Raw genomic sequence first — 467,503 nt, 5'->3', positions numbered from 1 at the left:
GTTAAATTATATTTTAATAATTGTATTGTTTATAGATTAAATGATTTTTTATAATATCATTGTTAACTTGGCACAGAGATCAAGGATAAAATTTAAAAATAATATGATGTTTTTATTAACCAAGTAAAAAAATTACAATCCCGTTTAGTCACGAAGGACGTACGCGGGTACAGAGCTAAAAGCACGTCTAGGGATCCGGGTTTCGAGGGAGGGTAGCGATCGAGCACTTGAGCACGAGCTGAGAAGAAATGCGGGGAGAACAATAGGCTAGAGGTAACCAGGAGCTGGTGCTGCGTCATCCCTGGTGTCTGAGTTTGTCTTCACCGACGCGGTAACGAGGTACATGTCAAGCAAAGAGCTCATCTTTCCGCGACCTGTCACGAAAACCGACCACCCACAATTTTTTCCAAGCACGATCGCATTATCTCACAGAATTTTCGTTGTCAATGGGTTCTAAGATAATCTGCGTCACACAGCTAGTTAATTAAAAATAAATCACGTCATGGATCGAATACACTTAACTCTACACGAACACTTGACTTATGGTGTCTTTCCATGCACGTGATTGGTAAGAAAAATTGCTAGTTTCCAACATAAAATCAGAGATGGCACTTTGCACGTGCTCGAAAGAAGCACGTGTGGTGTAAAATATAGTGAATTGGTATGTTAATCGTGATCTTTAATTTTTTTAGTGCATGGTTAACTTCCGTTTCTTCGCTTCTATAGCCTGCATAAAAATTTATTCGCAGCTGCTTGATCTTTCCGCGTCGTTTCGCACCGCGCAAACGACCGTAGACACTCGGCCAATACATACTTATCAAATGCAGGCGGCATAGTCGGTACAAAACGATATGTACGAATGAGAAAAGGACAATACGGCAAATCACGCAAGACCAAGCGAGATAAGAGAGAAGAACGAAATGGGTAAGAGAGAGTGCCGTATACTTGGCTACTTGGCATTTATATCCGCCATCCATTTTGCACGCTGGTACTTCAGTCCCTATTCTTTACCTTTAGGTGCCTGTACCCATGTACGAATATACATAAATGTGTGCGCGTGCGCGTTTGCATGTACACATTCACAGAGCATCCAACGTATGTCACGACATTACATGGGTTGCTGCGTTTTTACGTTGCCGGAGAGCAATGCGTACACCATGGCGGAAGTGCGTAAGAGAACGCCGACTGCCAGAGGAAAGAAAATAGAAAGAATAGGGAAGAGAAGAAGAGCAGAGAAGAAAAAAAAGAAAAAACTAAAGAAGGGAGAGAGAACGAAGGCAGAAGAGAACTCGGATGTGCCGTGGAGCAGAGTCGTGTGAGGTGAGGGCGCACCTGGACCTTCTTCTTCATGAGCGTATAAGGGCTCTCTGCCTTCCACTCCACGATTCAACCACCCAACGGACTGCCTCCAGTTACGTGTACCAAAGTTTCTCCTTTCTCTGTTTTCGCCCCTTTCTTTCTCTCTTTCGTTTGGCTCCTTTTTCTCTATTCTTTTTTCTCTTTTCCTTTTTATCGTTGTTTTTACGTTTTCTCTTTTTCTCAGCCGCATAGATCGCATTGGAATCTGTATTCGTCGACATAAACGCATTTTACAGCTTTATCGACGAGAGAAAGAACGCTTGATATTTTGTGAAAAAAATGGTATCCATTTCTCTGGTGTCATACATAAAAGAAATGAGGAACAAGGATATACGATATATTTGCAAAAAGATATCAAATTTTGAACGATTTGTAAATATTTAAAATTATTTTAAATTTCTTTTTTCTCTTATTATTCTAATACTTAAATATTTTCAGTTTCGTATCCATTCGAAAGAAAAAAAATTGATAACGCAAATATTCTAAATGAAACGCTGAAATATATGCTTAAATTATATTATGTTTATCTTATGTTTTTCTTTAAAGGAAAAACAAGGATTTAAAAAGAAGTGAGTGAGACGAGTATTGTCCGAATCCAAGCAGAGGCAGTAGGAAATGGGAACTCGTATACCCGTATGGAAAGTACAGAGTGAACGCATTACACGCAAGCGACGACTCGTACTCGATGAAGATGTAAGGGCCGCATTGTGTCCTGCATCGTCGAGAGAACTCGAGAATAAAGAGAGAGAAAGAGAAAGTAGTACACATCATGTGATAAAGAAAGAGAGAGAGGAGAGAGAGAGAGAGAGGCCGGGAACCTCTAACTACTAACGTGGGGTAGATCTCGCCGCGGATAGTGCTTTATTTCATCAAAGGGACAACAAGGAAGCCGAGATAACGCCGCAAGCTTCACAGAAAGGAGCACTTCGGAGTGGAGGAGTATGCGCGGCACGCACAACGGCTCGATCATCCATAATCGCGTGCAGACGCAATAACCAGGCTCGAGATGCATCCTCTGCGAAATTTCTCAAAGAGAAACGCGGTATTTCATCGAAGGGCATTGATAGAAGTAACTTTTATTAGTTTTAAAAAAGTAGTAGAATTGGTTGGAAAGTTTGATACGTTAAAAAAGATTAAATTAACGAAAGATATAATAATTATAACTGAGCAATTAGATCAATTAGAAAATTATAATAATAAAATTACAATAATCGAACAGAGATGAATGAGTTGAAGAAGCGTAGTGTGAGAAGCTGAGACTGAAAGAGTTGTTTACACTTACTCATGCGGGTTATCGGAAGTATCGACTTGGATCATCATACGATCAGAGGATTTTATGCGGGTAATGCAAATTAAATGGGTCGTGCAAAATACGATACTCTTTCCATTGTGCTGTTTATTCATGTAAGTTCTCCGATGTGATGCATACCTATCATATAAATATTTTCATAGAGCTATTATATTTATTTTACATTATCAAATATTCCGTAACAAAAAATGATATTAAAAATTTACATTCTTTATTATTACAGCATAAATAATATATCTTTTATTATTAACGTCAGCTAAGATCATATCGATTCCCAAAGTTTGCCTGACTAAAGAGATCGAGCGTCTCCATTTCCGATGAAACGGTTCTACAATATGGGTTCCAGATTTCAGGGTGACGATAGAGGGTTAGAGAGAGAGAGAGAGAGAGAGAGAGAGAGAGAGAGAGAGAGAGAAAGGAGAGGGAGAGAGAGAAGGAAAGAGAACAAGAGCGTTGCTCGCTATTGTTTTCTCGAGTGGTACTCGCTGGTTCAATGCTCGCCCGCTCTGGTAGACCGGTACCAGATGTACCCGACCGCCTGGTTTCAACTTTGATACCATACAACGCCATGCGTCACGGTTACAGCACCTAGCTTCCCAAAATTTTTTTTATTCTTCGTATCAAAAATAACACCTTACTATTGTTAAAAATTGAACTTTTTGTTTTAGAAAGGATTGATTGAGAGGATTTTGTGAAAATATGAAGATATGAAAAAATTCGCGGAGGAGAATATCGCGAATTAATTAAATTATATTTCTATACTTTTTTTTTTTTATGTTCAAGTGAATACAATAAAAAAGTTTCCACGTGTGATGTGCAAGTTAGTGTATAATAAAAAGGATTCATATATTCCTTTTAATTGGTTGTACACGAACGATATGTATACACGACGGATATCCGATGAAACTGAAGTCATGACAACAAGGCTATAAAATAAGGTTAAAATTTTTTTGACAAAATGAGATTATTCATCATATTCTATTATATATGACGAAATCTACAGGAATGAATAATGTTTGAATTAATATCCCATATTACAAGCAATGATCAGATATAATGATATTGTAATATCATTATGATATTGTAATATCAGAATATATAATTAAACCGACTACGTCGAGAATAGATGAATAATCTTCACAAAGTTTAAAATTTTTTTATGTGAACTAAATTGCATTGGCTAACAATAATCATACAAGAAAACATTTAACATGATTAATTGAGTTTTTGATTGTACAATTCAATTTATGTTAACAAATCGCGTTCGCTTAAAGATTGTTCCTTCTATTTCTATCTGAATTTTTATAGCCAAGGTGCAATCTTCAGCGATAGTTGTTATCATACAGTTCCTTGTGAATAATGTGTATATTCACATTAAAGTCCATATAAAATTATACTTGATACTGCTTATGTTCCTAAGTTATGAATAATAATTGCCATCATAGATCATATTATGCATCTATTATATCTAAAAAAAAAGGTATGATTAATTATCTAAATGTTAAACAAGCGATTATATTCTCATAAAATGCAAGATTCAGAAATGTCAAAAAAAAAAAAAGAAACAAATATTGGAATGAATTTAAAATATTGCACATTCATCTGTATATCTAAGTTCACATAGATAAAATGAACAAAAAAAAAAAGGACAATTTACTCGTTGATAGATTCCTGAATCTAAGCATAGTTCCAAAGTTCTAGATTATAAACGAAAAATCTTATAAATCTAAATTGAAGATCTGTGATGGCATTAATCAAATAGAGAAAGGTCTACGTCTACGTTGACCGTCTCCATCCTCCTCCCCTACTTCCCCCACTTTCACCACTATTCCCTTGGTAGTTAGAAGAATAATTCTAAAACATCATAAGAAAAAGTGATTAATTATAAAATATGCTTTCGTCATTCTCTTAAATTATTAGATAAGAATATTTTTAAATCTTTGCTATTTATATACAACAAACAATCTTTCTCAATTAATTTTCTTAAAAATCTTTTAATTGAAATCAAATTAATTTAATTTAAACGGTAAGTGAAAGAAATTTATTTCTCAAACAGTCAAATTTTTCCATTAATTAATTATTCCATCATTTTCAGGTATTACAATTAATTTTACATATCAAAATCTTACCCGTTGTTGATTATACTGCGAACCATAACTATTATATTGTGGATTTTGATAATTATTTCGCCCGTAAGGCTGAACATTATAATTATTCTTTTGCTGATATTCCGGATAACGTTGATGATAATTGTGCGGAGTACCATATCCCCTTGCCCATGGGCCAGGCACCATTGCAACCTGGTTATGTCCTGCATCGTATCCTCCTTGATAATTCGTACTTTGGTAACCTGGAACATAATCAAATAATCTCTTTCTAATCGCTTACCAATAATATAACAAATAATCATATTACTCTTAATAAGAATGTATTAAAGAACAATTATAAAAATTTCAGATTTCATTGAATTGAATGTCCAAAGACGTCAATGCTCCAATTTGCCTTGGCCAATGAACCTGCCCGCCAATAGAAAAGCGAGTAATCGTACAGTGGACTCTATATCTTCGTCCATCAACGACACGGAAGACAAAGGAGAAAACAACGTTCTCGACGGAAGCACAATATTCGCGTAGGTGAAAGGGCCCGGGAGCGTGGCGGCGCGTGTCCCATGTTCCCTCGAATAATATGTAAACGCGCGTGGCACAGCCACACCGACGGCGCCCACGGAAGACAGAGGAGAAAGAGGGACCAAGTATTTGTCAGCATTGCGAAACGTCATAATGGAGGCTCGATGCTAATAACGGATTTTCGAAAGGGCAATGCGCCCGGTGTAGGCGCGTGTCTCACCCTGGCGAGTGCATCGACATACAGGAAAATCAAGCACGCACGCTGCATCACGTATCCACGAGAGAAAGGCATATGGGAAAGAGCGAGAGAAGGAGAGCAAGGATAGGCCCCGATTATACGCGAATCGTGTCGCTTCAACCCCCCTGTTCGCAGCAGGAAGCCGTCGAATCCTCGCGCTGTTGCACGCCCACGCAAACACGACTGCCGGGGAGGCGGAAAAAAATTGAAGGCACACGATATAATGACGACGCTGACAAAAGAACAAAACGGTTACGAGCTCACCTCTCCCTCCCCCCCTCTTTTCTAACTACTCGCCCGGCCCCGTCTTTGACTCCCGTTGAATATTTATAACTCGGTTTCGAATCGCGAGATCATGCTTTTTACGGGAGCGAAGGGGGAGTACGAAATAAGAGCGAGAGTATTGAAAAAGGAAGGGGAGAGAAGGGGGGACCAACGGCCCGTTTTGTTTGATGTATCGTGACGAGTGGAAATCAATTTTAATTGAATTGATTATAAGCTACCCACAGGAGGAGCAGTACACTGTCGCCGACTGAAACACGGTGACTGTGTACCCCATGGTCGATGGTTGCTTCGTGCAAGTACCATCTGAGCGTTTCACAACTTGGTAGACTCGCGAAACGTTCCGATAATGAACTTCGAGGATTTCGTATTCATGTATTCCATGTGCGAGCGTCACTCGTTGTCTGCTATGAATGCATTTAACCAAGGGACCATCGATCCACTTGTTCCGGTTAGAGATTGTTTCGAAACTGTCTATGATTAAATCGTTCAAATGGTAAAGCGCTTCTTTCCACGGGACGGCTTCTCTGTAAATCTCTGTAATTTACAATATTGATTCTTACATTGTACGCATCACGTATCGCGATATTGAAAAGAAAAGGCAATTACCGATTGGCTGTTCGAACGAGCCAATATTAATACTGTTCATTTCAAAGATGCATTAAGACATCTCGTCTTAAAGAAATTATATATATATATCCAAAAAGAGTCGAAGTTTGCAAGGGAGTTCCCCTCTCTCTATACGTAGAGCCAGGGATCTTCCTTCCTATCCAATCTAGAGAGACTATCAGTGACGCATGATAATCGTATAGTTTGGTTCAATCGAGCTCGTAATAGGAGGCGGCAAACACCGTCAATATTATCGAGGGTTGAACGGGGTGGCCCTGTGGACTACTGCGAGCCTAACAGTTACGGTAGAGTCCCTGGTATCTCTATTTCTAGTAGCTCGGCGACCGCTTTCTCTCGCTCTTTGCGGCAACAATAACATCCCCCGTGGATTCCAGCCCCGGGAACGTGGTTCGATGGATGGCCCCCACGGTAATCCTCACCCTCGCCAAAAAAAGAGCCAAGGGGAGGAGGAGGGTTTAACAGTTTACACGTCGGATCATCCCTCGTTATTGTTGCGTTTATGATAATAGCAGCCGAGCGGCACGAACCGGCTGACCGCTTCAACCCCATCCAGAGGGTCGCAATCGTTACCATGCTCAGGTATTTAATTAGACGGCTTTATGCTGAATTTCACGATGAATATTAATTTCTTTATTTCCGTATTCTTTCTCCTTCCTTTCTCAAGTAAGTGTAGAATCGTAGGAGAGACGCCTTCGTGTTCGCGTTCTTCCAAGTTTTGATTTTCGATTTTTCGGAAATTGAATGAAATAATTCGAAATTTTTAATTTGTACAATTCAATTTTGATAATTACGATAAATAATAATAACTCGATTATGTTTCAGGTATGCTGTTGAAAGTGTAGAAAAAACGATGGATCCTATCTTGAAATTAGCGAGAGGTACAATCTCGATCTCTACAATGTTTCATCACCGATACCGTTCTCCACGCCAGAAATAAAAAGAGAATCTATGTATGGATGGTGATTTAATTGGAAAGTCGCGGTCGCCCAGAAAAAAAATGATTTTTCGATGTTAAAATGGCGGACAATTAATTACAAAATGAAAGCTCCGCCTGCCTCGTCGCGAACCCCGCGAAATTGTATTGGAAAGCAGACGAGAAGCGGCGGGGGTGAGGGAAGAGGGAGGGAAAGAGAGAGAAAGAGAGGGAGATACGTTCATACGTAGATAGTATATGCGCTGTGTTGCCTATCCGCCATGGGTATTGGATTGGATTGGATCGCCGCGTCAGCAATACAAACACTCGAAGCCTCGATGTGGGTCGGCCTCTCCCGTTCCTGTTTCAAACTGAAATTACACTTTCCCGACCGACCCCGTCGTACCCCGAAGCCCCCCCTTCTTCTATCTAGCTCCATTTTCCCTTCACGTTGTAGTTTTTCTCTCGTCATCAACAGCGTCGAAGATTTTACCAAAGTTCTTCATCGAATCTAACTCTAACTAAACGTTAACAGTAACAACACGAGTAGAATCAAGAATCTTGCATGAGACATGGAGTTGAGATGAAATGACAAGACAATAGATTTTTGGAATCACAATCTCATCAGATTTCAAAAATCGTGATCGAAAGACTTAGGATAAAGAAAGAAATTTAACTTTCTAATATGGATTTTAATTAGCGGTGAAAATTATGAATAATTATTTGATATACTCTTTGTTTACCTTCAATATTTAATAGATAATATCGTGGAAAACTTTGAAGATGATTTCTGATTGTAGATGGTGCTGGAATTGTAAGGTGGAGAGATAATTTTTATGAAGAGAGGAATCAGAAGCGACCGGTTAGCCAAGGTTTCCGTCCAAAGGATTAGAAATTAAAGGCGAGTCGGTGAATTCGAGATATAAATTTTCTCTCCAGCGGTTGAGAGTGAAAAAGAGTTGTGCGACCGCGGCACGGGAATCGAAACCCTTTAGCCTCCGCTTTCCTCGAGAGGCGAGACCAACCGACTAACTCGAATGAAAAGGCACCAGTGCTGGTAAGAGACACTTCGTACACGCTCCTGCTGGCGTGTATCCGAGCACAAAAAAAGAAGAGAAAGAAAAGGAAATGGAGAAAGAGAGAAAAGAGACGAAGAGGAAGGAGAAGACGCTTATTTAGCTTACCTTTTACTTACACGTGCTATACAATGTTTACCTACACCCACCTAAGCATATAAGACTGGAGGGACTGCTTGAGAGGAATAATGTTTGCGTAAGAAGAACGGATAGCGATTTCGATATTTAAAAAGAAAAAGGGAAAACGCCAAGGTTGCCATACTGGTGACTTTCAAATCAGGATAAGATTCGAATGTTTGAAACGAATAGAATTGATAAAGCTTACTTTTCTTCCTGGGTAACAAATAATATTTAATTATTAACGGAATTAAATATTGAAAAACGAAGTATACAAATTTCTTTTCAGATTGAATCCAAAGAAGTTTTCTCATCTTCATCAGAACATCATTTTTTTTTCTAAATTTCTGAAACCTCGATATCAAAAGACTCTACGATTTCGTACCGATACTATATCACTTGTTTCAAAAACATCTCACAAGGGAAAAGAGTGCTGGGGAGAAATACAAAGAAAAAGAGAAAAAAAAGGAGAAGAAGAAAGATGGACATATTCTATCCAAATGTGGCGCAACTACCTGACGACAAGAACAATGAAAGAGCAAAGAGCGTGCGTTCCCCATCGTGGCTGGTAGCCGTGTACAAGATGGCGCCAGGCAGGCCGGAGGCCAGAGTACCACTCGGGCGATTTCCGGTGGCTTTGTTCCACGTACCACTCGTACACGGGGTGTATTCGATGAAACTCGAGGCTTAAAGGCGCGTTTTTCAGCCACGCTACCAGCTTACGTGCGTGCGCGCGAGATATAAAGAGGTTTTTCTTCTATGAAGCCAGTTAGCCAACGAACCGGTAATTCCTCCGACCGCCTTCTTCCTTCTCTCCACACGGGCTCCTCTCGCTTTCTCCCTCTTTATTTCTCTCTGTACGTGCTCCTCTCCGTAGCCCCCTTCAACTTCCTCTTTTCGCACGCTCCCGACTTCAACTTCTTCCCCTTCTTCTTCTTCTTCTCCTTCTCCTTCTTCTTCGTCTTTCTCCCTACCTCTTTTTCCTCTTCCGTTCTTTCGCCGTGCTTCTTCCCTTTCTTCTCCCGCCCTTTGCTGTTTGCCCGCATTCATTCTCGCCTTTGCCAGACCCGTGGAAAAGAAGAAACGAGCCGGGTGCAACTCAAGATTTCCCCTACTCCCTGGACCGCCACCCTCTTCCTCTTTCTCTCTTAGCGTTTTCCTGTTCCTCTTTTTAGTCGCCGGTAATGGAGGCCCTCGAACGCCGGCCCTTCTAGCGCCTCGACGAGCCTGCCTCGGCGAAACGAAACGAAACGAAACGAGAGACGAGACACGTTTACCCCCACCCTCGACGAATGACTTTTACTTTCTTCCTCCATTCGTAGTTGAGCTCCGTTTTCCTGTTTCTGTCGGCCACGGTGATTCGTTCGAGAGGAAAATACGAACTTCTCTCTCTTTCGTCGGAAAACCAGCGTTGCTGGTTCACATATTGCTTCAAAGATTTGTCAATTTTTTATTTCTTTTTTACATGGCTTAATAATCGTTATAAAACTTATATATTTTTATAAGATAATTTTATATGCATTAATCATATTTATATAAAATAATTGTAGAATTATTAAAATTCATATTGACAAAATCTACATCACGATTCTGAATATTGTATAGGATATTCATCGATGATTATCGGAATCCGCAACGCCGCTTTGGACATTTGCCAATGCGTTCGTGGCCCTTTGATTGTATCGAAATCCACATTGAGATTTTATCGATTTATACCATGGCCGTCAATTCGTAATTATTACTGAAATTTTCGATTGGATTTGAAATATTTTGCGGTTTTGTAATTATCATTCGTACGTTGAATTTTCACCGTTTTACAGCATTATTTAAATTTTATTCGATATTGTAACATTAAAAAACGGAAGATTAGATATTTTATGACAGATACAAAATTTTTACAATAATTTTACAACATATTTTTTTTTCTTCGTCAAAAATTTTCATATGTCAAACAACTTTCAAATATCAAATGAATTAAACAATTATCAATCAAAAATGAAAAAAAAAATAAAGAAAAAGAAAAAAGAAAACGCCCACAACGAAGAACTTGGCCCTGCAGCGTTTCGTTCTCCGGATATTTTAGCTTCGTCGAGGCGGCCGTAGAACTAGAGGGTACACGGGGAGCAGAGTGGGGGTACAGAGACGCGGAGGTGGGAGAAGGTACGCGCAGAAAGGTGGGACACAGCGGTCGGCGGAGAGGTTGAAGGGGCAGGAGGAAAAGGGCGAAGATCGAAGAAGGATGGAGAGAAACACTTGACCCTGCCTGGCTGGTTGCCGCACAGCCGATGCTGTGCCAGCAAACCCCACCGTGCAACGTGCGTTAATAAACGCAACGTTGGTGTGTTGGTCCCTCGTCTGTGTCCTCCTCCCGACCCTCGACCCTTTCTCTTTCCAGCCCTCCGCAAACCTCACCCTCGTATCCTCGTATCCTTGTTTAATTCATATGACGTACGCCTACCGCGTTGGGTGATCTCGCTCAATTCGCGCATGCGCACTAACGAATCACGATACACAGCACGCGTGTGTGGCGCCACGAAGCAAGCGCACATATACATACAAGGGGGAGGCAATGGGAGTAGATCGGTCGCGCGCAAGTAACGTGTTGACTCTCGCGATCGCGTAGCTCCTAATTTATTTACAATTTCGCGAAGGGGGAGCCGGATTGATTTGAGCCCCATCCACCGATGAGATCCAATACCGGGCCGCGGAGTAGCCGCCAATGCAAGCTTCGCCGTAATTCGCTGGCCGTTTAATTGCGCGCCAACCTAGACGACGATTGCATCGTTCGATGGTGATTAACGAACTTTTTGTACGTGTGTACTTGAATCATGGATTACTACACCTTTGACAATATATTTCCAAAAGATATAAAATTTTCATTTTTTAAAGTTCGAGAACGCATCACGAAGAAATTTTAATTTAAATTTAATTAGTAAATTTTATTAGTTTATAGCAAATACTCCTTACTATATGTTATATATATATTCTATTATATATATAATTTTAAATGCATATCTCTAAATACAAAATATCTAGTGACATTTAATTGATGACTAAAAATAATAATTAATCACTAGCTAACTAATTCTTGATTATAATTATATTCTTAAAAAAAAAAGACACAAAACACTTCTTAAACACTTCTTAACAATCGGAATAAGCAAGCTTAGCACTAATAAAAGCCGAAATGCAAGAGTCGCGTGACATTTCGCGAGGTCCCGTGACTGAGCAACCCAGCCAAGAAAATATTCCTAGCTGTAAGAACGGTGTATCTAGACGTAACAAAGAGAGCGTTATAAGACGAAGCATTAGAGAAAAGAAGAAAGAAATATGCAGAAGCACTCGTGTCAGAGGCGACCAATAAATTTATCGAGCGGGTGTTGGCATGGAGACTGCCGGACAGAGCTCGGTTGGATGGCCCAGAGGGCGATGAGAGGGTACTCGAGAATCCTCCAGGAGCCCGGCACGGGGAAATTGGAGGCAGCCACGGCGGCGGCCAGGAGGAGGAACATAGAAAAGAGAGATAGAGAGTGCGAGGAGGAAGAGGAGGAGAACGTACCGAGGAAAGACGAAGGCAGAGACTGAAACGAAGAAGGAGAACTCTCAAACTGGAGGGAAGGGGGCTGAGGTATCGATTTCTCGCGGTGATCCAATCAACGATGGTGCCTTATCTGACGCCTTTGCCACCCGCTTTAACACATCGATATCTCTGATAAGAAAGGGCCTTTCCGAATTAATTCCTCTTCTTCCTCCTTTTTATTTTATTAATTTCTAAAGTAAAGTATCGATCTTTATAATTGCGTATATACAAAACCGATCGATTTTTATCAATTTGATAGAAATTTCTAAAAAAAGAAAAAAAATTCCTTGGATAAATAGCTTTAAAACACGTATATTTCAGGTAATGTAATTGATTCCTCAAATTAAAAATGTATCTAGTCGAAGACGGAATCGATACACATCCGGTGGAATTACAAGATGCAGCCAATATTCAACGAGCCAGCCAGCCAGCCAGCCAGCCAACCAGTCTCTAGCTGTCTTTAATCCATGGTAATCTTTAATTCATTAACGACATTAATTATTCATCGCCGATAACGACGATGGAATCGCTGATCGTCGCCCCTTCTCGACCATCACCACTACCAACCAAGCCTCGCCGCATGCCACGTCTGCGAGATGTTCCAACTCGAAAGGCAGATCCTTTGTTATTTTCCCAGCTTCTCTTGGATAAATCGTACTGGTGCAATTGTAACGCTGGGACCAGAACGAGAGAGCAGGACGTTTTCACGTGGACGTTTCGTGTGTACGAAATGGCTAATCCCTCTGACATTGTTCCGAAACAATACGATATCCGTCTCTAATTTGTACCGCCTTCAACGGTTGCTCCTCTTTCGCGTTATACATGAAGACCGACCGGCTGACAGAGTCAATATTTTCACTCTCCAGCCCCCCTCCACGAAGGAGACGGAATATCGGCGAAACGTTTTGGTTCGCGTAAAAGAGAAGAAAAACGCGGATATCTGCATAGCTGGCTCCGTCGCTTGCGTTGCGTGCTTGCTCAGCCGTTTTGCATTATCTTATGTGCAGCGTCCTTGTTCCAAAAGACTTTATCCTATTCTTAAAGTCTTTGGGGAAAGATTGATTGTTTGGTAAAATTATCATAAATGTCTGTACGTCACGAATACATGTTTTCATGATCGCGAGAGATTATTCCAAAAACTTTTTTCAGGGTTATATATTGTTTCCGGGATAGCTCGAGGAGACAAGATGCCGCGAAAAACAAGCGGTGGAAATCGCGTCAATGACGGAAGTAACAGAGACGAGCCACCAGTGAGAGTGTTTGAGTCGCTCTCGCGGGACCTATGTCGGTCCAACTGGTTCTACGTTTGATTTGAGGGAGGCAAGAGGGAGTTGGGGTAAAAAACGAGTAGGGAGGAAAGAGAGGGAACGAAAGCAGAGGAGCGAAAGAGTAGTGCGCTCGGCGTTGTAGGACTCTCCGCTGGAGAGCCCTCCCTCTCTCTCGCCCGCTTAAAGCCCTATCCACTACTCATTTATCAAATAAATCAACACAGCTACTTGTGCACCTGTGAAGAGATCCAACCGCGACCCGTGCCGTCCAAAAGCCCGTGGCAATCCGGTAAATCGATTTCTTCTAAGAAGTTGGAAATTAAGAAATCAAGAAAGAATATTTGTCTAACGAAAATATTTCTTCCGATTGAATCGTTTTTCACCAAGATTCGTGAAAAAATTGGTGACGAAAGAATCTGTTGACGAAAGTAGTTGAGAAATTTAACAAGAAGAGATTATCACAGAAATATTTAGAGAAATGGAAAGAGTAAACAATTTTATCGCGATATCAATCTTTTTCTTCGTCCCCTTTTTGTAGATCAATCAGAGGTGGAAAGACGCGAGAAGAATGGGAGTACGAGTAGCAGGGAAGTGGGAGGGAATGAAAGAAGGAAAGAATGAGAGAAGGAAAGGCATAATCAAAAAGCTTCGAAAAATCAGGATGCACTTAGAAGCACGTACTCGGCCTATAGAGAGGCATTCAGTTATACTGGTGAGTTTGGAGTCAAAGCAAGGACCCTTGCCTCAGCTGGCGCATTACCTCCGCCGCTCTCATGTCCTCTATGGCCGCGTTTACATCCACGCTACCTTTTCCTTCGGTAACCACCACAACCATATTTACGATCACGGGGAGAGCATTGACTCTCGACGATTAGAAATCACGATTTTAGATGACTTTTCAATTATTTTCTGACTCTCTTTTAAACTAAAATCCGAAAATATGAATTTGATCAAAGAAAATGTTTTAGGTAAAAATATATATATATATATATATAAAAATACATTGAGTGAAAAGAATTAAAGATTTGTAACTAATGATAGTTGACGTGCAATACAAATAGCTACTTAATTGAAAATATTGCCGTTCATTAAATTATTATATTGGGCAACAAAAATTAAGTTCAATTTCACGAATACAACTACCGTTGTACCAAACACCAAGTCGTTTAAAAGTCCTTAAAGTCTCCTATAAGGCCGTATCGAAAGGCCATTAAAGGTAACGCTCGTGAACAGACAGCAGAAGAAAAAACAATCACGCCTCTCCTGCTGTCGAAAAGTCGTCGAGAGAAGAGTCTGTTCCTGCTCGAGGATCGTGATTAGGTGATATCGAATCCCACACACTTTGCTCGACGCCCGAATAGACCGACGAGAAGGTATAGAAGAGGAAAGGAGGAGAGATAAGCGAAAAAAAAGAACAGAGAAAGAGTTAAAGCGAGGGAGGGAGCGTAGAAGCGAGAGTCGCAGTGGACGATGGATCCTGAAAAGCGAGAAGAGCATTGAAAAAGGTGGCTACTCGGCTTTGTAACAGAGTTGAGAAAACAAGAGAAAGAGTAAAACGGAGATAAAAACGTGGAAAAGAAGGAAGGAAGGAAGAAGGAATTAAGAAGAGGAAGAAGATCTAAACCGTGAAAGAGAGAGAGTGCGCCACGAAGAAGAGGAAGAGGAAGAGGATGGTCCTTGTGCAGCGAGGACCCCAGGATACCGGCAAGGAGTATCCTAGAACTGTCGAGGATGCTTCACTCCCATCGTCCTCTTCCTCGTGGCCCCCTCTCCGTCGCGTATCTTTCCTCTTTTCCTCCGCTTGTCTTCCTTCCGTGCTCCTCTCTTTCCTCCTTGTAAATATGCCCCTTCCGAGTCCCATAAGGATCTCCACTCGCAAAGGGAACCGTCGTCTCCTTCAAATGCTACACACCAAGAGGGATATCATCTCCCTCTTCTCCCTTTCTCTCTTTCTGCCCCGATCTTTATTCCATCTCTTTTTTCCTTCTCCTTCTCTACGCCAATTCCCCTCTCTCCCTCCGCGTTTTTCACCACGAATCATCCGTCTCTGTCCCTCTGTCGGGATCCACGCTCTATGTGCCGCGAGACTTTCGTACGAATTACGAAATCAAGGGGGCTCGTTCGAGGGCTCTGGATGTGGAGAGCATGGCCATGCGTTAAAATTCCGGTAAAGGATAAATCGAACGTCCTTCGATACAGGATGCGTCCAGCAAAACTGAATACCTTCGAGTTTTGATGCACAATCTCTTTTCAACGTACACTGGTAAGATATTTATTCATAAATTCGAATGACTTGATTTCAGGATAAGAGATAAAAGGTGAGGATTGGCGAAGAAGAAGCGAGGAAATGATCGAGGGAAGAATATTCAAGTTTCTGGCGGAACCGCGAAATTCGACGCGAACGGTCCGGGCAAAATTCCGGAGGTAGCAATTGAAGAGGATTCCACGGCCAGACCTAGACGGTCAGCATAGTCGCGAGTCCTCGAAACGTCGGTGAAATCGGATCCTTCGGGAGTGGATGGCTGGTAGATGGGTCAACAAGTCGACGCGTTCAGAAACGAGATCGTTCCCCGTGAAGAACACGGCCACCGAACGTTCCGAAACCTGATACGTTCCGCAGGAATCAAAACGTGTCATGGATCCGGCCACTTAAGCCCGGAGAGAACCTTTCACACTTCCGGATCGGGAATGAAAAGAAAGAGAAGGACTTGGAAATTCTCTTATTTAGTTCTTCCTCGATGCCTTAGATTTCTATCGAGATTAACACGAAAACTGTTGTAGGTAATTTTAACGGTAATGTAAGATTAATAACTTTCTTCCTGGAAAGAAGAGTTTTGCGAGGCTGGAAATAGGGGCCAGAAAATGGTAGCGCGTTTGAGGATGTTCGAGAGGGGGCGAAGAAATCCTCTAGAAAACCATGGAAATGTCTAAAAAAGGTATCTAAGATCCGATTCGACGGATGATCCTCGCCGATGACTGCCAAGGCACAATGGAAGAAATGGAATAAGAAAGACAGAGAGGAGATCGAAGCACGGTAAAACGTAGAGCTAGTTTCATTCTTTCTTTAGGGGGTTTAGAATCGGGGGTTTTCGCGTGGAAATGAGGCGGAAAACCGCACCCTCGAGACTCGACTCACCTTTTCTTTGCGTTTTCGAGAATGCTAACCGAAGATTTCACCAACACCCCGCGCGGTTTCTTGATATTACAAACGTGCGTTAGAATGGCGCAGAGAGCGAGTTCTCGAGGCAGTGGAGCGCGAAGAAATCGTGCCGAGGTAAAAAAAAAAAGAAGAAGAAGGAAGAAAGGAAAGCAAGGAAGAGAGAGAAAGAGGCGGTGAAAAGATCGGATTCCGAAATAGGAGAAAAATATCAGAAGGCGGGAGAGGAAAAAAGGCAGAAAACATTTTCATTCGGCGAATTCTCGCTGCTGCAAATACGCTACACGGTTGGATTCCATTTTTCTTGATTAATCGCGCGACCCAGAAACGAACATGTAAATTACAACGCGTACAAAAAGAACTGGAAAAGCACGAAGAATGAACGGATATAGTGAAATTTATAAATGGATAGCGAGCGTGTTTTAAGAGTCTATGAATAAAGTTAGAGTATAAATTCGTCTTATCTATCTTATACTTAGATTACTACACAGAACTCAAAAACTTTAAAAATATATTCTAAAATTAATCGCAAGTAAAACGAGTGATAAAAAGAAAGCTGCATTGAACAACAAAGGAAACAAGGATGAAGAATGAAATCAAAGTGGAAAGAAGAGTATTATGAATCGTGGTGCTCACACATATATTCAAGAAGTCATCTCTCCTCACTCTCTCTCTCTCTCTCTCTCTGTGCATATCCATCGTATATAATCGTGCCGTACGCAGGGAGGCAACAAGAACTCGTCGTCATTTCTGAATTAATCTCATTCGACTGCCCCCTTTATACTCTCCCTCGCATCCTGCGGGGCAAGAGGCTCGTAGCCGCTTCGTGGCCTCAAGGTTAATTGGAACGAGAGCTAGAAAAGGAAAAGGATCGGATAGAAATCCCACGATGAAGGTCGCGTAAGTTTTCTTACCGGACCCCTGTCTTTTAAAAGGCACGCTCGACCGATGGATGCACTTTCGCTTCAAAGGTGAAGAAATAACGTCTTCTTTTTTTTTTTTTGAAACCGCGTAGAAAAAGTTTTTCTCCCCTAACGCCTAATTTTTCAAACATTTCAACGCACATTTACTGCAATTTGTATTTCAGAATTAATTAAGATTCGTAGATATTCGAGGATTATTAAGTGAAAAGAAGAGAATATTATCTTGGCTTAAATCCAAGCTACCTGCACGCGCATTTATTTCTGCTTTTAAGTAAACATCGAGAGAGAGAGAGAAAGGCTGGGTAAAGAGAAAAAAATTAGGGGTTGGTGCACAGGTGTATCGATGATCCCCCGACAGAAGAGAATACCTTTTATTCGGTTGGCCGGAGAACCTAGGATATGCGCACCATTTACTTTTATTACGTGAAAGAGGCCTCTCTATTCAGATGATCCGTTAAGCTGGTGAAAAAAGAAAGAAAAATTCTATCGTGTTCCTTTCCTTGCGAACGATCGAGATCCTTCGCACAGCTCATGGGGACGTAACGCGAATAGACGTGTCGGTCCTCGACTCTTCAATTAGTCCCGGAAGTCAACGTAACGAGAATTCCAAGAAAAATATATCCGACGCTGGAAAAATATCCTTTTCCCCCCTTACTTTTTTTCATAACAAACTTACACAAATATTGCTATTCTGGTAAAAAAATTTTACCTTAGATTATTTTAAATAATCGATGCTTCGGATTTTGTTAAAATTTTTTTACGATTTTTCCACTACCCGTGTGAATAATCTCTTCTCTTCCTTTCAGAAATAACGCATCATTGAAATTCTAGTGAGAAGTGTTTAATCTTGCACAGAATCAAACCACCAATTTTAAAAATCGAACGAATCAAACGGGTTTGCAGCGCGAATTGGCAAGTAGTATGGGGCAGAAATTGATCAGACGTTTCTCCAATTAAACGGACAGCCTAATGGCCCAATAATATCGATCTCCATAAACGAATGTGGGGTCGGTTTGGCTTTAAGTAAAAGTCCAAACGAATCGACCCTTGCCCCCTCCCCTTCGTGGCACTCGTAGAGGGTAGAGGAGGCAGCCTTTCTATTAGCCACTAGAAATCGTACGAACCCTTCACAGGGACAAATCGAAACGGTACCATAGCTGCTGGCCCTCCCGGCTGTAATAGAGTTTCACGCTCGTCGAGAGAATTGGCCCGAGTCGGACGATCCTGGTAGATCGACGAGCTGGTCAAGCGAAGAATTGATAATCAAAGCGATCCCAAAGCCTTTTTCCCTTAACGAGTTTGATTGCTTCGACTCGACCGGCAAATCTCTCCCTTTCCTTCCCTTTCATATTTATTGCGAGAACGCAAATCTTTTTCTTTCAACAAATGCAAACGATTTCTTTCTCCTATCTATAAAATCTGTTTAAAAAAAAGGATCACGTTAAAATTAATATCATCATTTTCAGTTGTTCCTGAATTCAACCTTCAAAGAGTAGAATTTCTCTTCTCCTATACATTAAAAAAAAGAAGGGGAAGAAAAAGAAGAGGGAAAAATTTTCACAATTCTCACAATTGAAGTGTACTCACGATGCGTGAGACCATAAAAAAAAGAAGATTAAGTCCAGCTAGAGTACTAGATTTAATCACGCTATTTTTTCCTCGCGAAGGAGCACGGATGAAAAGTCGTGAATTTCCACGAGGTGTCAGCGAGCCGCGGCTCCTTCTTCACTGCCGGTAAGAAATCGTGAAACGGGTTGAGGATGCGTGGAGTGGCGAACCGGAGGGGGTGGGATGAGAGAGCGACTCGACGTCGAGAGGGATCCGCCCTCTCGTGAAGGGTCCAGCCAGTAGACAGTCTCACTAATTACGCCGCGCCTCATTAGCGTGGAAGCCTGGCAGTCGCTTAAGGACACGTACGACGACTCTTCTTCGGTTTCGTCAAAGATACGGATTTTTTTCGCTCTTCTTTCTTTCTTTTCTCCTTCTTCTTTTTCTTTCCCTACTCTGTCCACTCTTTCCAGCGTTTTCTTCCCTTTCTTTCTTTTCGCTCTCCCCTTCCCCCTTTTCCTTTGCCAACCGAGGAGAAGAGAGATGAAAGGGGGGAGGGGGAGTCCTTTTCCGCGACTCTTCTTCGCTCGCTGACACGGGAATAGGAAAAAAAAAAAAAAAAATATTAGCAATGAGAGAAATCCTCTTTTTGCCGCGAGGCAAGAGTTCGAAGAGCACGACGGCTTCCGCACGACGATCCACGGCGGGGTGGAAATTGCAGTTACGTGGAGAAGCACTAGTAGAGGTACGTTGTTTCTTGGAGAAAATTGGGATTGGCAAGAGTGATACTTTTTGTCTTGCGAGATAAGTTTCCGGTTAAGAATTTTTAAATACGTTGAATTGGAGTTTCGGCATTGTTTTCATTCATAAGGATTTAAGTCCCCCTTGGTTTATGAATATCTCTAATAGTTAATAATCGCAATTCGTGTAAATTTGTTAATTTAAATGAGACGTTGGAGGATTGAAGAGAATATTATTTTTAGATACTTTTGATTTGAAAGATCGAGCGAAACTGGTTTAAATAAATTGATAGAACTTGGTTACTAAGAGCAATTGAATTCCTGAGTAATAAAATTATTTTTTTAAATCCGTAAGAGAATTATTCTCGTTAAATGAAAGTATTCCTTAATTATAATTTTAATAACTTGCCATTCTGTTAACTATTCGGGATAGTTTCTCCAACGAGAAATCCAAGGAAGTGGTAAAATTAAACGAGAGAAAGGGGGCAATTTTCATGGGTTGTCGAATAGACGTAGAGAGAGAGATACGGTGTAGATTGCCGATTCGGTTAGAGGGTGGATTTTCGAAGGCGGGAAGGCCGATTTAAAGCACAATGCGGTTCAATGCCGAGGAAATTAGCCACGGCGCTGCCGGTGACGCCCGTCATCCCCATACCATAGAAAACAGAGACCGTATCTATCCTCGTTCTTGTTCCATGGGAGCAGAGTACATCATAGTTCGTATTTTCAATCAAATTTCTTGGGAAATTTATTTTTCAATTTTTCGCCCAAGCTTTTCAACTATTTCCTTTCACTTTTAAATCCAGATTTTAATTTGAAGAATTTTAATTCTAAATTCATAATTTTTTACGATATTCGATAGTGGAAATAAATTATTTACAATCAAATTTCTTGGGAAATTATTATTTTTAAATTTTTCGCCCAAGCTTTTTAACCATTTCCTTTCACTTTTAAATCCAGATTTTAATTTGAAGAATTTTAATTCTAAATTCATAATTTTTTACGATATTTGATAGTGGAAATAAATTATTTATAATCAAATTTCTTGGGAAATGATTATTTTTAAATTTTTCGCCCAAGCTTTTCAACCACTTCCTTTCACTTTTAAATCCAGATTTTAGTTTGAAGAATTTTAATTCTAAATTCCTAATTTTTTAAATATCGTACCGATTATAACAGACTTGTTGTAATGTTCCTCTCGATATACGGGGAAATAAATTATTATTATTTATAATCAACGAGACGAATAAGTCGAGGAAGAGAGAGGAGAAGAAAAAAGCGGTCTGATAAAACGAATATTTTTATGCTCTTCTTCTTGTCTCTCTTTCCCCCCCTCTCTCTCCGTTCGGAGAAAGGAGCAGGCTTTGAAGTTTCAGGCCAAAGAGAGGCAGAACGCGGGGCATCATCGAGTGTCTGAAGAGATCGCGAGGACAAGTTCACCTATGCTCTCGAAGATGAATGGATCCTATAGTTAATGGCGGGGAGGCTGTATCGCAGGTAGTAGACATACGTGAAGAATGAATAGGCGAGGGTGAACGAGCATTTAGAGAAGAAGCCTCTGTTCCATCCTCCTACTCCTCCTACTACTTCATCCTACTCCTGGACCGCTTTGTTCGACTCGTCTTCGAGATCCAAGTTTTTCCATGGAAAACACGTGTCCTCGTTACCGGTCCAACAGTAATTACCGTCGATCTGCCAAAGATCTTTTTCTCACCCGCCTAACAACCATGCAAGCGTACAGAGTCACTCCTCACCTCTCCTCCCCGATAATCGTTTCCCATCCTTGATTTTTATCATCGATCCCGTTACGGATTTTCATTGTCCCTCGGAAAACCATCTTTCATCCTTCCACTTCCAGAGTTTTTTAATTATCTTCTGAACAATTATTATTATCACATGTTATAATTTATCGTAATTTAACAAGATAAAGAATAATAAAATTAGAATTAATAATCGCGGATGAGGAAGAAGCTACATTTATATCCCCTCAAGATAAAGGAAAGACGGGATGAAAGAGGGAAGGGTGATCCGCTCCGCGTGTCAGAGCGTCTAAACGTCCTTTTCTCCAGACGTCCACCAGATGGAAAACGACTAATGGATGGATAATGACGCGTAATGGATGCAACGGACATTACAGGTAATATCTCGTGAAAGCGGGAGCCAGTTTCCGCGAGGGACAGAGAAAAGGTAGAGGAAGAGAGAGAGAGGGCTGGTAAATAGACGCGGCGGGCACACCTCGCTGCCGATGGATGCTGGGACGCGGCCCAGAGAGGTAATTTCCACCGGCGGAATCGAGACTGAAGATGCTATAGAAGCTTTCAGGAAAGACTTGAACAGTTTCGCGTGGTCGTAGCGGCTACAAGAGCTTGATGATGGAGATATATCGTTACTTTCGATGGATTTTCATCGTCTTATACGTTGCCGCTTTTTCGACTCAATTTCCAGAGTATTGTACATATACGAGGTTATAGATGAGAGAAAACGACGGAATATTCCAAGAAATAGCAGCGGTAAAAGTTATGCGACTATCCTATTTTCAATTTTTCGTCTCTCTTCTAGCATCATAATCCTTACTTTCTCCTATTCCACTGATCTCTCTCTCAATTTTTCACATCGTCTTCCGTACACACTTTCCTCTATCCTCTATTTTCTATGTTTAATTGACGAAAAACGTTGGACGGGAACGTTCGTCATCGTGGTTGGAACAGCTGGATCGCGGATCTGGACGGTTCTTCTTGGTCTTGCGCTCAGTTTCTGCGCGATTCGAGGCTCCGCCGCCGCTGGGTGCACGAGTGTTTGCAGTCCACTCGAAACCAGTCCCGAACGAGCTGGCGCGCGCGCGCGCGACAGAGACGGAGATAGGCGGAGGGACGAGGATGGAATAGAGACAGACGGACAAAGCCGTGGAGTAGACGCTCTGGCATCGAGGCGGGAGGCTAGGAACGAAGCTTAATTTGTCTAACGAGGGGCCTCTGCACCTGTCATCTGGACGAAGATATGGACGGACGAACGGACGTAGACCAACCCTCTCCTCTCCTCCACCTCCTCTTCCTCCTACTCCTTCTTCTAGTTTCATCCCCTAGGAAGCATTTGCTTGCCTGCCTGCTTCCTGACTCTCTACTTTCACCGACTCGCTCGCTCTATAACGCGTGACCCACGATTCACTGGAAAGATTCACGAGATGTGCATGATCTTTCTTGATCGACGGAGTATCAACTTGGCCCGAGAAATGTTGCGATCGAAGGAATATTTTATACGAGAATGGTCGAAGAGCTCAAACCTAATCGAATTAGACCTCTTTTTATCCATTGGAAGATTGAAATAGAAGAAGATGATTAATTTTTCTTGGAAATAAATCGTTAAGATGGAAATTATTTGCGAAGGAGGATGTCGATTCCGTAAAGATGAATTACGATCGTTGGAGGTTGACAGTTCCAGGAGGCGTGATCGGGGATGGGTGCACGCGCGACAAGAAATTCTCCGCGCGTGACCGTAAAAACAAAACGTTGTTACACGGTGTGTGATTGATTTACCGAGGGGTGTAAACGCCAGGCACACGCGCGACCTCCTCGTTCCGGACCCTTCGCCCAGCAACTACTACCGTTTACATTCACTATCCCCACAGTGAAGGAGCAACTCTAATTTTCTCGTTAACGCGTTTAATTTTCGTATATCAAGTAGTAGGTTTTTAACAAGAGAGTAGTTAGATCCAATTATTTCTTGCGAAATTAATTAATATCTAAAATAAATTTATCTTTAATAAAACTTTATCTCGATAAATTTCAAAATTACGGTCAAAGAAAAAAAGAAACGATCTTCACGGGATCTTCCATCCATCCATCCATCCATCCATCCACGAAACCCGTATAAATACAAACGCGGACGCTTTAGAGCTCCCATTAGATCCCCGCTAGACTCGACGACGAGTCGTTTCCTCGGGCTGGCGTACCGCCACAAGTCCCCGCTAGTGTCGACAACGATAACGAATCGCTGGCACAAAGCGATAGTCGGCCTGTTCGCCTTTGTAATCTCAGCCAGACGGATCGACACGCAGGGAGAGGGAGGAGAGGGGGAGGACGGACCCGTGAAAGGCCGGGGGGCAGAGGCTGTCGTTTCGACGACGGTAGCGACAACGGCGATGACGGTTGGTAGTGGTGGTGGTGGTGGTGGTGGTAGCGATGGTGATGGTGGTGGTGGAACATCCACTAATTGGATAATTACGGAGTGCACCGCGTTTGTTTTATAATTGGGCGAAAACCGTGGAACCGTTGGTTCCACCTCGACGTGCCAAACAACGAAACGTCCGGAGTCACGCTCTACGTGACGAACTACCCTCGAAGCTAATCCGGGACCGGAACCCCCTCGGCTCGCCGAACCCCTTTGCACGCTCCCGCCTCTGACCCCTGATTTCCAGCTTCGTCCACATCCCTCTTACACCGTTCTTTCCCCCCTCCGCTCCGACCACCAAGCAAACGGAATCAATTCTCCACCCTCGTTGTTCCTCGATCTCTCACGCTCGCAGATTTTGAAACGAGAAAAAATTTCTTGCGTTTGTCATCGAACCGTTGTCGATGGGCTGTTAACGGAGATCGAGGCCTTTGATTGGGGCAACCCTGATCGGTTCTCGCAATTCTCGGCAACGTTTCTCGGTGATTTTAACGTGTGTTTAATATGGAAACGATGACGAAAAATCAAAATCTGTTTTTTCTTTTTTCACTATTGCGCGTACGTGAGAAACGAGGAAAGGAAAGGGTCGTAGATTTTTGAGATACATTTTGTTGATTAAATTTTCGTCATTTAGGCCTAATTTTTTTGAAAAAAATTATGGTATTGATTGTAATATAGAGTTTGCGAGCAAAAATGAGGATCAATTTTTTGATGAAGAAGTAAGTTGAGTAAGTGCAATTTTATTTCTATATTTTATTTCATCTTATTTCTTGATTCGCATTTTACCGTGTAAATTTCTTTTTTTTTTTTTTTTTTTAATAATTTAATTCGAGAAAAAGTATGAAAATATATTTAATTGTAAGTTATAGAAAATAATTTATTGAACTAATAGAAGTAATTGAAATGGAATATCGAATGTAATTATGTTCTATATAAAAAACTAAAAAATCAATTTAACGTTTCACAATTATAATTATCTTTAAGGAAAAAGATAGATTATTATTAAGGAAAAATAAATTAGAAACGGATTAAAATAATAAAAAATGGAATTAAAATAGAACAACGCGCGAAATATGAAATAAGTACATAAACATAAAAAAATAGGGGCATCGCCATGATTTCCGATAAGAGGAAAATAATGAATTCTTCCTATGCACTTTTCATTCGACAATCGATTCAATAATTCAAATGAATTGCATGTGTTTTAATTTGTTTCTAGAAATGATTATATTTTTTCTTCATGATATTTGAAAAATCAATAATTTTGAATTCATCTGAACTTAATTCATGACAATCGATTTATTTTCTAACATAAGTCAAACTTATGTTATGTATATTTCTTTTCTTTTTATTTAGTTTTTGTTTAAATATGAACGATATTTTGAAATCGATAAATTAATTTTAAAATATTAAAATATACATTGACTCACCGTGATGCTGTGAATATAATGTTTGTGGTATTGGTATTGGGTTGTATGATGGTGGCACTCTATTATGATTCGTATAATGCCTGCGAATAAAAAATATATTTAATATTGCTAAATTGATATTAAAAAAAAAAAAAAAAAGCATAAAAATTTTGTCGTTATAACTTACCCAAGTATTCTTTTGCCTGCCTCGGTTAATGAAGCTATTTGTGTCGAGGGAGTGAAACCAATTTGTGGTTTCCAAGTATTTCCAGTGTTACGATTCATTTGATCAAAATCTTGAGGTTTCAAAACTTTTGGTGGTTCTCTAACACCCTTCAATTTTTTTGCAGGGAAAATAAAATTACTACTATATTTTGGATCTCTGAATTTAATACTGTAACAGAAAAATAGATTTATATTTTTATTTTAGAAATAAATAAATGAAAAGAGAATCTAATATATTTTATATATACCAATACACTTTATTATTCCTAATTGGTAATAATCCGTTTATGGGCGAAGGTAAAGTAGCTCCGTCTCCGACACAATCGTCTGTCAATAAAACCGTACCTCGCATACCATCTATACATATTGAAGTTTCTGCATCGGATCGTACATGATTCGTATAAAGTCCCTTCATAAAATTATAACCGCTATTACCGAGTCCTACATATAATCGATCGTCTCCTCGAACATTTCGTATTTCTAAAACACCAATACAAATTTTATACCATAAATATTAAAAAAATTATATACTTACAAAATTATTAATAATAAAAATTTAGCATACTTTCTGCTTCTGTCAAACAATCGTAATATGGCTCTAGTGCTTTGAATAAACGTTTTTCATCCACGAAAGGAAGTAAAGCTACTCCTTGCCAAGCAAATTTTTTACCATTTAAATCAATTTTAAAATCTTCTGGATAAAAATCAATAATTGGTGATTTCTAAATAAAGTTATAAAGTTATTAAAATTAAAAAATTGATAAATATCAAAATTATTTTTTTATTTTATTTATACATGTGCAATTTCCACTCACTGGATCACTCATTAATTTTGCCCACGGTGCAGGAACGTGTTTACTACTTGCCGCTGGAAATACACCCATCAATTGTTCTAATGGACGGAACTAAAATGTTCAAAAGAAAAATAATAAATTTCGCTGTAATAATGTATTAATTATTCGATTTCTTTCTTCAAATACTTACTGGTATAGTTCCTTTTTCAAATTCGGTAGAAAGACCACCAATATTAATGAAATCGCTAGCAAATGGAGCATAATGATATGGAAAATACCATTTCCATGAAGCACAACCTTGATAATAATATCGTAAAACCCAACACAAACCACGTACATATTGTAATGCTACATTATTTCTGTATATAAATGAATAAAATTTAAAATTCAAATTTTATGGAATATAATATAATTATATCATGAAATATTCTCACCTGAATACCAAATTATCAGGAGATACATCAAATTTTGATTCATAATAACGATCTTTAAAACCATCTTCCCATAATCTAACTTCATCGTGAGATTGATCATCATCTGAATCGTCTTCAAATACTTCACTTTTTCGTTTTCGTTCATGATCAGTCGAATTCTATAAACAATCGATATATAAATACGATATATAAATATGTAAAAAATATACACAAAAATAAAAATAGAAATATAGATCATACTTCAGGACGTATCATACTTTCTAACATCTCCTTAGCATTTCCTTTTTCACTTGTATGATAATTTTGACCATGAATACGCATTTGATAAGCTTCGTAACGTGCATTTTGTACTGGTTTGATCTGTTCACCAATACGCTGTAACGAAGATGTAATAAAAATTATTAAAGTTATTAAAAAAATTAAAAATCGTTTATAAATATTAAGAAAAACGTACGGTCGGTGCAAATTGTCCCGTAGGAATCCATTTTGGTTTATTATTACTAATTCCCAATAATCTTCTCTTTTTATCTTTTTCACGTTGTTTGTAGGCTAATTCATTCTGTTGCCTTTTCTTGAAAATTTCATCTTCAACATCGCCTAATTCAGACATTATAAGTTGAACTCTGTCTAAATTAACATCTCCACTATCTGTTAAAAATCCCTATAATTAATAATAAAAATTATTATTATTGAATATTCCTCACTTTGTTTAGTGTACTGATTTATATTATAACTGATTTTTATTAGATTAATTTTTATTCATTTATTATAATTATTGATTTCGTATTTTAAAAATAAAAATTTTCAAAAACAAAAAAATAATCATAAAATTTTACATAATTATATAAAACATTATTTCTTTACTTTTATCTTTAATATACATTACGTACTCCTGTTTTATATACTGTTTTTTTATATAAATTAACAAGTCTATCTATTGCCCCTTCTCTAATTTCCAAAGATGGAAGGTGAGGAAGAAAATCGTTTCCTACGAAGAAACACATGAACACCCAATCATCGATAACTCGCTCGAAATCGTATTTAAATGGTAGATTAGGCATTTGCAATTCTCTTTCTAAATATTCTCTGAGTACGTTTAATCGCACAAATATGTACTGGCATTCAGATCCAAAAGTATTCCCTTCTTCCCTCTGATTAGGCTCTGCACCCGTACATTCCTGCATTTCATGTCCTAATTGACCACATATATCACATGGTTTTGGTTTATTTGGCTTAAACTCTTCACGAATAATAGTAAAATTAGGTTCATGAGTTGCAAGACCCAACATAATTAAATCAGCATCAGCTCCACATAAAACGTGTTGTGTATTAGGATCATGATCAGGTTGTGCTTTTATATGTAAATAAAAAAATTTTAAATTTAATTTTTCATGTGTATATAACAATACCTTATAATAATACCATATAATAATATCTTAAATAGGAAACAATAAAAGGGAGGGGAGAATGGATTCCTCGTCTAATTGTTTACTTACCTCTTTGTCTACGTATAAAATCCATTATTTTATGTTCTCCTTCTCCTGGCACATTTGCATCGCTCAAAATTACTTTTATATTTCTCCATCCAGAATCATTGTTTAAACGGTCATGTATATAATAATGCAAACATTTTGATAATCTTGCCATAAATGGTGTGCCCTAAAATTGAATTAAGATACAAAATTGTTTTTTGTATATAAAATTTAATAATGAAATTTTATATAAACCGGTGTAATGCAATTGCTATCAAAATGCTCTTCTTTTGGTTTTTCAGGAGGTAAAGATGCTCCTTTAAGAGATAATTCAGAACGTATTCTTTTTATTTCGTTAATTTTTTCACTTGCTTCTTTTGATGCTCTAAATCGTCTTGATCTTTGTTGATTCATTTTTGCTCTGGGTGCCTATGAATATAACACATATATAATTACTTTTATAATCAGTAATACAATTAGATTCCAATAATCAGATAAACACTTACAACTCCATCAATTGCCATGTAAAGTAATTTTCTTGGTCTTACAATGCGAAATAAACGGTCAATGCATTCAAAAATAGCTTCCATCATTTCATCCTCATTTTGTGGTGCAGGTCTTAAAAAATATTTATTATTACATAGTAATTTAATTATCTTATATTATATAATAATTATTAATATATAAATTAATATTTATTTCTCCAAATATTTACCTATCTTCAGGATGAGTACAAGGATGTATAATACCATTCATATCAAGGTATAAGTTATCAAATTCTATTCCATTTGGATTTGGTTCAGCCGAATTCACTGGTACTCGTATACCATTTGTAGTTATCGGCTATAAAATCATAATATTTTATATAGATATTGTAAGAAAAATATTCTTCGTCCAAATAAATAATCTAACCTACCTTCTGTTCGATACATTCTACAATTACAGAAGGATATTTTCGACTCAACCATCTAAAAAATGCTGGTACACCCATTTTCTATTATTAGTTCGTGTTTCTCTAAACGACTTATTTTTTTTTAATCGTTTTCAAAAATTTGTTGATAAATGAAACGAGTACAACTGTTTTAATCGTACACTCATATTTAACCTATAACATAGATTTACAGATTAAACTTAGTACACAATCTCAACTTATGTGCTGCCATCTTTAGTAATTTTATAGTCATAATAGATGATTACTTTATTTAAATTGTAAATAATAATAAAGCTAGATGTATAGAAAGTTAGTTTCTTATAACATTTTAATTAATTAAATTTATTGATATTGTATTTATAAGTATAAATTTTGATAAAAAAATATAAAATGATTAATATAAAAATTAAATAATTATTTTACTTTACCACTCCCCATATTTTGTCAGTTACTCATGATAAGTGCGAAAAAAAGCGAATATAGTTATAGATAAATGTATTTAATAAAATAATATTGAATATTATAATTTTTTTTTTTTTGTATTTTCTATTAAAAATACATTTAATTTAAATAAATGTAATTATATTATTTTAAAAAATATTCAATTCAATTTAATTGTAATTTTATTCCTATAACTAGGTAAGCAAATTTTAATTATTTTTTAGTGTAGTTATTCAAATAAGATTACTTGCTTATTAAATATAATTTTTTAAATAAAAAGTAAATTAAATAGATTTTTCAGTAGTTATAAACTATAAAAAAAAATAATATTCAATATGAAAGAAGAAAATATTTTATATGGACCATCATTATCTGATGTGAAATTTAAAAATATATCATTAGGACAATTGATTTTAAATCAATTAAGTATTCGTGATTCTTGGATAGCACAAGTAATAATCTTTTTTCTTTTTATTAAAATTATATATAGAAATAATATATCTACTTCATATCAGTTAAAATAACTTCAATTTTTTCAGATAGATGCTTATACAGGAAAAACACAAACATTTAAAGAAATTTTAGAAATTAGTCGAAAATTAGCAATTGCTCTTAGTAAAGAAGGATTAAGAAAAGATGATCGAATAGCTATATGTAGTGAAAACAATCTAGAATTTTGTCTAATAGTTTGTGCTGCATTTTATTTAGGTGTTACTGTTTGCCCATTGAATCCACTTTATACAGAAAGAGAATTAAAACATGCATTAAATATATCCAAACCAAAATACATTTTTATATCAATATTTGGAGCAAAAAACATATATAAAATTACATCTCAATTATTCTGGTTACCAAAACTTATAATATTAACAGAATCTACAAATAATAAATTACCAAGTATTAACAGTCTAACATCAAACATAATCATTGATAATAGCTTTCATGCCTGTTCAGTAAATGTTAATGATCATGTGGCAGTTATTTCATGTTCCAGTGGTACTACAGGATTGCCAAAAGGAGTGATGTTAACAGATAAAAATTTTTTGTCTGTAATAAAAAATCTTGCAGCTGTATCACCTAATATTTTAAATACCAATATAACAAGTTTAGCCTTATTGCCCTTTTTCCATGTATATTCTTTTTCTGTAATGTTAGTAGGACTTATTTTTGGAAATAAAAGTATTATTCTTCCGCGTTTTGAAGAAAAAATGTTCTTACATGCCATAGAAAAGTACAAAATTGAGCACATAACTGTTGTACCACCACTTATGGTATTTTTAGCAAAACATCCAATTGTAGATAAATACAATTTATCTAGCATTAAAGAGATTTGGTAAATTCAAAAAAAATTTTTAATAGAAAAAGATTTTTATCAAAGGAATTTGATTTGATTTTATCAAAAATCAAAAATTCATTTATATCTTTTATTAGGTGTGGTGCAGCACCTCTATCCGAAGAAATTGCAAAAATGGTTGCAAAAAGATTAAATGCACCAACAATAAAGCAAGGATATGGATTAACAGAAACTACATTAGCTGTTATGAACTCACCTGATAATAATACAGAATATAAAAGTGTAGGAACATTGGTTCCAGGAATAGCAGGTAAAATACTAAAAATTTGTTTTATAAATTTTATCTTTATGAACATTAATTATTTATCTTTATGAACCTTTTCCTTATAATTAGCAAAAGTAATACCAATCAATGGAGATAAATCAAGTAAACCTCTAGGACCACATAATATCGGTGAATTATGCTTCAAAGGAGATTTAATAATGAAAGGATATTGTGATAATGAACAGGCTACAGCAATAACAATTGATAAAGATGGCTGGTTACATTCAGGAGATGTAGGATATTATGATGAACAGGGTTATTTCTATATAGTAGATCGTATGAAAGAACTCATTAAATACAAGGGATTTCAAGTTCCACCTGCTGAATTAGAAGCAATATTATTAACATGTCCTGAAATTAAAGATGCAGCAGTTATTGGACTACCACATGAAGAAGCAGGAGAACTACCCACTGCTTTTATTGTTAAACAAAAAGGATCTAATATAACGGCGGAAGATATTATTAAATTCGTAAATGGTAAATTATTAATCATTTAATTAATAATTCTTTGTTTAATTAATGAAATATATTACAGAACGAGTATCGAGTCATAAACGACTTCGAGGTGGCATAAAATTCATTGAAAATGTTCCAAGAACTGCATCGGGAAAAATTTTGCGTCGAGTATTACGTGATACACTCAAATCAAAATTATAAAATATCAGCAAAAAAATATGAAGTATCATCAATTTAAATATATTCTTTGTTTATATTTATATTTGTTTTAAAGAGGCTCAAAAGATGTTATAAGTATAAATAATTACTAAAATAATATTCAAAAATTTCTATCAGAACATATTTCTTATAAACAATGATCGATTTTTTACTAATATTTTATAATTTTTTTAGTTCATTTCATAAAAAATTTGAAATATAAAAAAAAATTACATGTTTTCTATTCTAGTCATATTAATAGAATATTTTGATATCTGATCTTCTATTTAAATATATATTAAATATTTTCTGTAAAATTATATATATTACTGTTCTAATTTTTGCTTTAATTCGTATGGTATATTATTCAAATACCATTGGTGATTCTGACCAGGTGCAGTAGCTAATACACCTCTTTCATTAGAATATGTTGTTTCTGCATTATAAGAATAGAACTCTCCATAAATATCAGTTAATGTACCACCAATTGCATGAAGAATAGCTTCAGGGGCACAAGTATCCCATCTTTTACAACCATTACTAGCAAATACATAAGCATGAGCTTTCCCTTCCATTAAAAGTATTACCTATTGAAAAAAAATAAAAATATTAAAATTATTTAGAAGATAATAATTCAATCATGCAAAATTTTATATTATTCTAATTACTTTATATCCAGCACCACCAACATGTAAAACTTCATCAGGAGATAAAGCATTTATAGCTGCTTGAACATTGCTGTTTGAATGTGAACTGAAAAAATATATATTTATAATTTTCTCTTTAAAATTTAATTAACTAATTATTTTAAAATAAAATTATACCTTGTGGTTGTAACTATTATTTTTCCATGTGGTGGAGCAATTGGTGCAAACCCACCAAATCCTACACCATTAATACCCCAAAGAGTACGTCCTAATATTTCATTCTCCTTGTTTTTGTAATATGGTTGATGAATTACACCTCCAATTGCTCTATGTCCAATTGCCACTCCTACTAATACTGTAACATGTTCTACAAGACCTTGTGCATATTCTGATGTTCCTAAAAATATTAACTTGATTTAATATATTTTAAAAATAAAATATATTTGCATAATATAATTGAAATAAATAATATATATAAATACCATCCAATGGATCTACCCAAATACACACATCCTTAGGATCTATATCTTCCAAATGGGTTGGTAATTTTAATTGTAACATTTCTTGATCTGCATCAGTTACAATCCAATCATATGGTATATCACAGTTTGATGGTTCTTCTTCACCAATAATAGTAATATTTGGAAACTGTTGGCTTAATGAAGCAATAATACACCTTTGAGCACAACGATCAGCTTCAGTTTGTAAATCATTTTTGCCTTTTTCTACTATATTTAAACTTCCATGAGTCATAACATCTCTTATGATTTTACCTGCTCTTACAGTAGCAGATACAGAAGTGGCCATTATTCGAGATAATAAACAAGCACTTTGGGCCATTTTATAATTTATTTCTGTGATATTAAATATTTACACTATTTTTCTTAACAAGAATCATTAAATATTTCACTCACAATTCTTTAAATATATTTTACACATGATTATTCTAGATCACAGACTATAAAAAATTATAAGCAAAAAGCTTAGAAAGTAATATTTTCAAGGTTATATTAAGTAATACAAGAAAATAAAATATTATAAAGTTCTTTCCAAAGCTACATATTAACTCTTTGATAGTATAATAAGTTAAATAACAATAATTTCTTTATGTTTATATTTATTAAATATATATTGAAAACAATGTAAATGAAATTTCTAATAAACATATGAAATGAAATGCAATCAATATTTTTTTAAATTATATCTCTAGGTAGCAATTACTATAATATTTCAAGAAATCATCATTTTTATAAATTTCTATCATAAATGTATAAAAAAAATTAAATAAAAATGCTGAAAATATTTAATTTTATTTCAAATAAAAATATAAATTTTGATTTAAAAATTACATTTAAAATATACAGTATAAAATTAGTTCTTCTGTTATATATTCTGTTATATAGGAATGTATTAAAAAATTAATATTGTTTAATATAATGTCATTATTTTTAAAATCATAAAATAAAAAACGTAAAAATTAAATTTATAATTATATAAAAAATTAATAATAATTACTTAATAATTCGTAATATGTGATCAATTAAAAAATTAATAAACAATTATAACGAACTGCATCACTATTCGGATAATAATTCAAACATTTAATTAAATACTGATATTAATATATATGATAAATTAAAATCATATTTAGAGATCATTAAAGAATCATTATTATACTTTAGTATTATAGATTTGATTATTTTGTATCATGTTTTAAAATCATGTATATAAATTTTAATTATAATAAAAAATAAAAAGTAATAATTACTATATATATATTTTTTTTCTCAAATATTAACATAATTTGATATATCTATTAAAGTAAATTTCAAATTTTATCATCGAATTTTATGTCAAATTATGAAACGTATAAGAATAACCTTAAAATATTTTAAAATATAATATTTATATTTTAAGACAAAATAATAAGTAAAATATTATTATATGATAAATTAATAATATTATCAATCTTTATGTTACGAATTACTAAGTTATATAATAGTGTGATTTTTTATTTTACAAAAAAATATATATCATATTCAAGTTTGCAATTATCATATGATGTAAAATCATCAAATAATATAAATTATTTAAATATTGTAAAAAATGATAATCAAATTTCATTATTTTCTGAATATTTACAAAATATTAATTCTATATTTAGATGGAAAATTACACAACGTTATTTAAAATTATCTATAAATAATAAAGATCCATTTTTAATAAATGACAAAGTAAGCAATAAGTTTGCTACATTAATTAAAGATGATTTATTGTTAAATATGTCTTACGTTGTTGAATTAAATCCAGGATATGGTTTATTAACAAAAGATTTATTAGAAGCTGGTGTAAACTGTATACATTTATATGAAAATCGTAACATATTTTATTCTGAATTATATAATTTACAAAAAATCTTTCCTAATCGAATTATTATAAGTAAAGCAAATTTTCTTAAAGTATCCAAGCTATTATATATACCTGATAAATTAAAAGATTTTAATGAATTATTTAATAATGTACCCAAAAGAAAATGGGAAGAAGAAAGTTATATGCAAATAATTGGAACATTAATTAATTCTCAGTTTATAAGACATATAATATTAAGTATAATATTTCAAACAGGCATTATGATAAATGGAAGAGTAATTTTTTATTTTGCATTATCACCATATATATGGCATGTTAGTATTCATTTTATATGTTCAATATATGCAACATTTGATAATATTTTTTTACTTAATTATAAATCAAATAACTATAATTATTATTGAAATAGTTATTATATTAATTATCAATGTATTGTATTTTTAGAAATTGGCATATCAGGGTAAAGGAAGTTTAATTACTTATGTTATGTTTAATACATTATTTAATTATAAAGTATTTGGAACATTAGATAGAAAAGGATTTTTACCATGGCAAAAAAAAAGAAAATTAAGGAAAAATTATAAACATGTAGAAATTGATACTAATTTATATTATGTTGTTAAATTAGAACCAAAACCTGATATTTTTACATTATTTGGTGAAAAAGAAAATATAATCAATTTTTGGCATTTTATTCGACATAATTTATATAAACCTTCATCAAAAATAATACCAACTTTGGAGTGAGTATAAATTAGAGTATTATTTAGAGTATTAGATTAATATTTGTTCAAAATTTCTATTAAAATATATTAATATATAAATATCTTTTCTATTAAAATTTTTTCAGGAAAATAATTCCTGGATGTGGCATAAGATTAATAAAAGAAAAAAATTATAATATATTTACTGAATTTCGTCAATTAAATGTAAATGAAATTTTTGATCTTTATATGGATTTTAAATCTTGGCCAGAATTTAAACAAAGTTCATTTTTATCAAGTGTTAATGATATAAAAATAAATTTTGATCCATATTTAGATGATTAAATATTAAATATTCCTGAATTATAAAATAATATTAATTTGTTATTAATAAATTCATATTTATAAAATAAATAAAAAATAATATTAATTTTGTATTAATAATTTTTTTTTAAAGATATGCATTTATATAACTGATGGGAAGATAGTGGGAGTGTAATTTTAAAAAATAGCATATGCTTAATGTTGATTGGTTAATTGATTTGTATTTTTTAATTATGTTTTATAAATCACCAGGGTCATCAGATCACTCAAAGAAACAGTCATCAATATCTTTAATTATTATTTTCAATAATACTCAAACAAAGAATAAATACTTAAAAATAAAGAGTTTAATAATATAACTTTATATTATTTCTTAATAAAAATTTCAATAACTTATTATTTATTATTAACATAATTAAATATATTGAATATAATTAAATATTTCTTTCAATTTTTAAAAAATTTACAATTTTGTAGTGTCATACAAAATGAAGTGGTTAGTTTTTAATATTATATTAATAATTCGAAATTATGTAATATCTTGTCAGGATATTGTTTTTCCAAGTGATGAAGAAACATATCACGTAAACAGCAACACTGAGACGGTAAAAAAATTAATTTAATCGCAAAAATAATTTTAAAAAATTTTTTGAAAAAAAAAATTTTTTTAATTAGATAACAGAACATAATTCAATATTTATACCAGACTCATGTTCCAAAAATATGCTTCTTTATCCTGGACCTGGAAATATAAGGATATGTGATTGTAAACCTGGATTTCTATATTTTCCATTGAATAATAGTTGTCATGAAGCATATAGACAAGGACCATGTGCATCACAACATTATGTTGTGCTTCCTAAAAATGAAATTATAGCAAAATGTATAAGAAATCCTTGCCTGCAGGATGGTATAGTACAATATAATAACACATGTTATTTTTTAAGAACTACAGGTGGACCCTGTGCTCCTAATAAAGTAATAGATGTAAATACAATTACATTTGAATTAGAATGTATATCAGAAATTGAACCATTTATAATAATCGAAATACCTAAACAATGTCCTGTTGGAAGTCGTAGAGATATACTTGGAATATGCAAAAAAATAAGAAATATTCCTAATTAATAAATCTGTAATAAATTTTTATTTTTTATATAAAAAGATATTTATTCATTTGAGTTTTTTTATATAATAAATTTTGATATACTTTTATAATAATGATATAATAATGTATTAACATATTTACAAAATATTATTATTATTATATTTATGAGTTATTATTATATTTATATTTGCTTATAACATAAAATTTTTATTTTGCATATTCATAAGATGTGATTTCAAATATCTATAATCATAATATCAATTTACATCATTATGCTATATTTTTTAATATATTTTTTTTATAAATGTATAACTATTATAATTTATATTGTTCTGACATATTATATACAATTAGATAAAAATATTATACACTAATATAATAAAATATTATATTAAATATATATCATTAATATTATTTAAATTAAATATATATTAATTTTAAATTAAAGATACTGAATTTAAATTCTAATACTATGTTAGATAACTATACTAGTTATAGACTATAAATTGTAGTTTTATACAGTCTTGATATGTATAAAGATAAAAATGTATACAATAAATTATTTCTTTTAATCACAAATTATATTCAATTCAACACTATAATTTCTTAATTTCTTAATTTTGATAAATATAATTTTTCAATTTTTTTTAATAGACTAGTAATCATATTAAGTCATATTAATTACAAAGTGTGCGTTTAAAATTAATTTCATTGAATATAAATATTTTTCTAAAAAGTAAGAATAAAATATTATTTTAAAGTTTAAATATGTCACATAATCATATTTTTAAGTTGATTCTTGTATTTCATTATTTCTAGCTGCCTCTATTAATCTTTGTCTTTCTCTGTACATTGAAACTTTCATATTTTCTAATTGATGATATCGCAATAATTTTAATACTGCAAACACTGATAGACCAACCCAAATAGATAAACTCGTCCAAGTACCAAATTGAACTGCACCCAATTCAATATGAAAACCAGATGTATCTATACCATCAGCTTTATCAATATCATTCCCAGCTGCTAATTCACAAGATGGAAATCTTTTAGTCATACATTGACACCAAGTCATAAATCCAAGTGTAATAATAATTGCAGCAATTAAAGTTATTGTTGTGAGAAATATTGAACTAACAACATCTATGAATGCAGATAAAAAGGAGCTGTCTTCTCCACGATACATAAGTAAAGAAAGTCGATAAATTTGTATTGCTGATGTTAATAATAATATCAAACCAACAAATATTGTATAATTACAATAAGCTTGTGAAGCCCAATTTACTATAAATTGACCATCTGATTCTTGCCAAGTTCCTGTTGAAAATAATAGACAATGTCCTCTGTAAACAAATATTAAATAGATATATTTTTTTACATAAATTTTAATACTACTTTCTATGTGCCTTAAAATATTTATTTATTTATTTAAAACAACAATTACCTAAATTCATCTTCATGTAAACTCATTGGTATAATAATACAAAGTGATAAAACAAGAGCTACGACATATCCAGATATTTGACTAAGAAGTAAAATGTTGGTTAGTGCCATCTTTCAAATAATAAAATAAAAATTGATGAAATTCGCAGTATATTATAGAAAAAATAATTCTTAATAAATTTCTAATATACTATTAAATAATTTTAAAGACAGATCTCTTAATTACTATATAATTAAACTTCTTAAAAAAATTATATATATTATAGAAACTACAATGAATATAGATACATACAGGCTAGTAAACCTTCCATTTAACATTGATTATTTTTAAACAATTTTATTTAAGCGATTAAATTATATTTTATAAATATAATTTTGTATAAAAATATTCATTCATGAAATATCATTAATATACATGAAAAATTTAGTAAATAATTTAAATTATTAAAGATAAAAAAAATTCTAAATAAATATTTAATACTTTTACATGTTTAAAAAATTATTCGTATATACATTTTAAAAAAAAGTAATAAGAAAAAATCTCTATTTTTTTAATAAAAAACCATTTTTATAAAAATCCTTTTTTTTTACATAAATATGCTATAAAAATTTCAATAGCATATTTTTAAAAATTAATAGTAATATTTTAATAAAAATAATTTGTATTTTTATTAATTTGCATGTATAATAAACAATAAAATTAATATTTTTTAAACATTTTTTTAATGAATAATATTCAAAAAATCATATATAACTTAATTTTATTTTCGAATCTTAATACATTATTTATTATTGAAAAATAAAAAATAAAACTGATTATAATAAATAAATAAAAACTATATATACTTTAACTTAATAAAATTTTGATATCATATAAGATAGAAATATAGAATGAATTTCAGTCGCTACCGGAAAAGTGAAAGATTATTAGAAAAGACAAATATGTGCATCTCTTTTCATAGTCATAGTCAGCTGATTTCAGTCAATGAGACACCAGTGTTTCATTTCAGTGTTTGTCCGATAGTCAGAATTCTATGTGTGTACGCATGTGTATATGTATGTCGTGTAGTGTATCCAAAGGAAAATATTACGCAGCTAGAACCCCGTTACATCCGAATCACCGTATTGTGTTAAGGATCATTGCACCAAAGTAGACACGTGTTAGAAAAATGGAATTCACGTGTTTTTCCTACATTGTGCCCGAATAACAGGCCTAATACAAAACGTATGAAGAAAATTATTTTTAAAAATCCCATGTCTTTTATAGATTAGATTGTCAAACGTGGGTATAAAATGTCTTGGTTGGGTTGTATTCCTTGGTCTCAAGGGATCAAAAAACGAGCTTGCAGGTATCTTTTACAACGATATCTGGGTCAATTCTTGGAAGAAAAATTGACATTAGACCAACTCACTGTAGATCTATACAATGGAACTGGTCGTGTAACCAATGTCAGCCTTGATGTACAGGTATTATCATTTTCTTTGTTTTAAATTTCTTTGTTAGTCTTTATTTTAGTTTAAAAAAAATAAACATATTATTTTGAATTATGTGTAAAATAATTTTTTTATACATAATAATTTAAAAAAATAGAAAAAATAAAATTTATAATGCATATGAATTTTTTATCATAATAGGCTCTTAATGAATTAGGAGAGCAACAACATCTTCCATTAGAATTTGTTGATGGTTTTGTATCAGAAATGTCTGTTAGTATACCATGGTCAGCTTTGCTCAGTGAAGCTAGTTATGTGGAAGTAACAAGTTTGAGATTAACAGTTCAACCTAGACAAAGAGTTAAAAGTGGAACTTCAATGTTTGAATCTATGTGGAGTTCTATGACATCTAGCATGCAACTTGCACAAGAATGTTTACAAGAAGATGCTAAATATGCTGGAAATTCACAACCATTAGAAGGAGTAGAATTGTTTGCACAAACAATAGATTCAAGTAAAAATTTGTTAAAAATGCATTATATGTATATAACTAAAAATTTTATATATATGTATTATATATGTATTCGTTTTTTTTTAGTTTTATGTAGAGTGAAAGTAAGATTTATAGATACTGTTATACGTTTGGAACATGTGCCACTGGATTCTTCGACAGGAGTTGCAATAGAAGTGTGTATAAAAAATCTTGAATATTCAGATGAAGCTGGATTAGATCCAAGCAGTACTTCATTAGATCCTAGTCAATCAACAAAAGGATATGTTGTGTCAGCATTCACAACAAAACGATTTTATTTAGAAGGAGTGACCTTCCATACAGATGAATTCCCATCTCGAGCAAGAACTTTTTCTAGAAGCATTATAACATCTAGCAGAGGTTCTACGCCAGAGTCTAAAGTAACTTTTATTAAAAGTTAGTAAAAATATATAAATTAAGAATTTTGTTTGAAATATTTTTTTTACAGAATTCAGATTGTCATTTTTCTTCTGTGCAAGTATCTAGTACTCAAAATATACAAACTTCTCCAGAAGGGAATATTATTAATAATTTAAGTGAATCAAATCCTATAATGTTTGCTAAGTTAGCAGGTAGACAAGAAATAAGATTGAAATTAAAACAAGGAGAAGGTGTGTCAGGGCCAAAGGTAAAAGTTAATTAAAAATAAATAATATATAATTCTTATATAAAAATATAATATAAAAAAAAATGTTAGTGTAAAATTATAACATATATTTGGCTTAAAATGAAAGTGATTTAATTATTTCAGGTAGAATTAGAAATAACCTTAGGATCATTCACTTCATTTTTAAGTCCACGGCAAGTACATGTATTATTGGAATTAGGACATGGATTGGCATCTCCTGATTCAGAAGATGTTAGTAATGTTGCTCCAAGAACTTGTACTGAAAAGCCTATGGCTGGTAGCGATTTTAATCGTGTAGAACGAGAACTTATTCATCAAATACATCCATCTCAAGGATTACGTTCTATGGTATATATATATATATATATATATGCACATTTTCGTAAAGTTCACAAAACTTCAATAAAATATAATAAATTAAATCAAAGTTTCTAATAGGATCTAAGGCATACACAAGGTTGGTCAACAGCATCTTTAGATGAGTCTGATAACAAAGATGAATTTTTACCAATGCGATTACCAGGTTCTACTTCAATGAGTGATTCAATTACAAGCAATAATATTAGTATGGATGGGAGTATATTATCTAGTAGTATTAGTTTAAAAAATTCTGCAACGAATTTACCAAAGCAACAAAAACACAGACATAGTGTAGATAATAGCCCATCTGCAGAAACATCTCATTTTCATGTGAGAGTATCTTCTATAGCTATAATTCTATTACATGAAGACATACTGACCACATGTGTAGAAGAAGGTGGTTTAACATCTTCTAGTATATATCAAATGAAAAATTCGGCTGATGAATTTTTCAAGCAATTAGGAATATTTGCAGTTGGAGGATATGGGAACAAAGATTTCGATAAAGCATCAAAAATACTTTTGGATGCTTGTCATTTAAGTCATATTAGGTATTTATAATAAATATATGTATAATATTAAAGAATAATTAATTTTTAAATTTTTATTCATTATAGATTACTCGCTGCGCCATTAGTAATTGAAGGAAGAGAAAAAAATGTTTGTTTATTATCTGTTGTATCAGGAACACTCACTTTAGCTAGCTTAGAAATTGTTGAATGTTTAGTTGACTCAAATAATTCTGAAACAAATGGTACTCCATCATCAGAATTTGTAGAGTTACTTACTTTTCCAAAAGAAAATTCAACAAATTTTGGTTTCACTAATAAAACGGATTTTAAAATGAAATTTAAATATGTAGAAGATATTCAAAATACAGGATATGCACAATTAGTAAAATGTGCAAATCCAAAGACAAAAATTGAGTAAGTATGTATATGTGTGTATGTATATATGTATATATGTATATATATATATATAAAATATAATTGATATGACATCTCTTTATCTCACATTTTTTTTTTTTTTTTTAGTATTGAATTGGAACCTTACAAAAGTGAAGTGGATATAACTATTGTAGATAGAATATGTGCTCTTCTTAATCCGCAACCTATTTGCGTTTGTAATCCTGTATCTAATAATAAAAATACCGTAAGTTATCAATTTTTATTATATAATTATGTATTGTGTATTATGTCAAAGTATGTATAGTTTTCATTATTTTCTCACTATTTCATTTTTAGAATCAACAAACTTTATTTTATCAAGCCATAGAAAATCCTACCTTATCAGATTTTGCTGCTGTTATAAACATATCCTCATCACAATGTACAATAAAATTAAGGTAACTTATACAATATATATATACAAAAATAAAAATACTGAATTGAATATAAAATATTTCAATAATTTAAAAATAGGTTTCCAATACCAGATTTGAGACCGTTACACGATATGAATCGGGCACCGTGGTGGAAGAGATCTGTGAGAACAGATTATATGATTTTAAAAATGACAGATGCACAAATTCATTTTTGCCCGCATTTAATTTTTTCTAAGAAAATTTTTTCCAAGAATCATCCGCATTCTGTAAAAAAGCATTTTGAAATTCAATTCCGAAAATTACTATTTTCGTATGCAGAAACGGAAACGGATATACCATTGAACATAGGCAAAGTTACAACTCACGAAAAAGATAATGCAACATGTCAACAAGATAATGAAGGATTTGATTGGGCTAGAATAGTTATTACAATTTATCCACAACGTTTGAACGATCAACTAGAAGATAGTTCCGAAGGAGAACCTGATTCTAGTTTTGATGAAACTTTAGAAAATGCGCCTAAACATCAGCCGTCTCCGTTCAGCTCAAAACGAATTATTCATGAATCTGATACGCCTCATTCCAAACCACATTTACAGGGTGATAAGGATGATTCAGAACAAAGGTTTAGTTCAAAGTTGAATTAATATTTTTTAACTTCTTAAAAAATAACATTACATCTAATCTTATTATTTTAATAGAGAAGGCGAAGAGTTGATTATACCAGGAAATCGAGAAGAAATGTTAGAATTTATAGATGAAGGCATTCGCAGTTCTAGAATACAAATAGAAATTAATTTTCCATGTGTTTCCGTCCAAATACCATCTAAACATCTGTATGAATTGTTATATAATAGATTCAACACTGATCTTTTTTTATGGAAACCATCAGCGCCAAGACCAAAGTATGGTACACATATGGAAAATCATATAGGTCTTGATTTGGCATCTACCTTATTACAAGAATCTGTTTATCCTAGGTGAATAGTATTAAAAGCATATAATATAATATTTTTATATTCCATTAAAAAGATGTAATTTTTTGTTTTAAGATTTAGCACATGTAAAAGTCGAGTTCAATATGATTCTGATTCAGACTCAGAGGAGGGTATATTTCATTCTGCAGCCGATAAAAGTTATAGGCAACATCAAAATAAAGTATCAAAGAATGGTCAGAGCAATTTAGCACTATTTTTGAATATAGATCAAGGCCTTCTTTGCATGTATACTCCTGCTCGTGATTCTGTAAAAAATGTTATACCCGGACAACAAGGCGAATTAATAATTCGATTAGATGATGCGACTATATTTTCGGTAACCGCATACAAAGGAAATTCAAATTTGAGTTATGTTTGCGCTATGATAAAAGAAATGTCTTTGGATCATTGTGGATTAATGACGACACCTTCACAACCACCTTCATTGAGACCTATTAATAGTGACATTCCCAAACATTGTCAGCATTCTATATATAAAAGTGATCTAAATGTAATGGGAGCAAATAATAATGATGATATGGTGTTACTCGCTATTAGAATACAAGCTGCTCATCAAACGCACCGTATTAAAGTTTGTTTTAAAAATTTCAAATAAAAATATTATGCTACCATTTAATTAAATAAATCGTAAATTATTTTGAAATAGACTTTCAGAGTGGCAGTGGGTATATCAAATGCTACATTGAGACATAGAATGTTTAACACTGGTACATCATGGTTTACACAATTAACAGATTGTTTGGATGTAGCCGATCATCCAGTTGCTGGATATTCTGCGCCAGGAATATTAACGGAATTACATTTACATCTTTGGGATTGTGCAGTTGATTATAGGTTTTTATTTTTTTAAATATTACTTATAAAACATAATAATATAATAAAAAAATTTGTATTATTTCAGACCAATTCATTTACCATTGAGATCGATGGTAACTCTTGGTAATTTTAGTGTTTCCAGTAATATTGCAGCACATACAAATACTTCGACATTACGTTTTATAGCAGAAGATATTGCCTTGTTCATATCTAATAAATTAGGAAAAAATGTAGATTTAAAACGGGATTTTGTATGTGTAATGGATGTAGGATTGTTCGAATTATCATTAAGATTGAACGATAAGATGTGCGGCGGTGCACCTAGAGTTGATTTAAGGGCAAGCAACAATGTATTGCATGTTCGAACATGTTCCGATTCTGGACGTGCTCTTATTCAGTTGTTAACATATTTTGCTAATGATGGAGATCTTTCGTCAAACATAGAAACTATCGGAAACATTACGGTACCAAGTTCTGGCGAAGAAGAAAGTCTTCTTGGCGATGAGTGTGTTAATACTTTGAGTAAAAGTCAAGTTGAACGTGTTAATAATTTAATGAAAGAAGCAATGGAAGAAACAGTAAAAGGTAATATTGAATAATATAAGAGATTTAATATCCAAATAAATGTCGATTATGAATAATCGATACAATTACATGACACAGGAATGTCTTCAAATATAGACGGCAATACATTAGTAACTGAAAATCAAGTAGAAGTATTTTTCTTTCCCGACGAATCTCGTCCTGCTTCACAGGCAGTACCTGAAATGTATAAAAATCCTGAGCAATGTACGAAGACAGAATGTGATACAGAAGCTGAGGATTCAAACGAAGATTTTTGTATATTAGGAGAAGAAGCGGGTACAGGAATTATGCCCAGACATGGCGTACCAGAAATTCGTTGGCTGTGTCAAGAATCTTTAAGGATAATAGATAATCATTTCTCAGTTCCACTTGGCAAAACTGATTTACTTAAAGCACCAAGACATTTCCCTGCTCCTATTTTAAGGTACACTCTTTGTGAAATGACTTTGATCTGGCATATGTATGGAGGAAAAGATTTCGAAGCACCAATAACATCTAAAAAACAAGTCATTATTAATGACAATACAATTCGTCCTAACATCGCACCTCAGGATAAGTAAGTTTTATTGTATATAAATCAAATATATAATTTTATATGAATAATTTATATGAAATTACATTATATATTATGTTTATGTTTATGTTTATGTTTATGTTTATGTTTATGTTTATGTTTATGTTTATATTTATAGAACCAGATCACCATGGTGGGATGGTGTAACTTTCAATAAATCTAATTCAAATGAAATACATTTTGGAAGTGCACCGAATTCACCACGTGAAAAATGTAAAGAAATAACAGATTGGCAAGTAATGGGAGGTCCTAGCCGTCGCCATGATATCTTAATGGAGCTTCAGTTAAATAAAGTGCGCTTTCAACACGAAGTCTATCCAGAAAATACAACAGAAGCAGCAAGACAAATACTATTAGTAAACGAAATAGAAATTAGAGACAGATTAGCATCTTCGCACATTAACAAATTCTTGTATCAATATAGTAGTGAAGCGAGACCGAAACAGTCTCATGCGAATATGTTTGCCATGAAAGCGGTCCATGTTAGACCAGATCCAAGATTAAGTGCTCAAGAATGTTGTTTAAAACTCAGTCTACTGCCGTTACGATTAAATATAGATCAGGATAGCCTATTGTTTTTGATAGAATTCTTCAATGAATTGGGTAATGGTACGAAACACGCTCAAGAGAACTGTAATGTACCTAATAATCCACAATCCTCTCCAGTATCCAAGCAAGGAACACCAACGCATCATCCACCAGTTATGAGTGTGAACGAGTCCACGCCTAATGCATCGATGCCAACGAATACATCGCAGAATGATACCATAGATCCGAATTTATTAATACTCTTGGAAGACGAATTGATGATTAAGGAAAACAATGTGAAAGCGAAACCGACGCATGAAGTACATGAAGATTGTCAACCAATATATTTTAGGTAAATTAATTATTTAATATAAATAAACTTATAAATAATATTCAAATATAAAGCAAAATATTCTATATATCATAAGCAATATATTCTATTAATATATTGTATATAAAAATTTGATTTATTTAATTTATTTATAGGAGTGTGATATTTTCTCCTGAAGTCCTTGTTAGATTAGATTATCATGGAAAACGTGTAGATCTGACTCATGGACCGTTAGCAGGACTTCTAATGGGTTTAGCGCAGTTAAATTGCTCCGAATTAAGACTGAAAAGACTAACACATCGACATGGACTTCTAGGATTTGATAAACTAGTAACATTTTTACTTTCCGAATGGTTACAAGATATAAAGAAAAATCAACTTCCAAGTTTACTTGGTGGTGTAGGTCCTATGCATTCATTGGTTCAATTATGTAAGTTTATATTTTATTAAAGTTTATTGTTTTGTATATTATATTATAAATGAAATGATTTGTTGTTACAGTTCAAGGAATAAGAGATTTATTCTGGTTACCTATTGAACAATATCAAAAAGATGGTAGAATTATTAGAGGACTACAACGAGGTGCAAATAGTTTTACGACGTCTACTGCTATGGCAGCCTTGGAACTGACTTCTCGATTGATACATGCTATACAAAGTACAGCTGAAACGGCTTATGATATGGTCAGTCCTGGGCCTAGCGTAAGGCATAAACACAAAGGACAAAAAGGACGTCGGAAAAGATATAGTCAACCATTAGATATTCGAGAAGGAATGGCTAATGCATATATGCTAGTAAAAGAAGTAAAGTATCGTATATATTTGAAACTATAAACAATTTTGCACATTTCATATTATCAAATTAATTATATATAATTAATTTCGAATGTTTTTCAGGGTTTAGGAGAAACAGCTAATCAATTGGTACGTGTAGCCAGTGAAGAACATGAGCAAAAAGGAGTCTCTGGTGCCGTAGGAGGTGTATTACGACAAATACCGCCAACAGTTGTGAAGCCAATTATTTTAGCTACAGAAGCGACTAGTAATGTTTTAGGTGGTATGCAATCACAATTAGTACCCGATGCCCGACGAGAGGCAGCTCAAAAATGGCGCCAAGATTCGACTGACACAAATTGAAGTTATTTCTTAAGTGATGGTATGGTTCGATGTTTCAATCGACTTTTGTATAACACAAATCCATGACGTAATTTATGAGTGATAATTTAAAAAAGAAATACGGATGAAGTTTTTTCTTCAAGTTAGAAGATTTAATGAGCGAAAGAATTGATTCAATAATGAACGTGAATGTTAAAAAATTTTTTAGACCTAATCGCATAAATTTTTTGAAAAGCTAAAAAATCACTTTTAAATGATATAATATATTCGTGTAATTATATGTTTCAGTTCCATTGCTCTTGTTACATACGAAAAAATCGATCCAATTTGCTATATTTATAGTTTATAAATAAAATATATATACCATCGTGAACATTGTCTTCACAGCTTGTATGTATTTTTGTTTAAATAACGCGTATGTTTTATACCAATGATATGTATGTGACAACTTTTATTAATAAAATTATGACGCTTATTATTGCATGCTACTTTTTGTATAAAATGCAATTTATTGTATTGTACAATTATATGTACAATGTACATATTCTGAATATCTAAAGATTTAAATATGTTTAAGTTGAACATAAGCTTACCTATTGTCGATACATTGTTCATAACTGAAATATGTCCATTGTTTACGGTCCTTTTTACAGATGTCATAATAAGGAATTCTTGTAAATATACGCCCTCTTGAATCACAGAGAAAAATTATACAAAATGTGCAATAAGTTATATGGATTATATACGATTTTACTAATTTACCATATTATTCAATGTAGATAATATGATAAAAAGGTTATGACTGATATGTTCATTATATTCTTACGCAATTTAAACAGGTACGGAACATGCTGCCGTCTATCGAGCATTTTAGAAACTATCATATTTAAGAAACACCTTGTTTTCTTAAGTTACCATGACAATAAACAATTTTCCTAATAATTTAAATTGTGACATTCTTAGATACAAACACTTAACAAGTTATTAACCTTATTTTTGTTGTAAATCGTTCAACTAAAAATGGAAGAAGATGAAAAGACTGCATTTGAAAGTTATGAAAGTATATCAACTATTACTTCTGTGGAAGAAGAAGAGTATAAACTGGAAGAAAAATTAACGAAAGAAGGTATTCTTAAAATAACGAAAGAACTTATAGAAAAAGTACAACAAGAACTATGTCTGATCAAGTTATGCTGGCCAGAAATTGATTACACAAAAGATCTTTACCTAAGAAGACTTCCAAGTAGTTATTGTACTCTCAGTGATAAAGAAAAGTTGCTTGCATGGTATGCCGAAAATTTTCGACAACAGTTTCACGTAAAATATCCAAAAAGAAAACCATTATTATTAGTATGTGAAAATGAATGTGGTATACAAGTAAGTATATTATAAAATTAAAAAATTAATAATAAGATAATAATAGAGCTTTCCAATTCAAATCTAATGATATCTCCGATTCCATTCTTCTTGTCTCTAATTATATTAAAGATAATATGTTTAATATTATAAATTATACAATTGGATTAAAGTGTGGATCATGGTTTTTATGAAAATTTCAATTGTTTAAATAATTCTTTTTTTATTTATTATTTGCTTCGTTAAAATTAATAATTTTTTAAGTATTAAATTAAAGATTAATCGAGAGACTCGATTGTTATTTACGATTTATCGATTCTTTTCATCTACAATAAATTTTCAATATTAGCTTATTTATTCAAGATTCTTCCGCGCAGTCGAACTAAAAAACGCAAAAATCATTCATTTTAATCATGACAAATTGATATTCGTCATTGGCATAATTTTTGGTGCTACTCTCATAACATGATCTCAAGTTAACATGATGTTCTTTAACTTTTGGATATTTGAAGATGACGAATAACAGCAATGTATAGGAAATTACGTTTCTTATTAACGTTTCTCAAAATCAACGCATAATTGTAAACTCATAATAGCTTAAAAGATTCTCCAATATTTATATATAACATCATATATATTTACATTACACACTTTCTGCATATTACAACACGTGTTTCGTTATTATTTTCTTTTTTATCTAAATAATTAACTTTTATACAAACGAAACAACGATCGTAAAAAATATAGTCGATACTAAAAAAGAAATGATCCGATTTCGCAATCCATCTGCAACGAAGTATTCTTCGAAACAGAATCAATATTCTTACATTTAGTATCTTTCAATGAAGAAAATATCATTTCTCGTTACTTATGATTTTCTTTTCGATTTTCAAAAAAAAGAATAAATTAAAAAATTATGCGAATATGTTGGTATTTTGTTTCCTTTTTCTAGTTTATTCTTTTAATAAATATTTCTCTCTATTTATTGTATAAAGATATTATTTTTCGTATAAAAATTAAAATATGTTATAAAAAAAATTATCAGTTATTCAAAATTTAAGTTTTTCAAATGTTATTTTATATGTAACGAGGAATGTCATTCTTGATAGATTAAGTTTCTCATTATTATTATTTTTTCTTATTCGTTTGTTCTTCATTTAATGCAACTATAATGGAAATATAACTGTATAATAGGAATCATTCTAATACACCCGAAAAAATTTCCTTTTCTACAATCTAAATAATAAAAATAAACTTCGCTATACATTTATTCATACATGCTTCAAATGTTCTACAATATATGTTATGCACTTTGCGTGCAAGTGCACGGTCACAGTCTTATTTACACGTACCATCATTTGACAGTACTTTCTTCACTTTGGTTTTCTGTCATTTGTCAGTTTTTATAAATATACATTGCTAACTGCAAGATTATTTCCTTTCAGTGTACCTAACGTTTCGCGCATTACGTGAACACGATAGGAACAATCATTTTATGAAACGATATTTTCTCAGAAAAAAAAAAAGAGAGAATAAGAAAACTTATAAATGCTTCGAAAATCTTGAAAAAGTTTTCAAATATATCGATAAAACTAATATGGCGGATCGACAGTAACGAATTTGTTTCACAACAGTAGCACATGAGAGAGGGGGAGAGGGGGAGAGAGGGAGGGAGGGAGAGAGAGAGAGAAGAAAAAAGAATAAATATACGAAAGACAAAAAAAAAAAATCTCTTTCTTGGAACTAATCTTGCTATAACAAAGTAATGTTAAGAATAAGAAAACAAAATCATGATAGGAAGTGTCTTTATAAGTTTAAATCGCTTTTTGTGCAGAAATTTATGTCTACGACTATTAAACGAAGTACACTGCCATACCCGGAACTGTACACGTGGCAGGAGTGCGGAAAATTTGTCAGTGACTACGTTAAGTACGAACCACTGAACAAACCACTCAAAATGGTAAGTAGTCAAACGTATTGTTGTCATCAAACATCTTATTTTATAAAGCTAAGCGACAAAGGTCCTTAAATATATATATACTTTATATATATATATATATATTATATATATATAATATATATAATTTCTCATCGATATAACAAATATCGTCTTGTCATTTTTTATCTCGAATTTATTTGTTTGGACCATAGTTTCGTGCGAGTCACGTGCACACATTATTTTAAATCTTATTATTATTTACCGTAAGTAAATAACTAACAAAATGAGAGGTAGAACTGTTTGGGAAAAAGTGCAGCCTATAATTAAATATCATGAAGCTATTATTTTTTTCAAATATATCTGCGCGATAATTAGAATGTAAACGCAAAATTAAAATGAATGGATTCTCGACCGTAGATAACGTAGATTCACGATTCTTGATTTTGATTATACATACTTATCGATTGTATATGTCCAGGATAATGTAACAGGATAAAAAATTTTAAAACACAACATTGTCTATCGGTCGAGACTGTATAATCTTTTTTTATTTTTATTTTTATCTGACCGCGAAGAAATTTCCCATCGCGCGCACACGCACGCACTTACACTAACAAATGATAAAGTATAATCGATAATAATACCTCTCTACGAACATCTTAATCTTTTATTATAATTACAACAGTCCATTCAAGAATTTGGTATACACTTATATACAAGGTTTTAATATAAAGAAAATGTAAAATCATTACGACCTATTTTGATTCGGTCTTAAGGTAACTCAAAAAAAGAATAAAAGAAAGAAAGAACGAACTCAATTCAAAAAAACACGAGGAGCGGGTTAAAACACATAATTGTGCATTGATTCATTTAAATTAGAGAGATATAATAAAGAATCCGGTGGGAAAAGGCGAACAACACATTTTTTTCTCATTCGTATTTCTCTCGTACACATTCACACACACACGCGAATCGTAAACACGAGGATATGAATCTCTGGATCGGCAAGAACGAAACAATAAGAAACAGAAATAAGTGAAAAAAAAAAATCGTTTTGATGGAACACGAAGGAATTCGACGATAAGAGATCAACAAATTGTACATTGTGTACAATAGTATAAGGAGAGAAACAACAAGTCAACTTTTATTTTCTCTCCATCTTTATTTCATCATTCGTCTGTTTGTTTGTCTCTGTTCGATTCTACCTATTTTTTTCCACCTCATGAGTCGCGGCTAATACACTCTTCTTTCCTAAGAATATATATTTAGCATCACAGCTTGTCTCTTCTCTCCTCGCCTACTTTCTACTTTGTTTCAAGCTAGTCGACTTCTTCCTACACGCTTTCAAATTGTCCAATAGATATTTGAATTGTATGATTTGAAGCCTTGTGACCGCTGGTTCAGAACATTTATCCAACCATTTGAAAAACTTCTCGCCGTGTTCGATCGCTTCTTCCGTACTATTCGGCACGTCAGTTGACTCGATGTCTTCCGCTGCAGTAGCGGATTCCTCGTCCATAGTTAAACTCCGTTTCACATTGTCGTTGTTATTATTGCAAAGCACGTTGTCAAGCATGGCTCTTGCTTTGCTCGGCGATTTCTTAGCGACCGGACTAGGCGCTAGCGGTGTCGGTGTTATCAGTGGGAAACTACACTGCTTGTACCATTGCCAGAACCACGAGCCATCCTGCTGATTGATGCTCGGATTGAAACTCGCCGACTGTTGACCGAGCAGCTGTTGCTGCTGTGTCAGCCATAGCCATAACGCCTCGTCCACCTTCTTGTTGCCGCTGTTCACATTGCTGTCCTTTTTAGGCTTGTTCGTTGATCTTTGAATACTGTTGTTCTCGTTCGTTTTTCTAGGGGATGCAGGAACCGGAGTCGATGGCGCTTCTGCTGCAGGTGGCAGACTTTTTCGTGTACTGCACGATTTTGCGACTACGGAATCCATTTGTGTTGGCGCGATTGCCGAAATACTATGCCTTTTGTTACTACTATTCAGACTATTCAAGTTCGTAATACACGCGTTTCCAGTGTTCTTTGTATACTGAAGACCGTTCTCGACGAGACCGACGGTGCTGCCGTGTGATAAAGCCGGTGACATGCTCAACAAATTCTTGGCGAGCGTACCGGTGGCGCCGGACAACAGGCCCAGCTGTTGCAGAAGAAGAGAACTATTTTCGGGTCTCATGCCCGCCATGCTGGTCATCAATCCTACGTAATCGATCTTCGGCTTGTTGTCCTGTTTACCATCCGTATCGGTACAAACATCACTACCGACGAACGACGTGCCCGCGCTATTTACCGACGTTTGTTGATCTATTTTTGATTTCTTCACGCAAGGACCCTCATCCTCGCTTGACAGATTTGCCGATCCACCGGCCAAGTTACCAGCTGCAACATTCGCACCAGAAGACGAAGCAGGTGAATGAGCCTCACTGTCCGGCGTTGACGAATTCCTTGCCATGCCCCTGATCTTGTGTTCGGATTTGCACCATCCACGTAATGTCGATTCCGGCACTCCAATATCTCGTGCGACCGATGCTTTACTCTCTCCTTCGTGAACTCTCTGTATCGCATCCATCTTTTCAGAAGCGGAAAGCGCCCTTAAAGGACGCTTACCGGGACGCGCCGACTCGCCCCTCATTCCAGCGAGACGACTATCTTTCGCGCCTTCTCGCAAACGATCCTCGTAACCACCGTCCTCCGTCGTTGTGATGCCTTCGTCAATCACTTTAGGATCTATTTTGCTAACTTTGCGATCCCTACCACGCAATTTTTCGCGAACGTTTAACACCCGATTAGGGTCGTCCACGTAAATGCTCAGATTTGTCGTCCTTAGATCCAGGTTGAAAATTATTTATTTCACACCGTAAATCCTTTTATTAATTCTGCAAAAACACAGTGAAATTTTCGACGATTTGCCGAAATCTCACTCGATTAATTGTCGTTCTTGATTTCCGTTCAATAATCGACAAATATTCGATGTTTTTCACGCGATGTTACTCACACCACGAAAACACAGTGTTCGAATTCGTAGAATAATCTTCAGAGTATTTCGCGCGACTTCTCAGTCGCATTTCGTCCTCTTGAAAACACTCGATAAATCGTGGTAAGCGTGGCACATAAGAAGCCTCACGCTAACACACTGATCAATTTTCACTGCGTTCTTATAATTCACTTTCTTTTCTTCACTCGAAGTGATCGATCAACAAGACCGATGAAAAGATCCAAGAAAATTTCAAATAATTCCTCAACTATATTTTAATAACGCGTGTTCTACAGATTGCAAAACAGTAGCACACTGGCGCGCCTCGCGTTCAATTCCCAAGATTCATCGATAGAATATATCACCCAATAATAGTCGTATGAAAGACCGTGACACCGACGATCGTCACCTGACGGTGGATCGACCTCGACTGAACCGTCGCTGTATGTGCGCTGCGTCTATCGTCGCTGGCTACCTAGCGTATAACTGCTTTTAGGGGCGCGCGTCGCGTCGCGTCGCTCTTCGCCTGTCGACCGCCTATGTGTAGTGATCGTTGTCGATCTACACAGTTCCACAGCTCACAGCTAACTGTTTCGATGTGTGCGCACGGTACACTACGTTACACACGAGAGCGCACGTGGACAAACGCACGTGGACTGTCGCGAGAAACAGCAACGCACGATGCTCTCGCGACGAATCGTCACGCTCAACTGCGGTGGTGGTCGCCGGCTTTCCGCGGACTCGCGACGCCGTCTTCTCTGCCCCTCCCCTCTCTCCCCACTGCCCGGACTTCCCCTCACCGTGCGGCACCGCGCCATTCGGCCCTTCCTCTCTGCCCGCCCCGCTCTTCCCGTGAAACTCCGCCGCAGCCCAGCTTGTGCCTCGCCTTGCCATGCTTTGCCATGCTGCGATGTGCGTCTTGCTTTATCCCCATCGTACCTCTCGTCTTGCCTATACTCTTGGCTCTTCTACGCTACCTATCGTCCCTTCTCGATCCCCTTCCCCCTCTTCACTCCTCTACCCCTTGTTTCTCGTCCCATTGCCGCCCTTCCGCCTGCCCCTTCGCGTTCTCGTCCTCTTCTTCCTTTCGTCCCTTGGTATGTTCCTTCCATCGACGGTGTGCTGTCGAACCGCGTTTCTCTCGTTCTTTACCCCTCCATGCCCTTATCCACTAAAACCCCTCTACAAGTCCACGACCCTTGCCGGTTCTCTCAACCATCGTCCCCATCGCCGTCGTCGTCGTCATCGTCGTCGTCGTCGTCGTCGTCTTCGTCGTCTAGCACGAATAAGGTCCTTACGAATACGCGATGCGATATAGATAGGATAACAATGAAAAAGAATAAAGGTATATATAGATGATTTTTCTATACTTTATATCTATTTTTTCTTTAACGCGTTGCATGATACTTTTAGTTCCCTTATATATACATATACATCTTGTGCACACGCGAGCGATCGCCGTCTTCGAGACTCAACGTGTCCGAGTTTCCGGTCGGCCGACTGTTCGCAGCAGCAGCGAGGGAACGAGGCTTGGCGCAGTGAGGCGAGGTGAGGTAAAGCGAGGAGTGGCGAGAGGAGGCGAGGTGAGGCGAACGGTTGGCCGCTCGCTTGGTCGTCGTGAAATTTACGAGCGACGCGATTTTTTCGCCCGTGTCCCGAACGCCCGTTTAATTTCCCGCGATTCTAGGATCTCTCTCGTCTCTAAAATATAGAGGAACAGAGAGGAATGGAACAGGAAAAAGACAGAGAGAGAGAGAGAGAGTGAACCGAACCTGTGGCAAAACCCTTAAATCCGACCTTCCCTCCTCTCCTGTACAGCTCGGCCCCTAGGGAAGAGCCGGATTTATGAGCACGGCCTAAAATCCGTACGCGAACGACGGCAGAGTTACGGAGCTAGAGAGAGCCGCGAGTGTATAAGGAGGAACGCCGCGGTAATTCGCGGATAAATTTACCGTGCCTCCGGCGGCGTATTTACCGTGGTAAATACACGCTCGGACACACCGGCGCGACCGGCACCTACGTCGATTTCTTTTTCGCGGCCGAACGAGTCGCCCTACCCTGCCGATAATTATCGTGCGCTTGTGCGCGCGCGAGACTACGCACGCTCACGTTTGCGCTCGAACGCCACGCCAGCTTTGGCCTTCTTCGAGTCCCACTTTGCTCGAATCGACACGGCCACGACGGAGGACGCACAATGACGACCAAGCGAGAAGAAAACGACGTTATATTACCTGTGCGTTCATAGATGGGGAAACTGGGAATACCTCGAATGCTACGGATTTTTCGCTCGTTCCAGAAATAATCGTACCCCAAAATATATCGGGCTCTCCTTCCACTCGCACGCGCGCACGCACACATATACATACATATACATAAAACATGGTGTGCGCACGATAAGCGGACGTTAAAGGGGAACGCGCACTGGTTAGAGGGAAAAAACGCGTTCGCGTTTTACGTAACGCGCGGCGAACCGTTCGAATCGAGTGGCGGGATGAAGAGGGTAGGGAGGATCAATCAAAGTCGAACATCGATGACGATAACGATAGAACCAAAAGAAGAATAAAGAGAAGATGCTAATCATTAACCTGAAAGGAAAAAATAAGCAAACATTTTCGAATTTATTACGTTCATCAATATATATGTATATATATATATATATATATGTGTGTATATATATATATATATATGTATATATATATATCTCCCAATATTAGGTACTCGTATACATATTCTCGGTATTCATAATCATCGCGTTTGTACATATATAAACTACATACGATATTTATCGATAAAATTGGTGGTAGGAAAGGCAAGAGTGCGGTCTGTACCGTTATCGAGGTTAAACGGCGTTACGAAAATATTTCGAGCGCGCACAGAGATCGAAAAGATAGCGGTGGCGCGCGGACGTCACCGGATACACCTTATCGATCTCGATATCGGTGGCTCGTCGAGAGAGAAAGAGACGACGCGGTCGGACGTACGGCGGCCGATTAACGAACGGAGAGTCGCGCAAAGGGGAAAGGACGAAGGCGTGAAAGAGAAAGGAGTGAGGAGCGGCGAGAGATGGAGGAGGAGGAAGAGGTGGATGAGGATGAGGAGGGGGCGGAGGGAGAGGAAGAGGTGGATGAGGATGAGGAGGGGGCGGAGGGAGAGGATGAGGTGGAGGAAGAGGTGGAGGAGGAGGAGGAGGAGGAGGAAGAGGAGGAGGACGGTCGGACGAACGGACGGACGGACGGATGGACGGACGGTTCGAGGGGGGAGAAGAGGGCAAAATCGATCGACACGTCCTCTCGGGTACGCGGCGAGGCGCACTTTGCGCACCGCGCACAGACAACACCGTGGCGAGGCAAACCCGTGTGCTCCTTTGCCACTCGAGCCGGTAACCCGTACAATTAATTTTCACCTGCTTCCCTCGCGGCTCGGCCTTTCGCGGAAGGATGTACGCGTTGTGCAAAGAGAGAGAGAGAGAGAGAGAGAGAGAGAGAGAAGGAAAAAGAGGTTTAACAGAGACGACGCGACCCGAAGCACATTGGTGTGCGTTAGCGGCTGCGTTCGTGCGCGCTACGTGACACGCTCGCCGGTCCCAGACGTAACGGTCGCGATCGTTCCGCGAAAAAGATGCGCGTGTACCGGATGAGAGCAGAGAAAATGGCCTGGATTATTTTCGCTACTGGTAGATACGAAAACCACGAGAATTTTAAATCCTTATATGTAGAAAATTGAACTTTCTTTTTTTTATTTTTTTATTTCTTTTATTTTTAATCGAATATCATATTTCGTAGTCTTTTTTTGAACAGTTTTGAATGGATAAATGACTTTTTTTTTTTTAAGATCACAAGTTTAGTTCAGCTGTTATGTTATATGGATTGAGTATCGTTTAAAATTTATTTTTTGCGATTATTTTTAAAGAGATTGGAGATTTTTAAAAATATATTCATTAAACAACAGTATAACGGAAGATAATTGATAATTTGTTGATATCGTTTCGTTCAGATTGTATACATAATTATATTAAGGTTATATTTAGTGGTGAAATCGTACCATATGGAATGTTCATATTAGGGAATACCCCGGAGCGCAAAAGTTACATTGTAATTTCCCGAGAAAGAAGCAACCGGTATTGGTTAACAGGAAGAACTCCATCTCTCTCCACGACTACGGCTGTTGCGAGTGTTCCTCGCAACTCTGATATCGCGCCGGTTAAATAATCGCAACTTCGAAATTCCATCGTGCTTCTTCGATTTATTCTCCATTGGAAAGTTGCGCGGCAAAGTCTCTCGAAGTTTGCAAGCTCCAGAAACCCGGAATCCTATACGAAGTTCAAAGTCTCGTAACTTTGCCGTATCCATATGTATTTTCCCCCGAACCAGTGAAAGTGTTTTCCCTGCATTAAAATAGAATAACCTTAACCCTAGAACGTAAATATTTACCATTTTTATTAGATACTTTTATTATCGATTATCGAGCAAATAAACCTTTTTTATATATATATATATATTTATCTTCATTTCGATATCAAAAATTCAAAAATCATTGACCGATTCGTATAAAATATTATTACTACAACAATATCGTCACCTAATAATATAACACGAAATATAATATCGTATTCTAAAATAAATAAGAATCCCTTTAATTGGCAATGATCAAATAAATAAATAAAGAATACGCGTGAATCTTAAATGCATCTTAAATCGTATAATAAATAGACGACACGAATAACGTTCGAGAAAGCGATTGGAATATTCTGGAGGATTAGCAGTGTAATTGTTGGACACTTGGATGAACAATGGCCGGGGTTACCGATTGTCTTCCGAGGGGGAAAGACTTGTTTACTGTTCGACGGCCGATGACGAATACCAACATCGAAACAGAGGAGTCGCAGTTTTCGAAGAAAACGGGCGCAGGATTAGGTGGACGGAATCGACTATCGGTTATCCGGACACGGATTATCGAAGCTCTCTCCCTCTACCTTATTATCGAGGCTCGGACTTTTACGACGCTTCCCTCGGACGAGGGCCAGCTTTAGTCACGTTCAGGTCGATTTGTGTCCATAGTTTCACGAAAGTACGAGAGAAAGTACTCGATATTTTTCACTTTTGTTCGGTAAAATTTTGTAAAATTTTACGATCAACTAATTGTCAAGTCGAATAATCATCAGATGAATTATGATGATTCACTAGCCAGCTGAATTTCAAAACTACAAAATCGTTTCGATTAAAATTGTCTCCTTCTCTTCTCTCTCTCTCTCTCGCCCTCAATACCTTAACTCCAGAAGTTTATTGTTTCCGATTGAAATTAATTTAATAAAAAAAAAAAAAATTTTCTCTAAAATAAATTCCATTTTTCCAATAGCGGATATCAATAGCTTAATAAATTCGATCTTTTTTTCTTCCTCTCTTTCTCTCTCTCTCTCTTCACGTTCCTGTGCAATTATCGAACAGGAATCATCCTTTTCATCGAGTAATTAATCAACCTTACGTTTCGCAACGATACGAATAGAACGAGTGAGAGGATAAAACGATTTTTTTTCTTTCTTTTCGAGAAGCGGTTAGGGGAAAATATGATGAATTCGCCGGATACCGAGACAGGGAGAGGGTAAAAGACATCTACTAAAAGCTAATAGGGCGTATAATGGAGAGCTGTTGTGTAGTGTACGATTACGCGCCGGTTTTATACTATTCTCGGTCTCTCGGCCAGGGGTACGATTAATAATTCCATAGAGCACTTAAATCACTCTTGTTCGCGCGTTTTTCTTTGTTTCGCTTTTACGGCTACAGGGACAGGGACAAGTTAAAATATACTCAGGTCAGGTAGAAGAGAGAGAAAGTGAGGCGAAGGATTAACTTGTTGTCCAAATGTTCGTCCCAGTGTGGCGGAATAAAGGAAGTTTTTGACCTGGGCCAATTCACGTGGGGTAGAAAGAAATTACAATACAGGAGTCTGTACACCGCATGTCTTTATCCCAAGTTATTGACGGGTGCCTCGATTCTCGTAAGTGGGATATAAATTCCTCTCTCGGACACGCGAACGAGAGAATTTTCATTGCGACATTTGAAAAACAAACTTGAACGAAATGTACGCGTATATTCGTATCGTATATTCGAGAGGAATGCGTTCGGTTTCCCTTTCGATCGTTTCATCCTTTTTATTCTTCTCTTCGACTTTTAAAAATGGCGACGTCGAATCTTGGGAACGCTTTTATTTGAGACTTTCCACCGTCGAAATTATATATATTATTATATACGGAGCAATTATAAATATTATCGTTATTATAATCAAAATTAGACGACCTTTAAAACGACCTTACCTGTGGAATGATTCAGGTATTAACAATTTCTCGACCTTTTCTCTTATAATAGACTGTTGCATCGCCAAATGATGAATTGGCAATAATTCAGAGTTAAAAGCTTCCATTTCAAAGTGTAATAAACCCAACTTCCTGTTCCAACAAACGACCCGTTTTCTTTTTTTCTTTTCCTCAACAGATAATACGCACTCGTGCTAATGCTCTTACGTATACGAGCCATCGAAACGAGCGTCGATGATACCTTCTTATCTGGATATGGATAATTTACCGAACGTTTATCGATTAATAAGGGTGTAATTTTTCATCCTTTTTTTCCCTGCTAAATTTCTCTCTCTCTCCCTCGATCGACCATACTGTTTTTCCTCAATGGAAAAGTCAAAGGGACCCGATGCAAGAAACGGGAGGCCCCCAGCTTTGACGAAGACGAATGCCCGGTGTCGCGTACACTCGGCGCCGAACCTCTCTCTAACAGGAGAAACGAACGGAACACGAGAAGGGAGAGAGAGAGAGAGAGAGAAAGGGTAAAAGAGTAGGACGAAGCAAAGAAAGAGCATGGAGAGTGAAGTTCATTCATAAAAAAGAAAATTATTACGCCCGCGGTGAAGCGACTCCCGCAAAGTGAATAATGCCTGCTGCTCTCCCTCCCTTTGCCTTCCAGTTTAACTCTAACTCTGTCTGGTTGCCTGGTCGGCACGGTCCGCGACTTCTGAACGACGATTATCCCTACTCGTTTCTCTTCCTTTCCATCTTTCTCTTTCTCTCTCCTTCCTTTTCTTCTTCTTCTTCTCTCTCTCTCTCTCTCGATCATCGTCGAGATCTTCCGCGATAAACTTTCCACCCTCCTACGCGGTCGAGGGTCATCTCTCTGTGCGATTCTCCGTCCACCATCGAAAGTGGAAAGGTATATAACGAAAAGGGAGGGAAAGAGAAATAGAGGAAAGGAAGGAAGGAAGGAAGGAAGGAAGGGGGGAGGGAGAGGGAGTGGGGGGAGAGGAAAGTTGGACGAGTTCTTAACTCGCTCGTTAATGCAACCACGTGGATAAAAGTTTCGAAAGAGTGGTCGATATATATCGGTACACCAGCTGTATGTATCGAGGAATCCATGGGAGCAGAAAGAGAGATGGAAAGGGGGGGAGAGAGAGAGAGAAGGAGAGATATCTAGCAAGAGCAAGCGCGGGGGTGGATCGGGTGGGCGAGAGGGAGAGCGCATGTACGAGCAATGGGAGAACTACCTAACAGTTCCCGACCCGTTGACCCCTAAAGTTTGCCGAGCGAGAATTCGCATTCCGTGAATGGGGCAATTCATAAATGTATCTCCCGATGTCTCTCTTTCGTCTGCCGCCTCTCTCGCGCTCCCTCTCGCTTCTCGCGGCTCCACGTGGATTTTCCATCGCGTTCCTCTACATTCACTACGTATCGCTCTGCTCTGTCTCCCTCTCTCTCTCTCTCTCCCTCTCGTCCTCTCTCTTCCCACCAACCCCTCGTAAAACGATTCTTCTTTTTCTCTCCCTCGTTTTTCTCTATGCGTTTCTGTTTCTGTTTCTGTCACTGTTTGCAGCGTAGCATTTTTTCCCCCCCTCCCTTTCTCCCTTTATTTTCCTACCCTGCCTACCCTTCCTCCCCGCCCCGCGATTTTTCCTCTTTTTTCCCATTATTCCCCCGTTCCGTGTTTCGTTTCGGTCGTGCGTTAGTTGGAGGGGGGGAGGTGGGAAGGGGCGGATACACGTGGCAGCTGGAATCACGGAGAGATGTTTTGACTCCTGTTTTAATGGATGTTCCGCGTACACGCGATTAACGCGTCCCGATGCTTTTCAATTTTCGCGCAACGCTAGCTAACACGCTGGCTCGTTCGAGCGTTCACACGCCCCGACCCGTGAAAATCGTATTAATTGCAAACGGAGGTGAGGGATATCGCGCATAATTGCTGGACTAGGATTCCTTCGATAGGATCGGGAAAGCAATTCCAGAACGTTCTCTCTCTCTCTCTATATGTATATATATATATATCTTTCTTTCCCTCTCTTTCATCTTTCCACTTTTCCTTCACCACTTTCACCTTTCCTTCTCTCTCTCCATCTCTCTTCCTCTCTCCTCCTCTGTATGTATCGCTCGGTCCGCATACTTTCGCAAACTTTGTTTGCCGTTCTTGAAAACTTTGATTCGATTTCACTCCGACAAAACTCTCTCTCGCTCTCGTAACATGAAAGATACATCGCTACCCTGTTGCAGCGGTCATTCAGAGAAACGTTCGTGGTATTTGTAGGGGAATTAGCGCGATTACTGTGTGTTGTGGAAAAGAGAAGAGGGGGGGAGAAGAATTTCTTTCCTCCTCTTCGCGGCGTGAAAACCACGAGGTGAAATCTCTTTTCTCGGTTTATATAGCTCAGGGTCGAAAAAAAATGTCGTCACCCGACTCGTGCGGAAGAGGAAGGGAAGGCTGCTTTCGAAAATTTCGTTCGTTAAAACGGAAAATCGATAGCGGCCACCCCCGTCCGGTATACGTATATCGGACGCCCACGCGGTTGTTACCTCGTGCCGTACGCCCGCGCGCGTATCTCTGCGATCTCACATCTACCTGGACACCCACGTAATCGGCAGCCAAGTGGAAATCCTGGTAGCTGGCCGATGGAACAAGGCGAAGAAGGGGATGCTCTACGTACGATCGGTCGCCGAATAACGAAAAAATAGGAAAAAACCACCCCGAGAAAAGGAGAGAAAAAAGAACGGAAGAAGAAGAAGAAGAGGAGGAAAGAAGGAAGAAGAAAAATAAGCAGCTTTGCGAAGAAAAACGTAAAGATCACCTCTAGCGATGGTTGGCCAAGGTGGAAGCGAAGGCGGGACGGAGTTATATGTTCGAGCGCGGGAGGAAGAGAGACGGGGAAAGGAAAAGCGGCGCAAAGGTGTGTTTGGAAGGTGGAAGGAGGAAGGAGGGTCTCCGTGGAAATTTACCGGAGCGCGAGTTACGGGAACTTGGCCGTAGCTGGTTCGAACCTCTCTCTCTCGCTCGCTCGCTCTCTCGCTCTCTCTCTCTCGGTTAGAGCTCTCGGTTCGGCGTAGCACAGCATAGCACAGCATAGCCTGGACCGTTGGCTTCGCCCCCGTATATATAGCAGACCGCGGGTTTCGCATCCGCGGCTAAGAGCAAAGGGGCGCCAAGGGTTCGGGTCCGTCGCCGGATGGCAGGAGGTATCCCGGGGTGAGGGGCTGGGAGGGGAGGGGAGGGTAGGGGGGAAGGGGGCGACCGAGAGGGTAAACCGGTCGTTTGCACGCGATGGAAAGGGACAGAGGGGGATACGGGTCGGGAGGGAGAGAGAGACGGGTGGAGGGAAAGACGGAGAGAAGGTTAATAGGGGGATGGTGCGGTGGTCGAAGCGATGGCGAAGGGGGCGGCGAGAGAGCGCGGTGTACGCGCGCGGCAAGGGTCGCTCGAGGGATCGTGGCGAGAGGAGAGCGAGCGGAGAGCGCGTTCCACGAGGCGAGAGAGAGGAGAGGAGAGAGGAGAGCGAGGGAGCGGGAGAGGGAGAGAGAGAGAAACGCGGCCGCGCTTGGCGCGTTTCTGGATGGGCGAGGGGGTTAGCGGAGGGTGGAGCAGGGACGGGTCGCGGGGAATGGCGAAGTAGGTCGTGTCTCGCTCTCCCTCGTTTCGCCCGGCCATCACCCTGTCTCCCTTTCTCGCCGCCGGTTTCTCTCGCTCCGCTGTGTATTCCGCGGTAAACGGCCAAGCCTGGTCGACGGACCCTCGCATGGCCTGCAGCTGTCTCCTAACCCCTCCACTCCGCTCCACTCCGCTCCGTCCGTCCGTCGGTCGGTCGGTCGGTCGGTCGGTCGATCGGCCGGTCGATCGGTCGATCGGTCGTTCCGTCCGTCTCCCTCTCTCCCTCCCCCTCCCTCTCTCTTCCCCTCCGATAACCCCGCGTTCACCCTTGCCTTTCCTTCCTGTCCTCTCTTCGCCACCGTGTTCCGTTCTCCCGGTGTGGTGGGTTCGTTCTCTCGCCGCGAGCCACCCTGCACACCCTACACACGAAGAGAAGGAGAACGAGAGGGAGAGAGGAAGCGATCGACGTAAGCGATGGATAAGAGAGGGACGGATCGACGGCGGGAGAGGGTGGGTGGTGGTGGTGGTGGAGGCGAGGGCGACGGTGGTGGTGGTGGTGGGCGAGGAGAGAAGAAGGGAGGCGTTGGAAGCGCGTTGGAAGGGCAGCAGCGAGGACGCGATTCTACTTCGGCCCTATGTACTAGATACCAGAAGGCCGAGTGACGGGGCGAAACAGAGGGGGGAGGGAAGGCAGGGACGAGACGCGAGGAGAGGACGAGAAAGGTGACCACACCACGGTGAAGAGCGGAGGACATCGGGTGAGAGAGCAAAGTGAGGCGGAGGGGGGAAGAGAGAGAAGCTACCCTGGTGTAAATACATAGCTGCACGCCACACCACGCCACGCTATATCACGCTATGCCACGCTATGCCATGCCACGACCAACCGACCGACCGCGGGCTTCGGACGACCCGAGGAGTTAACTCTCGCGCACGAGAGAAAGCGGGATATCTATCTACCTACCTACCTACCTACCTACCTACCTACCTACCTACCTACCTACCTACCTACCTACCTACCTACCTACCTACCTACCTACCTACCTACCTACCTACCTACCCACCTACCTAGCAGCTAACGCGCAGCTACACAGGCACAGACTATATACGACCGATAGGTCGCGGAGACGACCGATAGGTCGCGGAGACGACCGATCGGAGGGTATACGTCCGTTTTGTTCTCGGTGGAAGGCCTCGGCAGGGAGAGGAAAACAGGCCGCGTGAAAAGGATCGCGACCCGGCTCCACGATCCAGCCCGCAGACCTTCCCTCCTCCTATGCGTCGTCCATCGGTTGAACGGCGACCGGGAAGATCGATAAGACGAGAACTCGAACCGAACCGAACCGAACCGGTAATTCTTTGCCGGCGCGATGCGATGGAGAGAACGAAGCGGAGCGTAACACACCGATAGGGTGGAAACTTGTAAAAATATAATAAATCGTGGCGCGGAAGATGAGGAGACGGTGACGGAGATAGATAGATAGATGGATAGATAGATAGATAGATGGATAGATCGGGGGGCAGAGGAGCGGCGAGGAGAAAATTGGAGGGAGGGGACGAGGGACGGGTGAGAGGAGAGGAACGAGGAACGGCAGGGAGAGAGAGAGAGAGAAAAAGGTGAGAATAATTGCGGACGGCGAGAGGGAAGACCGGCTGGAACCGAAGATCGGGGCGTAACGAGGGACTCTTCTCCACGGTCGAAGCGGCCAACAACGGAGAAAAGACGAGGAGAAGGAAGGATCGTGAAGGAAAATAAAAAAAAAGAGGAAAAAAGAAAAGAAAAAAAGAAGGTCGGGTGGAAGAAAGGAGAAAACGAGAGAGGAGGGGAGGAGGAAGAGGAGGAGGAGGAGGAGGAGGAGAAGGAGAGATTGGAAGGTTTGGCCGGGAGATAGAGCGAGATCGTAAGAGTCACGAGGACGCGTTTTCCTCCCGATACGGTAACCCGAGTTTCGGACCTGTTCTATCCCGAGCTACGCCACGGATAGAAGGTTCGTGGGCGAGAAATCGATTTCTGTTCGCCCGTCGAGCGTAAAGTAGACCGTCGAACGAACGTACGGCAGCGTGATACGCGGGCTGCAATTTACGCGGCTATCAGGCATACCTATACGTTAGCGTATCGCGAACGATACCCCGGAAAAAGGGGGCTTTCCCGAAGGTTTCTCGATAAAAAGCTCCAAGGGGGTTTCAAGCTCGGGGATTTTCATCGTGAAAAAGAATAATCGTGGATCGTTTATCGAGATCGGTAAAATTTTGTTATTCGACGAGGAAAAGAAAAGAAAAAGAAAAAAGAAGCGGAATAAAAGCTAGATCGTCTTTTAACAATTATCGCTAATTATCTTAATCAAGGTAAATCGATCCGGGATGGAGAAAGAAGCAAGGAGACTTTTGTCGAAGGAATTGTCTCCATGTATATATATATATAAAATAATCGAGAAACGATTATCCAGCGGGAACGTGGATACAAAGACTACGACGAGACTGCTCGATCAAAGATTCACCGTCGTTTAATAGCTGCGATCTCTATTCTCTCCACCCCTCCTTCCCCTATCATCCATCCTCTCGGTCCTTTATCATAAATCCCTCACGGATGTTTGGAGCTCGAGTGTATAGCCGTATATCAGAAAGCCGAGTTATAGAAGTGGGTCGATCCTATCTTTCTGCTTGGGGTGCGCGACGCGCGTTGCAACAAGTGCGAGACGATGGAGCGCTACATTGAGATTCAGTCTGCTCCGGCTCAATTCCATTCATCGTCGAAACAGTTTCCCAACCAGATGCTTTAACGATCGGCACTCAGCCGAAAACACAAATTATCGAGTTAACTCGCTAAATAGAGCGATGCTATCGTGGCTAACTATCGCCCAGTAATTTTAATTAGATCGCGCGACCAACGAGGAACGGGCAACGTCGCTCTCCTCTTTATTTCCACCTTTCCCCCCGTTCTTCCACTTTTATTACCCCCTCCCCTCCTCCTCCTTCCCGTACTATCGAGCGTAACGTCGTTTTTATGACGTATCGTCGCGAAACGTTTTCTCTTTCCATCCCGTACACGTATCTACGTATCTACGTACGTACGTGAATCGCACGCGTACGAACGTACCGTGCATCTCTCTCTCTGTTTATGTACGACTCCGCGTATGGTTATGTGCACGCGCTTATGCGCGCGCGCGTGTGTGTATCTATCTTTCGCTTTCTCTCTTTCTCTCCCCTTTTTCTCTTTCGCTATATATATATATACGTGTGTGTGTGTATGTGTATATATATATACATATATATATACACACACACGTATACAATCAGTAAACGCAACAAGTTTCCTTTTTATACGGTGACCTACAGGTTATTCAAAAGGAAGCTTAAAGCAGAGAACGGTATTATTATCGTGGTAGGTCACGAGGGAAACTTATCGGTCTTCTCCCGCAAAAATCGTTTCCTCCCTCCCTCCCCCTCCCCCCTCCGCCTCGTTCCTCTCTATTCCACGAATTCTCTCGACAATTGTATTTAAAGTCCGTGGCGATTTAAGGTCTCGTTTCTCACCCTCGTCGTCTCTCTAAACAGAGAGAGAGAGAAAGAGAGAAAGAAAGAAAGAGAGAAAGAGGACCTCCCGAATGTTTTAATTGAAATCTCTCCTCTCTCTCCCCTACACGCTCTTCCATCAACGTTACCAATCTACCAACCCCTATGGCGTTGTCTCTCTCTCCTTCTGCGTATATTTAAATTTCAACGAACGAACGAAAGTCAACCGGGTCGGTCGGGTGGCTCGTTCGTCTATCCGGTCCAGCTACTTTTTCTTCTTTGTACCCACCACCCACTACCCTCCTCGATATCGAACTAGTATTCGGATACGCTTCACCTTAACGAGAATATCCGCCATTTACATACCTCCGATCAGATTACCCGCGCCGGTATATCTTTTTCTCTTTTCTTTTTCCTTCTCTTTCCTTTTCAACCTTCTTGTTAACCCGTGCCACGTAAAGATCCCTAATTTCTACCCTTCGCTTCCTTTTATTTATTTATTTACTTTTTTTTTTATATGCATACAGGGCGAGCAAAAAGTATCCAAAAGTATTGAATAATACTTGTTCCCTAATTTTTGTCCTTCGTTCCCTTTCATTTTTTTATACTCACATAGAGTAAAAAGTATCCAAAAGTATCGTCGTAACTTACTAAAATTTTTAATTTCTAGCCTTCGTTTTCTTTTATTTATTTATTTTTTAACATGCATACAGGGCGAGTAAAAAGTGTCCAAAAGTATCCAGTATTGAATAATACTTGTTCCCTAATTTTTGTCCTTCGTTCCCTTTCATTTTTTTATACTCACATAGAGTAAAAAGTATCCAAAAGTATCATCGTAACTTACTAAAATTTTTAATTTCTAGCCTTTGTTTTCTTTTATTTATTTATTTATTTTTTTATACGCATACATGGCGAGCAAAAAGTATCCAGTATTGAATAATACTTGTTGGAAACGACTTAAGCGAATTTTTGAACTAATGTTCCCTAATCTCTATCCTTCGCTTCTTTTCATTTTTTATACGCACATAGAGCGAGTAAAAAGTATCCAAAAATACCCAAAAGTATCCTCGAAACTCGTAAAAATTCCTAATTTCTACCATCCGTTTCCTTTTATTTATTTATTCGCACACAGGAATAAAAAATTATCCAAAAGTATCCTTCTTGTTAATCCCACGCCACGTTCCCTAATCTCCATCCTTTCATTTTTTAACACATAGAGTGAGTAAAAAGTATTGAATCGAACATTTGCTGGTTCAAGAAATTCCAAATTTGGAATTCCAAGTTATCGAAACGAATTTTTGAAGCAACGTTCTTAGAATCGTTCGACTCGTCTCTTAAATTTCCTGTACCAGCCAAAATTTTACGTGGAAGAAGGTTTCCACCAACCAGCCTTTGTCTTCCAAAAACAAAAATAGCTATCCGAGTGTCCTATTTCAAACGCCTCACCCTGTATATACCCTGTTTAAAGCCGGCCCCATCCGACCCATCCCCCCACGATGCGCCCTGAAATGCGTGTCACGTAGCGAGCTCACACTCCTCTGCCAGAAACAGAACCGAGAGAGAAAGAAAAGGAGCGAAAGGTCGCAGGATTGGAAAATAATCAACGATCGTCCTCCTCCACGCTAATTAAAACGGTGACGGACGCGCGAAACGGAAGGTTCCCGTGACAGCGTTTGACAAATCGATGGGGGTCCTTCTTTCCTTCTCTTGTTCGCGACACAACGTCCGTGCCGCGATTCTCTTGGCGAATACCTGGGTCCCCGACCGTGGCAGGCCACGGAAAGGCAGAGGACGGTCATTCGAAATGGGACGACGATCGACGGCAACAACAATGACGCGGATCGCCGGCAAAAAGGACCTCGAAAAACCCCGCAAAACGGTTTCTCTTCTCTTTGCCATGCCTTTGAAGGATACGATAGGATTAACCTTTTGACGTTGGCAAGCGTCTGGCTCGCAGGTTCTGCGAGGATTTACAAGGAGACAGCAGGCTTTACGAGCGTACCGAAAAAATTATAACTCGCGGCCTTCGCCCTTGGCTGTAAATCCATCTTTCCGTTAATCTCCACATTGTTCTTACAATTTTTGGCAAATGTTTAGGCCCGGTCGGGTAGGCGATTTTCCACGTGAATTTACGACCCTTGTCTTATTTTGAACACGTGTTTTTGAATAGAGAGAGGTGAAAGGGAGAGGTGCGAATCGAAAATAATAACGATCCTCTTACCAACATTGTTATTCTTTCGAGGGATTTATCGATTAATTGTAATTGAATTACACAATGAAAGAAAGGAAATTGTACGTGAAAATCGTATATATATAGTCGAATTACATGGCAACTCGTAACGACTGCTGAAATATCCCATTAAAACTCTCTCGCCTCCTCTCCCTCCACGTGGAATATATTAAATTTGACGCGCAACAAGTGGAAAAAGTCGGTCGAAACCACGAATCACGAAAAACAACCTCCGAGATACATATTTCGCTATGTCAACTTTAGTTTCCCCTGCTAGCGTATATATCGAACGCAAGATCCCGTTGGAAAGGGAACAAAATTCAGCTACCGAATAAAGTTTCAACCACGCGTCGATTTTTACCTTACGTAATCCCTTTAGAATTCTCATGGACGATACACGGATATTCGTGTAAAGAGAAAGGGGGAGGGGAGAAGAAAAGAAGAAAGAGGGAAGAAAGAAAGGGAGGAAGAAATAAGAGGATATCGTTTTGATGTAAAAGGAAGAGGCAGATAGAGAGGGAGAGAGAGAGAGAGACTGGTGAACGAGGCGCGGAGAGTACCTGTGTTATCTGTCCACAGTGAAACCAAGTAGAACAAATCGAATCGCGGCAGCATCCGCATTCAGCGGTGCTGCCTGTTGCTCTTATTAGATCGTTATTACATCACGGCGAAACAGAGTTATCCGCATGCCCCGACGCACGGATTATTCAGCATTGTTCGTGCCGCTCTCCGCACGACGACGACGACGCCTCGTCCTTGTTTTTCCACCGTTCCTCCCTTGCCACGCTTTTTCGTTCGTCGAACGAAACGCTTGCCGGGTGAAATTTTTAGTCGAGGGAAAAATAAGCGGAAGGAATATCCTTTGTTTTCTCTCCTTCTTCTATTCTTATTTATTTACTTTTTCCTCTCTCCTCCTCGATCACGATCCCTGCAAATTTTCTTATTATTGTTTTTAAGAAGTCCAATTTTTTTACGCGTTGATCAATTTGTTACGATTTGTAGTTGAATTGGATTGGATTGGTGAACAGTGTCGACGGTTATTTAGCTTTTTTGGTCGAGCGAAATTTTCGAATCGAGGGAAAAATAAGCGGAGGGAATATCCTTTGTTTTTCTATTTCTATTCTCGATCCTTGGAAATTTCCTTATTATTGTTTTTAACAAGTGGAATTTTTTTACACGTTGATTTGTAGTTAAATTGAATTGGATTGTTAAGAGTGTTTAAGTATGTTAGATTTATCATAGAGATATTAGGTTTTTCGAACGATGAAAAAGCGGAGGGAATATCCTTTGTTTTTCTCTTTCTAATCTTTGGAATATTTTTTACTATTACTTTTATATTTATGGATGAAATGTTTCTTCGACTATTTAATTTAGCTTACCGACTTATGATTGAATTTCAGGATTGAAAGTATATACGCTTTATATACAACCGAGATTAATCTTAAAATGATTACATTGGACAATATAAAATCGTAGAATACTTGTAAATTACTCGTAGAAATAAAAAATTCATTAAGAAACTTTTACATATTAAATGTAAAGTAGATTGATGCATCGTAATGAACGGAAAAAAACTAGTTCGTTCTGGAAATTAATCTTCCCTTTCGTACCGCATTCAGATCTATTTGAAGTTGGATTGGCAAAAATTCGAAAATAGAACTGAAATACTCCCTTTACACGTATCATCGATTAATCGCTCGATCCGAAAATTTTAATATTCCCCTCTCCCCTACCGTTCCCCGAACGAAAGTATTCGCTGGTTTCGTTTCAACATCTAAACAACGAACGAGATGCTATCCTTAATTCCTCGGCCTGATAATCGATAGCATCGATCGAGCAGTTGTCGGGCGCGCCGCGTGCACGCGATTAATCGCCAGGAGAAAATGGCGGCCACCCCTCGGCTCAGGTGTTCGCACTTCCGTTTCCCGGATCCGGTGGCGGCCCCGCGAAACCTACGTGACCGTTTCGCAGAAAGCAAGGCGGCGGGGGCGAAAGAGCGCGGTTCCGGGCACCGCGGACCGATTTTTCCTCCGCCCTCTCCACGCCCGCTCACCGAAAACGGTTGCCCGCTTTTAGCCTCGGAACGCCTCGGCCAAGTGTTGGCCAACTCTCCTATACACGGTGTCTATAAAATATTGGACATACGTCGAGCGGTTCGACCTCTGCCAACGATTGCGTCGCTCTTCATCCTTGTCACTTCTTTTCTTCTCTCTCTCTCGCCGCTAATGCGTTTATATAAAAGCGCTTGTAACCTTGAGAAATAGAACTACTTTTTTTTTATCCGTTTAATCCCCGCGTTTCGTGGTAGAGATCGATTTTCCAGCCACGTTTCCGTCTCGTTTCGAGGCTCGATCCTGTCGAAAGGTGGTCGTTGGGGCGTCCTGTCCCTGCGGTGTCTCTAGAAAGTAGCTTCTGTACGTAGCACGAGACAAAAGAGAGCGTCACGGAAAAGTCACGGATGGAAAGTTGCGCCCGAGTTGGTTTTCAAGGGTGAGAAGGAAGGTGGGGGAGGTAGGGAGAAGGGGGAAGTGGGTTTTAGGCTGGTCAGCGTAAAAAGAAGGAACGGCGAGGGACAAGCGGCGAAGAAGAAGGGAAAAGGGCATGACAACGCGAGCGGTGGCTTCTGTACCTGAGGAAGGCGATTTCGCGCTGGTATATGGCGGTTATATATCTTGGCCCAGGCCACGGTCGTGGAAGCACCGACCGTTTCTAGGTAGTCGGAGGATCTCGGCCTTGCCGCTTCTTTTTACCCTCGCCTTCGGTTCCTTCCTTCCTTCCTTCCTTCCTTCCTTTCTTTCCTCTCCTCTTTACCCGTGTAACACACACACACATATATACACATCTCTCTCTCAGTTCCTTCTCCTCTTTTCTTCCTGTCATCTAATGCCCCTCTAAGAACTTTCTTTCCTCTTTCTTTCCACGATGCTTCTCCCCCTCAACTCCCCCACCTCCTCCCCCGCTGCCGGTTCGGATATCGCCCGCCTCGACAAACTTTCACCGTCCCTCCCCCCTCTTGTTTCTCTTCCCTTTCTTTCTCTCCTTCTTATCTCTCTCCTCCTCTCCTTCCACGATATCCTCCAACGTTGGTTCGGATATCGCTGCAACGTGCTTCCTCGCAACTCTCCTCTCTCTCTCCATCTCCCTATTCCGCCCACCCCCGTCTTATATCTCCCTCTCTCCGTCTTCCATCGCGTTTCACACGCCGCGCTCCACACACCTCCCCCCCACACACCACGTCCTCTCTCTCTCTCTCGCTCTTTCTCCGCGAGTCGTTGGGTTAATCTGCGAGACAGCTGTGCCGGGGATACACCCTCGCCTAGGTCTCTCCTTTATTGCCGCGTCTCCTCTTCTTTTTTTACGTCATTATTAAAGGCACGCCCCAACGAGGACGCTTCGGCTCGAGCTACTCGGAGGCCGAGGCGGAGGGCTCCGAAAGGAGCCGTGTGCAGTGGAGGAAAGGATGGGACGAGGGTGGAAAGGGAGGAGGAGGAGGAGGAAGAAGAAGGAGCAGAAAGAGCAGGAGGAGGGTGGTACAGAGAGGCGAGTCGAGGGTATGGAGAAAACGGGGGTTGAGGAGGGAAAACGTCGGACGCGTTGCAGCCGAGGGTAGGAAGGAGGGGGGAGGGGAAGGACAGAGGCAACCACGCCGCGCTATGTCGGACCCGCTCTCTTATTCTAAATTATCCGGATACCTGCGCCGAGGAAATGACGGTACGTGTTATCGGCGACGTCCTCTCCTGCAGAGACCCCCGCCATTGTGTCCATGTACGTGCCGTGCTTCTTCCTCCTTCTCTCTCTCTCTCTCTTCCCCTTTCTCGCTTCCTTTTTTCCTATATCTCCCTCCTCTTTTTATTTTTCCGTCCTTCGACTACCTGCCTAAATTTCTCTCTCTCTTTGCTTCTCTGTCTCTCCTCTTCTGTCTTCCCCCCTCCCCCCTTTTAGCCTTCGTATTTAGAGAAAATCGTGGAAGAAAAGGGGAAAGGGGAAAGGTGGGCTGTTTAGAAGAAGAAGAAGATTTAATGAATTTTTCGCGTTTACTTCCCTTCGAACCGGGCATCGAGTACCGTTAATTGGCCTGTTCGTCCATTGTTCCAAGGCTTAACGAGTGTTTATGGGTTTTCTCGAGAAGGATGATTCAATCCGACAGTCCCGTTAATGATAGGGTATGCTAATACGGCGATAGTAGACAGTTTCATTGTTATTCGTGGTGGCCGAGGGTGTATTATCGCTTTAGTCATAGAATTGGGATACGGAAAGGGTCCGAATGTTTGTTCAAATTTCTCCTGTTTACTACGCCCGTTATGACACATTGTGTTAACATAGTGTAGACATGTACTCAGGTAAAGGGATATATCAGGGAATGATTTACGAAAAACGATGGATAATCGGGAGGATTATGGTAATTTGCAAGCTTTCGTGAAAATTAGAAATAAATAATTATGGTTTATAACGATGTTGGTCGATAGAGCGAATGGGGATAAGGAAAATAAGATGTCGGGCGTAATTTTGTCGATCGCGTTCTTATTATTAATCGTCCGATTTAAGTGAGGATAATTATTCGAAAGGATCCGTGAAAAATATCGTGACAAAACGACGATATAAAGGATGCGAAGAGCGAGAGAAAAAGCGGGATCGGATTTGCCGCTCTTATTTAGACTTAAACTTGACGAAGTGGCCTCGGAATAAACGAGGCAAAATACGATAACCTCTTTACGAACAAATTTATTAACCTGTTAACCGTGTTGTTTCTCGCCAACAGGTGAGTCTTTGGATAAATTATTAATTAGGTTCAAAGGGGCGAAGATACTGCTCAAACGCATATATGCGTCGTTATCCATCGTCGAAATATAAATTCAATAATTCGTAATGGACGCGTAATTCCATCTTATTCGTACGAGCGTCGAAACGCGACTGCCTGATATTCCGTATTCCCCTTCCCTATATTAATTCCCTCTCCCTGGGCGTATATCTTACGAACGAGTCTAACTCTAGATCTCTATTACTTCGAATCCGTACTACAAAATCGTACGTATCTCGCAAAAATTCCACTTAAGAACCTAACCTTATCTTCGTCGAATCGTAACTCTCGCCTCTCGAAAACCATCGATCACCGCAACATAACCTCCAAAAGTTGCGACTGGAACAGAAACGATAAAGATAATAATGAAAAATTTAAATCTTAAAGATGTTGATATAAAGTTTTTCTTGAAAGAAGCTAGAAACATAATGCATAAACGAAATTCGTAATTCGAAAACTTAAATTTCGTCGACTGTTTCGATTTAAATTTCTCATTGATCGAATTTCTCTTTTTTTTTTTTTTTCGAAACGGTATCGATACGCTACGATTATGACGCGCAAAATAATGTCGAAAAAAAAAAAATTACCCAAAATATCGCGAAATATTTGGAAAAAATGTATATTTCGAAGCAAAATTTGAACCATCGATTCGAATTTTCCGAGAACGAAACCGTGGAACGTGAATTTTCTCTTCTTTAAAACGATTATGACGCGCAAAATAATGTCGAAAAAAAAAAAATTACCCAAAATATCGCGAAATATTTGGAAAAAATGTATATTTCGAAACAAAATTTGGAAGGAGAACGATCGATTTAAACTTTTCGAGAACGAAACCGTGCAACGTGAATTTCCTTTTCTTTAAAACCATACCGATACACGATTACGACGCGTGAAATAACTGCGAAAAGAAGAAAAATGGCCAAAAATAACGCGAAAAGTGTATAGTTTCGAAGCAAAATTTGGAAGGAGAACCATCGGCTCGGATTTTCCGAGAACGAAACGGTGGAACGTGAAAGGCGGCGGATAGCAGAGGGGGGGAGAAGGGGGAGAGGGGACGCGCTCCCTCTCTCTTTTTCCCTCTCTTTCTCTCTCTCTCTCTCTCTCCACAGTCGTCGATGATCCCGTCGCGACACGGCGACGTCATTTTCGTGCTCGCAGCAGGCGGCCCCGAAGGGACGGCGAAGGGGCGGCTTTAAGCGCAGATAAGTTAGCTACGACTTCGGTCGAAGTAACGGGAAAACCGATGGAGGCAAAACCCGTCGTCCCCCTGCGCCCTCCCCTCGTCTCCACCCGCTTCTGCCCGACCATCCGTTTCGCTCGGCCTCTGTCGCTCTCTCCCTCTCTCTCTCGTCTCCTCGCCTCGCCCCTCCCCCCTCTCTCTCTCTCTCTGTCCCTCCCTCCCTTCCTCCCTTTTCACCCCCTTCGCGCACGAGAGGGTACGTAGCACGTCTCTCCCGCGTATATATACGCGCGAAAAGGCTAACGGATACGCGTCGAGGCTAAAGGCCACCCTCTTCCACCCTTCTCCCCCTGTTCCACCCCTCCCCCTCGTCGTCTGTTTGCACGAACGATCTCGCGCCGATTATTACGGGCTCGTTCACGGAAATGGCGGCAACGGTGCTTGGATTTTCGACCTCGAGCCCCGCTTCGCGCGAACCCCCGTCCCCTCGAGATATTTTACGGGTACCCTCGAATCCACGGGGCTAAAACGGGTGCTGGTTTATTCCGGTCTGCTCGCCGTTCGACGCGTCCCTGGATTCGATGAGACGTTTCTCGAAATATGTGGTAACGTGTATTTCCTGGTGTTCTCCTTTTTTCGTTCGCGTTGTGCCAATTTTCTCTCCCTCCCTCTCTCTCTCTTTTAAAGAACGCTTGACGTGGATGGAGAATAACTTGGAAAAGATGGACGCGGTTTCAATACCGTATTTGCGAAAGTAACGAGATAATTGACTTTAGGATTAGAGTTTTGAAGCTCCGTAAACGATATCGGTTTTCCCGATCGAATCATCCAGATAGAGACACCGTTACGTTGTTTACCAAACGGTGTGCGTAAGTTTCTTGCCATTGTATTCCCATCCATCGCGCAAATTCGTCGATAATAACGGTTTCAATTCGTACGGATCGTATCGATCCGGCTCGAACTCCTCCTTTCGAGACCAAACCGTCCGCAAAGTAAAGAACATATCCTCCTTTCCGCGCGATTCATCAGTTCGTTCCGCGAGAATAATCGCCGATGATTATCCCTCTTAATCGTTCCACGTCGAGACGCTATGCGTGGCACGCCAACCCCCTTCCTCTCGATGAAGTTATAAAATTCCCGAGGCGCGGCGATACAAACGAGCGGGGTCCAAGCGCCTCGAACGAGCCAAACGGCAAGAAACGGACTACTTACAGCTCGATTCATACATGGCGGCTCCATACGTAATATATATATACCTTCTCTCGTTCCATCCCCCTTCGAATCACGAATTAAACAAAATTAAAATAGCCTCATATATACATATTTATATATATATATATCTTATATATTTTCTGGACAGTTTAAAATTTGACGAAAGAGAAATACGAGAAAAGTTGTACGACGAGTCATTACGATACAATTATCACCTTTGTATCAAATTTTAAGTTGTCCAGAAAAATAATTCATCCACCTTACCTATCTCCGCTGCGACGTACGATTATATTGAATGATCGTGTACGTATCGAAAGGAAGAAACGCGTCTGTCCACGATTCCAGGACGGAAAGCGTGCTCCTTCTTTCTTCCCACCCCCAAACCGAACGGATCAGAATTTCAGATATAATTGGCCGAGCATATAATGCGCCTTAACACTTGGCAATTCGCTTAATCCAGCCGGCGGGCCCGGGCACCGGGCCTGCGCCGCTTTAATAAATGGCATTCGTCGACGGTATAATGGTTAACGGTCACGGTGTGTAATCGCCGCGATTTTCTCGTCCGTGGTCCCGCTGGTGTCGGTTATCCCACATGCATTGCCCTCTGTTCCCTGCGCGTATATATATATAAATGTATATCGGCGCCCTCGAAGCGTGGGTGGTGGTGGTGTAGGCGGCGGAGGGGGTCGCGGTAACGGAATTGAATTAAAAGTTACCGACGGCAGCCGTTTCCCTTCCACGGTTGTTGTAACGGCTTAACAGTACGTTGCGAGGCAATGATGCGTGCCGACTAAGGGATTACCTGGCCGTTCGAAAATTCCCCCGGCAATTAGTGGATCCTCCCCCCACCCCTTCGACTTGTGCTCCACTCGCGGTTTAATTGGATGCAACTGCGAATCCCAAACTGCGCTCCGTTCTTCCTTCACCGATTCCTTTGCTTTTTTTAGTCTTTTTTTGTTTTCGATCGAGAAAATAATCTATTTCGCGTCAGGAGGTGACGCGATTTCGATGGGTCCATCTCGAGAATGGAGAGGTTCCAACTAATTTGGTTAAGAATCGTGTCGGTTGTTATTATATTTTGGGGGTGATTCTTGGATTCCTCGGGTTTTTCGAAACCGAAAGGAGTGTTTGGACAATGATGATTTTGTCATTTTAGGGAAGAATGTGATTTTGAATCGTGTTAGTTGTTATGGTTTACGCGATTTAATCTATTTGATGTGACTCGGTAAACTCGATGATTTTAAAATATTTTAAAGAGATTGCACGATCTGAATATATTTATATTTCTATACTTAATAATCGAATTTTTTTCTTTGTCATTCTCTCGATGATCCTTCGATTCTGTTCGATCGAGGGGAGAAAGAAGAATAATCGAAACGAACGTGGAAAGTCGTAATTGCGCTGGCACAAATTTTGGATCAATTAAGGATCAAATAGGACAATGGAAGCCGCCCGAGTGACTCACTCGTAAAAATGAATCATTGAGAAACTCTCGGTGGGCGAGATAACGAAGAACACGCAGAAAGAAAATAGAGTCTGGCTGATTTTGTCCAAACTCTAGAGAAAGAGAGAGAGAGAGCAAGAAGAAGAGAGAGTCGAAGCCGCCAGAATTGGGTGGAGTTGCAGTCTAGTCGAGCATTAACATATACGGTGGGCCAAGGCCTTCTATCCGCGAACCTTTCATTTTTTTTCACTCACCAACGCTCTTCCCATTCCTTTTGTCAACCAACGCGATCTTTTATATTCCTCCTTTGTACTCCTTCGACCCGCCCTTTATTAATAATACAACCCGGCCCAACTTTAACCCCCGCGTTTTCGACCGATAATAAAAATTTCACACGTAGAGGGAGAAGAGGGAAAAAAGGAAACCGTGTCATACTCGATCTGAAATTTCACAACTTCTTTCCTCTAAAATCTTTCGAACTCAGCAACTCACGCAAACGTTACATTACATTCCTAATAACATTCCTATCCTCAGCGGAACGAAGAGTTAATCCTCCCTTCTTTTAATTTCAAAAGAAGTTTTCCCAATCCACGGAGGAGGGGAAATATCGCAAGGAGGGGGGGACTCGCGACAGTTCCCGGGCGGACCACGCGCGTTATAAATCCACCGGCGGAGCCGGATGAAGTTTCTCACCATATGGCGGATGCCTACGGTCCGCCATGTTCCCCCGGAACTCGCTCACCCCGCGAGCAGCCCATCCTCTCCCCCCTCTCCCCCGCTTTTTCGTGTGTGCGTGCGCGCGCGTGGACGTTGCTCGGCCCCGGTGCGAGGCGGCCGAGATTACGGGCTCGCTTTTAAGGCCGCCTGCTGCGAATCCGAAAGAGGCCAACGCGATGAGCGAACGCTCGCTCCGGATAAACAGCGGACGACGGAGGAGGGAAGGAATCCTCCGGATGGAGGCGAATGGAGGCGGAATTTATATCGGGGAGGGGGAGGGAGAAAAGGGAGGGGACGGAGAATAAGAAGCTGCCAATCACCGCGGATCGCAACCCTTATACCGATCCCCTTCGTCCAATTCTCGTCGTTATTTCGTTCGATTTCTTTTCCTTCGCGTGTTTTCTCGTTCGATGACGGTTTCGGTGGTTCGGTGATTATCTTGGAAAATTTGTTTTGGAAAATTACGAATTTGAAATAATTCTTAATTAGAGCGAACGGGTTTGTCCGAAGAATTTTCTCCCTTTAGAACTATGGAGACCATCTATAGATGATCGTGCGATTCGTCGAAGAATATTTAAAAACGATCTTGTAGACGTATAGTTTATACCTTGTTTTACAATAAGCTTCTTTTCTCGAGCGAATGTCGGCTCGAGATCGACATGTCACCCGAGAACGCACTTTTGAACGGGACTGTCACGGCCTGGAAACGGTTATTTTATAAACAAAGCCGTAATGCGATAATTGGACGATAGAATTTTTTCCCTTTCCTTTCGCGTCCCATCCACGCGTGTGCACGTGTAGCATGCGCACGTAACCCAAAGAGCGGAGAGAAGGATGAAGGATACGGATTGTTAGAAACGCCTTCTTAATAACGTCGGACACGGTACGTCTAACTGCTCCACGTGCCTTTCCGCTAACGAGCGCCCATTTAAGACGCGATTCGCGTGAAGTAATACACGTGTCCTCCGCCAACCTCCAAGATAAATCTTATGCAACCGCCGCCTGCTCTTTGGATCCCGATATTAGATCTTATCTCCCGCGGCTCCTCGGAGAAGTTGAGAGAGAAAAGACGAGCGAAATCGAGGCTGCGAGATAAATTCATCGGGCTCTCTCTCTCTTTTTTTTTTTAAGGATATATACGAAAAAATGGGAAAACGGAATTGACACGCGATGATATCTATATTCTTGCGACTTTCGCGAAATTATATCTCACGTGATATAATTTCGTTATTAGAAAGCTACAATTTTCAGAGATTTCTGACAATTGAAAGAGCAGCAAATTGAAAAAAAAATCGTAGAATTTGATAAATTCGCGATATATCCGTATTTCCTTTATGGCGAAATGGGCCAAGTGTTGGGACGCCATTTACAGCGGCTTACGTTTCAATCAAAGATCGTATATCGACGCGTATATCGTTCCACGGTTCCTTAACGGCTTTAAAAACATTTTTGCCCCGTTTCGGATTCTTCGTAAAAAAAAAAAAAGGAAGAAAGAAAGGGAAAAGGAAAAAATCGTTATTCCAAAATCCGAGAGTAATAAATCTCCGCGGCGCATTCCCGATTAAATTTTTCATTCGCTGGTTACACACCGGTCAACGCGCGAACAAACACCGCTAGTTACAACCTAATCGATCCACCACGCTCTCCATCGAAAGTTTGCCCTCCATCAACTTTTCATACCGTTGCAACGTTTTTCCAATCCGGTCTTCCCAGCCTTTCCCATCCGACACTCCACGAATTTTTACGCCGTAATTTCTCCTCTCCCATACGCTTCGCGGAATCGGCAGAAGGCGCATTGCCGCCGACCTTCGTTCGAAAATACGATCGTAGAATTTCTTCGATCGAAACGTTCGGTATTTAATTCTAAACCTAATTTCAGAAATTCAGCGATTCGAAACTTTTAGACGAGTTTACCGAATTGTCGCTGACTTTTTCTTTTTCCTATCATATTAATCCTTGGAATATAGAATTTAATTTCCAAAATCTCCTTCCATCCATCCTTCCAATATCCCCAATATGATAAGTTCGGGCATAAAGGAGAGAAAGAAGAGAGAGCGCGAGCAAAAAAGAGGGAGAAGCGAAGAAGAACCAGGGCACGAAAAGAGCAAAAAGAAAGGGGGGGAAAAAAAAGAAGAGGCGAGTCTCACGGTGGTGGAGGTCCCGAGGCATCTCGACGCGCTTCGTTCACGCGGGAAATTTGAGCGGTCTTCCGTCTGGACGCGCGTTCGTCATTACGTGGGCATATGGGGAGCACAAGCGGCTCGGGTGCACGCATGTGCGCCTCCCTCGGACGCGCGTGTGCACGTGTGTGCGGCGATACGTGCGTGCTGGGAGGAGGAACTTTATACCAGGTGCCCTCCATGCGCCGCTATAAATTATCGGGTTACCCGTTACGGCCGCGCGCGACCAACCTTATATCGAGAAAAACCTGTCGCCGCCGCTATCTTAAAAGCGGATTTTTATACGCTTTTCGTATCCCGTGCTGCGGCCGTGGTTGGTAGTGGCCGGATAACACGACGGCCGTTCGTCGATCAAACTTTTCATCCAACATGCATCCGTGAGAGGAGATATGTTTGTGGGAATATTAATTCTTTTCGAAGATATATATATGTTATCGAAGCTTGTTACGTTTAAGTACTTTCAGCAACGAGCGCAGATGTAAAGAAGGGAATATCGTAGCGTTTTCGTTCGAATGATAAAAGTTAAGCGGAGAGGAGGAGGATTACATGATGATCCTCGGCCGAGATGTATCCCGTTCATTCAATTTTCAATGTGTGAATGGTAGTTTTGGCGATTTTTACGCCAAGTGACGAAGTTTCGGTTACCGCTTGATTAAACGAACTCCTGCTAATTGTATCAGAGTACATGTAGCTGAAACTATTATTCGAATGGAAATTCGTAGTGGGGAGAATCGCTCAACTCCTGTTACATAAACTTCAGTTACATGAACTGTTTGCCTGCCCTCGAGAGGTTCAAATAAACGGAGCCTGCCGTACTTTCGGTTCCGTAAGAACCGAAACTTTCGAAAAGAACAAACCGCTACGACTCTGCGCAACGGAAACATCGGATATTGCCTTAAAGATCGATTTTAATTGCCCCATTTTTCCCCTCCAATCTCTATCTTTCGCTTTCTCGCATTTTTTTTTCTTTTTTTCCTCTCTCTCTCTCTCTTTCCTCAACGACCGATTATCTTTGATTACGTTGCATTTTGGGGGAAAAAAAGGAGAAAGGAGGCCCTCTTAGAGCGAGGCCCTCTTATGCGCCTCGGTTGGTAAACTACGTCGATTCGGTTGGGAAACAAAGAGCTGCAAGCTGCATCCCGTGCGGCGAGACACAAGGACATCCGGTTATTCCGGAAGTGCGGGTCCTCTGGACACACAGGCGAGCTCGTACCCTCGTCCCCTCGTCAGAGCAGCTCGAAGATTTCCGGTCGGAATGCCTTTTAGCGAATCGTGCCCGCTACTGGCCCGGCGACACGCGATTCTCGAGGAAAAAGGTGGAATTCGATGGAACTTCGCCTCGTTGATTTTCGTCGAGTCGCAAGGTAAAAGCGAGCCATCGCGGGATATCTCGCGGTTCCGTCGAGATCCTCGTTTCGAAGCGTTTCCGCTCGGTGCTCGACCCATTTCCTCGTCGCGAATAATTTTCTCTCTCTCTCTCTCTCTCTCTCTCCCCTCGTTTTATTTCCTCTTACCTTCTTTTCCTCTTTTCTTCTTCTTCTTTTTTTATAGCTTTTTTGCGTGTTTCTTCTTTCTCCCTCGTTCGAGCAAGACATCGATGTTGGGAACATCGTTCGATCTATCGGGGGAGGGGAAACTAATTAACTTTCAGGGAAAAATCGGTCGACGGTACGCCCGGGGTTCGATTTAGCGTAACAAACTAACGAATAAACTCGCGTCCCGTTGATTTACCGTATCGCGTATTAATTAGTCACGCATTAAAATTAATCATCGTCCAGGTACATGCGTTTCTATGTAATTCATTATTCATGATAATGTAAAACCGCCGATACATTACGCTCGATATATTCCCGATTATCGCTATACTCTCCAAATATTATTCGTTTCGAATAAAAGTTATTATGAGTATGTCACAATAATCGAAAACCAGGCTTCGAAATTTTGTTCGATTACTTTTATATGCAAGTTCCTAATTATATGATTATTATTATGTCATATATATATATGTATGGACGCAAACAGATAATTCGTGAAAAAAAGAAAAAATCGTGAAGCGATTTTTGCTCGGCCGTTGATCGACATTTTTCGTTGCGAGAAAGCTGTTAAAACGACGAACGACGAATATCTTTCTTCCCGGAGGCCGTGGAATATTTATGATGCCCGATAGGAACAAGCCATAGAAACCGATATCCTGCCGCGTTCATTACGCCATCGACGGCGTAACTGACAAACAATGAATTCGACTCGAGTCGAGTATGTTTCATTCCGCGATTGAAACTCTCTATCATCTCGTGATCGGTCATAAGCTGGCACGCGTTAAAGGATGAGTAGTTATAATCGGTATATCGATATAATTTATCCGCGAATGGATTAACCGTTTAATTCCAATTCCGATATCTTTATCGTAGAAGAGAAGCTGCGACAGTAACGATGAAAGGATAACAAAGTTGTAATAACGTACGGACAGAAGTATATTTATGTGTTATGTATTGCCAAGTCTGTTACTTGAAATGCAAGTGAATTTATAATTTGATATATGAAATTCCATTAACGCTACGATTTCCGATCTCTGGTATCTAAGTATTTATTTTACGTAATACGAAAATAAGTAGATAGATAGATATACGTAATTATATTTTCTCAAACACATTTTCATCTTTTTGATAATCGTGAAACAAAAAATATCATTAACATATTACCGATATTCTTATATCGAAGAAATATATTCACGTGCATCAAAGAAATCAAACGTTCACGAGCTTTCCATCGAATCGAGAAATCGTAATCGATCAAATTTTCGTTCGTACCAACTATTTTTAATCTTTAATAACATTTGTATCAAATTTAACCAAATTAACGGTTCAATGATATTTCTAAATAAACATCTCTAAAATGTAAAAATCGAGGTTTCTCGATACATCCCAATAGTAATCCCCATCGATATGATCATTTTCCTCCAAGGATGAGAAAGAAATATCGTTCTCGATAGGTTGCGAGAGGAGATCGTCTCGCGAGAGAGAGAGAGAGAGAGAGAGAGTCGGCCTTTGTTCGGGAAGGGAGAGAGAACGGACTCGAAGCGGCGTTCCTAATTGACGGCTCTCGCGATTTTTACCTCGCTCACCGTCCAGGCCAGAAGCTCAGGGGCTCTCCGGCCTCTTTTTCTCTCCGATCCCTCCGATTTACATCCATCTCCCTCGTCGCTCCACGTTCTCACGATCATTCCATCTTTCTTCCACCGCGTTTCACTGGCGCGCGGACCCCTCCCCTCCCCCCTGTCCGTCTTGTTCCGTTGCCCGTGGAGGAGAGATCTTTCGAAGGCCGCGCGAGGCGCATGCAAAAGAGAGAGAGAAAAGAAAAAAAACGTGGGTCGAAGGAACCGAGTGGCGGTGGATGGGGAAGAGGAGAAGGAGGAGATGGCGGTGACGGTTGAGGGGAAGCAAGGGGAAAAGGAGGGGGCAAGGGGGAGGACCGCGAGACGCCCAAAGCCGCATTAACGCCGCTTCGCTCCGCTCGCGATCAGAATCGCGGTCAGAACAACGCTGCATTTTCTGAGGAGGCACCACAGCCATTCTCGCTCGATAACCGAACGTTATATAGACGACATTACCCGCCCTACCTTCCTTCCTCCCTACGGTATTTATTCGTTATTACGCTCGAACTCTTCTACGCGGATACACGCTGGTGTATCTTGGGTATCTCGTCCCTACCATTGGAGGAGAACCCTCGTTGTTCACGGTGAAACGAGTAATTTCACACCAAAACAATACGTCATAAATTTCTTCTATTGCTTCGCCTCTCAATCCCTCTTCGTCTTTCGCTAACTGTCGTACTCTGTGAGCCAAAGATAAAGTGAGATTAAAATTTCGTGTTCCTAACTATACGTGTAGCTTATAAGCATTTTTTTTCCGTGCTCGTATTTTGTTCTTTGATTCTTTCGCGATGGTTTTATTTGTTCCATCGTAGATCGATTATTAGGAAAGTAATGCGAGATTGTTTTGAGAAAAGATATGATATATCTAAATCGCATCACGGTTCGACTTGTGATGAATTCCGAGAAGATATCGGGAGAATTAAGTGTTGAATATTTAAGAAGAGTATTTAAGAAAGATCTCTGTTGACAACGTTTGACGTGTGACTACTCTTAACCCTTTAAGATTTATAGACGAGACATCCGCAACGCGGTGTCGTTCATGCGATGCTTTGGTATATACGAATTATGTAGCGTGCATTTTCATTAAAAAGCCAAACTTGATATTAATTGATACAGCAAAAAATGTATCGATGTGTAAATTATTAGTTACAAAAATTCGAAGATGAGATATACAAGATATTCTCAATCATAAATAAACAAACACGCGAGATATTTCATTCGAAACTTCTTACCAACGATATTACGTAACGAGATATCTTGAATGCGAAAAGATTAAATAAAAATAGTATAAAATGTCTATTTGTTATTAGTTCTCTTATAGTTCGTTCTCTTCGTATGTCCCAAACAGTTGTTTTTTTATAATAATTAATCAACTTTTTACTCGCAATGCTTTTTTTTTACCGTGTTGTCATCAAAGAAAAACAGGATAATCCCTTGCGCCTGCTAAAGCTGAAGTAAAAGATTCCTTTCAAATTTATTACGACGATAGGTGAACTCCTCCCTTTCCTTATTTTGCGCTCTATTAATTCATCCTGATTGGCCTCCAGGCTACTACCCACTACCTACACTGCTCGACGTCTTTAATTCGCCCTAGTCTCTCTCTCCCTCCCCGCCCACTAGTCGAACCAACGGTTTCTCGCGCGCTATTCAAATCAACGAATATCGAATGTTCGATCAGGCAAAATCCAGGCACGTCGTTCGAACGACATCGAAAGGCCCTTTGAAAGGCACAGTCGCAGACGCAAGAAGCTTTAGACCAAGACGATAACCATGTGTATATAGGGTGGCTTATGTCTACTGGTAGAACCGGAAAGGAGTGGTTTAAAGTAAACAAAAAGAATGTATCTCTTCGAAATTCCGGGCCTCAAAATGAAACTTTATAAATGAAATATAATTTGCAATACAATCAATAAGCAATAGTTGCTCGCGAGAGACACGCATTAATTATTAAATTTTTTTTTATATTTTTTTGATATTTCTATAATATATTTCAATCGTAAATATCGATAGAAAAATGAAAAACTAAAGAATACCATAGTAGACGCTTAGATTGATTTCAATTTGAAATCAACGAATGAACAAATTTTATTATACATCCTTCATTTATTATTTTAGCAAGAATCACCCTCGCCCCAATTATACATCGGTTACATGATATTCTATATATTCATGGACATCCAATCTCGCGCTTTTGCAACGAGAAGCGGTTTTGTATACAGCTCGGTGAAGCTTCACCTCTGCCCTTTCGAGAATCCACCGTAGAAGCCGCCAGTGACGATGGCCAATGTGGTCACACGTCGCTCCGCTCGCGTTTCTCTCCTCTAAACACGTATACACGGTCGCTTCTTTATCCCCTGTCTCGTATTTTCCTTCTCTCACTCTACTATTTCCCTCTTTGTTATGTGTTCGTTCCTCTATTCGCGTTCCTCTATTCCGTCTTACTCCGTCGTTCCAATACCGACTCGTTCCTCGCCTTCTCCTTCTTTTAGTTCTTCTTCTTCTTTCTCTTGCCTCGCGATGTTCCCTCTTTCTCTCCTTCTCGCACTATTTATGTAAGTAGTGTCGCGCGTAGACGTTTACGCGCTGGTGTGCGCGGTACGCGACACCACTTACATAAATAGCCGCCTGCATGCATATATGCATATATGTGTAGCTATATATACACACGCCCAGTTCTCGACACACCAAGCGAGAGGCTCGTAGGGAACGAAGCAGAACATTGAGCTCCGTGCAACTGCTGCTCTCCTGGTATCGCAGTCGTCGTTGCCGCAAACTCGCCGGACGGATAGACGATAATCGAGTCAACGGTGAAGGTTTTCGGAAGGGAAAGCGTTTTCGAAGGATCGTGTATGAAAAGGAACGAGAGTAATCGAGTAAGAGAGAGATAGAAGGAAAAAGAAAGAGGCCAGAGGCTGACCGGCGGCGGCTCGAACCGGAGCGTGTGTATTTACCGTCTGATTTAGTTTCGCCCGTATGTACTTTGCGGGGCACGGGTGTAGAGAAGCGGGCGCGTTCGACGTTTATGCGCCGCCGGAGCCCAGGCTATTCCATTACGCGCAGAGAAAAGAGTTTATGAATGAAGAGGATGCGAAGGATAGTTTCCGGAAGCCGGCCGGTTCGTGTGTAATAATCGTAGAACGGATCGTGTGCGCTTTGTTGCGTAAAAAGCCGTGGATAGCCGTGCGCCGCGCATATATGAATATCAGGCTTCAGCGAGCGTGAGGAGGTTATCGGTGTGTTTTAATGCCTGGAAATTAGGCTTCGTGAAAAGATTGCGACCACGCAGGAACGCGCATGCGCGTGATGTGTCGGATCCAGGGAATCGAAACGGAACGGAATCGGAACGGTTTCGACGACTTTTTCCGCTATACGATGAAATTTTAAACGCGATTGTGTCATGTATGTTTGTTCTTTGTCTCGACCTTTGACTCCTCGTGTACGCTAAACTTATTGCGGATAACGTAATGCTACGTTCGATCGATGATGACATGTTTCTAAAAGACGTAAAACTGTATTAACGGATCGAAATAAGTTTTCGATCGTAATTGCGACGCCATGTCATTCGTAACGGATTTGTGATAGTGTATATAATATTATTCATAATATTTAAATTTGTGTCACTTGAAAATCTAAGAAAGAATAAGAAATATAACACTTTTTTTGCCTGTAAATCAAAAAAATGAATTTTAATGATCATAAGTGAAAACGTGTAATAGTAAGTTTAATTTTCGGCATCGAGTTTCAAATATGGCGTCATTTCATTTAGTGTCGACTTTGTGATTAAAACGTATATTATTAAAATATTAAAATATTTTAACTTCTATTATTTACACATTATCGCGGAGTGTATTTTGTTGAAATAAATTGAAAAAGAAACTTTTGAAGATTATAACGAAAAACACATGGTAATACATTATCCTTATATCCTCAAGAAAATCCTATACACGTCACCACTCATCACAGCTCATCCATTTACACTGTTTGGAAAGCCAAATCTAACGTAGAGATTACCTACAAAAACAAGTTAGTAATACACATCATAATAATATTATTAATATTAATTATAATTATCTATATATATTTAAGTATATCGCCAAATGCAATACAGTATCCTAACCTAATCTTAATGATTTATTTCATTTATCAATAAAAAGTACTACATTATATACTATATGAAACTTGTATATTATATAACTTATAAATTATATATCTAATCTTAAATCTTATATTAATAACTATTATTTTTTATTTATATGTCATATATTACATCATACATACGTCTATACTTTTCATATTTCCGTAACCTATAAAATGCATATATTGATAGAATTTTACGAAATAAATTTGAAAATGAATCGATTTAATGCATCATCACAAAGAATTAAATTTGTAGATACTTTAACACGATTCCGATATAACGACATCGAGTTTACTCGATTTGTTATACGTATACTGTAACACCAAAGGCGATCCTGTAGAGTTCGTTTATTTTGACGGGTGGAAAAAAGGGGAGGAACCAGGAATCGGGTAGTTTCCCGGCTACGGGTCGCACGGATCGGGCTCTGGCTCGTTCGGTTCGTTGCTCCTCCGTTTTAATTCGTCGCTCGCCGCCCTCCAATTTCCTCCGCGACCAGGTAGCTCCGGGGTCCCGACGAAAATCGATGGGAAAGCCCCGGAGATTTTCACGAAAACACACGAGTCACCGAGGTCGGATGGGTAAATGAAAACCGGAGGATCGCGAAAAGCGAAAGATGTCGATCGATGCCGATACGCGGAAATTGAGAACGCCAGGCTTTCCCGTTTTCCCTCTTTTTCCTCTTCTTCGTCGTCGAGGATACGCGCGGTCGCCTCGCGATATCGTCGAGCGGATCCGTGAACCGGAATAACGATCGGCCGCGAGCCAGTCGAAGGTTATTTCAGACTAAATTCTATGAAAAGTTTCGAGCGTGGTTTCTTTGAAATGTTCAAAATTGTTATTCGAATGTGAGATATGGTGAGGGAACTGTTACGAAATTTAATCGGGCCATTGTAGTAGCTAATTCCTTCGAGGAAGCGCATATCGTTTACCGCAATAACTCGTGGCACGAACCACCTGCTCGGCCCCAGGCCACGAGGCAACTGCGATATACCCGGATAAAAACGAACGTTGCTAATTCGTTGCGCGCTGCTGTCGCCTAACGTTTCAAATTTTCACGTTACACTCGATCTTGAATTCAAATTTTCCGATGTTGACGTTGAATAATTTCGAACGATGATATACATTCTAGATGATTTCATTGATATGTAAACATATCGTTAAATTCAAATTGGATTGGATTTTCGAATTTATCGGAATGTCGATTGATGCATTTATGTTGTTAAATGATAAATAATTTACACGAATTAAAACAAATCTTCAAAATAACTTTATAAACTTAAGATTTTTTCACGGTTCTTTCAAATTTCTTAATGTTATAGAAAAAAAAATATACCGAGTAGTTATATGCATTGGTTCAGTTAATTAATCGCGAAGCCCAGTTACCTCAATACATCTCACAATTCATCCACCCTTGTCGGATAGGTTTATTTCAATCATCTAAGCTCAGAGTTGCATTACTCTCGCTCCACTTCTTATACGAAGTAATCTTCCCAACGATCGTCACGCGATATTCCCCTAATTAAACCCTCGCTCGTCATAGTTCGCGGGCGTAGAGTTTCGCGGTGTGTGTCCAGCTCGCGTATTTAAGCCAGTCGCTCTGCGTGGCATCCACGGCGCGCCACGCACCGCGTATACACCAATATACCGGTAGTTCCTATCGATTATAGATAATCGACCGGTCTCTCCGCCAATCTCCGATTCGTAGCTCGGGGGGTAGACCCGTTAGCGATGGTTAGGGGAAAGGAACGATGTGAGTGAGACCGAGAAGGGACTAACCGAGCGAACGAGAACGCGAGTGAGAGAGAGAGAGAGGCGTAAAATGAAAGAGCAAGAGCGAGAAAGACGGAGAGATCGTGTGTCCGCGTGAGAATGAGAGAGAGGGAGATAGTGGTGGTGGCAGTAAGCGGAGAACGCCAAGAGGAACCCGACACAGACGACCGTGGCGGGGTTTGGGGACGGGGAGGACGTGAAACGGGCAGCCGAGGGAACGGAGGGGGGTGTAGCGGGCAGAGAGCCATGGGTGGAAGGGTACCCGGGGTGAAGAGAGGAACGGCGATAGCTGAAAACGCGGCGTGAGTCGCGAGAACTCGAGGAGGGACTTAACGAACGAGCGGACCGAGAACCGACCTCGGAGTCGGGAGTTAACGCTCGAGGGGTCGTTAATTTTCCGATCGTGCCCTTCCCGTCAGAGGCTGCTGCAGCCTCTCTCACGAACACGAACCACGGACACGAACGCGCGACGACGAATAGGGAGAGTGAGAGAGAAAGAGCGAGAGGGAGTGAGAGAGAGAGGAGCCCACTGAGATGGCCAGAAGGCATGCGCGCTGGAAATGGCGCGGCCACACGCCGCTCTCGTCTTCCGCAGGTACGCCGAAAGGACGTAGCAAGAATTCGCGTGGTCACGATTAGGAATGTAAAGGTCACTCGGTTTGGAGAAAAAGAATTCGACAGGAGGCGGTGGCTGACTTGACTATCCACCGCCTTCTTTGGCTCTTCGCGAATTATACGAATCGTTCAAAGAGAACACCTCATATTTCGTTGCGAGACGATTGATCGTCGCGATCGTTTTTACAATTTTATAATCTATTAGGCGAAAATATGTCGACAAGTTTCGAATGAGATAATCGATATCTTGACAATGGTAATGTCTAAATATTTCGATCATGTATATTTCTCAAAATTTAGAAGATTTACGATCAGAATATTTAATATAATATAATATATATTTGTATAAGATAATTTGCAACATGATCTAAGAACTTGTTTATTAATACATCTATATAATATACACATCATTTCAATTTCTTTTCAATCCTTTTTCAGTGAAATTTAATCGATTTCTAGGTCACTTCGTATATATCCAAGTATTCTCATTAATTTATATCGTATAACAACAACAAAGATTAAATATTTCGATAAATATTTACAAATAAGTTCATATATTACAATTAAAATATTTTCATCTAATAATATCTCTTTAATTTCTTACACATGTCATTTCGCTTTCTACTCTATTCGCTAGAAGATTAATGTTGTACACACGTGAATGTATTCGCGATGGTATCATAAACGACACGATTCGCTATCGTTTTCGTCAACGTCGTACATCTAGCGTTTTTCGATAAAAATTTTCTGTCCGAATTTTCCATCTCTCTCTTCGTTCTTTTTTTCTCTCTCTTCGAATCCTTCGGATATTATTCTCTAGAGATTTCGCGAATCTGCGGGGTTTATTAATTTTTCGCAAACGTGATGGCGTTTGCATCGCTTGACCAGTTCCTGGGAAGCCAGGGATCGAGTCTTAATGTCAGGAAATCCCGTAGTGACGCAGTTTCAGCGTCGCGCTGACGTGAATTCGCGAAAATAGATTGCATATATATTCTCGTTCGTCAGACGATCGAGTTTGAGCAGGGGTGGAAAGGGTGTTGTTAATAAAGGCATTTCGCATTTTTTAATCAAAAAAAGATTTATTTAGAATTTCGAATCGAACTTTACATTATTTTTTTTTTTCGAAATGTTGCTTATTAAAAAAAAAAGAAATAAATTAGAAATTAAAATACTTCTGTATATTTTATTTTTATAAAAAAATAAAAAGGTAGAATATATTAATTAAGAAGAGCAATGTTTCCTATCTTCTTTAACGAGATTGATCATAAATACAAAGTTAGAGATTCGAGGGTAGCCAAGGTGTGATTATTGCCTGAAGGTATATTGCGATCGTTCTCTCTGTGTGACGCACCCTATGTGCAAACATAAAGGGACAGACGAATATGGTGGATTAAGTTGCTTCTATTGCGTGACTTAATGATTCGTTTAATAAACATAGTCGATGGATCTTTTAACTGATGTTATATAGACATTTGTTGACTTTGAATCCATTAATCGACACGAATCCCCATTTTATAATAATTAACAGAAGTTTATGGAAAAATATTTGTATAAATTTAATGATTTTGATCCCGAAAGGGTGAAATTTTTACTATATTACATATCCGAAAAAAAATTTAATATACATTTTTGAAGGAGAAAGAAAAAGAGCGATCAATCGGTAGCAAAAATTTCAATAAACGTTTATTGAATTCGAATTCTACTTTTGAATTACGAATTCTAATTTAAAAGGTTAAACAAAGGCCGGGATACAACGGTAGAAAATCGAACGGATGCTCGATTGCAATTCCACGGATGGTTGCCTGTACACACGATACCCCTCTTCTAGTTCGGTAACGACACGCGCATTACATAATCGAAAACCTCTAAAATTAGAAGGCGAACGGTCTCGCGAGGCGGTTAAGGGAAAAAGTACGACCGTAGAGAGAGGTCGTGGTGATGGGTCCGCATGGTTAAATATAACATCTCTGGAGCGTACGACAGGTAGTTGCTCGCCAACCTTATGCAATATATCCGCTTATTCACGAGGAAAAAGGAACAACGACGGCGGCGTAGACGCGCAAGCATTCGGCGTAACTTGAAAATGCGATCTGTACTCGAGAAGGGAGTAGAGAAAGAGCGAGAGAGAGCGCGACGAAGGCGGCCAGCCTCGGTTGGAGGAAAAGGATAAAGAGAACGCGAGCCGCCTTCGCCATCGTCGATTACGTAACGCCAACCGGTGTCCTTCTCGATTTATATCGGGGTGCGTCCTTCCTCGAGCCACTCGATCACTATTCCTCTTCTTCTTCTTCTTCTTCTTGCTCCTCTTCTTCCTCTTCTTCGAGTTTCCATTGCGTTTAGATTGCGCTGTGGAGGCAGTAGCTATCGTGAACGTGTTGGTATTATTTTTGGAATATCCGATTTTCACGCGGAATTTAATTTTACACGACGAAAAATAAAGATCTGTCTTCTGAAATTGCAATTTTATTTTAGAAAATGTGGAAAAATGTTTTTTTATTATTACTTTTCAACGATCGTGAAATCCTATCATAATTAATATTAAATTAATTCCATTCCTGTTTTACATTATCGCGAAAAGATTGGGAAATTTAGTTAGAATTGGAATATTATTCCGGGAAATCTGTCTTTAGATGAGATTCGGAGACGGTTCTGGCTCGATTGTGATACGAATTAGGGGTGGATTAAAATCGTAAGAGAAAATTTGCCAAGAATTCACGAAGCGTCAATGTCTCAGAGGTAGAAAGTTATTTACAGCCTCGTTCCCGAACTTGATCTTTGATCGAGCACTGGAACCGATAATCTCTTCAACTGGCGATCTATCTCTTTAAAGATTGCCTCGAAGTGGAAACAAACACGATGCTTTACCCGGAAGAGATTTCCGATACTTAATCTTCAAAATACTCTTGTAATAGATTAATATCTCTCTACGAAACGCCATTTCTATGGGGAATATACCGAAAATGTAAAGCTACTTGCGATAGCCAAATGTAAAGCTCATCTCTCTGATTCATCCTTGTCTTTCTATTACTTTCCCCTATTACTCATCCAACCATTGAACTTTCTTAATCATCAGCCATTTTCCAGCTTTACTTCGATACCATAGAATTTTAAGTCAAGTCACCTGGCATTTAGGTTATGCCAAATACATTATAACAGAATTTAAAGGCAAGCGTTACGTTACACGTACACGAACGAAATATCTCACGACGAGATATATGCCTATGTATTTGTTTCTTTTTCCCAAAGAAAAGTAAAAGTAATTTTATTACGATATAAAATCTAGAAAAACGAGTTAAACATCTAGCAAGCGATCGCATATCGATGGGAACGGTGAAAAGAGAAAATTTTACTTTTCTTACGATTACGATCCCGGTGTTCATCGATGTTAAAAGCGGGCATCCCCAGAGCCGGGTCGCAGCAAAGGATTTCCAGTTTGTCTAAAAGGGAAGCGCGCTCGCCGAGCGGAAATACGGTCTCCTCCGGCTTGGGAGGGCACGTCGAAGGGAAGAAATTCGCGCGGCGCTCGTCGAAACGAGGCGAGGTGGTAGCAGGTGCGGCCGTTAAGTCGACGGCCAGGAGGAAAACGGGTGTAGGTAGTAGGCGAAGCGCGCGGAGAGCTGTTTTCTCGGAAGGATCGAACAGGACGGTCATAGAGGAGAAAGAAAAAGAGAGGGGAAAAAAAGAGGGAGGGAGGGTTGGAAGTCGAATGAGGGACAAGGGAAGTCTCTTCTGTGGCGTGGTCGGACGTCGTCTTACCGCTATACCCAAAGACTGCCACGACCTACGTGGATACCTCTCCTCTTTTTTTTCTCTCTCTTTCTTCTTCTTCTTCTTGTTCTTACTCTTCTCATAGGTCGAGTCTTCCACCGACCTCGGTAAACCCATAGTTGTACAAGGGGGTTCGTCGTTAATTATTCGAGATTACAGGGAAAATCCGGCAATAAAAAGTTTGTCCAAAGGGAACGGTATAGTAGGCGAGGTCGGTGGTGAGGTTTCACCAGACGACGTCGATGGCGGGCAACGGTGGCCGTCCAGCCGACAAACAACCGCCTCTACACGCTCGCGACTATGCGGGCACCGATCGATCGAGGGCCCCCAGTCCCTTCTCGCGAACGCCACGGCCGAGAGGAGAGGCGACCGCCTTTAAATTTCACGCGAGAGAAACGGGCAACGACGTACCCGCTCGCCTTTAGGGCCACGCTCCTTTATCTGCGTTACACCATCTGCCGTAACTTTGAAATCACTAGCGTATTCAAAACGAAATTAGAGATTTTGGAAAAAGTTTGATCGAAGTTATCTGAAAAAATTGTCTCGATAAAAATTTTACAGATGAAATATGTTTAAAAAAGATAGCTCAACTTTATTGAAAAATGGGGATGGATCGAGTTTGGGAATCAGAAATAATTCCATTACAAAACGCGGTTAATTTCGAAAGATTATAACCGATATACGATATCCTCTGAAGAGCAAACATTTATCGCCAATAAACACTCGATTCAATCTTTTCGTACATCGAGTGCACCCCCGAAATTAAATCGAAATTTCACATCCTGGGGATAGTCTCCCCCTGATAGTCAATCCCCTAAGCGTAAGGATATAAACGACGTACGAGTTTATTTCCTATGTAAAGCAAAACAATTTTTATTAATACGCGCACGAAAGTTTAAGCACTTCGTATAACCAATATAACGAAAATAAATCTATGCCGTGGAAAATAAATCTAAACTAAGGTTTACCAAGTCGCAGAATCGCAAGGACATCGTGTCCTTCGTCTGCATCGAGTCCAACTGATCCATACTCTCCCTTCCTCCCTCCCTTCTCTTCCATCTAATCGCATTCGCCAATTATTCGACGGATGAGGGTCTCTTGGCGAATCGTTCGGTTAATTTACACCGGCCGTGGTTTTTATTCCCGTGCCGATAACGTAGTTCGGTGGTCGCGTACTTAACGCGTAACGACGCGAGATTAATTGGAATTCCAGAATGGTCGGGGCTTCCGAGCTGGCGAGAGAGGAAGGTCGATCCGCGTGGAAACGGTCGTAAAGTCGCAAGGTCGCGGACGAACGAGCGATTCTGGTTGTACGATTCTTTCAATTTCTTAGCTTTTAAAAATTATCTTATCTTTTTTTTTTTATTATTAAGCAAATATAAATTTATTTTTATCATATATTCTCTTTTACTCTCTTTTTCTTTCTTTCTTTTGAACACTTATATTTACAGAGTTTGAAATTTAAAGATTTAAAACCGCAACGTTTTTCGGACTAGTAGTAAATACTCTCAATATTTATGATCAGATGACTCAACTGTAGTCAACGTACACAGCAGAAAATCACTTTTGGTAATTCCTTCAACTTGGCAAGTAAACGAACACTGTTTGTATCTTGGAAACCACTTCCGGACGTGTGTTTATATGACATTGGATAGAATACGATCCTTAAATTTGTGCTTTCACGTGTATACATGTTTTAAGTAGATAGATATACACTCGTGACAAACTTTGTATATAACATTTTAAAAATAAATAAGAATTAACGAAAAAAATATTTTGTAAAAATTGATCGATTTTAAAATTAATTGCCATTAATTAAGCAATCATTTTAATTCTAATGTTATACATACATATATCTTCCGTTTTATACACACTTTACGATATCTATATATGAGAATAATATATATATAAAACTATTAACGACATCAATTTATCAGAAAACTCGACAGAAAAGTAGCAAGTTTTATCGCATCGAAATACGAAATCGAAACGAGTTTCTTCGCTTCCCTCGCGTGTCCAACACGGAAGCGGAAACGTCGTCAAGCCCAACCCTCTTCTCCCCATTCCCTTCCAAATCGAATCTTTTTACCTCTGTCGTCTTTTCTAACCGATCCAACGCTTTCGATTCGACTACGATTCCCGTGACGGTTCGCTAAACAGCGTAAATAATCCGAACAAAAATGATGCCGAGTAATTATGGTGGGTTCGATTCCGCGGAGGGTGGAGGGGAAAAAGGAGGACGGCACGGCGACCAAAGGCAGGTATAAAGCGCGGCAAACAAGACGAGTGGCCTCGTACGCGATTCCACGGTCGAGCCCCGTTTAATACCGGCCGAGGGGAGTGTGCACGGTTAAGTGAGAGAAAGAACGCTCGAAAGAGTGGCCGACGAATGCGCCACGCCGCTTTTTCGGCGGAATACCTCTGCATACAGGGACACGGAGGCAAAGGAGAAATCGTGATGGAAATTTTTGGTGAAATGAGGTAAAGGAGGGAAGATATAGAAAGAAGGAAATGAAAGATAAATTCCGCGCATTCGTCCCATGTTTCTTGTACTTCTATCGATTCGAATGCAATTGTAAAAATATGAATATATATTTGAGAGTAAGATTCTTGCTTTCGATGATAATTAATCATCAATGGATGTTAAGAGTCTAATTCTTAAAACTGCGTTTCGAAAGTTTTATTCTTGTACAGATTCGCATCCTATCTGAACAAACGATATTACGAGAGGAGTGTATACATTGAGATTGATATTTGTTTACTTACGATAAAAATATAATTTATAGCCAGTATTTCGGTTTAATTTGAAATATGAGATGTAATAATTGCTAAAAAGATCATTTGACTTTAATAGTCTGATACATATATAATATTTAATAATATAAGAGCCAAATAAAATGACACGATAATTATTAGAGAGTTAACACTTTCGCGGGCAAATAGTATACTTATATTTAATTAGCGCACGCGTTCAACGGCATTCCTTCACGAGCACCGATATCACTTTACTCAACCTCGTTATCCTTATCCACCAAAATTAATCAATAGTACTCGATCATTCGAGTATTAGCAAAACTATAAAACATATATACAAACAATTCAACACTATATTAATACATCTTTCAAATCGTATTACGTCAATTCAAACATCAATATTACGTTATCAATAATACATATACTTAATATTTCTTAATTTTCGAAAAATAAAAATTATCCTCCTATTTAATACAATACGACATATGATCTAAATCTCTCCGTAATATCGACTTTTTCGATTGGAACAATAAAATTATTAGCATGAAATGTATGTAATCGTAATCGAGAAGAAACATCGGTGCGTCATCGATGGTGCGAAAGCGTGACCAGTTATAGCGCGCGGGCACACGCGAATTAAAGAGGCCTAGCTCAGCGGAAAAACCCACGAAGGCCGCGTTTAATCGAATCGTAGCCGGCTAACAGGAAGAAAGCTCGTGCGTCGCAGATAAACTCTGGCGGACGAGGCAAACGCTGACCGCGTATCTACAATTCCTATCGTCGATCCATCCACATCGTCGTCGTCGTCGTCCCCGTCATCGTCGTCATCGTCGTCGTTGCCGTCGTCGTTGACGTTGCCGGTTGTTCCGTATCGTTCGTCCGGCGACAGAGTGCCGCTGCCGGGATATACGCATCGAGAACATCCCCTCCCGGGTACGGGTCGCGATACCGCGACAACCGGCGACGACGACGACGACGCCCGCTCGGTATGAGGGGAGGGAGGTGGAGAGGAGAGTGGAGAGCGCGGTCTCGCGAGAGGAGGCGCGAGGAATGTATCTAGATAAAAGGCAGAGCACGAGTTTATCTCGGCGGGCGCCTCGCGCTTAGTTGTGTTCTTCTACGTGTCTATAGGGTGAGACGAGAAGTAAGGAAAGATTTTATATATCCTGAGAATCAATGTTTCCCTCCTGTGATGAGAAAAGAGAATTTTTTTTCAAAGGAAAAGATATGCATCTCTGATAGGGAATGATAGAAATACTTGTATATATTTGTATTCAAATTGTAGTAAAGTCACAAGTATATTTGTTTTTCAAGGACCGTGCAAAATTCAATTTGATAGGAAAAAACGTGTGACTTATTGATTACAGCCAATTATGTAAGTGTCGATTGATGGCAATTATTAAAAGAGATATATATATATGATTGATCGCAAGCGCAACATAGTTACAATTCATTCAGTGATTATTGCTATTATTTTTGATCTAAAAGAGTTGCGTTATTTTTATTCCACTCTGTATATCCATCTGACACTCGATCGTGTCTATACGTGTGAAACCATTTGGGTTAGTGTTTGTACGCGAGCGATCGCGTCGTATCGAGACAGCAGCCGTTCGGCCGTGTGTGCACGCGATACCCGCGTCCAACACACAAAGAGACAGCTGAGCGAAGCGCAGGAGAACGGGGAAGGGGCCGGTTAGGGTGACGAGGGGGAGAGTGAAGCGGCAGCCGAGGAAAGAAGAAAAAAAGGAAAGAGAAGAGGCATCGAGTCGTCGTCTGCCGCGCGAGTACCGTTACACGCGGGGACGACGGGCTCTCCTCGTCGTGTATACGCGGCACAATGGACTGAAGGAGCCGGCTCCGAAGTCTTCTTAATTTTCTCCTTGGTGCGCGCGCGGTCGTAGCGCGGCGCGACGAGTACAGGCAGAGGCCGGGCGGCGTGGCGCGGGGCAGCCGGATCGAGCTGAGCGGAATGAGGGAACGCCGGCAAAAGTCGACGGAGAGAGATGAAAACACCGATAGAATGCGTTGGACGAAGATGGAGAGAGAGATTGGGACAGATGGAGACGCGGTGAACAGCAGTTAGAATGAAAGGAAATAGAGGAAGAGAGAGAGAGAGAGAGAGACGACGCCTCTCTCGTCCCGGTCGGCGACGGGCATCGAGGCGGGCTTTAATTAGCACGGGATTTCGGCGAACGACGGACGGCCAACGTCGGAGCCACGCCGTGGACGAACGAGTCTCGAGGTTTTCCGTAGTAGAACCGTGGCGCGCTCACCATGAACAGATAGAGACCGAGCGAGAAAAAGTGGCCGCGATTGAGCGAGACAACCGATCGAGGACGACGGAGCTGACAAAGAGGGTCTGAGTTGGATAAACGGAGATAGCGAGTCAGGGTACCGTGAAGAACCGCCGCGTGAGCCGGTACCGCCGCCACCGCGTGTCCCGAAGAGACGAGGGCAATAGGAACGGAGACGAATAGATGGACGCTAGCGAGCGAGAACGACGAAGATAGAAGTAGGGATGGCTAGAAGAAAAAAGAGGGGAAAAAAGGAAAGAGAGTGAAAAGAAAGAAAAAAGGGGAAAAAAGGAGAAAAGAAGTTGTGTAGGAGAAAGGAAGGGACGGATCGGGTGGAACAAAGAGGGAAGGTTGATGGCTAGGGAGAAAAGGGCGAACGCGCGAAGGGTGTGGGAGCTAGAGGTGGCTGTCGGATAGTAGGGTGAGAGCGGAAGGAGGGTGCAGAGGTGGTCGAGTCGGGCGTGAGCGATGAGGGGGCGGCAGAACACAGCGGCGCTCGAGGGCGAGTGAAGGGCGGCGCGGCTGAGTTGGGTCGGTCGCGAAGGGACGCGCGCGCGGCCGGCTAAATAACGGCCTGCCCTATCCTCCTTCTCCTCCCACTAGTCTCCCCCGGTCGAATCCCCTTTCTCTTCACCCACCCGCCGGCCGCGCCACCGTCGTGCCGCACCTCACCCCAGCGACGAGAGCCTCGTCGTCCACCCTCTTCTTCGACCTCCCTCCCCCAACCCCCTATCGGCCACCCGCTGGTTAGACTCCCTCGATCTACGCTCAACCTCGCACCTCGGTGATGAGAGGGTCGGTGAGGATGTCGGGGGGATGCTAGATCGGTACGTCGAGGGGTACGTAGGAGAAGGGGAGGAAACGTTCCACACCTCTACCCATCATGTTTTCAAGCTTATGTACGCATTACGTCGACGTAAGTGCGACTTCCTATCCGCGATTCTCTGTCATTTTCTTTCTTATTTTTACGCTCTACGTTCCTATTTTTAACTCGCTTCGACTTTTAGGAGAGTTCGCACGTGTATTTGTCACAATCGCCCTTGTATGCATATATATAGATATAAGTATTTTATATATTTTATATATAATATCTTTATACCGTATGTATAAAGATATGTCCTATCAATCATATTTTCTTAACATTTTTTTTTTCTCTTTTCTTTTGCAACTTTCATCGCTTTTTCTCTTTTTCCTGCGTTTCGTCTCCCTGCCTCCTGATTTAGTTATTAAACAAGAAAACGAGATCGCAATTGTGAGCGAGACCTTCGTGGCTGGCGACGCGCACGGTCACTCGCGGGTCCTCCGCTCGCGGATTCTCTGGCACGGTTCGATATACCAGAGGTTATTTAGACCCAGACGTGCTTAACGGCACCCGCTTGCGAAGTAAGGTTGCGACGCGAACCGAGCTCGAGCTACCGTGATCTCATCGCCCCTTTTTTAACCCACGCTTTCGCGCTCCCTAATTTTTAGTCTTGCGATCACGTTCGCGTGTAAAACGGCCTCCACCAGTGAAAGATGGCGGTTTATCGAACACACCAACTTTATTCTTATTTTCGTTATTCCCATTGGACGCCTTAGTTCTACCGAATACGCATAGAATGTTGAAAATTGAAAATAAAGCACGCCAGTAATTAACGATTATCGACTATACTGCGATAACAACGAAAATGCCATATCTGAATAGATTTCTCAATTCCGGATTTTTCTTATCTTAAACGTATTTCTCATCGTTTTTCAAGTATAACTTGACAAAGATCATAAAAGTTTCGAAAAATTCATTCTGAAAATCGAAAGAAATAAAGAAAAAAAAAGCGAGCCGCGAACAAGAAAAGACTATAAATATAACATTACGCCGACGGTTTATCTGCGTCAACAAGCGCTAACGCCACCGTGTTTTCAGGCTTACGTGCACGATATACGCGTTTATACGTGGGCGCGCATTTCCCTTCCCTCTTATCCATCCTATCGTGTGTTCGTGTCCCTTCCCGTTCTCTCGAACATTTTCCCTCGTCGGTTTTTCGCAGGAATAGAACATCTCGGTTATTAAATGCAAAATGTAAATGTTCAGTGAAAGCACTAATGATAACCCTCGATTGTTTGCGATTGAGCGAAAAAAATTTCAAGTTCGAAATAATGACATCGCGACTAATTTTTTTTAACGCAATCGACGCGTTATTCATGAGCGAACTTTCTCCTTCGGCGCGTCAAATGAACGCGTGGAATAGTGACCTTGTCAGACCTTCCGCCAGTTCCTTGCGTTCGACGTATAGTCGCGTAGCGGTTGACATTGAATCGTGGCGGGAAACGTTCGCGATATAATACAGCGCGCACGTGGGGAGAAAACTTGTGTACAATGAAGCACGCCAGTGGAAATGCCGGTATAACAAACGAGACTCCTCGATTGTGCGCGGGGAAAGGCGGGTTTTAGTTTGTACATTCGTACATGTCTTCCACTGACTCGATTCTCTCCTTTTTCCTCTTTCTCTGATTCGCTTTCTCGCTCTGTCTCTTTCCTGGTTTCGTACACGGTATATATATATATATATATACACATACATACATACATACATACATGCATATATATATATATATACACACACACACCACGTAGCAGATACGTATACTGCTTTCATATAGACAACTATATACATAACTAGGTATAACTCGACTTGAGTTCTCGAGGTGTTTCTGTTTTACCTACCGCCGACTCGTAAACGCAGTTTAAGCGACTTCCAGGCGGCAGTCAGCGCCGCTCTCACATTACGGAAGCGAAGTTTTCAAGTTCCGCGACACTGACCCAGTTTATTCTCTCTCCCTCCTCCCGTCCTGCTTCCTCTTTCTCTCTCTGCCTCCCACTTTCTCTCTTGCACTCCAGCTTCTCCCCACCTTCCCACCCTTCTCTCATAATACTTCCAGTCTGCCGGTAGTTACAGTTTCCCGCAGGTACGTCTGTGAATATAGGCCCTCACAGCGCTCTCGCTCTCGTCTTCGTTCTCAAGGGTTCAGATTTCCTTTACCGCGACCGATCCCGGTCAATCCGAGACAACCGGATGTGTTCTCCGCTCTCTCGTTCGACATCATGCTGCCGATTCTTTCGATTTTTCTCTTACGTCACCCATTCTGTGTTAAAAAAAGAATAACATATTTTTCTAACATAGCTTTCTCGCAATTTCTTTCCTCGAATTCTGATATCGCTATAAATACATGAAATAAGAATTCACGCGAAAACGTGAAAATTAAATACGACGAATCGAAAAATATTTTGTTAAAAAGAAATTAAGACAAAAAAGAAATATATCAATGGATTACGTTAACATGATTTACGTAATCAAATCATTATTCTTAGTCAAACAGTCGCGATAAACGTTCGGCGACGCTGTCGCGAGCAGGACTTAATTTGTGTCTGCTAGTACTATTGACCCTAATACCGACATTAGCGACTGGTATAACGTCGCGCGGCCAAAAGAGCGTTTGCATCCCCTCTCCGTCTATCGTATGCGGCGTTTTCTTCGTTTTCAGAATACGCACCGGCCTCATTTCCGAAATACGTACACCAGACGCGTACTATCGACACGAAGAGAGGCATCAACGTCCGCCAGCAGCGTAGTGTGCAGTGTCGTTTCCAGCCGATCGCAACGAAAGCCATAAAAGCCGTTGCCAAATCGTCGTCGCTCGACCGTCCGCGATCCCCTCGATTCCCTCCGTCGTCTCGTCACGTTCTCGCCTTGTTCCCTCTCTTTCCCGCCCTAGTGTTTCCTTCTGCCTCTGACACTCTGGTCGGTCGCGCTCTATTCATCTTTCTTTTTCCCATTAGCTCATGCTCCGTCAGACTTTAGTGGCTCGGTCTGCGTCGCTCTCATCCGCTTCATTGTCCGCGCCTATATCCCCTTCGGCACGTCTCACCTTTTTCGATCGTCGTCGGAACGCGAGGAGCCTCGCTTCGCGATTGGAAAGCGCCGCCCCACCTTATTCTACCCTTCTCTCTCTTTCGCTCTCTCCACTTCACTCCCTCTCTTACTCTTTCTCTCTTACTCCCTTTAACTCGATTCCCCGCATGTCTCGCGATCTTCGTCCCGCTTCTAGTCGTTTCACCGCTCGTTCTTTTTATCTTTTTTTTTCTCCGTTTCGCGTTCTCCGTCCATACGTACCCCGTGGCGAGACGATTCGATACCGTGGCGTGGCGTCGGCAATGGTGGCGGTGACTGCGACGGTGGCCGGCTGTGCCAGTAAAGAAAAAATGCCTCTGATCGAGGTTCTTCGACTTTACCGAGAGAAAGAGTAACAGGCCTCCGTGAGACGTGCAGGAATAAGCGTAAAGGGAGCACGAGAGACAGAGGCGAAGCGAGGAGGGTGCGTATACGCGGCGGCACGAACAGGGCACTGGCACATGTACCGTGGGTAGGGCCCTGCCAAGCCGACCGACAGACTGGCCAGCCAGCCAACCAGCCATCAGCCATCCTGTCATAGACAGGATGTGAGGGTCCGCGAGTCCGGGCCGCGTCGCGTTTCGCCGTCACCGCCACCGCCATTGCGACCGTCCTCATCGTTGTCGTTGCGTTGTCGTCATCGTGGTCGTCGTTGTCATCCTTGTCGTTGTAGTATTCTTCGTTCTCCCGCCACTGGATTTCATCATTCTCATCGTGGTCGTTGTTACGTACGTTTACCGCGTACGCATTTCTTGTTCTTTTTCTTTTTTTTCATCGTAGATATATTCCGTCTGGACAACATTTTCTACCTTCTATGTACGTGTAATAACGCAAGGGACGCACAAGACGAGCTGAAATTTAAATAGAAGCCGGTTAATCTGGGGAAACTGAGACGGACAAACTGTGTTGACCAGCTCTAAATACTACCTTAACTTTTAAAATGTCATAGATTATTATACCGCGCAACGAAACGTTAATTTCCACATGTCGATCGTCTCATACCTAGTAATCGATCTTGTAAAAACTGGTTTAAATCGAATTCATCGCCGTCCTCGCCATCGTTGGTGTTGTTATGCTCGATCGCTCGCACGTCTTTTTCTTATCTTTTTTTTTTTTGGTTGCGTACTTTCTTGTGTCCATCTTTGTCTTCATCTCTCCCCTTCTTATCTCATCACCCATTACGTTTTTTTCGTCTGCGTGGCACATACATGCGCGCGATCAAATGCGAGCAAATAGAAGCACGCGTGCAAGATGCGCGCAAGTTTGCGCAGTATGAAACATTTTGGATATTTTAAAAGAGAGCCGGTTTAGCACGACCGGCCAGCCAAAAGAAATCTGCGACTCTTCCCTTCGCGAACTAGCAAATTCAATGATCTTTCATGGTTGAAAATCAATCTCAAACAATACCATGCAAGATTAACAGAAGAGAAAAATATACAACTGTCCAAACAACTTCCATATGAAATCGTATCAAGATTAAAATCGATATATGTATCATTTGATTCGATGTTCAGTTTTTACATAGAAGTTACGTCAAATTGCCAAAGACAAATTGATATTGCTATCAATATTGTATTTTCACACCATTTTTTTCCTATCTTTATCTCAAATACAGATGTTCGTTATCGATATGCGAAGGGAAAACCGCGAGCGTTTCACGACGGAACATCGTCATTGATCTATCGACACAGAAACATGAATGGTATGAAGTGCGGTTCGATTCCATATAGAAACATCCAACAAGTATTATATATATGATATACACATACATATAATCAATGGAGAATACTGTTACCCTTCGCATAAATGATTCGTTTGTATTCGTGCAATGGTTAATTCGAAACGCTTTTACGTGTAAACAGTCCAATTATATATATGTATATATCTTTATGAAGCAAAGCAACTCGCTTTTACTATCACTAACTTCTCGCTGCTAATAAGGATGTCCATCGTCTGGCAATCGTGAACGCGTACCGCATGGAAGCGTAGATTCGAGATGCATAGCGAGCGCAAGTTCCAAGCATAGCACGGAAACGCTGACGGTCCGTGCGGTGCCGTTTCGCAGCTACGTTATACACGCGAGACGAGGGTATATAGAGCGAGATAGCATAAGAGAGCGAGAGAGAAGAGAAGGGTCGGTCTCCGGGCACCCGGACCGTGGTGCTCGTAAATTCTCGAAAGGAACGGTCCGTAGCAGCGGCTCTCTGTTACCTTACCGCTCTTCCCGCGGTAATATTACTCGGCTTATATTGCCAGGCCTCGGTCGTAGGAAGAGGAAGGACCGGTTGGTGAAAGCAAGACAGAGAGAAGGACCGGTGTATACGTAAGCAGGGCGCATCCGTGCCGCCGCGGCTGGCTGGCTCGTTCGCTTGCTCGCTCGTTCGCCGTTCTGGCATTGCCTCGACTTCGCGTGTACGTGCGAGGAGAAGCGAACCCCGAGGGATCGACAGGCAGGCCCAGGTACATACACCTATATATCCCTATGTGTATCCGCCTGTCTGTATATAAAATACATACTAGTATGTACGATGCGTTCTGTAAGTACATGTATACGTGTTTATGTGTGCACATGGAGTCTCTCGTGAAGCGACTGCGGCGATAACGTATACCAGGAAAGCAACGCGTCGTGGCGCGACGTTGCCGCGTAGTTGTATATTGACCACTACATGGAAGGCCTCTGTTCGCGTTATATACTCATATCCCCTTTGTGCGAACTTGAGTTCACGCACGCACGCACGCACAGCACGCGTTAGGGGGAACGGGAATGTCCAGAAAGGATATAGAAAGGAAGGAAAAAGAAGGATAAGATGAGAAGAGAGAAGAAAGAAAAGGACGCGACACGACGAGCGACGACGCCCTGTGGCACATCGTGAGGAGAGCAGCTGGTCGCCGCTGCGTGCGACACTTCCACCTCTTGTGCTCTCCTCGCGGGACCCGCATGCCACAGCGATCGACGATCGTGTGGCCCGAGGGGCCCGTAAAAGCTACATCACGCCGCTCTCACGACGCGTATAGAAGACTAACCTTCATTGACTGTCAAGCCAACTTATGTATAACTTATATATATATATATATAAAATAACCCATCACATTTGTGTGTATGCTATGCGCGCGCGCGCGCGTATATGTATGTATGTACAAATGTGACTCGCGGTGTTTCGTTTGCCTCGCACGATCCGGATATGTCGCTCGCGGCTTGCCCGTTCGCGTCCGAACGACGTTCGACTGCTCTCAATGCTCGTCCTATCGCGGCGAAACGACGCGACAAGAATTTACTACGTTCTCCGAACGAAGCTGCCCGGTTTGACCGGATATACCCGGTTCTTCCGATCTCGTCAACAATTTCTTTGTTGCGTTCGCTATTTCTGTCTGTCTGTCTGTTCCTTTTTTTCTTTTTCTATCGTCTTAATCATATAAAATTTGATAAAATTTTTTATTTGTCTTGTGAACCTCGAATTGAAATGGTCTAAGCATTATGAAATGATCCGATAAATTTTTATGACATGAATCGTCATTAAGTTTACAGTATTGTATTCTATTTAACTCTGTGTGTGCCCGCGTTTCGGTTATATGCAATGATACTACGACACATCTTCGTGTAAGTGGAAAACTAATCTTGTCGTTTCATTCCACTCATCGGTCTTCTCAGGATATAATCATCAATTTGGTTGATATAGATAAAATCAATATAAGAAAAATTTGATTTGTGATGTTTTGATTAGTGATTGATAAACTTTGATGCAGGATATATAGATGCAGGTTTCTTCTACCACGTCATTGCCACAAAGAACCGCGTTTACCACGCGAAGTTTTGCCGACAAACGCGTGGTCGCACGCCACTGTGTGTGCGCATCTCGCGCATACACACAAACTTACTCGTCGCTCGAACATAACCGTCATCGGTCGCGGCGCGCAGTGACTAAGCGGCGCAAAAAATCCTGTGTATTACGGACCGCTCACTTTGAGGTAGAGGATTTACGATTATCACAAGGGGAGAAGTCTGAAACGTTCGAAAGTATTGAAACAAACGTATTTGTCAATGATCATCACCCGAACACCTCGCGTCGAATAAAGAAATTGGAAACATTTATGAAATTTCTTTAGCTTGTACTGTATAAATTTATTGTATAAATTGTATAAATTTTCTGAATAGATAATCCACGCTACTTTTCGTATGTATATATTTCGTATGTATACTTGATTAATCTTGTCATATTTCATAAGGTATCTGAAGATGTGTGAAACGCATCTTGATTCGCGTAAATGTCAAGACGACTAGATTTCGCATCGATTATGCGTTCGACGAAAGAAAGACGACGGCTTAACTAGAGATTCGCGTGAAAGAATTTGCTTGTCGAAGTTGAGCCAGGTCGGTCAGAGACTACGCGCGATCGCGTGTGGCCATGTCTGTGTACGTATACATGGCTACTATTAATCTCGCGCGGTGATACGTCATTCCGAAGCACCGCCTAACCGACTCTTATCGAATTCGAGCCACCCAGTGCTCATTATACATTCGAGAGGCCGGCAGAACGCATCGGTGTACGGGAGGCGTCGCCGCGGCTGATGATAAATAGGGATACGGTCGACCAACTTTTTCAACGACGATACAACTAAGAGAAAAGAGTTCGATTCGCATCTGGATAGCCGTAATCCGTGTCCATCGCGCAGTTAACTATCTAGAAGAATCCATAACTCGGTATAAAATTCTCATTTCTATGTAATTAACCACATCTCTGGTCGATTACGCCAGACATTAGTCGCGCTTAAAGGAAAACTAGTTCGCGGGGCGATCGATACGATGACGCTATAGATTTCCGGAGAGTGGGTCTTGACGTTCGTGTCGCCGCGTTTAAGCGTTTCAGCCATTGTACAACCCTAGCTGCGTGCTACTATATACCATCATTCTTTCGTGCTCCGGTTCTCTCTCCCATCCCGAGGGCAGCAGATGCCGCGTTGCACACCGGCGCGTTTTCAATCCGCCGAAAATACGCGACGTTCTTTTGAAACGCGAAGTCTGGATCTCTTTCGAATCTTTCAGCAGGCAACCGACTACCACCATCGCCAACTCACCTACCGGAGGCGCACAGTGTTGGCAACTTGGAGAGAGAGAGAAAAAGAGAAAGCAAGAGACGGATCGAGAAGTTGGATAGACAAAGAGAACGAGCAGAGACGCTGACAAGACACCGGGGAGGGAAAAGGAGAAAGAGAGAGACGAGAGAAGCATCCTCTTTAGAAGACCCTTAACCCTGCGGGTGACGGTCGAACGGTCGGTCGGTCGGTCGGACGAACGAACGTCAGACAAAAGGGATCGGCCGGGAGCCCGGGAGGATTGGGGACGGGGGAGGATAACAGTGGCGCGAGACGCGAACCAAGGGGTCCGGCGCGGTTCAAAGGGTGGGACGCGAGGGGAAAGCAGAGGCCTGGCAGCAGGAAGCTCGCGATGCGTGACTCACCGAACCGACCGAATGGCATAGAACCCGCGGGTTCGCGTTCGCGCTCTATCTCCGTCCTTCTCTTTCCTTCGCTTACCTCGGATCTCTCTCTCTCCCGCCCATTTCGTACCGTTTTGTTCCCTCTCTATTTATCTCTCTCTTTCCCCCTCGGTTTCTCGATCCATCCTACCGATCTCCCCCTTCGTTTCGGTCACCCTCCTTTTCCCTCGAAGTGGCGGCGAGGGAGAAGAAGCCCCCTCGACTCTGTTCCCCTTTCTCCTGCCCCCTCTTTTTCCCCCTGTGGGTCGCACGGCCCCGTGTCTCTCGCTCGTTCAGCACACGGCTCTGGTTCCTGCCTAGTCCCTAGTACTCGCGTCGCGCGGAGCCTTTGTCCTCTACCATCACCTCGCGTTATTTCACACTCTCTCGCGTTCGTGCTCGCGCTCGCTTGTGTGTGCATATTTCTCTGTGTACACGAGGTGGACCGCGCCGGGCTCGCGTGAGAAAAAGATACGCTGCGTCGAATGTACGACTATGTGTATATATATATATATAGTGTATGTCGAATGTACGTCGCAACTATATATATCTGTACTATATATATATATATCATATATATATCGTTAAATCCATTGTCACTTTATTGCATCTGAGCGATCTACCCATCAATCGATTTCAGCGACAAATCGACCTGTACATAGTTGCCCTTACATTATTGCTCGATGCAACTGCTCATGTCATCTAGAGATTCACCTATGTTTGCGTCTATGCACAATTACGTGTATATGCGTACACACGTCCGTCCAGTCGTACATGCCCGCTTATCCTCGCGCGTATGTGTGCGTTGATTGTATGCATGCGTGCGATCGGAGGGGGTAGTCCCCGCCGCTAACCGCGTCCGAGCGAAGAATTAGCGAGTCGTGCGACGAAGGAGACTACCGTAAAGTCGTGGCTCGTTATGCGTCCGACAGAGTCGCTTAGCCTACTCCACCTATATCGTAGGCGCGTTCAGCCGTCTCTAGTATGAGTATATACGGGCATAGAGGCGACGCGCACGAGGCGATGGGCCAGGAATGGGTTCGAGGTTAATGCGCTCACCGGGTCTAATGACCAAGGACCGACTTTAGGGTGGACCGGTATGGCTCTGATGCCTCTACTGAATTTGCGGTGGAACGGCTCGCTTTACGTAATTGCTAATTAGTAATTGGTGGCGCGCCGCGATACAACGTATATCCGGTGAAATTTTTAATGCGTTTAACAAATACTTTGTTATGCATTGCTGGTGGAAATTTATCAAATTATTAAATTATCAATCGATACGTTATTTTTCGTTTAGCTTTATTTCTTTTCTTTGTTGAATTGGATTGGAAAATCATTGAAGAGGAAACTCGATCTTATTCATGATTCTTCTTAGGCCGGAATCAAGAGGCAGGAAAAAGTCCAGTCTGGTATTATACCGATTAAAATTGGCCGTAACAGGCTTTATTAGAGGCCGACAAATAGATTCAGTCTGAACGTATTAATTAACGTTAATTAAGAGCAGGAGGACATTAATAGCGTGCGGCTATCTTTATCGGCGCGTTTCCGACGCGACGTCGCGTGAGCCACCTCTGGAAACCTTGTTTTTCAATTCCATGCTGCTTCAAATACTCTTGACTGTTATTACTTTCCAATTTATGGGATGATTTACGCTATGCACTTCTCTTTTCTTTTTCTACCCTTTTACGATATTCCTATTCACCCAGGAACCGTTGTCCGTTGTATTCAACTAAAATTCTGGCCGGTAAGCTGCTTAACTCGCTGAGTAACCGAACAAGCACGCGGCTAATTCCGTACCGCGGAACATTAATGCGGAATTAAGATCGTTAAACATTAGAACAAATTGAGTTTACTGAATCTTTCATCATTAATAATCGTCGAATTTTCCCTTATTGATTAAAAATTGACAAAGTAAAAATCGTACCGATATATACGCGTATATAAATCAAAATTTTAAGAAGATGTGTTATTCAAGTGTTAAAATTAAAAAAAAATATATCGACTTCTTTTTTATGATAATCGCTATTATGCTTTTCCATTTTTCATCAATCGCAAAGTTTATAAATAATTATCGTAGCGTGACTGAGAAAACATTCCGCAGCTGTGGTCACTTTATTTTTAGTTATTTTTATATTATCGATGTATCGTTTAAGTAGCTTTTATATGCCAATTATGCCCACGTATTTATCATTTTCTTCTGTTAAAAGTCTTGCGATACCTTGCACGAAATCTCAATATTTGTCATACCGAATACTACTTCGACGAGTACGTTATGCAACGTTAAATTCTCCACTTACGTAAACATGAGGTTGGGTTACAAAGCAGCCCTTGGCTGTATCCCGCCTTTGCCTATTATCGTTGCTCTTTAACTATCTAAACACCCTGTCATCTGGCTTTAATAAAAACTCTAACAATAACAACAATAATAACAATTATAAACATCGATAAAGAATATCTTCAGAACGAACGAATCGATTATTAATGAGTAGGATAGGTATTCGATCGGCCTCGAACACCGGCCATGCGAGAAACTCGCGTCCTTTGCCGTTCTATAAGGACACGCTCGCTGGCCTGATACGTGAACAAACGTCTAAGGCCGTGCCATGACGCTGCGATCTTTCGCGCTTACGAAACGCGCGCTAAAAGCGCGCCGCGATCGGTTTGCACGGCGTTACGCGGCTGACGTAATTGCGCGCGCGACCGCTCGAATGAACATATACCAATGCTCCGCCAGTCGCACACGAGGCACGGTTTCTCCTCGAAAATCCCCGTATCAGCGCCGGAAGCAGCTCGAAACGACGAAATCGCCGGATGGATCGCGATGTGGTGTGCGCGCGCGCGGTATACGTGAACACATATATATACACATACATATTCACACTCACACGTAACGAACGACAGCGTTCCTTCGAGGCGAACGCGTTTCTGTGCCACAATCTCGCTGCCAGGGCCAAGCACCCCGCTCTCGCTTGCCAGCCCACTTGCTCGCCACCGCTTTTAGGATCGAACTCCCGACGCTCTTGCTCGACCGCGCCAAACGTTCCTAAAGCGCGCCTCTACTGATTTAGATCGTACGAGAATCGAGCTATAATAAAGGATTTTCTTTGTTTTTAGCTTTATTGTTTTTTTAATGCTTATGTTTTGTTACGCGTTATTAGGAAGAATATGCATATGTACGTGTATATTTTGAGATTTTGTGTAGATATGAATCTTTTTAATCAGGGTTAGAATATTGTTTGGAAGAAATAAAATAGGGATTGATTTATGCGTATTCTTGTTTAAATTGAATAGATAGATAAGTTTTACGTATTGCACGATGTAGTGTATTATATGGCGCTACTATATGACGTAATCTCTGAGCAATGATTCGTACCTGCTATTAGGGTCACTAACCCTGTCGTGCCACCATAACACGATCTCTTGGAAATTATTCATAAATCCTTAAAAATATTTCCATCTTTTTATTTAGATAATAAATTTACATCGATGAAACTTGTTGCATTGCCTAATCTATAAAAACATCAACGATTTAATAGTCTATATTTTCATTTTATAGCCGATGAAAGAAACATATTAAGGTCATAACATTACGTTAAATTGAATCGTACTCGAAACTTATAAGTTCTCATTGATGAGAAGTACATGTAAAATGTTACACGCAATTAGATTATTATTTTTACTGTGTGACTATATTATAGTAGAAAATTCTATAGTAGATCGTCTATAATTGAACTGTTTGTAAAATTACGATCTTTAATATTCTTCCACCACATGCGATCGTATCACATATAGAATTCAATAATATTTGAGCTAACTGAAGTTAACTTGAAACTATTCGCGAAAGAAATCGAGATCGTTCGAGGTCACGAAGCTCGTGAATCCATTGAAGCGATGCCGGACCGTGGTAGTCACGGTGTTCGGAAGTGGCAATCGTATTAATTCGATTCGTCCCCGTTGCGCTATCGCGGCGGCTGGGAGCACGGGCGCAGGACGAGGATAAAAGATGCCCAATCACGAACACTTGCGACGGTTCGCCCTTCGCGACGTGACGTCAGAGCGGCGCAGTCGCCGACCGTGATTCGTCACGGTCTAGTTTCCCACCTCGCCGCGCTATATACGAGACCAGGCCGGGTTGCTTCTGCCGTTCTTTCTTTCCCTCTCTTTCTCTCCCTTTCTCTCTTATTCTATCTTTTACCTATCGCCACCGTCGCCACCGCGCCGCGGCGTTTTGTGAGTTTTGGCGCGGATGCAGCGGCCACGGACGACGGAGAATGCCTTTCTCCTTTCGGCTCCACTCACGAAGCTCGTTCGATCGAGACGCGTCCTGATTAACGAAATTAAACCTAACAGACCGGACTGATATTCGAACGGAATCGAAGATTAGCTCGTTGCTTCGATCGCATGTTCCCGGATCTCTTTTCTTATTTTTCTCTATCTTGTATTTTAATTTTTTTGGAACTGATTATTAGATTTCAAATCTAAAATAATTCTAAAAAATCGAATTTAAGGTGAAATTATTATATTTGTGTTTTACGTTATATTTTATAATTGTATTTTTGTTACAATACTGATCAGTAATCAGTAGAGTACATGTGTTAAACTTTATTTTCATTAAGTTTCATCGTTCCTAACATCATTATTTAACTTTGAGTGATTGATTTTTGTATAAATAATATTGAGATTGTTTTTTGTATAATTTATTAAATAATAGTCATTCTTTTCATATTATATCTTGATGATCCAAGATAATTATACACAATACTTAAATTTCTTGAAATTGAAATTTGATCTCTATTGTTTTCGTATCCAATATAAACTTTCCGCTAATATTTCCCAGTAAAACTGCGAAAACCAACTTGCCAATACAGGTCTCGGTCAGTGAATTTTGTGAACGCGGTGTCGTGGCTGTACTCAGTGGGCGTTCTCGTTTCTCTCAAGCGCAGAAAGGAAGCGGCTCGAGGACGGTGTACCGCCGCCACCGTCGAGAAGAAATTTTAATTCGACCAACCGTGCTCGATAACGCGTATCGAAACTCTTCGTCTCGCGTCGAGTCTTTCCAACGATCTCAGCCGCGCCGTTGCTTTCTCTCTCCTTCTCTCTTTTTCCCATTCGCTCTATCTCCCTCCGCTTTGCCTTCCTTTTTCCACTTGCGTCTCTGCTCTTCTTTCCCCCTCCTCCCTCCTGCTGATCCGGCCTTCGTCCCCCTCATCGTCGTCCTCTTTCCATCGGCAGTTTTTATCGGGCAACGAAGGCACGGTGCTCGCCTCCATTATACCCACATCCATTCTACCGTGGCCCTGCTGGAAAAATCCGGCATCGAGCCTCCTCGTCCACGGACGAACCGTTCCCCTTCCTCCTCCCTGTCCCTTCGCCGCTTCCACGACATCTCGGCTCGCCCCTGTTCCGCGGGGATATCTCTTTCCTTCTCCCTCTTCCTCCTACTCCCTTCTCGTCCGCTATCCCGAACCGCCTTCTTTTCGACCTTTTTCGAACCCTTTTGCTACGAGGCAGCCAGCTCTCTTTCTTTTCCGTTGTCGAGAAAGGGTCCAGGGACGAGACTCGGCCAAGGAGCTGGTGCGGTTCTCGATTTTCAGTGTCCGTCGACCAACGGGTCTGAAGGATGGAACGGAAGTCGGTGGACTCTCGACGGACACAGAGCTGAAATCAGTACACCGAGCTGGGAAATGGAATTTATTGCGGCGACCGAGTATACGCTCCACACTTTTCTCTCTTTTCTTTTTTCTTCTTTTTTCTATTTCTTTCTTTTCAACAAATACCTCTTTCTTTTTCGATCTTTCGACGCTCGATTTTCCTTTCTTCTTCCTTTGTCTTTGTCTGTGACGTGACAGATAGAAATCGACGCGGTACACGACACGATGGAAAGGGTCTCGCCGCGAGTCGAGCATGCGATCGATCTATTCGTATCAGGTGAGTCAAACGAATCTCTCAAGGACAATATAACGTTGGGATTCGGAAAAATTGATTTTTTTTTCACCATCTATAAATTATAGATACATATCTTGTTTCATTTTTATTATCTTATATTGGAATAATGTATATGTGCATCGTATGAATTCTTGATATGATCGGAATTATTAGTATATTTCATCATGTTGAAATCATCGCTCAGTGATACTTTCTGAATCTAATTAAAATGAGAGGGGAAATATCGAGTTTTGATAATCGTAAAACAATGCTAAAATGAATGTATTAATATATTCTATTTGATTCGTTCTCAATTCGACAGTATCTCTTCATTTTTCATTCTTAACAATAATATTTAAAATATTAATCGAATCTAAAACTTTATTCGATAAGGAATTAAAAATTGAAACTAACGAAGAAACAATTTTAATCGATTTTACCTTTTCAAAATATAAATCTTAAGAGTAGTTATATAAATTATTCGATTTAAAAATTCTCGGACAACAGGATAAAGAAATTAATAAGCAATTTACTCGAATATCTACAACAAACGATCCAATAATTATATAAAAAATATTCCAGAAAATTAAATCACTTCTTTATAATATTAAATGTCTTACTGGCTTGAAAACAAATTATGGATCAATGTATCAAGTTCGTCATCCCTTTCTTTTTGAATACACGTGGCAATAAACGAATGTCAGAGACCGGTTTGATCGTTGTTTAAATTTCTACAGGCCGAATCTGTCGATCGGAAGCATATTCAGGATTCCGTTGGATGTCACGCGGCGGTGAACGATAAACTTGTTTCGCCGAGCGTCTCGCATTAGGTAATACATAACTGGAATGGTGAGAGCAAAAGAGAAAAAGAGAGATAGAGAAACTTAAACGAAGAAGGAAAGGCATGTAAAGGGTGGGGACAAGAGACAGAGGGTGAGGACGAAGTTGTATCGATACGCATAGGCAATTTATTGTCCTGTAGATAATGATGTTTCTTCGCGGATCCAACATATTCGTAACGAGATAAACAATGATCCCAGCTCAACTTTACTACAGCTGCTAAGCATTACTATTCGATCAGACAAATAGTTCACATGAAGCATTTCCATCGTCGAGGAATTTGTTATAATCGAATTGTCATTAAATTTTAACGGAGATTGTTTTTCCTGTGTTTAGAAAATTTTTCTTGTATTTAGAGTCATTATTATTGAACTTTATCCACCTTTCAGATAACTTAATTTGAGTCCTTGTATATTAAAGAAAAAAATGAAATTATTATAATTAATTGTGAAGTGATATTTTAATACTTCTTAAAATTTTTAATTGATTTGAACTATTTTTTAACTAACTTCATTTTATTTAATTTAATCTTGTTAATTTAATAAATGGTACATCGATTTAAATTTGATTTAAAATATGAATAATATTTACAATTTTTCAATGAAATTATAAATGAAAAATTTTTTCATCAAAAATCGAACATCATGTGCACGATTCATCACGCTACGAGAGGACAATGAAGCGGGAACATTTTTGTTGGACCGTATATATACTTGGGCGCGTTTCGTGGTATTTAGGTTGTTCCGCTTTTCGCTTGTCGACCGTGGAGCGGTGCGCCGCTGCTATTATCCGGGATAGCAGCCGGCAACGGAATCGATCGATCGATTCCTTCGTGCCTCGTGGTCCGAGACTTCCCACGAGAGGAGAAAGGCACCCTAACGCGCCAATATATCCCCTTGAAATTATTTCGTAATGGTCGAGGTATTAAAAGAACGGCGGGCCGTGGCGGCGCAACGCTTAATTACCATCCGCGTGGCTATGGGAAAATTATCGCCACTAATGATGAAAATGTTCCACCAATTTACCGTTTTCTTTTTCCTTCCTTTTCTTCCCTTTTTCATTATTTATTTATATCCTTCTTTATTTTTTATCCTCCAGCAAATTACGAATATGTTTGTGTCACCATCATTTATATATAATTGAATATTTGTTAAATTTGAATAAGATATATTTAGCTTATTGATAATGTACGGCTTCATTTTTTTTTAATTTTGTATGAATTTCTATTTATTTTCAATTTTAAAATGCTTCCAGGAGAAAAAAATTTCTAAATCTTATATAAAAAATATTAGGATAATAAAAATTATTGACATAATTCATTTTCTGTAATAACAAAATTCATTAAATCTCGGTTAAAGATTCGGAACAATGCACAATCAGTTTCACAACTCATCGCGAACCGCTATAACCCATAAATAATAAACCAAAGAAGACCTGCCATCTAACGACTAAAATATAAGAACCATCTTGAAGAGAGAGAGAGAGAGAGAGAGAAGAGGAGTATCATCGAACAACGGAAGTTGAGAACACGATGGACGACAATGGATCACATCGGTGCAGCGGCCAGCTTGCTGTTCGCAAAACGATCAATCGGCGAGGTTCTCGCGTTCTTCGTCGAAGAAAATAGTAACGCTGACGGGAGAAAGAAAAAGAGAGAAAGAGACGGTCTAACGCCGCGATATATCCGCTCGATTTACTTTCTCGACTCCCTTCTGTCTTCCTGTCCTTCCCTCACCGATGCCGCCGCCGCCGTCGCTGCTTTCTCGCTGCACAAAAGCCGACACGAGGGGGGAACAAAAAAAGACTCGCTCGTCCGTGCGAGCCGCGCGCGCGAATATGCACCGCGAGCGCAATTATACGACGAACACAGCCGTGAAACGCATGTAGCAGGCGACCACGACGACGAACCGGTGTGCCGGGGCGAACGAGCACAACGGCGGTAGGGAACGGACGGAAAGGGAGGAAACGGAGTGGGGAGAGAGGAGAAAAAAAAAAAGGGAGAATACCGTAGCTCACCTTCTTCGCGTTTTATTGTTCTCGCTTTTGCTTCCTTTCTTCCTTTCCTTTGAGGATCTTCGCGTGGATTTCGCGATGTCGCGACGTATTGCTTCTCCTCTTCTTCCTCTTCCTGTTTCTGTACTTACGAGAAGAACCGTTGGAATTGAAGGATTTATTTAGCATCGGGAATCGAGTAGATTTTATTTAGTGTTATACGATATTAGAAATGACGTGTTTGACGAAGATTTTTTTATAATAAAACATTTTGCGACAAAGAATATTAGATGGATAATATTATAATAGTATTGCTTTGCATTGTATTTACACGGGAGAAGCAACATTTTATTTCTCAAACATGAAATACAAAACCAATTTATTACGCTATTTTATTTCCATCTCTAGTTGCAAGATGAAAGATAATATCGAACGAATAACAAATGATCGTATACAGATACATGAATGAAACAATTTCCTCGGAATACACGTATACGAGTTCGTATCATCGAAAGGATTAACTTGATCCCAATCTTGAATTTAACAATAACCTAACCTGTATACACGTACGATAACACACGTAACCTCTCTTCGGTCAAAACTCTCCCCACGCCGAACATCCGTCCATTCGGATGGTTCGCGATCCTCGCTCGGCTCTCCCTTATAAACCATTTACGAGCGGACGAGGCGGCACGTAATTACGTAACGAACGCACCCCAAGACACCGGTAAATTACCGGCAACGCAGCGAGGCGACGGGAAAAAGGAAAAATAAGAAAACCAAGGGAAGGACACGCGCTACCCTCTTGCTTCGAGTCTCTCGACTATACTGCTCCCCCCTCTTCTACCTATACCATTTCATTTCAAGCTCTCCTTGCGTCCCTACACTTCAGCCCAGCGTACAACGTTGGCAATCCTCGCGAAATTTGTCTGTTTGTAGGTCGACTGAATTTAGGATGAAATACACGATTAATAATAAAAATTGGTATGCGAGGAGGGAAGGGGAAAGCGCCTCCCGTTTGGACGATTCGATCAGAGAGCCTATGCGACTTTACAGTTAGTAGATAAGGACCGACAAAGCAGGAAACATTGATGGTCTCTTTCTTCCTCTTTCAGTTTCCGTTCTCGTTCTTCCTTCCTGTCTTTCTTTCTTTCTTCATTCGTTCATCCGTTCCTTTGGTGCTCGTTTCTTGTTAAGACAAGCGGAACAACGGCATCGACAAGGACAAAGATAGGTAGAAAGAGAAAGAATAGTGAGAGACGAGTGAGACATATAGTTAGTGTACAAAGAGGATAGGGAATATACAGGGGGTGATGGTTTAGGATTGGAGGGAAGAGAAGGAGAAGGTGGACGACGAGGGAAGGCGGTGACCCGCGGTGCCTGTCTGTCGTGCTGGCCGCGTTTCAGACCCGCAGAGCTCTCCTTCTAGCATGCCGCGTTATAGCACCGTTGCTTCTCTATCTCCCTTTCTCCGTCTGTTTTTGTATCTCTATCTATTTTCCTTCGAATTCTCGTCCATAGCGAGTTTCAGTCACGGGACGCGCGTGTTCCAGGGTTGTACAACGGAACACGAATACGGAACGAGTTGAAAAACGGGACGAGGAACTAGAACAGAAGAGAACAAAGAAATAGGAAAAATTAGTGATAGTTCGCTCCATCCGATCACAGTGCGGTTCGAAGTATGCAGAGCTATCGAGAACGATGCGACTCGGTGACCGAGAAGGGCGAACGACGCGAGACAATCGCAATTCTCCGCTTGGCTCTGCTCTGCTTCGTTGGCACGTCGCGCCGCCGTGAGGTAGAGAGCAGAGAAGAGCGCTCGCGATTGGGAGAAAGAAGCATGAACGAGGAACCCGTTGGAAAAGAGAGAAAGAGAAAGAGAGATAGAGAGAAAAGAGGATAAAACAGCAAAGGAGAAGGTGGATAGGGTGTAGAGGTTGTGGAGAAAGAAAGGCAGAGAGAGGTTGGCGCGAGGGAGAAACTTTGACGAGGTGGTGGAGGAGGAGGAGGAGGAGGATGAGGTAGTAGAAGAGGAGTAGAGGAGAGCGAGGAGAGGACGGTAGGTAAAAGAGGGTGAGCCGCAGCAGCGGGCGACTGCGGCTCTGCGAGAGTGTAGAGAGCAGGAGCGAGAGGAGTGGCGCGACGCGGACTGGTGAACCGTTGGGGACGAAAGGGGCGGAGGAGGTGGTTGGTGTGCGCGGTAGGGTGACGCGGAGGGGAGACGTAGCAGGGAGGACGGAGGTAATTTGAGCGTCACACGCCGAGCGAGCGAGCGAGCGGCAACGAACGAACGCCAGGCAACGTCTATGTGCTACATAAAGAGGCTCCCCCTATCCTCCCCCTTATGTATCCAACCCATCGCGAACCTACGATGTGACGCGACCCATGTACAACGCGTCCCAAAAGTCCCGTGTTGCCTGCCTGCTGCCTGCTTCTGCCTGGCTGCCTGCCTGCCTGCCTGCCTGTCTGCCTACTTGCCTGTCTGCCTGCCTGCCTACTTGCCTGCCTGCCTGCCTGCCTGCCTACTTGCCTGCCTGCCTGCCTTTGCCTGTCTTTGCCTGGCTGCCTGCTAGTAGCCTGACTCTGCTTCGTAACCCGGTATGTCCCAGAGAGAGAACCGCGCTTCTCTGTGCCGGGATATAGCGTATATGAGACCACGGGCGCTGGGCAAGCACTAGCTGGGAAATGACTTTAACCCGGGTTATCGAGGGACGACGATGTCGACGACGACGGAACGAAACGGAGGGTAGGAAGGAAGGAAGGACGGAAGGTGGTAAAGGGGGAAGACTACGAAATTTTTCAGGAGCGACCCATACTACGGTGAACACTGTGAAGGCAATGATGTTCTTCCACGCTGCCATAGGATACCTGTGAAAATCTTCCAACCAAAGGGAACGAGCGCGTGGGTGTGGTTTTTGGCGGCAAAGCTTCCTCTTCTTCGAGAGTTGTAATGAGTGTAAGAGTGTATCCGCATTACATATACCGATGCAGCTATATATATACCTGTACGAATACTTTCATCGACAATTCGCATTCGCCCTCAAGCCTTTGCTAATGTGTGTATTTTCGATGAGGACGCAAGCGGACGCTTGTTCCTCTCTTTTCATTACCTGTTTTTTCAATTTGGTTTATCACTTTTGTCCGTCCGTGAGATTTTTCTCCAGAGTTAGAAACGTTCATGCGTCAGCTGGCGATCAATATCGATCCATCTTTTTTCTAGATCAATATTTCTTCGAATATTTCTCAACACACACAACTCGTCATTCTTATCAGTGATCGGTTGATTCGAATCAGGAAATCGGCTCAAAGTATTTCTAGAACGATCCCTAGCTGGTCGATCGTCATTCAAAATTTCCGCGGGGCCAACTATTTTAGGTCACGGTATTTCGGCGATTCCGCCTCGATGGAACGCTCTCCTAGACTGGGAAAGAATGGACTCGGAGAGTCGTTGGAAACTCCACTCTGGTATCTCCGAGTTCCATCCTTTTATATTTCGAACATTGGTATGTATATTAGTAAGTACATGTATATTAGTAAGTTGCGTAATAAATTGGAATAATAGGTAAAAGAATTTGAATATTAGACAATTTTGGTTAATTTGGACAATTAATTTGGTTAATTTTAATTAAAAAATATATAATAACTGTTGAAAATCACCAATTTTGAATAAAAATTTTTGTTAATTTATATAAAATAAATATTAAAATTTCGCGAAATAAAAACAAAATTTATGAAGTATTTGATATCATAAAATTCAAAATAATTAAAAAATTGAAAATTTAATCCGAAAATATATATATATATATATATTTGTTTTTCTCTTTTCTTTTAAATATTAATAAATATCGATATCTATTAAGATTCTTACAATTTTATCTTTCCAAAAATCAACACTTTCATGCCATAGGGATTTGGATATTAGAATAGCTGCAAATGTTTTGATTTTCATAGAGAGTTTTTATACATATACATACACACATATATATATATATATTATTTTTACATATTTGATACGATAATTTGATATTGTAGTAAAAGAAAAAATAAATATGACAATAGTAATAACAATGAAAGAATTTATATTTTTTCAAAAATAAAAATCGTATCACAAATGTTAAACTTTTTAATGCTTGAATAGAGAAATAGTTCCGCCTTGGAAATGTGATTTATGATCGAACTCTGAGAATGATAATTTGTTTACCGAGCAAACCTACAAAGAGGGTTTCTCCTACTCTTTCATATTCTCCACGCTTTCTCCGTCGTTCGTTCATCGTAATATGTATATACCTTAGGACGCGAGTCATATGAATTTCCATGGCACGATCGCGTCACGGCTCCGGCCACTTCACACCTGTTATTATTATAAAACTCTGTTGGGTGGTGTTTCCGATATGCGCGTGCGCAATTGCGCTATAACATCGAAACGGGTATCACGAGTTACGCGCAATTAATCTCGAATCGTTATCATTGATTTTGTATCGTTTCGCATAATCTTGTTAGAATTAATTCAGTATCTTATATTCGTTATTCCTTCTTCGATTCTATTATATTTAATATCAGAAATTGTACTTCTCGAACCTATGAATTATGGATGCTAAGATTTTGACTTCAAACTTAACCTCACTCTTCATAACACGAAGAATCAAATTTCATCTCGATTCAACACATGCCATATGAAAAATATGTATGTATTTTTTTATATAATTTAACAAAACTTTATTATATCGATTTTTAAGATTTTTTATCTTTTATTTTGAAATATTTGAAAATATTATTTGAATTATTAAGTTTAACATAGGTATTTTATTTCCAACATCAAAAGATTCATTTAAATCAATCATAAGTTATAAAAGTTAATATATAATATAATAATATAATAAAAATATAATAATAATTTCATTTATTTAAATAAATATATTTCGTATTTTAGATTTTTACTTGTTCTTTTTTTTTCTGTTTATAAATTTAATAATATTGTTCTTTGAATATGTCTCTAGATATTGCAATTTGTAGGTGAGAATAACGGAGATATAGAGCGTTCAATTCATGAAGTGGTTATGTTCGAGGTTTGATTAGATGTTTGTTTAGGCTGGGAATTGCTCGGATGTCGGTAAGTGTTTGAATTCATACGGTACATAACTTCTGGTTTTATTATGCTCGTAACCTTGAACGTCCTTGTACGATGAACCCATATATCACGCTACTCTCTGCAACTCGGGAACAAGGTCATAGCATGTACATTTGCAGCAACTTCTTTTATCACTTTCGCTTTCTGCGGCCGATGATCGTACTTATAGTGTGATAATACATTTTGCATATTAATAATGTTATTGAAAATATAATAATCGTGTAATCGTGTGATCAATGATTGTTTTTTAAATTCATCGGTTTGATAAATAATTAAATAAATTTAATAATTAAAAATCGATAAATATCGAAAGAAAATCATATTTTATATTATTATTTAACTTTTAAGATTCTACCGATCCGAGAAATCTAATTTTCTATTATTTATTAAATTATTTTTCTATCTATTTCTAACTATGATACTACAGTAAAAAGAAAAAATACAAAGAAAATAATCATTAGTCATGGAATTCTAATTTTTGAGATAAATAATTTTTCTTCCATTCTTCGACTGTTCTCTTCATTTTTGTTTTTATTCTCGTGACCCTCATGAAAAAGAAAGAAAAAGAAAGAAAATAAACGTTGCTCGATATCGGCCTCGACTGTCACGAAAATCCGGATTGGTCGCGGGGGCTGGCGATCGCATAATGGGCACGGGAGCGATGATAATGGGCGCGCGCAGCGTCTTTCGAAACTTCCTATCGGCCGGTGACGTCGTCGTTGTACATCCTGTATAAGTACATACGTATATGTGTGTGGCATCGAGTATCGGTATTAGGGCGGAACGAACAGAGGGTGTATACACGCGATGCTTGTATACGTCGCAAACCCACGCACACTTATGCACACCCACATATATCTATACACTCTTTCCTTGACGTGTGCATGTACATTACCGACCAAAAATTTGAAATTATTTTCTCGACTGTACCTATACAAAATTTTATATAAATTTTCATAATCATTCGAAATTAATTCTACGAATATTACTTAGATAATATAAAAATGTATTATGGATATCATAAAGATATCCATGCTATCTTTGCACTATTATTAGTAAAATTATAGTAAGTTGTAAATGAGAAATTATCATAACGATTACAACTCTTTTCTCTTTTTATATCATTTTCTTAAATATATCATATCCATTTTTTATTTTAGTGTTACATTCCAGTATAAGAATTTACCATTCGAATTTTATCAAGCAATAATTTTTCTTGCTGTAATAAATTTTCGAAATTCCATCGTAATAGGTAATAAAATTACAATTATGAATTTTTCTATCGAAATTAAACAAATTCATTTTTATCAATTTCTTTCTAACCTAACTTTTTTCTTCCAATCTCAAAATCGTATTAACTTACAGCGATTCGAAACTTTTGATCGATAGTGTATATCCGCGATGTCGACGCGACATACACCGCGTTCCGAAAGGCTTCCTGCCATATTCGAGGAGATAGAGAGTACTACACATTCGTTGGTTACATACGCGATAAAGAATCGTTCGATGGGTGGTGGAGAGGGGCATAGACGAGCATTAACGAAATTGTTGTGGCGTCACCGATTCACCCATCCTCTGCACACACCATCCCATACTCCTCATACTCGGGTCCCATTTTCACCCTCGTCGACGTATGTGGCATTCCTGAAGTCCTCGGCCGCGATATCGCCGTAGGGTTGATGAAATTGGTACGTTGATTAAATTGTTGCTCGGAGCTGTCGAACAGCCGCGACTAGCCGCGAGTGAGCGCGTGTCCGATCGAACGGCGTATACCACGATCGACCATCGTCTACCCTCTTCCCCCCCTCCTGCTCCTCGTTTAACGATGGATATTAATCTTAAGCGGAAAAGTTGAACAAAGTCGGTGATTCTTTCATTAAGATTGAATAGTCGATGGGGTTGGTTTCTTGTACGTTGAATGCAATGTTGGATAAAACGATTAACGATTACAATTGAATTTTAAATTGCCAATCAACGATTAACGATTAAAGTATTTTATTTTATTTTGAAGCTATGTAAGGATTAAGATATTTATAATAGTCCATCGACGATTAAAAATTTGTTATAAAGATAAGAGGATAAAAAGAAATTCAATTTATTACAAATTTTTGAATTTATAACAAATCATGCCGGATATCCAACGACTTAGATCTTGAACTATAGATATGCAAAAAAATTGGGTCGGTACGATGTCAGGAATCGCTTTTCGAAATTTGCATTTTTCCATCATTTTTTTTTCATATTTTTTTGTGTATTTCTATTCGCGATTAATTAATCACCAATTAATATAAGGATGATTTGATACTCGTTGCAGAAGTTTCTCGTTTTATTTCTTTTTTATGTTTTCGTAAAAACAAAACATGGCATTAAAAGTTTATTTGCAAAATTGACGCTTTAAAAAATTGGGTAATTTTTTTCGTTTTTGTAAAAAATTAAAAAAAAAATTATAACATAAAGAAGAATTTTTAATTCGTTTACAATTTTATTCTCGTATATTTCTTTACTGTGTCGCATAATTAAGTAATTTTATATCAAATACAAAATTTAAAGAATAAAAAAGAAGGAAAAAAGAAATTTCCTTAGCCGTAGAAAGAATCTGATAAGCGATTTAGTATTAACTTAAAAATTCGAGGCACGCGTTTGAAACACGCTGTATGAGGCGATCTTTATTAAAGTCGGCCCGGCTCGCTAAAGGGGATGGCAGATTTAAACCTTTCTCTACGAGCAAGCCATCGTACCAATTCTATGACCGCGTTTATATCATTCTATGTTCCTTCAACAAGTGGAACTTCAAAAAGAAGTTACAGTTAAACGACTAAGCTCCCGCCAACGTTTTCTCTGCAACCTTGTACCACTCACAGTCACCCGTGAAACTTTTCGATTGTGACTCGCGTCGCAACATCTCGAAAAGTTGAAGATTCTCGCTCTTTCGTTTTTACAAAGATAAACGTATCCTAACTTCTTATATAATAATAAAAATGTATCTATTCAACATGTCACGTTTAATTATCCTATCACTCATAAAAAAACTAATAACCCAAATTTTCTCTCAAAATGAAAATTTAAAGCTAAAAAAAATTATTAAAACCAAAAAGCCATAAAATTTCATAAAACAAAATTTTCAAACTGAGAAATTTTGAAAAATTCTGATTTCGATCAAAATATATCGAATGAGTCTCTTTACTCGAACTGATTAATCGACGAGAAGAGGATGGTCGAGACCGATGTACTGGACAAAACTTCCAGCCTTGAATTTCCTCGCGAGATTACATAAATGCGGCGCGTTTATTCAAAGAGGATCAATCGTCCGGATAATCCGGCATCCGTTGAAACTTCCGGCAAAGTTTCTGCGAATCCGCAGCCACGTACGAAACAACAGAGAAAGAGAGAGAGGGAACGGGAGTGAGAGGAGGAGGAGGTGGAGAGCTCATGAATGAACGAGTACGCGGCAAGTTTCCAGCGTGCTCGAAACAACATGTACCGGGGATCCATTTCTTAGCGCGACAACGGGAACGGTCGCGCGACCGTTTTCAAACTTTCAAGGGCTGAAACTTGCTGGTAATAGCGACTGCGCACACGTACATACATACGTATGCATTGGAAAAAATTGAAACGTTCGCGCGATTCACGGAACGTAGCAACCATTCGGCAAATTATTTATCGCGTACGACTTCCGGCTGAACCTATTTTGTTTCGTAACCGGTTGAATTTACGGAGGAGGTTATTCTTGGTGTTAGGTCGAGGTCAAGCGGTCGAAAGTATTTTCGGTCGGATTGGTCGGATCGGGTTTAAGGAGGGGCATTTGGTTCGCATATATATAAATTATTATTGTGGATTTTTGAACGGATTTACTAATTTTATTATGTATAGTAAAAAAAGAAAAAAACGTTATTCAAATTTATAGGGTTTTCACATTCTTCCCATTCATAATTCTTTGAAATGTTTCATTCTCGACACGTTAACCTCTCATTCCGCGACTTTTTACCCACGTATATTGAAATCGAGCATTCGTTCCAACGCTCTGTCCCCAACATCAAAGCATCGCCCACGACTGACATTTGTCAATTCGCCGTCCCAAAAATCACGACTAAAATTCTAGTGGAGACAAAACCCAACAACGAATGCAACCCGCCCCCGTCACTACCGAACCACAGTCCATGTCCCGAATACGACACGATGTTATGATATATCTCACGCAATGTTAAAATTTTCTCCTACTCCAAAGAAAAGAAGAAAGAAGGAACGGAAAAAGAGAGATAATCCTCGATACTCCCGTTAAACTTTTCTTCATATAAATTCCTCGTAGCTTATACGCAGGGTTCGCATGACACGTCTTCCGTTGGACTTCCACCCGAAGATGGCAACATCCTCCTCATGGGCGGGGGTATAAGGACGAATCACGGATCGCTTGTCGGTATTCGTGGCGCGGCGCACAAAGAGGATAGAAGGTTGATGGAAAGGTCGAGCGAGCCGGAGCACACGATGTCGTGGATATAGGGGCTCGGAGGGGTTTGGAGGGGTGAGGGGATGAAGGAGGAGGCGGTCGAGGCGGAGGGTCGCGCGATTAATTCGCAGAACGACGAAGGATATTCCCGCGGCTGGCCCCATATAAGCCCTCCTCCCTTCCCGAACCCTCCTCGGCATCCCACCGGCTGTCTATTTCTCTCCCACCCTTCCACCCTCTTTCCCCAACCGTATGCCGTGTCCGCGGCATTAGGCGTCGATCTACCGAGATACGGAGATCGAGGCAGCGGTGGTGCGCCTCTGGCCTCGTCGATGCCAGGCACGTCTGCCTTTTGGGGCGCCTCCTCCGCCTCCTTCGTTTCCCCCCTTCCCCTCCTTCCTCATCCTCTATGTACGCGCACATAGCGGACCAACGTTTATACATATGTACACATCTATATACATGCATATAGATCCGCCGAGAACGGTCTACTACACACTTCTAAGTCCGTCGCGCACACCCCTCGATTCGTTCGCGTTCAACCTCGTGGGTGTGCGCGCGTTCCTGGACGCGTTTCCCCCGTGGCGCGCCACGTATATCTTCGTATTCGTGTGTCCAACACCGACCCACCGTACCAGTGTGTGCCGTGTGCACCTATAGATCCGCGGGGATCGGCACATAGCCGCGTACACGCGAGAACGTTTATGTAGCGCGCTGTCGGACGCGCGAGAGCTACCTAAACCGACCAGTGTCGTGGAGTACATAGCGGACTAGGAGTGTGTGACGTATATATACATATATATACGTAGCGGGCAACTGTGCCGCGCCGCGTGGTTATATAAAGGGGAGCGACAGAGAGCGAATAGCAGGGAAGAAGAGAGTCGAAGCGAAACGATGGTGGGAGGAAGCAGTGGGGCGCGGAGCCATGCGGCTTTATGTAGCGACGGTGTGGAACACACGAGCGGTCGTCTCAGTCCGTCCGTCCGTCGGTCGATCATTGGGTCGGTTGGTTGGTCGGTCGGTCGCTCGTTCGTCGTCGGTCGGTCCGTTGGTTCAGCCTGTGTACATATAGCGTTGGCCCCATGTAACGCTAGGGGGGTAGGACCGCGAAGCCGTTGGTCCTCCTTGTCCGACACGCGTTTGCTACCTGCGAGTCTGTCTTTGTCTCACCGTTCTCGTCTCGGTCGGTCGCGCGCTCGCGTGTGAGTGAGCACGCTACGGGCTTCCGCGAACCGGGGTCACTTATGTATATAGGAGAGGCGAGTCTCCACGGCTCTGTGCTACTACTCCTGCTGCCTCGCGAACTCGCCTGCAGACCAGATCCATAGTTAATTACCGGCCTAATCTCTATTCGCGATTGCCCGAAACCGCTCGTAAATCCGTATCGGTGTGTGCGTGCCAAGCGCCACCGTCGAACTATCCCTCCCCTTTCCCTTTACCTCCTTTTCCTTCCTTCCTTCCTTCCTTCCTTTCTTTCCCCACTCCGCACTTACCATTTATTACGAATCTTCCGTTCTTTCGAATTCTTCTTTTTCGTCCATGCTTACATTCAATCTCGCGTCCTCCTCCCTCCTTTCTCCCTTCTGGCTCTTGTTTCTCTCCGTGACCGTGTTCGTAGCGCGACACGCGTAAAGATAGCGCGTCCGAATGCATCTGGGTCTCTGGCCATCGTTGCGGATCGCGAACGAAAGAAAGAGACTCGGGCAGGGTATAAGGTTCGCTGTGCACGAATGAGAAGAGGAAAGATCGAATGCACGGTAGAGAAGGGTGAGAGGAGAGAGAAGGGAATGTAGAAGGGAATGGTGGAAAGGAGGGGACGAGAGGTCTGGCGAGAACGTATACGCGGCAGGATCGATCCCCACGATCGATCGCAGCGATATATACCGTTAAGAGGGAATCGGCGAGATCGGCGTGTTCCGGGCTCGACCCGCCGCGCTTCCGGTCACGAGGAGCGAACCACGCTCACTGAGGAAGCAGCCTTTACTTCTCTCTCTCTCTCTCTCTCTCTCTCTCTCTCTCTCTCTCTCTCTCTCTCTCTCTCTCTCTCTGTCGTTCCCTCTTCCGTTTTGCTCAGCGTGTCGTCGTTTCGTTTGGTGACTGGCTAGCTCGGGTTGGTTGGTCAGCTCGTCGTTTCTCGGGCTCACGTTCCTTTCGACGAACGCGATTCCGTGCGAAAACGCACGACCGACCAGCCGCGACTCTGGAACGGGTGGGCTTCGTTTCTCTTCGGACCGAGTAGTGTGTCTGGTCGTCGCGTTTCACGGAAAAGGGGAGTAACAAGAATCCTCTTGAAAATTTGGTCCGTGAACCGAGCGACCGCCTTTCTCGTCTCGTGGACGGATTAAAGAGGAAACCGGTCGTCGCTCTGTGCCACGAGCCGCGACGATCGCCGCGTTCCTCTTCGCTCGATCGATTATCGAGCCGAGAATGCCTGAGCTGCTGTCTCGTTTCTGAAGGGATCAGTTTCGAGAGAAGGAAGAGTAGAACGTTGGCATTTTTTTTTCTTTATCGACTTGCAAAATGGTTTATGAGACGCGTGCTTTTTCACTGAAGATTCATGGGAAGGGATCTTGAATTTTTTCAATGATGGGTCTTTTAACTATCGAGTGTGTAGTTACGGTATAACGCGTAAACGTAGGTTGAATATTGTTTACGATAAGTGCGCTCGTCAATGTAATTTGAATTAACGGGAATTATATGAGATCCTTGTTCTGACAAGTTCGTTCGTGAAAAGATGTATCTTGTATTGGATAGAGGATAATAAATATTTTTTTAGACAGGACTCAATGAAATATTTATTCAATTGAAATTGTGAATGAAATTCCAGAGAGAAAGAGAGAGGAAAACATAAATTTTCATTATACTATAAATAATATAATATATTAATACATTAATAAATAATATATATATTACGTATTTTCATCATATTTTATAAATATAAAGAAAATAAATAGAAAAAAATACTAATAAATATCAATATGTTCTTTTTATTTTTTGAAAATGAACGTTTATCTGTTTATGGGAAAAACGCGGATAATAAATAAATACTTTTCTACATTTAAAGTAAAATTTCAAAAGATAGAGACGCACGATTATGTAAGTTCCAAGTGACACGAAGATTATAGAGTTAATTAAAAAGCAGCAGCTCAGGCTCGACGGTTCGAAGGCGGATTCGCTCACGCGAGCGGCGCGTAATCGATCTTTTTATAATCGATTAAGGCGGACGACGATCGGGACCGACACAGGCGGGTCTGGCTCTGGCGACCATTGGCCGCGAGGCCGCCCCGTAGAATCGATCCCCGCTGACCCTTCTCGAAACAGGGTCACGCGAGGGATATTTCGAAATCGAGCCGCTGCTAGGAAGCATCTCAATTCCGCGAAGCCCTCCGCCCTCCAATTCTCTCTCTTTCTATTATCTTTCTTTCTTTTTCTCCTTTTCTATTTTCTTCCTTCTCACTTCCTTTGTTCCTCGTAGATATCGTCCACTGATCGCGACGAAAAAAGTTTTCAATTGCAAGTGTTCAATTGAGGAATTTTAAGTGTTAAGGATCGAATAAAAAAACGATAAGAAAACTCTTACGTGTGATTTTATTATTAATATTCCGAATGTGGAAATTAAGAGTTTCGTGAAAAAAGAAGTTTCTTAAAATTTATAGTTTTATTCATTTTCGATTTCATATATTTCATATTACATATATTTTGTAAAATAGAATATTGAAATTATTTAGAAATTTTATATCTATCGTGCGAATTTCAAATCATCTTCTTTCCTCAGAATTTCCTGAGATTTAATTCGAAATTCAATTGTTACGTCTTCCCGATTCTAACTTTTGTAACCATTCTCCTCGAAACGTCTCCACCTACTGTAATCGTTCAAATCTCTATCTTTTATCATCTTATTTTCTCCACTCTATCGCAAACATATTTTTTCTTTGTTACTTCCTTCTGAAAAATTTAAACAACTCAAAGACAAATGAAATTATAATTAGAAAAAATATAAGAGAGAATATGCAATTACAAATTTTATTTTCGAATTATAAAATTTAAAGCGATTAAAATTTAACGATCCAGAATCGACGCGATTACTTTCTACTTTCAGAAAATCGCGAACCAGTTTCGTAAGGCGACAATCGTTCGAGCCTCTCATGGGCTGTGTGTAAGAAACAAGTCAGAGTTATTAGCCCTTTTCGAGGCGATTTCCAACAACGGTACCGAGCAGTGCCGCGTGTCCACTTTCTCCGAAATCATCGCCGAGCCGCTCATTACGCTCGATATATCGTATATACCGTTTCTGCTCGTTTTATTCACGGACCATACTTCATTTATCCCGTCATGTCCACGACCGCATACTGCATCTACGCGAGTTAGTTCCGCGATTAGAACAGAGTCTAACGATGCGAGGAGAACGCTTCTGTTCCTAGCTGTTGTTTCTTCGTCAAGCACCACTAGTCCAAAGGAACAGTCTCGAATGTACCATCTCGAATCGGATTTATCATTGTGTTTTTCAGAACAATATAAAAAGAAGTAGAAAACATGAAATGTACAAAATAGATACCAAGTTAAAATATATTTATAATATTCTTAAAAAAAATTAATTTTCTGTTTTTTTTATAAATAAACAATATTGGATTAAATTTTTCAACTCTCAAGATTACGATTGCTATTATCGCATGATGGAATTTACATCAAATCGTACAAATCCTACGAAAAAAAATAACTCTTCCTAACCTCAACTATAGCTTAGATTTCACAACTTAAAGAATGAAGAATCTAAAGATCCAAGTCTTTTGAGCACATCGACCGAAGATGGTTTGCCATGTTGGTGCGCGAGAAGAGCCGCGTGCGAAGAAGAAGAAGGTAATGGCGGGTACGCGAACCGTAGCCGTGTGCCCTGGCCAGTCGGTATCTTCATCCTGGATCGTCAGCGGTACGGAGAGAGAGGCCGGCCACGGGGGAAAAGAAGTCGGCCACACCTCGAGCGGTCCGCGGGCAAAAACCGAGCCACGCTTCGCTGCCCGTTCCTTTGACAAATACGTCGCGCGGAACGACTCTGTGTGCCAACCGTGCGAGCCAGAGACTGTCCACCCGGATGGCCGAACAAGAATCGATCTGGGGTGTTACCCGTCGTGTGCTCGATTTTCTAATTGGAAAGGATCGCATCGGACATCGAAGATGAGTTGCGAGCTGTTCTCTAGTTTGCGTCAACCTGCCTTATCGACTAGTCAGCTTGTTTCACAGCCCCTACTAATTAGAACCATGTGTAAAAATTTCAATTTTCTACGCGATGTCATCGGATATTTGTTTTTGACTGTCGAATTATTGAACTAATTTGGTTTGAATTGAATTGATTTCTTAGATGTCTTATTTTGAAATTTTTATATCGGATTCAATTTGAAACTCTCGAAATTTGAAATTATAATTATATAAATTTGAAAAAGTTCAAATTGAAATTAAATTTTTGTTTGAATTTGAATTCATATTTTTTTTAATATTAATTTTTAATATTTTTTTAATATTAAAAAAAAGCAGAGGAACTTTTTGGTAAAATTAATACTGATTTTTTCAAGATATGAAAAACAATTATTTTTCTTATTTATTTATATTATATCAGTTATTTATATTTAAGATGATATTACGAGTCGATTCTAATGTTAACTTCGAAATTCGAATTCAAATTTGTTCAACTCCCAATTCAAATTCAAATACAATCTTAAATGTAAGTACAATCAGATATGCAAACATCGAAATCCCCTACAATTACCTTGAAAACCATCCTCAGAATCAAATCAGAATCCAAACAATTCTTAAATCTATCGACAAATTCGCACGATAGAGAATAATTTCACCGTCCACTTTTCTCGAGTCGAGTCATTACCCAACGCTTAACGATCTCCACGCACTGTTTAACCCTCGTTTATTCGTCCATTCTCGCGACTTCTCGTCACCAATCGTGAACGCGTTTCCGTGTCAACCGATTCAACCGATTCCCACGATCCTCGTCTATCGATCGAACGAACTAAAAAAGTACGCGAACGATACCAAAGATATGAATTTATACGTATAAGACGTCAATAAGACGTATAAACAAGACGAATACAAACAATATCTGGAAAGGACGTGAAACTCTATCCTCGTTTTATCTTTGCCTACGACGACAAAAATGTAAACAAAACAACGCGCAAAAAGTGAAGAAAGATCTAGAGGTCGAGCATTTGAAGAAATTTAAGATGCCTTGTGTTTTGGTGTGACGTTACTAGGCTTTTCAAGAGGGGATTTCCTATTAGTGGTGGGGATGACGTTCGAGCACGTATCTGCGAGAAGAGCTCGAGCGTAAAAGGAATAAATACGTAATCGGGGATTTTCGTTAAGTTCGGTTTCGAAACATCGATTCTCGAGTGCGGATAGAGGCGGAGGAAACGATCGATCCCAGAGCAATCCCCGTCGACATTTTGTCCGCAGTGAAACGCGTGTACCGAGCGCATGCAGCCGGGCCAACCATTATAGAGGACGCGTATAAGACATGATCGTGCTGCGGTAGAGTCATGCCTAATAAACCAGTAGCCGGCAGTTACTGGCATACGTCATTGTGCAGTTGCCCGGTTTCCACGCCGATTTTGAACCGCGCTTATCAGAAATACACCGATAACCTTCGACGAATATCAAAATCAATCGTGATGCTCTTTTAGAGAGATTGATACTGTGGACAGGATCAAGAATCGATTAAAGTAATAAAGATGAATTCAAATTTTTGGTTCAATTTTGGCACATTTTTCGTTCGAAATAGCGATCGAATAATCGTATCGTGTTGGAAGAAGATAATTATTCCTTTATTTCTCAATTATGTATTTATTTAGAATCGTAATCTTTTATAGTTCCTCTTCTATTTTTATAAATTTATTTAAACGTCAATAAATTTCTTAACCAATTCAGAGATATATATATTTCATATAGATTATTTCTCTCGTATTAACCTGTTAACCATGAAAAAGGAGTCAATTCATTGTATAAACTATCGATAATAATAATTTATTTTCTTACTTTTGTTTTAACGAATCATCATATTGGAAATATTTTATAATATTAATACATATAACAAAGATATTTCTTATAAATCTTCTCTTTTACAAATAATCTCTTAACAAAAAAAAAAAATAAAGAAATAAAAATAAAAAATAAAGTAACGAGATCAATGGAAAATAAAATCTTTACGAATGGATTGTACTCTCTGACATATAGTGGAATGATTGACTTACGGTTTGCCCTCGTCACAGGCTGTTCCAATTTCTCGTGGAATTCCAACTTCAAGAACTCGTATTCCGCGATTACCCCCGTCCGGCCACTCAATTCACCTCTCGGCTTCGAAACTCCAATTGAATCTGCAATCTTTCGATAAGTTCTCACCCCTTCGGTTCCATGGTTGAAAACATTCGGCTTTACGCTAACGATTATTACGGTTTATGAACGGTATACGATTTGGAAAACGCTTTACGAGTTTCGTTCCGCGCTACATAACTTACATCACCATTTCACTGTGCTTTTGTTTTCCCTGGAAACTTTTCAAGATATATTCAATGGATATTCCAATTTTGTAATTATAATCTCTGAAAAAATTTTCGAATTTTATTTTTCAATATTTTAGAAATAAATATAAAATTAATTTACACAATACTCAGGCTCGATGAGCCATATTTTCGAAAATTTTCGAAAACCGCGGCGAAAAAGAGACATCTTCCTTCGATTCCTTATCCGCGCTCATTAAATCGATTTTGATCGCGCTTTCGAATTCCGAGAATATGCGACTAAACGAGCTTGAATAATTCAACGAATGAATATTTTTTACCATAGAACAGCGTTAATCTAATCGGGCGAAACCTGTCTCAAAACAACAAAATCCATTCTTCGTCTTATATTTTTTTAAATCTTAAAATAAGATTTTAAATTAATCAAGTAATTGTTATTTTGTAAGTTTATTACAGTTTAATTTCATTTATATATATAAATTAATTTGATTAGGTAATGACTAAGAGGTTTATTTTTCGATCTTCTAAAAGAATCGAGATAAAATCAAAATAATTAAACTTCTAAGTAAAATTAGAAATTATAGGTGGAAAAAGAGGGAGAAAACGAGATAGCAATGTTTTAATGAAAAAACTCAAAATGAAAAAAATGAGTGTAAAAGGCGAGAATATTTAATAAGTAGCGACGATAAAATGGCGGGAAAGGCGGTTATAGAGGGCGGAAGAAAAGCAGGGTACTCGAAGCTGCTTTGCATAGGTATGTCGTACCTTGACTAGGATTCGTAAGACGCATAAATTTCGCGGCGACGCTCACGGAGATCCGCGCGATTCACGAGCGCGACGCGCGCCACGGAATTTTCATTAAGGCTGATTTCATTTCGCCGCCTACTCCTCCGCCTGCTTCGAGCCGGAAAGACGACTATCGAGAGCTCGTTTCATAGATTTGTGGCGGTACGGATAACGAACACGAAAACTATTTATCTAGTTTTCTCTTTTTTGGGAAAAAATTAATCAATAATAGTTTTAAAGGAAAAAAACTTAATAAAATTTCTTTATAAGAGAAAAATAAAAAAAGGAGGAATTAAAATTGTAAGGAAAAATTAACAAGTAATAATTTATATATAATAATTCCTTTCATATTTTTCTCTAACGTTATTGCAACACGATTATTTTAATCATCTATATAATCTTAAAATTTAAAGAAAATGTCTGAAATCATATTGCCAATAATAACTCAATAATTACCTCCTGATATCACGCATACGTGATAAAATATTAAGAAATTACTGTCAAAATATTAAGAAATTATCTAATGATAGAAAATCATGTTTAGAATTAGCCAAAACGGCGTAATATCTAAATTATCTAAAATTTCATTTATTCTTTATTTTTTAGTCTTCAGTCTTCCAAAGTATTTCACAGAACGTGGGATTTGTAGTTAAAATAAATTCGGAACTATTACATATTTATTCATCGTAATCTTATAGTTTGAACATTTATTTGTAAACAGCATAAAATTCCATTCTTATTTCGTTTTTGTAGATAACGCTGATAGTAGAAAACGACAATTTGTGACGAAAACGAATCGAGAACTCAAGCATTTAAAAAAATTTGTGATCTTTATCTCTTTATGTGAAATTATTCGCTTCACTGGATTCAAGAGGAATTCGCCTAGTAGTGGGGATAACTGCCGACATGTGATATATTCGCGAGAATATTCGTTATATTGGCCGAGCATATAATAAATAAATATCGTATCATTCGAACGCCACAAAAATCATGAGATTGATCGTGATTCTCGCCCTGTCGATTCTCTAGGACATACATCCATCTAAAACTCATGAAATCGCTCGTTGACACGAATATACCCGCGAAGGTTACGCCGAATCCGAGGCCTTGGCTCGTGGACGCGCACGGATTTTGAACTTGGCTACGGCCACGATCCCCGTTCCACACCAAGACACGTGTTTCGCAAGAGGTTCCCGCGGCTCGGTGGAATTTCGTCGTCGTAGCCGCGGTCCGCGTTCTTTCTCGTGACGAGGTTGCGAAACAGGAAGCTTGAATTTCGATAATCTCCACGCCTTTTTTCTTCTTTTCCCCCTCTCCCTCCTTCCTCTTTTTCTCCGTCTTCTTTTCTCTCCTCCTCTTCTCGCCTATCCATCTTAGTCCCACTGACCAATGACGCTCTCTCTTGGTGTTTCGAACCGGTGTCTCGCTCGGTAAGCGACCGTGGTTCGGTGAAAATGGATCTCGCGTCGTCGCCGATCGTCGTGGTTGTTGTCGTCGCGGCGGTCGAACGACACCGGTCCCTTTCACCTCGCGGAATTCAGTTTTCATCGAACACGAACACTGCTCGGTTTCAATTTTTTTTTTTTTCTACTTTTTCTTTTCTCTTTTTTTTCTTTCTTCGTACATATACATATAACGTTTCATTTATTTTTAGGTAAAAATTGAAAAAACATAAAATTGAGAAATAATATGTATCTTTTAAATAGATCATGCAATTGATAAATATTTAACTCGAGAAATAAACGATATAATTTGATCGTTTCATCAAGATTTTCATTAATGTAATCGATAACTGTGAATGAGATGAAATTTAATGGGCAGTATCGATATGTTAAACCAAAACGCAAAGAAACATTTTATATTCATCAACTCAATAATACGTAATGATAGATTTTTCATTTGGCTCACAGTTTGATGTTGGTTCTTTCGTCTTTGTTTTTAGCACGTGCATCAGAAGCTTCCTTTCACGCTTCAGACAATCACCGTGTCACTGTTCGCACGGTATTCAGCCTGTCATTCGCTTCATTTACATAACAGTCGGTGTAACGTGCACTCGAATTCGCTCACCCTTGCTTGCATGAGCCGCTCGCTCATTCATCACGCGGCTCCGTGTGCTTGCCGATGGATATCAAATCGATTAGAGTCTGCTAGCAGTTATTCCAGCCTTAAAAACAGATCATCTGGAATCTTGGAATTCTTATGCATCACTTACTAGATAATTAACACGTTTGCGACGATATTTTATACATCAGGTGCATTCCTGCCATTCTGTATAAATAACTTCGTACATATGCTATCGTGTGCTATATAACATAGCATAGTCATGATTTCAGAGAAGAAAAACGATTCTGAATGTTTTAAAAAAATTTAAAAAAATTGGAGAACTTCTCTCTTTTTGTACAATGAAAAGTTTCCATTCGATTATTATAATTATAATGCAATACTCGTGAACCATATGGCAAGGAACGTGCAAGAAAAACTTAAAATATTTAGAGAAATGTGGAATCTCTGACTTAACCTATCAGAGGTCCAATAACTTTTTTCGATTGTGACGGAAATGGCGTCTTAAAGCCCAACCTAGCGGTCGAGCAAACATTCTATTTCGATACGACTCGTTCGATTCGCGAGATAACCCGCTTCAATTTCGTTTTTCGTTCGCTTTCGCGCGATACACAAATCATCATCTTTATTCTCTTTCGTTAATTATATATATTATTTTAATTAACGCAATTTTTATTTCTAAAAGCAATCATTGATTAAATCTTCGAAAATAATATTGGAAAAATTAAATGAGATTTCATTCGAAATCTCGAAATTAAGGAGACAGCTGCTTGGAAATTTCGAATTCCGGATCGACGTGTTGCGTCGTGTCGCGTAGTGGCCAGGATCCCGCGAACCGCGCCACTTTCCAGCAATTATCGAAGCAACGGAGCCTCTCTCGGCGTGGATCCCACACCGGCTTCAATTTGTAGGCTGGCATTAATTCAATTGCCCCGGCGACAGTTACCAAGGTGGTATACGTGTGGGCGTTTTATCGCCTCGACGGTTATACGCGTCCGACACTCTCCTCTCTTTTCAACTCCCTCTCTCTCTCTCTCTCTTTCTCTCTCTTTCGCTAACACTCTGTACCCCTCACGTACATCGCTATCTTGCTTCCTCGTTCAATTCACTGCTTCTGTTACGCGTCGATGCGATACTCGTTCCGCGTTCCACGCTGCGAGGTGCTTCTCGGTCGCGTCAATTCGACGGAACACGAAAAATTCACTAGTCTCTCCAATTGTTTTCCCTAGGCTCGCGCTCCTTTAGAAAAAATTCGGATTTGTTATGAACGGATTTTGAAAGAAGTTTGGAGACAAATTGTTGCGATTAACAAATAAAAATAAAGTTGTACAATATATATATTCGAAATATTAGATTGTTCTTAAATCACTTTTCTCATAAATTTTCTTAAATTCACCAGAGAATTTTAAAAAGGAATTTATCATAAGAAAAATAATGGCTAATTTCTATAAATCTTTATGCTACGTATGAATATACACGGGTAAAAATCATCAGTCAATCAGAACATGGAATAAACTTTATAGATCCGACATTCATCCGTGGCAACCGACGATGATAAAGGAATTTCTGTAAGAAGGCGGTGTGGAATTCCGATCGAGAGTGATTGTACGGTTTTTCGCGGTGATGTGCGCGCATGCGTCACAGAAGCGGCCTGAAGTAGGCCCCGAGCGAACTTCGTCTCCGTTGACAAATTACATGGGATCGGATCGGTCAGCTGGACGTGGTCTATCATCGTGACGAACCGCGATAACTTGATGATGGGTAAATGTATGGCACAACGAGCCCAATATAGTAATACTATTGTGATGGATCATCGTAAACGATAGTGAGGGAAAAAAAGCTCAACATTTTCACAGTGTCGTGAAAACGATCGTTCATTGATTTTGTAGGAACTAAGTATAGTATACAAGACAAGAGAAAAATATTTAGAATATTGATGAAATTTTTTAAATTATTTCATGTTCCTAATAATCTTATCAATTTTGTTGAATTACGAATTGACTGCTGTATTAGTTAAAATGGTTGTTAAAAAAAAGATGGAGATCAGAGAACTTCGATGATCTTTGAAATGTGCCAAGGTCATAGGAAAGCGGAAGCTAACGGATGAGAAATGCAAACTTTGAAAACGCCCAGTAAATAAAGTTCGTAGAAATAGATGTCTTCGCTTTCATTCACACTATGTAACTTCTACTTTCTCGTGACCTTGACAAATTCTTTTCCAAATCGTTAAAGTTTGAAATCATTCTTTCTTCTTTTTCTTCTTATCGATTTTATATTTTTAGCAATTTAATAATTATAATTGTATAAATTTTAATTTTACAAATCTCGTACACTTCTTCGTTTACAAGTTATAATTTAAATTTTTCACACGACTTACTTATGATTAATTAATTTTAAAATATCGGATAAAATGGAAATCGCGAAAAAGTTTAGTATCTATTGTAGACGCGAGCATTTAAAACGACATCAAAGACATCGCTCGCGTATTTGCTTAGAAAGCTGAGGATAACAGAGAAACGTCGTTGGCCAGCTGCTATCGATGTTTGTTAAACTTCAAAGCTGCTGGGAGCTGACGTCATTGAGGATTTGTCGTAGGGACAAAGTGAAGGGTTCGAGAAAGTGTAACGCGTTGCTACTGTGTGCGTATTGCCCAGTTTCCCTCTTTCGTCGATACTTCAGACCTAATATCCGAACATCGTGTTAACATCAAACGGAAAAAACAATTTATGAAATAAAAAGGAAGAAAAAAAAAGATGGTATTGTAAAGCACTTAATTTTACAAAAAAAAATTTCAATCAATACACGCTCGAAAATGCTTATTTAAAAAAATTTATTACAAAAAGCACTTTGTCGTTCAATGTTTCTTCAACATCTTGTCAATTATCCCTACTTCGTCGTGCGACTCGCAATCAGTATCTCGCACGAATAACACGAGTAAAAAGAGAAATAAACATAGAGGAGCAAAAAGAAAACAAACAGTAGAAAAAAAGAATAATAAACTGGCAGTCGATAAAGAGAATAGAACGATAAGAATCTGTCGAGAGTCGTCCCGAGCGCAGTAAGCAACAGTGGAATCGTGTATTAAATGCCGGCAAAAAGAGGCGAACGACAAGGGAAATATATCTTTCTGGCCTGTCAGGATACATTTGTCACGTTTGTCCGCTATTTTATCCCATTATTGCTTCCCTCTCGGTTCTACTCTCTCTTTCTACCGGTTGGAGAAAGATTTAAAGGTAAACACTCGGAAAGTTTTCATCTTTCTCTCTTTCTCTTTTTGCTCTCTCTCTCTCTCTCTCTCTCTCTCTCATAATTCCAGACTTCACGGTTCGTCAGAGGGGGGATACTACGATTATTCGCGCAATTTATTTAAAATAGTTAATAATAAAAAAACCGTATTAAGTGTATTAAACCGATAAGTTGCAAAATAAAAAGAAGAAAGAGTAAAGAAAAGAATGAAAAATTTACGAGAAAGATCCGTCATCACATCGTTCTACTCGTGCGGAATATTACGATTCAGTGACGTCTGTTAGGACAGTTCCGCTTTAAAAAGAATACTTTAAAAGCCGGAGGGTTTATAACGGGCTGGGGTATATAGCACGGCGTATAGTATAGGGAAGGAAGAACTACATATAGAGGTGTAACGAGCAGAACTCAACTCACGAACTCACTCCCAGTTTTTAGTGGCAACTTGTTGCTCTATGCCCATTCATACGGCTCTAACTCCCATTACGTCACGTCACATCAACTTATAATAATGGTAATAGCAGGACCGTCTGCGAAACCCGAATTCGAAACACGATTATTCCTGTCCACGAAACTGGCTAAATGTTTTCCCTCGTTCTGGTAAATTAACCTTCGTACTTTTTCATACATTTATACATGAATACTGTTCAATCATTTGTACAAATTTAACGACCATTGTTTTCCTTATTCTCTTTTTTATTTGATTCAGTTTATCTTTTTTACTTTTCTTTTTATGCTTTTAAATGTACTTTTAAATTTTTTTTTTTAAATATTGATATTTTTTAATTTGATCACTAATTTTAGATTCGATATTTTTCGAATTTAAATTTTGTTCGTAATTTATATTTATGCTTTTCATTGTATTATTTTAACGTAATAATAATTTTTAATTAGTATCAATTTTTAGTATCAATCGAATCTTAGACTAAAGCTTATGTTCCGCAGAATAATATATCTTCTACATACTTAATTATGTAGATAAATGATAACATTGCACATATCACGTTAGGATATTACTACTTATGTAACATTATATTTTTTTGATTTGTTCGTAAAGCTATTGCAATACATGCATAAAACGATATGGTAATTGGACTCTCTTAACTTCACTAGTGTATGCTATGAATATGCGCGGTTTCAAACGGTCATAGGTGACATGCGTTAAAAAAAGTACGGTATTTACACCGTGTAAATCTAAGAATATTAGCAAGTTATTGACACGTTCCGCATTCTCATCTTCGAACATTTCGACATCATTCGCATCTTAAAGTATTTCTTAATATAATAATATAATGTGCGTCATGGAAAAACACAAAAAAATACTAAAAAAAGAAAAAATGTGTTCATTTCAAATATATTTTTAAAATGTTACATATTAAGTGAAAAGGTAAATATTTCGTTTCACGTAATCTTGCACATGCTACAGGTTGTTTGGATTTTACTTTTCATATCTGTTGTCATATATTTCTTTAATACTGATGAATATACTTATATAGGGTTATTCTGAAACAATGGATTGTAATACAACAATTTTCTCAGTTCAAGTTTTTTTCTTCTAATTTCTAAATATATAAATATATCTTGATTAACTTCGATTTCGGTAGCTAATTTTAGGTTAGGTTTAGTAGTTTTTAAATAGTTAAAGAAAAGAAACACAATTATAGGTTATTTAAGCGTTGGTACACGGGTTCTTTGGTGGCCTTGAACAAGCAGTTTGTCCGACGCAAACAACAGCCGTACACCGCTTATTACGCGTAACTTTATCTGGCTCGCGATCGTTCGTCACGAGACCGTACTTGTGTCCTGAAACTTTATTACGAACGCGTGTATAAACGCGTATACAAACGCTTGAACATCAGGCGCAAAGGAAGAGTCGGATGAACGAAGTGGCTGTAAACGAGAAATCGTCTGCCGTGTATCGTGCGTTTAAACGGCTTGGTCGGTCGGTGTAAACGGCGCGGTTTAATTTGAATAATAAGCATGGATACGTTAACGATCCCATCGGTCAGGTTCACGAAAGATTTTCGCGACATGCAACGATCTCCTGACTAAATCTACATTCTAAGATCTAAATACTATCGTGTTTTCAATTTAAAATTCATCGCCAAAAATCTCGTTTTAATTTTATTAATCTCTTTGGGGACGTGTCAGTTTAGTTTTTTTTTTAAATTATTCTAAGTAAAAAAAATAAAAGATTAAAATTTTTGTTAAAAAACTCTTCCCTACATAATCTTTTAATAATAAAAACAAAGAATTCGAAACACCGATAAATTTTATTTTATTAGATATAATAAAAGTGTAGTGTTTCGAAGGTATTGTAAAGGTGTCTTTGTCTTACAGTGTTGTCCTACAGTATCTAAAGACATCGAATACGAGTCTTAATTCTCTGTTTTCTTCTCTCATCGATCTATTCTCTACAGATAGCTCCACTTTAAGAATTTAATCACGTTCGTATAACGCGTGCAGTATAATAATTATAAATATAAAACTATCTAATTCAACGAGTCAACAATTGTACAACAGCATATTATTTATTTATCTCGAACTTAATAAAAGCAAGATATAAAAACTTCCGTATTATCTTCCATAATGCGACATATAGGAGAAGATGAAGTAAAATATTAAAAAGTATATAAATATCGTCCAGAAATTTGTAAAAATCATTCACTGTCCTACGATTTTCTATAATTCATCGATCCTCGCGTTAACGTTTTATCGCGTTTTCCCGCGGCCATGCTCGCGCAACCACACGCTTCAGAATTAAACCCATGTTTTTTTCCACGCTACGTGACCGCCTTCCTTTCTTCGAGGGTTGTCCTCCCTTCTCCTCTCCACCCTTCTTACCCGACACAAGCGAACGTGGAACGAAAATACCTCGCGGCTGCCGCGAAACGACCCCTCATTCCTGGATTCCTCTCCGACGACGGGATTCGAAGGACGCGGGAGAGAGAGAGAGAGAGAGAGAGAGAGGGAAAGACAGACAGACAGAGATCGAGACAGAGAGAGAGAGAGAGAGAACTTCAACCCTCGTGAACGAGGCGCGTCGTCGTCCTGACGTGCCGCGTGACGTGCACGGTAATTTTCGGATTATTTCGAGTTCGCCCGTTTTCTCTTTGGCTGCCATGCCAATTCCTCTTGTCCATTCGCCTCGTTCGATAGACGATCACGATTGGCCGAGGTAAATGATGGATCGTGAAATTTTATTCTTAAGGGATATTATTATCCTTCCTATCACAGCTCTTGTAACAATTCTACTCTCGATACTCTTTTTTTTTTTTCGAGATATAAGCAATTTTAATACGTAAACACTTCAGAGATAATTTTGCGCGAAACAAGGATTGCGTAAAAATCGATTTCCAAATTCTGGAGAACATTTTAAATAAAGGGAGGAGATAGAATGGAGATGATGAATATTTTTCGAAGCGATATGTTTGAGTGCATAGGAAAGTAAATCTGGTCGCAAGATTTCTTGAATACTTAGAAATATTCTTTTTTTAAAAAAAAAATCTTGGTGGTTCACGTGATCGTGGTTCGAAGATAGCAGTGGTCATCCAACGGTATCCTTTTATGATACTGTTCTTTTGAGACTCGTAGAAGCATCGTAAAACGTAAGCTGGTTTTGTTTTCGGAGGGAAGGTAACGATAGGAATCGTTAAGCGATCGTGTACAAGGAGCGCAGTTGCTAAGGGTTAAGAAGACTGGCATGGTTGACCGTTTAGAAGCAAAACTTCTTCAGCTCCCTGTTTTCTTTCGTTTTCCTTCAAAAATTGTTTGCCGAAATCTTCTAGTTTCTTAGACGCTTCGAAGTTCAATGTTTTGATCTTGGAAAGATTTCCATCGAGATCTGTTTTTATCACAATTAACGTGCGATATTTATGCGCAAAATAAAAATAATTCTCTTCGTTCGACATTTTCTAAATATTTTCCTATGTTTCCTAATTTCTCTCGCGTTGCAACATCGAAGAATACTTTATTAATATCGTTAAAATTTTTCCAAATTTGAAACGGAAAAAAAAAAAGAAACCTTAGAAACAGATATATTTCTTATTCTCGCTTGATATTTCATTAAAGATTCATCCGTAACCAGATTAGAAATTCCCAAGAGCGAAGGCGAGCGCGCTCGTTCGAAAGAGAATTTCGGAAAAAAATCCCAAGGATCTCTCTTGGACGATCCGTGCGAAGGGAAAAAGAAGGGCGCGTTTCTGGTAGAAATTCGGCCTGGCCCTTGGAAGGCCCGCGGCTGCTCGAAAACCCCTAAGGACGGTCGAATCTACGCCCCCACATTTTCTGGCTTCCTTCCTGCCCCTCTTCCCGCTGCCACCCTCCCTCCTCCACCTTTCTCTCCCCTGTTGTTTCTTCCACCGTCGTCGTCGTCGTCGTCGCCGTCGCCGTCGCCGTTCCCTCGGCGAGAGAGCCTCCTTCCGAGAATCGGTCGCGCGTTTTTCGCTCGCCCACGGCGTTACGGATAAGCGGGCCGGAGAGGGAACAATTAAACGCGATGGAAATTGTACCGGGTGTTCGAGTTTAACTCGCGGAACAGTGATCCAAGAGAAGATAAATAAGTAAATATATATGTATATACACGTTATGAGAATTGTAAATAAGAAAAATAATAATAAAGGATTCTCCTAGGATCGATAATATTAAATTAAGCCTTCTGATACACGAGAACACGTATTCCGAAAATATAATTTCGATAGAATATTAAAAATTGCAACCTTCCTAAAATAAACTTACACAAAGCGTATCACGAATATTTCCAACAATATTTTTATCATTCCTCTGATTTGTATTAATCCTACGTTTCATTTATTTACGTTAAACTATATATAGAACTATATATAGAATTTTTCTATACGATTTATAATTTTGTTTGACATTTAATATAAGAAACGTATCACGTAAGTCGATATATTTTGCGAAAAATTTATGTTTTGTCTCGTATCGATGATACATTTGTATAGGAGGAAAATACGAAACTTTTAAAATTGGGTGTATAGAATTGTTACAATTGAAGAAATAGAATAGAAACTGTATTAAGAAAATGGCAGGATACGTGAAAAAAAGGTAAAAAGCAGCGAAAATGACGTAGCTGTCTGCTTCATGGGACACGTATATCTCATTAGTAGTTTAAACACTGTTCCAATTTAACTTAACTTTGAAACTAATCTCTTTACTCAGTCCCAATTTAAAGTCGTTTGTATTACATAATAAATACTCATCGAACTCGGGTGAATTTTTATTTCACGTATTTAAAACGCAAAGCACCCATACTCCTGTAATACTTAATTACACGATTAAATTCATTACACCATTATTAACTTCTCAAGCATCCGAAACGTTGTTTCCCGAATCGAGGCGAAAACTACAGTCTAGTTTCCATAGGCGAACAATAACACATTCCGAATAGCTTTGTTAAAGCATCCTTTCCACTTTGGGCCACTTCATTCTACAATCAACTCGCAAATTAACGCAATGCTCGGCCGGAACTCGGCCGTAAATCAAACCGGGACACCCAGTAGCGTATCGGATCGATCGCCTCACCTTTCATCAATACCTTGCCCGCTCTCGCAACTGCTCCGGCTTCGAGCCGATGTTTCGCGGAAACCCACGTCCCAACCTTCGAAAAAGTGGAGAGAGGAGAAGAAAAGAGGACTCTTCTCTCTTGGCTACGACGCGGGCCTCCACGGCTCTTCTCCAGCCACTGAAATTCGGTTTTCATTGTTTCGCGACCGGGACGTTCATTGATTTTCGCCGGCGGACCGTGATGGACGCAGCGTTTATTGTAATCGTCGAACGTCTCCCTCCCTCCCTCCCTCTCTCTCTCTCTCTTCCCCCCTTCGTCCTTCGATTCTCTTTCCCTCAAACGAAGAAATTCCATCCGTTCGCGGTTGAAATTTGATTTCTATCTTCGGAAATCATCATCGAGATTTCGAATCTTTCCAAGATTTTCATGTGGTTTAACGCTATCCACGTTCTTTTTCAGTTAAATTTTATATTATTATTCGCAATATTCGTAATGTTGAATGAATTTTGATACAAGGTATTGTAATTTTTTGAATTTAATAAATAAGTTTAAAAAAAGATGATTAGATGGACGTAATTGTTCTTAATCTTTATACTCCAGGTATATATGGATTTTCGAAATCACTCGATTCGAGGTTTAATTTAGACACTCCTATCGCTATTACGCTAATCCCCTGGTTGGAATAATTGGTCCGGTTGCCGAGAATCGGGAGCGATCGCAGCGGAAGATTTTCCTTCGCTGACGCGGAATTACGGTGCCTAGGTTGATGGTCTGCATGTTCGTTTCCTTCGCGTTTGACGTTCAAAGGCTAAGCTGGATATAACGCTTTATTTTTTCACGAGCTTAGATTCGAGATTAATTGGCCCCTCCGGCTCTTTTCTCCAGTTACTAATGACGTTGTTACTGGAACTCTTCCTTTTTTTTTGTTTTTTCTCTCTTCTTTTTTTAATATGGATCAACATTCACTTAAAATTCCTCACTCATCGAATAAGATACGATGAATCACACGAATGATCGATTCGTTAATTTTTCTATTTACATTTATCGCATACTCGATACGAGTTGCAGATAGTGATAATAACGACGATAAACCTTGTGTAAATAAAATTCTCGCGAAATCTAATCATTTCGAAATAAATAAAATATTGTGTACGCGATCGAACTTTGAAAATTCCGGTTTCATTCCTAAGATCGTGAAGGAAAATCCTTTAGGTTCCCGCGTTTCACGATCGGCATGGTTAAAAAGCGTGCTTTACAGAGGCGGAGCAAAGACCCAAAATCCACGCTTTCCTCTGTCCGTTCCACTCTTTCCTCGAGCTCTGCCGCAGTCTCTTTGGGCGTCGTTCGCGCTCCAGAGCTAAAAGGTTTCAGAAATCGTTCGCACGCTTTTCGGCCGCGCGCACGGATCGGATAAAGGAAAGACTCCGGCCGAGTTCAACGAGAAATCACGTCGCCCTCGGCGTTTCCCTGGAATCGCAATTCCCGAATGTGTACCAGGTCCGTCGTTCCTTCCACCATCACCTCCTTCGTCTTGGCTCCGCCGAGTAAAATTTGAAAATAAAAAAATCTCGTTTCGTCCTCGTCAAACTTTATTTTAATCCCCCAAGCTCAAAAATTTTCATCTTTTTTCTTTCCTCCCTCGTTTTTTCGATAGTTCGTAATTTTAAATATTTAGTCTTCGGAAGATTCTTCGGAATAAAGATGAAGTTTTTTAATTTTTGCATCGTGTAAAATATATCTTTTAAAGAATTTGAAATGATCGATAAAATACCGTTATATTAGAATTTTTATCGTGAAATTGTATTGAATCATCATCTATCATTATTTAAAAATATAATTTCCATTTCAAATACGCCATTTTTACTATAAGTATATCTATTACGATACTTGAAATCTATTGGATTTGATATTTAGTTTATAATAGAATATATACAAAAGTTATAATAGAAATGCTTTTCCATTCTAAGACGAACGATCGGAAAAGTAAGATGGCTGTGATTAAAGAAGAATGCAAATCGATTTCGATATAAATCCCCGCAAAACGTCACGGGCGTGACACCTTTGACACAGTTGCCGATATGGCACGTTGCCCGCTGTGTGTGTTTTCGATCATATACGGCCCATATTGTACGATCCACTCGACAATCGACTCGATCGAGAGGAAGAAAAGCAGCCGCGATCCACGTGCGATTTAATAAGCCATGTTATGCTTAACAATAACTGAGCTGAATCACGCGTTCATATCGCCACGATATCTCAATCTTATTTTTCCCTTTACATTTGCTTTCTTCCAATTATTCTCCCTCTTGCGTTCGTTTTATATCTTTTCGATCTTTTAAACAATTCATTCTCGGTATCAAGATCAATCATTTGTGAACACTGTAATTTCAAAGACATATTTATTTAGCTTTAATCTCTTAATACTCAATAAAGAATAAAATACAGTTTTATTATTGGTTTAGTTTCTATTTTTAAGTGGGTTTAAATATCTTTTTTTTCATCTTCGATCGAGCAATAATAACAATGAATAAACATACGTATAAACGTTCCAAAAATATTCCTTTACGAAGCATTCAGTCTCAGAGTTACGAATCTATAAGGTGAAACGAAAGTGTCCCTTTAAAACGAACCGATGATCCACCATCGTGGTGAACGACGCGGCTTGTTTTCGAGGCGCACATTTCTCATTCTGATCGCCGCGACTGTTTTCTCGGCCATCGGTCCGTTAGCAACGGCGAGGGATCCCGAAATGAGGGGCAAGGCACGAGAAAGGGGACGGATGGGGAGGTGGAGAGGTGGAGTGAGAGGAAATGAGACACGTCGGTGCGCTCGGTCCGTCGAGAACGTCCGTTCCGCGTGAAATGGAGAAAAGTGCGGTGATCGGGGTCGTGGAAAGAATCGCTTCGGCCCTGCTATCCTCCCGAAACGGTGGCTTTGGCCGCGCGCAGGAAATTCTTTCAACATTGCGAGAGAGGCGGCCGGTTAGCATGTTCTTTTCTCTCTTACTGCTGCATTGCGGCATCTTGAAACGCACCGTTTTCGAAATCAGCTGGATAGTAGGTTAGAAAATGATTGCTCTTTTTTCTTCGTTCGAAATGATTTTATACCTGTTTTCGTTTTTTTTCCCCTCCTTCTTTTTTTCTATATAAAAAGGAGAGATTTCACGTATTGCTGAAATAATTAAAACGAATTAATTAATAAATGAGTTGTTGATCGATTTTTAGTTGATAATTTATTTTATATTTGTTACGAAATTTTTAAAGAGATTGAATTTTTTTGTTCTTAATTAATTTTTTTTATAGACATCTCGTTGCTGCTAAACTTGAGGGAAATAAAAATTGTTTAAAAATTTATACGAACAGTTAGGTGCTGGAAAATGAACGTACGTTCCTGTGCACGAAGCTCGCGCGAAATGGGTCCCCGCGAGGCGTAACGTAGAACGTTTTCAGGGCCTCGGGCAGGGCAGATAGGAGGTAGTTAGCAGAGGCAGGCTCGTAAGATTTCGGTGTAGTGGTACGTGTACCTCATCCTGTCCACCCTACTAGCTTAAAGGTTCCTTCACACCGAAACTTCCTTTGTTTTTTTTCTTGAAATCCATTGAAAATTATACGAATCGTGATTCTTATCTTTAATTCATTTAAAAAATCGTTAGATAAATACACGGTTCCAATGAAATAAATTTCATAATTTTAAATGTTTATTATTTAATCCATTTATGATTCATATAAAAAAAAATTAACAAGAAATTTTACGTACTTTAACTTAATCTAAAATCGTTGTTAAAAATTATCGAATATTTTTTAGATCTAATTTCTTTATAACCGAAAAACGTTCGTTTCTCAATTCGATCTGACTTTCGATATTGCTTCGCTCCTATATTTTCGATATTTATTGCCACAGACGCTACAACGCAATTTCCGAAACGTCCGCGGTATTTCGTTAACCGACATGATGTGAACGCGGCTTAAGGCCACAGTTGCCCACCCGCGCACCATCACATAGATAGACACCGCTATATATGTGCAACTCGCATTGCACCTACTTGTGTTTGCCTCCCTCGACCCTCCACCTCCTCCTCTCGACCCTCGGCCACGCTTCCTCAAACCCCTCCCACCGACCCCCGGCAAGTACCAGTGATCACTCTCCCTCGCTCTCTCTCTCTCTCTCTCTCTCTCTCTCTCTCTCTCTCTCTCTCTCTCTCTCTCTCTCTTTCCCCCTATCTCGCGAATTCTCTCTGTTGGCACCTCTGCCTCTCTCTCTCACACCGTTTCGCGATATATGTACGTCTCACTCGCTCCTATTGGTTCGTTTCGGACCTGAAGACCGAAGGCAGATCGATCGGACGATTTTCCTCGAGGTTTTCCTCGGCGACGACCACCCCGCGACGAGTCGAGAAATTGCTCTCAGGACTCCCGATTCGAACGAGGAAAAAAATTCAGGTCGATCGAACGCACTCTCGCGAGAGGGACACGGGGAAAAGAGTAAACGGTTGAGGGGGAAGAGAATGACGACGACGACGACGACAGCGGCGACGACGATGGCGATGGCGTGATAGAGCGTGGAAGAGAGAGAGAGAGAAAGAGAAAGAGAGAGAGAGAAAGAGGAGGGAAAAGAAAGGTGTCCCCAAACGAAGCGCGGACATCGCGTCTCTGTGACGAATTTACGTCGGAGAACGAACGAGGTCACGGACTAGAGAAAGAAAAAGGTAGTAGCGCGACGATAAAAAAATGGATGTTAAACGGGGATTATGGCAACCTTGAACGAGTAAAGCAGAGTTTTCACAAAGTTTGTAGGTACAAACGATCCTTTCTCTTTCTTTTCTCTTCCTCTTTTCTCTCTCTCTCTCTCTCTCTCTTTCTCCGTTTCCCTCTCTCTCTCTCTCTCTCCGTTTCCCTCTCCCTCTCCCTCTCTCTTTCTCTCTCCATCTCTAGCTTAAATTTTCCCCATTACAATATTCATAGAAAATCACTGCTGTGTTGATTTAAGATTTCATGTTTGTTCGAATAATTGGTGACAGTTAAAAATAAAGTGCATTTAACATCATTGAAGTACGATCATTGAAATTAGATTCAATTCACGCGTTCTTTCCAATTCCTAGGATCGTAAAGTAAAATTTATTCCATAAATAATTTCTTAACGATAAATCAATGTCCGTCGTTTATTTTCCACGAGAGATATTTATAAATTTACGACGGAGACGCACCTAGGCACCTCAGCGCGACAGGTATTGTTATCCGAGAGAAAATTACGAAACTAGTTCGCTAATCTCAAATTATAACATACTCGAATAAGTTTATATAATTTTTCAGTCATTTTTTTTACATGCGTGAAAATTCATTATGATTCCTTACGAGCGAGTAACGGCGTATGCTTCGTACGGCCCTGCTTTTCGACAAACTCGCCAGCACTGTCGCCGACCGATAATTCGAGCCGCCGCAAACTCGACGTCTGTTCACGACGCGGCACAAAGTTGGCGAACGACGGTGAACTGGGATTGCTTGGTTATCCGGGTAAATACGATAGGAAAAAAACGTTATTTCGAAGAACGATCCGCAAACGTGAGATCTGAAATGTTCTTTCGTACCTTTTTTTACACATTTGATCATTTTCAGCTGTCATTTTGAATACATTAATATAATAAAAATCACGACTGATTTATTCGCATTATTTTTTTGCGAGCGAACCTCAATTTATATGGATATTATGATTTAATCGATTGATTTTGTAATATTGAGTTTGATCGATTTGATTTGATCTTTCTTCGTTACGAAAATCAAAACGAAAAAAGAAAGGAGAAAAATTAAAAGAAATATAAATGGTAAAAATAGGGAACAAAAGACGTCGAAAAAGAATAATCGCATCGCGTATCCACAAAGCCGTTATTTACCGTCGCGGCGATAAGTAATTGTGAATGCACGAAAAGTAATCGACCATCCGTTCAAATGTCCGCTTTAAATCGAACGCTGTGACACCCATTCTTTTGAACGATCGCTTGACTAGCAAAAGATATATCAATCTCTTGATACTAAATAATTAACGATAACCTTTATTTCAATATTTATTAATAATTATAATTTCTTTTCTTCTTTTCTCCATATAGTTATCTCCTTATATTAATATAAAATCATTTCAACAGGCGAGAAAATAACATGGTTAATATCATCGTGGTAACAAATATCGACTAGTAATTATGCGCACGCAGTCAAAGTGCGTTCTTGAAATTTAATGACTTGCCTTCGAAGGAATTGTCGATTTCTTTCCCTTTATTTTTCACTGTAAATGCATATACATGTAATCTGCGATAACCTTACGCACGTTAAGGGGGAAAAGCGAATCGAGTCGCTCGGATCTCTCGAATTTCGTAAAAGTTGCACTGTAGAGACGCTTAACGAGAACATAACCTTGTTACGCGATTGGATCGACGTTCGCTGCGATACGACGATACGATAATCTTGTCCCGTTATTGCGTAATTGCATTAACGCTTTTGCACGCATTGAATTTCATACGTGTGTATGCGAATAGTATTGACGATCGTGGATTAAGTATGATGAAATCATAAAATATTTCTGTCTTTTTAATAGTATTTTGAATCAAATTAATGATAATGTTATTAGAAAATAATCTTAATTTAAAAATATAGCAATCTAACCTAACAATTTTCGAGTATTTTTAAGATTTTAATAAAATTTGTTGTAGAAAATTTGTTTAAAGAAATTAATTCTTTAAGAAAGAAAAAAAGATATTAATTTAAAAATATATTATAATAATAATGCATATCATAAAATCACATTTCGCGTAAATCTTCTATTTCTTCGCAACGATACTTCGTTATCTGCCCTCGAATACTTTTCACGCATTTTTATCTATAGCCTCTTCCTCCATCTCTGCTGTTACTCCACGTTCTGCGTTCCACCCCTCTCGTTCGCAATCTATAACTGCGATAATTTGTTTTGCTCCGTTGTCGACAAAAAAATCGTTGTAAAGTTGGAGGCAGAAAAGGTCGAAAATATTACGGTTTGGAAAATATTTTATCATATAATAAAAAGATCGACATATGAGAGACGACTACTTGCTGTCAATAATAAATTGTTCAAAAATAATAATAAAATATATTAATTTATTTGCTTGCATATGATTTTCTTTTTAGATAATATTAATATTTTATAGCCGATCAATTTTTATTATATATGTTTACACATTTATCGGTAAAATAATGTACAAAAAATATTCGCGATTCCATAAAAGATGAAAAGTTCGTACTTGCGATCGATAACCAAACAAAGACGCTTGGGTGATCGATAGAACGCTAGCAAGACACATCAAAAACTGAATTATTGATATAAAGTTTATTGACGTGTTTATTCGTAGTGATTGCTTACATTGCTTACATTGCTTACGTATCGTGCAGAGGGTGTTACATGTGACGTCACGGCACTACGTTTAATGAGATGTTGGTGACGCTCTCATAAACCTCAGCGCTTGGCTATCCACCGATCATCCCTGTAAACTGCGTCGAATTCCTTTCGAATTTTTTAATTTGTTCAAATAGAATTGAAGAGAAATTTATATAAATTCAGAAATTTGTATAAATTGCTTCATTTACTTCAACGATAAAGGATAAACGATATTGGTTAATAATTTAAAATAAATAAACCATTTTAAACAATTTCTATTTTCGTAATGATAGTTCGAAAAGCGTTATTCGAATCATTTTTGTTTTGTAACATAAAGAATATATACAACAATTCATAAAAATCGTTTTCAACGGACATCCATTTCTTTCTTAATGTTCTCGAGAGTTGTAGTTATCTCGAGCGCCCTTAATTCGATTACTCGTCGATCCCATGAACACTCGCTTCCTTCGTTGCTCTTCTCGGTCACTCTTGCTTTTCGTACCCCCCACCTACGTTAACTGCCTTTCTATGTACCAAATCGAACGGACGCCATCAATTACAGGTAAGTGCACCAAGGGAAGCATTCCACGCCTCTGATAACAATAAACTTACAATAAACTTCTTTGTTTCCGGTGTTGCTACATATACACGTGTGTATATCCGAATTTTGATCGTGAATCGTTATTATAGAGAAGAAAAATAGAGATATCGGTTTTTAACCTATATCGTACGTATTGCAAACGAATTCTCTTTTCATAAGTTATCTTCGGGATAAGTTAGCCGTGGTATTTATGCGAAAATTATGCAAGCACGGGCTATACAGGTGTAACTACACGCGACGTATCAGCGGTGGTAATTACGCGGCCTCGGAAGTTAGCGTGGCCGTCTCGGCGACCAATAAAGTAAATTGTATCGTGGCCACGGCAAATAATGATAATTAACGACGATCGAGAGCACGAGTTTCCGACGGGGTTCTCGGTGCTTTTAAGGACCCTCAAGAAACCGATCCGTTCGCTGGAGAAACTACCGACAAAGAAACCGTTTCCTAGCCACATCCCCCCTCGATGAACAGACCTTGCGCGCCTGGGGAACCCATCGCGTGCATCGTCGCCATCATCTTCGACGTGGTATACATAATTTCGTTCGGTCGCTCCCTAATCGAGACCTGTCTCTCCTTCTCCTTCTCTGTCTTTTCCCCTTTTTCCCTCCCATCTGGCCCCAGTTTGCACCCGGTTTCCCTTCGTCGTCGTCGTCGTCGTCGTCCTCGTCGTCGTCCTCGCCGTCTTCGTCTTCGTTCTCTTTGCCGCCCCTCGTTTTCTCACATCAGGTGCGTCATAAAGGTTTCATAGTGCCCACAGGCATCGATTTTGTCGTCCACCATGTAACCCGGCAGTCGCTCGATGGATCTCGTGCTCGGTTCGCGAGGAAGTAATTTCGAAACAGGTTGCCAATGGCTCTTCTTTCTTCGCCGTAATCAAGGCGTATGAGTTTGGAGAATACTGGTTTCCAGTCGCTTCTTTTGCACCTAAACTCGAAGACCCTACTTATCGTGGGGTCGTGTGGTGGAAGAAGGTCGAGATAGGGGGTTGCGAACGGTAGTTTGAGGAGTGGTGGACGAAGGATGGACCGTGGGAGAGTCGGGCGGGCCGGAGGAGGGAAGGGGTTCGAGAAAGGTGGCAGTAGAGGGTGTAGAATGGGTCGCCGGTGGAGGAGGGTGTAGAAGGGGGACGGGGTGGGGGTGGCGGTGGTGGTCGTGAAGGGTGGCCGATGGTGGCGGACGCGGGAGAGCGAAGAGAGAAGGAAGGGTGGAATGGACGCCTAGCTGGAAACGCGTCGGTTCGCCGGCACACTAAGTATAGGCGTCCTCGCGACGCCGGCCGTCAATATACCACCCCTAACTAACCCCCCGGGGTCCGTGGGTGTTACTGGCTGGTAGAGAGCGAGACGACCGAGGGACGAAAGAACGAGACGCGAGGAACGTTGGTGCGAGAGATAGGATTGGCGAGAAAGGAAGTGTGACGAAGAGAAAGATAGCCGGATGGATATAGAGAGAATCGAGACGGAGAAAACACTAGGAGGGTGAGTTACTTCTGCACGAGAGATCGTCGTCGTCGTCGGCGTCGTCGTCGTCGTCGCTGTCGCCGTTCCCGTTGCCGTCGTCGTCGTCGTCGTCGTCGTCGTCGTCGTCCTCGTCGTCCTCCTCCTCGTCGTCGTCGTCGTTGTGTGTGCGAGGGTAGGTGGGCACCATCCAGCCATCCTATCCCATCCTATCCTCCTGATGCTATCCTATCCTGGCGTAGCTTAGTTTAGCTTAGGGCCCTGCCACCCGGGAGGCTGCTGGCATTGGAGAGAAAGGGATATAACGGTAACGGACAAAGACAAGCATAGATGAGACAAGGAGAGTTGGATAGCGTGTGAGAAGGGTGAGACGGAGAGAGAGCAGGTTGATAAACGAAGATAGGAATAGAGGAGGAGAGAGAGATAGGGGATAGAGAGAGAGGGAAAATAGGAGAGGACGAAGATAGGTAGCCGGGTATAGGGTTGGTGGTAGGACATTGCGGATATATTCGCCTCTATCCAGCAAACGGGCCTCCTCCGCGCACGGCGTAGCGGCATCCTCTCCGGCGTTTCTCTCTCCTGGCCATCCTGCGACGTAATCAGCGAGAGAACCACCACCCACTCTCCTCAGCCAACCCACCCACCATCGACCCCTTTCTGCTCCACCTCCTCATCCATCTCATCCTCTCTTGCTCTTCCTCCTCATCCCTCTTTCGTCTCGCGTCTCACCGCGACCATCTACCGCCACCCTCCCCCCCCTTGCTTCTGTCCGCTTTGCACTACCCCTCGACATCCCTTGCTCCGGCTGCCGTGGCATGCATCTATCCGGACGTCTATCTACCTATCTATCTCGATGCACTGGGTGTCCGCTTGAAAACCACCTTCCATTTCTCCTCCCTCTCTTGCTAATTCTCCTTCATATATCCCTCACTCTCGCTCTTTTTCCCTTTTCCTCTTTCTATCTTCCTCTTTGTCTTTCTGCTCATACGAATTTGACGGTGACGATCCACCGCGAGACTCGTGATGGGATCGTTTCGAGCTAGATCCTTAATGGCGATAGTGGTTCGAGATATCTCGGTAATTTCGGATGGAACATAAAGCCTTGATATATGTATAACATTTGAGGAAAAAAAGTTTGATGGAAAGGTCATCGCATCAAATTTTCTCTTCCGAATATTTCTCGGGAAACTGATTGCCGCGCGAAAATTAACGTTAATTTTTTAATCAACATTAATCTCTTTAAAATATTATCGGCTGTATTTCGTTCCCTTTCGCTCTCGTTTCTAAATCCCTTGTCATTTTCGAATACATTCTTTTCATTTTCAAGGGGACAACGTTGATTTCATTCATAAGTATTCACGGAACTTCATAAGGTCAGACTTGACGATTTTTAACGGTCCTCTATTTAACGTCAGTCTCTGAAAAGTGCTTAAAGTTCTTTTTAACGGAGAAACTTGGTCCATAAACGAACAGCGAAAAACCAAAGTAACTATCGAGTCGGCTGTGCAGATTAGAGAAAGAATCTCGAAAAATTGTTACCGATAAGGATATCGTGGAACAATGATGTTCGAACCATCCTCTTCACGATTGAATTGGAAATTTAACGTCTTAATTAATTGCCACTAGTTCGTACGGTTGTACAGAGACGAATAAAAAGAAAAAAATAGTCGAGTAAGAAAAGAGAATAGAAATTATAACGATTCGTTTAAATTCTTCTCCATTTTTTTATGTTTCGAAAAAATTTGCATAATTCTGCCTATCATTGCGTGACCGAAAATAGATAAATATCGTTAAGTGGTATTAAGAAATTTAGCATGGCTTTTCTCGTGACCGAGTAATCGCTAAGTAATTACGAAGGTAAGGTGCAAGGACGAATGGCTGTGTGGAAACACGGTTATACACGTGTATCTGTTATTGCGATATGGATGTTAATAGGTTAGGGGGTTTCCAGAGAATGTGGGGTGAATCACGATTTCGATAAGGGTTTATATTCCTCCCGCTCTCGTCCATTCTTGCCTCCCTTCCTCTCCTTCATCCTCCTCCTCCTCCTCCTCCTCCCCTCTCTTCCTGCCACTTGCTCTTCCTCTTTCTCCTCTCTTCACTCGTTTGTTTCTCCGTCGTCACTTTTCACCATACCTCTCCTCCTCCGGCATTACGCCGGTTCTGGCTGTTGCCGTTTCTCCCTCTTCTTCCTGCCACTCGCTCATTGAAAACCGGCTCTAGGGCTTACAGTGTGCCGAGTTTGCACGTATATGGATGCCTCCTCTCTCTTTGGCGCGTGTTAATACACATCCCATACACATACATTCGGCGGAGACACGCGTGTCCGTATACGTACTTACTTTATAGTGCCGATGTCAGAAACACGTGTACGGCTCGTTAGAGCACAGTGAGGCTCCGTTTTGCCACCCACTTATGTATCACAGGTATTTGTAACGATTGGCCGTCAATAGAGATAGCCCGACTTTCTTCGAACGACATTCTTTTTCAAATTTATATTTAAACGCGTAAATATCCCGCCGTTAATTTTTCTCTATCGATAATATGACGCTTGTATTTTGTTTTTTTGATTGAGCGTTGCGATCAAGTATTTCGATAATCGGTCATCAGTTAAATTAAATTCGATGGATTTGAGACAAGAAATCTTTTTTTTTGTTGCGATGGTTTAAATTATTAATTTTCAGTTTAATCGTCGGATATTACACAGTGAGTTCGTAAGATATACGAAGTTTTTACCGTTGAGTTCATTTATCGTTACGAAAACGGATAGGCGATGTTGAAATTTCAAATTAGGCTTGTGTCCTGGTACTTATTTCCATTTCCCGTACTACAATCAACGATATAATTCGTTCAGGCCGAAATTACAAAGTTACGAACTTGTTCTTCTTTATTCATGTTTTACAAGTGGAAAATATTAGGAACAGCTGTTGCATAAATAATCACGATTAACGCAAAGATCAGAATTTTATCGATATAAATTAATATTTTCGTTATTAATACTTCTTTATTTTCTTCTTCATTTCTCTCGATTAATTGTTTAACGTTGAATTGACGCACTATAAAGAATTGATATAGATTATATACAGTAAATTATAAAATAGCATTAAGAAGTAAATAAAAATGCGCTTTAATCATCATGCCTTTTGTGTATATATATATATATATTAACGATTTAACTTAACACTCATTATTTAATAATTCGATAATTTGCATAAAATATCGATACTAGATGTTATTAGTGATTTTTTTTCACCATCATTACGCTTGCATATAGAATATTTACTATCAACTATTTCTCGATTAAACCGAGTTTTTTTTCATTGGCAATAAATATAGATATAATTAAAGCTTATTTATAATTATACACCTCAGTTGCATCTCGAAATATCTTTTTTTCGATGATACGACTACGAGTTCATTTCATAGTTTTTCGAACAGTCGCATCCTACACGTCCACATCGCGATTTGTTCGATATATATCGCGACACAGTTTGCAAGGTATGTAGGTGTAAACCTAGAGATTGTGTGTCGTGTAGGGCGCTCTTCGCCTCGGCGTATAGAGATGCGCGTACACATAGAGCGAATGGAACATCTAGCCAAGGTATATAGGTAGGCAGGGACTAGGTACTATCTAGTATCTAGTAATACCGGGTACTAGGTACGTACGCGCCGCGGACGCCAAATAGTGGTTCGCATATTCAGAGAGATAGCGACGTCGCTCGGTGCGATCGCCCCTGATTTAGGCCTCGTTCCTCGTATCTCTCTCTCTTTCTCTACCATCCCTCTCTGTTCCACTTCTGTAACTCTGTAGCTCTCTCTCTCTCTCTCTCTCTCTCTCTCTCTCTCTCTCTCTCTCTCTCTATCGCTCTCTCTATCGCTCTTCATCCCTCCTTTTCTTCGCCCTCGGTCGTTCCATCTCCCAACACGCGCCAACACATTCATGGCTCATGTATGTAGTGATCCGTATACGTACATGGCTACACATAGCACTCTGGTCGCGTCCACGGATAACGTCCTCGATACGGCGACCAGCGCCGAGCACGACATCGAGGCGTCCCGAAAAGCGCTATCTCGCGGCACCCCGCTCGAAGCCGACCAATCACCGCTTCGATCCACGCTTTCGACCGTCGCGCTTTGATCATGTACCCTACGACTGATACCCACGAGCATCGTCTCGGCGTAAATCACGTTCTCTCTCGTCCACTTCCGCGAACGTAGATCAGAAGGGGAATTATCGATAGCGTGCGCGTCGTGGAATTAAGGGATTTTTGTCCTTTTAAATTGTCACAATCACTGAACGTACCTTTCTTCCATTCAGAATAAACGTAAACGTCTTTTTTTATTTAATGATTAATTACGTGATAATTATACGGATGTTCTCTATTTCTAAATTTTGATTAATTAAAAGTTAATTAAAATAATAAAAGATACAAAATTTAATCAATACATTTATTTTATAATCTGTTTTAAATTATTTCATAGCTTAGAAAAATATTCAGTCTTTTTTTTATAACAAATTTATTCTTAGTTCTTTATTAACAAGTTTATTCTTAGAAAAATATGTTATATGTTAAGTTTCTGAAGATCAGTATCATATATATATATATATATATATATGAACAAAAGAAAAAAAAAATATATATATATATATATATATATATATATATTTATAAATTGTCATTTTAAATTTTATTAAGTATTTATATATCTTTCTTTTTCTTTTTTTTTTATCATTTGTGGCGCATATCTATAAATATTTAATTTCTATTGTAATTTAATTTTCATTTAAACTGTAAATTATTATTGTGACTGATGTAAGTTCATGGTTGAGAAACACTGAGCGCAGCTGCCACGGCGGCGGTATCTCCGCGTTGTCTGCTACCTCACACCCTCGTCTTGCGTCCCACGTGGGTGCCGGTCGAAGGGGTCGCGCGGAACTGGTGACGCGCGGGGGCAAGCGAGGAACGGAGGGGTGAACAACGCCAATGGGCGAGAAAGCAAGACCGAGAGTGTTCGAGGGATGGTCGGAGGGGCAAAGTGGATATGGTAAAGTTAGGTTAGGTGGACAGAAGGGGCGGAAGTGGGTGAAGGGATCGAGGGATAGTAGTACCACCCACTGACCATCTCTATCTTACCTAGACTCTAAGCGCTCTTACAAAAAAGATTGCTTTTTCTTTCTTTTACGAAAGGATGAGAACCATTTCGATTTAAATTTCAGTTTAATTTAATCTTTCTTATAAATAAAAATAAGATCTTCAGAAATCGTAATATCTTAAGAATTATTGTTATGAAATAAGTAAAGATTATAATTTTTTTTATTCTACATTTTGCGAAAAATTTTCGCGTTTTACTGATTGTTTTTTTCTTAATTGCTGTGTTTGTCTTTTTATAACATATGGTTACTCCCGTTGTAATTCTACGCGTAGATCATAATATAGTTCTGTAGGTCAGGGACCGAGAATACGCACGAGTTGCCACGTGCTCAGCAGCGCATTTGAATGGGTACTCTTCTTGGACGATTAGTAACTATGTGTGGGATATACATATTTACTCTTTAGTATTATTATTATTACTTCTGTGTTTTCACATGAAACCAATGGTAAATGTGTTTATATTATTGACAGTCGGTATGGCAGATTTTGTTAATAAATTATTTTATCGATCATTAATTTACAATTTATTAAATTATCTTATAATGGGAAAATCGATTTAAAGCAACAAGTGTTTTTATATTACAAACAGAATATATTTAAATATATTTAATATTTTTTATTTCATGCCTCCGGACCAGTAAGATTCTTTTTATCATTTTAATATCAACATTATCGATTCGACTTAGAATAAGATCATAACATTAATAATGATTGAAAATAAAATTAAATTTCAATGTAAAATTACAAATAAAAATAAATGTTTTATTATCAAATATTTTACATATTTGGTATCCTATATGAAGAACTATATTTTTTGGATGATTATATTTATTTAAATTATTATGAAATAAATAAATGGAATGATAGTTTCAATTATCAATATTAGATAAACGAAAAAAAAAATAGCGCTTTAATAAATTAAATAGTTTTTTTGATAAAATATTTTAAAACTTCTATTCGCTTTTCTCAAAACATTCATCGTTTTATTCGTTTTATTAAAATACAGACAAGATAAATGTGACAAATGCTTTTTTATGTTTTTTAAAAATTTTTTATATTTTCATTTTAGATGCGACGTTCAATATAGAAAATGGTTATATTGGAATTAAAATTAACAATAAATAAACAAAATAAAACAAAATAAATCATGTATTTGAATGTAAATTTTTAATATTACGAATAAGTAAAACTGTAGATATTGAATTTACAAATACAAGGGATTCTATTACATATATTACATGTATATAAATTTTTTACAAATATTAAGTTTATAAATGTTAATCTATATCTCATCTGTGCTTATATGTGCTTGTATTTTATAAATTTTCATTTATAATATCACATTTATGATACTATTTCTATTTACAGCCAAAGCAAGTGCGTTCACCTACATGGGTGCAGAAGTTTCGAAAAGGCAATTGCTTTGAATGTGCAACATTTCTTACTAGCTTGTTACTAGGTCAAGGGTATAATGCATTTGTAGTAAGTGGTTATGCATCTAGAGAACAAGCACTTTGTGATTTGACAAGACGATCATGCCCTTATATACCACAACCGGAAAAAAAATTTCAAGAAGATACGATACGTCCCGAAATTACCAAATACAAACTTAATCTCAATGTAGAATATAAAAATCAATTTTTATCAGAATCGGAAGAAGAAAAAGCTAGAAAATTACAAGAAAAATTATTAATAGCTGAAAAGGAGCAACAAAATTTAATTGAAGTAACTTTTTTTTAAATTCTACTAAATGTTTTTCATAATTTTACTTTAAAAAAAAAGAAATTATGTTTGAATTTAGGAATTAGAGCAACTTCCAATAGATGAATATTGGGGACATAGAATACATGCTTGGGTAGCGATATTACCAGAATTAGGTGGATTGAGGGATGAAGAAATTCCTTGTCCATTATTTATTGAGCCTACCACTGGTGTATCTTACGAAGTTACAGACGACGATACAGCTCAATTATACCTCGGTGTAGAAAGTATATGGAACGATCAAAATTATTGGGTAAATATGCAGGTATCTGTACAATCGTGCGTAAACATAGAATGGGATTTAATGAAAGTAGAATTATGGGAACATTTGCTTCCCGGAGAACCATGGACAACACATGCAGGAGAAATTGATGAAGAATCTGCTATGCGTCAAGAAAAACATTTGGATATGCCATTATCATACGTTAATCAAATAAATATTAGCGAAGAAGGTATAAAAAATTTTCAATTATAAAATATAAGTTCAATTTTTAAATATATTTTTTTATGTTTCGTTTATATTTTTTGAATACATTTTTATTTTATCTTTTAGAATTTGAGAAACGATTCCCAAATGGTATGAAAATAGTATTGTATAAAAAAACAAAAGTTGAATTTTACGCACCATATATTCAAACAGATGGATTGATACAACGAATTACTACATACGATAATGACATGAATCCTATCGATATATATGAAAATTATAGAAATAGATCTGATAATCTCATAGAATCACGAAGAAATATGGTTGACGGTACTGTCATAGATTATTATACAAGAGGTCGAGTTGATCAGTGTAAAGGTGTATAATTTATGAACATAATTATTTTCCACATTATATTAATAATGCAAAATACTTTAATAATGCAATATATTTAATTTTTCATTAATAAAATAAATTTTACAGAACATCGATATTTTTTATTGAATAATATCAATGTAGATAGTGAGCGAATTTTAGATTTTTATTACGTTGCTCGTTTCGATGGATTATCTAAATTCGAAATGCATCCAACTTATTTAACGCAACACTTTGTCGATCGTGATGATTTTCTATATTATCGGTAAGCGATAACTCGTGAATAAATAATTAAGATATAAATTATTAAAAATGAAATATAATATTATAACCAGAGTTTCGATCAACTTGAGAACAGGCATGTAGAATTTTTACAAGACAAAAAAGGTGAAACTCAAGATATTCATTATCGACATATTTCGGTAAGATAGAATTTTATAAAATTTTTAAATAGATAAAATATAATATAGATATAGATATAGATAAAATGTATTTTTATATTATTTGTATTAAAATAAATAATTTTTAATTACTCATCAAAGAATAAAATATTTAATTAAATGACATTTTTTTTATAATTGATATTTTTATTTTATGATTACTTCGTATAATATAAAGTTTAATAAAATCTTAATAAATACTTTGTTTATAATTTTTAAAATATTTTAAATGATGTTTCACATGAAAATTATTTGAAGATTAGTTTAAAATATCTAAATAAATTTTCAGAAGATTGTCGAAAAATTTAATAGAGATGAACGAATAAAAGCAAGTAAAAATATAGCAATCCGTGAATTTGCTATTGATGATAATGAAATACATCTTACTTATCATTATTATCCAGGCAATTTTACTAGAGCTTTGCGAACATATATAAAACCACCATTAGCAGAAAGGGGAGAACGATTGGATCTTAATCCAGCAATGACACATGGATATAATGTGAGTATTTATATCAAAAAATTTATTAAAAGATAATTTTATTATCTTATTTGTAGCCTCTAAATGAACCTGATAAGGCTTTAGATTTATTATACGAACTAGATGCACAATTAAAAGAAGAGGATATATCTATATCTCAAGTTAGAGCGGCGGAAAAAGAAATGTTTTCTTTTCTCGAGATAAGAAAAAGTGAATATTTAACGCCAAAACTGTTGATATCTATATATGATAAACTTAGGGAATCGGAATCTCTAATAGAAGCATTGGTAGTATAAAAAACAATAATAATATAATTTTTTTTAATTAATTAATTAAACGTATACATTATAAATACAGAAGAAACAAAGTCTAAAAGATATCACGGAAGAAATAAATTATTTGAAGCCATATTTGGCTCGTTTAGGAAATCCATCGGAGCTATCAGAAGCTGAAGCATACTTAATACAATATGCATGTATTCGTGATTATAAACAATTACTTATACGTAGGGCGAATAAAATCTTACATGAATTTGAGAAATATTCGCAAGAATTAGTGAAAACGCAAGCATTGATATTACAGGTAAAATTTTATTTTTTATCATATATTTATTTGATATATGTAAAATATAAGATAGAAATATCTTTCTACAGGAAGAAGATTTAACTCGCGAAGAAGAAGAAAAAATATTAGAAAAAATAAATGAAATAAGTTTTTATTTACAAACTTTAGAAAACAGATTAAATCGTCATAGAGATTTGGTTCCTATAAAATACAAAATGTTGATGAATAATTTACAACAAAATCCACATCTTGCGATAATTAAAGAAAGTTTAATGTATTTTTGAAAAAAAGCAGATATATAGTATAAACAATTTATTTTATTGAAAAGACCAAGAACCCATTTGTCCAATACATCGACCTAATATAAAATAATTTTATATTATAAAAATCTTAAATTTTTAACAAATTTTTACATGTTATTTACCTTCATCATCAAAAGTGGCTAATGTAAATTTACTAAGTTTATTAGTAAAACTTCCAGTATTGGAACCAATCATATGGTCTGTTAAACGATCACTATTCGCAATATCACTATTATTTCTATGACGACGATGTTCTTCAGCAAAGCCAGAAATCAAAATATCCATCATTATTGCCTTATAATAAAATAAATTTTAGTAATTTAAATTATTAAAGTTAACTTTTCTAGGAATAAGTCATACTTGTCTTGAGAATACTTGTAGAATTTTATAAACTTGTGTTCCATTTTCTCGCACAGGAAACTGTAGAAATAAACATGGTAGACAATCCGGATTATTTTCATCTGAAGGTTTCGCCATTTCCCAACTTAACTCTGAATATCTTAGACCCAATAATAAACTCTGTAAAAAAGTTATTTGTAATGTATTATATGAATAATAATTAATATATAATATTTTTATTTCTTACACATTGAATATCGTCCACGATATATACTCCTGATGAATTAATAGCAATGAGTATATACATATCACGATTTGTAATCCAAGATGCAAGACCTCTTACAGGACGTTCAATTTGTCCTTGAAAAAAAGCCGCACCATAACATGGTAAATTCCAACAAAACTCTAAGTATTTTCTAATTAGTTTCCTCGAATTCGTATTAGTTCCTGTGTGATTAGGTATTCGTTTATACTGTTCAAGTAGGCGAGCTTCAGGTGCTCCTTTTCCACCAACTAGGCCTAAACCAACACCTAATCCTAATAAGAGACTAGGAGATGTATAATGATGAGGCAAAAATCGACCACGATATCTTCTAAAAAATGCTAATGTATGATTTTGAGGATTATATGGACCTAGTTCAATACGTGCTTGCAAAGCTCCCAAACTTGCATATCGTGCCTGTCCTTCGCATGGATAACGTCCTAAAACACAAACAAATGTTATATAGAATAATGAAATAAGTAAATAATTTATTACCTTGCAATACATTATTTCTGGCTTCTGCATATAATAATTCTAATACTTTAGTTTCTTTTATTTGCTCCTCATCTGATTGAGAAAGAAACACGTTTCGTCTAAGACATAGCAAAGGTTCTTCATCTGTTTGTTCTCTTTGAGAACTATATTTTTTTATTAAACGATTCCATTTTGCAGCCAATTCTATAGGTTTATGATTCGGACGTAATTGAACTTCTAATTTTGAAGAACAAAGCCATAAAGCAAAAACTGTTTGACCAGTGAATGAAGGAGTTCTTGTTAATCCTAACTCTCCTTCGGATTGTATCATTGCAAGGATTTGATGTGCAGTAGAATTAGATTCAATGTCCATTGTTAGAAAAATTCCAGTTGTTAAATATATAGCTATTCTTACAATAGATCTTCCAATATTTATGTATTGTGATTGATTTATTATCATTGCTAAATGAAAAATCATAAAAAAATATTGTTAACAATTAAATGTTTATATAAAAATGTTATTACTTACAAGTTGAAGTGTGTCCATCAGATTTAAAATCATTTTGATAACGTCGAATAGATTGTCCTCTTCTGATTGTACAATCTTCTTGAGTTTCCATACTTTTAAATTTTTGTTTAATTATATATGAGATATATATTTCTATTCATATTTTTATTTTTATGTAAATATTAATATTAAGCATTCTTCAATATTTATTATTATCATATCTTCAAGAGATTATTAGATAATAATTATTATCTAATAATAAGTTATAATAATAATAATAATAATAAAACATAAATTAAATAAGTTATAAAACATAAATTGTTAATATGAATTTACTAAATTAAAAAATAAAATTAATATCCAGTAATTTTTTTCTTAATCACAATAAATAAAACTATAGCAAGTTTTAATTAATATACCTTGAATATACTCAACCAAAATACTGCTCTGCTGCCATCTAAACTAAGAAGCAGATTATTGATTATTTTCGTTTCTCAAAAAAAGAACTATATATCTCACTACAAATAACGTTTATAAATGTTAAAAAATAATAGAAAAATATAAATAAACTAAAAAATAAAATTAAGTTAAAGTATATCTTGATATATTTTGATATATTTTATTATCTATTATAATAAAGACAAACTAATATTAATTTTATATTTGTGTCAAAAGTTTATTGTGTTTTATAAAATTATTTAATTTTTATTATTTTGAATGTTACATTTTATATAACAGAAATGGATTATTATTTTATAAAGAGTCTTGTATTTTCAAAAAAATATTGCTATTTTAGTAACTATTTTCAGTCAAAAAAAGATTTTAAAAATGTAATTTTCAAAATATCTGAATAAAAATAATTTCGTTTTTTGCATAATAATTCTTATTTAATAAAAATTTAAAGTTTAACATTATATTAAATCTGCTACATTCATAGGCATTTCATCAATTTGTGTTGAATAATATTGTTCAATATCTCGGAGAATTCTTATATCATCAGTTTTTACAAAATTAATGGAAACACCTTTTCTTCCAAAACGTCCTGATCTTCCTATTCTATGAATATATAATTCACGATTGTTAGGTAAATCATAGTTGATCACAAGAGATACTTGCTGAACATCTATTCCTCTTGCCCATACATCAGTCGTAATTAAAACACGACTAGAAAATAATACAATAATATAAATATTATAAATTTTATTTATAATATTTATTTTATATATATATATATATATATTACCTTTGTCCAGATCGAAATTCTTTCATTATGTTATCCCTTTCTTTCTGAGGCATATCACCATGCATAGAACAAACTGTGAAATTAGCTTCTCTCATTTTTTCTGTCAGCCAATCTACTTTACGTTTAGTATTACAGAAAATTACTGCCTGTGTTATTGTCAATGTATCATACAAATCACATAACGTATCAAATTTCCATTCTTCTCTTTCAACAGCCACAAAAAATTGTTTTATTCCTTCTAATGTCAATTCATCACTAATAATAATGAATTATTTTTATAATTTTAATAAAACAAATAATTTTTTTCAATTTTAAATAATTTGAGCTTACCGTTTTACAAGAATACGAATGGGATCTGTCATAAATTTACTTGTCATTTCAAGAATTTCATGTGGTAATGTTGCAGATACTAATACAACTTGTGTTGCAGGTGGCAAATATCTATATACATCATAAATCTGTTCTTTGAAACCTTTATTTAACATTTCATCAGATTCATCAAGAACTAACATTTTTATAGCTCTTGTTCTAAGAACTCTTCTTTTTATCATATCTAAAAATCATTAAAAAAATTAAAAATTAAAATAACAAATCTATAATCCTTGTTGTTATAATATTCTTTTTTATAATAAAAATGTTTTTACTTTTGTATCAAAAGAATATAATATTATTATTATTATCTTTTATATTTAGAGAAATTGAAAAAAATAATTAAATTAATAAAAAATTTTTTATACATTCAAATTACCAAATACTCTTCCAGGTGTGCCTGATACAACATGCTGTCCATAATCTAATTTTCTAATATCTTCTCCAAGATTTGTACCACCTATACAAGCATGACATTGAACATTCATAAAGTCTCCTAAAGCCAGAATAACTTTTTGTATTTGAGTTGCCAATTCTCTCGTAGGCGACAAGACCAATACTTGTGTTTCTCGAACTTGTGTATCCAAAGATTGCAATATAGCAATTGAAAACGTTGCTGTTTTGCCTGTACCAGATTGAGCTTGTGCAATTACATCTCGTCCTTTCATGATTGGTTTAATAGATCGTTGTTGAATCGCAGAAGGTTTCTCAAAACCTATAATTAGAATATTATAAATATAATTTTATAAATATAAAAAATAATATTAAACATTCTAAAATAATAGATATGAAGTAAAGTATAAGGTTATGTTAAGTTAACAAAAAGATTTTAATAATACCATAAGCATAAATTCCACGTAATAGCTCATCTCTGAGTCCCATATTATCGAATGTTGGAATAACTTCCACATCTTCACTAGTTTCAAACTCAACATTTGATAAATCTTCTGTTTGCGCGACACGACGTGATTTTATTTCCGCCATTTTTGTAATATATGAAGCAAACATGAATGATTTGAAGATAGTAAGAGTTCAAATCGAATAGATAAATTAAATATATAAAAAAAATTTTATAAATTATTAAAAATAAAATTTTATTTATTTTATATGTAATAAAAAAAAATTAATATATAAATAAAATTTCTAACAATGGAGCTATTTTTAACAAAATTTTCAATAAAAGACAATAATGAATATAACTTTAACATAATTACTATGTTCACTTAGTTGCTATATTCACGATTAATAGAGATAAATACATTCTGAAGATATTTTATAATCGTGAATAATTAATAAATTTCATTAGTTGATAAATATTTAATTATATTATGTAAATATTTTGACATATAAGTAATGTGTTCATAAATAAAGATATATTTTTACAAAAATATATATACAAAATACGAATCTGTCAATTAGGTTAAATTTTAACGTATTTAAAGTGTCAAAAAGCAAAAGTTAAAATGAATATTAATGTAACTTTAGATGAACCTTTAACAAGTAATAATTGTGTGAAACTTGTAATTGAACTCCTAAAATATATTTTATATCAAAAACAACAAATACCTTTTACTTACGATTCATTATCTCAATTACAAATGAAATCAACTGATAGAAATTTGTCTTCTATAAAAACATTATTAAATACTCTAAAAAGCACATCAGAGCAGTTAAATTCGCAATTTCATCTCAAAAATTGTAAAATCAAAGAAATTGCTATACTTATTGGTGCTACAATAATATCACCGAAATTACATGTTAGGATTATATTTCCATCTGATATTCTTAATAGTCAAGAACATTTTGAATGTAAACATGCTTCCAAAAAACCTCTCTTAAATTTAATGAGGTTAGTGAAAAAATCTTACATAACATTTTATTATCTTTTATTGAAATATTATAACATAAAATTTTTAACATTGCAGATCAATGCTAGAATGTTCAGAATTTCAAGATGCACTGACTTTACCATTGAATCCTACAAATACCTTTGTGTTAATACAAAAAAGTGATAGTAATACAGTATCAGATTTTTTTTTACTTAAACCACAATATATACCTCCTATAGAAACTTCAAACTATTTTATAATTAAATTACAATATAATGATCAAAAAAAACTAAATTGTAATTGCATAAATATAGTGAAAATTTATAATGAAGTATCCGAATCTAATATTGAGTCTAAAAACAAAGATATTGAATTTTTAAATAATTCAAGAATTAATACCACACATGTATCTTATCAATGGTATCAATCCAAAGAAGTAATCAAAGGATTTAAATTTTTAAGATGACTATAGATTATTAATAAAATCAATATTCAGGAAATTAAAATAGCAAATTTTTAATTAATATTATATAATAGATTTATTTTTAAAAATCAATAAAAAAATAAATAAAAAAAAAATTTTATTATGAAAATGTGATTTCAAAAATATAAATAATTGCAAATATTATGTAGATTATATCTTAGAATTTTTTAAAATAAAGTGTTAAAATTTATTGATTTATATATTGAAATTATGTTTGATTATAAATAAAATAATATATCATGTGAAAACAATTACAAATATTTTTTATATTTTTATTCTTATATACAAATTTACATAATGTATGTAAAGTTTACGCAAAGAATAAAAAATTTTCTTATATAATAATATATTGAATATTATTCTTCCTTTACTTCATATATTCTAATTTTTAAAATTTTAAAATCAATGACTAATATCATCCTTAAAATTAATATTATCAATCCACCTGACCAACTACACATCATTATGACTGTAAATATCTTAGAAGAATATATATTATATAGAAATAAATTTTAAAATAATATTAAAAATTAAAACTTTATATACAGAATATTACCTGAAGATATGAAATTATATAATACACATCATATATATAAAAATTATGCATTTTCATATATATATTTATTATTTCACGGTCACTGTAAATAAATTTTTATGATGAATTATATAAATTTAAAATCTAAACTAAAATTTAAATTTGATACCTTATATTCATAGGCACTTTGCAAATACTATATATTTCATAAGAAATATTTATGATACCATCATTAAATGACTTATATCCTTGTTGTAAATTATAATATGCATACATTGATATAATGGCAAATATAAAATTAAAGTATATTGCAGGAAATACAATCCTCCAAGGACTTTCATATCTGTATATAAATATAATTGTATTTATCGTACTTATTGTATTCATAGTAATAAATAATGTATATAATTGAAAAATAAATTGACTTGCATTGGTATATCTTGTCCTCCTTTACCACACATAAGAAATAAAGTAAACCAAACAACTCCAAATATACAAGATGAAAAACATGTTATTAAATACATTTCACATGTATTTTCATGTATATAATCAGTAAAAATATATTTCCACCAATCTAATAAATGATTTTTACATATATCTCGAATATCATCTAATTCCAATTTCTCTTTTGATATTAGAACAGATGTTGCCCAAAGTGGACACTTATCTCCGAAAATTTCTTTCTTTATATTTTATAATAAAATAATTGAATTACAATTTAAAATATTATAAAAAAATAAATAAAAATTATTATTAGTTATACCCATAATATGTAGAACAAAACGCTACAGGTATATCCGCTAATTGTGCATAATAAGTATAGAAACATTTGTAGATATTTCCACAACCAAGAAATTTCAATCGCATCACGTTCAATAAGTTCTTGATATTCTTCTAAACATTGCATCGAGAATTCCTACATAAATAAGAATATAAATTATAATTTACAATTATTCCTTATCATACCGGTAATTAATATGATTGCGCGCCAAACTTCAACCATATCAAAAAACATGAATCTGATTGGTCTATCAAAACAAACAAAATTCAAATGATAATAAAATAAACAAATTCAAAGAATTGGAAAATCACTTTACAATATAGTATAAATTGTAATTTCATATAAAAATTAATAAATAATTAAAATTGAATAAGAATACATATTGTTGCTAAAATTAAATAGTATAAATCTATTAATATATTTAATACTAATTGAAAATGACATCTAACTTAGATTTTCTATGAATATCAAATATAGTAGATTCGATATAACTTCATAATTTGAAGGAAGTGTTGCAGATTGATCGTGGGAGTTGGACCAAGAAACGGAGGAACGCGCGGACTGCGAACCGCCACAGTGTTGTCGACGAGAAGGATACACGAAGGCGAGAAATTCTTGTTTTTTTTTTTTTACATCCGAACATCGAAAATCACGAGGAAAATGATGGTAGATGTATATTCTAAAGGGTCATCGAACGAATAAACTCAATTGCCGTAGACACGTAAACCATTCGTGGGTGAAGTGAAACACATGTGTCGGTCAAACCGTGTTTTCTACTATAGAGTGTCCGTCCCGTGTTTGATCCGTGAAAATCTTCCGTTTGAAAAACCAATTTGTACGCTGGTTATAATAATTTGCGAAATATTAACGTGCTTGCTTTTGAATAAATTTATGAATGTGACGATTCGCATTTTCGAAATGAAATAGAATTCATTATAGAAGGCGGCAGTGCGTGGGTGGGTGGGTGTCTAGCGATTACCACTTATGTATAGAAAATTCCTTTTGGAATTTTGCACAAAATGTTATTCTTGGATCAATGATAAAGTGCTTTTTTATTCGATAATATTCTATTCTATCGATATATATTAATTGGCACAATATCCAGACAAATGTTTTTGGGCATAATAAAAAATATATCAGTTAAATTTCAGAGTAACGTTGCTCTTACTGTCAATTTTTGACCAATGTCAATTTGACAGTTTTAAAAATATAAAATCAATATGAATCTATCTCTTTGTTGTTATTAACTTTGTTAATTTTGAAAGAAACTTAAATATTTTGCTACTATTAACATTGTTGTTAAATAATTCTTTCTTGCATAAGGAATTTTTTTTTATTGTATTTAATAAGTTTCATCAAGTGTTCTTATAAAAAATGCTCTCCTTAAACTGTGAAACAAAAATACATTAGCAAGTTTCTTTAAAATTATAATTCATAGCTTTAAGAGAAGGACTTATTTAAAGTCCTGTCTCTTTTATTAATTTGATATTAAGAGGCTAAAGTATGAAAGGTCAAGCGGAGAAAAATGGATATCGATAAAGTATCAGCATGCGTGAGAAGTCAGCAGAATGTCATGCTCACGCAGGTCACGTGAGGGGCACAACAGAAATGTGCTCACGTGATCCTCCTACATTACACTCAACTCTTACCAAGGCAAATGGTAAAAATTCAAATCCCCAATCAACACATCATTCAGAAGCACGTATTGATAATAATTTACTTCCAACTCCTGGTGGACGATTAAAATTTTTTAAAGACGGAAAGTTTATTTTGGAATTATCCCATCGTAGGGATGGAGAAAGAACTACATGGTTTCCAGTTCCAAAGAAAACCTTTTGGCCACCAGCTAGTACAACTCCAAATAGACAAGAGAGTTCTACTTCTCTTAGTGGTAAGTTAAATTTTTATAATATTTTTAATAAAATTAATTAAATTTAATATTATACTTATATTTTTCAGTTTCTGATGATAATTCATCAGTACAATCAAGTCCTTGGCAAAGAGATCATTGTTGGAAGCAAGCAAATCCAAGACGTAGAATATCTACAGAATTTAGTTTTTATTATTATAGAAATCCAAAAAATCGTCTGTATGCGCATCCTCGCTTAATCGCAAGAAAGCGTAGACGTCCATTAGATCCTTCTTCTTTGTTACTCATTCCAGAATCAGTAACAAATTATACTAAACCAATTCGTAAAGCAAATGGTACATCAACTGGAAAAGTTTTGAACCTAATTATCGACAAATTGGCACGTCTTCTAGATCCTAATGTCGTTTCACCTCGTAAACGTATTTTGCGCGAATTAGAAAGAGTCTCATTAGAAGATCAAGCATCGAAAAGACGTGCAACACCACAGCCAGTTTGTACAACAGCTCCTATTCCGTCACCAAAACAATTATCTTCATATAGTATAACGAGTATTTTGGGAGAAGATAAACCAAGTCATGAGCAAGGTTTTTTGAGAAATTTATTAAAACCAGATGAAAGGCAAACTGTGAAATACTCATCAAGTAACTCATATCCAAGAGTACGAATGGATCCATACATTGGTACAGCTAATACACCTCTTCAGCATCCACTTTATGGTGTACCGATGTTACCTCCTGGACCGTATAGAGCTCCTTTATGGATGCATTATCCATCACCCGTCCATTATCCACCTCCTATGCCATTATATGCGCCACCACCACCTCATCCACCATCTCCTCCAGTTCATCACTACAAAGATTACAGGGAACAGACTCTTACACCTCCTTCAGGTAAATGTTTAAAAATATATCTTTCGATATCTATTAAATTTATCAGAAAATTCATTTTATTTATATCTCATTTAGATATGCCTCTAAATCTGTCGAAGCATGCGGGTTGAATCTCAGGATCCTAAAAGTTGGTGCCTTATCAATGGATAAAATTGCGCAAACACTGCCCGTGCAACGACAATGCGATATATTAGTATTTTTTTATCCGTAAACAGTAGTATCATAGTAAGTAGAAATATGCATCTAGAAAGACAAAAACTGGATGCTATTCTTGTACATATAAATGCATAAAGTATAGAAATTGGCATAGATATTTTATATTAATCTTAAATTAAATCACACACATGAGTAGTATTATATTATTTTAATTATAATTGATCTTATATATTATGTTCATTTTTTTTATTAATTATTGGTAAAATATTTTAATATGGTTTTTTCATTATATGGAATCCATGAATGTGTTCACATTGTAAAATTTGATTTTTATTATTTTTACTACTCATGATATAAATATTAAAATGAAGAGAAAAAAGAGCATGCTCTTATTTTACATCTCATTTATGCATTATCTTGTTATTCTTATTAATATTTCTGTCATTATTATCATTAATCAATGACTATCCATTTTAAAAAAATCATAAGAAAGACATAGAATTATGTACAGAACAGATTATTCTCTATATTTAGTATAAATATTCCTACAAATAGTAATATGATAATAAATTTAGATTAATGAAATCCGCAACAGTATACATTTATTTATATGATATTAATGAACAAAAAATGAAATTGCTTGGTAAAGACCGTGGGGTGTGCCTTAAGATTACCTAAATTGCAAAAAACTAAATTATAAACACATTCATATAATGAATATGTATTATTATTACTACTATTACTATTGTGTACATATAAATATAATTTTGCCTTACGTATCCGCCTCAAATCGATTATTCGTTACTATTTATTGTTAGTCAGATGCATTACCAAACGTTTTACGTGAAAGGCAAGCTCACACAGGCTCTACAAACTAGTGAGTAATTTTAATTCATTTACATACATTTTTTTATTAAAACAGATAAAATGTGACTGCGCGTAAGCAATTGTATAGAAAGACTAATTTCGTAAATATATAAATATTTCATATACTATATGAAAGCTTTTCATTTATTGTCACGTTATATGTTTTTGTGTTTATTCGGTTTTATAAAATATCTTTTATTGTAAATATATTTATAAATCTAAAGTAAGTTTATATTTATTTAATAAAAATAATTAATCCTTCCTAAATAAATACCTTATATCATAAAAGAATTTAAATTTCGCGGTTATTGAAAAGTGCGCCGACAAATTGGCATTCTATCATCTAACTATCCCCACTCTTGAGTAACACAGACGCTCTCGAGACCGCGCAATCGTCGGATCTTGGTAGTATCCGATTCGTGGCCTTGTTTTGTGGTATTCGTTGACCGGGTTGTATCGGTCTGATTACGTGTTTTCTATCAAAAATTCGTAAAAATAGAATTTCATAATGAAGCGGAACGAATGAATAACGTGTAGAGATCGTGATCATATATTTTAATGGACTTTTGAATGCACGCGGTTTTAAAGAAAGCAAGTGAATCCAACTCTAGTAGTGGGGAGCAGGCAGTATTGCCTTTTCGTATATGTAGCCCGCTTGGTAAAATGAAAATGGCGGTGTTCCTGCATGAACGGAGCAACGGCCACTGATGATGCTCGTTACGGTAACGAACACGTGAACCGAATTCAGTGTGAAATTTTTATATATCTTGTGTACATTTATAAATATCATAGTGTTATATCAATATTGGAAAACAAGTCAATGTAAATAAAAAAAGGTAGCGCGAAATTCTTTCCACGATTAGGGACAAACAAACACGATGGAGTGACACCGTGAAGTGTTAACTCCGTGGACAAGTGGGAAGTGTCGGCTAATAGATTCGCGTAGTTGGAGGACGAAAAGCCTTCATGCCGATGCCGGCCGAATACCACGAGAACCACGGTAACCACGAGAACGCCAATTTCGCTCTCGGGGCCACACAGGACGCCAGCAACATGACGGCCAATATGTACCGGGTGGGAGGTAAAATAACCATACACACATTTCGCCGGCTGATGAGGCCACGCGTCGAATTTTGAGCTATGTATCTTTAATAAACCCAAAAAATTTATATTTACAATTAATATCAGAATAACATTTTTCATATATATTTTTTTTTATCTACACAGCCTCTTAACTTTTCATCTTTCCTCTAATGTCTTTCTCCCCGCTCTTTTCTGGTATCCGTATGTATGCTGCTTTCCTTCTGCTCCCTCTTTCCCCACTCTCGCCCTTCGTTCAGGTCATACTAATTTCTTGCATGATGATTCGGATGATTAAAATTCAATATTTGAAAATTTCTTTTGTTTTTTCTTTTGTTTTCTACTATTCGAATTATTTCGTAATATGTCCACTAGAATATTTTTGTATCAAAGATTTAAGAAATTAAAATAATTTATACAAAATTATTTTTTTGTTTTTTTTAATTATATATATGCAATAATAATTATATATATCAATACAATATAATAAAAAATGAATATCAAGATCTAGATGTATGTATAAAACATATATTTAAATATTATAAATTTAAAATTTTTATATCTTATTCTATCTATTTTTTATGTATTTATTTTTAATATTAAATATTTTTTTTTTTTTTAATAATCATAATATGCGGAAAATTATCATATTTTTTACTCTTATTCTTATATCTCTACTTATATATTCTTGGATAGTAATATCAATATTTATATTTCATAAAATAGTACATAAATATTTCGTGAATATATATGTAATATTTAATTTTACTTATAATAATTGTTTTTCAATGTATATGTATAAATATACTATATATATAAATATTTATAAATTAAAATTATTAATATATTATAATATATGTATAATTAATTTTATTCATTTGTTTCTTATTATTATTTAATACTTTTTCATAAAAAAAGAAAAAAAATTAAATCTTAATAATCTAATATTAAATCTTTTATTTAATTTATAGATTATGTATATTTTGAAACATCTTCCACATCTCCTTACCAGATAAGAAGGATAGAAGAATTGAATAAGGTAAGAATTAAAATTGATTATAATATTTTTATTATAACTAATATAAATAAAAATTCAAAAATATTTATTATTAGTACATTTTCTTATTTTAATATATATTTATCTTATTATTCTAGACAGCAAGTGGAAATGTTGAAGCAAAAGTCATGTGTTTCTTTAGGCGGAGGGATTTGCCATCTACATTAATCATGCTTGCAGATAAACATCAGTGTAAGTAAAATTTATTTTATTATCAAAATATTTATTGTATTGTATTTTAAGATACTGATCTTATATAACATTTGAATAAAAAACTTTTATTTTAAGATTGTTATATAAATATAAACATATTATATTGCTATTTTTATTCAATTAGTATTATTTTTAAATAAATAATTAATAAAAATTAGTATTTTTTTTTATATTTAGATGATTAAATACTAATATTAATATATTGAAATTAGAAGAATAATATTATATATTTTATTTTGTGGAACAATACAAATCATTAAATATCCGGAAATTAAAAAAATTAAAATATATTTTTATATTAATTATAAAAATTATTATTTTTTAAAAAGTAAATTTTCTTTATTATTTAATAATTTTATAATTAATATTTTGAGAAATCATTGATGCTATTCATTAAATATATTTACTATATTAGTTTACAAAATTCTATATAAGTACGAATTATTATTCATCAATTTAAGATGAAAGTATAAAGTTGCTTGATTCTATTATTCATTCATGCTAAAATATGTTAAAAATGTAATTTTATTTTATATTATATTCTATTAAAAATCGAGAAAATTCAATCGTTGCCATTACTATTGCAATATTCAAAATTTGTGAATTCGTGAATTCGAATATTTTAGTATATATTTTCTGTCGTAAAAAAAGATAATATAATTTCATGAATAGAAAATATTATTTGATTTTATGAATTATATATATATATATATATAATTATATAATTATATATAATATATATATATATATATATATATATATATATATAATATATATATATATATATATATATTAATCTAAAGTTTTCTCGATTTTTCCTTTGCAATAGCAGAGATAATGAGACGCGGGGATTTGGGGATGGGAATGTATAATAAGTAAAGTTGGGGGGTGGCAGAGAGGTGAAATGGGGGTTGTATCGATCTGCTGGGGGTGAGTTGGGGGTGGTGCGCCTCCCAACCCACCTCCCTCTTTCTACCTCTCACCCGAGTCTCTCATACCATCCTGCCTCCCGCCATCCTGAACTAAATGAATGACTGACGCAGGGGTTGGTTGGGTATGTGTTACGTGTACTCAGACACAGACTTATAAGACACCAATAAACGTATACGATAACTGGGCACATAGGCATGTACGAATAACTAGCAGAGAGAGAAACAGGAACACATACACGTTAACAAGCAAACGTATATGTGTCCCGACGAAAATGGTGGGCCCCACTAGCCATCTTCGTTTTAAGCATTTACTCCCCCGCTTCTCTTTTCTCCCCTTCTCTTCTTTTCTATGAACGTATTTGTGTGTGTATACACGAATGTATATTTTCCCATATTCTCTCCCTCTTTACTATAGCTCTGTCTGCCGGTATTTGTACCGAATCAGATTTTCACTTCTCTCTTTTTTCTACTTTCTTTTTTTTTTTTTTTTTTCTATTATTTCTATATTTTTGATTTTTTATAATTTTCAATTTTTTAAATTTCAAAAAAGAAAATGTTATAAATTATATAAATATTATATGTCCTAAAATCTATATTTTTTTATATGATATCATATAAAATAATTCAAGAATATAATATACATACTTCTAAATAAATTCTCTCTCTCTCTCTCTCTCTCTCTCTCTCTCTCTCTCTCTCTCTCGCTCTCTCTCTCTCTCTCTCTCTCTCTCTCTCTCTCTCTCTCCTCCCTCTCCCTTCTTTTGTTAGATTTTTCTTAATAATCTTTGAAAATAAAATTTTTTAAATTTTACATATTTATTAAATTTTTTGTTGTTTAGATTTGACGTTTTTCATGATATTTTTATTACTCCAATATAATCTTGCATAAAATGTAATTTTCGTAATAATCGTAATAATGTATTAGTATATATTATTTTTGAGAAATATTCTTAAAGTCTAACTATATACTTATACTATTATAACTTGCTAGACATATATATGCTAGAATTTTAAATAAAGATTTTTTTATAAAAATTAATTATTTAATTAATAAAAAAATAGTTTATTTATAAAAATACAGTTATAATTGTAAATAGAAACGCGATTGGAATTGGTTGACAGAATCAAAGTTATACATTTATATATCATGTATATATTAATCAATTAAATTACTAATCAGATATTATATTAAATAAAAATTAAGAGTAATGAAATTGAAGAATTGTATGTCTTTAGTCTTTGAGATTTTTAGGATTACAAATTTATAAGCATGTTAAAATTTTATAAATGAAAGAATATAAAATGAGAAATAGTAGAGTGGGTTCTGTGATACAAATTACAGTGGCAAGTGCAGAGCAGCAAAGGTCAGAATCTCCTGCAAACACGCAGAATCAGAAACTCGAGAATCCAGATACTACTAAGGAAATGACTAATAAAGATGGGATCGGGCCCAAAGTGATGAACAAAGGGGGCGGGAAGGGGGGCTGGCTGAAGGCCCCCCTATCAGAGGCTCAAGAGCCTCATGGTGAGTGAGCAGTCAATTAAAAGGTGCTCCTTACAGATGAATTTCATTTTATTTTTTCATTATTTTTCTATAAAATTATAAAAAAATATATTAATTTGAAAATTTATAATTAAAAGAAAATAGCAAATAAATGATTTTCATCAAATATGTGAATCCTGAAACAGTAAAAATTAAATATTAATTAATTCATCAGTAAGTATTATATAATATGCACCTTTTAGTTGTCTTGTTAGTCTCATATAGAAGCCAGTGATGATATAAGGCTAATGATATAGCGGCGGGATTTATAAAATTCTTTGTAATCTTGGTGAATGTTATAAGTTTTAGCTATTTCACTGTAAGGCCAAAGAGATAACAAATTGGGTTTAATTATGACCTCTTCCTTCAAGTTATATAGGAAGAGGTCATAATTCAATCATTAAATATAAAATTTAATAAACCCATACATTATATAGTAATATATAGTTATAATTACTCAATTATTTATCATCTTCTATAATTTTCGTTTTTTTTTTTAAATCATTATAATGAATAATTTAATTCAATATATAAATACTAGATTTGTTCTCTGGAAAAATTGTTATAATAGTATAAATAAATCTTCTTCTAAATATTTAGAAGAAAATCCCGCCGTACAAAATGATAATTCTTTAGTAATCTGAGGCTTCTTTAAACAATTTATATTCCTTTGAAAATTAATTTCATTTCTATTATAATAAATAATGTATCACTTAATGTTGCTTTAATTTTCATTTTTTTGTTACCCGCTCATGCTAATATTTTTAGTTTATTATTATAAGTTTTGATTGATTCTGCCACATTCCTGCGTTTCATTTACATTTCATTTATTTATAAAAAAAATAATAACAATGAAAGACCAAAATTAAATAAATTTAAGAAATATTTTCAAATATGATAAGAAATTTAATATGTTATTTAATTAATGTTAATATTGAAATTGAAGATACACATAATTTTATTTTAAATTAAGTTTTTATTAGCATTATATAAATAAAAAGGGAATAAAATTATTCAAAGTTCTTTTAATATTATATCTTTATAATCTTTCTTATTTTTTTTTTTATCTTAATGAAATATTTTGTTATTTTAGCTTCTTATACTTACAATATTTATTTATATAATTAAAATAATAAAACATAATTTTAATTATAATTTTTTTTACATACAGGGATGGAAGAAAATGTAGTTGGTGCTGGAGGAGTTACAGAATTAAGTTCTAAGCAACGTCATCAAATGAAGCATAGAGAACTGTTTTTATCACGTCAGGTAGAAACAATGCCTGCAACGCATATAAGAGGCAAATGCTGTGTAACTTTATTAAATGAAACAGAATCTTTATTAAGCTATTTAAATAAAGAAGATTCTTTCTTCTATTGCTTGGTATTTGATCCTGCTCAACGTACTTTGCTTGCTGATAAAGGTGTTTATTAATTTTAAAAATTATTAAATATATAATTATATATATAATATATTATATAATTATATATATATAATATAATATAATAAATAATAATTATAATTTTTCTCTATATATTCAAATTTTAATTTTTAAAATTATTTTAATAAAATTTCAGGTGAAATTAGAGTAGGTAGTAGATATCAAGCTGATGGAATAGCATCAGTTCCACTGACATCTGCTGAAAGAGAATCAGATCCTCGTAGGTTGCAAGATTTAGAAACATTGGTCTGGACACCACGACATTCACTCACAGATCGTCAAATTGATCAATTCCTTGTTGTCAGTAGATCAGTAGGCACATTTGCAAGAGCTTTAGATTGTTCGTCTTCGGTTAAACAACCATCTTTACATATGTCGGCTGCAGCTGCATCTAGAGATATTACACTTGTAAATATCATTTTCATTATTATTATATGTGTAATTACGTAAGTTATATTTTTTTTTTAAATTTTTTTTATATTATTTTATTACTATTTAAAGTTTCACGCAATGGATACATTACACCGACATAATTATGATGTCGCAAAAGCTATGTCATCTTTAGTACCTAGTACTGGTCCAGTATTATGCAGGGACGAAATGGAAGAATGGAGTGCATCTGAAGCAAATCTTTTTGAAGAAGCTCTTGATAAATATGGAAAAGATTTTTCCGATATACGTCAAGATTTTGTAAGTAGAAAAATTATTAAAGATTAGTTTTGGATTGTATTATTTCATAATATATATGAATATATATGTTTCAGTTACCATGGAAGACATTAAAAAATGTTATCGAATATTATTATATGTGGAAGACAACTGATAGATATGTACAACAAAAAAGGGTAAAAGCTGTAGAAGCTGAGAGTAAATTGAAACAAGTTTATATACCTAATTATAATAAAACAACTCCACCTACAACTGCTCCTTCTGCAGCAACAATTGTACCTCTTGGTAATAATAATAGTAACAGTAATGGGAAACCAACTAATGTTCTCAATGGTAATAGCAATGGTAATATGACAACTGATAATAGCGGAATATTAATGGTTGGAGTTAGTGGAAAACCATGTGAAAGTTGTCAAGTAATGCAAAGTCCACAGTGGTATGCTTGGGGCCCTTCGCATATGCAGTGTCGTCTTTGTCAATCTTGCTGGACATATTGGAAGAAATATGGTGGTCTAAAGGTATATTTCATTAAATATAAGTATCTAAATAATAAAAATTTATTTTTATATATTAAAAATTTTTTACTTAGGTTCCATCACGTATGGATGATGTTGATTTAGAAAGAAAGAGAGGTGGCACTGGTTCTGATGAAGAAAGTAAAGGAATTGGCGGTGCTCATAGACCTCATCGTTGTAGCATTCCTTCTTGTGGTAAAGAATTTAAGCTCAAAGCACATTTAAGTCGTCATTACGCAAGTGCTCATGGTGTTGATCTACGTGGAAGTGGAGCAAGTGGAGGTGGTGGAAGTGGATCACCAAGACCTGTGATGAAAACTCGATCAGCATTTTATTTACGTACTTCAGCATTAGCGCGAGCTGCACGACGATTATGTGCAGCACAATTACGTACACGTCATGCAGCTCGAGCACCTCATCAGCCTGTAAATGCAGCACCATTACGACATCTCTGTGCTTCTCCTCAATTAACATCAAAAAGCCCTGCGGAATTACGTATTTTGGCTCGTGCTGTACGACCTCGACCTCGTCCTCGAGTAACTGATATAGCAACACGTTTAGGTGATCATCCTGCACCACGACAACCTGGAGATTGGGATTGGTTAGCTCTTACAGCGCCGGCACAACGAAAACAACCAGATCGAGTTTCTTTTCCAAGACCACCAAAAGCACCAGGTAAATAAATTATTTAATAAAAATATTATTTTTATTAATATACAATATATTTAATATTTTAATTTTATTTATTATATTATAGATGGAAGTCTTCTGTATGAAAGAGTACCAAATAAATCTGAAGTAGATAGACTGACGATAACTCCACCTCAGCCACAACCTAGTATGCAGAGTCAACAAACGATATTGAAACGCACAAGACCTCCATTTGATGAAATCAACGGATCAGATGGTAAGTTTTAAAATTTTAGAAATTTATTCATGTATATTATGAAATTTAGTTCCTAGTATTGAATATGGTTTTTGTTTACTGGCTTCTACTCTGATGTGGATTGGGATGAAGGTAAAATAATTAAGTATTTAAAAGTTTAAATATTCAATAAATGAGACAAATAATCAAAATTATTAAATTAAGCAGTTTAACATTTTTTCCAAAGGAATACACATCATCGGTTTAATAGTTTTATATTATTTTAAAATTTCATGTATTTTGAATATTATATAAATTTAACACTTTCAATAGGTATTGCCCTAAGTGCAGGGCTCCCTGGTGGACCACCTGCTAAAAGGGCTCATCATTCTCAGCAACTTCATCCAAAACATACTTTGGAGCATGCTACGCCTGCAGTTCTTCCTCTAGCACCGCCTTTAAATGGAAGAGCTGCTCATCCTCATTTACCGCATGGTCCACCATTATCTAGAAGTAATGCACGTAAACAAGTAATTTCATGGATGGATGCACCTGATGACGTTTATTTTCGTGCTTCTGATCAAACTAAGTTAGCATTATTATATTATATTCTATAATATTAATATCAATATAATATTAATATTTTATAATATACTTATTAATAAAGATAAAAATTAAGAATAAAGAAAAAAACGAAAATGATGGACAGAAAAATACATTACATAATATATTAAAATAATATTATTATCAATTTACAGAAGACTTAGAAGAACTCTTTCATCAGTTGAACTTCGAAGAGCAGCTCGTAAGCCATGGCGTAGATTACCAACTCCATTACATCCTCCTCATCCACAGAGAGCAGTACGTGGTGATGACATGGTTGTCATCCTAGACTGAATCAATAATACAATCAGGTGAACTGATATATCAGTTTGCCACTGAAAAAGGAATCATGCTGTTATTGTAATTTTAATGCCAGAATCAGCACAGTGAAGATATTCCAGCTTTATATATTGTCATTGGCAGCTCTGATGAACAAGAACTAATCGCTGTTTGGAATTTTTTTAATAATTTTCGAAACAGCAATTCGCCAAAATTGAAGGCCTCGTTTTGCCGAATTTGCATGTTGCACTGACATTGCTGATATGTACTTCACATGTATGGATAAAATGCAACAACTCTGGACAGACATTCATCAAATCTTAAGAGAAAAAATGAAAATAAGAAATCGAGTCATTCATCATGAAACATGATTTTCTATTCGTATTAATTAGTTATTGTTGTTATTAATAATAATTATTAATAATTGAATGTACATATACATCATACCACATTCATGCATACATAACCAGAAAACACAAGTGTCCAACGAATGGTGGACATAAGTTCTACATTGGTTAAATTGGCCCATACGCGCATTAGCTCACGATGAATGTTACGGTCATGCGCGTAACAGAGACAAGTATGAGAGAAAGGGAGAGAAAGAGAGAGAGAGAAAGCGAGAGAGAGAAAGCATAAAAATGTACGTGAGAAAGAAAGAATGTGCTCATTGTGAATATTTTTATTAAATTTTCAAGTTTGATGACTTCCGTCGCAACAATTAATAAATAAACATAAGCATAAATGGAAAAATATATTAGTTCTTTTTTTCGTTTTCTTTATCCAATTTCCTTTCATAACGTATTTTGAAATATTTATATTATTTGAATAAAATAATTTTTATAATTAAATTTTAATATTTGCTAAATAAATATATGTATTTTATTTTTATAATTTTTTCTTTAAATATAATAATGTTGAACATCTATTTTTATAATTTAAAATATAATATGAAATATATTCTTTTAAGAAAGTATTTTATCTTTTAAGTATTTTATATTTTTAGAAAGTATTTATTCTTTTAATTTTTTAAATATAAAAATATATAATAATTTGAATGATAATTAGTAAAAAAAAATCACATTTATTTTGTTTTTTGTATTTTTATAAAAATCACATTATTTATTTATAAATAAAATGATTTTAATTATGTATTATGATTTTAATATTTAATATATTTTCTAATTAAATTTTTAAATAAAAAGTGAAATTTCTTATTTAATCAGTATTATTGAATTAACCAATAAAATAATAGCATTGTTTTCAACAGTAGGAAGCGTTCTCTAGTCTTTATTTATTCTATGTTTTTTTTCAATACTTATGGTAAGGTATTATCTTTATTATACTATGTATTTTATTATACAATATAATATTAATAGGTGTAGATTAATTTTTTTTTATTAAAGAATTGATTTTAGACTGTAAATAACTTTAATATGGTAAATATTCTTACATATCACATATGAGCAGAACGAAACACTAACATGGAGAATATAGTAGGAAATGAGGTTAGTTTTGTTTTCATTACAAGAAAAAAAATGTTATTTATATATTAACTAATACATATATGTATTAAAATTTTATATAATATTTTATTATATTTAATTACATAATGACTAGTATATATTTATAAATTATAAAATTAATTGCACATATGCAGTTTTCTTATTAATTTTCATTTATAAATTTTTAAAATAGACTCAACAAATGACACATCAAATACCATCTTTAATGAATCATGGAGTAGCAGGAATGGATCCTCCAAAAGCATTACCAAGTTTATTAAGTTTAAAAGTAAGTCCTCCAAGTGAATTACAAAGTCAGACTTCATCAGATGATGCTGGAAGAGATACAGACAGCGATTCTGTGAAATTACCAGCAGCTTTAGAACAAGCTCTAGCTTTTAAAACAGAAAGAGCTAAAGAAGTAGGAGGAGATCCAAATGACATAGTTTCTTTAGGAAAATCACCTAATCATGAAACTCTAGGAGAAGATATATCTCATTTAGATGATGTTATACTTGAACCTGAAACAACAACAGAAAAAATTGATGTGAAAACAACTAAAACTAAAAAGAAAAAAAAGAAAAAGAGAAAGAAACACAATGTAGGAAAAGAAATAGAGAATAAAAAAGACAATGTGGAAAATGCCAAACCAAAAGAAGATTTACCAGAGATTGAATATGTTCAAGAAATTCCAAGTGTTAATGACTTGGAACCAATGTATCGTCAATTTGCTAGAATATTTGAAGCATTTAAATTAACTGAACCTGAACCAAAATCTGCAGAAACAGAAAAAGGAGAACCAATAGGACAATATCCACCTGTGACAACATTACAAGCAACAGGAACTGTACCTAGTAAAGTACCACCATTAGATGATTTTGATGATGAGGCAAATCAGCAGCAACAACAACAAGGAAGTGGAGAAAATGGCGCTCCACGTCTTTCTAAAAGAAAACTAAAAAGATTAACGCGCTTAAGTGTTGCAGAATTAAAACAACTTGTTGGGCGTCCAGATGTTGTAGAAATGCATGATGTTACTGCTAGAGATCCAAAACTTCTTGTACAATTAAAAGCTCACCGTAATACAGTACCAGTACCAAGACACTGGTGTTTCAAAAGAAAATATTTACAAGGAAAACGAGGTATAGAGAAGCCTCCTTTTGATTTACCAGATTTCATAAAACGAACTGGTATTACAGAAATGAGAGCAAGTCTTCAAGAACGAGATGATACACGTACATTGAAAGCTAAAATGCGAGAAAGAGCAAGACCCAAGCTTGGCAAAATAGATATTGACTATCAAAAGTTACATGATGCATTCTTCAAATGGCAAACAAAGCCTCGTATGACTATTCACGGTGATTTATATTATGAGGGTAAAGAATTCGAAACGCGATTAAAAGAGAAGAAACCTGGAGAATTATCTGATGAACTACGTACTGCTCTTGGTATGCCAGTAGGACCTAATTGTCATAAAGTACCACCTCCATGGTTAATTGCTATGCAACGATATGGTCCACCACCAAGTTATCCCAATTTAAAAATACCTGGTTTAAATGCACCAATTCCAGAAGGATGTGCATTTGGCTATCATGCTGGTGGTTGGGGGAAACCTCCTGTAGATGAAACAGGAAGACCTTTGTATGGAGATGTATTTGGTATATCACGTACTCCAGGAGGAGATAATATGGATGAAGAAATTGATAGAGGTATGTGGGGTGAACCTGAATCAGAATCTTCTGGAGATGAAGATGAAGATGAAGATGCAGAAGAAGGTGGAGAAGGTGAAGGAGAAGGAAAGGATGGAGATGGAGATGCAAGTGGTTTAGTTACACCTGGTGCAGAAGGTTTAATAACACCTAGTGGAATAACATCAATTCCTGCAGGATTAGAAACTCCAGAAACAATAGAATTAAGAAAGAAGAAAATTGAAAGTGAAATGGAAGGAGGTGATACTCCTGCTTTATATACAGTTTTACAAGAAAGAAGAACAGAAGGTCTTGGAGCAAGCATGATGGGTAGTACACATGTTTATGATATGACTGGTGCAGCAGGTGGTCAAGCACCACCATCTGTAATTGCTGCACGACGTGGAGTAAGTGGAACAACATCAGATGGAAGAACAGAAAAAGATGGAGCTGTTGAATTAGCATTAGATCCAAGTGAATTAGATTTAGATTCAGAAGCAATGGCATCACGATATGAAGAAACAATGAGGTCGCGACAAGCTCATTTAAGAAGGGAAGATCTATCAGATATGCTTCAAGATCATGTGCAACGACAAAAAGTAAGCATATTTTTAAATATTTAAAAAATTAATTAAAAAATTAATAAATATATATTAAATTCATTTTGATTATTTTTACAGAGTAAACGCAAACGACAACAAAGTCAAGATTCAAAAGCCTCTAAGAAATACAAAGAATTCAAATTCTAGATTTAATTAAATAAAAAAAAAATTATTTAATGAATATATAAATTATATTATGATATTAATATTATATATCTCATCCAGAAATTCTTAAATATTAGATTATTGTTATTAAAACATTATAAGATTTGATATTAGTACTAGTAAAGTATCAAATTTTATATTTTATTTTTTAGAAAAAATAATTATAGATTGAAATTCTTAAATAAAATATAGAAATACGTTAATTTTTTTCTGAAAAGTAAACAATGTAATACTTTTTTATTAAATCAAATAAACATAACTATATTTACTTGATCACTTTATTATAAATAAATCATGAATTTTGTTTACATAGTTTATATTTTTTATACAATATGTTTTTTTTTTAAATTAATATAAAATTTAAATTTATTTGGAGAAAACATTATTAAAGGATATGAAAGATAATGTAATAATAATATAAGACATGGAAGAGAAATCGCAATTGTAAATCTACTTATAGCACTACCAATATCTAGCCAACTTCCTTGAGGAGTAACATAAAACATGAGTGGTAACGATAAACAATCTCCCAATAAAAGTACTCCAAAAAAGATGCTTGAAGACTCTCCAAATATATGACTTGTACATCCAATTAATATTAAAGGTATGCATATTTTTAAAAGTATTAATAGAAACATTGTAAATGGAGAAAAAACTGTCACAAAATGACGAGTCCAAGAAGGATTAAATGAACTGATACTTGCCATATTTCCAGTTCCAAAAAAACATAGCAATGTGTATAACATCTATGATAAATTGTTCAGGATATTATTAATTTAAGAGTTCAATTTGAATATATCAATCATATTAATAAAGGATACAAAGATTGCTGCTTTAAGCAATTCTTCCATTGTCAAAGCATTTTTAGTATTTTGATGATATTGAATAAAAGAATTAGATTGTAACCAACAAGATAAATGTAATGCAAGAATTATAAAGAAACAAGGTTCATAAGATGTAGATAATAAAATAAATGGACAAAAAAATCCCAACATAATTCCTTGCATTCTTTCTTTTGATTGTATAGGATAAATGCAAATATATAATGGTGTTGTTAATAAAATTGTCCATGATATCCAATTTCGACCATCTATAAATTCCAAATATATTAATCCTGTAATTGTTAATCGAAAAATTTCGATTGCTTTTCTATATTTCGATTGTATCTTTAATATAATTATTATGGTTACAATGCACATACTAAGAATTCTGAAAAAAAAATTTTAATTAAAAAAAAAATTTAATTTAATATTACAATTTTAAACTTACACGATATAAATCCGAGGATATGGTTCTACAACAGGCAGCAATGGAAAAACAGCTAAAGATAAAGCTGTCCAGAAAAATAAATTTTTAGTATTTTTTAATACTATTTTTTGAGTTAAAATAATGCTTAACATTCCTATACTAAGAACAGACCTATATGTTAAGCCAATGAACATTATTACTAATAAAAAAATTATTTCTGCAATTAGTGTCCAATAATATTTATTATTACAAATTTTTAATTTTATTGTATATATAATTGCATTTCGAATAACTAACCAGAGAGAAACTATAGCTAAAAATGTATAATAAGATAATCTCCAATTATTACAATCTGAAAATATTTTATTTAAAATAAAAACTAATAATTTTTTTCTTACAAACAGTTAAATTATATATTATATATAACATACCTTTGTACATAATAAATATTGTAATTATTGAAATTAAAAATACAATATTTGTGATTAATAAAATAAAGGAATGTATAACAGGTCGATTAACTCCAGTTATTTTAAAAAATAATGATATTATCCATCCTAGCCACATTATAGACAAATATAATAAAAATCGTGTTCTTTGATATTGTCGAAAATATAACAAAGACTTTTTAGCTAGCTTAATTGAGTTAATAATTTCTTTTAGTCTTTCATTTAAATCTGCTGTTTCAAGATCTTTATCTAAAGTAATAATTTTATTATCTAATTCTATTTCTCTCCAATCTGCATATTCATTATCTTCACAATTCATTTTATGATTTGCTTTTACTTGATATGTTAATTGTTTCAAATTATTTAGCAGTGCATAATTTATGTATTTAAGATCAGTAACATTTAAATACTGCCAAGGTAATACACCCTGAAAAATTATATTCCTGTAAATATTTAAAAAAATAAAAAATAATAAAATTGATATTATTCTTATACATACTTCATTGTTAATTGGAATCGGAGCACCAATTAAAGTAGAAATTAAAGGTGTAATATCAATTTGTTCTATATTTTGACGAAAATTAAATGTATTAATTCCTGCACCCCAAACAATAAATGGTGTCTCTGTTTCATCTGTAGAACCACTTCCATGTGATCCCCAATCAGTCATTCCATGATCAGATGTAAAAATATATGCAGTACTATTATCTCCAAAAAAATTTTCTGTTAATTGTACCACTTCCTTTATTTTCCGATCAACATAATTCATGTTAGCAATATATTCTCTATGTTCAAATATAATATAGAGCTAATGAAATTATAATTTTATTAAATATATCATTCATATTATCAAAACTATAAAATAACTTATTTTTAGTACTTTGAGTAAGGTTTTACTGCATGTCCTGTAGTATCACAACCAAGAAGATGAAGAAATAAAATAATACGTTCAGCATTTTTAATTTTGTAAGCATCTTCTCTTAACCATTCAATATATTTATCAAATACCCAGGAGTCTAAACGCCAAATTTTACCATGTATAATATCAAAATTTTGCCATTCAGAGGGATAACTATCACCATATATATTTCCTTTTATACCTATTGAAGTAATATTACTTTCTTTTATGCTTTTTTTTAATATAATAAATTTATTTTACATGAAATTTTATTTTAAATATATATGTATTTATAATACCTTTTGTAAATATAGATATAATATCAGGACTACCCCATGCCCATGAAAGATAGCTTTGGTTAAAAATAGAATCAAAATCAACAGGATTTTCTTTCCATCCTTTAAATATAGCACTGGGATCTTCATATAATCCTGCACAAATTGCAACAATACCTGGTCTAGATTCTGTTGGTACTCGTGTATGAGATATACCCCAAGCACCTTTATTTGTCATTACATGTCTAGATCAAAATTTTATTTATATATTGTTATTACATATTTTAATTTAAATATACTAAAATTCTTAATTTAAAATAAATTTTTATATAAAAAATAAATTCTACTTACTTCAGAAATTTTGGTGGTGTTTCAATGAATGTTCTAAATCTTAAACCATCTGCTATAAATAAAACTAATCTTTTTGCTGGTGGATTCTTTAAAATTGATACATTTGGTAATTCTTGAATAATGGGAGAATGAAAATTAATATCGAGTGTACCCCATAAAAATATTAAATGCATTGTCAAACCCCATATTATAAATAAATAATTATTGTTTATTATATTAAACTTCTTATTATACATTTTTTTTAATTAATTTCAACAATAATGTAATACAAATTTTTTAAATATGCACTTTTTTGAGAAAACATTTAACCTATAAAATTAATATTTTAACTATGTTATATGTAAATATGTTATTTAATATTAATTTTATTATACTCATCATGAAAAAAATTATATAACATATTTTTTAAATTTATTGTAAAATTTTTATTCATATTTAAACAAATTTTACAGATTAAAGTTTGAAGTTTTGGAAGTTATGTATTATGTACTAATAATTTTAATAAATTAATTATTTAGAACATATATATGTAATTACTAAAATATATTCATTTATATTTAAAAAAACAAAAATATTTTTTTAGTTAAATTAATCTAACAAAAAAATTATTATACAATCGATTTTAACAGAAAAGATTTATATACATATACACACACACACATACACATATATATATATATATATCCAACGTACGTAGAAAATAATATAATATATCATCAATATAAATATATATTTATAAATTATAATATAAAATTAGAAATATATTTATCAATCTTTAATTTATAAATAATTGAAAATGTAATTCACATATATATCAGATAACATATCACATCATATCACTATGGCTGTCTTGTATACTCTGAAATAATTTCAGAAGTGAGGTAATGATCGTGAATATAATGCGAAATTCATCAATTTTGTTGTGACATTGTTTTGTTATTATATTTTATATAATATTTCAATATGTATACAATATATAATATTAATAATAAATATATTTATTTGAAAAAATATATATATATATATATATATATTAATACATTTTAAGTTTTTTTTAATATTTATTTATATATATAATTTTTAGGTTTTAATTACATATAACGTGTGATTATCTAATTCTAATTATACAAATAAAAAAAATGGTAGTGGGTGTTTTTCCAGCTCTCAAATTGGGAGTCTTATTTGTTAAACAAATTAGTAAACCTTTAGCAAAGTTCCTTGTTAATCAAGCTAAAAATCATCCTGTATTTAGGACATATTTTATCATACCACCTGCTCAATGTGAGTATTGAATTAAAATATTTAAAGTTTCATTGAATTAGAAGAAATTTATTTGTGATGTAATCATTACTATCATTATTAATATAATTATAAAGACATTTGTCATGCATATTTATATATTATACATAATTATTTCATATTTTTATCATTTAATTCCAGTTTATCATTGGGCAGAAGTAAAAGCAAAAATGTATTTAATGAATCTTGGTAAACCAACAAAAGTTGCAAAGTTGAATGAAACTATGGCTATTGAATTAGGAGCCAATTTAATGGGTGAGGTTATTATTTTTAGTGTTGCTGGTGCTTGTTTAATATTAGAATATAATCGTCAAGTAACAAAGGAATCAAAAAAAGAAGAAGCACGTCTTCAACAAATACAAACATTTACAAATGATATTAAAAATTTAAATCAAATTACATCTCAACAAGAAAGTGAAATAGAATATTTGCAAGAAGTAATTAAAGAATTAGCAAAACATACAAAATATGAATTGATTATAAAATCAAAAACAAAAGAACCAAATAAAGAAGTGCAACAATTTAATGATAGAAATCAAAATACAAATGTGAATTCAAACAATAAAAAATCATCAATAATTGAACGTGCTATATTATATTATGAAAATAATGTAAAAACAGACAATCTTAGTTAACTGAAATTTTATTTTAAATTTTATTAATGATTTTGATAATGTACTTATAATATTAATGATACTAAAATACATCTTTATAATCTTATAGTGTATATAAAAAATACTTTCCACAATATGTACATGACTTTATGTAGAATTAAAATTATATATAACACTTTGTACATTAATATTTTGTACATTATTATTCAAAATATTTAATATTTTGTATTTATACTTATACATGTAGTTTTATATTTTAATTTTTTCATTAATAATTTTTAAAAACAGGAAAATTTTACTTTTATAAAGTTTCAAATCATATTATTTTAGATAGTAAAACACTATGTCTATTTATATTTAATTAAATTGTATTATATGTTATATGAAAAGTATGTTAATAATAATGTTAAAAAAAGAAATATATCTGTGTATATATATTCACTAATTATTCATAAAAAAATTTATTTAATAATTTAGATTTATTCCTTCTTTCAACATTTTCTGTAATGTATGAATTCTTGCTTCCAAATTTTCAAACTCGACTTCTACAATAAAAAATATATATTTTGATATCTGTTATATAATATATATATCAAAGATAATATAATATATTTAATTATATATTTTAATACTAACTTGAATTTTTTGTTTTATTATGTATTTTCACATTTCGACAAGGAGATCGTTGAATTTTAATTGAATCTAATGAACTACCTATTATTAAGATATATGCTATCTTAATTATCATGTTAATTATATATTAATTAATTATATATTATCTTAATAATCATTTTAAAAAAAAATATACATATATATGAATAAAATTCTAATATTAATAGTAAGATTTTAATTTTAATATACACCTGATGATAAACTAGAAGTTGTTTTATTACGACTTGAGATTGAGGACGATCGACTTCTGCTTCTAAGTGTAGAAGATGTACGATTACGACGTTTTAATCCTGAACAACCATCTTCAGATTTTTTATTAGCAGATGTACTAAGTTGTTGTACTTTCAATAACAAAGCTGTATTTTCAGTTTTAAGTTTTTGAATTTGCATACAGAAAGATGCACGTTCTTTAATAATGTTTTTTTCTAATGATTTAATCGATGCTAATAAATGTTTTAAACTTCTTCCTGAATAATAATATACTTAAAAAATTAATCTATAAAATGTAAAAATATTTATTTTTACCTCCATTTGTAAGTTTAAGATTTTCTTGTACAAGTTTTTGATTGGCAATTGTAAGTTGTTCAATACGTTTTTGGAGATCTCTATTTATTCCTGTAGATTGTAATCTTTCAAGTTCAATTTGTAATTTCCTAATAGTAGCTTGTAATATTATTGGATTGGGTAAACCACAATATTCCAGAGGTAATGGATAATGGATTCTTAATGAAATTGGCAAATATTTGATTTATTTTAAGAAAATTTAAGGATTTTTTAAAATACACTTACCTATCAAATTCTACTGTGTATGTTAATATAAGATATCGTCGATTATTTGATGTATTACCTAAATTTGAACATGAACTACGTTCAAATTTGCGTGCGCGTAATAATTCTAAGTCTTCAAATGTAAGAAGATCCAAAGTAATAGATTCGCTTGTCTGTAATTTAAATTCTTTTGATTTTATTTGATTAAAAAATTTAAATTCAAATTTTACTTTTAACAATCCAGATTGCAGCATAGCTACAAATACATCAAAATGCTTATAATTTCCTGTTTTGTGCGTCAAATTTTCAATATCTTAAAAATAAGAAATGTATAATTAATTATAAAAAGCAAATGATATTTATACGAGATGAAAGTTCTAGCATACAAACAGAATTTAGAAATTCTTAGAATAACCTTAAAATAATGCGTTAATTATTAAAGATGAAAAAATAGAAGACAAACATGCAGCATCGTAGAAAGACCGCCAATTTTCAGCAGTATATTTGTCGCTAATAGTAAGCTCCAAATTACGCTGACATCCCTTAAAAGTAGTAACTTTAATTTTTACGATGTATTCTTTGCCATTTTTAAAAGTATAAGTCGTCACCAAAGACGGACCAACTTCGTTCATACTTAGTGATAGACATTAACGTAATAACGAATATTTGACACAAAAAGTTTTCGAATAATCTGACAAAAATAATTTTTTTAAATATAGTAAAAAGTTTAATCAATGCATTTGTATACTTAAATCTCACACTGATTACTTGGGTAATGTAAGTTCAATATTAAATACGTAATCGTCGCGAAGTAGCAGCGCGGTTGAAGATATATTGATGCGTAGCTGTCAGTGCCATGATATGGTTTTGAATCAAGGAATGAATTAATTTATACGAAGATAAAATAATTAAATCTTAAATATGTGGTCTTTCTTTTCAAGAGATCCTGCCAAAGACTTTTCATATGAAATCGGTGAACCTATTTCTAGTTCAGACGATAGGAGCATCTGGACGTTACATAGAGCTAAAAAAAAGGTATCATAACCTGGCGCTGTAAAATTTTAAAAAATATTTTCTATTTTTAGGTATTGATCCAAATTTTATTCTCTGTTTAAAAGTTTTATTTTTATTACCTAAAAAATCTTTTTATAGGGATCTGCAGGAGGTGAAGATGTTTCAGTATTTGTGTTTGAATGCAAAAGTGGTAATGAACATCTTTTAAATATAGCTCGATCAGCAGTAAAAAGATTAAAGACACTTAGACATCCAAGCATACTTGCATATTTGGACAGTTTTGAGGTATAGTAATGATGTATAGTAAGACTCCCTCATCTGCAAGGATAATATATTTCAAGATTCTCAGCAGATGAAACTGAAAATAATAGAATTAAATAGAGAAGATTATATGCATATTATATATATTTATGATAATAACAAATAACATAAAGTAATATAATTTAATTAATAAAATGATAAAACTATAATAATTAATGTTATCTGATAATAATATGATATAATGTATATAATAAAATGAAATGAATTATATTATGCAATCAATGTGTATTTACATAATATTTAATTTTTATAATTACATAATATAATTTACTGCGGATATGGGTGTCTTACAATATTAAAAAATTATGTCAATAATATGAATACTAATATTTTTTACAATTACAGACTAATAAAGTAATTTATTTAGCAACTGAACGTGTAGAATCTTTGTATAGTCGATTGACAAGAAAATCTGATAATGATGATGAATTTAAAAAGGAATTATATTTTTCTTGGGGAATATTCCAGATTACTGTATGTATAAAAATTATATATAATAATATATTATTTGTGATACATTATTGCATATATATATTTTAATAGAGAGCATTGAATTTTTTAAATAATGATGCTAATTTACGTCATAATAATGTTAATTTATGGACTGTATTTGTTAATGAAGAAAGTGGGGAATGGAAACTTGGTGGAGTTGAATATATGACTGCAGTAGATATTATTTATAATATATTACCATCAACATTTCAAGCTTATTATCCTCCTGATGTTAAAGAAAATGTAAAACCAGCTACAAAATGGTAAAAAAGATTTATAGTAGGAATAAAAAATTTTCATATGTCTATAATTATATTATTATTAATTTTATATTATTCTTATTGGAAATATATTTAAAAAATTATACTTTAATATGTAAGAAAATAATTTAATCATTTTTGTTCATAGCTACTACTCATTTAGTGTATAAAACATTGACAATGTAATTTTCTTATTTGGTAAATAATAGAAAATAATTATCTTATTTTTAAAGTTACACTACAATACTAGCTTTTCTATATGTAAACATTTAGGTTTATTGTTTACGCTATGAAATTGATGAATAAATAAAAAAACAGCTCAGTTGACATGTGGGGACTTGGATGCCTAATCTGGGAGACATATAATGGTCCATTAAATTCAAATTTGCAACTTAAAGTTATTGATAAAGTATGTTTTTTATTTATATAAGATGTATATTTATTTTTAAATTGAAATATTATATCTTTCTGTTTTTTATCTAGATTCCAAAACAATTACAAGTGATATATCGAGAATTGACTAGTAACAATGCAGAAGGAAGACCAAATCCTGCTGATGTGATAGCGCGTTGTCGTAGTAATGGAGGATTTTTTAAAAATGAACTTGTAGATGCACTTTTATTCTTAGAGGAAATTCAAATGAAAGAAAGAGGAGAAAAAGGTCGATTTTTTTCACAACTTGCTGGTCAATTAGAATCATTTCCAGATGGCGTTGGTAGATATAAAATTTTACCACAATTATTGGCTGCTTTTGAATTTGGTGATGCTGGAAGTGCAGTATTACCTCCTTTATTACAACTTGGCTGCCAATTGCCTGATGCTGAATATCAACGAAGAGTTGTACCATGTGTTGTAAAGTTATTTACTTCAAATGATAGAGCAACTAGATTACGATTATTACAACAGTTAGATCGGTTTGTCGATCATTTACAACCAGCAACAGTTAATGAAGCCATCTTCCCACAGGTTATTACAAATATTAATTTCTTTTATTGTACAAAAATACAAAAATACAAAAAGCTCAAAATATTTTTTACATTAATAGGTAGCCAAAGGTTTTTTAGATACAAATGCTGCAATTAGAGAACAAACAATAAAATCTGTTGTACATTTAGCACCAAAATTAGATTATAATAATCTTAATGTGGAAACATTAAGGTATTTTGCAAAACTTCAATCAAAAGATGAACATGGTGGCATACGTACTAATACTACAGTTTGTTTAGGAAAAATTGCTCAGCACCTTCATCCTCAGATTAGACAAAAAGTAATTTTAATTCAAATATAAGATTTATAAAATGATATATAATAATAAAGAACATTATCGCAGGTATTAATTGGAGCATTTATTCGAGGTACACGAGATCCATTTCCACCAGCTAGAGCAGCGAGTATTTTAGCATTAGCTGCTACACAGCAATATTTTTTATTACAAGAAGTTGCAAACCGTATTTTACCAGCATTATGTCCACTTACTACAGATGTAGATAAAGGAGTTAGAGATAATGCATTTCGAACTATTCGTGGATTTTTATCCAAGCTTGAAAGAGTATCAGAAGATCCTGGATTACGTGAATCTATGGGTATTAAAACAATTCAAAAAGTTTATCTATAAAAAAACAATTAAAATAAATTGATATAAATATACAACATATAATATTTTCAGAGGCTGATGTAAATACAGCTACACCAAGTCTTAGTAATGCAGCTGCTACATGGGCTGGTTGGGCTGTAACAGCTGTTACTGCTAAATTTTATCGCAGTCAATCAGATACACCTAAATCATCAAATGCTCATAATACATCTAGAATTTTATTAAACAAACCTGCCTCTTTAGGTATCTAACTTATATATGTTTTTTTTATTCTATCACTGAGGCATTTTCTATAAAAATATGTAATAAAATTACAGAGCAAGCTAGTAGTTCACAAAGTAGTGCTAGTACAACTGCCACAACAAGCAGCGCTACAAGTATGACATCATTGGATCATGATCATGAACATGATTTACAGAATGCTACAAATGCAAATTCAGATTGTGATTGGGATTGGGATGCTGATAATTGGGGTGATATGGAACAACAACCTTCTACTGTATTAGAACATGGATCAAGTAATATTTCTCCATCTTCTCATTCTCCTAAACCGAATGATCAATGGATTAGTCTGGAAGAAAAACCAGTTTGTATTTTTTGAAATTTTATATGGACATTATTTTAAACATATTAATATATAATCTTTATAAAGTGATTTTTTATAATATTCTAAAATTGAAGAAAAACTCAAATATTTTTAGGAGGAAGAAGCAGCACAGAATGTTGAAGATAAAAATGAATCTTCTGACATAGGCTGGGAGGATTCTGAATTTCAGCCTTTAGAAGATTTTCAACCATTAGAACACACACAAACAGGTATTTATATTTTTACAATTATCAAATTAAAATAAAAATATTTTTGCAATAATTTTAAATTAATTTTTTTTAATCTAAGAAAACATTGAAAGTACCAATACAATTAGTACTAAATTAAAAGAAGCCAGAAGAAAACGTGAAGAGGGAAAATTAGCAAGGCAAAAACAAATGGAAGCAAAAAGGGCAATAAAATTACGGAACAATGTTGCTGCTAAGAAACTCTAATTTAAATATTACATAATTTAATAATTGCATTCATGTAATTAATAAAAAAAAAGAATTAAAATATGATGAATGTTAAATAAGTATTTTTTCTATCAATATCTAGTTGATTTGTTAAAAATCGATTTTTAATTCTTTTTCTAATATTGTTTATTGCATTATTATATATTCTTATAAAATACAAAATATTATATAACATTCAACAAAATATACTCACATATCATTACTTTTTAAACCTACATTTAATTTATTAATTCATGTTAAGATAATCTATTGATTAAAAAATTAAAAAGAAAATAATTGTCTGCTTCTTTCCTTTTTTTTTTTTTATATAAAACAAGATAATAAAAATCACTGTTTGAATCTGAAATGTGCATAATGTACATAGATTTAAGATATAACTTACAATTTTTCTTTATGAGAAATTTTAAATACTCTTTTTTTTTTATTGTCATAAATGCAATATTTTTGCAGTATTTTCAATAGAAAATCTCATATTCAGATAATTAGCATTATTAGGTTCACGTTTAAAACCCAAACTTTCATAGAATGGTATAAGATGATCTTTACAATCCAATGATAATTTATAACATTGTAAATAATTTGATAATTGCAGTATGATTTTAACTACCAGTTTTCCTAAATGTTTACCACGGTACTTATTATTTACTACCACATCTTCTAAACGTCCTCTCTGTAACAAATTTTTTATTTTTATTGTATAAAATTTATTTTATGAAAAATAAAATCTTAAAAAAAAAAAAAACATACCAATGCACAATTATGAATGAATTTTTGCTCTACAACTAATGTTGCACTTGCTACTATTTTTCCAATGGTTACATCTTCTATTACAATAGTATAATAGCTACCAGTATCTTTCATCATATGAAAACGGTCTATGCATTTGTAAAAGACCAAATGCATTTATTATAATTCATATTTATCTTAAAAGTTAATTTAAAAAAAAAAACTTACTTAAAAATTGTTCTCTACTGATATTTCCAACTTCAGTCAATTGAGTCAAAAGTTGAAGAAAATCTTTTAAATAAATATCATAAGATTAATAAATAAGCTATTATATTATATTATTATTAATAGTAGTTCTCTAAAATCAATATTTTACCTCTATCATAATCTTTAGATTTTAAAGGTCTAATTAATAAACCTTCAATGTGTGATAAAGATAAATGTTCCAATATACTTGAATTAAATAATTCAATTTCTTTATCCTCAAAACATTTTTCCTAATAATATCCGATAAACAAAAAGATAATTATTAATATTAATTATTAACATAAAAGATTAATATAATAACAAAAATGTAAAAATTTTAAATTCAATAATTGTTTTTGTCAAATCAATATTATTTTTAACTTTAATATATATCACATATGAAATTAAAAATATTTTTTTAATCTATCGCTTAAGTTTAAAAATGACAAGCATTTACAACCTCTATAGAACTCATGGCAAAAATACACAATTTCACATTTATTAATAATATGCAATCGTATTTGATAAATTTTTTTATCTTCCGCGCTCGTTTAGATTATAGATATAAAAATACAAAACCGTTATAAAAATTTTAATTAATCTTATTGTAATATAAAGTGTATTTCCATGTAACTACTTTTAAATATATTTTTAAGTTTTATAAATATTTAAGATTACTTGATAAGTTTCCATCAATAGTCAATTTCTATTTATGATTATATATTATGATATAATAAAATAGCTTCATGAAAATAAATCATAATATTAATAAAAATTATTTTATTCTTAAATTAAAATTGTGCTTAATTAAAATTGAATTAAAATTATGCTTAGAATTATTAAAAATATTTTAAATTATTTAATATTCATATTTTCATAATTATTTAATCTTTATTTTTTAATATTAATTTATTTAATATTCCTATAAGACTAAATTTTAGAAATATGTAACTAAAATTTTTAAATTTTTATTATATGATTTCATAAATTTTAAATTAAAAATAATAGTTTTGATTTATGACAATAGTCAAAATTTAATAGTTTATTCATATTCAGAGTTCATTTCTTATTTTTAGGAATTTTTATGAAATACATTATATTATAATTTTTATTCAATCTTGAAGAATAAAAGTATTAAATTCAAATTATTAACTTAAAAATATATTCTATAATTTTAAATTATAATATAATATTATATATTATTTACATTTGTATATATATATATATATATATATATATATATATATATATATATATCATAAAAATGCACAAAATTATTATCATGATATATTATTTTCTTTTTTATATCCAATCACATTCTTATTGATTTTAAATTGAATAAGACATTAATACATGATCAAATTTGAATTGGATCTAGATTATTATACAATTTAAGATTTTTATTTGAAAAATTGCTTTTATCATGTGAATATATTAAATAAAAATTAAAATAAAAATTCAATTATTCAATTCAAAATATATAAAAAAATTTTCGAATTACTAATTCCAACATTAACAATTATCATTATTAAGTTCTATAAAAATGCATATAAAAAGGTCAATTTATTTATTTTTATTTTTTTCTTTTTTAAAGTTTAATCAAAATTTTATATTGAAATATATATATATATAATTATAATCTTTAAATGTCTAATTAAACTTTTTTTAAAAATATTAATAATAATAATAAAGTTTCATTAAATAAAATATTTTTTTAATACAATTTTTATTTTTTTTTTTAATTTTGTCCAATTCTTAACCAATAAGATATCAAACTTTAGATTTCGATATTTTTCGATATATTTCAGTAGTTATTCATTATATAATATCATTCGATGGTGAATACTTGTAACCTAATTTTCCTGACTTAATTCGTGAAAATTATCTTGATAAAAATTAATAAAAGGTATTAATTTCATATCATTTTGTTAATATTTCAAAAATCAATAATTAATTATTAAATATAAACTGAAAGAAAGTTATACAATTTTTATAATTTATAATTTATAATTTATAAGCTTTATATTTACTTTCAATATATTATTTATCATATAATTGTAAAATAAATATGATAAATATAATTTATGTCGCATAGTTTTTCAAGATTTCTAAAGATTAAAAAAATGTTTTTTTTTATTATGTTAAATATAAAATAGAATGATTGACTTTGCAAATTAAGTTTTTCATAAAATTATTTAATAATATATTATAACAATAAAAATTGATATTAAATTTTTATTTTCAGTCATGTCTGGAAGACCAATGAAATTTCCATATACAATTGCTGCAAAAATAACTCGTTTTCCGTTTCATCATTACTTCATTAAAAGTGAAACAGGTTGGGTATTCCGGTATTGGGCAATTAGTATACTTATTTGTGCACCTCTATGGTATAAATTTCAACAATTAAGTAAGTGGAATATTTTCAAATTATTTAAAATTATTTTAATGCTTATATATATAATAAATAATCTTTTTTTTTTATTTTTTTTTTTAGGTCATAATCCAGAAAATGTTAAAAAATGGGATGAGATCCATAAACATCAATTTTCTGGAGAAATGCGTCATTAAATTATATTTGAAAATATTGTAGTAATATGAAATGAAATGAAAATATACAATACTAAATTAGTTAATGAAAATTCTATTTCTAATTTTTAATTTTTTTCTTGCATAGTATATTATAAACAAATTTCAATTGTAAATCTATTTTAAAAGTTTATTACCAAATTAATCGTATAAAACATACATGATTACAAAGAACTGTTTCTACTACTGTACAATATAGAGATTAATGATATTTTGTACCGTAGATTTTGTGTAGGGCCAGCCTAAAATTTCTAATTTTTTTAACATAGGCTGATTCTTTCAAAACAAAAAAATATGTATGTATAAATAAGTACTATTAATATTTTAATATTTTAATGATTTGAAAAGCTAAAACAGAAATAATTAATAAAATCCTTAAATCTCAATAATTTTATGCAGAAACAACATATTTGAAAATCCTAATAAAATCTATTTTATATAGAAACAAATAAAAATTTGCGTCAATGCATAATTATTTTAGTACAAACTTTTTGAATTTACAATAAAAAAAAGCTATTTTTATTACATATGTAAATCATCAGTTATATCAGTTATATCAGTGATAGCACTTCGGTAGACAGATAAATTGTAAAAGACAGATAATATATAACATTTTATGAATTTTGTATCTAATGTTTTATAAATCTAAGGTTTCAAAGTTTAGAATTATATTTAGGTAACCCTCAAAATTTAATATTACTTAAATGTAAGAACAATATTAAAATAATGTTAAAATAATAAATAATTATTAATACATTGTAAAAAAATTTGTTCATTAACAAAAAATTTGTTTATAATAATACTAATTCAAAAAACTATTCTTGTACTGGCTCAAGCATATGAAAAGAATTCATTGCTTATGCGCATGTTTATTTGTTTATAAAATGTTCTACGTTAAACAGTAATTTCTACAAAACGATATGCAAGAGCAATTGTACCATGCGTAAAATTCTAGAAATAATACTGTATATGCCTTTTATTATAGCAAGCCTAAGAAAAAAAAGTTAATTAGTATATTATTTGATAATTAACATAGAAGAAAATATTTTAAACATTTTTAAGCTTGCATTTTATCATCCGTCTCAATAGATAAATTTTATAAATTCTATGCAGCAATTTTTAATTTTGAATAATCCAAGTCTTTTTTTTTAGTAATATATACTTTACAGAACTTTTTTAGTTGAATTATGAATTTGTACACAATTTGACATCGATGTGTACAAATTTAATTTTAAGATACATTTAATTTACGTATCAGGAATAAAAATTGATATTCAATAAATATAACGAATCGAGAAAGCACTTTATCTCTATCTTGATTTTTGAATATCTTCTGTATCTTCATCTTCGCTAATTGCAAGACCATTTTCTTCAAGTTTTGATTTCTTTACATCTGGAGGTCGCAGTAATTCTTCACCATGTGTCAATCTTAGTTCTTTGCATCGTTTTTCATAATATTTTAACAATCTCATACCTGCTCTGTACACGTAACTATTTTTAAAAAGATATAATAACTTTCAAAATTTGTAATATTTTAAATGTTCGGAAGCCAAAGATTTTGATTTTAAATGATTATTGTTCTATTTATTATTGCAATAATTTTATTTATTTTTCTTAATTTCAAAATATGTATTTAAATTACTGCAAAATATTATTGCATAAATATTCGTAAAATATTTTAATTTAAATATATATTAGTTATAAATGCATATTATTTATTTTTTATTTTTATGTTATTTATTATTTATTTAGTAAAAGTAAATATAAATAGTAAATATAATAAATAAATATGATGTAGAATATTTTATTATGATTAGAAAATAAAATAAAATAGTAAATAAATTTAATTATTTAAACTTGCAATATGAAAATATAGCACATTAATCAATATTATTAATTAATCTCGCAATCTCTGGCGTCCGAACTTATGAATAAATATATTGTAATATAATTATACTCACTTGTAAACAGAACTGTGTTCTTCGTTATAAGCTTGACAATTTTCAAATACTAAATGACAATCACTGAAGAAATGTTCTAATGTTTCATATTCATTATTGTTAAGTTTGTATTTAATTGTACCAAAATCCATAGGATTGGAAATAATATCATGATAATCTGGAACTTCGTCTTTTGTAACAGGTGATAAGAAAGGCCATGAATCTCTATGTTGTTTAATATCAGAAAGTAATTCTTGTAATCTTCCTAAACTTCCTTTAATTGTTCCTTTATCTTCTTCTTGTTCGATTTCAGCAGCTCTCTTTGCAGCTCTTCTAGTTTGTCTTGGTTCTGTATCCTCTGAAGTACTACTATCTGTATATTAAAATATTTATATATAATTAAATAATTTTAAAATCTACATATATTTAAATTAATTAATAAATAATGCAAAGTGTTAAACAAATTATATTATACAGAAACAAATATATATAATTTAAAAAGCAAAATATAAGATTTAATATAAATTTTAAATGTTTTTCTTTAATAAGATAATAAGATAATAGCTATCAAATATATACATGCAATAAAGTCTGATCTATGCAATTATACTAATAACAAACAAATGTATAAAGCAATATATTGTGTGATTATGTCAAATATTATTATATTTGTAAAAAAAAAATTATATATTCATACTACATAAAAGAAAATAGAATTACAATACAGACCGTCCCAGTCTGTAGATTCTGTAGTGAGGAGGCTCTTGGCAAAGCCATGGATGCGAGAGCGTGCTGCTGCAGCGCACAGTCTCTCCTTGTCCCTTTCCCTTTCACGCCCCCTCACTAACAACACAATTAAAACTAAGGAACTGCTTTATTACATAAGTATTTAAAGTAAAATTTACTAAAATGTTAACAGGATAATAAAATATGAAGTTTATCATCAGTATTTTCTGTTACTATCGAATTACAAATATATTGTAACATTTACCATATTTTATATTCATCTTTCTATCTCTCCTATCTTTACAATCTGAACAAATCCATCTTCCACGAGGTGCTCTTGTTATAGGTGGTTCTATACATTCTATGTGATAAAAGTTTGGACACATATCACAACTGATTAATTTTCCACCACTTTTACATGCTGAACATACATTTATTTGTTGATTACTTCTAAAAAATGTATATTAATTAATTATTAAAAGATTATTAAAAGATGTTAACTTATAATTAAAAAATGTTGTTTTCTAAAATATGTAATATTTACATATTATCATCACTATCTTCTTCTAGTTCTTCATCTTCTGAATTATCTTCTTCTTCACTTTCAAGAATACGTTTTGCACGATTATGTCGAGTTTCTTTGGTTAATATCACGTCTTCTTCTAATTCATCTTCAAATTTTTTTCTTTTTTTAATTTTTTCTTTTGGTTTTGTTGATGGCTTACATACTTTACAATACCAATCTCCATCTGGAACACACTAAAAATAAATATATAACATTAAATATTCTAAATGTATCTAAAATTAAAGAAAAGATTAAAAAAAAATTTACATTTAGTTTTGGTTGTAAACAATATAAATGATGGCCTTTATTGCATCCATCACATAATAACATTTTGTCACCATCTCGACGCCTCCTACATATTCGACATTGAGCATTTAATGCACTTCTACTCCATGCAACACTATTTTCTAAAGTACTTAAATGTACAAATAATTGAGCCCAACTTGTTGATGCAATAAGCGATTGTTCCCATCTTTCTTTGATTTCTTCACCAGACCATTTCTTATCTTTTTCATTGGCACCTAACGGTTTCTGTAAGTACTTCTGTTCAATAGCATGAGATAATTGTAAAATAGCACAAGCCATTTGTTTAATGGCTAACTGTTGTTTAGGATCTGGGAGTATTTCATGTTCACTTGGTGAACCTAAATATTTTCCTGAATCTTTATAAGTTTTTATATTAATACTTCCAATTTCTGAATCTGGAGTTCCTGGTCTACTATACTTAGTTTCATTTTTAATTTTATCTAATCCACTATCTGCTTCAATTTCACTTATACCATATAGTAATTTATCGCATTGTTTATCATATTTTCCGTCATTTATTGCATGCCTCCACATTTCACGATCATTAACTTTTAAATTTCCTAAGCCCCCTCCTTTTATTCTATCTTCAAAATCTAGAATATAATCTCTCAATGTCAATTCTAAAACATTATCAACTGCCATTTCTGACGGGAAGTTTAAGTTCGCATTTTCATACCTATTCTTTTTTGAAATTTTATTAGAATGTCCTTTAATAGGTTCTGTAAACTAATTATGAAAAAAATATGTATATTCTCAAAATTTATGTAACTCTAAGTCTTAAAAAATTTTAAAAATACTATAAAATACTTACAATTTCAGAATTAAGTTTATGTCTAGGACATTCTTCAATCACAGATATTAAACTTGTCATCTCTTGTATAATATTATTTCTAAGTTCGCCTTCTCTAATTCCTCGTTTACTTAAAGAATTTACTAAAGCTTCTATATCTTCTTGTTTTCCAAAAAAGCTCCATTTTAATTCTGATCTCTTCCAATGTACTGGACATTCTTTATCTCCTGTACAAGCCATTAAATTTTTTCTAATATCAAACAATTCTTGTTTAAATTCTTTTCGAGATACATCTTTTCTTGGAGATTTAAATATATTTTTGTCAGAAAATGAAACTTTCTTAGGAGATTTTTTTGCTTTTTTAAAACTATTTTCTTTATCGCTAAACTCATCTTCAAATTTATTTTTTAAATATGCATATGTAGATTCTCCATCTTGTAATTCTGGTTGATAAGGTGTACCATCAGAAATACAATTACCCGGCCACCATTCATCATTTTCTACAAATATTCCTATAAGAATAAAAAAGAAAAAATTAACTTTATATTTTTTTATTATAAACTTCAAATTTTTTTTTATTAAACTTGAATATAAAAAAATGTTACCTGGTATTGATAAAAATCTCCAATATCTACGATAAGCTCTATCAGAACCTAAATAAACCATCATTTTATTATCTCTAGATGCTTGTTGAAGTTCTTTTAATTTATTTTCATATTCTTCTTTCTTTTTTTCCTCTTCACAATTACCACGTGTGACTTTCTTTGGTATTTTACTTTCATTATCTTTTTCTCGTTCTCTCATTTTTTCTTTTTCTTCTTTTTCTTTCCTTTGTTCAGCTATTAAGAAAGATTTCAATTCTTTTTTTGCTTGATGAAGTTTTTCATGTTTTTCTTCTATTATATCTCGTATTGAAGCAAAAGTGAGCAACTGATTTATTAAACATGTAGCTACTTTTAACTTTTCATTGAGTTCAAATTCATGTACACTACGATGACCTAATAATCTTAAAATATATGCCTCATTTATTCTCATCAACAATGCAGGATCATCTTGATTCGTATAACCACCTGACAAAATTAAAAATGAATATATTATATTTAATTTTTCCATTTAATAAAATTATATACCTCTTTGAGAATATCTCCATTTAGTAGCAACGTCACCAATTCGTCCTCCGGACGACAATAAATGTTGTCTTAAAATCTCACTTAAAGTTACATGATCTAACGTCAATTCAGATAATTTACAACCTTGATACATCTGACACCAGCTAGAAGCTATAGTAGAAAGTTTTACTGCTTTTGTCATTGATGACACTCCTTCGTTCATATTAACATCATTTACTACATCTGATGCTTGAGCATGAATTTCATTTTCTTCATCTGATTGATATTTAAAAATGTTTACTAATAATAATTGTAAAAGATCACTCCAAGGTCCAGATGTTTCTCTTAATAACAATGCTTTTTCTAATAAATCAAAAGTAAAACCATTTGGAAAATATGCACCAACTTCCAATTCTTCATTAAAAAATTCTAAAAATTCTAGAATCATTACGCTGTCACCGAATTTTTCATTAGGTATACTATTCTTAACTGGTGTAGCTTGTGGAATAGGAGAAAGATCTTCACATTCAAGATCCTCTCTTGGTTTATTCCATTGTCTTATATATGCAGTCAAAGCTGCTAATTTTTGCTTCTCTTCTTTTTTACGTTCACTTTTCAAGACTCTTTCTTCTTTACGTTTTGCTTTTTCTTCTAGAGCCTTTGCTTTAAGATCTTCTTTAAATTTTCCATTCATTCTGTTTATAAATGTAACAAATTTAATATATAATTAGAAATTACAAACTATTTTTAATTTGTCATACATTATTCTACCTTGGTTTTCGAAATTTTTTTATATCTACTCCTCCTTGATTTACTTTTTTGAAAGGATCTGGTTTATCTACTGTTTTTTGTTTTGCTACATCCATAGTAAGAAATTTATCTATTGATTCTTGTTTATGTTTAATAAGTTTCTTAATACGTGATGTAAAATCTGGAGGAGGACCAGCAAATATAGTGTCAAATCGTACTTTATTAATTCCATATTTTTGTAAAACACTATCCTATAAATATACAAAATATTTTTTTCATCAATATATTTAAACTATTTTTTAATTTATAATCATTATAAATGATACTAAGTAACTATACTAAGTAAGTACTAAGAATTGTAAGTATACTAACTTTGATAGTCCATATTCCAGTTTCATTTTGTTCACATAATTGACGTAAAAAAATTTTGTTACGCTCTTTACTGTAATGTTGCTTTCTTCTTCTCACTTGAGTTGCTTCCACTATCATAAGTTGACTAACATCAGAATCTCCAGAGTCTAATTGTTCTACTTCATAACGAAATAATTTTGCAGGTGGATGGTATTGTTGATCTTGTGGATTTCTATGTAATAAACTTACATAGATAAATTACAATAATATGAATGCATTTTATATCTATAGATGATAAAGAGATCTCTACCTGTTGTTTTCTTTAGTATATTGTTTAATTTGTTGTTCTGTAGGTGCAATAACTTGAAGAACATGACAATCACACCAAGAATCTTCTGTAAAACTTGCTTCTACCATTTCACCAACAAAGTAACGATCTCTTGCAAATTGATATACATCCTCTATCATTTCTTTAAAAGATGATCTATTTGTTTTACTGGCAAGATATAATATAGGAATACGTAACTATAATATAAAACATAATATGAATTATATATTCAATGAATCTAGAATTATAATGTATATTTTTAAATCTATAATTCAAATTTATATCATACCTCCATTGGAAATTCTTTAAGGCTCCTTTTTGCATTTTCTTCACATTGTAAAGCTTCTTCATAGGTCATATTTGTTCTGCCAGTTATACTACATGACCATATAAGTGAATTACATAAAATAATTCTCTCACAAAATTCACTGTAATCATAAAACATATTTTAAATTTAATTTAATGTAATTGTTATTATTGATAATAATTAATAACAATTAATATTTTAATAAAATTAATAATATCTATTTATATCTTAAAGTTAAAAATTAAAAATAAAATGCTTAAAAAATATAAATTCAAATATATAATAAATTGATAATATAAAATTAAACAAGATAATTTAATACAATCTTTCAAATAATTTAAACAATGATACTAAATATAAATAATTTAAAGATTTTTTATAACGTATTTTTCAATTTTCTATTTTTCAATTTATTTAGCACAAAGCAAAACTATATAAAAACAGAATGTTGATATATCGATATACGTATATTATGAGAATAGAAATGAATAAGCAGGATAAATTAAAAAAATACAAAGTAGTTATGATTAAAAAATCGCATTGACAAAATTGCAAAACATATTTCAAAGTGATCTCAGCTGTCATGGTCTTACTTATAGTCCTTGAAAATTTCATTCGTAACCTCACAGTGAAAAACTTCATCATCGTCTTTAAAATCTGAAGAAACGTGAAGACGTTGAAATGGCTGTTTACGAAGTAGCGGCATATCAATCTATTAATATATCAATGTAGTTTTCGTTCACGTTTTTAACAAATTACAAATCAATTCTGCGTCAGTGCTATACTTTTCCGGAACCGCCAGGCACATGCACCTCTAACTTTCACAAAATCGCTTTAAGTTTCAAATGTTATCAAATTCCTGTTAAAATTTTTGTAATTTATTTCCTTTGAAATTTTGTCTATTTATACGTGTTGAACATAAAACTTTGATACCATTTCACGAAACATTTCGAATCTCATGACAAAGCATGATTTAACGGTGCTTGTAGAAGCGCGCATTCACATCTGGCACCTTAAAACCGGAAACTAATGAAAAGAATAGCGTTACCAATCTAAATTTATAATTCATTAGCGCGGGAAATAAAAATAAACATGTAATAATATTTTAATATTTTAATATATTTGAAAAAATTCAATTCAATAAATCTTTTATTATCTTTTTATTGTTGATATAATTTATTGAAAAATTATTTCATTTTGATACAATTATTATAGAAAATATAAAAAATATTTTACATTATGTTTTAAAGTTGGTAAATAGTATCCGATCTAAATATTAAATTTATTAAATTTGGCGCGAATTATTTTTATCAAGTAATCAAATATAAATAAAAATAATTATATATTATTTATATTTTATTTATATAATTATGAATCAATTTGATTGAATTTAATATTTTATTATCATAAAATAATAAAAAAAATCTGTTTAACTTATTTTTATATGTAAAATTGTATAATAAATTATAATAATAATTAATTATACATAATAAATGTTTATACACATATATAATACACATATATACATATATATAATTATATAATTTATATATTTATTCTTATTATAATATGCATGTATAACATAATATAATATAAATAATTATTTTAAATATTTTTATGAAAAATTATTCTAACCATTCTGTAATATATTGGCATTTTGTAGGTGTAACATCACCAACATCACAACAATTTTTTCTTACCTGTTTTTAAATGTTTAATTATTAATATATAAAAGTATATCATTCAATAAACAAAAAAATAAATAAATAAATAAAGTAGCTTACAGGACAAACACCACAAGTAGATTTAATTAATCCAGGTGGATTTAATAAAGATTCTACTGCTCTATATAAAGTATTTCCATCACCTGAAAGAGTACGTTCTACTTTTCCATCATAAACTAAAGTATTTAATATCATTTCCAAATCTTCAACTGATAATTTTACCTATAAAAATTATTAATATATATTTTTAATATTCAAATATATAATTTAAAAAATTACAATAATGATTCAAACCTTGCTTATTCCTAAATCAGAAATAAATTTCCATACTTCTTTTGATGAAGCAAATGTAACATTTCTAGCCATTATTGGTCCTCCGCCACAAGAATTCATTTGCTCTTTTTTTTTTTCTAAAAATCTATAACATTGTTGATTAAGGACATCAACAAATTCTGCTTCAAAATCTTGATCTTGATACCAAGCACCACCAGTTACAGATGTATCTGGTTCTAAATTGTATAACATATATACTTTTTTCTTACTTGCTGCAACAGACTTAACAGCTTTGATAAATTTTTTAGTTTCTAAGCTTTTCAAAATTTTATTTAATTGAGTTGGCATTAAATTAGATTTAAATCTTATATCACGAATCCAAATTCCCTTATTGCCTGCTTCTTCAATAATAGTATATACAATCTTTTCTTCATTATCTGCACCTTTAGCTATTTTTGCTTTTGAAGGATCTTTCAAACGATATAACAATGAACCACCTTGTTTAAATAAATCAAAATGACCTTGAGATAAAAGTTTATTTATAATTTGAGCTCTTTGAGCAGGTTGTAAATCTGGCATTTCTATAGTTAAGTCTTTATCGGATATTCCTTTTGGTCTTGCTTGTGCTAATGCAATAATTCTGCAATTTAAAACATCATATTTACATATTTTAATATTTTTCATCCATAAATTTCATTTATACAATAATAAAATATAATATTTTTGTATTATATAATAATATAATTTTATTATACATAAATTATAATCATAACCTATTAAATAAGTGTATAAAAAGTTTTTTAGTAACTTTTAGTAAAAAAAATTAAAATTTACTTTTGTTCAATTGATTCATATGAATTTATATCTACACTACTTGCTTCTTGTTCCTTTGATGTACTAGGTTCGTTCTCCATTTAATTTTTTTTTATTTTTTATTCGTATGATTTACTTGATTATTTTTTATATTTATTAGGTTATATTTTCATGTATACATTGTTTATTCTATAATAATGAAATTTATTATATCAATTTAAATATTATTTTAAAAATATGGAAAACTCTATAAATGAATTGGATATCGAAGATTCTTTGAAAATTGCTTCTAAAGAATGGAATCGAATTATTAATGCTGCTACAAAGGTATGCATATTTCATTGATACAAAATTTTTATTATAATGCATGAAATTTTTAAATATATTTTTAAAGGATGGTTATAGAGAAGGAATAGAAGATGGATCAAATTCTGTTTTCCAAGAAAGTTTTAATAACGGATACAAAGAAGGTTTTCAAATAGCTTTCATTCTAGGAAAATTTAAAAGTTTATTAAACATTATTTCACGAGATGTTGAACATCCACAAAATATAAATGAAATTCTTGATAAAATTAAAAGAGGTATATGTCATATATGTGTAACAGAATTTCAAAATATAAATGATCAAAAAATTTTTTCCGAAATTATTAATGAACAGAGATCATATTCATTGAAAGTTCTTCAAACATTGTATCAATATTTTCAACCATATGTAAAACAATTAAATATTAATGAATCAGATATATTAAAAATCCAAAATTTTCCAGAATTAAAAAATAATTAATTTACTATATAATTAATATACTAATATAAAGTTATTTGTATTTTTTATTAGCATGTAAAGCATCAAGTTTAAATCATAAATAAAAAACATTAATTATAATATTTTTATAAATATAATCCTTCAGGAGATCCTTCCTTTTTCCGATACAAAACACTTTCTTTAGATTTTTTAAAATCATCGCTAGTAACTTTCATACGGCGTTCACGTAATGCCATTAAACCAGCTTCAGTACATATAGCCTGTAAAACAAAAAAAATATTTTTAATAAATTAAAATTAGGAAATATCTAAATATTATTTATTTAATTTTTTTTCATTCAAACTTCATTTAAATAATATTTTACCTTTATATCTGCACCTGAAAGATCATCTTTAGCCATAATTAATTCTGCTAAATTTACATCAGGTGCTAAAGTCATTCTACTAGTATGAATGCTGAATATTCTTCGTTTTGTTTTTTCATCGGGCAATGGAAATTCTATTTTTCTATCAATTCGACCTGGTCTAATTAATGCTGGATCTAAAGTTTCAATTCTATTTGTAGCCATTACCACTTTAACGTCTCCTCGACTATCAAAACCTAAATAAAAATAAAAGGATATATTTTTTTATTATATGTATATAACAATTATATATATTATACAAATTATATATTATAATATAATTATATATTATTATAATTCAATTTAAAATATATTTCATACCATCAAGTTGATTGAGAAGTTCTAACATAGTTCTTTGAATTTCACGTTCACCTCCACTATTGCTATCATATCGTTTGGTACCTACAGCATCTATTTCATCTATAAATACAATTGAAGGAGCATGTTCTTCTGCAACTCTAAATAGTTCTCTAACAAGTTTAGGACCATCTCCTAAATATTTTTGTATAAGTTCAGAACCAACAACTCTTAAAAAAGTTGCTGAAGTTTGATTAGCAACAGCTTTTGCCAACAATGTTTTTCCAGTTCCTGGAGGACCGTAAAGTATAACTCCTTTTGGAGGTTTAATACCCATTTCTTCATAATATTCTGGATGTGTTAAAGGTAATTCTACAGATTCCTTAATTTCTTGAATTTGTGTATCAAGTCCTAAATAATAAAATATTTTGAATATATAATATTATGAAAATTTTTAATGAAAATATAATATTCCATACCACCAATATCTGCATAAGTTTCTTGTGGAGCTTTCTCCAACTTCATTACTGTAACCATAGGATCTGTATCATCTCCTAAAACTCCAACAACAGCATGAACTTTATGATTTAATAAAACTGAACATCCAGGTTCTAACTGATCCTTATCCACAAATGATAAAATTGATACATAATGTTCAGAACCAACAGATGTAGATACTATTGCATGATTATCATCAATTATTTCTTCTAATGTCCCGACAGACATTGGAGTTCCACGTAAATCATCAACTTTAGATCTTTCTTCTTCATTTTTCTCTTCTTGTGGTTTTAATCTTTCTTGATTTCTAATAAATTCCTCTTCCATTAATAAATAATCTTTTATACGTTCTAACTTTAAAAGTTTTAATCTGCAACGTGTATGTGGTGTAACTTGTGGTAATTTTAAAGCAGCATCTGGTCCTTTTGTACGTCTTTTCTTTTTACCCACTCTTGTTGGAATAGGTGGTTCATATTTCTTTTTTTTATCCTTATCATCCTTTTTGTCACCTCCAGTACCACCAGTACCAGATTGATTTTGTCCCTATTATAATAATTATTATATTTGAAGATAAATTCAATTTTTAATATTTAACATTTTCAATATGATTTTAAGAATTGAAAAAAAATTTTAAAATTGAAAGAAAATAGAAAAATTTATATATTATTGAAATAAATAATTAATATATGCGAAAGTTTAATTTTCAGTTTAGTTAGTTAGAATAAGCAAATTAATATAAGATAACCTATAATATCAAATAATAAAAGTATAATTATTTAAATATAAATATGGGTAATAATTAATATATAATTAATTTAAATCTTATTAAATATTTTATTTTATATATTATTTAAAAGGTATTAATTTGTATATAATTAAAGAAATCTTAAAAATTTACCATTTTACTTTTTGATCATACGAATCGAAACAGCGAAGTCATTTCCGTTATATAAATACAATCGATTACAATTTCGAGATCTTTGTAATATATCGAAATAATTCGATATACATATTAATTCGATAAATATACTAATTAAAAGATTGTAAACTAGAAAACGAAAATCAATAATAAAAAAAAGTAATTTTTAATTTCAATTTTATAATAAATTATATTATTGAAATTTTTGAAAGCAATATAATATAATATAGTAATAATATTTAATAAGCTTATTTTTTTATTTCTGAACAATAGCTTACATATGTAACAATACTTATTGGTAAATGCAAAGTAAAATTAAATATCTTTTTAAAAAAAATATAAAAATTTTTGTTTAATCTCATATATACAAAAATAATATAAATGATGAAAAATTATGTAAATAATTTTTTTCTTGAAGAGAATTTTATATGACAAATAATTTATATGAATATTAATATTGACAACATATAGATTTGTGAAATTTTATTTTAATATTTAGATACATTTATTTTTGCAATAAAGTATCTTCTTCTATCTTTTCAATTATCGCTTCTTTATAACGTCTCATTCAAAATCATTCAAAAATAATTAAATGATTAAAAATAGTAAAACAATTGTTACATGTGCTTGTTTTAAAAATATAATGATTTGTTTACAATTTTTACATCATATATAATTAAATAAGAATATAAAAAGTTTTTAAAGAATATAATGAAAATTTTAAATTTAATAATATTCAACCAATAAAAATAAATATCTATTATATATTGTATATATGTATGTTTTTAAGTAAAAACCTTCATATTATCATTAATTTGCTTTTTTGTTCAAATTACTATGTAACGTATTTTAAGTTTAAGTCACAAAAAGTTTAAAATATACATTTTTTTTATACCAATGAAGATTTTTTTATATTATTCTTGTTTAGATTTAAAAATCTTATATGATAATTTCCGTATCATATGTTACAGAAAAATTAATTTATATTGTTGAATGTAATACGAGTGAGTTTAATAATACTTTGTTAATAAAACAAAGTTTGTAAAAGAGAAATACATCGTGTTATTTCGCGTATAATATTTTTCTCTTTTTACTTTCATTTATCACAATGATTAATAAGTATTTAAGAATATGTTGTTTGGATGAACACAATATAATACAACGTGTACAAAATGTTTTAGATATGATGAGAGGCGTGTTTGAAGCGATTTAATAAAAATATTTACGATGCTCAAAGTCCAGCTAATATAATTCTGGGATCTTCTACAGCAGCCTTGATCTTTCTTAAAAACATCACAGCCTCACGTCCATCAATTAATCGATGATCATATGTTAAAGCCACATACATCATTGGACGAATTACGATCTAGAAATTATTAAAATATTTTTAATAACTATTTATATTAAAAAAAATTTTCAATGTTTACCTCGCCCTTTATTGCAATGGGTCTATCAAATACTCCGTGCATTCCAAGAATTGAGCTTTGTGGTGGATTAATAATAGGCGTTCCCATCAGAGAACCAAAAACACCGCCGTTACTTATTGTAAATGTACCACCATCCATATCTTCGACAGTTATTTTACCTTTTCTTGCTTTATCGCTTAAAGCTGCCAAAGCAATTTCAATTTCTGCAAAATTTTTATTTTCTACGCTACGAAGAACTGGGACAACAAGTCCTTTTGGTGTTGCAACTGCAACACTAATATCAACATAATCTCTATAAACTATTTCAGCGCCATCTATTACAGCATTTACTACTGGTTGGTCTTTTAAAGCATAGGCACTTGCTGCAATAAATGGACTCATAAATCCTAATTTCAAGCCATATTTTTTTGTAAAGTTTTCTTGATGTAATTTGCGGAATTCCATAATACGACTATAAAAGATAAAAAAAAATCAATAATTGAAAAACAAAAAAATATTAACAATAATAATTATAATAAATATTTAACAACCTCATATCAATTTCATTAAATGTTGTTAACATAGCATTCGTATTTTGAGCTTCTTTTAATCGTTCTGCAATACGCATTCGCATTCTGTTCATTTTTACTCGTTGTTCTGTTCTGGTACCAGTTATTTCACGTGTATAATCATCAGGAGGTAATTGTACTTTTGCAGCTTCTAATGCCTAAAAATTTTCAATTGCATTTATAAATAATTATAATAATTAATATATAAATAATTAATATATAAATAATATATATAAATAATTAATAAAAAAAAATAATAAATAAATTTACATTAAGTAATTTTACATACTTGAGCAGGTTTAATTGTAGTAACTGGTATAGATACTGCAGGTCCTTGCGGAGATGGTGGTCGAGCTGCTGGAGGTGGTACAATCGCAGAAGAAGGTGTTGATGGTAATGATGATGTTGTGGGTAGTGGTGATAGTGATGGTGATAGTGGTGATGATGGTGGTGGTGGTGGTGGTGGTGGTGGTGGTGGTGGTGGTGGAGGTGGTGGTGGTGATGGTGATGGTGGTGGTGCTGCTGTTATGCTAGGTGGAGGACTTGGAACTTTTTCAACTTTAGGTGCTGCTGGTGCTCCATCAGTAGCACCAATGTCAATGACACATAGCTTCTGCCCTGATTTTACTGTTTGACCATCTTTGGCAAAAATCTCTTTTATTATACCAGAACCTGGTGCTGGTACAGGAACTGAAGTCTATTTAAAAAATAGATCATTATAAATCATTTATATAATATGTATATTAATTTTAAAATTTTTTTTTTATTTATTTTACCTTATCTGTTTCAATTTCACATAAAACATCATCTTCTTTAACCAGATCACCAATTTTTTTATCCCACCTAACATCTCCTTCACTTACACTTTCTGCAAATGGTGGTACTACAACTTCCTTCATTTCCCCTATATTATGTTCAAATATACATAAATTTTATGAGATCAATTTTGAATATATCTATATTTTTTTATTCAAAGTTTACTTACATAAAGTAGATGTTGAATGAATATATCTTGTTTGGTCTATCCAACAATGAAATTTCTTATATTTTGTACATCTAGAGATATGCAAATTAAAATTTTTTAAAAAACAGTTATTTTTATTAAAAATAATTTATAATAATTTATTAAATATGTTAAAAAATATATATTTAAAAATATTTAATTTTTGAAATATATTTTTTAACTTACAATCGGGAATTCTTGCTGACCACATGTTGGGTGTGGATAAATAGAATGTGCCCTACAAAAATGATTTGATACAATTAATAGTTTATGTTCATGGTTATCCCCAACGTTGATATGCCTCTCTATAAAGATAATGTTTAGATTTTCAACATAGCTCACCACTTCTTTACTATATCATCATTTTTATTTCTTACCTTGACTATATAAAGATCTCACAACCTAAAAAAAAATATATAATATTAATACATACATTTTTTTTAAATGCAAAAATTACAAGTAAAATATTATGTAAAAATATATTATATATATATGATTTTAATTTATAATATTTATATATATAATATACATTATAATAAAATATAATATATATTATAAAAATTTTATATGTATTACAATAAAAATACATATAAAAAAAAACCATATAAAAAAATAGATATTGGAATAATTGAATAGAAAAAAAATAGATAGAATAAATAGAAATAAAAAATTTTAACTTTCAATTATAGTTTGAAATTGATAAAAATTAACTTGGTTATCTAAAAAAAGATTTATATCAGACAATAATAAAAATTTTATAACATTGACAGATTATAGTTGATAGATTAAGTCATAAATCGTAACATGTTAAAATAGTATTATATAATCGATGCAATAAGTAAGGATAATATTTCGACAGCTTTGATGGCAAGTTCTACTTCTAAGGACGTTAGATTCTTTTTACCCGATATGTGTCACAAATATTTAAATGTTAATAATAAATGGAATATATTTACCTTCGTTTGTGATATACTAATTCTTGTTATTACACGAGGCACAAACCGCGAACAGTTGGACAGCATCGCGGCCATCCTCGAATATGGAAAATTATAACTTAGATGTTCGTTCTTTACTCTTGTAATGATAAGGAAGCAATACGGTATAGTACAAGTAGTAGTGGGGCAAGTTTGCTACGATAAATGTGTGTTGTGAAATTTGGCACTATTGAATTCTAGGAAATATAAAAATTATCGAAATATAAAATTATGAAATAATTATAATATTTATCAATTATAATTATGATAATTTCAAATAATTATTATAATTAATATAAAATTTAAACTATTTAAAATAGTAGTAAATTTAATATTGTAATAATGTGATTTTTTTATTAGAACTAGTATTTTTTTATCAATGAATACATCATTTTTTTTTATATAAAAATTTGAGCATTATCTAATAAAGAAGAGTAATCATATAATAACACAAACATTTTTTTTATATTATAATTGATTTATTAAATATATTTATAATATAAAATTATATATAATTTATATATGTAATATTATAAAAATATTAATTATATATATTATATAAAAAATTAAGAAAGAATTACTGCAATTAAAAATAGATATCACAATATATAATATGAAACTAATATGAAGAAATTTGTTAATAAATATTACTAAAATATATTAAAAATACTTATATCTGATTTACAATTATCATTTAAATTTTATTAATTCATATTATTTATTTTATATTATTTTTTATTAATTTTTAAATTGTAAGATATATTAAAAATAATATCACTTATGACTTGTTATATTAAAAATGTATACAATTAATCTAACATGTTAGTGAGTTCGTGACTGAATTTAGGTTTTTAAATATGAATAGTGAAGATGTAATTAAAAGAAAGAAGTACGGAACGGGTTATATTGGAATATATTTGTTATAAACACGATATGCGATAATATCTGAACATTGATTATCACGTAGAAAAATTTAAATTTTTCAGAAATATTTTAGTTTATTGCAATCATTTGCGAAATATATACTTTTATTAAGATTGGCGAAATTGATTGTGCAACATGGCGATTATATTTGAATAATAAGCGCATGTCGATTTGTTGTTATTTTACTAATGTTGCAAATATTTATATATTTTTTTTGTAATAATTTAGAAATAATGCGTATTAATTGTGATATATATTCTATTTAATATTCGTAAAAACTTACTATTAGTTAACAAGATTAAGAAGAAAGAAAAGATAAAGAAACGAAAAAGAATATCTTTTATATATTTCGTATATAATTTCGAATTATTATTTATAATAGATTATAATCTTTCAAAGATTTGAGACAGTAATTGTGAAATATTAGAATGTATATTATTTCTTATATACAGATTTTTTTAAAGTTCTTTATAAAAAAAAATATTAATTAAATAAATTATGCAATATATAAAAATTTGTATAATTTCAGTGCATTTTAGAAGTTACATGAGAGTTAAAGAAATTGTAGGCTCAAATGCACTGTGATAATTAAAATATCATAATTAACAGTGTGATGAGTAGCAGTGGATATCGTGGAAGAAACTTTGGACCACGAGGAGCTCGTATAAATGGTCCAACCAATGGCTTTAATGGACCCAGATTTCCACATCCAAGTTTTAATCATCCAAGACCACCACATAGATTATCTGGTCCTGATAAATGGATAGAACGTGCAAATTTTGCACCTTGGCAACAGAATAAAAATTTTCTTCCTCATCCACAATATAGGGGTAATTTACAATTTCGACCAAATAATAGGGGTAGAACAACAGGTCGTGGGATACTAAGATTTTCTGGTCCTGGTAGACCATCAAGTGCACAATTTTGTATGGGTTTTATAAGAAATCCTATACATAGACCACCATTACTTCAAGAAGAACAAGATGGAAATAAGCCTATATTAATATCACAAACTCCTTTACTTGGTTCTGAAGAAGAACGTCAACAAAAGATTTTAGAAACTGCTGACAAATTAAAACAAAAATTATCTTCTATAACAGAAGAAGAACTTACAAATTTTTGGGAAGATGATTTATCTGTTTTACCAAATAATAGCTCTGAAGAAGAAAATATACGAAATAAAGGTATTCCTGAACTTAGCCATGAACCACCTGAACTTGACTTGACATTTACTGATTTTAGAGATATAGGCAGAGTTAATTGCATTAATTCAAAATTTGAAAATGTAGATAGTAAATCTAATAATGAGATTTCAATTAGTTTTGAGCAAAAATCTACAAATAATGTTATAAATACAAATGATAAAATTACTATTATAGATGAAAATAATAAAGGAAAATCTTTGATTATTTTGGATTCAATGTATGATAAAGATAACTTATTGAAAAATGATAAATGTTATGAACAGATACATGATGATTTAACTAATTTTGAATGCAATGAAAAAAATTTACATTTTCAAAATAATAATGTTCCAGAAAATTTAATAACATCAATTTCAAATAATATTAATGAGAAATCGTCAAATTTAAATAAAAATATAACAAATTTACTATCAATAGAATCAGTAAATGATTCATTATTAAAAAAAGCTTCAGATGTAAATAATATAGAATCAATACTAGTATCAACTACAAATGATGATAATAAATTAAAAATAGATTTTTTACAAAATCAAAATATTGTGCAAGTAGATACACAGAGTATAAATGAAAATATTACACAAAACATTAACATAAATATACAACATAATGATGATTATGTAGAAACAAAATTACTTGAAAATAATCAAATTCAAAATAATTTGCAAACAAATATGTCTCAAGAGATATACTATAAAAATTTAGAAACTATTTCTGATTGTTCTCAAAATAGATTATCTAATTTTTCATCTTCTAGTGGAGAAATTTATTCAAACATTACTTGTGATTCTACATCTGCAAATTATAATGATTCATCTATTTTTCAATCAAGAATTTTCAATATACCACTTAGATTCACTCCAAGAATTGGTGGATCTAAATGTCATTGGAGTTTTCAACAGAATGGAAAAAATTTATTTTTTAGGGGATCACAAAAATTATCTTTTCATGGTAATCAAATATCTTCACCAAGACATGTTGCATCATTTAAATCAACTGATTTAATTCCAGTTGAATTTGATCCAAGAGCACCACCACCATCATTTATGCATAATGTACCTATTTCAAATCATGAATTTCAACAGACTGCAATAGTGTCATTTTCTTCTAATAATTTGCCCCCTACTTTTAATCCAAATGCACCTCCTCCAAATATAAGATCAAAATCAAGTGCTGAATTATCACAAGAATGGCTACAGCCTGTATCCTCTTTAGATTTAAGAGGTCAAGCAATAAATACTCAAAGTAATTTAAAAATTATACAACCATCTTTTGCTTTTGATCCTAGGGGACTACCTAGAATTTCAAATATTCCAATAACAATTAATGAAAAAGTATCTGAATTCAATCCTCAACAGCCACCACCTAAAATTCATAGAAGAGAGAAAACTCTTCAACCTCCACCAATTTTTGATCCACGACTTTCTTCTCAAGAACGTTCTAATTTAATTGCCCCCTTAGATATTTCCAAATCAAATATGATACCACTCAATTTAATTGAAACATCATCAGTGTCAGATTTTAAAATCGGTCCTATTGCACAAAATTTTTCGCAGCCACCTCCTATAAACATTTCATCTCATCAAACATTTATTTCTAATGTGCAAGTGAATTTTCAATCTGTTATATCACAAACAGGTAATGAACAAGAAATAATAAGAGAATTCTCATTACCTCTGCCACCTATAAGTATCACTGAACTTCCTCCACCACCACCTCCACCAAAAGAGCCTTTGATAGACAAAAATTCTAATCCCAACCAAAATATAAATATGGACGATGGATTAGAAGATATGCAAGAAGCAATGGAATTTGCAAAACAAGTAATGAATTTGAGTGAAGAAATAAAGAATAATGATACATCTTCAACATTTTCTGAATTATCATTAACACCATCAAAAATTCCAATACCAAATGAAACTTCATATCATTCTTTATCAATAGAAGAGACAAATACAAATACTACAAAAAAACAGAAAAAAAGGGAAAATAAAAATAAAAAATGTAGACAAAATGTAATTTATGGACCAGAATTGATTTTTGAAAGACAAGAAGATATTACAACAATAGATGAAAAACAAAATTTGCAAAATCAAAATAAAAAAACTGAAGATATGTTATTATCAAATGATCAAATAAGACCTAAAGTAATATTCAATTTAAATTCTAAAACAAAAAGAATACATAAACCAGAAGACTCGCATAAAATTTCTATAAATATTTCTGATAATAAAGAAATTTCGCAACAGGAAACTATTCAAAATTCTAATAAAGAAAAAGATATATATAATCCTAAAAAAGATTATGAAATTAGAAATAATAAAAATCAACAAAAAGAAATCAAGATTAAAAAAAATTCAATACATTCTGCATCACTTACAAGTATCTCCACACATGAAAACTCAAATGAAACATCTTATCATTATAAAAATTATAGCAAAGATATTGAAAAATTAAAAGCACATTCCTCCAATATGATAACATTTAATAATATAATTACCCCAAAAAATCAAATAACCAATCCAAAAAAAGAATCTAAAAAACAAAATGTTGCTACTTCAGAAACTTTATGGAAAAATAGAGTAATCAGTCGTTTCCTGAAAATGAGTAAAAATGATATTTGCAATATGGTGAACAATTCAAGCCTTCGTAAGTTTGATATTGTAATGAGACATTTGGTAAAAGAAAGAAGATCTTCTCTTTCTCTAGAATTGAGAAACACTGAAGATGAGAAAATGAAAGAATATGATAGAGAAGAATTTATGAATCAGTTAAATGCAATGTTAGATCCAAGTACTGTTGTAGGCATTACAGACTTACCTACAGAATTTATTCATCATCTGAGCGAAGTTTTACAACTTGATCCTATGCCATTTGATATTGAAAGCCAAAATGTAGATGATGATGAAATTGAAATTATAAATCAAAATGAAAATTTGAAAATAAATACATGTGAGTATGCAAATGAAGAAAATTTAAAAATTCAATCTTTTACTCAACAGTCAGATTCTCAAAATGAAGAAAAAATAGAAGATAATTTTTTATATAATAATGAACAATCTATTCATTATTCCTTGAACACAGAATTAAATTTAAATACTTTACGAGAAGATAATTTGTCACATAGATCAATCTCGAACAATATAAATTCCGAAATTGAAAATGTACATAAAAAGCAACCATTATTTAATGAGGCTGACTTAGATGATATATTATCTGAAGTTACAGAAAAAACGAAGAATTTACCAAATGCAAGTTTATCTATCAAATCAGAGAAATTCATTGAAACATGCACAGGTGCTTTATCAATACAAAGAGTAACAAAAACTTTTGACTCTAATGTTTTTTCACAAATTCCTACTAAAACAGAAGCTGATCTCGATGTCATTTTTTCAGCTGGAATTGCACGAGTTAAACAACTTGGTAAGAATAAAATAAATTTAGATAATTTAAAAGCATGCAAGTCTAATTCTGAAAATCGTAATACATTTAAATCTGAAAGATATGAAAGATGGAATAGAAAAGAAGATCTAGATACATTTAGGAATTTAACTAAAGAAGAGTGGGAAGCAAAGTATGGAATAGCAAATACTACAATATCTCCAACTATTATACAAAAAAATGTTTTTAATAGTGATGAAAATTTAATCAAAGATAAAAACAATTGTGTCCAACGATATTGTTCGTCGGATTCACCTATGAGACACTTGAGCATAAGTCCTTTAACTCGTGAAATTTCTACGTATAATGTAGATAAATGTATTAGCGATCCTGATGAAATAGAAGAATTGCAAAATATAGAAGAATCAGAAAGTAATGGCGAATCTAGTTTGACTAGTTCCAGTGATACCGATGAAGAAACCATTGCTTCTAATGTAACAAAATTGTTGAAAGTTATTAAAGAAAAAGAAAAAATTGCGAAGAAAAAATCGCTCAATGAAACAATTAGAGATGAAATAGCTGCTGAAATAGAAAAAAAATGGAAAGAAAAAAGTAAACATAAGGAAAAAAAATCTCGTAAGCATGGAAAAAGGAAAAAAGATAAAAAAGACAAACGAAGAAGGGAAAAAAGAAAGAAGAAAAAGAGAAGTTGCTATTCAGACTCATCAAAATTCAGTGAAAAAATTGAAAGATCCCGATTATCGACAAAGGATGAAATTAAGAAAGAAGTAATTATCAAACAAGAACCGACCAAATCTGAAGAGAATGCTTTTAACAGTGAGATTAATAATACTATGATTAATAAAGTAATAGATTTACGAATCGAATCTCAATGTTTACAAATAGAGAAAGAACAATTATCTGCAGTTACAAATATAACACCACAATCTAAGAATAAATCCGCAGATATCCCAATGTTAATGCTACCGAAAACTAAAGCACAACTTAAACAAATGCCAGAGCCTAGTAATACAGATCAAATGCATATTATGAAAAAAACAATTGAAATCACAAATAATAAAACAAATAATGAGAAGATAAAAGATTTTTTGGATATGAATAAAGATAATGAAATAACAAAAAATAATAATGAACGAATAGATACTGTTTCATATACGAATTTTTCTTTGCATCAAATTCATGTATCTGTTAATAAGGAATTACCTTCATCTATTCAATCACATGTTAAAACTATTAGCAATGATACAGCAGATATAACATCATTTAAGTCATTTAATTATAATACTTTAAATTCTGTTACTAATCTTAATATAAATAATCAGAATGTTGGTCAAAAAGTATGTACAAATATTTCTTCGGCAGAAAACAAAAGTAGCGGCTATAAAAAGATAGACATAAAAGCGTATAAAGAACGCGCATTACAAAGACGTCTAAAAGAACAAACTATATCAAAAGAAAATCCTGTAAATTCTATTTCATTTATTCAAGAATCGCATCATGTTTTACCTGTTAATGAATCTAATGTTGAATTGTTAAATGTAATAAAAGAAATGAAAACAAATGAAACTGATATAAATGAATTAAAGGATCCACGGTTAAGAATAAGATCAATAAGTACTCCTTCTTTAGAAGATTCTGATAAAGAAATTAAACAAAAAATTAGTTTAAATGAAATGGATGTTGTACAAAAAAATGAAAAATCTTTAATTCCCGTACAATTAGAGAATCTTAGCGAAAACAATATAATTCATCCAATAAATTCTGATTTCAATATATTTAAAGAATCTATTAAATATAAAAAATGCAGAAATAATAATAAATGTTCATCACAAATAATCACTATACAAGAATTTGATGAATTTCGAAAAAAAGAAAAATTAAAATTTGAATTGGAGAAAAAAACACCATCTTCAACTATTGACTTCTTTAAATTTAAAAATATTCGATCAGAAGGCAATAAGGAATTGAAATTGAAAAAAGAAAAGTCCAAAAAATCTGCTGAAAAAAAGAAAAAAGATTCAAAACCAAATGAATTTAAATCGCCGATAAATGAAAAATCTATAGAGAAATATTCCTATAAAAAGATCTCTGAAAACGATCAAGAATCGCTAATCTTAAATTCACATACTAATGATCAAATTGAAATTAAGAAAATAAATAATGATATCAATGAAAATTTATGTACTATACAAATTACTGAAACGTGTTCAAAAAATATAAAAGAAATAAATGATATTAAAACTATACAAGAACAAATTAATACTAATTTAAATAATAATAATAATTCTATAGAAAAACAAAAAAATCAATCTATTGATAACAGAGAATCAATAAATATTGATAAGAATGTTACTCTCCAAATTAATAAAGAAATAATTACAGAGAATCAACAGATTATAAATCAAAATCTAATAGAAACAAAAGATAATCAAACTTTAATAAGTTTAATAAGTTTGGAAGAAAAAAATAAAGAGATTGAAAAACATGCAACTGAAATCAGTAAATTACATACAATATCAACTGAATCTGACAATTTAAATCTCTCTCAATATTTGACTATTGAAAACTTAGATAGTGAAAAAGATACATATAGCGAGATGTCATCAATAGGTTTAACTTTTTTTAATCAATCTCCATCAACCGAAAAACATATGGAAAATACAATACTCGTTTCGAATCATATTAGCAAAGAATCTCATCCGTTAAACTCCCATCCGGTAATTGAACAAATTGATCTTGATATTCAGAAAAATGATCATTCAATTAATGTTAAACTTTTAAAAAATCTTAAAACTTATAATGAATCTATTTCGGATACGAAAATGGATTCAGAAACTATCGTTAAAAACGATGGCACAAATGGAGAAACAAATAATGAAGAAGAACATCAAGATAAGCTTATATTTCAATTAAAAATTTCAGAAAATCACAATAAAGTTGCCAAAAATGAAACAAAATCTCCAGATAGTCCGAGTAGTCCATTTAAAGGTTTTTTTGCAGATACTATCTGTGAAAATGATATCTGTCAGGTATCTCAATTATGTAATACAAAAATGAAGAATGAAAATAATAAAAAGAATGCAATAGTGGATTCTGATCAATTAGAAACATGTTTTAATGATAAATCATCCATTATAGAATCAGCAAAAGATTATAGGAATAATACTAGAAGTTTTTCTAAAAAGATGAAAAAAGATAATGAAATAACATTGATTAATAATTTAGTAAAAGAGAAACAAAATATTCAAGATAAAACAATAGATAACAATAGTTTTAATATGAGAGATGAAGTTGATATAATATCAAAAACAGAAAATACAGATGTAACAAAGAATAAAAATGATCGAACATATAATTTTCCTTCTGAACAAAAGAAAATTTTATGTAAATTTGATATAGAAAATCATGATACATTCAATGAAGATAGTGAACCATTTATTATTTTGGATGAATATATAGATAATGCAAATGAGAAATCAATTGAGAAATTTAGTACTCTTGATTTAGATTTTGAAGATTGTATTGCGAGAGATGCGAATATTTTTACGACTAAATCATTACAAATAGAAGAAAATTCGATGAATAATATTAAATCACCATGTTTTGATTCAATAATTTTCAATAAAGTATCGGAAAGTATATTTGATAAAAAAGATAGTGTCAACAAAGGACAAAGTCATAATAATATAACTTCTATGCATGAAAAAGAAAAATCTACATTATCACAAAAAAATATTTCCTTTTCAAAAAAATTATTTGCACCTATAGAAAGAACTATAAATATTACAGATATAGTTTCTTCCACTTCTGAATTGAATATTGAAGAATCAAAAATACCAAACATTACTGAACCAATTGATTCGATTATTTCAGATATTTCAATAGAATGTTCGCAAAATATTATTAGCACTACATCTAAAGATATTTCTCAAAAGGCTGAAGAAACTCCTGAATCATCTGTAATAGAAATGAGAATTGAAAAAGAAAATCATAATTTTACTATATCAGAAAATAATTCACAACATAATCTTGAATCTTTAAATGCAGCAGTCACATCTTTTGAAAATAAAACTTCAGAAAAGCTAAATATTTTAACAGAAGATACAAATGCACTTTCAGAAAATTTTTCACATACATCAATATCTGAAACAATACCTGAAAAAAATACAGAATTTTTAGTACTGGAAACCCAAGAACAATTAGATAATAATTCTATAGATCAAGAAGTATTAGTTCCTTTTGAAATAAAGATGTCCAATAATAAAAATGCATCAATTGATTCTGCTATAGAATATGAGACATCAAAAAGTTCAAATAAAATAATTTCGAAAAAATTAAATCAAAAAAAGAGGAATATAATGTTAAATAACATAAAAAATAAATCGAGAATGCGTTTAAATCGATGTAAGCATAAAAAACAAAAGCATAATATTTCTAAGAAAATAATAAAAGAAGTTATAAAATCAGATACTATGAAAATTACATATCCAACTACAAAAGCAGCTGTCATGGCTAGGATGATTGAAATTGATGTTGAAATTCACAAATTAATGACAGAGAAAATGACTCTCTATAAAATGTTGACAAGTGATACTTTACCAAATGACGACAATTTACAACAAAGTAATGTAACATACGAAAATAAAGAAGTTGAAATACCAATGATAAGACCTCAAACACCATCTATGTTAATGTCACAATTAATTCAGAATATTGAAACTAATCCAATAACAAATCAATGTGCCAAGACAAATAAAGAAAATTTATCTATAAAAGACATTTCAAATAATTCTGTGCAATCAAATAAATTTAAAGAATTACATAAACACGATCATTATACAGAAAAAAAAGAAAGTTGTACTTTTACTTATAATTCTGATGATGAAATTACATGTCATACTGGAGATATTAAATCATTAAACTCTGCAAAAAGAAAGAGAAAAAAATCTAGATTAATTAAAAAATTGGAAAATAAACTAAACAGTAATATATCTAATAAAGATATACAAAATACAATCACAGAAAAAATAAAAGTTAATGATATAACACATTTAACATCTCAAAAAATCAATATAAAACAAGGAATGATACAACAAGATTCTGATCAGATATCAGTGAATGAAATAAAATCTCAAGAAGATATAAACAAAATATGTACACAGCAAATTGAGTTATCTAATAAGGATAAAATAGAGATGTTAAAATATCGAGAAATTGACAAAATTATTGAATCTACTGAATCTCAAATATCAATTGAAAAAAATACTCAAACAAAAATACAAACACTTAATGAAAGAAATTATTTAATAAAAGATAATGAAAAAAATATTGAAATTTTAAGCAAAAAAAATATCAATAATATAGATAATCAAAATAATATAGATAATAAAAATAATGATGAAAAGAATATAGAAAAATCATCAGAGAATAGAACACCGGAAAGATCATCAATATATTCAGATGATAGTACTTGGGATTCTCTTCTTCAAAATTCAAGTGTAGATGATCAAAAGAAACCAACCACAGGTCTTGCTCTTTTAGAGGAAACATATAAAAAAGAAATGGCGAAAACACGAAAAATAAAGGCCAAAGCACGAAAAAAGAAAAAGAAAAAATTGCAAAATTTATTACAATCTGTAAATGTTTTAACTCCTGATGAGGAAGAGCTACCACTTTCTATATTATATATAAAAAAATTGCACCAGAAGAAAAAATTATTGGATTCTTTAGAACAACAAATGAAGCAACAAACAAATCATAATTCACAATTGTGGAAAAACGTAGTTGAAGTAATAAATGTGGCAAAAAACAAAACAGAAAATCTTGAATCATTTGAAAAACAATCAATTGAAAGCGTTATATCTCATGCATTAAATTCAGAAAAAAATACTGAATCTAATGAAAGTAAAGAGAAACAAGTAGTAGATTTAAAATCAAGAAATATTACGGAATTTTATACTGAATCATTAATAAATCATGAAAATACAAATGAAAAAAATAACAATTCTAAACAGAATAATTTACAAATATTATCTAATAAATCACAAGAATTTTTTAATAATAAACATTTTCAAAAAAATTTGGAAATCAATGTGTCATCAAAAATTGCAAATGATTTATCCGAGATATCTGTATGTGATACATATATGAATATAAAAGAAAATTTAGCAAAATCTTCTGAACAGCAAACTATGAAAAATAATAACATAGAAATTAATCAAATGAATTCATTAGAAGATTCATGTCTTACAGAATCAAATTTAAATAATATACATAATAATCAAAATATTTCGAATACTTCGGAAAATTCGGATATAGAAAAAGTTGAAAAAAAAACTGATAAAACAAACATGGAATTTTATTTTCAAAAGAAATTTGTTAATATTGAAAAGAACATTACAACGCAAGAACTTATTAATAATCAATTAATAATAACATCTGAAGATGTTGAAAAAAATTACGATACTTTAATTGAATCTAATAATGATAAAAACATTATAATTATAAATGAAAAGGAAAAAATAAATTCAAAAGTACAAAATGTAAATGAAGAAAAATTACAGGATGATAATAATAGTATAAAAGAATATAATAATATGTATCACGATGAACATTTTATAAGTCTCAAGGAACATAAAGAACAGCATAATAAACGTTCAAGTGAAGAAAATAATAATCAGAAATCTATTTCTTCTTTTATTGAGAATATAGAAGTATCAAAAACTGATATATTTGGTAAAAAGTTGTATAAACGTAAAAGAAGAAACAACAAAACTCCTCTTCGACGAAGCTCAAGAAATGCTGAAGAATCTGCAAAACGTATAAAATTAGAACTTGATATTGACTTAAATGCTAAACAAGAAGAAAAGAATTCCAGGATGTCTCCGAATACATTATCTACATTATCATTATCGTCATGTGAAGAAATTGAAACTATATTTACAAATCCTAAAAAAAATCGCAGTATTCAAAAACCAATAATAAATAGAAAACGATGTACGCCTATGTCTCCGGAAATTGAAATTCTATCACATGAATCGAATTTAAATAATGAATCAATAAAAGCAATTAAAAAATACAAAAAACATACAATGTCTGAAATGATGAATTGTATAGTACGAGTAGTAGATTGTAAGCATACGATTTTGAATCCAACTATAAGTTTAAATTTATTACAAAAGTATGGAATATCCAGAATTAATACGAATATGTATTCTAATTCTTCAGAAATAGATTTTTTAGATTCTGTGCAATCAACATCAACTAAAGACATATTGACTATATGTACAAAACAAACATCATTAGCTGAATTTTCACAAACTCAAACTTCAAATTTAATTAAAACATTTGATGATACAACACGATCCATTACTGATCAAATAAATCTCATTAAAATAAAAAAAATATCGAAATCTGTAAAAAATTCACTTGTAAATGATAAAGAAGAACATATTAATAATGATACCGAAATTATGCCAATTTTAATAAAAGAGCCAAATACTATAGATAATATACAAAATTGCGATAAACCAGATATTGAAATTGTGGAAGAAAAAATGAAAGTTATCAAGAATCAACAATGCAATAATTGTGAATCGACATCGACTATAATAGATATGACAAAAGATAAAGAACTACCGAGAACACAATATACAGTACATAAAGGTCCCATTTTAGATATTAAGGTAAAGAAAAAACGGCATCGTAATAAAACCAGAATGAAATGAAAATATTAAAATAATTTATTTATTCTTATTTTTCTGAATTAGATAAATTTATATATTTTTTTAATATTTATAATATGTTAAATTTATTTATTTTATAAATATATACTCCTATATTTTTACTTCTTATTAAACAGTATATTTTATTTGTTATAGATTTTTATTATATAAAGAATTCTATTGACATTAAATATATATATATATATATATTTACAAAAATAAAGAAATAATTAATAAAATTTAAAAAATTATTAATTTTTAAATTTTCATTTGTTATTTTCCTTGACCTTATGAATTATTTTTCATTTATTTTATAATTAATAATTAATAATTACTTAATAATTAATATTTTATAATTATACAATTATTTGTTTTATGTTTTTTTTATCTTTAGCTATAATTTTTAATTTTATGATTCCATATTATTATTAATGGAATAAATAATCTGTGAAAATACTAAAAGTTTGATTAAATTTAATAAATTAATAATAAATAATTATTTATAATAATTAATTAGTAATAAAAATAAATATATTTTTTAGGTTTTTGAGAATTCATTTCTAGCTGCAAGTGAAGATGGTAGAATATATAGATATAATCAAGCATCTAATGGAATATTAAATATTTATAAAGGTCATAAAGCAGCAGTTACTTGTTTATATGTATATAATGCAAACAACATAGATATTAACAAAGAATGGATGTTTTCTGGTTCATTGGATGGAACTTTACGATGCTACAATATAGTGGTAAATAATATATTTATCTATAAATTTAATATAATATATGTTATTATTTATTTCATTTTACTATATTGTTATATAATGAATTATTATATTATTGTTATATTCTTAAATATTTTATTTAGACTGGAATACAAATAAGAGATACAGCAGATATAAGTAGTCCAATACAATGTATGGATGAAGCATGGGGAATAATTTTTATTGGTACTAAATCAGGTCATGTATCACGTTACCATATGAAGGTTTGTTGAAAAACTTTTGAAATAAAATTATTTTTATATATGGATATGAGTATCTTTATAACGAAAGATACATGAATATTTCAGTCAGGTGTAATTAAAGGAAACAGCATACAATTCTCAGATAAATCTGTGTTAGCTTTAAAAGCAACTAATGAGGGTCCACGTCGAGTTCTTATTGTAGCATCACGTAATCAACCGATAACAATACGAGATGCTCAGAACGGCCTATTTCTTCGTACAATTTGTGGTCAAAAAAGTCACACAGTATATAGTTTGATGCGTGATTATAATTTGATTTATTGTGGTACGAGTAGTACGTCTATACCTGTATTTGATTTTACGGTTCGTAAAAATAGTATATATATTTTATTATATTATTATTATATAATATTACATTATGTATGTAAAAATCATTCTTTATTTTTTTTTATTTTATAGAATGGTGAACAAACAATGCAGTATAATGCTGGTGTAGGAATCGTATGCATGCGTTTATACAAACAATTATTATTTGCTGGTTGTTATGATGGAAATATTTATGTATTTGATACAAAGGTTAATATTAAGCATAATAAAATATAAATAATAATAATGAAATATTAATAGTAAAAATTATATTAATTTTCATATTTTAGGATCATCGACTTGTATGTAGTATCCCTGGACCTGGTAATATGTTATTAAGTATGGAAGTCATAGACAATAAGGTATCTTATTTTTATAATAAAATATTTATTAAAATATTATTGAAATATTATATTAAATATAATATTAAATTATTTGTTTTCTTAGATTATAGCTGGTAGCAAAGATAAACGTTTGCAATCATGGGAAATGCCTCGACAAGTACTATCTTTATTATTGAATCAAATTTGAACTGATAGATCCTAATCTAGTCGTGCTCCTAGGAAAAATTTTTAAATTTGGAGTACAATCTATTTACAATGACCGTCTATAAAATATTTGTACAGATTCAAAATATTTGATCTGTAATATATATAATTTTATTTAAGAAACAATGCACATAAATAATATAAATATGTTTGTACAGGAAATTAGATAAATTATTGATATTTCACAGTAAAATACGAGTATTTATAGCAAATTCAAAAAACTTATTAGAGTCTTACTCTTTATTCTATTTTAACACTTCACAATTCGCACTACTAGGAATAATAAACATTTCCTATGCCTTGTGCGGAATATAAATTACTTTTTTTTTATATTTTATATTCTTCAATAAAAATACAAAAAAACGTAATTTTAATTATATATATATAACAATAACAATAACAATATATTAAAAAAAAAGGAAAGAAAAAGCATCATTATCATTTAAAATTCTTAAAACTTTGCACTTATTATTTTTTTCTTTTGTACCTGCATTTTTAAATGTTATCAGATTATATATCATCTAAATACATAATAAATGTAAGTGTTAATAATAATTATATTTGTTAATTTACATTAAATTTATGAGTAATTGACAACATTTCATAATTTGCTTAAATGTAAAAAATTGAAATATATTAAACTTATACGGAAAAATTTATTTGAATTAAATAAATAAGAAATATGAATTTAATTTATTATATTGATAGATTGCATATCTTTCCAAATAAGAAATGCTATAATAATTTTCGTGTTTGTAAATGTTTGTCATTAAATTAATACATTAATTTTTATATATGATATTAATAATTAATATATTTCTTTAATAAACTAAAAGAAAGATATGTTTCTATCAATGATATTAACAAAAAATTTAAAAAAATTTATTTATATTAATATATTATGGAAATTTTTATTTTAAGAAAATATAATATGCAAAAAAAATTATATATTTTGCTTTATTTTTAATATATAGTATCTCATTTAATTAACATTTTGTACTTATAAATTATATTATTATTTACATACATCAATGAATATGCTAAATTATAAGTTCATTATGTATTTAGTATTTGTTATAAATATAATAATAAAATTTTGTTTTCATAATATTTATTTTTGAAGAAGAGTTTTCTGTATAAATTGACAATAATTTACTAATAATAATTTTTAAATTTTATTATATATTAAGTTATACGAAAGTCATACATAAACGAATGCAATAAAATAATATCTAAATCTCAAAATTAAAATTTTGTATAATTAAAAATTAAATTGAAAAAAAATATTTATATTTTATAGTTATTTTTTTATTTTTATTTTACTTAATCCTAAACATTATCATATTATTATTTTAAATTTTATTTTGTACAATGAAATAATCAATTGATATTAATAAACAATGTAGTTACTATAGAAAGACATTTATTAAATCAATAAATTTCTGTACTTATACATATGAAGTATATGATCAATTTATGAATGTGTAACAATATAAATATTTTTTAAACTAATAGATTTAATATGTGTCTTTGTCTTGGTCCTATTAAATCGGGAAAAACATTTTTAATGAAACGTTTACAAGGAGATGAAATAGACTATGCAACTCATACTGTTTCTACAAATGGTATAAATCTTTTTACCATAAAAAATGACACTGGCGAATTTGATATGCTTATTAAAGAAATAGGTGGAAGTATGGCACCAATATGGAAACATTACTTTGACAAGGTGAATTTTTTTATAAAAATTTTGAATTTAAATTCCAAAATCACTTTATAATTTTATAGAAGTTATTTTATTTTTTAGACACAAAAACTTATTTATGTAATAGATACAAGCAATCTCTGTCAAATAAGTGCGGCAGGAGTATTACTTTACTCATTGTTAGTCGATCCTAGATTGCGAAATATAAAAATCGCATTAACATTGAATAAAATGGATCTTTCTTATCGTCAAATGCGCAATGAAGCTTTACTTATGCTACAATATTCACGTTTGCAAAAAGAAGTTACTCAAGAATTATCTGTATTTGAAACTAGTGGAATGACTGATCAAGGTATTGAAGAATTAAGAAACTGGTTATTTAATCCGATCTCTTTAAAATTTTCAATAAATTCAAAGAAGTAAAAATAATATATAGTACAAAATAATTTTATCAGAAAGTGGATATTTTTTTTATTTACACTCAATGTTACAAATAATATAAGGATTCTACAAATAACTTTTCAATAACATTTGTCAGGTTTTTCTAAAAAATCTAAAAATTTCTTCAAAAGTGAAATTATTTAATATTGAGCGTACAAGATTCGTATAATTTGATGTTAATATAATTAATTAACTCATGTATTTTTTTAATATATTTTCGAAATGTTAAAAAAAAAGTTATATATTATCAATCAAAAAGTTTCTAAATTAATTTAAAATAAATACTATTTAAATAAATATTATTTATTATTACAAGAAATACATTGTATTTGGTATGTCAATTATAACAATACTGGAATAGATATATTGAAAACATTTGATTTTTATTTTTATCAATTTACATTAAGTATATTTTTAAAATAAGTTTAGAAACTTTTTGATTATTTTTATATGCGTATGTACGAAATTTGATGCAAACTATCATGATAATATAAACAGCATTAAAGAGTACAAGCATATACAACAAGAAAACAAAACAATATGATTTCCACAAAAATTAGAAAGAAGAAAAATAGTTTGTTGCTATCTTGTACTAATAATGATAAATACATAAATGTTTATACATTTCTTAATTTGTTTCTCAAATATTTAAGATTTTTCTTATAAATCTATTCGTGAGCCTTTCAAAATATAATAAACTATACAAGAATCAGCAAAAACTATGTCTAATGTATCCTTGTAAGATCTTCCACTATTTTTACAAGATCATCCACTGTTGCTTCTTTTTTCATGCCGCTGGGATCGTCAATCTATTAATGAAAAAATGAATTAAAAATATGATAAGTTATATACATATTATTATATAATTTAAAAAACAATTTAATGTACCATAAGACCACTTGCAACTTCTGCCATTTTATCAGGACTCAAATCAAGAAAACTTTCAATTAAATCTCCATCTATAAAACCTTCACATTGCTCAATTTTTAATTCCGTATTAAAACTTCTCCAAAAGTTATGTTCTATTTTACCAACACTTTTTATTACACTTGTTAATCTATCTTCAAGATTTCTTAAGAATTCATAAAATATAAATGGAATTTGTGTAACTAAACCGATTGCACCGCTAACAGTACCAAACAATACGCAACCTTGTGTAGGTGTACTTGATTCACCTAAATTTTGCATTACTAAAGATCCATGTCGAAAAACATTAACCATATCACCCAAATGAAATTGTCCAACTTCTTGCATTTGTTGTCTTTCATCCTCTGAAGTGGCAGCACTAAAATACATTTTAATTTATTATTTTATAATATTAATGCATATACAAATATAATACAAATTTATCAAATTAACAATTTACCTATCTTTTTGGCAAACGAATAAATTAAAGCAATTCTCTGCACCCAAAAAAGTATCATCATCTAAAATTTCAATGGCAGTCATCCAATTTGGATTATAATCTCTTGCTATTTCTTCAAAACAACCTTCCATTGTTTTATATTGCAACAATGTAAGAGATCTCATAAGATCTCCAACTAAAATGAAATCGCCTTTACTTTTTAAATAAAGAGCAATAATATTATTAAAATGACTACATTCTAATCTGAGTTCTTTTTCTGCTGTCCATTCGAATAAACGAACAGTGCTATTTATACTAGCAAGAAGTTTTCCATTAAATTCAGTTAAAGAATAACATGATCCTTTAATTTCTTTTTCAGCTACTTGTGTAAGTTTTCCATCACTCCAATGATATAAAAGTATTCTACCCATTTTTGGTTCAGTTTCATCTGGATGAACAAGTGCAGTTCCGACTATGTAATAAGAAGTAGGATCTTCACCTAATTTTGTTGATATCAATGATAGTGCATATTCAGTGGGCATTAACATATGTGCATGTAAAACTTCAAAAGTATGTTGATCAATTATAAGTAGATTATGTACTTCAATTTCTTGACAAATGTCACTAGCTGTATGTCCTGTAGGTTTATTATAAGATGCAATATGACTGCTGCTAGATGTAGAAGCTGCTTGTGTAGATGCTGAATGTCTTACAATGCTAACACCACTACTATCTTGGATGTCAACACGCATTGTTATTACTCCAAATGTTTGAGAACTTTCTTGGTAAGCAATTCGTCTCGGTGATTCTCCAAGAGGAACAGTTCGAATGTGTAATTTTTGAATTTCATCAATCGTTCCGATTGTTACTGTACTATCAGTTGCTAATGCTAAGCTATCAGGGTATGATTCTGCATTTAAAGAACACATATGATTTACCTCCTTTAAGTTAACATTGCTGAATACTAGTTTATGATTCGATGAATAAATTACAGTAGGTCTATCAGAACATGCAAAAACATTAGTGGTAAACAATGATCTGAAAGTTCTTAAAACTGTTGGTTGTGTACCTAAAGTAACTTTCTTTTTATCAGAAAGTATACCATTTTGCTTATGTAAAGTAAAATAATACATGCTACCATCTCCAAGAGCACAAAGCAGATATGTATTACCTTCAAAACATGTCATTAAAATAGATCTAGGTATAATTTCACCACCAAGTAATTCTTTGTTAATTTCTTCTAAAGCAGGTAAAGTTAAAATATGAACAGAAATATGTGTCCATAAACCTACTGCAGCAATTTTTGCTTCTGTATTACCATCCAATGGAGATATATCTAAACAAGCAACTTCATATTGTAAAGTAGTAAATCCTTTTGGTAAAATTTGTCCACATGAAATTTCTAAATAAAATAAATCATTTCCAGTAGCACAAAGTACTTGTGTGCCATTACAAGCAACTACACTAATAGTTCTTTTATTTTCTGGCTCCCATTCAGAAACAACTGTTTTAGTTTCATATGAAATTAATCTGGCAGATGTTGGCGTTATCTGAATAAATAAATCATTTGTAACATTCCCAGTATGGAAAGTTTGTTCATCAGCAACAAAACCTGGAATATCTGTTTCTTCAACTTCTTCTCCATTTAAGGTCAAAATTCTGGTTTGTCCAACAAAAGATAAAACTAAGGTATTATCAAAATTGCCACCACCAATTTTTAATGCCCACATACCCTTGATACCTGGCAAATCTATGCTTGCATGTTCTTCAATACCTATTCCATTTCTTATAATTCTAAGAGAACCTTCCTTGAAAGCTCCGGAACATGTAACCATTTGCCCTTGACCTTGTCTTTCAAGATCAACTACTGCCATGTCAACTATTGGTGCTAAATTTGTAAACGTTTCCATTGGTACACAATAGGAACCATTTTCATCTGCTTTTGTAATTAATTTTACTAATTGTGAATCACCCAATCTACTACCAACAAATATTACTCCATTATCTAAATATGTAATGCATTCTGGTATACTAATTTCTCCTAAAAGTTCAACTTTTAAATCTTTCACAACTTGCGTACCATCTGCTTTTTTTTCTTGTTCCACAAATAACATAAACAAATGTCCAGCCATATCTCCTAATAAATAACGAAGTCCTTGATTATCAACTTTAGCATAGCATGTAATAGTACTCTGTTTGATAATTGGAGGCACAACAGCAACATACGTATTTCCATCATGATATAATATACTTTCTTGACCTATTATTATTGCACCACAAATAGGAGAAGGTACAGGAATAACTATCATAGCTTCACGTTCTACGTTATCCTGTCTCCAAGGTATTTTAACAAATTCTTTATCTCTTAAAGAAATTTCATGTGTCTTAACATGTCTTCCATTAATATCTTGATGAATTAAAATTAATGTAGGATTAGCACATCCATGAAGAAAATTTACATCCTGTACTTGATGTTCTTCCATACGTATTGATGATGCTTTTAATTCTGGATTATCTTTATCAAGAGGTATAATTTTAAAAAGACCATCATATAATCGTAGACCAATTACACGTGCTTTAGGATCAATTACAGCTTTGATTCCTGTTTCTGAAGCTTTTCCAATACGATCTGCTACATTTCCATGTGCTTTTGTTATAATTTCTATATTTTCTCCTTCTCCAATACATTCCAAAATCATAGCATTATAACGTGTAGTTAAAAGAAACAAAAGATCTTTTTTTTCATGCTGTAGAGATATTTCAATCAATTAATTACATATTAATTTATTTTAATATGATTAAAAATCATATTAATAGATTATTTATATTTATATGTAATATATGTACATGAATGAAAAATAATTAATTCTTTATACATATAAGGTTATATTATTCTTAATAAAATAAAAATATTATAAATATATATATATATTAAATAAAATATATGAATTTTATTACATTTAATATTAATATGAAAATATGAAAATGAATAGAATAATTTATAAAAATTAACAAATAAGATACTAGTATAACCTTACCGGCGGCCGAAAAAACTTAACAACTGCAATTTTCCCATAAATTCCAACTTCTTTTAATGGTCTTAAACCTTCTGGAGTAACAAGATATATTTCTAATCGAACATTTTTTGCTAAAATGAGGTTCAAATCCGTAGGGGAAGTAAAATTACCTTGATACGTAAAAAGAAAAGAATTGTTTATCTACGTAAGCATAGAATTTTTTTGTACATTTCTCTTACTTACCTGTCACACATGCGGTGACAGCTGTAGGCTTGTGTGCCGTTACTACATAATGATGAGACATCGCTTTCATAATATTTAATCCAACAACTTTTAGAAACTTGTTAACACTTCAACCATAAGATACGACCAAACGCTGGCCTTGCGTGCTTTTCAATTTCACGCGCCACGAAGTTAGCAACGATTCACAGTGTATTAAGCCTGGTTCACAATAAACATAAGGAATATTTTAAAATAAAGTTTTAAATAAAAATTACTTCTTATATTGCTTATTCAGCAAATATACATATTTAAATTGAAACGTAATTTCATAAAAAAAAATGCAAAAAAATTATGTATTTTATATTCAATTAGAAAATGTGAATTAATTATTTAAATTTTTTGTTATTTAAATTCATTTCTTAAAAAAACACTTTTTTATAGATAGAATTCCGTTTATCACTTTTTAAGAAATAAAAAAAATTAAATTGTATGTACATTTTACAATATATCTTACGATACTAACAATATACATATTTATTAAATTTTTATGGGGATCTTATATTCTATCATAATAAAGCTATCTCATAATCAGATATATTCACATTGTTGAAGAATTTTTTTAGATGAAGCTCTTCACTTCTTTGCATTAAGTTTCAGGAGAATAATTATAATAAAAGAGAGAAACTTTGAAATTTATTAAAAATTTAAAATATGTGAAATATTTTTAACATATCTTATGTTCAGACCATAAACTAATATCTAATATAATAATTTTTAATTTATACAATTGTACAATATCACATTACTTTTAATATTAATTTATTAATATAGTTTTATTTTAATTAGATCTAGTTTTATAACTTATTAGTTGATGGTCTGTAAACCCCAAATTTATACATTTGTACCATCAAATGGCAGTTCATTGAAAACAGACTACTAAAAGACAATTACTTAATTGCATCACATTTGTTACCAAATGAAGATAAAATATAGAGAATACACCACAAATATAAATACAACTCTTTGTAATACTTTAGCCTGCATAGATATAAATTTTACTCTTTCATAAGATTAGGTATGTATTTCCTATTCCATTACATATTTAAGTTTACACAAAACAGTTTTAAAAGAAATGGGAAGTAAATTATAAGGGCACATTTAAGGATAATCTAGGTTACATATCTTATATCGAAAGAGGATTTTTTACTGCACAAATGCAATATTGCATTTAAACCAGTCTTGCTTCCTAATTGGTAGGATTAAAGCAAATATGCAGGACCAATGACATATTTAACATGACTTGTAAGTTAATTCAATAGATAAAACATTCAGTGGATTTTTATATGGTGGTGTATAAAAACAGCTTTTTATAATTTATGTAGGGAGACCATCAATTTTTTGAATGGTTACATGACCATTTGAAAGATTAACTGGGGTCATAGATGCTTTAGAATTCTCACTTGAACTACTATCACAAGTATCACTTTTACTATCAGTACTAGAGACAGAACTATCTTTTCTTTGACTATTTTTACTTCTAGAAACATATCCCATAAGTTCTGAAGAAGAGCTAGAATTTGGAAGGAGACAACTACATCTGCTTCTATTCTCATTACTTGTACTATCACTGTCGCTTTCGCTATCAACACTTGAAACTGGACTGCCGTCCCTTTTAGCTCTTAATAATTCATTTTCTCGTTTTAATTGTTCATTTTGTTGCATTAAATCATCAATTCGTTGTTGACAGATTTTTAACTTTTTTGCTGATTCTGAATCTGTACTACTACTGTTGCTTTCCAAGTCTCGTTGTTCTGTTTGATGAAAATTTTTACCACGTAGTCGTTTTGTTAATAAATCTACTTTTGCTTCTAATTGCAGATATTCCTGTATCAGTTCTGATTTACTTAATGTGCTTAATCTTTCAGCATGAAGATCTTCATATGCAGTTGAGAATTCCTTTGTCAAGAATTCTTCTTCGTCTTCTGGAGACGAATAAAAATAATCTTCATCAGAGTCAACACTGAAACTAGAATCTCGAGTACGAGAAGGGGCTGATGGTTTTTGAAATGTAGCAGGTAATTCTGATGATGCAGCTTCTGAAAGCTTTTGGTCAAGATCTGGAAGATCACTGTGATCATCCATAAGAAATTGTGTGGTGTTATATAGTGCTGGAGGTTGTCTACCAGTTTTTGCTAATCGACCTCTAGATCTATATCGCAGCTGTTGTTGATATGATAATTGTTGTTTTGAATATGGTTTTAATTTTCTATGTTTAGGTTTACCTCTACGAGTTTTTCTTTTTTTCGCTGCAATATCAATTCCATCTTCATGCTGACCTCCCTCCTGATCTCCACTACCACTACCACTTTCAAATTTTCCAGAATTTTTTATTAATAATTTAGAACACTAAAACATAGAAACAATTATATTAATTTTTAATTTCAATGCTTTAAATATTTTGTTATATATTATGTTGTAACATTTATTTTAAAAATTTTACGATTAAGAATCATTTAATATGATTAATTTCTACTAAACTTTATTTGAATTGTAAAAATACAAAAGTACATTAATGATATATTTAAAATATTTAACTTTTCATATAACACAATATTTTTAAATATTCAAACTAAAGCAAATATCTTACGGTTTTCTTATTAATATAATTATTTTTGTTGATATTTTCTCCGGTAGAGAGCGACACTTGTTCCGAAACAGGCAATGACAACGATGACGCCGCAGGCGTCGGCTCTGCTTGTACGCCCTTCACGTCATGTACTTTATCAATGCCGTCCGACACTTTCTCCATTACCGTTTTGACATCATGATTCTCCATATTTATAATATTGACCAAAATTCGGCGATTTGCAGTGATACAAGCACTCATTACCGCTTAAAAACACTATCTCGTCCACCAATACCTTCCACTCCCGTTTTACGAACCGTACGTCTTCACTGCAAACAGCGACTGAATCGCCATGTTTGATTTGTCCGTGATTCCGTGCGATAGCGAAGCGCGACGTGCTAACATTTCAGAGGAGTAGGGAGATTTGTTCCGAAAGGTGGGGCAAATGTATTTCTTTCCCACCGAACTTCCTACCATTTTCACTTATTCTTCAGGCATTGCTGCCTGAAGGACTATGACGATTTTTTCATCCCTAATTTAATGTTTATAGTATAGAGTGAACGATAATCATATATCAAGTATATTTTATTAATACTTATTATTTTATTAGTGAATATTTTTTTAAACATCGCTTGGATTTTCAATGTATGTATGCTTAAAAATTTTTTACATATTTATATATCATACATATTCAATGTAATTAATAATTAAAATTTCGAAATGATCATATATATAAACGAAAAAAATATTGTTCTTCTATATTTTTTAACATATTTTTGCATTATAATTATTATAATATTTATATTACTCAAATATATATCATATCTTATATAAATCTGATTTTTCTTTAATTTCATTAAATAGAAACTTTCGCTTTTATAATAAAATATTTGATCAAATTAAATAGATTTACAAATTGATAATGGAAAATAATATTTAATTTTTAAATAAAAATATTAAATTAAATATTAAATAAAAATATTAAATTATATTATTAACTATTATTTATTTTTAATATATATTATTATTATTAATGTATATGAATGTATAAAAAATTTATAAAAATTAATATTATTTCAGATATAAATACTTTTCTATAATACATTAAAAACATTTTTATTTTTTCAATAGAAAATAATTTCGATTTTTATTACAAAAATTTAAGCATAAAATTTTTTTATTATCATAAAATTTGTACATTTTTAATGAGTGAATTTTTTTCATATACTAAATTTTATAATTATTTGTTCAATTTTATAATATGTATAATCTGATAAATGATATTTGTATTTATAAATGAATAATGCCTTTTCATCTTATGTTTTAAATAAAAATTCAATCAAAATATATGAAATATTAACGAAATAATAAAAAATATAATTTTAATTTTAAGAAGTATAATAAAGAGCTGTAAAGATCTAGTTAAATTATTTACTGAACTGAAGATACACTGTATTTAATATGATACATATATACATATATGTCGACCTACTTCATTCGTAGTTATATATAATTGTATTATTATATATTTGATTTCATATTTACAAATAGCTGCATATAGATTTTTTTTTATGTTATAAACAGTATTTTTCGGTTTAATTAACATCATCATATCATCGCATCATTTGCATCATTGTCTTTCTATTCAAAATGAATTTTTTCGAACTATTATATTAAGAGTTTTTCAATGGATATGATGTTCAATAAATTTAGTGTTTATAATTATAATGTTCTATTGATTTGGTAATTATTCGTAATTATGAATAATATTTTATGAATAATGAAATTGGCAATAACAGATATAAGTATGAAACATAAGAATATATTTAGTTAATTTAATATAATATTTTCTTTCCTTATATATTATATTGCAAAATAATATTACATAATTGTTATAGAAATAAATCTGATATATAAAATTTTTTAATTTTTTCTGAATAAGAAAATATGTATATTATAAATAATTTTTTTTATTTATTGAATATAAATATTATATTAAGCATTTACAAATTTTTAAAATAATGAATTTTTATATAACAAAAAGAAATATTTTTATATTTTTTCATGTTCAATAAAAATATCAATTATAATTAATATAACTTAGATTAAATTATTATATTTTTTATGCAAATATTGATTTTGATATTACTAATATTATTATATTTAATTAATTTATTTTTTAAACAATTATGAAAGAAATAACTCTTTTATTGTACAGACATTAATTACATTCGTATAATTAAAATAATTTTTTGAATATAAACACAAAAAATTAAATTAATCATAATCAAAAGAAAGATAACATCATATTAATTGAACATAATATAATTTTCATAAAATAAAAAATAATTTAATATCATTTATCCATTAAATATATAATTTTATAAATTATATATAAATTATATAATTTGTTTATTACACATTTTAACATATAATAATATATGTTTTCGTATTTTATTGGTGCATTTTCGTATTGATATAACTTTTAAGATACTTTATAATTACAATAGTTCAAATATTAATTTCGATAATAATGATAAATTTTTCACAGTATATATATATATATATATGTGAGAGAATGCGAATAAAATAATTTATCAGAATTCAAATGGTTAATTTAACTATAAATACGAATTTTATGTAGACTTTTGTACAATCTTGTTTAAAACATTTTTTAAAATATAAATTCTTATATAATAATTAAGATTGCGAATAAATATTTTTATATTAAATTTATTATAATGGACAAAAAACACATAATATACACATACATATTAGAATATAAATATTATATCGACTATTGATAAATTAATTATACATGTATATATAATATAGTATATATAATATAAAATATATATACTAATCAAATCATATTATTATCTTTTAAATATTAATTATTATCCTTATTTATTTATTATAAATAATATAAATATAATAAAATATATTTTATTAATAAATTTAATTTATTATAAATAAATAAAAAAAATTATTTTGTATTTTTTTTATTTCGTTTTGTAAATAAGATAGTATATAATATAATATATCATATAAGAATAATAATTTGTGTAATATCTCTCTCTTCAATAATATTGAACATGCACTTTTTCATATGCTATTTTCTTTCGTTCAAAATCTATTATTTTTTAATAACTCTATATAAGTATTATATGTAAATTCTAATGTAAAAAACCTGAAGTGTTTCATAATTAATCATCGCGAATTGTATATCATCGAATAATTGTTCATTTCAATTGCACTAAAAATGTACTACTGTCTATTTTTTTATATTAACTTAATCTAAATTATGTAATTAATTTGAAGAAACACATAATATAAATTTTATATATACAATTAATTTCATTTTATTCCAAAAATAACGTAATAATTTAATTATTTAATTTTTTAAATATAATTTCTTTTTTCTGTATTTTAATAATTGTTATATTATAATATAAGAGATATAAGATAATTAAATTAATTGAATAATAGTTAATATAATAATAAACTATAAATAATAATAAATTATAAATTCAAATCTGTTAAAAATATAAATATTACAAAAATTAATATTCTTTGTATATAATATTTTACGTATTTTATATTTGTATATATTAGGATCTGTATATTATAAAAAAATAAAATATTGGTTAAAACTGAAATAAGTTTTTAAAATTTTATCATTATTTTTTTTACATTATAAAATTCTTTGTATTGTTATAGATTCATAAAATGAATAATTTTTAGAAAATTCAGAAAAAAAGATAATAATCTTTATATTTTGAAAAAGAAATTAAATTTTTTTATCTTAATCCTTTTATTTTTTTTCTATTATATTGTAATTAATGAATATACATTATCTGATTATAATATTTTGCAACATATATTATTATTCACGTAATAATAATAATATTATATGAACGCAAAAATAATTCATAAAAGAAATTTGCAATTTTCAAAAAAATTTTATTACATTTAATCGGGAAATTTTTAAATTTATAATATTTCAATGAAAATTAACAATGTTACACATTTGTTATTTATAATTTAAAGTCGTTATATATATAATTTTTAACAATATTTATTATTATTATTATTACTTACTAAATACAAATTCTCTATACAAATACAAATACGATATTCTCTATAAATATTTTCTCTATAAATTTTTTCTCAATGTTGTATCAAGATAATAATAAATAATGTAAATCAAATCAATAATTGGCATTTATATATATGTATACATATATAGATAACTTTCAAGAAATATTTTATGTATTAATATATATGCATGAATAACTATTAGAGATGATTAATATTCCATATATGTGTCAACAATAATATATACATGTGTGTGCATGTACGCGTGATGTTAGCTACATAAATATACATTTATATTAATGACTATGAATTATATAATGAATATGAATTTATATAAATATATAAGTAGTAATAAGTATATAAGTAGTATAAGTAAGTAAGTAGAAATAATAAAGCAAACAATATAGATATTTAAATTTTTACACATATAAAATAATCACTCATTTAAAATATTATTTAATATATATACTTATAATAAATATCTATAATATTAAATAATATTAAATGATTAACTAAGAAATTTATTTTTTTTTGTTAAAAAAATTTTTATGAATAGAACATATTGATATTTATATACTTATAAAAAATATATGAAAATAAAATTTATATGAATTTAAAATTAATAAAATAAAATTAACATACAATTAAAAAAATCCTTTAAAAAATTTATTATAAATATTCATAATTATTTAGTTGTTAAATTAAAAAAAAACACATAATATATAGGTGTGTATGTGTCTGTGTGTGTTAGATAAATAGGAATAATTTAAATAATTATATTTTTTAGTAATATTTTTTTATTTATATTACTTATTGTATTATTTTATATTTTTTTATAATTTAATAATTATATATGATGTATAAAAATTATTTGTATAAATATTATTATATATTTATATGATATAATATAATTATTAAATGCATATATACAGGCTGAAAATATAAAATTACTTTTTTATATAAACATAAAATCTTTAATCCTATTATTATTTTAAAATATATTTTAAAATTTATTTTATATATTCTTAATAAAAAGAAGTATAATAAGATATCTATGATAAAATAATAAAAATTATTAATATATACTTTTGAAATTAATAATATTTGTTTTTTTATAATAATAATAAATTTATTCAATTACAAGTTCATGCTGATCTATTTCGTGAAAAGTTCTATTGATGTCCTGAACCCATTTCTGTAATCTTTTTTCTTGTTCCATTTTCATTTTATTAGTTTTCTTTCGTTTTATTTCATGTTCAATTGATTCCATTTCTTCTTCTTCACTTTCTTCTTCAGAAAAACTATATTTTACATTACGTTTGCGTTTATATGAATGTCGTGGAGGCTAAAATACATACATACATGTATATATATATATATATATATAAGATTACTGTTAGCTATTAATTTGTTAGTTATTAATTTAAAAAAAAAATAATTTATTAATAATGACTAGAAACAATATACCTGTGTAAAATGAGATGGTTCAAAATCAGTAAATAATGGAATATTAGATGAAGACACTACAGATGTTCCACCTGTTTCAGATAGAATATCAAATGTATCAGAAAAATTCAAAATATCAATTTGTTTCTTTTTTTCTTTAATGGGTAATTTTTTTATTTCTTTATTTTTAATTAATATATTTTCTTTATTACATTCTTTATCTTTTTCTTCTTTTAAATTTTTGATAAGTAATTTATTTTTTATCTCATCAATTGATAATCTTGCAGTAAGTTTTATATCATGTATAATTACATTTGATTGAACAAATTTTTCTTGTTTATTATTTTCAATTTTAATAGAAGATACTTCTTGATCAGACTCACTATCACTAAAACCAAATGTGTTATTTAATTTTATATTAGATTCATTAAACTTCTTCATTGATTTATTGATTATTGATATTGATTGTGTATCATCAAAAATTCCATGTGGTGTTTTAATTGTTGTGCATTGTGGTAGTTCCATTATATTAAGAAAATTATTTAAATTTGATTGTTTTAAAATTCTTTTTTCATTAAAAATTGAATTATTTTGTAAACCTGATGGTCCAGGTTGAGAAATAAAATTTTCTTTTTGATCATTAGCTTTTATATTTAATATATTTTCTTGAATTTGTGTGTTAATTATTTCTTTTTTAAAACTTTTTTTTGGACTTAATATACTATTCTTTTTAATTTCCTTATTGTCAAATTTAAATGCATTATTTACATTAGAAGTAATTACACTGATTGATTGTATATTTGACTGAATGTTTTCAGTTTCAATTGGCATATGTTCATTTATTTGTTCTATTGAAGATTTAAATTGTAAGGAGTGATCAATATTTGTAATTTCTGTACCAAATTTTCTTAAAGTTAAAAGATTTTTCTTTTTGGAAGTATTAATATTTATATGCTCTTCTGTACTTATATTTTCATTATTTTTTTGTAAAGTGTTTTTTGTTTTTGTTACATTTGCAAATTGTTTAGATTCATTTAATGTTCGCACAAGTTTTTTATTAATAATATCATAATTATTATTTTTAGGTGTGCTTTGAAATATATTTTTTACTTGAGAAAATGTAAGTAATGATGCTCTCCAAGGACTACAGAGCATCTGAGAATTTTCTAGTGATTTCCTAATTGGTGATAAAGACTTTTCAAATAAAGAATAATTAAGTGTATTATTTTGTTGTATCATTTGTTTATTATTAAAAATATTTGTTGGTCTAAATGGTTTAAAATCATTTGAATTTGATATTTGTGAAGTATCTATTATTGAAATTTTTTTATCACTTAAATCTTTTACTGATATAATTGTAGGTTTTGTAGTTATTTCATCAATAGTATGTTCTTTAATTATATTTTCTGAATTCTTCAATTGTTTATTTACTTCTATATTTGGTTTGAGATTTTTTACTACATTTTCTTTTAATATATTACTTCTAATATTCAAATGTTCCATAGAATCTTTTTTTTTTGTTTCAAATTCTATAAAATCTGAATTTTTTATTTCTTCACTTTTTTTAATAATTGATTTTTTTTTAGCAACTTGTTTTACAGGAATATTTTTCTTTTTTCTATTTGTAACTTTTCTTTTAGTAACTATTTTTTTTTGTTTTTTTGGTAATCTTTCATTTGAATCATTAATATCAAACTTAAATTCATATATTTCACTGATATTTTCTTTTTGCTTTTCTGGTGAAACATGTTTATAAATTGGTAATTTTTTTTTATTAATAGATAATTTCTTTGTTGATATACCATTCATGGAATTCTTAGAATTTTTAGAAGATCTTAAAAAATGTATTTTAGATTGGTTTAGAAATGATTCTTTTAAAGACATTTGCTTTGAAATATTTTTTTTTACTCCTGTAATAAGTTTTCTTTTTTTATTTTTTGATTCCTGTTTATTCATATTGGAATTATTATGTGTAACAATATTTTCTGATTTCACTGTAATATTAATATCTTCCTTAGATAACTTTTTATTTTTTGTAATTTTATGTTTTTCTTTTTGTGTGATTTCTTTAGTTTGTGAAATAGATGTTTTAGCTTTTCTATTTCTTGTCTTTTTGGCTTCAGTTATGGACCTTGTATTTATTATTTCAGTAGGACTTTTCATTTTTGATGTTTTAATAATAATATTCTTAGTTTTCGATGTTATTTTTGACATATTTTTTTTTTTAATTGTATCTTTTGGAAATTTTACATGAAATATGTTTTTTTATTAAATAAGGAATCATTTGTAGATAAATAACATAAATCTGAAACAAAATTAATTTCTTTTTTTAATTAATGAAATAATAAGGATTAATAATAAATAATAAGAATTAATTACATATATTTTTATAATGATTATTGATTATTGAATTAATATTAATTAAAGATAAAAATTTCTAATATTAAAAATTAATATCTGTAAAATTTATAGATTATACATGTAAATTATTGTAATATAAATTATATATAATATGTAAATTTATATTTATATAAAAATAAATAAAAATATAGTAAATAAATTATAATATTTATAATATATATATTATATATATTTATAATATATATAATATATTATAATATAATATTAATTATAATTATAATAATAATAATAATAACAATAATAATTAGAATAAATAAAAGATAAAACATAAATAAAAATGATTTGTTTATATTTTAAATAAAATTGACGAATTTTTAGATGAAGTTTAAAATGTCAACATATGTAATGAAATTAAGATATTTTTATATTTCGTTTTAATATATCTTATTTCTATAAATATCTACACATTGATAAAAATTTGAATATTTTATTTATAAAAATAAATTTAATTATAATAATAGTAATTTTTACTTAAAATAACATTATAATTAATTTTCCATTCATTCTAAAATCATTAATATTATAAAATTAATTCTTGAAAATCTTATATAATTTACCTTAACTAAAAAATAAAAAATTCACTGAAATAATGTAATTTACCGTTAACATTTTAAATTTACAAAAAATTTTTTTTTTAAAAATAATTTACTACAATGAACAGTTTATTAAAAACAAAGTTTAAAACAATTTACGTAATACATCAGTTTCTTTTTGTTTAGATAAATTGAAAATAATTATAAGAATAACAAAAAGTATTTTATTATAAATATTGTTTTCCAATGTAACAGTATTCCAATGAGACATAAAAAAATAAGAGATGAAACATAACACTTCAATTACTTTAGTTTATATATGATTAAAAACTGTACATACAGTAGATTGGAAAATTCTCGATAGAATCTATGTATTACTGATACTAAGATGGCACTCTTATAAAGGCAGACTACATAAAAACAAAGAAGGAATCCAGTTACTCGTATTTGATTTGCTTGTTATAGTATTACTATAATTGATTTGAATATAAAATTTTCAGTCAATAATTATTTTTTTCCATTGGATTTATTAAAAACAACTAATTGAATTTGTATTTTTTCCGAAAATTTTTTTTATATTTTTCTACTTATAAATAATTTTTAATAATATCGAATAATTTAATAATTTTATAATAATATATTATCTAAATTTAATATAAATTATTTAATTTGTTTATTTTAATTTTTATTTTGTATTCTATACATATTTTAATATAACTATAAATTATATGTAACTATAAACAAATATAACTAAAGCATTGTATCTCTATTTTTTTATTTTATGTCATAATATTCGAAGAATATCGATAAAATATTTCCCGCCAATATTTTTTATATAGTTGAATGCTTATATTTTAAAATCAATAAAAAATTAACTCAAAATGGAAGGATTTGATGATCCAGGAATATTTTTTTCTGATAACTTTTCAGTAAGTGAATCTGATACTCAAACAAATCTTCAATTTTCTAAAAAGAAGTTTATGGAATTTATTAGACAATTTCATGAAGGAAATTTCAATTATAAATATAGGTATTTAAATAAATTATAATTTTTTATATAAATATTAAAAATTATATCATAAACAATATATTTCAAAATAATATACATATATAATATTCAATATATTTTATTAATAATATAATTTTTCAGAGATATCTTAAAACGTAATTATAATTTGAATCAATATTGGATAGAAATTAATTTAGAAGATTTAGCAGCTTTTGATGAATCACTGGCAGAAAAAGTATATAAGCATCCAACCGAATATTTACCTATTTTGGAAGAAGCTGCTAAAGATTTAGCAGATGAACTTACAGCTCCAAGGCCAGAAGGCGAAGAAAAAGTTGAAGACATACAAGTTTTATTATCTTCAGATGCACATCCAAGTTCTTTAAGAGGAATCAAAGTAAGACTAATTTAAAATTATTTTATACTTAAAAAAAAAATTTTTATATTATAGAGAATTAAAACTTATATAGTTTATTATTTTAATTTATGATCATATTATTTTTTTAGCCTGATGCAGTTTCTAAACTTATTAAAATACCTGGTATTATCATTTCGGCATCTGGAATTAGAGCAAAAGCAACAAAAATTGCTATACAATGTCGTTCTTGTAGAAGTATGCAAAGTAACATTTCAATTAAACCTGGTTTAGAAGGTTATGTTTTACCTAGAAAATGTACAACAGAGCAAGCAGGACGACCAAAATGTCCACTAGATCCATTTTTTATAATGCCAGATAAATGTCACTGTGTTGATTTTCAAGTTCTCAAACTACAAGAATTACCAGATCAAATTCCACAGGGTGAAATGCCAAGACATTTACAATTGTATTGTGATCGTTATTTATGCGATAGAGTTGTACCAGGCAATAGAGTTCTCATTTTGGGCATATATTCAATTAAAAAAGTTACTAAAACTGGTAATAGAGGAGGAAAAGATAAAGCATTAATTGGTGTTCGAGCACCATATATAAGAGTAATTGGTATTTCTATAGATGGAGAAAATACAGGAAATGGTAAAATTACATATATAATTATATATATAAATTTTTTTATTTTATTTCTATGATTTTTAGGTTCTCATTCATGTGTTACAAATGAAGAAGAAGATTTATTTAGACGTTTTGCATCAGATTCTAATTTATATGAAAGAATTGCAAGAAGTATAGCTCCTAGTATTTTTGGTGCATTAGATATAAAAAAAGCTATAGCTTGTTTATTATTTGGTGGTTCTAGAAAAAAAATGCCTGATGGTCTTTGTAGAAGAGGAGATATTAATATTTTAATGTTAGGTGATCCTGGTACAGCTAAATCACAATTATTAAAATTTGTAGAAAGAATTGCACCAGTTGCAATTTATACATCTGGAAAAGGAAGTTCAGCTGCAGGTTTAACAGCATCAGTATTAAGAGATCCCATAACAGTAAGTTATTAATAATTTTCATAAGTAATATATTTCATATTTCATTTTTATTAAAATATTTTATTTAACTTTTAGAGAAATTTTGTTATGGAAGGAGGTGCTATGGTTCTTGCAGATGGTGGTGTTGTTTGTATAGATGAATTTGATAAAATGAAAGAGGATGATAGAGTTGCAATACATGAAGCTATGGAACAACAAACAATATCTATTGCAAAAGCAGGAATAACTACAACATTAAATACTCGTTGTTCTGTTTTAGCAGCAGCAAATTCAATATTTGGACGTTGGGATGATATAAAAGGAGAAGAAAATATTGATTTTATGCCAACAATTTTATCACGTTTTGATATGATATTCATTGTTAAAGATGAACACGAATTAAATAAAGATGTAACATTAGCAAAACATGTAATGAACATTCATTGCAATGCTACACAAGTTACAGAACAATCTGCCGAAGGAGAATTGCCATTGCATATTTTAAAAAAATACATTCATTATTGTAGAACGTAAGATTATTCATTATTTCAAAATATTTATTTTTTATTAATTTATATAATTTTTACAGTCAATGTGGTCCAAGACTAAGTAAAGAGGCAGGAGAGAAATTAAAAAATCGTTATGTTGTAATGCGAGCAAGTACTAGAGAACATGAAAAAGACACAGAAAAAAGATTATCCATTCCTATAACAGTTCGCCAGTTAGAAGCTATTATAAGAATTTCGGAATCTTTAGCTAAAATGCAATTGCAACCTTTTGCTACGGAAATTCACGTAAATGAAGCACTTAGGCTTTTCCAAGTATCTACTTTAGATGCTGCAATGTCTGGATCATTAGCTGGTAATCTACAATGAAATCAATAATATGTTTTGTTTTTTATTATATTATTTTTTAAAAATTTAGGTGCAGAAGGATTTACCTCGGATGAAGATCACGAAATGTTATCACGTATTGAAAAACAATTGAAACGTAGATTTCCTATTGGGAATCAAGTATCAGAGCAAAATATTGTTAAAGATTTTGTAAAACAAGCATATCCAGAACGTGCTATTTACAAAGTTATACATACAATGATACGACGTGGGGAACTTCAACACCGTATGCAACGTAAAATGCTATACAGATTACATTGAAATGTAATGACATTTTATATTTGCATTATGATATATTTATTATTTATTATATATAGTTTCCATATTTTGTCCATATTTCATTCATTTCAATATATAAATATGTATATATTTAAACTACATATTAATAATCTTTTTTTTTAATTAGGATTATAATTCATCCTTAAATGGATAATGTGGATGATTTTCAACCCTAAAGCAAATCACATAAAAGAATTTTATATTTTTATATTTTTTGGAATGAAGTATTTTTAATAAATATATTTACCCTTTAAAAAACAAAAAATTAAAAATTCTTCCACGTGGACCTTTGTCTAAAGTACTTAAAAGTTTTGTTTCTTCTTCTTTTAATGAAAAATTAAATAAGTCAATATTTGTTTTCACTCTTTCTAAAGATGAACTTTTTGGTATTACAACAACACCTATTTGCAATAAGTAACGTAATAAAATTTGTGCTGGTGATTTTTTATATTCTGTGCTTATTTTTTGTACTGTTGGATGTCCTAGAAGGTCTGGGAAATTTTCAATATTATGTTTATATTTTGTTTGAAGATGAATTTTAGCTCCAGGTGATGCCAAAGGACTATAGGCTGTTATAATGATATTGTGCATTTGACACAATTGTCGAAGCGAATTTTGTTGTAGATATGCATGTAATTCTATCTAATAATAATTAAAATATAGATTTATTTATATATTTCTTATTATAAAATCATTGAAAAGAAGTATAATGATTTATTTACATTTCAAACTTACTTGTAAGTTACTTGGTTTAATTTGTGCATTTTCCCATATATCTAACACCTGTTTTTCGTTAAAGTTACTTAAACCTATAGATTTTGTACGACCTTTTCTTACTTGTTCTTCCATTTCCTAAAACAATTTAAAAAATAATGAATTATAAATTATTAATATTTATTTTTAAAATTCATTAATAATAATATTAAACCTTCCACACTGAAACAGGATTTGTATCAAGATCTAACATGTAAGTTCCATCTTCATGAACTGCTGGAGTATAAGCATTTTCATCTAACTTAAAAGCAAAAGGCATATGGATTAAGTACATATCTAAATAATCTAGTCCAAGTTTTTTCAGTGATAAATTAATAAATTTTTCTACATCTGATGGTCGATTTCCATAATGAGGTAACTAAAAAATAAATAAAGATTTTTTATTTTTAAGTATATAAATTATTTTCTATGTACATATATTACCTTTGAAGTGATGAAAAGATCTTCACGTTTTCCACCTTTTTCAAACCATTTTTTTAATACTTCTCCAATTGCTTCTTCATTATTATAATTAAATGCAGTATCAATATGTCTATAGCCAATTTCTAGAGCAAATGTCACAACATTTTCAATATCTTCAGCTTTAGCCTATGAAATATTTAATATTACACGAATTTAAATGTAAAATATAAACTAATTTACACATAAAAATAATTAAAGTTAAAATAATTTTAGCTTCAATGTAATAGTTAAATCACCTGCCATGTACCTAAACCCACAATGGGCATATCATATCCTGACAATAATTGTACTGTTTGCATATTTTCTTTTTTCAATTGATCTGCTGTAAAAAATATTTGTAAAAATTGATTTAAATAATTTATAATATTTTATTAGTATATTTCTATCATCAAATTATTGCAACAATTTTAGATTATTATAAAATATTATAATATATATATTAGTATTATTTTATGTATAAAAATTAACTACTTTATAGAAGTACTATTTGGATACAAAATCAATTTCTAAAGTTAGATCAGACTTGTACTGTTCTGAATACATAAGTTCAAGTTTATAGAGAAAGAGTTACATATATGTATATTCCACAGTTTATTGATCTGTGGTAAATTTTGTGATTGTTAACAGAAATTATGTTAAATTATTGTAAAATATCTTTATTCATATCATAACATAGAAAGAAATAGAAATTTTGTTGTATTTTAGATTAAAATATTTTGAAATATTCATATAGTAAATTTTCAAATTTAGTCGATTACGAAATATAATATATTTAAGTTTACATTTAAAATTAAGTAAAATCATTAAATGAGAAAATTTAAATAAATTAAATATAATACTTACATGATGATTGTACCAAAAATCGCTGTTGAGTTGTTATGAAAAAACAATTGACAAATTGATACATTATACATTGGCTAGTTAATGTATTAAATAAATAATTACGATATCTAAGCATATGATATCTAAGCATGTTTCTTAGACACATAATAAGCACGTAAAAATTTATAACTTATATAATAGTATAAAATACCATAAATAAGATTTAAGAAATTTAGAATTTAAACAACTTATATAAATTATATTCCCGCTTTATAAAATCATAGATAATTTAAAACATAGATTTAAAACTCATGACCTTTTCAATGATCATTTAAAATAATATATTTAATTGTTCAATCAATTTTTTTAAAAAACATGAAAATAGTATTATATATATATAATATGAAAATTATATTAAAATATATTACATATTACAAAATTTTATTATTTAATATATAAAAAATATAACTAAGATTTAAATAATATTCTGTAAATTAAATGAAAATTATCCTTATGAATGAAACTAAGCTATTGCTAAAAATATTGCACTGTTGGTAATATTGTAAAATTAATAAATTCTTTATTTTTTTTTATTTAATTTTACTAAAAAAAAATAATATATTATTAAATCAAAAAAATAAAAAAATGTAATAAACTACAATTAAAAAGTATAAATTAATATAATGTTATAAAAATAAAAAAAACATTATAACATATATAATGAAATTAATAAAATTATTAATTGAAAAAAAGTTATATGAGAAATGATATTGATTAATAATAATAAAATTAAAATTTTTAAATTTCTAATTTGTATCATATTTCTATAAATTATATAAAAATTGATGTATTATATATAATTTACAGATTTTAATAATTTTACTATACTGTTTAATTTTTATTTTTTATTTATTGTAGAGTATATATATATATATATATATATATATATATATATATATTATAATTTGTTAATATTTTGTATTTACTACTTTAATCAGTTTTTTTTATATATGTAATGTTTAAAATTTTAATAATATATAAAATATATTTTATATATATAATATTATATATGTTAGAAATATTATTATTTTATATATTTTTAAAATAAATCAAAAAAGTTATTATTTTATTTAAATGATCATCTTTTCTATAAGAAATTGTTCAGTTGGTCACAGTGTATATCAGTTATATATGATAAATTCAATACGATTGCACGTTTTAGTATAAACATGAGAATTATATCGTGTTCTCGTATTTTATAAATAAAAGATTTTTATTATAATTTATGATTGAAAAACCTATATTTTTGAAATACAAACATGTTGATTTATGATATTTTACATAAAGAAACAGTATATCATTCAATTATTAATGATCTTCGTAATTACGGAGTTAAATATCGTTTAAAAAAAAATATATTTAAAACAGAAAGATTCGAAGAAATTAAACATATTTCAAAAAAAATTTTTAAAATTTCTTTGTTATATCAACCATTAGATGTTGTGAATTTATCTTCTGGTGCCATTGTACATGTTCCTGTTTTTGTTAGCCAAGCATCAACATTTTTAGAAAAATATATTACTCAAGAAGGATTATTCAGAAAAGCAGGATCACAGCTTAGACAAAAAGAATTAATAATGCGTTTAGATAATGGTGGCAGTTTAGGAGAAAAACATCATGCTGTTGATGTAGCTAATTGTTTAAAAACTTTTTTTAGAGATTTACCAGAACCATTAATTCCATATACATACCATGATTTATTTGTGCATTGTATTATGCTCAAAACTTATTGTGTACAAGCATTGTTATTAGCTTGCATCCTTTTACCACCTCATCATTTAAATACTTTAGCATTTTTTATGGAATTTTTAAAAAAAGTGTCATTATATGAAAAACAAAATAAAATGAGTATTGATAATTTAGCAAAAGTTATTGGACCAAATATTATGCCTTTACAAAAAACCACTATGTCTGCTGTACAAATGCGTCTTGAATTACATTTAATTGTTGTTAAGGTAATATATTTGTTTTGAAAATGATATATTTAATATAATACTTTTAATGTAAAATATTTATTTTAAATATTATTATAGACTTTAATTGAAAATGCAGAAAGTATTGGTGTTTTACCAGATCATATAACACAAGTTATTTCTATGGAAACAATTGGCAGTACAGATAATGAATTAGATATATCCGATCATTTACATTCAAAATCGAAAAAAAAAAAACATCGCAGTGGAAGTCTTACACGTAAGCCACATCTAAGTGCCTCCAACCTCAATCTAAGTATGTCTGTCGATCTGTTCACAGTAATTTAGTTCTGAATTTTATCCATATGCATTGTATTGATATTAATAATAAACATACAATGAAAATTTTATAAAATAAGTATAAATATATATTCTAACAAATGCATCATTCAATTAATTTAATTTAATTACTTGACAGATCAAAATTTTTTATAAATATAGAATTCCATAAAATTTAAATATTGTTTTGTAGGAATGTTTAATGGTTTAAAAAAGATTGTTAGTAAAAATGCTGCATCTGAAGATAATACATATGATAATCAAAAGATTCTTGAAAATACTGATTCAATACATATATCAAATATTAAATCCACAAAAAAGAGGAAAGTTGATTACTTAGATTCACCAAATACAAAGAAGAAGTATGTATTTAACTTGTTCTTTTTTTTATGTTATAAATATAATTAAAAAATATATATATTTATTTATTTATATTTATTAATTTTAAATATCAATTATCTTATGTTTTAGAAAAATTGCAGATAAAATAGATAAATCCAAAAAGATTAGGCTTAGCTTGGATCGTTTTGTACCAAAAAAGCCAGTAAGAATATTAAGATGATTAGTTTAGTTTAATTAATTTAATTTTTACTTTAATAATTAATTTAATTTTATAATATTTAATAATATTTAATTTTTATAATGTAAAATACTTGTATATTTACAGAAAGCTGTTAATGAAAATAAAGAATCATGTACAAATATTCTTAATACTCATACAAATCGACGTTGGAGTTCTGTTTATAATTCTCATGATTCACAAAGAACTTATAGATCATATAGCGATAGTTCATCGCATTTAAAATTAATTTTAAAAGATAATGAAATATCAAATGATCTTCATAGAGAATATAATAATATGTTTATCGATGCAGATGTTAATTTGTCAGATGATAGTGATGAGCAGGTCTTGTCAATAGAAGAAGATAATATTAAATATAGCAATCGACATTCACGAATAAATTCAAGTTCAGAAGAACTAAAAATTTCAGGTAATTTTGATCAAAAACATGTATATTCAAAAAGAAAACTAAATAATTTTGAAACATATTCACATTTTCAAGTCACATCTATAAATAAACAGTCAGAGGAATATGTTACAATACCTAAAAGTGAATATGAAGAAATTAAAAATAGAGTTTCGGCGATTGAATCTCGTCTTTCTCAAGAATTCAAATGCATAAATACCGAAAATAATGAGAATAATGATGATTTATTATTACATTCTGTAAAAAAAGTACAAACTGCATATGAAAAGACATTAGAAGAAGCTAGTATTGAAAATACAGTAACAGCCGATTATTTAGCTAAGAAACTTGGTAAAGAATTAAAAATTAGAAAATCAAGTGAACATAAAATTATTAGATCTCCAAGCGCTCGAAAAATAGGAAGTTTAAGAAGAAGATCGCAAGAAAAAGTAATGAGGTAAATAAATTGTATTTTCAATAGTAAATTTTTATATTTTTTTATTTTATAATCATTAATTTAATTTTTCTACTTCCTAGTAAACGTATTAGACGAAGTGCTTCATGGCATATTTCTCATGGATTGCAATCATATATAAAAGATCAAGATTTAAATAATGCCTATTCTCATAATGAAAAGATTTTTTCACTGAATTATACAAAAGACGATTCTTATTTACGACCTATATCTACTTCTTTTTGGGAAGAAGAAAAAAATAATATAATTTTAAATAATGTACACAATGAGTTTAATAATTCAAATACATGTACAAAAGATCATCAAAATTCTGTTCAGCCAATAAAAAATCGAACAAATATGACGGTACGTCGAGTATCGTCTTTTCATGGTAATGAACTTACAAATGCAGCTATTTATTCCAACGATAAAATTGAAAAACTGAAAAAGACAAATAGTCAACAAAATATGATTTTAAATAAAACACCTGTAACTAAATTAATTCCTAGATCTGAAGGAAAGAAGAAAGTCATGTCTTGGAAAGATGCAGATAGATATTTTACATCAGCAAATCAAATAAATTCTCCAATTATTCAAACTGGCCGTGCATCAATTGCAAAATTAAGAACTCAGAATGCAGGAATGGTACTAGCTAAAGCTAAATTATTTGATGAATGTACAACAAAAATATACGCTCAAAATACTATGATAAATAAGAAAAATGATTTATTTAATTCAGAAGATAATCATTGTACAAATAATATAAAACAGAACTGTGAACGAATTGAATTGTGTCGAAAATCAAATAAAAATATAAAAAATAGAAGTCCAAAAGTATTAAAACATTCTTCTTATATGGAAACAGAAAATAAAAAAAAAGATAGTGAAATGTGTTATTGTATTTTAAAAGATTCTATATCATGTAATACAATTACTCATCAAAAAGAAAATATGGCTGTTAAAACATTGCTGATGAAAAAAATGCCTATGAATATAACTCATGAATCAAGATTAAATACTGATAATAATATGTTGTGTAAAACTCCACATATTAAGAAATCATTAACTGCAAAAACACCTAAAAATGGCAAGGCATTAGTGAGAAGACCTATAGTAGATTCTCATAGAACACCTTTAAAAGCTGTTAGTCAATTAGAAACTTCAAAATATCAAAGTCCTAAAAATATTTTAAAAACAACAAGAAATATTAATAGACATACATGTATTTAATAAGATATAAATTTGTTAAAAATGTATTCAGAAAAATTTATTTTATATTATATTCATTTATAAATTGATAAAAGTATTATTATAATTTAGAATATCATAACAAAATTTAAAAGAAAAATTAATTTTTATAACATTTTTAATAATTGTATTTTTATATATGATATATTATCATATAAATATAGTAAAAAATAATTTTAAATATTGAAAATAAATGAAAACATAAGCATGTAATAAATATATTCAAATACATTTTTATACCATAAAATATAAGATATTTTTAAACACTATTTTAAAAAAATTATATATTTATATACGTATTTTGTGTTTATTTTTAAAATTATTATATTGTTATTAAGTATAAACATTTTTTAAATTGTTATATTTTTAATTACAATAATATTTTTAGAAAATTCGAAGTTTGTGTTTATTCGAATTAAATTTCTTATATGTAACATGAAAAATACAAATATGTAAATACTAAATATAGCGATGTTTTATATTTTTAATAGTGTAGTATACTTTGTATTTTATAATCCATATATAATTTGTTCATAAATGTAAAATTTATATAATTTTATATTCATTAATATATATTATTATTAAAATATTATTTGAAAAAATATATTTAATATAAAATAAAAAATTAAATTTATCATTCCACGTGATTTAAATAATTTAATTTTAGCATATTTATTCATCGTTGCACCAATCAGACTTTACCGTCTCATCTGGAACTGTCAAGTAAAAATAATACACGTTTATTACACATAAATAATATAACTATGACACGAAAGTTCTCTATCCATTGTGAAATAAAATTTTCTCCAGTATTTAGATAATAAGGTATGTATACAAAATAATAACATTTAATAATTATTTTATGATATAAAATATTAAAATTACAAATGTATGTAGTTTTGGATACTGTCGTTATGATAGCAGCGCCTCGTTGATTCTAGTTGGATCTACAGCTGTTTATACGTAAATTGTTGGTGAAATAAGTGTCAGTGAATCTTATTTATATTTAAAAAGAACAGCCTTTGGGCTGAAATAATAATCTGCGCAAAAATGAGAGAAGCTGGAATAATGTTAATAAGCACAGCATTAACATGTGCTGTGATAGGCAATGCTTATTATCAAAGAAAACAGTTCTATCCAACAGTAGTTCATATAACCAAATCTAATCCTAGTATGACGGTAAATTTCAATATTATCTTTTTTAAATTTTCTGTTTAAATTATACTTTAATTATATTATAATTGATTTTTTCTGAATATTTCAAAAGTTTTTTCATTTGTTTAATTGTATGAAATTTAGGTTATCTATACTCAAGGTTTAATTCTAGTATTTATGATAAATGCTTTCTTGCGAAAGATATTTTTTGGTACTTTACGTGCTGCTGAACTTGAGGTAAATAAATAATATATTTGATGTAATTAACAAAATTTTAAAATTTAAAAATTTTAAAAACTATTTATAGCATTTGTTGGAAAAAGTATGGTATGCAGTGACTGAAACTTGTCTAGCATTTACAGTGTTTAGAGATGACTTTAGTCCAAAATTCATAGCACTATTTACTCTTCTTTTATTTTTGAAATCATTTCATTGGTTGGCAGAAGATCGTGTAGATTACGTAAGTAATATGAATAATTTAATAAATAATATTAGAATATAAAATATTTTATTAATTTTTAGATGGAAAGAAGTCCTGTAATAACTTGGTTATTTCATCTTAGAGTTGGTACTCTATTAGTTCTATTATTTGTTATAAATTTAACTATGATTCATTATGCATATAATACAACAGCTACAAAAGGTCCTTCAGTACAACTTGTCTTTGGTTTTGAATATGCTATTCTTTTAACTATTGTATTCAATATTAGTGTGAAATATATATTGCATACAATAGATCTACAAAGTGAAAATCCATGGGACAATAAACCAGTATTTCTCTTGTATACAGAATTGATAATTGGGTTATTAAAGGTGAAATAAATTAATAACATTTTTCAAATATTTATAAAATTATTGAATTTAATTATTGAATTTAATATAATATATTAATATTAGGTTATTTTATATGTTGCCTTTGTTACTTTGATGGTGAAATTATATACTTTACCTTTGTTTGCACTTCGTGCAATGTATTATACAATGAGAGATTTTAAAAAAGCTTTTCATGATATTGTAATGTCACGTCGAGCTATCAGAAATATGAATACATTATATCCAGATGCAACAGCAGAAGAATTAGCTGCTGCTGATAATGTGTGTATTATATGCAGGTAAAAATTTTTATATGAATTAATCACAAATGAAATTTTTATATATGCATGAATGTTTATGTAATATTAAAAATGTATTCTATACTATTTTAGAGAAGAAATGGTAGCAGCAAGTAAAAAACTACCATGCAATCATATTTTTCATACTGCCTGTCTTCGTTCTTGGTTTCAACGTCAACAAACATGTCCCACATGCCGCTTGAACATTTTAAGACCTGTTAATATTAATCAAGGAAATAGACAACAAAATCAGGCACAGGCAGGACCTCAAGTGCCTCAAGCTCCACAAGCAGCAGGATTTAATCCAATTGGTATGTTTATTTTTATATATTAATATTGAGGAAAAAAACTAATATTTATATCTTATTGACTTGACTGAAAGTTCAAGTACTCCCAGCATTTTGGGCTGGAATGCAAGCTCCAGGAGCACCACCTCCTCTACAGCAACAACAACAGCAACAGCAGCAACAAACTTCAGATGCAACAACTCAGCAACAACAAAATCAAAACAATGGACCAAATATTCCTTCACCATCATTCCAAAATTTAGCAGCTAATAGTGTACCATTATTTCCTCCTCCATTTCCAACTATGGTACCATTACCTCCTATTCCTACGCCACCACCAAATCTTACAGAATTAAGCGAAGAAGAACTTAGACAAATGGAAGGTAATTTGCGACAAGCTGTCGAAGCTAGAATACAAACCTTGCAAAGAGTTCAGCTTTTGTTAGATGCTGCCAATGCTATGATGAATCAATATCAAACAGCAGCTGCTACTGCTAAGTATGAATTTTTAAATATTTTAATGAAAAATAATAATTAATATTATTTTAATATTATCATTTTATTTAGATTTTTATTAAGATTTATATATTCTAGTATTCCAGTATCAACTGCAACAAATAACACAAATATTACAACGGATATTTCTGCATTAGTAAAACAAGGAATATCAAAACCTACAAGTCCTGGAATTAATAATGAACAACTGCAAATTAAAACTGAAATGAATGTTCCTACTGCAAATTCTTCCAATGATAATATAAATACATTATCAGGCACAAATAGTAATGATACAATTCCAGAATCATCAATTAGAAATGATATGGAACCTTCGAATGAACAAGAAATATTACGAAGACGAAGACTACAAAAATTTTCAGCTCAGCTTACAGCAGAATAAATATTTATAAAATTATGTGATAATTTGTGTAATATAATTGTACTTTGATTAATAACAGGCCTGGTTATAAATGCGATTAATAATTGGAAAAAAAAAATGTAACAATTGTTAAGAGCTAGAAATTTAAAGTCGATATTACAATATTAATATTAATATTAATAATCACAAATATATCAAATAATCCTTTGAAAAAAATAATATAAATTTGTCTTTTTTTATATAAATTATCTTAGAAGCAAAACATACAAATTTTAAAACTAATTTCTGTTCTTTAGTTACTTTATACATGTATATATCATGTCTACAATAGATTTTTCGATAAATTTCATAAAATAATTATATATTATATTGATTAAATTGTTTCTGTATTCTTTATCTAAAAATGAATTTAATTTAAGTTTTTTTTATTCCATAATTTTTATATTATAAAATGACTTAAAGTATCTCGTCAATTTTGTTTATGCTACATACAGACTAATGTACAGATTTTAATAATTATTACATATTAAGAATGCTTGTGTCTGTATATGGGAATGGTAATGTCAGTTATTATAACATGACTGTAATATAATTGTTTTAAATAACTCAAAATATGTAATAAATTTATTTGTCTATTTAATAATGTTTTATTTTTATTATATAAATTTGTGTACATTTATATATTTTATGTATACAAAGTTATTTGTAATAATTTTAAAGAATAAATATATACATCAAATGGAATAATAGAAGATAAGTACAAAATAAATTATATTATTTATTATAAATAAAAGATTTAAAATAAATATAAATATAATCATTTTAAATGAAGAAAATATATGTAGGAATATTATTCTAATTTATTTAAGAATATAATTTTTAATATAATTACAAATTATATTTAAAAATATATATAAATAAAGAAAGAATTAAATACATTATAATTACGATATTTTTTTGTTTAAAAATAAAATCAATTAATTATTCAATGTTATAACATGTAACATTCATTATTAAATTATTCATAATTAATTCCTTTAAAAAATATGAAAAAATATATTTTTAAAAATTATTATATAATTATGATAACAATATGGAAATATAAATAAATAATCATATCAGTTATTCATTAAATACTATTGATCATTTAAAAAATAACTATAACCTTATTTTTTAATATTTTAAATGCGCAAACTCGATATATATATATATATATATATATATATATATATATACAAATCAAATTTCATTAAATAATTTTTTATAATATGAATTATTTTAGGAAAAAAACTGTGTATATTAATTTATAAAAATATAAATATTTATATATCATATTAAAAAAAATATAATTATATAAACAAAATTTTATATGAATTCATTATTTATGAAATTAATGTAATGTGTTAACATATATAATATTTATGAATGATAAAACTTCTTACAATTAAGTTTTAATCAAATTTTAATTATTTTAATTTTTTTATTCTTTAAATTTTATTTTAATAAAATTTGTTTTGTTGTTTTTATGCTTTGATTTTTGTTTTATCACTGTCATTTAATCAATTTATCATAAATATATAATATATCTACTTAATATAATATTTAATATAAATGTGCAATATAATATTGAATTATTTGAAAAAAACAAAATATTATATACATTATTATACAAAATAAATAGAAATAATTTTATAACATAAAATTTTATTTCTATTTAAGTATAAATTACATATTCATATTTAACAAATATCTAACTTAGTAATTGTTAAATATTATATAATATTTATAGCATCAAATAATATTGATATACGATATTGAAAAATAAATTATATTAATTGAATTTATATATAATAAATTATATTAATTGAATACTTTAAATTTAATTTCAAATTATTTTAAACAATTTATTGCATGTATACACTCATTAATGAAAATAATATTCAATAAAATATAGACTATCATATTACGCGCTAAAATCCTTGAGACACACGAGGCGAACCCCGTAGCGCGTTGTTGTGATCTAACATGGCGGAGTGTAGTGTTGTGGCTGCTCAGTGTCTATGTCAATTTTAGAGTGATTTTGCTTAATAAGAACGGAAGAATTGCAATGGTTGACGATCGTGATATTACAAAAAATCGAATAAAATAATCGTGTACTTATGAGTATTTGTATTACAAAAGGATTGACTTTAATTTGGGTTTCGTTTGTCGCGGGAACTGTACACAGCGGTGAGAGAGCACGCAGAGTGCCGTCTCCTTACCAACAAAATTTTCTTCTGATCTTCTACGATAACAAGTTGGTCTCTTCAACTGATTTGACAAACAATTAAGATTTAATAGCCTTCCTTATACACAACACGTGATAACGAAAACGTGCACGACGTAGTTTTCCCGCGCGTCTTGAGAGGTTTTCTTGGCGCAAGAATCAGGCTTATGCAACGAAGAGCGCATAAACATCTATTACGGTAAACAATCTTATTCCGTCAATCGAACTTGAAAGAATGTGAACTACGTGACAGATCATCATTGCTCGAATTTTATTTTAACAATTTTAGTGACAAAATTCAATATTGTGTAAGTTTGTTAAACGAGATATTACAGAATTAGTGAAAAAGATAAGAAAGAACATATAAGCTGGTGAAATCTGTAAAATTGTCAATAATTGTTAGAAATGAATAAAAAATCCTTATGGTGTATTTATTAATTAACAATTACGTCATTAATTTGTCTAAGTTATCAAAAAAAAAAAATCTTATATATGAATCAGAATTATAAAAGGATCATATATATTTCAAAGTATTTTTGTCTTATAAAGTTAACCTTGTAATAAAAAGCCTTAATGGGTTTCAAAGAAATAAATGACAGATCGATATATGCAGATTTTGTTGCATTTGTCGACATATTAGAAAGTTGAGAATTATTCATATATTTGTTCAAAAAGCCAAAGAGTTGGTGAAATTTAAAGGGATGCAAAATAGTTGGTGATATAAAATAGGGTTTATAAGTTAATTTTTACAACATGACGGATACACGTAGAAGAGTAAAATTGTATGCTCTTAATGTTGATAGACAATGGGATGATCGTGGTACAGGTCATGTTTCTTCTTCATATGTAGATAGACTGAAAGGAATTTCACTTTTAGTTAGAGCAGAGAGTGATGGTTCAGTTTTGTTGGAAAGTAGAATACAACCTGATACAGCATATCAGAAGCAACAGGTATAATAAAAAAAATTATTAATTATTTTTAATAATAATTTTTAATATTATTTAATCAATTAAAAAAAGTAATTTAAAAAATTAAAAATAAAGTAAAAATAATTATATATTATTTATATACAATATATAATTTATATATAATTTTTATTGAGAATAACTAATAATTAGATAAAAATAATATAAATTTTATATATATCAAATAAAAATTATGATAATATAAAAATTGTAAAAAATAATTTATTTATTTTAGGATACTTTAATAGTTTGGTCAGAAGGAGAAAACTTTGATTTAGCCTTAAGTTTTCAAGAAAAGGCTGGCTGTGATGAAATTTGGGAGAAGATATGTCAAGTTCAAGGAAAAGATCCATCTGTTGAAATTACTCAAGATATTGTTGAAGAATCAGAAGATGAACGATTTGATGATATGTCAGATGCTGCACCTCCAATAGAATTGCCTCCATGTGAATTAAGTCGATTGGAAGATATTAATGAACTTATAGGAAATTGTCTATCTTCTCAAATGCGAAAAGATAAATTAGCACTGGCTTTAGAATCAGAAGGTTATATCAAAAAATTACTAAATCTATTTCATACTTGTGAAGATTTAGAAAATATTGAAGGATTGCATCATTTGTATGACATATTTAAAAATATTTTCTTACTTAATAAGAACACATTATTCGAAGTTATGTTTAGTGAAGATACAATTTTTGATGTTGTTGGATGTTTGGAATATGAACCAACATTACCTCAGCCAAAGAGGCATAGAGAATATCTTCGACAGTTAGCCAGATTTAAACAAGCAATTCCTATTACAAACGCTGAGCTATTAGCAAAAATTCATCAAACGTATCGAGTTCAGTATATTCAAGATGTAGTGTTACCAACTCCAAGTGTATTTGAGGATAACATGTTAAACACATTGAGTAGCTTTATATTTTTTAATAAGGTTGAAATAGTAACCTTAATACAAGATGACGAGAAATTCCTTACTGAACTATTCCGTCAGTTAACTGATGAAGCAACATCAGATAATAAAAGACGAGATTTAGTTCTTTTCTTAAAAGAATTTTGTAACTTTTCTCAGAATCTTCAACCACAAGGAAAGGAGGCCTTTTATAAAACTTTAACTGCACTTGGTATATTACCTGCTCTAGAAATTACTTTAGCAATGAACGATGCCCAAACAAAAACCGCCAGTATAGATATATTGACTTATATAGTAGAATATTCTCCAAGTGTTGTTAGAGATTATACATTGCAACAAATAAATAATACAGAACAGGACCAAATGTTAATAAATGTAATAGTTGCTCAACTTGTTGGTGATAGTGATCCAGAGTTGGGTGGAGCAGTACAATTAGCTGGTGTGCTACGCTTGCTCCTAGATCCAGAAAATATGTTGGCTTCTGTTAACAAATCAGAAAAGACTGATTTCTTAAATTACTTTTACAAAAATAGTATTGGAACATTGATAGCACCATTGTTAGCAAATACAATTGGAGAACGACCAGCAAGAGAAGATTATAGAACAGTACAGCTTTTAGGATTAATTTTAGAATTACTATCATTTTGTGTAGAGCATCATACTTATCACATAAAAAATTGCATATTGAACAAAGATCTGCTCAAACGGATACTAGTTTTGATGAAATCAACACATACATTTTTAGTATTGTGTGCTTTAAGGTTTATGAGAAAAATTGTAGCTTTGAAAGATGAATTTTATAACAGATATATCATTAAAGGAAATTTATTTGCGCCTGTATTTGATGCATTTGTGAGAAATAATGGTAGATATAATTTGCTGGATTCTGCTATTCTTGAAATGTTTGAATTTATTAAATTGGTAAGCATGTATATATACTTTTTTTTTATATATAGAAAAAAAAAGTTATATATTATATTTTATTTAATTTTATTGTAGGAAGATATTAAATCGTTATGTTCACATGTTGTTGAAAATTTCTCGAAAGAATTAGAAGCAATTGATTATGTACAAACATTTAAAGCTTTGAAATTAAGGTATGAACAGCATCAAGATAAATTGAAAGATCGAGATAGAGCAAATCTTGATAGGTATATATTTTTAAATAAACAATTTTTTGAACAAATTGTCTTCTGTAGAAAATAGTTCTAATATATATATTTAAATTATAATGTTTAGCGTTCCATCCATACTGAGAAATAGTCGATATAGAAGGGACCAGAGACAATTAGATGAAGAGGAAGAAATGTGGTTCAATGAAGAGGAAGACTTTGATGAGGGTGAGGCGATCGTACCCGCAACAGCAGCAGATCTCGTGCCTCCGGCTTCTGCTAAGAAACAGTCATCAACTTCAAATTCTGCACTTAATCCTGCTCTTGCAGATTCTAAAAGTCATCACCAACAGCAGCAGCAACAACAGTCCGTGTTAAACAATAATACTGCTAATAATAATATTACCTCACAACAATCACAAATTAATAATTCCTCTACAACAACGAATGAATCTCCGATTACGTCGGAAATCAATCCAAATTCAACTATTGGCACGGTAGAAAAAACTGGAACTGCATTATTTAAAAAAGTAAAGTTTTTTTTTTTTATAAAAATATTCAATTATTTAGAAAGTTATACTATTATATTAATTACTAAGATACATTTATAATAATATACATCTTTTAGGGTTTGGTCGATTACGAAGGAGATTCAGACGAAGAAGACGAAGATGCCGAGGTTACACCCTCTCCAAAACGACAAAGATTGTCATAGTAGGCAAATTGGGAAAAAACTGAGGAATTTGTGATTTTTAATTGCTGCTACTATTTCTGGCCCTTCTATGTGTATAGAAAACTCAATCAGATGATTGTACTGATAACTTTTTTATACCAGATAAACGATCATCTTTAAGTGTGTGGACATAATGAGGTTACGTGTTCACAATATAGTGGAAACTGACATACCTCTTTGTGCTGGGTTGTGTATAAATATGCAAAAACATCAGAACTGAATGCAGGTGGGTGAAAGGGTCTAGGAAATGGAATATATATATATATAATTAGGATTTAAAAAAAATAAATGATGAACCAATATGATATAAAGAAAGAGAGAACTTTCTTAAAATAAGAAACTAAAACATATGATAAAGTTGTGGCATAATATTGGATGACCACATAAGTGTTAAAAATAATAAGGTTTTAACAAGAAATAGTCCATTCCACATTGTCTGGAAATACCCCATATACTAGGAAAAATTATTTCATGAATAGGCTAAGAAACTCTAGCCAGGCCTAGTGGTTCTAACAAGCAGTCTCTAAGCGTATGCTTAGATTCATATAATAATTGAAATTGACTTTATGTCATATTTACATTTATTAAGAAGAAACTTACTATGTAAAAAAAAAAAAAAAAAAAATTACATGTAAAAGTACATGATGTACCGCACAAAAACAACTAAGTGTTTTGTTTTGCCATCCATACATTTTTTTATTCGTGTGATGGGCAATGAGACTTTAAAAGAGTCAAACATCATGAAACTTTATCCAATTTAAGGGAAATAGTATTTAGTTTGTATATATATGTATATTTGTAACGATTGTAAAACAACTATTCGTAGGTGAAGCAGAGAAAATGCGATTCCTTTACAAATTCAGTTCCCATTTAAAGTTCTTTGAATGAGCTTTTCGGTTGTCAATGTAAGTAGTAGAATTGTACAATAAACATATTTGATTTGTGTATATTTACCAGTTTGCACTTCATGTCCGCAATTCACTCCTTGATGTAAAAGAAAAAGTATATGTGAAAGTGTTTTGCAATCTTGAGCATTCAATATGATATATCATATACGTATAAATTATTCGTAATTAATATGGATAAGAATAGAAGCTTGGTATTATTGTACTTTGTAAAGAAATGATAAAATAATGATAATGATAAAAAAATGGAAATATTAAGTATATCTATGAAAATTTATTCTTGCGAAATTCTATTATATATAACATTTTATAGAATTATTTCTTTTTATCTAAATTATTTTTTGTATGACATTTTTTTTTTTTCGTAATTGATGATAAAGAAAGAAAAAAAATAATGAAGTATTTCAAAAAAAGCATTATGTTAATGAAAATCATATAGATGATGAACATTATTTTTAACATTAATGTCATATCAAAATTGAAATGAAAATTCATTATCTACATCAGCTCCAGATAAGAATGTCTACTTAATTTTTGAACTACTAATGCACAACCGAGAAAGCTGGTGTTATAATAGTTTAAATTAACGTTCTTTTATAATTTATAACGATATTAATTTCCTTAGAATGTTTTTATTTTCTTTCTTTATGTTTAATATTATATTAAGACCATGTGCCTCCATTTTGATTGAATTAATTCAAACAAAATGGAACGGAAATATTATAAGCTAATGTATAAATATTTCATCGATCTCCATATATCGTGAACAGAGTTTCTAAGACTGCTTTTGACATGTATATGTATATTAAACATTTTTCGTAAATATTATATGTATACGTACCGTACGCATATACGCATATACATATATATTAACTTATAATACTAAGAAGAAATGGTTTTTGAAAATTAATTCAATCGCAAAATATAAGCGAAAAGAATCTGTTAATATCAAAGTAGGCAAATTCGCTGGAGCTGAGTGATATACATGTATATAAGAAGAAAGAAAAATAAAAAAAAGAATGTAATTTAAATTGAACATGAAAATAAGGAGAGATCTAGGCGATCTAGATGAGGGGAGGAGATTTTTTTTTTTGGGGGGGGGAGGGGAGAGAGAGAGAGAGAGAGAGAGAGAGAGAGAGAGAGAGAGAGAGAGAGAGAGAGAGAGAGAATGAAAATAAAAGTGAAACTATAATAAAGGTTAATAATTAAGAGGATATCGAGTAATGTTATCCTTTATGTGTTTCATATAATGTTCAAGATTTATTCGATATTAATGACGAAAAAATTAAAATAATCGTGCATTGGATATATTTTAAAGGGAACTGTAAGTAAGAGGAAGAACGTTGAAAAGAAAAGAAAAAGAATCGATATTTAATAATACTAAAGTGTGGTCGTAAATGCTATATAAGCTAAATTTCATATCCACGCAGGCACTCATATATATATACGTATACTTATATGAAGTGTTTCAGATTTGTTGTGCATTGCTTTCATTATTATTATTTTCTTATTTAATATTTTTATTATCGGTGCTTTGAATATATATAAGAAAAAAATGAAATTGTTGACTACAAGCTTGAGATAAATTATGTTCCTCAAAGGAACGCATTACTCGAGTATTCGAAGATCAAGAAAATGAAACCAATTAATATTTTTCTTTTTTTATTCCAGCTTTCTCTTTGTTTAATATGCATGTATTAATCGCTTTTTTCATATTTCGCTTTTGCAATCGATTATAATTATATAATCGATTTATAATTTTATTTATAATCGATTCTTTCTTAACCAGAAGAAAATCGATTTTATGATTATATATATATATATAATCATTTATATATATGTCTATATATATATGTATATGTATATATATATATATATATATATATATATATATGTATTCAATGAATCTTATTTAATATAATTGTTGAAAATAATAAATACTTTTGCAATTCCTTCTTTCTGATTGAAAGAAAAAAATTTTAAACATTTTATGTAAAATCAGTGCCGCTGAAAGTTAAAAGAAATCGTACAGTCGTTATACTTTGATGTAATGTCATATGATATTACATAACTTAAAAATAAAGAAAAAATAATTGAACACATTGTATAATACCACGTGTTAATAATATAATATAATATAATATAATATAATATAATATAATATAATATACCACGCGCGCGCGCGCAACACATACATACACGCATACATTCGCACACACGCACGCATACACACACACACACACACATACACGCGCACACGCACTCAGAGAAAAAGACATCTTTTTATATAAGAAGATATTCGTAAAAAGTTAAAAAAAATCATTTGAATTTAGAGCAAACAAAAAAAAAATATCTGTAGTTATTTATTAAAAACTTTGATTTATGTATAGTATGATAATAATTAAATGGAAAACCGTGGAAAAGAAATATTTTGCATTTTATTCTAGAGAAGTATAAACGATAATTGATTAGATGAGCAAGTAATTCGAATTGTTAAATTCATGGTGAAAAGCGAGTAGTGAAAATTCTTATATTTTATATATTTTAATTAGTAATCAATTTAAAAAATTATATATTGATATATATAATTTTAAACAATATAATATAAACAAGATGCATAAAGAATTTTAAATTTCATAAGTATTTTGATTTTGATTTTGTTTTACAAACATAAAATTTACATTATTATATTATTATTTAAATTAAAGAATACTCGTATTTTGTCACGAAATCAGTTTGTCTATATAATCATATAACTAAAAGAAGAAAGAAGTGAGAATGATAATTGTGTGTTACACAGAATAAAAGTATGTTGTAGAAGTGCGAAGAATAATTAAATAAAATCTAAAATTAAAAAAACTGATCAATAATCAGAATCATAACTTACCTCAATGTTTAATCACAAAGAATAAGAAGAAGAAAGGATATTTTTTTGTATAAATGTAATGGTCATTGATTTTCAGTTCTATTTATCTTCTAATTGTGATTTATACAATTTGTGCTATTAGATAATTATATGTAAAACAAATTTTACAGCGTATTTATAATTTTTTGAAAGCATTTATTAAAAGCTGTGTATTACACAACTTTTATGTTATCTTCGCATTCTCTTCTCTTTACATCGATTAAATAAAAAATATAATTTCATTTGAAGAATTAATTATATATAAAAAAAATAAATATAAAAATTGAAAAATTTACAGATATTAATTTTCGTCTATAAAATATGTGAAAAACATGTAAAAAAACACTATGTTTTTTTTATTTTTTATTTATTTATATCATTCTTGAAGATTTATGCAAATTTTTATAGAAAGATTCTATGCTTTTTCTTTTTATTTATTTTTTTTTTTTTTCGTGTTTTATTCAATTTCTTTCACGAATAAAATTAATATCAATGATTATAATCATGAGAAACGCATCGAATGAGTAAGAGAAAATAATGCAAGTGACCTTAAAAAACTATTTATCATTTTGTCGGTATTCATAAGCGGAAATATATACTTATGTGCAAACTGTAATCTTAAATCAGACTTATTTCAATTCAAAGGTAAAATATACCGATGTAATGAATACTTAAAATTGTATACAAAAAAAAAGGAAAAAAAAACTATATTCGTTTTGTTTTAGGTGTAATTATAAATCATTTTGTTATTTAGATTGATCATCTTAATTCAAAGTTTGTAAATATTACCTTGCAAACTTTTTTCTTGTTTTTTATGCTAAATGTCTACAAAAAAAATTTAATCGCTGTATATGATATTTCTCGAAAAAATATTCTTACCGCGATAAAATGTTAATATCATTCTTTCGTTTTATAAGAATCGTTATTATTAATTCGTTTGCTTACGCACTACCTCAGTTTGGAGACGAGCTGCGAGTGCTTTGCGTACTTGCAATATGGATGGATCTAGAGATTCTAGTAATTTTAATTCTTGCTTCCCTTTGATCGTTGCTTCCGCTATTGTTCTTGCGGAACTCGGTCTCATTGAATTCATTTCCAATCGTTGACTTCTTGCTTCTTTTTTTAATGCTACTAATTTATCGCGTCTAGCCTTCAAGTAAGCCTGTCTTTTTTTTATATCTTCTTCTGATATCTAAAAAAATTAATATAATAAATAGCATAATGAATTTGACTTATATGTTCCTATATAAATAATTAATATTATAAATAATTATTATAAATTATTATAAAATTATTATAAATACATTTTGTTCATCTGATTTTAATTCATTTGTAGATATAGGATCTAAAGGAAACGCTTTAGAAAATTTGTGAGTATCTTTTTCTTTTTCTTTATCTTCCTCATCCTCCTCTTTTTCTTTTTTTACTTTAATTTCTTCTTTTTTTGCTTCTTCTTCTTCTTTTACTTCTTTAAAAGATGATTGTGGATCTCCCTTTTTCTCTTGTGATATTTTTAAAGCTTCTGATAACAATATCCTTTCATTGTTATATTTAGCTGTCAAACGTTCTTTGATGAGCGAAGTTTCTGAGGATATATTTTGATCTTTCGAATCATTTTCCAATATATGTTTCCTATATATTTTTATCTCGATAATTTTAAGTCAATTACAATATTTTAATTATACATAATTATATATGTGATTTATTTTATTTTTATATGAGGATAACAAGACTTACTGAATTAATTCTTCCATGACTAAAGGATCTTCATTTAATGTATCTGTTTCATACATCAAGGATACAGGTGTGAGACCATACTTTTGCTCGATCATATTCAAAGCTTGTAGTTGAAGTTCCAGATTCTTCTGTATCATCATTCTCTTGAATATCTCATACTCGTTCGCAGCCCATATTTGTTCGAACAAATTCTGAAATAAGTATCAAAATCAATACACATTCTATATTTTTCTAACTTCTGTTTAAGAAATTTATTCAACTCGCCTGTTGGAATTGTATAGGCATTTTTGTATATTTATTTACGGTACAAGCGTACTCGAATTGTTCCGGAGTGATTCCCATGTCTTCCATAAAACAACCAAGCAATAAATCCACCAGATTTTTGTACTCCTGATATATCTTTTGATACTCATCATTTTCCTCGATATCTGCTTCGAATACTGTGAAAAAACAAAACAAAAAAAAATCGATAAAAGTATAAGATAACGCTTTTGAAAAATTAAAAAATTCGTTTTTCATACGATATTTAACATCCTTTCTTGTAATTTTTCATAAATTTAGAATTAATAGAAATAATGTCATCTTCAAGAAAATTTTCAAGAAAATCTTAAGGAAGAAATAAATATTAATATAAACGATATAAAATGATTTATTGCATAAATATTTCAACTTACTGAGCGATTTCTCTTCAATGAAAGTAATGAGAGGCATAGACCAAATGGGACCTTGAAGAAAACCAATCAAAGAGTCGAAGACCCAAGCGCTATCATCTTTATCGTTCATTCTGATGCGATGCAGAGAATTCTTTTTAGCACGTTTAATTGATTTTTTGCGAATTTCTTTGCAATAAAGGTTTGACACGTATTATTGGTGTCCCTTCTTAAGCGTAGTCATAGTTACCGTACGGCAAAACACTTTGCTTTAGACTTGCGCGAATGAAGTGATATTAATACATAATTCTTTATTTGAATTTTTTTATTATAGAGTAATATTTTTACAGAATAGGTGTAGCAATAATTACAAAATATCCTTGATTCATTCTGGTGTATTTATTTATTATACATAACTTGCACATTATGTAAGATTTTTCTCCTTCTGTAAAAACAATTAATTTATATTACTTATTTATAATAAAAAAGAAGGATAGAGAGAATGTATTAGTTTTTATAAATTCCTAAGATAAGATAATGAATGTTTTGTAATTATAATTATTTATTCGTTAGGAAATAAATGATAAAACAAACGAATATACAATATATTATATATAAATAAAATATTTGATAATTGGCGATCTAAAAGAAAGTGATTTTATATATAAGATATTAGATCTTATTTTTATATATAAAATCATTTACTTTTTTATCATAATACCAATTACTAGATATTTTGTATATGTATATAAAAAAAACTAATTTTAATTACATACATAAAATATACATTGCAAAAACAAATTTTAAGAATTATGTCAACATATATACAAAATAAAAAAATGTTGTGAATTATTATAAATTTTCAGATTTTTTTAGAAATTTATGATTGGATAGAATTATTATTAATTTATATAAAATCAAATTACAAAAAAAGAAAAAAAATATTAATATATGAAAGATATAATTCTCAGATATTATTTACAGTATTTCTATTCATATCTTAATCAAAATAATCTTAATAAAAAAAATATTTGTAGCATAATATAATAAATTATGTACAACAATATTATCTTCAGAGATTTACAATTGGAAATTATGTTGAGAATGATTCAAAGTATTCGTTGAGATCGTATGGGCCGGATGCGATGGCGCTGGTGTATAAAGGCTGTGATGTGAGTGAGATTTTGCTCTAGAAAGTTCACTATAGCGGTCCTGTTCTGGCGGAGCAACCAAGAGGACTGGTCGTAAGGAAAGAGATTTTCGGGAACCAGCAACACTTTGTGCTTCATTTACATATCCTGGATTTACTTCACCTAAAATGAAAAGAATATTTTAAAAATATTGCATTTGTAGAACATTAATTGTTTATGAGATATTGTGATGAAAATTTTTAAAGGGAATATAAAAAAAATAAAAGAAATATCAAAAATAGATCACAAGAAATTATAAATTATTTTTTCTTTCAAATTCATTTTCTCAATTTTATAAATATAGTTTTATAAATAATTTCAATTTTATAAATATTTCATAAATAAATTCATTTCATTTATACAGACTTCAATTGAAATTTAATTCTTATAAAAGAAAGACCTATACCTTTATATAAGGAACCATTGTTGAACGGTTCTGGTTGAAGTCTGACATGTCTAGATGCAAGGATAAAAGCAAGCGCAGCCAAGGTAGCAGCGTCTAAAGCGGCAATCGCTGCTAACGGTATTGCCCATCTAACTGCACAAGCTCCTGGATTGTATCTATTAAATATAATTATTAAAATAATTATATTTAATAATTAATTTTTCCATTAAATTTTAATCGAAATAATAGTTCGTTCTGAACGAAAAATTAAAAAAAAAAATAAAATAATTGCATTTATTATTATTAATAAGTATCTTATTATTAAAATATAATTAATTAAAATATAGTAAGTATAGTATAGTAAGAAAATAACCATTTTAATGTTACTATTTTAATATTATGATGTATTAGTTAGAATCAAAATAATAAAAATGATAAATTAAAAAATTGAAAATTAGATAATTATGAAGAACATATTGTGTAAGAGATTAAATAAACAGATATTTATTTATTAGAATATCTACCTAGATGCAGTTGCACCACAAACAGCTCGAATTAACGCTGAATCCCAGCCTAATGGATAAATGCAGACGCCGATGGCCATGGATATTGCTGAAAAAATGAAAAGAATATAACTTTTTGGATAAGAATTATAAATGTGATTTAAACATTCAACAACAAGTAAATTTCTAATTATATTAAACTTATAAATAATTTATATTCAAATTATTTTTTTTTAAATCTATAATTCGAACGAGAATATGATTAACATGGTTGGCATTTCAATGAACTGTCTCTCTTCGCGGATGTCATGTTAGAGGTCAACAGTGAAAGGTACGAGTCGTTTTTCTCGTTTCGTAGAATAAAACTACTTTTTATGCAAAAGAAGATGAATGATAAAGTGATAAAAACGAAATTTATTAATTTGAAAACAACATATATATATGTTTTATACAATCGATTTCTGAAACTAAAATGTTTACCTTCTATTCAGAGTTGATTCACATTTCAACTAACTTTCACTATTCGTATACGAAGCACTCATGATTATTAGTAAATATTTTTAATCAATGATGATATTATGTGTAAAATCTTTTCTTAAAATTTATTTGATTATTAAAATATTCTTTAATAAAATAATTAAAAAATATAAATATTTTAAATAAATATTTTTAAATAAAAATATATATTACTTAATTAAAAATATTATATTTTTATAATATTTTTATAATATTTAAATAAATTAAATAAATCTTGAATGAAAAACTTTCTTATTTAAAATCTAGCTTATATTTTATGATATAAAGTCTTTTATTTTATGATATAAAATATTTTATTTTGTTGTGAATGATAATCTTATTTATATTAATTAATGAAATAAAAAAAAGTGTAAAGTTATCAAATTTTCAAATAAGCAATCATGAATATTATTATTGCATCATGTAACTTGTAGGATAAATCAAGCATGTCAACGTTCTTGAATTAGGTCAGTATCGTGCAGACAAGCATTTTAGAAGCATATCCATATTTGATTAATATAATAATTATTATTTCTATTATATTATGAAAAAATTTTATTTCATTTATTTAAAAATTCATTTCTTTTTTGTTATAAATAAAATTAAAATATTAAATATTAATACAATGAAATAATATAATGACAAGAAAAAGTATCAATAAATGTGAATAATCAAATAGAATATTATTTCATTTTAAAATAATATTCAATAAAAATACAATTCTGAAATAACTGTGACTGAATATATTAATTATAGGGAAGTTATTCAATAGATAAACTAGCTATTGTGTATTATAATGGTTTATTTTATATTTCTCTTTTGAAACATCTCCACTTTAAACATTATTGTATTGCATTTCGCAACTACAATCCCGAGACTCTTTCTATTCTAAAAGAAAATTGACAATAAAAAAAACTTAACTAACTTTAAATCGGTAATAAATAAATAATAATTTATGCTATATCAATCATTGAAATTTTATATAAATAGATATGATAAATAAATAAATTTTATATAAATGATTCTAGATAACTTTTAAAAGTCAATGAAAAATCTGGAAAAAACAGACTAAAAAAAAAGAAAAATATTGAATAATATTAATAAATTATTTCACTCTATTAAAGTAAATAAAGATAAAGATTTAAAAACATTTGGCATAAGATACGTATAAATGACAAATAAAATTTATAGAAAAGTACAAGAACGTACTGAAATTTTAATTGCACTACCTGACTCAATAGCTTTGGTACACATAATTTTCAATTGCATTGCGATGATAAGGTATTATGCAGACGATTATAACAATAGCCTGCGAGAATACCTAATTGTGTTATATATATTTCTAAAAATGAATTATTATAAAAATGTATTATTTTGTATGTTATTTTGTTTCGATAAAAATTTCAAAAAGTACTTATAAAGAAAAAAATCATAGAATAAAATATTCATGTATTTCAGAAATAAATAAATCTGATGATTATAATTACCACCCACGATTAATAATAATAATAATAAGAGGCGCGGAATAATTACCTGAAACTACTTGCATCCAGGCGCAGATATAGAAAACTGTTGTACTCTGACAAAAGAAAAACAAGAGCATTGCACAAATAGTCAATAAAGCGATTATGACTGCGATGCCGACTAGAATAGTGCTTATTCTGAAAGGAACATTCGCGATTGTCGATAGATCATCCAATCTGCCTATACATTCCTCACCTAATTCACCTAAGAGAAATAAAATGAAAAAACGATGCAAACAAATTCAATTAGATAAGACAATTATGATATTACAATTACGAATCTTGAAATTAAAAAAAAAAATAAAAAAATGAATTTACCATTACCACCATAGTTGCATCTAGTCCAAAGACCGAATCTTCCTGGATTCTCGTGTTCTAAGTCACCCAGCCATTCTGGAGTGATAAAAGCTACGACTCCGATTATGGCGTAGCATATGGTGAAAATACCCCAGAGAACACCAATTGCCTTCGAATTACGAATGTAATTCGTTGCATACATATGTGACGATTCTACATATTCTATCTTCGAGCCCATTTTATTCTAATTAAACATATTTATTGATTATTTTTTATTAAAAAATACAGTGATTTTTTAATTATTAAAATATAAATATTGAGATAAAAAAAATTGCTCTAAGATTTTCTTCATTTCAAGAAATATATAATAACAAAAATATATTATAAATATTAATTTTTCAATATTCTCGAGCAATATATTTAATATTAATCGAGTTTTTATTAATTTTTTTTTAAATATTGCTATAATCATTACAAAAATTATTTTATTAATATTATTAAAGACGCAAATACATACTTTCTTCGCAAATCGATCGTCTTCAATGTTTCCTCATCACCGATTCTGCGATTTCTTGTTCAGTTTCAACTGTCCGTTCTCACATTAAATCGGTACTAGTGCCGTTCGTGACATTTGCATCAGAATATTCACTGATACGATTAAAAAAATACAGCACGTTTTTCTTTGTAACGACCTATTGATCAGAATGTAATAAAACGCGATTCATTAATCATATTACCTTTTTATTAGTTCGATCAAGATATAATGTTTCATTCTCGAGTTACAGATCGAAGATAAAGATTTATGTAAAAGTATTTATAAAATTTATAAAATTCGCTGATTGATGCATCAGTTTGTAAACAGCGCACAAATCAAAGCGCGCGTTTTGATATCAGTTTAAAATCGAAATCATCTCATTGGCTTCAATCGAGAATTACAAAATTAAAAATTTTAAACAAAATTTATATTTAAAGTATAATATGTCAATATATATTATGTGAATATATAAAAATAATAACGCAATATACTACATTATATATTAAAAAAATATAGACTTAAATTTTGAAATTAAAAAAATTAAAATAGTAACAATTTCTTCTTAAAAAAATATATATATTGGATTAAATCATTAAAAACTTTCATATAAAGCTTTTAAATTCAATTCAATCTTTGACATACCTTTTTCTCTTCTTTTCTCCGTTAAACTCAAGGTATTTTGGAAGACATCTGTTTAAAATTAACAATCACTAAATTTCACTGGTTCACTGTATTTTATTTTATTTATTTATTTATTTTTTTTTTAGAAATCTTTAATTCTCTTAAATACACTATATGGAAAGAATAAATGAATATTTATATAAAAGAAATTATTTAAAATATTTATTTGAAAAAAAGAACTTCTATTTAAATATAAATGAGATTGCAAAAGAAGAATTAGGATAAAGGATGGTAAGTCTGTTGAATCGACTCACATAGCCGTTGTTAGCTACGAGTCGATGCAGCTGATCACCTCGACGAATGGAAAATATGTCTTAAAGAGGACAAGCTATGATAGCGCGGTGTGTAGCTCAAGATGGCTGTCCAGGTGAACTAAGGTTGCCAAGTAAGTAAAAAAGAAGGAGACTAATGTAAGAGAATGAGATGAGAACTGTGAATGGGGCCTTTTTACGGGCCCTGAGCTCAAGAGAAAGGTGATGTCGTTACAGAACCAATGCGGGGAGTAGGGATGTCGACTTGTATGTAAGCTTTTCTTCAGAGATTATTCTCTGTTGCATTAAAAAAATAAAAATGAATGTTGTTCTTCATATAAGAAAATATAAAATATTTTTAAAAATATAATATATTTTTAAACATACTAATAAAAATATTGAATAAACGAAGAACATTTTCTAACTTCTTTTACATATAATATTAATAGATATTGCAAAATGTAATATTATTTACACAGTTATTTATATGTAATAATATTTGAAACTTTCAAATAGAAACAAATATTAATAAAAAAAAATATTTTAAATATAAATTAAATAATTTCAGAATTATTGAAAAATGGATATAAATCGAATATGAAATGAAAAGTTATATATTTTTTCATATGGTTCCGGATTCTACATATTTTTGTAGTGACATGATAATATGATTGACTGACTATATTTTTCGAATTTATTATATCTTTATAAAACATATTTAGTTTCTATTATATTAAATTGAAATTCTATGGAAAAAATTCTAAGATAAAATTAATTTTTTTATTAAGATGTGTTATTATATTAAATAATATAAACATTAATTTACAAATACATGATTTAGAAATTGACTAATTTTACTTTTGAGAAAAAATATAGTATTTAATATTAATTTCTATATTTTTTAAAGTTAAATGATTAAAAAAAATTAAAATTATTTGCAATTTTAATTTGTTTACATTACCTTATTTTATTTCTCAAATTATCATTGTCATTTTATCATATATTTTTTTATCATCAAGTTTAAATAAGTTATAAGTAAATAGTTTAAATAAAAATTAATTTATTCATATTTGAAGTATGTTTTGAATAAATATAGTTATTTAAAAAATTCCCTATTAAGTATATTCTATTGCCATCTATCTACATTATTTAAATGTGCATTTTGTTTTGAAAATATATTTCTAACCTATATACAATTTAAAAATGGCTAATAGAACAGTAAAAGATGCGAAATCTATTAGAGGTACAAATCCACAATATTTAGTAGAAAAAATAATTAGATCTCGAGTATATGATTCAAAATATTGGAAAGAAGAATGCTTTGCTTTAACTGCAGAACTTTTGGTTGATAAAGCTATGGAATTGAGGTTAGTAAATATTGTTAAATTAATAATTTAAGTAAATTATTTGCGATTTTATTTATGTAATATACTATTTAATTATTTTTATTATATATATTTTATATATAATAAAATATATATTATATATATCTTATTTACATAATTTTTATCATATATATTTTTGGAATTTTTTGAAATTTTATGTTAGAATATAATCTATTAACAAAAATAAATATATTTTATATAGGTACATAGGTGGTGTATATGGTGGAAATGTAAAACCAACACCGTTTCTTTGTTTAATATTAAAAATGTTACAAATACAACCTGAAAAAGATATCATAGTAGAATTTATAAAAAATGAAGAATTTAAATATGTTCGTGCTCTGGGAGCTTTGTACATGAGATTGACAGGATCTTCTTTAGATTGTTATAAATATTTGGAACCATTATTTAATGACAATAGAAAGTTAAGAAGACAAAATAAGCAAGGTAAATTTGAATTGATCCATATGGATGAATTTATAGATGATCTTCTTAGAGAAGAAAGATGTTGTGATGTAATTCTACCAAGAATACAAAAAAGACATGTTCTTGAAGAAAATAATGAATTAGGTAAATTTTTTAAATTTATAAATATGAATAAAAAATAGCAATAATTCAAATAATTATTTTTATGTTATAGAAGCAAAAATATCTGCATTAGAAGATGATATGGATGAAGGAATAGAGTCTTCAGAAGATGAAGATATACCTCCAGTTAAAGAAGAAACTCGTAAAAGAACAGATGATCATGATAGGGATAGAGATCGTCATAGAGATAGAGATAAAAGACATTCACGTTCTGATAAAAAATCTGATAGAGAAAAACAGAGATCGAGAAGTAGAGACAGAGATAGAGATAGACGAGAACGTAAACGAAGTAAATCTCCCAAAAGTCATTCTTCGCATAAAGATAAAGATAGAGACAAAGATCGACATAGACGAGATGATAGAGATAGAGAAAGAGATAGAGATCGAGAACGAAGACGAGAACGTGATAGAGCTAGGCATTGAATTGAAATATTAAGATATGAAAAATATTGTACAGAATATGAGAATTGATTTTTATAACTACCACGTAAATAAAAAACAAAATGATATATCTCTTGAATTTTTTTATCATATATATTGCATTTCGATTGCGATTAACAATAATGTGTAACATATACAAGGAATAGTTTCGTATTAAAATTATAGGATTTTATATCTATAGAAACGCTACATAGTAGCTTATAATACCCGTACATTATATGTTGTGACAATATTTGTTTTTTTTTTTTTTTAATGTCATTCTATTTATTCGATTTGGAATCATTACTTTCGGTTTAATATCATGAAACAATGGCCATTTTTATGCTTATTTACAAAATTTTAGAGGAAATTTATCACTGTCATTGTTAAAAACAAATTATTTTATAATTTGTAAAATTACGTTTTATTTTAAATGATATAAAAAGATATTGTATTTTAAATAATCTTTTTTTAACAATGCAATGATAAGTTTTCTCAAGCACCATGTAATAAAATAAATTGAAAATGTCATAGCCTGTCTATAAATGTAATCCACATTACATGCGTAATGCCTTTAAATATATACATTTTCACATGTGTACTTAATAGTACTTTTTATAATAAAAAATGGTGAGCAAAATATAGTATCAAGTATCATATAAGAGAAACGTGAATGCATTTATCGTGAATATAATAATTTTTTTAGCAATTTATAATTCGTTAGATCAATATAAATAATTAATGCATTTCACGTCATTTTAAATTAAATTATGTCCCCCCAAATATACATTTTTATAATTTTTTAAAATTTATTATATCGATATTTAAAATGTGGGTGAATTTAAAATAAATAATCTTTCTTCCTCTTTTTTTATCCATTTTAACAATTTACTCACTGCCTCAATTGCATCAGGTTTTGTTACAAGTGGTTCAAATGTAACATATAATTCAAAACCTAATGTTACCTATAAAATATATACATATTAATTGCAATATCATGATAGTTTTTATTATACTACTATTTTTATTATATTTATTATTATTTATTATATATTTTTTATTATATTATTATTATTTATTTGAGCTTACCCATGCTAACATAGTCTCTTTATCTAATTGTTGGAATATAAGTTTTAATGGTCGATTTGGGCTGTGTAATCTGTGATGTAAACATTGATAAAGCCCTAACAAACTATAAAAAAATTAAACTTTTTCATTATTACGTTTTTATCTGATTATTTTATATTTTTTAACACTACCGTTCTATTTCTTCATCTGTTGTATATGGAGGTTGAAATCCAGGACTCCAAAATTGTGCTGTGCTTCTACATTTATACAAAACATGTCGCATTTCTGGCAATCCAATATCAGCAGTTTTAATTGGTGGTTTATTCATAGATTCATTAATTGCTTCTAAGCAATTTGTTCTCCTTAATTTTTCTACAATTTTCTATAAAATTTATTATTTTTAATATTTTTTTAAATGTTTTATAATATTTTATAACATTTATTGTATCACCTACTTGTTTTGCTTCAGAAAGAATAAAAAAGACATCTCTATCAACTGTAAGTAACAATAAGCATGCCTGACAATCCTCAGCCAAATATGATACATGTCCATGCATATAACCATTGGCATCAAACTTTGGTAGACATATTGGTGTCCAACTTTCAGCAGTTTTAAGTGACTCTGAACTATCAACTAAGTTTTGTATTATATGTAAATCCACAGGATGTAAAAAAAATTTGTTCATTCTAACTAATGTTACTAATTGATTATTAGCTAGAAGTATTGCAAATACTAAATTCTGAAAAATATTAATTCTGATTAATATTATTTACAAAAATTGTAATATTTTAATATAATGTTAATTTAAATAATCTCTAAGTTGTATTACCTTGATTTTACCACATGTTTGAATAATAGTTTGTGTAATAGAACTTCTCATGGATGGTAATAAAGGCAAACATTTAATAGCTCCTAAAAAGAATGCAGGTTCTCTATCCATAAAATTTAATAAATGATCTATCAGTCTTTCACTACCAGTTAGTAATCTTCTTAAATCAAAATTTCTACGTTGTTCATATACTCTAGTTAATTGTGACTGGGTTAACACAGAAATTATTTGGTTATATACATAACTATAATAAAAAAATTTATATAAATAAAGTAATATTAAGAGAATTAAATAAAGTAGTATATATTCTATTATAATATACAAACGTTAATTGTAATGTAAGTTGAGGTACAGTTTCAAGTGTTTTTGACACTGCAACTAGAATTAATGGACCTTTTACAACAAATACAAAATTAGTATCTCCTGCATGAACAGATCTAATCATGTCACTGCCTGCTTGAACAAACGAAACCAGAGCTTGCATAACACCCATAACTGTGACTAGTTTATCTTCTGAACTATATCTAGAGTATATGGGTTTTCCTGCTTGGCTTAAAATAAATACATGCTTTTTCTGTGCTAACCATGTTCTACAACGTAAAGGATCTGAATCAATACTACTTTGACCTAATCGATGTGTAACATCCTCCTAAAACAGAATTTTAATTAAATTAAACAAATTTGATTAAGATTTTCAATATATAATTCAATAATAATTTTTGGGAAGAAACAACTTTTTGAATGATTCTTATAAATTATTAAAAAACAATTCTTATTATTTTTATTCGATATTTGAATTAATTCATTAAATTTTTTTTTTAATTTGAAATACATTTTTTAAAATAATGTTTAAAAAAAAAAGGTTATGAAACATACTAATTCGGAATCATCGAGTGAAGTTGTTTTTTGAAGTTCTTGTGGATTGGATGCAGTAGGTGTAATTGGAATGTCTTGAACATCTTCTTGTATCTCTGAGATAGTACTCGTTGTGCTTTCTTTCATTTGTCTATCATCAATGCTATTGCTCATCTCTTGCTCATACTCTTCAAAACTATCAGTTGTAACAAGCATTGTTTCTGCAGAAGCACCAGGTTCGATACCTGGTTCGGCAATACCATCATCGATATTATTAGGCTCTTTTGCAGCCATTTTTATAATGAAAACACTTCTGATCTGCTACTATTTTAAAATTTCTTTTCTTAATTGACATTTAACAGCAACCCATGACGGATTGGCCGCCATTGTTAAATCCGGTTTATTTGGAACAAATTGCACAAACTGAAAGCACTATTGCCAATTTAAATACATTTTAAGAAAATCACTATATTAGAGTTTACAAATGTTAATCGATTATATTATAATTAATGAAAAAAAATTAATTATCTTTTGATAGTTTAACGAATGATCAATCAATATTTCAAAAATAATATTAATAATTTTTTCAATATAATATTGAATATTCAATATTATATTAACAACATTGACAATTTATATATAATTATCCGAATGCTTCTTAACGCATTCATATTTGTTAGGTAAAGTTATAATTTTAAATAAATACATTGAAATAAAATAATGCATTATATTTTTCTAGAAATATTATTTATTGTTTCCTAACAATATTCCAATATCAACAATTGTAAAAAAAACAAAAATTATTGTGCATCAAATCACTGCATGATTATCAAAAAAATATTTTTCATAATTCTCATTCGAAATATTACAATCAAGCAATGTTTTTCAAACTATATGAACATCTAACAAGAATTAACAATACTATATATAATCAATATTACGCTTATACAGCTTAGCTATACATATACATTATTAATTTTTTTATTTGCACATTCTATATTAATGTGATTATAATTATATTCTGTGCAAAAGTGTATACTCGTTTATACCAATTGATCGATGAATCAAGATCAGCCCATTTATAATTAGACTAGTTTGCACACATAAGAGATTCTCATTAATTTTATGATAGAACATTCCATTTCGTTTCTTTTCATTAAAATACTGATAATAATTAAATTTGATGATTAGGCTGCAAATATTTTATGTATTTTTGCTCTTGCGAACTATTAAATAGGATAATTATTCTCATACTCATAAAACATTTTTTTCTTTAATTCATGGTAGAATCTACTATTAATATTTTATGTTTAAAATACAAAAATAATATAAACAATTATGATTCATTAATAAATTCATCGATGTTGGTGAAGTAATTTCAATTTAATCCCGCTGTACCATGATCTCATATTCAGGATACGCAATTTCAACACCTCCATATGGTATATAGCACACACTATGCGAAGGTTGCACTTTGCCGATTGTTATAGAGCCTTCATGTTGTACACGCCCGACATAAAGTGGCTCTCCATCTTCTGTTTCGCCACCAGGAATTGCATTGTGAGGAATATTATTTCCAGTTGTTGGTACCCATACAGGATTACAATCACAAAGAACCTAAAATCAAATCATTGTTTTCATATTTTTAATTATAAAAATTTTCATAATTTTTATCATTTTTTTAAGAAGAATATCAATTGGTATGAATTTAATCGTTTTATTGTTCTACCTGATAATCATTCTTTAGATGTTCTTCTCCACCCCAAGCTACATAACAAATAGTATCTCCTAGCTTTACTTTGCCAGGAAGAAGAGCACCTTCATGATAGGCTCTGCCCACGTACAAATCATTCCCATCAATATCTTTTCCTCCTTGAACTGCAGATGGTGGAATTATTCCACCTGATGCTTCACACCAACAAAATTTTCCTATATCTATTACTCCTTCCACTGGTGGAGCTGTTGGATTTACATCTATAAGCAAATGTTATAAAAATAAATATATTAGCATTTTACAAATGATCAGAAATTATTTTTTTATGAGATTAATAAAAAACATCAGATAATGCTATTTAGTCGTTAATTACACGAGAAATAAATTTTTTTAATATTTCATTTTATTTTTGTCAAATAAATAAACATTTATCTCATTTTATGTTGAACAATATTGTTGATAAGCAAAAAATAAAATATATTTTTTTTATAAAAAAAAATTTTGAAAACACTTTTTTCATATATCTTTGATTAAATGCAATATTTTATTCTTCATATATATTTTTTATTCAAGAATATTTATGATATTAATATTTATAGTTATAATACGTGTGAAGATTTTCAGAATATATAATATTTATATTTTACTTTAATTATTATCGAAATTATATAGAATATTATAGATTGATAAGATGAGTCATAACAAAAAACAATATTCATATGAATGAAAAATGTTGAGATATAGAGAGAAGATTCAATTAGAGAAAAAAGACATTTAAAGAATGATACAGAAGATAATAATGCAATGATTTCCATATAATGTTGTTCAATTATATATAGTTATATATAGTTTATAGTTTATATATAATTATATATAGTTTAATAATATAACTATGTAATAATATAACTTACATGTATATAATTATGTATATAATATACATGATTATAAATATAAAAATTTAATAATATATTAAATATATCAGATGCATTTATTCATAAAAATATATTTATTGCGCATTAGAAATCTTTGAATCTCTATCAATACGTATGAGAATTAATAGGACATTTAATGTTTGATAAGCATATATTGTATATATACTCAATGTAATATTCAATAAATTGTCTTATAAAGTAACGCCTCAAACGCGTGACACAGTAAATGTGTTAATACTTTAACAACCGGACATGACAATTGACATGTTAACTGAACTAAATAAGCATTTTTAATCGGAAACTTTAATGCGTAGACAAGTATAAAATGAAGTTAATATTCAATGCATTTTTACGTTATAAAGGTCATTTATAAAAATCATTCACAAAAATAATAATAAATATGATAGAATATAATAATAAATAATAAATATATAATAGTTTTATGAAATCTATACATAAAATAATTGTTTAGTTATTAAAAATAAATGTTTTGATTTTATTGTTTCTCTAGAAAACGAATCTGATTTTTACAATGTTAAATTTCAAACAAAAATAATTTTATCACTTAATGATCCCAAGATCTGTTAAAGAAGAAAGAAGCAAATACATATAATGTGAAAAAATAAAGTTACAATAATTAACTAGAATTACTTAAGAAATTATTCAATTTACGATTTGAATACATAATAATATAAGTGATAGTTTTAATACAAATTAAAACAAAATAAGAATCACATAAAATATATGATTTCTAAATATTCATATTTATTTATTATAAGAGAATTTCATTTTTTGCAATAAATATGAAAATAATAAGGAATAGACTTCAATCACTCAAAATTCCATAAGTGATCTGATAATCAATAATTTTTATCTTTAAGAATAGAATTGAAGTAAAGGAAAAAAGCAAAAAAAGAAGCAGAAAAAGAAAAACCAGGAAAGAAAGAAGATATTTAACAAGCAAATTACTTTGATAATTAGGAGCCGTAGGGGATGGATATAGTGCAGTTTGAAGTTTCCATTTGCCGGTTGCTCCCCAACCGGTACGCACACCCACGTAGCTCACACCAATTGGTGTAGGATCCTGCCATTCCATGATCACAGAACCATTAAGACTACCAACTCTGACCATGATGCGACCATCAAGCCAACAAATCGCGAACTTCTTTGTTTCGTTCTCGTTCAGAAGATTTGGAGTATTTACACGCACCTGTCGGTGCAAAAGTTAATTTTTTTACACTCAAAAAATAGGATGTTGCTGATTTAACCCAAAATTTGTACTCTAATTTTTTAACATTTTTTTATTCTTAATTTTAATGCCTGATATAGTTTATATATTTAATATTTTATATGGCAAATACATTAAATATATAAAAATATATAATATAAAATTTTTTTGCATAATTTAATTTCAATATAAATATATTTTTAACTTTGATAAAATAAGACAAAAAATAAAAATAATCTATCAATGAATAATTTTATGTTTTATCAATTTCGAACCTTATCAGGTTGTTTACAATCATATCTGATGACGGATGCTGTATTTTCCCAGCCTCCAAGGATGATTTCATACATAGGACTTGAGTCGCCTTTTTTGTTGGTCAGAGCAATGTGCGCGTTACTTTTAGCTCTCACTTCAATAAGAACCGAGCCACTCCTTATATTATGAAACTTGTAGACTAATTCATTCTTTGTTGACAAGGAGCCACGTCCTTATGAAAAACAAAATATTTAATTTTTACTTAAAATTTTAAAATTAATTTTTTCTTTTTATTTATATATCCTCAAAATTTCAATTTCTTTTTATTCGTAAAATAAAAAAAAAATTAATAATTAATAATTAATAATTTTTATAAAAATTATAAAAAAATATAATTATGGAATATTTTTATCTTTGATATTTTTACAATAAGTTTTATCTGATAAAATTATATATCATTACTTCAATTGTAAATTTAAAGTGGTTTTGGTCATATTAAAGTAAGATACAAGCGTGACAAAATACATATATGTGATCTAGGATTTCGTTTTCGTGCATGTGCCCGTTTTTATTAAACGATATTCATTTTCAAAAAAAAAGTTTGTATTTAATTTGTAAGAGAGGCAAAGGAAAAACGTGCTAGGATTAAACATTCGAGCATAACTAAAAATCTATTAAAGGAAACTAATACAAGTATTGTTTCTCGGCAGATTTTATATACTTTACGTACAACGATCGTGACCACCTACACATATGGCTGTATGGACGACGATGCATTAAAATCCACTCGAAATCCAATAAAATACCAGCAAGAAAATTATATTAATAAACTGAGAATAATAAATTATTTATATTCCTCATATATAATTTAATAAAAGTTTTTAATTTATTAAATATTTTTTCCAAGCAAAATATAATTATAATATGTGATTTTTATTTTAAGCAAAATTTATAAAAATAATTACTTTTATTATTCATATTATTATAACATAATATTATCTATAAAACTATTTTAAATGTAAATTACGATAAATTTTAACATACTAATGAAAAAAAAAATTTAAAAACATAGAGTACATAATGAGAAAAAAAAATAATTTTACCTTCGATTAACCATTCACCAGAAGCACCCCAACCAGTGCATACTCCAAAGTAACCAATTCCGAATGGTTCTGGATCGGCATACGTGAGGAATGCACTTGGTTCACCTTCTTTACCTATTGATAGAACACCATCATTCCATCTGAAAGAATTAAAAAGAATATCATTAGATATTATAAAATATGATTTATTCATTTTAAATTAAAAATTAAAAATTATTTTAAAAAATATAAAAAAATTAAAAGATAAAATTATTAAATTCAAAATTGTTTTTAACAACAATCTTATCTTTAATATTCACCTTATCCAAAATCCACGCATTTCATCTGCACTAAGAATGCCAGGTGTATCTACCTCAGCAACATCAGGCTTTGTTCTATTTTTACGGATTACGGATTTGCTATTGCTCCAACCACCAATGAAGACCTACAATATTAATATATACTATGCATTTGACTATTTCTTCAAACAATAGTAGCTTGATAAGAATATTTTTTTATGATTCTTACTTCATACATAGGTTCTCCCTCTTGAGGGCCCGTGGTAAGAGCGATATGAGCATCATTTGGGGCTTTTATCCGGAATTGAAGTTGTCCACTCGCAACAGGATAAAAATTATATTCTAATTTATCTTCTGTGGAAAGTGCTAAAAAAAAAAGATGAAATAAATTTTTAATTATTTATATACATTAAAATTTCTATGAATCAATATTTATATATTATTATATATTTCAGAACTTATTAGATTTTAATGATAATTAAGAACTTTTATAATAACTCTAATAAAAATTTAATTAAATAATATTAAATAATAAAATGTTTTAAAAATTCAATTCAGTTAAAATTTTGAGATTTTTTTCTAATGAAAAAGAATGAAACTAGTGCTCAGACATCTGGACGCCAGTCATTCCATACAGACGCTGATGTAACGGACGAAAGTAGGGCATTGCAGGACTTGTACCGATCAATATATCGTGCACATAATAAGTCTAAATCATATAGAGTTCCTTGATTATAAGTCATTCTTAACGATCTTAACATGGTCATCGAAAAAAAAATCAATATTAATTTTTCTAATTCAAAGGCTAAACATTATATATTTATATAACATGAAGGAAGTATAATATATGAAAAAATTAAAAATGTTTTATCACCAATCTTAATTATTTTTTATATTTAATATGATTTTTATTATTTAATTTCATTAAAGTTTATTCATATTAATTAAATAAAAAATTCATATTAAGGAAAAAAATAAATTTTCAGTTTTCTATTTTGATATTATTAATAATATGTTTACCTTGTTTTTTTTAATGAAAATTAAATGATTTTAATCATTCAATGATTATAATTTTAAAATCATTTTTTTCATTTTTTTTATATACATCGTCAGCTATAAACGATCTTATCGTATAATTGTAAATTCAATTTGTTCCTAACGTATTAAATCAAAGAACAGTTTTCATCTCTTAGGTCTGCAATTTATTATTTTATTTTTTAAATAATAGAAATTGCTTAACAGTTAGTTTTCACCTGTTCTTAAATTATAGATTATTGTGTTCAATAGAGTGCACCTGCTTCATCTTTGTAATATATTCAAAAGAAATGTCTTGAGCCTTAAACCTTTTTAAAACTTATAATTATTGTCATCAATGTCAAACAGAATATTTCTTTAAATTATTCTTGAATTTGTTAAGATATATAAAAAAAAATTAAACTTAATTAAATCATTATTATAATATTTTTTCGGCAATTTGAGCATTTTTTACTAATTATTTATTTTATTAATTGTTTGATTAAAAATTTGAATTATTTATTACATTAAATTTATTATATTGAAAATTTACCTGGTAACTTGAGCAATGATATCAATTGAAACCCGAAATCTGTGAAAATTAATGCTAATACAAATGTTTCTGTCAGATGATTCCGCAAAAATGCGGATTTAAAAACCGCGCACATTTTACATTTATCGGAATTCATCAGCACTAATAAATTATTATATTAAATAGTTCATTAATTATCACACTTAAAATTCTTGACTTCATAACATTTCAATTAAAATAATATTCCAATATCTAGTTGCTGTTCATTAATAAATAATAAATATTAATTCTAATAATATAATTAACCTAACTAAATTGCACAATTATTTTTTAATCGAATACGAACAAACTTCAGTTTAAAGATTTTCAATTATTTTTTATTCGAATTTTAAATACTTGAATATTTTTCATGACATTTTGATAGCGCGCCTGTTATTTGTACTAAAAATACGTCACAATACAGTTATAGCACATTTCTGAACGCTTACTAGACATGAAATGTCTATCGAAAAAGTAAAGTTTTAAAATGAATAATAGGGATGATGATGTATAAACATATAAAATAATATATGTATAGATATATAAAATAATCACTATTAATCACAATTTGCATTTTTTATTCATTAAAATGTTTTATGTATATTGTATGTATATATAATACATACAACAAAATTTTTCTGAATGTACGCAATATTTATAAATAGTGGCATGTGTCATGGAAACTGTGATATCATCGTAAAATAATAAAAAAAAAATTATCAATAATTTAAAATTTATCAATTTTTATATTATAATTGCAAGACATTATTATATAATGTTACTGCTATAAAAGAATTAAAATGATTAAGAATAATAGAAATTTTATTATTATCATTTAAATTATAAATGTTATCGTGCTGATGTCATTAGTATTTCAATGCGCTTACTTCATATTACGGTACTTTAGTCATAGTAACTATCATGTCATCGGTCAAAGAAACTACCTTTACTTGCAATATATTTATGTTATTTATGTTACAATGAGTCATAAGATATGAATATCTCTTTCAAACGTAAAAAAATGAAAAAAAATATATACATAATATACATAAATAAAATAAATATTTTTATTGTTTTTTATAAATTTTATTTTTATATTTTTAAAGAATTACATTTTATGAAATATTTTTCTTTTTTTCTCGTATATAAATTTGAATGATGATATAATTTTTCAATTAGTTTAATTAGATTTGTACATTAAAAATACATTGTACATTGTAAATTGATTAAAATAGCAAATATGTTAAAAGTATGTTTGCAATTAACATAACAACGTAAAAATTAGAGTCATTGAGTCATTTTCCATTTCGCAATGAGGAGTATTTGCTATTTATCATATACATATACATATATATACATATGTATAAGCATTTTATAAAGTAGAAGTAAGTATTTTGATATATTATAGAAAATATACATATAACTTTTTCATTAAGTTTTTGTGTGTCATATTTTTAATGAATGTAAATTATGTTTTGCAATTTATGTTCCATCATAATAAGATTTAGTTGTATCTAGCAATCCTACTACCTGTTTCACTGTCATTGACCTCGCATAGCAACTCTCTTTCTTTGCCAACAAAGTAAGCACTGCCTAACAGTCTAATATGAAAAATATGTTTAACTTAATACGCTGTTAAAATTAAAAAATTAATCAAATCTTTAAAAAATCAAAATTTTTTTATATTAGAAAATTTTTTTTATATTTTTCTTATATTTGAAAAACTTATATAATAAATTTTCTTTATTTTCATTTAATAAAAAAATTATAGTAAAAAGAAATTTTTAATAATAAAATGTAATGATATAATTATACAATAAATTTAATAATATAACTATAAATAGAAATATATCCCTCTTAAGTGATTGAAGTTCAACTGATTCTATATATTATATAAATTTTAAAAAATAAACAAAGATTTTCGCAAAAAGTAGTAGAAATACAAGTTGCGTAATACTTTAATTAAAGAGATTCTATAGAGATGATGTAATATCAAAATTATAATTTTATCATTTCTATATGACTGATATTCTGTTATATTTTTCTTGTTATAAAAAAAATTTGTCAAAAAACAAAAGATCGCTTCTTTGTTTATATTCTAAATAATAAGACATAGAATAATGTATTCTATATAGAAAAATGAAATATTGTTATTTTACAAGACTCAAGAAATCTAGGTTAAGTAAGGTCATTTTTGTTTTTTAATGAAAATAGCATGAAGAACAAATTTATGAAATCTTACAGCTAATAAGAAAGCCGGCCGGCCAGCTGGCTTGTCAAACCGGCACGACTACATACTATATTTAGCTAAATACTAGAAAACAGACTATGTATATGTATATAAAGATATTTTTTTCTTTTTACTCTTTAACAATTCTATCAATAATTTATCAATAAGTTATTAAAATATTAATTTATCTATTTATTACTTCATCGATATTTTCGAAAGTTTTTTTATGTATATTAAAGGAGATCATAATTTTATATTTGTTTTTTTTTCTTTTTTTTGGAATTAAGAAGTAGTACTGTGATACATTAGAAATTCATATTTGATTTGATCGATAATAGTGGATAATTTTTTGGAAAATTTTAATCATATTTATATGTTTTTTTCTTAAAATATTGCCTTAAAGTATAATAATTTATTGAATTAATATAATTATTATTTTATTAATATATTAATTGCTACAATTAAATGCTATAATATTTAAAAATAAATTTTAAAATCATAATAATTTTATATAGAAATAAAATATAGAAAAAATATAAAAAGAAATATAAAAAAAATTCAATATTTTATGAGTATTTTTTTTATAATAATTACTAGTTTGATAAGTAGTTTAATAATAAATATATTATATAATATATAAATAATATTATTTCAAACAGATTTTTATTTCAAACAAAAAAAGAATGAAATTTTTATAAATTATTTTTATAAATTTCATAGAAATAAAATTGAATAAATATAGAATATTTTATATTTTTATATATATTTATATTTTAATAATAATTATGTTTTAATAATAAATTATTTATTCAAATAACATTTACATTTATTTTTAATGTTTTCCATATTATTTATAATTATAAATTATAATTAAATAAAATTAAATAATTAAAAAAAATAAAATATTTTATTTAATATTATTTTTTTATCTAATATTAATGAATAATAATTATACAAATTTCATATCAAAATGAATTAATCATTATATCATAACTAATTAATTTTATTTATTTATATATAAAAAAATAAATTTTAACATTCATTTAAAGAAAATTATAATAAATTATATAAAAATGTACTTACAAATAGCCATTTTTTTGAATAATAATGAAAATTTTTTTTTACACGGGAGGAACAACTTACTCAATACGAAGGTTCAATTTGTACTGCAACGAGCGCGTCATTTTAGCGCTTTACGAAGGTGAGTAACTTGCGCATGCGCACTATAAATCTTTTAGATGCAAAATTTTCATGCCAATAATTTGCGAATGATAATTTGTAATGATTAATTTGTAATGAATCATAAATTATTAAATTATATATATTTTTTTTAATTATATATATTATATTAAATATTTATTTTTATATATTTTTTATAATAAATCAAAATTTCATTAATTAGGTAAAGAGAACAAAGAAAAAAAATAAAATAGAAAAAAGATAGAATAAAAATTATTTGCGCCATTTCAAAGTACTTATTTATCTCAGATCTTAGAAATTAACATTATCTAAAATGAAGAACAAATAGTGAAAATATCTAGTTTGTGATTTAAAATAATAATTTTTATTCTACTTTACTATTATCTTTAATATTTAACAGATGGTGCTAATGATTAATTTTTATTCTTGATTTTTTTTGTTTGTTTAGATTTATTTATTATATTTTGAAGATGATCGAGATTCTATAAATTTTTATCTTTATCCTTGTCAATACAAAATATAAGACATCAATTGAATTGAATATACGTTCATTTTTCTCATTTTAAAAAGAATGTTTTACCAAATTTTAATAGTCATTAATAATTTCAATAATTGATTTAAAATAAACCAAATAAGAATAATAATAATATTATTATTTTTTACATAGAAAGATATAATATTTTTTTGTGATTACATTTATTATTATGATTTATATTACATCAATTAATAACATAAAAAAATACCTATATATTTAAAAATAAAAATTTTCTTGTAAATTCACATACACAATAACTACATATTTAAAAAAATTATAAACAATAAAATGACATTAAGCTTTATCAATACCAACTAGTTCTTTAATTTGAGTTATTAAATGATTATTATACAATTTATAATCCATTGGAGATACACCAAGACATGTTGCTCTTAATTTATTCTCATCCTGTAAATAATTAAACATATTAATAATTATAAAATTTGTAAAAACTTATTAAAATTATTATATTATGATAACATACGCCAAAAACTTCCACTTTTACTCTTATTTTAAATATAAAACTTTTGAATGTTGCTTCACTAAATTTTTCAGAGTAAGCATCTATATCATTTTCTTTTAATTCTCCTAATTCTTGTGCTGTACTACTTAATATTTTTTCTGCTTCATCATTAAATGCTGTGACCCATTGGTTATCTGTCCAATCAGCCAAACTTATCTATAAAATTATTAAATTATTTAAAATTATTTTCTATATTTAATTATCAAATAAGTATTTAAAATATTTAATTATTAATTAAATGAATTAAAAAAAATTCACTTACATTTGCAAGTAAACGATATCTATAGTTAGGATATTCTTTATCACATTTTTCACATCTATACATGTCATTTGCTTGATCTACTAACTATAAAATTTTAATTGAATAATAAATTTTATTGTAGTTATAAAAGTATATATAAAATAATTACCTTTTTTTTACAATTTTCAGAAGGACAAGCTTTATATATAGCATTTTCCATGCGTATCATATTAAGAGTTGCTTTTACTGTATATATATCAGAATTTTTATAACCCAATTCCATATCTTTTGCTTCTTGAAATGTTATCCATAATTCACTTACTCCAGTTGTACTTCCAAATGGTTTCGAAAGTGATGTAGCTTCTTCATTGCGACCCATTGTATTAAACCAACCTCGTAATCTAATTAAAATAAAATAAAAAGTAGAATTATTCTATATGTATATGTGTTAAATAATATAATTTCTTTTATAACAATATTTCTTTTAAAGATTTATAATTTTAACCTATGTGCTGCTGGAAGATCTGGATCAATTTGAAGAACTGTTGAACTAAGAGTAGATAAGTTCTTTCCTCCATTGAATTCGGTGATACGTGCTCCTTTTACAGCTAAAACCGGATTACTACTTCCATCAAATTCTTCAGCTTGTGATCCCCATAACGTAAGTGTTACCTAACAATTTATTTTTTTAACAATTGTCATATTATTTAAAATATAACAAATTCTTTAGTTATGTAATGAAACTTTTACCATAGTATTACTTTCATCAACTAGATTGACATCTCGTTTCCTTAATTCTCTACCTGAATTTCGTGATGTTAATATCTGTAAATCCCCAGAGTTTTTTACAATGCCCAAAATATCTATAACAAATGAATTATGATTAATATAATATAAATCATTTTTATTTCAATTTAATTTTTACCCATTATATCATTTTGTTCCTTTTTATTTATGTCATTTATTGACACAAAATCGAATTGTAGAGATGGAATATCATCTCCACTATCATGGCATGGAATAATTTCTGAATCACCAATTAAAGTCATCTCATAATCATTTTTCAAATTGTTGAATTGCTTATTTGCTGGTTTTAAAGTTGCTCTGGAAATATAATAAACTTTCCCAATCTATAACAAATGCATATTATAATAAAATTTTCAGAGACAATTTGAAAAATTTAAATTTAAATAATAAATGTATGTAAAATTACTTCAAGCATATCATAGAATTTATCACATTCATTTCTGAATGCTGTACATCTGATTTCTCCACTTTCATCTATAAGATCCATAGAAAATAATTTTCCTTCACCACGTGAATTACTCCATGTTCTGATATTAGACTTACTAACAACTCGTGCTTTTATTACCCATCTGCATAAATAATTGTTCAATATATTATGAAATAATAACATTAAAACAAAAATAATTAAACATACCTATTTTGATAAGGACTCAATGCAACAATTGGTGTTGTTGATATATTATTAGTAGAAGATTGTTGCATATTATGATTTGGCTTTAAATTAGCTGAAAATTAAAATTAAAATATTATAATAATAAAGATAATACTACAGTAATACTCAATTAATAATTTTTCTAAAATTGACTTGATTAAATGTCGAATTCAATGGAATTTCATTAATAAAGAAAAAGAATAAATTTAACATGAGCAAAAAAATAGATATACATAAAAAAAATACTATCTACAAAAAAATTTATTTTGCTTCTTTTATCTTATCTATTATCTTACTTTCTTTCTTAATCTATTTTCTTATCTTTATCAAACTATGTTTAAATCAATTTCTTGAATAAAAATACTACTCTGCTCCTGAGAATTTCATTATTAATGTATAACAAATATATAACATTTAATATAATTTTTAATTAGTTTATATTACTTTGTTGTTGAGGAACTGATTGTGCAGATTGTGCAATTTGTGCTTGTGGTTTGGAATCACTATCAGCTTCAGCATTTGTGGGATTTCCAATTTTATGTCCAACTTCATCACCAGGAACTTTCAAATCAATATTTAATATCACCATTACTCGTCTGAAATTCAATAATTTCTTTTTATTTATTTTATCAAATAAATAATGAAATAAAATTATATCAAATGAAAAATACTTATTACATACTTTTGTTTGCCAGCATTATTTACCATGCTTATAGCATATCTATTTATTTGACAAATAGAAAACTCTGTTAATATATTATCTGTTATCATTGAATTTAATTGAGTGGCTAACATTGTGAATGAATTTACTCGTTTTCCATCAGATACAAGAAGTCTGTAACGTTCTCCACTATTTGAACTAGATAATTTTTTATGACCCTATAAATATTCATTACTAATAATTATTATATTCATATTGAAATATTTTATTTTAAGATTAAATTATATTAAATAAATTATTTACCAATATTTGTAATACCGGTTTATCAACATCGATGCCATTCATAATTTTCTAAAATTAAATAGAACTTGTTATCATAATTAAATATTAATTATAAAACAAAGTAATTATAAAATATAAATATGTTGAAATTACGTCTAATGCTCCTTCAGTGAGCGAATACATTTTATGCAATAATGAAAATAATGAATAATAAAATATCAAATAAAATTAACGATTTTTCTTAAGGCACTTAAGTTAATATTTTCTACACAACAATGCAAATGTTTTCTGCAATTTTCTCGGGTTATATTAACTAAGAATATATAAAATTAAGATGCTAATAAAATATATGTCTAGTTTTCATCAAATACAAAACTTCTCCATATCAATTCCAATCTTTATTTCAAACAGAAAATTACTAGAAATCACTATACAAAAGTTCGTTCTGGAAGGATAAACTAGACGTTTTTTGTTTTGTGACGAAGAAATTTATTCTACCTCGTGCTTGGTTTGTAAGAGAACTATTTTGCGGGTATTACGGATTCAAATAAAAAGGACGATAGTAATAATAATTAAAATGAATGGAATTATAAGAAATACATTGCGTCCGTCAATAATTAAAAATTTATTTTCGACAACTTCAAGTACAGGAATTACATGTAATCAATTAAGAACACTATGGAATGTTTCTCGACAAACTCAAATTACATCTATTGTTCCGATAAAACTATTTAAACATCAAAATGTTTTTTGTAATTACAATTGTTGCAGGAATTCTCACTCAAAAGGTATATTTAATGTATCGTAATTTATTTTAGCACCTTATAAATAATAAATCGTATATTTATAACGATATTTTTAAATATATTTTTCGATATACATATGTATATTAATAATATATTGTAATTGTATATTATTATATTTATCATTATATCATTAATAATATAAAGTTAATATACTTTAACCTTTAATTGATATTGAAATATTTTTAATATATTATTATCTTTTTACTTTATTATAATTTTTTATTTATTAGCTGAAAAGGAGCTTGTGGAATTCTTAGCAGAAGAAATTATAGCAGAAAAGAAGGCACAAAAACTAAAAACTATTCCCACTGAATTAGATGGATTCAAAGTATCACTTGATGGTGCAGATGTTAATTTAGAAAAGAAGCAAGATAATGAAATGTAAAAAAAAATATTTGTCATACTAAAATAATATTAAATTACAAAACATAGTGAATTATTTTGTATAAAAAATATATATTTTTTATTTTATTAATTATTTTTTTTTATAGAATCAGGATTTCATTTAATATAAATCATACAGTTGATTCTGAATCTGAACCTAATGTTGAAATGACAAATGATAATCCAGATATTGGTGATATGAAAAGTAAACCATCTTTTACAATAGATATAATAAGAGGAAATCAAACTCTTGGATTCACTTGTTCTTTTAATAATGAACCTGGTGCATCAGGTGCCAATGAAAGCTATAGTCAGTAATATAATATAATATAATAAATATATCATATAATAATATACTAATATCCATTATTATATAATTAAAAATGAATATGTTCTTCATACAGATATTATTTAATTTCAGATGATATTTTTGGTATAGATGAAATCACTTTATATACGGGAGAACATACCGACAAAGTATATGCTGTTGCAGGTGAAATTATTGATGGGGTAAGTAATATATTATTAGATATTTATAAAATGTATATAATATTTATAATATATAATTTATATATATTTATAATATATTTATAAAAAATACACCAAGGAATTGAGTACAAATTGGAATATTCATTAACCAGTTTGATAATTAATCTTTGGAAAAACAAAACATTCTTAGAATATAAGATCATTTTATCATTGATAAAATTAATTATTTGAGAATGTAACAATTATTTTTATATATTTTTATGATCAGTTTAATGATACTTTTTTGCATTTATGTATAAAAACATAATATTTGTTTCAGTATCTATATGATTTATTGATGAATTATCTTGAAGAAAAAGGCATTTCAAATGAATTTGCAGAAAAATTAATTGATCTTAGTACAAGTTATGAACATACAGCATATGTTAGTTTATTAGAAGGCCTTTCAAAATTCACATCTGGAAAGTAATGTTCATAACTTCTATTATATTTATAATTTATTAGGTATAGAATACGTTTATATAAAAATATGTTTATAATAAATGTATGTAATATTCTAATATGCTTTTTTTGTCGAAATTTTCTTTTTTGAAAATAAAAATTACATGTCACATCCATATCATTGTATTATATTGTATTAATATTAATAATTTTTTAATAAAAATAAATTTCTTATATTAATATTTTTTTAAACTTTATTGAAGCTAGACCAATTTATTTTTATAAAAAATTAACAATTCTTTAGGTTATATTAATGTAATACAAAAAAATATTATATATAAAATTAAATTAAAAAAATAATATTGAAATTTAGTTTTAATGAATACTTCGTATGTACTAACTGTATTGAAAAATTTCGTAAAAGTGATCGAGTTCAATGAAACAATGGCGTAAGTAACCAGATGGTTTGGATGTGCGGATTTCAAAGTATCGTCGATTTTATAAACTATTTCGACGATTAAGAGAAATGTCGAACCGTGATCCGGATAATTTAATAACCACAAATGATGAAAATTTCGATTATTTATTTAAGATAGTGCTTATTGGTGATTGTGGTACAGGAAAAACATGTGTCGTTCAAAGATTTCGATCTGGTACATTTATCGAAAGACATGGAAATACAATTGGTGTGGACTTTTCCATGAAAACTATACTAATCGATGACAAGAAAGTTAAGGTATGTTTATTTGATTCATGATCAATAAAATATTATTTCTTTATTTTTTTAATATTTAACCTAAAAATTATTTATAAATAAATTTTCAAAAGATTTAATATTTTTTTAAAATGAAATTATTTAGAAACTTATAATTTTAATCTTTTCATCGTAAAAGTAAAAAAGTTTTCTTAAATGATATGTATTATATTATAATAATTTATTATTTTAATATACGATATATAAAATAAATTTAAAAAAAAGTTTGAATTATTTTATACAAATAATATTGTCTCATAAATTTAATAAATGTTAATGTTATAAAATATATATAATATGATATATATAAAATGATATATATAATATATGCCATTAAAAATATTTAATTATATTTAATTTAATTATATTGTAATAGTTACAAATATGGGATACAGCTGGCCAAGAGAGATTTCGTACAATAACTCAAAGTTATTATAGATCTGCTAATGGTGTTATTGTTGGTATGTGAGAAATACAACTTTTATTTTTTATTTAATCATAAATCATTAAAATAAAATATATTTCAGTTTATGATATTACAAAAAGATCTACATTCTTAAGTTTACAACATTGGGTTGAAGAAGTACGAAGATATACTTCATCACATGTGTTATTAATTTTAATTGGTGAGATTCATTTATTTTTTTTTTAAATTATAATGTATGTTAATTATTAACAAATGAAAATCCTATAGGTAACAAATGTGATTTAGAAAATCTCAGAGAAGTTGAAAAAGGTGAAGCAGAAGCTCTTTGTCAATATCTTCCTGAAGTATTACAAGTAGTAGAAACATCAGCCAAAGAAAATACCAATATAGATTCCATATTTTTTTATCTGGCATCTGAACTTAAAGTAAACATTTAATTTTTATATAATAATATATAATATATAAATAATCAAATATTTAAATCATATTTAAATTATATTAAAAAATAAATGTATTTATTGTTTTTTTTTTTTTTTTTTTTTAGAGACGATATGAAAATCGCCAAATAAATGCTAATGAAGATGAAGTTGTTAGACTTGGTGCAAGTAGAAAATTGTCTTCTTGTTCAAGCTGCTCATATAAAATATTTTAGGTAATGGTTTTTAAACAAGAGGTTTTTAAATAATACATATCTTTTTTAAATTTAAATTTGTACATAAAATGAATAATGTACAATATTTTTCTAATGATTCAAGTAATGTGATATTAAAAAAAATGAGTTGATAATGACAAAATAGTAATAATTATGATACTAAGCCAGTATTTTGTGACTATTTAATTATAGAATCAAAACTCACTATGAATTAATTTGGAAAATTATTATTACTTTTAGAATATTATTAGAGACTTAAGATTGAATATTTTAAATGTATACATTTGTAAATATAAATATTTAGCTTTGATAATTGATATAATAATGACAATTATGTACTTCAACTATTTATAAATAGCAAAATATCATACTTATATTTATTTTTAATGAAATGAATCTCAATGAGCACAAATAATATATTGATATATTTTTTTAAAAGAATTGTTATTCTATTATTTTGTAATATTATTATGATATAATTACTAAAATGTAAATAATGTTGCATCTATTGTATAATTAAAATAAATAAAATATACATAACATAAAATTAATATGAAAATAAATATTAAACAATATATTAAATAATAGTAATTATTTATTAACATTTATATAGATATTATCAAATAAATATGTACTTGTAAATTACAATATATATTCTAGGAATTTTCCTTTTTTAACAAAATATGTAAAAAAAAAATTTAATATTTTATTACAATTATCTTAACAATCTTTAACTTATATGCATTAACAAATACATAATAAATATGTAACATATTGAATAATTTTTTTATATGTAATTTCATTTTTGGTATATTTTATTATATGTACATACATCTTTTATCTACACACACAAAATGTAGGAATAACTTTGTGGAAAAAAATTTATTATTAAGGCACTTTTTAATATGTGCATAAAAACTATACACGTTACATAAGATACTATAAGAAATATATGTATGTATGTTATATGTGTATAAATTCTATTTTTTATTGCTTTTTTAATATTTAATATTAAAAAATATATTACATAGGAATATTTTTTTAAAGAACTTTTCATATAAATTAGCATACTGTATTGTTATTTATTTAATATTCACACATTAATATTCAATATGAAGCACAATGATTATAGTTTTCTTTACTAAAAAAATTTAAAAGATATAGTAATATATTAAAAATTATGATAAATAAATATACAAAAAGATATATTTTTATAAAAGTAATTAATATATCTATTATATAAATTATATTAATTTTAATATTTATAAAAAGATTAAAAATTATATATTTAAAAAATATTTAAAAGATTTAAAAATAATATATTTTTAATTTTTAATATTCTTGATGCAGCTTTTTTATCATTATAAAAACATGTTTAATGAAAATATTTTATTATAATTATGCATCATTTTTTTTTCTTTGATTTAGTAATTTTAATCTTAATTTTTTTTGTTGTTTTGTATTAAGTTAAAATTAATAAGTTAAATAGTAAAGATTAACAGAAATTTCATACTCTATTGTAAGTTCTTCTATATTTCTCATCCACTTGTACAAGATAATAGGTTCCAGGAAATAAATTTTTAATGTTACTTTGAGGAATATATGGTACAGTGTGACAATTCTGTTCACGTAACTCTAATACTTTTGTATAATCAGCTGGAGAGACCTTTTGACGAGCATCAAGTTGTTGTTTAATATAAGAAAGTGAAGAAGTAATTTTCATTAAATCAGATTTTTCATTATAATCTTTTGTTATTGTTATTGAATACATAGTGGAACAAAATCCTGAACCATATGAAAATACACCTACTTTGGTTCCTGCTAATTCTTTTACAGATTTACTAATTAATAAAGAAGCCAATCCACTATATACAGATGGGGTATACATATTTCCTACTTGACTTGGTATCATTAAAGAAGGTTGTGTTTTTTGCATAAAAATATTTTTACTTAAATTTATAAATGCTTTCTCAATATCTTTATTGAGATAAGTTTCCTCAAGTTTAATACCATGAAATTTTTCTAATTCTGGATATTTTTTGGATATTTCTTCTTTAGATGTATTCAAAAAATCAATAAAGGCTAATCTAGCTAATGATTTTTGTACTAATTTACAATATGGAGAATGAAACAAAAATGAATCAAAATTATCTAAAGTCACATTACGATTGTATTTATCTATCACCTTTTTACGATAAGTCTGATAACAAGTATCCAATGCACTAAGATAACATTGAATTGATAATTGTCCATCTACAATAGGATAGTCAGACTTTAAATTTGGTTTATAAAAGTCATATACATGTTTCATACATGATGATCTCACTCCACGATCAATTATTAAAGGTGCATTTGGTCCAATTACCATTGCTATTGCTCCAGCACCACCAGTTGGTCTAGCACTTCCACTAGAATATACGGCATTGTCACCAGCAACAACTAAAGCTAATCTGCCATCCCAAGCACTGCTTTCTATCCAAGATACGGCATTTAAAAGAGCAGCAGTACCTCCATAGCAAGCATTAGTTGTATCAATTCCTTCTATATCTGTACAATTATATGGTTCAAATAATTGCATAAGAACAGTTTTAACTGATTTGCTTTTATCTATTATGGTTTCAGTTCCAACTTCTAATCTTCCAATATCTTCAGGTTTTATATCATATCTATCCATTAATCGTTGTACAACTGTTAAACATAAAGAGTTAATATCTTCACGATCATTACAAAAACCCATTTTACATTGGCCTAAACCAATAGTATATTTTCCAGCAGAAACACCATCAAACTGTTCTAATTCCGTTTGATCAACATATTGAGCAGGGAAGTATACTTCCAATGCCTTAATACCAACATCTTTTGGCCACATGATTAATTTATTTAAAATATTTTGTTATATATTATATTTTCTGTAATCTATATTAATCTTTTCATGAAATAATCTTTAAAAAATAATCTTTAGTATTTTATGTGCATAACAATATACAGAAAAGATATATTTTTTTCTATATTTGAAAATACACGTGATGCCGGTTATTGATCATACACTGAACTCGTTTTTTAAATATTATCTTTATATAATATTTTCTTAGCACTTAATTCTGTAATCTTGAGAAAATGGTAAGAATATTTTCGAAAATTTTAATATTGATAATTTTAAATTTATAACTTTTAAATAAGAAAATATATGTTTCAAGAACAGATACGTTACTATTACAAACAGATCTAATGATGAATTCAGGTTAGAAGTGAAACTCGACAGGTGAAAATTACGGTCACTTCCTATTAAAACTCGTTTAACCTTTTTCTCAGCTATAGGTCTGTCTTACTAATCAGTTTTCTTAAGAAACTAAATTCCAAACATTCTTACCGAATTATTACTACCTAATCAACTAGTCATATTGCCACTTGGAGGGGATAATAAATTCACTCGATTTTTTTTACAAATATATTATATAAATGCTTATTGACTTTGTAATTTAAAATTTTGAATTTGAAAGAAATATTGCAAAGAATTTAATCTTGTTTTTATAATCTTTGAATACAATAAACTTCGTAATAAAAAGAAAAATGTACAATTGTAATATCAAAAACGACTTTAAAATATAATTTCCATAATAAAGAAATATAATATAATGTAATTCGAATACAAATATAAATATAAATATAAATATAATATAATTTCTATTTTAATATTTTTTTATAAATATTTTTAATATATATTTTTAGTGTAAAAATAATATTATTATAAAATATACATTACTAAAGAAAAATTTATGAACAGATATTCTTAATTGTTAAAAATAGATAATTTTAAATTTTAAGTTATATAAGTATCGAATAAAGTACATTATGCTAATGTAAATGATGAAATGATGTAAATGAAAATAAATATCTAGAATAAATTAAGCAAAGTATTCTAAATATATTTTGTTTACGATGATTGCTAAAATTTTCGAAATAAAAATTTTTTTCATTTTTTTCATTTCTGTTATATAAAAAATATATATTTAAATATATACATGTTTTATTATTGTCGAGTTCACGATCTCATATAAATAATTTACTAGTCATACATAAATTTAATTTATTTCGTTTCACATTACAATATTCGAAACATTAGAACATTGTATCAGACTATTTAATTAAATTTAATTTAATTAAAATTACTTACCTGTTTTGTAATATCTATCTATTTTATTTTTAATATTTATATCACAATATAAAATTGTATGATAAAATTTGTATATATATATATATATATATATATATATATATATATATATTAAAATTATTAATACGAATAGCATTACAATGATAAGATATAATACAATCTTAAAAAAAAATAATAAAGATAAAAAAAATCGGTTTTGGAATAATTTTTTGTTTCTTTACTACTTTGAATTAGAAAAAAATTTTCAAAAATAATCAAATTTATCCAAAAATATTTGGGCATATTAAATCTATTAATTTGTAGCATAATAAATATAATAAGATTTTTATGTCATGGATAATGAAATATTTTAAATTTTTTGTTAAACTTTTATATCCTGTCTACGATATCTTTATATTTTGGTTATGTCTCTATATTTATTATATGTATATATGTACGTATAATGGAAAATTCACACATGTAGATTAATAGAACAATAATAATATATGTTTTTTTTTACAATAAATATAAATATTTTAAATAATTTAAAAAATTATCCATGCATAGTATGAACATATTTTATCTGCATATAATTATATAAAATATAATATCTTAAGGCTCGGGTTCAAAATGGAGTGACATTTTTCATAATTTTGTATATAATTTACTGAATACATAATCCTAAAGTATAATAGTAATAATGTACTAATTGTGATTTCTTGAATATTATTACATGTTCTACAAGATAGCGGCGGCAGCTTCGTTTTCATCTGGTACGGCAAAATATAGTTTGTTTTTATTTTTATCTATTTTTGCCTTAGGTTTTTTTTGGTGTTATTATTATTATATTGTAACTCACGTGTATGTATAATATGTATGTTCATAGGTAATAGTTCACATGATTTATGATGATTAACTATTTAAATATTATAAGCATTGCTGATTAAAGTACACATATAATAATTGATATAGTTCAATTCATCGATTTTCGATATCTTACAGTTACATGTTATACAACATTGAAATATATAAACAGATTTTTTTGTCAAATCAGACATAAATTAATGAAATAAATTTTTTGTTTTTAGAAATATGTAAAATTTTATATTTTATAATAATTATTTGAAATATTCTTTAGAGAAAAATTTAAATACTCAAATATTATTTCATTTGTTTTTATATTTTTTTGAAAAATAAATAAGAAAATTTATAACAAATTATTGATAAAAATTTTATATTTCTCGAAGATAATCTTTGTTATATTTTTGTACTTCAAATGTAGATTTCGAAATTCTTTTATTACAATTCTTACAAAAAGAAAAAAAAGTTTGAATATTTATTTTTTGTTTCAAAATATAAACACGTTTAAACAATGTTTAAAAATAGCGTAATGAGTAATGTTCAAATGTTTTTATAATATCGAGCTTAATATTATCAGTGCAAAATTTGCGAATCATTTAATTATAATGTTCATTTTTAAAAAGTATCTATTACTGTTTTTAACATCGAAAAAGCTCGAATTTCGAACCGTTTTTTTGTCGAATATCTTTTTTATTTTTTACTCGGGCACATCGATATTTCAAAAAGCATTTTTTTTTCTTTTTCTTTTTTTCTTGCTTAAATTTTAAGTAAAAATTGTTCTAATATATCTTAGCTTTATGTTTATTTTTATTATTATTATTTTTTAATAAATTTTTCAATTTATCAGCATAATTATTCGTGCGACTGAAGCGATTTATTTTGAGCTTCTTAATGGATTGTCAATAATAAGAAAGATCGAGCTGATAAGTTGATCTTTTGACCTAGAAAAATGCATATAAAATAGGAATGTAACATATAGTTTTTTCAACACGTGAAGTCAAAGTCCTTTTTTTTTCTTGCACATTAAATCGCACAAATCTTATTTTGTAGAAACTGAAGAATCATATACTAATGTTATTATAAAATGCTTATTTTCCTCATCTTGGCACACCAGTAATTTAATTAGCTTAGAATAGAAATCCAAGATTGGGCAAACTTTTGAATTTTTTTTAAAAATTTCTATTTGACATTCTTTTAACATTCTTTTATAAGATATATTATTATACTCTTTTATAAGATTATAAAAAAAAAAAATATATATATATATATATATATATATATATATATATATATATATATATATAGCAAGAAAAGAAATATAATAGATCGTGCAATAAGATCTTAAGGAATTTATTATTAAGCAGATTGCCCATTCTTGTTATAGATATCAATGTATACTTGGACGGGTTCGAGACAGCGCGATTTTTTTTCATATAAATTCCATATCAATTCGGATATGTTTTTAATCGATTCATTTTAATATGTTATAATTTAACTCATAACTTGACTATTTGTATTTTCTATTTATGTAGTAAACAAAAATTGGAGCACTACCTCGAATCGCAACGATCCAGTACACGTAGATTTATTTTATATAATTTATTCTTAATTACTCTTAATCGCACAATGTGGCGCGATTTGCCTCGTTATTGATACAACTTAAATTTACATGAATTGGACTTATTCTTACAATTTCTCAAATTTATATTTATACATAAATATATATTTATATGTATATATATATATGGCCACTGCTTTATTTAGAATCACATTTAATCATTCATCGCAGAATGATATAAGTCGAGTTCAATGAAAAGACAAATAATGAGTGATACTCTGTATTATTCTTTTCTTATGTTTAAGTTTTTTCGTATTTAATTCATTACAAAGCAGCACGCTGTTACTCGCATTTAGCGAATACTGAAAGGAAGAATACGATTGATGTAAAACAATTATTTATACAATTTGTTTTTTAGGATAAGAATCCTTTTATAATTATATAAATGTGCTATTCTTTAACAATTTAGTTTATGACGCACTTTCAAATGTAATAGAAACATCGATATAGCTTATTACTAGCTCTAGACACAGAGACTTCTCTCGCTTATTAGGTCGATAATATATCTCACGCTTCAATTTGATAAGTATACAATGTCTTTTTCTAGAAAAACATTTTTATGGTTTGCTAAAAATGATTCTGCAATCAAATTCATGATAAACTGAATTTGTTAATGCAATTATATATATTACATATAGTTTTCAAGAGCGATCATCGTTATTTTAGTATTTAATATTTAAATCTTCATGAATTATCAAGATCTTATTTCATAATATTTATGTTATATTTTTTTATTAACATAATTATTAAGTTCAGAATACCCATTTATATCAAATATATAAATATCAAAAACAATGCACAAAACAATGTTAATACTAATTGTTCGATATTCAAAGTATTCATATAAATATTAAAGACATAAATAGATTGATAAAAAATGAAGATATATCGAAAGAAATTTCTCATATTTTTCTTTCGCCATTTTTTTGATCACTCTTGTTAAAGAAAATTACATTTTTTGAGATTATGTCTATATTTTGTACAATATATGTCGAATTATGCTAAATATAGTTTTGTTGAATATTAATAATAGGAAGCGCGAAGCATAGATGAACATGATAGAAAAAACACTTTCATTTTTATTTTTGAAAGCATAATATCTTTATGCTTGTAAAACGAGGAAGTTGTATAAACGAAGAGCGATATACACAGTATAAATATCAACTATATGATTTAAGCAATACATATTCTTTTTTGTTTTTTAATTCATTAACAAATCTCTCGAATTATATTTTATCTTTAATGTTTTTGAGAGAAAAACGACATTATATTAATGTGTAAGAAATCATAAAATATATCTTTGATGAATCATGTACATTAATATCTAATAATAATAATCAAATAAGAATTTCCAAAAGCCAGATATAGAATAGCCAGAAAATATTATCAATACATTCTTTTAAATGAAATATTTGTTATTAATTTGTTCAATTTTTCTTAAAGATATCATATTATTGATATGATATTTTTTTAAGAAAAATTGCTGTCGATTATTTTAAGAAAAAATTCTCTTCATGTTGTTTTTCTGAAGTTGACTTAAAAGAGTCCTTTCTTCTTATTCTTCTTATCCTTACCATCGACAGCCCTGAAAAGAATTATAATGTCAATAGAAATAAGCAATCTTTGAGTTTATTAAATGACAATATAACTTATAGTGTTATAATAAATTTTAAGATTTTATATTTTTCATTTACTTTTATAAACTATATTTCTAACTTCTAATATTTTATAATTTAATTATTACTGTATAATCTATTATTCGTAAAAATAATAATATTAGTAATAATAATATTAATAATTAATTAATATTGTTATTATTAATCTCCAAATATTCATTATATTAATATATATCCATTTTATGAAAAATAATACGATTGTACTTTATTAAGTACAAAGTATAAAATACAATTTTATTACAAAAAACTTGCAGTTCAAAATAAGTACTGAAATGTATCCATTAATTATAATGTATATAATATATTTATAATCAGTCATGCTAAAATCATGCTTTGAGAAATATAAACTTTCATGGGCTATGACCATCAAGCCACATGCTTTCTACGAGTTATTTTATTCTCAATTTTAAGTGTTAATATACTACAAATTTCTTCTATATAATATTTCATTTTTCAGAATTTTTAAACTTTCATATTTAATTTTTATATTCAAGTTATCAAGTTATTAATCTGCAATAAAACATTAATTACAATAAAACTTATAAAATAAAAGGATAGATTAGATTGATAAAGTGATATATATTTAATATATTATACCCAAATAAGATATTTTTTATTTGTATACTTAATATATAATGAAAAATTTTTGTATATATAAAATTACTATTTTTCATAGATATTCATATATCACAAGAACACATAATGCGAAAAAGCATAATAATCGAAATATGTTAGACAAAAAAAATATTTATCGCATTTTATATTTCAAAGCCACATTAAAAAAAGCAAATGATATTTTTTTGTTGCTTATTGATTTCTTTTACGTTGCTTATTCGCAATAAGGCTAAATAAAATAAGGGCAAAATGGTTAGTAAATATCTTAGAAAAGCATTACGTTTATTTGCGAAAAAAAATTAATGATGAAATTAACAATGTATAATAATTATTTGTGAGTAATTATTATTATTGGTCATGTATACTATTACCCTTTATCAAGCTGTCTCTTGTTTGAGTTAAAATGATTTGAAGAACCACATCTAGAAAGAAATGTTACAACTTTTATGCAAACGGAATGTAAAGTCATGCGAATGTATTAATGAAAAAAAGTAAAAAAATGAAAAAAAAAAGAAAAAGGAGCAGACAGCTTGTTCAGAGTTTACAATAGCTTTCCATAATACTCTATAAAGTGTGGATGTTATTTTGAATTCATATAAGATAAATTATGTGTAAATATAACGCATGTTGCTGTGAATAAAATAGCGATATCCATATATAAATCTCTTAAATTGCATAAATTTTATCAAATTTTGTGCCAAAAATATAAGCCTTTAAATATACCTGTTGCTAACATAAAAATACTATAAAAATTTTTCGATATGGATATCTTCTTTTTGCTATATTTTTATTCTAATTTTTAGCATTTTTCGCAACATAAAGTCTATTCCTCTTTTCTTATTTTTCTATAATTAAACATTATTAATTATAAACTTATTTAGCGCGGTGCAATTTCAATTCTTTTATAATTAGATAAGCGTTCATGTAACAGTGATAATCGTAAATGATTATTTCATTTCAGTTTGAGTTTGAATTCATAGTGATCGTTATTTCATTATATTATGAATTCACTATATGATTATAATGTTCAAGAATATTTTTGAAAATTTTAGAAAAAAAATATAAATAATAAAAATAATTATACCAAAATTGAAATATGTCTAATATTTTTCTCGCAATAGTCTTAAGTAGTATAGTCAATGCTAACATATTGTTTTAATCATAAAACAAATATGATATAATCAAAAAAATTGGAGACAGAAAAAATACACAAATATTCATTTAATGTATAAGTAATTAAATTCTGTTTAGTACGTGTATACACATCGTATATCGATATAAATCATCAATAAAATAAACACACGCATCAAATGTATAAAAAATGAGATCGACGTTAATATTTCTAAAGATTTTAGTCCTTGGACACAGCAACGTAGATGCATTTTGTAAGTAAATGTAGACAGATTCTACGCTCTACTAAGGATGCTCGGGATGTTGTATGACAAGCTGTATCTGTGTAGGGCTGTCTTGAGGTGATTTGAAACTGGTGTGACGGCGTAGGAGACTTCCTATCCCTCGGGAACCCCTCAACGTACCCCCGCCACCGCCAGATCCCTCGGAAGACACTGATCCCGTCCTAAATTAAGGGACACCCCGATATGGTATACACACAACAAACAAACAAGCGCAAGCATCACATAACATTCATCCGTAAAAAAGCTTTCTTAAATTTATAAATACACCAAAGTACTTATTCTTTTACAATGCATCAGACATTCAGTAGTAATTTAAGATAAGCGTTTCAAATGTAATTTTACGATTTAAGTACTGGTAATGTATAATAAACAGATAATATACATATACAAATATCATCATTTTTTTAAGTATTCAACAAAAAAGCAAAATTATAAGCTAAATTTGAGGAAGCAATAATGTTAATATTTTTAATATTTTATAATTTTATAATTATTATTTGAATCATTATAAATAAATAATTGTTAAATAATAAAATAATAGTTAAATAAAATAATAAATAATTGTTAACTAATCATCTTCAAACGAAACAAGATTATTAAGAAATATATTAAATTACATTAAATTAATATTGAATGAATGCATATTTAATTAACTTTAATTAAATTCAGGCGAAAAGTTACATTATACATGCTTATTAATTATTAGTTATTAGTAATTTCCTGCTACTAGATTAAGCTATTAATATTTCTATATAACTTTCGGAAAAAAGTTTTGATATTATAAATTTATCAAAGAGAAGTATGATAATTATAATTAAGATTAGTAATAATCAAATAAAATATAATAATCAAATAGTAATAGTCAAATAAATTATTATAAATTCATTATAAATGCTTATATTGCACATTTTTAATTGGATTGTTTTTTTAAAGCAAAGATTTAAGCAATTTAAAAATATTTCTAAGGAAATATTACATTCGCAAATTTGTTTTGATATATATACAGTTTAATAATACATTACTGCCCATTTCCTCAATTGCAATAAATATAAAACTAATCTTTGTAATTTACAAAATAATTTTCCGTGCAAGAAGCGTTTTTGTTCTTTATATTTAACATAAAAAACAGTATTTTGTAATATAACTGTTACAAAAATATAAACTAAAAGCAATTACATTTAAGCAATACTTACTCTTTTGAATTTGCTTCTAGGCTGCGCCTACGCAATTCTTCAATACTGTGACCAGTTTGTTGTTCCCATGCTAACTTTTCAGCCTCAAATGCTCGTCTCTTTTCTTCTAATTCACGTACTTGTTGCTCCAAAGAACGTCGCATTTGTTCGTGCCTTCTTTGTAACTGCGGATTAATTATTTTTCTAATTAAAACAATTTCTTTCTAATATTTAATAAAAAAAAAAATACTTACATCTGCTTCTGAATCTTTAAGTTTTTGTTTCTTTTCTCTAACTTTCATTTCAAATACTTGTTCCATATCAATTTCCATTTTTTTCATTTTATTATCATGTTCTCTTTTTTCTTCTTCTAATTGAGCTAGTGGATTCCTATAAAACGTATGAAAATTCAAGATTGATGAAAAATAATATAAAATTTTATATAAAAATAAATATTTTGTAAAAATTGTTTACCAACCAGTTAGATTATAATTTTTAGAAGATGATCTATCTACATATGGGGGATTGCAAAATTAAGATATAATAATATTTTCATAATAAATATAAATTCAGCGAAGATGACAAAACTAGAATGACAAAAGGAAAAAGAGTTTATTAGAAATAACTAATATGAAATGTAAAATAAAATCAAGCGAATTTATATTATAATCAATGATACTAAAAAAAAAAAAAAAATAATAATAAAATACTAATAATAAGGATTTTTACTAAACTGAAAATATAATGCAATCTACATATTTGAAATAAATATTCAATCAGAGGGTTCACTGTATATATATTAATATAATATATATATATATATATATATATATATATATATATATATATATATATTATATAAAATTATGTCAGAAATATTATTTAATGCTTTCTCGAATAAATATATTATTTTTTTTTAATCTTATTATATTTTTAATATATATGACAAAGTGAACCCCTCTTTAAATAAATTCGCATAAAACTAAATACACAGAAAATGGAAACTAGATGAGAGGCTTGTGCACACAAAACTATATTACATGATCCCGGTCTTGTTAAAAGACTTACCATACTGTCATGAAACTGTTCATCACTCCTGGAGGGCACAAACTAACCAATAAGAAATTAGCATTAAAACTTACATATGAAATATATTATTAAAAAATATATTTTCAGGATCACTTTTGTTTCTACCCTAAACTATAATATTTTTAATATGATAATTTGATTCAAATTTACGTCTTAGATGTAATTTTTATTTTTTAATAGTTTGCATGCACAAGCTTTTTAAATTGTCGTAATAAAAAAAATAAAATAAGAAACTAATAAAACTACAAATATTTATATTTGCAAAAAAAAAACAGAAAAATTATATATAAAATCATTATGTTTTATGGGATTTTTTAAATATTAAAATTTCTTATTTTATAATATTTTTTCGTTTTTTATCCTATATTCTTATAATAAATTATATATTTTTTTTAATAATATCACATTTTAAATAAATATAATCTTATAGAATTTTTACATTTACATCCGACACAAGAATACACTTACTTATTCGAAACTTTTGTTGGTTTCCCATCCACTCCAACACCCGCTAACGTGCGACATCGAAAATTTTCATAATGTACGTTATTTGTAACATCTTTTAGATCTTGTAAGTGTGTTCTAATAACCATATTTCGTAATGCTATGAAGTCACAATGCTCCAAATTTTCCACTAAACAATCAAAATAAAAAAAGAATTTGTTTGAAATTTAAAAAAATATTTAAAACATTTATATTAAAAACTATTTTCAAATATCCAAAATTATGTACCTTCTGCGATTCCCCAAGGATACTTCCTTCCACGAACTTTTCTACCGTCATGTTCGACTACGGTATTTGCACCCACTACAGCAAACGGTACTCTTTCTCTAAGAACTTTATGCAATTTACTTTCCTCTTCTTCTTCTACCTCTGGGAATTCGTAGATTTTTATCTTATGTTGTGCTATTTCATTTAAAATCTAAACAATCAACAATAATAGATTTTAAAAATGTCCAAATAAGATTTTTTTTTCTTTTAAAAATTGATACATTTAATACATTTATATTATACAAATATATGATTTAATTTTTATTTATGATGGCTCGACAATAAATATTTATTATATAATAAATATTAAAATAAATAAATCAACAGAAGCAACCTTAATTGCATTGTTGATACGTGATTATAATTAATTTATTTATAATACCTGTTTCTTAAAATGAGCACATTCATCTGGCGTCATGGTATCCGCCTTCGCGATGACAGGTATAATGTTAACTTTGTCGTGAAGACGTTGCATGAACTCTACATCCAATGGCTTTAAGCCATGCCCTGAAGGAGCGACGAAGTAGAGACAACAGTGTACTCGACTGTCTGGAATCTGTCGTCTCACAACACGAGACTCGGCATTCAGGAACTCCTCGTATTTGGATTCAATATATTCGATTACTGGTACCCAACTAAAACAAGAATAACTTTAATTTACTAAGTTTTTATATATCATTATATGATATTTTTGAATTTTTTATATTTTATAATATCGCAATATTATAAATTTATTAAAATATTTATTAAAATATTCTATATAATTTATTTCGGTAGTTTTACTTTTTTTAAAAAGATGTTTGTAATTTATAATTAATAAATAAAAAAAATAACAAATTACCAATTGCTGTTATCGACTGCATCACCAAATCCAGGTGTATCAACAACAGTCAGAGTAAGATTCACACCATTCTCTTTTAACAATACTTTACTAGTCTCTACGGCTACAGTTTTTTTAACTCTAAGGCTAGGGCCAGGATATTCGGCACTATATATATCGGCGAGGAACATTGAATTGATCAAGGTTGATTTTCCTAGTCCTGATTCACCTAAACAGATATATACAAAGATTATTATTAATTATTAACATACAAATTATATAATTCAATTTAATTATTGGTAATATATATATAGATAAAAATATTTTTATATATAAATATCGCATCTTAATACTTTTTTAGGAGACAGTTTGAAATACCAAACGGTACCCTGACCTTTCTGTCCGGGTACCTTGAACTGACCGAAGTGCCGCGCCTTCTCTCCCTCAAGGATAAGCGTTTGAATTGCTCTATTTACAGAGAAATGGTTCTGTTTATACCAGTACTAATAATAGCAGCATTCCGCCTATATTCTCGAATTTCAAACTTTCATCCAGAAAGACGAGATCTAGTGTAATAATTTTCTCACAATTGCATTCTTAATTCTAAAATAGCTTAATAATAAATATTATTGTGTAATAAATATAATATATGAACACTTTAAAATATATCACATAATAAATTAATGAAAATTTTCATAATTCATAACATAGAAACTATCATTTCATTGAATTTTATAAAAATCAACATTTTGAGCAACTTTTTTCTATATATATATATACATAACCGCCGTTTGACTTTTTGAGATATTTGTTATTAATGTATAGAATTTTATTTATACATATGTATTTGTAATAATATATATACCAAACAAAACTTTTCATTTATCAGAATTTTTAGAATTAAAAGAAAATTTTATTTATTTTTAAATATTTATTTAATATATGTATAGTGAATTTAAGTAGCAAAATTAATTTTGAAGAATTAATGAATATAGAAAATGAGAATCACTGCTACTTGAAGACAACCCTAATTCAGTCGAGTTTTGCACGTGTTAAACAGATGGAAGTTCATAAGGCAATATCTTGAACAAAATTAAAATACCAACTGGAAAAGCGGATCTCTCTTTGTTGTTTAATTTTGAAAGTTAAAATAAAAAAAAAAAATTTTTATTATACAATTATTCGTTTAATAGGCATTAACAAGAAAAACGATATAGGAAGTCATAATATAAATTTATTAAGTCTTTTTGAAAAAATGAATTTTTTTTTTAAATAAATGAAATTCTTGTTGCCCATTCTTTTCTCTTCATGATAACGGTTATTATTTTTCTCGTTGATTGTATTCTTGTATTTTTCTCAATACTTGTATTCTTTTTTAAATTTCATATATACATATATAAAAAATATGGTAATTATTTATCGATTATCTATAGTTAAAAAAAAAATATAATCTATAATATATTGATCATTGTTTTTAATCATTGATTCATTATTTCAAGTGATATTATTTCACAATTTTTTAGATTTACATGAAATATCATTATAAGAAATCAAATATATAGTGAATGAATTGTTCAAAACCAATTATTATTCATATTTATCATCAAAAATTCTACGCCATATTATCTAATTCTTCCCTTTATAAATTCGACAATTTAACCAATATTGGTTTTAACAGTCCTTTTGTTTTGATTTTAAACAAAAAGTAAATATTTAAGCAAAAAAATAAAATGTGTAAAAAATATATTTAAAAAAATAAAAAATCACGCAAATAGAAATAAGATCAAACTAACCGACGACCATCAGAGTAAAATCGAATCCTTTCTTAACAGCCTTTCTATAAACTTGGTTGGGTAGATTTGCGAATCCCACATAACCATCGAGTTCTTTGGGCTTAGTCGGCGGCGTTGGTCGCGGATGATGAAGGACAGCAGTCTCCTTGTTCTCGCTATTTCGATTCGACTCCCGTTTATTACTGTCCTCTGATGCATCGTTTTGATTTAGGATCACCGTGGACGGAGGTAATCGTGGCTTCGAGGTAGGCGCCGACGATGTGACGCTTGTGTACACGGTCGAAGAGGTTGGCGGTGCTGTGTTAGGCGAAGCAAGTGTTGTGGTTGTCGTGGTCGTCGTCGACGACGTGCTCGTCGACGATGTGCTCATCGACGTCGGGGCCTGCGACGGAGGTTGTGGAGGCGGGACCGATGGCACAGATGGAGACGATATTATTCCGGCGTTATCGCCTTTGAAGAATAGCTCACGCTTCGCCTGTATCTGCAAATAAAAAATAAATATATATATATATATATATATATTTTTAATCATATCGATCGTGATAAAGGTGTAAAAATTTGTTTTTTGATCCGTATTATAAGCAATTGAACGGAATGAAATGAAATAAAGATATAGACATTTATACTGATTGTAAACTTTAAATTATTAGTTTAAAAATATTAAGTAACGAAAATTATTAACTAGAAAAATAAGGAAATTTAATGTGTGAATTAAATGAAAGTATTAAAAAATATATTGGCTATGATAATTTTTATATACTTTGAGAATTGATAATTAAATTATAAAAAATTTAAAATTGTATTTTTCAATTTGGAAATAAAAAAGAAATTGAAAATATATAAGTAAAAATGAATATAAATATTACTGTTCATTCTTGTATCATGTTCACTTAGAAAATAATATTGTTATACGTAATATTGTAAAAACGTAAATGATACTTAGACTTATTTTGTTATAGACTACTCTGATCTATTTTTTTTTAACGAATCAATATATATATATATATATATATAATTTGATTCAGTTTCATTCTACTTTCTGTTCGTATATATACAATGATATGTAACAATTGTTTCTAGAGTGTACTATATGTTTATAATATGTACTTGTTTCTAGGGTTTACTATATAGTTTATAGTACTAGTTTGATCATTGATCCAACTGCGCGAATTAGAAGCAACTTATCGTCCTTCCTCGCTTATGTTTACATACTATATTTTATATCTACAAACATAGTTAATCCAATCTAAGTTCATCAATCTCTAACTAATCTAGTTTTTCTTCCATATTTGCATGATAGAAAGTTCAAATTATTCGAAAGGATCAACGATCGTACGCATAAAAGCACAAATAGAGAAAATAATAATACATGGTATCGTAACGTATAGAGAGTATTTTCTCGTTCACGATCGATACGCTTTGCATATAACACTAACGACGAGCTTCAGTCAACTTCGAATGGTGCAATGTCTTATGAATTTCCGGCCGGAAATGGCTACTGTCCAAAGTACAGTAGCCATTAAATACAGATTACGTTTGATAATTTAGGGCATATTATTCTTGAGCAAAATAGATCAACAACAATCAAGAAGATGAATATATTAGAAAATTTTCGAAATATTACAATGACCTATGCTTTTATATTTAGATTCAGAAATAATATGCATTAAAAAGAATAACAAATTAAAAGAGAAAATTTTTTTCTTTTGAGATACAAATTATAATTGTATTGCGCGTCGCAAATAAATAAATGTTGAGGAAAAAAAATTGTTAGATTCTGTGGCCAGCAATAGTTTTGCGAGTAAAACTGAAAAGAGGTGCAGAGTTTCCGTTTGAAGCGCGAAACCTTTTGCGATTCGCATTGCATTCCACGGCATCAAAGAAGGCCACTCTCTCACCGCTTCGAAATAAAAGAGGAAAGAAAAATTCTCCGCGCCGCCACAGTTTAATACCAGACCGGTGGAAACGGAACGGTGTATAGTGAATCATAATGCGCTACGTGTTCCGTTACAATTCGATCCTACTCACGGTCGCGCGTAGAATATAAATTAAATAGCTGGTTCGTACTCATTAAAGGAGCGGCGAGAAACGTGCGTAAGGTCAAGGCGGAAACGAACATATATATACACGTCAGATTTTCAACAGTACAGTTTTCCATTTTCTCGTATCGACTCGATCGATAATAACGCGCGTTTGCGTGTAATTCGCACGAGTCGCGTAATATTATACGAGGGACGTTAAAGAAGTTGCTAGTTTCGCAATTTGCCGAGTCACGTCGCAAAAGAAGCTTTCTCGCATCGGAAGATTGTAACCCACCCACGAAAATGGAACGTGTTTCAGTTGAAAACGCTTTGCTTACAGAAGCGGTACACAAAGTCAACGAACGAATGATTGCACTTTAAAAGTGTTTTACTACATATACGCGACATCATCGACTACATAGTGCATCGACATATAGTTCGCGCAATATTATTAAACATTGTTCAAAATGTAGAACATATTTTAAAGTATATAGACACATATATGTACATATATATATATATATATATATATATATACATATATATGTATATATGTATATATATATATTTTTATCTTTTGCGAAGGGTATAAAAGGAAGTGAAGCAAACAAAGAAAGATCGTTACAAGTTTCTCGATTCAATAAACTGAAAGCAGAAAGTTAAAAGCTTTGTATAGGATCTCGCCTGTAAAACAGAAAGTATCAATAATAAAAAAGAAAGTATCAAAGACATATTTCGTGGAAGTGTAAAATATAAAATAGTTTAAGAGTATTTGACGTTATCGATCTTGAATCGATCTTGCCGCCTTGATGACATTATTTCCAAAAAAAAATCCGCAAACACGTTGATTACGGAAACGCCCTTTATTTACAGCACAATGTATTAAAGAATTGCACGCATGGTATCCAACGAAGCTGGGAATCCAGAGAGAGATTCTCGGTCGAACCGAGTGCAGCATCATGGAACAGAAACCGGTCCAGTGCGCATAAGACTACACAACAGCGAGACAGCCTCATTCCGAAGTCCCTTGAGAGATCTAAAGGAGGTGGTGGACGCACCATGACAATTTACCCGTGTGACTGACTTCCTCTCTTAAACCTTGAGACTTCTCAGCTAGAAACACGGAACAATAGAAAATCAAAGAAGCTTCTTGGAATATAAGAATATTCCACAACCTCCTCGTTCTCGAGTTCTTTCTCTGTCCCACCATCGAGGATGATGAGCTTTCCACAGAACAATACAAACGATGCTGTTACGTCATACTGTTACTATAATTAACAGTAATAACGAAAAAATTTTCGTTTATAATTGCCGCGTTGTAATGGTTATTGCAAAGAAAGGATTATTTATTATTATTTATTTATTTAAATCTTTCGTAAAAATTTTACGACTATGTAATATGACTTTGCACTTGATCATTGTAATTTGGAATTATTTTTATTTGAAATTCCACGATACGTATATTTGCAAGTAATATAAACAACTTTCTTATTATTCACGATTCCTAAATTTAAAATGTATGCTTTTCGTGACTTGTCCTTCCTTTTAATTTAAACTCGATATTTGTGAATAAAGTATATTAGTTATGAAATAAGAAATTCTTTTACGAAAAGATTATGATTCCATTGAAGATCTGGAAAAAAAGAATAGAAAATAGAGAAAGAAGGGGAAAGAAAGAGGAGAAAGAAAAAAAAAGAGGGAAGTACTTTATAATGAGCGACGACTATCGCTCAAATAAGATCATCTTGAGCACGCGACTTGTCTTTTACACTTAAATTTCTAACTCGTGCAGCGTCAGCTGAAAGCAGCTTTCGCCTCAAGGGGGAATTGCATTTTATCAGATTTTCTTTTTTATGAGCAAGTTTCAGATTTATCCCTCGAGAAATATATCGTAATAAGACAATAATGAAAGCATCGCTTCCGCCGTTTTTCGTGCAACGTTTAAATGCAGTTTTTCTTTCAAATTTTTTGCTGTATTCAAAATGCTGTGTACGGAACGTTAATTAACCCGATAGAATAATTTTTATACGCGATTCGTTGCTTCGTTAATATTATCCACCGACGATTATTTCATTTGTCCTGTCAAACAAAAAACAAGAGATGATTCTCCACAGAGTAGTTTCGAATATCCTACATATTTTTTAGCGGTCGCTGCGGTTGAGTCGCGTTTTTTTATCCTGTAATTTGTAATATAGATCTCCGCGTGTACATGGAAGAAGTTGTCACGGCGAAGAAAAATGCGGCGAAGAAAATGTTACACGATGAAGATATAAAAAGATAAAAGAAATAAAGGAAGAAAGAGCGAGGATGGAAAAAAAGAAACGATAACGAACCGTGTCGGACAGAATCAATCGATTTTTTTTTTAGAAAGAAACAGATTTGTGAAAAATTATTAAATAAGAACCAAAATATTTTAATCGAGCAAAAATTCTTTCCAACGAATCCAATTCTCTTACGATGAAAAAGATTTCTTTCGCCATTCTTCGAGACAAGGTACAATTAATAAATGATTTTTAAATTATGCCCAATATTAAAAAATTACTTTTCATTATAGCGATACTAATGTTGGAAATTTTTATTATAGAATTTATAAATAATTACGAATAAAAATAACCATGGTGACCTCCTTAGGGATCACGACCCACAGGAAATCTATGATATATATCCATGATATTCTGATATATTTTATAAAATTGTCAGAAATTTACGCTCTCTTATCTTCTCCCATATTGTTCCATCGTAAAAAGACGGGTATTATAAGAGTGTAATATAATCAATATTTCGAACTAAGAATTAAGCATTGATCAAACAAGCCACATTTCGTGTTAACATTTCGAGAGTAGGGAGTGCATATTTCTCGTCAGATTCCATTCAGAACATCGCGAATTGATATCACGGATACAATGAAGGCTTAAAGATCGTTTGAATGGAGTGCAGATGGCTTCCGTGATCGTGAAACACCTGCCGTGTTCTTTTACAACAGGCCGTGTATAAATTACTCCGAGTCTTAACGATTTTCTACGTTAGCAGATGTTTAACAGCGTTAAGACAGATGTTAACTGCATTACCTTAGAATAAATTTAACGCGAAGCGATAAATCGTTTGGACAATAATACGAACGATTCTAATACGATACTTTCGATAGACAGAGTATACATGAAGTATTTTATATTATTGAATATTCATCAAACGGAATTATTGATTAATGATGCTGTGCAGTAGAGATAAATATCAATTATATTTTTCAACTAAGATCAACGAACTTAGGTACATAGGTTTAAAAGCATAAAAGATCTATGAAAATTGCGATTATGAAAATTTCTTTCTGGAAGAAATTAGGATATTTAATTTTTTTTTTTTTAAAGAAAGAATAAATGTATGTTTTCCAATGGAATTAACGAATTTATATATTTTTCGAGCAAGTTAATTAACCGAATGTTAACTGGTGTTTCACGTAATTTTTATGTAATTTAAATTTTATATATAAATTTTTAATCGAAAATTAATCATGCGATGTGTAAAAAGTGCATTAAATGAATTAAAAAGCACATTTTGTTCTAAGTCAGCAAGTTAGTTTATTTATAATATTTTTCTGTTAGAAAAAAATTTTCCTTTTCAGTTTATTATGAATTTTTATGAATCATTAATCATATTAATAGAAACTAGGATTCACATGAATATCATACGAGAAGGAATCATACGTGCCTTCGTGAAAAACTATTCGAAGTATTTTGTTGATTTCCCAAAGGAAAATTCGATATGCCGCTTTTCCAACCGGAAGAGGAAGAAAGGAAAAAAATTTCACAGCATAGTTTTTTTTTCAACATATTATATATATATTACGATGCAATATCGATTTCGAATTAAATTGCAAGTGTTAAATAAGGAAATAGTTAATCGTAAAATGACAAGATCACGTTCTGGCTTATCGCAAATGTAGATAATTTATTTGACAAGATTTATATATCGAGGAAAAAAAAAGGAAAAAAGAAGACCACTTCCTGCGTGAAACATAGTTAGCAGAGTAATGTTGAAACGTTTAAAACAAACAGAACTGATAACAGGTCGAAGAAAATCAGACCAATGTGCTTTGGCGAGCAACGAAGCAAATAGAAGAAGAAGCGAGGAAGAAAAGCGAAACAACGTGGGTGTTTTGTCCGTAAACACGTCTGAGAATCACCAAATACACAATGGCAATCCCGAAAAATTTCATATTATTATTTTATCTTCGATTCTATTGAAAATTCGTGAAAAAAATTAAAATTATTTCCTTTAGACCTTCTTTTTTAAACACGATTTTCCATCTATCGATCGTAACATGATCGATTGTTAAAATAAAATCGATCGATAAATCTTAATTATACATTGATTGATCTTTGAATTTTTTTAAATTAATCGTACAAATAAAATGATTTTTTTGTATAATAAAAAACAATGATTTTTAATTATATTATAAATTGCTAATGGTTCTGAGATTTCTATAAATATCTTGCAATAATTTAAATTTATTTTGATCGATTCTATCAATAAGATAATCTTAATAGGACTGCGTTTCTAAACGATTCGATAAACAAGAACGTTTTAAATCAATTGATAGAATTGCAGTACATGGCTTAATAGACAACTTGCCTCTCAAAGATATTGAATGCTTGAATCACACAACGTTATCTTCACTTTGAATCCTATGGAAGTTATCGAAAGATCACAATTGGTGAAATCACTTACAGATTAACAAGATATTCGACATTTTAACTTCGATGCAATAAAAATAAAACTGATACTTCGTGAGATTTGATAAGATAATATAAAAGTAATCATCGATCAATCAAAAATTTAAATTATCGGAATTGACATTCTTTGCTTACAAATTCACAGCATACTTCAATTTTATTTCTCATCTGTGGATAATAAGAATTGTTGAATTGACGAAAATTTGATATCGATTCAAAAAGGATTTCACCATTCCTAAATCATCTCCCTCCGGAAACTTGGAGTCTCGCCCCCCTTTTGCCCATCATCCTGCACATTTCGCAGAGAGGGGAGGAAAAAGGTGAAAAGGTAAAATCGAAATCCGAAATCATACACGCTATCGCACGTTTCTATGGAATCGCGAGTATCTCGCGCAACAACGGGGCAAGCGCATCGTTGACTCAAGAGGAGAAGAATGTTTCCATTATACCGGCGATGTATTGTATTCTAAAAGCAACATGACACGCCATGCGCATTCGCGAATAGAAGATGTTATCCACCGGCTGAAAAGCTCGATGCGAAACGAGTTCGATAAATGTCGGCGTGAAAAAAAAAAAAAATCCAGGCTTCACCTAGTAATCGCAACTGCGATTCCATTTTGCCTTGATCGGTAGGAATGGATAACGAATGTAAATTACGTATAAATACGATTAGATATCCCGCCTCATTTGTCATCTCTACTTCCGTTTGTGTATGCGGTTTCGATTAATTCATATCTATTTATAAAGCGAGTAGATGACAATGAAAATGAGGAAAGATAGTGAGAAAAATGGGTCGCAACGCTTATTACCGACAGGGAGAAATCAATCGTTCGATTACCGCTGTTTGTACTTACTTCGTTCGATTAGACAGAGAAATATACAATTAAGTGCTTAAAACGTCGGAAACCGCGAATAGTACGCGATACTTGCCACGAGGAGGAAGAGCTTTGATCTATTTTAAAGAGAAGCCTTGTATTCCGCTAACAAAACGCGAAAGAACGCGTTTCTTTATCGAATAAAGATACAAGTGGCCGTAAAACGATTTTGCTACTGGGTTTATTTTATATCCATACAGTTTCGGTAGATATCGGGGCCGCTCTTTATATTCCACGATTATCTTTCTAAGTAATTAGATCTGTGCAATCTTTCCGCCCCTGCGAGTAGATGGTATACTTTTCTTTTATCAAAGAGAAAAAGAAACAAATAAAAAAGGATAATCAAGCGGAGAAGAATCGAGAAGAATAAGCGAGTGATTGGGTATTTATTAAAAGTCAAAGGAAGAGAGCATTGTTGAACGAAATATCGGAAATAATTAAATTCGAGTTCGTGATGAATGCGTATCGGAATGCGAATTCTGTTAAAAAAGTTTCGAGATATGAATAAGAAGGATATTCATAAAAGGACAAAAATCTGATAAATTTAAAACTCCAGCTGTTCTGTATTAGCAACAGTTTCATGCAAGAACAGTCCTTGTCAGAACGATGTAAATCTGGGCCACGCAGTAAAGTAAAACGGCTATAATAATTGTTGCACGAGACACGACGCGACGATTTACGAGTTTTAACTTTCGAGAACTTCGATGAGAGCTGCGTCTCTCGTTGATAAAAAGAGTTATTTCTGAGTCTGCCGTATATAACGCGCGTGGGGGTCGAAGAAGTTAAACTACAAGGGCAAATTTTTCAACGCCCTCCTTTTCCATCGCGCGATCCGTGAATGCAAACTCTGTCCACTTGTCTTTCGATGATTAAAAACATCGCTATCAAATAACGTTACATAAATTTTTCGATAATTAATCCTCTCAATGGCGACAATATTCGTGTAATGACTATTTTAATCAAATATTTTAATTCTGTCCATCATCGTATTATTGCACGACAGATTTCATTTCGAACGTGTTTAATCGATCGTTCAATAACTGTGACAGATAATCGCAGAGTTGAAATGGTTTCGTTTCGGATTATTAAAGTTTGGCATTCTATCCTTTTCACGTTAAAATCACCAGATAGATAGCGAATCGATAGCGATCGTGAGAAGGGAAAAAGGGAAATCGGTCTTTGCGCCATCCAGTTTCCATATGAGCAAGTACATTCGTGCTCGAGAATCCCGTAACCCAATAATTCTGTTATTGAACATTCCGAAACGTTCTTCAATTCTTCATTTCTCTGATCAGCAATCTCCGAGTAGCAAAAGTTCTCGAAATGAAGCAGCTCGATTTCCAATCCAAAATGAGACAAACAGTCCCCATAAAATGACAACAACAAGCTTTTAATAAATTTGAATGGAGAACAATATTTCTTAACGTCGCTCGAAACACAATAATTAAACACAAATTTAAACAATATCCTTGTTTTATAATGATGAAAAAGAATGAAAAAAAAAAAAAAATAGGGTTGACCTAAAAATGATCATGGCGCCAGTAAGTATCGATTTTTCTAACAATTCCCTCGAGTCGAACTTCCTCGACTCCCTCATGTTCGACCACTTCGATTCTCATGGTATTCTCATCCGAAACGCGTCTATTTATAACGTGTAATTATGTACCGCCTATACCACCCTATACCAAACCATAATACTCCCGTTATCCGCTAAATTTGGTACGTTCTCGTCATTTACGAAAGCAATTATCCCCCAACTGTTAACCCCGAGACAAAATACTCGCCCAGTATTCGAGACGTGCCATCGAAAATAGCACATCTTCTCTTTTAATTCGAATACCAGGCCTACGCATAACCCAATTCTCGTAAAATTCTCTCGTTAAACGGATGCATCTTCCAGAGCACGGTATCGCACGGTGTCCTCGACCCGGACGAATCTTCTTAATTAACGTTCTTTCGTAAGGGCACCACGTCTCGGTGAAATTCTACCAGCAAGACGCTGTGTCTCGCACGTGCCAGCACAACGTCTCGGCTAATTTCGTTCAATTAACGTTCAACCAAGCCCGGGACGCCGCTTTTCTAAACGAGCCAGGGGAGGCAGGATTAGTCGTTCGTGCCTTTTTCGAATCAACCCGTTAATCTGTTTTATCGTTTCGAATATCAAAGCGAACACGAAAGCGTAAACTTACTCCATTTTATTATACTTTACAGGACAAAGTGTATACCAGTTCTCGAATATTTCTTTCGAACCACGCCAGCGGATAACCCCGTGATGATTATAGGAGGAAAATCATTTTGAAAGGATAATGCTGGTGTACCCAACTGCGATGATCGTTCGGCAAGAATGCACCGGATAATTTTCTTATTATTCGATTATACGTTGGCAACAAGTTTGCATCATGGGTTCTTGGAACATGGTAAACGAGGAAATGATCTATTACGCGTGACTCTTCGCTTGGGAACAGTAGTTCTCCAAAGAAGAAACACGAGGAAAAACCATGTACCGTTGATGCGCCTTCCGACAAAGCTTTCAGAACTTGACAAAAGCTCCTTCGAATAAGGACGACTAATAATTTGTTAAGATTGATTCGTTATGAAGGAAACTGTTGTTGCTAATGTCTCATAAAATTGTTGATTACCCATGATCCGGAAAAAAAATAAGTATTAAAGCACTAGAAGTGGATACTAGATTCTTCGAAGGAAAGCTTTTAAAAAATGAGAATAACGTTTGGGGAAACTCTCGATGCAATTGCGGAAGTTCATTCAGAGAAATGAGAGAACAGTTCGCAACTGATCTTCGTCTTCTCTACTCCCCCACATTATATCTCCTCGTATTTTTCCCCCAATGTCCAAATCTTTTCTTCGTATTTTGTTTCATTCAGAACTCCACCGCTATTCATGTAAAAAACGTATATGAGCACGCGGAAACGCGCCATAAGCAGTTAGGTACATACGTATCTCCGCTTGAAGGGTTGAAAATATCGTACAGAACGAGGAACGTTGTTTGGGGAAAAAACAGGGAGAAAAAAGTGGGACGCGGCCTGCTTTTCTGAAAGGGTGCACTGTGTATCGAGTGGGCGGGTTTCCCCTTCGTGTTCCAATGGAATCAAACCAGGGTCATTACAGTATGAATTTACACGCCAGTCGAGTCTCAGTTTTCTTCTCTAAATGACGTTGTTCCGAAACTGGTTTCACGAGATCTAACAACCAAACCGCCTCTAGATCCAGATCGATATTTTGTTCTTTTATATATCATTTTTAGCAATCGATGAAAATGTACAGAAATATTTAAACGAGTTACATTTTTCTTAATTTATGGAGATAATTGTTGGTTAATCGATATATATAATCGAATAAAATACGAAGAGCATTAAAAATTGAAATTTTAAAAAAATTACCAGATAATTTTGACTTACAATGTCACTCAACATAATAATATCACATAAATATTTGTTTAATTTTAATTGATCTTTCGACAATTATTTCTTTGGAACGAGAATTTGAAACAAAGCGCCTTTTTCAAGATATTCGGCAGCCATCATATCATTTATGTACAGATTATAAAAAAATTAAATTAAAAAAAGAAAAAGACTTGAAAATTCTTTCAACAAGCTGCATTTATCGAAGACGGAACAATGATCTCATTTAAGGTCGACCACGACCACGGAAGTCATAAATTTCCATTTTATCGAACACGATTCTCCATCCTTCTTGGAAGTTTCTATCCTCTCCTTTTAACCGCGGCTTCGTGTCGGTAAGACTCATAAGGGGCGATGATCGCCGTCCTCGATAATTTTGTAGCGACCTTTTAAACGTGAATTCGAAACCACACGGTTAAATCAATGAATATTACTTTTGTTGTAATGAATACCATTCGTCAAATTGTTTCGCACAGGTTCAGAACGATAAATGACACGCGTATACGATTTAAATTCCGCTTCAAGTGTATCTTTTTTCTTGTTCTGTGAGTCACGAATTACAGTGTACTTTTCTATTGTCTATGACGCACCATCGAGGGTTGGACCCTCAACTAAAATTGCCCCAGACTCCCTTCCACATGAGGGGTGACCATATACGCGGTTCAGTGATTCTCAAATTTTTACGATGACTTGTTCTTCCCTCATTCAACTAGAAAAAATTTATCAAAGGAAAAGTATCTATCAAAATTTATCTTACAAAAAAATCATCTTACAAAGGTTATTAACGATGTTTAAGAAAATGTAAATATCTTTATGAAAATGAATCCTAAAATTATCGAATTTAAAAAAAAATTTATGAAGATTATTAATTAAAAAAATGTTTAAGATGTACGATAAAAATTGTGTATACATGAAAATAGCTAAAACAGTAGGTTATATAGTGTGTCGAAGAGCTACAACGACTCGTGTTTCCAAGGCCAACGTATTCTGGACTTGGTACTTAAATTACACTCCTCCACAACGTTATTTGTTCAACGGAAGGTGTTTTTATCCGTTCAAATTTCCAACAAGTTGCTCGAAATTTAGTCTAATTCAAAAAGGATAAAAATAAGCTGGCAAGAGAGAGGCGTGGTTTTGAAGAATCGGAAACACATGCTTGACGGTAGAAGAATTAAAAGCTAAGTCTCTTGCGAGCGCGAAAGCCCATGAAAATAGAGATAAGAACGCTGCCATATGTTCCTCCCCCGACTTGTTTCTCTCCATCACTTTTACTATGCGTCCCACTGGCAAATTCTTTCTCTCTTTCTCTCTTTCCCTGCTTTTTGTCTCCCTCTCGCGCATATAAGCGTAGGGTAAACTCGCCACGTGTTCGTGACAGAGATTCTCATTAATCTTTGACTCATCCGTGAAATGCAATTAATTTACCTGCCATAACAAGTATTTTTAAAGAAAAATTAAAAATTTCTAAAATTGCAATTATCTTAGAACGATTAACTATTGAAGATATTGCTATATTAAATTAATAAAATTTTGTTCATTTAATAGAATAATTATCAAAATTTATTTTAGATAGATCTATATTTATATATAATTATGTATATATGTATATATATAATTATATTCTTTCTATTTTTAGAAAATATATTGTGATAATAATTAATCATATGATAACCAAAATATGTAGTTGATCTTATTAAATAATAAGAAAATAAAACTTGTCAATAAGTTTTAATTCAAAACGATATAAATTTAGTTAGAATTCTTCAGTTATAAATGATTTTCATAAGAACAGAATAAATGGAACGATCATGTGCTTCATGCGGAGTCCTCCAGTGTGAAGACGAGCGACCTCTACGTATATAGTAGGTATAAAATTTGATTCTTCAAGAGATGAGATTGAATTACGAAGTCACGAAGAACATGACAGACCTCTTATCTATTTACCAAAATTTTCAACGACTTCTGGAAAATGCAATTGCACCCCTATTTATGATTTTTTACATTATAAAAATTTATTTATGTATGTAAATGCAATTCATATTTAAAAATTTTAAACATATCGATCTTTGACAATTCATATTACTTACTCAAAAGAAATTAAATATCTATGATTTTGATATAAAAAAATTTTTTGTTTTTATAATCGCGTTAACATTTCATGTAGCTTTCGATTGCCGTAATTAATCTTTAATTAATCTTTTTGTAATTAAAAAATTCGTTTATTGATTTTATAAACTTATCGATTTTAAATTTATAGTGAAGCTCCTCAAAGACATCTAAGATTAGAAGGTTCTATGACCCGGCCAAACGCATATGAGGTTAAGTTAATCGATATGAAATCTACCTTAAAAACTAATCTCGGCAGTCTCGCATACGAAACAAATTTCCTATTTATGGTAAATTTCACATTCCATCAATATTAGTACTTAGCGCTATTCAATTCTACTTCTATTTATATTTGTCTTAAGTAATAATTTCTAAAAATCTATTATCAACAATTTCATTATATATTACATTATAACAACAACTTCATCATAAATACAATCAATTTCAATATAAATATTGAATCATTTGTTATAAACAATTTACAATTATCATAAATTGTCTATTTTAATAGAAAAATTATACGAACATAATGAATCATCAGTGAAAAAAGAAAGGATGCTCAGTCTTACCGACGTGGTGTCACCATTCGTTTTTTCCCCGTCCAATATCCTCTGCCTGAGGGCAAGTCTGTCAAGGCTTGCCAGCCTGTAACTACCTCCGACTTCGCGATCTCTGCTTAATCGTTCGGTTGTGCCGCTGCCATTCCAACCGGCATTAAAACTCGACGTGTATTTCGGTAAAGTTGGTGGTGGCACTTGACGCGGCTTGTCACGGTTCAACATCGAGTTGCTAGTATGTAAAAACGATGAATTGTTCGAGACAGTCCTTGTGGACGACGACCAACCAATTGTGGTTTTTATTCCGTTGCTTTGTGTACCAGCGGAACCGTTTTGATTTTCGGTCGACATTTCCACGTTCTCACGTGATCTATGTTCAACACAATTCTCTCTTTCTCCCCTTTATTGAGAAACAATTCCCAATATATTTAGTTTGGTCCTTTTTATCGTTCAAGCAAATTGATAATGGAGAGTTATGTCATATTTTTTCCCTTTTTCTTTTTGTCTAAGAATAGAAGGAGCCATAAGTTAATATAAATAAATTTAAAGTGTGCAATATGTAAAAATGATTTATATATAATGGAATGTATTGTGAATATATGAATTGTTCGATGAAAATAGATAAAATATAAATGAAAGAAATGGAACGAATGAAATAAAAACCATTGAAGTGAAAACGAAAATATGTTATGCAGTTGCTTCTTTAGCTTAATATCGGTTTTTTCAAACTCATGATATTGTTGATGTGATATTTATACTATGATGATAAATTCACTACATAATGTTAATTAATCCAAGATTTTTTAAATATAAAAAAAAATATAATTTTTAATGGTTATTTAGATCACCGATAAACAAAATTCAAACAGAATAAATTAAAAATATATTAATTTTTGTTTTTATATTTCAATCGCCAGTTATCGGAAAATTTTTCATAAATGCTAAACTTGAAAACACTTGTTTTATCATAAAAAATGATAGGGCATTCTATAAGATATTAACCTCTTTTAAACAATTTGTACTAAACTGTAGAAGAAAGATAAAAAATTTATGAAAAAAAATTCTTTTAAAATATTTTCTAGCAAAATAGACAGAAAAAAAGGTACGAAAACAATGGATTTAGAATGTGAACTCAAATCCCTTGAATGGCGATAACTTAGCCGCTGTGAAAGCCACGATGTGCCCTTGGAAACGCCTTTATTACACAGGATCAACAGAAACCATATCACGGTCATAGACATCGCAGATAATATTACAAATGAATGCACAATTCGAGCACAAAAGCACATGCACATATATATATATCCATTGTTAAATGATTAATTACTTGAAAGAAAACTAGTAAATATGTACTCACTATTATGATTTTGTGTATTATATCTGTCACACTTGAACAAAAAATTTGCGTACGCGTGTGAAATAACACTTTCGTATAGAGGGGAGTGCGAAGTATGTAATACAGAATAAAGAGCGAAAGAGAATAGTAAGAAAAAGAGTAAAAGAAAGAAGAGAAAGAGAGAAATCGTGCATCGGTTAGCACTGCGTGGGCTCATGAACGCCGGTGTTGCTGGTGATTCACGCTGTCGGCAAACCGGCCGAACGTGGCCACGTTCACTCTCACTTTTCTATGCATTGTTTCATTATCGACTAGTTCTCCTTTTCTTTTTTTCCGAAAAAAAGATTTAAGTGACGTTATTCTTCGTTCCACCGATTCTCAAGTAAGAAAAAAAACAACAGTGGGGGAGAAAAAGTTAAACGACCTCTCTGCCAAGCACATACACTAACACTAACTCACGCGCGCGTATATGCACACAGTCTTGCCAACAATAGTTGACAAGCGATAGCACAGACCGATTCATACGACTCGCCCGACTCGGATATACTGCGGTCCCTAACGAACGACCACGCCTGACGCAGCTACTACTAAAAGTGGGGGTAAATTCACTACACTACCGCTTGTGCTCGTCAGATAACCAACGAGGCTGCCTCTCTTACTGCGCATGTGTTCCGTGGAATAACGACGACCAATAGTAAGTCGCTATACGACCAACCTGGTGGATGAGCGAACATATTGTTCTCGCTATACGGTTCGGTCAGTGTTCTTACGAAGTCGACGAATCATGTTTGAAATTATTTTTCCTATATTTTAAATGAAGATACATCTAGTGCTGGTATATAAATAAATACTTTTTCATTTTTTAATTGAAATTTAATTTTTGAAACCAATTCGTAGATTTTATTTTGAAACAATATGATTGAAGTATAGAAAATTTAAAATTATTGGAAATCTATGTACATATAATAGAATAAAAATATATATAAAGAGAGTAAAGAAAAATTTATAAAAAAAATTATATATTTTCATACTTTTTTTTTACCAACTATTTTGTGGATGTAAAATATAATTACGAAAATTATGTATATAGTCTAAATATAAGTATAGTAATAATAAGTATATAGATTTTTTGAATATGGTGACGCTATACATCCAATGAACTTTTTTTGTTTGTTCATTTAATTTGAAATACATATATTTATAATATAATTTCATAATATTTCTAAAAATATATAATTTAAGTAATATCTAAAATTATTCTTTTTTATTAATATCGAAGATAAAAATATATATAATTATTTTTATATAAATTAAAAGTAACTAGTATACTTTATCTATAATATTATTTTATAATATTATTTTCTAGAAATAAAAATTTTAGATAGAAAAGATCAATATGTGAATACAAGTGATATTCAGAAATACAATGATATATATACATAGCAATAGTTCAATGCTTTTATTAGCTCGAAGTCCAATTAAGGCCACAATGATATTCCAAGTATGTATTTTGCTATGTACTTCCTAGTGTCACGTTAGAATAGTATCAAGCATGACAACTTAATAAAAAAATCATTAACAGAATCATTAATATTATAAAAAAATTTATAGTTGGACAATATGACATAGATCATGTTTTTCTATCAAACATAATAAAACTTTTGTAATCATCTACTATCATAGTTTAATCCTTCATATTATTTCAATATTCACATTATTGAAATAAAAATAAAAACATTTCATTTATTTACTACAAAATCGTTAGTCAATCTTACTTGATATAGATAAAAATTTATCAAGATATAACAATATTTCATATCAAAATTTTTTCAACAAAAATTTATAATCATACAAATAAGAAAATAAAACGAAAGTAACTACCTGTTGAGAAGAATTGGCTCGTTGATTATTGTATCTGGCAAGAATTGCCGGATCGAGACGACGTCTCGACAATGCAGTTACTGGCATTTTAACAATTTTATCGCATCACAACAAATGTCTATATTTTATGTCTTTATTAATTGCACGTTAGAATCCAATCGATGATTGAAATTTGTCAGATTTTACATATTCTTCAACATCTTTCAACTTTTTTATATTCTTTAACTAATATTTTCAACACTTCAATACACAATGAACAAGTTTAAATACATATAATTAAATTAAATTTTAAGTTATAAATTTAAATTTTTCAACTTAGAACGATTAATTTAATTATTTAAAAAAATAAATTCTTTACTTAGTTAATAATTAATTAATTTTCTGTTATGATATTAATAAAAAACCGAAAGAACTATTAAAGTTGATTCTCGGACTTATCTTTGCGCAAGCTTAAATCGATTATTAAACGTTATCGCAATTATATCTTACGCTAAATCACATTACTCACAATTGATGATCTTAATCATTCACGTGAAATGAATCAGTTACGAGTTTTCTCGAATCTTATAATAGATGTGTCATAAAAATTATTGAGAAAAATTTCTTAACACGATCAATCCAACATAATTCACTGACGAAATATTTAAATGTTTATTTCGTAAATATTTTGTAAATATTATTAAGAAATACAAAGGAGACATTGATTTCTGACAAAATTATTTTTAATTTTTTTAAAATACCTTGAAAGAACAAAAAGAATACTATACAGAATAATATATTTATGGGATATTTTTAAAAGATTTTCAAGATGAAAATAAACATAGAAGTTGATGTGCAAAAATATCCGTTAAAATTTAGTTTTCAAGTTGTGAACAATATAATTTTGCATTATGATGAAGTAAACTATAGATAGAAATATCGCTTATCCATCACTGTATATGAAAATAAAAATTATTACTATGTTTGTATACAAACTTGTAAAAAATTCCAAGATTCAGAAAAAACAAAGAAAATTTAAGTAATTTTCTTAATATTTCGTCTTTGAATTATGAATAGAAAAAAATATCACAACGAGACACAATCGAAAAATGAAAAAATTGCTTCTGAAAGTATGAACTAAAGTTACGGAACGAAACGCATGTTCGTGATCTTAATATTACGAACACGAGACACGACGCTTCCACGCGTGTCGGCCGACAATTGGAATGTGACTAGCCTTATCAGAAACTTACCGCTGCCGTAGTGTCCAAAGTATCCGTGGCGGTTGTGACGTTGTCGTAGTTACAGTGATCATCGTCATCGTGCCGGCATTTATCGCGTCGCGTGCGGTCATCCAACATCCGCGTGAAACCGGAAACAGAAGAACGGAGAAAGAGGAAGGAAAGACAAGTGCGATAAAAGGATAACGGAAGGAGGAAAGGGAATAGTGATGCAAAGGGAAAAAAAATATGTTAGTCTACTATAGAGAACGTATTTTATGATTTTATAAATATACATATAATGTTTTAACATAATGTTTCTTTTTTTTTGTAAATAATTAGGAAAAAACCGTTTTAAATAATTTAGATATTAACTAATGCTATAAAGTCACCATAATAAATACCAAATTTCATTATTAATATTCGATTATTATACCGTTGCTACTTTCTTAGCTATTGATTTGTATTCTTCTCATTGTCAATCGTGGAATGCAATGAAGGAATTAATATAATTGAAACTGTCGAAGTATTAGGTACATTATTGGGCAATTAGGTCGATCTATTAGGCGATCCACTAATTATCTTGAACAGGATATTAAGTGCTAGAACATCACAGAGGAATGACCTCGTTCCAATTCTACTTCATATATGTTCGAGCAAATAATTATTAATAAGCAAATAATATCATTCATATAAAATATATCTTTTTTTTAAACTTCTATCAAAGAAAGATATTGGTTCTGATAATTTATGTATGCGAATAATTTTTTGCATTCCAATTAACAATTTTTTCAACTCCCAAGATATCTTGAACTAACTTCAAGATATTTCAAATATCGTTCTCGTTTCAGTCGGTTAATGTACGCGCGACGATCCAATTAAAAGGTACGTCTCTCGAATGTAGTTTCGGTCGAGCAATTTAATCGAAACATCGATAATGCACCGCAAATTAATCTGTTTCGTTCAATACAAGTCGAACACGCACAAATTATGCCTGTCAACTTTGTTAGAAGAGATATAAATTAGTATTGTCCCTCGATTAATAAGAATTTCAGAGCATCGAGTTTAATTGGTAACACTTTATTTTTAATTTATCAAATTGAATTATCAAGTAGAACCACTTCTGCTATTGAATTAACTCTAATTTTTCTCAAGAGATTTTCTTTTATTCGCATGATCAATTATGATTATTTAATTGCTATAAATATCATTTTTTTCAGCTCATTTCATTGCTAATTAATAAAAACGCAAAAGGATTCGCTTACGTGTATTTTGTGGGATAAACACTACAGTGGAAGTTTCCATTTTGATCATAGGGACATCAACTCTCTCTTACTTTGTCGCCGCTATCAAACTTTTTCTTTCAACTGGAAAGAGTTAGAATCACGGGGCCAGCTCGAGACGTGAGTAAACGCGACCCGAAAATAGATATCGCAAAAAGTAGAAAACCGCGAAAATTCCAATGTCGGATCTTAAATATCATTAGAATTCTTCTCGTGATCGTCTCGAGACATCGATTCAATTGATGTTTCGAACAAACGACTATTCGAGCTCTTCGAACACGATATCACTATGAACGAAAAGATAATCGTTCACTGTTAAGAATTACTTTCCTTATGTATTTATGCTGTATATAAAATGAATATTCTTCGACGCAAAGTATCGGAAATACTCTATTAATGATCAATTAATGATCAGCCGATGAGTTTATGATTCAAATTTATCGTGAAAAAAATTGTAACGAGATATTCGTCACATTGCACAAATTGTAAATAAAATATAATTCTATGGAAAAAGGAAAAATTGTAATCGATCGAATTAATCGAATTAATAAGTCGGTCACAATGGCCTCTCCTTCTTTCGGTATCGGTTGCTTTTTACCGTGTCAACGGATTGGATATTGACGAGATAACCGCGATAGAAGCGAGATTCCTAAGGTTTCGTTACGCTACAAAAGAAACACAAAACTTGAAATTGGATTATAGAGAGGAGGAGCACCGACTCGCGATTTCACGTCGCGTTTTCTGGCTACTCGCGCGGAATAAAAATATCTGGAAATTCCACAGCCTTTCTACGGATAAAAAGACAGCTGCCTCTAATAAAATGATTTCGATGAGAACAATCCTTCTCGATGATCGATCACTTTCCTTTATTGAATCCTCTCTTCGCTCACTTAATAACAATTGATCATTGGATTAAGAAAAAAAAATTCTTATCTTGTGAAGCACACATTTCGCTTCTCATCGATGTTAGGTACAAAGAAATTGTCAAACAACACCTGAGATCAAACTGGTCCCTGTGATTCCTTTAAATCAACACTACAACCATTTTGTTACTCGCGAAAAGAAAAGATATATTATCGAGAATCACACGAAATTCTAAGAAATAAATAAATAACACGATAATTCGATCATGTATGCCGGTTTACGAGGATGAACCGAAGGCTCCGCGTGTCTACACCTCGAATACAGAAAGTGTACTAAAATGTTGACGATGCACGCCGGTTCAAGATCGGTGGCTCCGCGTGTTTCACGTGCCGGCGAAGAAGTGGCCGACCGTTCTCTGTGCGCGGGACAATTATAATGTTAAACCTACGGTCTCTGCCTCCCTCTTTTCTTTCTTCCCTTCTTTCTATTTTACGTTCCGGCCGATGCACCGGTTTTATGCTACCATAACTGTTACTCCGTCAATCAGCCATCGAACTTCTATTACAAACGCACCATGCATCGCGATCTATTCTAAGATCGAGATAATGTTCGTTCGATCACCTCTTCACCGATAGTAATCGTACATACTTTTATTCCTAATAACGGATTATTAAGGATTACAATCAGAATATTAAATATTGAATTCAAGTTTATTAAGAATTCAAGAAAAAAAATTATTTATAATTTATAACCTAAAAATTAATAATATGTACGTGTATGTATGTAATGTATCTAATGTACTAATATAAAAGGTTTAATAAAACTAAAAGATTATTGATTTATTACGATAAACGTAATTAGAAGAGAGTTTGATTTTTATTGATGAATAATAATAATTTTTGTTTCTGATAAAATAATATATATGGAAGAAATGTCAAGAGTTTATAGAGAATTCTAAATGAAAGAGGCGTTTCTTTTTGTTGTGAATAATACATGACGCAAAGTTGTTTGAGTACTCGAAATTCGAAACGAGTATTCAAACAAATAAATCTCATTTTGTATCCAATTCAAACTAAGTACTTTTAGCTTTTGAATATTGAAATATTCGAACGTTTCGGCTATACTCGATTTTATTTGAATATTAAAATTTAGTTCAATGTCTTCCTTTTTTTTACATATTTAAAATTTATGAATGTGGAAGTAAAATTGTGATTATTCAATAAATAACGATAACTTATCGATATGTTATCGGTATTTAACAATGCTACAACGAAATCGCACTTATCGTAACTTATCGTAATAGTAAAATATTGATAATGATAATGAAGATTAGGAAACTAAAATTTATTTAAACAATTAATTCTCTTATATTTTCCTCTGTGCTCCTTTATATTATAAATATTATATATATAATAAAATCTTAATGATTTATCGATAAATTATCGATATTAAATTCAAAATAGTTAACACGATGCAAGAGGCGATAAGAAGTTTGAGCTCTTCAAATACAGTTAGCTATTCATTCAAACTTCGAGGTCAGATAAATGAACGTACAATAAAGTAAGTTCAAAATACATCTCAAATGAACAATAACTAATTAGTTATTATTCTAGCTTTTTATTGTTATTCAATAATTCCTAATATTTGAGATAAAATTTATTTTATTATCAAAAAAAGTGCAAAATTATTACATTGTTAAAAATAATCAGGTGAAATACTTTCTTTGTCATTCTTTTTTCTAGTAGTACAAGTATAAATGAATATACTTTTCAAGAAGAAAGCAAAAAAGATAGATAGACAAGATGTACTCACTGTTATTGCATTACTACCGAGATCGGTATATGTATATGACAGATATGATTTCACCAAGTCGTGTAGAATAATAGTTTAAAGTTACATGACTAAAGAAAACGAGCTAGTTGAGAATACTACATTAGTGTAACTGATAGAACTATGGGTAATATATGAATGTTATTTTCCAAATAATATTTATATTTTTTTCTTCTTAATATTTTTTTAATATTAAAATTTTAATTTTCAAGTTTTTTTATTTGTAAATTAAAGTGATTAAATATAATCTAAAATGAAATTGTATTATTTTTATAGCACGTATAAAATCTTCAATGGTTAATAAACGTAATCAAGATAAACAGTGTGTAGGAAGAGAGTTCAGCTCTCAGAAAAGATTTGTTTTGATTTCTACTGGTTAACTTGAGATGGCAATTTACACCGGGCTATTTAAACCACTTGTGTACGGTTGAGTAAGTGATGGTGATAAGTGAAATGAAACATAACATCAAAGTACAGTGCATAACCAGCAAACTTCATGATGTTGTGTAACGAAAACGGAAACAAAATTTTATCTTTAAATTCTATATCCAAGAATAAAATGAATATACATATTTTGATCTTAATAAATAGTTATTTAAATTTGTATTTCAATATGCATATAGTTATTTTTTTGTATTATACACTGAATATAATATTTATAACAAAAAATAAAATTATGGCATAATATTTTTATCTAATATATTTACAATAATGGAAAAATTATCTGTTATACGATATATTTGCATACGAATACGAAAAGGCGAATATATACATGTTACATATAATGTTTTCTTAAAATTTGTTAACGACAAAATTCATAAGAAAAAAGAATAGTATAAATTATATGACATTCAAAAAAAATAAGAATTCTGTGAATAACATATTAGAATAACATGAATGAAAGGAATTTGAATTTCAAGAGTGTATGACTCACACGAAAATCAAAAAATATAATAAAAATACAATTTATATGGTTAAATTAAAGCGGCTGAATTATTTCACCGAATAGTTGGTAGGTTAGGTCGGCTGCTGTATTGACCGGGCAGTTACGGCGCTGTGTATTGACGCAAAAATTTGGCGCCCTCAAAATGGTTGTCTTTGCGAGCCATCGAATTTCTATATTTCATATATGTTGAAGAAAACTTCTGACTACTCACCACTTCTCTGCATCGTTCCGCCAGGACGTTACGATTCATTAAACATAACTCTACTGATCGAACAGCGTGAGAAAAATTTTAGCAGAACACCACCGACGTATCCATCAACGCGACACTAATACCCTATCAACACAACCAAGCACTCGTGCCTTAACCCAGCCGGACCGCTGTCTGGCATGCGATTTCAAATGATCTCGAAGAGAGTCGAATGAAAATCGAGATATGCGTGCGCAGAAATGTGGTTATGTCGACAGTTCGACCATGATTAACCGAGCAATGATTTTTTTATAAACAATTGAATAAAGATTTTCATTCGAAATAGTTTGTATTTGTTTCAAATGTACTATGAAATATTTAATATCTAAATATCTAATATCTAATTATATATATTTTAATTTATTGACATATTATTGATAATTAGATTTAAATGAACGACATTAACTTTATATTACTTTGCAAATTGAAATAAATATTTTTAATAAAATGTAAGTACATAGTCTCTGTTTTTATTTTATGTACAAATTAATCAAATACATCTTATAATTCATTAATTTAAAAACGTCATTAAAACATAAATGAAAACTACCTTCACAGAATAGGAATATTTAGGTACATTAACTTAGTAGAATTGAGATGTTGGACATCTTGTATTGCATAAAAAAACAAATAATATTGATAAATAGAAATTGATTATCATTATTTAAAAAATCATTAAACATATTATAATTATTCATTATTTTAATGTTGCAATATATAAATATAATATGACTAGACTACCAAAGATTGACATTGTAAGTGCTACTAAAAGGCATAGTGCTAGTCTATTCTTATTTCATGGTTCAGGTATTTATATTTATATTCATGTACATATTGTAATATCATTAAATAGCATAAATATATATTATAAATAATTTTTTTATTATCAATTTTTATATAAATAATAGATCCGAGTTAAAAGTTATTTTTCACACTTTAGGATCTGCTGGAAATAATTTTAAAGAATGGATTGATATTTTAAATAGAGAAGAATTCAAATTTCCACATATAAAAATTATTTATCCTACTGCACCTTTATTACCTTATACACCTAATAATGGAATGGTAATAAATTGATAATAAAATCAAAATATATATAATATAAAATACAATATAAAAAAAAATATTGATAATTGATATAAAAATGAATGCTTTTAGCCTAGCCATGTATGGTTTGATCGTAAAGGCATATCTATTGATGCATCAGAAGATAATGAATCAATAAATTCAATTTGTACTACTGTTACAGAATTTATTGATAAAGAAATTTCTAATGGAATTTCTTCTGATAGAATTGTTGTTGGTGGTTTTTCAATGGGAGGAGCTCTATCATTATATTTATCATATAAATATAAATTATCTTTAGCTGGTTGTTGTGTTATGTCTAGTTTTCTTAATAAAAATTCATTAATATATGAGGTATGTATCTTACATGTATCTTATATAAATAATAAATTTTCACATAATCTTTTTCAAAATTAGCATATTTGATGTATTTTTTTTTATTATAAATATATAGAATTTACAAAAAAATCCAAATATACGTACGCCACCTCTTCTACAATTTCATGGTATAGAAGATACGCTTATTCCAATACAATGGGGAAGAGAATCTTATAATAATTTAATAAAACTTGGAGTTATTGCTCAATTTGTGCCATTAGATAATGTTGATCATGAATTAGGTGACAATCAAATACAATTTTTCAAAAAATGGCTTTTAAATATTTTACCAGAGAAATAATTTCTCACTTATTTAAAATAAATATATCACTGTAAAATATTGTTACAAATATTTTTGTTAAATAAATAAAGCATAAATGAGTTAGAACAATGTACTATTATTTATTTAGAATAATGTACTATTATTAAATTTAGAAGTTTATTTTTAAAGTATTACATTATTTAATAAAATATATAAAGACCATTAGAAATTTAAAAAAAAATCTTTTTTATATTTAAAATTTAAAACATATATAAAAAAAATATTTATAATATAAAGAAAATAATAAAGATTAACTTTGATTCTATTTATGGAAAGTGGGTAGACAAATAAGCGCCACCGAGTAGAACATCGACGAATCGTAAGTCAGTGTCTCTAGGGGCCGTGAGAAGGTGCTGCGCCCCACAAGTTACAGAGAAGTTCGAGGGTAGTAACGCATTCGACACATTGGCCTCATAGATATAACCCATATACAACGAATAAATAAAATTCTTTTTTGTAATTATTATTCTTTCAATGAAATTTAAAAAAAAAATTAAAATTATTATTGTGTTCTTTCGTATAAATCAATAATTATAAATCGTGATATAAAAATATTACAAAAAAAGTGATAAGTGTGAAATTGATTTCTCGATTTATTATGTATTATATATACGATTTTATTTTTGAGTGCAATAATAATATATACACGATATTAAAATATATACGATATTAAAATATTATTTCATTTTTAAATGAGCGATATAATTTATAATTGATAACTTCAACTTTGAAGAATAAGATTCAATCTAATTAATAAAGTCGATTGAAAAATATGATAGTGATTTTTAAATATTTTTAAATATTATATTGAAATTAAACAATACAAAAAAAAATATTTTAAAAACTCATTGTATGAATACACAATACACTGACAGTAAATAATATGGCGCGCCTTCATCTGCAGTCAATGACGTCAAGCTTACAAAATGAAAGAGATGTCAACAATTTGATTTAAAAATTGAATGAATGAATATTTAAATATAAAATAAATAATAATTTTATTAAAAAACGAATAAAAATTTGTTGTTGTAACTATAAAATGTTATAAGTAAGTATATATACTTAAATAATATTCATCAGTAAGTAAAAATGTTAACTAAAAAAAATGTTTATTATTAAATATTTTATAAAATTCGAACAACGAATATCTAAATATTATTTTTCTTGAACGTCCAAATGCAAATTCACAAATTTGTCACTCTATTATTTAAAAACCGCACTGCGTCTGATGACATCGATCAGCAGATTTTCCGGGAAATTTGAATTTTCGATCGATGAAATTCAATTCTGTTATCCGATTATAAAACAAAGCGAAAATTATGGAGGTATAAAAAAATAAAAAAGAAATGGCGTTAACCAAAGTGCATGATGAAGATGAAAATATATCAAAATTAATATTCCATCAAAAATATGAAAAATTGATCAATCGGTAAAACTCAAATCTTAGAATTTATTTCTAAATAGTGAAGAAGAAATATAACAAAGAAACGAAATGTATTGAACCAGTAGATGTCCTCAATTGAGAAATAAAGACATCGAAGGCGAAAAGCAGCAGGTTGATGTTAAGTGGGGAGATATTAAAATGGGTCAAGAGTATCTACACGATGACAGTGTACGTTATTCGACTTCACGCTCGATGCTTTCGTGAAGAGATCCTTCTGCGAGTTTGTCGCGAGGATCATTAAGATCACGACATAATATCATCATCATTTCCCGCAATGTCATTAACACAATGAGAAACTCGGTCAATTTAAATTAATTTCGGCCATATAATAAATTCGTGATAAATTTTTTAACTAAAAATATTTCTATAATACAATTTATTAAGAAAGGGAATACAGAAATGAAATTGTATTTACAGAATAATCATCCTATCACATCAATAACAATTAAAGAACGTTTACATATAATTAGTTTGTGTATGTTTCTTGAATCGTTATTAGTTTAAATAGGAACTTTGAATCGCGTGATGTGATGCGTTATGTATAATAATTGTCAATATAATCATTTTGTGTTTAAACGTTGTTGAAAAGAAGAAGCGGATATTTTTCTGTGAAATTTAAAAAGATTATTTTCATGGTGTACGGATCGCGCAAAATTGCGGAGTCTGTGACCACCACGGGGACGACTTGGCTGTACAACATTACAACCCAAGGTAAATTTTTATATTTATTTTTTTTTAAATGTTTGATAATTGCATAATTATATGCAATTATTTGATTAATTTTTTTTTTAATTGTTATCTCAACAATCACAATTTATATTATATAATTTAATAATAAGAAAAAAGAAATTTTAAATTTATGATAAGAGAGAAAATAATTGCAAATTAAATAAATAAATGTATTTATATATTGAATAATAAATTAAATATTTAAAAGAATATTGTTAGCATATTTTTATTAATTTAAAAATAATTTTGGATAGTTATTATTCTCGTTATAATTAATTTTTTATTACTAAATTCTATTTCGATTTTCTAATTAATTTATGAATTTGAAAATATTAAAATAATCCACTGACAATGATATGTTATGATATGTTATACATTCTTCTCACTTTCACCTTGCTTTATTTTCCGGCAGATAACGAAATTTATTCTGTTAGCATAAGAGAGAGCGTTCCAACATTCGAAGTTAGTTTTCGCACGTGTCATAATTCACGAATAAATTACAATAAAGCATGATTTTCTTATCAATCTTTGTGACATATATCAGTAACGTATATCATTTAAAATATAACATATTTTTTATATTATTAACAAAGAAAAAGGGGAAAAAAGATTTCAAAGATTTCAAGTAACTGATATGTGAATTAATATATAAAAATAATATTATAACAATCATAAGAAATATAGAATATTATAATACTTTATTTCTAAATAATGTTGGAATATCAAAAAATAATGATAAGATTTTGCTTATATTAATATTGGAATATTGCCAGAAATACATACATTACTATTTATTCCGCATTGCGGATTGAAATATTTCTCATATAAAACAGAAGATATTTATGAATAATGTCCAATTTTTTCATTAAAATGTTTTCCGAAATAAAATGCGGATTAATCAAACTTTTACACGATAAATTCCATTGATAATTTTTATTGTGTAAAATGTAAAAAAATGAGAAGAATGAGAAAATCTATAAAATATCATATAATGAAATAACTTAATTTAAATTATTATCAGATCACCTATGATGCAATTGAAGATTAAAAGGAAGAATAATGCTTGCAGGCGAAATGAGCAGCAGCGGTGGGTTAGGATTCGGTGTCGGTGTCGGTGTCGGCGTCGCCGGTGGTCCAACCCTCGCAGCCGCTCAACAAGGCCAAGGGGTAGCCGCTCTTCTGGTGATGCTTGCTGTGCTTTGTTTTATATTCGCTTATTGCTGTTGGGGTGCTCCGTTCTGTAGATCTTTATGCAGACGACACTGTTGTTGTCGACTCGAGGATCCTGAACCAGATTCACGATTTAGCAACAACGATCAAACGATGGTAGCAACACCAACGATTATTTTATTACCACACGGTAGAATGCTCGTTGTGGATGGTACAATCTTTACACAGTTCCAAACAGATCCGACTGGTAAGATTATAATTACATATTAAATTTTATCATTTTTTTCTTCTTAGAAAAAAATTTCGTTTGATTAAAAAGAAAATTTGCTATTTTAAAAATTCTCAGAACTACATAAATATAAAATGTCATTAATTTAAAAAAGAAAATCAATTCACGCTTTTGGTGGAACAGGTTTAGATTTAGTGGAATTAGGTGACAGTGTACTACGAGCTCAAAGAAATTCAAGAAGTATAAATCGTCATCAATTGCAAAATAGTCAAGGTAGCATACTTGAAATGGATGCAGAAACGCCAAGTAAAGACAGTTTAGGATCTGTTGGGTGTTTTCCACCACCAACTTATGAAAGTATTTATGGAAAAGAAGAATCAGATATGCCGCCGTCGTATTCTGATATCTTATTACATAGGTAAATTTTATTTTTCAAGATAATTGTAATAAATTATTTTTCCTGATAAATTTTAATAAATTAATTCTATTATTAGATTTGCTAATCTTCCTCATGACATAAATATGCATAATTATTGTCACGATAGTAAAGAGGAAATTGAGATGCAAAGCTTAGATGGTTGTCCACATATACTTAGTAATCCAATGAATACGATAGCATATCCTTACGCGACAGTAACGAATTTTTCAAGTCAAAGCTTTCCACGGAGGAATGTCTCGAGAAATCCATCAATCATTAGCAATCCACTTGATAGTTATTACGTAGATAATGAATTAGAATTATATCGATTAAGCCAGGAGATGGTACCACGAGTATTTAGTAATACAAACTTTGAAGCTCTTAGAACTTATCAAGATGAAACTTCGTTTTATAATATGAATGGAAATGAGAGTGAACAACAAAACGATATGTTATCGAATAATGGAAATTATTGCACATCCGATAATAATATTCAACGAAACAACGAAAGAATACTTTCAAATAATATTGATGAAGTATCAAGTAACAGTATAACATCGGCAAATGAGTTAATGAACACGAGAAATCTGGTTCGAAGTATATCAAGAATTAGTCAAGAAAGTAGAAATAACATAGAGAATTCACAAAGAGATAATCAAGAGACTGGCATAGTTTTTGTTCGATTACCTCATTCTGAGAATTATAATAATAGCCATACTCCGCAAAATTGGTTTAACAATACTAATGAAAACGATAGGCCAGCAATACAAGTAAATCAAGAAAATCAATCTACTTTAAGAAATATACATTCCGAAAACGAGCAAATGAATGAAACTAATCATAACATGGAATCTAATTCAATAACATGTTACATTAGAAATCAAAACACTGATGAATCTAGATCGCACAGATTGGAAAATGAATCCGCTTATTCCGATGAAGAACCTAGAAATTTTGGAGCATTGGCAGATATCCGTGAAAGTCGAGTGTAACGCATAATATATAATATAGAAAATGTACATTAAAAATACAATAGAAAGCTCTCTGACCAAATGATATATCAACAATTATATCTTGTAAAAAATTCACAATAAAAATGGAAGTATATTTTATCAACAAAACATTTTGTTTTTATATAAGAACTAATTATTTTATTTCTTAAATTATAAACTTAATACAATATTTACACTAAAATTTAATATAAAAGTCTATAAATAAAATTAATACTATTTAAATTTAATTAAATAAAGTTTAAGATTCTTCGAATTATTGATTCTTAACATGTATTATAATAGATTTCATAATAATATTTAAAAAAGCCTACAAAAGTTTTGTATAAATAATTTAATTGATCTGAGAATTATCGAATCGTTAAAATTTTAAAAATAATTTTATATGCAAAAAAAAAAATACAATCATTTTAATAATTAATTGTGACACAATAATAGAAAGAATAACAATAGAACAAAGTTAGTTCAGTCCGTCCAAAGGTTAATCTACACACTAGATTCAATAAGTGTTAAGGAAATAATTGTAAATGAATTAAAATATTTTTTATTATTAGTATGTATTATTAGTATCTATTCTATGAACTATTTATATTATACATTTGCTTTATATATTATTTTAATATATGAAACATAATGCACTTGAAAATTTTTGACATGCAGACATAAATAAATAATATTACAAAGATTTATAATTTATATTTGTACGTATCACGAAACAATGATTGCAAAATAACAAAAAAAAGATGTGTATAGAATAACTGTTGGACACATCAAATCCTATGTACAGATTATGTATACATACATAATAATATGTAAATGTATCTTTTAAGTTGAGTTTAAACTTATTATTCTATAAAATTATTATGAAATAAATGTATAAAAGACTTATAGTCTTATCTTACAAAAAAATATGATATTATGTATGACACTTAAATTAATTTTACATTAAATTATTATGCATCATAAAGATATAACATATATAAAGTTATATAAAAAATTGTACACATTATTATTGTTGTTGTATAGATAAAAAAATAAAATTGAAGTTATTAATGAAATAAAATATTTAATAAAAAATTGATATTTTATTTTCATCTATTTTTTCCCTACTTAAAAATAAAATAAATGAATTAAATAATTATCAAGATATATTATAATATCAAGGAAAAGAAAAGAAATTGAAAAACATAAACGTATAATGCAATTGATACAACATTAATTTTATTTAAATAAAACAAAAAAATGAATTATATTAAATAATTAAAATAAATTATATAATATTATATAATATAATAAATTAATATAATATAATATTATATAATATAATATAATTAAATAATATTAAATCAATAAATATAATATTATTTTGTCATAATATTAAATTATCTTTTTTTAATTTAATTTAATTTATTAGATTAATTTGTTTTAAACTATTACTTATTACTTATAAATTTATTTATTTCATAATTATATTTTTTGAACAAGTAATACACAATTAATACAAAATAAACAATAAAAAAGTAATTTTAAACAAGTAATACAAAATAAATTATTTTTTTATAAATATTTAAAAAAAAATTTTTAAAGATATATTTAACTAATCATTATATTTCATTTTTTAATCATTTATTAAATGAAAAATTTATATTTAATACAATATAATAATATTTTATAATAATATTTTAGACACATAAGTATTTACAAATAGATAAAGAGCATAAAGTATACATATCTATGATTTGCAAATAATACATATTATACAAAAAGATGGAAAAAAAATAATTTTAAAATATCAATAGATTTAATTGCAAATTTATATTTAACAATTATTAATAAACATAATTCATAAAATTTTTTAATACAATATTTTTATAAGCATAAAAGCAAATATATTATTAAAAAAAGATAACAAATTATTTTATAATTTCAAAACAAATTTTGTTTGAAATTTTTTAATATTAATTGAAAAATGAATACTTTATGCGAAAATAAGAAATTAATTAATTTTTATTTTTTTGTCTTTTTCACAACTATGAATTTGCAGTACTTTCCTTTGAAAGTTGTAATACATGTATAATAACATCATCTATTGTACTTGTTGTTAAAAGACATTTTACCGTATTATCTTCTATGACAACCATAAATAAACGTTTTATGTTTTCTCTTAATCTTTCATTAAAAAGTAAATTACTTTCTGATGTTAATGGTTGGTGTCCACATCTTCTAATTACAGCTTCTAGAATATCTTGAACTGGAGCTTCAGGCCATCCAAAGAGCTGTACAAAACACGTGTGTGCATATATATTTAATATAATATATAATTACTATAATTTTAAATTATTATTATTATTTCAATTTATACCTGAAGTGTATCTTCATCAATTAATATTTTTAAAAGATCTGTAACAGCTTCCACCAATTTATCAGGAGAAAGTCTTGTAGAATTTCCATTCTTTGTTTTTTGTACAGCAACAGTAGCAATATTATATAATTGTATTTGTAAATGTTTTCTTTCAACTTCATTCATTACATCTTCTAGCAAGTCACGATGTTTTGCTTTAATATGCCTCATTAAACAATCTTGTCGTATGAAAACTCTATTACATTCAACACAAGATTGTGGTGGTTCTCGTCTATGAGTATTGAGATGAGCTTGTAAAGAAGATTTTGTAGAAAAAGCTTTTGTACATTTATCACATTTAAATGCTATAATGAAAAGGATATTTTTTAATTGTATTTTATATTTTATAATATATTTTGTAATATTATGCAATAATTTTTTTACCTTTAATTCCTGTATGAAGTATTGCATGTTTAACAAGATCTTCTCTTCTAATAAATCTTTTTTCACATACTTGGCATGTGAAAGGAGTTGCTCCTTCATGAACGAATTTTTTGTGAACATTTAAACGAGCTTTTCTATTAAATGCTTTTCCACATACATCGCAATAGAAACCATTTTCACCAGTATGATGAAATACATGTGCTCTCAATTGAGCAGCTTGAATAAATGATTTAGCACAATATTGACAAACATGAGGTTTCTCGCCAGTATGAGTCCTTTGATGACGATTTAAAGTTTCTCGGGCAGTAAATTTTTTTTGACACTATAATAATTAATAGATTAATTAATTATTACTTTTATATTATTAAATTATATTAATAATGTTTATAATTCAATTAAATTTTTTTGTTGTGTATCATATATATCCTGCATTAAAAACTTACATTAATTTCCCGAAGTATACGAAGTTTGCTTGTAATTACAAAAATTATATAAGAAAATTAATATTATAAAATATTGGAATTTATATAATTAAAATATAATGCCAAAACATAATTTATTAAAATTAGATTTCATTTCACATAAATAATACTTACATATTTACATTCAAATGGTTTTTCTCCTGTATGTATACGTCTATGTTTTTTTAATGCAAGAGAAGATAAGAAAGTCTTTGGACATAAATCGCATTGAACTGGTCGTTCTCCTGTGTGTACACGTTCATGAATTAATAATTGTTGATTAGTAAAGAATTCCTTAGAACAATATTTACAAGGTTTTTTTTGTCTTTGAGGAGTTCCAGCATGAATTCGTAAATGTTCACGTAAATTATCCTTACGTGTAAATATTTTTTTACAAATCTATTAAAATACAAGGTAATTAATAAATTGATAAAATTTTGAGTATATAAAAATTATAAATATTATGTATTAAAATTTACTTGACAACAGAATGTATTACGAATATTTCCATGGCATCCTGATTGCATTATATGGCGATTTAAATGATAGCTTCGTGAAAAATAAGTATCACAAGGTTCACATCTATAATTTTTTAAATTTTAAGTTATATTATATTTTTCTAATTTTTTGATTTCAATACAATAATACTAATTATATTAATAATATTAATATTAATTTGTAATTCAATTTACCTGAAAATTTTTCGATCTGCGTGATTGGTATAACGATGTCTATTTAATGATTTTCTGTCACAAAATGATTGTCCACAATCTTTACAAGTACATGACTCACACTGCCAATGGATTACTACATTGTGTCTTTCTAAAGATGACTTTTCTTTAAATGAAAGATCACAATGTTGACAGATAAATTCACCACCACTATGTGCAGTGCTCAAATCTTCAGCACAACAATGGCATTGTGTATCACGTACTGGCATAATTACTGGTTTATAATTATTACTTTCTTGATTATTAGAACTAGAATCTAAAATTTAAAATATATTTTTTTAAATAATTCAATAAAATCTTATATAATAAATTTTATGCAAAATACCTTTTATATTAGAATTATCAACATAATTTACATTATTATATTTCTTTTCATCTTCTGAATCATAATTCTCAAGAGTATTTAATTGCAAAATATTAGCATCTTCATTGCACACATTTAAATGTTCTTTTAGCATCTATTAAAAATAAATAATTTTGTAAAAATATATATATTATATTTAGTAAGTAATAACATAATAAAATCAAGCTCTTACATCTTCCGAATGAAAAACATGATGACACGTAACACATTCATAATCTGTTATAATTTGTATAATTTGACCATCATGAGTAATAACTGTAAAATATAATAAAAAAAACTATAAGAAATAAAAAAAAATAAAATAAAACAATGAACTTATTACAAAATAAAAAAAATACATAAACATTTATCAAATCATATATTTATTATAGCGTACCTTTCATGTCAGTGGATTCTTTTTGTTCCGTAGACATTATAATAGTTTCTTGTATATCTGAAACTTTAAAAATTAAGCATTAATACCATAGCATTTTTAAAAATTATTTGTGTATCATACTTGTACATTGTGATTACCAAATAATTTTTCTAATTGAGTTGCATCTCTCATTAATACTGCATTTTCAACTTTCACGATTTCTATAACAAAAATGACGCATGTCATATGCTACGTAATAATTAATATAAAATATTATAAAGTATTATAAAGAGATACAAATACCCATTATTTCTTCCATTATTTTTGATTTTAATAATTTAAACAATGAAGGAATTGTTTACGTTGTTTAAAAATTAAATATAAATATGTACTTTTAGCCCGTGTGCTTAAAAATTATACATATAAATTATAATATATATTCTAAACTTTAGCAAGTATATTTGCAACTTATAGATAATTTTAATTAAAAGTTATTAAAATGGAACAAAAATTTTAATAAAAATTTTTGACAATGGTTGATTATTATTAATTTTTAAACTTCTCAATCACCTGCACTGCCCCTGGAAAAATAATCCCTGCAAACCTAAATGCACATCAAAATGGCCTATGTCAAGGGGCATATATATGTGTGTATATATATATATATATATATATATACACATGCCTTCCATATTTTTATTTTGTTTTCTATAAATATTTTTTAAATTTAGGTTAAAAAATAATTTAACATATAAATCATTTTTAAATATTACAATTTTCAATATTTATTTAAAAATCAATTAATTGAATTAAAAAGAATAATATTTGTTCTATAATATTTAAACACGAATAATTATAAAATAAATGATTTTAATTAATTAATATTATTACAATAAAAAATTATTAAATTAAATAGAGATTAAAAAAATATATATTTATAACTTTATAAATGATGTGCTTGATGATATGTTTAATATAATTTTTTAAACTTAGTGTCACGATACTTATTTATTGTCGATCGATGATTGGTGAATTGATTTATTTCTTCTATGATATATAACAAATCGTTCTATTGAAAAATATAATAAAAAACCCAGATTGATTGTAATTATATTTTACATATATTTATTTATAAAAATTCAACAATTTATATATATTGACATTGTTTTACATTGTAAAATGTAATTTATTTCTTAGGCAGTATTGCATTATACATTAATGATAAAATGTATCATGTTAATCAAAAGTTTTAATAACACATATAATACATAAATATTAAATAGTAAATATCAGAATATCAATGAACTTTAGGTTTTACAGATTTTACTTTTTTCAATTTTTTAAGACCATTGATATTTGACTTTAATAAGTTCCAATATGCTTGCTGAAATTTGTTTACATCCTTAGAATGTATCTGAAATATACAATTAATTATTTATATATTGGTTTTATTAATAATAATTAAAATAATAAAAAAATATTAAATTATACATACAACAGTGGAAATCTTTTTTGACCTTAATGTAGCTCTTACTAAGCAAAGAAATTCACTTGGTGTTGGTAAGGGAGGTTTACCTTCTCTAGGTACTGGTTTATTATGTCCATTAACTGAAGGTAAAATTTTACAAATAAATTTTATATTCCTTTTATATTTATAAAATTAATATACATTAATACTTACACCTTTTAATAGTAAGTACTACAGAACCAGAAAGTCGAGATTTGTCGAAAAGTCGTGTCAACTCTACTAAAAACTGAAATAAAATGTAACATATAAATCTCGAAATATTAATTTTTTATGGATGAACAATTACCGCATCATTTTCCAGCAAAACCATTTTGTTAACTTTAACATATGTTTTTAAAATTTATTAAAAATAAATAGTGTAACACTTTACTATATTAATATTCGATCATTCAGTTACTCCAAATGACAACGACAATGCTACTGTAAAGAACTTAATATTATGGAGAATTTACATGTTGACGACGAAATATTTTCAATTTTGTATATACGTTGATTAAATATTTATAATATATATTCTTATTGATTATTATATTGATTTTAGAAGTTCTATTATATATAATTTAATTAATTTATTATTATTTATTAATATAAATATTTTTTAGAAATTTATATAGTAAAAAAAAATAATAAAATTTAAAATGTCTTTGATTTGTAGAAACTGTGTAGTTTTCCTTTTTCAAGTTTGGCGTTTATGAAAATTTTTCATTACGTGAATGGAGAATATAGCAAATATTGCATCAAAATGAGCGATACAAGTATACAAATAAAAATTTATAAAACAGATAAATGTATTTATGAAAATAATAATAATGTAGTGCTAAATGCAAATAATTTGAATAGCTTAATTTCTTGTTTAAAAAATACGCAAATTGAAATCAATGATTTTTTAACTAGTCTTATTAAAAATCAAGATAGTTCTAATAATACAGAAAGTAAATAAAAAAATATATATATATATATAAAAAATATATATATATATATATATATATATAAAAACTACTTAGTTGGAAATTATAAGAATTAACAGATTCTTCTCAATTTTAGATCAGCTAGTATCGGAAAGCGATTCGGATTTTGAAAACGAGATTCAAGTTAACCCTAAGAAATCTAAACTAACGAATTAAAAATTTAATACAAATATTTCATAATTATAAAATTTATATAGTATTTAAATATACATTTTAACATTAAAATTCTATATTTTATTATCATTATGTATTTGTGTATTTATAAATAAGAATTTGTAATGGTTAAAAACAATAAATCAAAAATAAGTGAAGAAAATATCGTTAATAATAAAAAGTAAATATAACTTTATTAACATAAATTTATTACAATATAATAATTATAATTTTATAACTTTTTCATTTTTTTCATATTAATTAACTCTATCATAGAATATTAATATATAATATCAGCATATTATAGTTTATATTATAGTTTAGTTATACTTTATTTACATATATTATAATTTAATTAATATCATATAATTTTGTTAAAGATAGAACATGTCTACCATGCTCTCAAATGAAGCTCAACTGCGCTATGTAATAGAATGGTTTCAAGAATGGTCTGAAATGCAAAGAAGTGATTTTTTGGATATACTTCTGGAACAATGTGGGCCTTCAGGTCTTGTTAATGGATTAGTATCTAAAATGGAAAATTTAGGACATACAAATGAATCTGATAGACCACCAAGTCTATTTCAATGTCGTGTAAAATTGTTTCGAGAATGGAGTCATAATTGGTCTCAACAAGAAAAAGATTATTTACTTTTATCAATAAAAAATACTGATGCTGTATTTGCAGAAAAATATGATGAAAAATTATCAACATTGGTATCTGAAGAAGAAAAATCATAAACAAATATTCAAAAATATATAATATTCTTTATTGTGGAATTAATTTTTAAAAACTTCTATTATTCTTAGGAATAAGAAAATGTTTAATAAAAAAAATGTGTAATTAATAAGTAGGTTTGATATTTATATTTTGTAAATTTTAACAAAATGTAATATGTTATACAAGATAATTGAAATATTTTAAATTATTCATAATATATATTATTTTGATAGAATAGAATTTATGAAATTCATATATACATTCCATTATTATTTCAAGATATCTGCTTTTTATATAGATTTTTTTTCTATTTATTCATAAACAAAACATTTTTTATTATCATATTATATAAGCACAATAATTACAGATTATTAAAAAAGATTTTATTTTGAATGTATATAATATTGTATGCTTATAAAAATAGATATCAAACAAATATTATTTATTATCATATATGTATTTAATTAAAATAAATTTTTTTAACTTCATTATTATATTCTCTTTTTTTATGATCATACTATGTCCATTTCATATATGATTATTAACAATAAAATTAAATTAACTATATATCTTATATTTAAATTACAAAACAAAAAATGATATATATAATAAATATTTTTATATATTATTTTAAAAAAATTTATACAATCTTAAGAGTTTCAATTTTATTTTTTATTTTAACATCTACAAATAATCTATAAGTAATTAAAAATATTTATATAAAATTAATTTTTTTAAATATTTAATAGAACAGATACATATAAATATTTTATTTTAATAAATTAAAGTTATAATTTTGGTTCTTGCTGAAGCCATTTTATACATATTGTTTTAATAGCATTTTGACCAAGCCTATCAGATTCTTTCAAAATTTTCCTTATATCTTGTACTCTTGAATGCTTGACAGCTAATAAATATGCTGCTTTTAATTGTTTGCATTCAATATATGCATTTATCTGAAAACAGAAAAATTTAAAAAAAATGTATTAAATTTTTATATTGTATCATGATTTTTTTATCTTACTTTAAGTTCTATATCAGTTATTAATCTAATAAGATTATAAATATTATTTTTAAGAACTGTTTCAGTTTCACGAGTTAGTAACAATTTTATACAATGTGTTAATACATAATCTGATATAATATATGAATTTGGAATCCCAGATGTATGACAACATTTAATTAATTGTTCTATTGCAGAAATATTATTTTTCATTACTAAAATATATCCAGTTAGAGAATACACTTTTTGTTGTGGTAAATTATAATCTGCAATAATAATATTATTTAAATAAACAAATAAATAAAATTATCAAGTTCTTAAACATATTTAAATTGACAAACCTTGCATTATTCTAAATGCTATACCGAATCCTTCTTCGATATTTCGGCCGCAAAGAATGGCTAAAACAGCTAAATTAATTTTTTGCTGTTGATTGCCAAATAAAGTTGGTATTTCTAAAATAGTTGAATTATTATAATCCTTTTTTGGAAATAAACTCAAATATTCAATAGGAGCTCTTTCTTCTTTTTCACAATTTGCTAGAAATTTTGTAATTTCCATTTGTCTACAAATTGTATTTATATGTTTATCTATTTCTGATGGTTCCATTTCCATTGTTAGAATTCCTTGATTACTATGTATTGAACTCGTGCTTTTTTTTCTTTTTCTATTTAAAGTTTCAGTTTGCAATTCAGATTCTAAATGTTTTTGAGCATCAAACAAAAAATTTACTTTATTATTTAAATCTGAATAATTAATTACTTCATGAAGATAAAAACGAATACACGTCATAGCAGCGCGTATAAAATCTTTCATGAAAAGTTGCAAATGATATAAAATATTTAAATATTGTCTTTTTTCTAAACTATGACAAACATATATTAAATATTTTTTCCAAATTAGTAAATTCGAATCTTTTTTCATCATTGCTTCATGAAGCTTTTCAATACTTCCATTTCTTAAACAATATAAATAAATTACATTGAAAAATAAATCTGGTTCCAAATTATTTTCCAAAGTAAAAGTAAGACATTTTTCGAATTCCTCATGCTTCAAAAAAAATTCTAAAATTGAATTATAACTTCCATAAGTTAATAGATAATAAATGCTTTCATGATAGTAAATATTTTGTATCATTATAGATGTATTTTTATTGTTGGATTGCTTTTGATTGACAATTTTAAAATTGCCAAAATTATTTAATATTTCTTGAGAAGGGTTGAACTTATATTGATGAGGATATTGTACATATTTATAAATACTTAAATTATCTAATATTTGTAAAATTTCTACAAGTAATGGTGGATCTTTTAATGGACGATTTTTTGAAAATTCTGTTTTCTTTGAACTTGATTCAATCATTTTAACTTCTTCATTTTTTAGATTTTGAGTTTCATTTTTATTTGATATTTTTGATTCTTTTGGATAAGACAAAATCATCCAGTCATCAAAATTATCATATTGAATCTTATCAAGGCAATGGAAAAATTTATCTCGTGCTTGATGAAAATATCCCATTTTTAAACATGCTTTTCCCCATGTTGCCCAAACTCCTTGTGTATCTAATCTGTATGTACCTGCTTTAGTACTTACATCTAAAGCAAGAGTCCATTGTTCTTTTTCAATTAAAAGATCTCTTAATTTTATTAATGTCCGATCATGTAAATTATCGGAAGGAATCAAATGTAAACAATCAAATTGAATGAGACTTGCAATAAGATCTACTTGAGATAGAAAACGATCGCAGTGAGTTAATCCAGTATTAAGACCAAGCTTGGCACATTTAACTTTTGCAGCTACTAATAGAGAATGTATCATTTTAATAATTACAATGTGATCAACTTCAGGATTCACTTTTCCACTACTAACAGGTTCTAGAAGACGTTTCATTTCATCACAACAATCTAATAAGAAACTGTAACAATACATATTTTTATCTTTCTAATAAATATCTTTATATGAAAATCTCATTAAATAAATAAAATGATATTTAAAATTTATTACTACCTTGTATATGTTTTATGTTCAGAATGTAAATTAAGAATAGCTAAACATAAAGAAATATTTGGAGCATATTCAAATGAAAATTCTTCTCTAATAGTTTCATTATGTTTTTGATCTCTTGTTAATCGCCAATAATCAAATGTTTCACTAGTTGGAGTTGATTGTGTTCCTTGAAAAGTATGCATTTGTAATATAGTTTGCCGTTTACAATCATTACATACGCGTACAAGTACAGAAGGAGGATAACCAGATACTTGCATGCGATGTTGAGAACATGTTGCACAAATAACACGACCACATCTACGACAATGATGTCGTCTATTAAACATCGAAAATATAACATTTTTACAACAGCTACATTTTTTGACCTATTACATAGAAAATAATTAAAACAGTTTTAAATTTTAAAAACAATAATATTGAAAGATAAATACATATATCTTCTACATACTTTATCATTAGGTATCCATTCTTCTTTAGTAGGAACTACTATAGGCATAATAAATTCAGTATTTTCTGCCTCTGAAGCAAAATATTGCATATTTTTCGATTTGTTTTCTACAGAATCATACTGTAAAGATACACGACAATCCAATGATTTTTGAGCATAAAATCTTATAATTTTGTCAAAGCTATTTCTTGAAATTTCCACTTCATTTAATTTATCTTGAATTCTATGTAATATTTTTTGAATACTTTCAAATTTACAATTCATTAACAACTGTTCTAATATTAATAATGGTTCTTTTATAAGATGAATGTACAATGGTCTCTCTTGAATATTTAGCATACTTAAAATATCAATTCCTAGTAAAGTTCTTCTATATTTTATGGTTTCTATTGCTTTACAATATTTTAATAAATAATTACATATAAATTTCAATGAGTCAATAGATTCTAATTTTTTTAATACATTTTTGCAAAGTTTAATAGATTGATCCAAAGGTAATGCCTGAAAAAACTGGTGAAAAAATATATTTTATTAAAAATTAAAAATTATTATTTATAACATTAATTTTTTAGAATTTCTAAAATACCTTTAAAGTTTGTTTAAAATTTTGAGATTCGTTTTTTAAAAGACCTATTAAGAATTCTTGAGTCACAGAAGGATGTATTTCTAATGAAAATGCTTGACATTCCATCCATTCTAAACATAATTCATATTTATCTGCATTGATTAGTGATTTGATTATTTGTAATGTATCAATTTTTTCTGTACAATAAGCAATATTATACCAAGTTTCATTGGATTTAGTTATACAATATGGAAGCATTTTATGAAAAATTAACACTCTATGCAAGAGTTCATTTAATTGAAATTTACAATGTACAGGTAATTTGTAATTATCTATATGATTTATTATATGAAGCAATGCATTTTCACAAATATTTATATGCCATCTATTAACATTATATAAAATTGTTTGACTTAATATATACACATCTTTGATTTGATATAAATATTGCAGTATTTTTGCATTTGGTATAGCATTTTTTTCCGAAATAATGTAACTAAGAATTTTATCTCTAAAATATTGCAATTCACTGTTTAAAGCAATATAAGTTGGCAAAGCATCTATAAATTTCAAACAGGCATTCCATTTATTCTCTTTTAACATATGTTCAAAATGAAACCACAATTTTTGTGTTGATATCTTTTCGTAAATTGCTGTAAGAGTTTGATTATTCTCAAATATTAATTTTAATTCCTTAATCCAAAATGCGGTTATGAGATTTTCAAGACATGCAGTGCGTTTTAAATTATCACAGCTATTTTCTAATATAGTAGGATTTTCATTATTTATTCTTTGCAAAAGATAAGAAACAATCCAACATTGTTTTTCCAAATATTGTAATAAACTTGATCGTATACTATGATTTCCCCAAACAACTTTGTATTGATTAATTTGTTTATGATGATGTGGATTAATATAAGTTGAGTATTTTAATATTATACTATATGAATAGGAAAATGGTATGTATTGTATAATTATATTTTCATCAGAGGATTCAAAATAATTATTTATTGAAAATAAATTTTTACTATTACTATTGTTACTTTGTAAATCATTTTTTGTATTTTGAGAAATGGAAGTTTGATATCGTTCTACAATTTCTGGTAATAATATTATTTTTTGCTTTTCTATATTTTGAGTGGATTTATAACATGAATAATGATTTAAATATTCATGAAAAGCATTACTTAAATCTTCATTTAATGATTCTGTTTTACATATCTACAAATATAAATATTAATAAAAAATTTACATACATACATAAAATAATATTAATAGATAATTCACAAAAAAAAATAATTTACCCGAATACATGGAGTTCCAAAAAATTCATTAGCCATTACAAAAATAACTCTTGGATCATGGGTAATATCCAAATCTTGCCATGCTGATTCATTAAGTTCTTCTATTTGCATAAAGAATTCATCATCCAATATTATATTATTTAGCAATTTTGATCTAAGTGCAGCAAGTGTTACTAAACCCAAATCGCCAATTAAATAACCAATTGACATTAATGATATTGTATGCTGTAAATTATTAAAAGGGGGATGGTTCGCCCATACAGTTAAAATAGCATGCAGAAACATCAAATTCCATGTATTTAAAAAAAATGTTAATGTTTCATCACCCATAGATAATTCACTCAAATCTAAGCTTGCAAGATGAGATGTTTTATTTAATATATTTTGAATATCAGAATTTTTTGAAATAGTTTTGCAAATATCTTGACTTAAATAGAATTGATTCAAATTAAAATTATGTAAAACTTGCAAGAGTTCAATTAATATTTGTGAAACACATTGATTTGGTCCTTGAAACTTATAGTTTAAATCCTATAAATTAAAATATTATATATTATTATTTTATAAGTTAATTTAATTTTTTTAATTTAATATTATATAGAATTATTTGAAAATTTTTTATACATACTGATTTATATAAAGTTTCATTCAATATAATACATCCATTTTTTTTACTAGTAATAATATAATTTGTATCTTCTTCAAAAGAAAATCTAGGACAAGCATTTGTAAGAATACTATATCCTAAATTAATTTGTAAATCATGTGCAATTGTTTCAAGTTTTTGAGGTTCAATTTTAAGTTCAAATATTTGATAACCAAAATAATAATGTAAAGGAATTTTTAATAAATCAGAAACAGTAAATATTGTGTGTTCAATTGGAATAATTGAATGTAAAAGTTGTAAATGAGAGCATATATTTTGTATATACTTCTTAGATCCAAAGAAAAATGTTATTATTTTACTAAGTATTTTTAAACCAGGTAAATAATTACCATCTTTTAATATTCTATTAATTGTATTTTTATTTGCTTGTGATTCTTTAAATTCCTGATGATTAACCATAATATCAGTCCAAAAGTCTTTGTTTTTTTTATATTCTTTTATACATAATGCAATTTTTGCATCACAGAGTATATTTTTTTCAGAAATTTGGTCTTTTTTTTCATATAACAATTGAAAAACTTTATGAAAAAAATATACATATTCAGTATTGTCAAATGTTTTACATAATTTTAAATATTTCATTGCAATTTCATAAAGATTTTTTGAAATTGGATAAATATGACTCATAGTTAAAGCCAAATCTAATGCACATATTGTTAATATTTCATTATTATTAAGAATTTCCATACATGACATTTGTAAATTGTTTTTTTGAGAAACCAAAAATGTCTCAACATGACTAGTTTGTCTAGAAGATTTTATACTTTCTTGTGTAACTAGTCTTATATTCTACAAAAATATGATTATAACATTAAATATTATTTTTGTAAATAATGTTCACTAATTTTTATAACATACCTCTAATGTGGAAGATTGTAAGTTTTTTGGAGATATATTTTTATTTTTCAATGCCTTTGTCTGTTTGTACATGTTTTCTCTAAATATATGTAATGCTTTTGAAAACTGCACTTCTCCATTTAGATGAGTATTTTTCATATCATTTGTCTTGAAAATAACAATATATTAATGCAAACATTAATCAATATGTTATTTCAAAAAATATTTTATATATTGTTGTTATTGAATGCTTCTACTTTATTATTACCATTACATAAAGTTGAGTATTTATATTTTATTAATTATTATTATATTTATAATTTTTCTACTAATCTTCTTTTATATAGAATAATTTACAACATAAAAAATTGTTTGAAATTGCATCTGATAATAAAGATTATGATGAACAAAGTGAAAATGAAATGATACAACCTGCAGATTTAATGAATTTTAATCTTTATACAGAAGATGAAAGTAGATATAAACCATTACATTCATATGTAGAAAATTATAATAAACACAATGAAGCTATGAATAAATTACAACATCCAAATATATTTTTCCATTTAAAATCAAATATATGGGAAAACTCTAATATAGAAAATGATGACACACCATTTATTGCTGGTTTTAAGGAAAATCTTGATAAAGTGTTTGTTTACTATTATAGTTAATAGATTTTATATAATGATAAAAATGTAGCTTTGTCTATCTATTTTCAGATAATAAAAGATAAAAGTTCAAAATTCATATAAGAAATTATTTAAAAAAAAATATGACAATGAACAAAATAATTCTTCCTTTTGGAAAACAACTAATATTGTTACTAATATTGATGAAAAAAAGAGGAACTCAATTTCTCTAAATAGTATGTTTGAAGAAGATAAGGATGCTGATAGTACAGAGCCAGGTGAAGAAGCTTATGATTATGATCAATTCAAAAAAGAATATGAAGAGCAAATAAAAAAATTTAATGAAACCCTAAATATTACTGAAGAAGAAGAACACACAATGAAAGCATTACAAAAATTAGTTGATTTTAAAAATTGCACAGAAGAAAGTAAAAAATTTAATATTACATTAATGGATTGTTTAATGTATAATTATGAACAGCAAAAAGATAAACCTATTATTAAAAAAACATTACAAAAAATATGGCTAATTATTAAAATTTGGTTTCTAATATATATATGTCTTGCAATTCCTTTATGGTGTCAGAAAGGTGTTTATAAATTATTTTTAAAAATTTCGTACATAATTAAATTTATTACATAATTATATATTTTCTATAGGATGGTGTTGTTGTTGTTTCCCTTTTAAATTTTGTTTTCCAAAAAAAAGAATATTATTTGCGGAACAATTTTATGCAAATAACCCACCTGGTGTGTACAAAAGAGACCCAAAAAAAGAAGAACTTATTACATATGAACCTACTGAATTTGAAGAAGATATGTATGAAAAATTAGAAGCTGCAATAAGAAATATATGAGTGTATATTTAGATTTACCTCTATAATATTTTCTGCTTTTATATAATCATTTTTCCATAAACATCGAATAATTAAGCTTTCTTTAGTTGCCAGCATAAAATTTATAAATAATGGTTTATGAATGATATCTTCAGTTGTAGCATCTGTTAATATTATATTTTTAGAACATATTTGCCATTTATTATTATGTATTGATTCTGATTCAGAACTACTAGTAGATTTTGTTCTTGTTTCATTTGAAATATTATCTTCTTGATAAAAATATATGTTTTCTTTGAAACGATTAGAAATTAAATTTTCATCTATTAAAACTTTATTTTTAGATTTAAATTGGTAATTTGTATTTCCATCTTTCATATTAATATTTTTAGTGAACTCTGAAGTTGTATAAAGTTCAAATCTCCACTTAGCATCTGCTATTGCACTATTAATAAAAACAATATTTTTTTGAATTTGTTCTATTTCTTCGGTACATTCCTTTTTATTCTTCATTTCTATATATTCAATTTCTGTTACTGATATAATATCTATTAAATGAAATAGTATATCTCTTACAGCATATCTGTTACAAATAAAACCTTGTTGTTTTATCCATTTATTTTCAATTTTTGATTCTTCATGAGAATTATTCATATATATTTTATCATAACTTTTTGAAGTATGATCAAAATCTTCATATTGTAAAAAAAATAAACAAAATATATCTTCTATCACTTGCATACGTAAATTAAGTGGATATAATATTTTTATATAGTAACTCATATCAGATAAATAACTTGTTATAATAGATTTATTTATATCATAATTATTATACAATAAAATAGCTTTTAAAGCATTTAATATAATATAATATGCATTGAAGATATTTTCAGGTTCACAAATATCTTCTAACAAATTTTTTATTTTTGCATGGTTTTGTTCCCATATATTAGTTGTCATTTTTAATACTAAAAGACTGTCAAATTGTTGTAAAAGATCGAATATCCATTTTATAGATATTCTATGTTGAAAATCCATTGGCTTTATTATTTCTTGATTATGATTTAAGTTTTCTAGTTTAACATTTTCTCTCATGCAATTTAAAATATATTTTAAAATTCTTATATTTTTGTGCAATATTTTTTGTAGTTCATTCAATATGGGATTACATAATATATCAAAATTACATTTAGATATTAAAAATTCAATTGAATCATATATGAAATCATCTTTTTGAATATTATTTGAAGATATTTCTTCTTGTAAATATTTATTCAAAACTTTAAATAATAAAACTGGCCAAAAATCTTTTAATAATGTACAAGATAATATAAGTGAAACATCATCATATTTTTTATTTATTATTAAAACATGACATATATTCTAAAAAAATATATATATTTATATCACATGTATATTTTTTATATATATCACAATATTGATTTAAAATTTATATTTATAATTATATAATTATATAATTACTTACCAAAATATCTATAATCCAATGTAATTTGATATTACTTATTCTTTCTATTAATTTATTTTTATTTATAGTGGGAGTAGAAGTAGATGTGAAATGAAATAATATTTTTTGAACTTTTAATGCATGATTTAAATTATTATTAAATTTAGAATCTATATAAATTTCATGTAGAAAGATACACCATTTCTTAAAAAAATATTGATCTGTTCTTGAATATAGAGCATATTCAATATCTTCATTATTTTTTGCTTTCAATATCATAGGAAAAAACCATTCAAATAATATAGATTCGTCAAATTCAACAATATTCATTTTTGATATAATACATAATATAGATCCAAAATTATTATTATTGGTTGATTGTTTAGATAATTTAAACTCCAATAAATCTTTTATCAATGAAAAATAAAAATTCTGTAAACTACAAACAATATCAGATTTATTAGAATAAGTTAATAAAAATTCATTAAGAATCCAACATGTAACAAAAGGATTATTATAAATATTTTGTTTCAAAAATATAAAATATTCATCTTGTATTTTTCCAAAAATTTCTGGATTTCTCTGTTGCAAACTATTTTTGTATACTGTTAATAATTCCTATAAAATATATAAAATAAAATAAATAAATGATAAATTATATATATATAAAATATAATAACATCTATTTAATAAATAAAAATAAATAATCCATTTTTAATACCTGTTGTAAATTTATTGTCAAGTTTTTGTATAATTGTAAAGCATATATCATTTGAATATAACATTTTTGTTTCTTTATATCTTCAATATTTAAAGTTGTATTATTAATAAATTTATTCAATAATATATAAATTATCCATTGATATTCATTTTCATTTTGAGAATGACTAAAAAAATACATAATAAAAAAAATTATTATTTATATTAAAAAAAAGAAATATCTTAAATAGTTTTAAATATATAATAAAATATATTTAAAATAAAATATATTTGAAATATAAAATTTTATTTATACTTACATTAAATTTGTAATTAGATCTTCTGATTCAAAATCTACACTATCATTGTTACATTTTGAAGCAAAGATTCTATTATTATTTTGTCGACAAATAATAAGAGACGTATACCACAATTTAGATAAAATATACTTATTCACTTCTAATACCTGTACTTCTTTTGACATTTTTCTTAAATTTATTTATTTTAAAAAATAAACAATACATAAAATATATATTTTGTTCTTTTATTCATATTAATACTAAAACTAAAAAATAAACTTAAAAAATAAACAATATACAAAGTATATATTTCGCTCTTTTATCAACATCCATATTAACACGAAATATTATGATTATGAAATTTCATTTCATATATATGTAAAAAATCATTATATATTTTAATTGTTAATTGTATAATTTTATACTTAATAATTTTATATAATCACTATTAAAATAAAAATTTTAATAGTATATTATATGCATAATTGATTTTCAATACTAAAATATTAAAAATATCAGATTAGGTTAATCAAAATACGAATACTTTATTCCAGAGATATTAAACAATGTATAATTTACATTAATAAGTATCATTTAGAATATATTTTTTTATGTCATTTTAAAATAATAATATATATGAAATGTATACAATGAATAAAATTGTTAAACTACTAATAAAAAATTCAATAATATTTCGTAATTCAATTATTTCATCAAATTTTAGCATGGTATCAAGCAATGGTAATAAATTATTTAATTTCTAATTTTTTTATTTAATTAATAATATTATGCATTTTAGATATTTTAATTACCAAAAAAATAATGGAGAATAACGAGATATTAAACAATAATAATATTGGAAATATTGAAGATATTCAAAGAAATTATAATAGTATGAATGTAAAAGATGCTATTAAAACTATAGATATTTTATATAGAAAGGTTAAAAAAGAAAACTTATATTACACAAATTTAACAAATTCTAAAGAATTTAACCAAATATGCAAAGTAATATGTAAAAATATCAGATCTTTAAACATATATGATACCATAAATATTTTACAAAATTTACTATTTCTCAATGTTCCATCTGATACTGTAATAATTCAAACATTACTTCAATTAATACGTACTTCTTTGAATGATTTGACAGTTGGTCAAATAATGATTTTATATAATATGTTATATAAAGTGGAAGCAACACCTTTGATTAAAGTTTTACTTCCAGCATTGTCTCATGTTTTTAATGAACGAGCTCAAATTGAACTTAATTCAAATAGTATTAATTTATTCCAAGCACTTCAATTTTGTTTTGTAATCAATAATTCAAAAATAAAAAGACACATAATTAGTATTTTAGTTAAAAGTAAACAAAAAATAAATTTAAATAATATAATAGATATTTTTAATGCAATATATACTTTACCAAAATTATGTTTATCTTCTAAGCAACTTCTGTTTTATATACAAAATATAATAATAACTTATAACAGAAGCTTAAATTTTAATAAAATTAATTATTTACTTAATTGTATTTCTAAAAAATTTATGAATTCGTAAGTATTATATGATTATAAAATTAATATGAATTAATTATGTTCTACAAATATTTATATTGCTTTTTATTATTCTATCTTATTTTAGAGAAATGGAATTTTATTGTGAAGCATTTATAGATAAACTGTGTTCTACTGTAATTATTAATAATATTACTTTTCAACAAAATTTAATTATCTTAAAGCATTTAAATAATATGCGCTATAGTAATATTCATGTATTGAATTGTTTAATGGACAAATCTTTTAAAAATACAAATATTGAAAATTATTCTATTGAAAATATACATTCATTTATCAAAGGTTTTGTCATTGCGGATTATGTACCACATAATTGGGAAATTATAAGAAGAGTATTACAAAATTATATTATTCATATAGATCATTTAATGCATAATATAGTATTTATTGCTTATTATTTACTTTCATTAAATTATTATTATCCAGAATTAATAGAAAAAATTTTTATTTTATATAATAATGTATCTATTATAAAAGAAAAGCATACTATATTAACTATATTAAAATTATATTGGTATATCAAACTGCTTTATCCTGAATATAAAGGAGTTATGCCAGATGAAAATAAGTTAAATCAAATTAAAATTGAACATAAAAATAATAATGTACCTCATTTAATGAAAAGTTTGAAAGAAGCTGTTGGAGGTACTGAATACATGAAAAGTAGTTTAAAAACTAAATTTGGTGAATTTGTTGGTAAAAAGCTTATGAATTATTATAATTAAAAATTAATAATGGTAAACTATTGAATTTAAATTTTAATTTTTATTTTATTTTAGATTATATTATTGTCATACAACCAGATGGATCACTTATGAATATTAATAATTATAATATTACATTTCTTGAAGATTTAGCATCATTATCAGAATGTATTAAGTAAGAAATATTAATTTTTAAATAATATAATTTTTAAATAATATATTTTAAATAATATATTTTTTAATAAAAATATTTATTTAAAATATAATAATTTTAACGTAATATAAGATAATTAATATTATATAATATTATATTATAGATAATATTAATATTATATTATAGATAAAAATAATGCTTGTTTTTTTACAGAATTCCCATTTTTGCTTTTCCAGTAGAAGCATATTCTATTAATAAAAGAAATATGTTATCTACAGTTAAAATATTGTTAAAAGCAATAGAAACACTACCAGGATTTCATCCTTTTGTTATAAATCCATATTTGTGGAAAAATTTATCTGATAAAAAAAGAATATTGTATCTTCAGGAAGCCATTAAGTTAAAATATTGAACAATGTAATCTATGTTTCAAATAATTAAATTATTTTTAATAAAATTTTTAAATAAATATCTAATATAATAAATTTAAATAAAAAAAATTTTTTAAAAGATAAATAAAAATCTTTTTTTCTGATACATTGTGATATTTTTTATAATTTTAATATATCTATCAATATTTTAAAATATATTTAAGTAAATTATTTTTTTATAAATTTTAAATTATCATTCTTATTTTTAAAACATTGTTACTTGGATTTTTCAAAAACTCAAAGAAACATTTACAATAAATTTTTTATTTATATAACAATTTATTTATATGAAAATATTTATAACATTAACAATAAAATTGTGTGATTTAGGTTCTATATATTTCATATATATTTCTACAAAATCTTTATTATATTATAAGTAAAATATTTTACATAATGCTATTTTTAATATATTGATGAGTATTTTTATATAAATATAGTGTAAATATAAGTAAATATATTGGAAATGATATTTATTAATGCACAAATAAAATTTCATGATTTTTTTTTTCAATGATTATATTCATTGATAAATTAATAAAAGTTTATATTGTTATTATGAAAAACATATTTTGATAAACACATAATGATGCTTTTACACATGAAAAGAGACAATACATTGATAACAAAATAATTAATAGCACCCAGTAGCACCATTTTTTAAGAATGAAAAATAATTAATAATTATCACTGATTTAGACCAAATAATTTCAAAGCATTGAAAGCAGTAGCTAAGGCAACTTCTTCTGGAGCAATTTTCATAAATGCTGCTACCATTTCTACTATTGCTGGTAAGGCACATGGTTCATTACGTTGAAAAGTACAATAACGATGAAGAAATGTCATGGATCGTTCAGTTAAAGCATCTTTGACATGTACAGGTAATTTACTAGCTCTGGTATTAGGATACATAAATGGAGCATCAGTTTCTATTAATATTCTGTCTAAAGGTGCAAGTCGTTTTTCTAATAATTGTCTTATTCCACTATCAGATTTATCTTTACATAAATATCCAGTAATTCCTAAGTAGAAACCATGATCTAAATAAATTTGTGCCTCCTTTGCAGTTCCAATAAATGAATGAATTAAAACTGGTGGTAAACAATTTTTATAATGATTTAGAACCTCCAAAACATCTGCTTGGGCACCTCTTTCATGTATTACGAGTGGTTTAGTTAATTGACATGCAAGTTCCACTTGTTTATGAAATACAGCACGTTGTGTTTCAGGATCAGAAAAATCACGACTATAATCCAAACCACATTCTCCTATTGCTACACATTCTGGATTATTAGCTATGCTTTCAAGTTCTTGTAAAGTATCAGGATTTTCCCATGATTTTGCATCATGAGGATGCACACCAGCAGTAGAATAAAGAGTACCAGGATATATCCTGGTTAATCTTAATGCCTCTTTACTAGAACGAATACTTGCACCTGTTACCATAATCTTTTGTACTCCTGCATCCTTTGCTCTTTGAATTACACTATCTAAATCTCTGCTATATTTTTTATTAGTAAGATTGGCACCAACATCAACAATAATATAATTTTCATAACATTGTGTCATAGCTGAGGAAATAGCTTTTTCCTCTGCATTTGATGCAGCAATATTTTCAGCCATTCCTCAATATTTAATTGCAATATCTAAAATGAATAAAATAATAATAATAATTATTTATAATATATTATATTATATACAATATATTCATATTAGAAAATATTAGAAAATATATTAATATAAACATAAATCATTAAAATACTTAAATTTTATTATACTATTAGTATTGATAAATTTACCTTTAACTAACATATGTATACTGATTTACTGAAATAATGACACACAGAGAACAATGTAATGTATATGATAGATGATTAAATTACTTAACCTATGATAATTCAAGAATTAAATACATAATTACGAATCTGTAGTAAACGTTCTTTAAACACTAACAATAAAATATAATATGCATTTGTTGCCAACCAGTTGAAACTGTTTTCAATTAATTTGAAATGTCAAAATTCTTATTAACGATGTATATAGAATACTTGAGACATATGATTATATATATATATACATATAAAGATATTTTATCATTAATTTAGTTTTTTTTTTTAAATTTTATTTAGATTTAATAATATAAGAGCATGCACAATACTCGATCATATAATGATTATATATACATACAATGCTGCGTTATACTCTATACTACACAATTAGTTCTTTCAATAAGTTGATTTAATATGAAAGACTGACTTCTGATACTATTGAATTATATATATTGGTATTATAACAAAATATATATCAATTCTCCTAAAAAATTAATTTATATTTCATTTTATTATACATATATATTATAAATATAATATTTATCTTTATATGTAAAAATAAAAGTTTTTGTTTTCTTATCAAAAAATCACGATTCAGTGTTTATTATATATATATATATTAAATTTAAAAAAAAATTATATATATATACATACATATATAACATATATCTTGAAAAATACTTATTAAAATTCTAGAATAATTTCAATATTTTTACCTTATACAAATTGCATTAATTAATTTTATATGATAATCGTAAAAAAAAATATAGCCTAAAATCAGTGTTTATATACGCGGGAAATATAATTATTATGAAGGTATTATTTTATTAAATAATTTTATTTAATGATATAAATTAATAAAATAATTTATTTATTTTATTATATATATTTACACATAATTAGTTTGTCTATAATTAATGTATTTTTAATTAGTTATAATTAGTTTATAATATATAATATATAATATATATATAATAATTAACTTTACTTAGAAAAGAAAAACAAGACGTCAACTTTTAGTAGAAAAAGAAGCTATTGCAAAAAACTTAGTTGACAAAGCAAACTCTGTGAAAAATCCTATAGAACATCTACATTTCTTTCATAAATATATAACAAAAGATAATGAAATTATAGAACTTTCTTGTATGAGAGCCAAAGATGCAGATTCTAAATGTATATCTTGGATATTTGATATTATGGAGCGTAATATGAAATCTTTATATGAACAAAGTAATTGGGGTTGGGATCCAATTGCTAAGCAAAAAGAATTAACAGAATCAACAGCTTGGTATTTAATTGCATCATCTAATGATAAATTTGTTGGATTTTCTCATTTTCGATTTGATGTTGATTATAGAGAAGAAGTATTATATTGGTATGTAAATTTTTTTATACTTGTATATATCTAAAAATTATAAAAAATCAAAAATCCAATTTATTTTCTTTTTGAAGTTATGAAATACAATTGGAATACACAATACGAAGGAAAGGACTTGGCCATTTTATAATGTTTGCACTTGAATCTATAGCATCAGAAAATAAGATGCGTAAAGTAATTTTAACTGTATTTAAACATAATCCATCTGCTATGCATTTTTTTTATTCTCTTGGGTAAATATAATTTATAACTATGTAATTTTATTAAAATATAAGTATATAATAAAAAATTAATATATATATTATACATATTATATTATATTAATAACAGAAAAAAATAGATTACTATTTTTTTAATTTTATTATAGATTTTTTAATATTTAATATACATACATTTGAGATGTATAAAATTACATTTTTTAAAATAATAATACGACTAGCATGAAAATATCTTACAAAAACTAACATTTTATCTTTTAATATAATAATAAAAAAACAAATACAAGAGTATATATTTCTATATTCTTGTATTATATTTATATCTATTTGATTATTAATTTTAATTAAATGCTTATAAACAATATTGCAAGAATTATTTCTTTATATTTAATATAATAATTATAATATCATAAACAGTAAATCACAGTAAGAAAAATTTTGTATGAAAATTCGTTATACTTTATATGTTTTGTATATATTTTATATATACTTATAACACAAATTATAATTTTTATATAGATAAACCAAATTTCGTAATCAATAAAATAAAAATAACGATTTCTATTGAATAATGATTACTTAATTTCAACCAATGTTATTACAGCTATAAGATAGATAAAACCAGTCCACCAGCATCAGATCAATTGGATTATATTATTTTGAGTAAGGCCGTTGATAGTGGTACAATGAGTAGAAAACAAAGTTCATTTCAGTAACTCCATGATATTATTAAATTCTATGTCTAAGATTGTGTCTTATGTAATAAAATTGGTAATATTTGATGTGGACATAAGTTAACAATAGGTGATTTTAATGAAGGCCCTACATTATGGAATGTCAAAGGAGCTTTACTAATGATCCAATCATCTATATAATTAAGGAACTTTGTTAAATCAACTTCTACAGATTCAGAAACATTAAAATGACGTAAATAAGAATTGTCATTCCAACACATATCTAAAGCTGTTTGATGTAAAACCATTCCAATACCTTTACCAGCTCCTTCGGGAATAGGAAATACTCGAAAACTAACAACGCTTAAATCTGCAGGAAAGTCGTAACGAAGCGGGAAAAAATATGGATTTAAATTAAAAGTTAAAGAATTATGTGGATGCATTGCAATTATAGGATATAATAATTCTTCTGATGTTAAATGACCATACAATGATAGTAGTCCTGATGGATGATTTGTTGGCGTCGAAGATGTACAAAAAGGCTTTCTTTTTTCAAGAATAAACATGAATATATGATTTGTTAATAAATTATCAGTTATACCTTGACCAAGTCCTCTATTATCATCTTGAAGTAATCTTCTATCTTGCATAATCTAAATAAAAATATTATATATTATATATATGTATATATATATATACACACATCATATATATATTTTTTTATGTAAATGACAAAACAGTAAATACATACTTCAATTTGTCCAGATGCCATAGAACTTACACCTAATGGTTGTGCTGTTACAACTGTTAATCTAACTCTTTTATCTTCTATATATGTACTGGCTGCCATTGGATAATAGTTTCCCTGTGTAGGAAGCTTTGGAAATCTTTGACGTTTAATCATCTAAATAATGATTATCCTCTTAAATATTAATTTATTAGTGAAGATAAAATATTTTAAACATTAATACTTACATTAAGGCCATTTAAATCTGTATAAAATTGATCTCCTGAAGCTATATCTGTATTTAATCTCATAGCAAATTCATAATTTTGTGTTTCTGATATGTTGATTTCATTATGAATATGTAAACCAAGTCCATCACTACCCGGAGAATTATACAATATACATGTATGACGTACATGTGCAAATTCCACAAATACCTTAGATACAATCGGTCCAGTTATTAAGTGTATAATACATTTATTATCTACATGTACCAAGTCTGGTTCTGGTTTATCAGGTAAAAATAAATAAGCTCCACTTTTATCTTTACTAGCTCTAGTACCATATTTAACAAATTCCAAATGAATAGGAACTGTCATATTATTGACTCTTAAAGCTTTCAAAAGACCTGATTTTCCAAAAGATGCAGATAATTCTGGTCGTTGCATTATTGAAAATTCTTGTGCATTTGGTATTATTTGAATTTGATTAAAACCTGGTATCTTTGGAAGACTAATATCTGTATTATAAACTATTACATTTGCAGGATGCACTTCTCTATACATAATAAACGATAAAAAAATAAATATTGAGCAAAAATAATATTTGATAATTTAAAAATTAACATACTGTGGAAATGATGACTTAGATAAAGCATGAATTATATATGTTGTAATACCAAATCCAGGTACAGTGACTAGGAATGATAATTCATATCTAGCAACAGTTAATGCAGCAGGTCCAATCCAAATTGGAGAAACTTGACATTGCACTGGTTGACCCATACGATCAGTAACTTTAACATATGGTGTAGATACAATTAGTGTCTGTACTTTTATTCTTTGTCTTGGAATAGGATTATATAAAATAACTTTTTTTAAGGGATTTTCATCTCTTAAAATTAGTATATGTTTATCTCCAGCACTTGTATGATGTAATCTAAAACATGAAAAATTAATCTTTTATATTCAATATAAAATTTATTATATTTCGAAAAATGTTTATAAATTTTTATTAAACCTAGATTCATCAAGTGAAATATACACAGCATCTGTATTAACAGTTATTTCTTGCGGTGTTTTTAATAAATGAACCATTGATTGTTGTAATACATGTGCAGAATTATTTAAGGCCATTATCATCTTCTTAGCATAATCTATAACTACTTCATCTCTGGCTGTACCAGTAATACCATCATGATGTTGAAATAAAGAATGCCACATCCTTGCTTTGCTTAAACGTTGTGCAAGAGCACCTTCTACTAAATTATCATTACCTTTAGTCCAACCTATAGTTGTCAATATTTCCGTTGCTCTCAATAAACTCAACAATACACGATCTAATCGTTTGTGAAAAGGTCTAAAATATATTTAATAAATATGTTATTATGATTCGCGATCTATTATAATTAATTTTAATCAAAATATACCTTGATGTATAATATCCACTCCAATAATGATCATCTCTATCAGAATATGTAAAAAAATCTCCTGATAAAGTAGGAAATTCATTTAAATTATGCTTTTCTCTGATTGCATCAAAGTAATCACTTAATGTACCAAATTTTATCTGAACATTCATTTGTTGATTTTGATTCATATAATCAAAAAGATTTTGATAATTTTTATACTGAGCATCCCATTCAGTAAAATGAGTATATCTAAAATCATCTCCTAATGGTACTAATACTACATCAGTTTTAAAAAGTTGAGCTTTTTTACGATATTGATCTAATAAAAGGGCAGATCTTTCTGCAATGTTTGATTTAGTTATGGTTTTTGGAGCTATTTTCCATGGACAACTTAATCCAAAAGTACGTAATCTATAGAAATCAAATTGACAACATATTTTTGGATCTGGACCACAAGTATGTGGTACATCATAACTATAAAATGGCATTATATGTGTAAAAATTTCTGTTGATCCATCATTATCCCATAATTGTCTCCAGCGAAACTCTAATTGTTTTTTTCTAGCTAATCTTTTTTTAACTGAATAATGAACTCTTTGAATCAATACATTTTCCAATCCTGCTTTTTTTAGTAAGTATGGCATAGTTGGAGAAAGACCAAATGGATCAATAGCCCAGCCTGAATTTGGTGTGTAATCTAAATTATATTTTAACCATTGATGTCCTTCTGTAAGTTGTGTAAGCTGAGATATCCAATGAGAAACAGATTCATCTGGCATAACCCAACCTCCTGATACAATTTCCAATTGACCATCATGAATTAAACGTCTAACTAAATTACGAATTGTTTTAGATTGATCTTCCCACCAAAGTTGAAAAAATGATATTTCTGCCCAAATAAATTTACGTCTTCTATCTTCTGCCAATTTTATTACCATATTATTTAATATATTTTGTGTTTGAAATGCATAATATTTTTCAAAGGTATTAAGCCATCCAGGATCATTATGAGAATGTGGAACAACAAAGACTTTTAGTTTTCTATTTGGATGCCATTGCTTTTCATCATATGTAATATTCCATCCTTGTTTCCAAACTCCACCATCCACATTATCAAATTCTAATTGTCTATATATCTCTAACATTTGAATGTCTACTTCAGGAATTTTCTGTATGTTAAAATTACATTTAAGTACTTTTCCTAAATGAGGAACAGATGATAAAGATGATGCAGATTGATTAGAAAGATTTATAGAATAGGCTAGAGGCACAAAATGTTTTGCTTCAGCCACTTCTCTCAAAGCATTCATTACTTCATGGTGCTTATTGAAATCTTTTTCTAATTTTGCTAATCTATTTTCAAAGTGTAACCATTGATTCTGAAAATATAAAACAATGAATTTTTTTCATTTATCATCATAAACTATAATTTATTACAGACTTACAGATATTTATATCATTTACACTTACATCATTTATAGACAGTTTAGATCCTTGTCCAGGTGGAAAAAATGTTAAATCCATTATTATATATAACATACCACAACAAGCAAGAATTAAACCTGCACTAAGAATTGCTAATGTTTTTCTAGTCCTCATTTTTCACACAATATAGTGTTATCAAAATAATATTATTCTAAATTAAATTAAATTATCAATAACATTTGAAAATTAAATCTTTAGATTTTCAAAGAAAATAAAATGTTCTTTTAATATAGGCTTAACTTATCTTAACCTTATTCATATATTTGTTTTAAAGATTACATATTAATTTTCAATTAAAAAACTTAATTTTTTTACTTAAGAACAAAAAGTAAAAAAAATATAATATTGTTTCATTTATATTGCATAAAATTCACATAAAATAACACATCAACACGAGATTAAGATAACATTATATTCTTATATGACAACACTTGCGTTTATATATTTACTTGCAACTGCCGCCATATGTTTGGATTTAGTGAAATTATTTTTTATATCTCTGATTATAATAGAATATGATAAATAATAAATATATTTGATTTTTTATTTTTTTATATTTAAATTTTATTTTAAGTTTAAATTCAACAATAATTTATTAATACATAATTAATGATTGAAAATATATATATATTTTGAAAAAAATTCTATATAATTTTTATATTATTGTACAAAATTGTGAATATATAAAAATTAAGAAACTATATTTCCTATAAAAATAAAAATAAAAATAAATAATAACTTTTTATTTATTTAATTATATATTTCATATGAAAACCATGATATACTTTTTAAACTATATTTTAATATCGATAACTTAATGAGTATATGATTAACAATGTATTGAAAAATCGATATTTCTCTAACTTTATAGTAATTTTCTTTCATGCTTCTTATATGTACATCAAATATGGCCCCTTAGATGTAAAACATGACTCGATAAAATCGAAGCAGAATAAGCAAGTTGTTACTGACTCAATAATATAGATGATTTTGCATTGTAACGTATGCTCTTTCATAGACTACATCTATTTCTACTTTTTGTGCTTATTATTATAAGATACTTTAAGTAATAATGAATAAGGATCTCGCACATATTTGTATTTACAAAAGTATAGAAGATGTTCATTTTAAAAAATTTATATATAATAAATTGTTGCCTTATGTGGATGATTTAGAAATAGAATCAAAAACTCTATTAGCCGAAATTAAATCAAATTTAGCACGAGCTGTTATGTTTAATGAAACATGGCCAGGCTGTTTTGTATGGGTTAATAAATTATGCCAGTAAGTACATATTTTTTTATTATTTTATTTAAATAAAAATGATAATTTTAATTTAATATAAATAGATAAAATTGTATTACCTAATTTACAAAAATATATTTGTAATTTGGATTTATTAATATTTTTTTCTAGTTATCTAAACATATATGGATTACATTTTAGTAAAGAAGATCATATTTTACTTATAAAATTATTATATGAACTGGTTACACTTTCAGAAATACCTACACCTTCCACATTTAAATGTCTTCTTGCATTACTTTTATTATTAAAGTAAGTTAATTTAATTATATATAATATGTAATAATATATAATAATATATAATTATATATTATTTATTATAAGAAATAAATTTTAATATTGATAGAAAAAAAAAATTAATATCTCCTGATGAATTGGAACTGCCATGGCAACCTCTTTATAAAATGATTCTCTGTATAATGAAAACGAAAGAAAATCGTCTTGATATGTATCATTTTTGTTCTTTTTATGAAAATGCAATGGAGTCACTTATTATTTGTGCAAAGGTTTATTTTCCCGTAAGTGAATTATTTTTTTACATAAATTAACAAAAGAATAAAAATTAATTCATCATAATAGTTAAGTGCAACACAGGAAATATTAGATGAATTGAGACCAACTTTATGTCTTGTTGATGTTTTAACAATGTCTAAAAGTATACAATTATTACGATGGTTTTTACCAGTACAATTATCTCCAAAACATCATTCAATTGGATATAAATTATGGTTTGAAGAATTTATGACATTATGGGAAATTTGTCACAATTCATTAACTTGGGAAAGTAAAATGATGGAGTTAATGGCAGCATTAGCTAATCATAATATTGGATATATTAATTGGGAACCTTATATTCCATTAATGTTTACTAGATTTATACGGTGTTTAAAATTACCAGTATCATATAATAAAATACAAAGATATAAACATCATGAAATAGATGCATGTTTCATAGCATCATGGATAGTAGCAGTTTTGGTAAGATTTTATTGCTTATTTAAGGATATTTTTAAATAAAATATTACTTGTATATAATATCTCTAGGGAAATGGTTCAAGTGCTCAAACATACCTTGATAAATTTCTCAAGACAATAGAAACATATTTTCATCCTGCTAATAATGGTTGCTGGTTGGGAATGTTAAAAGATATTCTTCTGAAGCTTTCATCTTATTTTATTACACGTTTACATAAGTGAGAATTAATTAGTATTTCAAATTAATTTTAAACAGCATTTGTAAATTTATATAATATTTTACTTATAGAGAAAGGTATGCTAAACGGACTTGGGAAACTCCTATACCCGAAGAATATAAATTAACTGATAATGATGTTAATGCATTTGTTAAAAGTATGATGCCAGTAACAATGGTAGCCATGTTTAATAAATTAAGTGTTAATGATGCTTCTCAAGCATTACAATATCTTGCTACTATGAGACCCAATTTGGTTATTCCATATGTTTTGGATAGAGTGTCTTCTACATTAGATTCTCTCACAACAGAATCATATAAATTAATTGCTACATTGAGTTGCATGGATGCTATAGCTAGGCCAATGGCAGAAGGATCTAAAAATGTAAATAAAGGTATGAATTAAACTTTACTTATTATACATAAAAATATTGATATATTCATTGTCTAAATTATATATCTAAATTGTAAACTTTTTTGTTATAGATTATACCTATCCAGAAGGACCAAGACACATTTTACCATTATTGTCTTTACTTTTATCTAGTATTGATCCAAGCAACCCAGAAAAATGCTTTCTTGCCTTTCGTCTTATTTCAGTGTATGCCTGTCTTATACCTATTGTAAATACTTCTAAATCAATCACATCAATCGATGAAGAAGATGAAGAAGGCAGAATGGATTATGAAACAGCTTCTGGATTTGAAGATTTTGTTTTACAATTTTTAGATAAGATATTTTCTTTTATAGATCACAGTTCTTTAGAATTGGTTAGATTAGAAAATTCTACTGGTGGTGAAAAAAGTAAATTAGAAAAGGTTACAGAACATGTATTATATAATGTGTGTATGGTTCTTTTAATGCAGATTAATGATGAAATATTTAAAAAAGCTTTAGATAAACTATGCACATTTATAACTGAACGTATACTTGAAATTGAAGTTGCTGGACAATTAGCAGCTGGTTTATGTCGAGTATTTGCTCGAGTTAATGGCAAAGAGACTGTGCGTACTTTATTACCGATACTTTCACAAACTATTCTAGATATTACTGGAGAAAGTAATGATATTACTAAGGATGAACATTTGGATGATCGTCTCTTACATGCAATGTTGCTTTTATCTGCAATTGTTCATACTACAGGAAACAACTTATTACATTATATAGATACACTCATAACAATTCTTGATCGTGTAGTAATCTTAAAATCAAGAGAAGGAAACAATTTAGGTTGTATATTATTAAAAGCAATTCTTCATTCATTATCTAATATGGTACCATATCATTTCACATCTACTGAGAGAATAAGATATTGGGGTCAAATTTTGGATATTAATGCTTTAAAAGTTAAATGGTACATACCTGGTAAAGAAGAAATAGCTGCCATAAATCAAATATTTATAAAATATTTAATTCCCGAAACAAATAAATTAGAAAAATATTGTAATGATTGGACTACATTAACAAGGTTAATTATTATTAATTATTTCTATATAATATATTATTATAGAAATATTATTTCTATAACATTTATAAATTCATAAAGAAAAATTATTATATGATTACAAATATATGATAAATATAATTTTAGGGAAGAATTGTTAACCAGTTTAAATATTGTATATAGCATTATTGAAGGTTGTGATTCTGTTTTACCAATGTGTGAAGGAAAACCATTAAATTTAGTAAAATCGTCTTTAAAATGGCTACCTTTCAGGCCAACACTTGGTATGAAACATGAAATATTAATGCCTGATGGTAGTAATGTTAAATATTATATTGGAACTCTTGTAAGTAAACTACAAAATGTGATACTTAAAAATACAGAAGGTGATACAAAAAGCTTATTTGTTTTAATAAAGGTATTTAATTAAATATATTATTTGAAAAATAAATTAGTAAAAAATATTAAATATATATGTTCAAATTTTTATTCTAGATTTGGGGTTACCTTTTATTAGGCACTGTTTGTTTTTCTAAAGTTAACAAAAATGTAGAAAACTCACATAGAATGATGAAAGATATGTTAGTAAGAAAAAAAGGAATAATGGGATCTTTTGTATTGGCACGCGCAGAAGTTCAACATGTGACGCGTTCACATTCACAAATATTTAATTTAACTGAAATTCATAAAGAGATAATGTTAAAACTATTTACATTGGCTACCAGCAGATATGCTGGTGTACGATGGCAAGCTCAAAATGTTCTTGTCCAGGCTTTTCTTTATTTACCATTTTCATGTAGAATTATTATTCCAAAATTACTTGATGTATTAAGAGAAGATCCAGAAGCAGATCATGATGCATATGAGGTAAGAATAATGATAATAAAAAAATAGTAAACAATATAAGTTTTTAGTAAATTTCTAATATTTCATTTTATATAGGGAGCTCTGCATGTTTTACTTGATTCTCAAGACACATTTACTAAACATGATTGGAATATATTAAGAGATTTATGGACAACTATGGTGCTTTCTAAACCATCTGAAAAATTATCTATAATCCGTTTGAAAGAAGATATTGCGAGATTCATAAGTAAACAATTTTCAACAATTGCGATTACATTTAAAATACCAAATACATGTTTGGAAATTGCAACTGCTTTATGGAAAACTAATTCACAAACTACTTTATCTCAACCTACAGAAGATGAAAGAATAGAAAGTTTAAAAATTGCTCAGGCGTTTAATGAATGTAATTTAGCGTCTTATAATGGTTTGATAAGTGATTTGTTAAATGCACTTTTGGAAAAAAATTTACATTGGCGGCATCGTTTAATGGCAATAGATTTTATTCGACTTTTGGTTCATCCAGAACAAATGTATCCACCAAAAGTAATTCGTTACTTTTTAGGAACATTAATACACGATTCATTAAATGAAAGAAATATTGCTCTTCGAATAGTGATATGCATGTTGCAACAACAAAAAAGACAGCATCCAAAGGTAAAGTATTTTGAAAGAATTTATTTTATAAACAACTTTGATATAACTTAAACTTAAATTTTTGAATTTCAAGATAACTATTGATCCTCCAATATCATCAGAAAAAGAAAATCAATCTATGAAATGCATATTAGGGCAAAGATCAGATAATACTTGGCTTCAATATAATTACGAAACTCGTCCCTTGTGTGCAGAACAATGGGATGAACCTAGATTTATTCATGAAGCATATTTAGGATTTTACACATGGCCAAAAAAAATTCTAATGTATGCACCAACATCTCAACAACCATGTTTAGATCCAAATGTACGAAAGTTAACAGATTATGAAAAAGAAATTGATTTGTTTTTTAATGATTCACAAAATATCGAAAAACTTATAAAATTTTATAGTCTTGAAACAAAAAAAGACAAAGATAAATTTAGTTATTATAAATATCGTCTGTTCAAAGGTCTTTTTCGCAATCATGGGATAATATTTCTAAAAAAATTGTTGCCGCATTTACATGAATTAGTGAAAGATAAACAAGAAAGTAGTCAAAGATGTGCAGCCGAAATTGTTGCAGGAATCATTAAGGGTTCAAAACATTGGCCATTTAATATGGTTTGTGAAATGTGGGATTCTTTATTACCAATTATAAAACTTGTCTTAATTAATATGACACCAGAAACACTTGCAGACTGGGTTCTTTGTTTTTCTACAGCTCAGCAACATAGAGATCCAAATAGACAACATTGGTTATTAGAATGTCTGATGGAAGAAATTTGTGTTAGCGAATCAGAATCATCTTTTATCGAATCGGGTCGTTTGTTTATTTTGCAAACAGCTCTTGCTAAACAACCATGGCGTGTGTTGGAATTGTTACAACGTTTATTGAAACGAATAGAAGATAGATTATTAGCAAATCCATTTGAAAATATGAGAGAACGATTGAGTTCTATTTTAGTAACAGTGTTCACAAATTTAAAAACTTCAAATATTTCAAACAATAAGTCAGTATCACAGATACAAGATTTCATAAATAAAATAGTGCCAAAATTACAACCTCTTATAGATGAAAATGCAATGAAATTTAACAAAGAAATTCAACAAAAAAATTTATCTTCACAGATATCTATTGTTGAATTAAATGATTTAAAAAAAATAGAAATAAATGAAGAAGAAAGAGAAAGAGCAATTAGATTACTTAAGACAATTTGTAAATGGATTGTAAATATGAATTGTGCATGGTATGGTTTACCACCAGAATTATATCAAATATTTCCAATTATATATCAGATGGAAAATTGTGAAATAGATGAAGAATTGAGAAAGTCATGTACATCTGCTTTAACAGTATATGCACAAGCATTTACATTACCATGTAATATGCCAATAGCTTTAGAGGCAATAGAAAAAATGTCTAAACATATATCTTGGTGGACAAGATCTGCTTGTTTGGAATTCCTTCAAGCTTGGGTATTTTATAACATGTGTACACTTTTAAGTAATCCAGCATGGGTTAGTTTCATAAAAAATATTGTCTTACGCTTATTGGAAGATGAGCGAGTTGAAGTAAGAAAAAATGCTGGTAAAGTCCTTAGCGGATTAGTACATTGCATGTTTATCCCTGAGCAAGAATGTTTATTGGTAAACTTAAAATTTTGTGATAATTATTTATAGTAATTAATTTATATATGCATGTATATAAATTTTTTAGGATGAATTTAAGAAAAAAGCAAAAACCAAATTATATAAAAAAGAAGGATTAAATTATAAAGAAGAAATAAAAAAAAAATTAAAAACTGATGCTTTACGTATTCGTCATGCAGCTATAATAGGGATGTGTGCATTTGTGCAAGCTAATCCATATGATATACCAAAATATGTACCTCCAATTTTTGAACATCTTCGTGCTCATATGAATGATCCACAACCTATACCAGTTAGTATTTAATAAATTTAAAACGTGAATATAAAAATAACTTATTATATAATAAAATTTTTATGAATTACAGATGACAATTAAAAAAACTTTGGATGATTTTAAAAGAACTCATAATGGATGGAAAGATGTGGAAGAATATACACAACATTTCACAGAAGAACAATTAACAGTATTGCAAGATTTAATCATGCCACCATCCTATTATGCCTAACATAAAGTTAACATTTTATTATATAATAAATAATTTTTTAATAATATTAATATAAAAATTTTGTATATGATATTTAATCAATAATGAATTAATATTGTGCTGTGAAGATATAATATAAAGATATACAGAACATAATATAAAGATAGAAGTTTTATTTAAAATTATCTTGTATACTTATATTGTATATATAATTATATATATGTGTGTATATATACATATATATATATATATATATATATATATATATGTATATATTAAAGATATATATATATATATCTTTAATATATATATGTATATATATTATATATAAATATATATATGTATATATGTAATATATATATATATATATATATTTAATATGTGTGTGTGTGTGTATATGTAATATATATATGTATAAAATATATATTTTTTTAACTTTAATATAAATTAAACAGTTTTTAACAAATAATAGTTTTTAACATATTTGATGTGAAGTATTACTAAAATATTACTAATAATATTATTAAGTTATATTAAATAAATCGTATTTTATAAAATATAATAAATTTCATTATAAAGTTGAATTTATTAAAATTATCATTTAATTGATTAAAAACTAGATATTTATATAAAAAATTTTAAATAATTGAATTAGTTTGTTTTACAATTGAAAAAATGAATGCAATAACAACATATAAATGTAAAATATATTATGCTAATATATTTATGCTAAGTATAAAATTTTTTAATTGAAATATCAAACTTATTAAATAGTTTATTATATATAATACTATCAATAATTATTTATAAACATAATTATTTTTACTAATTTATCAATTTAACAATTAATTTTAAATCAATTTCATTATATAAAGTGTCACAAAAATATGGAAATTCTCAATGTAATTTCGTGCCTTTCGACAGATTTTTTTCAATATTATTTAGATTTGTCCGTGTTCTGCCAATACTACTGCGAATTAGTTTATGCGTTTCGTGATTGGCCAAAGTTTTTCGTTAATAATTCATTAACAAAACAATAACGGAAGTTTTTACAAAGAAAAATGTTACGTGAAATTACTTTGGAAATTTTTATTTAATCTATATTTGAGATATTTTGTACATGATATTAAGATAACAAATCGTTAAATTAAGTTATAAAACATATTAAAATACGTGTAATATATATTAAAAGTTAAATATTCATGTTCTCAATATATATGTATACACACACATATAAATACATGTTGTCTCAAAAAATTTTAATAAAATATATGTAGAATATATAAAAATTTATATACATAATTTGATTTATGATATATATATATATATATATATATATATATGTATAAAATATAAATATATAAATTTTGTTATATAAATTATTATATTAGATGAAAAAAGTAAATAAAAAAAATCGATATCACGAATATTTCTTTGTTTTAATAATAAACTAAATAATTAATAAATATTGACAAGTTAGAGCTTACAATATTCATCTATGAAACAGTGCTACTAATATAAATTCTATTTACTTTCATTTAACTTATAGGACTCATAACTAACTTATAACAAAATATTAAGTATTATATAATGTACATATCAATAGCATATAAAAAAAAACATAACAGCAATTTCATATTTAAAATTTATTAAAAATAATTGTTTAACAAATATCATAACTGAATTTATATGCAAATTTTTTGAAATGAGATAAAAATTTCTGATAAAAATTTATTATCTTAATTTAAAAGATTTTAAGATTAGAATTTTAAATTCTATATAAATATGATATAGCACTTTTATGTAGTGATTATAATTTTACGTAATACAAATAGCGAATTTACTATAGCAATTGTATCGCCATGAATCGAATAGTGATATTTGGAGCTACGGGAAATACAGGATTATGTGCTTTAAATAGTGCTGTAAATAAGGGTAAAATGTTATTTATTTTCTATTTCATTAATGTGTGCCAAAAAGTGATTTTAATTATTTAAAACATAATATGAATGAAATTTAATGAATATTATTAAACATATATATGTATTTAATTCTGTGTATTTTTATATATGTTCAATATATTTATAAAGAATGATTTTAATAAAAAAACATTAATAATCAACTTTTTTTTTAATTTTCTTAAGAAAATATAAATATAATCGAATACTAATATATTTGAAAAGTGTAAATTTTGTAAAATTAATTTTATTTTTTTTCATAAATCATGTAAAAAATTTAGGATTAAATGTAAAGGTATTTGTGAGAGATGAAAACAAAGTTCCAATGAATTTAAAAAATAAAATTGAAATAATTATTGGGGATGTTACTAACAAAGAACAAGTTTCAAATGCAATATCTAATACAGATGCAGTGGTTGTTGTGCTTGGTACACGAAATGATTTAAGTAAATATCTTTTTTTAAATACAAAATATTATAATATATTATAATATTTTTTGATTTAATGAGTTCAATTTTCATTGCAAATTTTTATTTAGGTCCAACTACAATATTGTCTACTGGTATGAAAAATATAATAGATGCTATGAAAATGCACAATGTAGAAGTAGTATCTGTTTGTTTATCTGGTAAATTTTTGTAATTTGTAACTTTAACTTTTCTATTAGAATTGTTTAATACATTTTTTAATAGTATTTTATTTTTTTTACAGCATTTTTATTTTATAAACCTGAAGCAGTGCCTAATATATTTAAAGATTTAAATGCAGATCACCAACGTATGTTTGACCTTCTTAAAGAAAGTCAATTAAAATGGATTGCAGTATTACCACCTCATATTGCAGGTGTTTATTATAATAAATGTTATATCACTTATAATTTTCTAAGAAATTATTAATATATATATGTATATTTATATATTTTTACAATTCAAAAAGATTAATATTTTATGAATTTGCAGATGTACCAAATTCAAAATATATAGTGAAACATGATGAATCTCCAGGTCGAGCTATTTCCAAACATGATTTAGGTGCTTTTCTTATTGAAAGTCTTCAACAAACAGAACATTATCAAAAAATTTGTGGTATTGCTAACATTGCATAATATAACAAAAAATATATTTTGTAATATGTAAAAAACTTAAGAGTATTTTATAAAATTTTGTTTATTTTTAAAGATATAAAAAAGTAAATAATAAATTTAAAAATTTATTATTTTTAATTTGTACAAAAGAAATTGTTAATTTTTTAAAGAATATCTATGTTTTTAAACATCTATTGGAATGATTGTAAATTATGATTTGTAATATATGAATGAGATGTATGCATGAGAAACATTTCTACATTTAAAAGCAATTAAAATTAAAATTAAAAAAATAATTTTCTAGATAAATAAATAAATAATATATATATGGAATATGTAAAAAATCTTATATGTAAAAAGAAAATTGTTCATTATTGTTTTACTATTGTAATGATAATTTTTTTACCATATGTGTTCTGTGTGTTATAACACCTAAATCATAAAACTTTGGCATTTGAAAATTTGGCATTGGAGGTGGTGGTGGACCACAACACTGTGTACTTTTCTCCTTAAGTTTTGCTTTAGTAAATGCTGCACTAGAATATACAACATCATTAATTCCTGATGCTTTAAATGGATCACAGGTTTTATAACCATTTTTAAAGTAAAAAACTTCTTGACCTTTAGTTATTAAATATACATTTTTAATTCCTTTTTTTGCTACATGTTCTTCAGCTCCACGTAATAATTTAGATCCAAGTCCTTGAGATCTACACTGGTAGTCAATTATTACTAACATATGAAATAAGAAATTAAATTTTATTTTGAAAATATGTACATATTCCATTTTTTTTATAATTATATTTACCTGATTGTATAAAACAACTGTGACGTAATCTAGGTATCAAAGATATTTTACAATGACCAAGTACTCTATCTTCTTTGTCAACTAATATAAGACATGTGGGAAATTCATCACATGATACATTCAAAAATTTTAACCTATTATACATAGGAATTCATTTCATTTTTGAATAAAAATTTTTTAAATTAAAAATTATAATATACCGTGCAGTTTCACTTCTTGGCCATTCAGAATTCAATAATGTACAACAATCTGGAATTAAATCTGGTCTTTTATGAAGTGGTATTATTTTATATTCCTTGTCAATAGTGGTCATATTTTTTCTGTAATGATAAATTATTATAATGTAATGTTTGAAAAATTATTATTATAATATTTAATTAAAAAATTTTTTTTAATTTTAATATATTTCAGAAATAAAACTGTAAAAGTTTTAATAATAATTATAATTATAATTTCAAAACAAATTAAAGATATAAAAAAATTATAATAAGAATTAACGATAAAATAATTATTTTTATAATTATAATTTTAATATATATAATATATATATATATATATATAATTTTTTTTGAAAAAATAATAAGAAATAATTTATAGTTATTAAATAGATATTTAAAATAAAATCTCTTTATAAAAAAAGGATAATATAAAATAAGTTTGCGATAAAAATATATTTTTATATAAATTATAATACAAAAATATAAAATAAAAATTCAATAGATTGAATAATACATATTTCATATTAATTATGTGAAAAATATTTCAATAAAGAGATATTTGGGAAATTCTTCTAACTTTAAATAGAAAATTGTGCGACAACTTGTGATTGAAAGATGTCAAAAAAATAAAAAGTAACATGTGTCAATGTGAACAAGTAATATATAAATAGTTTCATATAGATGTCCTTACCGTATTTTTCTAATTAAATAATAAGAATCTAATAATTAAATTTAAAAGTCACTGTGCTTCACCTGGATATATCTCGCGTGGAAATAGCTCTGAGATTAATATCATCTTGAGCCAAGAATGATACTTCTGTTGAACATATCCCCACTATTATGTAAAATTCTTGTACCCAGCGATATTATAAAATATATACCTCATTCAAAAATATATTTTACAAACTACAAATATACATCTTTTATATGTGATCTTTTATATATATCTAATATAATATTAATATAATAAAGTAAAATTAAGGATTTTTATTCTATATTTTATGGTCAATATTACATTATTAATCTCCATTATACTATTTCAATTAATTAATAAAGAATATTTTATTTTTTAGAAATAATTTTTTAATTAATTTTTTAATATGATTTAAATTTTTAATAATTTATTTGACTTTTTATTTTATTCTTCTAGATATATTTCATTTATAAAAGATGAAAATAATTTCATAAATTAATATATAAATTTTCTTCTTGTTAAAGTATTTTATTGGAACATGTCCATGACCTATTCTCCTTTAAACACGAATATCTTTTTTTGCATTTGACCCATTTTTTAATAGCCTCTATTCTATATGTGAACAATGTCCTGCATTCTTTATTTCAACAGTGATGGTCAATAATATTTTTCAATGAAATGATTTCAAATAATTACAAGAATATAGGCGAGCTTTTTAATATTTATTGTATATAAAAAAAAGGAATAAAAAGAATGTTTATAAATCTTCATATATTTTTTTATCTTTTTCTTTTATGAATATTTTAGATAATAAAATCTGAATATTTAAGATATATGAGAACCATTAATGACCATAGTAGTTGATTTATTTGCTGATTTGTTTGATAGTTTCTAATTTCTTAGCATTTAATATAAATAAATAATAATATTTATATAAATTGTTTATATATATAATTATAAATAAAAATGTTATATTTGAATTTTTGAAGAAAACAATCGTATAATCAATACTAAATCATGTAAATAAAAAAACGAATATTTTGAATTATTTTAAATCATTATAATATTTAATAATCATATAATTTAAAATAAAAATGTTATCTGGAAGACCTGCTGTAACAGGTAACATGAAAATGAAATCATCAATATAATTAATATAATAAATTTATTTATGTATTTTCTAACCTCTTGTTGTTATTTGATAGAAAATCCTTTGGGACTTTCTTGGCATGACAGTGCATGGATTCCTGTATTAAATCCAAATAATATAATGGATTATTTTTCAGAGAGGAGTAATCCTTTCTATGATAGAACATGTAATAACGAAATTGTTAAAATGCAACGTTTAAGTCCTGATCAATTACAGTAAGTAACATGAATGAAAATATTATTTAAAAAAATAATATAAATATTTAAATATTTAATTTCAGAAATATGACTGGATTAGAATATATTCTTTTACATGTACAAGCTCCTATTTTATATGTAATCAGAAAGCAACATCGTCATTCTCCAACTTTAGCAGCACCACTTGCAGATTATTATATTATTGCAGGTGTTGTGTATCAAGCTCCTGACTTGGCATCAGTTGTGAGCTCTAGATTGGTATATTTTATTGATTTATGATTTCTGATTTATTGAAAATTTTTATAAAATATATTGTTAATATATAAAATTATATTTTATAGTTATCTACAGTACATCATTTACAATCTGCTTTTGAAGAAGCTAGTTCGTGTTCAAGGTATCATCCTAGTAAAGGTTATTATTGGGATTTTAAAAATGGAAAAGCTATGGCAGCAAAAAAAGAGACACCTGTTCGTGAAGAACCAAGTTCTTTATTTCAGCGTCAAAGAGTAGATATGTTACTTGCTGAACTTACACGAAAATTTCCATTACCTGTTCCAAAGCCAATACATCAAGCTATAGAACCTTGTAAGTGCTTAATTCTTTATTTTTTAAAAGATATTTTAAGCATAAAAATAAATCTTTAATCTTGATTTTTTAGCAATGGAAATTAAACAAGAAATAAAAACAGAAAAGAAGGATATGAAACCACCACCAGAAAAGAAACCAAAAATTAATTAATAGTTGATTTATAACAATTTAATAATAATATAAAATTTTATAAAAAAAATGTTTTATATATATATATATATATTTAATTATTATATTTTTTCTGCTAAATAAAAGGTGTGATTTATTTATATTTGAACATATTTTAATGTATTATTGAATTTATAAAATTAAAAATAAATGCCAAATATATTTTTTATTATGTAGTTTTTATTATTATCTGCACCATGGACAGTCTAGATCATCCATTTCCTCTTTTATATTAATCCGTGGAAACTTTTTCTCCTCAATGTTTTTTTTTTTAATATTTTTATCACAAAAATCTGGACATCTTATTTTCTTTCTAGGAGGTAGAGGTCGATAAGGAGATCCTTGATGTTTTTGTGCTCGAATTAAATTAAAGTATCTCGAAGTAATTGGTTTGATCTATAAAATTATATTGTTTTTATAGATAAATAATTAATAAATAAAATTTATAGATATTTTGTTACAAACTTTCATACTGATTTGTACAATTGATTTAATATGATGCATTACGTTAAATTTTCAATTAAAAAAATGGTTATGAAAATATCTTGAAACTTCAAAATTATGTTAATAAAATATATTAGTATTTCAACTTTTTTTTAGAATTTCATTTGTAATTTTCTATTGCACAGAAAAATGGCATGTAAGGTAAAAAATGATATGCGATGGAAATATATGTCCTGAGAAATACGAAGACGAAAAAATTTACGAACAGAGCATTTATGATATTGATCAAGATGAATTTATAAAAAATTTAAAACACGAGAAATGTAAAATAATTCAGTTAGTTCGTCGACAAATACATAAATTTTATGATACTGAAGTAATATTAAATTAAATATTAATGAAAATTCTAGTTTATAATTTTCATTGATGTATCAAAAATGATTAATATAAATTTTTTTTTCAGTTTGAATTATCTTCAATATCAAATGAATGGCAAAAAAAATATACGCAAGAACCAGAATATATATCATATAAGGACATAAGACAAACTACACCGAAAACTTTACTTGTTCCAAAGAGTACGAGAATATCGACTGGTCAAGCATGGTGTTTATGTGCTTTGAAAAGAATTCGAAGAAAAATTTGTATGGTAGTATTAATTGCTGGAATTATTGCATTGATGGCATCAATTTATGGCATTTATTTTCACGCATATCTTTGTAATAATGGGAAATCTTGCGTAACATCACTTCGATACACTCACGTCAAACATGCATTATTTTAAATATGCACGATAAACACAACAAATTAAGATAAATCGTCGGAGAAGACATTGGATATTGTTGTGTTTGCGGGAAATTCTCATCGGAATAAGGAAACCATCTAAGACTTGACACAAAATATATTAAACTTGGAATAATACACCATGTGTAGCATTTAGTTAATATGCAACTAGTCTTGACGTTTCCTAAATTTTGTCAGTTCCATAGATTTTTCAATGATTTGATTTGTAAGCAGTGTAATATGTACGTCGTAATATTCGTACTGTGCCAATCCATCGTGCAATTTACACCAACTCGACAAGAAGACCAGTTGCAATTCATTTGACATTCGTTTTCAATGTCAATATAATTATTCAGTACGATTGTTTTTTAGGCTTTGTAATATCGGTCCTCTTGATATGTTCGGCTCGTTCGTTTTTTAAAGATATTTTTTATACACAACTTTCTGGACCAGGTATAGAGTTGGCAATAATGATCTCTTTCATTAAATTACGATCTGCTTTAAAACTAATAGGTTCCCAAGACTTTGTGAAGAATGGATTTGACTATAATAAAAATTAAAAAAAAAATACATTTACAAAATGTATTAATATTATTATTTATTATTAATAATATAATATAATATTATTTGCATACTTACGCTGCATCTATTACTTTGAAGTCCTTGTTTATGAATATCGTATGGTGCAAATAATGTATCTGGTCGTACAGGTAAAAATAATTGTGATTCACGTTTTATTTTTTCTTGATCTGTAATTCATTATTTTATTTATGCATTATATTATAAACAGAAATAAGAAAAAAATGTTTACCTTGCGGCGATTGTATGATATCTGGCTGATTATTGAGCGCATAATCAGTAACTTGTTTTAATGTATATTCAACGAAATAAGTATGATCTCCGTGTGTGACATCAAGCATGGAATTATTTCTCGAATCTGGAGGTGTAATTATTGGTTGTTTCATATAGGGCTCAATGTGAACCGGAGAAGTAGTACCTCTGCGTCGATACATCATCAACATCACCGACAATACAGTGACACCAAATGCCATCAGACAACCAATAAGAAGCAAAATAAGAGGAACCATACTCACTCCGCTATCTAAAACAAAAATTGCCAATAACAAATATTTAGTATCAAATATCTGATATTATCTTGTTAGAATACATAATCTTAAAATCTTTTTAAATGTTATTCTTATACCTGTATGCTTTTCAGAGTCTCTCAACATAATATCTTCTAATAGACTCACTTCACTTCTTCCTTTTGCATTTACGGCATAAGTAACAAGGTAAAAATGGGTCGCTGGAAGAAGATCTGCTACGGCGATTCTAAATATCGGTACATCTGCGGATACACTTGATGCATTTACTCTTAAATTACCAGTAAGAACTTCGTATGCTTCTAATCGAAATTCTTGTCTTAATCCACCGTCATATCCTGGTACACATTCTACTTCCAAGATTTCAGAACTTTGATTTAGGGATGCTTTTATTGTACAGTTATTCAAAGGATTTGGTTTCACTAGAAATATAAATTCAATTGATCCTTTTTCACATGAAATAAATATTTAATATGATATTTCGTATGTATTTAATAAATTATGAAATTTCACAATATTTCACAAATATATTTCACAAATTACCTGCTGGAATGATTTGATAGATACAAGGTGCTTCTTGCTTTCCTATCGCGTTTCTTCCCCAACACGTTAAAGCTCCATAATCTCTTTCAGAAACTGGAGTATAAATAAGTTCACTAGTTGTTCCATTATTATCATCAAATTTTGCTGGTGCGACTTCGAAATTTTCACCGCTATTGTTGAACTCCCAAACAAATTCTACTTTGTTAGGATCAGCTTCCACTTCGCAACGAACCTTTACTGATTCTTCTAATGATGCTCCAATAACGGATACTTCTTTTGCTTTGCATACAGGTGCAACTAAACAGAGATAAAGAAAATATATTGAAAAATGGAATATAATGGATATAATATATAATAATGAATATATAAAAACAATACATATAATTAGAATATATAGAATATACATATAGATAAATTATTTATTAATTACAATATTTATAATATATTTCATACTTACATTGTACTCTTAAAGTTACTATTGGACTTGTAGTTTCACCTCGATCATTACTTGCAAGACATGTATAATTTCCGGCATTATCACGACCTATTTTTTGCAGCACAAGACTCTGGGTACTCATAATTATTCCAGCCGATTGGTTTTGTGTTAATATCATATCCTTGAATTATTTGACAATATTATTAATTATTATGATTAATATTATGACAAATAAATTGATACTAACAATAAGCTACTCACGTTGTGTCTCCACGTAATTTTATGGTGTTCTGGATTAGCCCGAACTTTGCATTCAAAATAAACATCATCACCTTCTTTTATTTTTTCTGCATTTAAAGTACTGCCCAAATGTAATTGTACTTTAGGTGGAACTGTGAAAAGTATACAATTATTATTTGAATATTGTTCTTATAAGGAAATGTTGAAAATACTCACAAACTACATTTAATTGAAAAAAATCTTCTAGATATGCATCTGGCAGTTTTGGATTTTCTCCTCGGCATTTGAGAATCTTTCCATGGTCATCCGGGATCGGTGAAAATATGAGCGTACTTATGACCACCGAAGTATTACCTCCAATGAGTACCTACATAATTGAATCATCCGCGAATGATGATATATGTATATACATCTTACAAATTTGTAGCAAATCATCAATATATACTTTGCCATTGTGATAAATGGCGTTTCCTTCCATCCAAGTAATACGTGCTTGAGGATGCGACCCCGTAGTCTCACATGTGATGGAGTAATCTTTTTCCGTCTCTAGAATCGTTGGTTTCGTTAAAATTTTCACTGATAGTGGTTTCACTGAAATGATAGAATAGAAATGATAAAAAAAATATGTATATATGTGTGTGAAATTAATAATTCGATAATACAAATTTATAATACTTACGATAAACGTCTAAAAGAATGCTTTTCTCTAATGGAGGTATAAGATTTGTGCTCCAGGCTCGACATTTATACGTGGTATTACGATGTTCTCTTCTTAATTGAGGTACTGTTAATTTACTGACAACTAAATTCTTTCCAATTTCTTCTAATTTACTATCCACTTCTTTCTCGTTAACCAACCAACTGACTACCGGTGTTGGTTTGCCTGGATATTTTAAAAAATTCAATTTTTTAAACTTTGTGAAATTTACGCTATTTTGATAATTTTAAATAGTTGAACAAATGAGAAATTACCTCCCCTTACTTCGCAAGATAAACCAAACTCGACACCTACTTGAAATGGTCCTGCGGTATCCCCTATCACTACACCAGAAGTGTCGTAAATTAAAAGTTGATAGGGTGGAACTGAAAATAATTTATAAATAATTAGAAGTCTTTTAAAAATTTCTTATCGGATACTAAATATTTTTTTCAAGATAAAAATTCCTACCTATTACTGTGAGATTCACTTGAAAATTTTTTGTGGGCGAATTTTTAAAATCTACTCTACATCGATAGATTCCTTCATCGTCCAGTTGAACAGCTTCTAGAGAAAGAGTGGCTGGTTTTGTCATGGTGACGAAGTAAGCTCTCGGTCCAACCACAGTGCTATCCGACCAATTCAGAGCTTTGTTAAATGATCTTCCTCGGACGTCAAAACTGTAAAAAAGATATTTATTGTACAAATATTTGTTTTGAGTCGAAACAAATTCAAATTTCGAGATGAATGATACCTGTAGATTGGTTTTACAGCATCGTCGCGAAACCAAAGCACCATGTATACGCGATCTTCACGCGTGGACGGTTCAATGTCACAAGGCAATCTAGCGGTACGTCCAAGAACGGCACTGACTTCAAAAGTTGCGACTAAAAAGAAAAGGAAAAAAATAGAGAATTATACTTGGACAAGTACAAATTCTTTAAAAATATTTATATATAGTAGTTATTTAGAATGAATCTTTCGGTTCTTCATTTACTATTCGTTTCATAATTGATAAATATAAGCAAATAATAAAAATAAATATATCAAATATTTGACTGATCAATCATATATTAAATATATGATCACGTAAAAGCTATTTAAGACGCAGCTAACCTTGAGTATTTGGAACAAATACGAAATGCTTGTATTTCAAATTTTACATAGCTGAATATCTATTTAAGTAGATACAACTTATATTTAGTCAGACACATATCTCTGATAATAAACACATCGATAAATTACATTAATCCCCATTTGAAAGACAAACATTACAGAATTTTATATTTTATTTCCAAATCTTCTTTATGATTTTTATTCTTCGTACAATTTCACCGCAAAGATGATCAACATACCTAAATCATCGTCCTTATCCCAGTTTCCTGTGGCATTCACATACACGACCACGGCGAGTACATAGCCACTGATGATGAGTTTGATCGCGATATCGGCCAGGACCCCTATCGCCATTCCAAGGGGGAATGATCTAAGGGGTAAATTCGGTATATTCACATCCGCTCTTTGCATAATGTCGCCCTGTGCCGGTCTGTCCCGTGGTTCTCCTTTATTATCATTCCACGTCGAGAGGTAGACGGCCTCCTCCCACCTCCTCCGTTTCGTGTGCTATGTCCTCGACAAATGTACGATGCCTCAACTTTCTTCGTTCTTCTCTCTTTCTCTTTCTCTGGAGTAATGATAAAGGGACAGGGCGCAGGACTCGTTCACCGATTAATTCTACTGCTGTAGGAACCTTTCGGTCGAATTTCCTTTGTTCGTTCTCTGTTTAAAGCGTACATCGAGAACGGATCGTTTGTAAATGAAAACTTTCGTGTTAAAAATACGATACAGATATTTGAAGGTTTTTTTTTTTTACGTTATTCTGGTTGACATCATCGTATTCATCTTCATCTTTGTCGAGTCCAGTTGAATAATAAGGAAGCTTTCGTATTTGGATTAATTTGCTTGCATTGATTTGGGAGGTTGGAAAATGTAATTGGAATCAAGTTTGATGTGTCTCGATGGATTGTAGTTTAGTAGGTCGTGTACAAACGTGTTCAAAATTATTGTCGTTTCACGAGTGTTAAAAGTGCCGGCTCTTATTAACCCACAGACGCTTTGTCAATAATGATAACGATTAAAAGGATAATTTTATATTTTCCTTACACCCTCGTTGGACAAAAATCATCATTTTCAAGGATGAATAATATACCTTACAAATTTGACGAGCTTTTACTATGGAAGCTTTTCATCGTACCATGAAGGAACTCATTTCTCTTCTTCTTCGTTTCTCCGTTTATGTCTTTTTGGATTTTGGACAACATCCGTTACCCGATTTTGACCAATTATAAAGGGATGAGATAGAAGAATTTTCACGCGAATTCGTTTACGCGAACACTGTTCTTTTGCACTGTTTCGCGAACTGATTGATTGTCCGTTTCAGAGAACGCGAAAGCTTTCTCGACATTTGGAGGGTTGTTCTCTGGCAGGAAAAGAGAGAGCAAGACAGAGAGCGATAAGAGAGAGAGCCGGTCAGCGGTGCTTTCTCGTAACCGCGTCGTTGCAATGGACACGCTTTGCAGGCGTCGCTAACCCGACGACGATGAGCGCCGATCGATTTTCGTAAAGTCAGTCTGATCTCGCTTCGTGTTTCGACGCTCTCGATTCCTGCACGATATATAGGCCCTATGTATGCTCCGCGCAACGCACACACGCGATGGCTTGCGAATAGCAACGAATCCTCACGACGCGTCACGACCCCTTTCTATATAGACGATACAAAAGCTATGTTCAAGAATGTTCATCGAATTCGGATATACTGTTTAATTATTAAAAACAATCACTTCATAATAATGTCTGTTTTTAATTATTTATTTGGTTTTTTTTTATATAAATGGAAAATAATATTGTAGAGATAAATTGATTGATCAATTGCTTTTTTTTCGAAAGAATTGATGAACAAGAAATAAAATTTATAGAAAATACATAAAGGGTTAATCTTTATTTTTTAACATTATTTTTTACCGAACAAATATGTGGAATAGATAATTTAAGTAGATATTGCTTCGTTTATTTCGAACAATTGACTAGGTTTGTAAGTTTCATGATCGGAATTAAATATGTATTAAAAATAAAATATTTTACCTTTTTTGAACATCCGTGTTTTGTTGCTTGAACTTTAATATCTGCTGAAACATATAAAAAAAAAAAAAAAAAAAAAAAAGATTTCATCCTGTTCGAGGTTCTCTGCGAGTGATCGGAAGTGAGAAACTCTCTCCTGTTAATAATGACATTATATTTGAAATAGTAATGTTTACAACATACAATTGCGACGTTACTACAGTTTTTTTTGTCATTTTTTTCTTCCTTTAAGATAATTGATAATGTTCTCGCAAAAAGAAAAAAAAAAGAACGGTCACACGCATCTCGCTTCGATTCATTCACGGCCATAATGTGTTTTACAGTTGTGTTTCTTCTTTTCCTTTCTCTCCCTCTCTCACGCTCGTTCGATCTTTCTCTCTCTCTCTCACATTCTTTATCTCTTTTGTCGGGGAACGCATGGATTACGCGAGCCCGGATCCACGTCTAATCGCATGTACTAATGTGTCGAAAAATAAACGGCGAAATTGTACAATAAATGGATGTCCGGTGTTTTGTTTTTTTTTTTTCGTTTTTCCAAGTTTCTTTTAAAGGGGATGTGGAGGCAATGGGTAATAGTAACCGAGCCGGAAATTAATTTCATTAGTATATTGTCATATTGGTGTCTGCTTTATGCTCTAAAACGTTCTCCAAAAGATGGGCGAAACCGGCCCATTGGAAATCTCGGGTCACACGGACTACATAACTTTCCTTCTCTTTCTCCCTTTACTTTTTTTTTTCTTCCTTGCGTGTTTTTAGCTGATTGCTTGCTGCTGCTTCGCGCTCGTTTGCCTTAACAATAAGCAATAAGAACACGACATAGCTAGTCGTCGAACGCTACGTGTTCGACCTGCTTTTTTCGTTTTCTTCTTTCTTTTTTTATTCATTCTATGTGGATGTTTTTTTCAGTTTTTCCCCATTTTTTTTATACTTTTTCTTTTCTTTCATTCCTAGCAATTGCTACGAATAGTCTCACCCTCGCTATGTTAAACGTACTGTGACCTATGGACTATGGCACTTGGTGCAACTAGTTCGGATTTCTTGGATACTGCTTATATGTAAGGTACTTAATTATTATCATTATTGTTAGTTATTTATATATATATTTTTTGTATTTATATATATATATTTTTTATATTTATATGTATATATTTATATGACACATGATAATTCGTGCGTTTCACTATAATACACAGGCATGCGCAAGACGATACAGTCAATTTATTTTTTTTGATTTCTGCATTGCGTTGTACCGTTCGAATTAGCAGAATTTTTGTTCAACAAATGTTTTAAATAAAACTATTGAGAAATTTTTGTCTTCTCTTTTTAAATAAATATTAAAGAAATTGATAGTAATAAAAATTCCTATTGATCGTGAAATTTTTCGAGATTAATATACAATTGCAATGTTTAGGTCGGCGTTTTCAAGGGGATAAAAATAATCTTGGCTGCATCACCTTGGACAAGAACGTTGATCGAGTCCAATTATCGAATTAATATCTTTTATATCGGTTTATGGGCTAAGTGGTCTATTATACACTTGAATAATACAGTTGTCGCCGCGCCATCATAGAACGCAGAAAAAGATAAATAGAGTGCAAGTGCGAGTTTTACATTTAAAAAGAAAATGATCGTAAGTGCGTTGTCTTCTTCTCTCCTCATCTCTAGAATTCGAGTCCTCTTTTTGATCGCTAAATTTATTACGTCTATACGCTATACAGTCCGTCGGTTTCGCCTAAGAAAAATAAAAAAATTAAAGAAGAACGATTCTTTTCTATATATAGGCCATTTTTCTCCTGTTTCTTTTTGTTTTAATGATTAAATAATAATCATTAATAATTATTAATCATTTCATATTTCCTTTATGCACCAAAGATAAAATTTATTTTTTCAATTCCTATGCAGACATCTCCCTTTCTTCATTCCTATGTATACATAAGTTCTTTAAATATATTAGTACGTCATTTACCGGTTCTTTGTTTCTCTCTTTTTCATTTTTCATCTTTTAGCGTGTGAAACGGAAAATAATTAAAATAAATCCACACGTATTTAATACTTTTACAATACATATTGTATTGCTTCTTTCATTCTCGATGCGTGGAATCGAGTTGTTTTAATTAAATTTCGATTAATATTTTCCATATACTCATTTCTAAATATATCGACTTCAGTTATTTCCTTTTCCTTTTATATCATTTTATCATCTCATGTATTGCGACGACGTATTATATTCAACGATTTATATCAATCATCTTATATCTAATAAACGCGAATTATATGAAAAAAATTAGTTCATACAAAAAAGTCTCGTCATCTTGCTTGTTTAATATTTTATCCTTTCGGTATTATGAATACCGTATCTATCATTTTTCGTTTTTTTTTGCAGTATTTTTTTTTTATATAACGTTAAAGCGTGGAAATCGAGTTTACTTAGCTAAAAAACAATGACTCGTTTAAACGCGCGTTTTTTTTTCTGTTTTGTCTACTTAGAAAAGTATTTTTAAGGAGCAAAGTTTTTGGCCTTACGGCTAGTATATTGATATTATTATAATTATTATTATGATCGTTTCTTCGAACGATATTATATATACTTAAGTAAGATATTTACGCGTGACGTATTTACAATTGAACTTATTGTACATATTTTCACGATCGCCGTCTCGTGAAAAATAGATGTTTTGTTCTTTTTCACTTACAAAACTCTGACTATCTATCCTGATAACTACTTTTTCTCGCTTACACGTAATACAGCTCTTTTTCTTTTATTTTTCTTTGCCTCTCATGTTATTTCCGGTCGTCTCAATTTAACCTTATCCTTTCAATATAAATCGCGCAAATCGTAAGATTTGCTCTCCTGGGTAAGACACTGTTATTATAATACCATTCCTACTATACAGGATGTCCCAATAAAAATTAACACCTTGATTATCTTTGAAACTATAAAAGAAAAATCAATTTTTAAACACACATATATATATATTCATGTAAAAGAAATATATAAGTAAGTTTATAACGTAACTCTTTTTATATGACTTTGCGTTATAAATACTTATATTTATATTTATTTTGAGAGTCAAAATCAGCCAAAAAAAATATAGGATACCATTAAAAAAACAAAAATCATTTTTCTAAGCAACACTTACAAAAAATCAATATGATTATTATATAATCCTTAAGATATTAAATAATTTTTATTTGAAAAATTTTTCTCTAATAGTTTCTAAGATAAATAATAATAATTAAAGTAATAATTCTTACTTGGACACTCTAATATCGATAAACAGCGAACGTGATCATCGAATCAAAGAATATACAGTTCGTTCGGTTCGGAAGCACTGAACGTCCTATGTATCGAAAACACGGCGATTCATTTCGATCGCAATCGATAACAAGTAGACCCGAGAATACAAAAACGACCAACTTATCGATTATTATTTCCACGTATCGGCGTGTTGTACTATATGAAAATACAATGTAAGGCTGCGTTTATGCGTTTCACGTTTCATGAAATCGCAACTTAACCTCTTGTTTATCGTTTTTTAAACCTTCATCGATTTCAATGTATCAAAGTAATAGTAACAATATTAATAATGTTGTTTAAATTAGCATAATACATTAGCATATACATTAATTGAACTTCGTACTTCATATTTTTTACAAAATTCAAAATATATATTCATTTATATATATATTTTTTAATGGATCATAAAATTTAACTGAAATAAAATTATTGATAATATATAACATAGAGAAGTGAAAAAAAAAAAAAAGATACATTGAATCGATGGAGGTTTAAAGCAATAAAATGATATATATCTGTTAATAAAACTGCGTTTTACTAAAATTCTTTGAATGATATTTGAGCTGCATGAAAAATTCATCTCTTGTCAACTTTCTGTCGACAAGATATTGATACCGATTACATAATATCAGTTAAGATATATCTGTCAAATACCGCTGTATGTATGTATATTATAAGAACTTTTTTAGATGTACGTTTTTTAAGGCCATGGCATCTGTAAATCTTTCTTTGTATTACGTAAAAGTGGGAACTATTTTCAAAAAACTTCGGGATTATTTTAATCTTGCAAAATTGTCTGTTTCTGTCGCTTACGTACTTACAATTCTAATGTATAGTCTTAAACGCAACGTTTCCATCCGTGAAGAAGCATATCATTACGCAATCGTATACCTACGGATATTACAAAGTTTAACAATTTCGTTTTCTTTTTTTTCATAGTCCGTGATAGAATTGCACAAAAAGTTAATAAATATAATTTATATCTGAAAATATAATTTTTTTCCGATATATTGAAAATTTGAAAAAAATAAAATTCAAAAACATTCCTTCTGCTTGGGATTATTAACTTGTGTTTAATTTATAAATTCAAGATTATTGAAACTACTATGCAAAAATCACAAGACAATTATTTTCGAAAAATTTTTATGTAATACCGCAGTAAATATAACAAAATAAAGAGTTAACAAAAATGATCAACAACGATGATAATAAGGATAAGAAAAAAAAAAAAATAAAATAAAAATTACAATTAATAATAATATATTTTTTTATAATAGTATAATTAATATGTTTTATATATATATATTTATATATATAATTAAATTTATATATATATATATAATACGCAAATTAATATTTACAGAATATATTGTGGTATTAATTTTTTTCAGATTTATTTTTCTCACTGGTTCTTTTTTTTTCTTTCTTTCTTACTTCTCTTCTTTTATTTTTGCAGTTTCATTTATTTATAAATGAATTCTATGTATAGCTATGTATAGCTAAATAATTCTATGTATAGCTTCCTCTCTAACGCAAAAACGAAACCGAGAGAACTATGGCAACTAATGTAATTAATGGCAAGTTTTCTGCTGTTCGAAAAATCAAAGTATATATAACGTTTCGGTGGACAGTACATATGGAATGAAACGATCAGAAAAAAAATAGAGACGTTATGACATAATATCAAACGAATAAAAAGAAATGATAAAAAAATAAAAAAGAATTGAAGAAAACAAGATTTGATAAATAAAATGCAATTAATGTAAGACTTAACAAGAATTAAAAACACTTTACATTCATAATAATTTGACAAACAAATATATCAAATAATATACAATGATGAATGAATGAAACGAAATTTTAAAAAATAATACAAATTATATAATTAAATAAGAAATATCATATCTTTTTGCAGTATATAACTACTGATACTGAGGTTTTTACTTCCTTTATATGAATAGGGATATATTCACAGGAAAAATTTTGTCACGTGTCAATTTTAATTTTTAAGCTTTAAATGCTTTATCAAACGCGTATTTGTATACACATTTATTTAATTTATTATTCTTTTCTTCTTTTATGGTTTTTTTATATATTAAAGTTTCACAGTACTTCAATGATTTTATTTTCTCAGATTATGGAATAAATATATTCATCTCAGAAAATTTTCTCTCTCTCTCTCTCTCTCTCTCTTTTTTTTTATATCCAGTGAAGATCAGCTCTTATCACGAAAATTACAATGAATTCAAACATAACAGAGATTTCTATTGCTGATTTTAAAGCTTATATTCTAAAATACATCCAACAACGAGAAACAGAAGAAACATTTGAATCGTGCTGCAGCCAAATAGTGAATCGTTCGTTTCAATTGCTTATCTTTTTTTTTTCTTTCTTTTTTTTTCTAGAAATTTCATATTTGTATAGAAAGAAAATTTTACATATTTTGTAACATTCATGTTTTTCTTTTCTTTTTAGACTCTTTTCTTTGATATACTTAACAAATATAAAAATCGAAAGATATTCAGTAAAAAATAAAATCATTCACTCAATATTCAAAAATGTATTCGAAATGGCTGCTGCGCAAAACAATGTTTAAGATAATACAATAATACAATAATTCAACATGCTTTGAAACTGTAAGAAGATAGAAAAATCACAGAAAAATTGTTGTTCTTTCTTGGATAATCAAATATATAATGATAATGATATCCATTTGAATCGGCATTTAAAACATTTAACAAAAATCTTAAAGATGTTATTAAATCTTCTTTTATAATTTCATTTTTTTTTAAATACATAAACACATATTTAACATTTCGTAAATAATACTTGAAAGAGAAACAATCAAAATAAATTTTAATAATCATATTACGATATAGAGAGCATACGAAAATGTTTTCTATTTTTTAATATTTACATCAATATTTTCTTTTTTTTTCTTTGCTTTTTTCTTTATTAAGAAATTTATTATTCTTTTTTTATGAAAAATTTTTTCTGTAGTTCTTCTATTCCAAGTTTCAAATTTAATTACAAAAAAAATTTCTTTTTTCATAGATAAGTGTTTTTTAAACAAAACAACAAAGCATAAAAAGTATCACTCAAAAAGAAAAAGAAAAATAAAAAAATTATTTTCTAATGTGCACATATGAAAAATGCCTTTGACATATGTCTTTATATTTTCAGTGCACATAACTTGTTAAACATTATATAGTTACACTATGTATAATATGACACTGCGGTGTATAATACTACAGACCTTAGGTCAGTAAATTCAAAGGCAATTCTCATGTACCATTACCCATTTTCTACCAAATGATATATAAAAGTACTACGTACGATAATGAATACGACTGATTCGTAAAATTTTGTTTGTGCAACAAAATTTTACTATAATTTCAAATATTTCATCTACTTATTTTATATTCATGATTTGCATAAATGGATGTGATTGCGTCTAAAATTATCGCTAATAGGCGCTTTTTGTTCATTTTTTCGTACAAGAGCTAATCGCTCTTAAAATACAATTATATAATATGATTAGAGATTTTATCGCTAACATAATATTAAAAAAATCGAATTATTTTAAAAATTCGAGATTACTTTTTTTAAACTGTTCCTTGGACAGTATATTTTCTTTTTTTTTTTTACTTCTCTTCGTAGATTTTTCGTTTTCTTCTCTCTCACTAGTATTATACACCAACGTACATTACGTAAATATTTTTTAAATATTTTATTTTGTCTTATTATGCACTTTCCCCATGCATTAGAACCATCACTATTCACAATATGGATAGTAGAATTGAAGAATTGTATATGTGTATTATGAGGTACACTTACGTTGCAAAAAAAATTCTTAGAATTGTACAGATGCTTCAATTTCATTTTGATTATTCCAGTTGTGAATTTTACATATCACATTTTTTAGACATCCGTTCCAATATGTCGTCATGGATTTTCATTTCGCTCGTGCTCACTTCCTATTTTTTGTAATTTATACCACAGATTTATCAACGTCGCACTTGAGCTATCATTTATTATGACTGCTGCTAATTGCTCTTCCAACTTTTGTCTTAAACTGACTTGATTACCTACAATTCCATTGGTATGAATACACAATATGCACTTCCTCATGTTTTTTTTACCTTAATGCACCAATGTATAAGTTTCATTCGAGTATGAGTGAAAATTTTTTTAATGTGTCTTTCTCACAATTTATATGTCGATGTTTTCGTTCGAGTAATAAGTCATTTATTTAATGTTACTGTCTATTCGCGTTTATTAACGATACGATTATACACAATTTACATCCGCGACACTGTGTTTCATTATAAGCTTAGAGAATTGTTTTTTTTTATCAATGCTGTTGCATTGCACAATTTTTTTTTATTATTTAAACAGTTTTTTTTAAATATCGTCACGATCATTACGTGTCCTTTTTTTATTGACGTATACACATACGTTATTTTTTTATTTCCATCTTTTTACACAGATCCACTGCACTTTTTTTGCTTTATGTTCAAAGTTCAAAGAAACTTAATGAAAAAAAAGTCACAAGAATAGTTTGTGGCATATTTTCGGTCAATTAATATTTAACCGCAATAGTTTGTTTTTATTACACGTTTAAATAAATTTGATGTTATCTAATTAATAGATTTGCTTACATAAGAAATCCATTGTCACTGTTCTTCTTGTTTATCGACGTCTTTTTTTTTCTTTTTCATTGCGGAGTTCTTTATTACGTAATCGCAAGAAATAAAATCTTGACTTTGTGAAATCGCTTTTAACGAAGAACAATAAAAAAGTAAAAGAGAAGAAAACAATTTTCTATTAATTTTCCTTTTAGCAAAATATGTATTATATCAAATAATGTTGAATTATGATATCTGATTGAATTCGAATATCAATTAACATTCATTATATTAAATTCATTCATTTATATTAAAGAATACACCGAAACAGAGAGTATTAATTTTTTTAATAAAAAATATTATTGATAATGATAATAATGACAATGACAACAATGATAATACAGTTCAGTGAACTGTCATTTACAAAAAGTCGAATATAATCTTACAAAATAATGAAAATGATTGTGATAATTTTAATTACCGTGATAATGAAAGTGAAACGAGTAACGACAATGATAATGATAATAGTGATGCAATGAAATTATTGTTAATTGAAGTATGTTAACAATAACGACAGCTTTACAAAATAACAATCACAATTAGAGACACGAAAAAATAAGTGTCATAATAAAGAACTCTGCAACAAATTATTTTCTTGTTTGCAATATGTTGGACTTACAGATTCAATGTCGATTGATTGTTTTATTTAGTTTACGTTAGTTCCTAGTTGACCATAAGTGTATGTGACTCCATTGGTGCCGCACTATCATACAATGTATCTGTATCTTGCGTAGGTTCACCCTGAAGTTGACACTGATTACTTAATGTTCCAGCACCACAGTCACAAAAGAATCTGGAAACGTACATCAATTATCAATTTTTCATATGCAATTTTATAATATAATAATATTATAAAATATTTAATATTATCAATTATTTACCGATCGTGTCTAATGAATTCTACATCGTGTCCAGCATGACAAGTTTTTATACAATTTACGCAAATTGCATTGCGATCTGTTGTATTACATGTTTGACAACGATAAAAATCGTGCATAGGAAAAGAAGTATACGACGAAATTTTATATAAACATTGGCCATTTCCAACTGCTTTTTCAACCGCATCTTGATTATTAAATATTTTATTGCCTAAAAAAAATGATAAAAAAATTATGATATAATTGATTGTCCATTTTTTAAATTGTCATTATAAAAAAAAAAGAAAAAAATAGACCTCTAGTTGTTGGTTGTACTCCGCTTGCTAAACACAGACCACCGAATCTATTGTTAAAAATTTGATTAAATTCTAATGTAGCTGTCGCATTGTTTGTTATTTCAACGCCGGCTGCTAATCCATCAAAAATTCGGTTTCTCCTTAAGACAGGATGCGATTGTGTAGAAATAAGCACACCAGCTTGAGCATTACGAAATATATCATTTTCTTCAAGAACACCTATATTATTAGAAACGAAAAAAAAAATTATTTTTATCATATGTTTACTAAAATTATATAAAATAACTTACCTTTGCCACCATTAAATATACAAATTCCACCATCTCTGCCATCAAATATTTTGTTTCTTTTCAATGTAGGATTACTATCTGTTTTAATCCAAACTCCTGCCATTGCATTATCAAAAATTTCATTTTGTTCCAGTAAGCCTAATCCGCTATTATACACAAGCACACCACCGTTTTGTCCACCCCATATTTTATTTCCACGTATTACTGGATTACTTCCAGTCCTAATATTATAAAATGATTAATATATAAAAATAAAATTTTTTTTATCATATAATATTTTACCTTATTTGTACTCCTGAATACAGATGATTGAAAATATCATTGTCTTCTAATTTTCCATGTCCATTATCATAAAAATAAACTCCAACTTGTTTTCCACTATGGATACGATTTCTTCTTAATACCGGTGTCGATCCTGTGGTTATCCAAACACCTGCTAATGTATTTGCGTATACTTCGTTCTCTTCAATTAAACCTTGTCCTTTTTCATGAACGTATATACCACCATGTTGACCATGATGTATTTTATTATGTCTAACAATAGGATCCGAATTTGTTCTAATCTGTATACCAGCTAAGGCATTACCATAAATATTATTATGTTCGATTAAGCCCCTTCCTTCTCCAAATATATATACTCCTCCTTGATGACCATTATAAATTTCATTTCTGCGAATAGTTGGGTTTGAATTGGAAGTAATCCAAACGCCGGCGAAATTATTCGAATGAATTTTGTTGTCGATAAATTGTCCTAAGCCATTTTCATGGACATATATTCCACCTGTTTGGCCATGGTGTATTTCACAATGCACAACCGTTGGATTAGCACCAGCTTTTACTTCAAAACCTGCTATTCGATTGTTATGAATATCATTAGCTTCGAAATATCCGAGACCATTATCAAACGTAAAGATTCCGACGTCTCTCCCATGATGAATATGATTCCTTCTCATAATTGGATTTGCATAATTTTTCACCCAAATTCCAGCTAATGCATTTCTAGAAATTTCATTATCTTCATAAGTTCCTTGAGCATAATCAGTGACATAAAGTCCAACGTTTTCACAATCCGATATGTCACAATTCTTTACCACAGGATTTGCTCCTACACCCGACACACAAACAGCTGCTCCAACTAAAAATTAGAAAATCAACAATAAATTTAAAAAAGAAACACCTGGAAGTAAAAAAAAATTTTTTTCTCAATAGAATTACTTACCAACACTCGAACTCCTAATTATACAATGATCAACTGTAGGACTGCAATTTTCACCAACTTCTAAACAATAGTGTTTATGATGCGGTACTGTACTAGTAACATCTGGGGTAAATTTTAATGTAAGGTGGCCGGCATAAGCTCGTTTTGCTCCTTCTACAAACATAACTGTAGATTCACTTTCTCTTTCTAATATAACAGATTCTGCAACATTTCCGGGTGCTGCTCCAATTAGTGCAACATCGCTGTCGATTACAAGAAATTCGCCTCTATATATGCCAGCATGTAAGAAAACTAAATGTTGAGGCGCTTCTTCTGTTGTTTGAGAATTATTTCCACAACAATTTCCTTGACCACTTGTAGTCGTGCTATTATTAGTCGAGGAACTGCTATTGCTTCTGAATTCATCTACATAATCTAATGCTCCCTGAACTGTATTAAAGTATGGCAAGTTCCGACCTTTAAACTTCAAATCCTGAAATCCTGGTCTAACATGTACTCCTCTATATAATTGTCTAAAGCTTTCTTTCCATGGATTTGGATAGTCTGATTCATCTGGTGACACAAATTCAAATTTACAAGGTGCAGGATTAAATAGTGGTAAGTCATATTCATAAACTTGCTGGTATAATGACTTCCACAGTTCAGTGTCATTTGCAATAGTTTGAAAACGCTTGCAAACTTGAGAAACTCTACATAAATCCTGTTCCATTAGATAATTAAATATAGTAAGCAATACTTCATCTGGTAATTCATATTGAAGATAATGTGCTGCAGTATTTGTATTTGTACCTGTAAAATAATGAAGGAATTTAAAATTCTTTCTTTTTCATAATAAAAAGATTATTTTCATTAATTTTATATATAATATATATAATAAAATAAATATACCATCTGTGGACAATGAACAAGTCCGTCTGGGTCGTTTTCTTGCTGGTAAAGAGGAAGAACCTAAAGTGGCTCCTATACTACTACCACCCGAAGGAGGTAGGGCAGAGCTAGTACCAGGAGCAGGATCTGGATGAGGTGGACTTTTACGTCTTAAATCATAAGGAGATGAATGAGAATGTGATGGAGAAGGCGATGGTGCTGCAACACCAGAAACACTGGGTGATGATCCTCTTCCACCATTTCCACCCCCACCTCCACCTCCTCCTCCTCCTCCACCACCAACTCCACCACCAGGAGGTATCTGATTTGATGCTGAACATGGCAAATCGCATGGCTCGGCTAAAAAACACAATAATCTTAAATAAAAAGAACTAATAATATTATTAAAAAAATAAATTATCAAAATTATAAATAATTCAAAATAATTTCAATATACATATTTTGTAAATATAATTAATTAATTAATTATTATATTCTAATATTCTATTTTATAAAAATATATTTACTTAAAATGTTTTGATCAAAATTAATCTAAATATATATTTTAACATTTATAAAATATTAATATTTAAATTACTAATCAAATGTCAAGATAAATAATATAATATAGATTTAAGAAACATTTAGGGGATTAAGATAGAAAATAAATATATTTTGAGAAAGTAATATAAAATTTATCACAGATATATATTTCATATTCAATATTGATATATTATTAATTATTAAATTATAATTTTTATAATAGAAATATCATTATTATTTTCAAAAAATATAGCTACATTGATCTACTAATATATTATGAGTTTATAAACTATTTTGAGAAAGTAGAACATTATTCTAATTTAACACAAAATCTGTAGGCAGTGTATAATATCAGAGTCAAAGAGGCATGACTTTCTGTCTTGAAATTACGAAAATATTATTTTTTTAAATCACGCAAGTATCAATTATAAGTTTAACTAAATATCTAATAAATGAAAATTATTAAAAAAAGGGGGTGGGGTAAGAAATAGATTTTGAGTCGACATTCCAGAGTAAAAATTGACAATCGCGAAGTATATGATATCATAATCGATGTCGCCAAAAAAAAGGATTGTGATAAAAGTAGCGAACGTATGTTGATTTTGAGAAACGTCATTGAAGCATCAATTCTACGTTTTTCGGCCATGCCGAGTGTGAGAAAATCGTGTGAAAAGACGTGGGCAGTAGGTTTGACGGAATTGTTTTACAAATTTTGATCAGAAAATAAAAATATAATTAATGAGAAGAATATCATTTAAATGATACCATAGAGAATTGTTAGGATAATTAACTAGGAATATCGAAGTAGGTGAAGGCAAAGAAGAGAGTCGAGACAGGTGAGTAGTGAACCGAGCTCCGGATGCAGGGCTCTTACCCGAGGTTGTTCTCGAAGGAAGAGGAATCCTGTTTGCACCTTTTCTTCGGGATCTTCGCACGTAATTGCGCGACGATGTGAACGACGCACTTGGCATTTTTATCGTGCTTCCCGTAAAATTATGCGAGAAACGGTAAAACAACTAAACACTAAACAATGGCGACACTTCCACCGAGCCCAGCGGCCATCTTCTCATTGACGGTAGGACTGCCGACTAGTGCCAGACCGCCAATCGGATGAATTTCTGCTCTCCCCCTCTTTCCTCACCGACCTCCCTCTTTCCTATGCGATCCTTCTCTTGCCTTCTACCCCTTACCGATTCCCTCTTCTGCAATGGATCGCGACACAAGCAACCAACATCAGTATGGAGTTATGGAGACTGCGGATCGAAATACTGATTTCTCCTGCATAACTGCAATTCTATCATGTTTTGTTCTCTCAGTGATGTACGTCGCGAGCCTCTATGTATGGAATTCTCCGTACAGTAGGTATGTACCGATTAACAGCGATAACAAACTAACATAAACGTCAATCTTTAAATGTCCATTTTCTGTAATCGTGTATGCTCTCTCTCGGTCCTTTAACAGTGAACCACAGGAAACCACGAACAAAGTGTAACTGTATTCACGTCGACCGAGAACATGAAAGTCTACTCTTTGATTCTCCTGATTCACGCAGTCGCTTTTCTGGACAAGAATCGAATTCACAGCGCCTCTATTGGAGAACTTTTTCCTTCAATTCTTCTGTAATTGGCGCGTCATTTAAAAGCAATTGTGTGAACTATCAATAATTATTTTCTGTCAATAACATCGATATCACTTTAACTAATTACCTATATATTCTTCAATATTTAAAATAAATTTTTACAATTCTTTCATTTAATATAACATAAATGTCAATCTTTGAATGTCCATTTTTTATATTTTTATAAATTTTTATCTCAGAATTCTTTTTTAAGAAAAACAATTTTAATTAAAAAATAATATTACAAAAAAAAGACTAAAGATTAATAAAATACAAAATATTTTTATTACAGAGAACATCCAACTGTAATAAAAAAAAGATTTTTTAGTGTTTTTATTATGTCTCTTATATCTCCTGCATTATTGTACTTTGGAATGAATGAGAAAGTATTTCAAAAGGTAATTGTGTATGATGATATTATTAATTACATAATAAATGCAATATTATAATTTATAATTTTTAGGCAACAATTTGGGAGTTATTGGGACTGCGGTGGCCTGGTTTAATTCAAGCAATTATAATACCATTGTTATTAACAATGATACTATTTCTAGGACCAATATGTGTACAAGGTTTCAATGGACTTTGGAGATTATATACTGGTTAGTATTTTAAATAAATTATATATTAATAATATTTTAGATAGATTATGTACAATATGTACCTTTTCTTAAATAATTAAAGATTTAAATTAAATTATTAAATAATTATTAGATCATATTTTATGTTTAATCTTTTTAGAACCTATGTATTGGTTTGGAAGTGTGCGAACAATAATATGGTGGAGAAATCTAGTAGTTGCTCCTTTGGCTGAAGAATGGACATTTAGAGCATGTATGTTACCATTGCTTTTGCAATGTTTTACACCAACTACTGCCATATTTATCTGCCCTTTATTTTTTGGTGTCGCTCATTTTCATCATGTAGTAGATAGAGTAAAAGCAGGCATGAATCTTAAACATGCACTATTTATATCTTGTAAGTATTTCTTTTAATTTTACTTTAATTTTAATAAATATATTAATTATTTGTTATAATAAATTTTTAATATAGGTTTTCAATTTGCGTTTACGACATTATTTGGAGCATATGCTGCCTTTCTTTTTGCTAAAACGGGTATGATTGTAATAAAATGCTCTTAATTTATACATTACTATAATTTGATGTATCATTTTTTATTTAGAAGAAATTAATATTTTTTTAGGACATTTAGCAGCACCATTTACAGCACATTCTTTTTGTAATCATATGGGATGTCCTGATCTTTCTGAAGTAGTTGCAGTTAAAGATCCATTAAAAAGAGCTGGTTTGTTTTCTTTGTTTGTAATTGGATTAGTAGCTTGGTGTTTCTTATTAACACCAATGACAAATCCAAGATTATTTTATAATAATTTATTTTGGCATAAAAATTTTATATGAGTATGATTTATTTGCAATAATATCATTAATGTTATGTACAATTTTTATAAGAGAAAAATTAGTCTAGCTCAATATAATATTTAAAAAATTCATATTGCATGATATTTTTTAGGAACTGTTACTTAATAAATTGTATACATGTTAACGAGACTGTTTTGCAATTTACATATATATATATATATATATATATATATATAGATACAATTTTATTAAATAAAATAAGTACTTTTATAAGTTAGAAATTAATCAGATTGTATAATGAAAAATTTTTTATTTTTTATTTCTGATCATGTTTTGTATAAAATGATCATTGTGTAAAAAAGTTACTATAAGCAAATTAATCATGCAATATAGAACTGATATAAAATCACCGTAGTGCCTCAAATTTAATTCAATTTACATAGTGATATCTTAAATGCCAATAAAATTTTAGGCAAAGTTCTTAAAATTTCGTAAACAAAGATGTTGATGAAATATTGTATAATTAAAAAGATATAACATTGTTATAATAAACAGTGCATTATCTTAAATTGATAAAAAAAGAGTTATTTCCATAAAAATGTATGTTTTTGGGAATTTTTTCTAACATAATGTACAATATATGAATTTTTATTTTAAATTTATTTAACTATTATTATGATTCCTACTTACATGTATAAAAACCTATTTACATTCATATAAAAAATTACACTTACTGTTTATTGAAATTACAGAATTAACAGATAGCAGTATTATAATATTTGCCATAAATGTGTACAGCTATTTATCTAGAAAAAAACAAAAAAATGTATAGAAGTTAGTTATTAAAATATCTTTTAATATGAAAAGATCAAATTAACTTATTATTATATCTATCTTGCAAAATATGTATTTGATCATACACATTTTAATCACAATTTATTGTTAATAATATAAGTTTTTTTTAAAGAAAAAGAAATTGAATTGTTTAATATAAATGTTTATATAAATATTTAGATTGTTTTAAATTGAAAATTTATTCAATATAAAATTTTATATATTTTAAATAAATTTAAAGAATAGAATTTTTAACATAAATAAATTCATTCTTTTTATAATATAATAATATAAAAAATAATATACAATTGTAAAACTTTCTACTTTAGAGTAATCAAAGTTATATATATATTATCTTATATGATATTTATTAATATTTATTTAAAAATAATATAGAATGTATTTTAGAATATTTTAAGTAATGCAAAGAAAGTGCACATTATTTCTTATTTATTTAATATAATATAATTAAATATACTTATTTTATAATTATTTTATCTTTAGAAATTTATTATAATTTAATTATTACATCACTTTCATATTGCATTACTTATAAGTAAGACTGTTTTCTTTTTGAAAATTATTGTTAAAATTAAAAATATTAACAAAATATTATATTAGAAACTGTTACCGCAAATATTTTTTGTTAATATTTTAAAATAAACGAATCATTTTTGGACATAAAACATTATTTTTATAAATTTTTATAAAATATTTTTTTTGTATTACCTTCATGTTTGGCTAGGTCCAGGTGTCGCATCAGAATTTTGTGATTGATTGAGAAATAGTACATTACTGGTTTTTATACTTGGGCCTGTAGATATAAGTGATGGACATGGACTAATACATGGTGTTGAGGAATGACTATTACTTAAATCACATTGGTCTAACAATTTCCAAAGTTCTTCTGGTGTAGGTCCACCAGAAACATCTGTAATCAATATCCATGATATGATGTTAATGAATTTATTAAACAAAAAAAAAAAAAAAAAAAAATAAAGATATTACTTTGAGTAGAAGAAAAAGAAGGTTCTAAAGCTGTTGTAAGATCCCACATTTGAATAGTCCCATTAGAATGTCCAGTGAATATAAAACGTCTTGGTCTTGAACCCATACGGCTAGATCCTTCACATTCATGTACATAAAATGAGCTTATAATACTACCATCCACTGATTTAATTACACAAACTCTCTTTCCATTTGATGCTAAACGTACAAATAATTGATCAGTTTCAGGTACAACTTTTTGAACAAAGACTTGTTCATCATCTTGTTCTCCAAATGGTCCTATGATTTCAAGTATAACAATTGTTATCTATTAATAATATTAAAATCATTTTCACTATTATACTATATCAAAAAACACACCAAAATCATTTCCAGCATTGTAACTAATACAAGATTCAATTGCTTCTAAAGATACAATTTTAAAACTAGCTTCAGGTGTAGATCCAGGTTGAGTAGAAATCATTCCACGAAATCTTGTTACTGCCCAACTCCTAACATGATTATATTCTGAACAGACAGATACTAAATATTTTTCTGACAATGTTACCTGTAGTATAATTTAATATACACATAAATAATTTGTAATTTTTTTTAAATATATATAATTTCATAAAGAAACATACTTTTGTTACACTACTTTGATGCACTGTAAATGTTTGAAATAATTGTGGACCATGTCCTACAGTTTCAGGATGTTGAACTATAACTCTAACGCTGCCAGATTTTGTACCATATGCAATTTCTATCCAGTTACCGCAAACAGCTGTATAAAAAAATTATAAAATTACAGTATATCTTTTCTATTCAAAATATTAAAAATTTTTAATATAACTACATTTCTCAATATATAATATAAATGACACAATACATATATTAACATTACATATATTAAAAATTGTAATAATGAAAAAAATATGTACTTATAATATATAAGATAATGTGTATAATATATTATTTGTTAGTACATAATAAATGACCTACATAGATATTACATGCGTTATGTCATGACAAAGAAAGAATATGTAGTAAATTCTTAAAAAATTATAAATTATTCTGAATATTTTTTAACTATAAAGAAATACATTATTTATATTTTAATAAAATTTTATGTATATATATATGCTAATAAAAGCAATAAATATAATATTTATAATGTATGTAAAATTATAGTTTATGTATGATATGTATATATGATACTTTGAATTGTTTAAAATGAAGAATAACTATGCAAGCAGAGGTACATAATATCTATTCCCTTCCCCTCTCAGATCTATAAAGGTGTTATGTCACTTGTGTAGTAATAAAAGCAAAAGAATATAAAAATATTATAAGTACAACTGGATGCATAAGGATAGTGAGGGTGTGCAATAAGATAAAATAAGTGTTTTGAGTATATAATTCTTATATATTTATGATTATAATTTGTTGAATATATATTATTTTGTTATAATATTTTTATTCTAATTTAAAATGATATAAATAAAAATTATTTCCTTAATATATGAAAAAAATGTATACACATATATAGTTTTAATAAAAATGCCATTAAAAATATGTACATAAATATGGATTTGTGCACAATTGTGATTTGATACCGAATAATATACAATACCTGGAGAGGAAGGGTATGAATACTAATCAAAATAATGCATAATGTTCAATGTTATATAAAATGTAGTAAAATATATGTCAATTTAAATTGTGACTTGAAAGTGAAAATATTGTAGAACATTGTTATATTGACCCATACTTGCCTTGTGCTATTTATCCAGTTGTACGAAATCATGAAGCAAAGAATGTAATAATAAACTCATATTAATATTCAAATATATTATTGAACTTCGTAATAGAAGATAAAATATTTGTATCTAAACAAAAAAAACTTATTGATGTGTTTAATTAAGAAAAAAATATATTTTCTATTACAAAGAACAAATATATAATGAAATTTACACAAACAGAATTACTCAATTACTATTGTAATTATTAAAATTGTATAATCATTAAAAAAATATTAAAAAATAAAATTTATATAAATTATAAAAGTGACGTTTGTTATTACATTCCTCAATACAAGCGGACTTAATAATTAAATGTTAGTCCATTTATTTGTACGTCACTGGAAAAGATATTTCTGCAATAGAAATACTGTAATATTCAATGTTATGACTATAAGTTACTTATTTACCTTCAATTTTTATATTTATTATATATATATATATATTTTCATATATATATTTGTATGTTTATTCATTTATTTAAAATATCATGATATGATAAAAATGAAAACTTACATGTTTTTGGTGTTAAATATACAGATATAGCTGTAATAGGATCATAATTTGGATCACGGTATAATTCAGTTACAAGTAAATCATTATCTTTCATTCTTAAAGGAAATTTTTCCATATCTGAAAATCAATTTTGTATATTTTAATTATGAAAGTAATTTTTATTTAATCTTATAAATTTTAAATTACCAATATAATATATAGATCCATTGTTACATCCTAATAAAAGAAATGAACCAGCTGTATCAAATGATAAAATGGGTACTACATCTTGTATTTGCCAATGATGTGTCATAGCATGCCATACACCAATTTTATCAGTAGGAGATAAAGCAACTAATTGGCTTCCAATAAAAAATAAATATTCCACACGAACATTTAAATTAAATGTGCCAATATTAGTTTTCATTCCATTTGCTGAAATACTCCATAGTCTGACTTGATTTCCATAGGAAATAGCAACCATTTTAACATCTCCACTGGTACTTAATTTTGATGTTATTGCCACTCTTTCAATTACTGATTCTATGTGAGGACTTGTAAATGCATGTTGCCAACCAGATGAATCTTTAAGTCGATAACACGTTATAAAATGAGCATAAGCAATCACAATCCAATTATGATGTGCTTTTATGATTTGAACTCTTAAAGGATCAACCCATGATGAAACTATAAAAAGATTTATTAATAGAAAAGATTTGTTTTTTCATAATTAAATAATATATGTAACTATTTACCTTGTTGAGGTCCAAATACTAAACTAATATCATTTTTATATAATTTATTTAAATCTGCTGAATTGTTCCTAACATGTCTTAAATCTAAAGATGATGTGCGTGAATGTGGTAAACCTTTCTGTTGAATTCTGTAATCTAATGAAGAATTTCGCATGTGACTATTAAGTACTCCTTTATGATTTTGTTGTCCTAGAAAAAAAAAATATATATATATATATATATTAAATACTTATAATTCTAGTTAAATAAACTAAATTTATTAATAGTTTAATACCATTATTATTATGGTTACTTGAAGTTCCAGGAATTGGATTTTGAGATGTAGATGGTACATCTACTCTTGAATTACTATTATTAGTTGGAATTCTACCATGAACAGATACATCTCCTATATTTGATGCAACAGTGGTGGGTTCTTGTAATGGTATACCTTTTCAATTACAATATGTAGAATATATATATATATATATTTTATTTCATTTATTTTTATTTTAAGAAAAAAGATTATTTAATCTTACTTGGTGGTGGTAAATAACCATAAAATAAAACATCTCCACAAGATGATTGAGTTAAATCTTCACATAACATTAATCTTTTAACTAATGGTATAATACCATAATATTCAGCTTCGTGTCTTAATGTACGAAGATCTACATTTTTTAAATCAATATCCTTTGTACGAAGATAATTTAATATAATAGAAAATAATTTTGGATCTCTATCTATAAATAATGCACCAATTTCATCTCTATGACTGGCAATTCTATTACTTAATAAAGCTGTAAAAAATGAATCTGGAACCCATGTTAATGTTTGCTTTGATGTTGAAAACCTAAATAATAAATAATTTTAGATAATTATAAAGATAACTCATCTAAAAAAAAATTTCAAATTATATAACAATATTTAGTTATTGATTAACAATTAAAACAAATTATTTATTATATAGTATTCAAAGCCAATTAAATATTTGTTTGTACCTTGTTCCACCAACGTTTAAATGTACAATATCGCTAAGACCAAAAGAAGGAGGTATAGCCATTATTATTATTAATTTAAATGCCAATTTTTATTTTGATAATACATGTCTTATATCAATACATATCAAACAGTTATAAAACTACAGTTTACTTTTCATAGGTTATGAACAGTAACTTTATGAACTTATGAACAGACTAAGCTATAAATTTGCACATGCGTAACGTGAGTATCGTTTTAGTGAAATGAAATTAAAATTTAAATGAAATTCAAACAAAAAAAAAAAAAAAATGGTTAAAATTCCAATTTTTATTAAAATATTAGAAAAAATTATAAATTAAAATATTATTCTAATTATTACTCTATATCAATTTTATTATATAAAAAGCTTAATACTTATTATTCGATGAATTGTTGAATATTCGAATATTTTTTACAATCTTTTTGGCTTTTGGAAATAAAAAGTAAAATTAAAATTTAAATTTTAAAGAATAATTTGAAATTAATTGATTGAAATCTTTTATAGTTTTTCAAATAAGAAAAGTCTTATTTTATATATATATGTACATAAAATAGTAATGGTAAAATGTAGTAATATTTATATGCATATAATTAATATCTTTTTTAATTAATTAGTAATTTATTACTATTTATTCGAAAAGTGTCCAAATTTATCGTATATCGATAATATTATAAAATATTATAAAATATTAATAATTTTTGACTAGTAATGCCATCTTTTTGAAAAATATTGAACTTTTTTTACTTACATAAAAAAGTTTCAATCTTTTCGATTTTTTAAAGATGTAATATCATTAATAAATTTATTTTATTGTGCAGAATGCTATAAATGAAATAGAAAAGAAGAATAGAAAATAGTGGGAAAAGAATAGAAATAAAGTAAGAATTGATCGAGATAAAAATGATATATATTTTCAAAGATAGAATAAGAATTGAGAGTCAGAGTCATCTCTTGAATGCTTTTAGAAATATGATTTTTTGAAGAAATATCTTCAATATTTCAAAGATGGCGTTAATAATCAATTCTTATTGTATCTCTATCCTTTTTTCACTATTTGCTATTCTTATTTATTTACAGCACTCTGGAGATGGCGCTGATTTCAATATTTTTATCCTATCTCTATCTCTTTTTTTTCATTATTTGTTCTCCTTATCTATACTTATTCTGCAAAATTCATTCAAGAGACGGCATCATATTTTTAAGCTTTGATTCTTTGTTTAAAAATTCCTTTATATCTATATTAAAATATTCTATTTTAGGAATAGAATAGTTATAGAATAATCAGAGCTTAAGAATGACAATATTTAAATATTATAACGATAAGTATTGCGCAAAAATACATTTTTTATGAACTATGAATTAATTTGAACTGTTCCTGATATCTTTTTACTACTTTCCCTCAAAATATACCAAGTATATCATGAAACTTTTGCGTGCATTGCAATTTTTGTAAAAAAAAAAAAAAAAGAAAGAAAGATAGTATATCAGATATATTATATTTTCATATGAATACAAAATTATTCGACAAGTCTCAGCGAAAAGAAGTTACACGTAATACCTACTTGTATAAAGTTTCGTAAACTACGAATTGTCATCATTCACCCATTACACGATAACTGTCATTTATATTACGATCGATTTCGCCTTCGATATTTTCCGCGACATTTTTTGCAGTTCCTCCGGAATACGATGAAACAAACCATTTGATCGGATGAATCATATTGAAAAAAAAAAAAATCTGTTTTAACATAAATCGTGCGATTTTTTTTTTTTAAATAAACAAGTTCATTCGATATATAAATATATAAATATATATATATATACACACGCATACACACACACACACACATATATATATATATATATCAAGAAAATGAGTGAGTTCCGTAACAAGGAATACGATCAATTGATTAAACCAATAATGATAACTGGAAAAATCATTTCTATATGGCCGTTAGCAGAGAATAGCAGTCGGATAACGATTACGTTTAGGAGATTTCACTTGTTCTGCATGTTTTTCCTAGTAAGTGCCATCTTCGACCGTATAATTCGATTAATAAAATTGATTAATAAAAATTCTTATGGACGCGATTTTTTGAGAAATTTTTGATTTTCAGAACACTGTTCACGCCCATCTTTTTCGATCGATTGTCGATCAATTTTATCTTTAAATGTACTTGCACTCGTACAAAATCTTGCATCAACCGTGGTAACCGATGAAATTTTCAGGTGATCGTGATGTCTGTCGCGGTAACAGCCGACGTGGTTCACAATATGGATGATCTGGACGAAGCAACCGAATGCGCGTTAATTTGCACAGCTTTTTACCTTTGCGTGGTTCGCTTGCTCGTGTATTCGTTCCACCAGAAGGACATGCTCTACGTGGTGAACACGATGAAACAGGATTGGATCTCATCCTCGGACCAGGATCGGCTCATTTTCGCCGAGAAAACGGTGTTCGCTTTCCGCCTCGCGAAATATTTTATCACCACCGTCGCAATAACCATCGTCATGTTCATGTCCGTCCCAATTTTGGAGGTGATTAAAAATTAAAAAAAGAAAAACGAAAAATTTCGGTATCGAATCGTTTCTTCCCCTTTCTTCTCTTCTTTCTTTCGAAATCCATGGAAAAAAAAAATAAATAAATAAAATTTGTTTGAATAAAATTTGAATTATTCCTTCTTTTCTTTTCTTTATTTTTTTCTTTCAGATTTACGTGATCGGCAGTAGCGACAAAGTGCTCCCATTTCGAGGATATTTCTTCATCAATCAAACCGTGTCACCGATTTTCGAATTTCTTTATCTGTTCAACGTAACAGCGGGCGGATTCGGCGGAAGTATGATCGCAGGCGCTACCAGTTTTAATTTAGTGGTGATAATACACGGCTCGGGCAAATTTGCCGTTCTGAGGAGAAGGATGGAGGCTTTGAGCGGGGCCGATCCTAACTCCACCACGATCATGGGGGACAACGTGATTCGTCACCAGCAAGCGATCAAGTTGGCGTCAATTAAAAAAAAAAAGAAAGAAAGAAAAATCAAATATCGATCATTTTCTTTTATATATATATAAATATGAAATAGAAATAGAAATGAATCTGTTCACAGGTTCGCGGACACTTTGGAAAGGATCATAAACCTGCTCGCTTTGGGACAATTCGTCATAAGCACGGGATTGATTTGCTTCGCCGGATTTCAGATCACCTCGGTGCGTTCTGATAACGTTGTCTGATAAGAAAAGAAAAGAAAACAAGAAGGAAGAAAATAACACTTGCAGATGATGGAGGACAAGGGTCGTCTGATGAAATATTCCACCTTTCTCAACTCAGCCATTCTCGAGCTGTTCATGTTCAGCTTCAGTGGGAACGGGTTGATCGACGAGGTACGAGAACAAATGGAATCGAATTACTTTCAAGATTTTATTATAATTCGAGTTGTGGAAGCGATACGATTCACCGATTTGTATGACGCAGAGCGAAGGGATAGGAGAGTCGGCATACAACAGCGGATGGATAGGCAGCCATTTCCATAAAAGCGTCCAGATCATGATGATGCGTTCCAAGATTGCCAGCAAGATAACAGCGGCAAAATTCTACAGCATGTCCTTGGAGAGTTTCTCAACGGTGAGCCAACTCAAACTCGATCAAATTCTCGAGATCGAGACAGTTTATTTAATTATGTTATTAAGGGGAGGAGACGTGACGTTTTCTTCGTGCCGATCCTTTATGCGTTTTTCTAGGTTCTAAGCACGTCGTTCTCGTACTTCACGGTGCTCACAGCCACCAAAAACGAGTAGCAGCACCGCGTCGCTTCTACACGGTTTTATACGATTCGGATAGACGGCGTCTCTCGATGACTCAACGGAGAATATATGTACTTTAGTTAGATCCACTAGCCTAAAAATATCGCCTAAAAACAAAATGTCGTGTGCGAACCAGTTGTAGTTAAACCACCAGTTTGTTGCTTAAGATCGATAGATTTTTTTTTTTTTTTTAGAAAAGCACACAGAAAAGCAGATTTCGAAAAAATCGATTCGAACAGAAATTTTTTACGATAGAAATTGTTAACGATGATCGATAATTTAATATTATATTCGATACGTAGCGTATAAATATCTTTCCTTCAACGAGGAGTTCCAACATTCTCTCGATCTTTTTTTTCTTTTTTACGAGATTAGAAAACGTAGTAGCACGTGTTACACACGCGCTACACACACACGCGCGCACACATATATATACCATTGAACGAAGTAAACCAACGCTCATAATATTACACTAGATATTTGCTTAAGCGTGTTTACCAAACATTAGGCTTATTACTAGAGTATCTATATCGCGTATGACATGCTACGTTTACCAATGGCGTTATACATTGGTTCCTCAATTATCCCAAGAAGTATACGCAAGCGAGACACGAGCGAGCGATCATCATACAGCGAAGATTTCCACGAACGATTTACAAACAAACAATTAACGAAAGACAGAGAGAGAGAGAGAGAGAGAAGAATGGAAACGGCTGGAGGAGTTGTGTGCGGCCAAAATGTTGCGTATTATTTACCAGTTCTCTCTGGGTGGGGCGAAAGCATCGGCGTACAGTGTTGGAAGCGACTCGAGAGTATTTTCATCGCGACAGTACAACACGTGCGCCCGGCCGGTGAGCCGCTCGACTCCGCTTCCTTTCCGTGTTTATCAAAATGTGTCTAACGCGTAACCGTGGACCACCATCTTTCCACGTCTCGTCGTAATCGGTTTCCCGTTCCGTTTATTCGATTATCGCCAGCCGATATCGGAGGATACGAGGGATACGAGCCATGAAGCAAGCCGCCAGCTGATTATCCTCGTCCAATATCCGCGATGGCAATATGGCGAACATCAAAGTGGCAGTCCGTGTAAGACCAATTTCCTCCAGGTGAGTAGTATGGACAGATCGAGTCGTGGGAAAAGTATTCGAAATATTCAGTTATTTAATTTACGAGTCTCGAATACTGAAAATTCCCTGAAGGGAATTCCCTGAATTCGAAGGGAATCGTTTTCGAAGGGAGGGAGTAATTGTTACTTTTTTGTTCCAATTATTCGATCGTGATCGTAATCATGCGAGTTTTCAGCGTTTCATTCGTTTCCCATACAGTCGAGTTTAACGCGGTTGGAAATGAAAATCGAAGGGATCGCGTGGAGCGAACGTGCGAAAGAAAATATTACGTTATTTACAATTTCACGACCTACTGCTACTTTTACCAGGAACCTCGCCTTCTGCCCGCTTCTGTGCCCGCTCGATGTATTTTAAGAAACAAGCAAAAACCGAGCGAGGAAGCCACGTCCCCCTTCCCCGTGCTCCCGATATGCGCACGATGCTTCCCTCTCTTTCTCTCTTTCTCTCAGCTGGAAGCTAAGGTCAAGGTTTATGGCGTCTCGTTGCTCGCCGCAATTTCAATTTTCCTTACGAGGCATTTCGAGCTTTCACATTGAATCCGGTGTGCCTGTTTGAAACACGGAGGATAAGGGAAAACTGTTCCCTCGCGGGGGATAGTTAATTATTTCGTGTCGTAAGGGGACAGAGGGGTATCTGGGAAGGAGGATTTATTAAGGGTGAACCAGGCGCGCCTTTGACTCGCTACTTGTGAACTCGTTTCTATACTTAGAAGATGGGGCCGAAGACGATGGCCGAGATGAGCTCGTGATAAACCAGTAATAATCGACGATGAAATCATGGGATCGAATCGTCGATTATTATAGAAAAAAAAAAAAAGGAAATTCGAGGGAAAAGGTTTTATTATATACCTGGAGTGAGCGAATTATTCTCGCGCAGAAGTCGAAAAATTATAAAAGTTTAATTGATAAATGATGATTTAAGGAAAAAAGGGGGGTGAACGTTGACAGAATAAGAACGATATTTGTAACGTTGAACAAGTAAATTGTAACTTGCGTTCAATGATAGAAATGATGGGCAAAATTTCGGGAATAACGGAAAAGTATAAATGAGAATGAGTTTGAGAGGAAACTCGTCCTCATTCGGCGAAGAGGATAATAAAATTACCACTCGCGGCGTGAAAAAGGGAGAGAGAAAGAGAGAAGGAGCAGTTTATTTAAAGCAACGAATTTCCAAGAGGTGCCATACTCGGTCCAGGGGATGTTCTTGCGATAAAGGATCGACCGATACGTGGAATGACGTAGTAGGGGAAGCACGACACGCTGGTGATACACGGTTAGACAGTTTAACGACTTGAAACAGAAATATCTAGTGAGAAAGAGAGAGAGAGAAGGACCGTCTCTTCTAGAATAACACTTGTGCGTGACTGGTCTGCACCGTCTGGCAGCGCGGCGCCTCGGCAGAGGACGAAGAGGATAACAAGAGGAGAATCTATTCGCGTGTATCGCGATTCATTCAAGATTCTTCCCTTCGAGGATTTTTTTCTTGCTTTTATTTAAGTCTCCGTCAATGATGGGGAAAATTTAATAACTAAATTTCGATAAGTTACTTCAATAATTTATTGTTCAAAGCGTAATGATAATAATAATAATTGTACTCTGTAATAATTGTTAAGTATTAAATAACTTTATTCGAAATTTTTAATTAGTTAATTTTTCAGGTCTACTTCGAGGTCTTTTCATTGATCGATACTTTTCGTCACGATGAATAACTTTGTATTCCTTTGTATTTTGTTGGAGAAGTTGTTCGAATGAGAGATGAATCGGATAGTTGGTTCTCACGAATTTCTTGGAAATCGGTGGAATTTACAATGAAGAAGTGTAGTACGATGAACGAATAATAGATCGATAGACGAGATTTGGAATACATATATCGATTGGATCGATGATAGGATCGTTGGAGATTCGATTCTTCTTTTAAATTGTCGCGTTGTTAAAAAAGAAATCGTGTAATTTCGATACTTGCGTCAGATAGCATCGTTATATCGATATATTCCTTTCTCTCTCGAAACGATCGTCGAGAAAGCATTATTTTCATCGATAATTCGTCATTTTTCAATTTTTTTTACGTACATTCGAGAGTAAAATTCGTTCTCGAAAATATTTTTCGCGTCGAGAGTGAAACAACAACAGATATATTTGCTAGCGAAAAATAAATAATTCTTTAAAATAATTTTCGATTGTTTCACTCTTAAATCCATACAATTGTTAAAGAAGTTATACAAAAATAGTTAAAAATTACGTGAAAATATGGATACGAGGCACAAAATCGTAATGATTAGTGTTGACACTGATAGAATCACGCGAGGATAGAATTTTTTAAATTACTTTTAACTTTGCTTTGTTTTCTCTGTGTCGCATGCGAGAGAGTGTATATGTCTACGTGTAATTGTCGTTTTTGTAATAAAACTTAAAGCGATGGATGGATCCTAAATTAGATTGATAACCGATAATACGAGAGAGTAAATCGCATTTTATTTTCCATTAAAAATTAAATGTGATATATTCGTTGAGCGTTCTCCAATCTTTTTTTGAGAATATTACAATTCGTTTCGTAATATTCAAATATACATACGACTTTCGTGTAAAGCAAGAAAAATTGGAAAAGAAAAGCAAAGAAAATTAAACTTTATTAAATGAAACAATACAAAATTCAATATTATCGAGAAATATTATCGTCGTATATAAAAACCGTCGATAAAAATTTTCTTTCAACGCCATTTCCTTCTCAGGAGAGAAAGTTGAAAATTCGAAGGTTGAAAGACCTTGTTAAAATTTCGCTCGATTTTCCTTTTTTTTCAAGATGAAGAATTAAGTCAAGAGAAGGTAACAAAGATCTTCTTGGTGGGGAATTAACTATGATCATAATCATAACCTTAAGAAAATCGGAAATACGGATTGAACGGATGAAGAAAAAAAAAAAAATTGTCAAAATGGACAATGGAATTTTTTGACACGTTCTCGTATAAAAAAAGCGATGCATGCATATAGGTACACGCATCGATGACTCGATTCCAATCCAGGGAACGCGGGGAAAAAAAAAAAAGTTTCTGCGAAACGAGCGGGAGAAAGAATCTTTTTGCCGTGTCTCTGTCCGATAAAAAAGACGAAAAAAAACGAATTTTTCGCTTCGTAAACAAGCCTATGGGTTCGTCCGGTTTTGTTGTTTTTTCCCCTTTTTCTTTTCCTGTCGAACGTAATACATTTTTTTTCCCTTTCTTTTCTCTCTTCTCTTTTTTTTCCTCTCCTTTTTTTTTTCGTCATACAGAGAGTCGAATTTAACGGGGTCAGAGGTGGTCGTCCACACAGAATCGAACGAGATCTCGCTAACGAACTTGAAAGTATCTTCGAGCAAAGCCGGAGACAGCCGGGAGAGGATTCGAAAATATGGTTTCGATTATTGCTTCGACTCGTCGAACCCAGTTGCGCAGAATTTCGCGGACCAGACAACCATTTACCAAACACTTGGCAGGACTGTTCTGGACAACGTTTTCACCGGTTATAATTCCTGCCTGGTGGCGTACGGGCAAAGCGCATCCGGAAAAACTTACACCATGATGGGAACCAAGGTAATAATAATTTTCCATTATTTCATCAACTTAAATTAATTGAATTTTTATTAGGTAACTTTCATTCGAGGCTTTATGCATTTGTCATTCCATCTCAAATTTCCCGATTTGTACCAATAGATCGACGATAACCTCTCCCTTCTCAAGAAGCAAGCACAATATCGACGAAGAGAAATCGAGGAAAAGAAAAAATAAATTCACTTTTCCATTGTTATTATTACTTTTAAAAATTCATCCTATTGTATCCTTCTAAAGAAAAAAACCTTTCCAAATCAATATTTACATCGATTATCTAATCCGTCGATATCGAATTTTCCAAATTTCGCAATTTAACTTCGCTTTTACCCGTCGATAAGTCAGCGACCGATCAAACTTCGCGCGCATAATTCGAAACAGGGGAGAGGGATAACGATTTCCGGTTGCTTGAACTATATTGGCGGGAAACGGGAGCCAATATTTTTTGTTTTTTTTTTTCTCGGCTCCTCGACGAATTTGGACCGATAAATTGGAACTGTTTTTGCGACTGTTTAATTAAATTGTCCGCCGGCTTTCGCGGCGTTACAAAGGTTGGGCGTATGGAGGATTTTTTTAAAAGCGAGGCACGTGTTGCGGTTGATACGTTGAGCACGTTCGATTTCAATTATGGGAAATGGAGTCGTTCGATCGCCGCGGGACATTCCGACGACATTCCGCTATTTAACGATACGTAATTCTCCCGTGGCGGTGCGTTCGATTGTGTTTTTGGAGGGACGAAAGGTGGGGAAAAACGATTGAAGATGGCGTTGTTGTTGTTTTCCAGGAGGATCCGGGGCTCACGCCACGCCTTTGCGAGGGACTTTTCGCGAGGATCGAGGAGGAGAGGAAGAACGAGAGAAATTATGGGATTTCTGTCAGGTGAAGATAATTGGTATCTTTCAATCTTTTAGATATCGACTACGAGAAAGTAAAAGCGAACGGTTATCGAAATCAACGATAATGATCGGTACGTAGGCCAAAATAGATCGATAAACGTGCAATTTTTTAAACTTTAATTGTCCCATCGTGAAAAAATATTTTTCACGCTTTATAACTTATGTAGACCAAAATTTTTGACCAAAATAAAGTATCGGCGGAATAATACAGAAAGAAAATTAACAATTGATGTACAGAGTTGTATTCTTTATCGAATTTGAATCGATGGCGTGCACGTATCGACGTGTTTTAAATATTTGGAGGGAACGAATTATAAGCGAGGAGAATTTTCGAAACAAAGCGAGGCGATAATCCGCGCAATCGCTGAGGTTGATAAGCGTGGGAAAATTGCCATTCGCGGCGCGATGAGAAATACGCCAATAGGCGATCGAGAAATTGGCGGGTGTCGGTCAAGGTCCGGCTCAATTTCCCTCGAAACGATCCTCCGCTTCGTTCCTCCGACGCAACCAATGTTGCTCTCGAAACGTTGACGACGCCCTCCTCTTTCGTTCGCGCGTGATCACCATGTTCCGCCATGTTTTCCTATTAAAGGTAACGAGAAGTTTATCGTACCTTTTTCCTCTATCCCAGTAGTTTGCAGAAGCGATGTGGTTAATCGAAAATGGTAATCGAGCGCGCCTTCCTCCTCAGAAGTAAGTATCTTTCTTTGATTTTAAACAACATTAATCGAGGCAGGGCTTTATCTCGTAGCGGGAGGGGATCGTTTTCTTCGAACACCGTTGCAACGGATAAGTTCCAGCTCTTGGGAAACTCTTAATAGAATCTGTTCCGGAGGTAATAGCTTCCACCTTGTGCAATTGATTCCCCTTAGCCTTCCCCTTTTGACCTTCTTCTGTTAAATCGTGACCTTGTTATCCCGTATTACGTAGATTTCCTTTTCTTTTTAATATGCAAATTTATTTTCCGTATATGTTTTTTTTATATATCGGAATTTCGTCGTCCCTTCTTCTTTCCCCTTTTTATATATCAAATAATTTAAATGATTATTGACGAAGAAAAATTTCTTTTTTAAGGAGAAGTTTTTTTAAATCTCTTTTCACCAAGGGAATCGCATTCGAGAGTCGCATTCGAAGTGAGATTTCGCTATCTTCTTGTAGAAATAAATAAGTAAATAAATAAAAGTAAGTATCCTCACCCACGATTCACTTAAATTCCGTAAAGTATTACACAATTTAATTCACTTAACGTTCCCTGTTTTTGGAAATTAACCCACTTGATTCGAGAACCATTTTTAAAAATCGAATCCTGTTGGAAGCTTATCGTAAGGATGGAAGGTTGGCCTGACCACAATTCGAGATAGAAACAATTCGTTAATGATCGAACACGGAGATAAGAAGCACATGAGAAAGGAAAATATCGTGTGGGAACGGTTGGAAGCGGGGTGATGCCACTGGAAGGGGGTGGACGTGGAACTCGAGGTTAGGAGTCGTGAGGTTTGCGAGCGCCGTGTTGGCCTGGATGTGTCTTGTAAGCTCAGTGCCCCGTGACTCGCAATCCTAGGCGGACGTGTAAGTTCTCGTTCTATCCGGGTAAGAATTTCTCTCTCTCTCTCTCTCTCTCTTCCTTACTCTAGAGCACTCCCTCTCACTCGTTCACCTCACGGTTTCGTTCACTTTTCCGAATTTTTTCCATCGTCGATTTTATCCGATCTTTTTGCGATAGATCGAGAAGAAGAAGAATTATATTTTGTCTTTTTTTTTTTTTTTGTTTCCTCCAGTTTTGGAGAGAAATTCAACTCTCAGAGTAAGAGTATTATTTCTGATAATCTTGGCAAGACTTGTTTCTTCGTTTCTCTTCTTTTTGATAAACAATATTTTCCACAAGTATTTTTTTTCTTTCTTTCTTCGATTTCGATTCGCTTTGCTCTACTTACTCTGATATTCATTTTCCTTTTTTTTTTCGTTCCCTTAGCTTCGAATTTCGCTAGAATTCGCTTTAAAATCGAGCAGCAAACGTCCGTGGATGGAAAAATTTTAACCTTCTCCTCTCCCTTCTCCCCATCCCGGATCTTCACACCTCTCTCTCCTCGTAAACACAGCTTTATTAAACGTTCACAAACGGATGTAAAAATAAAAATCTAAGAGCAGTTCCGTTCCGTGTCGGAGCACTCGTGAAAAAATTGTATTTACCGTTATCCGTTCAAATATCGATTGTCTCTTCTTCCCCTTCCTTTTTTCATTTCCTTCTTCTTTTTCTTCTTCCTCTTCGTTTTTTCTCTTCTCTTTCTTCTTCTTCTTCTTTCTTTTTTCTCTTCTCCCTCTTCTTCTCCCCTTTGAATCCGTTTGAACGAAGAAGAGCGAAGAGCGTGACCGTTCCATGCAATTTTTATCGTCGCTTCGAAATTCGTATTCTCGAAACTCGATGGATCCCGCGGAAAAATTGTTCGATTCGCGATTTTTTTTCCAAGCTCGTAAATCCGGCCACGGTTGCTTCGAATTTTTCGTTTTCGAAAAATCGCTCTCTCGTCACGTCTCCACGATTGAATCGTCTCTTCTTTTCTTTTTTCTTGAAATCATATCACTAATATCGCAACTCGCGTATTCTTTTCGAAGGGATCGCAAGAGTTCTGGAGAGGGAAGGAGAAGGAAAAAGGGGAAATAAGGGAAGCGTCGTTTCCCTGCGTGGATTTTTTTTTTCTTGTTCACGAGCAAGAAGAATCGCGAGAAAGTTGGGTTGATGTATTGGGGGATAAGCGAATCGGTCAGGCGTTCCTCTTTCAGCCAGGATCTCCCGTCATTTCACGACGTAAAATCGTTAAACGGGGGAAGGGACCCGTGCGCTCTCTTTTCGTGACAACATTTCGCTATTCGAGGTTATACGTCCATCCCTCTTTGTTTTAGATGTTCAAATATCGACGTCGTATCATCTTCCAATAGAATCTATATCCTTTCTCGAAACAGGATCCCACGTATTTCATTGTATAAAGTGATATTTTAACACCAACGCCATCCTCGAATTAAATATTCTCCAAAAGATGACTCTCATAGATGGACAACCTGTGTTTTCTACGCGACGCAAAAGGAACGATACTTTAATTAAACAATTCGTCAAGTTTTAAATGACACTCTCGCCATGCTCGAATTAAATAAATATTCTTCAAAAGATGATCGACGGACGTGGACGACCAATGCTTCTCGTGCAACGCAAATCCAAAAGGAAAGAGAATCGTTGTCTTTAACGATCCTCATATTATTTATCGTTTAAAAATTCCTCAAGTTTTCTTTAAATCATACTCGCTATTAAATATTAAATAAACTTTCCGAAAAGATGATCGACGCTTCTGATGCGACGCAAATCCAAAAGGGAAGAGAATCGTTGATTCGTCAAATTTAAATGGCCACTTGAACACGCACAATATCGATACAATCGAATTAAAAGGAATTATTCTCCAAAAGATGGTGGAGAGACACGGAAAAAGGAGAGAATCGTTGTCTTTAACGATCCTCATATTATTTATCGTTTAAAAATTCAAGTTTTCTTTACTTTGAATCACACTCTCGCTATTAAATATTAAATAAACTCCCCGAAATGATCGACGCTTCTGATGCGACGCAAATCCAAAAGGGAAGAGAATCGTTTGATAATTCGTCAAATTTAAATGGCACAATATCGATACAATCGAATTAAAACGGATTATTCTCCAAAAGATGGTGGAGAGACACGGAAGGGCGCAGTACCGTGCGTTTTTGCCGTTTGCGACGCGAGCCGGAAGGGAAGAGGCGACGTTCGCCGGAAGTTCTCCGAAGAAACAAAGCGTTTTTATCATCGCGGAGTGTCTTTACCGCTGTTCATCATCCGGGGCCGTGAATCATCCTTTGTTCCGTATTGACCGTTTCACAAAAAAGGAAACGACAGATTTACGCACGTCCGCTCGCGCGAATCGCGACCCACCCCTCTTCATCCCTCCTCTCCAATACTATAAATCCGCCGTTTATACGATCAACCGGCAGTTATTAAAAGTGGGACGGGGAAAATTCGTCTCGCTCGTAGACGAGGCAAAATATGCGTTCCTTTCTGCCGGGGTCGTCCGGATGTTTCGATTTCGCGCGATAAAACTACCATCAAAAAACACCGTGTTTCCTTTTCCCGAAAAAATCGAAATATGTGTATCCCCGGATTTAGAGGAGATTTTTCGAAACGTCACCTCGTATATTATTATTGCCGTCCGTCGTGTTTAGTCTCGGCGTCGCGTTAATGGCGTCGGTTCCCCGAGAATGAAAAATATTTCCACCATCGCTTTTAAATTAAAACGTATCCGAGGAGAGGATTATTGCACAGGCGTTAATGGACCCAAAACGAGAGCGTCCCATCTGTGGGAAAATTTTCGGCCGATAGACCATTCTTTACCATTCTTCAAGATTTAACGCCCGTGAAAATTTCTCTTCCAATCAGTTTGAATCTCGAAACACGTTTATTTAGGATTTTCATCGAGTCTAAGTTCTTCTCTTTCGGAATTTCGGAAAAGGAATTTTCGGAGACGTATTGGAGCTTATGTATATATATACGTGTCGTTGAAATATAAATTAGATCAATTAGAATCAGATCAAATTGGTTGGTCAACTGTTTCTAAAATTGATAGTAATTTTTATTCAGATTTATGAACACGTTTCGTAATCGTAAATTGTAAATTCTGACCGATCTTATTAATCTCCAAAAGGGCGAACGGAAAATTTTCAATAGCGTCAGAAATCATTTAAACAAATTCTTCGAGAAAAGAGAAAAAAGCGAAAAGACCGACCCAATACTAAGCTCCACAATTCTTCTTTGATCCACTCAACTTTCAAAATTCGAAAATAAAGTTCTCCTCCTGTCCTATTGTCCTATTGTCCCCAAAAATTTTAAATATTTTCGTGCTTTCAGAAACCACTTGCTAAAAATTTCATCGAAAAAGAGAAAAATAAGGAGGAAGCGAAAAGATTTTCAACGGTCAACCCAAGATTTCCTCCATCATTCTTCGGCCCGCTTAACTTTCAAAATTCAATACGAAGTGCCATCACTTTGCTCCATAAAAGTCTTTTCCCTCTTTCTCTACCATTTTTCGCAAGTGGATGGAATTTCCCACGGTTCAAAGTGTTCCTCCAAGGTTTTCGAGTCGCGGGCGCGTCCATTAAAACGCGACCTCCTCTCACGTAATTAAACCCAATCTCGTGCCACTTAATAAAGCGAATAATAGAGAGTGTTGTCGCTTTTACTGCTCGAAACTGACAATGAGAGAGAGAGAGGGAGAAAGAGAACACTCTGGTTTCTTCACGGTGAATCATTTTTGTGTCCGCGTGGCAATAAAAATGGATGAATGCAAACGATTTCTCTCTCGTGGCCGTCTTAATTCACTCTTATACCCCTGAAACGAGAAACAAAGAGGAAGGGTTGGACAGTTTTGGCCGGGAAGATGCTCTCTTGTTGCAATTTCCTTGGCTTGGTCGTAAAACCAAGTCGAGAGAATGGAAGATAACGGAGGTGGAATTGTTTCTTTAAAAAAAGAACTTGTAGAGAGTTTCAAAATCGAGAGGTGTAAACCATTATGATACATATGGGGAGGGGATTCGTGGATTCGGAGGGCGAAAGAAGAAAATCGAGGAGCGGTGAACCTAAAACTTATCGCGAAAGTGCGAGAAACGCAGAGGAGAGGAGGAAATAAACGGCAGAGGGAGATAAAACAAGAACGATGCTTAAAACCACGATTGATAGTGAGAATAATGAAACTAAAAATTGAAGACATTCGAGGAATAAATTTATCAAATTATTAATCAAATCCTGTTATTTTCCAGAGAAAACTTGTAAAGTTTCTTAAAGAAGCGATCTTGATCGTTTGATTCTCATATCTCATGTTATGCAAATTAAATTCTAAAGAAATAAGTTAGAAAAAAGACGCACGCAATGGCGGAACTGTTCAAGTTCCCTCGAGAAGGGAAGGGAAGTCATCGAAAGCACTTTGACCGATACAACGCCATCTTCTTTTATCCACGTTTGAAATTTTTCACGAATATTTTCTCGCCGGTTCAGGGTTCAGGGCCACGGTCTGACGAACGAGCTAACATCCACCGATGCGCTGGATCGATATTCAGGTTTTGTTGTGCAATTAATTATACCTATTAGCGAATCGTACTCTCGTCAATAAACGGAGCACGAGGCATAATTTAATTTACGATCTAACAACGATCCCATCGCCGGTTACAATTGACACGTCCCGGTAATAAACGGCTAATGTCGCGCGAAAATTGTCGCACTTTCGCGTACAATCGTTAATTCACGCGCGATTTCCTCGTCCATCGGCGAATCCGCGATTGAAACGCTTGTGTCAAGCGACGAATTTCTGTTTCTCACTCAATTCGTCGAAGAAAACTCGTGATATTTCTTTTTCAAATAAATTTCGAGCTCTCGACTTATTTTTAACAGGCGATCGGACGACACAAGATTGGAAAGTATTGGAAATATCCATATACGATTTTTTACTTCGATTGATTCGCAAACAAAATTTATATTTTTAGACAATTGGTAATAAATAATCGTAATTCCAGATACCAGCACATTGGTTGGAAAGTATTGGAAATATCCACGATAATTGAAAATTGCTATTATTATAATTTCGATCATTTCGATATTCGAGATGTGAAAACCAAAGGTTACAACATCCTTCGCGTTCTTATTTCACGAGGCTAGTTCATCAAATTCGGGGAAAAATTTGTATCGAATCCAAGCATGGTCGTTTCCCACCAATGTCATTTTCATCTCGGCCAATTATTCGGCATACAACGAATTCGTACGAATTGGATGGGTTCGTCGCGGCCACGGCCACGGGCGTGGAGGAACCGTTCCGACGTCCGGCGTTGTGGATGGACTCGTTGACCGCCAATTGATCAGGAAGCATAGTCGTTAGGCAACGGCGTTTAACGTGATTAAGTCGCCGAATTTGTACGCGATAGCATGCCGTGCCGCTCTTCCCATCCGCAATGAAACGGTAACCGATCAAAAGCTCCGCATTACTTATGGCTGATTGATCGATAGAACACGCTCCCTCTCCTCTCCCTCTGTTCTCGCGCTTCCTCTTCTTCCTCCTTCCTCTTTTTCCTTTCGAAGCGAGGAAACTTGGTCTCTGACCGCGCTCCGCTCGTTACGATCCGCTCAAATTCCTTCCCTTCCAACTTTCGATTCATCGATCCACGTTGTTTATCCGCTTGATCTTGGCTACGTACGAGCCGGCGATATAAAGCGAAATTTCGAAGCGAGAGATTCGACGAAGAGCTGAATCTCGACAAGAAATTGTTGTCCCGTACGTGCATCTTTTTTTGATAAAATTGTTTTTCATCATCTAATCTCGAAACAGCTAATTATTATTTTACGAACAGTGTAATTAATAAAATTGGGAAATTCGTGGATCGGTTCAATTTGGATCCGCGATTCTGTGGAAAAATTCAATCGTATTCGCGCGCGTCGATGATATCGATCCGTTCCCCGTTCAAAAGAATTGAAATTCTAGGCTCGCATCGAGCATCTTGGCAGGGCAGCGGGCCGTGCCCCCGGTGACCCAGTAATCGAGGGGGTCGATATTCATCCCTAACGGCGTCTAACGTTACAGGGTATCGCGTGTGTCTCCCTTCAAATTCGAGCGGTTTCGCGCGGTGCGGGTTCGACGACTCGTCGAGGAACCAATCAACACTTGACTCGATCACTTACTTCTCTCTAAAATTCTTCCTAAAAGGTAGAGCAGTTTGGAAAGAAACGGCAGTAACATACATACATTTTTTGGAATTTTGTTGCATTTTTCCGCAACGTAAAGAAATCCTCCTTTCTTACAATCTGCGAGGTAAAATTTCTAATTTGGATCAGAGTCGGATGAAAATCTCCTTTTCCTTTCTCTTCTTTCGTATTATTAAACGTAGTGGTATGGATAGATGGGACGGATCGATTCCTTATTTCGACACCGTTCGTAATATCCGGCAAACACGAGACCGAGCATTCGTTCGGCCAATGAGAACCGAGAGACACTCGACAACTTTTAAAAGCCCCTGACGAATTTTCCTTTTTATCCTCGCCTTGAATTTCGTTGATTAACGGCCGATCGATCGATCCCTCTCCATAATCTCCCTTCGAAACTTCGAATCCGGAGGAATTGAATTTTTCTTTCTCTCGATCAATCGATACGAGCGTTGTTCCTTTTCTTTTTACGATAATTTAGTCAATTTTTAATGAAGGAAGAACGTACGCTCTTTCAATCGCGTTCTTTAATTCGAAACAAACATCTTTCCTCGATGGAGATTAGAATAATGAAGGTAAATTTAGTTAGAGTCACGCTTTATATTCGTTCTTCCGAAGAAAGCAAAATCACGCGCCTCTGCTTATCCAACCTTTTCCCTATTTTTAAAGACGAATCATCGATCGTTTCTCGTTAATTTAAACGTTATTAATTCAGACATTCGTATTTCACGCAACGCCTTGTCAACGAGAAAAGTGTTGTTCGAGTAGAATTGTAGGAAAGATAATCGCGTGGATGGAACAGAATGCAACAAGATCACGGATCGAACGGACAACGGTAGTCGAGTTATCTCGGTGAAACTTTTAAATAGGTTTCTCGCTCGCCAGGGAACGTGGACGATAAAAAAGAGTTTATACGAAGCTGGTTATTTCTTTAAGGCTTGATTTTCCTTCTTATTTGGCGGCCACCTGCAAATTTCGCAATGGAAATAACGAGGAGGAGGATTCCGATCGATCCCCGGAATCGAATTTGCGAATAGTTTCTTGCTTGTACTCCGACAACCCGATAACGCCAACTTTTTCTTTCGTGGCTTCGAAGAAAGAGGACGGTTCGTTCTTTATTGAAATTATATTTGTACATCGAAGAAGAAAGAACGAATTTAATTCAGAGAAATTAAATATAACTGAATCGGGTGGGAATTATTTTTGGTTAAACGGGTTTCGGAAAAAAAGAAACTCTGTTCAAGAAAAGAGATAAAACGCGAAGGGAGAATGTTTAACAATCGTTGAAAAATGACATTTTGAAAAATAATTAACAATATTTTATTAAAAGTAGTTTGTTCGAAAAGTACTTTTTTTTTTGATTGAAATTAAGAAATGGTGTGAAAATTACAAAAATTCGTTTTGAAACGAAGAAATATTCGCTGCGTAAGCGCAGTGCACACGAAATCAGAACGAAATCCGTGCGAAAGTAGGAGAAGATTTCGATAAATTTAGATGCGGCTCTCTTGTTGCTCCTCCGTTGCACGAAACCTCGGCCACCACGCTTTTTGGGGTCGTGGATGTTTTTGGTTCGATTTTCTAATTTCCGGAAACGCGTCTCCTCATTCGAACGAGCGTTATTCACAGAAGGTTTCAGAACCCTTTCCCGAATAGTGGCCAGAACTCGTGGAGACCACCCTGGACGACTCTATTTACTTCGACTCCGTGGATGCGATGTCAAAAGTGCTCGAATGCTTCGGAAAGGAACGACGATAGGGACGAAATTCCGCTTATTTTTCCTGGATCGACTTGAGAAACCAATTTCCCTCCCTTTTTCTTTTTTCACGATGGAAATCATCAATTCGACTCGAATGAAGTTCTCTACAGTCAAACTTTTGCATCAATTTTTCTCTCTTCGAAGAACAGTGAAAATATTCAATCCTGGTATTAATTCAACGTCGCACGCAGAAGCGATCGCGATTCAAATTTCTCGAGTTTTCTAGGAATCGAAGGTGAACCACGCGTTCAGAGGGAAAGGGAGACGAGCGAAAAGTGTTTGAGGGAAACTTGGATCGCTGTTAAGCGGATTTACCGTGGCACGCGCGCACGTTTCACGAGGACAGTGGAGCGGATAATGACGTTAAGAGGATCCGGAAGCTTGGTCGAAAGGAAAAGTGTGCAGCCGACGAATCTATCGAACCTGTTCGAGTTCGGGGTCGAATAGCCAAATTATTATCGACGCGCCCGTGTTGTCCATCTCTTTGATATTTGGCGCGTGCGGCTATTATGTACGCGCCACCTATCGATTTACTTGTTGAATATCTATGGACAACGCGATACGCATCGACGACACGAAATTATCTATCGATTACCGCTTCCTCTTCCCGTCGTTTTCGTTGACAAATCGTTGCAACGCGTATCAACACGTGTGAATTATCGGGTTTCGACGATGGAAAGTGGATTGATCCCATAAATAATTGGTAATTAGAGGGAGATTTTTCGGGGAGAGAAAATTGATGATCTGATTGAGGATATGTTACTCGTTATTATACATGTTGTAACGTAGACGAATTCTGTTTCAGTTACTTGGAGATATACAACGAGAGGGTGAGAGATCTTTTGAAGCCGTCCTCGAGCGCGGGAGGACTGAGAGTTCGCGAGCATCCTCGACTCGGCCCTTATGTTCAAGGTACAGCCGATTTTCCTTTCCGAAATCCTCGAATCCGCTCCAGTTATTATAAATTATATCAACAGAATAAATTTCTTCTCTTCTGTGAACTGAATATTTACTTCGTATACGGAAAAGTGTAACGAGCAGAAACTTTCTTTTTCTTCTACCGCCATTAATTTAAAATTATACATCAAAATTAATCTCAACGCATTGCGTACGCCGCTCCGCTCGCTCAATTTTTCAACGCTCTGAAAAAAAATATACCATGCTATTTTTTACATTTTAACTATTATTTATTGTAAAAATAAAATTAAATCGATTAATTATTATTTACTTTACAAATAATGCTTCAGAGTATGATATCTGGCGATTCCCCTTTGTGCTTCTTGCCCTTTCCTATTATTGCTTCGAGCGTTTTTAATTCGAGAAAATATAAAACCGTTTTCCCTTCCTTTCCAGGTTTGACCCATCACGTGGTGCGCACCCTGGGCTCGTTGATGTCCTGCGTGGAGGAGGGTACGAGGGCCCGGAAGACAGCGTCCACGTTGCAGAACCCGAGCAGCAGCCGCAGCCACGCTCTGCTCACGATCGTGGTCGCCGAGGGAGCGGGGAGCGAAGCGTCCTCGAGGAGGCCATCTCGCGGCGGCAGCAAGCTACGCCTGGTCGATCTGGCGGGAAGCGAGAGCGCGGCTACGTGCGGTGGCGTTCATCGGCTGAAGGTGATCCCTTAAGAATAATGGAATCGGTCGTTCGCGGATCTTGTTCCTCCTCGATCGGTTGGATACGTTCGAAAAATCGGGAAACGAAGGGGGAGGATAGGAAGAAAGGAAAAAAAGGGAGGGGGAATGACACGTGTCTGTTTGCAGGAGGGCGCGAATATAAACAAGAGTCTAGTGGCACTGGGGAACGTAATATCGGCCCTTGCGGAGAGAGGCACGAGCCCAGGAAGTGGCCCAGCCAGGAGGTTCATCCCTTACAGAGATTCTTCGCTTACTTGGCTGTTGAAGGACGCACTTGGCGGAAATGCCACTACCATTATGCTCGCCAGTAAGTGCCTCCTCTTCCCTTTGATCTTCCCTTCCCTCCCGATATTATCCACCCTCGTTCCTCCCCTCCCCTCCTCGTCTTATTTATTTTTAGAAGACCACCCACCCACCCGCGCTTCAAAAGAGATGATTTACACGTTGAACGGAGCAGCAGCTTTCTTTTCCTAACTCTCTGATTCGTCGCTAATCAGGTTTACACCAGATCGCTCGCTCCAGATCCTTCTCGTTCCATTCAGACGCAGCTTACCTTCCTCCATTTCACCTCCCCGTTCCCAGGATCGCGATATTTAATTTTGGAAGACGACTTGGACGCGACACGAAGGAGGAGGAGGAGGAGGAGGAAAAAAAAGGAGAAAAATCGATGGCCGCTTTTTCACCCTCCATCCAACCGTCGTCTTCGCTATCCACTTCGTCACACTACCCCCTCCTCCTTCCAGCTCTCGTCGTCGCTTTGCTTAACTCCATAGCTTTCCATAAATTCCAGTTAATTGCCAGAGGAGAATTATTATCGCGAGCCTCTGATTCATGAAATTATCCCTCCCCTCCCCGCGATACTCGAGCAGCCCGGAAACTCGAGGATGGTAATTGGTTTAAATGCTTTTTCCAGGCGGGCTAAGGCGCCTCGAGATTAAAATTCGATAACTAAGGCGCGAAAGCGTGGCGACGGGAATCGGTAAATACGAGATCGTTTAAATCGAAGTCGCAGTTTCGCATTTGTCGACGTTTCAATTTTCGTCGACAAGGGGTGGAACGCGACAATTTTCAATTTTAGATAGATAGATAGACAGATAGAGAGATCTGTTGTATTAGTACGCAATTTCACAGTAGAAACAGATGAATCTCGTTTGGTGAAAAGGAGGCGGTAACGAAATTTGGAGAACAAACGAGTTGCCAGTAGAGTGGGTCGATCGTAGATCGATTTGTAGAATTTGAACATTGTAGTTGGACACGTAGAGGAAACGGTACGGAATAGAAAAAAAAAGAAACTCTGTTTTGACGCATCTGTGCAGAAAGGGTGAGTTTTTACCGTGTTTGCAAAATAAGTAGAACGAGTCGCTTGTGATAATCGTATAGCAACGAAACCAGCGTAATAAATCGCCCCATTCATTTTTCACATCGGAATACACGTCGCTATTATTATTATTATTAATAATCGAATCGAAAAAATTTCGTAGCCGATACACGTTTTTCGTCAAACATTTCCGAGATTCGATTCCATCCGATCGAAAAAACCGTTTTTGAAATTTTTGCAATTTATCGATACGGAGGGGAAAAAAGAAAGAACACTTTTTTTTTTCGCATCGACAATGGAGACCGCTATCATTTCGTTCCACGTCTCGTGATTTTCGACCGTTCTGACGCAATAATTGCGACTCTGCGTTTAAACGAGAGCAAAAGAGAGAAATTTATCCCCCTTCTTCGAATTATTCCACTATTTCCAGACGAGTGGAAATCATCTAATGCATCCAACACGGTATATAATCGGTGGAATCCAGATGGAAAAACGATTGGCTAATTAGCGCGGCCGGGCTCCCCGATGCCACGTAAACGGAAGAATTGGCAAATATTCGTAGGCCGGCCGCGATGCGTATAATTAATCGCGGCGAAATATTCCAAACCGATGATCATCGGCGTCCAATTGAATTGCTAATAGCATTCGGGCTTATTATCGACCCGGGATGGCGAGGGATGGTAGACGTTTAATATTCAGTATCTGCATTAATGGTTGACCGCGTGTTACGCATCGTGGCCCCTTTTTTCTCTCTCTTTTTTTTCCAAATGTAAAAATGACATTTTCTTTCTTTCCTTCTTTCTTTTTTTTTCCGCGCGAAAAATTGGAATCGATGTGAAAAAAATTTCACGATGAGTCGCAATCTCGAGATAACCACGATTAATTAATTACAAGAGGGAGAACAGCAGTGTAAACCGCAGCATCAACGTTTACCGTTTTTCTTCGTTCACGCGTCCTCTGTTTCCAGCTATCTCGCCAGCGAGCGGAAGTTACAACGAGACAGCCCGCACGTTGCGATTTGCGCAGAGGGCGCAGAGCGTGGTCAATCGGCCGATGGTCAACGAGGACCCGGTGGCGAAGATCGTTCGCGAGCTCAGGGCAGAGGTGGCCAGGCTGAAATCCTTGCTTCTGGAGAAGGCAAGTCCCCTTATTGCTCCCTTTACTTTAGAATCGCGATATTTTTCCGATCCGTGGTTACCCCCCCTTCCAATGTGAAATAAAACACGAAAAACGTGTTTCGAATTGATTCGGCCGTAAAATCTTACTTCCTCGCACGTCGTAAAACAAACGGCAATAACGGGCGAACGTTATAATTTTTCGTTTCGGCATGGATATTAATAGAAGGGGGGAGAGGAGGAGAGAGGAAAATAAATTCACCTTCGTCGAAGACGAGGATGGTGAAGTCGATATGTATTTTATAACCGAGATCGATTCGCCGTTACATCGTTACCTAGGAGAGGTTGGCTCGCGAGGACGAATGGAGCAGCGGCAAGTTTATATATACGTATATATGAAATCGTCATTATGCAAATGAAACGCGCGAATCGTTTATTTGATACTCATTGACCGTTCGATCCTTTCCGTGGAATTGGTCGAAAACGAGGATTGGTGATAAAATACAGTTTCGCAGGTGCGTGAGTTTGAACGAGCGGCCTCCATTCCATCTATCGAGTAGATTTTACAATATCCTTCGATCCATGCTACGTACGCCCCGTGTTACGTAATCGGTCATTAATTAGCTTCATCGAATTTATCCTGGCCCCATTTATGATCGCCATTATACCGATTGCTCGTCGTCGATTTTCGCGTTTCATTCCCAAAACCATGTCCCAATTATCTTAATCAAGCCGCTCACGGTTTCGACGTTTCAACGAACGTGTTCGAAAACGACACGACGTGATCGCGTTATTTTAATTATACGCGGCACAGATCGAAGGAGGCGGGAGCCGCGGATTGGCGCGAAACGATCGATTTCGATTTATTAACGTTTGTTTTCGAGAAAATTGACAATCGAGTTGTACAATCGCTGATGCGAGTGCACGGATAGCCATGCCCGCGTTACGATCTCTATCGCTAAAAGTTGAAGAATTTCGCGGAAGAACACGTCCTAATATCCTCGCCGCCACTTGTTAGGTTAGGCAGAGGTCACGTGACACGATGCGACGCTTAGCCTTCGCGGTCACGTGACATACTTTGCCTAATGACGTCACATTATCCCCACTGTTAGATTAGGCACGTCACGTGACGCGATTCACGCTTGAATCCAGTCACGTGACATCACACGTGACATTACGGCTAGACGGAGACAAATGATACACGTGCCTCTGTCCAACCGCATCCTTTCCAGCTATTCCAGCGTAGGACGAATATTTCCATTCATCCTTCTTCGATTCTATCTACTCTTCTCTTTCCACTTGTTCCCTTCTTTTCCGACATTCTTGCAACAAAAATCCTCTCTCTTTTTTCAGACCACGGATCCGGACACGAAGGTGTTGTGCCGTTGCCGGAGGGGAATTCGAGCAGAGCTCATCGGCACGGAGGGAGTCGGATCGTGCGAACGAGCCGCGGAACGGAATTCGAAGGAGCAGGAGGGGGAGGAGGGGGGGATAGAGTGGATGGCGAGGGGGGGGAAGAAAGGCGCCTTCCCTCTTCAAAGATCCAATTCCACGGACACCGTGGCCACGTACCACCAACTCGTCCCCTGTTCAACGGGTAGGAGATTCGGTTCCTTGGAACTTATCGAAAGCGATCGTTTCGCGGCCGGCTATAACCGAGCTCGAGTGACGGAGTTGAACGAGGAGGAGGGGGCGGGCGAGGAAGTGAGCGAGATCCACGAATCCGTGTTCGTCGACATACCGACCTTGGTCGCCGTCCTGATCAAACCTGACAATAACCCCGACGAATCCTCGGTGCACATCGAGGAGATCTACTCGGACGAGGTCGTGGACGAATCGTCGAACGACGTGGAATTTATCGAGGGCGATCGATCGTACGAGAGACGGGAGATATACGAAGTAAACGCGAGAAAAACGGGACAAGAGGTGGACAAGGGTGGGAGGGAGAGAAAGCGAAAGTTTCGCAAGCAGGACTCGGTGGACGCGATCCCCGCCCTCACGAATTTGCACGCCTCGAGGAAGTTCGGCTCGGTGGAGGCGATCCAGAGGAGGGATCCCGCGTTCTCGTTCGAGAGGTCTCACACGAGCTTGGAGAAGCCGCTGCGGCCCGCCTCCTCCACGATTCCCGATCGCGTCGCGAAAAAGTTGAACGACATCCGGGAGGTGGAGGATCGAAGGAGGAAGAATTCGAGCGGGGCAGGTAAGCGGGCGAGCAACGAGCGGCTGGAGCGCAAAGGGAGCAACGACTCGGACAGGGGTGTGAGGACGGAGGTGTGCGGCGGTGCCGCGAGCCAATCGAACGGGTGCAGGGCGAGGAGCTTTGCGAGGAAGCCCAGTTTGGAGAACGTGAGGCGGAAGAGCAGCAAGGACAGCAGTTCGAGCAGCTCGAAGGACGAGCAGATCTCGACGGGGCGGGGGGACAAGCCGTCGTCGAGCAGGAAGAATTCATTGGAGCAGGAGTCGTCCTCGATCCTGAGGAACCACACCCCCATACAAAGGGTGAAGCGGGCAGAGATCGTGGCCGCGGTCACGGAAAGATTGTACTCGAGCAAGAGGAGCGCGGAGGATTCGCCGGGGATGCGTTCGCCGACGGGGGAGGCGACGGCCGACGGGGCGACGAAGTCCGTGGCTAGGTTGAAACTGCAGGAGATCTCGAGGAAAATGTTGGGCAAACGTAGACGGGTGAGCGTGGACACGCAGACCGATTGCTCGAGGACCGTGCGAATGAGGGACACGGCTTCCCTCACGGAAACGTCACCGATCGCTCGTCGCGACGTCGCGATCTCGACGGATCATCGGCAAGTCTGCGAGAACCCGGTTTGGGACAAGGGATTCGGACCCGTGTTGAGGGTGAAGGAGATGGCCACCTCGACCGATAAACCGAGCACGGTCGTCAGCGTGGTGAGGTGCAGAGACGTGGGCAGCTCGGCGACCGATCTCGAGGATTACGATTGCGGGCTTCACTCGCCGCGAAACGATTCCGGCATATTGTCCGACGACGGCCAGAATTATTACGCGGGGAGCAGCAGTAATCCGAGCAGCGTCGAGGTGTCCGATTTTTGCCAGGAGGGGGAGAGGGGAAGGGTGGCGTGCACCGAAAGTTCCACCAATACCAGCGCGTTCTCCACGTGTCGAAGTTTCGCGGTGCAGACATCGCGACGAACGGATCAGCCAATCCAATTTGCTTGCTCGAGACGGTGTTGCGTTCAGCAGCAGCAATCCGGGGAGAGGAGCGTCATCTCCATATCGTTGCCCGACTCGGTGAGCATCACGATCGAGAGTCGGGGATCGAGGATCTCGACGAGGGAGAAGGATTGTGGCGCAAGCAAGGACGAGAGCGCGCAAACGAAGGCACGGAGGGACGAAGAGGAGACGTCGCCGCCGTTGTCTCGTTCGAGGGACAACCGGACCGCATCGACGCCCAGCCAGACCGACTGCAAGGTGTTCAGGATCGAGAACATCTTTCACGATCCTAACAACGCGGTTGAGAGGAGTTATTCTTCGAGGGCGGACTCGAAGGGTAGCCCTCGAGGAGCGGGGGCCGAGGAGCGGGCTAGGATCAGGAATTCCATTACCTTGAGGAATTCCCTTGGGACGTCGCACGCGTCCCAAGGGGAGGAGATGGGGGGGCGGGAGGGATTGATCGGAGACGGTTCGATCACCGAGGCGTTCATCAACCGGAAGCGAAGTTTCACCTCGAGGAGGGCGCACGGTTTCCTCGTTCACCAGGATCCATCGAAGAATGTTTCGGTCGAAGGGGCGCAGCCGTCGTTTTGGCGACTAGGGATCGGGGAGACCCCGTTCAACGTCGAAGCGAATCGTGACGTGACCTGTTTTCGCCCCCCTAGATCGAACGATACGAATCACGATCACGGTTTCTCGGACGACAGTTTGGATTATAACGAGAGCAACGCGTCCAGCGACGATCCGACGACGTCGTTGTTGACGAAAGTCAAGCAGGGGATGGGGCGAGAGAGGGAGAATTTTTGCCCGCCCGATGTGGTGGCGCACACGAAGAAGAATTGCCCGAAATCGATCGAAACCGACCCCAAGAACGAGCCTGTTGCCGATTTCAAACACGATCGAGGGGGACTCCCGACGAGGAATCCCGGCAAATTGGCCGAGATCGACGCCCACGGCCCCGAGTCCCTCACGATTTTCGGGGGCAAACCGTTTCGTAGCTACGAGGGGGAGATGGACGAATCCGACAATGTTTCCCCGAACAATTCCGGAAGGAAGAAGAAGGTATCCTTCTCCAGTTCCACCACCGTTTCCGAGAAGAGGTTCGACTCGATCGGAATCCTGAAGCCGATCATCAAGAGGAGAAGAAGGAGGAACGCGGCGGCCGACGAGTCCCCGAACCCTGTCCATTCCTCGAACGAGGAGACCGAGGACTCTCAACAAGAGGTGAGGGGAGGATTAATATCGAAGGGTAGTTGGAGAGAGAAGACACGATCGGGCAGCTCAGAGGAGGGCAAAGAAGGGGGGGAGTTGGCGTTCGAGGAAGAGGAAAGTTCGAGGAAGAAGAATCGCAGGAGGGTGAAGTTCTTCGCGTTCGACGAGTCGTCGGAGAACACGTGTAGCGAGTCGGAGAGTTATGAGAACGTGGAGGAAGAAGAGGAGGAGGAGGAGGAGGAGGAGGGCAGAAACGTTCTCGAGGAATATCTGAGCGAGGCGGTGACCTTGATGCGAAATCTCAACTCGGGGACGAGCACGTGAGAATTTTTCTTTCCATTAATTTATTCATTAATTGCCCTCTAATTACTTCCTTTTAAACAATATCTTTTTAAAATTTCCCTTCAAGGTGTCGCGCCTCGCTGGCGCATCGGGGCCGAAGCGGGACCCCTCCCCCCTGGGATCTTCACGATCGCTCGAAATTCACGATCGATCGCCGAGGCGAGGACTCGACGAACCCGGCACGGATCGGCGACTTCTCGATCGACGCGTCGACAGAGATCTCGTACGAGAGGTGCGTGAAGGGTATCCAGAGGCTGGAAGACTGCATACGAAGGATCGACAGGCACAACGAGTTGCTGAAGGAGAAGTACGGGGTCGATTGCGAATCTGCTGGCTCTAGACCGGATCTAGCGAATCCCAGCACGGATCCTCATCGAGCATCCAACCACGACGACGACGACGACGATTCGAAAGTTCTGAGCGGGACGAGGGAAGTCGGTTCGAGAAGTAGCCCCAGTGTCGCGGGACGGAAGGACGACTTGGAGAGGAAGATCTTCGATCAATTGATGAACGTGGCCAATTCCATCCGATATCGACGTTCCAACGTTGGACCCGAGACGCCCCAGAGTCCCACCAACGCCGCCAAATTTCGCGAGACCGAAGAGCCGCGCCGCGGAGAGGTTAGGAAATTAGGAAATCTCAGCCTCGAGGAGAGCTGGAACGACTCGGGTCGCCAGGACGCCTTCGCCACCTACGAAATTACGGGGAACCTGTCCGTGGGCAGGACATGCCGTTTCACGGAACGGAACAGCGACACGGATCGCAACAGTTTGGACGAGGACTCGTTGCCCCCGAGGAGGGCGTTCGATCGTACAATTTTCGACGACGAGCAGGACGAGCTCTCGAGCACGAGCAGCTACGCTTTTCCTACGAAACGCGAGGCGAGGACGAGAGGTGGAAATTGGGGGAGGGGCGCGAGAGGGAATTCTCCCGTGCAAGGGTGGAAAAGGTTTGAGGGAACGGACGATTGTTCGCGGTGGGGAATCAGATGGGACGTGGGGCAGGGGTGGTGCAGGGGGTGCACGTGCGGTTCGAGAGATCGGTCGGACATCGAGGCCGGTGTCGAAACGAGGGACAAATTGAGATATCCGGCGAGTCCGAGGGCGAGGTTTCTCGAGCTTTTGCGGGAGAGGCGGCGGATCGTGGAATGCTGCCGTGGCGCGAGCGCCTCTTGAACGGACCGCCACCTTCCCTTCTACAATTGTAAAATTGTATTTTTCTATTTTATTAACGCGGGGCCACCATTTCGCCCTGTATATATCTTGTAAATATAACTCGGATCTTTTGTAAACCCCCTCCATGCGACGAGATTTAACTTATTCATCTTCTGGAACTATGTGTACCGGGGTGGAAGAACTCCGATAGTAATTCGCCCCCAATCTGTAATATTAAATTACATTCTGTAAGAAAAAAAAAAAAAGAGAAAGAAAGAAAGGAAGAGAGAAAAGATGTGGTTTTTAATTCGAAGCTTGATAATTCGAAGAAAGTTTACACGCAGCCTTCCTTAATTACACGCGTATCTCTTTATCGTTTTTTTTCAATTTAAAAATTAAACGGAAAGATTTTTCTATCTCCAACGCGCGTTCCATTATGAAAAGGAAAACGGCAGGAGTATGAAATAATTCACACGCATAATTTATCGCGAGGCGATAATTTCGTGTTTTCTTTATATTTCAAGGGGAGAGGAGTTTAAAACCGTCACGACGAAATTATCGTGTCCAATGGGATCCCTTTCCGCTTAAGAAATTGAAATACGCAGTCGAAAAATAAACAAAGGAAATATACCGGACAGGATATTGTAAGGAGGATACAGCAGCTGTCAACGATCCTTCTCCCTTTATTTCCAACCAAGTTGAAATAACAATAACTCTTATCATTTTCTCCCCGCGGATAAATCTCTCCATCCATCCTTCCGGAGATCTCGGCACAGATTTTTAACGCGGCGGATTTCACGAGAAAGAGAGAGAGAGAAAATCTCGACACGTTCACGAATCGAAATGAAATTACAACTCGAACCGAACGTGCTTTGTCTCGAATGCATTCGTGTGCATTCTCACGAATACACATATATATATATATAAAACTCACGCGTTATCGATAACCACGACGAGTAATGATCTCACTTTTCCATACAAACATCGTCTACAAATCTTATCGTTTCTCCAACGCCGAGATTGGCGCGAGATTGATGCACGTCGTTTCGATTCTTTTTTTCGCCGGCGAAAGGAAACGAGAAGCGTAAGAAATGCATGCAACTTTTCGAGTGAACATTACATCAAGCTGGTACTACAACCTTTTTCAGCCGTTTTCTATCCCCAACTTGCGAACAGGCATCGTTACGCTTGCATCAGCAATCGAAGGGAAATACGACGTTTCGCGAGGAGAACACGCGTCAATTTTCACGCCTCCCTCTCCTTTCCCACTGCTCCTTCGATCGCTAAGGATAGTTTGTTCCAAGGATATCGAAGGTAAGGCCTTAAAGATTTTCTTTCCAATATAATCGAACCCTTTTATAAAACGCGATTAATTATTCACAAATAATTGTATCTCTCGAAACGTTGTTTTTGTTAATTCAAAGTCTAATATAAATGAAGCCAGAGATCGAAGAAAGAAAATTTAGTTTCTTTTTTCAAACAACTATTTCTTTTCGACGATCTGTCCAAGTAAAATCTTCGACGGAGAAAATTCGTCGATATTCGAAAGGGGATGGAATTTTCGATGAACCGGAATTGGAACTGAATTACCGGCCGCGCCAATTTCGAATTGTAAAACGGTATGCGAACAATCAATTAAGAACAATGATTAACGTGGACAGGGAAATTAGATCAGCGTATTCCAATAATGGAATGGAAGTTGCAAAGGGGATTAGAATATCCGATAATATCCATCCGATGATTGGCACGATGACACACGATCAAAGAAGTCTCGTTTCGTTTTATTCGTCGCATGCAACTTTATCCGTCGTAATTTGAAATTATCTCTAATTGGGCAATAGATACAGCAGCGCGGATGCAATCTGCCGCGATAAAACACGTGATCGTTCTTGATCATTCCGTTTATTAAAAAAAAAAAAAAGAAGAAATCATTTCGCGATAAATACAAATAATAAATAAAACTGCACACGTTATCGAAGTTTGTCCTTCGTCTTGCGTAACGATCAAACGTCTAACGCGAGAGCGTCTCAACCGACGGCCGTCTTCCTATTAATAAATTATTCAAATCAACAACTTTTCATTCAATATATATATATATATAAAATCGTTCTCTCTGTAACAACGGAATAAATGGCGATAAAAGAAATAAATAATATTTCAATAAGCTGATCGAAGTTACAAAAATAGAAAAGCCCCGACTACGTACCTCGACAAAGAGTACGCGTTCGTTATCTGTTGTTTATTCGTTAATTTATTATCACGCGGAGGGGTTATCCGAAGACATAGAGCTATATATTCGCTGCATATATCGTGAACCGACGAGGACCGGTAGTCGATTTCGGGACGCGAGCGAGCAAACAAGGATCGTGTTTTTCCTTCGACGTTAACTGCGAACTTTATTATTATTATTGTTATTGTTGTTATTATTATTATTATTATTATTATTATTATTATTAATCGCCGTTCGTTGCTCGTTATTATTATTTATCGCTCATTTACAAAAGGGGGCAAAGTTTATCGCTCGTTTCATTTTATTTATCGTGGACAAGTCTGCTCACGCGTTTCATCACGCGACTCGCAACAACTCCGTTCGTTCCAAGATCGTCCGCCCGAGGCAGTGTTCCGCGAATGTTTTCACCCGCGAGTGAGGCTATTATTGTTATTAACTGGCCGCGTTATCGTTCGGGGAAAAAAGGGGGATAGGGATATATCGGAAGGAATATTACGGACGATCGGTCAGCTTTCGGTTCTCTTCTCTTTCTCTCTCTCTCTCTTTCTTCCACGGGGAGGGAAAGGGGGTCGAGGGTCGCGGCGATAAGGACAAAGGTCGGACGACACGACGGCCTTCCCCGATCGAATAAGTAACACGCGATCGATCGGCTTCTTACTTCGCAGTCCATTTTTCCCGTCCGCGACCACGCGCCACGAGGACACGCGCCATGAGGAATTTGAATCAGAACGGTGAGGAGTTCGATCTGATCGCCGAGAGCGGGAGCAACGATTTCGACAACTCGTCGACAACAACGATCCGTCAAGTAATTATTGTCGCATTTCTCGCCCCTCTACGTATATGCGCGGATTTAATATGTACGAGCGAAATTAATTTCGTCGAATGGAAGGGAGGGAGGGGGTATTAACGAGATTCAACTGTTGAAACGAACCGTGGTTCGATCTGCTGTGCGCATCGCGACACATTGCTCGTTGCGCTAATATTCGTTTCGAGGGGGTTGCGGGAAGAAGGGTGAGCGTGTGCGTTTCTGTTTGCAGGAAGAGAACGAAGAGGACGACCTCAACGACCCGTATTGCGTCGAGGATAATCCCCAGAGGATCACCTTCGAGGACGTCACGTCGGCCGCTTTCAAGATCAAATGCGGGATCGTCAACACGCCATGCGTGGTATCACCATTTATTTCGTTCCCTTCGTTGCCACGATTATTAACGAAATTTGATTAAAACATTCCGATATTTCGATACGCGTTCAAGTTTCCTCGCTCGTGTTTCGTCATAAAAGATCATTTTAAAGGATAGATAGATAGTAAAAGTTTTTTCAAAAATATCTTTCGAAAAATACCATCATCGCGAAAGTTTCTCCATTCGGTTGAACCATCTTGCCTGACGAGGGTACAGAAAAGATTAAATAAAAATACATTGCACAGAAATCGCGGCTGTCGGACACGATCGGCGTAGACCTGTACCTGAAGAAAGATTTCCTCCAAGTAACCGGAAGCTTCAAGGAGCGCGGGGCGAGGTACGCCCTGGTGATGCTGTCCGAGGAACAGAAGAAGATCGGCGTGATCTCGGCCTCGCTGGGCAACCACGCCGGCGCGCTGTGTTATCACGGGTACAAGCTTGGCATACCGGTGACAGTGGTGATGCCCGTGATCGCGCCTATCATGAAGATCGTCGCTTGTCGCCAATACGGCGCCAACGTGATCGTCGATGGCCTCGACATGGAAGAGGCGAGGCGTATCGCGCTTAGACGGGCCAAGGAGAAAGGGCTGACGTACATAAATGGGTACATATTCTACTTGCCACTGTCTCGTGCTGCGGAATAGAAAATTATTTCCACCGATTAATATTTGATCTATAATTATCGTAATTTCAAAATATTAAATTCCGGCTATCTACCATTAGCTACTGTTTTTCTACGAGTATTCCTTCTCTTTACACGCTATTTCTTACGCTGTATTCATCGTTTCATATTCAGATACGATTATCCGGACGTTATAGCGGGGCAAGGCACGCTCGGTCTCGAGATCGTGGAGCAAGTTTCCAACATAGACGCAGTGGTCGTTCCGATTGGAGGCGGTGGGTTGATCGCGGGCGTAGCTTTGGCCGTGAAGAACCTTCATCCGAACGTAACGATTATCGTGAGCGATCGTATTTTTCCTCCTTCTTTTTCCTTCTCCCCTCATCGAGGGCTCGATGGGTGATATTCGCATCCCTCTTTTCCCTGCGGCTAATTTTTACAGGGCGTCGAGTCGGAGAAGTGTCCCAGTTTCTACAAGGCACGAAAGGCGGATCGACCGACGTACACTCGTATAGATTCGACATTGGCGGATGGCCTGGCCGTCCCCGTGGTTGGATACAACGCTTTTGCGACCGCGAATCCGTTGATCGACAAATTGGTGGTGGTGAAGGAGGAATGGATCGCGATCGCGATCTTGAAACTGGTCGAGAACGAGAAGTGTATCGTCGAGGGTGCAGGTGCCACTGGATTGGCCGCCATCTTGGCTGGCCAATTGGAGGAGCTGAAAGGAAAAAGGTAGCCCCATCATCGGTATTCGTTCTATTCAAATCTTCAACCTATCTCCCCTTACGTCACTTTATATCACTCAATTATTTCGTCCACTTTTGATGCTACGACGAAACAAAATGTGAACCAAGACGCAGCATCGAATCGATTTTTATCTTTAATGAAAAATTACAAATGCAATTCGTTGAATTGTTCGTTCTTCATGATTCACTGTAAATTGACTCTTATTACGTTCACTGCGTTTAATATGTCGTATGGTCGGTCGACGATTGTCAAAGAGATGGAAACAACTCGCCCCCTTTGATTTTCGTTTATAGAGTGGTGCTGCCTTTGTCGGGCGGGAACATCGACACGACGATCCTCGGCAGGTGTTTGGATCGCGGACTGGCGGCGGAAGGCAGGCTTTTGAAGTTCACAGTGACCGTGTCCGATCGACCGGGCGGAATCGCGGAGCTTTGCAGAATGCTGGCGAGCATCGGTGTCTCGATAAAGGACATCATGCACGAGCGGGCTTGGATCATGTCGGACATCTTCAGCGTGGACGTGAAAGTGGTCTGCGAGACCAGGAATCGGGAACACGCGGAACAATTGAAGAACATGTTGTATCAGAAATATCAGAAGGTTGTGTTCGGGACCAGCGACGTGGCCACCCTGAACTTGCCTGTGAGCGTGTAAGAGATCTCTCGGCTCCGAAACTCCTGTGATTAGGACGAGATTCGAGAATTGAATCATCCCAGAGTCGATGGATCGCGAACGAAGAAAACGATCTTTCCTTTTCCTTCGATCGGATATTTACTCGATATTTTATTATAAAAATATGGAGGTTTATTAGAGAGCACGGCGTTTGATTATTGGGAGCAATTCGAGATCGCTTTGAACAATCGATGGATGCGGTCGAAGAAAACGATTTTTCTCTTTCGATCGAATATTTACTCGATATTTTATTATAAAAATACGGAGGTTATTATTAAAGGGCACAGCGTTTGATTATTGGGAGCAATTCAAGATCGCTTTGAACATCGGTTGAAGAACGATCTTTTTCTTTTATATCAGATATTTACGTAATATTTTATTATAAAAATACGGAAGTTATTGTTAATGAGGACAGAGTTTGATTTTTGGGAGCAATTCGAGATCGCTTTGAACATCGGAATCGATGGATGCGATCGAAGAAAACGATCTTTCTTTTTCTTTCGAACGGATATTTATATATCTATTGTAAAAATAGGAAATTATAATTAAGAAAGAGCACAGAATTTGATTTTTGGGAACAATTCGAGATCGCTTTGAACGTCTCGATCTCTTTCGATCGAATATTTACTCGATATTTTATTATAAAAATACGGAGGTTACTATTAAAGGGCACAGCGTTTGATTATTGGGAGCAATTCAGGATCGCTTTGAACATCGATCGAAGAACGATCTTTCTCTTTTAGATCAGATATTTACGTAATATTTTATTATAAAAATACGGAGGTTATTATTAAAGGACACAGCGTTTGATTATTGGGAGCAATTCAGGATCGCTTTGAACATCGACCGAAGAACGATCTTTCTCTTTTATATCAGATATTTACGTAATATTTTATTATAAAAATACGGAAGTTATTGTTAATGAGGACAGAGTTTGATTTTTGGGAGCAATTCGAGATCGCTTTGAACGTCCCACAATCGATGGATACGATCGAAGAAAACGATCTTTCTTTTTTTTTCGATATTTATATATGTAAAATACGAAAATTATAATGAAGAAAGAGCACAGAATTTGATACTTGGGAATAATTTGAGATCTTTCCTTCCGACCAGATATTTACATATATCATTATAAAAATATGAAAATTAGTATTAAAAGAGAGCGCAGCGTTAGATTTTTATAAATTTAATTCACTTTGCGGAATATTGCGGAATCGATAGACTTAGACTTGGAGTATTCGATCGAGGAACGAATCTTTGGATCGAAAATTTATATACCTGTTGTAAAAATACAAGAATTACTATCAAGACAGTGCACAGTGTTTGAGTTTTACCGATTGAAATAGTTCTCGTCCCGCAAATCAGAGAAAATACCCTATTAATTTCCATTGTACGAATTATTGTCCCATAATTAACGAGAAAAGTTGCTACAAGAATGGAACAGTTACAGTCGTCTCAAAAAACGAGCAATCTCCCCGCGTTATTTGCATTCGAAAGAGCGGATTCGAAATTCGCAACGCGCATCGACTTGTAAACGTGTACACCCGCGAAATTGATCATCAATTTCGACTTTAGTCGGACAGAGATACGAGAACGAGAGTAACCTCCACCCTTTCGCAGATCGTTTTCGTTTCGAGGAATTACGTGTTGTGCCAACTTCGTAGACGCGAATTTTTCGTTTCGCAATCATCACGTTATTAATTTCGCCACGAGGATTAATTTCGTCGAATGCGATCGTTTGCGGCGCGCGTGCATAGCGACACCTGTGCGCCTGGTTTGAATCGAGTAGAACGGATCGGCTTCGAAAAAGAATGGAACGGGAGGAATCGAACGTTGTGTGTTTTCGTCTCGTTTTACGTCGAGGGGTTACATGTTGCCATTTTCATACGGGCGCGTTTTTCGTAACCGTTCGTTTACGAGTTCGATAACGATTCATCACGTAATTATCACGTTACGTCACGCTATTGGACGAGAATTAATTTCGTCGAGCGCAAGGGGGGGAACGCAGGAAGTGAAGGAGGAGGATCTGATCGATCCGTATTGCGTCGAGGATAATCCCCAGACCATCCCTTTCAAGAACGTCACGTCGGCCGCTTTCAAGATCAAATACGACATCGTCAACACACCATGCGTGGTACGATTTATCCCACTTCTCACCGTATTTAACGCGATTATTAACGTATCACCATTCTATTAAATTTAATGAAAATATTCCTGTAATATTTCGATATTTCACATATATAAAAAAAAAACGCAAGTTTCGTTCACTTCCTCGTGGGAAAATTTTTATCGAGGGAAAAATATAAATTAGACCTGAAAAAGAAGAGAATTTTTTTAACCTCCCCGAAAGATTATTTCGAAGAATAAACAGACATTAGATCGTTCGGTGAAATATCTACGTATAATTCGTCTTCCAAAAAATCCAATACCTCGAATAAAAGTTTCTTCGTTCACTCGAACCATCCTGATTCGAGTAAAACTGAAAATCGATCCAGTATTAACTTAACACGATATTCCTAGAAACGAATTCACGAAACGAATATAAAGAATTCCATTGTTCCTTCCCCTCGAAATTTCCCCTCCTGTGAAAAAAAAAGAAATAAAAAACATTGCGCTTCTTGCACAGAAATCGCGGCTGTCGGACACGATCGGCGTAGACCTGTACCTGAAGAAAGATTTCCTCCAAGTAACCGGAAGCTTCAAGGAGCGCGGGGCGAGGTACGCCCTGATGATGCTGACCGACGAACAGAAGAAGCTCGGCGTGGTCTCGGCCTCGTGCGGTAACCACGCCGCAGCAATCTCTTATCACGGGTACAAGCTTGGCATACCGGTGACCGTGGTGATGCCTGTGATGGCGCCTGTCATCAAGATAATCGCTTGTCGCCAATACGGCGCCAACGTGATCGTCCATGGCCCCGATATGGAAGAGGCGAGGCGTACCGCGCTCAGAACGGGCAAGGAGAAAGGGCTGGTGTACATAAATGGGTAGGAAAGTAACCGGTTAAAAAATTTTCGCTCACGTATTCAATAATTAATTAATTTAATTTAATTAATTAATTATCGTAATTTTGCCTATCACCAGTTACTACTAAAGGAAAATTTGACGAGCCCTTCTTCTCTATTCTATATACAGGTACGATCATCCGGACATTGTGGCGGGACAAGGAACGCTCGGCCTCGAGATCGTGGAGCAGGTGCCGAACATAGACGCTGTGGTGATCCCGATCGGGGGCGGTGGTTTGATCGCGGGCGTAGCTCTTGCGGTGAAAAGCCTTCATCCCGGTGTAATGATCATCGTGAGCGAATCTTTTCCTCTCCTCTCTTTTCCCTCCATGGATAATATCTGCTTTCTTCCGTCCAATTTTCACAGGGCGTCGAGTCGGAAATGTGTCCGAGTTTCTACAGGGCGAGGAAAGCGGGTCGACCGACGTACACGCCCGTAGGTCCGACACTGGCCGAGGGCCTGGCCGTCCCCGTGGTTGGATACAACGCTTTTGCGACCGCGAACCCGTTGATCGACAAAGTGGTGGTCGTGAGGGAAGATTGGATCGCAGTCGCGATCTTGAAACTGCTCGAGGACGACAAGTGTATCGTCGAGGGCGCCGGTGCTATTGGATTGGCCGCCATCTTGGCTGGTCAGCTGGAAGAATTGAAAGGAAAAAGGTTGCTCCGTCGTCTAGTATTCGTTTTCTTAATCAAATCTTGAATCTCCCTGTCTTATATTTTATATTCGACTACTTGGTCCACTTTTAATGCTACCAACACGAGAATATAAAATAACAGGGTAAGGTATGAGAGATCCTTTTATCACGAACGAGAAATTATGAAATTATGAAATTATGAAATTATTCACATTACGTTAAAAATTGACTGTTATTAAAATTTTTCCTTTTCTCTGCGCAACTCTGTTTAACAGCTGGTATAGTATAAGATCGTCAAAGGGATGGTAACAACTCGCCTTTGATTTTCGTATTGTAGAGTGGTGCTGCCTCTGTCCGGCGGAAACATCGGCACGATGGTCCTCGTCAGGTGTTTGGAACGGGGGCTGGCGGTGGAAGGGCGGCTTTTGAAGTTCACAGTGACCGTGTCCGATCGACCGGACGAAATCGCGGAGCTTTGCAGAACGCTTGCGAGCATCGGTGTCTCGATAAAGGACATCACGTACGAGCGGACTTGGATCATGACGGACTTCTTCAGCGTGGACGTGAGAGTGATCTGCGAGACCAGGAATCGGGAACACGCGGAACAATTGAAGAAGATGCTGTATCAGAAATATCAGAAGATTACGTTCGCCCCTAGCGACGTGGCCGCTCTGACTTTGCATTAAGCGTGTTACTCTCTCGGCTCCTGTGATCAGGACGAGATTCGAGAATTGAATCATCCCAGAGTCGATGGATCGCGATCGAAGAAAACGATCTTTCCTTTTCCTTCGATCGGATTTTTACTCGATATTTCATTGTAAAAATACGGAGGTTACTATTAGAGGGCGTTTGATTGTTGGGAGCGATTCGAGATCGCTTCGAACGTCCCAGAATCGATGCATGCGATCGAAGAAAACGATTTTTCCTTCTCTTTCGATCGGATATTTATATATGTAAAAATTATGATTAAGAAAGAGCAGAAAGTTTGATTTTTGGGAATAATTGGAGATCACTTCGAATATCCCAGAATTGATAAATGCAATCGAAGAAAAGGATCTTTCTCTTTTCGATCAGATATTTACGTGATATTTTATTATTATATTATAAAATACGGAGATTAAAAGGCACAGCGTTTGATTATTGAAAACGATTCGATAACGTCCCAAAATCGATCGATTATTTGTATATCCATATCCATATCGTAAAATTTATTAAGCGAGAGCATAAAGTTCAACTTTTAAAAACAATTTGAGATCGCCCTTAAACAGATGAATGCGATCTTTTTTTCGGATCAGATATTTACATGTATCATTATAAAAATATGAAAACTAAGTAAGAATGCGTTTGATTTTTATAAACCGAATTCACTTTGCGGAATATTGCGGAATCGATGGAGCACTCCATCGAAGAACGAATCTTTGGATCGAAAATTTATATACCTGTTGTAAAAATACCAAAAATTACTTATCGAAAGAGAATACGGTGTTTGAGTTTGTTTTATCGATCGAGAATAATTCTCGTGCCGCAAAACCTTGGAATATTCCATCGATCGTATTGAGTTATCCTCCTCCAGCGAGAGAAGTTTTCACATATCGATGGAACAGTTGGACAGCTCGTCTCAGAAACCGAGTTTTCAAACGAGCAATCTATCCGCGTTATTTGCATTCGAAAGAGAGGATTCGAGGACTCGAAATTCGCAACGCGTGCCGCGCAT

At 31.5% G+C, this 467,503-nt stretch overlaps 72 protein-coding genes and 7 long non-coding RNA genes across 189 annotated transcripts; 41 read left to right on the top strand and 38 right to left on the bottom strand.

The window, feature by feature from the left end:
- The first annotated feature begins 614 nt into the window (after positions 1–614).
- Positions 615–3,682, top strand: LOC107994416 (uncharacterized). 2 transcript variants are annotated; one of them, XR_009829726.1, is made up of 4 exons: positions 615–924; positions 1,018–1,731; positions 1,906–2,763; positions 2,892–3,180. It is a non-coding gene; the product is annotated as an uncharacterized LOC107994416 (long non-coding RNA). The 2 variants fall into 2 exon arrangements; XR_009829725.1 differs by having other exon boundaries at positions 1,018–2,763; positions 2,892–3,682.
- On the bottom strand, positions 3,422–29,445 carry LOC107994411 (5'-3' exoribonuclease 2 homolog). The gene is made up of 17 exons (XM_017051317.3): positions 29,185–29,445; positions 28,984–29,111; positions 28,775–28,886; positions 28,524–28,697; positions 28,293–28,455; positions 27,687–28,147; positions 27,251–27,457; positions 27,037–27,171; positions 26,797–26,954; positions 26,553–26,721; positions 26,384–26,473; positions 26,134–26,290; positions 25,817–26,048; positions 25,531–25,737; positions 25,365–25,444; positions 4,798–5,018; positions 3,422–4,522 (listed from the first exon to the last, which is right to left on the bottom strand). Exons 1-17 carry the CDS (start codon positions 29,257–29,259, stop codon positions 4,445–4,447), a joined length of 2,847 nt encoding a protein of 948 aa, XP_016906806.1. The 5' UTR covers positions 29,260–29,445; the 3' UTR covers positions 3,422–4,444.
- LOC133666099 (uncharacterized) lies at positions 6,695–7,511 on the top strand. Its single transcript, XR_009829728.1, has 3 exons — positions 6,695–6,741; positions 6,820–7,024; positions 7,268–7,511. It is a non-coding gene; the product is annotated as an uncharacterized LOC133666099 (long non-coding RNA).
- LOC107994417 (uncharacterized) lies at positions 7,550–14,001 on the top strand. Its single transcript, XR_001765311.3, has 3 exons — positions 7,550–8,060; positions 8,159–8,771; positions 8,841–14,001. It is a non-coding gene; the product is annotated as an uncharacterized LOC107994417 (long non-coding RNA).
- A 185-nt stretch (positions 29,446–29,630) lies between the features above and the next one.
- LOC107994412 (luciferin 4-monooxygenase) lies at positions 29,631–32,702 on the top strand. 2 transcript variants are annotated; one of them, XM_062075052.1, is made up of 6 exons: positions 29,631–29,838; positions 29,933–30,092; positions 30,180–30,973; positions 31,072–31,244; positions 31,329–31,736; positions 31,795–32,702. In XM_062075052.1, exons 2-6 carry the CDS (start codon positions 29,976–29,978, stop codon positions 31,914–31,916), a joined length of 1,614 nt encoding a protein of 537 aa, XP_061931036.1. In that variant the 5' UTR covers positions 29,631–29,838; positions 29,933–29,975; the 3' UTR covers positions 31,917–32,702. The 2 variants fall into 2 exon arrangements, with proteins under 2 accessions (XP_061931036.1, XP_016906808.1); XM_017051319.3 differs by lacking the exon at positions 29,631–29,838 and having other exon boundaries at positions 29,905–30,092.
- Positions 31,752–33,400, bottom strand: LOC107994414 (3'(2'),5'-bisphosphate nucleotidase 1). Its single transcript, XM_017051321.3, has 4 exons — positions 33,043–33,400; positions 32,738–32,957; positions 32,582–32,666; positions 31,752–32,500 (listed from the first exon to the last, which is right to left on the bottom strand). The coding sequence occupies exons 1-4, from the start codon at positions 33,398–33,400 to the stop codon at positions 32,240–32,242; spliced, it is 924 nt and encodes a 307-aa protein (XP_016906810.1). The 3' UTR covers positions 31,752–32,239.
- Positions 33,401–33,918: 518 nt separating this feature from the next.
- On the top strand, positions 33,919–36,064 carry LOC107994413 (dimethyladenosine transferase 2, mitochondrial). Of its 4 annotated transcripts, XM_062075059.1 has the most exons (5): positions 33,919–34,030; positions 34,725–34,794; positions 34,871–35,244; positions 35,375–35,673; positions 35,781–36,064. In XM_062075059.1, exons 3-5 carry the CDS (start codon positions 35,113–35,115, stop codon positions 35,977–35,979), a joined length of 630 nt encoding a protein of 209 aa, XP_061931043.1. In that variant the 5' UTR covers positions 33,919–34,030; positions 34,725–34,794; positions 34,871–35,112; the 3' UTR covers positions 35,980–36,064. The 4 variants fall into 4 exon arrangements, with proteins under 4 accessions (XP_061931043.1, XP_061931041.1, XP_061931042.1 ...); XM_062075057.1 differs by having other exon boundaries at positions 33,926–34,030; positions 34,725–35,244; XM_062075058.1 differs by lacking the exon at positions 33,919–34,030 and adding an exon at positions 34,246–34,317 and having other exon boundaries at positions 34,725–35,244.
- Positions 36,065–36,371: 307 nt separating this feature from the next.
- Positions 36,372–37,645, top strand: LOC107994378 (uncharacterized). The gene is made up of 2 exons (XM_017051251.3): positions 36,372–36,563; positions 36,634–37,645. The coding sequence occupies exons 1-2, from the start codon at positions 36,447–36,449 to the stop codon at positions 37,084–37,086; spliced, it is 570 nt and encodes a 189-aa protein (XP_016906740.1). The 5' UTR covers positions 36,372–36,446; the 3' UTR covers positions 37,087–37,645.
- On the bottom strand, positions 37,102–38,817 carry LOC107994377 (transmembrane protein 179). Its single transcript, XM_017051250.3, has 2 exons — positions 38,511–38,817; positions 37,102–38,409 (listed from the first exon to the last, which is right to left on the bottom strand). Exons 1-2 carry the CDS (start codon positions 38,618–38,620, stop codon positions 37,854–37,856), a joined length of 666 nt encoding a protein of 221 aa, XP_016906739.1. The 5' UTR covers positions 38,621–38,817; the 3' UTR covers positions 37,102–37,853.
- A 611-nt stretch (positions 38,818–39,428) lies between these two features.
- LOC107994320 (autophagy-related protein 2 homolog B) lies at positions 39,429–48,209 on the top strand. 2 transcript variants are annotated; one of them, XM_062075022.1, is made up of 19 exons: positions 39,429–39,976; positions 40,145–40,457; positions 40,542–40,855; positions 40,924–41,103; positions 41,227–41,451; positions 41,542–42,014; positions 42,081–42,389; positions 42,498–42,615; positions 42,708–42,808; positions 42,885–43,412; positions 43,489–43,767; positions 43,840–44,356; positions 44,432–44,619; positions 44,687–45,186; positions 45,265–45,742; positions 45,879–46,640; positions 46,775–47,049; positions 47,121–47,422; positions 47,516–48,209. In XM_062075022.1, the coding sequence occupies exons 1-19, from the start codon at positions 39,803–39,805 to the stop codon at positions 47,753–47,755; spliced, it is 6,276 nt and encodes a 2,091-aa protein (XP_061931006.1). In that variant the 5' UTR covers positions 39,429–39,802; the 3' UTR covers positions 47,756–48,209. The 2 variants fall into 2 exon arrangements, with proteins under 2 accessions (XP_061931006.1, XP_061931007.1); XM_062075023.1 differs by lacking the exons at positions 39,429–39,976; positions 40,145–40,457 and having other exon boundaries at positions 40,744–40,871.
- A 99-nt stretch (positions 48,210–48,308) lies between these two features.
- Positions 48,309–49,155, top strand: LOC107994452 (dynein regulatory complex subunit 7-like). The gene is made up of 2 exons (XM_017051386.3): positions 48,309–48,573; positions 48,698–49,155. Exon 2 carries the CDS (start codon positions 48,755–48,757, stop codon positions 49,124–49,126), a length of 372 nt encoding a protein of 123 aa, XP_016906875.1. The 5' UTR covers positions 48,309–48,573; positions 48,698–48,754; the 3' UTR covers positions 49,127–49,155.
- A 151-nt stretch (positions 49,156–49,306) lies between these two features.
- On the top strand, positions 49,307–166,078 carry LOC107994456 (dynein regulatory complex subunit 7-like). 4 transcript variants are annotated; one of them, XM_017051390.3, is made up of 11 exons: positions 121,946–122,525; positions 122,855–122,951; positions 162,525–162,881; positions 162,958–163,369; positions 163,471–163,722; positions 163,828–163,984; positions 164,078–164,141; positions 164,449–164,661; positions 164,718–164,927; positions 164,998–165,222; positions 165,294–166,078. In XM_017051390.3, the coding sequence occupies exons 2-11, from the start codon at positions 122,946–122,948 to the stop codon at positions 165,486–165,488; spliced, it is 2,091 nt and encodes a 696-aa protein (XP_016906879.1). In that variant the 5' UTR covers positions 121,946–122,525; positions 122,855–122,945; the 3' UTR covers positions 165,489–166,078. The 4 variants fall into 4 exon arrangements, with proteins under 4 accessions (XP_061931015.1, XP_061931016.1, XP_016906879.1 ...); XM_062075031.1 differs by lacking the exons at positions 121,946–122,525; positions 122,855–122,951 and adding an exon at positions 49,307–51,050; XM_062075032.1 differs by lacking the exons at positions 121,946–122,525; positions 122,855–122,951 and adding an exon at positions 114,974–115,012.
- LOC107994483 (protein distal antenna) lies at positions 51,550–54,875 on the bottom strand. The gene has a single exon (XM_017051440.3). The coding sequence runs from the start codon at positions 53,674–53,676 to the stop codon at positions 52,327–52,329; it is 1,350 nt and encodes a 449-aa protein (XP_016906929.1). The 5' UTR covers positions 53,677–54,875; the 3' UTR covers positions 51,550–52,326.
- Positions 54,700–57,059, top strand: LOC133666096 (uncharacterized). Its single transcript, XM_062075034.1, has 2 exons — positions 54,700–55,363; positions 55,432–57,059. The coding sequence occupies exons 1-2, from the start codon at positions 54,700–54,702 to the stop codon at positions 55,728–55,730; spliced, it is 963 nt and encodes a 320-aa protein (XP_061931018.1). The 3' UTR covers positions 55,731–57,059.
- LOC114577052 (uncharacterized) lies at positions 91,566–112,121 on the bottom strand. 2 transcript variants are annotated; one of them, XR_009829716.1, is made up of 4 exons: positions 111,970–112,121; positions 95,605–104,461; positions 94,228–95,488; positions 91,566–93,214 (listed from the first exon to the last, which is right to left on the bottom strand). It is a non-coding gene; the product is annotated as an uncharacterized LOC114577052 (long non-coding RNA). The 2 variants fall into 2 exon arrangements; XR_009829715.1 differs by having other exon boundaries at positions 94,228–104,461.
- Positions 122,625–129,427, bottom strand: LOC133666097 (uncharacterized). The gene is made up of 2 exons (XR_009829714.1): positions 128,907–129,427; positions 122,625–123,697 (listed from the first exon to the last, which is right to left on the bottom strand). It is a non-coding gene; the product is annotated as an uncharacterized LOC133666097 (long non-coding RNA).
- Positions 131,053–133,306, bottom strand: LOC114577053 (uncharacterized). The gene is made up of 2 exons (XR_003696793.2): positions 133,175–133,306; positions 131,053–131,358 (listed from the first exon to the last, which is right to left on the bottom strand). It is a non-coding gene; the product is annotated as an uncharacterized LOC114577053 (long non-coding RNA).
- On the bottom strand, positions 165,340–167,585 carry LOC107994457 (FERM domain-containing protein 8). The gene is made up of 7 exons (XM_017051392.3): positions 167,509–167,585; positions 167,111–167,202; positions 166,603–167,043; positions 166,093–166,547; positions 165,867–166,025; positions 165,629–165,800; positions 165,340–165,562 (listed from the first exon to the last, which is right to left on the bottom strand). The coding sequence occupies exons 2-7, from the start codon at positions 167,199–167,201 to the stop codon at positions 165,522–165,524; spliced, it is 1,359 nt and encodes a 452-aa protein (XP_016906881.1). The 5' UTR covers position 167,202; positions 167,509–167,585; the 3' UTR covers positions 165,340–165,521.
- Positions 167,586–167,954: 369 nt separating this feature from the next.
- On the bottom strand, positions 167,955–169,709 carry LOC107994354 (eukaryotic initiation factor 4A-III). The gene is made up of 5 exons (XM_017051215.3): positions 169,541–169,709; positions 169,081–169,416; positions 168,663–168,885; positions 168,333–168,587; positions 167,955–168,253 (listed from the first exon to the last, which is right to left on the bottom strand). Exons 1-5 carry the CDS (start codon positions 169,707–169,709, stop codon positions 168,001–168,003), a joined length of 1,236 nt encoding a protein of 411 aa, XP_016906704.1. The 3' UTR covers positions 167,955–168,000.
- Positions 169,710–169,934: 225 nt separating this feature from the next.
- Positions 169,935–171,359, top strand: LOC107994379 (MAD2L1-binding protein). Its single transcript, XM_017051252.3, has 2 exons — positions 169,935–170,550; positions 170,627–171,359. Exons 1-2 carry the CDS (start codon positions 170,165–170,167, stop codon positions 170,994–170,996), a joined length of 756 nt encoding a protein of 251 aa, XP_016906741.1. The 5' UTR covers positions 169,935–170,164; the 3' UTR covers positions 170,997–171,359.
- LOC114577041 (uncharacterized) lies at positions 171,273–172,755 on the bottom strand. The gene is made up of 5 exons (XM_062075035.1): positions 172,313–172,755; positions 171,979–172,232; positions 171,719–171,892; positions 171,571–171,652; positions 171,273–171,493 (listed from the first exon to the last, which is right to left on the bottom strand). Exons 1-5 carry the CDS (start codon positions 172,454–172,456, stop codon positions 171,371–171,373), a joined length of 777 nt encoding a protein of 258 aa, XP_061931019.1. The 5' UTR covers positions 172,457–172,755; the 3' UTR covers positions 171,273–171,370.
- A 94-nt stretch (positions 172,756–172,849) lies between these two features.
- Positions 172,850–176,241, top strand: LOC107994479 (uncharacterized). 2 transcript variants are annotated; one of them, XM_017051434.3, is made up of 3 exons: positions 172,850–174,221; positions 174,290–175,090; positions 175,166–176,241. In XM_017051434.3, exons 1-3 carry the CDS (start codon positions 173,879–173,881, stop codon positions 175,198–175,200), a joined length of 1,179 nt encoding a protein of 392 aa, XP_016906923.1. In that variant the 5' UTR covers positions 172,850–173,878; the 3' UTR covers positions 175,201–176,241. The 2 variants fall into 2 exon arrangements, with proteins under 2 accessions (XP_016906923.1, XP_061931017.1); XM_062075033.1 differs by having other exon boundaries at positions 174,290–176,241.
- Positions 176,242–176,488: 247 nt separating this feature from the next.
- On the top strand, positions 176,489–186,060 carry LOC107994462 (metastasis-associated protein MTA3). Of its 6 annotated transcripts, none has more exons than XM_062075024.1 (13): positions 176,489–177,194; positions 178,165–178,232; positions 178,349–178,442; positions 180,738–180,920; positions 182,110–182,361; positions 182,516–182,787; positions 182,881–183,069; positions 183,144–183,566; positions 183,638–184,238; positions 184,321–184,471; positions 184,553–184,581; positions 184,762–185,017; positions 185,187–186,060. In XM_062075024.1, the coding sequence occupies exons 1-13, from the start codon at positions 177,080–177,082 to the stop codon at positions 185,323–185,325; spliced, it is 2,772 nt and encodes a 923-aa protein (XP_061931008.1). In that variant the 5' UTR covers positions 176,489–177,079; the 3' UTR covers positions 185,326–186,060. The 6 variants fall into 6 exon arrangements, with proteins under 6 accessions (XP_061931008.1, XP_061931010.1, XP_061931009.1 ...); XM_062075028.1 differs by lacking the exon at positions 176,489–177,194 and adding an exon at positions 177,230–177,250; XM_062075026.1 differs by lacking the exon at positions 180,738–180,920.
- A 509-nt stretch (positions 186,061–186,569) lies between these two features.
- Positions 186,570–189,540, top strand: LOC107994406 (splicing factor 3B subunit 2). Of its 2 annotated transcripts, XM_062075014.1 has the most exons (4): positions 186,570–186,630; positions 186,778–186,815; positions 187,006–189,099; positions 189,181–189,540. In XM_062075014.1, exons 1-4 carry the CDS (start codon positions 186,609–186,611, stop codon positions 189,247–189,249), a joined length of 2,223 nt encoding a protein of 740 aa, XP_061930998.1. In that variant the 5' UTR covers positions 186,570–186,608; the 3' UTR covers positions 189,250–189,540. The 2 variants fall into 2 exon arrangements, with proteins under 2 accessions (XP_061930998.1, XP_016906796.1); XM_017051307.3 differs by having other exon boundaries at positions 186,595–186,815.
- LOC107994405 (GPI ethanolamine phosphate transferase 1) lies at positions 189,528–193,318 on the bottom strand. Of its 5 annotated transcripts, XM_062075007.1 has the most exons (9): positions 193,182–193,318; positions 192,489–192,797; positions 192,162–192,382; positions 191,845–192,064; positions 191,464–191,749; positions 190,947–191,391; positions 190,537–190,867; positions 190,089–190,476; positions 189,528–190,013 (listed from the first exon to the last, which is right to left on the bottom strand). In XM_062075007.1, exons 2-9 carry the CDS (start codon positions 192,722–192,724, stop codon positions 189,591–189,593), a joined length of 2,550 nt encoding a protein of 849 aa, XP_061930991.1. In that variant the 5' UTR covers positions 192,725–192,797; positions 193,182–193,318; the 3' UTR covers positions 189,528–189,590. The 5 variants fall into 5 exon arrangements, with proteins under 5 accessions (XP_061930991.1, XP_016906793.1, XP_061930992.1 ...); XM_017051304.3 differs by lacking the exon at positions 193,182–193,318 and having other exon boundaries at positions 192,489–192,988; XM_062075008.1 differs by lacking the exon at positions 193,182–193,318 and having other exon boundaries at positions 190,537–190,600; positions 192,489–192,988.
- Positions 193,236–194,822, top strand: LOC107994403 (optic atrophy 3 protein homolog). Its single transcript, XM_017051302.3, has 3 exons — positions 193,236–193,369; positions 193,573–193,769; positions 193,929–194,822. Exons 2-3 carry the CDS (start codon positions 193,628–193,630, stop codon positions 194,420–194,422), a joined length of 636 nt encoding a protein of 211 aa, XP_016906791.1. The 5' UTR covers positions 193,236–193,369; positions 193,573–193,627; the 3' UTR covers positions 194,423–194,822.
- Positions 194,415–196,473, bottom strand: LOC107994402 (centrosomal protein CCDC61-like). 2 transcript variants are annotated; one of them, XM_017051300.3, is made up of 7 exons: positions 196,305–196,473; positions 196,072–196,154; positions 195,863–196,014; positions 195,599–195,795; positions 195,265–195,540; positions 195,038–195,115; positions 194,415–194,946 (listed from the first exon to the last, which is right to left on the bottom strand). In XM_017051300.3, the coding sequence occupies exons 1-7, from the start codon at positions 196,471–196,473 to the stop codon at positions 194,867–194,869; spliced, it is 1,035 nt and encodes a 344-aa protein (XP_016906789.1). In that variant the 3' UTR covers positions 194,415–194,866. The 2 variants fall into 2 exon arrangements, with proteins under 2 accessions (XP_016906789.1, XP_016906788.1); XM_017051299.3 differs by having other exon boundaries at positions 195,863–196,154.
- Positions 196,474–196,734: 261 nt separating this feature from the next.
- Positions 196,735–200,857, top strand: LOC107994401 (N-terminal kinase-like protein). Its single transcript, XM_017051298.3, has 12 exons — positions 196,735–196,876; positions 196,994–197,140; positions 197,522–197,650; positions 197,720–197,931; positions 198,247–198,337; positions 198,412–198,894; positions 198,974–199,195; positions 199,259–199,511; positions 199,595–199,765; positions 199,840–200,108; positions 200,224–200,338; positions 200,418–200,857. Exons 1-12 carry the CDS (start codon positions 196,763–196,765, stop codon positions 200,561–200,563), a joined length of 2,352 nt encoding a protein of 783 aa, XP_016906787.1. The 5' UTR covers positions 196,735–196,762; the 3' UTR covers positions 200,564–200,857.
- On the bottom strand, positions 200,686–202,268 carry LOC107994404 (probable glucosamine 6-phosphate N-acetyltransferase). Its single transcript, XM_017051303.3, has 5 exons — positions 202,017–202,268; positions 201,687–201,807; positions 201,539–201,601; positions 201,332–201,459; positions 200,686–201,254 (listed from the first exon to the last, which is right to left on the bottom strand). The coding sequence occupies exons 1-5, from the start codon at positions 202,029–202,031 to the stop codon at positions 201,012–201,014; spliced, it is 570 nt and encodes a 189-aa protein (XP_016906792.1). The 5' UTR covers positions 202,032–202,268; the 3' UTR covers positions 200,686–201,011.
- Positions 202,269–203,300: 1,032 nt separating this feature from the next.
- LOC107994460 (uncharacterized) lies at positions 203,301–204,198 on the top strand. Its single transcript, XM_017051399.2, has 3 exons — positions 203,301–203,462; positions 203,802–203,966; positions 204,054–204,198. The coding sequence occupies exons 2-3, from the start codon at positions 203,804–203,806 to the stop codon at positions 204,125–204,127; spliced, it is 237 nt and encodes a 78-aa protein (XP_016906888.1). The 5' UTR covers positions 203,301–203,462; positions 203,802–203,803; the 3' UTR covers positions 204,128–204,198.
- Positions 204,199–204,261: 63 nt separating this feature from the next.
- LOC107994458 (bromodomain adjacent to zinc finger domain protein 1A) lies at positions 204,262–212,352 on the bottom strand. 9 transcript variants are annotated; one of them, XM_062075001.1, is made up of 15 exons: positions 212,251–212,352; positions 211,911–212,176; positions 211,300–211,438; positions 210,993–211,207; positions 210,704–210,926; positions 210,353–210,582; positions 209,603–210,276; positions 209,078–209,542; positions 208,494–208,984; positions 207,644–208,408; positions 207,356–207,570; positions 207,077–207,261; positions 206,815–206,946; positions 206,107–206,458; positions 204,262–205,636 (listed from the first exon to the last, which is right to left on the bottom strand). In XM_062075001.1, the coding sequence occupies exons 2-15, from the start codon at positions 212,021–212,023 to the stop codon at positions 205,456–205,458; spliced, it is 4,380 nt and encodes a 1,459-aa protein (XP_061930985.1). In that variant the 5' UTR covers positions 212,024–212,176; positions 212,251–212,352; the 3' UTR covers positions 204,262–205,455. The 9 variants fall into 9 exon arrangements, with proteins under 9 accessions (XP_061930985.1, XP_061930986.1, XP_061930987.1 ...); XM_062075002.1 differs by having other exon boundaries at positions 210,704–210,914; XM_062075003.1 differs by having other exon boundaries at positions 204,262–205,624; positions 211,911–212,340.
- A 488-nt stretch (positions 212,353–212,840) lies between these two features.
- LOC107994370 (DNA-directed RNA polymerase III subunit RPC6) lies at positions 212,841–214,288 on the bottom strand. Its single transcript, XM_017051240.3, has 4 exons — positions 214,149–214,288; positions 213,336–213,954; positions 213,102–213,263; positions 212,841–213,017 (listed from the first exon to the last, which is right to left on the bottom strand). The coding sequence occupies exons 1-4, from the start codon at positions 214,226–214,228 to the stop codon at positions 212,943–212,945; spliced, it is 936 nt and encodes a 311-aa protein (XP_016906729.1). The 5' UTR covers positions 214,229–214,288; the 3' UTR covers positions 212,841–212,942.
- Positions 214,289–214,313: 25 nt separating this feature from the next.
- On the top strand, positions 214,314–215,010 carry LOC108003963 (uncharacterized). The gene is made up of 2 exons (XM_017066560.3): positions 214,314–214,454; positions 214,522–215,010. Exons 1-2 carry the CDS (start codon positions 214,365–214,367, stop codon positions 214,909–214,911), a joined length of 480 nt encoding a protein of 159 aa, XP_016922049.1. The 5' UTR covers positions 214,314–214,364; the 3' UTR covers positions 214,912–215,010.
- Positions 214,938–217,093, bottom strand: LOC108003961 (26S proteasome regulatory subunit 4). Its single transcript, XM_017066558.3, has 5 exons — positions 216,987–217,093; positions 216,070–216,631; positions 215,615–216,001; positions 215,255–215,490; positions 214,938–215,150 (listed from the first exon to the last, which is right to left on the bottom strand). Exons 1-5 carry the CDS (start codon positions 216,987–216,989, stop codon positions 215,016–215,018), a joined length of 1,323 nt encoding a protein of 440 aa, XP_016922047.1. The 5' UTR covers positions 216,990–217,093; the 3' UTR covers positions 214,938–215,015.
- A 382-nt stretch (positions 217,094–217,475) lies between these two features.
- Positions 217,476–221,137, bottom strand: LOC107994369 (dihydrolipoyllysine-residue succinyltransferase component of 2-oxoglutarate dehydrogenase complex, mitochondrial-like). Of its 2 annotated transcripts, none has more exons than XM_062075018.1 (9): positions 220,942–221,137; positions 220,363–220,387; positions 220,172–220,223; positions 219,968–220,038; positions 219,759–219,886; positions 219,272–219,679; positions 218,965–219,140; positions 218,435–218,885; positions 217,476–218,373 (listed from the first exon to the last, which is right to left on the bottom strand). In XM_062075018.1, the coding sequence occupies exons 1-9, from the start codon at positions 221,014–221,016 to the stop codon at positions 218,239–218,241; spliced, it is 1,521 nt and encodes a 506-aa protein (XP_061931002.1). In that variant the 5' UTR covers positions 221,017–221,137; the 3' UTR covers positions 217,476–218,238. The 2 variants fall into 2 exon arrangements, with proteins under 2 accessions (XP_061931002.1, XP_061931003.1); XM_062075019.1 differs by having other exon boundaries at positions 220,172–220,290; positions 220,942–221,069.
- Positions 221,138–221,727: 590 nt separating this feature from the next.
- Positions 221,728–237,613, top strand: LOC107994430 (uncharacterized protein PF3D7_1120600). Of its 2 annotated transcripts, XM_062074999.1 has the most exons (9): positions 221,728–221,848; positions 222,493–226,382; positions 226,482–234,172; positions 234,754–234,960; positions 235,080–235,199; positions 235,284–235,541; positions 235,638–235,754; positions 235,835–235,906; positions 235,992–237,613. In XM_062074999.1, the coding sequence occupies exons 1-9, from the start codon at positions 221,817–221,819 to the stop codon at positions 236,073–236,075; spliced, it is 12,471 nt and encodes a 4,156-aa protein (XP_061930983.1). In that variant the 5' UTR covers positions 221,728–221,816; the 3' UTR covers positions 236,076–237,613. The 2 variants fall into 2 exon arrangements, with proteins under 2 accessions (XP_061930983.1, XP_016906839.2); XM_017051350.3 differs by having other exon boundaries at positions 222,493–234,172.
- LOC107994447 (ADP-ribosylation factor-like protein 3) lies at positions 236,501–238,957 on the top strand. Its single transcript, XM_017051377.3, has 3 exons — positions 236,501–236,630; positions 237,608–237,821; positions 237,900–238,957. Exons 2-3 carry the CDS (start codon positions 237,615–237,617, stop codon positions 238,218–238,220), a joined length of 528 nt encoding a protein of 175 aa, XP_016906866.1. The 5' UTR covers positions 236,501–236,630; positions 237,608–237,614; the 3' UTR covers positions 238,221–238,957.
- Positions 238,244–245,228, bottom strand: LOC107994446 (DNA damage-binding protein 1). The gene is made up of 6 exons (XM_017051376.3): positions 245,105–245,228; positions 242,844–243,041; positions 242,622–242,770; positions 239,605–242,330; positions 239,127–239,523; positions 238,244–239,047 (listed from the first exon to the last, which is right to left on the bottom strand). The coding sequence occupies exons 2-6, from the start codon at positions 242,911–242,913 to the stop codon at positions 238,964–238,966; spliced, it is 3,426 nt and encodes a 1,141-aa protein (XP_016906865.1). The 5' UTR covers positions 242,914–243,041; positions 245,105–245,228; the 3' UTR covers positions 238,244–238,963.
- On the bottom strand, positions 243,498–245,709 carry LOC114577051 (protein HEXIM1-like). The gene is made up of 2 exons (XM_028665078.2): positions 245,470–245,709; positions 243,498–245,228 (listed from the first exon to the last, which is right to left on the bottom strand). The coding sequence occupies exons 1-2, from the start codon at positions 245,707–245,709 to the stop codon at positions 244,197–244,199; spliced, it is 1,272 nt and encodes a 423-aa protein (XP_028520879.1). The 3' UTR covers positions 243,498–244,196.
- Positions 245,710–245,952: 243 nt separating this feature from the next.
- On the top strand, positions 245,953–258,204 carry LOC108001731 (DNA replication licensing factor Mcm5). Of its 4 annotated transcripts, XM_062075016.1 has the most exons (9): positions 245,953–246,093; positions 254,877–254,976; positions 255,097–255,352; positions 255,463–255,967; positions 256,028–256,374; positions 256,450–256,883; positions 256,943–257,214; positions 257,278–257,510; positions 257,653–258,204. In XM_062075016.1, the coding sequence occupies exons 2-8, from the start codon at positions 254,927–254,929 to the stop codon at positions 257,505–257,507; spliced, it is 2,094 nt and encodes a 697-aa protein (XP_061931000.1). In that variant the 5' UTR covers positions 245,953–246,093; positions 254,877–254,926; the 3' UTR covers positions 257,508–257,510; positions 257,653–258,204. The 4 variants fall into 4 exon arrangements, with proteins under 4 accessions (XP_061931000.1, XP_016918404.1, XP_061930999.1 ...); XM_017062915.3 differs by lacking the exon at positions 245,953–246,093 and having other exon boundaries at positions 254,369–254,976; XM_062075017.1 differs by lacking the exons at positions 245,953–246,093; positions 254,877–254,976 and adding an exon at positions 254,724–254,875.
- Positions 250,650–254,331, bottom strand: LOC107994365 (putative uncharacterized protein DDB_G0289041). Of its 3 annotated transcripts, none has more exons than XM_062075010.1 (3): positions 253,971–254,331; positions 251,014–253,297; positions 250,650–250,891 (listed from the first exon to the last, which is right to left on the bottom strand). In XM_062075010.1, exons 2-3 carry the CDS (start codon positions 253,204–253,206, stop codon positions 250,676–250,678), a joined length of 2,409 nt encoding a protein of 802 aa, XP_061930994.1. In that variant the 5' UTR covers positions 253,207–253,297; positions 253,971–254,331; the 3' UTR covers positions 250,650–250,675. The 3 variants fall into 3 exon arrangements, with proteins under 3 accessions (XP_061930994.1, XP_061930995.1, XP_061930996.1); XM_062075011.1 differs by having other exon boundaries at positions 254,014–254,325; XM_062075012.1 differs by having other exon boundaries at positions 254,287–254,320.
- On the bottom strand, positions 257,520–259,857 carry LOC108001737 (aldo-keto reductase family 1 member A1). The gene is made up of 7 exons (XM_017062926.3): positions 259,605–259,857; positions 258,998–259,083; positions 258,723–258,887; positions 258,454–258,657; positions 258,261–258,377; positions 257,773–258,167; positions 257,520–257,697 (listed from the first exon to the last, which is right to left on the bottom strand). The coding sequence occupies exons 1-7, from the start codon at positions 259,747–259,749 to the stop codon at positions 257,655–257,657; spliced, it is 1,155 nt and encodes a 384-aa protein (XP_016918415.1). The 5' UTR covers positions 259,750–259,857; the 3' UTR covers positions 257,520–257,654.
- Positions 259,858–260,771: 914 nt separating this feature from the next.
- Positions 260,772–265,154, top strand: LOC107994494 (rho GTPase-activating protein gacF-like). Of its 2 annotated transcripts, none has more exons than XM_028665062.2 (6): positions 260,772–261,598; positions 261,677–261,836; positions 262,089–262,257; positions 262,367–262,439; positions 262,563–263,320; positions 263,401–265,154. In XM_028665062.2, the coding sequence occupies exons 1-6, from the start codon at positions 260,903–260,905 to the stop codon at positions 264,545–264,547; spliced, it is 3,003 nt and encodes a 1,000-aa protein (XP_028520863.2). In that variant the 5' UTR covers positions 260,772–260,902; the 3' UTR covers positions 264,548–265,154. The 2 variants fall into 2 exon arrangements, with proteins under 2 accessions (XP_028520863.2, XP_016906947.2); XM_017051458.3 differs by having other exon boundaries at positions 261,677–261,872.
- An 82-nt stretch (positions 265,155–265,236) lies between these two features.
- LOC107994485 (E3 ubiquitin-protein ligase synoviolin A) lies at positions 265,237–268,636 on the top strand. 4 transcript variants are annotated; one of them, XM_017051446.3, is made up of 9 exons: positions 265,237–265,390; positions 265,463–265,744; positions 265,865–265,957; positions 266,028–266,180; positions 266,243–266,533; positions 266,618–266,832; positions 266,926–267,143; positions 267,215–267,617; positions 267,714–268,636. In XM_017051446.3, exons 2-9 carry the CDS (start codon positions 265,616–265,618, stop codon positions 268,015–268,017), a joined length of 1,806 nt encoding a protein of 601 aa, XP_016906935.1. In that variant the 5' UTR covers positions 265,237–265,390; positions 265,463–265,615; the 3' UTR covers positions 268,018–268,636. The 4 variants fall into 4 exon arrangements, with proteins under 4 accessions (XP_016906935.1, XP_016906931.1, XP_061930982.1 ...); XM_017051442.3 differs by having other exon boundaries at positions 267,699–268,636; XM_062074998.1 differs by having other exon boundaries at positions 265,239–265,390; positions 265,507–265,744.
- Positions 268,637–269,690: 1,054 nt separating this feature from the next.
- Positions 269,691–274,933, top strand: LOC107994461 (serine/threonine-protein phosphatase 4 regulatory subunit 3). 2 transcript variants are annotated; one of them, XM_017051401.3, is made up of 6 exons: positions 269,691–271,213; positions 271,464–273,062; positions 273,141–273,292; positions 273,381–273,481; positions 273,584–273,783; positions 273,882–274,933. In XM_017051401.3, the coding sequence occupies exons 1-6, from the start codon at positions 271,016–271,018 to the stop codon at positions 273,966–273,968; spliced, it is 2,337 nt and encodes a 778-aa protein (XP_016906890.1). In that variant the 5' UTR covers positions 269,691–271,015; the 3' UTR covers positions 273,969–274,933. The 2 variants fall into 2 exon arrangements, with proteins under 2 accessions (XP_016906890.1, XP_016906889.1); XM_017051400.3 differs by having other exon boundaries at positions 273,381–273,783.
- A 2,910-nt stretch (positions 274,934–277,843) lies between these two features.
- On the bottom strand, positions 277,844–280,342 carry LOC108003358 (cilia- and flagella-associated protein 36). Its single transcript, XM_017065554.3, has 5 exons — positions 280,208–280,342; positions 279,798–279,973; positions 279,534–279,724; positions 279,101–279,428; positions 277,844–278,988 (listed from the first exon to the last, which is right to left on the bottom strand). The coding sequence occupies exons 1-5, from the start codon at positions 280,314–280,316 to the stop codon at positions 278,725–278,727; spliced, it is 1,068 nt and encodes a 355-aa protein (XP_016921043.2). The 5' UTR covers positions 280,317–280,342; the 3' UTR covers positions 277,844–278,724.
- A 151-nt stretch (positions 280,343–280,493) lies between these two features.
- LOC107994372 (LHFPL tetraspan subfamily member 5 protein) lies at positions 280,494–286,210 on the bottom strand. Of its 3 annotated transcripts, XM_062074994.1 has the most exons (9): positions 286,068–286,210; positions 285,775–285,822; positions 285,115–285,289; positions 284,619–284,841; positions 284,311–284,505; positions 282,283–282,370; positions 281,780–281,934; positions 281,268–281,496; positions 280,494–280,628 (listed from the first exon to the last, which is right to left on the bottom strand). In XM_062074994.1, the coding sequence occupies exons 4-9, from the start codon at positions 284,833–284,835 to the stop codon at positions 280,583–280,585; spliced, it is 930 nt and encodes a 309-aa protein (XP_061930978.1). In that variant the 5' UTR covers positions 284,836–284,841; positions 285,115–285,289; positions 285,775–285,822; positions 286,068–286,210; the 3' UTR covers positions 280,494–280,582. The 3 variants fall into 3 exon arrangements, with proteins under 3 accessions (XP_061930978.1, XP_061930979.1, XP_061930980.1); XM_062074995.1 differs by lacking the exon at positions 286,068–286,210 and having other exon boundaries at positions 284,625–284,841; positions 285,775–285,916; XM_062074996.1 differs by lacking the exon at positions 280,494–280,628 and having other exon boundaries at positions 280,728–281,496; positions 284,625–284,841.
- On the bottom strand, positions 283,562–284,304 carry LOC133666095 (uncharacterized). The gene is made up of 2 exons (XR_009829713.1): positions 284,007–284,304; positions 283,562–283,665 (listed from the first exon to the last, which is right to left on the bottom strand). It is a non-coding gene; the product is annotated as an uncharacterized LOC133666095 (long non-coding RNA).
- A 956-nt stretch (positions 286,211–287,166) lies between the features above and the next one.
- On the top strand, positions 287,167–288,546 carry LOC107994482 (pre-mRNA-splicing factor 38). Its single transcript, XM_017051439.3, has 3 exons — positions 287,167–287,431; positions 287,652–288,019; positions 288,090–288,546. Exons 1-3 carry the CDS (start codon positions 287,268–287,270, stop codon positions 288,458–288,460), a joined length of 903 nt encoding a protein of 300 aa, XP_016906928.1. The 5' UTR covers positions 287,167–287,267; the 3' UTR covers positions 288,461–288,546.
- On the bottom strand, positions 288,547–291,839 carry LOC107994481 (vacuolar fusion protein MON1 homolog A). Its single transcript, XM_017051438.3, has 7 exons — positions 291,232–291,839; positions 290,682–291,004; positions 290,356–290,599; positions 289,981–290,265; positions 289,717–289,907; positions 289,547–289,649; positions 288,547–289,422 (listed from the first exon to the last, which is right to left on the bottom strand). Exons 1-7 carry the CDS (start codon positions 291,502–291,504, stop codon positions 289,282–289,284), a joined length of 1,560 nt encoding a protein of 519 aa, XP_016906927.1. The 5' UTR covers positions 291,505–291,839; the 3' UTR covers positions 288,547–289,281.
- A 101-nt stretch (positions 291,840–291,940) lies between these two features.
- On the bottom strand, positions 291,941–301,744 carry LOC107994476 (uncharacterized). Of its 2 annotated transcripts, none has more exons than XM_062074993.1 (8): positions 301,619–301,744; positions 296,950–297,086; positions 296,742–296,866; positions 296,443–296,582; positions 295,360–295,571; positions 294,826–295,066; positions 292,940–293,184; positions 291,941–292,827 (listed from the first exon to the last, which is right to left on the bottom strand). In XM_062074993.1, exons 1-8 carry the CDS (start codon positions 301,626–301,628, stop codon positions 292,594–292,596), a joined length of 1,344 nt encoding a protein of 447 aa, XP_061930977.1. In that variant the 5' UTR covers positions 301,629–301,744; the 3' UTR covers positions 291,941–292,593. The 2 variants fall into 2 exon arrangements, with proteins under 2 accessions (XP_061930977.1, XP_061930976.1); XM_062074992.1 differs by lacking the exon at positions 301,619–301,744 and adding an exon at positions 298,288–299,118.
- Positions 301,745–302,152: 408 nt separating this feature from the next.
- LOC107998873 (replication protein A 70 kDa DNA-binding subunit) lies at positions 302,153–305,819 on the bottom strand. The gene is made up of 13 exons (XM_017058392.3): positions 305,590–305,819; positions 305,458–305,505; positions 305,176–305,372; positions 304,938–305,089; positions 304,476–304,566; positions 304,248–304,410; positions 303,960–304,164; positions 303,785–303,897; positions 303,540–303,706; positions 303,204–303,435; positions 303,056–303,139; positions 302,755–302,949; positions 302,153–302,678 (listed from the first exon to the last, which is right to left on the bottom strand). Exons 1-13 carry the CDS (start codon positions 305,617–305,619, stop codon positions 302,565–302,567), a joined length of 1,791 nt encoding a protein of 596 aa, XP_016913881.2. The 5' UTR covers positions 305,620–305,819; the 3' UTR covers positions 302,153–302,564.
- A 23-nt stretch (positions 305,820–305,842) lies between these two features.
- LOC107998874 (complement component 1 Q subcomponent-binding protein, mitochondrial) lies at positions 305,843–307,796 on the top strand. The gene is made up of 5 exons (XM_017058394.3): positions 305,843–306,224; positions 306,473–306,623; positions 306,734–306,936; positions 307,048–307,136; positions 307,435–307,796. Exons 1-5 carry the CDS (start codon positions 306,014–306,016, stop codon positions 307,582–307,584), a joined length of 804 nt encoding a protein of 267 aa, XP_016913883.1. The 5' UTR covers positions 305,843–306,013; the 3' UTR covers positions 307,585–307,796.
- A 138-nt stretch (positions 307,797–307,934) lies between these two features.
- LOC107998872 (ras-related protein Rab-43) lies at positions 307,935–309,971 on the top strand. The gene is made up of 5 exons (XM_062074990.1): positions 307,935–308,292; positions 308,687–308,771; positions 308,838–308,936; positions 309,005–309,162; positions 309,282–309,971. The coding sequence occupies exons 1-5, from the start codon at positions 308,083–308,085 to the stop codon at positions 309,387–309,389; spliced, it is 660 nt and encodes a 219-aa protein (XP_061930974.1). The 5' UTR covers positions 307,935–308,082; the 3' UTR covers positions 309,390–309,971.
- On the bottom strand, positions 309,252–313,292 carry LOC107994488 (hydroxymethylglutaryl-CoA synthase 1). The gene has a single exon (XM_017051449.3). The coding sequence runs from the start codon at positions 312,256–312,258 to the stop codon at positions 310,897–310,899; it is 1,362 nt and encodes a 453-aa protein (XP_016906938.1). The 5' UTR covers positions 312,259–313,292; the 3' UTR covers positions 309,252–310,896.
- A 2,936-nt stretch (positions 313,293–316,228) lies between these two features.
- Positions 316,229–348,826, bottom strand: LOC108004187 (septin-7). Of its 37 annotated transcripts, none has more exons than XM_062074975.1 (12): positions 343,273–343,505; positions 342,806–342,860; positions 342,298–342,537; positions 325,373–325,853; positions 323,601–323,808; positions 323,142–323,394; positions 322,721–322,910; positions 322,457–322,622; positions 321,968–322,009; positions 321,154–321,289; positions 320,921–321,084; positions 316,229–317,606 (listed from the first exon to the last, which is right to left on the bottom strand). In XM_062074975.1, the coding sequence occupies exons 3-12, from the start codon at positions 342,382–342,384 to the stop codon at positions 317,558–317,560; spliced, it is 1,776 nt and encodes a 591-aa protein (XP_061930959.1). In that variant the 5' UTR covers positions 342,385–342,537; positions 342,806–342,860; positions 343,273–343,505; the 3' UTR covers positions 316,229–317,557. The 37 variants fall into 37 exon arrangements, with proteins under 37 accessions (XP_061930959.1, XP_061930961.1, XP_061930963.1 ...); XM_062074961.1 differs by lacking the exon at positions 316,229–317,606 and adding an exon at positions 318,566–319,888 and having other exon boundaries at positions 343,462–343,510; XM_062074962.1 differs by lacking the exon at positions 316,229–317,606 and adding an exon at positions 318,566–319,888 and having other exon boundaries at positions 342,298–342,522; positions 343,462–343,510.
- A 148-nt stretch (positions 348,827–348,974) lies between these two features.
- On the top strand, positions 348,975–350,497 carry LOC107994486 (lysophospholipase-like protein 1). The gene is made up of 5 exons (XM_017051447.3): positions 348,975–349,115; positions 349,225–349,473; positions 349,607–349,731; positions 349,825–350,085; positions 350,186–350,497. The coding sequence occupies exons 2-5, from the start codon at positions 349,395–349,397 to the stop codon at positions 350,408–350,410; spliced, it is 690 nt and encodes a 229-aa protein (XP_016906936.1). The 5' UTR covers positions 348,975–349,115; positions 349,225–349,394; the 3' UTR covers positions 350,411–350,497.
- Positions 350,498–350,755: 258 nt separating this feature from the next.
- Positions 350,756–356,512, top strand: LOC107994487 (GATA zinc finger domain-containing protein 14). The gene is made up of 4 exons (XM_017051448.3): positions 350,756–352,586; positions 353,674–354,021; positions 354,187–354,421; positions 354,498–356,512. Exons 1-4 carry the CDS (start codon positions 352,508–352,510, stop codon positions 355,411–355,413), a joined length of 1,578 nt encoding a protein of 525 aa, XP_016906937.1. The 5' UTR covers positions 350,756–352,507; the 3' UTR covers positions 355,414–356,512.
- Positions 356,513–357,040: 528 nt separating this feature from the next.
- Positions 357,041–360,787, bottom strand: LOC107992894 (zinc finger protein ZFP2). 5 transcript variants are annotated; one of them, XM_062074926.1, is made up of 12 exons: positions 360,698–360,751; positions 360,431–360,533; positions 360,286–360,348; positions 360,149–360,211; positions 359,945–360,027; positions 359,734–359,866; positions 359,370–359,664; positions 359,157–359,259; positions 358,813–359,076; positions 358,217–358,538; positions 357,794–358,137; positions 357,041–357,707 (listed from the first exon to the last, which is right to left on the bottom strand). In XM_062074926.1, the coding sequence occupies exons 2-12, from the start codon at positions 360,444–360,446 to the stop codon at positions 357,462–357,464; spliced, it is 1,932 nt and encodes a 643-aa protein (XP_061930910.1). In that variant the 5' UTR covers positions 360,447–360,533; positions 360,698–360,751; the 3' UTR covers positions 357,041–357,461. The 5 variants fall into 5 exon arrangements, with proteins under 5 accessions (XP_061930910.1, XP_016904497.1, XP_016904496.1 ...); XM_017049008.3 differs by lacking the exon at positions 360,431–360,533 and having other exon boundaries at positions 360,698–360,769; XM_017049007.3 differs by having other exon boundaries at positions 360,431–360,754.
- Positions 360,788–361,225: 438 nt separating this feature from the next.
- LOC107992895 (signal recognition particle 14 kDa protein) lies at positions 361,226–362,150 on the bottom strand. Its single transcript, XM_017049011.3, has 4 exons — positions 361,942–362,150; positions 361,809–361,881; positions 361,623–361,735; positions 361,226–361,541 (listed from the first exon to the last, which is right to left on the bottom strand). Exons 1-4 carry the CDS (start codon positions 361,963–361,965, stop codon positions 361,425–361,427), a joined length of 327 nt encoding a protein of 108 aa, XP_016904500.1. The 5' UTR covers positions 361,966–362,150; the 3' UTR covers positions 361,226–361,424.
- A 123-nt stretch (positions 362,151–362,273) lies between these two features.
- LOC107994381 (uncharacterized protein C14orf119) lies at positions 362,274–363,985 on the top strand. Of its 2 annotated transcripts, none has more exons than XM_062074946.1 (3): positions 362,274–362,410; positions 362,700–362,957; positions 363,157–363,985. In XM_062074946.1, the coding sequence occupies exon 3, from the start codon at positions 363,164–363,166 to the stop codon at positions 363,515–363,517; it is 354 nt and encodes a 117-aa protein (XP_061930930.1). In that variant the 5' UTR covers positions 362,274–362,410; positions 362,700–362,957; positions 363,157–363,163; the 3' UTR covers positions 363,518–363,985. The 2 variants fall into 2 exon arrangements, with proteins under 2 accessions (XP_061930930.1, XP_061930929.1); XM_062074945.1 differs by having other exon boundaries at positions 362,274–362,587.
- Positions 363,986–364,147: 162 nt separating this feature from the next.
- On the bottom strand, positions 364,148–374,444 carry LOC107994468 (uncharacterized). Its single transcript, XM_017051412.3, has 13 exons — positions 374,281–374,444; positions 373,983–374,148; positions 373,283–373,879; positions 371,836–373,179; positions 370,350–370,496; positions 369,453–370,280; positions 368,825–369,355; positions 367,542–368,741; positions 366,956–367,465; positions 366,508–366,872; positions 364,842–366,415; positions 364,522–364,766; positions 364,148–364,453 (listed from the first exon to the last, which is right to left on the bottom strand). The coding sequence occupies exons 1-13, from the start codon at positions 374,442–374,444 to the stop codon at positions 364,286–364,288; spliced, it is 7,839 nt and encodes a 2,612-aa protein (XP_016906901.1). The 3' UTR covers positions 364,148–364,285.
- Positions 368,807–372,266, top strand: LOC114577040 (uncharacterized). 6 transcript variants are annotated; one of them, XM_062074943.1, is made up of 4 exons: positions 368,808–368,885; positions 370,676–370,980; positions 371,051–371,550; positions 371,621–372,266. In XM_062074943.1, the coding sequence occupies exons 3-4, from the start codon at positions 371,199–371,201 to the stop codon at positions 371,815–371,817; spliced, it is 549 nt and encodes a 182-aa protein (XP_061930927.1). In that variant the 5' UTR covers positions 368,808–368,885; positions 370,676–370,980; positions 371,051–371,198; the 3' UTR covers positions 371,818–372,266. The 6 variants fall into 6 exon arrangements, with proteins under 6 accessions (XP_028520840.1, XP_061930927.1, XP_061930928.1 ...); XM_028665041.2 differs by lacking the exon at positions 368,808–368,885 and adding an exon at positions 370,227–370,366 and having other exon boundaries at positions 371,061–371,550; XM_028665040.2 differs by lacking the exon at positions 368,808–368,885 and adding an exon at positions 370,227–370,366.
- A 418-nt stretch (positions 374,445–374,862) lies between the features above and the next one.
- Positions 374,863–377,231, top strand: LOC107994317 (uncharacterized). Its single transcript, XM_017051157.3, has 5 exons — positions 374,863–375,000; positions 375,059–375,815; positions 375,904–376,532; positions 376,616–376,715; positions 376,908–377,231. The coding sequence occupies exons 1-5, from the start codon at positions 374,901–374,903 to the stop codon at positions 377,104–377,106; spliced, it is 1,785 nt and encodes a 594-aa protein (XP_016906646.3). The 5' UTR covers positions 374,863–374,900; the 3' UTR covers positions 377,107–377,231.
- Positions 377,232–377,384: 153 nt separating this feature from the next.
- On the bottom strand, positions 377,385–378,748 carry LOC107994360 (3'-5' ssDNA/RNA exonuclease TatD). Its single transcript, XM_017051224.3, has one exon. It carries the CDS (start codon positions 378,746–378,748, stop codon positions 377,813–377,815), a length of 936 nt encoding a protein of 311 aa, XP_016906713.1. The 3' UTR covers positions 377,385–377,812.
- An 880-nt stretch (positions 378,749–379,628) lies between these two features.
- Positions 379,629–381,812, top strand: LOC107994423 (N-alpha-acetyltransferase 40). The gene is made up of 4 exons (XM_062074935.1): positions 379,629–379,770; positions 379,947–380,329; positions 380,407–380,565; positions 381,155–381,812. Exons 1-4 carry the CDS (start codon positions 379,765–379,767, stop codon positions 381,264–381,266), a joined length of 660 nt encoding a protein of 219 aa, XP_061930919.1. The 5' UTR covers positions 379,629–379,764; the 3' UTR covers positions 381,267–381,812.
- LOC107994422 (alpha-mannosidase 2) lies at positions 380,670–385,545 on the bottom strand. Its single transcript, XM_017051336.3, has 7 exons — positions 385,052–385,545; positions 383,600–384,960; positions 383,191–383,529; positions 382,801–383,109; positions 382,200–382,728; positions 381,976–382,128; positions 380,670–381,877 (listed from the first exon to the last, which is right to left on the bottom strand). The coding sequence occupies exons 1-7, from the start codon at positions 385,178–385,180 to the stop codon at positions 381,293–381,295; spliced, it is 3,405 nt and encodes a 1,134-aa protein (XP_016906825.1). The 5' UTR covers positions 385,181–385,545; the 3' UTR covers positions 380,670–381,292.
- A 65-nt stretch (positions 385,546–385,610) lies between these two features.
- Positions 385,611–392,790, top strand: LOC107994421 (proteasome activator complex subunit 4). 3 transcript variants are annotated; one of them, XM_017051335.3, is made up of 13 exons: positions 385,611–386,350; positions 386,483–386,623; positions 386,718–386,889; positions 386,951–387,349; positions 387,416–387,564; positions 387,636–387,958; positions 388,050–389,031; positions 389,155–389,425; positions 389,503–389,874; positions 389,950–390,510; positions 390,584–392,140; positions 392,211–392,435; positions 392,509–392,790. In XM_017051335.3, the coding sequence occupies exons 1-13, from the start codon at positions 386,139–386,141 to the stop codon at positions 392,647–392,649; spliced, it is 5,505 nt and encodes a 1,834-aa protein (XP_016906824.1). In that variant the 5' UTR covers positions 385,611–386,138; the 3' UTR covers positions 392,650–392,790. The 3 variants fall into 3 exon arrangements, with proteins under 3 accessions (XP_016906824.1, XP_061930904.1, XP_061930905.1); XM_062074920.1 differs by having other exon boundaries at positions 386,016–386,350; positions 386,569–386,623; XM_062074921.1 differs by lacking the exon at positions 385,611–386,350 and having other exon boundaries at positions 386,485–386,623; positions 386,719–386,889.
- A 33-nt stretch (positions 392,791–392,823) lies between these two features.
- LOC107994237 (flavin reductase (NADPH)) lies at positions 392,824–395,823 on the top strand. 2 transcript variants are annotated; one of them, XM_017051029.3, is made up of 5 exons: positions 392,824–394,563; positions 394,868–395,032; positions 395,125–395,214; positions 395,298–395,429; positions 395,546–395,823. In XM_017051029.3, exons 1-5 carry the CDS (start codon positions 394,491–394,493, stop codon positions 395,689–395,691), a joined length of 606 nt encoding a protein of 201 aa, XP_016906518.1. In that variant the 5' UTR covers positions 392,824–394,490; the 3' UTR covers positions 395,692–395,823. The 2 variants fall into 2 exon arrangements, with proteins under 2 accessions (XP_016906518.1, XP_016906519.1); XM_017051030.3 differs by lacking the exon at positions 394,868–395,032 and having other exon boundaries at positions 394,229–394,563.
- On the bottom strand, positions 395,476–397,682 carry LOC107994238 (N-alpha-acetyltransferase 80). Of its 5 annotated transcripts, none has more exons than XM_062074940.1 (5): positions 397,450–397,682; positions 396,679–396,798; positions 396,479–396,612; positions 396,292–396,402; positions 395,476–396,201 (listed from the first exon to the last, which is right to left on the bottom strand). In XM_062074940.1, the coding sequence occupies exons 2-5, from the start codon at positions 396,789–396,791 to the stop codon at positions 396,053–396,055; spliced, it is 507 nt and encodes a 168-aa protein (XP_061930924.1). In that variant the 5' UTR covers positions 396,792–396,798; positions 397,450–397,682; the 3' UTR covers positions 395,476–396,052. The 5 variants fall into 5 exon arrangements, with proteins under 5 accessions (XP_061930924.1, XP_061930923.1, XP_061930921.1 ...); XM_062074939.1 differs by having other exon boundaries at positions 397,388–397,670; XM_062074937.1 differs by having other exon boundaries at positions 395,476–396,402; positions 397,450–397,663.
- A 294-nt stretch (positions 397,683–397,976) lies between these two features.
- On the top strand, positions 397,977–399,665 carry LOC107994375 (mediator of RNA polymerase II transcription subunit 6). Its single transcript, XM_017051246.3, has 5 exons — positions 397,977–398,512; positions 398,596–398,755; positions 398,821–398,995; positions 399,079–399,325; positions 399,399–399,665. Exons 1-5 carry the CDS (start codon positions 398,485–398,487, stop codon positions 399,476–399,478), a joined length of 690 nt encoding a protein of 229 aa, XP_016906735.1. The 5' UTR covers positions 397,977–398,484; the 3' UTR covers positions 399,479–399,665.
- A 1,158-nt stretch (positions 399,666–400,823) lies between these two features.
- LOC107994438 (hemicentin-2) lies at positions 400,824–410,267 on the bottom strand. 3 transcript variants are annotated; one of them, XM_062074925.1, is made up of 16 exons: positions 410,136–410,267; positions 406,884–406,924; positions 405,098–406,503; positions 404,497–404,629; positions 404,214–404,422; positions 404,018–404,128; positions 403,725–403,928; positions 403,491–403,636; positions 403,262–403,412; positions 403,067–403,197; positions 402,827–402,986; positions 402,370–402,666; positions 401,928–402,248; positions 401,535–401,825; positions 401,363–401,472; positions 400,824–401,267 (listed from the first exon to the last, which is right to left on the bottom strand). In XM_062074925.1, the coding sequence occupies exons 3-16, from the start codon at positions 405,267–405,269 to the stop codon at positions 401,154–401,156; spliced, it is 2,550 nt and encodes an 849-aa protein (XP_061930909.1). In that variant the 5' UTR covers positions 405,270–406,503; positions 406,884–406,924; positions 410,136–410,267; the 3' UTR covers positions 400,824–401,153. The 3 variants fall into 3 exon arrangements, with proteins under 3 accessions (XP_061930909.1, XP_061930908.1, XP_016906851.1); XM_062074924.1 differs by lacking the exon at positions 406,884–406,924 and having other exon boundaries at positions 405,098–405,521; positions 410,136–410,251; XM_017051362.3 differs by lacking the exon at positions 410,136–410,267 and having other exon boundaries at positions 405,098–406,924.
- Positions 407,015–419,970, bottom strand: LOC107993387 (F-box only protein 11). 2 transcript variants are annotated; one of them, XM_062074923.1, is made up of 9 exons: positions 419,834–419,970; positions 418,438–418,776; positions 417,550–418,338; positions 416,613–417,465; positions 416,331–416,551; positions 416,041–416,259; positions 415,748–415,955; positions 415,486–415,659; positions 407,015–411,069 (listed from the first exon to the last, which is right to left on the bottom strand). In XM_062074923.1, the coding sequence occupies exons 1-8, from the start codon at positions 419,928–419,930 to the stop codon at positions 415,530–415,532; spliced, it is 2,856 nt and encodes a 951-aa protein (XP_061930907.1). In that variant the 5' UTR covers positions 419,931–419,970; the 3' UTR covers positions 407,015–411,069; positions 415,486–415,529. The 2 variants fall into 2 exon arrangements, with proteins under 2 accessions (XP_061930907.1, XP_061930906.1); XM_062074922.1 differs by lacking the exon at positions 407,015–411,069 and having other exon boundaries at positions 412,440–415,659.
- A 196-nt stretch (positions 419,971–420,166) lies between these two features.
- On the top strand, positions 420,167–423,791 carry LOC107994363 (CAAX prenyl protease 2). Of its 3 annotated transcripts, none has more exons than XM_017051230.3 (6): positions 420,167–420,321; positions 420,870–420,975; positions 421,041–421,179; positions 421,319–421,555; positions 421,631–421,693; positions 421,782–423,791. In XM_017051230.3, the coding sequence occupies exons 1-6, from the start codon at positions 420,167–420,169 to the stop codon at positions 421,994–421,996; spliced, it is 915 nt and encodes a 304-aa protein (XP_016906719.1). In that variant the 3' UTR covers positions 421,997–423,791. The 3 variants fall into 3 exon arrangements, with proteins under 3 accessions (XP_016906719.1, XP_061930917.1, XP_016906721.1); XM_062074933.1 differs by lacking the exon at positions 420,167–420,321 and adding an exon at positions 420,442–420,578; XM_017051232.3 differs by lacking the exon at positions 420,167–420,321 and adding an exon at positions 420,492–420,606.
- On the bottom strand, positions 422,599–428,090 carry LOC107994425 (BTB/POZ domain-containing protein KCTD3). The gene is made up of 11 exons (XM_017051340.3): positions 427,808–428,090; positions 427,346–427,659; positions 427,102–427,257; positions 426,828–427,016; positions 426,280–426,759; positions 426,094–426,210; positions 424,423–424,562; positions 424,160–424,346; positions 423,800–424,078; positions 423,521–423,722; positions 422,599–422,763 (listed from the first exon to the last, which is right to left on the bottom strand). Exons 1-10 carry the CDS (start codon positions 427,867–427,869, stop codon positions 423,523–423,525), a joined length of 2,124 nt encoding a protein of 707 aa, XP_016906829.1. The 5' UTR covers positions 427,870–428,090; the 3' UTR covers positions 422,599–422,763; positions 423,521–423,522.
- On the top strand, positions 427,966–431,923 carry LOC107994426 (odorant receptor 13a-like). 4 transcript variants are annotated; one of them, XM_028665095.2, is made up of 7 exons: positions 427,966–428,030; positions 430,057–430,365; positions 430,538–430,824; positions 430,933–431,032; positions 431,102–431,206; positions 431,298–431,447; positions 431,564–431,923. In XM_028665095.2, the coding sequence occupies exons 1-7, from the start codon at positions 428,022–428,024 to the stop codon at positions 431,618–431,620; spliced, it is 1,017 nt and encodes a 338-aa protein (XP_028520896.2). In that variant the 5' UTR covers positions 427,966–428,021; the 3' UTR covers positions 431,621–431,923. The 4 variants fall into 4 exon arrangements, with proteins under 4 accessions (XP_028520896.2, XP_061930916.1, XP_028520895.2 ...); XM_028665094.2 differs by lacking the exon at positions 427,966–428,030 and adding an exon at positions 429,701–429,850; XM_062074932.1 differs by having other exon boundaries at positions 431,298–431,923.
- Positions 431,924–432,420: 497 nt separating this feature from the next.
- On the top strand, positions 432,421–456,992 carry LOC107994424 (uncharacterized). Of its 2 annotated transcripts, XM_017051338.3 has the most exons (9): positions 432,422–432,732; positions 436,018–436,318; positions 437,118–437,212; positions 447,547–447,653; positions 448,095–448,354; positions 448,502–448,682; positions 450,661–450,830; positions 452,162–455,523; positions 455,613–456,992. In XM_017051338.3, exons 1-9 carry the CDS (start codon positions 432,686–432,688, stop codon positions 456,718–456,720), a joined length of 5,631 nt encoding a protein of 1,876 aa, XP_016906827.3. In that variant the 5' UTR covers positions 432,422–432,685; the 3' UTR covers positions 456,721–456,992. The 2 variants fall into 2 exon arrangements, with proteins under 2 accessions (XP_028520894.2, XP_016906827.3); XM_028665093.2 differs by lacking the exons at positions 436,018–436,318; positions 437,118–437,212 and having other exon boundaries at positions 432,421–432,732.
- A 2,031-nt stretch (positions 456,993–459,023) lies between these two features.
- LOC107994441 (L-threonine ammonia-lyase-like) lies at positions 459,024–463,460 on the top strand. Of its 4 annotated transcripts, none has more exons than XR_009829712.1 (7): positions 459,024–459,734; positions 459,967–460,095; positions 460,356–460,714; positions 460,907–461,069; positions 461,172–461,464; positions 461,773–462,278; positions 462,804–463,460. XR_009829712.1 is itself a non-coding variant. In XM_062074928.1 (6 exons), exons 1-6 carry the CDS (start codon positions 459,639–459,641, stop codon positions 462,128–462,130), a joined length of 1,398 nt encoding a protein of 465 aa, XP_061930912.1. In that variant the 5' UTR covers positions 459,025–459,638; the 3' UTR covers positions 462,131–463,460. The 4 variants fall into 4 exon arrangements, 2 of the variants coding, with proteins under 2 accessions (XP_061930912.1, XP_061930913.1); XR_009829711.1 differs by having other exon boundaries at positions 459,025–459,734; positions 462,416–463,460; XM_062074928.1 differs by having other exon boundaries at positions 459,025–459,734; positions 461,773–463,460.
- A 138-nt stretch (positions 463,461–463,598) lies between these two features.
- On the top strand, positions 463,599–467,128 carry LOC107994440 (L-threonine ammonia-lyase-like). The gene is made up of 5 exons (XM_017051364.3): positions 463,599–464,282; positions 464,775–465,133; positions 465,282–465,444; positions 465,519–465,811; positions 466,127–467,128. Exons 1-5 carry the CDS (start codon positions 464,019–464,021, stop codon positions 466,473–466,475), a joined length of 1,428 nt encoding a protein of 475 aa, XP_016906853.2. The 5' UTR covers positions 463,599–464,018; the 3' UTR covers positions 466,476–467,128.
- The last annotated feature ends 375 nt before the right edge of the window (positions 467,129–467,503 follow it).

Source organism: Apis cerana, linkage group LG5 (assembly GCF_029169275.1).
Source record: "Apis cerana isolate GH-2021 linkage group LG5, AcerK_1.0, whole genome shotgun sequence".
NCBI classification, from domain to species: Eukaryota; Metazoa; Arthropoda; class Insecta; order Hymenoptera; family Apidae; genus Apis; species Apis cerana.
This window is presented reverse-complemented; position numbering and strand designations above follow the sequence as displayed.

Coding starts and splice junctions, on each gene's coding strand:
- LOC107992894 (XM_017049007.3), bottom strand. Junction 359,260..359,369: donor GCAGATCGAAAAATTTTCAG/GTAAATTGAATT, acceptor AAAAAATTATAG/ATGTGAACCTTGTGATACTT. Junction 358,539..358,812: donor AACCATTTGAATGTAAATAT/GTAAGTATTATT, acceptor TAATTATTATAG/TGTCAAAAAAAATTTACTGC.
- LOC107994479 (XM_062075033.1), top strand. CDS start 173,879: ATGCGTGAGAAGTCAGCAGAATGTCATGCTCACGCAGGTCACGTGAGG. Junction 174,222..174,289: donor GAGTTCTACTTCTCTTAGTG/GTAAGTTAAATT, acceptor TATATTTTTCAG/TTTCTGATGATAATTCATCA.
- LOC107994476 (XM_062074992.1), bottom strand. CDS start 298,423: ATGAATTCCGATAAATGTAAAATGTGCGCGGTTTTTAAATCCGCATTT. Junction 293,185..294,825: donor TACGGCTCCTAATTATCAAA/GTAATTTGCTTG, acceptor ATTTGCTTATAG/ATGTAAATCCAACAGCTCCA. Junction 292,828..292,939: donor ATCTAAAGAATGATTATCAG/GTAGAACAATAA, acceptor ATTTGATTTTAG/GTTCTTTGTGATTGTAATCC.
- LOC108004187 (XM_062074948.1), bottom strand. CDS start 339,431: ATGTCGACCGAAAATCAAAACGGTTCCGCTGGTACACAAAGCAACGGA. Junction 322,010..322,456: donor CCAACAAAAGTTTCGAATAA/GTAAGTGTATTC, acceptor CTTATTGGTTAG/TTTGTGCCCTCCAGGAGTGA. Junction 321,085..321,153: donor TTAAAGATTCAGAAGCAGAT/GTAAGTATTTTT, acceptor ATTAATCCGCAG/TTACAAAGAAGGCACGAACA.
- LOC107994460 (XM_017051399.2), top strand. CDS start 203,804: ATGTCTGGAAGACCAATGAAATTTCCATATACAATTGCTGCAAAAATA. Junction 203,967..204,053: donor GTATAAATTTCAACAATTAA/GTAAGTGGAATA, acceptor TTTTTTTTTTAG/GTCATAATCCAGAAAATGTT.
- LOC107994438 (XM_062074925.1), bottom strand. CDS start 405,269: ATGCAAAGAGCGGATGTGAATATACCGAATTTACCCCTTAGATCATTC. Junction 403,198..403,261: donor TTTTCAATTAAATGTAGTTT/GTGAGTATTTTC, acceptor TACTTTTCACAG/TTCCACCTAAAGTACAATTA. Junction 402,667..402,826: donor AGTAACTTTAAGAGTACAAT/GTAAGTATGAAA, acceptor ATCTCTGTTTAG/TTGCACCTGTATGCAAAGCA.
- LOC108001737 (XM_017062926.3), bottom strand. CDS start 259,749: ATGTGTCTAAGAAACATGCTTAGATATCATATGCTTAGATATCGTAAT. Junction 258,658..258,722: donor ATCTTTTCATCACTTCAAAG/GTAATATATGTA, acceptor TTTATTTTTTAG/TTACCTCATTATGGAAATCG. Junction 258,378..258,453: donor ATCCTGTTTCAGTGTGGAAG/GTTTAATATTAT, acceptor AAATTGTTTTAG/GAAATGGAAGAACAAGTAAG.
- LOC107994406 (XM_062075014.1), top strand. CDS start 186,609: ATGTTTTTTTTCAATACTTATG. Junction 186,631..186,777: donor GTTTTTTTTCAATACTTATG/GTAAGGTATTAT, acceptor ACATATGAGCAG/AACGAAACACTAACATGGAG. Junction 186,816..187,005: donor AGAATATAGTAGGAAATGAG/GTTAGTTTTGTT, acceptor TTTTTAAAATAG/ACTCAACAAATGACACATCA.
- LOC107994483 (XM_017051440.3), bottom strand. CDS start 53,676: ATGAGGGGCGAGTCGGCGCGTCCCGGTAAGCGTCCTTTAAGGGCGCTT.
- LOC107992895 (XM_017049011.3), bottom strand. CDS start 361,965: ATGGTTTTGCTGGAAAATGATGCG. Junction 361,736..361,808: donor AGTACTTACTATTAAAAGGT/GTAAGTATTAAT, acceptor TTTTACCTTCAG/TTAATGGACATAATAAACCA. Junction 361,542..361,622: donor CAAAAAAGATTTCCACTGTT/GTATGTATAATT, acceptor TGTATATTTCAG/ATACATTCTAAGGATGTAAA.
- LOC107994423 (XM_062074935.1), top strand. Junction 380,330..380,406: donor AGAGAAGAAGTATTATATTG/GTATGTAAATTT, acceptor TTCTTTTTGAAG/TTATGAAATACAATTGGAAT. Junction 380,566..381,154: donor CATTTTTTTTATTCTCTTGG/GTAAATATAATT, acceptor ATGTTATTACAG/CTATAAGATAGATAAAACCA.
- LOC107994430 (XM_017051350.3), top strand. CDS start 221,817: ATGAATAGTGAAGATGTAATTAAAAGAAAGAA. Junction 235,755..235,834: donor TTTATGTATTTGATACAAAG/GTTAATATTAAG, acceptor TTCATATTTTAG/GATCATCGACTTGTATGTAG. Junction 235,907..235,991: donor TGGAAGTCATAGACAATAAG/GTATCTTATTTT, acceptor TTGTTTTCTTAG/ATTATAGCTGGTAGCAAAGA.
- LOC107994363 (XM_017051230.3), top strand. CDS start 420,167: ATGGATCGCGACACAAGCAACCAACATCAGTATGGAGTTATGGAGACT. Junction 421,180..421,318: donor ACTTTGGAGATTATATACTG/GTTAGTATTTTA, acceptor TAATCTTTTTAG/AACCTATGTATTGGTTTGGA. Junction 421,694..421,781: donor CTTTCTTTTTGCTAAAACGG/GTATGATTGTAA, acceptor ATATTTTTTTAG/GACATTTAGCAGCACCATTT.
- LOC107994372 (XM_062074994.1), bottom strand. CDS start 284,835: ATGGGCTCGAAGATAGAATATGTAGAATCGTCACATATGTATGCAACG. Junction 284,506..284,618: donor ATGCAACTATGGTGGTAATG/GTAAATTCATTT, acceptor TATTTCTCTTAG/GTGAATTAGGTGAGGAATGT. Junction 281,497..281,779: donor CAATGGTTCCTTATATAAAG/GTATAGGTCTTT, acceptor TTTTCATTTTAG/GTGAAGTAAATCCAGGATAT.
- LOC107994487 (XM_017051448.3), top strand. CDS start 352,508: ATGGTGTACGGATCGCGCAAAATTGCGGAGTCTGTGACCACCACGGGG. Junction 354,022..354,186: donor GTTCCAAACAGATCCGACTG/GTAAGATTATAA, acceptor TTGGTGGAACAG/GTTTAGATTTAGTGGAATTA. Junction 354,422..354,497: donor TCTGATATCTTATTACATAG/GTAAATTTTATT, acceptor TTCTATTATTAG/ATTTGCTAATCTTCCTCATG.
- LOC107994426 (XM_062074930.1), top strand. CDS start 429,701: ATGAGTGAGTTCCGTAACAAGGAATACGATCAATTGATTAAACCAATA. Junction 429,851..430,056: donor TGTTCTGCATGTTTTTCCTA/GTAAGTGCCATC, acceptor TGAAATTTTCAG/GTGATCGTGATGTCTGTCGC. Junction 430,825..430,932: donor CGTCACCAGCAAGCGATCAA/GTTGGCGTCAAT, acceptor ATCTGTTCACAG/GTTCGCGGACACTTTGGAAA.
- LOC107994447 (XM_017051377.3), top strand. CDS start 237,615: ATGTGTCTTTGTCTTGGTCCTATTAAATCGGGAAAAACATTTTTAATG. Junction 237,822..237,899: donor GGAAACATTACTTTGACAAG/GTGAATTTTTTT, acceptor TTTATTTTTTAG/ACACAAAAACTTATTTATGT.
- LOC107994452 (XM_017051386.3), top strand. CDS start 48,755: ATGGAAGAAGATGAAAAGACTGCATTTGAAAGTTATGAAAGTATATCA.
- LOC107994360 (XM_017051224.3), bottom strand. CDS start 378,748: ATGGCTGAAAATATTGCTGCATCAAATGCAGAGGAAAAAGCTATTTCC.
- LOC107994375 (XM_017051246.3), top strand. CDS start 398,485: ATGTTATCTGGAAGACCTGCTGTAACAG. Junction 398,513..398,595: donor TGGAAGACCTGCTGTAACAG/GTAACATGAAAA, acceptor GTTATTTGATAG/AAAATCCTTTGGGACTTTCT. Junction 398,996..399,078: donor CAGTTGTGAGCTCTAGATTG/GTATATTTTATT, acceptor TATATTTTATAG/TTATCTACAGTACATCATTT.
- LOC107994405 (XM_062075007.1), bottom strand. CDS start 192,724: ATGTATAATAAGAAGTTTAATATAATAAACAATAATTATTTATTTATA. Junction 191,750..191,844: donor GCAGTAAAACCTTACTCAAA/GTACTAAAAATA, acceptor ATTTGAACATAG/AGAATATATTGCTAACATGA. Junction 190,477..190,536: donor TATCCTCGGATTTATATCGT/GTAAGTTTAAAA, acceptor TTTTTTTTTCAG/AATTCTTAGTATGTGCATTG.
- LOC107994441 (XM_062074928.1), top strand. CDS start 459,639: ATGAGGAATTTGAATCAGAACGGTGAGGAGTTCGATCTGATCGCCGAG. Junction 459,735..459,966: donor CGACAACAACGATCCGTCAA/GTAATTATTGTC, acceptor TTCTGTTTGCAG/GAAGAGAACGAAGAGGACGA. Junction 461,070..461,171: donor ATCCGAACGTAACGATTATC/GTGAGCGATCGT, acceptor TAATTTTTACAG/GGCGTCGAGTCGGAGAAGTG.
- LOC133666096 (XM_062075034.1), top strand. CDS start 54,700: ATGCTCTCGCGACGAATCGTCACGCTCAACTGCGGTGGTGGTCGCCGG. Junction 55,364..55,431: donor AACAATGAAAAAGAATAAAG/GTATATATAGAT, acceptor TGATACTTTTAG/TTCCCTTATATATACATATA.
- LOC107994370 (XM_017051240.3), bottom strand. CDS start 214,228: ATGGAGAACGAACCTAGTACATCAAAGGAACAAGAAGCAAGTAGTGTA. Junction 213,264..213,335: donor CTGATTTAGGAATAAGCAAG/GTTTGAATCATT, acceptor TAATTTTTATAG/GTAAAATTATCAGTTGAAGA. Junction 213,018..213,101: donor CTACTTGTGGTGTTTGTCCT/GTAAGCTACTTT, acceptor ATTTAAAAACAG/GTAAGAAAAAATTGTTGTGA.
- LOC114577051 (XM_028665078.2), bottom strand. CDS start 245,709: ATGAGTGCTTGTATCACTGCAAATCGCCGAATTTTGGTCAATATTATA. Junction 245,229..245,469: donor ATTATATTAATAAGAAAACC/GTAAGATATTTG, acceptor TCTATGTTTTAG/TGTTCTAAATTATTAATAAA.
- LOC107994412 (XM_062075052.1), top strand. CDS start 29,976: ATGAAAGAAGAAAATATTTTATATGGACCATCATTATCTGATGTGAAA. Junction 30,974..31,071: donor TCTAGCATTAAAGAGATTTG/GTAAATTCAAAA, acceptor ATCTTTTATTAG/GTGTGGTGCAGCACCTCTAT. Junction 31,737..31,794: donor TATTATTAAATTCGTAAATG/GTAAATTATTAA, acceptor AATATATTACAG/AACGAGTATCGAGTCATAAA.
- LOC114577040 (XM_028665039.2), top strand. CDS start 371,199: ATGTTTGAAGAAGATAAGGATGCTGATAGTACAGAGCCAGGTGAAGAA. Junction 371,551..371,620: donor TCCTTTATGGTGTCAGAAAG/GTGTTTATAAAT, acceptor TATTTTCTATAG/GATGGTGTTGTTGTTGTTTC.
- LOC107994425 (XM_017051340.3), bottom strand. CDS start 427,869: ATGGCTATACCTCCTTCTTTTGGTCTTAGCGATATTGTACATTTAAAC. Junction 426,760..426,827: donor AGTATTTGGACCTCAACAAG/GTAAATAGTTAC, acceptor ATCTTTTTATAG/TTTCATCATGGGTTGATCCT. Junction 424,079..424,159: donor CAATGCTGGAAATGATTTTG/GTGTGTTTTTTG, acceptor TTGAAATCATAG/GACCATTTGGAGAACAAGAT.
- LOC107994494 (XM_017051458.3), top strand. CDS start 260,903: ATGTTGATTTATGATATTTTACATAAAGAAACAGTATATCATTCAATT. Junction 261,599..261,676: donor TACATTTAATTGTTGTTAAG/GTAATATATTTG, acceptor ATATTATTATAG/ACTTTAATTGAAAATGCAGA. Junction 261,873..262,088: donor TGCCTCCAACCTCAATCTAA/GTATGTCTGTCG, acceptor ATTGTTTTGTAG/GAATGTTTAATGGTTTAAAA.
- LOC107994378 (XM_017051251.3), top strand. CDS start 36,447: ATGAAGTGGTTAGTTTTTAATATTATATTAATAATTCGAAATTATGTA. Junction 36,564..36,633: donor TAAACAGCAACACTGAGACG/GTAAAAAAATTA, acceptor TTTTTTAATTAG/ATAACAGAACATAATTCAAT.
- LOC107998872 (XM_062074990.1), top strand. CDS start 308,083: ATGTCGAACCGTGATCCGGATAATTTAATAACCACAAATGATGAAAAT. Junction 308,937..309,004: donor TGTGTTATTAATTTTAATTG/GTGAGATTCATT, acceptor AAAATCCTATAG/GTAACAAATGTGATTTAGAA. Junction 309,163..309,281: donor ATCTGGCATCTGAACTTAAA/GTAAACATTTAA, acceptor TTTTTTTTTTAG/AGACGATATGAAAATCGCCA.
- LOC107993387 (XM_062074923.1), bottom strand. CDS start 419,930: ATGCCAAGTGCGTCGTTCACATCGTCGCGCAATTACGTGCGAAGATCC. Junction 418,777..419,833: donor TCCTTCGAGAACAACCTCGG/GTAAGAGCCCTG, acceptor TGTGTTTTTTAG/CCGAGCCATGCGATTTGCCA. Junction 415,956..416,040: donor AGTACAACCAACAACTAGAG/GTCTATTTTTTT, acceptor CATTTTTTTTAG/GCAATAAAATATTTAATAAT.
- LOC107994414 (XM_017051321.3), bottom strand. CDS start 33,400: ATGGCCCAAAGTGCTTGTTTATTATCTCGAATAATGGCCACTTCTGTA. Junction 32,958..33,042: donor TTGGGTAGATCCATTGGATG/GTATTTATATAT, acceptor TAATATTTTTAG/GAACATCAGAATATGCACAA. Junction 32,667..32,737: donor ATAATAGTTACAACCACAAG/GTATAATTTTAT, acceptor ATATTTTTTCAG/TTCACATTCAAACAGCAATG.
- LOC107994381 (XM_062074946.1), top strand. CDS start 363,164: ATGTCTACCATGCTCTCAAATGAAGCTCAACTGCGCTATGTAATAGAA.
- LOC107994488 (XM_017051449.3), bottom strand. CDS start 312,258: ATGTGGCCAAAAGATGTTGGTATTAAGGCATTGGAAGTATACTTCCCT.
- LOC107994457 (XM_017051392.3), bottom strand. CDS start 167,201: ATGGAAACTCAAGAAGATTGTACAATCAGAAGAGGACAATCTATTCGA. Junction 167,044..167,110: donor TGATGGACACACTTCAACTT/GTAAGTAATAAC, acceptor TTTTTCATTTAG/CAATGATAATAAATCAATCA. Junction 165,563..165,628: donor AGCCACTTTTGATGATGAAG/GTAAATAACATG, acceptor ATTTTATATTAG/GTCGATGTATTGGACAAATG.
- LOC107994237 (XM_017051029.3), top strand. CDS start 394,491: ATGAATCGAATAGTGATATTTGGAGCTACGGGAAATACAGGATTATGT. Junction 395,215..395,297: donor AGTATCTGTTTGTTTATCTG/GTAAATTTTTGT, acceptor TTTTTTTTACAG/CATTTTTATTTTATAAACCT. Junction 395,430..395,545: donor ATTACCACCTCATATTGCAG/GTGTTTATTATA, acceptor ATGAATTTGCAG/ATGTACCAAATTCAAAATAT.
- LOC108003358 (XM_017065554.3), bottom strand. CDS start 280,316: ATGAACGATAAAGATGATAGCGCTTGGGTCTTCGACTCTTTGATTGGT. Junction 279,725..279,797: donor TGCCTATACAATTCCAACAG/GCGAGTTGAATA, acceptor TACTTATTTCAG/AATTTGTTCGAACAAATATG. Junction 279,429..279,533: donor GTCATGGAAGAATTAATTCA/GTAAGTCTTGTT, acceptor AAAAATATATAG/GAAACATATATTGGAAAATG.
- LOC107994421 (XM_017051335.3), top strand. CDS start 386,139: ATGAATAAGGATCTCGCACATATTTGTATTTACAAAAGTATAGAAGAT. Junction 386,624..386,717: donor GCATTACTTTTATTATTAAA/GTAAGTTAATTT, acceptor TAATATTGATAG/AAAAAAAAAATTAATATCTC. Junction 386,890..386,950: donor GTGCAAAGGTTTATTTTCCC/GTAAGTGAATTA, acceptor TCATCATAATAG/TTAAGTGCAACACAGGAAAT.
- LOC107994462 (XM_062075024.1), top strand. CDS start 177,080: ATGCCGATGCCGGCCGAATACCACGAGAACCACGGTAACCACGAGAAC. Junction 180,921..182,109: donor AGAGGCTCAAGAGCCTCATG/GTGAGTGAGCAG, acceptor TTTTACATACAG/GGATGGAAGAAAATGTAGTT. Junction 183,070..183,143: donor CCGATATACGTCAAGATTTT/GTAAGTAGAAAA, acceptor TATATGTTTCAG/TTACCATGGAAGACATTAAA.
- LOC107994377 (XM_017051250.3), bottom strand. CDS start 38,620: ATGGCACTAACCAACATTTTACTTCTTAGTCAAATATCTGGATATGTC. Junction 38,410..38,510: donor TTACATGAAGATGAATTTAG/GTAATTGTTGTT, acceptor ATTTGTTTACAG/AGGACATTGTCTATTATTTT.
- LOC107994446 (XM_017051376.3), bottom strand. CDS start 242,913: ATGAAAGCGATGTCTCATCATTATGTAGTAACGGCACACAAGCCTACA. Junction 242,771..242,843: donor TGTCACCGCATGTGTGACAG/GTAAGTAAGAGA, acceptor TTACGTATCAAG/GTAATTTTACTTCCCCTACG. Junction 242,331..242,621: donor TTAAGTTTTTTCGGCCGCCG/GTAAGGTTATAC, acceptor ATATCTCTACAG/CATGAAAAAAAAGATCTTTT.
- LOC108003961 (XM_017066558.3), bottom strand. Junction 215,491..215,614: donor ACTTCTCAATCAACTTGATG/GTATGAAATATA, acceptor ATTTTTATTTAG/GTTTTGATAGTCGAGGAGAC. Junction 215,151..215,254: donor TTTCAGGTGCAGATATAAAG/GTAAAATATTAT, acceptor TTTGTTTTACAG/GCTATATGTACTGAAGCTGG.
- LOC107994424 (XM_017051338.3), top strand. CDS start 432,686: ATGGCGAACATCAAAGTGGCAGTCCGTGTAAGACCAATTTCCTCCAG. Junction 448,355..448,501: donor GTGGCGTTCATCGGCTGAAG/GTGATCCCTTAA, acceptor GTCTGTTTGCAG/GAGGGCGCGAATATAAACAA. Junction 450,831..452,161: donor AATCCTTGCTTCTGGAGAAG/GCAAGTCCCCTT, acceptor CTCTTTTTTCAG/ACCACGGATCCGGACACGAA.
- LOC108003963 (XM_017066560.3), top strand. CDS start 214,365: ATGGAAAACTCTATAAATGAATTGGATATCGAAGATTCTTTGAAAATT. Junction 214,455..214,521: donor TTATTAATGCTGCTACAAAG/GTATGCATATTT, acceptor ATATTTTTAAAG/GATGGTTATAGAGAAGGAAT.
- LOC107994456 (XM_062075031.1), top strand. CDS start 50,856: ATGTTAAGAATAAGAAAACAAAATCATGATAGGAAGTGTCTTTATAAG. Junction 51,051..162,524: donor TGAACAAACCACTCAAAATG/GTAAGTAGTCAA, acceptor TTCTATTTACAG/CCAAAGCAAGTGCGTTCACC. Junction 163,723..163,827: donor TCGAGTTGATCAGTGTAAAG/GTGTATAATTTA, acceptor TAAATTTTACAG/AACATCGATATTTTTTATTG.
- LOC107994440 (XM_017051364.3), top strand. CDS start 464,019: ATGTTGCCATTTTCATACGGGCGCGTTTTTCGTAACCGTTCGTTTACG. Junction 465,134..465,281: donor GGGCTGGTGTACATAAATGG/GTAGGAAAGTAA, acceptor TTCTATATACAG/GTACGATCATCCGGACATTG. Junction 465,812..466,126: donor GAAGAATTGAAAGGAAAAAG/GTTGCTCCGTCG, acceptor TTCGTATTGTAG/AGTGGTGCTGCCTCTGTCCG.
- LOC107994461 (XM_017051400.3), top strand. CDS start 271,016: ATGACGGATACACGTAGAAGAGTAAAATTGTATGCTCTTAATGTTGAT. Junction 271,214..271,463: donor CAGCATATCAGAAGCAACAG/GTATAATAAAAA, acceptor TATTTATTTTAG/GATACTTTAATAGTTTGGTC. Junction 273,293..273,380: donor GATAGAGCAAATCTTGATAG/GTATATATTTTT, acceptor TATAATGTTTAG/CGTTCCATCCATACTGAGAA.
- LOC107994422 (XM_017051336.3), bottom strand. CDS start 385,180: ATGAGGACTAGAAAAACATTAGCAATTCTTAGTGCAGGTTTAATTCTT. Junction 382,129..382,199: donor CAGATTTAAATGGCCTTAAT/GTAAGTATTAAT, acceptor ATCATTATTTAG/ATGATTAAACGTCAAAGATT. Junction 381,878..381,975: donor TGGCATCTGGACAAATTGAA/GTATGTATTTAC, acceptor ATTTTTATTTAG/ATTATGCAAGATAGAAGATT.
- LOC107998874 (XM_017058394.3), top strand. CDS start 306,014: ATGAATGGAATTATAAGAAATACATTGCGTCCGTCAATAATTAAAAAT. Junction 306,624..306,733: donor AAGAAGCAAGATAATGAAAT/GTAAAAAAAAAT, acceptor TTTTTTTTATAG/AATCAGGATTTCATTTAATA. Junction 307,137..307,434: donor CAGGTGAAATTATTGATGGG/GTAAGTAATATA, acceptor TATTTGTTTCAG/TATCTATATGATTTATTGAT.
- LOC107994379 (XM_017051252.3), top strand. CDS start 170,165: ATGAATATTAATGTAACTTTAGATGAACCTTTAACAAGTAATAATTGT. Junction 170,551..170,626: donor CCTCTCTTAAATTTAATGAG/GTTAGTGAAAAA, acceptor TTAACATTGCAG/ATCAATGCTAGAATGTTCAG.
- LOC107994485 (XM_017051442.3), top strand. CDS start 265,616: ATGAGAGAAGCTGGAATAATGTTAATAAGCACAGCATTAACATGTGCT. Junction 266,534..266,617: donor TGATAATTGGGTTATTAAAG/GTGAAATAAATT, acceptor TATTAATATTAG/GTTATTTTATATGTTGCCTT. Junction 267,618..267,698: donor ACAGCAGCTGCTACTGCTAA/GTATGAATTTTT, acceptor ATTTTTATTAAG/ATTTATATATTCTAGTATTC.
- LOC114577041 (XM_062075035.1), bottom strand. CDS start 172,456: ATGCAATGTTTAGAAGAATATCAAGAACTTATTGAACGTGATGCGATT. Junction 171,893..171,978: donor GGAGGACAAGATATACCAAT/GCAAGTCAATTT, acceptor ATTTATATACAG/ATATGAAAGTCCTTGGAGGA. Junction 171,653..171,718: donor AAAGTGCCTATGAATATAAG/GTATCAAATTTA, acceptor ATTTATTTACAG/TGACCGTGAAATAATAAATA.
- LOC108001731 (XM_017062915.3), top strand. CDS start 254,828: ATGGAAGGATTTGATGATCCAGGAATATTTTTTTCTGATAACTTTTCA. Junction 254,977..255,096: donor AATTTCAATTATAAATATAG/GTATTTAAATAA, acceptor ATAATTTTTCAG/AGATATCTTAAAACGTAATT. Junction 255,968..256,027: donor TGGAGAAAATACAGGAAATG/GTAAAATTACAT, acceptor TATGATTTTTAG/GTTCTCATTCATGTGTTACA.
- LOC107994320 (XM_062075022.1), top strand. CDS start 39,803: ATGTCTTGGTTGGGTTGTATTCCTTGGTCTCAAGGGATCAAAAAACGA. Junction 40,458..40,541: donor TGCACAAACAATAGATTCAA/GTAAAAATTTGT, acceptor GTTTTTTTTTAG/TTTTATGTAGAGTGAAAGTA. Junction 41,452..41,541: donor CTCAAGGATTACGTTCTATG/GTATATATATAT, acceptor AGTTTCTAATAG/GATCTAAGGCATACACAAGG.
- LOC107998873 (XM_017058392.3), bottom strand. CDS start 305,619: ATGTATTCGCTCACTGAAGGAGCATTAGAC. Junction 304,567..304,937: donor ATCAGTTCCTCAACAACAAA/GTAATATAAACT, acceptor TTTAATTTTCAG/CTAATTTAAAGCCAAATCAT. Junction 303,140..303,203: donor CTGAAAATTGTAAAAAAAAG/GTAATTATTTTA, acceptor AAAATTTTATAG/TTAGTAGATCAAGCAAATGA.
- LOC107994402 (XM_017051299.3), bottom strand. CDS start 196,473: ATGAACGAAGTTGGTCCGTCTTTGGTGACGACTTATACTTTTAAAAAT. Junction 195,796..195,862: donor TACACAGTAGAATTTGATAG/GTAAGTGTATTT, acceptor AATTTCATTAAG/AATCCATTATCCATTACCTC. Junction 195,116..195,264: donor AACTTCTAGTTTATCATCAG/GTGTATATTAAA, acceptor TCTTAATAATAG/GTAGTTCATTAGATTCAATT.
- LOC107994317 (XM_017051157.3), top strand. CDS start 374,901: ATGTATACAATGAATAAAATTGTTAAACTACTAATAAAAAATTCAATA. Junction 375,001..375,058: donor TAGCATGGTATCAAGCAATG/GTAATAAATTAT, acceptor TATGCATTTTAG/ATATTTTAATTACCAAAAAA. Junction 375,816..375,903: donor TCTAAAAAATTTATGAATTC/GTAAGTATTATA, acceptor ATCTTATTTTAG/AGAAATGGAATTTTATTGTG.
- LOC107994411 (XM_017051317.3), bottom strand. CDS start 29,259: ATGGGTGTACCAGCATTTTTTAGATGGTTGAGTCGAAAATATCCTTCT. Junction 29,112..29,184: donor TAGAATGTATCGAACAGAAG/GTAGGTTAGATT, acceptor ATGATTTTATAG/CCGATAACTACAAATGGTAT. Junction 27,172..27,250: donor CGGGACAATTTGCACCGACC/GTACGTTTTTCT, acceptor TCTTCGTTACAG/CGTATTGGTGAACAGATCAA.
- LOC107994403 (XM_017051302.3), top strand. CDS start 193,628: ATGGTAGTGGGTGTTTTTCCAGCTCTCAAATTGGGAGTCTTATTTGTT. Junction 193,770..193,928: donor TATCATACCACCTGCTCAAT/GTGAGTATTGAA, acceptor ATTTAATTCCAG/TTTATCATTGGGCAGAAGTA.
- LOC107994369 (XM_062075018.1), bottom strand. CDS start 221,016: ATGGCCGCGATGCTGTCCAACTGTTCGCGGTTTGTGCCTCGTGTAATA. Junction 220,224..220,362: donor GAGATCTTTATATAGTCAAG/GTAAGAAATAAA, acceptor TCATTTTTGTAG/GGCACATTCTATTTATCCAC. Junction 220,039..220,171: donor GTCAGCAAGAATTCCCGATT/GTAAGTTAAAAA, acceptor GCATATCTCTAG/ATGTACAAAATATAAGAAAT.
- LOC107994238 (XM_062074937.1), bottom strand. CDS start 396,791: ATGACCACTATTGACAAGGAATATAAAATAATACCACTTCATAAAAGA. Junction 396,613..396,678: donor CCAAGAAGTGAAACTGCACG/GTATATTATAAT, acceptor TATGTATAATAG/GTTAAAATTTTTGAATGTAT. Junction 396,403..396,478: donor CAGTTGTTTTATACAATCAG/GTAAATATAATT, acceptor TTCATATGTTAG/TAATAATTGACTACCAGTGT.
- LOC107994365 (XM_062075010.1), bottom strand. CDS start 253,206: ATGTCAAAAATAACATCGAAAACTAAGAATATTATTATTAAAACATCA. Junction 250,892..251,013: donor AACCATCTCATTTTACACAG/GTATATTGTTTC, acceptor TATGTATTTTAG/CCTCCACGACATTCATATAA.
- LOC107994413 (XM_017051320.3), top strand. CDS start 34,534: ATGTTACGAATTACTAAGTTATATAATAGTGTGATTTTTTATTTTACA. Junction 35,245..35,374: donor TATCACCATATATATGGCAT/GTTAGTATTCAT, acceptor TTGTATTTTTAG/AAATTGGCATATCAGGGTAA. Junction 35,674..35,780: donor AAAATAATACCAACTTTGGA/GTGAGTATAAAT, acceptor AAATTTTTTCAG/GAAAATAATTCCTGGATGTG.
- LOC107994482 (XM_017051439.3), top strand. CDS start 287,268: ATGGCTAATAGAACAGTAAAAGATGCGAAATCTATTAGAGGTACAAAT. Junction 287,432..287,651: donor GATAAAGCTATGGAATTGAG/GTTAGTAAATAT, acceptor TATTTTATATAG/GTACATAGGTGGTGTATATG. Junction 288,020..288,089: donor TGAAGAAAATAATGAATTAG/GTAAATTTTTTA, acceptor TTTATGTTATAG/AAGCAAAAATATCTGCATTA.
- LOC107994468 (XM_017051412.3), bottom strand. CDS start 374,444: ATGTCAAAAGAAGTACAGGTATTAGAAGTGAATAAGTATATTTTATCT. Junction 370,281..370,349: donor TACAATCTTCCACATTAGAG/GTATGTTATAAA, acceptor ATATTTTTGTAG/AATATAAGACTAGTTACACA. Junction 368,742..368,824: donor TTGGAACTCCATGTATTCGG/GTAAATTATTTT, acceptor TTATATTTGTAG/ATATGTAAAACAGAATCATT.
- LOC107994486 (XM_017051447.3), top strand. CDS start 349,395: ATGACTAGACTACCAAAGATTGACATTGTAAGTGCTACTAAAAGGCAT. Junction 349,732..349,824: donor ATACACCTAATAATGGAATG/GTAATAAATTGA, acceptor GAATGCTTTTAG/CCTAGCCATGTATGGTTTGA. Junction 350,086..350,185: donor AAAATTCATTAATATATGAG/GTATGTATCTTA, acceptor ATAAATATATAG/AATTTACAAAAAAATCCAAA.
- LOC107994401 (XM_017051298.3), top strand. CDS start 196,763: ATGTGGTCTTTCTTTTCAAGAGATCCTGCCAAAGACTTTTCATATGAA. Junction 199,766..199,839: donor AAACAAACCTGCCTCTTTAG/GTATCTAACTTA, acceptor ATAAAATTACAG/AGCAAGCTAGTAGTTCACAA. Junction 200,339..200,417: donor ATTAGAACACACACAAACAG/GTATTTATATTT, acceptor TTTTAATCTAAG/AAAACATTGAAAGTACCAAT.
- LOC107994354 (XM_017051215.3), bottom strand. CDS start 169,709: ATGTTTGCTTCATATATTACAAAAATGGCGGAAATAAAATCACGTCGT. Junction 169,417..169,540: donor ACGTGGAATTTATGCTTATG/GTATTATTAAAA, acceptor TTCTAATTATAG/GTTTTGAGAAACCTTCTGCG. Junction 168,588..168,662: donor ATTCGTATTCTTGTAAAACG/GTAAGCTCAAAT, acceptor CATTATTATTAG/TGATGAATTGACATTAGAAG.
- LOC107994481 (XM_017051438.3), bottom strand. CDS start 291,504: ATGGCTGCAAAAGAGCCTAATAATATCGATGATGGTATTGCCGAACCA. Junction 291,005..291,231: donor CACTCGATGATTCCGAATTA/GTATGTTTCATA, acceptor ATTCTGTTTTAG/GAGGATGTTACACATCGATT. Junction 289,423..289,546: donor AAGAGACTATGTTAGCATGG/GTAAGCTCAAAT, acceptor TATATTTTATAG/GTAACATTAGGTTTTGAATT.
- LOC107994404 (XM_017051303.3), bottom strand. Junction 201,460..201,538: donor CAGTAGAGAACAATTTTTAA/GTAAGTTTTTTT, acceptor ACAAATGCATAG/ACCGTTTTCATATGATGAAA. Junction 201,255..201,331: donor TCATTCATAATTGTGCATTG/GTATGTTTTTTT, acceptor AATTTGTTACAG/AGAGGACGTTTAGAAGATGT.
- LOC107994458 (XM_062075001.1), bottom strand. CDS start 212,023: ATGCCGCTACTTCGTAAACAGCCATTTCAACGTCTTCACGTTTCTTCA. Junction 211,439..211,910: donor GAAATTTTCAAGGACTATAA/GTAAGACCATGA, acceptor TTATGATTACAG/TGAATTTTGTGAGAGAATTA. Junction 206,947..207,076: donor AAAGATGAATATAAAATATG/GTAAATGTTACA, acceptor GCAGTTCCTTAG/TTTTAATTGTGTTGTTAGTG.